At 46.9% G+C, this 479758-nt stretch overlaps 2 protein-coding genes across 10 annotated transcripts; one reads left to right on the top strand and one right to left on the bottom strand.

Annotated features, from left to right (window-relative positions):
• Positions 1 to 75551: 75551 nt before the first annotated feature.
• LDLRAD4 (low density lipoprotein receptor class A domain containing 4) lies at positions 75552 to 454352 on the top strand. 9 transcript variants are annotated; one of them, XM_081262907.1, is made up of 7 exons: positions 75552 to 75570; positions 129355 to 129446; positions 216097 to 216553; positions 258809 to 258949; positions 433261 to 433415; positions 450156 to 450209; positions 451296 to 454352. In XM_081262907.1, exons 3-7 carry the CDS (start codon positions 216514 to 216516, stop codon positions 451824 to 451826), a joined length of 921 nt encoding a protein of 306 aa, XP_081119033.1. In that variant the 5' UTR covers positions 75552 to 75570; positions 129355 to 129446; positions 216097 to 216513; the 3' UTR covers positions 451827 to 454352. The 9 variants fall into 9 exon arrangements, with proteins under 9 accessions (XP_081119033.1, XP_081119029.1, XP_081119035.1 ...); XM_081262903.1 differs by lacking the exon at positions 75552 to 75570 and adding an exon at positions 75597 to 76176; XM_081262905.1 differs by lacking the exon at positions 75552 to 75570 and adding an exon at positions 76252 to 76394.
• Positions 454353 to 466496: 12144 nt separating this feature from the next.
• On the bottom strand, positions 466497 to 477587 carry FAM210A (family with sequence similarity 210 member A). The gene is made up of 3 exons (XM_081262912.1): positions 477070 to 477587; positions 471130 to 471241; positions 466497 to 467823 (listed from the first exon to the last, which is right to left on the bottom strand). The coding sequence occupies exons 1-3, from the start codon at positions 477543 to 477545 to the stop codon at positions 467590 to 467592; spliced, it is 822 nt and encodes a 273-aa protein (XP_081119038.1). The 5' UTR covers positions 477546 to 477587; the 3' UTR covers positions 466497 to 467589.
• Between the last annotated feature and the right edge of the window lie 2171 nt (positions 477588 to 479758).

Genomic DNA, 479758 nt, shown 5'->3' with positions numbered 1-479758 from the left:
CATTCTTACAAGTATGGTGCTCCTTGTCCCCGAACCTCTTCTTAAATCCACATGCCACAGGACCATGTTTGGGGAAACTCTTTTCGTTACTACTTCCTCCGTCATTTTTGGGGGGGATAGGGACCAGGGATTGAACTCAGGGGCAATCGACCACTGAGCCACATCCCCAGCCCTATTTTGTATTTTATTTAGAGACAGGGTCTCACTGAGTTGCTTAATGCCTCACTGTTGCTGAGGCTGGTTTTGAACTTGTGATCTTCCTGCCTTAGCCTCCCAAGCTGCTGGGATTCCTGTCATTTATTAAGAGGCCAGTGACACATTAAAATAGTGAACTAAACATTTCAAGTATTAAATTTATTTTCCATAAAGATGGATTAGTTAATTCATATATTTTGTCCATATGACATTTCCTGTATTACCCTCGTCTGGGTAGAAGAGTCAGCAGGTAACTTTAAAAATGCTCGTAGCTGTACTATTCTAAAACTAGTCCCTGTGAGTATTATTAAAGAGCATGGTGGGGTGTGGCAGGCAGCCTCAGACGGTGCGTGGTGAGCCCCACTGGACAGCATTCCCAGCCTCCTGTAACCCCCTCTGTAACTTGTCTCTAACCAGGAGAGTGGCTCAGCATTGGTGGACATGCCACTTGCCTGATTAGGTCACAAGAGTCTGACTGCCATGTTGTTGAGGAGGTGTTCCACACACAGGCTGCAGTGTGGGGTCTCGGGGGTCATTAGGAAGGCATATTTCACCTTATACTAGAACCTACTTTTGAATAAGATCCAGTAACTAGAACTGCCAGTTCTCCCTGAACTGACCTCCGTCTGTAGTGCCTCTTCAGTAAGAATACCTACCAGGGGTCTTTCACAGCTGAGAAGTGATTCTGAAGTGGAAGGAACAAGCCAGGAGGGAGTCCAGGGCTATGCCCAGGGGAACAAGGACAAGCTGGGGCAGCCGCAGGCTGCGGCTGCCTTGCCTCACCCCAGCCTCTGGGAGGAACCAGGCCTCAGGAGTCCCATCTCCGCTCCCCCTGGTAGTTGAATCTAACTCGGGAGAGGAAGCACTATCGGCCACAGAGGTGTCAAGCTGGATTTCAGCCTCCCTCTGCCGGAACCCGTGTCTTCTTTCAGTCGGTTGATGGTGCTGGAGAGTGCCAGGGATGGACTCACCAGCCACTTCCATCCAGATAAAAGGGATTCACGTGGCCTGGGTGAAGCGGGCGTGTACAGAAAGATCAACCAAACTAAGTGGAATCCAGCAAGGACAATGCGCACAGAATTTAATACGTAGGAAACATGGCATTTCAGTGGAAAAGAGATGAATTATCGCTGCAAGAGTTCATGCCTTTCCAATTAGAAACAAAAAGAAGTCGTATAAGAAAGATATAAACTCAGTCACGGACGTTTAAATTATTCTAGTGGAAAAAACAACAACCGTAGTCCAAAAGCAGATGACAAACTGGGAAGAATATTTGTAACAGTAAAGAAAAATGGCTTTGGATTTTAATAAGGAAAAACCAACCTCCATCAAAAAATAGGCAGAACACATGCACAGGCAGTTAACAGGAAGGAAATGCAAATAACACATTGATTTAAAAATGTGAGCATTAACTTTCAAGCAACCTCAGTCTCAGCAGGTGTGTTGCTGGGACAAAATGAACGGGAAAGTCAGTTCACAAGGAGGAAAGGGTTATTTTGCTTGTGCTTTCTGTCCATGGCCACTTGTCCAGGGTTGGGGTCTTTGGGCCTGTGGTGGCATCATGTGGGAGCATGTGGCTCCTCCTTCATGGCAGCAGCGAAGCAAAGGAAGGGTCAGGGTTCAAGGCTGCGCCTCTGCTGACCTAACTTCCTCCCCTGGGCCCCACTTCCCAAGGTGCCACAGGCTGGAGGCCACGCCTAGCATCTGAGCCTGGGGACATTTAAAATCCACACCATTAATAATAGTCTGAAGAAAGTTCTATGCTGAGCTGCTCAGCCGTGGGCTGCAGGCTGGGCCTAAGTGGCTCCCGCGTGGCCCAGTAGGCGTTGGGTCCTAGACTCCCTGTGGTGTTGGAGGAAGAAGAGAAACAGGCCGTGAGCCTTGGGACTTTGGCCTGGAACCAGTAACATTGGCCAGTGTCACAGGGCCCCTCAGGGGGAGGCAGTCACAGGACAAAGACAGAATGTGGCGACAGCCCAGCTCACCAGAGTGGAGCGGGCCGAGCAGGTAGCTTTTGCACTGGTATAAAATATAGAGGGCTCAGTGAGTGCTCCTCCCTGTCCCCTTATGGCAGTGGCTAATCGGACCTGTGGAGTCGCTGTCAGTGCAGGTGCTGTTCTTTGGGGACCCTGTCAGCAAGGCCATGTGACAGCCGGGCTTCAGGCAGGCCCACCGGGCAGGAAGAAGGCCGTGGTCAAGTGTAACTGTCTTTGTAATTGTAAGTTTTTAAAGCAAACATTAATACGATTGTTTCACTGAAGTTCTGAAATCTGAGCATCACTGCTGATACTCCGTAAGCTTGATAAGAACACAAGGTGCTATTAATCAAGGTGTTTGAGCTTGTCTTTTGGGCAAATGCTGCCTGTTGCTGGGGGTGTTTCTCAGAGGGCCTTTGAAATCACAGCTCCTGGTAAAGTTCTGGGCTGATTTTCCCTGAGTTTGGAATCCCTAGATAATCTCATAGGTGTCATCTGAGTTCCAGGTGACATCTCCCTCTAGTGCAGCGGGTCAGCTGACTTAGCCAGGTGGCTTTTGGCTGGGACTCTGGCTTTGCTCACCAAACATTCTACTGTGGCACTTGCAGGACAGGCTGAGCCCACTCAGGGGTTTGGTTGCCTTCTGGACTTCCAAGAGTCCCCTGCTCCAGCATCCACACTTCGGTGGGGCTGACTGGGGCCATGCTGCCCTGGCCTCATGCACTTTGCTCGGTCGTACACAGGTTTGGTTTTCCTCTTTGTGCTATTTTAATGTCAATCTTAAAGCTACCTAAGAGCTTTTAGAAGTGTCTGGTCATTCAAATCTCCAGACCATTGTCTTCCTGGGTGCTGAGGGGGAGGGCAACGGGCCAGGTCCCTTCCCAAGCCTAAGCCCAGGCTGCCTCCTAAAGCCAGTTAAAGCTTGAGCAGAGAAGCCAAGACCCAGGAGCAGGCGGGCTGAGGTCTCCCGTAGAGCGTCACGTCAGCCAGCAGCCGCACAGAATCTCCTGGGGAACAAGCTCCGTGGAACGACCAGCTTGCTTTGGGGAAGGAAGGGGATCCTAGGAATGGTCACAGATTTATTTCTGTCACACTGTCTTTTTGAATAATCAATATTTTTTTTTCCTGTGGCCTGAAAAGAAAAGTAAGAGACAAAGACCAAAAGTCAGAGCATATAACCAACCAATCCAGTGCACCTGAGGCTAAGGAAGCAATCTAAATATCTGATCGTAGCGTGGGTTCCCACAGGCTGCCCAGGGTCCAGCTGCAGTCAGATTCAGCAGCACTGGGGCTTCTCTGTAGGTCTTGTGCATCTGTACTTTAGTGCACCTTCTACTGACACAGTGTGTCTGCACATAGTGTGTCTGCACAGGGTGTCTGCCCCGCGTGTGCCTGAATGTGTGTGCCTGCACATGGCTTCCTGCATGTGCTGTGCACCAGCCTGTGGTATGCCCAGGGCACCGGTAGGGGTTGTAGGGCCACCCGCCTAGCCAAGACAGAATAGAGCGCACAGACCACCTTGCGGGGCTGGCACGGTCAGGCCGTGAGATCTGTCCTGCAGCCTCCCCACTTCCCAAGCTGGGCAGGGTGCCCAGCTTGCTGTTGGGCAGCAGGGAGGGATGAGGTGGGTGTGTCAGGTGGCTTTGCTCCTTGTACCCTGGGCTCTCAAGCTAAAGCAAGAACCACACCTTCCTGTCCTGTTTCCCTGTGAGGCCAGCGGGCCGTGGGGCTCATCCCACCAAAGCCGACCCGCATTGTGGCTGCCCTGTCACCAGCCAGAGCTGTCAGGTGTGTCAGTCATGCTGCTTTGTGGCCGTGTCACCGGCATAATCAGCGAGATTAGGTGGCCACAAAGAGCCATGAATGAGGTGGTAATTGCGTTCGGGGGAAAAGAGCGTTAAAGAAAGACAGACTTTCCTTTCTCACAGACCCATGAAAGAAGTGACAGCTCATATTTTAAAGCTGGAACAAGATAATTGTGGTAAGAGATCTTTGTATGTTCTCAGAAAAATGCTGCATGCTCACAATAAATATTCAAATGCTCATTTTGTGTTGTGAATACCAGATAACCGTTTCCAGTGGGGCCATTTGCATTGGCCATTTTGAGACATTCCAGCCCTGTCCTGTGCTGTCAGGAGCTCACCACACAGCCCAGGAATGCCTGGATGCCAGGGTGCCACCTGAGTCACTGTAGGGGACAGCACGGGCGCCCCAGGCCCCTTCCAGGCACGTCCCAGAGCTTCATGGGGAGGGGACAGGTGCAGGTTCAAGTGTGAGCACCCATCGTCCCTACAAAAGAGATGCTCCTACTTGGGAGTCCTTAGGAGATGAAAAGGGAAGAAAACAACACAAAAGCAGTCTGCAGTCGCCCCCGTGGGGGAAAGGCCATCAGCCTGTTTTCTAGCATTGAGTGAGTGACATCAGCGGCGGGAGGTGCCCTGACTGAAGTGTCTCATTGAGAGAAGACTGACATCAGGCTGCAGGTGTGGGCCTGGCTGCAGGTGACTCCTGCGGGACTGGGGCTGCTCCTGTGTGGAGCTCTTGCTGTGGCAAAGGAGGAAACCAGACCCGCCTCCATGCTGAAGACCAATCACCAAATGCTGCTTTCTTTTTTTGTGTGTTATTTTTTTTCTTTCTCTCTCTCTGAACATCCTAAATCGAGCCTTTGGACACGTTGACAGCTGACAAATTCCGTTTCTCACATTTTCATCACACTCCTTTATCAGTCCCTCAAAGTTGCTTTCTTTCTTTTTTATTTTCCAGTTGGCATCTCTAAAGTTCCGGTGACTAGAACCGTGTGAGCCTCAAAACCACACACAGACTCGCGAGCCTGTGAACCGGCTGCAGAAACCCCTGTGAGTTTCTCAAGCTTTTATGTGCTGCAGGTTTTATAGACAAAAAACTACAGGGGTCCCATTTAGAGGCTTCTATCCACGCTCACATCGGAGGGGCAGCCTTTCTCGCTAAAGTGCCCTCTTCTGAGCCCATTAAGCGATCCCACTTGCTCTCCACTCTCGGGGTGGGAAATGCCCTGAGGAGCCAGCCGTGCCCCTGGAGCCTGTCCCTTCTCCCAGGATGCCTCGCTTCAGTGCATGGTGCCCTGACCTTGCCTCAAGTGTCTTGAGTCTCATCACAAATGACTCAGTATGTCCCTCTGTCCTTCTGCCTCAGTGCATCTAAAAGCACCACAGATGACACCTTGCAAAGGGAAACCGGCAGCCATGCCCCTGTCTTGGCTGCACCCCACTGCCAACCTGGCTGGCAAGGCTGACTTGCCCAGGGAGAAGAGAGCGGAGTGGGTGCAGGGCTCGGTGCAGGGGTTCTGCTGCAGGAGGCCCGAGCACCTGTGGGGCGTCCAGCTCCCCCCAGGCCCTGAGTGGCTTCAGAGTCAGGGGCATGGAGGGGACATGAGCCAGAGGTAGGGAGGCTCGCAAAGGGGGCAGCTAGAATGGTCAGGGACTCACGGCTTCCACGAGGGGTGAGAGGAGGAAATAGAGGTTCCCCGTGAGGCGGGAGGGCAGGGGGCAGGGAGGGGGATGATCCTTCATGGGCTTCCCCCAGGTACACCTTGAATTTTGAAAGAAAGGATAAGAAGATCCCCCTCTTGTTTACATCATATTTAGCTAAAGCAGGACATTCAGTCTTCTGCAGAGGCCGGACAGGCCAGGTGTCACTAGGATGAAACGTGTTGCTGAGCTCAGAGTCTGGCCGCTGCAGGGTAGTGGGGCCGTGGGGCTCTTCACATACTGCAGCTGTGTTCAGAGCTCCCTACCACTCTGGCACTCATACGGGTCCCAAGTGGAGGCTTGGCATGGGGCACATTCCTGATAGGCAGACACCGTGGAGGGGGCGATGCAGGAAGCTGGTCCTTCACATGGGCCCCAGGTGCCTGTCCCTGGGACTCCCAGACCATGGCTGATCCACCAACCTGTGTGTCTGCTCCCCTCGCCTCACCACAGCCCCTCTCCCTCACCCTCTACCTTCTTTCCCCTGCCTCCCGAATCCACCTTTTTCTCCCTAGATTCCCCAGGGAGCTAATATATGCACTGACCCTCCTGAGCTGGGTGTGGCGAGCAGTGCCAGCTTGAGGACAGTGGTGACTGCCTGGGTTCAGTTGCCTGTCCTCCCAGACCGTGGTACCTAACCACTCTGTGCCTCAGTTTCCTCATCTAAACATAGGGTTTATCATTTCACTGACCTCACAGGAGGTGAGTGGCACGAGCTTATTCAGCAAAGGGGTTCAAGGAAGGTGGCCATTGCTGGGTGCTACACCCTCCCATCTCATGAATCCCTTGTGTGCATCTGTCTCAGGAGGGTTGATCATGTTGGTCAGTTCTTGCCGGGGTCTCACCTCTAGAAGTGTGGTGCTCTCTTTGGGTTTTGCTCATTTGGTCTGCAAGAGCTGCCTGAGGAGGTGCAGAGAGACCCATCCCTGGAGATCCTTGCCTGATGCTGCGCTCCTGCCAGGCTCAGGACCCACTCACTGGGCTGCAGCAGCCTCTGCTGGGCTGTGGGTGTGTACGCATCTTGGTTTGTGGTCAGTCTGGCCACCCAATTCATGTGTGTTGTCCAGTCTTTGAGAGCAGAAATAAAAATGCAGTCATTCACAAGGCTGATTGTACCAGGTATGTGCGGTGGCAGGATGTCATCTCAGGTGTCCTGGAAGGAGACGAGGACAGATGTTCAGCACGCTGGTGTAAAGGCCAATGCCAAAGAGAGAATCCAGGTCACAAGGGACTGAGGGACACAACTAAAGCAAGTGTGCAGACCTCATCTGGATCCTGACTGAGACAAGCTCAGGAGGGCTGTAGATCCACACCACTCTCCACCCAGCCACCCTCGGCTACCCCTCTGCTCCCTGTCCTTTTTTACTGTCTCGGGAGGTGGAGAAGTCAGTAGCATTGTAGCCCACTGGTAGCGACTGGGTGTCTGGAACTGAGTGGAACTAGTGAGTGCCACTTGCACCAGCCAACACCAGCCCCTGCTTTAGGAGCTTATCCATCTCTGCCCTCACACGGCCTGTGGGGACCCACGTGCGGGGAGCACTACTGCACTCGGTACTCAGCATCCCAACAGAGTGGCCTGCACATGCTCAGAGGGTGCAATATGGGGGTGTGTGTTGGCTGATTCATGCACTAGAACCATGGCCAACGGGCGCCAGGAAGAGCAAGGTGGGGCTGTGTGTGACAAACATCTAAGCTACACCATCCATGAAAACACCAGGAACTCGAGTTTCCTTAAGAGCAGAGAGAGGGACGGGGCCTGTAATAGATGTAAGGATATCAATCAAGGGCATCTTGGAGACTTCTTTAATAAGTATTCAGCACTGGAAATGTGTGTTTTTAAAATTCTATAATAATATTTTAATTATATAAACAGAATCTGAAATGATGGGGGTGATGAGCAAGGGGCTTGTTGATTCCACTCCTGGAAAGGAGGCCCCGTGCTTTCCTGGGTGCTGGACCAGGGCCAAGGAGCCACCAGGGACATGGTGTGGGGAGTTTGGGGTACCCTTGGCTCCAACAGCCTCCGAATTCCAGCTCTAGGTTTGAGAGTGATTGACCAGCCTGAGAGTGACTCCATGGACCTGCAGCTGCAAGGACCAAAGTGAAGGTGGGACGCTGGGTTGGGGTGTGGGCTCAGCCAGAGCCTCTGCTAGAGCCCACTGGGGGTGGAGCCCCAGGTGCCAGATGCCGCCTGTCCTCTCAAGGTCCTGGGCCCACTGCCCAGTCACCATCATGGGGCCTGGGGCACTGCACGCTGGCTGCATTGTCATGGTGGTGAGTGCTGAGTCTTTTCACCTGTCCTAACTCACATTCTCCTGGACTCAGCAAGGATGTGGGCCCCGCATACCTAGGTCCTTCACAGGTCATTCAAATGACATGACGTGATAACACACCCACATCAACATTGTAAATGTTGGTTTTGGTTTTCCTTCTATCTTGTCACTCAGAAGTAGTTTTTTGTAGCATATTATATTCAGGAAGAACTTTTAAAAGTAGGTAAGATAAAAATAATTCCCAAGACCTCCAGTGAATGCAGTTAGAGTGGTGGTAGCTTGTTTCATTCACTGTTTCTCCAGGCCCTTTATGTATACCAGATACCCACCAATTTCTTGCACCAATTTCATTATTTATCACATTATTTGTTCTCATACAAGAACATAGTTTAAAACTATAATAAAATTGCCACTCCTTTTTTTCCCAGAGAGCTGAGTTTTGTGACTTTATTTTATCTAAAACTGAGTTATATCCACCCAGAGAAATATTGACTTAAATCTGAATATGATTTTGTAAGTTTATCTCCTTCAGAATTCTTGGGATTATTATTTATTATTAATACTATGATATGCAAATGCATATCAATCCAAAGACTTCTCAAAAAATGTATTATTCTTCAAGGAGACAACACTGTTTAACATTCCAGAAACTTGTGCACATATTCAGTCTTAAAGCCCATATAGGAATGCTTCTTGGAAAAGTGCAGGTAACTTGTCCTAATTGCACTCCTGGGTGCACATCACTGCATGTTTAATTCTAAAAAAAAAAAAAAGCCAACGTGTCATACAAATTGAAGGCAGTGGTCATAGTCCCTGGAAAGTTATAGTTAACTTATTTTTTAAGGTGAACTTTTACCTAATTAGCAGTTTTTTAGTCCATTGTTTTATGTGAGTAAAAATGTTAAGTAAAATTGTAATTTTTATGTTAAACAATTATTTTAAGATCATGTTTAAAACACAATCTTTTCTGGACTCGTTCCAGCATGAAATAATAAATGCTCCTGCTTAGAACTCTTATCTAATGATGAAGGCAAATGTATTCATTCAGAGCCCTGCTCTTAATGGAATTCATAGTCTGTACTTATGTAAGAACTTCATTTCAGCAGATAGGTCAGTTTTCTTTGAATAGCCATGGAACTTAACATGTAAACATCTGTTCCCTTACTCAGCTTTCATGACATACCAGGGATTCCTGGTAATTCTGCTCACCAATCTGCCAGGGCATACCTAGGCTGACACGGGTTATAGTACAGTGATGTTTTGTTCATATTCATCTGTTTAATTAAAGTTTTCAAAATCATTGAGATAGCATTTCAATGTAGAAACACTTAAATCTGGCAAAATATGTGCAAGATATATATGCTGAAAACTACAAATGCTTAGGAAAAGAAAAAATCTAGCTGGATGCAGTGGTGCATGCCTGTACTTCAGTAACTCAAACAGCTGAAGAAGGAGGATGACAAGTTTGAGGCCAGCCCACGTGACTTAGCAAAACTCTGTCTCAAAATAAAAAATAAGCTGAGCATGGTGGTGCATACCTTTAATCCCAGCAACTCAGGAGTCTGAGACAGGAAAATTACAAGTTCAAAGCCAGCCTTAATAATTTTAGCAAAGTCCTAAGCAACTTAGTTAAACCCTATCTCAAAAAATAAAATGTAAGGATGTAGCACAGTGGTAAAGCACCCCTAGGTTAAATCCCCAGTTACCAATAAATAAAATAAATAGGTAGATAGACAAATAGGGCTAAGGACATAGGCCAGTGGTAAAGTGTCTCTTGGTTTAATCCCAATACCACCAAAAAATAAAAAGAGAGAGAGAGAAAAAGAAAGAAAGAAAGAAAGAAAGAAAGAAAGAAAGAAAGAAAAGGCAAATAACAATGAAAGAAATAAAAAACTTAACAAATGGATGCACCATGTTCATGGATTGGGAGAATCAATATTACAAAAAAATGGTGGTTTTCCCAAACTGAGCTTTAGAATTAATGCAACTCCAATGAAAAATCCTATCAGAATTTTTAATAAATATGGACAAGTTGATTCAAAAATTTATATGGAAAGGCGAAAGCAATAGAATAGCCAAACAACCTTGGAAAAGAAGAGAATTGAAGGATTACACTGATATTAAAACTTATTACAAAGCCACAGTGATTGATGTGGTATGGCAAAATGATAAGACACATAAATCAATGGAACAGACTGTGAATCCCAGAAATAGGCATTCACAAATATAGTCAATTGATTTTGATTGCAAAAGCAAGTATGGAAAAATGGTATTGTGTTCTGTTCAACAAAACAATGCTATAGTGTACAAAAAGGAAGGAAAGAAGGAAACTAGCCACATACCTCACATTTGAGACAAAACTGAGTTGAATTTATCATAGACCCACACATAAATGGTCAGAAGGCTTTTGCCAAAGGTAGAAGGGCAACTCAACCAAAAAAGAACAACCTCTCCAACAGTTTGTGCTGAACCAATTATTTGTCCACATGAAAGAAGCAAACTTATCCTTGCCCCGATAACAAAACAAAATAAATAAATAAATAAAAAGAAGCTTAGACTGAAATGTAAAATCTAAACTACACAACTTTTAGAAGAAAGAAAGGAAAAAGATCTTGTGATCTTGGAATAAGCAAAGAATTCTTTGCTTCAAGATCCACAAAAGAAATAGTTGGATTCCTCAAAATTTAAAACTCCTATTTTACAAAGACATTTATCAAGAGAATGAAAAAATGAGTCATCAATGGGAAAAAACAGATCACATATATGACAAATTATATATAGCAAGAAAATTTCAACACTCAGAATCAGAAGGGGGGAAATTAAAAATAGGTAAAATATGTGAATTGGTACTTCATCAAAAGAAGAGCTAGATGTCAAGTAAACATGGCAGAAGATGCTCAAAATTATTATTCATTAGGGCTGTGCAAATGAAAGCCACCATGAGATACTATACTGTTTTCCATAGTGGCCCATTTTACACTCTGACCAGCAAGGCACAAGGGTTCCAATTTCCTACATCCTCACCAATACTTGTTATTTCTATATTTTAGATTTAGTTCACTTTTCATTTTTTAGAATGATCATGCTAATGGTTATCAGGTAATTGCACTGTGGTTGATTTTCATTTCCTCAATGATTAGTGACATGGAACATCTTTTCATATACTTGAGAGTTACTTGTGTATATTTTTTGAAGAAATGTTGAGTCAAAAAGTTCTTTGCCCATTTAAAAATCGGGTTATTTGCCAGGCCTGGTGGCACATGCCTGTAATTCCAGTGGCTCGGGAGGCTGACGCAGGAGGATCACAAGTTTTGGGCCAGCCTCAGCAAAAGCAAGGCACTAAGCAACTCAGTGAGACCCCGTCAGTACATAAAATACAAAATGGGGCTGGGGATGTGGCTCAGTGGTCAAGTGCCCCTGAGTTCAATCCCAGGTACAAAAAACAAAAAACAAAAAAAAAACCAGATTATTTGTTTTAAGAGTTCTTTATAAATTCTGGATACTGATGCCTTATCAGATGAAGGATTTGCAAATATTTTCTTCCATTTTGCAGTTTGCTTTTCAGTTGTTAGTTTCCTTTGTTGCACATAGTTTTCTAATGTTGCCTGTGCTTTTGGTGTCATAGCCAAGAAATCATTGACAAATCTATTGTCACAAAACTTTGCCCTTCTTATTTTAAAAGTTCTATAACTTCAGTCTTATGTTTATAATTTCAATCCATTTTAAGTTAATTTTTGTATATGGTGTAAGATAAAGGTCTAACCTCATTCTTTCATATGTAAATATCCCATTTTCCCCACAATATTTGAAGATGTTCCCTTTTCCCATTACATAGCCATGGCACCCCCATCAAAGACCATTTGACCATACATATTGTGATAGTCAAGCCACAGCGACTCCATGTTATTTAGTAACTCCATTCTGTAAAACAACCATGCCAAGTAGAAGGGTCACGACTGGGGCAAGATGTTCTTTTCCTTTTGCTGTAGAAACCTTTAAGAAAAGAAACTACCTAATGGGGCATTGTTTCTGAACTAGGTTAACTGGGCTATGTTTCTGTAACTGGGGTGACTGGGCTAACTGTGATTGGTTAGGCTTCCCGCCACTTGACTGCACTCTCCTGCTTCTGTAACCTGGCTTGCTTGCAATGGCTGGATCCCCAAACATCCCTTTTGCAGTTTTCAGGGTTATAAGGAGTGCCCTTGCAATTGTTTAGGGCAGATCAGGGGAACAGCTTTATGTTCTGGTCAGCTGCCACCGGTGTGCTTCAATAAAGGCTTGATTTGATTATACATGAGTGGTCTGGAAATCAATTTATGAAACCCCGGGACGAAGCTTTAACTATAACAATACGAGGGCTTATTTCTGAAATCTAGTCTGCTCTGTTGGCCTATATGTCTGTCTTTATGCCAGCACCATACTATTTTGATTACTGTGGCATTGTAAGTTGTAAAATAAACCTTTGGTTTTATTTTTCTGTCTTGAGACTGTTGTGGCTCTTGGGGTCCTTTAAGATTCCATATGATTTTAGGATTATTTTTTTCTATTTCCACAAAAATGTTGTCTTTGGGAATTTGATAGGGATTGCATTGAATGTGTAGATTGCTTGGGGATTATGGATATTTCCTTTTTTAAAATAATTGTTTTAGTTGTGGGTGGACACAATACCTTTTTATTTTTTAATGTGGTGCTGAGGGTCGAACCCAGGGCCTCACACATGTGAGACGAGTGCTCTACCACTGAGCCACATCCCCAGCCCCCGGATTGTGGATATTTTCTTCCAATTCATGAACATGAATGTCTTTTCACTTATTTGTTTCTTGTTTATTCCAGCAATGCCTTGTAATTTTCGGTGGCTTTTTACCTCCTTGGTTAAATTTATTTGTAAGTACTTTATTCTTTCTGCTGTTACTATAAATTGTTTTCTTTCGATATTTGTATTGTTTGTTGTTAATGTACAGAAACACAAGTTTTTTTTGTATGTGATTTTGTGTCCTGGAAATTTGCCAAATTCAGTGAATGGTTCTAACAATTATGTGTGTGAGGGTATGGTGGGTCTTCAGTGTTTTTTACATATAAGATTATATTTTCTGTGAACAGAGTTCCTTTTCTTCTTTCCAATTTTGACACATTTTATTTATTTTTCTTATCTAATTGCACAGGCTATCATTCCCAGTACTATGTTGTATTGAAGTGGCAAGAGAAGCCATCATTGCTTGCTTCCAGTATGAAAGGAAATCTTTGTTTACCATTGAATATGATGTTCACTGTGGACTTTCCATATGTGGATTTCATTATGTTGAGTGGATTTCTTTCTACTCCTAGTTTGTTGGGTATGTTTTATCATGAAAAGATATTAAATTTTATTGTGTATTTTTTCCTGCATCAATTGAGATGATCGTGTTTTTTTGTTCTTCGATCTGTTAATTTGGTTAATTCATTGTTAATTTGCATTAATTGATTTTTATATATTGAAACATTATTGCATTCTGAGAATAAATCCTTTTTATTTAGTTTAATTTCAGTTTTTACACAAATGGAGTGCAACTTTTCATTTCTCTTGATGTAGAGTCACACCATTTGTGCAATCATACCCATACATAGGGGTAATAATATAATCCTTTTAATGTGCTATTAAATTCAGTTTGCTAATATATGGTTGGTATTTTTGCATCCACATTTATCAGAAATATTGATGTGTAATTTTTTTGTAGTATCTATTTGATTTTGGTGTCACAATAATGCTGGCTACATAAAATGACATTGGAAGTGTTCCTTCCTCTTCAGTATTTTTAAAGAGTTCAAAAAGTTTTGATGTTAATTCTTACTTCAGTGTTTTTAATTTTATTGGTTGTTCACAACATTACAAAGCTCTTGACATCATATTTCATACATTAGATTGAAGTGGGTTATGAATTACTTCAGTGTTTAGTAGAATTGTCTAGTGATGTCATCTGGTCCTGAGTTTTTCTTGGTTGGGAGGTTTCTGATTTCTGATTCAGTCGCCTTTCCAGTGGTAGATCTGTTCCATTTTTATTTATCTGTTTATTTACTAATTTAGGGTTCAGTCATAGCTGGTTGTATGTTTCTAGGAATTTGTCTATTTCTTCTAGGTTATCCAATTTGTTGTATAGAACTGATCATCATATTCTCTCATGATCTTTTCGTTCTGTGGCATTGGTTGTAGTGTCTTCTGTTATGTTTAGATAACATAAAAGCTCACGTGTGAGACAATCCAAGAAGGTTTGGAGGAGAAATGATTGGGCTACAGCCTTAACCTAATCAGCAAATCAGTCTCTGATGGGAGTAACTGGGTGGTGACTGGAAGCAGGTGGGGTGTGGCTGGAGGAAGTGGTTCATTGTGGGGGGGCTATGGGGTATACATTTTGTATCTGGAGAGCGGAGTCTCTCTCTCTGCCTTCTGATCATCAAGTGAGCTGCTTCCCCTGGCCATGATGTTCAGCCTCACCTCAAGTCCTGAGGAATGGAACCTGTTGTTCAGGGACTGAGACCTTTGAAACCATGAGCCCTTACGTAAATTTTTCTTCCTCCACAGTTGTTCTGGTTGGGTCTTTTAGTCACAGAAGCAAAAAAAGCTAACTAAAACAGCTCTTTAATTTCTGATTTTTGTTACTTGAATCTTCTTCCATATTTTTCTTAGTTAATCCATCTAAAGTTTTGCCAGTTTTGATGATCTTTTAAAAAATCCAACTTTTAAGGTTTTTTTTCTATTCTCTATTTCATTTATTTCTGCTCTAATTGCTAATAATTTCTTCCTTCTGCTAAGTTTGGTTTTAGTTTATTTTTTTTCCAGCTCCTTGAAGTGTAGAGCTAGATTGTTGATTTGAGATCCTTCTTCTTTATTCAGGGTTATAAACTTTCCTCTTAGTACTGTCTTTGTTACATACCATGAGTTTTTATTTTTTATATTTTCATTTTTATTTTTCTCAAGACATTTTGTAATTTCCCTTGTGATTCTACTTTGCTACACTGGTTGTTCAAGAGTGTTGTTTAGCTTCCATAGACTTGTGAATTTTCCAATTTTCCTACAGCTCCTAGTTTCTAGTTTCATTTCATTATGGTTGGAGAAGATACTTGGTATGACTTCAATTTTCTTAAATATATGAAGACTTACTTTGTGGCCTCACATGTGACATATCCTAGAGCTGGGTGCTCTTGAGAAGAACATCTATTTTTCTGAGATTGGGTGGTATGTTCTATATGTGTTTGTCTGGTCCAGTTGGTCAATGGTATTGTGCAGGTTGTTGGTGGCTTTGGTTGTAACCCATGACGGGTTGGTATTCTCTCTGCTTCATCTTTTTTTTAAATATTTTTTTTTAGTTGTGGTTGGATACAATATATTTATTTATTTATTCTTATATGGTACTGAGAATCGAACCCAGGACCCCGCACTTGCTAGGTGAGCGCTCTACCACTGAGCCACAGCCCAGCCCATGCTTCATCTGTTTTTAAAGTGGGTTACTGAAATCTCCACTAATACTGTGACTATTGCTCCCTTCAGTTCTTTGACTGTTTGCTTCCTCCACTTGGGTTTGTGCTGTTGGAGGCATAGACATCTATAAAGGGTGTGTCTTCATGGTGCACTGATCCATTTATGGCTGCATAATATCCTTCTTTATCCCTCATGTCAGTTTTTGTCTTAAAGTCTAATTGCCTGAAGTACCCACAAAGTATCTTTCCATCCTTTTACTTTCAGCCGGTGTATCTTTATCTCTGGAGTGTCTTGTAGGCAGTATATTGCTTAGGTTTTTGATCCATTCCATCTTTTGGTTAAAAACTTTTATCTATTTATATTTAAAGTAATTCTTGATAGAGATGGACTTACTACTGCCATCTTGTTGTTTTTTATATATCTTGTAGTTATTTTGTCCTTCTTTCCTGCTCTTCCAGCCTTCCTTTGTGGGTCATTGATTTTTTTTTAATATTGGCATGTTTTGATTCCTTTCTCATTTTCTTCTGTGCATTTCCTATAAGTGTTTTCTTTGTGATTACCATACGGATTACATTATACCATAAGGACCATGTCATCATAGTGATCTGTTTTAAACTGAAACCAACTTAATTTCAATCACAGATAAAAACTTTTGTGCTTCAGATCTTTCTCCTTTATGCTATCAAGGTCACAAATTATATCTTTCTATATTTTGTATCCATTGATATAGTTTTATATCAGTTACTTTTTTTTAATTTCAATATTTATTTTTCAGTGGACACAACATCTTTGTTTGTATGTGGTGCTGAGGATCGAACCCGGGCCGCACGCATGCCAGGCGAGCGTGCTACCACTTGAGCCACATCCCCAGCCCATATCAGTTACTTTTGTACTGTCATTTTTTAAGTTCTGTTCCAGAAGTAAAAGCAATTTGTGTACCATCACGGCAGTATTATAGGAACCTGTCTATATGTTTACCTTTAGCAGAGAGCTTTATATTTTTCTATGCTTTTATATTGCTTTCTAGCATCCTTTCATTTCAACTTGAAGGACTCCCTTTAGCAATTTTTGTAAGTCAGGTTTAGTGACGATTACACTCCCTCAGCTTTTGTACCTCTGGTAAGGTATTAATTTCAACTTCATTTTTCAAAGACATTTTTACTGTATAATAGTATTTTTAGTTGGCAGAGTTATCTTTTCCTTTCAGTACCTAGAATATATCATCCTACTCCCTTCTAGTCTCTAATGTTTCTGCTAAGAAATTTTCCAATAGTCTCATGGGAGTTCCCCTGTATACAACAAGTTACTTCCTCTTAATGCTTTCAAGCTTCTTTCTCTATCTTTGACTTTTGAGTTTAATGTGTCTTGAGATGGGCCTCTGAGTTCATTCTAGTTGAAATTCTTTGTACTTCTTGAACTTGGATGTCTATTTTCTTTCCAGATTTGATGAGTTTTCAACCATTGTTTTAAAAAATAATCCCCCCCTCCCTCTCTCTCTCTCTCTCTCTCTCTCTCTCTCTCTCTCTCTCTCTCTCTCTCTCTGACTTCTATGATATATAATTTGTTTGCTTGATAGTTTCTAAAATTTCTTTAGAATTTCCTTTTTTCCCTATTCAATAATTTCAAATAACTTGTCTTTTGAGTTTTCTAATTCTATCTTTTACTTGATCATTCTCCTATTGAAACCTCCTGACAAATTTTTAAATTTAGTTATTGTATTCATCAGCTCTAGAGTTTGTTTCTTTTGTTGTAATCTCATTTTGTTGATGCATCATTTTCCTGATTTCTTTTAGTTGTTTATCTGTGTTCTCTTCATATTAGCTTCTTTAAGGCAAATATTTTAAATCATTTGCCAATATTTAATAGGCCTATCTTTCTGGAGGTTTGTTTGTTCCTCTGATTATACTATGTTTTCCTGTTTCATCATATGTCTTTTTGTTTTTGCTTTGATTTATGCTTTGAAAAACCAGCCACCTCTCATAGTCCTTAAAGACGAGCTTCATAAGGGAAGACCTTCACTAATCATTCTGATCAGAAATTCTAGGCAGGTTTTCAAATCTTTTCTGGGGATATGTCTTCCCTTCCTATTAAAGAGGTTTGCTGGTTTCTTTCTCAGGTGCTGTAATCTCTTGCTCCCCCTTGTGTCTGTATGTGTTACTGCAGATCCTCTGCTACAAACTCCTACTGGATTTTCTTCTGTTCTCTGGCTTGAGGCATCCCCAGTAAAGGCCATCCCAATTTACAGTGGGTCTACTTCAAGTTTTGCTACTTTATGGTGGTGTGAAAATGATACTCATTCGGTAAAAAACATAATTTGAAGTTTTGAATTTTGGCTAGTGATATGCAATCTAATTCTCCCTGGTGATGCCAGCCAGTGGCAGCAAGCCAGGTCACAATGCAAACATCCAAAATGCCATGGTACGGTGTCTGTGTTGCTAAGCTATGATGTTTGGCAGGTCAGGTGCAATGAATGCATTTTGAATTGTGGCATCTTCAGCTTAGATGGGCTTTCCAGAATGTCACCCTGCATACATCAAGGAGCAGCTGTATGACAGTCCTTCAACGCTCCACCAAGCAAGACCGAAGCTGATGCTTTGAGCAGCCCATGGAGAGTCGGATTGTTGGACACCTGTCCAGTTTCTTCCCCTCTTGAGGGAGAAGCTGTGAGTGAGGTGCTCGATCCCACTTGTGCTGTTTTGGAGAGTGGCGTTTTAGGGCCAAGATGGAACGGCTTCTCCTACCTGTGCCCACCTGTGTGTCCTGGGCTCTGAGCTGCCTGGGGACCCATCTACTCAAGTGGTTTCTGGACCTTCCATAAGGTTTGTGGCCATACATCATGGTGCAGTCATTGTCTCTGGTGGGGAGTGACACCTGGGGCTTCCTGTTCCTCCATGTTGAGGACGTCACTGTGTTGGCTCGTTAGGACAGCAATAGAGAGCAGATGTCAGAGTCACAGGGACACAGTGAGCAACATCCACCTTGTGAGGAGCTGGAGGACTAGTGACTTCCCACCAAGGAGTCAAGTCTGCGGGATGCCTCACCTCCCTCCCTTCCCCGTGGACAGAGAAGTCAGCCAGTTAGCATCTGGGAGCCCCTCTCCTCTATCACATGTTGGCCACGTGCTGGGGTCTCTGTCTTGGTCTTGGAAGCTTCTCGGGGAGGCAAAACATCCCTAGTTGGTACAGCTACTGAGGAGCAGGTGTCCTGATGATCAGGGAGAAAAGGAGGTCAGAGGAGACACTGTGGGAAGGTGGGCTGGGCTGCTTGGGAGGGACTCTGACAGGTGTATGGGGCTGGGAGGATGGGCGTGCGTTGGGTGGGGTGGGGAGTAAGTATACATATAGAACTTGCTGCTTCAGCAATTCTCAAGTGTCAAGTTCAGTGACATCAACCCGGGAGTGTTTTTGAGCAAGAAGTGATTTTAATTTGGGAAGGATAATCCAGTGCTGGCTATTTCAATGAAAGGACTGAAATCCTTTCAGGGGTAAAAAGCAGGGGGCTAGTGAACAGGTAATGAAGCTGTGAAGAATTAAGCGTTGTTTGTAGTGTGGTTGAAGCAGCGACACTTTGCACAATATCCAGTGTGACACCCCCATTTCCCAGATAGAAGCCCTGGGTGGGGTGAGTGTCCTGCTCCATCTGCCCCACTGGAAGGCGGGGCAGGCGGGCCTCCTGAAAGCCTCTGCTCTCCCCCTTCTCCGTGGCCTCTGTCCTGAAACCCAGTATCTCGGCTGTGTGCAAAATTGCCTCGAAGGAGGAGCACAGGTGCTAGAGCTGGTGAGCCACAGGTGAAGCAGCGACGGGACTCTGAGCCAGGGGAGCTGGACATGTTGTCCCCGGGCAGCCCCACTTCAGTTCTAGCCAGCTACGAGAACGGTTCAGCACATTGGGAAGAGGATTCGGATGTCATGTTTATGTGAATCCCATTTGTTGAGAGGCACCGTCCCTTGTCTCATCCTCCACAGTGAAGCTGTCTGCCCAGTGCCAATTGCTGGGGCCCTGGAATCGGAATGTCGCAGTTGACACATTGTGCCCGGGAGACCACAAGAACAAGCTGTCTGCTGGCTAGAATGCACCACGCTGGGAAAATGTCCCCAGAATAGATCTGGGAAGCTTCAGAGACCTGCAGATCCTCAGCCAGGGCTGAGCACCTCCTGTGCACCATTCAGGGACAGCACCATTCTGGGTACATGGTGATGCACCCTCAGGACGACTTTGTAGAAGCCAGGAATGAAGCCAGGCTTAAGGACAGCACTAGAGGGTCCTCCCCGCTCTACACCCGAGACATTGTCACTCCTGCCCTCACCACTAAGGCAAAACATCCCCAGCCACCCCAGCAGGCTGTGTGCCGATGGCCCTCAGGGCAATGGAAGTGAGTACCACATCCAAAGTTGAACCTTTGTCCCTCCACCATGGGCCCAATGGGCCTGTCACACTGATCAAGGAGAAGTTACACTCTGTTATAACACTACTGACAATTCAAGCAATTTGGTCACATAATCAATTTGTCCAATTAAAACCTTATAAAAAGGAGATCCGATTCTTATTGAACCTGTGCAAATAATGCCAATTAAAGCAAAGAAACTCGATATTTGATTATGAATCCTGAGAGATAGTTAAGAATAAAATACTGAAGAATGTTCATCTTGAAAAAACATTGTTGGCTAAGTTGAAGGGAAGAGAGAGATTGAGAAGTGGAGAAAGGGCTTCCTCATAATCACCGGCCAAAGAACACATCGTTCATGTCAGCAAAAATCAGATTTCCCTCTTCATCCATTCCGTCTTTCTTCCTTAATCATGACAAGGCTTTTGTACCAAGAGTTTTTGGCTTCTGGACTAAAGCGTTCTGGATCCTGACTCAGCGCCCTGATACCATCTGGCAGTGTCTCAGCAATGTCAGCTCAAAAGCCTTCATCCAGGGTGCCCTCGGAGTTTCCTGGTCACCCCACCTTGCAGTCCTTTCCACAGGGCCCGAGGCATCCCTCTGTTGAGGATGCACATTCACTCCTGGTCTTGTCCCCTGTGCAGCTAGCTCAGAGGGACCCATGTACCCAGAATGGTGCTGTCCCTGAATGGTGCTGGCGGGGAGAAGCCCTCCTGGGGAAACAAAGTAATAGCCATCTATAGGCCACCAGGGTCAGGCAATGAGGACAGACACAGAGGTTTCAGCATGTCCTTTTTCTTCCTCAAGGCTCCTGGTGACAGTAGCTCAGGGCCATCCTAGACCCAGAGGCAGCAGCCTCTTCATACATGTCCACCAGCACCACACGCCCACCTGGCACTTGAGCAGCCTGACCCCTCAACAGGTGGGACTTGGCATCTGTCTCCCCGGTGGGGAATCTGCTGGCCCCAGACTGGCAGTCTCCTGAGTGCAGACGACCCCTGCCTTTGCTTCTCTGTAATTTTAGAACCCAGTTCCTGAACTCACAAGCCAAATACATCATGCATGCCTGTGTGCGTGCACGCGCGCGCACACACACACACACACACACACAGACACTACACATGCACACACGTGTTGTTCAGTTTTCTGTGACTTTGAAATTACAAACCTGACACTCAGATTATTTTATGTTCAGTGTTTTTGGTGATCCATGCTGGTGCATTTTTGCCATAGTAATTTATCACTTTTTGAATAGCCCACTAAGTACCCCAGGACCACTTTGCCCTTTTAATAAAGAAAGGAACAAATTCTAGTGTTACATTAATGTGATATTTGGCAGCGAATGGTTCATATGCTTTAATTTTATTCTTATGAACAAACCCATTAAGGTCGAACAAATTTTGCCAAAATCATAACACATTTCTTTGTTTCTTTTCAGACTTATTATTTGCAGATATTTGGGATGAAGTTTATTTAAGTTTATTTATTTAATAAAGTTTATTTAAGCCTTTCATAGTTTCCTATTTTCATTCACCTGTGTCTTTCACTACACTCTTTCATTCTACAGAAAACCACCACTTTAAAAAAAAAAAATATATATATATATATATATTTTGGTGCTGAGGATCAAACCCAGTGCCTCACATGTGTGAGGCAAGTGCTGTGCCACTGAGCCCCAGCCCCAACCCCCCAACACTTTTCTTTAGGCAAAAACCATTCTTTTTTTTCCCTGATAAAGGCACCTTCCACCAAATATGCTGTTATATTTTTGCCACTGTATACATATGCCACTGTATACATATGCCACTGTATGCTGACATATTTCTTTGCTCCTAGTATAGTCTTTTTTTCTTTTTGTACTGGGGATCGAACCTAAGGGTGCTTAACCACTGAGCAATATCTCCATCCTTTTTTAAAAATAAAAATTTATTTGTTCTTTTTAGTTAAACATGGCAGTATAATGTTTTTGACCTATTATACATACATGGAGTGTATGTGTAGCTTCCCATTCTTGTTGAACATGAGGTAGAGTTTCACTGGTCATGTATTCATATATGAACATAGAAAAGTTATGTCCGATTCATTCCACTGTCTTTCTTATTCCCAGCCCCTGTCCCTTCCCTTCATTTCCCTTGACTAATCCAGTGCACTTCTATTCTTCTGTCTTCACCTTATTGTGTGTTAGCATTGTTATATAAGAGAGAACATGTGGCCTTTGGTTTTTTTGGGATTAGCTTATTTCACTTAACATGATAGTCTCCAGTTCCATCCATTTACCAACAAATGCCATAATTTCATTCTTCTTTATGGCTAAATAATATTCCATTGTGTATATTACCATAATTTCTTTATCCACTAACCTGTTGAAGGATACCTAAGCTGGTTCCATAGCATAGTTATTGTAAATTGAGCTGCTATACACATTGATGTGGCTGCATCAATATAGTACGCTGTTGTTAAATCCTTTGGGTGTATGCCAAGGTGTGGAATAGCTGAGTCAAATGGTGGTTCCATTCCAAGTTGTATCCCCAGCATTTTTTTATTTTTTGAGATGGGTATCACTAAATTGCCCGGACTGTCCTGGAACTTGTGATCCTCCTGCCTCAGCCTACCGAGTTGCTGGGATAAGAGAAGTGTGCCACTGTACCTGGCACTTCTAGTATAGACTTAATCCCAGGGTGAATTGTAAATGTTAAAGTCAGTAACGTCCACCTCACAGACAGAACTGGGAGGTGGGGACAGGACTGTGTACAAGGTGTTTTATCAGAAGTGCCGTGTCGCAGGTGAAAGCCTTTGGACACAGTTACAGAGACGGAGCTAGACCTTTAGGCCCACACTTGGGAACGATGGGGAGGGAGAAGGGTCAGCAGAAGGAGGAGTCAACCACTTGTAGGCCAAGCCAGCAGGGGTCTTAGGTCAAAGGTGAGAGTGGGAAGGTCCCTTGGCTGACAGGTGGGGCTCAGTCACAGGTGTGGCCCAGGTGGTGCAACTCTCGGGCCAGGCACCTCTGTGCCCCTGAGCAGGACCTGAGTCCACCACAACCAGAGGCATTCAGGGGCACGTTGGCGAGGACCCCAGAGCACACACAGCTCAGGCTGCAGCTTATAGATAGTGTAAATGTTATGAGTCAAAAGTGAACCCACTGTCACCATGGCCCAAAGGTACAGCCTCTCTGTTGATCATAAAAGCAACATTAAGTATTCAAGAGTTATCCATTGATTGACTCACGATAAATCTTAACGTTTATTAAGGTCTTTGGAAATCATATGTCAATCAAAGAATAATTACTATTGGTATAACAAAATTTGTTAGAATTCCTCAATTTAGTTGAGCACAATGTTACATTGTTTTAAATTTAAAACTTTACATCAAAGTAATATTAGCTTATTTGCTTAGAAAATCAATATAAGAAGTTAAGGAAGACCAGATTTTCTAGATTAGCCAAGATAAAGCAAACTCACGTACAAGTTGAGAATAAGAATAGTGGGGGCCAGAAACTGGGGGGAAGGAGAGGGTGGGAGAAGGGGCAGAGTCGTTGGATACACTGTTACTGATTGTTTGGGAGGATGAGGAGGATCTTTTGGTCCATGGTAGAGCAGGGTGAATATAGTTTTCAATAGAGCATTGCATGTCCCAAAATAGGAGAGAAATCTGAACAAACACATCATAAACACGTGATAAAAGTCTAAGGTGATGGGAACACTCTACCCTGTTGATCACATGACTGATCAAAACATAACATTGTAGCTTGTAAATAGTGTGAATATTGTGAGTCAATCAAAAATTGAAAAGTAAAAATATATAGTTACATGATATTTCACATAAATAAAATCAAGAAAAAGCTTATTAGCTGGTTTTTTTCCTCTTTTTTTATTGTTGGTTGTTCAAAACATTACATAGTTCTTGATGTATCATATTTCACACTTTGATTCAAGTGGGTTATGAACTCCCATTTTTACCCCATATACAGATTGCAGAGTCACATCAGTTACACTTCCATTGATTTACATATTGCCATACTCGTGTCTGTTGTATTCTGCTGCCTTTCCTATTCTCTACTATCCCCCCTCCCCTCCCCTCCCCACCCCTCTTCTCTCTCTACCCCCTCTACTGTAATTCATTTCTCCCCCTTGTATTATTTTTCCCTTACCCCTCACTTCCTCTTGTATGTAATTTTGTATAACCCTGAGGGTCTCCTTCCATTTCCATGCAATTTCCCTTCTCTCACTTTCCCTCCCACCTCTCATCCCTGTTTAATGTTAATCTTCTTCTCATGCTCCTCGTCCCTACTCTGTTCTTAGTTACTCTCCTTATATCAAAGAAGACATTTGGCATTTGTTTTTTAGGGATTGGCTGGCTTCACTTAGCATAATCTGCTCTAATGCCATCCATTTCCCTCCAAATTCCATGATTTTGTCATTTTTTAGTGCTGAGTAATACTCCATGGTGCATAAATGCCACATTTTTTTATCCATTCATCTATTGAAGGGCATCTGGGTTGGTTCCACAGTCTAGCTATTGTGAATTGTGCTGCTATGAACATCGATGCAGCAGTGTCCCTGTAGCATGCTCTTTTTAGGTCTTTAGGGAATAGACTGAGAAGGGGAATAGCTGGGTCAAATGGAACTGGTTCCATTCCCAGCTTTCCAAGAAATCTCCATACTGCTTTCCAAATTGGCTGCACCAATTTGCAGTCCCACTAACAATGTACAAGTGTACCCTTTTCTCCACATCCTTGCCAGCACTTATTGTTGTTTGACTTCATAATGGCTGCCAATCTTACTGGAGTGAAATGGTATCTTAGGGTGGTTTTGATTTGCATTTCTCTGACTGCTAGAGATGGTGAGTATTTTTTCATGTACTTGTTGATTGATTGTATGTCCTCCTCTGAGAAGTGTCTGTTCAGGTCCTTGGCCCATTTGTTGATTGGGTTATTTGTTATCTTATTGTCTAATTTTTTGAGTTCTTTGTATACTCTGGATATTAGGGCTCTATCTGAAGTGTGAGGAGTAAAGATTTGTTCCCAGGATGTAGGCTCCCTATTTACCTCTCTTGTTGTTTCTTTTGCTGAGAAAAAACTTTTTAGTTTGAGCAAGTTTCATTTGTTGATTCTAGATATTAATTCTTGTGCTATGGGTGTCCTATTGAGGAATTTGGAGCCCGACCCCACAGTATGTAGATCAGAGCCAACTTTTTCTTCTATCAGACGCAGAGTCTCTGATTTGATATCAAGCTCCTTGATCCATTTTGAGTTAACTTTTGTGCATGGCGAGAGAAAGGGATTCAGTTTCATTTTGTTGCATATGGATTTCCAGTTTTCCCAGCACCATTTGTTGAAGATGCTATCCTTCCTCCATTGCATGCTTTTAGCCCCTTTATCAAATATAAGATAGTTGTAATTTTGTGGATTGGTTTCTGTGTCCTCTATTCTGTACCATTGGTCCACCCGCCTGTTTTGGTACCAGTACCATGCTGTTTTTGTTACTATTGCTCTGTAATATAGTTTGAAATCTGGTATCGCTATACCACCTGATTCACACTTCCTGCTTAGCATTGTTTTTGCTATTCTGGGTCTTTTATTTTTCCATATGAATTTCATGATTGCTTTCTCTATTTCTACAAGAAATGCCATTGGGATTTTGATTGGCATTGCATTAAACCTATAGAGAACTTTTGGTAATATCGCCATTTTGATGATGTTAGTTCTGCCTATCCATGAACAGGGTATATTTTTCCATCTTCTAAGATCTTCTTCTATTTCTCTCTTTAGGGTTCTGTAGTTTTCATTGTATAAGTCTTTCACCTCTTTTGTTAGGTTGATTCCCAAGTATTTTATTTTTTTTGAGGATATTGTGAATGGAGTGGTTTTCCTCATTTCCATTTCAGAGGATTTGTCGCTGATATACAGGAATGCCTTTGATTTATGCGTGTTGATTTTATATCTTGCCACTTTGCTGAATTCATTTATTAGCTCTAATAGTTTCTTTGTAGACCCCTTTGGGTCTGCTAGGTATAGAAACATGTCATCTGCAAATAGTGATAATTTAAGTTCTTCTTTTCCTATTTTTATGCCTTTAATTTCTTTCATCTGTCTAATTGCTCTGGCCAGTGTTTCGAGAACTATGTTGAACAGAAGTGGTGAGAGAGGGCATCCCTGTCTTGTTCCAGATTTTAGAGGGAATGCCTTCAATTTTTCTCCATTCAGAATGATGCTTGCCTGAGGCTTAGCATAGATAGCTTTTACAATGTTGAGGTATGTTCCTGTTATCCCTAGTTTTTCTAGAGTTTTGAACATAAAGGGATGCTGTACTTTGTCGAATGCTTTCTCTGCATCTATCGAGATGATCATATGGTTCTTATTTTTAAGTCTATTGATGTGGTGAATAACATTTATTGATTTCCGTATATTGAACCAGCCTTGCATCCCAGGGATGAATCCTACTTGATCATGGTGCACAATTTTTTTGATATGTTTTTGAATCCGATTCGCCAGAATTTTATTGAGGATTTTTGCTTCTAGGTTCATTAGAGATATTGGTCTGTAGTTTTCTTTCTTTGAAGTGTCTTTGCTTAGTTTATGAATCAGGGTGATGTTGGCCTCGTAGAATGAATTTGGAAGTTCTCCCTCTTTTTCTATTTCCTGAAATAGCTTGAAAATTATTGGTATTAGTTCCTCTTTAAAGGTTTTGTAAAACTCTGCTGTATACCCATCCGGTCCTGGGCTTTTCTTAGTTGGTAGTCTTTTGATGGTTTCTTCTATTTCCTCAATTGATATTGGTCTGTTTAGGTTGTCTATATCCTCCTGACTCAATCTGGGCAGATCATATGACTTAAGAAATTTCTTGATGCCTTCACTATCTTCTATTTTATTGGAGTATAAGGATTGAAAATAATTTCTGATTATCTTCTGTATTTCTGAAGTGTCTGTTGTGATATTGCCTTTTTCATCCCGTATGCTAGTAATTTGGGTTCTCTCTCTTCTTCTCTTCATTAGCATGGCTAAGGGTCTGTCGATTTTATTTATTTTTTCAAAGAACCAACTTTTAGTTTTGTCAATTTTTTCAATTGTTTCTTTTGTTTCGATTTCATTAATTTCAGCTCTGATTTTAATTATTTCTTGCCTTCTACTTCTTTTGCTGTTGTTTTGCTCTTGTTTTTCTAGGATTTTGAGATGAAGTATGAGATCATTTATTTGTTGGTTTTTCTTTTTTTAAGGAATGAACTCCAAGCAATGAATTTTCCTCTTAGAACTGCTTTCAATGTGTCCCATAGATTCGAATATGTTGTGTCTGTGTTTTCATTTATCTCTAAGAATTTTTTAATTTCCTCCTTGATGTCTTCTATAACCTATTGATCATTCAGTAACCTATTGTTCATTCTCCAAGTGATGCATGATTTTTCCTTCCTTCTTTTATCATTGATTTTCAGTTTCATTCCATTATGATCAGATAAGATGCATGGTATTATCTCTACTACTTTATATTGTCTAAGAGTTGCCCTGTGTCATAATATATGATCTATTTTTGAGAAGGATCCATGTGCTGCTGAGAAAAAAGTGTAACTGCTTGATGTTGGGTGGTATATTCTATATATGTCAATTAAGTCTAGGTTATTAATTGTGTTATTGAGTTCTATAGTTTCCTTATTCAACTTTTGTTTGGAAGATCTGTCCAGTGGTGAGAGAGGTGTGTTGAAGTCTCCCATGATTATTGTATGGTGGTCTATTAGACTCTTGAACTTGAGAAGAGTTTGCTTGATGAACATAGCTGCACCATTGTTTGGGGCATATATATTTATGATTGTTATGTCTTGTTGGTGTATGGTTCCCTTGAGCAGTATGTAGTGTCCCTCTTTATCCCTTTTGATTAACTTTGGCTTGGAATCTATTTTATTTGATATGAGTATGGACACTCCTGCTTGTTTCCAAAGTCCATATGAGTGATATGATTTTTCCCAACCTTTCACCTTCAGTCTATGTATGTCTTTTCCTATCAAATGCATCTCCTGTAGGCAGCATATTGTTGGGTCTTGTTTTGTGATCCATTCTACTAGCCTGTGTCTCTTAATTGGTGAGTTTAAGCCATTAACATTTAGGGTTATTATTGAGATGTGGGTTGTTCTTCCAGCCATATTTGTTTATTTATGTTACTAAACATGGTTTGTTTTCCTCTTTGATTATTTTCCCCCCTTTACTGTCCTACCTCCCACTGTTGGTTTGCATTGTTATTTTCCATTTCCTCTTCCTGTAATGTTTTGCCGAGGATGTTTTGAGGAGATGGTTTTCTAGCTGCATATTCTTTTAACTTTTGTTTATCATGGAAGGTTTTAATTTCATCTTCCATCCTGTAGCTTAATTTTGCTGGATACACGATTCTTGGTTGGAACCCATTTTCTTTCAGTGTTTGAAATATGTTATTCCAGGATCTTCTAGCTTTCAGAGCTTGTGTTGAGAGATCAGCTGTTATCCTGATTGGTTTACCCCTAAATGTAATCTGCTTCCTTTCTCTTGTAGCTTTTAAAATTCTCTCCTGATTCTGTATGTTGGGCATCTTCATTATAATGTATCTAGGTGTGGATCTCTTATGATTTTTGCATATTCGGCGTCCTGTAGGCTTCTAGGATTTGGGATTCTGTTTCATTCTTCAAGTCTGGGAAGTTTTCTCGTATTATTTCATTGAATAGATTGCTCATTCCTTTGGTTTGGACCTCTATACCTTCCTGTATCCCAATGACTCTTAAATTTGGTCTCTTTATGTTATCCCATATTTCTTGGATGTTCTGCTCATGGTTTCTTAACAGTCTTGCTGAGCTGTCTATGTTCTTTTCAAGTTGAAATACTTTGTCTTCATTGTCTGATGTTCTATCTTCTAAGTGATCTATTCTGCTGGTAGTATTCTCAATTGAGTTTTTAAGTTGGTTTATTGCTTCCTGCATTTCTAGGATTTCTGTTTGTTTTTTATAACCTCTATCTCCCTGTATAGTTGATCTTTTGCTTCTTGGATTTGTTTATGTAATTCATTGTCGAAGTGATCTTTCATTGTCTGATTTTGCTGTCTCATGTCTTCCTTGAGACTCCAGATCATCTGAAGCATGTATATCCTGAACTCTTTATCAGACATTCCATCTGTTGCAGCTATTACCTCTTCTAGAGTTGAGTTGACCTGCATTGCTTGTGGTCCTTTCTTTCCTTGTCTTTTCATAGTGCTCGCGTTTCTTTCTGCTTGGTGAAACTGTTGTGTTTTTGAAAATTTCCCCCTATATATTTATATTGCTCTTGTATAGTTGAAAAGTCTCCCTTGCAGGGGTGGGCGGTGGCTGTGCTCCTCCTCCAATTGGGGTGATCTGTCTACCACGCTGGCGGGCCGCTGGGTCTGTTCTGCTGGTCGGTCGCAGGTCTGCCTACCTTGCAGGCGTGGGTAGCGGCTCTGCTCTGCCCCTCCTCCAATTTGTGTGACGTGTCTACCACGCCCGCGAACCCCTGGGCCTGTTCTGCCGGTCGGTCGCAGGTCTGCCTACCTTGTGGGCGCAGGCGGAGGCTCTGCTCTGCCCTTACTCCAATTGGGGTGACGTGACTACCACACTGGTCGGTCGCAGGCCTGCCTACCTTGTGGGTGCGGGCGGTGGCTCTGCTCTGCCCCTACTCCAATTGGGGTGATGTGTCTACCACGCCGGCAGGCTGCTGGGCCTGATCTGCCGGTCGGTCGCAGGTCTGCCTACCTTGCAGGCACGGGCGGCGGCTCTGCTCTGCTCCTCCTCCAATTGGTGTGACCTGTCTACCACGCCCGCGGACCGCTGGGTCTGTTCTGCCAGTCGGTCGCAGGTCTGCCTACTTTGCGGGCGCGGGTGGCGGCTCTGCTCTGCCCCTACTCCAATTGGAGTGACGTGACTACCTCGCTGGCGGGTCGCTGGGCCTGTTCCGGATGCAGGCGGCGGCTCTGCTCTGCCCCTACTCCAATTGGGGTGACGTGACTACCACGCCGGCGGGTCACTGGGCCTTTTCCGGGCGCAGACGGCGGCTCTGCTCTGCCCCTCTGGCTTGATGACAAAGTGAGAGAGACTCGGGTGTATGTGACTCACTTTCTTTATCAGGAGACCAACTGTTTCTGTCGCCGCTGGTATCGATGAAGTTATCTCCTCCGCCGCTTTCTGATGACATCAGATCTCTGCCATGTTGGTATCCCATGCAAATGGCAGCATTTCGTTCCCTTTGCCGGGTGACCAAAGCAACGGGTGAGTCCTGACCCGCCCTCACAAGCCCCGTCTCAATCCTGCTGCCACTGCCTATGAAGGCTCGGTTGGTATTTACCTCCACAGTACTCAGCAGGACCCGGACCAAGAAGCAGTTTCCGCAGGTTCTTTAGCCCTGGGCCAGAGCAGTTCTGGGAGCCAGAATTCGGCCGCTCCGGGCTCCGTGTATGTTCTGACAGGAGTAGGCTCCAACAAGCAGTTTCAGCTGGTTCTTTAGCACTGAGCCTGAGTAATTTGTCTGCGAGACGCAGGCGAATGGCAGCCTGAAATTACCTGTTATATAGCTGAATGAGCTGCGATCAGTCGAAAACAGGGATGGTGACGTCAGCTCTCCAAGATGGTGGCCGCTGGCTTCCTCTGTGGTCTGACCGGTGTGGAGAACCGAATTGTACCACTTCCTTCCCCGTCTCAAACCCAGAATTCAGCACTGAGTACAGTGATTGCACAGCTGGCAGGAGCCCACAGAATCCGCAGCGCTGTATCTTTGCGTTGCTATCTCGTCATTTCCCAGCGCGCGCCGCAGACTCTAGCCGCGGGGCGATTTGCTGAATAAGCAGCGTGACCCTCTGTGCGGACAAATTGCTCGCGTTTGAGCCCCCGTAGCTGATCCTCATGCGATGAAAATCCTTCCTCTAGGTTTTGGAGCACCCCAATTTTGCTGGAAATTCCTAACAAGATAGCTTTTAGCCATTCTAACTCGTCATTCTCCCGCACAGTGACGTGGTACACGGGGGTGATGCACTCCCTTCGCCGCCATCTTCAGTCTCCCTTATTAGCTGTTTTAAACCATTTAAGCACTTTGTGTTAACTTAGTTTCTTATAGAAAAAAATGCTAAGAAGTAGTAGTTTTTTCTTTAAAAAGACTGAGATTGAAAATATGAGTTCAGTTGTGAATCTTCTGGCAGTTCTGAGGGTGCCAAACTCACCAGGCACGTGTTGCCTTCTATGTGCCAGGGAGACAGAGACTCCTTTTCTGCAATGAAATAACTGAAGTTATTAGTAGGCTCCATATAAGAAAATACCTCAGACAGACACACGAGAGCCAAGGCTCTCCTCAATCAGGCACTCGGGGACCACAGCACCTCGACCCTCACTCTACCACCTCAGCCACAGGCCAGTGCAGAGGCCCAGCCCCTCACCATCCAGGTCCTAAAACCCGTTCTCCTTCCACGTGGTCCTTGGATGGGGCACAACTCACAGACGGAAGGAAAAGAGCAAGCCAGGTTTTTTGTCCTCTGTGACCCAGCATAGACGGAGCCCTCCTGGCCCATGGATGGAAACCCAGTGAGTAAATGGAAAGGCCTGCCCACGGTCAGTCATGGTGGATGGAAGGGCCTGCCCATGGTCATGGTGGATGGAAAGCCTGCCCATGGTCAGTCATGGCGCATGGAAGGGCCAGCCCATGGTGGCTGCCACAGTGAGTCATGTATGGTCCCAAACCATCATGGTGGATGGAAGGGCCTGCCCACGGTCAGTCATAGTGGATGGAAAGGCCTGCCCATGGGCATGGTGGATGGAAAGGCTTGCCCATAGTCAGTCATGGTGGATGGAAAGGCCTGCCCATGGTCATGGTGGATAGAAGGGCCTGCCCATGGTCATGGTGGATAGAAGGGCCTGCCCACGGGCATGGTGGATGGAAAGGCCTGCCCATGGGCATGGTGGATGGAAAGGCCTGCCCACGGTCAGTCATGGTGGATGGAAGGACCTGCCCATGGTCATGGTGGATAGAAGGGCCTGCCCATGGTCAATCATGGTGGATGGAAAGGCTTGCTCACGGTCAGTCATGGTGGATGGAAGGACCTGCCCATGGTCATGGTGGATAGAAGGGCCTGCCCATGGTCAGTCATGGTGGATGGAAGGACCTGCCCATGGTCATGGTGGATAGAAGGGCCTGCCCACGGGCATGGTGGATGGAAAGGCCTGCCCATGGTCAGTCATGGTGGCTGCCACAGTGAGTCATGTATGGTCCCAAACCAGAACCAGACCAGTGCTGGCCCAAACCAGAAACAAACCTGGATTCACAACCAGGAGTCAGAGGGGAAAGCTGTTTGAGATCTACTCTGGGAATCCAGGATTTCAAAAAAGACAACAGCATTTGAATGTTGTCACCACAAAGAAATGACAAATGCTGAGGTCAAGGGTGGGTAAAAGCCCTGACTTGTTTACCACGCCATGTGTACGTCACGCTGCTTATAAGTTTGTAACACTGTTCTGTGGGGATGGGGCTGGGGCTGAGTGGCAGAGCACTTGCCTAGCATGGATGAGGCCCTGGGCTCGATCCTCAGTACCACATAAAAATAAATAAACAAAACACAGATATTGTGTCCATCTACAACTAAAAAAAAAAAAAATTTTTTTTTAAAAAGAGTCCCTGTCTCTATAGCCATTAGGCACACTCTGGGCAAATGGAGTCTGTTGGCTCTGTAGTTGGTAAGGCTCCAAAACTATCCAACTAATCTGCAAATAGATAAAACATATAACTTTCCTCCAAATATAGAGTAAAGATGTCCCCAGCTTATTGAAAGGTTAACAAGGGAGCCAGAGCAGACAGAAGCTGGTCACTTTCGAGACACCTCTCTGGTGAGCCAAGGCGTAAGAGAAAGTCATCCCAGTCTCCTCCAGGTAGGACACGCTGAGGTCCTTGGCTACAGCCCTCTACAGGGGACTGATCATGTCCCTGACCCCAGACAGAAACAAGAGGCCCACACAGTCAGTCCCTCTGGGCATCCAGCTGCTGACCAGTCCTGGTCCTCAGAAGCCCGTGGGCATTCTGAGGTTGGAATCTGATGTGTGCAGAGCCATCAGCCCAGGGAGCCTGTGGCCATCACATCAGGGACCCTGGCCCGATTAGCCTCTGTCAGCAGGTCCACGGAGGTCTTCCCTCCTTTCCTACAATGTTATGTAGGAAAAAGAATTCCATTTTTCTTCCCCAGAGATCACTGTTTTCAACCAGGGCAGAGGGTCTTGTTTTGTTTGCATAGCAAAATGTTACTGAAAAGTTCACTCTAAATTAAAAGCGACAATATAATTTCTGCAAATAACCCGTTTCCCTCAGCTTGGTTTATTTCACAATAAGCAGCATCACAATATCACCATGTCCTGACGCGGTTCTCAAAACTCCTGGGACGTGGCTGATGACGGGTTTCCGCCTGCTCTCAGCCCAGCTGGAGTCCCCACCCCATCAGCTTGGGTAACCACAGAATCCAAGGCCCCTCTCTAGCTGTCCTCCTCCTGGGGTTTCTAGCCTGCTCACTTTCTATTCTTTGGTTCTTCAAGGCAACAGAGTTGCAGGTTTTCTGTCTGAGTTCTCGCCACCTCCACTTCTCCTGGACGGAACACCGTGATCGGAAGCATTCCCCTTCTCCCTGTGAGGAGGGACGTCTCACCAAAATGTCTACTTTAAAAAATCTTGTTTTTAGTTACTTTCTCTGTGTGTAGGACACGTGCCACCTTCTCATTTATTATGGCGACCCTTCCTTGCTCGGTTCTCCCTGTCCCCCTTACCCTCTCCGCCAACATCAGCCTTGGGGGAGGGGCACTTACATCTCACCAGGACTTTGACTCCGAGGTCTTTATTTGGTTGGTTTGTGAAACGGCAGAGCCGACCTCATTGTGACTTTTTACAGAGAAAGGGACAGAACCTCTGAGAAGCTGAGCCACCAGCCTGGGGTGACGGGTGGAACTGAGAGCACCGGAGTTCAGACAGTTCTCAGTCTGTAATCGAGGTGTCACTCCACTTACCAGAATACAGGGACTTTCAGAAACCTGTCAGTTGGGCTTTGACAAGGCATTTTTCTAAGTCCCTTTTAGTCTCTGGTGCTGGGGATGGAACCCAGGGCCTGGCACAGGCCGGGCAAGCGCCCCACCACTGAGCCCCATCTGCAGCTCTTTTTAGTTTTCATTTTGAGACTGGCTCCCACTAAGTTGCTGAGGCTGCCTTCGAATTTGCCATCCTCCTGCTCAGCCTCCCGAATGGCTGGGATCACAGACATGTGCCACTATGCCTGGCCGCCTGCGTCTCTTAACACAGGGACACATTTTGAGAAACACGTTGCTAGATGATCTCACCACTGTGCCAGCCCTGTGCAGGCACTTAGGTAAACTCAGACGGCTAATGGCCACTGGAGGATATGGCGTTCTGTTCCCCATTGTTTGGAGTATAATAATTACCTCCCGGACTGGACTATGTAAAAGGACACTGATTTTAATGCCAGCTGTAAATTTTAGCATCTGTTAATTAGAGTTTGTTAACTTTCACAGATGAGGCTGCTGGACAAGCCACATAGAAGGACGTAGACATGATGTTACAAAAACTCATACTTGTTTATAAATGTTAGGGACTGATTTTTTTTCCCTCAGGTTTAGATAACTTGGTATCTGTCCCTGAAACTGTGGGGTGGATTCACAAGAGCTTAGCCCTGGACCTGCTCCAGGGCCCAGGGTTGGTGGCCCATAGCACAGGGCCACTCCAAGTCCCCACTGGCTCAGTGGGCACAACAAAGAGCCTGTGTGTTGGGCACTTTGTACCCTTCCCTGTCAGCAGGTGTCCCACCCTCTCTGAGATCCACCCTCCATTCTGCTCTGGCACGAGGCCTGTTGCCAACAAAATATTTGATACACTTTATTTTGTTAAGACACATAGGCAAAGGGGCTCTCTTAGAGCGTCCAGCTACATTTTAGGAAAAACGGGATATCATTATTCTGGGACCTGACATGGGGTCATTATTACTGATTTCTTTTTAGCATTTTTTGTTTGTTAGCTTTGAAAGCTTTATTAACATATAACTGGTATTCCATCAGAGAACGCCGGACTCTGTCCAGCCCCAGTGGAGAACCTTCCAAACAGCAGGAGAGTGCAGAGAGGTTTCCAACTCCATTCAGGGTGACAGGGGAGTGTCAACTGCTAAATTGTTTTACATATGAAACTGATAATCTTCCAGGCGTGGAGCACACCTGTAATCCCAGCAACTCTGGAGGCTAAGGCAGGAGGATCCCAAGTTCAAAGCCAGCCTCAGCAGTTTATTGAGGCCCTAAGCAATTTTGTGAGACCCTGTCTCAAAAAATTAAAAAATAAATGTCTATGGATGTGGCTTTAATCCCTGGCACCAAAACAAAATCCAGATAAATTATTTTATGTATGAAATATATAAATGCATATTACATATATATGATTATTAAACTTCTTTTTAAATTTCTGCATGTACCAGACTAAAGTAAATAAGTAATAAGGTTAAGATTGTAGCAATCAAGATTCTTTTGGGGGCGGTGGGGATTGAACCCAGAGTTTCACACATGCTTAGTACATGCTCTGCTACTGAGGTGCACATCCTGTAACCAAACATGGTCTGTTTTGTTTGGCGTCCTTGGGTGGGCACAAAGCAACCAAGATTGAATTTTTTTATTTTTTTGATACTGGAGATTGAACCCAGGGCTGTTTTACTAGTGAACCACATCCCTAGACCTTTTTAATTTTTATTTTGAGACAGTGTCTTGCTAAATTACTCAGGGCCTCACTAAATTGCTGAGGCTGGCCTTGAACTTGCTATCCTTCTGTCTCAGCCTCCTAAGTGGCTGTGATTACAGGCAAGTGCCACCGTGCCCAGCAGCAACCAAGACTTGAGAAGATAAAATGTTATGATAAAAGATAAAATCAAGATATTAAGTCTCTTTGAAGTTAAATTTATATTAGAGCTATTGACTTACACTCATGACTTAAAGAAATCCACATTTCTAGCTCTTTTCACTGAAAGTGCCCACCAGCAAATGTGACTCATGAACAATGGTATCTCTAGAAAACATAGGCCTGCACACAGTCCTGGCTGCTGTGTGTCTCCAATTATATGAAACAATGTAATTCAAAAAATAAAGACATGAAGCTAATGTTCAAGAATTGTCATATGGTGTCTACACTGTACAAATTCTCCTGGATGCCCGTGACCATGACACATCAGTCAACATGAAGCAGCCTCAGTGTTCATATGACTGACTAATGCCAGGTTCCAACTCCATTCTAGTTACATGGGAACATGACATGCCAATCTCTAATTACTAAGTAAAAATAAAAGCAGGAAGGTGAGTAATGGGAATAAAAGAGAAACATAAATATGGAATCATCACGTCAACAGCTGGAAACCCATTTGCTTTTGAATCCACAACATATTCAAAAGTAAATTCCAGGGTTGGGCATGTGGCTCAGGGTAGAGCACTCGCCTAGCACAGGTGAGGCCCTGGGTTCGATCCTCAGCACCACATAAAAATAAAGAAAGAAAGGTATTGTGTCCAACTACAAAATAAAATATTTTTTAAAAAAGTAAATTCCAAACTGGCTGAAAACTTTAGTGTAAAAAATTAAACCATAACATTAAAAGAAATTTCATTTTTATTTATTTTAATTTTTATTTGTTCTTTTTATTTATATGTAATAGTAGAATGTATTTTGGCATATTATACATACAAGGCGCATAATTTTCTATTCTTGTGGTTGTATGTGTTATGGAATTATACTAGTCATGTAAGAAGAAATTTTAAAACTATTTCTCTAAGTTTGAATGTTTGCATAGGAGAGAACTTCTTGAACAGGAAAGTAAATCAAGAAGCCATAAAGAAAAAAAAAAGTGTGTGTGTGTATATATGTATGCGCATGTACACACACATATATTTTGGTACCAGGGACTGAACTCGGGGATGCTTAACAGCTAAGCCACAACCCCAGCCCTTTTTACTTATTTATTTTTAGTTGTACATGAACACAATATCTTTATTTTTATTTATTTATTTTCATGTGGTGCTGAGGATTGAACCCAGGGCCTCACGCGTGCGAAGCAAGTGCTCTACCTATGAGCCACGACCCCAGCCTCCTTTCTAATTTTTATTTTGAGACAGAGTCTTGCTAAGTTGCTTAGAGTCTTGCTAAGTGGATGAGGCTGGCCTTGAACTTGTGATCCTCCTGCCTCAGCCTTCCAAGTTGCTGGAATTATAGGTGTGCACCACCACACCCAGCCAATATGCATATATATGGGTGGTGTGTGTGTGTGTGTGTGTGCACGCACCTGCATGTCTGTGTATACTTATGCTGAACTAAATATGCATAAAATGTATCGTTTTTATCCACTGTTAAGTTTAGTGCTGAGGGGCACTAGGTACCTTGGCATTGCTGCATAACCGAAACCATCATCTGACTCCAGAACTTTCCTGCTTTCCCAGCTGATCCAGTTTAACACCTAATGTTCACATTTGCACAGCCAAGATATCGTAAGCAAAGGCAAGAGACAGGAGAGTTGTTGAGGACTTTGGAGCACTTACTATTTCTACCCACAAAGCTCTGCTGTAAATCGACAGGAGAGGGGATGGTGTTCACACAATCTGAAGGTCAGGGGGCCTACTGCAAGGTGACATTACAGTGAAGTGCCATTTTTTGGACCCGTCCGACTGACAGAAATCAAACTGAGTCACATCCTGCTGCTGCTGCAGTGTGAATTGCGATTTCAGGTGTGGGGAAGGCAGATGAGGCAAGAGGGAGATATTTTTCTTACTCATCAAATCAACAGAAATTAAAATGAGGCAGAGATCCTTACATTGCTTGTAGGACTATGAACCACTAAACTTTTGGGGAATATGATCTAAAAGTACTTGTAAACTATGAAAATCCTCTGAGCTAGCCATCATGTTCAGGACTCTGTCCTATACAACAAGAGCACCCCTAGGTAGACATACCTATATGTAAGGAGATGCACCTTGTTGTCACAGCAAAAGTCCGACCGATGTCTACTATTCAGGCTGTACACATCAGGATGTTCCAGCTTATCCAGAGGAAATAGACAAAAGAGCTCCAAAAAACCAATGGCTTAATACAGCAAGCTTATTTTCTGCTCACACAATAGGAGCAAATGCAAGATTGTAGGGTCACTGTGGTCATCACACGCGCTCAGGAAAGCGGGGCTGAGAGGGTCCCCCTTGGATGGACCTTGATGCTCACCACACTGGGGGAGCAGACATCCTGACCTGCACTTACAATGGAAAGGCTTCACCTGGAATGGAAGCCCCTGATTGTACCCCAGAGGGTAGCAGGAAAATCTATCCAGCTCTGTCGTATTGTGTAGTCCTCATCAGCCGACAGCCTTCTGCACACAGAATTGCTTCTATTTCTATGCACACCCAGAACTGTGTGGAAGGACACATTGCTTCCATCAGGGTGACTGAGGACTGGGAGAGATTTTATGTAGTGGAAGATTTTGTCTTTGGGTAGTGACACTTGTAAACAGCCCTATTGGCTTTTCTAATTTTAAATGGAAGTTATATAAAAACAATAATGTAAAAGTTAATAAAGGAAAATCCTTGACATTTCTAGATAAGGATCTTTTGGCCCTAAGGCCATGTAAATTAATAAAATGGAATACTTAACTTCACAATGTGGTTGAAGGTTTTTTTTTCTAAAATTGGCTGCACCAGATCTGCCATCTCTTGTCCTGGTTTTCAGTGTAAACTCCACCCTCCCCCAAGCAAAAGTGGGATGGATTTCTCCACCCCTAGCTATGGCAAAGCAGGCCTATGCCAAGTACAGGAGTAGCTCTCAGCTGGCCTCAGCTCTGCCTCTGTCCTTCCTTCCAGAAGCTGGGCACCAGGGGAAAGGAATGTAAATACCCTGAAACACCTGCCGAGACACCCAGGCTGCTTCTGGAGAAGCCCCAGCGCCCTGGAGCCCACCAAGAACTGAGTGAGCTGGATGCTGGCCCCAGGCACCCTGGCTGATGGTCGGTGGGCAGAGGCTGCCACGCCGTTCAGACTTCCCCAAGTCCCTGACCCACAAATATGGATGCAAAATAAAGTGGTCATTTGATGTCATCAAGTCTTAGGGCAGTTTGTTACGCAGCAATCATAAGGAAAATACACGTTGGCACCCTTGGTTTCAAAAAAAGTCTCATCTGCTATTGCCTTACATGATCTATTTCCTTTTTATATAAAATGTTAATGTATTTTGCTTTTTTTAAAAAAAGCAAATTTATCTCCATTTGTTGACAGACTTCAAATAAGCAATTTAAAATAGGATCCAAAAGATAAAGAGTTAAGTTTTATAATATTGATATTTATTTGGGGGGAAAAAACTATAACCAAAGGCAACAATCTCCTTTTTTGCAAAATAAGCTACAATGTCTCTTATTTTAGTAGGTAGTACCTTGTAATTGCTGGTCTTTATTATCCTTTTACATGTTTTAAATTTGGCCAGCAAAGCCTTCCTAACACTGCTGAAGAGACAATTTTCCTGCTTAGTTGGCAAAGTTTGCTCTCTGAATTTAAAAAAAAATAGTGAGGGTTGTGTTCATTCTTGTCTCTCTCTCCCTCCTCTTTATCCTTACTCCTTCTTCTTTCCGCTTCCCCTCTACTCTCTTCTGCTTCCCCCACCATCTGTCAATCATAGGTGTTTCGGGTAAGCGACAGGATTTGACTCTTGCTCTCTCTGAGAGGAAGGGAACTCCAGAGGCAGACACCGCACACTTCATCTGGCTTGTCCCTCTCTTTTGATGAATGTGTCTTTCAGTACTTGCCACTTCCTTAAGCCCCTCGCTTGAGCCCTGCTGAGCACCTTGGGTTCCGTGTTGCTCCTGTTGAATGAGCAGAAGGGAACATTATAGGGAAGGAGATGGCGTTGCTGGTAGGAAAGGTTCGGGTGTTGCCCATAAATGGCCACTGCCGCAGTCTTGGCTGGGCACAGAATCACGAGCCACCACACAGCTTTGTAGATTCAAACAGCAATTCTTTATTCCCGAACTCACACCGGCCTCCACACACGTTCTGGGGCCATCCCAGTTCTGCTGCCGCCCAATTCACCTACTCCACGAGGCTTATTTCCCAAAATGCTCTCTGAATCTCACGAGAGTTCAACAGGAGCTTAGGCAGCAGGAACGCCCTAATTCCAGCAGCAATAATCCTCAACATCGAACTTCCCTAAAATCCAAGGTCTTAAACTGGGAACGCCTTGTCTTAAACCGGGAACGCCTAAACCCAAGGATTGGGATACTTCCTCAAACTGCAGGATACACCCTAATCCTGGATCCACCCTCGTCCTTGGGCAGGGTCACCTAACATGCAATGTCAACAGCGAAATTAACATGGGGTACGCTGGCAAGGAAATTTTGATGCGTCATTTCTACTTGGTAATGGCCCTCAGCATCTCCCCCCTTCTGATTAATTAAACAACAAGCAATGTGGCTTAAGGACCGTGCCTGGTAGGTTGTCCAATTCAACATATGGTTCTTACCCGTCATGGGAAAACTGACCTTTAGGCGTCAGCCTCCTGTCTTAGGTTGAATCCACTGCAATCAGATCAACCCGTCACTGACTACCGGTCCAGCATTCAGCCATGCTTGTGGAAAGGCCTATGCACCAGTGGGGGGGTGAGGTTTCTTGCCTCACCTCTGTTGGCCCCCAAATATCCTTGGTGCCAGTGGGGGGGTGAGGTTCTTGCCTCACCTCTGTTGGCCCCCAAATTTTAGACCATCACTAGTAGAAGGGAGGAGGATACAGAAATGCCACGACACCAAGCCAATTGACAGCTCCTTTGGAAAAATTGCGTCACTGGTGACACCATCAGCAAAGATATGCCAGCATTACCACAATTAACATGGGGTGAGCTTGGCAAGGAAATTGCATCACTGGTGACACCATCAGCAAAGATATGCCAGCAGTACCACAATTCGCTGCATCAGATGATATTTCACAATGCATGCAACTGATATATAGTCCAGGCAAGTTCTGCAGGCAGTTCAAATCGGAGGAGTCTATCAATATGTCCATTTCCTCCCAAAGTAAATCGAGTCCTTGATTGAGCATTATTTGTTGAGTTAATTTCATTGATGCATCAGTTTATGCAGTTTACTGTGATGGCTATCATAGAAGCTGTAGTTTGGTTTTATCTTAGTCTTCACCGGCACTGGGATGGAGATGGAAATTCTGGCAATGATGCTAAAGAGACATTATCCTGAACAGAATTATTAAATATAATGAAAAGGAAAGGTGAAAGTAAACAAACAGATCTGTTAACCACCTTTAAAAACAATCCTTAACAGCTGTTTACCTAATTTAAATTAGTAAGCAAACAGATCTGTTAACCACCTTTAAAAACAATCCTTAACAGCTGTTTACCTAATTAAAATTAAAGCATTTAAATCACGTGAATAAAAAAAAATTCGGATCCATTTTTTCATGAGCGCTCCTTATATATGAAATATGGACATACACACATACAGACATACAACACAAAACAGAAATGTGCACACATAACATACAACACATAAGACAATAAAGGCCTTGTAGTTTTACCTAGGTGAAATCTCCATTGCAATGTTTAAAAACTCCACAGTCAAAAAATAAAACACAGTCAAAAAATAAAACTGATCAGAAAAACATTAACCTAGGTTTGTATGAGCTCAAAAATAAAATAGAACTTTACGATGTGGGAAAAATGCAATAATAAAATAGATATTGAAAAAAGCACCATGGTTAATCACTGTCGCAGATGTAAGAATAGCCAAACTGGAGCTCTGGATATCAGCTGTTATGGATTTGAGTCAAATCATCTTCTTTTTCTGTAGAAATTGCTTTAGTTAATCTCTCTGGAATCCAAATCGGCTGCTGTTCTCCCTGCGGAAAAACACAGACGGAACCCCGATTCCAGACAATAACTGGATCAGGACCTTTCCATTGTCCTGTTAGAACATCTTTCCAAAGTACCTTAGGCTTATGTACATTTTTCGGATACATATGTCTTTCCGCAGCACTAAGTCCTGATGAATCCAAATTTAAAAAGTTTAGAGTAAAAAGGGTTATTTTAAGTTTATCTTTGGGGGATATATACCCCTTACCAATTCCCTCTTTTTGCTTTAATAGGTACGTTTTAATAGTTTGATGAGCTCTTTCAACTATGCCTTGTCCCTGTGGATTGTATGGGATTCCTGTTATATGAGTAATACCGAATGATGAGCAAAATTGTTTAAAAGAGGCAGATGTATAACCAGGACCGTTATCAGTTTTTAACTGTTTAGGAACACCTACAGTGGCAAAATTTTGTAAGCAATGAGCTATAACATCTTTAGTTTTTTCTCCGGCATGAAGGGAGCCCATCAAAAATCCAGAAGAAGTATCAACTGTAACATGTAAATATTTTAATTTTCCAAATTCTGGCAAGTGTGTGACGTCCATCTGCCAAATATGGTTAGGTATCAGTCCTCTAGGATTGACTCCAAGATTAACTTGTGGTAGAAAGGTCACACAATTTTGACATTGTTTTATTATATGCCTGGCTTGTTCCTTAGTTATTTTAAAACGCTTTTGTAAAGTATTAGCATTAACATGAAACCTTTTATGAAAATTTGTAGCTTCTTCTAATGTAGAGAAAATATGTACATCATGTGTAGTTTTATCTGCTAAATCATTGCCCAAACTAAGGGCTCCAGGCAATCCTGTATGTGCCCTAATATGTCCTATAAAGAATGGATCTTTTCTGTCCCATATTAGACTTTGTATAGTGGAAAACAAAGAAAAAACAGTAGAGGAAGGGGAAATCCTACCAGCATCTTCAAGGGAATTAATAGCATTAACTATATATTGACTATCAGAAAATAAATTAAATACAGAATCTTTGAACATCACAAAAGCTTGTAAAACTGCATTAAGCTCTACCTTTTGAGCTGATTGTTTGGGTACTAAAAATGTAAAAGTTTGATCAGGTGTAACTATTGCTGCTGTACCATTATTAGACCCATCAGTGAATATATTTGGAGCATTCATGATAGGTGTTTTCCTTGTCATTTTAGGAAAAATTACAGGATGCTTAGACCAAAAAGACAACAAAGGATTCGATGGCAAATGATTATCAAATGAAACATTAGATTTACACATGATTATTGCCCAAGTATTTAGCTCATTAGCTAACTCATCAATTTGATCCATAGTATATGGAGTAATAATTTTATTGGGAGAAATTCCAAACACTCCTTTTGCTGCTCTTATTCCTTTGAGTATTAATTGTCCTACAGCCTCAGGATACCTAGTAAGAATAGTGTTAGGAGAATAAGATAAATGTATCCACAATAATGGACCTTCTTGCCAAAATACTCCTGTAGGAATATTTTTTGTTGGTAGTACAATAAATAATAAAGGCATACTTATATCAATTCTATCTAAATGCATATTTTCCATATAAGTTTCAATAATTTTTAATGCCTTTCTAGCTTTAGGAGTTAACATTCGGGGTGAATTAGGATCTGATGGACCCTTTAGAATATCAAATAAAGGTCCCAACTCTCCTGTTGGTATGCCTAGATAAGGCCTTATCCAATTTATGTCTCCCAATAACTTTTGAAAATCGTTGAGTGATTTGAGTTGATCTACTCGTATTTGAATTTTCGGTGGACGGACCATGGTTGAGGATAATAGAACTCCTAAATAATTAATTGGAAAATTTAATTGTACTTTATCTATTCCTATCTCTAGATTATAATTTTTTAATAAGTTCGTAAGTGTGGCATAACATTCCAGCAATATGTTTTTATCTTTATGTGCTAATAATACATCATCCATATAGTGAAATATTTTTAGTTCAGGATTTTGATTTCTAAGTGGCTGGATTGCTTTATTTACATAGATTTGACACATAGTTGGACTGTTAGCCATACCTTGAGGGAGTACTTTCCACTCATATCTCTCATCAGGACCTTCATGATTTAATGCAGGGATAGTAAATGCAAAACGTGGACTATCCTCGGGATGAATTGGAATCGAAAAAAAACAATCTTTAATATCTATAGATAAAACATGCCACGTTTTTGGTAAAGCAGACAATTGAGGAATCCCTGATTGAGCAGGTCCCATAATAACCATCTCATTATTAATGGCTCTTAAATCTTGCAATAATCTCCATTTACCCGATTTCTTTTTGATGACAAAAATGGGAGTATTATGGGGAGATACAGAAGGTTGTAAATGTCCTTCCGCTAATTGTTGTTTGACCAGATCATGGGCTACTTGTATCTTTTCTTTAGTCAAGGGCCACTGAGGAACCCACACTGGTCTTTCTGATTTCCAAGTAATTTTGATTGTCTCAGTGGCCCTTTCTGAAAATCCGACCCATGTCTGTCTGTTCCTTGATCTAATTGAATTGGTGCTGCTAAACCTTGTTCTTGTTTTCCTAATCTTTTTTCTTTCTTAACACCTTGTCTAGCCCTAGTAGTGGGCGCATTAGAATTGATGTTATTTGTTAACATCAAACCTAGTTGATCCAGGACATCTCGTCCCCATAGATTAATAGGAAGGTGATCCAAAACATATGGTTGTATAGTTCCTTCACATCCTTCAGGATTCTTCCAATCTAATACCATAGAACTTCTATGGGGATTAGTAGCCACTCCTAGGCCTCGAAGTGTTTGAGTGGCTTGTTGTAATGGCCAATGTTTTGGCCATTCTCGACGAGATATAATGCTAAGGTCAGCACCTGTGTCCAGTAGCCCATTAAACTCGTGCCCTTGAATATTTAGTTTTAGCATCGGGCGAGAATCTAAATTTAAAGACAACATAGCCCAGTCTACACCTGTGGAGCCTAATCCCTTAGAACCTCTTTCTACATTATGACTAGAGAACTTATTATGTAGGCTGGGTATTATTAACAACTGTGCTATTCTATCTCCAGGTGAAATTACTGATATACCTCCTGGAGAACTAGCTATAATTTTTATTTCACCTACATAATCGGGATCAATTACCCCAGGACTTATCATAAGTCCTTTTAATGTAGATGAACTACGTCCCAATAATAAGCCTACTGTTCCTTGGTGAAGAGGTCCTTTTACTCCTGTGGGAATGATTTGAACTCCCATCTCTGGAGTTAATACTGCTCTGGCAGAGGCGCAGATGTCCAACCCTGCGCTCCCTCGGGTTTGTCTGATGAGGGATTTAATGGACAATGTGTCCTGGGCACCACCCTGATGGTGTTGCTGGGTTCCTCCACTGCCCCGTATATTTGTGGTTTTGGGCCCCGGAGCATTGGGCCCCTCACTCCGTTTTTTGGCAATGAAGCCTGATGCCTTTCTCCATGATATTGTGGGTAAATACCTGATCCTTGTCTGTTTTTTGATAACGGAGTACCTTCTATGGTGGTTTGAGAACGGCATTCATTAGCCCAATGTCTCCCTCTACGGCATCGTGGGCAAATACCCGGTATTCTATTCCTTTGATTTCTAGTTTTGTTAAAACCTCCTCTTATAGGGCAACTCCTTTTAAAATGTCCTGTTTGTTCGCAATTATAGCATGTTTCTGGCCTGGCATCTAAAGCCTGTTGTACTGCAGCTGCCAAGACTTGCCCTTGTTCATTAATATCTCTACATAGTTTAATATATGTATTTAAGTCTTCATGTCTCCATGGTCTAATAACCTCTCTGCAGCAACGATTCGCTTGGTCATAAGCAAGTTGTTTTATTAATGGCATTGCTTGATCTGTATCCCCAAAAATTTTGGCGGCTGTTTGAATAAGCCTATCTACAAAGTCAGCGTAAGGTTCATTAGGTCTCTGTATTACCTTAGATAGCTGACCTTGTGAATCTCCATGTCCTTGTAAAGTCTTCCATGCCCTAACTGCGTCTACAGCAATTTGTGCATATATAGCAGGATCATATTCAATTTGTTGCCGTTGACCCTCATAAGGTCCTTTTCCTAAAAGCATTTCTAGATTTCTTTGAGGGTACCCGGCTGCTGCATTTCGCCTAGCTGTCTCCGTGCAAAATTCCTCATTGGCAACTTTCCATAACAAATATTGTCCTCCATTTAGCACAGATTTACACATGCTAGCCCAATCTGCTGGTGTCATGTCCAAGTTAATAATGGATTCGACCATGCTTACCGTGAAGGGAGCTTGGGGACCGTAGGTTGTTACAGCCTCCTTTAACTGCTTCACTGTTTTAAAATCTAAAGCACGGTGAATTCGCTGCCCTCCTACCTGTTCAAGTACAGGGCATGCTAATCTTTGAGGTCCTGTCTCAGGATCCCACTTATCAACTACGGGGTTTGAGGGCCACTCAGCTGTTTCCATCGGTGGGGCTGTTGGTTGAATTACGCCCTCTGGTAATAAAACGGAGTTAGTAACAGCCTCTTGTTGTGGCCTTTTTCCTAATAACCCCTTTTCCTTTAAATTTTCTTCCTCTGTCTGACTAGCTCGAGAGACCTTCTCTTTTGCTTGATCTAAAATGTCTTTCTCCATGGTCTGAATCTCTAACACTTTGCTTAACACCTTTTCGGTTTCTTTTTTACTAATTTCTAATCTTCTATAAGAATAACGCAACCCAATAAGATAACACAGAACAAAACCAAAACTGAATGAAACAAAAACTGAATAAAAATTCGCTGTATCAATTTTCTCTTTCTCTGGGCTGACAAACTTCAAACCTTCAGCCATCCATTTTTCCCAGTTTGCCTGAGAAATTTCTAGGGACAGGCAGCTTGAAACAAAAACGAAATAAATCAAAACAAGAACACATTGTTTTTTAAAATAGTCACCCATTCTCTCGCCTTCCCTCAGGGGCGAGGAATTTCACTTACCTCCAAGTTTCAGACGCTCCGCGTACGGGCCACCAAATGCCGCAGTCTTGGCTGGGCACAGAATCACGAGCCACCACACAGCTTTGTAGATTCAAACAGCAATTCTTTATTCCCGAACTCACACCGGCCTCCACACACGTTCTGGGGCCATCCCAGTTCTGCTGCCGCCCAATTCACCTACTCCACGAGGCTTATTTCCCAAAATGCTCTCTGAATCTCACGAGAGTTCAACAGGAGCTTAGGCAGCAGGAACGCCCTAATTCCAGCAGCAATAATCCTCAACATCGAACTTCCCTAAAATCCAAGGTCTTAAACTGGGAACGCCTTGTCTTAAACCGGGAACGCCCTAAACCCAAGGATTGGGATACTTCCTCAAACTGCAGGATACACCCTAATCCTGGATCCACCCTCGTCCTTGGGCAGGGTCACCTAACATGCAATGTCAACAGCGAAATTAACATGGGGTACGCTGGCAAGGAAATTTTGATGCGTCATTTCTACTTGGTAATGGCCCTCAGCATCTCCCCCCTTCTGATTAATTAAACAACAAGCAATGTGGCTTAAGGACCGTGCCTGGTAGGTTGTCCAATTCAACATATGGTTCTTACCCGTCATGGGAAAACTGACCTTTAGGCGTCAGCCTCCTGTCTTAGGTTGAATCCACTGCAATCAGATCAACCCGTCACTGACTACCGGTCCAGCATTCAGCCATGCTTGTGGAAAGGCCTATGCACCAGTGGGGGGGTGAGGTTTCTTGCCTCACCTCTGTTGGCCCCCAAATATCCTTGGTGCCAGTGGGGGGGTGAGGTTCTTGCCTCACCTCTGTTGGCCCCCAAATTTTAGACCATCACTAGTAGAAGGGAGGAGGATACAGAAATGCCACGACACCAAGCCAATTGACAGCTCCTTTGGAAAAATTGCGTCACTGGTGACACCATCAGCAAAGATATGCCAGCATTACCACAATTAACATGGGGTGAGCTTGGCAAGGAAATTGCATCACTGGTGACACCATCAGCAAAGATATGCCAGCAGTACCACAATTCGCTGCATCAGATGATATTTCACAATGCATGCAACTGATATATAGTCCAGGCAAGTTCTGCAGGCAGTTCAAATCGGAGGAGTCTATCAATATGTCCATTTCCTCCCAAAGTAAATCGAGTCCTTGATTGAGCATTATTTGTTGAGTTAATTTCATTGATGCATCAGTTTATGCAGTTTACTGTGATGGCTATCATAGAAGCTGTAGTTTGGTTTTATCTTAGTCTTCACCGGCACTGGGATGGAGATGGAAATTCTGGCAATGATGCTAAAGAGACATTATCCTGAACAGAATTATTAAATATAATGAAAAGGAAAGGTGAAAGTAAACAAACAGATCTGTTAACCACCTTTAAAAACAATCCTTAACAGCTGTTTACCTAATTTAAATTAGTAAGCAAACAGATCTGTTAACCACCTTTAAAAACAATCCTTAACAGCTGTTTACCTAATTAAAATTAAAGCATTTAAATCACGTGAATAAAAAAAAATTCGGATCCATTTTTTCATGAGCGCTCCTTATATATGAAATATGGACATACACACATACAGACATACAACACAAAACAGAAATGTGCACACATAACATACAACACATAAGACAATAAAGGCCTTGTAGTTTTACCTAGGTGAAATCTCCATTGCAATGTTTAAAAACTCCACAGTCAAAAAATAAAACACAGTCAAAAAATAAAACTGATCAGAAAAACATTAACCTAGGTTTGTATGAGCTCAAAAATAAAATAGAACTTTACGATGTGGGAAAAATGCAATAATAAAATAGATATTGAAAAAAGCACCATGGTTAATCACTGTCGCAGATGTAAGAATAGCCAAACTGGAGCTCTGGATATCAGCTGTTATGGATTTGAGTCAAATCATCTTCTTTTTCTGTAGAAATTGCTTTAGTTAATCTCTCTGGAATCCAAATCGGCTGCTGTTCTCCCTGCGGAAAAACACAGACGGAACCCCGATTCCAGACAATAACTGGATCAGGACCTTTCCATTGTCCTGTTAGAACATCTTTCCAAAGTACCTTAGGCTTATGTACATTTTTCGGATACATATGTCTTTCCGCAGCACTAAGTCCTGATGAATCCAAATTTAAAAAGTTTAGAGTAAAAAGGGTTATTTTAAGTTTATCTTTGGGGGATATATACCCCTTACCAATTCCCTCTTTTTGCTTTAATAGGTACGTTTTAATAGTTTGATGAGCTCTTTCAACTATGCCTTGTCCCTGTGGATTGTATGGGATTCCTGTTATATGAGTAATACCGAATGATGAGCAAAATTGTTTAAAAGAGGCAGATGTATAACCAGGACCGTTATCAGTTTTTAACTGTTTAGGAACACCTACAGTGGCAAAATTTTGTAAGCAATGAGCTATAACATCTTTAGTTTTTTCTCCGGCATGAAGGGAGCCCATCAAAAATCCAGAAGAAGTATCAACTGTAACATGTAAATATTTTAATTTTCCAAATTCTGGCAAGTGTGTGACGTCCATCTGCCAAATATGGTTAGGTATCAGTCCTCTAGGATTGACTCCAAGATTAACTTGTGGTAGAAAGGTCACACAATTTTGACATTGTTTTATTATATGCCTGGCTTGTTCCTTAGTTATTTTAAAACGCTTTTGTAAAGTATTAGCATTAACATGAAACCTTTTATGAAAATTTGTAGCTTCTTCTAATGTAGAGAAAATATGTACATCATGTGTAGTTTTATCTGCTAAATCATTGCCCAAACTAAGGGCTCCAGGCAATCCTGTATGTGCCCTAATATGTCCTATAAAGAATGGATCTTTTCTGTCCCATATTAGACTTTGTATAGTGGAAAACAAAGAAAAAACAGTAGAGGAAGGGGAAATCCTACCAGCATCTTCAAGGGAATTAATAGCATTAACTATATATTGACTATCAGAAAATAAATTAAATACAGAATCTTTGAACATCACAAAAGCTTGTAAAACTGCATTAAGCTCTACCTTTTGAGCTGATTGTTTGGGTACTAAAAATGTAAAAGTTTGATCAGGTGTAACTATTGCTGCTGTACCATTATTAGACCCATCAGTGAATATATTTGGAGCATTCATGATAGGTGTTTTCCTTGTCATTTTAGGAAAAATTACAGGATGCTTAGACCAAAAAGACAACAAAGGATTCGATGGCAAATGATTATCAAATGAAACATTAGATTTACACATGATTATTGCCCAAGTATTTAGCTCATTAGCTAACTCATCAATTTGATCCATAGTATATGGAGTAATAATTTTATTGGGAGAAATTCCAAACACTCCTTTTGCTGCTCTTATTCCTTTGAGTATTAATTGTCCTACAGCCTCAGGATACCTAGTAAGAATAGTGTTAGGAGAATAAGATAAATGTATCCACAATAATGGACCTTCTTGCCAAAATACTCCTGTAGGAATATTTTTTGTTGGTAGTACAATAAATAATAAAGGCATACTTATATCAATTCTATCTAAATGCATATTTTCCATATAAGTTTCAATAATTTTTAATGCCTTTCTAGCTTTAGGAGTTAACATTCGGGGTGAATTAGGATCTGATGGACCCTTTAGAATATCAAATAAAGGTCCCAACTCTCCTGTTGGTATGCCTAGATAAGGCCTTATCCAATTTATGTCTCCCAATAACTTTTGAAAATCGTTGAGTGATTTGAGTTGATCTACTCGTATTTGAATTTTCGGTGGACGGACCATGGTTGAGGATAATAGAACTCCTAAATAATTAATTGGAAAATTTAATTGTACTTTATCTATTCCTATCTCTAGATTATAATTTTTTAATAAGTTCGTAAGTGTGGCATAACATTCCAGCAATATGTTTTTATCTTTATGTGCTAATAATACATCATCCATATAGTGAAATATTTTTAGTTCAGGATTTTGATTTCTAAGTGGCTGGATTGCTTTATTTACATAGATTTGACACATAGTTGGACTGTTAGCCATACCTTGAGGGAGTACTTTCCACTCATATCTCTCATCAGGACCTTCATGATTTAATGCAGGGATAGTAAATGCAAAACGTGGACTATCCTCGGGATGAATTGGAATCGAAAAAAAACAATCTTTAATATCTATAGATAAAACATGCCACGTTTTTGGTAAAGCAGACAATTGAGGAATCCCTGATTGAGCAGGTCCCATAATAACCATCTCATTATTAATGGCTCTTAAATCTTGCAATAATCTCCATTTACCCGATTTCTTTTTGATGACAAAAATGGGAGTATTATGGGGAGATACAGAAGGTTGTAAATGTCCTTCCGCTAATTGTTGTTTGACCAGATCATGGGCTACTTGTATCTTTTCTTTAGTCAAGGGCCACTGAGGAACCCACACTGGTCTTTCTGATTTCCAAGTAATTTTGATTGTCTCAGTGGCCCTTTCTGAAAATCCGACCCATGTCTGTCTGTTCCTTGATCTAATTGAATTGGTGCTGCTAAACCTTGTTCTTGTTTTCCTAATCTTTTTTCTTTCTTAACACCTTGTCTAGCCCTAGTAGTGGGCGCATTAGAATTGATGTTATTTGTTAACATCAAACCTAGTTGATCCAGGACATCTCGTCCCCATAGATTAATAGGAAGGTGATCCAAAACATATGGTTGTATAGTTCCTTCACATCCTTCAGGATTCTTCCAATCTAATACCATAGAACTTCTATGGGGATTAGTAGCCACTCCTAGGCCTCGAAGTGTTTGAGTGGCTTGTTGTAATGGCCAATGTTTTGGCCATTCTCGACGAGATATAATGCTAAGGTCAGCACCTGTGTCCAGTAGCCCATTAAACTCGTGCCCTTGAATATTTAGTTTTAGCATCGGGCGAGAATCTAAATTTAAAGACAACATAGCCCAGTCTACACCTGTGGAGCCTAATCCCTTAGAACCTCTTTCTACATTATGACTAGAGAACTTATTATGTAGGCTGGGTATTATTAACAACTGTGCTATTCTATCTCCAGGTGAAATTACTGATATACCTCCTGGAGAACTAGCTATAATTTTTATTTCACCTACATAATCGGGATCAATTACCCCAGGACTTATCATAAGTCCTTTTAATGTAGATGAACTACGTCCCAATAATAAGCCTACTGTTCCTTGGTGAAGAGGTCCTTTTACTCCTGTGGGAATGATTTGAACTCCCATCTCTGGAGTTAATACTGCTCTGGCAGAGGCGCAGATGTCCAACCCTGCGCTCCCTCGGGTTTGTCTGATGAGGGATTTAATGGACAATGTGTCCTGGGCACCACCCTGATGGTGTTGCTGGGTTCCTCCACTGCCCCGTATATTTGTGGTTTTGGGCCCCGGAGCATTGGGCCCCTCACTCCGTTTTTTGGCAATGAAGCCTGATGCCTTTCTCCATGATATTGTGGGTAAATACCTGATCCTTGTCTGTTTTTTGATAACGGAGTACCTTCTATGGTGGTTTGAGAACGGCATTCATTAGCCCAATGTCTCCCTCTACGGCATCGTGGGCAAATACCCGGTATTCTATTCCTTTGATTTCTAGTTTTGTTAAAACCTCCTCTTATAGGGCAACTCCTTTTAAAATGTCCTGTTTGTTCGCAATTATAGCATGTTTCTGGCCTGGCATCTAAAGCCTGTTGTACTGCAGCTGCCAAGACTTGCCCTTGTTCATTAATATCTCTACATAGTTTAATATATGTATTTAAGTCTTCATGTCTCCATGGTCTAATAACCTCTCTGCAGCAACGATTCGCTTGGTCATAAGCAAGTTGTTTTATTAATGGCATTGCTTGATCTGTATCCCCAAAAATTTTGGCGGCTGTTTGAATAAGCCTATCTACAAAGTCAGCGTAAGGTTCATTAGGTCTCTGTATTACCTTAGATAGCTGACCTTGTGAATCTCCATGTCCTTGTAAAGTCTTCCATGCCCTAACTGCGTCTACAGCAATTTGTGCATATATAGCAGGATCATATTCAATTTGTTGCCGTTGACCCTCATAAGGTCCTTTTCCTAAAAGCATTTCTAGATTTCTTTGAGGGTACCCGGCTGCTGCATTTCGCCTAGCTGTCTCCGTGCAAAATTCCTCATTGGCAACTTTCCATAACAAATATTGTCCTCCATTTAGCACAGATTTACACATGCTAGCCCAATCTGCTGGTGTCATGTCCAAGTTAATAATGGATTCGACCATGCTTACCGTGAAGGGAGCTTGGGGACCGTAGGTTGTTACAGCCTCCTTTAACTGCTTCACTGTTTTAAAATCTAAAGCACGGTGAATTCGCTGCCCTCCTACCTGTTCAAGTACAGGGCATGCTAATCTTTGAGGTCCTGTCTCAGGATCCCACTTATCAACTACGGGGTTTGAGGGCCACTCAGCTGTTTCCATCGGTGGGGCTGTTGGTTGAATTACGCCCTCTGGTAATAAAACGGAGTTAGTAACAGCCTCTTGTTGTGGCCTTTTTCCTAATAACCCCTTTTCCTTTAAATTTTCTTCCTCTGTCTGACTAGCTCGAGAGACCTTCTCTTTTGCTTGATCTAAAATGTCTTTCTCCATGGTCTGAATCTCTAACACTTTGCTTAACACCTTTTCGGTTTCTTTTTTACTAATTTCTAATCTTCTATAAGAATAACGCAACCCAATAAGATAACACAGAACAAAACCAAAACTGAATGAAACAAAAACTGAATAAAAATTCGCTGTATCAATTTTCTCTTTCTCTGGGCTGACAAACTTCAAACCTTCAGCCATCCATTTTTCCCAGTTTGCCTGAGAAATTTCTAGGGACAGGCAGCTTGAAACAAAAACGAAATAAATCAAAACAAGAACACATTGTTTTTTAAAATAGTCACCCATTCTCTCGCCTTCCCTCAGGGGCGAGGAATTTCACTTACCTCCAAGTTTCAGACGCTCCGCGTACGGGCCACCAAATGCCGCAGTCTTGGCTGGGCACAGAATCACGAGCCACCACACAGCTTTGTAGATTCAAACAGCAATTCTTTATTCCCGAACTCACACCGGCCTCCACACACGTTCTGGGGCCATCCCAGTTCTGCTGCCGCCCAATTCACCTACTCCACGAGGCTTATTTCCCAAAATGCTCTCTGAATCTCACGAGAGTTCAACAGGAGCTTAGGCAGCAGGAACGCCCTAATTCCAGCAGCAATAATCCTCAACATCGAACTTCCCTAAAATCCAAGGTCTTAAACTGGGAACGCCTTGTCTTAAACCGGGAACGCCCTAAACCCAAGGATTGGGATACTTCCTCAAACTGCAGGATACACCCTAATCCTGGATCCACCCTCGTCCTTGGGCAGGGTCACCTAACATGCAATGTCAACAGCGAAATTAACATGGGGTACGCTGGCAAGGAAATTTTGATGCGTCATTTCTACTTGGTAATGGCCCTCAGCAGGCCACCACAAATTCAATTTCATCAGGATTCTGTGTAGTAAAGAAGTCATTAAAAACTGACGATGAACATACCCTAAAACCAAGAAATCTCATTCTGATACAGACACTTAAGAAAGACTCTCAGATTTGCGTACAAAGAGACATGAATAAGGATGTTCACTGCATTAATGTTGTGAAAGTGGGAAAAAATTGGAAATACTGTAACATCTGGAAGGGGAGGACAGGTAAGTACACTATTGCCAGTTAAATCAAGTGAACTAGAACTACAGGTGTCAACTTGAGTGAGCTTTAATGAAGTCATGGAGGGTAGAAAAGGTCGAATGCATACATTGATACCATTCATGCAAGGTTGAGAAACATACAAAGCCATACCAAATATATGGCTCAGGAGTATGTTCTATGCAGCGTAACTACACAGACTTGAGCAATGAGAAATCTTTTACTGTTGGGAGATGATTTTCCTTTGGTCTCAATGTGTCAGCATGTCTTACAAATTACTGATGCCCTTTGTTCTGGGCCATCTTTTGAAGGACATGTGTATATTCAGCAGACTTGGAAGATACAGATGGTGTCCCATTGGGGAAAAGCCCAGCCATGCTGATTGTCCAGCATAAAAGACTTGAGTCCCAGAACTTTGGGCTGCTTTCCTGCAGTGCAGTCCCCTGTGCAGGTAGGTGTCCACTGGAACCTCTTCACATCACCATGGGAATCAGAGCTCAGGATACTGGTGCAGAAATGCTGAGGCTGCTGTTGCTGTGGAAGAATTGTCTTTTGTCTCTGACCCAGGAATCGCGTGTCTTCTGCCAGCATCTAAGGAACAGCAACAGGCCAGCTTATTAGTTTAAAAGTGAGGTAAAATTTCAGATTCTTTATTGCTCTTAGGAATTCCCTTCAAGGTAAGAGTTTTCTATAGGACTCTTTTTTACTTCCGTTTCCATGATTCTGGAAGCTGCTTGCATTTCTCAGCTTCTATTGTCGGTCACGTCGCACATTCAGATCTCTCCTCTACCCCTCTCTCTCCACCGTCACCTCTCCTCATAGGACTCTGAATCCTCTGCTTTTTCCTTATCAGGACACTTGGGATTACATCAGACTCACCCAGATAATCCAGGATAATCTCATCTCAAACTCCCAAATTTAATCACAGCTGCAAAATTTCTTTTCCTATATAAAATAGCATATTCACAGATTGTGGGGATCCGGGCACAGATGTTTTTGGGGGGTCATTAATTGGCTCGCCAAACTAAGCAGGTGCTCATCCTACCACTCAGCAATCTCACGGTTGTCAGCCTTAGACTCTGATATTTATACAAAAATATATGTTCAAGGATGCTAACTGCAACACTCTGTATGGTAGTGAAAATTGGAAATAACTTGTTTTTGGCATAGTGTACATGCTAACAGATAACTCTGAAGTCAAACATCTATTGAAATTCCAGCTCAGGCGTTTTCCAGCTGCATGCCTTGAGAAGTTCACTGAAGTTCTCTGGTTTTCTCACCCCCCAAAGCACCGTCACAGTAATGCACACATCATGCATTATTTTGTGGATTAAAGGACTTCAAGTGCTCAGGTGGTACATGGTGTGCTGAAAGTGCTATGGGAGTGACTATTTTTATTACAGCACAGGAATATCTAAAAAAATGAGATTTGTTCATTTAATGCCATTCTCTCCAGCAGTTAAATGAACATCCTCACTCTCTTCTGTGGAGATATCTCAAATATATGACATTGAGTGAGTATAGAAAGATGCAATGATATATACTGTAGGACATTCTTTATGCAACTTTAAAAACACAAAGCAATAGTTCTGATTGTTGACGGATGTAATAATGGGCAATAAAAACGTAAGTGGGTTTAATACAATCTTCACAGTAATGTTTACTGTGAGGAAAGAAAAAAACTTCTGTTGCAGATATATCTATATCATATATATAAAATATATATTATATATATCATACATATATTTTTCATATATATTCTTTTTGCAAATCTATCAATCCATCTATCTATTTCTATCTATTTGAGACAGAATCTTGCTCAGTTGCTTAGCACCCCATTTTTGCTGGGGCTGGCTTGGAACTCATGATCCTCCTGCCTCAGCCTCCTGAGTTCCTGGGATCATAGGCGTGCACCACCATGCCCGGAGGTGTATATTTTTTATCTCAATTAGTTTATCCGTTCATCCTGGCAGAACACTCCTGACCCAATCCTTTTTAAGGATCCCACCTCTCAACGCTCTTGCTTTGGGGAGTAAGTTTGCAGCACACCAATTCCTGGGACACCTTCAAACCGTGGTAGAATCCAACCCCAGGTTCTCACCACGACCTTCAGACCCTAGAGGATCAGGTCCCCATCCGCCTCTCCACGTCATCCCTACATCCCCCCAGGTCCTGTGTGCCTGGCGCCCCCTGTGCCCGTATGATCCTGCCTCAGCCTCTGTCATCCCCTGCCAGAGTCCTTGTCCCTGAGTCCTGGCAGGGCCCATCCTCCCTTCATCCAGTCTCTGCTTCCTGTCACCTGCTCTGCAAGGCTTCCGCCGACCGCTCTCTAAAGCAGAAGTCCCCTGCTCTCTGCCCCACTGGCACTTCCGTTTTCTTCCAGCTCTACCGGAACACAGACATACATGTTTATTTCCTGTTTGCTTGCTAGGACACATGTTCCATGAGGTCAAGGGTTTTGTCTGGTTTTCTGGTTTTGTTTGTTTTGGTTTGGTTTTTGCAGTGCCAGGAATTGAACCCAAGGACTGGTGCAGGCAAGACAAGTGCTCTACCACTGATTCACTGTGAATCCCCTAAAAAAATTATCTGGTACAAAATCACACTCAATTAATCCTTGTTGAACAAATGCCTGAAGGCAAAGCAGAGAGCTCCCAGTTCCCCACTTTGCCTTTCTGCCTTGAGCCTCCTGCTTACTTTTGTGTTCCTCATCTATAACCTCTGGGAGGGGGTAAGTCACCAGGCCAGTCTCTACACATGCCTTGTTCCCAGATGTACACCTCTCCTGTGTTAGTCAGTTTTCTATTACTCTAACAAGATAACCTGAGATAATCAACTTAAAAAGTGGAAAGGTTTATTTTGGCTCACAGTTTTGGATGTTCAGTCCATGGTCAGTTGGCCCCATTCATTCTGGACCTATAACAAGGCAATACATCAGCAGGAGGGTGTAGAGGAGGAAGCCTGTTCATCTCATAACCAGAAATCAAAAGCAGAAAGAAAGAGACCTACATTCCATAATCCCCTTCTAGGGAAGGTCCCCCAGTGACCTAAATCTCCCACGAAGCTCTAGCTATTAGTGGTTCTACCACCTCCCAGCAGTGCCATGCTGAGGCCCAGGCCTTGAACCCTGTGTCTTTAGGGGATGTCTCAGATCCACACCAGAGTCCCCCTTCTGCCACTCCAGATGTCCCCAGGGTGGGGGCATCTCGACACCATGGCCTATGTATTCATGCACCCCTGGGTGCTCCTCTAAGTGACCCCCGTCCTTTTCCCACTCTCCCAGGATCCTCAGAACTCCTCAGAACCTGTGTCTTGGATGTGGTGTGCGTTTTGCACTTTGTCTCTCCTCTCATCATTGAAGCAGGAGTTTTGAAAGGGAACAATGAACATAGGAGGCTAATCTGACCGTTCCACTGAAGGCCCAAGACCGTTCTTGTCCCACAAAGTACGTTTTAAGAACCACGTATCATTGTCAAATTTGATTATTGAGGCAACAAGTACGGCATGATAAATTGTGAGCCCAACAGAATAGCAGAATAACCAGGACCAACGTTGATATCACTGGATACGCGCCTGGGTTTGGTAGAGACTGCTGAAGACCGTCCCTTGGTTCATCACCCCTGTGAGGCATAGGTACATACCTGGTTGTTGGACTGCTCTGAAGTTGGCGTTACATCTGTAACAGAAGCACTGGCTCATCTCATGTCAGTCCATTTTCGTAGGTGGATAGATAAGAAATTAACAGTTTTATTTTAATGAATAAACTTTATTTTTTTTTGAGCACTTTTGGGTTTGCAGAAAGATTGAGTGATAAGCACAGAGGATTCCCATAGCTCCTCTCACGGTCCCTCACCACACCGGGTCTCCTGCATTTTAAGGTCTTGCATTGGTGTGAGATGCTAAAGTTAGTAGACAGGCCAGCGCTGATACGTTATTACTAACTACCGTGCACAGTTGAGACTCGGTTCACTCGAGGTGTTGACTATTCAACGGGTTTGGACAAGTGTATAACACCAAGTGTCCACCATTACAGTATTGTGCTGGGCATTCCACCGTCCCAAAGACCCTCTGCGCACTGAGATTTGTCTGTCTTTCCCCAGCTCCTGGAAACCACTCTCTCTCCCTCCCTCCCTCCCTCCCTCCCTCCCTCCCTTCCTTCCTTCCTTCCTTCCTTCCTTCCTTCCTTCCTTCCTTCCTTCCTTCCTTCCTTTCCTTCCTATCTCTACCATTCTCTATTTCCAAAATGTCATACAGTTGGAATCATACAGTATGTAGGGTTTTGGAGGCTGTCTCCTTCATTCATGACTCAAGTTGTTCCCATTGCGGATCACCATCATTTCTTTTTGTGGCTGAAGAATATCCCATTATCGGTGTGTGTTGTAGTTACTTTACCCCAGGCATCTTGGTTGCTTCCCGTTTGAGGCAATTATGAATAAAGCTGCTGCAAACATTCACATGCATCGAGTGAATACCAAAGAGCATGGCTGTTGGACCCTGTGGTCAATGTGGTCTTGGTTTTATAAAATCGTTTTTTAAGTTTCATTTACTACTATTTTATACTTGTCCCCACCTTAGTTTTCAGGTCACTTCATGTCTACATTCTCCATATATTAAATAATACATTTTATCTCTTTATCTTAATATTTAAAAAGGACATAAACACTGATTTTTTTCACGCTTACTCCAATTATATCTTTTTTTTTTTTTTGAGAAAAAGGAAAAGATGGTTTATTGCTTTGCTAGCAAAGGAGAAACACAGGGGACTCTTGTTCCCAAAGCTGTGATTCTTGCAATTATATCTTTATGTTCTTGAGATTGTTACCAGGTCTGGGGGCTGAGATTGCAGTTCCTTTCCTTTAGCCTCCTTTGGCCTCGTGATTTCCCGTGGATTAGTGTGTTCCGGGGACTACAGTGTGTCCTTTCTTTTTGATAAGAACAGTTGGGCCAGTGGGGTTCCTATTTCATTTAGCAATGTCTCACATAGTTTGGAAAACATTCTCTGGTACTCAGGTATGCTGAGCCCATTTTAGTTTCCATATCTCAGCTTGGAGTTTTATCACGCCATCTGAACAGGAGTGTTGGGGACCAAAGTCTAGGCCCTGGGTTCTCTGTGAGTACAGCCTATAGACAGGTGTGGCGAGCCCTGTGCTCCTGGGAGTGACAGAATTGGAAACCCCTTTAAAACACGAGCTCATACTGATGTTTCTCAATGAACTTGAACTTTGCCAAGGCTGTCTTTATTTTGATTAGTACTAACATATTCTTTCAAGTTAAAATTAATCCCCTTTGAACGCATCTAGATTTTTTTAAAAAAAATCACCTCTCCAAGGTGAATTTTGAGAAGCTTCGTGTTGGTTAAGTAGCTTAGATCACCCTCTTAGAAGGTGCCTTTTTTTTTTTTTTTCCAAGTCAACAGCCATGTATTTCTAAGACTGAGATCTTCAAAGCCAGTTTTTAAAGCTCAGTTAATTACAATGCATTTTCACAAATCACACAGCTCCAGCCACCGCTCATCGGCCAGAGCATTCCCGCCTGCGAAAGCAGGGGGTTTGGTTCACACGTGTTAAAACAGAACTGCTCACAGCCCGTGGCCGTGATGGTCCACCAGAGTGGCCGTTCCAGTGCAGTCTCCCTGTCATTGGCCTTTCTTGTGGTCCATGGGAAGGACTTCATCTCTGGGCACAGAAGGCCTTCTTGTCTCTCTTCCTCCCGATTGAGGGCACTCATCACTCTGCCATGCTGTGGGCAAGTCCCTGGCTGATGGGACACCTTAGCTTCTCTGGAGGCGGAGTGGGGCTCACTGTCATCTCCCCTGTCACGAGGTCATGTGTCTCAGGACGGTGAGCCCCTGGTTTACTCTCATTTTTAATCTCTTTGTACATCTAGATCAAAAAACATTCAGGTGGGGCTGGGGATGTGGCTCAAGCGGTAGCGCGCTCGCCTGGCATGCGTGTGGCCCGGGTTCGATCCTCAGCACCATGTACCAACAAAGATGTTGTGTCTGCCGAGAACTAAAAAAAAATAAATAAATATTAAAAATTCTCTCTCTCTCACTCTCTCTTTAAAAAAAAAAAAAAAAACATTCAGGGAGGGCTGGGGATGTGGCTCAAGCGGTAGCGCGCTCGCCTGGCATGCGGGCGGCCCGGGTTCGATCCCCAGCACCACATACCAACAAAGATGTTGTGTTCACTGAAAACTGAAAAATAAATATTAAAAATTCTCTCTCTCTCTCTCTCTCTCTCTCTCTCCTCTCTCACTCTCTCTTTAAAAAAAAAACATTCAGGGAAAATCTTTCTCCTTCCACTGTGCAAACCTTTCTAGAAGCTTCTAAGGTTCCTGGTCAGCTAGATGTGAATGCCCCTGACACCTGGGGACCTCCTTTTTCTCTCTTTCACCTTCTGAATTGTATTAGCCATCTAAACGGGGGGGCTCTGAATTGGTGTCCTCGGAAAAGCCAAGCCCCGGATGTTAAAGAAGCAAACCTTCACCTTTTGAAGGGCCTGGTTGTCTTATGGTTGCTGAATTGGCACCACCAGCCCCTTGGAGCCCCCACTGCCCAGGGTGCAGGCTCCGTTGAACACGAGAGGCGGCTCTTGTTAGCGCCCTCCACGTGGACTTGGGGTGGAGAGGCTGCCAGCCCAAGACTCGGCATCTTGTTGCCATCTGTTCCTGGGGCCTTTCTTCTGAACACGAAGTTCTACACCCTGGAAAGATCTTCCGGCACGTCTCTAGGTGGAACTTCCTATTCAACGGCCAAGTTCAAACCTGAACTCAAGGTCTTCCCCGCCCTCTGTTCTTCCCTGGTAGCTCCAGGGAATAAAATGCAGGGCCAGTCAGAGGCCTGGAGGGCATCCCGAGGCCTCCTCTTGCCCCTCTCATGCCGCCCCCCACCGCAGGGTGTTGGCCCCTCTCCCTGCACGGCTCCCAGGTCTTCTTCCTGGATCCACCTCAGCCCTGCTCCCTTGGCCAGGACCCCAGACTCGGCACCTGGCCCAGCACGACAGCTTCCTGTGGCCCTCTCAGCCATTCACTCTGCAAGCAGTCACCCTGCAGTCCAGTGTACCGGGGACTTGGAGTCGAGGCCCCAGCAGCACAACTCAGGGCTCTGGTCTGCGGAGGGCAGAGATTGACAACAAGCATGTCCTTCTCTGTCAGGCGGCCATGGTGCTGGACAGAGGACAGAGTAAAGGCCAGGTGACAGGGTTGTGACAGAGCCTTGTGCATCCTGCTTATGTACGTTGGTCAGGGGGCCGAGGTGATGTCTGAGCACAGACCCGAGGCAGTGGAGGGCGGGGCAACACCGAGGCCTGTCAGGAAAGAGGACAGGATGGGGGCCCAGATGTCCACATCCTCCCAGATGCAAATCTTAGAACCTAACTCCCAGTGTGGGTGCAGGAGAGGTGGGCCCCTTGGGAAGCAATGAAGTCAGGAGGGCTCTGTCCTCACTAATGCGATCAGACCCTCTTGAGAGGTTGTGGGGAGGGTTCTCGCCCTCCTGCCTCCTGAGGACACCTTGCTTGTCCCTTTGTCCTGTGAAGATGAGGCCAGAGGGCGCCATCCTGAGGCAGAGCAGCCTCATCAGACACTGTGTTTGCCGGAGCCTTGATCTTGGACTTTGCAGTCTCTAGAGCTGTGAGCAATCCGTCTCTGTTTCTATAAATCATCCCACCTAAGGTATTTTGTCATGCCGCCCCAAAGAACCGAGACACCGCGGCCCATGCAAAGTTTCCTACGAGGCCATTTTGGCCTGGGTGGTCTTACAGGAGAAACTCCTGGCTCACCATGCTCTAAATGGAAATCTGGAAATGGCCAGTCAATACCTGTGGGCTTACGGGTACCTTGCACCTCAGTCTCCAAGGTCACTAAGGTCTTATTTATACATGGCTGGTGCAAGTGGGAACAATCTTTCTGAACAAGCATTTGGTAATATGTATCAGGGACTCTGAAATATCCTTTGACGCATTTATTCAACTTGTAGGAATCTCTTCCAAGGAAATAATCAGAGATTTTGAAAAAAAAGATTTGAAAACTGTTTACACTGGTAAATAACATAATGCCTAACTATAAAGGAGGAACATGTCGGCAAATTATGCTACATCATGAAATAGAGCACTATTTAAAATGTGTCAAAGAATTATTGATGACTTGAGGAAATGCCTCTATTACTATGTTACCTAAAAACTTAAATCACATATGTGAAATTTTATTCCATATAAAGTCATCTCTGTTGAGGGGCTGTTATGCAGTCGTGGTCAGTGCTGGGTGCTACCCCTGTGCAAGAGGGCACCTGGGGAGGCCCAGATCTAAACATGCTGGACACGACTGGAAAAGGGTTCTTACTGTCCCTGCCTGAGGACTCTTCCTTTCTGGTTGTAGAGACACTCTTTCCTCTGGGAGGCCCTATGTCGGGTGGGATCGGGACTTGGTCTGGATGCATTAGAGGACCCCGTCTCCTGCCCTGGTGACTGGATCTTGGGGAAGCGTGAGTCCTCTAAGGACCTTCCCACCAGGTTTCTTGGGAAGGAGGTCCTCTTTTACTGGGGTGCTAACCTTTCTGCAGGACAGGAGGCTGGAGCAACTGGAGGCCATTGGTGCCCCATAGAGAGGTGCCCACTGAGAATGAGCTCCTCCAATGGAGGACTTGGAGCAGGAATGCAGAGGAGGAGACAAAGGATGGAAATCTTCATTAAAAACCTATCGCGGGTATCTTAGGGTGGTTTTGATTTGCATTTTTCTGACTGCTAGAGATGGTGAGCATTTTTTCATGTACTTGTTAATTGATTGTATGTCCTCCTCTGAGAAGTGTCTGTTCAGGTCCTTGGCCCATTTGTTGATTGGGTTATTTGTTTTCTTATTGTCTAATTTTTTGAGTTCTTTGTATATTCTGGATATTAGGGCTCTATCTGAAGTGTGAGGAGTAAAGATTTGTTCCCAGGATGTAGGCTCCCTATTTACCTCTCTTATTGTTTCTCTTGCTGAGAAAAAACTTTTAAGTTTAATTAAGTCCCATTTGTTGATTCTTGTTATTAACTCTTGTGCTATGGGTATCCTATTAAGGAATTTGGAGCCCGACCCCACAATATGTAGATCGGAGCCAACTTTTTCTTCTATCAGACGCAGAGTCTCTGATTTGATATCAAGCTCCTTGATCCATTTTGAGTTAACTTTTGTGCATGGCGAGAGAAAGGGATTCAGTTTCATTTTGTTGCATATGGATTTCCAGTTTTCCCAGCACCATTTGTTGAAGATGCTATCCTTCCTCCATTGCATGCTTTTAGCCCCTTTATCAAATATAAGATAGTTGTAACTTTGTGGATTAGTCTCTGTGTCCTCTATTCTATAACATTGGTCCACCCGCCTGTTTTGGTACCAGTACCATGCTGTTTTTGTTACTATTGCTCTGTAATATAGTTTGAAATCTGGTATCGCTATACCGCCTGATTCACACTTCCTGCTTAGAGTTGCTTTTGCTATTCTGGGTCTTTTATTTTTCCATATGAATTTCATGATTGCTTTCTCTATTTCTACAAGAAATGCCGTTGGGATTTTGATTGGCATTGCATTAAACCTATAGAGAACTTTTGGTAATATCACCATTTTGATGATGTTGGTTCTGCCTAACCATGAACAGGGTATATTTTTCCATCTTCTAAGATCTTCTTCTATTTCTCTCTTTAGGGTTCTGTAGTTTTCATTGTATAAATCTTTCACCTCTTTTGTTAGGTTGATTCCCAAGTATTTTATTTTATTTTTTTTTTGAGGATACCATCTCACTCCAGTAAGATTGGCAGCCATTATGAAGTCAAACAATAACAAGTGCTGGCGAGGATGTGGGGAAAAGGGTACTCTTGTACATTGCTGGTGGGACTGCAAATTGGTGCGGCCAATTTGGAAAGCAGTATGGAGATTCCTGGGAAAGCTGGGAATGGAACCACCATTTGACCCTGCTATTGCCCTTCTCGGACTATTCCCTGAAGACCTTAAAAGAGCGTACTACAAGGATACTGCCACATTGATGTTCATAGCAGCACAATTCACAATAGCTAGACTGTGGAACCAACCCAGATGCCCTTCAATAGATGAATGGATAAAAAATGTGTCATTTATACACAATGGAGTACTATGCAGCACTAAAAAATGACAAAATCATGGAATTTGTAGGGAAATGGATGGCACTAGAGCAGATTATGCTAAGTGAAGCTAACCAATCCCTAAAAAACAAATGTCAAATGTCTTCTTTGATATAATGAGAGCAACTATGAACAGAACAGGGAGGAAGAGCTGGAGGAAAAGATTAACATTAAACAGAGACATGAGGTGGGAGGGAAAGGGAGAGAAAAGGGAAATTGCATGGAAATGGAAGGAGACCCTCATTGTTATACAAAATTACATAAAAAAGGTTGTGAGGGGAATGGGAAAAAAAACAAGGAGAGAAATGAATTACAGTAGATGGGGTAGAGAGAGAAGATGGGAGGGGAGGGGAGGGGGGATAGTAGAGGATAGGAAAGGTAGCAGAATACAACAGTTACTAGTATGGCATTATGTAAAAATGTGGATGTGTAACCGATGTGATTCTGCAATCTGTATTTGGGGTAAAAATGGGAGTTCATAACCCACTTGAATCTAATGTATGAAATATGATATGTCAAGAGCTTTGTAATGTTTTGAACAACCAATAAAAAATAAATAAATAAAAAAATTTAAAAAAACCCAAAACCTGTCTTTGCCTACAGGGTGGAGTGTTGACCCTGTTTGCTCCTAGCAGAGGCAAGGTTTGTGGTCTACTTCCCAAGGCTTTGATACATTTTGATTTGATTTTTTTGCAGAGTGAAGTTGTACACCCTGCATAGGAGGTGGAATTCTTCCACATGTGGATATCCAGTGTCCCCAGTACTATTTGTTAAAAGGCTGTCTTGTCTTCAATGAGTATTTTCAGCACCTTTGTCAAATATCTGATGGCTGTAAGTACGTGGGTTTGTCTTCCTTCTCTTCCATGGATCTTCATGTCTGTTCTGATGCCTATTCCACGCTGGTTTGGCTCCCATCGCTCTGTGGGATAATTTGAGACCAGGTATTGGGATACCTCCTGCACCACTTTCCGTGTTCAGAATTGCTTTGGCTATTCTGGGTCTCTTATTTTTTCTAGTCCTATGAAGAGTGTGGTATGTACACAATGGAATCTTACTGAGCCATGAAGAAGAATGAAACAGTGGTGTTTGCCAGATAATGGATGGAAACGGAGGAAAATCATGCTAGTGAAATAAGCCAGACACAGAAAGTTAAGGGTCAGTATTTTCTCTCATAACGTGGAAGCAGGAGTGAAATAAGGAAAAGAAGTCAGTGGAGTAGGGGATGGGATCTCCGAGAGAGATCTCAGGGAGGGTCAGTGAGAAATGTGGAGTGAACTTAATAAGACCATGTTGTATGCAGAGGTGAATGCACCAAAGGGAAGGCCATAGAATATCATATATATATATATATATATATATATATATATATATATATATGCCAATCAAAAATAAAGGAGAGGAAGGAGGATCAGTGGAGAAAGAGAAAAGTGGGAGGGAAAGGGGGAGGGAAGGGGCTTGAGATCAAATTCCTTGCATATATGATTTTGTCAGAAGGCATCCAAATACCATGTTGATTATAATGCTCTCATCAAAACCAACAAAAACACCTGCCTAAAGCCACACCCCAGCCTTGGAATTCACAGGTAGAGTGAGACAAGAAGTTCCCTTTTCAGAGCCAGCTGGAGTTGCACTTTATCACGTGCAATAAAAAGCACCTGCTGAAAGGCTTGGGCTGCAGACGGTGGCCCTGGGCTCCTTGCGATTGGCGGCTGAAGTGGAGGAAGACAGGACGGGCTTGCGTGCACTGACTGCGTGTCCAGGAGGGTGACTGGCCTGATCTACACACTCCTGGAAGGGGTCTGGTCAGCTGGAAGTGTCCAGGGAAGAGCGGCCACAGTGACCAGAGGACTGAAGGAGACAGCTTATGGTGGGAAAAGGCTTGGCTGTCTGCTCAGAGAAGAGTGTATGTGTGCATGTGTGTGTATGTGTGTGCGTGTGTGTGTGTGTATGTGTATGTGTGTATGTGTATGTATATGTGAGTGTGTGTATGTGTATATGCATGTGTGTGTGTGTGCATTTGTGTGTATGTGTGTGTGTGCATTTGTGTGTATGTGTGTGCGTGTGTGTATGTGTATGTGTGTATGTGTATGTATATGTGAGTGTTTGTGTGTATGTGTACATGCATGTGTGTGTGTGCATTTGTATGTATGTGTGTATGTGTATGTGTGTATGTGTATGTATATGTGAGTGTGTGTATGTGTATATGCATGTGTGTGTGTGTGCATTTGTGTGTATGTGTGTGCGTGTGTGTATGTGTATGTGTGTATGTGTATGTATATGTGAGTGTTTGTGTGTATGTGTATATGCATGTGTGTGTGTATGTGTATGTGTGTATGTGTATGTGTATGTATATGTGAGTGTGTGTATGTGTATATGCATGTGTGTGTGTGTGTGTGTGCATTTGTGTGTATGTGTGTGGAAGGTGAGGGGTGGGGTTGGTAGGAGGGAGTGGTGGGCCCTTCTCAGAAAGGCCCTTGGGTGAGAAAGCAAAACTCTTCTTAAAATGGTGGCTGTCACTTAGGATGGCCATCCAGGTGCGAAGCAAGGACTTTACAACTGGCTCTACTTCTCAGTGGGTTTTCTCTCTCCTTCAGTGGCCACGTGGACTGGAGAGAGGGTTGTGCCCAGAAGGCCCAGTAGAATGGGCCTTGGAACTTGGAACACACGTGGCTGTCTGGCTTTCCTGCGCCTGTCGTGGGTGAGGACTCTGGGATGGAGGAGAGGTGGGCCTCGACCTGAGACTTCACCCAGAGGAGTCAGGAGGCAGCCAGCAGGAACCGGGCCCTGCAGCGCCCCCGCTTTCCTCATCCTCTCGTCCACTCCGTGGGAAACAGAAGCCCAGGGCACAGGGACTTGGTCTGATTGGCAGCTGCATCCCCCAGGCCTGGCCTATTGAGGACCTCAGTAGTTATCCACCAGAGCGAAGAGTGGCCCTCTAAGAAAGGGCCATGTGAGCATCTGGTCTGCGTTCTGTCCAGGAGGTCTCGGGGCTCAGAGAGGTGAAGTGACCTGCCCAGGTTTGCACAGCTGCCTGATGGCAGAATTGAGAGTCCTGACTCGGTTTTCTCCTTTTTAGTACTTTTATTAATTAGAACTTGCAGCATCCAGGAGCCCGGTGTTGAAGGTGTGGTCCTCAGCTTGGTGCTGTTGGGAGGCAGTGGAAGCTCTCAAAGGCACCACCTAGTGGGAGATTTTAGGGCACTGGGAATTTGCTCTGGAAGGGGATTAGGGGACACCAGTCTCTTCCTCTCTCTGTTTCCTGGCTGTCATGAAACAAGAGTTTACTCTGCCATTTGCTCCCATTGTGATGCACTGCCTCACGATTGGCCCAGAAGAAACGGGGCCAACCAACCAATGATACCTCCAAAACTGTGTCAAAGTAAACCTTTCCTCTTTTTAAGTTGATCTCAGGCATTTTACTGCAGCAATGAAAAGCTGAGGGTCTTAAAAAGAATGACCAAGTTTTAAAATGTTGTCTTCTGCATCTGATGTCTAGTCATCAACACATCTGAATCTGGATCTTTCCCTTAGGAGAGACATTTTGGGGCTCTGGAAGTCGATGGACGTTGGTTTAAGAGCTTCCTGAATGTCTTTACATCCTGGCCCCTGGGGGGCTACTAGCTTAGGCCTTCAGATCATCTTCTTTTCCTTTGGGAAATGATGGAGGAGAAAAAGGGAGGCCACACAGAACTGAACTACCCCAGGCAAGGCGAAGCACATTTGGCTGGTCCATGTTTTGTCAGCTGACTTACTGTCCTGGCTTTCCAGCCCCGAGTAACAGATTACCACAGACCCACTGACCAGGGGTGACACTCTTGCCGGGCTCCTCTCGGTCCTGTAGTGTGTCCTGGGGCTGGGGTCTTGTCAGAAACTTGAGCCTTCTTCCAAGCTCACCTAAAGTCATGCCGTGTCACCTGGTCACAGAGATGCTGCCTCACGCCGGGCACAGCTGCCACTCACGCAGAGGGAGGGCAGGGCGGTATAGGTGCCAACCCAGAATCCTGCCACCACACGCACCTCACAAACACGTTCAGGAGTTTCTTTCTCTCCCTCTCCTTCGCTCCTAGGGGGGACTTGCTTGGTACTTCGATACGTGCACCCGTGAGGCTTGTGGAGTGACAGGACCCAGAAATGGCCTATGGGCCTCTCTGGCTTCTGACTGGTGACAATCCTGGGCCCAGAGTTCAGCTTGGGGGTGCCTGGGAGGAGCTAGGAGGGGGAGGGACTCATGGACATGCATCCATGGTCAGGAGCAGGAAGGGCTCTGCCCGAGAACACTGAGCTCTCTGTCCCGCCCTGCCTCCTGGCAGAGCCTCCCGGTTGGTGGCAGATCCTGAGAAAGGGCCAAGCTAGTGGCATTACAAGTGGCCGCGTGGGACGCTTCTGGACCAAGAGATGGGTGGTGGCAAGCTGCTGCGTCTTGGGTGGCCGCATGGACAGTGAAATGACATTACATTGAAAGAGTGTGGATCCACCCTGACATTCCCACATCCCAGGGGAGCCCCAAACTTGGGGAAATGGCAGCCCCAAGACCGAGGTTAAGTTGCCCAGAGCTCTGCAGAATGGAAATTTAGGGTCAGAGATTACACCGACTTACAGAAAATACGGTTCTGTTTATAGCATATCTGGTTTGTGGGCCGGGGTTCATATTCCCCAAGTAAGAAGAATGCTCTAGCGTCCCAGAAAAAATGTGCTAATAAAGTGGAGTGGCAAGAAACCGAAGGGATCTGTGAGATGTATTCTCTGGCTTCTGAATCCTAGGCTTCCAGGAGAGCTGTACAGACGTGAGGATTCAGACGTGTGTGTGCATGTGTGTGCACGTGTTATGGGTCTGGTCTTAATAAACCCAATACTAAAACACACATATATATCAGTGTTCTGGTTGAAAGTTTGTGTCTCTTCAAAATTCATGTGAAAACTCAATGCACGATGTGACGGTATTAAGAAGTGGTAGCTTTTAACCAAAGGTGATGGTGCACATGTATTATCCCAGATGCTTGGGAGGCTGAGGCAGGAGGATCTCAAGTCTGAGGCCAGCCTGGGGAACTTAATGAGACCCTGCCTCAAAATAAAAAGTAAAATGACAGGCGATGTGGCTCAGTGGTAGAGCGCTTGCCTATCATGAGTGAGGCACTGGGTTCCATCCCTGGCACCACATAAAAATAAAAACAAATAAAATAAAGGCATTGTGTCCATCTATAATTAAAAAAAATATTTTTTTAAAAAATAGTTTTGAGTCTTGTGACCAGAACTTGGACACAGAACTGGATGGATCTGGAAGCACCTGGAGGTGGATCGAGGTGAGAGGCTCACCTAGGGCGGCTTCCAGAAAGTGAAGGGAGCTTCACCTTCTGTGTGTGAGGGGGAAGACTTGCAAAGTATTGGGCGTATGGCAGAGTGGCTGTGTTAGCTCTCCATGACTTTGATAAATACCTTTGATGATCAGTTTAAAAGGAGGAAGGGTTTGTTTTGACTCATGGTTTCAGAGGTTCTGATCCCTCGTTGCCCGTCCAATGACCTAACTTCCTCCCCTGGGCCCCGCCTCCCCTGGGCCCCGCCTCCCCTGGGCCCCGCCTCCCCTGGGCCCCGCCTCCCCTGGGCCCCGCCTCCCCTGGGCCCCGCCTCCCCTGGGCCCCGCCTCCCCTGGGCCCCGCCTCCCCTGGGCCCCGCCTCCCCTGGGCCCCGCCTCCCCTGGGCCCCGCCTCCCCTGGGCCCCGCCTCCCCTGGGCCCCGCCTCCCCTGGGCCCCGCCTCCCCTGGGCCCCGCCTCCCCTGGGCCCCGCCTCCCCTGGGCCCCGCCTCCCCTGGGCCCCGCCTCCCCTGGGCCCCGCCTCCCCTGGGCCCCGCCTCCCCTGGGCCCCGCCTCCCCTGGGCCCCGCCTCCCCTGGGCCCCGCCTCCCCTGGGCCCCGCCTCCCCCTCCAACAGCACCATGGGCTGGGCCCTTAACTGGGCCTTAGGAGATTTCAGGTCTCGACTATAGCACTGGATGCAGTTCCTCTTTGCTAGTCCCCTGAGAGAAGTGGCCCTAGTGCAGAGTGACCTTGCCTTACAGTCTTCCTACTTGCAACGAATTCTCCTTACACACACACATACACGCACACACTAGACATACAGAGTTCACTTATTTTAGGTGTGCAACTATTGAGTTTTCTCTATGTACATCCCCCTGCAACCACACCCAGACCAAAATACACCCCACTTCACACCCCCACCCCGCCCCCAGTATTCTCCTTTGCCCTTTCTGCTTACTGTCCAGAGGAAACTAGTGTCCTGACTTCTGTCACCATCAGTTGGCTTCCTCTGCTTTGGAACATCATACCGATACGACCACACGTAACTCTTCTTTTGTGCCTGTCTTCTGCCACTCAAGTTTCTGGGACACTGATCCATGTTGTGTATGCCAGCAGTTTAACAATTTTAAAATGGTGGCATGGTCATCTCTTGTGTGAATGAACCAAAATCTATTTCTCCTTTACCCACAGATGGACACTGGGTTGTTTCCACTTTTTTCTTCAGAATTTCAATGAACAAACTGGACACACACACCTTCCTCCTCACAGTTGAGGGCCTCCTGCCCCCACTTCTCATTGCCCCCTGAAGAGTAGAATTGCTGCCTGTGTGAGTCCCGTAGCTCCCCCTCCTTGTTGATGCTTAGAATTGTCAGTCTTTTCCATTTTAGCCAGTGGGAGTATTTTTCTGTGAGTTCTGTAATTTAGGGGTTTTGTTAAGTACCTTATTAATTAGTTCTTTTTTTTTGGTACCAGGGATTGAACCCAGTGCTTAACCACTGAGCCACATCCCCAGCCCTTTTAATATTTTATTTAGAGGCAGGGTCTCACTGAGTTGCTTAGGCCCTTGCTAAGTTGCTAAGCTGGCTTTGAACTCGTGATCCTCCTGCCTCAGCCTCCTGAGCTGCTGGGATTCCAGGCATGTGCCACCGTGCCTGGCTTCTATTTCGCTCATGTGTGATAGAACACTGTGGGAGATTGAGATGGCATGCTCTCTACAGATGACCAGTCTCCAGCCAAGATGGACATGCACAGGTGTGTGATCCGGTCTGGATTTGGTCAGAAAAAACAGAACCTTGGTAAGACTGTATGGGCAGTTGGGGGCTAGCGAGTTGTCTGTGGAAAGCCAAGGAAGGTTCTGGGACTGGCAAGTCTCAGCCATGGGAAGAAAGCCTGGCTGTGGCATGGGGCAAACTGCACACCAAGGGCAGCCGCAGGGACTCACCAAGCTGGACTGCTTTCTGCCCTTGAAATCCAACAAGCCAGGACCCACGGAGGGGCTGGGGACCTTCACACCCTGACCAGGATGCGGGGACACTGATGAGGTCCGCCTGGTGGGAACAAAGAGATCTCAAGCCAAGGAGAAAGGAGGGCTTCCTGGAGCCTGGAGCCCCACAGTCCGTCCCTGTAGAGCAGGATGGCTCCCGCTTGACTTTCCTCTCCCAAATTTCACAAATTTCTCATGTGGTCTACCATGCTTCCTGGGACCCTCCAGGAAAAGACCCCTGGGAAACAGGGGTCCAGTCTGGCCAGCTGGGCACATCATAAAGTCCCCAGAGAACCTTCCTTGCTTGTAAGGAAGTGAAAAGAACTGAAAGGTAGGGGGCATTTATTTGGGGCCAGATACTGTGCTGATGCTTGTTGACTCACCGACAATCTACGGGCTAGGGGAGGCCCAGAAAGAAAGGGCCCGCAGGGAGGCCCGAGTGGTCACTGCAGAGGGAGTGAACCCTGAGAGGCTCTGTCAGGATGTGGGTTACCTTGGGGGCAACCAGGTACCAGAGGAGGCAGAAGCTGGACCAGGACAGACGGATGAGATGCAGGTGTCCAAGGACCACTGGTGACCTTTTGAATGTTTATAAGTCATTTGAAAAGACATGTGTCATTGCTCTGAAGTTTTTCATCCCTGATGTACAGTTAATAAATGTAACTGGGTTTAGATGATAATGTTTGAGGTAGTAATTTGTCTTTTCTTTTTCCTTTACCCTTGTTCCTTCAAGAGAGAGCAGGTAACTATGTTTTTGCCCAAGGAAGAGTTTTGTAGCAAGGCAAAGAAGTTGTTCCAAACATTTCTCTTTCTGCCTTCTTTAATTTTTCTTTTTCTGGTACTGGGTACTGAACCCAGGGGTTCTCTACCCTGAGTTGCATCCCCAGTTCTTTTCTTTTTTTTTTTTTTTAATTTTATTTTAAGAGAGGCTCATGGTAAGTTGCTGAGGCTGATCTCAAACTTGCCATCCTCCTGCCTCAGCCTCCTGAGTAGCTGGGATCACAGGCACCTGCCAGTGCTTCTGGATGATTTTAGTCCTCATCCCAAAGAAGGAGGAATGCAGTTTGTGGGTCCTGGAGCATGAGGAGTAGCAGAATCCCGGGGAGTATATATATGGGCAGATGGCCAATGTCACAAAAGATCCCAGGAGACAGGAATTAGTGTTGTCTCCACTTTACAGATGAACACTGAGGCAAAATGATGCCGGGAACAGGATGAGGCATACCCGTGGCCTTGTGGAGGCACGCCTCCTGGAGATGCTCATCCATGGATTCTGATCCTGGGTATCTATCTAGGCTGGAGGTCTCACTTTTCCTAGAACCAGAATCACTCACGATGTAAGTTTCTCCATCTTGTTTCCTACTCTGATTCTTATTTAAATTCAAGGGTACAAAGAGTAGGATGGATCATTCTGGAAAGCTTAAGTTTCATCTAAATGTTATGTGTGTGATCCAAGTAGAGGAATTATGTCCTCTGACTCACATTTATCTTGTGGTCACTTTGGGCCCTCAAGATTCATTTTTTTTTTCAATAACTGCTCATGTTTGCCTTTTTTATTTTTGTTTCCTTAGATGACTGGCTAGTAACCTTCCATGGACCAAGCATGGGCGGGGCATACCTGACATGAAATAAAACAATACATTTACGGTGAAAAAAAAAACACTTCACTTCCTATTCCTTGAAGCCAATTTTAGCTGATTTCTAACCAGTGAAGTAATATTTTACTTCAGTATTGTTTACTCGTGTATCTCAATACCAGGCTCCACTCACTCAACAAAAATCCTTGGAGCCTTTAGTGGGCTTTGGGCTCTGTTCTGTGTACTGGGGGTAGAGATTGGCTTCTAGACTGAGCAAAAGAAAACTCTTGCTCTCCTGAGGTTTAGTCTTGGTTTGCAGATTGAATACTACAGGTTGCTAAAGGTCAGGAGGAAGCGGACATATAATTGTGGTGAATTTCACAGACAGAAAATGTGTGTCTCAAAAACTCTTCCACTGTCATTGTCTGTGCACGTGTGTGTTTTGTGTGTGTGTGTGTGTGTGTGTGTGAGAGAGAGAGAGAGAGAGAGAGAGAGAGAGAGAGAGAGAGAGAGTGTTTAGACGGGAAGGGAACAGCTGAAATGCAAAACAAATACAGGGGGCACAGAGTGGAAAATCCAGGGACCTTCCTCCCTTAGCTGTTCTAGAAATAGAAATAGAGGTCTGTGTTCTCAGTTAAAAACATGAAAGACAAGAAAAGGCAATTCGAGATGAAGATTCCTCTCAAATGGTAAAAGAGGTTATGATTTTAAAACTCAGCCTTCAATTTAAAGGAGTTAAATTATATACACTGAAATAGAAGACAAGCTGTCTTGAGGATTTGGAAAAGCATTTTCTTCTTCCATGGGGGGGGGGGTTAGAAAGAAAGGCCATTTTCCTTCCACCCAAACAGGGCAAGAGCACAGTACCTCCAGCCCCGTAGCATGAGAGCGGCTGTCAGTGTAGTGTGCACTTGTGTACATAACATACAAACAAAGTGTATGCTTATCAGGTTCAGATAATTAAGCACTTACCAACTCACTGCTCATTTTTTTTAAAAGTTTGCCCTAGCAGCCAGATCCACAGTTCCCCCACTAGTCTACATGCTTCTCCATTAGTTGGGGACCCGCACAGTGCCTGGCAAAGAGCAGATGCTGTCAGTTGCTTCGGGCTTTGCTCCACAGAACTGGATGTCAAAACTGCTGTAGGTAGGTGGCAGTGTGGTATGCTGGTTCAACACCCAGCTTTAAAAGTACCCAGTTAGCACTGTTAACCATCTTTTTGTGGTCTGGGAGCAAACTGTGAAATCGTTCATCGTCTCAACTTCTCATCTGTAAAACAGAGAATAGCTTCCACAGTTCTTTCAAAGATTGAAATAACCAGTGAAAAGAGCCTAGTACATGTTCTTAATCATGGTAGTTTTTATTACCTTACATATGAGCACTGACCAAATGAGAGTGATTATCATGACTGCTGACTAGACTAGCTGAAGACTGAGAGGAAATTGAACAAAGCCAACATTCCACTAACTGAAAGGTTACTGGTTCACTCATTTGTCATGGAACACTGAGGTAAACCTAGATCGAGGGTGGCATGCTCAGATTTCCAAAGACCCATTTCTCTTGTATTATGGAAGTATGCGCTGGTCAACTTTTTGGAGGGGGCCGGGGAAAGACTTGAAAATCCTTATCCCTTTAATGAGCTGCATCTTTGTTAAACCCAGCCTGAAAATCCAGGTAGTGTAGTACACCTGAGGGGGCTTTTGCTTTGGCACAGGGACTTCCTAATTTGTTCAAACACCAGTGTGCCAGCGCGGTCATCCATCTCCATGAAACATGGTGGTCAGTGTCAATGCTTGTATACCTGGAGAACAAAACGACGTGTTATCTACACCCAAGTGGAGGTCAAGTCCTGGCCTTCAAGGAGAAAGGGTCACAGCTTCAAGAGGAAAAATCCATCTGACCTCCAGTCCGAAGCCATTTCCCTTCAAGAGGGCGGGATCCTAAGAGGGCCCCCGAGTGGAGTCCAGCCCCGCGGGCTCACCGAGTATTGGCCTCATACTAGGTGTCCTGCGGTCCCTCTGCGTGTCTCTGAGCTGGTGCCCAAGTCCCGCGGCCGGTAATAGGTGCACTGAACAGGCCAGCACCCCCTCCCGAGATTGTCCCCGCTCTGCAGACCGCCAGCCGGCTCCTCGGCGCCCCTGCCCACCGCCTCTCCGCGCCGCCTGGAGTTCCCGGTCCGGCCGGCGGTGGGCGCGCGCCCCGCGAGCCGGAGCCCTGCGCCGGAGGGCGGCCGGTCACCCCGCAGAGCCGGGGGTCCCGCGGCCTGGGCGCCCGCTCGCCTCCCCGCACGCAGCCGGCAGAGGTCGGTGCGGGCTGCGCACCGCGGGGTGTGGGCGGGGACCCCTCCCCCGCCCCCGCGGCCTGGCCGCGCGCCGGGTCCCCGCCGCGGCGCGGGGAGGAGGAGGGCGCAGAGGCTGGCGGAGTTGGAGACAGACAGCCTCGGCGCGCACAGTTACGGCTGGAGGCCGGCGGCTGCCGGAGGCGGGCCTCTCCCCTGCCGACTGGAGGCGGGACACCTCCCCGGCGGTCCGGGCTCCGGCTCCCCTGCGCCCCCAGCCCGAGGCTGCACACCCGGCCCGGCGCGATCGGCTGGCCCTGCCCGCCCCGCGCGCCGCCGCGGCCGGCCGGGGATCCTCGGCGAGCCGGGGAGGAGCTGCCGCCGCTGCCGCCAGACAGGCTGCGAGTCCCTGGGAAAGTGAAAGGGGGGCGGGGAGCGCGGGGGCGGCCCGGGTGGAAGGTCCCCGGCTCTTAAAGAGACCCGGCGCGCCGCGCCGCGCTCCCCGCCGGCCCGCTGCGCACCCCCGCCGCGGCGGCCCGGCGCCCCTCCCCCGCAGCCCGCAGGCCCGGGTGGCCCCGCGAGCCGCACTGCGGGCGGTCCCCCGCCTCCGCTCCCGAGGGCCGGCCGCAGGTGAGTGCCGACCCGGGGTGGCCGCTGTGGTCGCGGCGGCTGGCTGAAGTTCACCGCCGCGTTGGGGCGGGAGGAGGGCGGCCGAGGGGGCCGGGACTCCGGACAGGACGCTCCTGGACCGAGACGTCCGCCAGCCTGCGCCGTCTGCGGGGCCGGAGGGAGCGGCCCGGCGCCGCGATCCCTCCCTGCGCGGCGCGTTCCCCCGAGACCTGCGCGAGGTCCGTGAGGCTGTGTCACGGGTGGGCACCAGGGCGTCCCAGGCGCTGGCTGGGGGGCCAGCGTGCTCGGCTGCAAGAACCTCGTCCACCCCCACCCTGTGTCCCGCTGTTGCAGGACTCGGGTCCGCCCCGCCCGGAGGCCGGGATGGGCGCGGGGGTGGCTGCCCAAAGTGTCTGCACTCTTAGGCCTCTCGGTGAACCGCTGCAGGCAGGGGGACTGGAGGTCAGCAGGAAGCGGGAAGACCGGGCAGGACCTTGCCAGGGAGTTTGCGGGAAGGAAGTGGGGCGGGGGCGGGCCGCACCCCTCCCCGGGCTCCTGCACCCCGCGCCCCAGCACCCCGCGCTCCCGGCTCCCCAGCCCCTCGGACCCGCCTCAGCGGCGTCTCCCCGGGTCCCCCCGCGCGCGTTGACGTCGTCGCGGGGCCGCCCGGAGCTCCTGGCATTGGCTGGGAAGTCGATTGTCTTGGGCGGCTGCTTTACCCTTCGGCGGGGTCTCGAGTCCCGGAGGAAGCAGGCGTGTGTGGAATTCTCTCCGACCCTCGCGGCGGAATAAACAGGAAGCGAAGAGCACCCAGCCCGGCCCGCACTTGCTTTTGTTGAGGGGTCTGCCCTGCACAGCCCTGAGGAGGCTGCCCCGACCCCCGCCCGATGCGCCGCCCCGGGTGGGGCTGGGGGCGCGCCCTGTGAGCAGGTTGGTGGGAGTCGGTGGGCTGTGTTTAGGTCAGTCGCTAAGGTGGCGGGAAGACGTTGGCTTGTTTCGTAAACTTTTGTTTTTTTTTTAATTGGTAAAGGAGTGGGCTTCCCGGTGAAGCAGAGGTTTCGGGACTGCAGGGACCCGTGGTGGGTGGGCGGCACCTGGAGAAGGCGCCTCCTTGAGCACCTGGGCTCCCGGTCATCTGGAGAGCCACTGCCCTGGCGGTCAGGATGGCGAGAAACTCCCTGAAGCGCGTGGGGCTTCCTAGCTTCCAGCCGAGTGGAAGAATGATTGCTGAGCGGCACTGGCCACATAAACTAGCGTAATATTTTTGTTTTCCCCAAAGAATCTTTTAATTAGCTAGAATTGGATCATTTTGCTTTGCTTTGCTTTTCCTCTGTGTCTACTCCCTTTTTTCCCTCTTCTGATTATTTTGGCATCTTCCCATCCCTGGACTCCTGAGTTAAGATTCAGTGCTGCTTTCTTGGGGTTGAATTTTGATACATATTTGTTAGTGGCCTACTATGTGCTAGGCATTGTCGGATGTGAGCTGAGATGGTGATCCCTAGAGCTACACTTAGTAAGTTATTTTAGGTAGAGGTGGATGGAGATGGTGAGTAGCATTGTCTCTTAAAAATAGGGGGCTGGGAGTGTAGCTCAGTGGTAGAAGCCTGGTTCATTCCCAGCAACACACACACACACACACACACACACACATACAAACACACACACAACATAGGGAACTATGGCTGGCATGGGGGTGGATGCCTTCCCCCAGGAAAGGGGCTGGGAAACTCCCTTTCAAAACAGCCTTCTGCACTAGTTTGACTGCTGGCCTGTCCCTCCCCTGGAGCTCCAGGACTGTGTATTGAATTCCCGGAAGGTTCTGTCAAGTGTGTGGATAATCTGCCAGTGCATCAGGTCACGCCTGCAGTTAGTCTTTTTCTAGTATTTAAATCGAGCTTCCTGTCATCTGTGAATCTGCCTTTGCACTCTGCACGGTTCTCTTCTTTGTGTTCAATAAAGGATCCTAGTATCAAATTTGAGTCATTACATACACAATGGGTAGACCCGAATGTGACCCACATGCACTTATTGGATGATAATATTTGGTTTCTGTCATCCCCATGAAATGGTATTTGATGGACCTTGCAAAGCAGTGCTTTTTAGAACATGGGGGGTAAATTCCTCATGATTTTTGAAAGCTTAATTCTTTTAGGAGCTTCGCTTTGCTATTGACATTGAACATACTGTTAGGCATCAGGGCTGAAGCTGTAAATGCCAGTAAGGGGTTTGCTGTAACGGCATCAGAGCTACCTTCCTCTCTTGTTTGAAAAGACTTCTCTAATTTCTCAACATTCTGCTGTTACCCTTGGAAGAGTTTGCTGTCCTTGGCCATGGTTCTAGTTCATGTAGATTTGTATTTATGTTGGAGAAGACTCCTGCCAGCAGGTTTTTAGGGCTGTCTCTTGAATCCTCTTGGGGGCTTGGTTTGCATGACCACAATCCTGCAGTGGAACCCAGCCAGTGCCAGCTGCTTATTAAGGGATTTTGTGCCAATTTGTTGGCATGTCGTTTGAGATTCAACAGTCCTCTCCTCACCCTCCCCCACCAGAATATATACATACACAGACAAATATTTATTTCCCCCCAACTGCTGACAGTGTTCTAAGAATAGTTTTCTTGCCTGGCACAGGGAGATCGAGGACCCGTCTGCAGAGGTGTTTACAGTTTGGGGCTGTGCTGTAGGCTGGGTTGACTTAGCAGCCTGGCAGAGCAGCCTTGTGGCTCATGGGGCACAGTCTGGTTTTTCTCTGGGCTGCTGGAGGGGTAACTGCCCAACCTGACAAGGCACGAAAGAAAAGGGAGAGTGACTTTTGCTCTTGTGAGAAGTTTCTGGCCAGCCGGAAATAGAGCCCCCTCCAGATCCCTGTGTGTTTACCCTGCGAGAAGTCACCTATGGTGGTGTATAGGAGGCACTCTCTGTGCCATCATGTAAAACCAAAGCCTCTTTGGGGCTCTGGGCAGGAGTGCAGATTGCCCAGATGTTCCCGGAAGCCCTTGGCTTGTTTCTTCTCTTCTTTCTTCTGCAGCTGGGCCTATGGAGTCTCCGTGCGGTGTCCGTCCTTCATGGCAAGAATTAATACAAAAGAAGTCATAGCTGTAAAAGAAGAGCAGACCCTTTTAAAAAAATTTATTTTTTTGATTGTAGGTGGACACAATATCTCCATTTCATTTTTATGCGGTGCCATTATTTTTTTGATGTCAAAATGGCTCTCCACTAACATGGGCTGAGTTAGTGGCAATTGGATCTTGATCTATATGATGATGTCCATGTAAAGTGAATCTTAAGTTTTAAAATGGGAATGTAAAAGTTCTGCCTACTTTGAAAATGTAGGCCACGAGACCTGCCACTTTTGGGGGGAGAGATTTTTTTTTTGTGGCCATCGTTTGTTTCTTGTTAGGAAACTCAGAGCAAAAAGCAAGCACCTGTACTCTTAATTGCTTTAGAAATATTGGGTTTAGATTCCTAATTAATATCATTTTCCCCCCTCTGACACAGGAAGACTTGAAAACAATGTCTGTGTTGTCGCATCTCTGTGTGATTTAAGTATGGATTGCTTTTCTTTGAATTCCCACTAAAAATGGTACTTTGGCCTTTTAAGCTGTTTTTCTGAGGACTTTTCTTTCCACCAAGCTGTTTTCCAGCTAGGTCTTGGAAATTACGAAGAACATAGCTATAATTTCTCCCTTGATTGGCAGCTGAGAGCTTTCCCGGACAAAAATAAGGCTGTACTGTGCCAAATGGTTGACTTTTCTAGAATAAAAACTCTAAAGGGTATGCAAAAAGTCCTCTGGTTAATATATTGGCATTCCCAGAACCCACTAAAGCTCCGGCAGCCTGCCAGACTGCACTTAATGAGGACGCAGAGTCTGGCTCAAGTCCCCATGAGCAGAAGGGGGTGGGCTCTGGATGTCCACACCCTTTATTAATTTTTAATGACTGTACTTTTGTTTTGCAAATTTTGCTTAGTGCTCCCCTCACCACTGACCCCTGCTACAACAGACCCCCTCCCTATCTATTTAGATGTTCAAGGTTAAGAATCCTGCTGAGAGATCTCTTCTGTTTTCTTGGTTCTTTTGTTGTTGGTTTTCTACCCCCCCCCCCCTTTATTTTTGGAAAAGGAAGAGAGGAAGGGAACACAGAGGATGGCAACTTTTTTTTTTTTTTAATGATGCTTTATTGTCTGCTGGAAAAAGAGAAGCATTTATGAAACTTTAAGTTTGGCAGACAGTTTATATGACAGTGCAAGTTGGTGCTTGCCAAGCTCCAGACAGATTGTTAATGTTACATGACAGGGATAAATAAATTACTGCTGTCTGCAACAGCTAGCACTGCAAGTGCTCTGCAGCCCTGGCTGGCGGGCGCTGCTTCCCGGGGCCTGGTGGCTGTGCAGCTGCAGGCAAGGTCTCCGCCTGCTGCCTAGAACGCTGGGACTTGGTTCGGAAATGAAAAGGGTGTGTCTCCTGCTTTTATTTTTGGCTGTGCTGCAGGGCCACAGAATCCACGTAGCAACTCCGAGTCCTTTTATTTGCTAGGCTGCTCCCAGGCCCCAGCTCTGGTCCACACCCACATTCCTCCCGCACACCAGGGAATATGGTACCTAGTCTTCTTCCCAGACCTACATTTTGTTCTGAGCTGCTCAGAGCCTGAGGTCCCACAGCCAAGTTCCAAACTGTTGACAGTTGTGTTCCTTCTGCAGGTGTACACACTGGGAACAAATTGTCTGCACCAGATAAGTGTGTGCTGTCCTGGGAGGAGGCTGGGTGGCACTCCTTGAGCATAATGTACTTTCATCGTGGGCAATTTGGAGACTCAGCTGGCAGAGTGACAGGTGTAATGAACTTAATGGTCGTGCTCTAGTTGTTAGTGGACACGCTGCTCATGTTACAAAGCCACCTCATATGTGGGGCCCCTGCCAAATGACTCGATTTTCTCTTTGCAGACAGGACTCCGGTGCTGGCCTCTTGGAGTGGCACTAAGGTCAGGAATTGGGTGTTGTGAGCAACGTGTGTGTGACTTCTTTACCCGGGTCCTAAAGGGACTGGAGATTGTCTGAGTGAGACTTCAGGGGGGAAAGACCCGTGCCATCCACCCTGGCCAGTCCTTCCTCCACACTGGGTGTGGCAGGGACTCTCTGGGTGTGCGTGGACTTCCTGCCTTGGGGTTTGCAGATGGAGGCTTGTGGTTCCTGTGTGCTGGCTGGCCACTGTTCTCCAGAAATGGGCTGGGCCTGCAGCTGGCAGGGGCACAACTAGGCATTGTTCCCATGGTCTGTGGCCCCAGGGCTGGCAACCTGTGCAGAGCTGGGCCGGGATTTCCATGGTTCAGGCTCATTGGTCTGTCCTAAGGAAAGAGCAGGAGAGCCCACAGAAGGAGGCCAGGCTGCTTTCTTCTGGCTCCTTGACCTCTGGCCAGACCTGCCTTAACCCAGGGCCCTTGATCAGCTCATAGCAACAGCAATTCCCAACACAGAGGGCTGTACACTGTGCGCAGGCTGTGGCCTTAGTGCTGTACATCTGTTACGAATTTCATCCTCCTAGCAGTTCTGTGACATAGATGGGCCTGCTGTCCCCATTGCACAGATACTAGGAAAGAAGTTGTCCAATGTCACACAGTGGCCTGTGACCACCCCCGGTAGTCTGGCTCCAGAGACTGGAGCTGCCCGAGGTTGGGCCCACGTCTGAAATTCTTCATCAGGACCACCCAGGAGCTAGTGAAGGAGGACAGTGACATTCCTCTCCCTGCCTCTGTACAGGACCCTGAGGGACTCTGGCCGGCCACACCCCAAGCTTGGCCTCCCGGCCCTGTGGTACACTCGCTCTGACCTCCTCTCTGCTCTCAGTTCTGCTCTCTGCTCTCTGCTCTGTGCCTGTCTTGCCCATGGCAGTTCTGCCACACAGGCCCTTGAAAGCCCCTCTGCTCTGTGTCCTGCAGGGTCTCTGGGTGGGTCTGCCAGAGTGTACGCCCATCTCCTAGGGATGAAGCCGAGGCCTGCAGCAGCAGCTGTCTGCGTGGGGCTGAGGGGAGGCTGGGAAGGCCTCTCCTCAGGTGTCCCTGACTCTATTGTTTGGAAAAAAAAATTGCACTTGATCTTGAAGATTCTCTCTTTGGCTTCATGACATAGAATCATTAGCCACACATTGACATATACTTCCTGTGACACTGTCCATGGGGACTAAAGAGAGTTCCCAGGAGACACAAATGTAATTGTGTCTGGCAGGACAGACCTTCTGTTCCTTGAGAACCTTCCATGGCAACAGGGCAGAGAAAGAGCCCATCACAGTCCTGAGCCCCAGCCCCAGCAGGAGTTTCCTTGGAATTGGTGGCTGGGATATGTGCTGTCTCCTGTATAAATACCCTCCATGGCAGGAAGCTTTGGAACCTTTGTGGCATTTGAGTCACACACCAGCTGGGAAGGGGGTGGGTGAGTTGTTGAGGAGATGGAGGCCACTCCTGTGACTGGCCTGGCCTGGGCTCGGTCTTCCCCGTCCATCTCCAAGCACAGTTGGTATCCAGGACTGGGGCCTGGCTTGGAGGGGCCACTCCCATTGGCACCTGCAGAAAAAATAGTTTTCTTTTCCTGATTATGTGCTTCCTGAAGATAATTAGGAAATACAAAGAGAAACAAAGAGGAGCCAGGCATGGTGGCCCTACCCACCCGTAATCCCAGCAGTTTGGGAGGCTGAGGCAGGAGGATCCTGAGCTCAAAGCCAGCCTTAGCAATGGCAAGGCACTAAGCAACTCAGTGAGACCTAAATAACATACAAAATAGGACTGGGGGACGTGGCTCAGTAGTTGAAGTGCCCCTGAGTTCAATCCCTGGTACTCCTCCCAAAAAAGGGCTGGGGATATGGCTAGGTGGTAGAGCATCCCCAACTCAATTCCCAGTAACTAACACACACACACACACACACACACAAGAAAATAAAAGACTGAAATTACTACATTCTACTACCTCTAGGGATGACCAGTGTAAACATTAAATTCTTTCCAGACTTATTGATTGATTAATTACAAAATCATATGTAGAATTTTATTGATTAATTTTGAATCATGTATAGAATCTATATACTTTTTCTTTTTAAGTATTCTATCATGAACATTTTTCATGTGATTTCAATATTGTACCCAAATACTACTTCTGATCACTGTATAATATCCTACTCTGTAGCTATATTGTGATTTTTTTTAAAAAGCAATTTCAGGACATTGAGACTACTGCTAGTTTTCTCTATTTTCAATAATACTACATTGAACTTTTTTTTTTTTTGTTATATTCTATTTGATTCCTAAAGGGAAGTTTGGTGTGAGAATTTTCCCCCACCTTTTTAAAAAAGATATTTTTTTAGCTGTGGTCAGACACAATACCTTTGTTTTACTTATTTATTTTTATGTGGTGCTGAGGATCGAACCCAGAGCCTCACATGTGCTAGGCGAGTGCTCTACTGCTGAGCCACAACCCCAGCCCTTTCCCTACCTTTTTTAATTGGTGCATTATAGTTGTACATAATGGTGGAACTCATTGTTACGTATTTGCACATGTACATGATATACCAGCATAATTTGGCCAATATGGGTGTGAGAACGTTTTAGGGTCCTCCAAAAGTATTGCCATATTGGTTTTTGGGGCCTTGGGGATGGAGACTACTCCCCCTCCCACAGACAGTGGGATGAATGTTATGGTGAAAATGACTTATGAACTTGGCATTGAAATGGTATGGTGCTTTCATTTCCCTTCCCATCCTTTTATTCTAAAAATCTGGGTTTGCATCATCTTGATCCTAGGTGGGGAGAGTTGCTGTTTGCTACAGTGTCATTCAGGGCAAAGGCAGCTACGTTCATGGACTGTCTCATCAGGAGGTTTAGGACCTTTGTGTTATTTTACATAGGAATTAAATTCTACTTAATAGATTAAGGGCAATAAACAGTCTGATGATAAACACACACACACACACACACACACACACAGAGTTTTATTTTCATTCTTTGGTGTTGAGTATTGAACCCAGAACCTCTCTAGTGCTACCATGGAGCTGCACTCCCAGCCATATATATATATATATATATATATATATATATATATATATATATTTGAAATTTCAGGATTTATTTATTTTTTTTAAAGAGAGAGCGATAGAGGGAGAGAGAGAGAGAGAGAGAATTTTTTAATATTTATTTTTTAGTTATCGGCGGACACAACATGGTTGTTTGTATGTGGTGCTGAGGATCGAACCCGGGCCGCACGCATGCCAGGCGAGCGCGCTACCGCTTGAGCCACATCCCCAGCCCGAAATTTCAGGATTTATGACTACAGATTGCTCTTAGTCTCTTCCCCACTGTCCTGACCTCCTGCCTGGGGCACACTTGGAGTCACAGTGGAGGAATGAGGGCCAGCACAGGGAGCAACTGGCTGCTGCCATATCCATATGCTACCTGGCTCCGTCCCTTCTGAATGACCACTCTATGAGACCGATAGGTCTGGTCTGCTTGTGGCCCCATGCCTGAGCATGCAGATGGAAGATTGGGAGATATGCCCATGGTTCACCCGACAGTGGACGCTCCTGCTGTAGGCCTGTGCCCTGGAGGGAGGCCCTGCCCTCCCTCTGCACATGCCCTCAAGTCTTCCCCTTGTAGCCAGGGCCTTGGCCCTTCCAGGGTTCAGGCCACTGTCAGCACTGCCTGGCCTCCTAAGTGATTGCCCCTAAAGCTGTAGAGATGACAACCAGTTCAGTAGGTGGCGATCAGCTAATCAAAGGCAGCCTTTCACCGAGAGGTTGGAAACCACTGGAGTGGAGACTGTTTTTGTGCTGGTTGGCGGGAGCAGGATGCACCAGTGCCCCTCGGCCTGGTGGCACTTAGTGTGGTCATGTCCACAGGCACCTGCATCCTCTGGATGGGGAGCCAAGTATGGTGTGGGGTGCTCATCTCAGGGTGGTGTGTGCTGTGTGGCACTCCCCTGCCCTTGGGTGCTCCTCAGGCTGGCGTTGCCTGGTGGACAGTGAGCAGGGTTCATGACACTGGTGGACACTGTTCTCTGTCTGTGCACAGCCTTCATGGAGGTGCCCAGGGGAGTGAGTGCAGACATGCAGGGCAGAGGGCAGCTCAGCCGGTGGCGGTTTGCTCATGGAGATGTCATGCCCCGTCTCCCTGGCTCTGGGTGTCTGGTGTCTGGGTGTCTGGGTTCTTGCCATCTGCCTGGCTGCTTAGTCACCGCCTCACCCTGTTCCAGGGACACACCTTCTCTCACCTGTGCCAGGCAGTGGGGATAGTGCCAAGGCCGTGGTGTTGGAGGCTGCTGGGGACCACTATGGGGTGGTGGCTCCAGCTGGGTCCCTCTGTGTCTTCTAAAGGAGAGCACACTTATGCAGTGGTCCTTAGCAGGGCTCTGTTTCTGAAACCAGGCAGTCGCGTGGAGGGGCGGTTCCTTCGGGAGCTGTGTGCGGTAGTGTGGAGGGTGCCGGAATGTTCACTGGGACGAGTTTGAGTGTCTAGAAAATGCACCTTGTGTGCCTCCCCCTGTTATTGGTGGGCACATGGGACACTGCCAGGCTTTCACTTGGTTTGCCCTTTGCCAGGTGTCTTGCTCCCATACAGTGTCCCTGTGCTTCCCTTTGGACATTGTACATGCAGAATCTACAGGGTGCAGGTGACATTGACAGTTGACTTGGTGGAGAGTTTGTTTTTGTTCTTCTCTGGCTATTCAGATAAATAGTGCACTTTTGTTGTTGTTGCTGGAGATTGAACCCAGGTGTACTCTACCACTAAGCTCCATTCCCAGCCCTATCTTTTTTTTAAAAAAATTTTTTTCTTTGTTTATTTTAATTTGTTATGTATGGCAACAGAATGCATTACAATTCATAGTACACATACAGAGCACAATTTTTCATGTCTCTGGTTGTACACAAGTAGAGTCACACCATTTGTGTCTTCATACATGTACTTTGGGTAATGATGTCCATCTCATTCCCTTGTCTTTCCTACCCCCCTTCTCTCCCTCCCCTTTTCTCTTTTGATGTATCTATACACTAAAAAAAAAAAACCCAAATAACCAAATCAATAATTGGGCCTAGGAACTGAACAGACACTTCTCAGAAGAGGATATATAATCAATTAACAAATATATGAAAAAATGTTCATCATCTCTAGCAATTAAAGAAATGCAAATCAAAACTACTCTAAGATTTCACCTCACTCCAGTCAGAATGGCAGCTATTAAGAATACAAACAACAATAAGTGTTGGCGAGGATGTGGGGAAAAAGGTACACTCATACATTGCTGGTGGGACTGCAAATTGGTGCAGCCAATATGGAAGGCAGTATGGAGGTTCCTTGGAAAACTGGGAATGGAACCACCATTTGACTAGCTATCCTACTCCTTGGTTTATACCCAAAGGACTTAAAAAAAACAGCATACTATAGGGATATAGCCATGTTAATGTTTATAGAAGCACAATTCACAATAGCTAAACTGTGGAACCAATCTAGATGCCCTTCAGTAGATGAATGGATAAAGAAAATGTGGTATATATATATACACAATGAAATATTACTCAGCAATAAAAGAGAATAAAATCATGGCATTTGCAGGAGTTGTAGAATATAATGCTAAGTGAAATTAGCCAAAAAATCAAATGCTGAATGTTTTCTCTGATTTAAGGCTGCTGATTCATAATGTGGTGGTTGGGGGCATGAGGATTAGATGAACTCCCAGCCCTATCTTATTTTGTAAGACAAGGCCTCACTAAGTTGCTGAGGCTGGTCTTGAACTTTCGATCCTCCTGCCTCAACCTCCTGAGTTGCTGGGATTACAGGTGTGTACCACCATGCAGGGCAGATGTTATATATTTTTTAAACCCTTAAAATCCTATTGAAATATAAGATTCAAATTTTTTACTTCTAAACTAGATAGAAGTAGACTGAGGTCTAGGGATTAAATTTTTAATTTTTTTTTTTTTTGTAGTTTTAGATGGACAGAATGCCTTTATTTTGTTTGTCTATTTTTATGTGGTGCTGAGGATGGAACCTAGTGCCTCACGCTTGCTAGACAAGTGCTTTGCCGCTGAGCTACAGCCCCAGCCCTAAAATATTTTTGTACATCTGAAGAGGAATAAAAAAATAAAAAGCTTACGTAGATTCAGAACTGGCTATGCATAGTCAGTTAGTCCAGGAAGATCATGGCATTTGTGTTCTGATAAAGTTGAACGTTGAATGGAGATGGAGTTACATAATGGATCTCTTAGGGCACAGCTCTGGAGTGTGAGTCATGCCCTTTGATTGGGGTAACATAGTTTATTTGTTGAGCTTCTAAAATCTGGGCTCCAGGGAAAGGCCCCTGTTCTGCTGACTGCATTTTGGAGGAGGCTGCCCCCTGCCCAGTGACCCTCTGGGGAGGCCCCTTTGGGGCGGAGACGCGGCCTGAGCGCCAGCCTCTGTGGGCTCCTTTGCCGGGTCCCGTCCGTCTGTGTTTGGAAGGATTTTAGATGTGTTGCCTCCTGGTTGTCAGGAAGTCTTTGCCCTTGGGGATTGCTTTGATCTGCCACTCCTCGGTGTCTCTCCTGGGCTCCTGGGCTCCGGTCCAGCTCTCTGAGGCTGAGTGACCTCGGGGAGATCCTAACTCTCTGCATCTTGGCTTGCTCTTTTCTAGAGTTAAGTCTTTGCTCACCTCTTAGGTTTCTGAAGGATCAGGTAAGGTCACGTGGATGCTCACCAGCAGGGAGTGGGCCAGCGCCGTAGTCAGCGCTCAGTAGATGTTATGTCAGTGTATGTATTGCCAAGCTGGGTGCTGGGCAGGCGTGGTCGGAGACCCAGTGCCTGCCGTTGGGGACTTGGGGACTAAGGAGAAGATGGAAGGTGTGTATGAGAAGCAAGTAGCAAAGGACAGCACATGGAGAGCAGGTTTGCCATCAAGTCTTGGGCTGCATGGTTGGTTCTAGAAAGCTTCGACAAGGAGGTCAGTGGGTTGGTTCTAGAAAGCTTGGACAAGGAGGTCAGTGGGCCTGAAGGGTGGTGAGCTGCCCTGCCCCCGTCCCTCCCTGCCTCCTTTCTCTCCTCCTGAACTCCCCAGATATCCAGCACTTGGCCCTGGGGCACGGAGACCAAAAGACACAGCTCTCTCCCCACACTGGGCGAGGTCGGGCGTGCCAGTTGCTGCACTGGGGGGATGGCCCCCAGCAAGGAGATGGAGGTAGAGCTCAGACTACTTTGGTCACAGAGGGAGACTTCAGGGAGAGGCTGCATGCTGTGGTCTGAATGCCTGTGGCCCACCCCCCAATTTGTGCATTGAAATTTCATCCCCCCCTTTGGTAGTACTAAGAGGTGGGGACCTCAGGCCGTCCTTGGGTAGTGAGTGGGATTAGTACCCTTAGAAAAGATGCCTGAGGGGTTGTTCACCTCTCCTGTGGGGGGACACAGAAGAGCCACCTGAGAAGAGAGGAAAGGGCTCCACCAGAGGCCCAGATGGTTCTGGAGGAAGGAGGTCTTCCTGGGTGAGTGGCTGGGCACAGGAGGTCTGCCCAGGACTTGTGAAAGGAGCAGCAGCAGATAGATGTCTCAGAGGCAGGAAGGCTGGCTTCCCAGAGGGGCGACGGGATGAGGAGGTCTTGCTGGAAGGGCTGAGTAAGGATGGGGCACGTGTCTGGTGAACACTGGTTGTGGCTAGCCTTTGTTTGATCATTGCTGTTCTTGCCGCATCATGGATTGGACTGAAGTGGTAATTCTCCTGGACTTCTCATCTTTGCTGAAAACCACATCAAGCTGTGAAGAAAATGGTGAAGAAAAGTAATCCTGTTAGAATACCTACAGTGTTAGCTTTCTATTACTGTAACAAAGACCTGAGATAATCAACTTACAAAGAGAAAAGGTTTCATCTTTTTTTTTTTTTTTTTTTTTATTCATAGTTTTGGAAGTTTCCTTCCAGGATGGATTAGTTCTGTTTTTTGGCCTGTGAAGAGGCAGCATGTCCAGATGGGAGCGGGTGGCCAAGCAAAGTAGCTCACCTCATGGACGGGAAGCAAAAGAGGAAGAAGAAGGGGCTTGGGTTTTTCTGCCCCCTTCCAGGGCACATCCCAGTGACCCAGAGACCTTACGCTGGGCTCCACCTCCTAACAGTTCTGCCACTTCCAGTGTCAACACCCCGGGGGGACCCAGCCTTTCACACATGGGCCTTTGGGGGACAGTCGAGTCTAACACCTTGGATCTGTTTTGAATCTCCCAGTTTGTCCTTGGTGATGCTCTTTAATACTTGCTTTCTGTTTCCGTTCCATAAAATGTGAAGGTTTCATACTCCTCGAAGTTCCCACCAGGAGCCAGGGTGATCCCTTTCACGTGGGGATAATAATGCCTTCTATTTGCACAACATTCGTAACTTTTTAAAGCTTTTCACAGACAACGTCTAATTTCGTGTTCCTTGGCTTTAAGGAACAAATAATTAATGAAAAGTACATAGAACTATAATTAATGGATTTATTTCTTCTCCTCCTCTCACGTGCCTGTTAGCTGAAGGTGGAATACAGTTTGGAGTTTGTTATTTCAATGTGCAAAACCAAACTGGAAAGCCAAGTCCTATCCCTGACCAAGCCAGGCTGGGTTATTTTCAGAGAGCCACCAGGTCCAAGGCACAGCAGCTGGGTGGACAGGCAGGTATCCAGTTGGTGGAACTTTGGAGAGGTTAGGGTGAAGCAGAAGAAGTTACCTTTGAAAGTATACATAGTTGAGAAGTGCTCTCCTGGGGGCTATGGAGAGGGAGATGCCTCTACAGGGAGCCCGCACAGCCTCTTCCCTGGAGGCTTCGCTAGGGAACCCTTCATGGCTTAGAAGGATGTTGGAAGGTTCTGCAGACATGAAGATCTGGTGGCCAGGTGGCAGCCGTGACACCGCCCCTCTGTCTGGGTCCCCGACCCCCGGCCACATCCTTTCTTACCATGGTCTTGGCTCTCCCCTGGTCCAGTTTGTTCAGCTGTGGGTGCAGGAGGACTTAAGTTTCCGGCTGTCCGGCCCCTCCTCCTGATGCCCGCGGGGCTCGCTGGGTCCAGCGCCGCCTGAGTGCTGCTCCCTTCCTGCTGGACGCTGCACCCCTGTTCCTGCTCAGCTGTTTACACGGGTCGTGCGCGGCTCTGCCTCTTCCGCTTGGGTTGCCAAGTGTTCGGATCCGGTCTGGTGTTCCCAGGGAAGCGCTCCTGCCGCCGTTTTCTGCCCTCGGTCCTCCGCAGCCCTCCCAGGCGCTGCCTGGACGCACTCTCCCGACACGTGCCCGTGGGAGCTGCGCACGCGCGAAGTGCGGCCGGAGCCCCAGGTCCTCAGGGGTTGGCACAGACCTTCCGGGTCCAGGCCCACCGCCAGGAGCCGCGAGGCTGCAGCGTGCGCCCCTGTCCCTGCGCGGGCCCCTCGCAGCTCGTGCTCCAGGTCGTGGCTCCAGGGTTAGGTGGCAAATGGAGTGTTTTCTGAGCTCTGCCACGAATTACTTTGTGTGATCAATAAGTTCTAAGGGATGGCAGTGGAGGGGGTCTGCTTGCAGGGACACGCAGCGCTACTGGGTGTCCAGGGGGACACAGAAGTCTCCGTCTCTCTCAAACGGGTCTGCCCCAAGGAAACGGAGGGTGAACCGTGCCCCTGACCTTGGCCGGCGGCGAGGAGCTGAGATGTTCTCCGCTGTGGGCTGGTCCCCTGGTACTGTGACCTGTAAGTTTGCTTGCTTCCTGTTAGTGGGGATGGCGACACTTCAAGGGGCACTGGGGCGTGCTCCTGGAGCCCTCAGAGGGGACTGCCTGGCGGAGCCCTGGAGAGGGAGCAGGAGTGCTTGGAAAGCTGTCTGGAGAGCGAGCGCCATCCTGGCTGAGCTGTCCGCTCTGGGGCCTGGGTGTCCTTGTCTGGTGTTGGTTTAGGGCAGCGTTTTCCAGGCAAAGAGATCCCTGGGTATTTGGTCTCCTCTGTCTGTGAAATGGCTGGCCACAGAAGGACTGGCCATGAGGTGAGCCATAGAGCCAGGGGGAAGTGGGTCTCTCATGGAGGCTGGAGAGAGAGTTCTGCTGAGGACTGTGGACCCATCTGGAGAGCGTGGGGTGGAAGAATTTTGCAGGTGTAAAGACTGGCCAGGTGCTTCTGTAAGGGGTCTTGCCCTGGACTCTGTGTTCCAGGCTCTTAGACCTCGCTGCCTGCTGGGCACCGTCACCCCAAGCCAGAATGTGTGCAAAGAGCCCTCAGGCTGGGGTGTATCTCAGGAGGAGCACTTGCCTAGAGATGCAAGGTCCTGGGATATGTCCCCAGCAACACACACACACACACACACACACACACACACACACTTTTTACTCCCAACCAAGACCTTTATTAAAAAAAATTTTATTGGTTCTTTTTAGCTATATGTGATAGTAGAATGTATTTTTTTTGGGGGGGGGTACTGGGGATTGAACTCAGGGGCACTCAACTACTGAGCCACATCCCCAGCCCTGTTTTGTATTTTATTTAGAGACAGGGTCTCACTGAGTTGCTTAGCACCTTGCTTTTGCCAAGGCTGGTTTTGAACTTACAGTTGTCCTGTCTCAGCCTCCTAGAATGTATTCTGACATATTATTCATGGGTAGACTTCAACTTCCCATTCTTGTGGTTGTACATGAGGTGAAGTTACACTGGTTGTGTTTTTATATATGAACCTCAAACCTTCTTGATGTCCCCTTGAACCACTGTCCCCTTAATTCCCCCAGCTGGCCCTGATGTCCCTTGACCCCCTACCTGCTCTCTTCTGTGCCCTTGGTCCCTTCCCTCCTGTCCTTTACTCTCTCACTGTCCCACTGGTAGTCAGCTTTCCTGTCTGCCCAGATTCAGGCCACACATCTTGGACCTTCTTGAATTTCCACCCCCCACCCTCCACCACCCCTATGGAGTCTGTGAACAAATCCCATTGTTCTAGCCTTCAAAGTTCATCCCAAGTGCTGTCCTTTTTCCTGGTCACCACCCGTAGTGCTCGGTGTGTCTCTCTCCCTGGGTTTCCGTAGGCACCCCCTGGACCTCCTTCCTCTGCATCTCTGTGGTCCCAGCTGGACACAGCAGCAAGTGACCGTGGGAGCCCCTGCTCCTGTGGATCCTGCACCCTGTGCCCCCTGAGCTTCGGGTCGGGCCGCCTCCCTTTGAGCTGCTCACCTGACGAGTCCCTGCTCACCCGACTAGTCCCTGCTCACCCTTGTGATTTCCCTGGAAGCTTGCAGGGGTGAGATCCTGGCTTTGTTCAGGCCCTGCTTAGGGGTCCCTCCTGGGGAGTCTTGGCCACACCTGTGCTGTTGTCCTCTGTTGTGTCCCTTTGCAAGTGTTGGTAGTTGTCTTCCCTAGGAAGTAAGCTCTGAGGTCACCCTCTTGTCCCTGTTCTGCCCACCCCAGGAGCAACCCAGACCGTTAGTTGAAATGCATGAATGACCGTGGAAGCTGGGGCGGCCCTGCTGGGCAGGAGGATGGGCAGGTCTGCAGGACTCCCGGGTGAGGCTCTGGGCGCTCAGGGCAGAGCAGTCTGTGGGCTCCTCCCTTCTGCTGATTCTGGGTGCCTGCCAGCGCTGGGTGCAGGGCTCTCAGCAGAGCTGCTGGTGGGTCAGGTTAGGCCTCAGTGCAAATAGAAAGTCCTGCCGAAAGGGCTAAAGTACAGCTGCACAAGTGAAGGGGACAAGCCAGGGGAGGCCAGCCCTTCTCCGTGTCCCTCAGCTCTCGCTACCCCACTTGTCCCTCCACGTAGGTTTCTACTCGCTTATATTAAATTATTTTTTTCTCCATAGCTCTGGGGATTGAACCCAGGGCCTTGTGCATGCTGTGCAGGCGCTCTACCACGGAGCCCCAGCCCCAGCCCTCCATGAAATTCTTGTTTTACTATTTACCCCCCAAAGAGAACTGCCTTCTAGAAGTCAGGAGAAGCCACTGTTTTCCAGACCACCCCTGCTCTGTCTCAAATTTAACTTGCTGGGCTAAATAAATCACAATAAGTTGGATATTATTTACATGTTTAAGGCAAATTCATCAAGCTGGGAATGGCCATCGGATTTATTAACGTTAGTAAAACCCTTGCTTGTAGACTCAAGATGCGTCTGCTGTGAACCTTAACTTTCCTTCCATGTTCTCTGTTCCCAGGATCAGGAAAAGCTAAAAGCAGAGGAAGTTACGGTCTTTGGGTCTTTTTTCCTGAGTTTTCAAAGTAGACTAAGTGAGCAGCATCTGACCAGCCTTATATTCTGGAATTTCAACTTTTCGAGTTTAGTTTTCTCGCCTTGCATTTAAAATCCATAAGGACTGTGAAACCAGCTACCTAGGGGAATGGGGGGCTGGGGAGGGGGATCCCCAGAAAGACAGATTCCCAAAGAGCAGCAGTTCATTTCCACCGACGGTGTCATCAGGCCACCAGCCACACTCACCTGGTGGGGGGTGAGCCTCAGACACAGGGACTTCTCCTCTGTCCACACAGAGGGCACAGCAGCCAGCCTGTCCCCAGTGGGACCTGGGCAGCACTCCTCCCAGCTGAGCTGTGCTCCTTCTCCTTCTCTCTGCCAGGAACCTCTGCTTTGGATGACACAGACACACAGACCTCCACCTGGAAAAACAGACGAAGAAAACACACCTCAGTGAAATAGGTGTCTTGGGGTGCAGAGTTAGGGGCCATCTAAAAAAAGCCCGCCTTTTCATCGGTCCTATCATGACCAAGGGTTTCTGTTTTCATGAGAAAATTCCCAGTGAACTGTATTAATGAAGGGTGTGGAATCAAAAGTTTCTGAAAAATTGTGCAAAACGATTAGATGTGTGTCTTTTTCGGCATTTTGGAAACAGAGAGGAAGTTGCCATGGGGACAGCAAGGCTGACTCTCCAGAGGGTGGTTCCATCTGGCCCGGCAGCGCTGCCGAGCCCAGCCGGCGGACTGCACAGAGCACAATTCCTGATTCGTGGTGGAAACAGTTACATGCACAATCCTGACTCCGTCTTTCCCCCTTAAATCACCGTTCAGCATTGATCAAACCCCAGAACAACTGCCATCTCCTCTCTGCAGCCTTGCTTGCTCCTCCGCGAGCAGCGTGTGGCTTGGCACCCCATCTTGGTGTAATGGGGCCTGTCCTGCACTGTGTGTTCCGCGTCACACGCTCTGACAGTTGCAGGTGATCGTGGAAGTGCTGACACCTCTTGAAGGTGATGCTTCATGACCTCGGCCCCTTGAAGCTGTGATCTCCCTTCATATGCTGGCTTGGAAGCACATGATCAACTTAGAGACAGGGTCGTGATGTTCCATCCTAGGGGCCTGGTGGGGGACATGCTACAGGCCCATGACATTCAGCCCTATGTTTAAAAGAAGGAGAGAGAGAGAAAAAAAGCAGTGGACTTTCTCTTGCATCTCAGGTTATCTGTGGGGACTCTCTCTGGGACTAATGAGGTGGAGATATGACTTGGGGTCCCTGAAGACTGTGTCAGAATTGGGGAGCCTCCACTGAGGGAATTAGAAGAGCTCTGAGGGCCCATGTGTGGCCACTAGGCTCTGTGTAGCCTTAGGCCAGTCTGAGTCCTGGTCTCTCATCTCTGGAAAATGGCAGCGATGATACTTGCCTGGCTTGCAGGATTACCGTGACCGTGACCATCAGGACAGTGCTGGAGTCTACTTTGAAATAGGAGGACTGAGTGCATCTCCTGTGTCCTGACCTCGGGTAGGATCAGTAGGGTCCTGCTGTGTTCTGCCCACTTCCTCCATGGTTTGATTGGACGAGGCTCTACAAGCCACCACGGATGTGCTCTTGGCAGGGTACCTTCTAGCTCACGCACTTGGTGTCAAGTTTGCTGTGACCTGTGGGCTGGTGGACAGTGACCACCCATTCCTTCTGGCCTTGGAGATGGGAGTGATGAGTTTGGTCTTGACTCCAGAGCAATTCTTTTTAATGGAAAAAGCAGTTGGTGGACATTCAGGGAACAGGGACTCTTCTTTCCTGCTCTGTCTCCAAGTCAGTATGTCCCCAGAACAACTCCAGGTCCATTCCCTCAGGGTGCACGATTGCATGACTGGCCTATCCCAGGGGCCATAATCACTCAGGATCTTCAGCTTCAGGGCCCCTTCCAGAAACTTCCTCATACGTTAGGACTCTTTTGCGCTTCCCACGTGGTGTTCCCATTCTTATGCCAATGACTTTGCATTAGAATACAGCAGTCTTTTCAGGCGACCACATTTAGGATTGTTTCCCTCATTAGATGAGCTTAGCATCATTATTTGCCTTCACTGTCTGGAAGTTACCGTAATGTTTTATCACTCCTTGCTTTGATCACTTTCACCTATATTTAGAATTCCTTCAAAAATTTTAGAAACTTACTACTCAGGAATCAACATTGAAAAGCTAATTTTGATATTTCTTTTCCATTTCTAAAGGATAGTTTTGCTGGATACTTTATGTGTTATTTCGTTGATCCATTTAACTCCTTTATGGGTTGGGAGATGTTATGATCACTCTCATTTCACAGATGAGGAACTGAAGACTAGAGAATTTTAGCAACTTGTCTGAGGTCAAATGCTGTTAAAATTTTGTCTCTAAAATGAGAGGCTGGGTAGAGCCTGGTGCCCTCCTGGGTTTTCTGGGTCAGTGACTCTCCTTCCACAGGGAGGCTCCATTCTGTGGGGCTGGTTGTAGAAGGAATCAGAAAGTGGAGCAAGGCTGCGCTCAGCCCATCCATACTCACCAAGCACGTGCTCTGGAAAGTCATCTAAAACCCCAGGAACTACTGGGAACTGCAAATTCTAAGAATAATGCCCCAAAGGTCTGCCCTTCCCAAGTTTAGGGAACACCACATCAACCTGGAGAGATACAGGATCTCTCTCTCTTTTTCCTTTTCTTTTTTTAAAAAAAAATATGTTTTAAAGGTATACTGTATTAGAGATGTACATTTTAAATACCAGGGAAACAGTTAAAATAAAGTGCCATTGTCACAAAAAAACGAATAGTGGGTGTCAAGTAAAATACAAGAACACTCTCTATGAAAAGATAAGGAAAAGCACACAAATAAAGGAAATAGAAGACAAATAGCAAAATGATGCATTTAACTCAGTTGTATCAATAATCCCATTAGACACAAATAAAGTCTTTTCACTGAAATAGAAAAAAGACAACTAACACAAAATTTGGCATGGATTGGGGATATAGCTTGGTGGTAAAGCACATGCTTAGCACATGTGAGGCCCCAGGTTCAATCCTCAGCATCAAAAAAGGAAAATTGGGCAAAGGATTGGTATAGGGGTTTTTCCAAATCGGATGTACAAATGGTCAATAAGCCCATGAAAAGGTGCTCAACGGAATGAGCCTTCAGGGAACTGTGAAGCAAACGTATAACAGTGTATCACTTCACATCCACCAGGACAACTGTGATCTAAAAGGCAGACGATGACAAGTGTCAGAATGTGGAGGCCCCTCGGGAGGCTGAGGCAAGAGGGTCCTGAGTTCAGAGCCAGGCTTAGCAATGGTGAGGCACTAAGCAACTCAGTGTGACCCTGTCTCTAAATAAAATACAAAATAGGGCTGGGGATGTGGCTCAGTGGTTGAATGTCCCTGAGTTCAATCTCTGGTACCAGAAAAAAACAAAAACAAAAGCAAAAACACCATGTGGAGGGATTGGAACCCTCACGTACTACTTGAAGAATTGTTTTTGTGGGGAGGGAGTTGTACTGGGAATTGAACCCAGAAGCACTTAACTATGACCTATATCACCAGCCCTCTTTATTTTTTAAGACCGGGTCTTGCTAAGTTGCTGAGGGTCTTGCTCAGGTGCTGAGGCTGGCCTTGAACTTGTTATCCTCCTTCCTCAACCTCCCAAGTCGTTGGGATTACAGGTGTGCACCACTGAAGCCAGAACATTACTGATAGAATTATGAAGTCACTTTGGGAAACAATTTGGCAGGTCTTCAAAATGATGAACACCGAGTGCTGTGACCCAACAAGCCACTATTAGACATATCGAAAATACATGTACACAAAAAAACCTGTAGCTGATATTCACGGCAGCATTATCCTTAATTGCCAAAAAGCAGAAACAACCCAAATGTCTGTCAACTGACGAATGGATAAACAAAATGTGGCCTATCCACAAAATAGAATATCCTTCAGTAATAGAGAGGAGTGAAGTACTGATGCACCTGCAATGTGAACCTCGGAAACATGAGGCTAGCTGAAGGAGAACTGTCACCCAAGGTCGCATTTGGTGTGATTCTGTTTATAGGAAGCGTTCAGAATAGGCAAGTCCAGAGAGAAAGTAGAATAATGGTTGCCAGAGGCTGGAAAGAGGCAGGAATGAAGAGTGTTGGCCAGTGGGCATGGGGTTTCTTTTGTAGTGAACTACAACAAATACCTTTATTTTATTCATTTATTTTATTTATGTGGTGCTGAGGATCCAACCCAGTGCCTCGCACATACTAGGTGAGCGCTCTGCCACTGAGCCACAACCTCAGCCCCGGGGGTTTCTTTTTGTCTCTTGTTTTCTGGGACAGGAACTGGAGACAGAATTTCCAGTGATTGGGCGTAGCTTAGTGTCAATAGAGGTAGAGGCACCTCTCAAAAGCATATATCACTGTGGGCTTGTCCCCTCTGTATGTTACTTCATGACGGTGGTTCCTTTGCTCCACTGGAAGCATTTTAGACTAGCAGCGTGTTTTCCGATTCCCAGACACCAGGCTCTCCTGGATGGAACCAAAGCTGCCTTTGTCTGGGCTGTCTGTTCACCCCAAAAGGAAGCCTTCTGTATCTTACTTTGCTTGCTGAATTTCTGCGATTAGCTCAATTTCTTTAGAGCAAACCATGAGCAAGGGAGAAGGCGGGCCAACGTGGCACTGTACCCCTAGCCCGGAGAGGCCCGTGTGGAGGAGGAGAGAGTGTGGGCTCCGGAGCCGCCTGGGTTCACATATCTGTGGCCTGTGCATTCCTCAAGAGACTCCCTTAGATGACGCCGTAGTGGGTACTACCCGGATGGTAACCGTGCCTGTGTTTTATGTGTGCAAATGCATGTTTATGGAGTGGATTCCTGGGCCAGTGTCACCCAGAAGCATCCTGCCCGCTCCGTCAGCCCCGGCCTCTGAGCTGGCTCGCGAGGGCTGCAGTTTCAGCTCAGAGCGTTGGCATGAAGATCGGGGCTTGTAACTGGATTTGATGGAACATTTGTGTCCTTGGACCTCGCTTGCTGGTGGGAGGGCTGGTCCTAGGGGAGAGGATAGTGGAAATGTTAATGCAGCTAATCCAATGAGATTAGCCTCCTGAGCTCAGGGATTTGAGGGAACAAAGGGTATTGAAGGGACCACTTAGAAGTTTACACAGACTTGCTCTCCCTTTTCACCTACGCCTTGTGGGGGATTTCAGTAGCTCCCAAATGAGCTTGCCTGAATGGCAGTGGCACCCTTTTAAATTCTAATTAGCTCGTGAATTAACTAGTATGAATTTTGATCAGTCAGAATGAATGACAGGTGCTAACAGTCTTCAAGCTCCTGACAGCAGCGGTTGTCCCTGGGCCTGGAGAGACTTCAGATGGGCTCCGAAGGCTTCCCTGGATACAGGGTGCTCTGGGGCAGGAGGCAGGTGACCAGCTGTCCTGGGTGGCCCTGGGAGGAGCAGGGCCTGAAGTCAGGGCTGGCTGGCCTCCGGCTGGGGCATCCGGTGGCAGGTACCTCTGGGATGTGCCCTAGCTGTTACCCCATGGAGCCAAGGCTGTGATGGTGGCTGTGCCTGTCAGGCCTGTCTCACCTGGCTCCTGGGACAGCGTGTCTGGGTACTTCTGGGGACGTCCTGCTGCTGTACTGGCCAGGGTGAGCTTCCTCACACCACTTGTAGGGGGTCCTGAAGGGACTTCATAAGTATATGAGTGTTTCTTTGGCTTTGCGTTCATGGCCTTGGACACAGAAAATCATCGACAACTTAACAAATAGGCTAGACTCTGAAAAGATCCATCCCGGACCCGTTTCAATGCTGGAGTTAGGCACATGCAAGGTTGAGGTTCTTCGAGAAGAGTCTCAGGTTCCTACAGACAGAACAGCCCAGGGTGTCCCCTGCCCTGCGTGATCCTGCTGGCTGAAAGACCAGCACCCAGTCTGGAAGGTGCTGCTCGTCTGCAGGCCCAGTGCCCCTGGGGCCCCACGGACCCGGCGGAGTCTCATGGGACAGGTGTATCTGAGGGACCAACGGGAGCAGTGGGGGCAGCAGGTAAAGGCCCGAGGCCTTCATGCCAAAAGCTGCTGAGGTAGCCTTGGTGGGCAGCCCTCGTCCTGATGGCGGGCTGGTGACAGGGTGACCATTCCTACTTGGGCACTGCAGGGTCCCCCTTGGTAGCAGAGCCCTGCGTGGCACCCATCCAGGATTCTCACCCCTCTTGCTTGAGGCCAGGGTTACAAAATGACGGTCACATCGTCTAGTGCCTCCAACATCTTTTTCTGTAATTGAAAATAAATGCTTTAGCGTTCATGTCTAGAGACTCTGAGGTGCTGCTGAGGTCACAGCGGGGTGGGTTCCTGGAGAAGTGGCCATCTGCAGGAAGCAGGACCGACTGTTGGGGTGGTCCCTGGCATCTGGGCAGGTCACCCCCTGGTGGGGAGTAGGGCTCAGGCTCTGGAGTTTGCAGGTGTGAGATGAGCTCATACCAGTGTCCGAGCAGAGAAGGGTCTGTGAGCTTCCCTGCTCCTTGGGCTGCCTTGATCCTGTTTATTTCTTTATGCCTCTCTATCCTCCTTCCAGAAGTGACTGGGAGACAGCTGTGGATGTGAATATATATATATATATGCAGAGTGCCAAGATAGTAATAGAACACTGAAGGCCTTAGGAAGAAGATAACACAGGCATCTCTCAGGGCTCGTTAAGTGCGTGGATAGGTCGACTTCTAGAATCCTGTATTTTCACAAGCTTGGCCTTCAGCATTTCAAGTTTCACCCAGAAGGAGATTTCAGATAACCTCCAAACCAGTCTCCCGACTTCTGGCTTTGATAATTCATATTTCCTCCAGGGTTCAGGGGTAAAAATTTTAGGAAGCTGTGGAAGAGTGATTTCATTCCCCCTGATGTTTGGTTTTAGGCCTGGGGCTGTGTGGGGGTGATTAGTGACATCTAATTAAGGTAAGGCAGGCAAGAGCTTTCTAGAATTTATTCCTCTTCAGAAAATACACCTTCAAGCACTTACTAATGATTTTCATTAAGAAATGGAATTTTTAGAACAATAATACAGAGTAATAATGTTTTACCCTTTAGTATACCATGGAGTCTGTATAGTGAGTGGAAAAAGAGAAGAGAACCGAGTGCAGAGGTTGCGCTGCTTGACTGAACCCTGGTGGATGTGGTCTCCAATAGTCTATTAAGGGCCTTTGACAGCTTGGCCTCCTGCACAGCTCTGACCTCAGGTGGCCCACCTTCATCCCAGCTGTTGAGCAGTCAGCCGCTGGGCAGCTCTGCTGGTGGGGAGCTCCCTGGCCTGGCCCCTCCCCTGGCCAGCTGGCTCTGATCTCCAGGGCTCCGGCCCCTGCCCCTGCCCTGTATCTTTGTTCCTATGTCCCTTAGTTTGAGTGTCTCTGGGCTCTTTTATGGGGAGCGCTCTGACTGGCTTTGTGTCTGACCCCAGGGGATCTGAGCCTCCCAACCAGGCCCTGCTTTCCTGGAGGGCACTTATGAGGTCACCTCCTCCAGGAACAGCAGGGCATGGGGGCAGGACCCCAGGAGACAGGAGGAGGGAAATGGAGCTGACCCTAGCCTCTGCCGCTTCTGGCTGTGAACCTTGGACACACTACTGACTTCTGTAGAGTGGACGCAACAACAGCTCTCAAGAATGTGGAGACAGCACTGGTGGCTTGGCCTCAGCACGCGGCCATCCCACCTCCCTGTCTCCTTCCCTCCCACCACTTTCTCCCTTCCCGTTACCTGTCTGCCACTTATTAAGTGCTTGTTAGACAGCTTTCCATCGCTGACAACATACCTGAGAAAGTCTGCTAAAGGAGGAAGGGTCATTTTGGCTCACGGTTTCAATCCATGGTTACTGCCCAGTTGTTTTTCAGCCTGAGGCAAGGTAGAACATTGTGGTGGACAACCCTGGCTCAGGAGAGCCGCTCATCTCTGGTGACCTGGAAAAAGTGACAATGAGACAGGCAACTAGGCCCCACCTCCCAGTTCCCCGGTTGCCCTTTAAAGTACAAGTTCATCAGCGGGTTAATCCATGCAGGAGGTCAGAGCCCTTAGGTTTTGATGGACTTCTAGAGGCCCTGCCTGTGAACAACCTGCACTAGAAAGGAAGGCTTTGACGCATGAGCCTTTGGGGACATTTCAGATCCAAACCGCAACAGTTGCTAAATATATGTTAATGTTAAGGCCTTCGCCTTACTCTAAGACCTCAGTTTTTTTTTTCTTTCTATTTACCCAGGCCTCTCTTTTTGTTATTATAACGACTAATTAACCTTTAAACCTTCCTGTATTTATCTGTCTTTGGGGAGTGCCCTCCTGTTCCTGTCATAGCCATTTGCAGTCACACCTGCAATGTTGCCACCAAGAGCTTTGGGCTTTCCTTCGCCCTTCCCCCTAACACACACACACACACACACACACACACACACACACACACAGCAGGTCTTCTGAATGTATCCATGTGACACTTTGGTGGAGCTTGTGGATTAATGGATCCCATGGTTGGGATTTTCTGTTTTTATGGTCAGGTGGGAATATTTGTTTAGATTTAGTAAATATTCGGGCAGCGTGTATCAAATGCCTCATCAGGAACTTGGTTTGATGCTAGGAGCCACAAGCAAATATACGATGTATGGCACCTTTGGTTGTAAAGTGACGCCAGCTAGCCACTGAGATGATTATGTTAAGATTTACATTCATATGGAAATTGGACTCCCGCTGTTCACCCTGGCCTGCTACCGGACTCATGTTACGGGACTCATGGAGAGTTCCCATTGGTTGGGGAAGGATAGTAGGAGGAAATTCCGGGGGAGGTCCGGGGGACCCCCGGTTCCGGGGAGACGGGAGGTTCCGGTAGACGCCCGCGTGGGAGGACCGGGTTTGGCTTGCCGGCGCCTACAGAGTCTTGGCGGCTTTTTCAAAATAAAGTTTTGTTCCTGCTTGAGTGGCTCGTGATTCTGTGCCCAGCCAAGACTGCGGCAGTTTGACCCTCTGGGGAAATGGATAGGGCACCTGTGTCACCTGTTCTCTGCTGTTCCTTGGGCTGGCACATTCGCAATCCTTTTCAAGGGTGCGTTGAGGGCCTCACTTCCGTGTCCCTCCCCCTCAAATGGAAGCAGTGAGTTCCCCTACGTGTGTCCCCATCAGTGCTCTGGGGGAAACTTGGAGAAATGACGTGGGACACTGGTATGTGTGACACGTGTGAGCAGAGGAGGTCCCCATCTTCGGGACCCACGTGCTCCTGGGCCTGGAAGAGCCCCAGGTGGGAGTGCCTGGCTCCTGGGGATGCGTGTGGGGAGATTCAGGGTAAGTCAGGCCAGTGAGGGAGATGTTTTTATCCATGCGTTGAATTTAAGTGATGCCGATTTGAGGAGTGGCCTAAAGTTTGTGTGAAGTTTATTCCGGCAGAAAATACCACTCCACCTAATTAATATTCATTCGGGTCTTGGCCAGCTTCCTGTAGTGGCTATTATGGTGATGGTCACTTTCCAAATGTAAACTAAGGCCAGTGATGAAGTGACATGCCCAAGTCAGTTGAGAACTGGGGCTTCCTCCGTCCGTAGCTTTACATCTGACTCTTATTTTGCTGTGGCCCACATGTCCCTAAGGAATAAGAATGGCAGAGTTTCTCCAGCAGAGGGGAAATTAGACAACATCGTCATTTCTGCTTCAGTGTGGATGCAGACAGGCGACGTTTCCCAGGTCACCCAGCACAGGGTGGCAGCTTCAGCTCCTGCAGGAAGTGAGGAGCAAAGGCTCTGCATGTGGCCTCTGTGACAGGCTGTTCTTCAGCCTCTCTTCCTCTTGCTCCAGGGTGATGACACTTGCCTGTGGCTTGGAGGTTATGGGAAACCGGCGTGCCAAGTACCCGTGTGTGTCTCCGTGGGGTGGGGCTCAGGCTCAGAACACTGCGCCTCTTATTCCTCCTCTCTCCAGAGTCAGTCTCTGCCTGGAATTTGAAGGCAGGCACTGACAGATGTATAAGTAGATGCTCAAGAGCAAATTAAAAATGCATTGTTAAAAATGGATCCGAGGTGTGAACAAAGATTGGCATGAAGGTTGGGTCCTTGTATTTTTAGAGGCTAATTAAAGTGCATGAACAATGATAAATTCAGATAACCCATATCATCTGAAATCACCATAAAGCATTACTGAGGAGCTAACTGCAGCCTGCAGACATTCGGGTGGTCTGCAGCCGGCCGTCCCTGTCTCCAGGCTCTGCAGGCTTCTGACTGTGTGGAGATGGTGCTGTGCCCTCAGGACCTGGTGTGACTGGGGGCCCTCAGCTGCCCTGGCACCTGGGAATGGGCATTTGGGTGCATTTTTGCAGTCCTGAGTTTGGACAGGCCAAAATCCATCAGGTTACCACTTACCAGTCACCCTGTGCCCCTTGGCTGTCTCCCATGGGAATCCGTGGTCGGGTTTTGGTGCAGTGTTGGCTGCAGCTGAGGTGAGGGACAGTGGCCGATGGCGTGCTTGCTCGGAGACTGTGAGTGGGTGTTCTCAGAGCTCAGGGCTGCCCGAATTTCCATCTCTTGGCTTGGCCATTGTGTGAAATGCGCCCTGGAGGGTGACTGGCCAGCTGCGAATGGATTGCAGCAGGCTACAGAGTAGACAGTACACTGTAACGAGAAGGTGATCTGTGGACATAGAATTCCCTGATTTTGTCAGTCCCTTGGAAAAGTGGCATCCAGAGATCAGAGTTAGAAACAGCACGGTATCTCCTGAATTCGTATTGCATTTGCACCATCGTGAAGTTGAAAAATCACAGGTTGAACTGCAATCAGTCAGGGGCCAGCTGTAGTCGGGCAGGTAGATAGATCCCAAAAGCAATAACAAGGGGTCTTTAAATGCTAGATTAATTTTATATTGGATACTCTGTAATGCCTTTTCATCTACGACTTTTTAAAAAAAATTTCCTAACAGAAAATGAATATTCATCATATTCAGATATAGTGATGGTGTGTTAAGAACAAAAATGATCCTGGGTAAACTGGAGGCCTCTGCGAGTCATAATTAGAAACATATTCAGTCTTACCAGACACTCTCTTGCATCCAAGCCGGCTAGCTTTTTAGGTGCCAGGAGGAGTAGGTATTTTGGGTTATATTTTCAACATGGCTGCAGGATTTTAAATCTGCATTCTTTCCCCCTTCTATCGCTAAGCTACTGCTTTTTAAATTTTTTTTTTTGAAATGACTGTAGAAGAGCTGCAAAGATGGTGCAGAGAGCCCCACGCACCCTTCCCCGACGCGAGTGACCCCGTGACCATGGCACTCTCATAGTTGAGTGAGCTCTGGCACAGATTGCTGACCCCAGCCACAGACCTGATCTGGGTTTCACTCATTTCTCTACTGATGTCCTCTTCCTGGTCTCAGGGCCAGTCCGGTCTGCACGGTTGCATTTAAGTTGTCACTTAAAAAAAAAAAATCTTTGTTAACTTTATATCATAGTAAGACTTCAAACTCCATAAAAATAGTGACCACTCCAGTGAGTCCCAGTTGATCACCCACCCGTGACCGTGACCGTGGTCAACAAGCGGCTGATCTCACTTCTCGGTCCTCGCACGTGCAACCCCCAGCAGTGCCCTCTGTGCGCCTGTGTAGACCTGCAGCTGTAACTGCTCACCTGCTTCCCTGTGTTTCTGGCCACATCGTCTCTTCCTGGTAATGCTCTTAGGTTGCTGTCGTGAGCCCCTTTAAGTAATTGGATCTGATCTTTCCCTGGCTTTCCAGGAAAAATGCTCCGGTGCAGGGGGTGTGCCATTGGGTTTGTTAGAAAACTCACTCTGGATCCTCTGTTTATCTCCTGACCTAGTTGTTATTCAGCAAGACCCAATGTTTTAGAAAACCCCTCCAATTCCTTAGAGCTCCACTGCTCTGGAGATACGAGATTGGAAGGGCCAGACTACAGCCACGTCTATCAGGAGGAAGACGGCCTTCTCTCCACATTCTGCTTTTCCCAGGGCCAGGGTCCCCGTCACCTCCTGGATGTCAGCTGGGAGTCACTCACTGTCCTCCTTTCCCACACCAGAGCTTTCTGCCTTCGTGTCTCTGCTGGTTTCTGGCCGGAGCTGGCAAAGAGTTACCCCTGCAGGTGTTGTTGGGAAGAAAGCATTGAATGAGCGAGGGAGTGGATGGGGGGATGGACAGATGGACACTGGGTTCTGCGTTGAACACCAGGGTGGATGGCTCCTCCTGGCATCCAGCGTTAAGCCCTTAGAATCATTTACATTTTAAGGAGCTGGTATCTTGAAGAACAATTGCTTAACCTGAATGTAGAGTTCAAGTCCTTGGTTGCTTCTGGTACTGGTCTTCAAAACTAGCGAGCGCTTCCATGACAACTCAACCCCAGTGGCTAAAAGAAACAAATGGAAAAGAATGCCGCTTGTGTGGCTCTGGAAATAAGACTGTTAGCAGGGCAGTGGGTCCTCCAGTCAGCATTGGAATGGCCCCTTGCTGTACAAGAGGTTCTGAATGAAAGCTCGACGCTCCTTCCACTGCGCATGCTCCACACAGGGCAGGCCCCAGCCTGTGTCCATCAGGTGGCCGACTACAGGTGGCACTAATGCACAAAGGTGGGCTGCTGGTGGCCGTTGGTTAGTATTCCTATAATTACAAGTAGAAGCAGTGAGAGGGACCATGGGGCAACACCGCAGTCGTGATGTTAGTATGGGTGGGTCCCCAGTGCAGGGTCGGGCTTGGTGGGACTGCTGTAGGTATGGAGGACGAGGGGTCCGACCCTTGCAAGTGAGAAGCCAGTGCGAGAGACTAAGATGCCACTGGCTTCTATGACAGCTGAGACCTCCTTGTGCAAAGCTTTGGAGATGGCTGCGTTTGCCATCATCCCACCACACCCACAGCAGTTTCTGCACCGATGTCTGGCTCTAAGGTCCCGTGCAGAGGATGCCTGTCCCCAGGACGGGATCCACGTAGTCTCCACATGCTCTTCCTCTCTTTATACTGCATCTTGGTGTTTGCTAGTTTTCCAAACCACTGGCTGCACTACGAGGCTTAGTGAGCAGATGGCATGAGATAGGCGCATGCTCGCTGAGAAGACGGGCCTGAGGGTCCAAGGTGCAGGCCTGCCTCCTGTCTCTCGCTCCTCCTCCCTAGTCTGAAGGGTTTTCTCTGCCAGCCTGGGCTGCAGATGCGTGACCAAGTTGTCTGGCCCTGGTCTCCAAGGAGTCCTGCTGTGGTGGACGCCTTTAGTCCTGCTGCACTGTCAGAAGCCATGAGGCGACAGCAGAAGGGAGGGGACGGGCCGGGCCGAGTGTCAGACATGGCACCTGCCCACAGGCTGCCAGCAGCTGTATGCTGGGAAAACGGGCAGCAGGAGCCTGACTGGGGCTCTCGCCTGGAGCCTACACGTGACAGGCAGTTGTCATGGGGGACGCCAGACACAGTTGGCTGTGCTCTGCCACGCAGGGCACGAACAGGCTTAGGCTGCTTAGGAAAATGTGCCACGTACTCTCCCTCTTTTATAGAGGTGTAATAGCAATCTAGGAAGAGTAATATTTTAGGAGTTCCGTTTTCCTTCCCCTCTGACCCTCTGGAGGGACTTCCTGAGCCTGTTTGGTGGACGAACTCCAGGGGGGCTGGACGCTCTGTCCTGTGCCTGGTCGCACACCAGCAGACAAGGCCGCCTGGATGGATGGGGTGCAGCTGTGAACTGGGGTTCATTTGTCACGGAGTCACAGGGTGTGCTCCCCTTTGAGTTCTGCACATGAGCAGCAGTGGGTGGGGGGACAGAAATGTGTTCAAAGAAAACAGAAGAGTCTAGAATTTGGAGTCATCTTTTTCATGTTCTCTTAAAGGCCTGATGGTCAGAACTGACCGTGCTTTGCTTTCTCTTCCTTCGAGGTGAGCACAAGCTCGCTCAAGAGATCAGGGCATCGCTGGGCCCAGGGCTGCCCTCGCCCCTGTTCTCTCAGGTGTCACTGAATAGGAAACTCACTGGGGGGAGTTTCTGACAGCAAATCTCCATTAGGAGGACAGAGAGGCCTCTGGGCAGCTTGCTTGCTGGGCGTGGAGTGTGTGCTCGGCCCTGGAGACAAGGCCCTGTCCTTGGGCTGGCTCTGAAGAGGTGGAAGGCTGTGGGGGGTTCCTAGGAGTCAGAGCTTGGGTGGACCCATGCAGACCTGCTGCTGGAGGGAGCTGTGGAGCGCAAGCCCGAGGCCCCAGGGAGGTGCAGACGTGGGCTATGTCATGGCTTGGGGTCACCTGCAGAGGAAGGTGGTGGGGCTGCCACCTGACAGGAAACGGATGTCCCACAATGAAGATGGAGAGCCCTTCCTGGGCAGAGGGAGCTGCCCAAGCAGCTGGACAGGAGGGAGCATGGAGGGCCAGGGCTGCTAGGGTGAGGAGCCAGGGTCCTGTAGACAGTTAAAGGTTTTCTTTTCTGAAACCATGCTATGATTTGGACCCAGAGTGTCACCTAGAGGCCCCTGTGTCCCCCAGATGCCCCTGTGTCAAAGGGTTGGTCCCCAGCTTGTGGCGCTATTGGAGATGGTGGAGCCCAGTGGAAGGAAGTTAGGTCGTTGGTGATAGCCCTTGACGGGGATGTGGGGATCCAGCTGCCTCCTGTCTCTCTCTCTTTGCTTCCCGGTCACCACAAGGGGAACAGTGCTCCTCTGCCTTGTGCTCCCACATGAGGTACTGTGCTGCCACAGGTCCAAAGCAACAGGGCCAAGTGAAGATAGACTGAGACCTCTGAAATCACAAGCCAAACGGACCTTTCCTCCTTGTAGGTTGATCATCTCAGGCATTTTGTCAGTGACGGGAAGCTGCCTAGCACAGATCAAGTGGGTCCCTATACGCCTTGAGAAGCCATTGGATTGTTTTAAGCAGGGGATGACAGGGTCGCTTCTCACTTGGCTGCTGTATGGAGACCGGGCGGGGTGGGTGTAGAAAAGGGCTCCCACTGAAGGTGCAGAGAGGATGGGTTCCCAGCTTATCTGGGGCACAGCTGAGCCTACAGCTCCAGTGAGCTGTAATTTTTGCCCTTGTGGGTAAATCCCATACATCTTCCCATTCTTGACTGCTGTAGAACTGAGTGTGTTCCTGCTCGGACTAGGGTGAGCCTTAAGACACAGAAATGTCCACAGGTAAGAAGCATTCAAAAAAGAGAAACATTAAAAACACCCAGTTCTTTCCATTTACTAGAGCATCGAGACTGAAAGGCAATCATAAGATAAAATGATAGTAGCAGAAAATATTGAAAATTTGTTCCTGGTCCACGTGTAATGATGGGTTCTGTGAAACTAGGCTAGATTCATCCATCTTTGTCTTCTGATGCCCCGGGGACGGGCCTGGCGCTCCAAGTTGGTGTGGGATATTCACTGAATAGGTCCATGAGCGATGGCTGAACCCGTGAGCAGTGAAGGAAGGGCAGACTACACCAGGCAGATGTGCCAGGCGCTGAGGCTGCGGGATGCAGGTTTCAGTCTGCCTCCAGTTGCTCACACACCTGGGAAGTGCAGCTAGATGGCCGGTGCCGAGTTCTTCCCAGGTACTAAGGTTTGTTTTTGAGAGGCAGAAGGAGATGAGAAAAAACTCAACTCCAAATGGGGTTTGCTAGATAGGGGTCAGGGAGCGCTTCATTGAGAAAGTGGCATTTGAGCAGGAAGCCACCCATGTGGGTCCTTGGGTAGATTTCTAGGCTGGAGAAACTCTGCAAAGACTTTGAGCCAGAGCTCCCCTGGAGTGCTTGAGGTCAAGAGGCTAGAGAGGAACAGGGGACCAGAGGCCAGGTGTGGACTGGTGTGCATGCGTGAGTGTGTGCAGGTGTGTGAGGTCCTGTAGGGCCCAGCAGGAGTGGAATGGGAGGCCCAGTAGGAGTGGAATGGGTGGCCCTCCAGGCTTGGGGCAGAGCCATGTCTTGCCTGAGGTTTCAGGAGGGGAAGGGTCTCTGGGGAACAGCCCGCAGGGTAGGGGTGTGGGGAGGAGTGGGGGATGCCGTGGGGCTGCTGCGGTTTTAGGTCAGGGTGCTAAAGCTGGAAGGAGGAGCGGGAGGGTGAGAGGTGGGCCCTGGAAGATGAGGATGTGTTCAGGTTTCTGCCCCAGCACCTGGTGCTATTGGATTTTATCAGAGAGGGGAAGGTTAGGGAGGCAGCAGCTTTGATCATTGTCTTTGTTGTAGGGAGAGAATTTCTTCCTAGTATCAGTATTATTCTGGCCTTTCTTCCATCATTGTCATCTTGTTCCTGTCTCACCCTTGTGCCTGCTAACCTTTTAGAAAACAATGTATCACTTATTTAGGACATCAGAAGTATTAATGGTTGTCCAGAAATCAAATGAATTCCTTTTCAAGAAAGATTGTATCTAAAGCACTTTGATTCCCCAAGGGAAAGGGTGCTGTGTACATAAAAGATTTCTTTCTTTCTTTCTTTTTTTTTTTTTTTTTTTTTTGTCCTGGGGATTGAACACAGGGGCACCTTACCACTGAACTGCATCCATAGCCCATTTTAATTTTGAGCCAGGGTCTTATTAAATTGCCAAGGCTGATTTTGAATTTGGGATCCTCCTGCCTCGGTTCTCCCAAAACACTGGGATTACAGGCATGCATCACTGTGTCCGGCTCACACAAGGTTTGAATGCACTATCTACTGAAAGTTAGAACAGACATTATATATGTTGATAGAACACAGATCCATGAACTGCCCTGGATGCAGTGGGAAGTTTGCATGGATCCAAATTTGGTTCCCTTCTCTAAAAACATCCTCTTGGTATTTGAGATGTCTCCTCTCCATGTTGGGAGTAGAAATTGCTTTTCTTTTAAGTTAAGGTCCCTAAACTGGGTATAGTCCCAACTGCTCCGGAGGCTGTGCTGGGAAAATCTCCTGAGCCTAGGAGTGTGGGCCAGCCTGTGCAACATAGCAAGTCCTTCTATCTAAAAAAAAAAATTAGGGTTCCTTTTCCCAGCTCTATTATCCAAGTGCCCCTCCTGGGATCACAGATCAGCTGGAGCACAGATTGGAAATGTAGTCTAAGCCCAGGTCTGACCCCTGATCAAAACCCACCTTTTATCAAGATCACCAGGGGATTTGAGTGCATTTTAGAGTTTGAGAAATACTGGGTCAGCATGGTTCTGAAGACTTCTCGCCTTGGGTTCAGCATTTTACTAGGGTAGCTGGGTTTAAATCCGATGAACATCAGCAGGTGTGAACAGCGCTGGATGCTTGGGTTGAGTTACAAGTCAACCTGTGGCATCTCCTGTGGTGTGGCACCCCATCCATGCTTTTTCAGAGAGCCCTTTGAAAACGAGACCCCAGGCAAGCGGGTGTGTGTGCTGGCATGGAATCAGAGCCTCTCCCCTTCTCTGGGAGGGTCCCAAGCAGGGGTGAGGTGAGTGGAGGGGAAGCCCAGGTGGCTGGGCTCCGAGGAGCAGAGGAGCAGGTGCACGTGCAGGGTAGGGAGAATCACGTTGCGGAGACAGAGTCGCTGTTTGATGGAAGCGTGCACTTATTTGGAAAACATTGCCCAAAGATCTCAGAACTGTTTGTTGCCTTTTCCTTAAACATTTCTCTTGTCAGAGTGATGAGAAAATTGCCTGTGTGGGAACCGGAGAAGTGCAAATTTGTTAATACCTCCTTTGACAATGGTTTGCATCCAGGGCTGTTTATGAGCTGTCACAAATCATTTCCAGTTAGAATGTGCTGCCGCTCGGCGTCTGGGAGGGTGTGTGTGTGTGTGTGCACGTCCTCGTGCTGCGGCTGGAGGGTCCCTGCCCATGTGCTGCTGGCCCGATTGTTAAAGGGTGAAAATGGCCTGCTTCCTGTGGGAAAGCTGTGGTTTGGAAGTCGTCTCCCTTTTAATGAGCTTCATTATGAGGCGCAAGTTTGATATTTCACTGTTCCTGGGATGGCACGAGAGAGGACTGCAGTGCCAGTCTTTTTGTTCTTTTATGATGTCTGCAGCCTCAGGGGGATGCTGTGAGTGGACCCGAGCTGTGGGTCGCCTCCCCACCTGCCCCAGCTGCCCGGTCCCCTTGCCGTGCGCTCCTGGCAGACCTGTGCCCTGTGGTCATCACATCTGGGGTCGGACGTGCAGCCTGTGGACTTGGACTGTGAAAAATTAATGATCACGGATTGTTCAGGCTGCTTTACGGCAGCAATTCTCAAGGAGGGGCGGTTTTACCTCTCAGGGGACATCGCTGGAGGTCTGGGGGCACTTTTGGTTGTCACGACTGGAAGGCAGGAGCTGCCCCTGGTGTCTAGGTCCAGGATGCTATCAGACACCCTGCTGTGCCCAGCACAGCCACAGCCAAGGCTCACCTAGTCCTGAATGTCCACTTGGCCGCGGTGGGAAGCCCCGGGCTGCAACAGCAGCAGTGGTGGTAGGTGGACGATGATGGGTAAAGGTCAGGGAACAGACAGCGGCCAGACGGAGGTTGAAAGGCGTCTCATTCTCAGCCTCAGCTTCTGTTCCTTTTTACCTACTGTTCAGAAAAGAAACTTCCTTCTCCCAAATCTATTTTTTCCCCCAACCAAGACAAATGGCTGAAGATTGCTGAGTTCTGCAGCAGGCAGGAACCTCTTCCCACCAGCAGCCCTGCTACCCCCTTTGCTCCCAGATTGTTTGCTTGACAATGAACAAGCACGTGGCTAAGGGATGGTTGGAGTTTTCTTTTTTAAACTCCTGATCAGTCTTAATCAGTGAAGTTTATGAAACTTTTTTTTTTTTTTTTTTGGTTAGCATTTAAGCAAAATCTACTGATAAGGAGCAATGTTTGGAAGTGCCCATAACCAGGTATCATTTCACTGAAGATCTTTCATGGTCACCAAATTGGCTACTTACTTACATTTTGCTCTCATGATTTCAAAATTCAAATTTCCTTGAACAAATGTTTAGAAATGACTAGAGGGAGGTTCAGGGAGTGGAATAAGCTATCAAGTGTGAGCTGGAGAGTCCCTTAAGGAACTGCCTTCTGTTCTTTCACCAGGTCCTATCAAGCTTTTGAGATGTGACTGTGACGTACAGGCATTTGCGGTTGGTCAGTTTGTTCCTTGGTGTTTGGGCTGCTAATGTTTCTTGCTAGCTCAGCATTCAGGCAGTGGTGATCTCCCGTGGCATAGATTCACTTTTCCTAAGCTAGATAAGTGATGACGTTCCACTGAGACAGAGCAAAAATGAGGCTGAGACAGCTATCCTTCACCCTCTATGAAAGTTTCCAGAGAAAACGACCTCTAGAGGGGCCTCATAGTTTTAATCATTAAGGGTCAGGTGCTGTCACTGCCCAGGGTGGTGGCAGACCCGGGTCAGGGGTGTAGCTGGCCATCTTGTGCACAGGTTGGATGCCAGGATGTTCCTGGAACATGCTGGTGCTGGCCATGCTTGCCCTCCTGGCCAGCCTCAAAGCACTTCCGACCGAAGGGGACAGTATAGTTCTTGGTACCTCCTTATCTCTGACTGATTTTTGGTCACTGGCTTTTAAACACTGAGCCATGTCCCCAGCCCTTTTTATATTTTATTTAGAGACAAGGTCTCATTGAGTTCTTCAGTACCTCACTAAGTTGCTGAGGCTGGCTTTGCACTCACCATCCTCCTGCCTCAGCCTCCCAAGTCACCGGGGTTACAGGCGTGCACCACCGTGCCTGGCAAGGTAAAATGAATGTTAACACTAAGACATCCTACATTTGCACTAAGTGGGACAGTGTCGTATGTCGTGCGTCATTGTACGGTTTCGATTCATTTTTCCAGTTTTCTTTAGCCCGTTTCCAGATTTTTCTCTGACCTGTTTCCTTCTATGTATCTATCTGTCCTATGCACACGACTCACGGGTCACTCTCTTGACAGTGTCGTTTTTCGCAGCCACCCTGTGGCTTCTTTGAGAAGGGACAGACCGCCATGCTGCGCTGGATGTTTGATGGGGAGCCTTGCTTGGTGTGTGGTGTGCAAACCTGGTGTTCACTGGCCCCTAGAAGCCACCAGGAAGGAGACAGGAGCCTGTATGGGTTTGGAGAAGCCTCTTCTTGGCACAGTTGCTCTCTTGCACTCTGACTTTCTCCTCAGTCTGTACCTTTGGGTTTTAGTTCCCTCTCCTTAGAGTGGATGTAACAGAATCCCTCAAGATTTCTTGGGAGGCATTGAGTGGAAATTTCACAGGGTAGGAGCTGGGGATGTGGCTCAGCGGTAGAGTGCGTGCCTAGCTTGCGAGAGGCCCTGGGTTCCATCCCCAGCACCATCAAATATATGTGTGTGTGTGTGTGTGTGTGTGTGTGTGTGTGTATGTGTGTGTATTTTATTTTATTTTTTTCATTGTAGTAGGCAGTCATCACAGCTCAGTTGCTTCCAATAGAGATGACTCTTATTTATTTTTCGGAGCATTTCCTGAGAGCTCGTGGGGGGTTTTTACTGAAGGTCACTGCTGTGAACTCTACATTTTCATGGCAGGCAAGCAGCCCACGCGCCAAGGCGTTGGGAATGCCCTCTTGGTGCCATGTGCTTCTTTCCACCCACCCCGAGTGCCATCTCCTGGACGTGGGTGACCCTGCCCCTTCTCGGCTTTGCAGCAGCTCTGTCGAAGTCCCTCAGGTCTCTTTGTCTGAGAACCTGACTGTGGAAGATTTTCTTTCATGTACTGTCATAAATAACTTATGTGTATGAGAGAGCTTTGCAAATCTTTCTCTAATCTGTTTTGACAAATAGCTGAGTAGTAGTGATTTTACATGAACTTGGCAAAATTTGCTCGTATTTGGGGTGAATGGGGGCTCAGAACCACTGGTAGGAAATGACAGGATTCTAAAACATAACATTTCTCTGATTCAGCCAATTATTTCCTTTTTCATGTTGCTTTATTTTCTGCTGTTGCTATTTTTTCTCCTACCATTCCTTTCTTCCTTGCAGATGTCTGTCTTTCTAGAACCTTCCTTGTTTATTTTGACCTTCTGTCTCATAGGCATTCATATCAGTCCATTCTTGACTGTCCGGAACCCTGCAGCCCTGGATGGCACCTCCTGAGGGAGGAGGAGCTTGTTGCTGCTGAAGTCAGCCCATCTTGAGAGCAGAGAAGCTGCTAGAAACCTTGCTTGACACAGCTGAAACGTGCCTCCCTAGGACCGTCCCTGGCCACGATTTAGCTGGGTAGACAGATACCTGATGCCCTGGCGCAGTCCTGGGTACTCAGGAGGGCTTTATACATGACCATCCGAACCCCTCCTTCCATGTTGAGGGGTCCAGGTGGCTTCCCCCACTCCTCCCCTGGCACATGACAGTCCCTCTCATCCCTGTGTTCGTATAGTGGCAGGAGGTACCTCCAGAACTCAGCAACCAGGACTGACTCCCAGCGCAATGGGTGTTAACAAGAGATGAGTGCTGGTAGGCTGAGCAACCGTGGCACCCCAGCTTGGCTCTGTGAGGAGCAGGACACCCCCCCCCCCCGCCTGACATTCCATTTAGTGGTGGAAAAATAGACTACGGAGTTCTCGATATTCTCCTTGCTAGATGATGGATTTTCTTCATCTTGTTTACCAAGAAAGAATGTGGTTTCTGAGCCAAAGACCTTGATTCCTGGTTCCCGATGAACCATTTTTCACGTGTTCCAAGTCTCTTTCGTTGTCAGAAAGATAATTCTGAGGGACTGCTCGGCAAGGTACCTGCCTGGGATGGAGCCGCTTTCAGCAAATGTCCGTACAAACCCCAGTTCAGTTCAACTGGTGGTGGGCTAAGCGTCTTTGCTGTTGCGTTTTGTATTTCCAACCCCAGACGTTCAGAGATTCCGGCGGCCCTGCCTCTGCCCCTCTGCTGTCTGGGGTGGACACCATATATCCATGTTGAGCAATGTCCCCACGAGCCCACTGTCAGGTAGAAATAGTGTGGGTTGAAAACACATCGAACACACGCGCCTTAGCAGCACGGGGCAGAGGGTGCTAGTTGTTTCCCCTGTGATTTTGGGGCACCCTGAGGGTGGTGGAAGGGATCAGACCACGTGTTCCTAGTCTGGGAAAAGATCAGAATTCAAAATTTGAATCCATATGGCTTTTGCGCCACTGTCAAGTTGAAAGTTCTGAAGTGGAAACAGCGTTAGTCTTCAATAGGTGAGGTCTTCCTAAACTCCAAAGCCAGGGCCCATCTGTGCCGATTAGATCCACCAAACTGGTGATGAGCCCACTTGGCCACTCAGCCTCATGGTGAGAAAGAGCCACTATTCTTGGAAGGGGCAGAACTTCTATCCTGGAGAAGCTCCGAGGTTTATAGAGACATCTGTGTTGAAGACTGCCCAACAGGCAGGGCTTGCCTGGCCACAGGTGTCACTCCAGGCCTGGACTAAGTACCTGCAACACGCCCAAGAGGGCGAGAGTGGTGGTTGCAGGGCCTGCGAGCAGAGACAGTGTGAGGAGATGGGACCTGGGGCGTGGCAGCGCCCTCGTACACGGGGCTGAGTGTGCGGGCCAGCCTTCCGAGTGCTGGATGAGAACAGCCAGGGCTGCAGATGGAGACCAAGCCCCACCAGGCCACATCTCTCTGGAGGAGAACAGTAGGAGAGCCTTCGCCTCTGGGCCGCTGTGTCCCAGGCCAAGTCCCAGTTCTGCCCCTTACCAGCTATGTCATCTTGGATGCTTCGTCAAACACCCTGGGCCTTATTTCCACACCTGTAAAAGGAAGATGTTGGTCATAGTATCACCACCTCACACACCTCTTATAAAGATGGAAAGAACCAATAACACCACGTGCTTGAAACACAGGTGGCCAGCCTAAGTGTTGGTTATGGTCATAAGTTGGGGGTCAGTTCTTGGACCCAGGACTGTCCAGCTATATCACCCGGCTGAGTGCAGGTCCTTATTGGGCAATAGCCACATTTCAGCTTCTCCTGTGCTAATTTTCTTTAATGAGGTACAGTCAGCCTGACTTTAGAATTTTGGGGGGAAATTATAGTGGAACCCCTGAGTCTGTTCAAGGATTTCAGGTGCAGACAGGCTCAGGGAAGCATGTGTGCTGCCCCCTGTCCCCTGCCGCAGTCAGGTCCTGCTCTTCCTCTCCAGAACCTGGGTTGCTGTGAGCTGCTTGATGCGATTTCAAAGGCAGGAGGGATGAAGGTGACTGTTAATGCTTCTGCGTGGCCTAGCGGGGGACCTTCCAGGATGCAGCCCTGCTGGGCAGAGCTCGATGTTACTGGCCATCAAAACATGAGCTGCACATGGGGTGCTTCCCAGTTCCCCTGAGTCACATCCTCAGAGTGGGCTGCTTGTCCAGAACGTCAGACACACCTGTAGTTAATGATAAGTACAAAAACAGAGCCAGAGTGCATGCTTTGTGAAGAATCTGCCATGGTTCAGTGTACAGCATCCCTTTGTGAGCACAGCTAATTAAGTATTGGCCTTTTTTTTTCCATAGATATCCTGAGCCCGGTAACCCTGGTAAACAGCGTTGTTGGGCAGCACAGCCATCGACATGTGTTTTACATTAGTCGCTGTACTGTGCTTCCTTTCTTTTTGGAATCCTTCTGAGTGCTGAAGCATTGTTTATACTTTCCCCAGCAAATGGCTGCGCTTTGGATCGTGAGAAGTAATTTTTCTTTAACCTTCCTATTCTTCCCAGATTTTGAATCCCGATTGATTTCTGTTCATAAAGCTTTTCTAGATGCACTGCCGAGAAGAGTGGTTGAGGACTGTGTCTGAGAAAGCGCACGGGCGTATCTCACAGCCGTGACGTTTCATAAAAGCATTTAAAATGCAATCTTCTGAATCTGGAAGGTTCGGAGTTGGCTTAGGAACAGACTGAGTGTTTTAAGGTTGAGGCAGGCACTGGTGAATCGATCTGTGACTTACGTAAGAGCTCTTAGATCTTTTACCTAATTTAAGGGCAAGTTGCCCAAGCCATGAAGCTGGACCCATTTGGACCCCGCCCGGCTCTCAGATCTCCACTTCGCCAACTCCTGGGGTTTTACCTGCTGTGTATTTTTTCACACCACTCCTTTCCCTGTCCCCACAGCTGCTGCCTGAGGTTCTTCACATTCTTCGCTTGGACGTCCTCGGCCATCTCTCTGCCTTGACTGTGCTTTTTCTCTTCCCTCTTGCAGGTCTGCCCCGCTTTCCTGGTGCAAACCTGAGTGTGGGTCAGGATGGCCCACGCACGGGCTGCTCCACGGGCCACTGCTCTGATGGGCAGGTGTGGAGCTAAGCCTGTTTGCATGTTCCTCAAGATCACAGAGGATGCTCATGCTCCTGGTCCAGGACCCTCCCTGAGAACCACCTTAGCGCCTCACCTGCAAGGCTGGCCCATCCCTCTGGCTTTAGAAGGTGAAGGCTGGGCCTGTCTGTGTGGCCCAGCCAGGCTCCCTGTCTCCTGTCCCCTCTCCCTCTGGCCCCCCATTTTCTCCGTTTTTCTGACCTCCAATGATCTGCAGCTTCCCAGTGACCTCATACTGCCGGGTCCCCTGCCTGGAGCATGGCCTCCTTGGATGGGTGGCAAACCCCCGTTGGCTGAGATGGACACTTTCTGGGCTCCTTGTCCTTTGTTGAAGTGTGTAACAGAAATGAACTCTTCCATGGCACCAGGAGCCTGCATGCACATCCCTCCATTTTTCTAGAGCAATTAAATAAATTCATCTGCACTGACTCACAGAGAGGGGAGGTGGCTTCCTCTCCCCTGTGGGGGTGTGCCTAAGGACTCGCCACTCACTTGCAGCAGGGCTGCTGGCTTGGCGACTGGTCAGGGCTGCTGAAGTCATCTCCCGCAGGGGTGGCCCGTCAGCTTCAGCTCCGTTGTCCAGAGCTTAGGCCTTGTGGAACCTCCTTCCTGTCTCTGGAGGATCTTCGCTGTCCCATGAATGGGGCCCCTTTTCTCCTCCAGCTCTGAAAACCGTCTCTGCTTCCCACGTAGGTCTGTCTGATCCGGGTTTAGAGCTCCAGTCGGTGTGTTTTAGGAATTATTCCAGGAGTTGGTTCCGATGCAGAGTCCTGACCCTTCCAACCCCCCCTCCCCCCTGGAAGATTCTGACACAGAGGAGCAAAGACGGTGCCGGGCTGCCTGGCGGGATGAGTGTGACCAAGAGCAGTGCGGGGTCCTTGGACTTAGTTGCTCTGTAGCTGAGACAAAGGGTAGCACTTGCCCGGACTTTTCAAACAAAGACTTATTTGGGTCTCCTCCCTACTTTTCCCTTTGGACCCAGAAATGCAGAAGACCATTTTGCTGCAAATAGTTTTCATAGATCTCTGCTTCCCAGCTATCAGGGTGTCCGGGGTGCCCAGAGCTCCTCCAGGTCAGGGAGTGTGCTCCTTGTCCTGCACACACAGCCTGGAGCCCAGCTCCACATGACGTAAGCCCATCAGCCTTGGGGACAAATGCATGCGACAGATAGGAAGGTGACAGACCCGTGGCTTTTCTCTTCTTTCTGGCCTGATACTCCTGTGTCTAGAGGTGGGAGGATTCCAGCAGTCTCTGGAGGCTGCTTTCTGAAGTTCTGGGCTTGGAGTGGGTGTGGCTGAAAGTGTCATTTTTTTTTTTTAATTGGTGAAATGATCATCTTAGATTGAAGGACAGCTGCCAAAATGGCTTTCATATTTGACAGCAGCTTGTAATAGATTTCACCTGGAGGAGAGAGAAACTGCTTCAGAGTGAGCCCAGCATCGCTGGCCCTGCCTGGCCCAGCCCTGAGGTCCTGCAGTCCAGGCCAAGCTCCTGGCAGACCCCTGGAGCCCTGCCCCCACCCTAGCTTTGGTGGCAAATCACTAACCCATAGACCGAAATGGATGGGATTGTGAGTGATACTAAGTGTTGCATTTTTCATGTTCTATTGAGATTAGAAATCATTTTTTAAAAAAATTTTTAGTTATAGATGAACACAATATCTTTATCCTGTTTATTTATTTTTGTGTGGTACTGAGGATCGAACCCAGTGCCTCACACATGTGACGCAAGCTCTCCACTACTGAACCACCACCCCAGCCCGAGATTAGAAACCTTTTATGTGAACTGAACCATAGGTCTGATTTCACATGGCATCTCTTGGGGTAGTAACATTCTCTGAGTTCTGGCCTGGGTTTTGGTAAGGTAGCGGTGGCAAGGGGGAGGCTGGCATAAATATTTTCATGCTGCCATTCTGAAAAATTAGCAGGCATGTTTGCAAAATGTGTTTTTGCTTGCAAGGACCAAATAATTAATTCCACTAGAAACATTTTCTCTAGGCAGCCATGCGTGAACTTTATTTTTTTGCCATGCTCTTTTAACTTATAAGAGAAATGTTTGGGATGTCTGAAAACTCTATTACAATCTCCAGGGTTGCTTGTGTGTGTGTGTGTGTGCGCGCGCGCACACACACACACACATCCAGGCCTTTAGTGTTAGCAGTCACTGGAAGGGTGGTCCATCCTATTTATTTTAAACCCCACCTGCACCAGATTCACCTGTCACATGCTGTGGTGGAATTTGAAAAGGAGGATAGTTTTATCAGGACTGTGAGGTTTTCCAGGGGCAGAGCCCGTATGCTGATTTGCTTTCTAGTAACCTGTGCAGTGTTCGCAGGCCTGAGACTGGCTGGCTGTTTTTGCTCAGCCCCAGGCTTTTGGCCCCTGAACTCTGAGATGGACAAGGTTCTCTGTGGATGGCACGTGTAGCTCAGCTACACTGGTTCATTCGCATCTTCTGCCTTTCTGGAAGGTTTAAGCCACAGGTAGAAGCTTCGTTCAGGTGGATTGACCAGGAACTCGCTTTGTCCAGCAGCTTTTGAGGATCTTTGGTAGAAACTTCCATGTGATGAGAATGGATGCAGTTGCATCACCCACTGTCCCTTCTGAGTGTTGGTTTACGGTCATGTGGGAGACCAACGCATTCTTGTGCCATTTTTTAAAAAATATTTATTTCTTTTAGTTGTACATAATACTTTTGTTTTTATTTATTAATTTTTTATGTGGTGCCGAGGATGGAATCCAGGGCCTCGCATGTGCTAGGCGAGCACTCTACCGCTGAGCCACAACCCCAGCCTTTATCTTTTTTGTATTTAAAAATTATACTCTTGTGCTTTTGAGCAGTGCCCTTGTCTTTAGGGAGCTGGCCAGTCACCTTGTGTGGTTGTAGTTTTGCTTCTCACAAAAATTCCAGTTGTTTGAATTTCTCAGCTGCTTGGATTCTGGCTCCTGGAGGGCTGAATTTATCTCAGGATCTGAAATCACAGTACTTATTGGTGTTTGAGTGCATCCCTGAGCTGACTCCTGAAGGCACGTAGAAAGGGAGCTATTTTAATGAGTCAGCAGATACAAAATGTTTTGTGCTTTCCAGATAACTCTTCCACCTAGTGCTCAGCGGCTGACGCCTCCTTCCTGTTAGTGGAGTGTTGCTCTCCTGAGTCACTGCAGTGTCTCCCCCTTCGCCTTTCCTGTCCCTCACCTCTGCCACTGACTTCAGATTGAACTTCTCTCTTAAAAGCCACAGCAATGCACAAAATAGAACCCTCAAACGTCTGGAAGTATGCGGTATCATATTGTCAACCCGTAAAAATTCTTAACAAAGTTAGTGGTTTGGATGGATTTTCATGAGAACTCTTTCAGCTGAAAGATAGTAAAACTATTACCTTAAAATAACCAAACTTTGGCTTTTAACAAGGCCATTGTTTGGCAGTGTCTACCTTAAAAAAAAAAAACTTTCCAGAAGTTGGAAGAGGAAGTGATTCTGAGACAAATAGTCACTTGAAAACTAAAGACAGTAGATTGACCTTGACATTATTTGCCCACAATTGATTTCTTGCCTTCCAACTTTTTACCCCAAGTTCTGAATAAATTGCACCATGTGGAGAACTAGAAGATTTGCTTCTCTCTCTCTCTCTCTCTCTCTCTCTCTCTCTCTTGAATTGGCTTTGCAGAAGTGGAAATTTGGCAGCAAGTATGGAAACTAGCAAATCCGTTTACAGTGTCCTGGGCTTCTTGGTTTAATGAAACCCACAAGAATGAGGAAAGGAGGAGTGGTTTCGAGTAAGAGAAAGCTATCTTAGAGCAGGGCCTGTCTTTCCTGGGAGTTTAGTTTTACCCTTAGGAGCCCCCAGTAGGTCGAGCAGCTCGCCCAGGCCATAGCTGGTTAACACTGGCCTCTGAGACGGGCAGGGCTCCCAAGAGTTATTATTCTGATGGCCTCATGGAGAAGATGCTGGGGAGTCTGGTAAGAGGGGGCGGAATGAAGAGGGGCTTGGTAATTTTTTTAAAAAAACCTATGACCCAGCCGTCCACTTGTGCAGCAGTGACAGTCTGTATGTGGATGTCGCACCCTGTCCTTGGGCCCTAACGAGGTGGTAGAAATGACGGTTTCTGAGGCCTTGTTGTGTCCCACCCATGCCCTGCGTGTTAACATGCCTTTTCATCCATCTGAATTGTTGGTGTCCGAGTTTCTCCCAAGGGCCCGGCTGTTGGCGGTTCACGCTTGCTCAGGTTTGGTTCCTGCACCAGGCCTGCTGCTTTCAAAGTTGGTGTCCTCTCCATCTTCTTCTTCTCCTAGGTGACTGGTTCTGTCCAAGAACATCTCCGTTAACATCTGATAGATGTCACCTTGGTCAGATTTGAACCACACTTGTAGGGGAGTTGGATAGGTGCCTTGGACTGCAGAGGAGTCAGGGCTGCCTAGCGCTTTGTTGTGGGATGCTGCAGGGCCCCCCATATCCTGGGAGCCTGTGAGCTCAGGGCTCATGGCTGACCTACAGAATGCAGCCAGCCTACTCTGGAGTGCAAAGCCATGCTTGTGCCAGACCTGTTGGAACGACCGTTTATAAGGGTATCGAAGCAATGAAAGCCAAGTCAAAGACACTTTAGCAGTCGAATGTGTTTTCATTAAGTTATTTCAGAATATTGGATTCCAGGCTTTATTTGCAAAGTCCATGCACAGATAGTACAGACGGGGCGGGCTCCGTTTGGCTCCAGCAGAGAACACTGAGCTCCTCTGTGCTTTCCGGTTGGTTCCTGAGTCCTGCAGGCTGTGCTGGAAAGGATCACCCTTTAGGACATCCGGGAAGTTTTATTGGTAGCTGGAGCTTGCTCTTCTATGCAGGTCCAAACTCACTAGTTCCCAAATCATCTTTGTAGGTCAAAACCAACATTAGAAAAGTCATTTGCAATAAAAGATTGGATGTATTTCAGACAGTAAGGCTGAGTATTGTTTTCAGAATCTTAAAAAGTTATACCTGGGATCTCTCTATGTGTGTATTTAAATATCATAACCCTATGTGTACGATGGATCTCTATTTGTGTATTTATAATACGCATGTGTATGTTGTACAAAAGATGTTTGAAAGTACAAAGGGTCCAGGAGGACTTACAGAGTCTAGCTGGGTGTGGTGGTACATACCCATAATCCCAGCAACTCAGAAGGCTGTGGCAGGAGGATGACAAGTTCAAGACCAGCCTCAGTAATAAAAAGGGATGGGGATGTGGCTCAGTTATTAAGTGCCCTTTGGTTCAATTCTCATAGCAAACCAAAACCAAGACCAAAACAAAACAAAAAACCAAAACATGTCACAGTCCACATAATTCAACGGAGAATGACCAAGTATCATGGTTCCAGGGAATTCAGCACATGGAAACGGCTCTCTGTTGAAAGCTGGGCCTATATTCAATGCAAAATTTTAAGAGGTCAATAGAATAATAATGATAGTAATTCCCAAGAACTAAGCACATTCATATTTGCTATCTCATTTATGCTTTACTTATTGTAACTATTTGTTTTGATTGCTGTGCAGATCTGACTATAGGGTGGAACAGGGTTCAAGTCCCAGCCATGCCTCTTAATAGCCGTGTGACCTGGGCAAGCTACCTCAATTCTCTGGACTCTGGTTTTCTCGTTTGTAAGCTGAGGATAACAACATCCCCACGGGGCTGCTGTGAGCATCAGCTGAGCTGATATGTAAAGTGCCAGGGTGGGCCTTTGCTAAATGAGTGTTACCTTATTATTATAATTGTTTACATTATTATTATCACCTGGGCCTGAGGCAGAGGCCAACGTCTTGACCTCTCTGTGTGACTAAGCCATGACCCTTCTTCACCTCTGACTTCCCTGTGTCTTCCTTCCTCAGCCCAGTGGATGGGACTTTTGCTGAGTGTCTGAAGATGAGAGGTGATAAGATGTGAGAAAGCTGGGGTCTTGTGCCTTGAGTTTTCTTCTGAAGCTGCTCTTCTGGGAACCGCTGCTATGGCAATGTTGAGGGGGATGACCAGAATATTTTTTAAAACCCAGAAAACAGGAGACCTATGAAGTGCTCAAGCCAAATGCGCAGGAGGGCAGGAGGCCTTTTGGCTTTACGCAGATGCACGGCTTTTCCCTGATTGACAGACCTTGGTTGGAGGCTGCTGGAGCCTCCATTTCTGCCCCCACTCCATGCTGACAGTCCAGCTCTGTGGACTAGGAAGTGTGTGGGAGCCAGGCGGAGTCTGCGCTTCCTGAGCTGGGCCAGAAGCCCCCGGAAGATGCCAGCTCTCGAGAGAGTCCAGCCTCTTCCCTGTCTGCTGGCAAAGGCCTAGCGCCAGGCCTCTGAGCGGAGGAAATGCTTTGCCCGAGCGGCCTCCATGCTGTGTTCCCTCCCAGTGGGCACCACGGGAGGTTTCACCCTTGCGTCTGCTTTGAAGAGGCCCTTTATTTCTATTTTGGGACAAGAAAACTTGATCTAAGCCACACAGTTGACAGGAGGCGTCTGGCCCTGTGTCCTCTGGTTCCTCCTGGCTGGGCTGCGTCTGCCAGGTGTGTCCCTTGAGCCCCAGGTGCCTCGGTAGAATGGCCGCCAAGGTTGGCTGGGAAACAGGTGACCAGACTCGAGGCCGTGGTGGGCTGGGCAGCTGGAGCTGTGGCCTCCTTGGTCCCTGGGTTGGGGTGGCCTTGCAGAGCAGGCCTGGGCTCTCCAGGAAGCTACCAGTCTACTTCCTGTTGTCAGGTGGCTCTGGCCACCTTGGCCGCTGGCACTCCACTGAGGTTGGACTCTGTGCATGTGACAGAGCTTGGTGCTGGGACCTCGGGGCCCCAGAGAAGACCCCCCATGATCAGTATCAGCTGGTTCTGAAGCCACGCGGCCAGTGGGAGAAGACGTCATGCGGGAGTGCTGGCCACCGGGATACGACCAGCGCATCAGAACAAAGCCTGTGGCTGTACAGGGGGAGTGACTATATAATGCACCTGTGCCTCTCCTGAGCGCAGGTGCAATGTCCCTGATGGGAACAGCAGGTGTTGCTGTGTCTGAGGGGGACACAGGCCCACCTCCAGCCATCCTGAAATAATACCATCGAGCGAGAATGGTTTTTCCTTGGAAATCTCCTTCTGTAACACTCAACGTTCTGGAAACGGCCTGTTGTCTTCCTATCCCAAGTTACAATTTCCACGGAGCGGCCCCGGGTCCTGTCCCTCCGCCTGGCGTGTGTTTTCCATGGCCCTGCTTCACAGGCCCGTCCCCAGCTGGAGAGTGTCCCCGTGCAGAGAAAGGAAGGAAGTCTGCAGCCAGCTTCCTCTTAACCCTTCTCAGGAACAAATTCTTCATTTACCCTCAAGAGGAAGTGAGAACGTTGCGAGGATGAAGAATAATAGCTCAGTGGCAGAGCACTTGCCTGGCACCTCTGGATAGATAAGTGACCTACGTGGCTCCCGTCCTTTTGGTGCTTGTGTCCTCTGCCCTCCCGCACCCATGGCCTGCTCATGTTCAGGAGCACCCCCACTCCCTCGGGTTGCCCTGCTTCACACGAGCTCACGGGTCCCAACATGCCAGGGAGATGTCATTCAAGAGATGGTTGGGTTGGGGACCTGGTCAGAACCTGGAGGCTGCCCTTATCACTTTGGAAGGCACTTGTAGATTCCTGAGATGCTTGCAGCAGCAGCAGGGTATGACAGGAGAATGCAGCCAGCTCTCTCTGTGAGCGGCTGGGCTGACCTGGTGCTCCACTGTCTCTGAGTGTACAGTTCTGCTGCCCTCATGTCCCAAGTGAAGGTGTGACATTCACACCCAGGCTGTGGTTTGAAGCCCTTGCTGGACTTTGCGTTGAGCTGTGTTATGTGAGACTGTGGAGAAGACCCACTGTTGCTGGAACAGGGGGAAAGAAGCTGTGGGGTGTCAGGTCGCGCTGTGACCTGGGGCTGATTCTCTGCCTGGGCCGGCTTCTTCTGCTGCGTGGGCTCCAGTTCCCTGCCTCACCCCGTCCAGGAGGATTCTGAGCTGTGGGCCACTGGCTGTTTTCCACAGCTAGAGATGGGCCTGAGGGAGTGCAGGTTATGCCGGGAGGAAGAGGTGAGTTTGTTGAAGTTCTCTGCCTCGAATTCCGGGACGGCTGTTTGTAGTTTTTCTTGGCTTGGGTGTGAGAATCCTTCTGTCTGAGAAGCAGAGGATAAGGGATAAACCTTGGAGATAATGTTCATGTTTACTAAGTGATTGGTGAAGGAATGGGCATGTAGAATAAGTTCCTGAATATGGATTTTGGGGGAATATGACAATGTAATGAATGAAGTTTTTATTTTGTACCTTCTAATTTAACTAATTTGAATATTTAAAAGTATGCCTGTTATTAAAATCAGCCTTTTCAAAATCTAACACACAACTTTAGTCACAGTATTCTTTGTAATAAAAGCAATAATTTATCTCTTGAGGGTAACAGAAACTGACTTTATTTAGACATTCTACTTTTCTTTGATTATTATTATTATTATTAGAGAGAGAGAATTTTTAAATATTTATTTTTTAGTTTTTGTTGGACACAACATCTTTGTTTGTATGTGGTGCTGAGGATCGAACCCAGTGCCCTGCGCATGCCAGGCAAGCACGTTACCACTTGAGCCACATCCCCAGCCCTATTATTATTTTTAATACATGGTATCACTATGTTGCTAAGGCTGGTCTCGAAATTGTTGGTTCAGGGGATCTTCCTGCCTCAGCCTCATGAAAAGCTGGGGCTACAGGTGTGCATCACCACACCTGGCTTCCAACTTTTATTTTAAACAGAGCTTAGATAAAAATTTTAATTCAGAGAATTAAAAATCACCAACTTAATAATAAAAAACAAAATAAAGAATTTTTAAAAAAGATTGTCAGGAGGGCTGGGGTTGTAGCTCAGTGGTAGAGCATTTGCATAGCATGTGTAAGGCACTGGGTTTGATTCTCAGCACCACATAAAAATAAACAAAACAAAGGTCTGTTGACAAATAAAATATATTAAAAAAAAAAAAAAAGATTGCCAGGAAGTCGCTTCAGAATTAGTGTCAGAATTAGGACCCGTTTGTTTGACCTGCTCAGGACTTTTTCATTTTGGTTGAGAATGAAAGACTTATTGATACAAATGAAAATTTGAGAAGGAATCACAAGTTCTTGCTCTGCAGATTTTCTAGGGAAGTTTTTGTTTTTAACCTTGAGCTGTTACATAGCTAAAATGCCAGAGAAGCAGCAAGGATATTTGGCCAAAGTTGTAACTACTGAGTGACATTTCTAAGCACGGACTCAGGTTCCCAGGTAGAATGAAGAGATGGGACCAGGGGGAGCTGTGCCTTCAGCCTCTGGGCTCGAGCAGGAGCTATTTTGAAATAGACTTTGAGGGTACAAACTTGGCTAGAAGGATGGACCAATTCAGTTGCTGTGGCCTTATCACAGTGTATGGAGATCCACAGATCATAATGCTTTTAGTTTGACTCATTAAAAAAAAAACAACAATGAGTGGTTCGCTCTGCAAAGTCTTGGGATGCCAGGATGAGGTGATGAGTTCTTGCTCACACGGAATGGGAAAAATGAAGTTTTACCTTTGATGCCGCAGCCAGCGAGGGCTATTCTGATGGGCTGGTTATGTTTGCACTTAAGAGATACATGTTTCACATATCGACTACTAAACTAGATTTAGTAATTTTACATTGCTACATAGCAAATTGTCATGAACCCGGAGGCCAGGTACAATGCTCATTCTCGTACAGTGTCCGTAGCTCAGGGGCTGTGTTCTCATCTGGAGGTTTGGGTGGGGAAGGATCCATTCCCAAGCTTATTCACATTATTGGCAGTCAGGTTGCTTGTCCCTGTGGGGCTGAGATCCCTGTTTCCTTGCTGGCTGTCAGCTGGTGACTGCTCTCAGCTCTCAGAGGTCCCTGCTCTCCTTGCCACGTGGCCCCTTCACAGACAGGACCCTGTCTTGTTAGCTCCCTTCTTCAGAACCAGCAAGGGCACCTCACTGTAGTTACTGAGCTGGATTCCTACACAGGGCCACCTGACCAAGGGAGTGGCACCTGTGCCATTTGTTGGTGAGAAACAAGTTACCAGTGCTCAAGGGAAGGGAATTATACAAGGGCACCATCCACTGTGGAGTCACATGGGATTCTGCCCTAACCAGGACACTCATGTCATTTCACTGACTTCTGTTCCCAAGAGATCGCAGCGTTTGAATCCCAGAAAGCTTTAGGAGAGGGATCCCTGTTCCTAAATTCTGGAGAATCAGAAGTACATGTTTTCTTCTCTCAGTGGAGAGAAGAAAGGAGAGGAGAAAGAAACGTCCAACTCCTCAAAGGAAGAAATACAGATGGCCAACAAATATACGAAAAAGTGTTCAACATCATTAACAATTTGGCAAATGCAAATCAAAACTACCCTGAGATTTCATCTCACACCAGTCAGAATGGCAGCCATCAAGAATACAGATAATAATATGTGCTGGAGAGGATGTGGAGAAAGGAACACTTTGACACTCACTGTTGGTGGGACTAGGACATGGTAGATTAGGACAACCACCATGGAAATCAGTATGGAGTTTCTTCAGAAGGCCAGGCCTGGAACCACCATATGGCCCAGCTAGACCACTCCCCAGTCTATATCTTAAAGAATTAGAGTCAGCATGCTCCAGGGATACCTGCATACCCATGCTTATAGCATCCCAACTCACAATAGCCAAACTGTGGAACCCACTCAGGTGTCCATCAGAGAGGAATGGATAAAGAAAATGTGGTGTGTGTATACAATGGAGTTTTATTCAGTCGTAAAGAAAAATGAAATTATGTCATTTGCAGGAAAATAGATGGAACTGGGGACCGTTATGATAAAGGAAGTAAGTCAAACTCAGAAGGTCAAGGAGTCAAGTTTTCTTTCATACAAGAAAGTCAGAGAGGAGAAAGCAAAAGAAGGTTGGGAGTGGGTCTTATGGGTATCAAAGAGAGCTCAGTAGAGGAAAGGGATTAAGGGGTGGAAGGGGGCAAAGAGGGAGAAGTGCTGGGGAGTAATAATGGCCCAATTATGTTGTTACATTGTGTGCAGGTTCGAATATGTAACCACAAATCACCTCAGTTATATACAACCAAAACGCATCAATAAAAAAATGTGGGAAAAAAAGAGATGTCCCCACAGTAGTGACAGGGGGAGTTGAACAGACACAGGGAGGCACTGGCTCAGGTGTTGGGGTGGGCCTCTGCGGGATTCTCACGGGGCCCTCGAGCTAGGTGCAGTCATTTTTTTTATCTAGATGCCTTAGCATTGGCGGATCACTCAGGAGTGACATATGGCAGCACTGTGCTTTGAGGGACAAGTCTCCTGGAGGGGGCACGGCACATGAGCTAGACAGATGGCGGCTCATTCAGCCTTGGACAGGAGCATCCGACCCACTGGCAGGCTGGGTGCCGAGAGGCACTTGTGGTATCGAAGGCAGAGCTTTACCGAGTTTTCCCGAAGCTGCTTTGAAAGGTGCGTGGAGGTCTCCTGAGGAGGCACCGTGCTCAGCCTCTGAGGCCTTGTGTGCGTAGAGTCAGCTCACCATTTTGGGGCGAGGGGGCTGGCGATGGGTTGTGTGGCCTGGACAAAATCTGCAACACCCAGTGGAGGATGTATCACTGACGGGACAGAGGGCGGGCGGAGAGGCCAGAGCTTCAGGAGGGCACAGAAGCAGGCCGGGATTTCAGGGAGGAACCGGAGCAGCTGGTCTTGCTCCCTGCAGGTCGGAGGTGGGGCGGGCCGGTCGTGTTCCCTGCTCCAGAGGTTCTGCTGAGATCCCCTCTACCTTCCCTTTAACACTTGCTGCTTATCTTCACATTTTTATTTGCTTTATTTTGATATTTGCGCCTTTTGTTTTGACAGCCCTCAGACATTTTCTGGAAGCTGGTGTGTCTGGGGGGTGGATGTTCCAGGGGAAAGGAAGGACTGGTACCCTGACGGCCCTTCTTTTCCTTTCTGTAGCACAAGCTCTGCACCTGCCACCTCACGCCGCCGCCGCCGCCTCTGCTGGACCGTTTCCAAGGACTGATACCTGTCTGCTCGAAGTGGTAAAGGTGAGTGGGGCTTCCGGCTCTTCGTTGTCACAAAGACTGTCAAACACCAGCCATTCTGAGATGGTCCCTTCCTGAGTTATTGCATTTGGTTTTATGTTTGTGAGTCCGTGTGTGTATATGCCACTTTGTGTGTGTGGGGGGGGGGGGCTAAGTGGCTGGGACTTGGGGTGTCTTCAGCAGAAGCTTAGATGACACATATGTGTTTGAGTCACCTCTGATATCCTCAGGCCCAAGCCCCATTCAGAGCCAGCCCCCTTGGGGGACAGCCAGGGGAGGTGCTGGAGGCTGCCAGGAGTGTCCCCATCCTCTAGCCTGCCCACCTGCCCACCGTCCGCTTTTCCCCTTAGGCATGCCCCCCTCCCTTCCCTGTGCCTCTATTTTGTCAACTCTGAAGTGGCTTTAGTGAGTCTTGTCCTGCCTGATTGTCAGGCTTCACTTGATAGCAGGGAACCTCAGTTGGGGACGCACTTGAGAATCTTGAGGAAAGGAGGAAGTTCTGTGAAATACAAGATGTAATTTTTTTTTCCCTAAATTTTTAATGTGCCAGGTGGTATGCTCATTGCTTGTGGCAAATTCCTTGATAGAATGGAAACTTTCTAAGGTCCAGTGGACCCCCAGCCCCGTCCCCTGTCCCCCGCACCCACTGCATTGTGCTGAAGGACAGTGTCCACAGCAGGGAGCTCCAGGGAACTTGTCAAATGAAGGACATGGATGGAGGTGTGTTTGGAGGGGCTCAGCACACCCAGACCTTTCTATCTATGGCTGCTATTGGCAATAGATGACGGTTGGGGACTGGGGAGGGGGTTTAGGGTGCTTCTTCACCAAGGCACACAGGTGCTTGAATTTAAAGGGGCTTTTCACAACTTGGACCCTTGAATTTAAAGGGGCTTTTCACAACTTGGATCCTTCCTGGCATGGCAGGTGCTTAAGAGCATGCGTTGCACAGTGGGCCATTGGCTGATTGAGTGCAGTGGGTTCCTGTCTGTCTACTGCTGCCTTGAGGGTTCCTGTGAGTTTCACTATCAGAGGTCTGAAAATGTGGAGTGCAAGGCACCGGGACTCACAGGGGGCATGATAAGCCTTCATTCATCTCCTGGGTGTTCAGGGACTGATGAATGGTTCATCTGGCCCCTGAGATCCTAAAGGAGCAGCATGAGGCTTGAGAATTCCCATCTTTGCTGCCCCGTGAGAGCTGGTGAGTTGCACTAGGTTTCTTCTGTAACTCGGCACCTACCACCAGCTTAGAGTGGGAGGTGACTGCTCGACCCCACCAGGGCCTACAAACTGGGGGTGCAGCTCTGTTTGCATTCTTCATTCCAAATACAGCCCCCTTGAATTTACCCACCCCAAGCTAAAGCTGCCCCAAGTCGCTGTTCACCAACTCTCCTAATGCACCCACTGGCCTATGCCCCGAAGGGCTGCCCAACTTGATTTGCAAAACTTTGGCAAAAGTAGAAATAATTCTTGAAAATTACATAAGTATCTGATTTTCCTCCTTATATGGGATTACCTCATTCTGTCAGCTATTTTAAGCAACTTTCAAAACTGGTAATGGAAAACTTTTTCTCAACTTGCAGTTGCTGAGTGTGGCTTTCAGGTTAGATGGAAAGCCGTGTTGCCCGCCTCCCCCCCCCCCCCCCCAGAGGTCTGAGAAGCGAGGCTGTCTCTGCAGACCGGCATGCTGCTTCACGCATCACGGGTAATTTTCAAGCACAGACTTAGATTCTGAGGTGTCGTAAGAACTTTCACACCTCTAAAATAGGTCCTTACAGTTGACTGTCCCGGAATTTATATTCACTCTGTTACTTGTAAAGCTTGGTCCCTTAAGCAGCTCACAGCTGGGCCGTGAGACATTCCTAAGGGCTGATGCAGTGGACAGGTGGCATTATGGCTCAGTGCTCTGCCTGTCTGGGAAGCCCACGGAGGTCTGCGTTTTGCACAGACCCTCTTTCTGTACATGGATTCATTTGAACTTGGCTTTGAAATGGGGGTGGGTCTGCATGTGTAGGGTGCTGTTAATGTGCTTCATCACTGGGGCCTCCTGGATGAGCTCAAGGCTTGCCCCTTGGCATGTGGCATTTGTAAAGTGGAGTCACAAGCCATGGAATTTGGGTTGAATTCTCGCCCCGTGGATTTTATTCACTTTGTGACGCACACCAGGTTCTAGCTCTGAGTCTCAACTTTTTTGACTTTTAACAGGATGTTATTTATCTTGAAGAATTATTTAGTAGATGCCTAATTCAGCATTTTGGTATATAGTAGGTGGGAGGATTAGGGGAAAAGAGACAGAGGTGGCAATCTCTGTCCTCAATCAGCACAGGGAGAATTCCTGAAGAACTTCACAGGTGTCTTCCAAGTGCCAGGCGTGCTGGGGTGTAGCCTCTGAGATGCAGGCCAGGGAGTTGCTCCTGACCTCTCTTCACCCATTTCTCTTCTTGAGAGAATGGAACCTCAGTCTCGGATCTGCTTGGCTCTCAGCAGACGAGAGGATGCAGGTGGGGAGAATCCCACCTGTCTTGGTTCCCTTCAACGTCCTTGATAGACTGTGGGACAGGGAGTCGGCGTGGGATCCGTGGTCCCAGTAGGGTGACCCTCAGCAGTTAACAGACAACCCTCTCCACCGCCATGTATCCCTAGGACCCGATCCTCCTGTTCTTGCCTTAAATTTAAAACTTTTAGGGTAAAATCAAAGAAGAACAGTAGAACTGAGATAAGCGCTCATCACCTTTAAATGTGGGCTCCTGCTTTCTACTCCGGTAAATAAATTAATGCTTGTTTTCACCAGATGTCGGTACAAAGTCATCTTTGACATTGAAATGGACTTAACTGTGAAAAAACGTGACCCAACAGAAACAGCTGGGCGTGGCACAGGGGCCGGGCTCCCAACTCTGGGAGTGAACTCTGCCTTCAGGTTAGGTTCCTCCAGAGCTGCACCAGGATGTCCTGTCTGCATGAGCAGCTGGACCAAAGCGGGTTGGAGCCTCTGCTGTCCTTCCAGGTTGTCATCAGAGAGGTGACCCCATGGCTGCCAGTGCCAGGAGTCCTGGTTCAAGGGTCTCTCTTGGCTTCTGGAGGTTTCTGGGTCCTGCAGTCCTCATTCATCTCCAGTGCCTTCCTGTCCCTTCCTGCCCCTGCCTGAGTCCTTCCTCTGTGCAGCACCAGGGAGTCAGGTCTGGAGCCCCAGCTCACCCTTCAGATTCAGGTTCAGAGTAGCATTGAGAAAAACAGAAGCCCAGCAAGGGCGTCACGAGCGCGGGTCGCCTCTATCTATGGGCTGGACTAGGACAACGGGCAATGCAGGGAGGAGGGTCAGCAAGCGGGGACAGGCTTTCAGAAGAGAAACTTCTTCCTTTTGTTGCTTCCCCCATGGTCTGGGACCTGGGGGGATTTTCTCTGTCTGTTTGGTGGTTTCTGTCTTCCTATTATTAGATTATATTATTTTCTCAAGTAGGTGTGCAGAGTCCTATCAGAAAAGCACCTTGAACATTCTGCTTTCAATTCCAGTGTGCTGGCAACTTCTTCAGTTGATAACCTAGCACAGTATTGTTAAGCTGCTAAAAAGCTAGCAAATTTTCCACCTAAATTTTTGTGGGGGAGGTTGGGGTGGGGGCGTGGGGAAAAGAGTATAAAAATAAACCTTTCAGAGATTCTGGGTTGCTTGGTGGCGGGTGTATTTTTCCATGGTGCGGGAGGTTAGAAATAGCATTGCTTTTTATGGGATTCTCAGCAGCAGCTCGAGAATTTGGCTTCGTGGGTTGGGTCTGTGTGTGTGGGTGAGGTGGCTTGTGCAGTGCTGTGGGGTGGGCAGCGCCAGGCAGCACACTCCAGCACCTTCTCCCTCTTCCTGCCTCCCTGCGCCCCGCTGGGTGTCACCCAGTGAATTGTGCTCAAGTGTAAAATGTGCTTTGCCAAGGTCAGGTTCTTCTGATGACTTGCCCGTGGCAGCCGATGCCAATTGTAACAGACTGAGTCTCAGCAGTCCCAGCAAGTCACTTTGGTACATCTGCGCGGCAGTCGCCGGGAGGGCGCGTCCTTCAGGGATGCTGCAAGTCCGACTGGCCAGAGCTCTTGAGATGAGGGACGTGACCTTCTCCTGCAGACCTTATGTCATGGCTAGCCTTCTGGAAGGAGTCCTTATGGATTCTTGACATTTGTTGGAGTTACATAATTCTTCCAAATGGAGGCTGGTTACTGAGCTTTTCTCAAATTCAGTGCAGGAGGGAAATGGGAGGAGATGGGCATGGGGATGGCCACCGAGGCTTGTAACCCCAGGCAGCTCAGGGCATCTGTGAATTCCCTGCAATCACGCTTGCTCCTGGGGAGAATGTCAGGGCTTTGATGGGATTCTCAGTAAGGTTTTGACCTCCCCAAAGGTCAAGAGCATTTGCAGTAGAGCATGAGATGCGAGGTTCGTTTGACTGGGAGAAATCTTCTTAGTGATGGTCAACTTGGAAGGGTAATGAGTGGAGCTCAGGGCCACATGGGCGGGATTGAAGAGGACAGGCCTGGGGAGGGGAGGGATTTGGTCACAAAGTGTGTGACCTGCAACACAAAGGGGACCGTTGGAAGTGTCAACTGGGCTTTTTCTGCCCAGGCTGTCTACTTCAACTTTATATAATATTTGTTTTTGTGTTGGCTGCGACTCCTGCCAAAGGCTATTTGGTGACGCTTGGTTAACTTCGCAAGCTGAGTGCTTGGGAGAGGGCCTGCTGTGCTTGGGGCGTCTGGGGTCTGTCTGGGCTCAGCCTGACGTGTAATCAACAACTTCCTCCTTCTTTCCTGGGGTCTGGTTTGCCGTGGCTCTCCTCATTTTTTGCATGTCTTTCTGGCACCTGGGGCTGTGCTACAGCAATCGAGCTGTGCATGGGTTGGGGGACAGTGCAGAAGACCTCAGGCCAGGGCCTGTTGGCCTTCCCGCACACCCAGGCTTGGGGCTGCTTGGGTACCTTCTGTCTGAGTCGGCCAGTCACACTCCAGAGGGGGATTTGCTGAGTGAATGGACAGACAGGTCACAAGTATGAAGCATCCCAGCTGCCAGGTGTCCTGTCGGGGGACTGCCCTGGCTAAGAGTGGTGGTCCCTCTTTCTGGGCCACATAATCCACTTAGGAACAGAATCATTCTGTTGAATCCACAAATGTAGGTGGAAGAACAAGGAAGCCATGGCCTCTTCTGTTGGTTTTCCAGAGCAGAATGTAAAGGGTACATGTGGAGATGGGGCTTTGGGTAAGGAGGCTTTTCCTAAAAGCTCTGTGGACCTGAGTCTGCATTGCCTATATTTTTCTTCCTGCAGTGTTGTGGATGGAACCCAGGGCCTCATGCATGCTAGGCAGGCGCTCTACCATGGAGCCACGCCCCCAGCCCCCTACTTTGGAAAAGTTCCAGAGCGGCTGCCTGTATTTCGGGTTCCGTGGTGTTGTGCTCACTTTCTTCCTGTGCCATCGTGTGCTAGAACAAGGCTGCTTCCGGGTCTCGACTCTGGGTCTGGGCAGAGGCCTTTTCCCAGTGTGATGCCTGGGTGGGAGGCCTGTGGCCTCTGCTAGCCTGGCCTTGGGGTCATGTTCCCTCATCACCTCCTGTCTATGTAACCCCACTGAACTTAGAAAATTAAGAAGATGTGCTGATTCTTGAGTCATTTCAGAAAGAGTCGTGCCACAGGCTCAGGTGCATATGCCAAGTGGGTTTTGGTGCTTTCAAGGATGTGAGGGTGCTTTTGAGTCGCCCTTAAATGAACTTATTACCACTTGGTATCGTGGTAATTAAGTCGGTTACATACATTTTCATCTTTAGTGGTTTTCAGGATTTCCCCCTACTTTTTTAGGGGGTACTGGGGGTTCAGCTCAGGGGCACTCAACCACTGAGCCACATCCCCAGCCCTATTCTGTATTTTATTTAGAGACAGGGTCTCACTGAGTGGCTTAGCTCCTTGAAGTTTCGGAGGCTGGCTTTGAACTCGCTATCCTCCTGCCTCAGCCTCCTGAGCTGCTGGGGTTACAGGCGTGTGCCACCGTGTCCGGCTCTGCCCTACCTTTTAAAAAGAGTTGTGGTAAAATATACCTAGCATGGTGGAACCCTGGCGCATCGCTGGTGGCAGTGGAATGATTCTGTGCGGTGGAAGACCACCTCGCTGCCGTCCTTAATGGTAGAGTTCTGTGGCATTAGGAACAATCACACTGTTGTGCGACACGCCTGCCCCCGTGCAGAGCCTTCGGAGCTCAGGGAGAGTCTCACACGGGTGAAAGTCAGCAGTGTGCTGGAGAAATAGCAAATGGACCTGCAACCTTGGGAAGGAAGATGAGGAAGAAAGTTGAAAAAGCAGTGCCAAGCTGGGAAGGTGTTTGAAGGCCCCCGCAGATCATCCTGTGGGGCGTGGAGCGCCTTGGGGGGCTCTTCAGGGAAGATGAGGTTGTTATGTAATGTGTTCAGGGACCCGAGTCTGGTAGCCAAGGGTGGGAACGAGTGGAGGGGACACTCAGGAGCTGGGAAGGCCATCCAGGAAGAACAGCAAGGAGCTCGTTCCAGGCCCCAGTGATTGGGCCCCAAATGAGGTGGCAGTGACAGAGAAGAGGGCCTGCAGTGGAGCAGTGTTGGGTGGGCTGACTGACTCGATGTGGAGCTCGAGGAGAGGCTGAAACGACTCTCTGGCCTCCGTCTTGGGTGAATGGGGAGCTGGCGTGCGCAGAGACAGCAGCAGGGAGAAGGGGCTCACAGTGTGCGAATGAGGGGTCTGGGCTGGAGGTGCCTTGGCTCAGCACGTCTGAAGACACTGTGGGGAAGTGGCTGGGAATCCATTCGACAGCACTCTGAGCTAGAGAGGTCATGACTGAAAACGGAGATGTGGGGGTGTTATGGTGTAGATGAGGTGTCCCCCAAAAGCTCACATGTGAGGCAAAGCAAGAAGGTTCTGGGAGAACTGATTGGGGTGTAGCCTTAACCTAATCAGTATATTGATCTCTGATGGGATGAACCGGGTGGGGAGTGGAAGCAGGTGGGGTGTGGCTGGAGGAGGTGGGCACTGGGGCCTGGCCATGGGGTGTATATTCTGTATCTGGAGAGTGGAGTCTCTCCGCTTTCTGATCACCATGTGAGCTGCTGTCCTCTGCCACCTTCTTCCTCCGTGATGTTCAGCCCCGAGGAGGGGAGTCTGCTGTCTTATGGATTGAGGCTCCTGAAACCATGAGCCCTCTGATAAATTTTCCTCCCCTAAAATTTTTCTGGTAGGATCTTTTAGTTCTAGTAGTGAAAAAGCTGATTAAAACGGGGGCAGTAATTAGCATAAGGCAAGATCACCCCAAGAATACAGAGCAAGTGTGAGAGCAGGCAAAGTGTGTGAAGTCTTGGTGTGCCTTGCTACATCGCATGTTCAGTAGGACACACTGGTGTGTGTGTGTGTGTGCGCGCGCGGGCGTGTGTGCTACTAGAGATTGAACCCAGGGCATCCCCCCTGCTAGACGAGTGGCATCTCCAGTCCTTGTTATTCTTTGAGGCAGGGTCTTGCTAAGTTGCACAGGCTGGCCTTGGATTTTTGATCCTCCTGCTTTGCCCTCCCTAGTAGTTGGATTACAGGGGTGTGCCACACACCTGAATAGGTGGTTTTGTCTTAGTGCAGTCCTCTTTGTCTTAGCATCACGATTATCTGTTGTGTTCAAGTCTCTCAGCTTAGTGGTCAACCTTAGAGATTTGCCAAACTCTGCGCTGTCCCTTGCTCAGACCTTTTTCCATCTCTACCTGGAGGCCCTGGGGCTGCTGCAGCCCACGCTCACTCTTGGATGTGTCATTCAAAAAATAACAACCTAACTGATGCACGCTGTAGTCCCCTTCAGCGTGTGCATGTGGCTAGTGCGCCCACCTGGTCCCCCTACCCAGCGTCTTGTTCTCTTTCCATAGCCACTTGCATTTTTAAGGAGACCTCGTGCAGTTGGAAGGGTTGCCCTGGTTGTTTTTAGGCCCTGGGGACACGAAGAGCCTCTACCGTCTTCCCAAGTGTGCTGGTAGGAGTTGGGTGTCCACCTGTGTCTCTCGGGTGGGACCCCATGTGGAGACATGCAAGGCGACTCCACACTTCACTTTAGAAGGGAGTGGGGCCTTCTGTGTGGGATCATCAACTCTTGGCTCAGGCACACTTGACAAGTTCCCGCCTGGTGTCCTGACCACGATGCTGGGGTCCAGTGGCTCACAGCCTCTCCACCATTAGCCTCCCATCACGGGGGTCTAATTCTATTGCCATACAATACCGACCTCACGTGGAGCCATGGGGTGAGTGCAGAGGGGGGCACGTGTGAGGAACACTCTCTCCAGGACCCATTTGGTCATGGAGTGTTTATTTCAGAGGAAATTCTGGTAATTAATAGAAACTCCTTGCAGCTGGGAATAATTAATGTAAGACCAATTACAGAAATATGACGAAATGGTTCCATACAGAGAAAAATGTTATAATCCTGTGTCAAAGGAGGCAAAGAGATGAAGGCAAAATCTACCTAGTTACTGTGTAACTAGGTTCAGTACAATCATTTGGGTTTTGGGAAATTTCATATGGACATAGAAGTCATCAGAGAAGCACAAGGTACAGTCATTATCTCCCAAGCATCTCTCTGGACCACAGGAAGAATCATAACGATCACTCTACGTTGCTGAAGATTTCCTTTGCAGCAGTTCTTATGGTGATTTGTGGGGTTTTTGAGGTAATTAAACATAGAGCAGTTTTATAATTGTCCGGTTGAAAATAAGTAGAATGTCACCCAGAATAAAACGGGAAAATGCTGCATTCCCAATTCCAGATTAATAAAGTCATCTCTTTCTGGTCTTCTTCCATCAGTTTAGCCAAAATTACACTGATAAAGGTCTGTGCCATATCTCTTTAAAGGAAAAGGGGTGATTGAAATTGAATTATTTATTTCACATCCAGTTGTTGATACTAACACTATCTTAGGTTTACAGCAAAGGAAAATTTAGTTGGTGATAGGGCCAGATACATAGCCTGGCTACTTCTGGATAGAAATATTGCTGAAATAATACAATTTTAATAACCAAAGCCAAAAAGGAAGTGTCCTGACAGGAGTCAGCACCATATTGTGAAGGTAGGTGAACAGGGAGTTCTTCAAGAGTCACGGCTAAAGGGTGAGTCAGGGGCCGTGGTACCCCTCCCACGAGCCTTGGAGATAGAGCACACCTCTTGCACTTTGGAAACATCCACAGTGGATAGGACCTACTGATACGACTGCCCTACTTAGAAGCATTTAAAACACAACTTAAAAAAAAAAAAGTGAACAAGTGCAAGCTTTGGCAGAGGCACTAAAACAACAAGGAGATAGCAGCCTCCACATCTTGGGGCATCTGGCAGCTGGGGTTCTGGAAGCACCAGTTAGGCCTCCCTAGGAACTGGGGCTCAGTTCTACTTAGCAGCGATTCAGGGACCCCACTGCTTGGTTTTCCCACTTCTCTGTAGGGTCCCTGCACTAGACCTGTTTGTTAGCAATTATGTTCAATGTGCTCCGAGCGTGTATTGTGGTTTTCTGAATCCTAAAAATAAAGTAGTTCAGTTCTGGGGTGCACAGTGGTTGGCTTTTTAGGGACTTAGATCACATTGTAGTCATTTTCTCCTTTGTCTCCCTCTTATGGTGTGGATAATCTGAGGGAATGGGAGATTATATAAAGCTTATAATATTACTTCTGATGACCTTTATGGCATTAGGGGTTAAAAGCCTTTTGTAGATTGCAGGGCCTAGACTTGTTTAAGGGTTTGCAAATGTGTTAATGTAAGTAGCGGTTAGTATATATGGCTAGTTAGTTGTCTAATCACTTAACTTTAAACCTTCTTCAGGAGTGTCTTTAATTTACAGTTGAACAAAAACACCGAATCTGTCTTTTGGTCACTGTAGTAGAAAAAGCATGAATAAAACTGTGATTAAGAATTGCTAGTTGGTACCAGGCACAGTGGGGCACACCTGTAATCCCAGCAGCTTGGAAGGCTGAGGCAGGAGGATTATGAATTTGAAGCCAGCCTCAGCAACTCAGTGAGTCACTTAGCGACTCAATGAGACTCAGTCTCTAAATAAAATATAAAAAAGGGTTGGGGATGAGGCTCAGTGGTTAAATACCTCTGGGTTCAATCCTGGTATTAAAAAAAAAATGCTAGTTGTAATACTTTGCAAAGTGAAAGACATGGGTCACTTGGGGTCCATCTGTTCCTGTCTTAGAGATCTCTGCTCAACTGCAACCCCTGCTGTGCCCAGTGCTGAGCCTCTGGGACCGTCATGGAGAGGTGGGGTGTTGTGGAGAAGGATGGCTGGCTTGCAACTACCAGCTGTGAGCCCTTCCTTGCCAGAGTCGGGTGCTTTAGCTTCTGGGGTGAAAGCTCACGTTCAAGGACAGGCTTTCAGGTAGCTGAAGAAGAATCACTGTATCTCAGCCTTCAGGGGATTATGGGAGAGGCCCAGCAGCCTCTGGGGCATTTTGGATGTTCAGTGCAGGACCGCTGACTCTGGCCTTCCTGTAGGGAGTGGGCTGTGCAGACCCATTGCCCGTTGTGTTATCTCACACCCTGATTGTGAGCCTTCGATTCAGTGGAGGTTTCTGAATCATTGCAAAGTGAAACGGAGTCCTGGGTGCGTAGGGGGCCTGATGGGTGCTTCTAAAAGCCCCCGGCTGCCAAGGGGCTCAATTCCCATGGTGTTTAGTTCTTCTGTGTGGGCAGACAGGGCTGGCTTAGGAGCTGGGTGATAAGGCATGGCTGCAGAAGGCAGGCCCTGGCGGTTGGTGCCTCCCTTCACTGGTGGACATCCATTCTTTCCACGTTACCATCAGACTGCATGACTTTGTTTCCCAGAGAGTCTCTTGGGCCTGAGGTCTCGGTTTCCTGGTCCTTAAAATCAAGGTCTAGAGATTCCTTCTTGTTCCTGGTTCTCCACAGAAAAGTGTTAACACTTTGGGTACCTTAAAAGTTTAGTTTGCAGTGAGTTCCTTCCTTCCTTCCTTCCTTCCTTCCTTCCTTCCTTCCTTCCTTCCTTCCTTCCTTCCTTCCTTCCTTTTTTAATGTTTTATTTAGAGACAGGGTCTCACTGAGTTGCTGAGCCTGGCTTTGAAGTCATGATCCTCCTGCCTCAGCCTCCCGAGCTGCTGGGATTACAGGCATGCAACACTGTGCCTGGCTTGTAGTAGGTTTAAAATTTGAGGCAACCTTCTCTACATTAATCTTTGTTTATATCTTAAGCATTCTCCTGCTATCTTAGTGTGTCTTAACTTTTTCAAGGCATAACAATCCTGAAACCATTCTAACACTAAATTGTTCAATGTTTGCTCAGCCAGGAGAATTGATAGCTATTTAAGGTTTCCATTTATTTGTTTTCTTTGGTTGCCTGTTTTTCTTATTTCATTCTCCAGACAAGTATTCTTTAAAAAATAATCTGGATGTGTTTCAGGAATTTTTTTGGTATCTTAAATCCTGTGGTGAGAATGTGCACAGTTTCTTTTTTGTTAAGAAGCAACAGCAGGGTATCTTGAAAGAATTTCGTTTTCCCCTTTCAGATGTGTGGCCTTAACTGTGGGCAGTAGCAAAACATTTGGTGAGATATAAAACTATACAACTCTCTAACATATTAATGAGACATAATCACTCTAAGAAGTTAGTATAGCAGAAAAATGGAAAGGCCTTTTATCTGTTAGTTAAAGTTCATCTATACCAAACCTTTACCTCAGGTTGCAGACCACCTGGGGACTGTCCTTGCCAGTGCCGGCCAACAGATCTGGGGACCTTGCTTGGCACCTTGGCCTCCTGAGACAGCCGACCCACAGGCCCATTCACCATGGATGACACATGGGATTTTAATTTCCTGATGCTGACTTAACTAGGAGAAAATTTCTGTTTACAGGCAATAAAAAAAAAAAAAAAAAAAAAAAAAAAAAAAAAAAAAAAAAAAAAAAAAAACCGAAACTGAAATGGACTGTCTATCAGGCTGGATGGAGTTTGGTCTGTGAGTCACAGCAGGGCAGCCCCTCAGAGGGCGTGGCCGCATCCTCTCTCCCGCCCGTGCCCCGGCCCGCTGTGTCCACTGACGTCTTTACACCCCTCCAACGGAGGGCCCCATCTGTTGTGCTCCAGGAAACCAAATGATGAAGGATATGAAGGATACGACCAGAACTCGGCTCTCTGCTGCCGAGAGGGGACTCAGAAGGCAAAAATCAACTGTTTTGGTTTTCTTTTCTTTTTTTTTTTGTATATTAATCCACTCACTAACTCACTCATTCAAGAAATAATAATTGAGTAATTGCTGATTGAAACCATAAAATATGGTCCTGCTAGGCATGGTGGTGCATATCTGTAAATCCAGTGACTCAGGGGGCTGAGGCAGGAGGATGGTGAGTTCAAACCCAGACTCAGCAACTTAGTAAGGCCCCAAGCAACTCAGGGAGACCCTGTCTCAAAACAAAACATAAATTGGGCTGGGGATGTGGCTCAGTGGTTAGGTGCCCCTGAGTCACAGGTTGGCTTCTATAGTTGGGGGAAGGAGTTGCTGGCGTCAAGGATCCGATCATCTGTGGGCACAGAGCAGTGTTGACAGAGCTGGGAGGACTGGGCTGGGGGTGCCATGTACTGGCTGTCCCAGTGCAGGCTCAGCCCGCTGTCTCCCCCCACTGTGAAGCACTGTGCAGACTGGCCCTCTGCAGACAGGCCAGATGAAAGCTCACCCCTCCAGAGTTTAGCAACTGTGTCTTTAACGCTCAGGAGAAGTAAGGGTCTCGATGGAGGTAAAGGTGATTTATCTTTAAGTCCCCTGAATTTTAACAAAGCAATGATTTTGAAGATTAAAATGTGTGCATTTGTTTTTAATTGTGCTTTTTCTGCTTGAGAGGGCCTGGGTGTCCCAGCGGAGGCCACGGCATGGGAAATTTCCCATTTACTAGGGAGATATGGCCCCTAAATCTATTGGACCAACAGATGAGGTTTGAATCAATCAGATTAAATTTTGAAAAACATCTCAGTGAAACAAAAAATTCCCCTTAAGGCTACCAAAAAGAGGCAGTAGGCATTGCTTTTAGTGTATTCAGCCCTCAAACATTTGTTGGGTGTCTTTTGAGGGCTCAGCTGGGTAATGAGGAAGCAATATGGGAGTCAGAAGTTTCCTGGGCTCAGAGACGTTACCAGCTACTGGAATGGTGGGGTGGATGAGATATCGATAAAGCGTTTCCAAGGACCTGATTTTTCTTTGGGCTGTTTGTCTGAGATGTTTTATTATTTTATTTATTTTTATGTGGTGCTGAGGATCGAACACAGGGCCTCACACGTGCTAGGAGAGCGCTCTACCACTGAGCCCCAGCCCCAGCTCCTGTCTGAGATGTTTTTAAAGCACGTGACAGACAGTATCGACACTGGGGTGCACCTTGATGTGAACATCTATGCTAACCTGTGGGTCACGGGCTGATGATATTTCTGGATGTGTTTTGTACATTTTGTGAATCCCTGACCCACCCTCTGTTTCTCCAACTTTCTCCCACTAACTCAGATGACTGTAGGTCAGAAACATTTGAGTTGTAAAATATTTTCAGTGTCTAAAAGAATCTGGCCCTTCTCCCATCTTCAGGCTTTGGCCACCTGGACAGCAGCACATGAGATGTGACATCTCCAGTGCATTGTGAGAGGAGAGAGGACACCCTTGGTGTAAGGTTCCTCACGCCCAGTTTGCTCCAGAATGTCCAATGGGGACGTTGGAGCCTTTACAGCTGGTGTCTCCTGGTGAAGAGGTGGAAGCATGTGGCAACCCAGGAGTGACTGCATTTTGTGAGACTGGAGCCGGGGATTCCTTGGTTTCTGCCGTCTGCGTTGGAGTTAGCAGGACATTGTTTTCTGGTGGTCACCTGGAGGATTTGTTGTGCAGTTCACGAGGCAGGAGTAAGTGGCCTTCTGCCTGGTGGATGATTGACAGTTTTGAGAGAAGGACTGAACTCCTGACTCCCATCTGTATTTCTGGGGAAGATCTCGGACTTTTCCATTGCATGGAGTGCTTGGGAAGGGAAGGATGACCCAGGCAGTTCAGGGCTGGCTCTGGTGAGGATGCTCCCGAGGCAGGCTCTCTTTGGGTCTGGGACTTGGACACTGTGTCAGGGGAGTGCTGTGAACCTTCATGTTGGCGTCTTAACTTTCGAGGTGGACGTGTGAAGAAAACGTAAACTGGAGCTGAGGGGTTCAGATCTTGGCCAAGTTACAGCTCTTTTGAGTCTCTACAGCACTGGAGCCTGGGTTGGCATTCTTTGTAATCGGTTCTACCTCCCTCCAGTGGCCTCTGGGGCTGCACAGGTTAATTCAGTGTGTGCTGGGATGACGGACCAGGAGATTAGACATCACTTCTAGGCTGCTGTTGGGAAGCTTCTGCCACATGGACAGTCTAGCTGATCTCGTGTGTTTGTGCTGCCTCTAAATCAGCAGTATCTGAGGTGAGGACTTCATGGTTTGTTTCCCCTCTACCGTCTCTGAACAGATACTGATACTAATTAATCAGGTTTAGAGGCATGGAGCAGACACCTCCTTGTGTAGTCATGCAAATCTATGCAGACTATAGAGAAACAAGCAGGCTCTGCTGGCCTTGGAGCTGGGCTAGAATGTTCTACCACACTGGCCCTTGCTGCCGTCACAGGAGGAGGGTGACGGGGAGAGCGGCCGTCTATGGTTGACTTTTAGACTGAAGCATAACTTCAGTATACTTTTTCTTCTAAAAATGTCTGACTGCCTCCCTTGAAGTCTTGGATCAGCGTCACTTTCCCTCTCCGTTTTTTTCACTTTGCACGTGAATTTTCAGGTGGCGATATTACCTCGTTAGTCATTGTCACTTCCACTGACACCCTTCGAAGCTACTTGCAAAATATATCTTTAAAGTTTCATTTTAAATTTAAATATTGCCTTTCACCTTGTGTCAAGTTCAAGAAAAACCACTGGTCGATAGTACTGTTTGAAGCCAGGAGTATCCCTTGTGACTCGGGAAACCTCAAAGTGGAATTCTTGGGGGCTGGGGTTGTGGCTCAGAGATAGAGCACTCATCTAGCACGTGCGAGGCCCTGACTTGGATCCTTAGCACCGCATGTAAATAAATAGATAAATAAAGATATTGTATCCAATTACAACTAAAAAATAAGTAAAAGGCCACAAATAATAAGTAAAAAATGGATTCCTTTGTACGGGCTCAGTCTCATGTGGGCCGGCCGAGTCCTGTTGTCCAAGCTTGGGGGTAGATAATGCTCTCCAAACTCATGCTAGAGCACTTATGAGGTTGGAGTGACAGGTTTGTCCCAGTGATGACCCTTCAGCCTCTGACCATTTCAGTGTAATTCTGTACACTAAGCCAAGGAATGTCATCTATAGTTTGTGCCACAATGAAAGGGCTGGTGGCAGGCAAGGTGATGTCGCTTTGCAACACCTGTAGGCTGGAAACACAGGAGAAAACAGACGGAATGATGATAAACAGCCTCTCTGAAAAAGGCTTCAAACCTGAATACGTAGCAAGAGATTTAGCCACCAGAAGGTTGAGGTCTTGAAACAGAGCTGTTATTCTAGAAGAGCAAGTTACATTTTCTTCTTTAGAATCTGAAGGGGCCAAAGCTGTCAAATGTCATCAAAGCCCTTCAGTACAGGTGAGGGAGTAGAAGCCAGAGTGGTTAGTGAGCTACCTAAGGTTTCCCTCTCGTAAGTTCAGTGGGCTGTGACATGAGGACTCTCCCTTGCCACTTGGTGACCCTTCCTGAGCCCGTTCCCCACAGAGGATGTGCACAGGGGCTTGTAAGGCCAGTTGGCAGTGAGAGTCTTAAGGGTTGCTCGGGGAATCCTGTTTGCACACCTCTTACTTCAAAAGTGACGGTAGGACAGCCTACCTGCTGGTTTAGGTACCAGCCCTTTTGCAGAATGGTGAAAACCGTGGTTATCTTTGGAGTTTGGCTTTGTGTGGCTAGTTGAGATTGTGAGTGGTGAAGCTGAGAGGTTGTCAACACTCAAGATGGACACAAAACTGAACTCCAGAATTAGAACGGGCTCAGGACGTGGCGTGGGAGTCGGCTGATCAAACTTTCAGGGACGTGTATAAATATTTTGTTCTTGCCCTGAAGGAAATTAATTGTGGAATCTTTGTTTGCAAACTTGAGAAATTTTAGCCGACAGATTTCCTAAGGGAAGTTGCTTAAACACAAATATCGACAGTACTTAGACCCCTGTTGGCATCTGGACTCTGTAGAAACTCCGGATATTTTCTCTCCTGCTTGGAATTTCCCGTGGCACAGGGTTTGCCTTTGACAGGCCAGCCGAGGCATATCCTTGCCTACTGTGCCCCATCCTGGGAGGCTGGGCCACCCCTTGTGATTCGGGAAACCTCAAAGCGGATTCCTTTGTCCAGTTCCTGCTGTGGACTCACTGCCCCAGGGAGCCATGTGTGTGGAGGTCACACTGAGCCTGAACCCAGGGATGCCAGAGGCTCTGTGTTTGATAGCCCGGCTATGGACACAAGGCCTGGTGCCATCTTGTCACAGCTCGCCTGCACTGTGTGTGTCACCTGTGGTTACTGGTAACCCTTGACAGCCTTGCACATGCCGATGGCTTGTACGCAGGCTGAAGTAAAATGGATTTTAGGGTCAACAGACAGATACCTTGGTACACTTAGCAAGAAGTGCTCCCAAATCAAACCGTGACTTTGAAACACAGGTTTGGTAAGATTTCGGGATCCTCGGTGTGTCAGGAGAGGCTTGGGTGTATTTTATACGCAGACTGGGTGGCTTCAACAATAGCAATTTATTTTCTCATAGACTGGAGGGTCAAAGTCCAATGGAGGTGCTGTCAGGGCTGGCTGCTGGTGAGGCTGGTGGATGGCCACCTTCTCAGCTTGTCCTCATGTGGCCTCCTTTGTGTGCACTTGTGGGGCTGGGACAACTCTGCGTTGGTATCTCTCCCTTTGCTTGTGAGGACCCCAACCTTATTGGGTAGGGCCTTTTATGGTTTGGATATGAGGCGTCCACACAAGCTCCTGTGTCGATGCAGGATTGTTCAGAGGGGAAGTGACTCGTTGTGACAGTTGGGACCTAAGCAGTGGGCCCTGTCTGAATGGACTGCCAGTGATAACCGTGGGCAGGTGGGACAGAGCTGGAGGAGCTGGGTCACTGTGGGGAACCATCGAAGGGTGCATCTTCCTCTGTGGCCTCCTCCCCACTTCTCTCTACTTCCTGACCCCACCATGAACTGAACAGCTTTCCTCCCCTGGACCCCTCTGCCATGATGTCCTGCCTCACGTCAGGCCTAGAGCCGGGGACTTAGCCCACCAGGGACTGAACCTCTGCTACCACGAGCCCAAATAAGCCATTTACTCCTAAGTTGTTCTGCCAGGTATTTTGGTCACGGTGGTGAAAAGCTGGCTAAACAGGGCCCTACCTTGTGACTTCATGTCACCATAGTCACCTCCCTAGAGGGTTTTTCTCCAAATACAGTCACACTGGAGCTTAGGATTTCAACGTCTGAGTTTCGGGGGGCACACTTCAGCTTATCCCAGGAGGTAGGGTGCAGAAGGAGGTAGCCCAACATCTGAGAGGCTCACCACATGAGGGTTCTCAGTCGTGCCACTTGTGCAGACTGGTGCGGCTGTTCTGCCCTGGTTGTCACTCTGGGACCCTGGCAGGGTGGCTACATCTCAGCGCATGCCTCCAGGGTTTCTAAGAGAACACTGGAAAGCCTTGACCCAGCAGTTCAAGGGCCTGCCCAGAGGTGAAGGGGGCTCTGCTCTCTGTGAGAGGGTGCTGGCCTTTCGTGGTGTACAGGCCACTACTTAAAGTTCTCACCTGTGTGTGTGTTTTTCGTTTGCTTCACGGTGTGAAAGGAAATCACCACCCTCTTTTACAAGGGAGGTCCTGGATACCTGCTGGCTGTGGGACACTGTTTACAGAAGGGTCTGCATTGGAATTGAGGACATTCCATTTGAAGGGGCTTCTACATCTTAGAGGGGACTCTGCCCTCTGGCTCCCGAGAGTGGTGGAGGAGGGCACTGTGCCTTTGGGTGTTTTCTGGCCCCTTGGAGTGACACAGCCTTCTGTCTGTTGCCCTGTGTTACTTCTGAGAGGGCTGGGACAATTTTAACCTCTTTACTGAGCTTCCAGGTGACACAGGGACCAGGTGGAAGAGACGTGCCTGTTTGTTATCCAAACACCATTTCCTGAGCTCCAGAGCCCTGAGGTTTGTGCCCACACTTGAAGTTCAATGTTGAAGTCTGCATTGGCCTATCTAGGACAAGGAACAGGCCTTTCTTTGATTGTTCAGAGAATAAGGCATGTGGGGTAGGGTCAGGGATTGGACCATGGCTCCAAGTAGAGGTTGGAACTTGTCCTATGAGCCGACTGGGGTATAGTGGGTCCCTAGCCGTACCGAGATGCCTCATCTCAAGGTGACAGGCCCGGTACAGGGGGGAGGCCAGGAAGCTGTGTAGGGTGATGTCCCTGGCACTGTTCAGGGGCAGGACTGGTCCCACGTGGGATGGTGCCGGGGGAGGGGTCAGCTTTTAGAGGCACTGAGGCCGTGGCATCTGTCTGTAGGAGACTGGCATTCTGCTCACAGTACAAACCCAGCGGCCCGTGGAGCCTGGGAGCTCGGATGAAGATGCACTTAGACCAGAACAGCTCCAGGCTGTGGCTCCTGGATCAGCACAGCCTTGAGTCTGTGGGGTACTGCACCTGGTTTAAGTCTGTCCTTCCTCAGTTAGGGATTATCGGAGGCCTGGACAGGTGGGAATGATGGTGAGGCCAGTTGTCACACTTTGGGAAGGCAGCCATTGGTAAGTCCTGTGTGGTCTGAACATCAGGGCTTCCAAATCCTCTGTTCTTGAAATTCCGGGGGAACCTTTCATTGTATCATGCTGTGTGACTAGGCAGGAAGGCTAAACTGAGACTTGTGGTTTTGTGTATCTCGTGGGCATTTTATGTGACATTTGTAGTTTGGTTGAAGAGGGTTCGAGATTTGATTTCCTTTGGAATTGAGCATCATTTTTATAAACTGGCCCCTGGATAGTGGGGTGCTGCCACCTGCCCCTCAGCTGTATTCATCCCAGTGTTGTGGGTGACAGTGAATGGTGAATGTGAGGAAAGACCCTTTTTCTGCAACTCAATGAATTTGAACACTGTGGGGGAGCCTTTCAAGTGTGCAGTGTACCTGTTTGATATCTCAAAGCAAAAGGATTTTAAAATTTTCCTTTGGAGTCTTGGTTTTGGAACACCTGGCTCTTCTTTACCTCACCACGGTGGGTGGGTTTCATTCCCAGTTTTCCAAGGAATCTCCATACTGCTTTCCATATTGGCTGCTCCAATTTGCAGTCCCACCAGCAGTGTAGGAATGTGCCTTTTCCCCCACATCTTCGCCAACACTTGTTGTTTGTCTTCTTAATAGCTGCCATTCTGACTGGAGTGAGATGAAGTCTTAGAGTGGTTTTGATTTGCATTTCTCTGATGGGCTGGGGATATAGCTCAGTTGGTAGAGTGCTAGCTTCGCATGCACAATGCCCTGGGTTCAATCCCAGCACCACTTTAAAAAAAAAATTGTTCAGTCAACTAAGTCCTTGCTTATTTTGGAAGTGGGGAGTGAGAATTGGCCATGAGACAAGGCTTGAGTGACAGCAGGGAGAGGGAACCCGGTATTTCACTCCTTCTCTGTATGTACTGTGTTATCTTTAAGTCAGGGGTCTAGGCTGACCATGATCTTACCTTTCTAAGGCTGAGCAGAGTCCTCTTGGGGTGGGAGTTGGGGTGTGGTAGGGAAGGGAGTGTGGTGAGCTCTGAGCCAGTCGCTGGTCAGCTCAGGAGTCTGCACCCCTGGCCACAAGTCCCTCGAGGAACCTGTGCATCTTTTCCACATTTAGATCCTCAGCACCTGGCACTTACTGCCAGCACATTTGTCCAAAAGTTACAGAGGAAGGTGGGTTTGGACTCCGGCCAGGACATCCAAAGGAACATCAGTGTCAGGAGCTGAAGGAGCTTCCGAGTCCCCTGGGTTTATAAGTACTGCCTGTCACCTCCCTCTCTTGGAGACTCTTTTTTTTTTTTTTTTTTTTTTTTTTTTTACCTTGGTACTGAGGATTGAAACCAGGGGCACTTAACCACTGAGCCACATCCTCAGTTCTTTTAAAAAATATATATTTTGTTTAGAGACAAGGTCTCACCGAGTTGCTTAGGGCCTCTCTCTAATTTGCTGAGGCTGGATTTGAACTCTCGATCCTCCTGCCTCAGCCTCCCGAGCCCCTGATATTAGAGGTTGCACACTGCCCCTGGCTGGAGACTTTTAATGTTAGAGGCACTGAATTCTGCAGCCAAGAAAACCTTAGTGTCCTTTAACCCAGAATTTTCTAAGCTTACTTAGTTGAACTAAGGAGACGCTTCCCACAGTTCTATTAAAGCCCAAGGAACTTGTGCTGGCCCAGGTGACCTGGAAGGGGTCTTCCTGCTGCAATAATCAATAATTTTTTTAATTCTAGCTTGTTATACCTGACAGCAGAAGGCATTTCAATTCATAGTACACATACAGAGTTTTTCAAGTCTCTGGTTGTACCACAAGTAGAGTCACACCATTTGTGTCTTCATACATGTACTTAGGGTAATGATGTCCATCTCATTCCACTGTCTTTCCTATCCCCATGTCCCCTTCCTTCCCTCCCCCCACTTTGCCCTATCCTAAAGTCCCTCCTTTCCTCCCATGCTCCCCCCTACCCCCATTATGGATCAGCATCCTCATATCAAAGAAAACATTCAGCCTTTGGTTTTGTGGGATTGGCTCACTTCACTTAGCATTATATTCCAACTCCATCCATTTACCTGCAAATGCCATGGTTTTATCCCCTTTTATTGCTGAGAGATATTCCATTGTGTGTATTTTTACCACATTTTCTTTATCCATTCACATACTGAAGGGCATCTGAGTTGCTTCCACAGTTGAGCTATTGTGAGTTGAGCTTCTATAAACATTAATGTGGCTGTGTCACTAGAGTATGCTGATTTTAAGTCCTTTGGGAGGGAGAACTGGGTAGAGGGTAGGTGGGGACATACTTAGTGTGACAATAAGGTGATAGAAGTAGGGCTTGGGGTGGGGATTATCTCTAGACGGGGTTGTGATTAAGTTTTATAAACTATCCTGCCAGAGGACCACTAGGAACCTTGGGCGGGGCATTTATCTTGTGTGTGGGAGGTGCCATCTGTCCTCAGGTGAAATGACCACCTTCTTGTGCGTTTCCGTTCCACCTCTCAGCAGACTGGTGCCTCTAGGTGACATCCTTTCTGACCTTAGCTCTGTAGCCGTGCCCAGCGCAGTGCCTGACATCCACCTACTGGGCTGAAGTGGTGGCAGTGTTAGAGGTGGTGTTAGGGACCTGGTCCTCTGTCCTCTCTGTCTGTGGGTCCGAGTTGGGTACCACTGAGCCGGCAGCAGGAGTCCCTCCACTGCCCCAGGCCAGAGTGCTGATGCTGGTGGAGGAGACGGATTCTCTAGATTTCTTCAGTGACCTGGGCCGTCTCACCTGGTCACCACTGGTCCCAGTACTGGACGTCCCTGTCCGCCCTCTTCTCTCCCAAAAGAGCACCTAAATGTGCTCATGGATAGAAGCTGAAGCATTTAAATGAATCGGAGGCTTGAGTTCAACCCTAGAATAAAGGCTGTCAAAACCCTGCCGTCTTCGGCTACTCCGGGATGTGGACTGGCAATTAGTGCGCCATTGTGATTCCCTGCTGTCCCTGGTGTGGGCTCCTGGTTCCCTTGCAGCCCAGTTTGGGGGACTGGGCTGATTTCATTCGGAAATGTGATTTTTTGTGGTGACCTCCAGACGCCATCAAGCGAGTCAGGGTTTTCTGTGGCCAGTTTGTTGAGCCTGATGCTTAAAGCTCAGTGTTTTTGTTTCTGGCAGCTCCTGGGGGACAGAAGCAGATTGTTAGGAGACAAACCATGAAAAAACTGTGTCAGGGAGGCAGGATGCTCACCCGGGGAGTGTGATGTGTCAGGAGGACAGATGGACTTGGGGCAGGTTGAAGGAGACCCGGGGTTTTGCTGGGCTCAGTGTCATGGGTGGTAGGTGTGTCACCCAGGGGTTTGGCAGCCAAAGACAGCCGAGTGCCTTTCATGGGCCTGTGCTGCCCCTGGGTTTGCAGTGGGCTGGTGAGGGGGTCCTGGGGCCCCTGCTCCCTCTGTGAGGTCCCCAGCTCACTCTCCAGCTGCAGAGGGACAAGAGGAGGATGCGCAGTCCCTGTTCTGTCTTGGAGTGCAGTGCCCTGCCGCTGACGGTGACGTGGCAACTTGGCTGTGGTCCAGAAGGACAGGTTCTGGGTCTGTCCCTTTTGGAAGATTTATTGGGCAGCCTTTCATGAGGAGATGGATTCTCTAGATTTCTTCAGCGACCTGGGGCCATCTCACCCTGGCTGCTCAGTTGACCTTACAGTTTCCAACAGGAGGGCGTGAGTGCAGCTGAGGTTGGCTCGTGCTAGACTGCACGCCATCCAGGGGTCCCTGCTGGGCTGGCCCCTTGTCACCAGGTTCCCCTAGTGTCCTCTCATAGCCCCTGAGGGCAAATGCGCTACCTTTGCCCCATGGAGACCTTGCTTTTAGTGAGTGAAGAGGGAGTTATTTTATATGTGAGGTGAATCTTAAAGTAATCCTTCTGCTTCTTGCACCCCAAGAAGAGAAAAGAAGCTAAAATTCCCCCCAAAAAACACAACTCTTATGAACAGGAAGTGCTTGTATTGTTGTAGGGGTCTCTTGAGAAAAGGAGTTAGAGAGAAGCAATAGGTTCTGATGGTAAAAGAAGCTGTCTGTAAGTTACGATGAGAAGAAAGTGGCTAAGTGGCCTCTACAGAGGCCAAGGAGCTGTGCTAAAACCTCAGCCTGAAGCACCGTTACTGCAGCGTGGAGAGTCCTTTCTGGAAGTTTCTAGGCCCAGTGAGCAGCTGGAAGCTTTGGGCACCGTCTTGACCTGCACCAGTCTGACCCCATGCAGTGGTAGAGTGGGGTCCTTTGGGACTGTGTTTGGGGAAGTGGGTGGCCCTCTCTTTGTCCTGTGCTTCAGCATAGAGGCTCATGCCAGGGTCTGTGGGTTTTTTTAAAAAATTTTATTTATTCTAATTTGTTATATATGATAGCAGAATACAATTCAATATCTCTTACACAAACAGAGTACAATTTTTCATGTCTCTGGTTGAACACAAAGTAGAGTCACACCATTTGTGTCTTCATACATGTACTTAGGGTAATGATGTCCATCTCATTCCACTGTCCATCCTACCCCCATGTCCCTTCCCTTCCCCTCCCTCCCTTTTGTCTTATCTAGAGTTTTTTTCCATGGGTGTTTTGAGGGTTTTCACCTCATGACCAGTCTTGGTCGCTGTCATGGTTTGAATCTGGAATGTCCCCTAAGGACTCATGTACTGAAACTCTTGGCCTCTAGGGCAGCAGTGTCCAGAGAAATGACCGGATCAGCAGAGCTTAGGCCTTGTCAGTGGGTTCTCTGTTGATGGCTGAACTAACTCCTGGGATCTGGTTGGAGGAAGTGGGTCACCAGGGGAGTGCCCTGGAAGGGTTTATCTTGTCCCTGGACCCTTCCTCTCTCTCTGTCCTTCCCAGCCACCATGACCTGGGACTCTTCTTCTCTCTCTCTCTCTCTCTCTCTCTCTCTCTCTCTCTCCTTCCTGCTGCCATGACCTGACAGCTTTCTTCTGCCATGAAGTTCAGCCTCACTAAGGCCCAGAGCAATGGAGCTGGCCAACTATGGCCTGAGACATCTGAAACCAGAAGCCCAAATCAACCCGTGCCCTCCAGTGGTTTGTGTCAGGTGTATCTGTCGCGGTGGACACAGCTGACTGGCACTGACCTGACCGCCTGGAGGTCTGGCTCCTCTGGTCTCCTCTGATAGTTGGAGTGCACATGGTGGGTGAGGCGGGAAGAGGAGGAGGAGGAATTAGCGTTCAGGGAAGATCTCGGCAGCTCAGTTGGTGGGAACGGCTGAGTGCACGTGGTGGATCTCCTGGTGCCGGGCCTGGCTTGGTCCGAGTGGCCTTGTGCTCAGGGCCAGGGCATAGGACTGGCTGACCACATGGAGTCCCACCTGTCTGTTCAGCACAGGCCACAGATGAGACCACTTGGAAAGGTGCCAGCACAGGGGCCAGGAGCGGCGGTTGACCCTGAGCCAGCCATCTGGCCTGATTAGACCCAGAGGCTCAGTCCCCCACCTCCACATCAGCACTTGCAGATTGTATCCAGCCCACTGAGGTCTAGGAAAAGGGGTTCCTTTGTTTCAGTTTCAAATCATATTCAAGAATAATTTCCATTTTCTGAACCGCTTGGTCATGAAATCGGACCTTGGAGAGAGGACCGCTAGACTCAGTGTTGTTGGTGGGTACTAAGGACCTCGTAGGGACAGAGAAGGCTAGTGATCTGGGAGACAAAAGAACTGTCAGCTTGCTGACGTAGAGATGGGTAAGAAAGACAGATATCAGATTGTAGTTAGGAACTGTTATGTTATTTTAATTGTACTGTCACATGGTTCGAAAGTAAAATCCATTATCCAAAGATGGTCATTCAAAAATCTGCTGTGCATTCTCTCCTTTCAGTTATGTTATTTTCTGTGTCTTTCTAGAATTTCTTCATGTATTTATAAACAAATTTGAAAATAGGTTACTAACCGTGACTGTCTTCCATTTACTAAAAACATCATATCCATTTTCCTGTGCCATGTTGTAAGCATTTAATAGGTCTTGACATCCTTCCACATGGGCACTAGAAGGTTCCTTACCTTTCCCTCCCCCTCCCTCCTTCTTCCTTGTTCATAATTGTCTGGTGTCCCATTTAATTTATGTTCCATAGTTGATTTAAACAGTCTTCTATTGATGAACATTTGATCTATTTGCATATTTGGCTTTTATAAGCAGAACACTATGAATCACATATTGCATTTCACATAATTTCAATTCACGAACATGCAAAAGCACCTTTAGATAAATTCCCAGAACCGGAGTTATCAAGTCCAGAGTATGTGCTGCTTCAGCTCAGGTTGATGTCACCAAGCGGCCCCTCCCCGGGCTCAGCACCACCAGGGTGCGCTGGTGTGAGTGTGGGGCCTGTTCCTTTTTCCCATCCTCTCCCATGGACGTTGTGACTCCATCTTGGAGTCTTATCAGCCAGACGGGTGGAACGTGGTATCTGAGTGTGGCTTTAATCTGCAGGCCTCTGCTTATGAAGGAGGTGGTGCACCTTTTGTGTGATAAGAGCTATTTGAGTTTGTGGATTGTTGAACTTTTTCCCTACGGACTTCCAGAAACACTCTATCAGGGAAATAGACTTTTGATAAAACTTGCAAATACTGTTTCAAGGTCTTAGTTGGGGGATCTTTTAATTTGTTTTCCCATTTGCCTTTTAACTTTGATTTTTTTCCAGTCGAATGTCAATCTTTGTTTTGTGGCCTCTGAATTTTGAGTCATAGGAGGGAATTTCCAACACGGCTGTAGAATCAAACTGTTGCTTAAGATTCAGTTGGTTTTCTGTTTCCTAGATTTTGGATACAGCTGGAAAAGGAAAACCAATCCAGATTATTCAAATTACACTAGATTATCGTTTTCATGTACATTTCTTTGGTCCTGTCTTCTTTGCGTAAAACAACAAGATGCATTTACTACGTTTTCCACGTTCCATAACTGGAAAGAGGCTTGTCATCACCCCCCGAAAGGAGGAACTGAGTGTGTGTTCTCCGTGGGTGATGAGACTCGTCGGAGGCCTGGGAGTGACGTTGTGGCCCTGCTCCCTCATGCGCATCCTGGTGTGGACTGTGGTCTGTCCTGGGAGAGCTCTTCAGTTTCCTGGGACGTGCACAGCTCTCAGAGTGCCCCTGAGTGCGTCAGAATGCGGGTAGTGAATGCCCATCCAGTGACCGTGGGAGTTCATGACTCAGATGAGGATGACTTGGTCACTGAAAGTCAAATCACAAACAGATGCTTTTCTGTGCTTCTGGTTCCAATTTCTCTGGCAAGCAGTTATTAGATGTGCCGAGCCTCGTGCTCATTACTCACAGAATCATTTTGCTCTGTGTGTTTTCCGAGGACTCGGGGACTGGTCTGAGGGGAGAGGTCCCGCGGAGCCCGTCCCCTGTGGGCTCTACAGCACTCTGTATTTATTTATTTTCCAGCCACACAGTGCAGATGAGCACGCCGGTGCTTTACCCTGCTCCCTCTTACTCCCTCTCCCCCACCGTTTCTTCCCTTATCACTTCTTCAAAGGGGAGCAAGTTGAGGTGAAGCTGATAAAGTTTAGGATGGACAGCTTTGCTCAGGACGGTGCCCAGGAAGCAACAAATTCTGGGACTCAGTGGAGGAAGAGATGCTAGTGACCATATGGGGCCCAGTGGTCAGAGGGAGGCTTCAGAGCGAGGTCCTGGTGTTATGGTTTGGACCTGAAATGTCCCCCAGAGTCTTGTGTGTCAAGAGGTGGGGCTTTGGAGACATGACCTGCTCACAAGGACTCTGACATCCCCAGTGGATTGGACCACAGGTGGCTGGATGAACTGCGGGAAGGGGGCCTGGTTGGGAGAAGCTGGTCACTGGCCGCGTGTGGTTATCTTCTCTCTGGCCCCTTGTCTCTCTGTCCTTCCCAGCTCCCATGAGTGAGCATCTTTCCTTGATGTTTCTGCCCTGGAGCAGCCATGGGCCATGCACTGACTCCTCCAAAGCCGATCCCAGATGAGTCTTTCCTTCTCCAAGTTGTTCTTGTCAGGTATTTGGTCACAGCTATAATAAGCTGAGATATACCTGGTACCCGTGAAGAGGATGGGCGGGTGCTGCCAGTGGGCCAGATGCTTTGGAAAGGCCACGTAAGCTGGAGACCAAGGGATGCTCATTGGATGAGGAACTCCAGAGGGTGTTGGAGAGTCTGCCAGGGCCATTTCAGATGCCTGGCTGTGGGCTGAGAGGGGAGCATTTTGCTCGGTTTCGAGAGGCAGCATTGAATGGAGAGGCTGAACCATGGGGAACCACTGTTCATTCAAAGGCTGTGTGCCCATGGATGTCCTAGTAAGCTAAGACAAAGTTGTCCTTGTATCTGCTGGCGTGGCATTCAATTCCCATGTGACTTACCTCAGCCAATTGCAACATGTGGACTTTCAAGACAGTACTTTCTGGTTGAGAGCCACCAGGACAGCCAGGAGTGGCCTGGTGGTGGCGGTGGTGGTGGGTGGAGTGTACTGATGCCACGTGACCTCCATCTGCAGGGTCCTTCTCCAGAGAACCCATGGCTGCACCTAAGGCTGTTGATAGAATCCTTCAATCCCTAAACGCATCAGGACAAATGACAGACCTCGATGGGTGGCCAGAAGGATAGTGCTGGTAATTGGGGGCCTGGTGTTCCCTGCTTCTTTAATATCAGAACCCCAAGGGGAGCCGTTGGTAGGCCTGCTTGGGCTTGTCATCTGATAACTGCGCTTGGAGTGGTGATAGGCAGAATTGCGGTTGAGACAAAGCCAGCACACATCCTCGTCCCCAGAGACTTTGCAGTATGACCTCCTCAGAGAGGCCAGCGGCACTGGTGTGTGGTGACTGAGGAAGCTAGGTGGCCCTGTCGTTGCCCAAGGGAGGGCGGCGTGGAGGAGGCGGCCAACTGGCAGCCCCTCTCCTCCGCGCAGGCCCTCTTCTTCATCTGGCCTTGACCTCTGATTCCTCCTGGCTCGAGCTCCAGGTTTCTGAACGTTATGTGCTGTTTCCACCTGGAGTAACAGCTTCCAGGTGGGCTGGGGTCTTCCGTTCGGTTTTGTTTGGTCACGTTTTGGTTTGACCATTTGCAGTGGGATAGCCTGAGAAGTATTTATTTTTACCCATAAATTAGCATATTTACTTTTCCTTATTTTGAAATATTATTTTGGAAGATTGTGCAGCGTCCAGACATTGATTAAGGACATGATTTGGTATGTTGGCAAATTATGGGTTCTAGAACCAGAGAGCATTCCTGTGGCTGTAGGCGAGTTTCTTTTCCTTTTTTTCTGTAACTCATGGAGCCCAATTCTGAACCTTTTCTGAGCGGTGGGGAGGACAATACCTGTGTCCTTCAAAGGGCTGTGCTGGAGATAAGGTTGAATTAAAAGCTCCGACTGTTCCTGGAGAGGACAGAGCTATTTGATATGCGAATCAGTCCACCCACCCATTCAGCTGTTGTCCACCTGAGTTTATGGGGGGCTTTCTGAATGCCAGGGCATGTAACAGGCGGGACACACATACGTACGCTGCCCACAGCTCCGTCCAGCATGAGAGAGAGAGAGCTTCATGGGTCCTGGTGACAGCCCTAGGTGGCTTTCATCAGTCTTTCGGGGACTGTTGCTCTTTCTGGCTGTAGGTGGCATTGCCCACCCGAGCCCAGCAGGGGAAACTCACTCCAGTGCATCCTTAGCGTGCCAGCCGCAGGGTGATGCTTCCTCCTGTTTGGTCATTACAGGTGTTCTCGAGAGATTTCAAAATGGTATTTCTAGAAGTCTTCAGAGGTTGATGATAGATATTGGGGACAGGAAGAACTGGCAGTGCTTCTCATTTCCCCGCTGTCCTCTGCAGGGGACGGGGTACATGAGCCTGGTATGAGGAAATGATGCTCCTAGATCTGACTGCTGGAAGGGGCCTATGTTCCCATGTCACTTTAGAAAAATCCCTTGGGTCTTCATGCAGGCTGCCTGTTGGCTCATCTGGAAAATAAAAATCCATAGGAATAGTTATGGACTTAATCAAAGGAAAGCACCATTCAACAAAACAAAAAGCACATCAGTTTAAGCTGGGCCTGATGGCACACTCCTGTAGCCCCAGCAACTCGGGAGGCTGAGGCAGGAGGATCACTTAGATCCACAAGTTCAAGACCAGCCTAGGCAATGTAGCAAGACCCCTGTCTCAAAAAACACCAGGTTTTTTGAGTTCAAGGTTAAAGATAATACTGCACAATTTTCCTCATAGAATTTTATGAATGACATCCTTAAGAATTATAGTTGTAAAATCACTTGGGAAAACTCTTCCTCGGTTGCATTATACATCTTCTCTGATATTTACTGACCCCATCCTGACTTTAAAAAGATGGCAGTAAGCCCCTGCAGTAGCACACGCCTGTAATCCCAGCTGCTCAGGAGGCTGAGGCAGGAGGATGGCAAATTCAAAGCCAGCCTCAGTAATTTAGCAAGGCCCTGAGCAACTCAGTGAGACCCTCTCTCAAAATAAAAAAAAACCAAAATACGCTGGGGTGTGGCTCAGTAGTTAAGCACCCTGGGTTCAATAATAATAATAATAATAATAATAATAATAATAATAATAATAATAATAGATGGCAATGAACTGCTTGGATTAGCACCTGGTCTAGCTCCTTGCCACAGCAGGGACAGCGGATTCCCCAGCTCTGCGTGTGTGACAGGTCCCTGCTGCAGAGTCTCTTGGCATGCTGCATCCTGGGTGCTCCTGTTTCTTAGCCAGGTGTGACGAGCAGAGCCACAGCTTCAGGAACCTTCAGACTTGCCCTTGGACAGGACTTCCAAGCTGGGGCTGCTTTCATCTCCACTGTGAACCTGGTTTCCCTAAGGGAAAGAGTTATTCAAAGCCAGCCTCCCCGCACCCGGACGGGCACATGAGTCTCTTTGGCACTTGGGTGTGCCTTGCATTTGATCAGGAACACTTTGCCCCTGTTGATGGACAGTGTCTTAATTATTCTCTGCTGGTGGTTTTCCTCCGGTAAGTTTCGAGGACTTTAAGGACAGTGACCGTCTGTGCATTTGCTCCCCTTTCCCACAGAACCTGTGCTACGTGCAAATCCAGCACAGCCTCCCTTGCAAGCCCACATGCTCAGTGGGTGGCCTGCTGGTCTCCTTGACTAAATGACATTTTAGTGTTTGGATGAAGGAGAATGTTTTCTTTTTTGCAGTTTATGCATTTTGAAGTTAGAATGTGAGAGAAATGGGAGAAAGCGTTATTACGCTACTGTGAAGTAGGTGCCACCCAAATACATTTTGCCACCAGTCTCAGCACATGCTTTGATGACAGCACTTGAGAGATTGAGCACAAAGTCACTACTTAAATGTCTTTTTTTTTTCTCCCAACTTTTTAGGACCAGGTGAAGAAGTAACATCTTTAAATCCTTCTGGTAATGAATTTGGGAATCAGTGGGCTTGAGGGGACATGTCTTGACACAATTTGAGGTGGTTTTGGCATATTTCCAAGGGATTTTGGGTTTCCTAGTTGCTAAGTGGTAGACTAGAAAGGAAACTTTGGGTTTGGGATGTAGCTCCGTGGGAGAGCGTGTGCTTAGCATGCGCAAGGCCCTGGGTTCCATCCTAGACACACACACACACACATACACACACACACATACACACACGAGACTTTCAGACAGACTATTTTGACCTTAGTAGGATATTTTAAAATTATAGGTAGCAGTGTGCTGTTTCCCGGAAACGTTTTAATGAATATTTTTATATTGTTAAACTATGATCAAATTTGTTTAAAAAATTTAAAAAATTTGTTTAAAAAGTGATTTAATTTTTTTTTAACTTTTTAAATGACACAGCTGTTACTCTTTGTTTATTTTTTGGTGGTGCTGGGGATTGAACTCAGGGCATTGTGCATGGGAAGCAAGCACTCTACCAACTGAGCCATATCCCCAGCCCTACAGCTGTTACTCTTAATAATAATATATATATGTGTGTGTGTAAAGAATAAAAATGACAACTATATTTTGAAAATTAATATTGTATAAAAATCACACATTGATTGAACAGGTCATCAGCTAGATGGAGGCACTGGTCCTCATTGGCTCGGTGTGCTCTGTCCCTGCACTGGTGATAGTTTAGGGTGGCAGTTAAGTTGCTATAGTCCAGGGTAGCGTTAGTTAAAAGGGTACAGAATCGAGTAAGCTCTCTGCCTCTTGTAACTGCTTTGGCCCTGGAAGGACCTCTCCCATGGCCTCCCAGGACCTCTCCCTCTCTCTGGCAATGCCGTGGGCTCACTAGTGTGAAGGTGGAGTCACAACCTTGCATGTCTGGGTGGCAGGCTGAGGTCCACCTCCTGGGTGAGCAGGAATCCCAGCTAGTATGGAGGTCTCCCTCGGGACACAACCGGCCGAGAACTTACTGGATTCCAGATCCTTTTAACCAACGCTACCCTGGTGTCTGGCACCTCTGTCGGCCTTGCCCAAGATCCCACCTTGCCATCGGGTCTCTGTCCCTGTGGTCCCTGGTGGCAACCTGGACTGAGCCTGACATTTCTTGGGTCCCAGTGAAGCCTTCTCGGTGCAGCCAGCAGGACAGAGAGGGATGCAGATGGGCCAGTGGTGACAGTGTGTTCCCAGTGTCACAGGAAGGCGGCAGCAGCCACAGAACTCTTGGGAGGCCCTCTGATGAAGGAGGGCCTCTGTCCCAGACAGCTGTGTGGCACTGAGGACATGAAGCCGGTTGGAACTTTGGGCTGGAGGGATGAAAATCAGTCCTTTAAATGGCTCCCACGGGTGTGAGGGTGCTTCTGGGGCAGGGTAGCGAGCGGTGCCCAGCAGGCCTGGTCACTAGTGGGACCTTCTCTGCCATATGTGCAGCCTCTGCTTTTGAGAAGACCCTGGTGGAACATGCTGGAAAAGCCCAGGCTTGAAAACCAGAGGAAACAGGCTTAAGTTTGTGTGTTTGCTAGAAAATGTCCTAATCTGCCCATTAACGGTAGAAAGGGGGAAATTTGACAAATCTTAGAACACAGTTCTTACGTACCTCATGGGTTAAGGCATTTTTGTTAAATGCAATAGTGCTAAAGCCAGTTGCCATATAATATGCATCGACTACTCAGTATGTTATGTACAGTATGAAGGACATATTGTCTGGGGTCAAAAATACCCTATTTTTCAGAAAAACATATGTTACATGTAAGAGAGGATAATATAAAATTATTTTATTTGATCTGAGATCCATTATGATTTTTTTTTGAGGGAAAGATTTAGTGTCTTTTAATATTGTTTATAGTTATAATTAAAATTACATGCATCTCTCTTGTACCCCAGTTGTTTGAACGTTCCACTTTCTTTTTTCCTCCCCGCTTCTCTCCTTCTTTTTTGATACCAGGGATTGAACCTGGGGCTGTTTAACCAGTGAGCCACACCCCCAGCCCTTTTTATATTTTATTTTGGGACAGGGTCTCACTGAGTTGCTCAGGGCCTTGCTAAGTTGCTGAACCTGGCTTTGAACCTGCGATCCTCCTGCCTCAGCCTCCCGAGCCACTGGATTACATGTGTGTGCCATCACACCCAGCAAGGGTTCCTTCTTCTTGGTGAGCGAGTGATAGAGGGTGGGAGGCTGGGTAACCCTAAATCCTGAAAGAAGGGCACAGAGGGGCTTCTTTATCAGGTGAGCATTTCAGTGTGGACCACCTGAAAGGCAACAGATGGTCACGCAGGTAACTGCATGTACATTGCTATACTGTCCCGAAGGGGTAGATAGTTAGCTGCTTGAGAAGCTGGGCTTACTTTGGGAATCAGCTTGAATGCCTGGGGTCTCTCCCCTGAAGCTGAAGTTGAACCTGCTATCAGAATCACAGGTGGGGCTTGGAGGGAGTTCTTCAAGCTTGGAACAGAAACACTGCCCTGTGCTTGACTTGGGCTGAACCCTAGGTGCCTCTGTCATCAGGGTGGGTGATGGAAAGTTGTCTGGGTCTGGTTGAATGGCTAGTGACTGGGAATGTGAGCAGCCTGGCTCAGAAGGAAGACTTTCCCATGAGACCAAACAGGTTGGGCCCACTGTGGGCAATCATGCATAGAGAGGCACTGAGAAGTGGGAGTTGGCAGAGACAAGCAGGTCAGAGCCCAGGAAATGTTCGCCATCACCACAGGAGCAGAGGAGTGTATGTTGTGTACAGGCAAAATTCTGATGGATATTTGTGGGGGGGACTGGATGTCGCTTATCTGGGCTGTTAAATCAGCTGCTATTTAATGAAGTGTCTTTAAGGGCTTTTTGAGCAGCTTCTAACAAAATAGAGAAATTAGCTAGATAGCACAGAGGCTCCAAAGATAAAAGCAAGAGGCTAACTTACCTTAAAGGGATTTTGCTGTTAGTGAAAGTGGAGTCGCTTGAGAACAATTTTTTTTTTTTCACAAAAGAGATCTATCAAAGCTGGACCAAGAAAAAAAAAATTGGTGGCTGGGGTTGGGGGACAACGGACCAGGATATTGAAGGAGAAGGGAAACCTACTGGTCAAACCTGATGTTCTGTAATGCTTTTCCTTTTGGGGAATTTGCTGGTTCATAAGAGACTTGGGGTGGATAGGCAAACAAACCCCGCAGATATGGCATCCCCAAACCTGGGGCCGTGAGTGGAGCTTGTCACATCTTGTGGAGCAGGGAGACAGGGCTTGAGGTGACAGCTGTGAAGGCAGAGTGGGCATGGGAGACCAAGACCTGAGGAGGGGGCAAGACTGTTAAGGGGAGCCCCACGACCCCTCTGCTACTGTCTCCAAGGTATTCGCTGAAGCAAAGAGAAAACTATCCTTCAAGGCTGAGAGCTGTGTGAGGGATCAGCAGTAGCCAAAATAGGAATTCAAGGCCTGATAAGCATCTCAGATTTTCTGTTAGGGCCTGGTCCCAAACTGAGCATAAGAGTACATTTGAAATAGGGCAGCCTTCATGAAAGATGGAAACTCAGCCTTGAACCAGTTTAATTCAAAGCAGATTACATTAATCTGTCCTTGCTCCAACTGCTTGCCCAAACCCAAAAATAAACCCTGCGTGGGATGATAACATCAGCCAGAGCCTCAAATTGTTTTGTTAATTTTTGATACACCATGTCTGGCATTCCATAAAAAATTAACAGGTATGCAAGGAAGTAGGGTTTAATGATTGAAAGAAGAAGAAAGGGAGTAAAAACCAATCAAGGGAACAGGAACAGGTGGTCTAGATGTTGGAATAACTAGATGCAGATTTAAAAAGCCCCAGTCATTAATATATTCAAGAAAGTCGATGAAGAATGGGAAATTTGAACAAGTAAAATGGAATGGATTAAAAAAAGGGATTTCTGTGGGAGTTCTGAGGATGAAAAATAAAAGAAATGAAGAATGTGAAGTAGGTGATTTTGATAGCAGATTGGAAAATAGATGATTATTGAACTCTTCCATGTAGGTCGATAGGAAACATCAGAGTGAGGCACACAGAGAAAAAGAATGGAAAAGGAGACCGTAAGTAACAACGGTGGAACTCAGAGAGCCTGGGACAGAAGCATTTTTTGAAGGGGCATTGGCAACGAATGGTCCAAATTAAGACATTAATTCAGAGATTCAGACTTTACAAACTCGAGAAACATGACAAATGCAAGTAAAACCACACCTGCCACCACACTGTAAAGCCAGAGCAGAAAGAGAAAATGTTAAAAAGCAGCCGGAGGAAAAAACGGTGGTCAAGCAGCAACTCCATGGCCGACAGCTGATTTTTTAACAAAATAATAGAAATCGGAAGACGATGAAATGACAATTTTAAAACATCAGAAGATAGTGACTGTCTATATCTAGAATTCTCTCCAGTCTATTCCCAGTGGAAAAATGTTGAAAAATGAAGGTGACCGAAGGCCATTTTCAGACAGAGAAAAGCAGAGAGAATTTGTCACCAAAAGATGTAGGTTAAAAGAAATAACTTAGTATTCTTTAGACAATGGGAAAAAATGGTCCTAGATGGGAAATGGAAATGGAGGAAGGAGTGAAGGTAGGAAGACATAGAGATGTGGATGATCCTAAGGGGATGCTGGTAGCATGACCATCAGAATACCTTGTAGGGTTCTACCTAGACAGAATCACAACGTCGTCGTGAGAAGGGCATTGCAGGGAGGCCCGGGTGCAGGTCCTTCCATTGTTAGAGAAGTTGTCAAAGCAATAATTTGTTGGAATTCACACTGTCATCTCCAGAGTAACCCCTAAGTAATAGTAATGTGTAATTCATGTGGCAACGGAGGGGAGATTGAAATGACAAGGAGTACTTGACGAATCCACAAGAAAGTAAGAAAGGAGAGGGAACAAAACAGGTGGATCGAATAGAAAGAAAATAGTAACACGGCCAGTTTCCACCGCAACGTGACGTCCATATAACACAACCAGCTGTTCCACTTCATGGGCAAGGATCGGCAAACTGGACAGTTAGAACAGGCTTCTTAGGGTTGTCGTGGTTTGGATATGAGGGTGTCCTCATTCCTTAGAGGAAGGAATACAGACACAGAGGGCTGGAAGTGAAGGAATGGGAGAGAGACACACGCAGACCTGCCAAGCTCAAGGAGGCCGGGGTAGTGCTCCGCCAGCATCAGGTGCAGTAGGCTCAAGGCAGAGAGCATCACTGCAGACAGACTCTTCACAGGGGCCATGGAGCCATTCCTGGGGAAGGCAGGTCATAGGAAGGCAGCCACGAAGGGATGGGGCTGCCTCTTCACACCGCCGAAATGCTCAGGGAGTTTCATAAGTGGGCTCCCAACTTCCTCCACCCCTGGGCACGGTGCACACCTCCCCAGAAGCTTGGATGAAAGCTGCTTGGCTGCTCAGCTACTTGGATGGTTTTCTTTTTTTAAAAAAGAACGACTGTTTTGCATTTGTCTGGATTCATTTTGATGGATTTGCAAATAGCATTTATACTAAGAGGCATCTGTCACTTAAAAAATTAACAGTTGAAGTCGGGTGTGGTGGCTCGAACCTGTAGTCCTCCCTGCGCAGGAGGGTGGGGCAGGAGGACCACTTGAGCCCAAGCTGCAGACCAGCCTGGGCAATACAGGGAGACTCCATCTCAAAAAAAAAAAAAAAAAATAGCAGTTGTAATTGGTTATCTTCCATCTTTTCAAGAAATTGCCCAACAATGAGGAGTGTGTTGTATAATTGGTGGTGTGCCTGTGTGCTTCTGTGGTGCCACCGTTAGACCTCACGATGTGTCGAAGTGTATTCATTGAATATGGACAATGTTCAAGAAAGGCGGTTGAGTTAAGAAAGTTACGGAACAGCTTGTACCCTGTGATCCCACTTGAGTTAAAAATGTACAGACTTACATTCATGCAGAAAGACGTTTGGAAGAATACACCAAAATATAAGTAATGTTGTTGGAGCCATGGGATAATGGGTGATTTTTATCCTATTGGTATTTTTTTTCTTCAATGAACATTTATTGCTTATATAATACAAATAAAAGCTATTTAAGAGGCAAAAAAAAAATTCTCATCATATGATACTAGCTATTTCTACCAGAGGAATCTGTGCCTTCTTTTAATCTTGATCCATATCCAATTGAATTTCACATGGCGTTTAATATCCTTCTCTGAATGTCATTTCGAGTAGAATTTTCTATATTCCTGTGTAGCGGAGTGTCTGCTATTTTGAGTGATTTGGCCCATTTCTGTGTTGTTCCTTGCTTTTCCTGTGCCCATTTCAATGAGGCGTTGTTCCTTCAGCGTGGTCGTCAGTGCTAGGAATGTTGTGTGCTGTGGGAGCCGTCCCTCAGATGGGCACAGCTCACCTGGGGCACCCCCATTTTGCAGATACCATTCCCTGGAGCTTTAGTTCATGGTAATTTTTTTTTTTTTTTTTTTTTTTTTTGCACTGGGGATTGAACCAGGGGCACTTTGTCACTGAGCCACAACCCCAGCCCTTTCCATTTTTTGTTTGAGACAGGGTCTCGCTAAGTTGTCCAGGCTGGCCTCCACCTTGTCATCCTCCTGCCTCAGCCTCCTGAGTCACTGGGCTTACAGGTGTGCACCACTGGACCTGGCTAATTCACAATGAATCCTGGCTGAATGCTGCCAGTGTATTCTACACTTTCCTGTCCTTTTTCTTCGTCTGGGTTTAAAGTGGTGCTGGATGATGGTGGGAAGCTTCCTGGTGGCTTTAGTACAGCATTAGATATTCCAGGGATTCCAAAGACGGTGTCTGGAGGGAAGGGGCATCTTCAGGTGTCTGTCTGGGCTGCCCGCATGCTGCAGAGGTAGAGCTCATTCTGAATGCAAATGATGGAGAGCACTGGCAAGTCACTTCCTTTGCAAATTAATAGTTTTATTGATTAACGGCCTGCCCTGGCCTGGAGTTCACCTACCCTGGCTTGGAACTGCGGGAGGCTCTCGTGTTCCACTTGGCCTTTCAAGCTGAAAGTGAGGAAGGCTAAGGATTAATAGGGAACAATCAATACTTGCACTATGAACTCACACCTGTTGCGTCCTGGTGAACTCGGAGCTCACGGATCTGTAATGTGGAGGCTGTTCAGAGTGAGAGGTCATTCGCTGGGTAAGGCGTTGTTTAACAATGCCGCTGCCGTTCTTACTCTTTATAAACCCTTTATCCTGGTTAAACACTTTATAGGTATTGATTAATTTACTCCTCCTCTCAGTGACACCGGCTTCCCTTGTGTTTACAAACGAAAACACCGTTGTCTGCAGTTTATAAAGCATGGATTGATTGGTTCTCATCACGCACAGCAGTTCTGTGCAGTAGCCACGGGTGTGGGGGGGGGGTCCTGTCACCCTGGTTTATTGACAGGAAGCAGGTGTGCAGAGGTGGATGGCTGGCCCTCGGTCGCCAGCTGCTGAGCAGTAGGTGGAGGCAGCCCCTGAGCTTTTTTTTAAATTTTGGATTGTGGGCCCCTTCTTCACATTTCCCACCTGCTGCTTGGGCTTTGGCAGTTTTACAAGTCAACGGAAGCAGGATTTGAACTCTCTCCCTGCAGGGAAGCCCAGTTCACGTTCATCAGTCTTTTTGTTGTTGTTGTTGTTGTTGGTTTTCTTGTATTGAGGATGGAAGCCCTGGCATCACAAATGCTAGGCAAGCACTGAACTACACTCCCAGCCCTTTTAAACAATTGTTTTGCAGCAGAGCTTGGCTCGCCTCCCACCTGTGATCCCTCAGCCTAGGACTCCTCAGTAGCTGAGATTACAGGTGTGCCCGGCTTCATTGGTCATTTGAGGCACTTGTTAAATTCAATTTGTTTCTCTCTAAATGTTCTTGTTCCTCCTCCTCCTCCAGACTCCCTGGGATTACAGGTGTAGCCACCATGCCTGACAGAAATTCTTTTAACTAAACTTATTTTGTATTATTAAACTGACAGAAAACAAAAGTGATAAGCAAATAATATAGATAGACTGTGGTTGTGGCAAAAATGCAGAGGGCATTGAAGTGACGGAAATTTTGGAAACCCCACGTCATCGTATGCATTTTAGATATGATTGTCTTCTAGGTCTGAGACCTGCAGGGTTTAATGCTTGGGTCCTGAGACATTGCTCAGGGTCACTGTGTCTAATTTTGATAATGATTTTACTTATAATAGAAGAGTTCTTGATGTAGACCCTCAAATGGAAGACGGGTTGAAGCCCTAGGGAAGATTTGCAGACCACAAACATCTTGGGAACTGTGGTACCTACAGAAACCATAATTACTCCTGATGCTGTCCTGAGATTTCAGCCTTAGGATGCGGTGACATTTATTGCATATTTCTCTAGAAATCCGACTGCAGTCCTGCATGTTGCTGTTTACAAGAGGGGATGCTGGGACTTTGATGGCAAAAGAATCATCCCCAGCCCCTTGGCTGCCCCTCTGACGGTCACCTCTGCCTTCTGTTGGTGTAATTAGGTGGGATGTCTAGGAAGCCCCATGCCCACGCCGTCTCTTGCCTCTTCTTTATTTTTGCTTTCCTGCTGCCTCTAGCCTAGGAGGAGCCTTGTGGGAGGACTGCAGAGCCCTTCTCCATTCTAGGGAGGAGCTTGCTTTCCCTCCTGCCTCAGCCTCAGAACTGCTGCGGGACCAGGGCTCCTGACAGCTTGGGGCAGTTCCCTGGGATGGGTGAGGTCCATCAAACAGGTGGTGGTGTCCCTGATTCTGCTGGATTCTTCCAGTAACAGAGAACTTACCACCTAAGAAAGCAGCGTAATCCTGTTTCTGGGCAGCCTCCATGTTGGATACCTTTATGTGAAGGTGACAAATATCTGCATGGGGGGGTGGGTATCGGGGACTGAACCGAGGGGAACACTTTAACCACTGAGCCACACGCCCAGCCCCTTTTTTATTTTTTATTTTGAGATAAGAAAATGGGTCTTGCAAAGTTACTTAGGGCCTTGCTAAGGTGCTGAGGCTGGCTTTGAACTCACGATCCTCCTGCCTCAGCCTCCTGAGTCACTGGGATGACAGGTGTGCATGCCACATTCGGCTAAGTGTCTGCATTTGGCTCCAGGAGTTCTGCTGCCAGGGGTGACGGGGCATGAGGAGGCTAAGCAATGGGGAGAAGCAGGGTGACTCTGGGCTTGAGGAGGCTCTTCCTTGACCTCAGGATTTCCATCGACATGGTATGAGTGCCCAGGATATCAAGTAGACCTAGTTCAAGTTCAACTCAGGAATTGAAGCCTACCAGGAATGTGGCAGGATCCCTCCCAGATGGGCACCTCCAGGAAGGAGCTCCTCTGTTCCTGGACACACCCAGCCTTGCCTGTGTCCTCGAGTGACCTGGTTTCTATAAATCAGTGGGGGAGGTACATTGCAGCTGGTGAGGTCACGGACTGAGTGAGCCGGCAAGAGCTCAGGGTGGAGAACAGGACTCAGGCGAGACACGTGGCTTTGCAACTTCTTTCTCATAGTGAACTTTCGTCCCCTGCCTTCTCTACCTGTTCAAAAGGTGAGCGAGCAGTGGCTAGTTCAATACCATTCAGAGCATCCTTCAGGCCATGAGAGATGGAGCCCCATTTTCTCATCTGGCCCAGGATTTGTTTTCTACCCTGCACCTGAGGATTTGCTGCTGCCCATGGAAACCTCTTCATCATTTGGTTTCTGAGTCATTACCTGTGACTTCAGATGCAGCAGTAGCCATTTTCAAAACCTATTTCTAGGCTTATAGCCATGTGATGTCTTAGAATCGTGGTTTATCTGAGTTTTTGTCACTATTTAACTGTTCTCTTTTGTAATCTGTTAATTTTCCCCAAATTTTAACTGGCGGTTTACACTCTGAATTAGTTTCTTTGTGTCCCCTCTTTTTTTTTTTTTGTCTTTTCCATACAATTTCACAACTGTCAGATGTGGGTCATTATAATGGCAATGATCTTCTAAAAATAATATCAAGGATCAACACAAAAACTTAAAATCATTGTGAAGATAACAGTAGAAAACCAGTGTCATTATATTTCAAAGTTTTTACAAAAGTCTGGCTGTGCTTGTTCTTTTAGTAAAAGTCGGAAAATATTAATTCACAACATAGAAAACTTTATCTGGAAATTGCTGTGTTCTTTGGCACTAACCTCAGTTTCTTCATCTGCAAAAGGAGAGAGCATCCATGTGTCTTACAAGGCCGTATGTGGTTGAATGAGAGTAGGTGCTTACAGAGAATGCGGCAGACAGGTGCTGAGGGAAAAGGTAGGTTTTATTATTACTGCCATTAACGTGCCACTTCCTTCACTTCTGGTTCTCCTTTATCAGGGATCCCCCTTGTGGGCTGTCTAGAAGGCAGCGTCTTGTCCTGGGTTGTTGCTTTCTATGACGGCCGTCTCTTGGGCCGGTCATTCCATGCACAGCTGTATTTCCGGGACTCCTGAGTAGCTGGCCCCTGGTCTTCTGAGCAAACATCAGTGACAGTTAACAGTGATGGTGATGGGAGCCTGTCCTTAGCCTCCTGCGAGGTTGGACTTGTCAACTCTCAGCATGGCTGTGTGAGCCCCATCTCTGCGGTGCAGCAGCTGGCCCTTCATTGGTAACAGGGGCTTGTGCCACTGAAGGACAGGGTGCCACGGACATTAGGGAAGGAACCTCAAGCCATGGCCAAGCAGCAGCCTCACCCTGTGGAACCGAGAACACTGGACAAGGACTGTTGAGAAAACTCTCGTGAGAGTCCTGTTCGGGGCAGGTCTGCAAAACCAGAATCAGATTCAAGGAAATTGGAAGGCGGAGGTAGAGAGGACGTGGGGATTTTAGAGAGGTGCCTGCATTTGTTCCCGAAGACAGAGGGACATGAGCTCATTTTTTTAAAAGAAGGGAGTGGCCATTGAATTAGAGAAACTGTAGGTGGGGGGCACCAGTCTCTTGAGAGGGTTCAGGGACCCCAGGAACAGAGCATGGAGAGAGGGAGGTGTACTGGGGCCCTCTGGGTTCCAGTGTGAGGATGGCACATCATTGTGCTTTCTAGTGTTGTCCTTACTCTTTTAGAAGAGGGGAATGGACATTTATTGAACATCTACTTGGTATTAGGCATGAATTAGGATGGTCTTATATGAGCTGCACGAGAATTATGAAATGTGTTGCTCATTTTTTTCCCCCCTGGGGATCAATCCTGGGGCCTTGTGCATGCTAGGCAAGCTCTCCACCGCTGAGCTTCATCTCAGGTCTTTGTATTTCATTTCGAGGCAGGATCTCAGTAACTTTTCCAGGGTGGCCTAAAGCTTGCAATCCTTCTGCTTCAGCCTCCTGAGTTGCTGGGATCAAACACAGGTTTCACCACTGAACCTGGCTTACCTTCAATTTCCAAAATATTGGGCAGGTGGCTTAAACATATGAAAAGATTTATTGAAAAATTTCCTACTATCTGTGGTCCTCATTTATACAGTTTTCCCACTCTCCAATATTCAGTCACTTTTATTATTTTCTTATATACACTTTGCAAAGTTTTAAGCATGTCTGATCACATATGAAAAATATATTATTATTTACTTTTTATGCCCAGGCTGTAGATTCTGGGTACATTATCTTACATCTTGCTTTGTTTCCTTCATAGTTTGTCTTGGGAATTCCCCAGTGTCAGTTTTCAGGGAGTGGGCTAGTGTTTTTTTTTTTTTTTGTTGTTGTTGTTGTTTGTTTTGTTTTGTTTTTGTTTTTTAAGCTGTACAGCTTTGACTGGACTGAACAGATCTACCAGGTATTTCACTCAATGTCAATAAATAGATATTTGTGTTGTTTCCTGTCACTTTGTATGAACGATCCAGGGATAAATATCCTTATATGTGCCTATTTTACACATATGATCATACATTTGTAAGATGAATTCCCAGAAGTGAAGCTGCTGGGTTAAGGGGTTTGCATTTGCAATTCTGAGTGGTTATTGCCAGTGCTCCTCCTGACGATGGGGCCAATGAACACACTCATCAGCATACACCAGGGTCCTGTTTCTCTGCAACTTGACAAACAGAGTATATTGTCAACATTTTTCTAGATTTCTGCCAATGTCCTAGGTAAGAAAATATCCTATAGTCATTTTAATTTGCATTTCTTTTATTATTGGTGAAACTGAATATGTTCTCCCATATTGTATCTGAGCTGTTCGTATTCATTTCTTTGTATCTCTTCATTCTCCTCTCCTACTTCCCTGTCAGATCATCTTTTGGATCATGCTGTTAAATCTATCAACCTTTCCTTTTGCAATTTTTGGATTTAGAGTTATAGTTAGGAGGCTATTCCAAAGTTAAAAAGGAATTCTCCTCTATGTTCTCTTGTTACTTTTAGGACTTAAAAATAAAAACCAGGGTATTTTGATTTGCATTTCTCTAATTGCTAGCAATGATGAACATTTTTTCATATATTTGTTGATTGATTGTATGTCACCTTCTGAGGAGTGTCTGTTCAGGTCCTTGGCCCATTTATTGATTGGGTTATTTATTTTTTTGGTGCTTAGCTTTTTGAGTTCTCTATATACCCTAGAGATTAGTGCTCTATCTGATGTGTGAGGGGTAAAGATTTGCTTCCAAGATGTAGGCTCTCTATTCACCTCACAGATTGTTTCTTTTGCTGAGAAGAAACTGTTTAGTTTGAATCCATTCAATTTATTGATTCTTGCTTTTAATTCTTGCACCATAGGAGTCTTATTAAGGAAGCTGGGGCCTAATTCCATAAGATGGAGAGTAGGGCTTACTTTTTCTTCTATTAGACGCAGGGTCTTAATTCCTAGGTCCTTGATCCACTTTGAGTTTTGTGCATGGTGAGAGATAGGGGTTTAATTTCATTTGGTTGCATATGAGCCTGGCTTACCTTCAATTTGTTGAAGAGGCTATCTTTTCTCCAATGCATGTTTTTGGCACCTTTGTCTAATATAAGATAACTGTAATTTTGTGGATTAGTCTCTGTATCCTCTATTCTGTACCATTGGTTTACCAGTCTGTTTGGTGCCAATACCATGCTGTTTTTGTTACTATTGCTCTGTAATATAGTTTAAGGTCTGGTCTAGTGATGCCACCTGCTTCACTCTTCCTGCTAAGGATTGCTTTAGCCATTCTGGGTCTCTTATTTTTCCAGATGAATTTCATGACTGCCTTTTCTATTTCTATGAGGAATCTCACTCCAGTCAGAATGGCAGCTATTATGAAGACAAACAATAATAAGTGTTGGCAAGGATGTGGGGGAAAAGGTACACTCATACACTGTTGGTGGAACTGCAAACTGGTGCAGCCAATATGGAAAGCAGAATGGAGATTCCTTGGAAAATTGGGAATGGAACCACCATTTGATCCAGCTATCCCTTTCCTCGGTCAATACCCAAAGGACTCAAAAACAGCAAACTACAGGGACACAGCCACATCAATGTTTATAGCAGCACAATTCACAATAGCTAAACTGTGGAACCAACCTAGATGCCCTTCAGTAGATGAATTGATAAAAATATGTGGCATTTATACACAATGGAATATTACTCAGCAATAAAAGAGAATAAAATCATGGTATTTGCAGGTAAATGGATGGAGTTGGAGGAGATAACCCTAAGTGAAGTTAGCCAATCCCCAAAACACAAATGCCAAATGTTTTCTCTGATATAAGGAGGCTGATTCATAGTGGGGTAGGAAGGAGGAGCATGGGAGGAATAGACAAACTCTAGATAGGGCAGAGGGGTGGGAGGGGAAGGGAGGGGGCAGGGAGTTAGAAATGATGGTGGAATGTGATGGATATCATTATCCAAAGTACAGGTATGAAGACATGAATCGGTGTGAACATGCTTTATATACAAACAGAGATATGAAAAATTTGTGCTCTGTATGTGTAATATGAATTATAATGCATTCTGCTGTCATATATAAATAAAAAATTTAATAAAAATCAGGACTGGGGTTTTAGCTTTGTGGTAGAGTGCTTGCCTAGCATGTGTGAGGCACTGGGTTAGGAATCTTAGCACCACTTGTAAATAAATAAATGTCCATTGACAACTAAAAAAAAATATTAAGAAAAAAATAAAAACCAAACACAATGTTTGCGTCCTTTATCCAGGTGGAATTTATCCTCTGATGTGTTGTTGATCTAGCTGTGTTTTCCCAGAGACTTACCTAGTTCTGGCATCACTTGTTGCCTGATCTTTTGCCCCTGATTGGAAGTGCCACCCTTATCCTGCACTAGCTCCCCACTTGCATTTGGGCCCCCTTGTTGGACTCCATTGTCCTATCTTCCTATTCTTTCAATTATTATTCTTTTAAATGATTTATTAATTATTGATGCTTTCTATATTCATTTATATCTAATATGATTTTTCATTCTTCTCCATGATTTTTTTTTTTGGTTTTACTTCTTTTGTTAATTTTTCCATTTTAGTTATAGAATTAAGCTTCTCTAGTTTTAAAAAATGTGGTATTTTTATTCAGAGCATGAAAAGTGTGTACCTTGGGGAGACTCGACATCCTCCTGGTGTTGAATCTTCCTGTCTCCCATCATGATACATCTTCCCACTGGTTAAGTGTTCCTTGGTGTCCAGCCTGGTTTTAAAGTTTTCTGCAGAAAACTTTACAAATTGCAATAGCATTTATTCCTGGAAACTTGATCTTTTTTTTTTTTTTTTTTTTTTTTTTAGGAGCTACTGTAACTAGGCTCTTATTTACGTTGTGCAATAATATTATTTGCAGATAGCCCTTATTGTACCCCTCTTTTCCATTAAGAGGAAGTCTCCAGTCCTTTCTGAATCTGTTATCTGGCTACTCGGGCTAGTACCTCCAGTGGAATCGAAGCAAGGGTCTCTATGTGTCTTTTCTGGGCCTTCCATCTGGTGCTTCTCTATGAAGCCTGGTCAGGATAATTAATGACAACGAATTTCTGATCTTGAGCTGTATTTACGCTTCCTAATTAAAGCACCCTGATCCCGCTGCTCTCTTGGCTGATGCTGGCCTTGCCTGCGCTGTGGCGGATTCTGTACTGAATGTCCTATGCACACAGCTGACCTTTCTCTTCCTCTCTCTCAGGCTTCAGTATCAGTGTTACATTGCTGCTTCTAAAGAATCACGTATCTTTGTTTTCCACTCTTCTGGGAAAGCATAAAAATGGCTTTGGAATTACTGGCCATAGTTGATGACCTCCGTGGAACCGGCTTGGTGCTCTTTGAGGGGTGATTCTTTGAAGATCTTTTTTTTTTTTTTCTGTGAAATTCCGTCAGTTCAGGTAGCTTTGATAGGATGTTTTGGTGCTGTAAATTGTATTTTTCCTAGAAAGTTTTCATCTCATCCAGAATTTAAAATGTATTTGTATGAAGTGGAACAAAATAGTCCTTTATGGATTGAATTGAAAGAAAAAAAAATGACTTTATTTTTTGGAACAGTTTTAAGTTTTCAGCAAAATTCCCCAGCGGCTACTGAGATTTCCCCAGGTGCCCCCCGCCCAGGTCCCCCTCCCCTGCCCTTTGCGCCACAGTGGGACACTGTTTAAAATAGACGAGCCTGCACTGAAATCATGACCCAAAGTGTACAGTTTACTTTGGGGTTCACTTTGGGTGCTGTGCCGCCTATGGGTCTGGACAAGTGTGTAAGGACGCGTCTTCAGCAGTATAGTGTCACACAGAGTCATTTCCCTGCCCTAAACCCCTCTGTCCCTCCTGTTGATCTCTCCATCTCCTCAACCTCCACCAGTAACTGATTATTTTACTGTCTTCAGAACTTCCTCTTTTCTAGAATATCATCTGTCTGGAGGCATTGAGGCATGGGGACTTATCAGATTGGCTTCTTCGAACTAGTGACATGCATTTAAAGTTCCTCCAGGCCCGCCTCGATAGCTCATTTCTTTTTAATGCTGAATATTATTCCCTTGTCCAGACACAGGACAGTTCCATCTCTTCATTCTCTACCAAAGTGCATCTTGGTTGCTCCCAAGTGTTTTGGTAAATATGAATAAAGCCGCCCTATGTGTCCAGGTGCAGGGCTTTTTGGGGGGCATAGTTTGTCAGTTCTTTTTGGTACATGCCAAGACGTCTGACTGCTGGGTCATAGGGTGAGTGTGTGGTTGGCCTTTTAAGATACTGTCCAACAGCCTTCCAGAGTGGCTGTTCATCTCACATGCCCCCAGAAGGCTGGAGAGCTCCTCACCAGAGTGTCATGTTCTGGATTGTGGCTGTGCTAATAAGTGCCCGGTGGTATCTCTTTGTTATTTTACTTTGCATTTTCCCCATGACAAAGCTCTGTGTATCTCCTTTGATGAGGTGTCTTTTAAGAACTTTGGATTATTTTTCAATTGGTTTGTTTCCTTATTGTCAAGTTTTCAGGGTTCCTCGAGTGTTCTGGGTACAGTGTTTCAGCATAGTCTCTTGACGAGGGCGGGGCCTGCCTTCTCTTTCTCTTGGCTTTGTCTTTTGCATAAGTCTTTAATTTTAATGAAGTTCAGCTTATCCGTTGTTTCTTTCATGGGTTATTTTTTAAAATTTATTTATTTATTTAAAATTTATTTATTCTAATTAGGTCTATATGACAGCTGAACGCAATTGCAGTACAACTTTTCACTTCTCTGGTTGTACATGATGTAGTGTTGCACCATCTGTGCAGTCACACATGTACCTAGGGTAATGATGTCCATCTCATTCCACCATCTTTCCTGACCTCGTGTCTCCTCCGCACCCTCCCTCCCCTTTGCCCAATCACAGTTCCTCCATTTTCCCATGGGTTATGTTTTTGGTGTTGAATCCACACAGCTGTTGCCATGCCTGAGGGTCATCTAGATGTTTTTCTAGGAGTTTCATTGTGTTTTACATCCAGGCCTGTGATCCATTTGGAGTTCAGTTTTGTAAAGTGTGTAACACCCGTGTCTGGATTTATTTATTTATCGTGTGCATGTGCATCCAGCTGTTCCAGTACCACCTGTTGGAAAGACTACGTCTCCTCCATTGTGTTGCCCGTGTCCCCGGTAGGTGAAGTTGGCCTCTAGTGCTGTTCTGTTTTTGTATTCTTTTGTCAATGTGGTGCTGTCTGGAAGTTAGGCAGTGTGCCAACCCTCTTACTTTGTTCTCCTTCAAAATTGTGTGGGCTCTTCTGGATATTTTGCCTCTAAGTGTAAACTTTAGAATCAATTTTTTAATATCCACAGAGTAACTTGCTGGGGTCTTGATTGGAATTCTTGTTTTTTCAAATAATTTTTTTTTTTTTTTTTTTTTTTTTTTTTTTACGGTGCTGGGGATTTAACCCAGAGCCTGGCATGTGCTGGGTGAGTGCTCTGCTCTGTCACTGAGCTGCACACCCAGCCCTCCCATTTGATTTTTTTCTTTCTTTCTTTTTTAATATTTAGTTTTTAGTTGTAGTTGCACACAATACTTTCATTTTATTTATTTTTATGTGGTGCTGAGGATTGTACCCAGGGCCTGGCATGTGCTAGGTGTGTGCTCTACCGCTGAGCCACAACCCCAACCCTTCCCCTTTGATTTCTTTAATCAGCATTTTGTGTTTTTCTTTGAAAAGGTTTGTACATATTTTGTTACATTTACACCAGAGTGTTTCAGTTTTTGGAGGTGCTACTGTAAATGAGTTGTGTTTAATTTTCCCATTGCTCTTATTTATTGCTGGTAGGTAGGAAAGACTGACTTTTGTGTATGGATTTTGTATCCTGCAACCTTGCTATATTAGTTCCAGCATTCGGTTGATTCTTCTGGATTTTCTGCAATCTTGTTATCTGCAAACAAAGTCAGTTTTATTTCTTCCTAATCAGTACACTTTTATTTCCTTTTCTTGTCTTGTTGCATTAGCTAGGATTTACAGTATATTGAAAATAAATGGTGAGAGGGACATTTTTGCCTATTTTTTTATCTTAGCAGGAAATATTCTAGTTTTTCATCACTAAGTATAATGTTTACTATAGTTTTTTTTTTTTTTTTTTGTAGATGTTCTTTACTGAGTTGAGAATGTTCCCCTCTATTTCTAGTCTGCTGAGACTGGGTTAAATTTTGTTTCATGGCTTCATCTGAAATTTTTTAAATTGGTAAATTTAACTTATTTACATTATTGCTATGACAGTCTTGTTTTGTCACGTTTTATGTTATTATTAAGTCTTTTTCATTATGCATCTTATAATTTACTTACACTTAAATGTTTTATGCAGGTTTTGTCCATGCTATCTGATATTATTTTACTTATTTGTTCTTTTTAGTTACAGATTACAGCAGAATCCATTTTGATATACTTATACAAGCATGGAATACATCTTATGCTAGTTAGAGCCCCATTCTTAGGGACGTATGTGATGGTGGGATTTACTGTGTGGGGAAATTATGACAGATTCATTGCACTGTCTTTCCTATTCCTCTCTCCCTCAAACTCTTAGTATGGGACCTATTTTTAGTTTGTGTTTGGTTTGTGATGTTTGCGAATACATTTTTTTCTAGCAAACTTTCTGATGATAACTTTATGAATTACCTTGATAATTGAATTACCTTGATATTCTGATGATAACTTTATGAATTACCTCTTCAGTTTGTTGGTGGAAGCTGCTGGCGCAATTGGTGATGGCTGGCACATGTCTCTTCCTCCTCCCTCTCCTGCCCTGCATGAGGGGGAGCAGCTTGCGGTAGCTTGCGGCATTTCCTTCACACTCTCAGATATATCTCTACATAGGCTACTTTTCCCATTCACCTTTGAATGATGATGAGGATGTTGGTGGTGCTGGGGATGGAACCCAGGGCCTCACACTTGCTAAGCATACGTTCCACCACTGAGCCGCCCCCAAGCCTGGATGCTGTGTGTGGGTTCGCAGCCTCTAGGGACGAGGTGTCAGGAGTGTTACTCTGTCTCCCTGTCTTTGGTCCCTGTCCCTCATTGCCCTGATTTTTGCTGGTTGTTTAGTTTCTATATTGATGTGCACGATTACACTTAGACTTGGTTTATTACTTTGATCATTTCATTGGCTTTCATCTTAGTTTTACAGTTACATGAATTCAATTTCTAGTTCTTTTGCCTTCATCTCCCTGACTGTCTCTTGAAGTCATTGAGCCCAGAGTCTCTGACAATAGTCCTGAGTTAGTCTGTGGCTTTTGTACATGAAAGAGTGCCTGTGGGATACGGAATCTTTGACTTATGCTTTATTTGTTTAGTATTTTAAGTATTTTGAGGACGTGCTCCAATGATTCATGGTGTGCCGTGTTACTGTGAAGAAGTACAGGTTCTGCTTACTGTAGTTCCCTCTATCAGAGGACTGGATTTCGTTTTTCCATTTGTTAAGGTGTTCAAGGAGCTGTTCCTTATTTAAAAAAAAAATTTTTTTTTAAAGAGAGAGAGAGAGACAGAGACAGAGAGAGAGAGAGAGATTTATTTATTTTTAGTTTTTGGCGGACACACATCTTTGTATGTGGTGCTGAGGATCGAACTTGGGCCGCATGCATGCCACATGAGCACGCTACTACTTGAGCCACATCCCCAGCCCCTGTTCCTTATTTTTAAAGTCAGACTTTTGAGTCCGGTTTTACCAGGATAGTTCTGGTTGTGGACTGTTTGGGTCAGTTCTTTTTGTCACTGAGGTAATGTCTTAATACAGAGCCCCAGTGTGCCCTATTGATAGATTTAGGGCTTTTTTTTTTTTTTATTATGGAGCTTTTTCTTAAATAATGTCTCTCTATATTTGTTTCATTCCATTGTTTGTTTTTATTTTTTTTAGGGGTTCCAAATATGCATTTTGGGAATCTCATTGCTCTTCTTCAAAATCTGTCATTTTTCTTCCTGATCCTTTCTAATCCTTTAGTTCTCCGCCCCCACCCCACCCCACCCCCAATCCACATCACCATCTCTTCTTTGGTTTCCTGCAATATCTCTTCTAACTTGTGCTCATTTCAAACTTATCTTCTGTAATATTTTTTCCCCCTCAAAATAGTTTTTTTTTTTTTTTTTTTTCTGATTTCTTCTGGCTCCTGTTGTACTTTTTCCCCTTTTCTCACTGTGTCTTCTGGTGTTCCTTATATTTGTGCTTCATTTCTCCTTCCTTCCCTCCTCTTTTCCATCCTTCCCTTGTGACTGCCTCTTCAAGTTTAAAAATTTTAATGGCAAATTACTGGTTCATCTTCTTGGCTTGACGTTTTAGGGAGTCTTCTTTGTCTATGGGTAGGTTTCATGGCGTTCTCCCACTTTCTTTTTTTCCATAGGAGAGCTTTTTTATGGCTTTTCCCATTCCCTTCTCATTACTCACTTGGAAGGAGTTGGATTTTCTGAGGCCAGCTCTCCTCGAGGTGGTGTGGTGTGGAGCTTTCCGGCCTTACAACCCAGAGCCTCTCTCTGTGCTCCATCAGAGATGTGCTGTTTCCCACAAACATGGCTCATCGGGGAGGATTTTTGGGGTATCGTTTCACCTCTTTAGATTCTCTGAATGTATCGCTTCTCGGCCTTTTGGCTAAGATCAAGTGTAGATTCTCTGAATGTGCAGGTCCTGCAGGACCTCCGCCCCTGGCTCTGCTCAGACCAGGGCTCACAGCGGTTGTGGCAGACTCGGGATGCCTCTGGCCATCCCTCCAGGTAGTTGGAATTCTCTCAATTCTATCCATCTTCCAGTTTCATGGAAAATCAAGTTTGAAAATTCAATGAGACCTTTTCGTCGTCAGTTTGCTTTTGTTTCTTATACGGAGGAGAAGGAAAAAGCCATTCGTCCATCTTTACAGATGAGCACAGTAGTTTCACAAAGATCCGGTTTTGCGATCCTGCCATCCACCAAAAGGCAGAGCGGGGCTTCAAAACTTGAGTGCAAAGCTCCATCACTGTACCATGGTCTTTTTTCAGTACTGGGCACAGTAGATCCGTTATACAACCAAAGCGACCCCAGTCTTGTTGGGCATTTGGGGACTTCATCATCCCCCAAAGCCTTGTCTCTGCTCCATCTCCTTCCTTCTCTCTGCCCCTCTCTCCCTCCTTCTGTGACCAGAAAAGGGATCTGTAGGTGGGACGAGACTCTATTCTCATCTCTCGTCCTTCCTGCAACTTCTGTGACTGTGATTGGCATTTTGCGTCCTCTGCCATCTTTCCTTTCTGCCCCCCCCCCCTTGGGTTTTCGTTTTTAGACTGGCACCTGCTGATGTGTGTCCTCCCTTTGTTTTATTTAAGGGGTCCTCGCGACAGACATCCTGGGGAGGTGAGAGGAGAGTGGGGAAAACCGGATCTCCCCCCCTCCGCTCTGGTTTCACACATTGATAGCAGCTGCGCTTCCAGACACAGACCTAAAAACAGCACCTGCCGCTCAGGACTGTGACAGCGGATCCCAGTCCCGAGCCGAGCTGTGCCCTTCCTCAGCGCCGCGTTGGTGGATTTGTTTGTGAATGTTTCTGAGAGTGTAAAGGTTACTGTCACGCATATGTTTACTCTGTGGAGATAAGGTTCTGGTGAAAATAGAACTGAACTGGGCCGTGTTCTCCATTTTTGCATTTCTGTGAAGAACACAGTGCAGTTTCCAAGAATTGTTGGTGGATGTTCCTCTGAACGTAAAAAAACAAGGCGCAGTCGCTCACACTTGGCGTTGCTGGAGGGAGCACCTGGGAGCCTGGTGTGTGCGTCTGTGTTGGTTTCAACTGGGGGACAGGCGGGGAGGAGGGAGATGTCGGTGTTTTAGCATGATGCTCTCCTGCCAAGAGGACAGCCGTGAGTTGGGGGCGTCTTTTGTTTTAGGTTTGCCCTCTTGGGGTAGAGGAGGGAGGAGGAGGTTACTTCTTTGCTGAAATTCATGAAACAGTTTACATTTCTCTTTTTGCTTCATTTGTGATATCTGTGATGTGCAATTTGAGCAAAGTGGTAGACTATTTGGGTAGGAAAGGGCAAAGTGTTGGTAATTTTACTTCCCACAATTTAGGGGCTGCCTTTTCTTGTGGCTTGAGAAGGGTATTCACTTATTAAAAAGATTGGCTTTGCAAAAAGTAATGTGTTGTGTGGTGAACACATTATCTCTTAGGTCTTTTTTTTTTTCCTTCTGTATGTGTATTAAGCTTTGTGTTCTTTTCAGAGGTAAAAGTAACTTAGTGTAAATACATGAATGAAACCAAAATAGGAACTGTCTGACGGGGCAATGGTAATGTCCTCTTTTTTAAAGATTAGATAAAATGGTCTTTTTATTGAAATAGTAATAAAAGATCATGAAGAACATTTTGAAAAGAGACAATCAACAGTTTTAAAAAGGAAATAAAAATCACTCAGTCTTACTTCCTAGTACTTTTGTTTTTGGTGGGGGGTGTGCCGGGAATTGAACCCAGAGGTCTTTGCCACTGAGCTACACCCCAATTTTTTTTTTAGCAGGATCTTGCTAAAGTTGCTGAGGCTGGCCTTGAACTTGTGATCCTCCTGCTTCAGCCTCCTAAGTAGCTGGGATCACGGGCATGTGCCACCGTGCCTGGGAGTAGCTTTTCACTTTTTTGATAATGTCTTTGTATATTCAAAAGTTCTTGATTTTGATGAAGCATAAATTTCCTGGTTTTTTTTTTTTTTTTTTGATGGTCTCTGCTTTTGGTGTCATATCCAAGAATTCATTGCCATGTCATTGTTGAGAAGCTTTTCTTCTTAGAGTTTTTATAGTTTTAGCCCTTATGTTTAGATTTTTAACCATTTTGAGTTATTTTGGTATAAGATGCAAGCGACCAGCTTGATTGTTTTGCATCTGGGTGTCCAGTTTTCTCAACTTACATGTCGAATAGACTGTTTTTCATCCATTGAAGGGTCTTGTACCCTTGTAAAAAACCATCTGATCATATGTGCAGGGTTTCATTTCCAGGTCCCTGTTCTACTCCATTGTGTGTCTGTCTGTCCTTATTAGTATCGTGCTGCTTTGATTATTGTAGACTTGAAGCAAGTTTTGATATTGGAAAATTGAGTCTTCCAACTGTGTTCTTTCTTTCAAGTTTTTTGTTTTGCTTTGTTTAAGGATCTCTTGATGTTCCATATGACTTTTTAAAAAATATTTATTTTTTAGTTATAGGTGAACATAATATCTTTATTTTATTTTTATGTGGTGCTGAGGATCGAACCCAGTGCTTCATGCATGGTAGGCGAGTGCTCCACCTCTGAGCCACAACTCTAGCCCGTTCCATATGAATTTGAGAATGGATTTATCAGTCTTCAAAACACTTATTTGATAGGGAATATATTGACTTTGTAGGTCATGTTGTATTGTATTGACATCTTAGCCATCTTCAGTATTCCAGTCCTTGAGTCAATAGAATGTCTTTCCATTTATTGAAACAGATTATTAATTTTTAAAGCATTGAAGCAATGTTTTTGGTTTCCAGTATATCTGTCTATTTTACATTTTATGTAAAGCATAATATTAAATATATTTGAATCACCATGTGATGTTTCAATATGTGTATACATTGTGTAATGTTCAAATCATTAAACCTTTGTGCAATGTTTAAATCCAACACTTATTAGTTTTTATGGTGAAAACATTCAAAATCTTTTCTTCTAGACTTTTGAAACATATGGTACATTATCTTATCTGTAGTTACCCTACTTACTGTGTAATGGCTCCGAAGAGCTCTGGCCTAGTACCAATGATTGACTTTTCACCATCCTTCCCTGTGCATTTGTCTGTCCAGCCTCTGGTAACCACAGCTCACGTGTGAGTGAGATCATGCAGTATGTACTGTCCTGTGTCTGGCTGACTTCAGTTCACATAAAGATCCTCAGTTCCATTCATGTTGTTGTGAATAATAAGATTTCACTTTTGTAGCTGAATAGGATTCTACCGTGCACGATTCTTCTGCACACTCCTTAATTAAGTTTATCTGTAACTATTTTATTCTTTCTTCTGCTATCATAAATGGAATTGTTCTCTGAATTTCCTTCTGGGTTGCTCATTGTTAGTGCATACCAGTATAATGGATGTTTATATGTTGATTTTGTTTCCTGAAACTTTGGTGAACTTATTAGTTCTAATAGTTTTGGTGTGCATGCATCTGTGTGTGTAAAACATTTATGATTTTCTACATTTAAGATCATGTCAGCTGTGAACAGAAATACTTTTACTTCTTCCTTTCCTATTTGCATACTTTTTGTCTTTCTTGCCTGATTGCCCTCTGTAGGATTTCCAGTATTATGTTGAGTAGAAGTGGCAAAAATGGGCTTTCTTGTTCTGCTCTTCATCTTAGAGAAGTAGTTCTCAATCCTTCACCTTTGAGTGTGATGTTACTTGTAGGGTTTTTATAGATAATCTCTAGAACGTTGAGGCAATTTCCTTCTGTTTCTGGTTTGTTGAATGGGTGTTGAATTTTGCCAGGTAATTTTTCTGCTTCAATTGAGACAATCGTGGTTTTTTTTCCCCACATTTGTTCTGTTAATGGGATTTATTTATTGACTCCTTTCATTCCAGGAATGAAACCACTTGTTCATGTTGTATAATCCTTTTAACGTGCTGCTCAATTTGATGTACTATTATAGTCAAGTTCTACTTAATGATGTTTTGGTCAGGGATGGGCTGCAAATACGATGGTGTTAGCATAAGACTCTATTGCTTATGACATTGTACTATCTTAGTTTGTGAAAGGACATTCTATGGTTTGCACAAACATCACCTAACAGTGCATTCCGAGAACACATCCCCATCATAAATGGCATGTGACTGTATTTTGTTGGAGGTTTTGTACCAACTGTTCATAAGGACATTTGTTTGTAATTTGTAGTTTTCTTATAATGTATTCATTTGACTTTGGCATCAAATAATACTATTTTTTAAATAGTTTGAGAAGAATTGGTATTGAGTTTTTTTTTTTTTTAAATAAAGGCTTGGTGAGGATTCACCAATGAAAACACTTGGTTCTTGGTTTTCCTTTTGTGAGAGGTTTTGCTTGCTGATTCGGCCTCCTTCCTACTTATAGGTCTACTCAGATTTTCTGTTTCTTCATGATTCAGCCTTAGTAGGTTGTGTGACTCTAGGAATTCATCCTTTTCATCGAGGTGGAAAATTTGTTGGCATAAAATTGTTCCTGGTACTTTTAATTCATGTAAAATGAGTAGTAATGTCTCCACATTCAATTCTGATGTTCTTAGTCTAGCTAAATGCCTAACAATTTTTTTGGATCTTTTAAGAAATTATTTTTTTCTCTCATTTTTCTAGACTCTGTTTTACTTTTGTTCTATTCCAATTTTTGTTCTTTTCTTTCTTCTTCTAGTCTTGAATTTTATTTGTTCTTTCTCTGGCTCCTTGGGAAACACAGGGTGTTAATTAGAGATCCTTCTCTTTCTTTTTCTTCTTCATCTGTCTCTTTGTCCTCTTCTACTCCCTCTCCTACTTCTCCCCTTCCCCTCCTTCAGCTTAAGAGATAACGGTCTTGGGCTGGGGATGTGGCTCAAGCGGTAGCGCGTTCTCCTGGCATGCGTGAGGCCGGGGTTCGATCCTCAGCACCACATACCAACAAAGATGTTGTGTCCGCCAAGAACTAAAAAATAAATATTAAAAATTCTCTCTCTCTCTCTCTCTCTCTCTCTCTCTCTCTCCTCTCTCACTCTCTCTTTAAAAAAAAAAAAAAGAGAGATAACGGTCTCACTGTGTTGCCCACACTGGCCTCAAGCTCCATTGGTCCTCCTGCCTTGGTCTCAGCCACCAGCTGCTGCTCTACACCTAGTGCTGAGCCACCCCGTGCCCCTACCATGTGCCACTGCTCTCCACGCACTGTAAACTACGAAAGCAAGCTCACACCTGCTTGTGTGGCTGTGAGAGTCCAAGAGAGAAGTGTCTATATTTTAAATATCACTGCAAGGAGAAAACAGAATCTTTCTATGATTTAGGTTGCAATATTTCTTTTCTGTAGAGTGTTTTGTTGATTATATCTTTTCTCATTAAAAGTTTTTCATGATTCCATATAATTTTATGGATTCTTCCAATTAATTGGTTTTTAAGAAAATTTTTTCTCATTCCTTTCCTCTTCCGTTCTTTCTTTCTCTCCTCATTTTTCCTTCTGTCTCCCTTTCCTCACACATTTTTTTCCTTTCTCTTCTCTTTCTTCTTCTCATATATGTTAGTCTTAAGTTATTGTCATTGATGTTTAACTTTTCAACCTACGATATTATTTCTCACCCACTTTTTTCATTGTTTAGAAGAATGGTATAAATTATTAGCAATAAATTTTTAAATGTCCATATTATGATTTGTTCTGAAATTACCACTATCACTGGTGTTACTGTCTCCTCTCAAAGTGGTGCTGATGATTGAACTTAAGTACCTCAGTTATGCTGACAATAAGACATAACCCCAGATCAGGGCTTATAATAAGAGACAAGTGCTCATTAAAAGACCCTTACAAAATAGAAGAAGAGGAATCCATCATAACAGATGGACAAACAATATAGGATATCAGAAAATGTGAGGAAATAAACCAATAAGATGTCTTCAAAAGTTTTTAATCCCCCAATAACTGAACCCACAGACTTTGAAATGGATGAAATGCCAGACAAGGAATTACAGAAGTTGGTTATTAAAATGATCCACAAATTAAAAGGAGAGCTAAGGAATGAATGAAGGAAGGAAATGCAAGATATAAAAGAACATTTCCATAAAGAGATAGAAATGGTGAAAAAGAACCAAACATAAATCTTGGAAGCAAAAGACACAATAAATCAAATATGAAACTCAGTTGAATGCCTCTCCAGTAGATTAGATCAAGTAGAAGACAAAGTTTCAGAGCTTGAAGTGAGGTGGATACCTTTGAACATTCAGACAGTATTAAAGAAAAAATGAGAAACTATGATCAGGATATAGAAAAACTCTGGGACAAGTACGAGAGATCAAACTTAAGGTTCATAGGTATTGGGGACAGAGCAGAGATACAGGCTAATGACATTGATAGCCTATTCAGTGAAATAATAGAGGAAAATATCCAAGCCCTGGGAATAAAATGGACATCCAGGTACTGGATACATTTACAATCCCAAGTAGACAAGACCTGAGAAGAACCTCTCTGTGACACATTATAATTAAAATGCCAAAAACCCGTAATAAAAAATTAAAAGTTGTAATAGAGAAATGCTGGTCACATTCAAAGGAAAACCAGTTAGAATAACAGTAGATTGATTACAAGAAACCCAGAAGGAGGACTTGGTCTGTCAAGCCCTGAAAGAAAATAATGACAACCAAGGTTGTTCTATCTAGAAAAACCATCCTTCACAATCAAAGAAGAAGTTAAAACCTTCCACAATAAGCCAATTTAAAGGAATTCTTGACTACTAAGCCAGCATGGCAGAAAATACTTAAAGGAATCCCACACAGAGAAGAAGAGAAGAGCAACCAAGAGCTTGGGAAGGAATAAATCTTAATTCTTCAATTAAAAGACACAGACTGACAGGTTGGATTTAAAAATAAGACCCAACTATATATTACCTGCAAGAAACACGTCTCACAGGTAAAGACATTTCCAGGTTGCAAATAAATGGGTGGAAAATGATACTTCATGCAAATGTAACCCACAAGCAAGCAGGAGTAGCTGTTCTCATATCTGCCAAACAAATTTTAAGCCAAAATTAGAAGAGACAAACAATTCCAGTACACATTGGTAAAGGGGACAAACCAAAGAGAATACATAATTATAGTAAATGTTTATGCCTGAAAGATTGGTACAATGAGTTGTATTAAGCAAATACTACTCCACATAAAGATGCAGACATGCCCCAGTACTGTAATACTGAGTGATTTCAATGCCTCTCTCACTAATAGATAAGTCATCCAGACATAAAACCAGCAAAGGTACCACAAAGTTAAAACATACTATAAGTTAATTGAACTTAATGAGTATCTACAGATTATTTCACCCAACAACAGCTGAATGCACGTTCTTTTCAGCTGTTCATTGAACTTTCTTCAAAATAGATTATATATTAGGCCACAAAGCAGGTCTTAACAAATGTAGAAAATTTGAAGTAATTTCTTGGAATCTTATCATAATGGAATGAAATTAGAAATCGACAGCAAGAAAAACTAGAGAAATGATGTAAACACATGGAGAATGACCATTACACTTTTGAATCACAAGTGGCTCATCAAAGAAATGAGAGGAGAAACTTTAAAATATTTAGAATCAAGTGAGAATGGAAATACAAGATGCCAAAATATCTCGGAGACAGTGAAGGCAGTTTTAAGAGGAAAGATTATAGCTCTGAGCTCCTATATAAAAAGGTTAGTTCTTTCAGCATAAAAGACTCCTCAAGTCTTCATCTAGTACATCCAGCGCCTGTTCTTCAGCGACAGTGTCCACCACTTTATTTTTTCTTAGGTTCATGTTTTCCTGTTTTGTTTTTGTTTTGAGGGTTCTTATTTTTATGGTTTTTTTTTTTTGTTGTTGTTGTTATTGTTGTTGTTATGCCGTGTGCTTTTGTGATGAACATTTTAGGTATTTGGAAAAAAAAAATAGCTACCTTCCCCTGTATTTCTGGAGTGGCTCTGTGCTGGGGAAGACTCCACTGCTTGGCTGGGCTTTGAAATCAGTCCCTGGGGAGGATTAGGTCTTTCTACTCCTGATTTTGGTGATGTGTCTGGCCTGGCCTGTGTGCATGTTTTTCAATTCCCCTGTACACCTGCCGTTTTAAAATCTTCCTGAGTCTCTCTTTGGCAAACAGGTCAAATATTCCATGGTGTTCCTCTGCCCACGACCTCCTGCCCCTGGTGTCTGGGGTCTGTAGTTTTGCTGTGGTTTTCACTGCTGTTTCCTGTGGTTTTTCCTAGCCTGGGATCTGAGCTGGGCTGCTGACTGAGATTCCAGCTGCCCTCAGACATGTTAATGTTGCAAATTAGGTCTGGTCTGCTTCCTGCTGAGGGAGGGAAGCTGGACTGCTGACCAGGAAGGGGATGGGGCAGAGGTAAATGGAGAGGCCACAACATCACCTCAGCCTGCACCAGTGCGTGTTATTGCTCCGTGGAATCCCACACGGTCAGGCCGTCCCCTGCTCAGGTTCAGGTTTGACACCCCAGAGATGGGTCAGAGGTAGGGACTCCAGTGGCCAGGAGTCTTAGCATTAAGTGACCTGGAGAAGCTCAGGGATAGAGAGGACTCCATCCTGTAGACAAAGGCGCTCAATGAGTGGAGAAGCTCTCTCAGGAGGAGGAGAGCAGGGCTGTGCACTGTTGGAGATGATCCCCTGGGAGCCTGTGGCTGCAAGGTACAGGGGGTCAAGGTCCCCTGCCATCAGAAGCAGGTAGTTTCTGAAGGTTGAAGTTGTCCAGTGATGAGATGGTCTGCTGTTTGAGTCAGGACTTTCCCTGTTTGTTTAAGGGAAAGCCACGCTGTATTGTGAGCTGCCAGGTCCAGTATTCTGCCGATCCATTTGCTTGGTAACCACTGCAAAAAGGGACCAACATTTTTTTTTTTTTTTAATGACAGATAAACATGATTGTGAACTCATTTGGGGAAATTTAACAGGTGATGACTGATATGAAGGCTGGTCCTTGCTCACTTGGCAGTGACAGCTGCTTTAGGCCCACCGTGACACAGGCCCCCTGCGTCGACCAGAAGGGGTCTCGATTCCTCACCCTGCTTTTCCCTCAGGTGACACTGGCCTTGGCTTGTGTGTTTCAGAGGGTTCCCTCCAATAACGCTGATTATTGTTATTCCTGGCTATCTTTGGCTTTTGAAATAAGTAAAGTTTTCTCAACTTTTGGTGGAGCAGAGGATGGGAGCTCTAAGTGGGCCCTGGAAGGGAGAGATGATAAGCCTCAAGCTGCACTAGGTCTTGGGGAACAGTCCCTCTCCAGTGATGGACACCTCAGGGCTCAGCCAAGCTCTTGCCACCCAGGACCCAGGCTCTTAGCTTCTTGCTGGTTGTCTCTTGTTATCAGTGGAGGAAAAAAAAATCACACCTCTAAGGCACTTTGGAGGCAGGTTTATTTTAGGGTCAGACTGAGAATAGGGTCCTGTGGAGGGTCTCTTCTGCCCTTGGGAAGTTGTAACCTAACGGGGGTATAGCAAGGTAACACAAGTGAGGACACGCACGTGCTGCATTGTGTCCAGCGAGGACATCAACAGTGTCCACCAGTGACGGTCCTGCTTAGATTCTGTTCTCCGTGCTGCCTTGGGCCTTGCCTGGTAGACCTCGTCCTTCCATTGTGGTATCAGTACTCAAGAGCGTCAGTATGACAAAACGTCCCTGAGATTTGGGGGTTGAGCCATTTCCAGGTTATCCAGAATCACCATGAATGGTCATGAGAAGGACATTGGTGAGTGTGGGTTTTCCCATTTCTGTCTTCAAATGCACTGGCCCTTGTCATTTATTTGCTTAAAAATCTCCAATATTTTTCAACAAGGTAAAATATGAGATAGATGCAGGCGTGCTGGACTTTCTTACATAAGGTCTCTCGCCTGGGGGAACTGAGTCAAGGAAGGTGGACGCACACGGCTCCTTCACCAGGCAAGCCTGAGTGGTGGGAAGGTCCCTTCCTGGCCCCGGGAGAATTTCTGTATTTTTATGTCCCACTTTTCCCCCTTTGATCTCCATTGATCTCCCCGGTGTTCCTGTTTTTCCTCAGAGGAGGGGGCGTGGGGATAGGAACATAAAAACCCCACCACGTTTTGCATTGAGAATGGCCTTTGAGGTTTGCACCAAGTACTTGTGAGTTGAAGGCTCATATAAGCATCAGCTTGCAGCGGAGGGAGCGGAGTTAGAGGCACACATTTAGTGTTCTGAGCACCAAAGCAGCATCCTCTGCAAGAGCCTGTGGCTCGCTGAGAAGACCCCCGATGTGGCCACAGGATTCTCTGTCATTCACTCCAAATACGCTTCAGAATGCCTGTCCCCATTTTTCTGTCACCTATATGTTTATGATATACTGACGTTTTGGGTGGTGATGATTTCGAGGAAAGGGGAGACGTCAGGTTTGGAGAGCAGTAGATGCAGCTTTCCTTACAGGAACTTGTTGCATCTCCCTCTGGGTGGTGGTTGCATGGCTTGACCCCACCCCCACCCCAGCCGAGACGGCCAGTTCCACTGCGGCCCTGAGCCAAGTTTGCGCTGTCCCATCTGCTGGAAGGTCAGGACATCACCCTGCTGGGTCTGTCCGTGCAGGTTCCCTGGCAGTTGAGTGAGGTCATCCAAGGAGGTCCAGATGCCTCCCCGTGGCCCTCATCCCTGTCAGGTGTTGTGGCCAAGGTGAGGCTGCTTGGTCCATGCAGGGCTTTGTGGCAGGATGAGGGCTATGGGCTGTGTGGTTCCCCTCCAGGGCCTGTGTTCCTCTCCTTGGTGCTGTCTGCTGGGCTCTGTCTGCAGCCAGTCTGAGCAGGCTCCCTGCAGACCCAGGCTCAGATATGGACAGATAGCTGGTGGAGCTAATGACTTGGAGTGGCCACTGAGGTTGGGGCTGGGGCTGGGGCTGGGGCTCAGGGGCAGAGCACTTGCCTAGCACGTGTGAGGCACTGGGTTCTATTCTCAGCACCACATAAAAATAAGAAAAATAAAGGTCCACGGACAACTAAAAAAATATTTAAAAAAAAAATGAAAGCCCATGGGTACCGCTGTCTGGCTGTGAAACCTCTGAGTCCCCAGTTTGCAGCTGGGTGACCTTTCCATCGAGGTCTCCTTGCTCCAGGTGTGATCCGAATGTTTCTAGCTGGATCTTCACAGAAACAGACACACATTTTTGAAGCCAAGTTGAATAAAACAGGTAGAAAATTAGAAGGGTTACAACAGCCAAAGATAGTTTGCTGGATCTAAGAGTATGGAAAGCAGTTTACCAGGAGTGAGAAGGGAAGGCCAAGGTGACACATCAGTTGTCCTTGAGCGTGGCTTGTATGTACTTGGATTATGGGCAGGAAGGTTCCTTTGGACTCCAATTATGCAGATTACACGAGAGGGAGGTGGATCCTAGCTGTGAGCTTGGTGGGCACTTCAGGCCTCTGTGGAAGAGCTTAAGTGGAAAACTACTTTTTTTTCTTCTTTGCTTAAGGTAGGAGAGCCTGACTTGTCTTTTGCTAATTATGTGTCTAACCAGCGCGGTGTGATGTAGTTATCAGGTTACTCATCAAAATGCCGACTGGCAGCCAGGGCTGGAGAATAATAGGAATCGGGGCAGGAGGGCGTTTGCTGACAGCTGCACTCTGCTTCCCTTAATGAAAATCTCCAGGACCGCACCCGAGGAAAAGGAGACTGGGAATTAACATGCAGGTTTCTCAAGTGCATGTGTGTATGTTTTAATTATCCCAGCGCCCAAAAGAGCTTTGTCTAAACAGAGCGGAGCCTGTCATGCACCATGTCAGGCTGAGTCTGGGAGTCAGCTCTGAGGACGGCTTTGCATTCTTAACTACCGCACGTTGTCTTTGAATTAGTGATGGCTTATGACCTTGGCGTTCAGGAACTGTTTTGACAGCTGACGATGATAATGCTAGTTCTTATTTCCATGATAAAATATGTAGTGTCAGGAGCAGTACTGTAATAAAAATAAAATAAATATTGGTTGTGGTCTCAGAGGTGCCTTAAGTCTTTATACTCAGTCTCATTTTTAAAAATGTGAAACATTTTAATTGCCAAATTAGCAGGCGCTCCTCGGTGGAGTGGTAATACAGCGCAACCCTTGGTATCTTGCAATGCCTTGTCCTTGTCACAAGTCTCCAGTCAATTCCAGATACTGTGCACAGTCTTTGCTGCCATCTCTACTAGACCTGGTCTTGTCATCAGAGATTCTACATTAGCAGACATGACTGCTATTGTGAACATTAAAGATTGGTCTCAAGTATACTGTGGATATGTAGATGTTTTGTACCAAAGGAAAAGTGTCATTAGCATAGAATGAGTTTTAATATATATTAAATGAAAACTTTATATAACAGTATCTGTAATATGATTTTTTTCCCGGTTTTTTACAAAAACATGCCTAATCATCTGATCTGCAAGATACTTGCCACTAATATTGGGTAACTTTGGCAGTGAGGGTTATAATGTTGGTTAGTTCACTTATCTCTATTTCCAATCTTTTTCACAGTGAACATTACTGCCTCTTAAAAATGTTCTCTAGTGACAGATATTATTTGAGTTCTTGAGTAGGGGCACATGTCATGCAAATAGAAAATGACTTTTAAAATCCTCTGTGGAAGCACTTTATTCTGTTTCCTGCACATGTGAAGACGGTGGAGTTGAACTCAGTGATCCTTTGAGTAGTAAATGCCCGGGAGTCTTTCAGTCCTTCCTTATGAGAGAAAGAAGGATGGCAGGAAGGGAGGGGCAACCAGCCCAGCAGGCAGAAGTGATAAACTAAGGGTTAACAGTGTTGCTGGGGTTGGGCTGGAGCACCGGTGTGGATCTGAGCCCAAGGCCCATGTGCTCCAGGTTTGGTCCTCCACATGGTGCTGTTGGAAGGTGGTGGAACCTTTAAGAGATGGGACCTAATAGGAAGTTTTAGGTCACTGAGTCATGACCTTGAAGGGAGTTGTGGGAAGCTGGTCTCCTCCCCTATCCATCTCTGTTTTCTGGCCGCCACGAGTGGAACAGTTTGCTGTACCTTGCACTCCCCACCACGTTGTGCGGCCCTCACCACAGGCCCAATGCATGGAGCTCATCAGTCATGGACTGACGCCTCTGAAACCATGAGGCACGATAAACCTGCCTTTTGTAAAAGTTGATTATCTCAGGTATCTTGTCACAGTCATGAGAGCTGACTAACACTGGGCATGCAAAGTGCTATGAGGGCGTGGAGCAAGGAGCCCAGGACAGTGTCCTTGTCCATAAGCAACTTAACAGTTTTGTTTTTTTGCTTTTTATTTTTTATTTTTTTTTATTGGTTGTTCAAAACATTACAATGCTCTTGACATCTCATATTTCATACATTAGATTCCAGTGGGGTATGAACTCCCATTTTTACCCCAAATACAGATTGCAGAATCACATCAGTTACACATCCACATTTTTACATACTGCCATATTAGTGACTGTTGTATTCTGCTACCTTTCCTATCCCCTACTATCCCCCCCTCCCCTCCCCTCCCATCTTCTCTCTCTACCCCATCTACTGTAATTCATTTCTCTCCTTGTTTTTTTTCCCATTCCCCTCACAACCTCTTATAGGTAATTTTGTATAACAATGAGGGTCTCCTTCCATTTCCATGCAGTTTCCCTTTTCTCTCCCTTTCCCTCCCACCTCATGTCTCTGTTTAATGTTAATCTTTTCCTCCTGCTCTTCCTCCCTGCTCTGTTCTTAGTTGCTCTCATTATATCAAAGAAGACATTTGGCATTTGTTTTTTAGGGATTGGCTAGCTTCACTAAGCATAATCTTCTCTAATGCCATCCATTTCCCTGCAAATTCCATGATTTTGTCATTTTTTAGTGCTTCGTAATACTCCATTAACAGTTTAGCTGGGGAGATAGGAAAGGATCCTGAGGACCACATAGTGGCCTGCTGCTGAATTGTCCAGTCCATGGAGAGCCGTGCAGCTTGTGTGAAGCAACCTTGCCCACCCCGCACTCCTACGAGCATTGGCCAGCATCACGTAGCCCGTGCGTGAGTTCCCTCCACGACAGTTGCCTTTTCTGATAGTACCTACTTGTGTCCCCGTGTGGAGAAATGTCCTAAGAGTAAATGGTCTTGATACTGAATGTCATTCCTATAAAAGCCCGTTAGATGGATGTCATTTCAGTCAGAAGGGTGCCGTCTCAAAGTCACCAGGATTTCCTAGTTGGATTTGACCTTTTCTTTTTTTTTTTTAATGAGCATCCTATAGACATAATTTGAAACTTAAAGTAAATATTTGTTTCTGTAAGTCTTGAACTCACAACGTTGTACGCGCATCCCACAGTCAGCAGACGTTCTGGAATAGGCCCTGATTGCTTCTTAACTGATCCGGGCCTGGTTTCTTCCCGGCATTGTTTTCTATTAATGGCACGACTCAGAGTCATGTCGAAAGTTCGGCTAAAATGAAGTATTTGATCCTTTGAAGATTTGTGTTTCTTTACCCCTGGCTTGACCAGGGTAGGATATAAGCTCTTATTAAAGATCGGGATCTGGAATATATTTGTTTGATGTTGAAAACTTCAACAGAAAAAAAAAAATCCTTCTGAATAAATCTGAAGTGGTCTGATCTTTGTCTTCTGAATTCATTCACTTAATGTCTCTCATAGTGAAGCAAAGCACACACACACACACAAACAAAAAACAAAATTTGTCACTTCCTGCTTCCTGTAGCAAGAATACGTGGGGTTCAAGTTCCATTTTTAAGGCAGATTCAATGGCCATTGCCCCTCGTTCCTGACGCTCTGGAAAGGCTTCAGGGGCATGTGGGTCATGGCTGATCTTCATGACGGGCGTCAGGGTGGTCTTTGTAGGGTGTGTCCCTGAGGCTGCCATGGCAACAGGACCCTGAGTGAGGAGCAGAGTGGCTCCGCCGGATGTGGTCTCTGTGTCTGTCAAATCATCTCAGAGGTGGAAAGAGTTTCTTGCTTGTCAGCTGCAGTCCTGTCTGATGGCTGAATTCCTCCCCAGCACCCGACAGCAGCCTCGGTGGTGGGTGCTTACCGTGTCATGAGGCAGCCCATTTCAGATTTGCATGATTTTTAATTATTGAAGAGCCCAAGAAACATCAAGGAGTTCTTGCACGTGAGTGAAAACCCATGTGCCCACACTTCACACTCGGGTCCTAGCCATGGCCATCGGAGCCACCAAGAGTGAATATACTACGGCTCTGTCCACGTAGGTCCTCCAGGAACAAGAAGGCAGCATCCTGACCCCAGTCCCCATGGAATCCCAACCTGGGAGATGGGAATCTTAGATAAGCTGCTCGGAAGTGGGCAGGAGCTCTGTGGGTTTGGGAAATGGCTGTCGCAGGGACCTGAGTCGAGGTCAACCATCAGGCTGGACGGTCATGTTGTAAAGGGCTCTGGTGTTCATGCCCAGGAATTGCCCCCCGCCCCACAGGTGCAGGGACCTCAGTCCTGGCCAGAAGTGTTTTTGGGACTGGTGGGTTGAAGGATGTGGGGGATGGGAGTGCAGGGACTGGGGTGGCCACGCCTGTTTGAGTCCAAGACTACAAGAAAAGGAGGTGCTGGTCTGGGAGGAAGGATCCCTTTATGGTGTATTAAAATTGGGTGTTATTGGGGGGCTCTGCACTTAAGACTGTAGACCGTGGCTAGAAATGAAGGATTTGGAGCTCAGGGAAGGGATCCTGCCCAAAGTTATAGGTTTGGGGTCATTAGGACATAGGTGGCTGTCAAGATGGGTCTGTAGACGGGGACAATGACTGTGGGACTCTGGGACACCAGTGCTCGGGGCCAGGCTCAGAAGGAAGAGGGAACAAAAGAGAGGAAGAGCAGACCTGTCAGGAGGCCACCTGGAGAGGGTGAGGGCCCTGCTGGGTGCCAGGTCTCTTCTGGATGTCTGCACGGTGCTTGCCTGCTTTCTTGTCATCTGTCCTGCTTCTCCACGCCCTGGCTCCTGGGCATGGACACCAGGTTCTTGGGGAACACCTGCAGCTGCAGAAGGTGCCCCTGGACAAAGCCTGTTGGAACTTTGTGTGGACAGTAGGTCCCCAGCGTCATCTCACCTTGCTCTTCTTCCATCCACTTTGGAGCTACTTTGCGAGATGACCAGCTCCGACTCTCTCACTACCCGTGGAAACTGGAGACTGGAAAAGCCAATTAGGCCCAGGGAGGGCAGCAGGAGCCCAGGCCTTGAAGAACTCCGTGCCCGCCGCGCCGACTAGCCAGGCGTCACCTCTTCCTACCACTTTTTTTTTTTTCTTCTTCTTCTTTATTTTATTTTATTTTCTATGGTGCTGGGGATGGAACCCAGAGCCTTCAGCTTACCAGGAATCCACTCTGCCACTGAGATGTCTCTTCACCCTTCTGACCAGAGTCTGTTCACCTGGCAGAGCTGGGACTTCCTGTGTGTGGTGGTCATTTATTCTATAAACAAGGTCCTGTTTGGTCGTTGGTTACTGTAGTGCTGGGTCCAGCTGCACAGCTGCTGCGTGGACACAGTGGCGGGGCCCAGGCAGGGAAAGGTCCTTTCTCTCATTCGTCTATGATGGGGAGGTCGCGAGGGTGCACAGCTCTGGCCCTGCCCCTCTGGCTTTCAGGTGAGCAGGGCTACTCCAAGTTGCGTTTTGTCTCCCTCTAATCTGGCAGCCATCACAGAGCCTCTCCGACTCTGGCCTTACCTGTCTGTGAAGCAGAGAATTACCTGACCCTGGGAAAAGACCAGCTTCATAGCTGGGTGTGGTGGTGCATGTCTCTCATCCCAGCAGTTTGGGAGGCTGAGGCAGGGGAGTCACAAGTTCAAAACCAGCTTCAGCAACTTAACGAGGCCCTAAGCAACTCAGTAAAACTCTGTCTCAAAAGAAAATGTAAAAAGGGCAGGGATGTAGCTAAGTGGTTAAGTGCCCCTGGGTTCCATCCCTGGTATCAAAACCAACCAAACAAACAAAAAACACCCAGCCTCATAATAGATGCGAATCAGTATTATATAGAGAAATGCATACACGTGACACGTGTCCACCCTGATATGGTAGTGTGCAAAAGAATCAGGTACAGGACTGGGATTGTGGCTCAGCAGTAGAGCACTCGCCTAGCATGTGTGAGGCCCTGGGTTCGATCCTCAGCACCACATAAAAATAAATAAACAAAATAAAGGTATTGTATACAACTAAAAAAAAAATTAAAAAAAGAAAAAATCAGGTACATAGCCATGTTCCTTGAAAAACTCTGTCTCTTTAAGTCTGAAGTGCTACGATTGGGAAATGCTAAGAGGGGCTAATAAGATTTCCAGAGTGCTCCAGACCTCTGTGGGCAAAGCCACTACAGAATGCATTGTTTCCTGACTTGGACAAATTTATGCATTGAGTTAGAAATGCTAATATGTGTATATATATGTCTGTATGTACATACACACACAAATATATGTATGCAAATAATGTATTCTATATGTGTACACTTATATATAATAGAATGCACACAGATGTGTGATACATACCATATACAGTACACATAATTTATGTATAATGTATATCTCAGAGATAAGCTCACCTGTTATTTGTAATAGTCCTCATGAAGCGAATCCCTCTCTCAGCTGACTGCGGCCCCTGGAGCTGTCTGCTGTCCTTTCTGTCCGCCGGGCTGGCTAGTGTTATGATTTCTGCCTAGAGGGCAGCGGGTGGTGGAGAAGGAGGGACATGTTTTCTTTTTTTTTTTTTGTTTTTGTCTTTTGCCTGAGGAAGCTCAGTCGGCGTGCATGCGTATCAACTGAGTGGACATCGAGGTGAAGAACGAGAGCACCATGGCTGTCTACAGGATGAGGAGGCCCAGCCCTCCTAGGCAGAGGGCAGTGACCTCAGGAGCGGTAGACACTGTTCTCTTTACATCTTTGCTCTTTCAGGGACTGCTTCTGGTGTACTTGCGTCTGCTTTTGGGGGTGCAGGAACCCCATGCACTCCCTGCCCTTGGGGAGCTCCCCAGCCTGGTGCAGATGGATAAGGGAATGATGCTGAGAGACGGGTGTCCTGAGGCTGCGCCAGGGGAGCTTGCGGGGCCCGTGGCCCAGGCTGGCTGTGGGTGGGCAGTTGATAGCTTGGGGACTACAGATGCCTCCTGGGCACTCTCAGATGGCTGCAGCATGAGGTTTGCACTGGGAGTGGAGGGGGGCACCGGACCGTGGGAGGGCACAAGTGCTCTTGAGCTTGAGCCGCGTCCTAGCTGCAGTGGGGGCCATGGAAGAAGCCAGGCAGAGCAGCACCTGTCTCGGATCTGCATTTCTGAGAGTGCCTCTGTGCCACCACACCTAGATAAATGTTGATCACCTCTTAGGACACAGTGAAAATGAACGTCAGGCTCTTTAGGTAAATATTCTTTCCTCAAGTGTCCTCTCTTTTGATGACAGACACTGCGTGGGCTTACGCTGTCCCCCGGGCCCCCTCCCCTGTCTTCCACTTCATCTCCAAGTCCGAGGTCACCGGATTTGGTCGGCCCACCTGACCGCTGCCCCGCCACACCTGCCAGCTGGAGTGGGTTCTGGGGAGGTTTGAGCACCAGTCGCTGGAGGCCGTCTCCATTAGTGTGGAGTGGTCGGCGTATGGGCATCTTTAATACTCAGCCAATGCACTAATCAAATTCACGCAGGGAGCCGTGCTGATGGCATAGCCTTTCTCAGTAAGAAGTGGATTTTATATCCTGACCATAATTCACAGTAAGAAATAAACGATGCATTGTGACCAGGTTCACAGGCGCTGCTACACGTGTGTAGGTCACTCTAGGGAGGTCTCCCAAGGAGTTTGGTTTTGGCTCACTTTGTTAATTTTGCAGCTTAGTAATAAGTTACCACCCAAAGTTTGAAAACCCTTGTCCTGTGGGATCTCATGGCCCTGGGTACATGCGATGTGCCTCGTGGTCTCCATTCCTGCGCTGGGTGGGCACACAGGGAGACGGCCAGGGATGCACGTGGGAGCTGGGCCTCGTGTGATGCTGTGATTTCAGAGTCGCTCTCCCTTTGCCTGTGTTTGAGTCAACACTGCTACGTCCTCAGTGGTTCCAGTGTGACCCCGCTCTGTGCAGAAGGGCAATGCTCTGAGAGCCTGCCCCGCTCTGTGGCCTCAGGTGGATCTCTGTAGATGAGAGACCCACCCCAGAGAGGCAGGTTTTATCATCACAGCTTTAGACGTGCATGAGACTGTGCTCCTTCCACTTCCCGCTCTGCCAGAGGGGCCACAAACCTTTTCCAAAATCAAGCCTTTCACGCCAGGCAATGCTGCCTTCCCGTTTCTCCGTCTCTACCTTTTCTCTCTAGAAAATGCAACCGGGATTTTCAGACTAAGCCACTGGATCCAGGAAGGTTTTCTCCTTGGTAAGGAGTTCAGTGGGCAGGGAGGCTCAGGGAGGCCGCGAGGCGGTGGGAAGTAGGACCTCGCAGTGGCTGCAGAGAAGCGCCCTTCCTGCAGAGGTAGCTCCGGAGATAGCTGCTCATCTCATCTCACGTTGATGTGCCAGTGACCCAGAGAGCCAGGTCACAGAAACAGCTGTGACCTCCCACAGGAGCTGCCACGCTCACACCCAGCTGCCGCCACACCCCTAGTCACGGGTGTGACTCACCTCTGCCGTGGCACTCCGAGCTGTCATGCTCTCCTGCATAAGCACTGTGTGTGGTCCCAGGCACACCTTCCACCATGAAGGCTGCACTTATCCAAACCCGGAGTCAGGGAACGGCTAAATGACGGGCAAGCATCTTTTTACCAGTGCATGTTTTTATCAGCGAGGAAAAGATTCATTATAGGATTTCTTTAAAGTGCAAAAATTTCTCTATCATTAGATTTATCCCAGTTTTATGCTCTGAGTTTGAGGCCCAGATGTGCATAACTACTGGAGATATCTGAGCTGGGATTTCTTCTTATGGAGGATAGTACATTGAAGTGGATAATACCTAAAGAGCATTTCCTGTTTCCAAATTCTGTAATTCTATTCAAATATGAACAATTAATTTGTTCACCATGTAGTTCATTGCACTTTTACATATTACTGAATTCAGTGCGTATCGCCATGTGCATTTGCTAGGGGCACTTACCTCAGGAATTCTAGTGAGCACACTCATTTATATGCTTGGCCTTCATAGCGTAGACCTGGAGAATTTCTTCTTTGCCATAATCTCATTGGGATAGACATCAGGGATGGTGTTTTTCTTTGTTTTTTTTTTTTTTTTAACCTACCTCTCAGGAAGAAGGGGGAACTGGTTGGTCAGCAGAACCCTTGATATCTTTGTGTTAGTGCTGAATACTAAGCTCAATTCTAAAGGGAAATGCAAATCAAGTCTTGCCCTTGGAACTATTAGAATGAAGTGAAAGAGACAAGATGTTTGTAAAAAAATACAGAGAACACATAAGAAATGATTACAGTGCATTAATTTGTTGCAGCTGAGCAGAGCTGGTAGAGCATTTGGGGTGTTGTGAGTCCAACTGAAAACAGAATGAGACTGAATTGAAGAGGGTTTTTCCTGCCTTTCTCTGGAGTCCTGGAGTCGAAGTTGAATAAGACATTTCCCCCAAATAAGGAAAGCCTTGTGTGCTCTAGTCGACTGAAGGGCAGACTACGGCCTGTGGTCCATCTGCTGGCCAGGGCTTGTTTGTATTGATAAAGTTTTATTGGAACATGGCCGCACCTGTGGGTTTATGTGCTGTTTGTCATGGCTGCTTTCAGGCCATCCTGACAACGTCGGGGAGCAGGGACAGAGACTGCATGGCCTTGTGCAAAGCCGCCCACCATCTGGCTCATTGTAGGAAGCTTGCCGACTCAGCTGTGGTTGCTCCTCGTGTTACACAAGGTGCACACGTGCACGCAGTAAATACCAACAATGGATTTTTCTGCCTGAAGTCTCATAGACTAGCAGATTTTAGTGGTCTGAGTGTGAGCAGGCCTCTGCATTTATTCCCAATCATTTTTATCATTTTTGATGGAGCACTTAACAGCTCCCACTCCTTTGGCATCATCTGCCACAGCCATTTACTTCATCATTGTGTGTGTCGGGGGAGGGGTGTGTGTGCACGCGTGTGCATGCATGCATGCGTATGTGTGCATATGTCTTTTGCACACTCTGGCTTGTGTGCTTTGGGAACCTCAAAATAACATATTTTAAACAAAGTTTGTGTGTGGCATTTTCCACGCATGTTTAAATATCTGTCTGTGTATTTTTGCTTCAGTGCAATGAAGAGGGTGAGACCCAGGCTCAGTGCTTACTTTAGCTGCCCGCGGTACAGTGCTGTGCAGACGCACTCAGCTCGCTCTGCTGCTTGTGTGCTGACTAATCAAATAATTGATTTTTTCTCCTTCCACATTTTTAGAATCAGATTATTTTTTTCAAGAAAGCTTATGACATGGCTTCGTGATTTATAGTTGAAATCTTTGTTCTTACTGTAATTTTCAAAGATTCATATGCTTTTTGAATGAGGTAAACAGTGTATTTAGTGAAACAAACTGAAATAGCTTGCCTTTTCTATATCAGCAAAATGGAGATTTCTTAAAATAGCAAATCAGTAACTTGTTTTTGAATAATATGCCAGCATTTAACATGGTTTAAAATCATTTTATGGTTCACTATGGAAATAAATATTACCTTTGTATTACCCTGCATATTTTTAACTAAAACATGGAAATCATGTTGATACTTTACAATTTTTTCTTTCTTTTAGAATTTTAGAATTTTCTTTTAGAATTTCTTTTGGGGATTTTAAGGCTACCTAAATTATTATTATTATTTTTGTCATAAATACCCGAGATTCCTCCAAAGTGTCTCTATTTTCTTTAAAATGACATGTGGACAGTGGCATTCTTCTATGTCCATAGTTGTGGATATTTTCTACACGTTTTGAACATTTCCCATCACTAGTTTGATCCTCAGATGAGTGGAATTTGCTGTTACCTTTCTCAGAGAGATCAGCTTTGGAGGAAGTAATCACATTTACCTGATGATTACACATGGATTTTGAACATTGTTAGCTTTTGATCCTCATGGATATCGTACCTCACGAAGGTGGAGGAAACACTTAAGGGAGGGTCATCTGAAGCATTATGTGAATGCCCTTACGCCAAGCCAGTCTTCTCCAGAGCCTGTCATGGGTAGTGGACTAGCAATTGGAGGTAGGAACTAGCTGCTACTGCAGAGATGACTATCATCTTCATCTTTGGTTTCTAAAGAAGGTGCAAGACTCAAATCACTGGACTCTAGAATCTTGCTACTTGAATGTGGTCCATGGACCAGCAGAATCAGCATCCCTGGGTGCTGGTTAGAATGCAGAACCTCAGGTCCTGCTCCAAACCTGCTGGACCCCAATCTGCAGTTCACCAAAATCCCCACAGAATTTTGCATGGATGCTGAACTTTGAGAAGCTTTCTTCTAGACCATCAGGTTCCCAGAATGGTCCTGCCTGAGAATCACTTTTGGAGCTCATGAAACACTACTCAGTTCTGGTCCCAGCCCTCAGAAATATTGATTCCAAAGGTCTGGGGTGAGTCTGTCTCCCAGCCAGGTGTGGGACCAGCTGGTCTGAAGTGGGTCTTCTCAACTTGGCTGAAGGGACATTCAAGAAATGAATTGCTTGCTGGGTGAGAGGTCCACAGCTGGCTTCCAGCACTTGGTCCAGCCTGCTGTGAGCCTTGCTTTCCCTGAGACTCCATCCCTGGGTGGACTTTTCATTCCTCAAGAGCCCACAGAGGCCTGTGGGCTGCTGGGACCAGTGTGCTGCCCGCCACTCCAGCTGAGGAGGACGGAGGTTTTTCAGCAGTCTGGCTACGCAGCCTCCCTTCCTTTCTTTTCCAGTTCCCATGGAAACAGATTGTGGGGAAAACTGGGCATGGTGCTATCTTTACCCTGTTTTTGGCGATCGGAGGTCTGTTTCCATGGGAACTGAAAGGGGAAGGGATGGTCGTGGAGTAGCTAGACTGCTTTTAGATCTCAATGGCAGCCTCCATCTTCACGACAAACCCACTTCGCCCAAGCTTACCCTGGGCCAGGGGTCCTTGCAGCTGGGGATGTGGCCATGACTCATGCATCAGGGGAGGTGGGCCGGGGAGGAGGAGAAAAGAGGGAGCTCTGAAAATATCTTTGAAAATGCTAATGATTCCCTTTTCCTCCAGGAAGCCATTTTTAGGTGTTGGTAGAAGTTATTTAAATGCCATCTTTAGCTATTATTTCTTGTATGGTTTTATTGAACATAATAACATGTTTTCACTCAAAGGAAGTGTGGAGATGAGTCACTTGACTGGGAGTGTGTTCACTGTGGGGAATCCCTCCCAGTGAGTCACCCTGCATGGATCAGTGCGTGGCTCTGTGCCTCAGGTGGGAAGGAGGCCTCCTGGGGGAAATGGAGGCCCCGTCAGCATGAGCAGGGGAGGCTCGAGGGAGGTGGGGAGGCTGGGGTCAGTGGTAAGGGAAAAGCAGAGCCCACCCGGTGCTGATCTACGTAAGCGATTATTTGAAGAGGAAAATATTAAATTGTGCTCTAAACGGACCTAAGATCTAACTCCTTGGGGGTTTGGCCATGGAGTGGAGTTCATTAGGATGGGTCATGAGGTCCTTTTTCCCTTTGTCCCCTAACTTGGGCAAAGGACAGTTATTTCCCCCTCTTGTCCCTTTTAGCCTGGCTAGCCAACAGCAAGCCCGGTGCTGCTCCTCAGGGTCTGATAATGGCAGGCAGTGGCTCCTTGGCCATTCCTCTTCTCCCCTCACTGCCTCAGCCACTTATGCAGGGGACCATTAGGTGTCGGAGCCACGCGTGTGCCTTGGGTCCTGTCTCGTCACCAGGGCCTTCCCCATTTTAGGGAGGACGAGTGTGAGGCTCAGACAGGTTCTGGCACGTGCCTGAGAAGGGCAAGGTGAGCAGCTCAGAGCTGGTGATCTGGCCCCATGCTCCTCCCCAAGGCTGTGGGGCCACCCCAGTGCCAAGGGAACCTGAAGGGCCCTTCCGCCTGATGGAGCCCCTCTGGCAGAGCTGCCCCCATGTCCCCATCACCATCTCCTCCAGCCAGCCCCTTGCTCTCGGATGCTAGTCTTGTGTGTTTAAATATGTGTTCTCTCCTATTTCACATGTTTTTATGGATATGTATTTCTTTTTAAGATCAAAGGGATGCCGGTGGGTGGTGTTGGTGATTCTGGGGGATGTTTGGGATGTTTGGGGACACGGGGAGAGCATTGGTGACAAGCAGCAATGGCCCACTTCCCCATGGGGATGGAAGTCAGGTGCTCATCTCTGTCACTCCAGGGACTGCATTTGCTTTGACAGCCAGTGAGAAGGAGGTGGTAGGAGGAGGGTGGTGGTGGGAGGAGGGTGGTATCCATGGGCATAGGGTCTCCTTGCTGCTCCTGCCCCTCCATCCCGGCCTCTCAGGGCTCTGGAGGCCCTGGCCTCTCCCTGAAGGACTCTGCTGAGGTCAGCACTGTGGAGCTGGGAATAAGATAGGTCTGCTCCTACTTGTCAACTCCACAGGGAAAGGGAATAAATAAGGCCGATTATAAAGGGAAAAGGGAAGCTTTAAAGGAGAAATGGCTTCAACGTGGGGGAAGTGGGCTTCAGGTTGGATAGTGAGCTCTGACCCTGGGTGGCGACATGAGTGGTGCTTGCAGGTCAGATCTGGTGGTCCTCATTAGCTCTCGCTGCGAGACCCTGTGCTTTTCCTTGGCCGGGTCTCAGGAATCCTTTCACCTCCGTCTAATGATGGATGATGAAACAGACCCTCACTGCGGTTCACGTGTATATGCTGATCCCTTTTGCTGGGTTGGGTCCATGATTCAGAATGGGGTTGCTCCTGTAGCTGCTGCAGCTCAGGGACTCAGCCAGCCTCAGCCTCTCTGTGACCACCAGGCTCTGCATCCAAGGAGGGCCTGCCTCTCCATCACTGCCTGGGCTGCTGTGGGGACTCTCCATGGACAACCCTCATTGGCTTTTGGGGTGTAAGAGCACATACCTAGGCCTTTGTTACCGAGGCAGCAGAAATGAGCTCTTTCTGCTTGGCTGGAGGCCTCCAGAACACCCGGGACGGGGTCTTTGTGGCCCCTGCAGTTGAATGCCAGTAGCCATCCATGCCCCTGAGTTCTCTGCTCCTCCACAGCCGCTCTGCAGGACAGATGCACTTTCCAAGCCCCGCCCCGTCTAGCCTTCCAGAAGAGCCAGACTGTCGCGTTTCTTTCAGTGTGCGTGGAGTCAGGGCTGCGTGTCCAGTGGCCCTGTGTGCCGGGGCCACTCACGGATGCCGCCTCCTCGTCGTGCATAGCTGCCACCAAGGGCTCGTTTGTCATGCAGTTGCAGCTGGTGACCTCAGCTGGGGAGCCAGCCTCACACAGGACCATCATTTCATGTCATGTCCTTCAGACATCAGCCGAGATGGTCACCTCTTTGGATTTCCATGGTCAGATTGAGTTGCTTCTCCAGCTCTGACTGCCTGGACCCAGTGACTTGATCCCAGCACTCACTGTGCCTCAGAGGGCGGCTTTGCCCATGGACTTCCACGCTGTTCTGGGAAGGCTGCTGCGGAGGTGGTCATTTGATTCTTCAAAGTCCGTGTCTCTCCCTGATGGTTGCAGAAAGCCTGATCTTCTGAGGATGGTGCATAATTAATCACAGGTCAATTCTGGTTCCAGCCAGTGAGACAACACTGTGCAGAGAGGTCCAGCAGAGACAGCGGTTTCAAGAGGACACGGGCTGGGGCTGGGGCTGCTCCTCAGGCAGTGGGAAGCTCCTCTTATCTCCAGAGGGGAGCACAGCCTCACCCAGCTTTGTCTTTGTGGGCATCGGGCAGCGAGGAGTGTGCCAGAGGGCACATTAGTGAACACCCAAGATCTGCGAGTGGGTGTATGGGAGTGGCCTCCTGCTGTACCCACACTGGACTGAGCAGTGGCCTCTGTATGCTGAGAGCCATAGCCAAGTCGGAATGATGCATGGCATTTTTGCTAGAAGGAGTGGTTGAGAGGTGACCCCGGCAAGCCATGGAGATGATAATGGTTATGTTAAGCTGTGTATCCAGTTGTATATTAGAACCCTGCTGTCCGCCTCGGCCTGCTACTTTGGAGTTCTCGTGGGGATTCCCGGAGAGTTCCCATTGGTTGAGGAAGTGCGGGAGGAGGGATTTCCAGAGGAGGGATTTCCGGAGGAGGGATTTCCGGTTGGTGGTGGTTCCTGGAGAAGCTGCGTGGTGTTCGGGAGAGTTCCCGGGGAGCGTGTGTGGAGTGTGTTGGTGGAGTTCAGAAATAAAGTTTGTTCCTGCTTCAGTGGCTCATGATTTGTGCCCAGCCAGACTGTGGCCTCTGTCGACCACTGGTCAGAGCCGGGCAGGCCCAGAGTCAGGAGGCATCCATCACTGCTCACTGCTGCTGTCCATCGCCCTTCTCCCACCTGCCCCAGACAGCGTGGACTTGTCCTTTGGAAATACCTAAGATGAATATTAATGGAGTATTTCTATCCATCACCCACCACAGACCGGATATTGAGTGGTGAAAATTATAAAGTGGAAAGTTACATTTTTTTTTCCTGAAGGAATATATTTCTCAAAAAACGAGTGTGAGCAAACAAGGACTGTTGAGGTGCTCCCTGAACATTTGGATGAAGAGGCGGATGTGGAGCTGGTCGGGAGCTTTATAAACAAGGAGCACCTAGGAAACCCTTGCTCAGGCCAGCTGCTCAAATCGGGCAGCTTGCTCCTTCCCACGGGGAGCCTTGGCTGTGGTTCTGTTGACCAGTTATTATTAGCGTTCAAGGGCTGGCTGTTCCGCTCCGGCACCTCTTGGAGTGTGGAGGAGCGCGGCACCCACCCGCTCAGGGCTTGGCCCTGAGTCACCCTGGGGAAGTGCATCCAAAGGTCACCTGACTGGTCTGACCCATCACTGACACCTGATGGGGCTGGGACTTGCGCAGAGGTGACTTCAGGAGAGATGGGCACCTCCTCCTGGAGGTGCCAGCCTGATGGGAGGTGGCAGCTTGGAGCCCTGAAACGCCCTGCGTCCTGGCCACGCGAAGCCCGTGCTTGGCCACCTTGGAGTTTCCTTCTGGGGCTTTGTGAAGGCTTGCGAAACGGCAGCACATCACAAAGGTGACAAACCAAACAGAAGAGGTGGGAGCAAGGCAGCCTGGACCTGCACGCGGGCTCCCCAACCAGGAGAGGTGAACGCCGGTCACCTGTCCCTGTTCCTTTCTTTGCTGCCTTTAAAAGTTGGTATTACAGTTTGAAAACATGAAAAAAAAAAAAAGATCGAATACCAAGGGATATCAGAGGCTCTCATTTCCTTTTAAGGGCAAATTTCTTTTTTGTCGTTTTTTTTCCTTCTACCACATTTTGTACCAAATACCCACACCCACGCGTTTCCTTTAATTCTCTATTCTTTACCCTGTTTCTCCCTGTTGTTAATTTTAGCTGACATGGAATGATTCTGAGCTTTGATTTTTATCTATGGAGAACTTTTTTTTTTTATTTTTGAAAATCAAGACAAATCAACTGGGGACCCATAAGATAAACACCACGGCTTCTATCCAGTTAGGTCACTTAAGACCTGGAGGCGGGGAGCGGTTTAGGGCGGATTCTCAGACAGGACTAGAGGTCTCTGCTGAGGTGAGCTGTCATGACCAGCAGCTGTGGCCTCCTTCGCACTGACCAGGGTTTTTATGTGTTCTTCACTAAATGCACAAGAGCTCCATGGGCCAGGTGTCCTCTTTACTTCTGTTCTATAGCACAGGACACCGAGGCTCAGAGAGCATCAGTAACCACAAAACTCACCCACAGCCCTGGAGGGGGCCGACTTGGGCCTGGACTCGGGTTGCCTGGCCCCTTGGTGTGGGAAGCTCTCACTGGAATGTGTTTTGAGTGGTGTAGAGATGGGCGCTGCCTGTCCCAGACCCTGTGAGGGGGAGCCTTCCTGGGGAGTTTGAGTGCCCCATGGCCACCGGCCTCCTTGTGTCAGTGCCCTGGTACTTGGTGCAGCTGATGCAGGATAGAGGCAGTAGATGGAGGAGGGGACCCCGTTGAGGTCATCTACGCTTCAGTTCATGGGCTCCTCTGTCCTCCAGTCCCATGGTCAGGGCCAAGGAGACTTCGGGAAAGGTGGAAACTCCTCCACAGATAGATGAGGCATAAGAATCCAGGTCACGGGTAACAAGGGGACAGAGGTTAGTTTGCTTACTGCTGCTGTCCCCAGCACCTTAGATAACTGGTGGCTGGCCTACGTATTCCTGCCAAAGTGCAGAACGAGAAGACAAAGCTGGTGTCCTGCAGGCCACCGGGCAGGGAGTGCTGTGGAAGGCACAGGTGTCCCCAGGAAGCCCACTGCCAGCCGACAGCAAGGAGTGGCTTGGCAAACTGGGCGGAACTTGTCTCCCAGAACAGCTCCCTGGTCCTTTTTCTCGTCCCTCCACTGAGGAATGCCACAGTGCTCCCTGCTCTTCCTGGCTACACACCCTCAGCCCCAGGGGACGCCGCCCAGGGGGACTCCCTTCTCTTCCACCTGTCATTCCCATTTTAAGCCAATTTTATCTGAAGGGAAGTAGGTGGGGGGAGCACTGGGTGAGGAGCCCCTGGCCATGTTGGGTGGAACTGAGAGAGGGCGGGGTGTCTGGGTCCCGAGCAGCCACCTTGGCCCAGCTGACACCCACTACCGAGGTATCTGGGGTGCTCAGGCCAGGCGTGGTGGATGCACTTCCACCTGAGGTGATGGTCTGCCTTGCAAGGCTTGGCCCTTTTCCTTTCTTGTGTCCACGTGGGATCGCGGGGTGGCCCTCTTTGGGACTTGGGCAGTGAGGATCATTTCATTGTGTTCATCAGCTTTATGTTGCTGTGACCAACATACTGGACAAGAACAATGTGGAGGTGGAGAGTTTATTTTGATCTTACAGTCCCAGTTGAAGAGATGCACTCCATGACCGATTGACTCCATTGCTTTGGGCCCAAGGTGGGCAGACCATCCTGGCAGAAGGGCATGGCGGAGGGAGGCTACCCTGCTCTTGGCATCAAGGAAGCAGAGAGAGGGGAAGGAGTTGCAGGGAAGGTGCACCCTGCCAGAGCAGTGCCCAGTGACCCCCTCCTCAGCCTGCCCACCTGCCCACAGTTACCACATTAGTGCATTCAGGCTAGGACGGGCCCATTAGGTTGCAGCTCCAAGTGGAATCCTTTCACCTCCAATGTTAACATAGGAGCTGTTGGGGGACACCTCATATCCAGAGCATAACATCAGCGTTCCCTGATTCCCAGTGAATCAGGAGGTATGCGCTGTGCCCCTCTCCAGCCCAGCGGGCCCCTCCCTCACTGAGCCAGCGTTTTCCTTTGGCTGATTCAGTCTGGATCCAGATGCCGGGCTCTGGTCCTGGCTCCGGACCACACTCACCTTCGATGTGTTTCCTCTCCTCCCTGAGCCTCTGGAGTCTCCTCCTCCTGGAATGCAAGGATTGGGTAGATGACCCTCTGGACTTCCTTCCCTCCTGGATCCTTAGGGCTGCCCTCAGGACAGTGATCCTGTTTATTTTGGGGGAGACTCTTTTCCAACTCTGATGTGAGCTGAGCACCACAGTCGGTCCTTTATCAAGATTGGGTTTGCCAAGGTGACGCTCTGATATAATTGCCGCTCTCCCTGTTTGCATCCATCTGTGTCTTTGAATCACATGCTGTGGGATTTGCTCTAGGTCTCTGAACTGCGGACCTACAGCAGGGGCTTCCTTGTGCTGAAAAGTTAGCCCAAGCCCATCGACTAGCTGGGATGGCTTTGAGAGCGGACCACAGAAGCTACCTATTGTTTGTACCCCCAGATCTAAGAATGGAAAAGTAGCAGGAACTGCCAGCACCCCCAACTCAGTGTCCCCTGGGGCAGGCAGCCCATGCCTCGGACACATCTGAGTCTGTGTCCAGGTAGCTCTGCTGTGCGCCGTCCTCCTCAGGCATGTCTGTCCTGCCTCCCGTGGCCAGGCTCACAGCATGGGAATGTGCAGATTGGAAGGACCCGGCGGTTTCACTTCCTCCAGTTACAAATAAGGAAATGGGATCCTGAGCAGGTCAGCCTGGATGGGCCAAGTGGCTTGACCAGGTCCCATACATGAGGTGAGAGGCCGGCAGGTCTCTCTGCCCATGGCTGCCTTGAGAGCAGGGGTCTTGGTTCTTGTTTTTTTGGTTTGCTTTTTTTTTTTTTTTTCCTGTTACAAAATCTTGGGGCAGACTGGCTCAGCTGTGTGTCCAACAGGACAGAAGAACAGGGCATTGTGGAAAGGGTGCTGTTTCTCCTCCAGGGCACCCCTGATTCCAGCAAGTGGGAAGCGGATCCTTGGGCTGCTTTCCCCCACTTTCTCCCATCTCACTGAAAGCCCTTTGCCCCTTGGAACCACACCGAGCCAGCAACGGGTGGAGATGGCACGGGAGGTCGGGCAGCTCGGATCTCCGACGGGCTCCTTTTCAAGTTCTGCAAGAGTTTGTCAAGGTTTGGAGCCACCTCTTCATTTCTCGGTGCTTCTTTCTCCCTGGCACTTTCCTGGTGGGTAGAGGAGAGGAGATCGGCAGGCGCAGGCCGGGGCCTGGGCTCTCAGTCCCTGTGGCCTGGAGCCGGCTGGCAGTCTAGCCGTCACCTAGGTGACAGACACTCTGCCTGCCAAACAGTCTGTCCCCAGCGAGAGGAAATAAAATACGAAACTGCAGTGTTGATTCTTGATGCGCTACAGTTCTTTTTTTAATGTTATGTGATTTTAAAAAAAGGTGTTTCACTTCTCCTTGGGGCTTTGGCCTCTGGGCCCGGGTGCCCCTCGCACAGGGCTGTTTTGACAGGGTGGCTTTGATGAGCTGTGATGTGAATACTGCCAAGTGTTTGTTCCTGAACAATTCCTGGGGGGACTGCATTTCCTATAAGTTTTCACAAACAACTAGTAACACAAACATATCCTACAACTTCTCTGCTCGGGTTTTGGGAGGGTTGGTGTTTTTAGAGAGGTGCCTTCCTGTGGGGGCGTTGTTCTGTGTGATGTGCTCTACTATTTCCTTAGTAACTGTTGCTCTGTTATGGGAGGGACTTAATGACATTTTTCGAGTGCAATATTGAATTAATTTATTTCCTGGTTGATCCTGCCCATCTTCCCAGTATAAATGGGACATCTGTGTGTGTGTGTGTGTGGGTGTGTGAGTGAGTGTGAGTGTGTGGAGGGGACAGAGTGATGGCAGGGGCCCTGCTGTGGAGGGAGGGCCCTTGACTGCGTGGCTCAGGCTGCCTTTGACCTGGGTAAGTCACCTCCCTCTCCCTTTTTCTTTTTCTCTTCTTGGCTCAGTCCCTGTCTCATCTCAGCTATCAGGGGGAGCGGGATCAGAGCCACTTGGAGCTGAGGAGCAGCTTCTGGCCCTGGGGAGCACCACTTGCTGGCTCAGGGCTCGGGTGGGTTTACCTTGTATGTTGGCTGAGCCTTGCTCTGTACCTGCTTCTGCCCTTCTGCTGGGCACATGAGCAGAACAGGAGACCTGTCTTCACGAGCACCCCAGATACCAGGCAGCTGGGTACCCAGGACCTGGTCCTGGTGGCACTTACGGTCCAAGGGACAGGTGGGTGAGGGTGACCCGGACACCCGTAGGGACTTACACCTGTGGGAAGTAGTGGGAAGCCGAACAGACTGCAGGCTGGGGGACCATCAGGGACCCTGTCTTGGGAGGGCCTTTGGAGCACTTGAGTGGCAAGTCACAAGCAGGAGGCACGTGGAGCAGAGCCGAGAGACACGGGGCGGCAGCATGCCGGCTCCCACCTTCCCGCCTTTTCCATGTCTAGCACGTGCTCCCAGGATGCCTCGCCTGGCCGTGGTGATGGTCAGTCGGCTCCTGAGCCGTGGAAGCAGATGCGCTGTGACCACAGGGCCTGCCACCTCTGCCGACGGGGCTGCCTGGTGGAGCGGTCTCTGGGTCCCCGTCACCCCCACCTCTGCCCAGCCTGTGGGTCGCACTCACTGGACAAGCCGGTCTCAGTCCCTCCTGGATGGTTGGGGTTGGGGGTCCCGTCACTGAGAAGCAGTTCCAGGTCCCACACCTCCTGCGGGCTGTCTTGGTTGTTTCAATGAGATAACTGATTGCTAAAGAAACGAGGCAGTTTAAATTCTTCAGTGGAACAAAATAAATAAAAGTCCCATCATAAAACAACCACCACAAACAAAACCTCCCCACAGTGCCATTTTCTCTCTGGAGTTTGGAGAAAGAAAACAAAGTTTGGTATTTTGGAGCACCAAAAGAATTATATAGAAAAGGACAGAGAAAAAACAAGATTTTTAAGGCCAGGGGGCCTTTGTTTTAATCTGACAGGATAAATTCTGTTTTCTAAAATTAATGACTATAGTGTACTACATTAGTGTACTTTAAAAGTTGGAGTAGGCAGGAGTGGTGGTGCACACAGGTAATCCCAGCTACTTGGGAGGCTGAGGCATGAGATTGCAAGTTAGAGGCCAGCCTCAGCAACTTAGCAAGACCCTGTCTCAAAATGAAAAATAAAATGGGGATTGTAGTAGGGGTAGAGAGCCCCTGGGTTCAATCCCCAGTGCAAAACAAACGAACAAAAAAATTGGTGGGGGACTTTGGGCTGCCGGTGCCTGGCTTATTTCATTTAGCATGTGTCCTCCAAATTCCTCTGTATTTAATAAATGACAGAATTTCTTTTTATGTGGCTGGATAATATTGCCTTGTGTATATATTCCACATTTTCTTTACCCACCCATCCATCCATGGATTTTGTACCTTGGCTATTGTGAATCAATCCCCAAATGAACACGAGAGTATAGGTGTCTCGTTAACATATTGATTTAATTTTCTTTGGATACCTACCCAGAAGTGGGATTGCTGGATCCTGCTAGTTATTTTTTTTTTCTAGTTTGTTGAAGATTTCCTTAGTGGCTGTACTAACGGACCTCCCCACCAACAGTGTATGACAGTTCCCTGTTCTCTGCTTCCTCAGCGGCTGTGCTTTATCCTTTGTTATTGATTGGCATTTCCTTGACGATTAGTAACGTTGAGCATTTTCACATCTGCTTGGCTGTTTGTAAATCTCACTCTTAGAAAGGTCTGTTCACACCATTTGCCCACTTCTCGATCCGATGACTTGTGGGTTTTCTTTTCTTTTTTCTATTTAGTTGTTTTAATTCCTTGTGTATCCTGGGTGTCAATCCATCATCACGGGCATGGTTGACAGGTATTTCCTCCCAGTCTCCAGGTGGCCTCTTCACTGTTGGCAGATTCCTTTGTGGGACAGACGCCTTCTAGTTTGATATAATCCTGTTGGTGAACTTTGGTTTTGTTGACTGTGCTTTTAGGATCATATTTAAAAAATATTTTCCCAGACCAATGTCCTGAAGTGTTTCTCCTGCGTTTTCTTCTATGAGTTTCTTAGTTTTGGGTCTCATATTTAATCACTTGATCCATTTCAAATTTGTTTTGTATATGGCCAGAGATGAGGGTCTAGTTTCATTTTTCTGCGCCTGGCTATCCAGCTGTCCCAGTATTGTTTATGGAAGAGATTATGCTTTCTCTGATGTGTGTGGTTGGTGCTGTCATTGTAGATCTATTGCTCATGAATTCATGGATTTATTTCTGGGTTCTTTATTCTCTTCCGTTGTTCTGTGTGTCTATTTGTATGACACTACCATGCTGTTTGGCTCACTGTAGCTTTGTAGTATGTTTTGAGGTCAGGTACTGAGATGCCTCCATGTTTATCTGTTTGCTTATGATTGTTTTGCAGTTGGATTTGGCATTTTTGTGATTCCATATGAAGTTTAGGATTTTTTTCCTATTTCTGTGAAGATTCATGATGTTTTGATGGGAATCACATTGAATCGATAAATCACATTGGGTAATGCAGTTCTTTTGATAATATTAGTTCTTCCAATCCATGAACATGGGATTTTTTTTTAGTGTACTCTTCAATATTTTTCATCAGGGCTTTGTAATTTTCATTGTAGAGATCATTCACCTTCTGTTTTTTATTCATCCACATATATTTTTTTTGTCGCCACTGTGAATAGGAATATTCCTTTTCAGTAAGTTTGTTCTTGATGTATAAAAATAGTGCTGGTTTTTACATGTTGATTTTATATGCTGCAATTGTGCCAAATTTGTTTTTCGAGTCTAATAGTTTTGAGTAGCATCTTTAGGTTTTTCTCTATATATGAGAATCATGTTATGTGCAAACAGGGATGACTTGACTTTGTTTTCCAATTTGGCCACCCCTTATTTCTTTCTCCTGTCCTACCTCTCTGGAAAAGACTTTCAACAACACCATGTTGAGTAAGAGTAGAGAAGGTGGACATCCTTGTATCATTTCTGATCTTAGAGGAAAAGTTTGCAGCTTTTCTCCATTCAGTGTGATGTTGTCTGTGGCCCTGTGTATCCTATATGTGTTGAGGTATGTTCCTTCTATAATTTGTTGACAGTTTTTATCATGCAAGGGGTGTTGAATTTTATCCAAGGCCTTTTCTGCTTCTGTTGAGATTATTATGTGGTTTCTGTCCTTCATTCTGTTGATGTGGTGTATTGTGTTTATTGCTTGGTGTATGGTGAATCATCCTTGTATCCCTGGGATAAATCCCATTTGATCATGGTGTAAGAGTCCCTTGGAGAAACTGCTCAATCCAACTGCTGGGTTTCCCTTCCTGGAGCACTTATGCCAGTGGATATGAACCAAAGATCCCACCTCTTTTAAAAAAATTTTACAATTTGTTCTTTTTAGATATCCTTAACAAGTAGAGTGTGTTTTGACATACACACATGGACTATAACTTATTCTAATTAGGATTCCATTCTTGAGGTTGTACACAATGTGGAGTTTTACTGTGGTGTATTCACATGTGAACATAGGAAAGTTTTGTTCAATGCATTCTACTTGGTGTCTTTCCTATTCCCATTTCCCCTCCCTTCCCTTTATTCCCCTTTGTCTAATCCACTGAACGTTTATTGTTCCCTCCCTACATTGTGTGTTAACATCTGCGTATCAGAGAGAACATCTTGCCTTTGGTTATTTGGGATTGGCTTATTTCACTTAGCATGATATTCTCCATATCCATTCACTTATTGGCAAATGCCATAATTCCATTCTTCTTTATAGCCAAGCAATATTCCATTGTGTATATATAGCACCTTATCTTTACCCATTTTTCTGTTGAAGGGCACCTAGGTTGGTTCCATAGCTTAGATATTGTGTATTGAGCTGCTATAAACATTGATGTGGCTGCATCATTGTAGTATGTGATTTTAAGTCCTTTTGGTGTAAACCAAGAAGTGGGATAACTGAGTCAAATGGTGGTTCCATTCCAAGTTTTCTGAGGAATCTTCATACTGCTTTCCAAAGTGGTTGTACCAATTTGCAGCCCATCAGCAATATATGACTAAACCAAAGATCTCACTTCTAAGACCTCAGGAACCAGCTTGGGAAATGAATTTCTTCTTATGGATGCACATGAACTCTGAGTAACTTAGGAAGGACATTTGAGCATTGTGCTCTTCATAGCTGTGGAGGGGTGGAATCTGTAATATTCTGGTGGTAATGGGGAACTCTTCTGTGTTAGTTGGCTTTCTGTTACTGTGACAAAATACCTGAGGAAAAACAACTTAAAGGATTGGCTCATAGTTTTAGAAGTTGTAGTCCCAAGTTGACTGGCTCTATTGCTTTGGTCCTGAGGTGAGGCAGAATATCATGGTGGTGGGAGCATGTGGCAGAGAAGGTGATACCTTACCTTGTGGTAGCCAGGAAGCAAAAAGAGAAAGGAAGGGGCCAGGGTCAAGATCTATCCCCTAGTGACCTACTTCCTCCAAGATGGCCCCACTTCCTGTTTTCCCCACCATCTCCCAGTGGTCTGATTATGAATTCACTGGAGAGGTCAGAGCCTTCATGGCCCAATCACTTCCCAGGAGCCCCGCCTCTGAACACTGCTGTACTGGGGACCAAGCCCTGAGCACATGAGCCTTCAGGGGACATCCAGATCCAAACCATGACACCCCCCACCCCCGTCCCTCGCTGTCCCTGGGAAGCTCCCCAGTGCCCACAAGAGGGCTGTGGGCGTGGCTCTGGGTGGCTTTTCCTTTGATCTTCTGTGGGTCTGTTAACCCTAATGGTTTCCCAGGTGCCCTAGAAAGTGACCTCTTTCTTTTTACTTTCAGCAAGGACAGAGGTGAAGCCCAGGGAGCAGCAGATGAGGACAGGCCGGGCTCCCCTGGAGAGCTGAGCCTGTGGACGATGCTGGCCACGGCACGGCTGCGCAGGCCTTCGCTTTGAGGTGGGAGGCAGGCCTCTGCGGGACAGCTTCTCCACGCCCGGTCACCATGGCTTCCACACTCTGGCTGGACGGCTGACAGGACCGTGCGCCCCGCACGCCGCTGGACTGCGGGCAGTCTGTGCACCGCCAGCTCGCAGGGCGTGGGAGCAGGGCTGGTGGGCATCAGATGCTCCCAAACGCTGGACCGGCGGAGCGATGGACTCGGACAGGCTAAGATGGAAGTGACCTGAGGCCTCGCCGGGCGGTTTCCTTGCGACAGGACAGCTTAAGAGTCAGAACACAGGCTTGTCTGGGGAGCAGTATGCAGGAAGCTGGTTTTCAGGCCACAAATGCTTTCACAGGTGAGAACCCTTCCCACGGAGTCAGCGGCTTCCTGGGGACTTTTATTTGGTAGCTGAGACCTTCACAGCTGCATGAAGGCCGCTTGGGGACCGAGGGTGACGGAATGATAATTTGTTTGCTGTCTCTCACTCAGTAGGCACTTGGACAAAGCGTGGACATCTCATGAGTGTGATTGTGTGAATGCATGGCGGTCTTGTAGAGGTCCTCCATCCCCTTCTCCAAGAAACTGTGTCACCTGCAGGTGACGTATAGGGGATGGAGCTAGGAAAACTCTCCCAAGAGAAAAGCTAATTGGTGTTGAGCAGTCCCTCCCCCTGCACCTCCGGTTTCCTTCCCCTGGTGAGTTTGTGTGCTCATGGCCACCGAGGTGGTGGGGCGACTTGGCAGGGCTCAGCTGCCGTCTGCATCTCTCTCCTGTAAATGAGCTCGGGGAGGAGCTGGACATCACAATTGAATGTTGATTTGCCCCCTGGCTGCCAGTTTGCACATTTTGCAGGGAACCACTGGGTCTGGCTGGTACCCAGAGCCATGGCCTGAGACACAGAGGCCTTTGAATTTGGATCCTGGCTTTTTGTCTGATTCACTTAACATCCCAGGAAGCCACTTAATCCTTTGGGCCTCTGACTCTGAATTTACATCCTGGGGACTGAGAAGTTAAGGAAGCCTCAAGGAATCCAAGGAGATTTTTTTTTCCAGCTTATATTTTTATTTAAAAGAAAAGATGCTAGGAAAAGACTACATTCTCCGGTCATGAGACTCCTAAAAGATGTTAACTTTTCACATTTTGCAAAGAGAGTAGGCCAGGTTGTGGGGTGCCTGGAGAGAGGGGCTGAGGCTCAGGCGTGGGGACCATGTGGATCTGGATTGGAACCACTTTTCCACTGGCTTGATCTCTGCCCTAGCAGGTCCTCCAGCTCCTTCCATTTCCCTCTGATCGTTTGTGAGTGGATAGGCAGCCCTCTGGCTACACCGCTCCCAGGAGGGCTGAGCGTCCGTCCAGCTCAGCTCCCCTGATGTGGAGTCTCGCAGCATGGAGTCCGGTTGCCTGGCCTGACCCTGCTGCTCCGTGCCCTTACGTGGGCATGTGGGTCAACTCTAGAGACTTCTCAGCATCCCCCTCTGGGGACGATGTCCAAGGATGTGTGGCCCAGTGAAAATACGCTCAACAGTACAGAGCAAACCTGAGCCCTCTAGATCCATCTTCAGACTTCCAGTCTTGACTCACTTAGCATGTACCTTTGAGCTGCCTTGGCCTCCTGAGCTGCTGCCGCGTGGACCCCCCCCTCCCCTGCAGATGGAGCGCGGCACCTCTGTGAAATGGCCAGCTGCACCCCTCAGCCTCTCCGCTCCTGAGAGGTAGCCCAGAGGATAGGCCTCTAGAAGGTGCCTATAAGGAGGCTCTTGAAGGCAGTTCTGAGAAACAGAGGAAACAAGAAAAGGAAGAGCAGATGGGACGAGAAGAACCTGAGGAAGAGCAGCCCAGGCCTAGGAAGAGCCTCCCGTGGGGTCAAAGGCTCCTATCTGCATCTCTTTGCTGGCTCCCGAGGCTCTTGCCATGTGGTCCTCACCCTCTGGAGTCTGGTGCTGGGTCACCATGGCTCACAGTTGGCCACATGAGGTCCTCACCAGTCCTTGGGGTGCTTTCCGGCCCTCTGGCCCACAGGAAAGGAAGCCCAGGCTAATATGAAGCTCTGTTTGAAATATTCAGAATCCCCAAGTTCTGCCTAGAGATAGGACAATGCCTCTCTCATAGGAAGACCGTGTGAGTGACAGCTGTCATTGTAATTATCACTGAGGCCAGCCTTGGAACCCCCCTATCTCTGCTCAGGGCCAACCTCTTGCCGCCCCACCCAGCTCACACTTTCTTATTGCTTGGGCCATTAGGTCCTATCTTATCAGACGTGGGCCACCTACCAAAACTTAAACTGAGCAACGAATATACCATTTATGGGAACTTCTGAAATAGATGTTTTTAGAGTTTTATTCTTTTGAGAAAAGTAGTAAGTGAAATAATTAGAGCATTTGAAAATATATGTATTTCCATACAGATACGTATGAACATACCTGTAAAGGATGTGTAAGTGTAGGTTATGATTTCCAACCTACTATGATGCCTGTTTGTCAGTTTCATGGCAAGATTCACGGAGTTGAAATTTGGGATGTAGCAGGTGAACTCATAGTTTTCCCAAGAGCTCCACTTCCCATCGTTGAGTCTCTTCCTAGTGGTGTCCGCCTGCTTGAGTGACAATAACTGCAGCAAAGATCTCAGAGAGCCTGCAGCCTGCTGGGTTGCATGCCTTGGTTGCGTGTCCTTGGTCATTCCTCATGACTCTGAGGCTAGTGTGGCTGGGCTGTGGAGCGCACTGGTGTAGCCACAGTTTGGATGTTGACAGTGGCCTTTCCAGCCCCAGCCCTGTGGGTGACCTCGTCTGGGCTCCTGGGAAACTGTGCTGCTGCCTGGGCTTTACCCTCAGAGATTGGGATTTAATTAGTCTCAGCATCACCTGGACCTGCTGAATCAGGGCCTTTATCCTAACAAGATCCCAGGTGCTTGGTGCGCATTGAATTGGGGAAGCCCTGAGAGCCAGCGGCATTCAGTGAGCAGGTTTAAGGGAGAAGCCCGGGGTGGGTGGGAGAGTCAGATCTAAAAAGAAAAAGAAAAGGAATGGACTGGTACCATTCCTTCAACAGGGATGTGCAGGTAGGCTCATCTGCCTGGGTGCTTACTATTCTTTATCACAGCCTGGCATGCAAGTGTCCACAGGACGAGGATTTGAGCTTCCCTGTCTCCTTAGGATAAACCATCTGGCCTTTGGAGGTGGGTCCCTATGAGCTTGGCTCACTGCTTGAGCTCTTGTGTTCTCTGTTGTTCGCGTAGTTTGCACAAGGGACCTGTGGCGCAGGGTGACAGGGCTGTTCCTCCCTGCCTGAGCAGCAGAGTGAAGCTGTAGTCTCTGAAGACCAGCTGGTTTTCTCTTCTTATGTTTGTTGATTGAGGTCTTATCCCAGGACGACCGAGCATTCCAAATGTTTTGGGGATTGAAGAGAGAGTGATTTTGTTTATTTTCTGGGGTAATGGGAAAGGAATCTTGCCTTAAATGTTCTAACCCCGGTTGAGGCATTTATTGTTGTCTTCAAATCTTGTTTGGGGACATGGCCAAAGTTACTATGTAATTAACCATATCTCCACTAACAAGAAATTTGTCACGTGATGGTGTATGTACCGATTCTCTTTGGAGGTAGAGGCTCAGGAGGCTGCAATTTTAAACTTTTGCATAGTATCTTTTTATGTAGGTGCATTTTAAACTTGCATGCAGGAGCAAAACGGTCAGGTCTACAGATGGGAACTTCACTAACGCCATGATTGGACTTCCGACGGGATCAGTTCATCCTAACTTGCAGGTTGCACTGAAATCCATTTCTTTGTGTGTCCCTTTCACAGCGCGTGAGCTCAGAATCAATGCTTTGTCCCATGTGTCTGAGATGGAGCCACCTCGCCTGGCTTACAGTGCTCCCTGCAAAGCGCCCCAGTAGAGGCTGCCCAAGGACCTTGTGTCTCGCAGACCTTGCTAACATGCCTAACGGTGGAGCGACTGAAAGCTCAAGTGTCCAAGTTCAATTCTTTTCCGTCCAGGCCATCTTGCTGCCTGTCTGTGGTGGCTGAGGTCTGCGTGAAAAAGCAAACTCCTAGTGCCCCTAGGCCATGGAAACAGGACCCCTCTCAGGCTGGTGCAGTCAGGTCTCCCTCTCACACATCCTAATAGCCACAGAGATTTGCCTGAGACTTCATGCGCTTCCCCGGGCCTGGGAAAGCGTCCCACCGGAGCTGGCACTGTGCATGCTCCTGAGGTCACTGGTTTGTGATCCTGGCTCCTCTCTGCCTCCACGCTGCCCTTGGGTACCACAGAGGTTTGGCAAAATTTTGTTGGGCTCTTTAAATCATTTCAATATTAGGGGGAGCACAAAACAAAACAGGCAAATGGATCAAATGCCTATAGAAATGATCTGAGTCTTCCCCACGCAAAGGGCAGTCAGATCTGTTAATAAATGAAGGTACTCCATCACTAAGGGAGGAGAGCGTTGAATTCTTAGTCTTCAGTACCTGAGAGAACTGTTTTGTGGATTCTGGTGATGAGATTTTCTTAGCCACTAAGGACCAAAGAGGAAGAACTATTGCACTGACTAGTTGGGTGTCTGGGTCCCCAGGGACCTCAAGTGGGTAGATGTGGTCTACTAGAGGTTGGCCAGCCCTCCATGAGTACAGGAGTGGATTGCTCCAGGCTTCTGGTCCTACCTACCACCCAGGCCTCAGGTTCTGACTCACCACTGTGGTCTTCAAGGTCACGCCTTGGGCTGACTCATGAATGACCCAACCCACATTTTCCAAAGCTGCCTGGACTGTAGGAGAGATCAAAAGCCGGTTTGCAATAAAATGGGCAAGGGTGGATTTGTGGCTGAATTGAACCTGTTTCTTTACTATAGAACTTTCCAGAGTATCTCGTATGGGGTTATGCAATGGGAAGGTCTTATGGGCAGGGTTTCCCCAATCACAAGACCTTAAATGCATTTGAAAAGAGCACAGAGCATGGGCTTTCCATAGAGCATCCTCTGGAGGAGCTTCTGTCCCGCGGCCCCGGGCAGCCATCCCCAGCAGACCTGCTCTGAGTGGGCAACGCTTTACAGAGCTCGGGGAGAAGCCTGTGAGGAGATTGTTTTCCTTCCCGCTTCCTCTCAAGTCCCACCAACAGCTTTAAGGTGTGGCTTTTATTAGAACTTTCTCCTGTGCCCAAACCTGTGGATTCTTCCTGCTGCCTGAGAACGGTCCAGACTCCTCCACCTGGAGATCAATGCCCACCTGTGGTGTTAATCTCCCTTCCTTCTCTTGCTGTGACCAAAGTTCCAGACCAAGAGGACCCCATCCATCCCAAAGTAGCCTCTGCGTCTTTCCATCTGCCTCCCCATCTTCAGGATTTATCGGGTTCATGAGCTCCTTTGTACCGTGCACGGGAGAAAAATCTTCCCTCTTGCAACTTAGTGGATGCAGACACGGATCAGGGCTTTTGTGAAATCTTGACTGCTCTTGCTAAACAGAGTTAGGATGGCCCTCAGAGCCTGCTGAGGTGGGTGCTTGGTTTCCAGGCTGCACTGGGTAGACAGGCTGTTTACAGGCCACCTGCCACCGGAGCCTCAGTTATGAACCCGGTTTAATCAATGATGTTGCTTCTGTGTGTAAATAATACATAATTTATGTTATTATTCCAAATGAGCTTCAAACTCCTCTCTGTTTTCTTCCTTGTAAACTCTTCTGCTCTGTTCCCAGGGGTTTCCCGCTGTGCCTAATGTCATCTTCCTTTACAGAGGCACTGCAGAGGCCTCCTATCAGGAACCTATGCACCCATTTTAAATGATGACCAGAGTTAATTTCCGTGTTCCTTGAAACTCTATTTATTTTAGGGTTACTTAAGTATGTACAACATAAGGATTGTTATAAATGCTTTGTTCTTATAGCGTTAAATAGCTAAGACATTATAATAAATTAAACATAAAAATCGCAAAGTAAGAAACATTCCATTTGGTATCGAATCCGACAGCTGAGTTGTTTTTTTCTGGAACCTTCCATCCCCAGCTCTTTCCGGGGGAGACTTAAAGTGAGAATGGTTATGTGCTGTGGACATTTGGGTTTTGTACACAGTCACGGATGGTGTGGGTGCTGGACTTACCATCAGGGTAGGTGTCGCTGTGGTTTAAGGTGAATCTCCTGTCACTGAACATCCAGGGCCCAAACGGCCTACAAGTCTCATGAGGCTCTTGGGAAAATGTCAGCTTTGTCCATCTTACTTCCGACACCTGGACATCACTGTCACCCCCGAAACGGAGCCATTTGGCTCTGAAGAAATCAGGTTCTGCGGAAGCAGGCAGCTGCTTCCCACATGTGGCTTCTGGTATTTTCTCTCTGGTTCCCAGATGCTGGTGGCCTCTTGTATTTTCTCTCTGGCTCCCAGACCCTGCTCATGCTGGTGTGCGGATGTTGCCAGGATCCTTCATCTTGGATCCTCTCCTGCCAGTTGTGGCAGGATCAGTCTGAAGACCAGAGGGGACACGACCTCGGGAAGCAGCCGGTCCCAGCAGATCCCTGCCCTGCAGTTCCGGCTCTGATGTCCACAAGCTCGCCGACCTCGCTGAAGCGTGCTTTCAGGACACTACGATAGGTATAAGGGGAGGGTTTCTGTAAGGAATGAGGGAAACCATTGTGAAGTGACAAGACAGAGCCTGGCATACAGCTAGTGCTCAATAAATGTTCTTGCCCTTCTTCCCTCACATCTTCAAGAGGTTGAGGACACATCCTGGCCTTGGAAAAATCAGGGGTTGCTTTCATAGCAGGCGTTTCATCCCGTGCCTCTGAGGGACCGAGGGGAGGGCAGTGATCTCTGTGTCACTGAGAGGCTTGTCTCACGAGTGTATGCTCACTGTGACTGCACCCGGAGCTAGGGTGGCTCCGATGGCCTTGTGTGCTGCCCATGGGCGTCTCCAGCACATGGCTTCCTCTCTCGCTCACTGTCTCCTCTCTGAAAGGTCTCTGTCTCAGTGCTTGAGTTGTCCCTGCCGCCTGTGCTGAGCTGGCCCTGGGACGGCGGCTTCTTCTCTAGAATCCTGTGCGGTCAGCACAGATCTCGGGGGCTCAAGTTGGCACCAGGCCTCTGCTTATTTCAGGACACCATGTTTAAATGCAAAATCCCCCAAATGGGGTGCTGATAGAAACAAGAGAACATGGGGGTGGGGGTCGTGGTCCCAGGAAGCATCTTAACCTACTCTAGTGAAGAGGCCGACGTGGACGCGTCCCTCTCTCAGCTAACTTGGGAGTTAGTAAAATATTTCTGGAGTGGTGTAAGAAAGACATCGCTTGGTTCAAGATTTGTCAGGGATGATGATAATGAAAGAGTATATCCTCACGGCAATGCCATGATGCCGTAATTGGATCTTTAGTTCTCTGTTGGTACAATTTTGAGACTGTACAGAAGAAAGTCCGTCAATTCAAGTTTTTGGGGCTGAAGTGCATTTCAGAAAATGTCTTCAAGAAGCCAGAGTAGGGGATGGCCTGCTAGCCCCCGGGAGAGGAGAGAGGAGCATGCACACTCACACTGGGAGACTCTTCCTCCCCAGGCTCCTCAGCCTCTGCCAGCCCTGGGGGAAGACCAGCCTCAGCTGCGGGTGGTTTGTCTGGCTTCGTAAGAATACCGCACCAAGGTCAGTGCTTCAGAATCTCGCCATCTGTTTCCTGTTATCTAGTCGGCCCAGCCCGAAGGAACAGGATCCTGTGCTGGGGACTCACTGGAGAGCCACAACACCCAGCTGCCCAGACGGTGTGCGGCCGGGAGGGCCCCCGCTCAGCGCTCCTTCCTCTCAGGAGCAGGACGGAAGCCATGCTAGCTTTATCATCAACACTTAGTTTTTTTGTGTGTGATAAACTTTCAGAGAACTCAGGGTGTTTCCCACACCCTTTTGGAATGAGGCCGCCATTGATCTCGGCTTAGACCATTTCACAGAGCTGCTGTCTGCTCTGCCAGGTGCCGTCCTGGAACAGCCCTGGAGGTGAGGGCATCGTCCCAGGCTTGGGACGGAGTTCTTTCTTGTCCCTAAACGCGGTTCTAGCTGGACCCACCTCTGCCCCACTGAATGGCTGCTGGTGCTCTGGATCTGTGGCTGAGGCCCCCTGAACTGCTCTCTGGCCTTGGACTCAGCTTCCTTGGGTGTGTGTTGAAGGCAGCTGTCCTATGTCGTCAGCCTGGCCCCGGGGTCTGCCTGGATGTGGGGTTTAGCACTCGGTAGCATGCAGGAGGGATCCCGCAGCAGACTTCTGGGAGCAGAGCCCCGCCTCACACCCTTCTGGCCACTTGGTGCACACTGAGACCTCTGGGTGCCTCCTGTCCTGTCCACCCTGAGCCTCCAACCCCAGGGGACTGCTCCCCCTCAAGAGTGTGCCATGGCTGAGCTGTTCCTAAAGAGGGGAAGACCAGCCCCCATGGGTGTGTGGACCTGCGTTATCACTAGCACTAGACCCAGGCCAGGCCAGCTCCCTGCAGGGGAGGGGAAGACTTTTAAAATGTACACTTGACATTTCAAATACGTCACTTTACAGATTCAAGAGGAGAGCAACACTTAAGTTCTCTATGGCAAGTCCTCAGGTGGGACGACCTTCTGCCCCTTCCTTCCCATCTAGAAGTCTGTGCCATCTCTGCCTCTGCAGAAGGAACTCAGTCACGAGTCCTCCCTGTGGCCCTAGCTTCCTCCCTTCTGGGTTACCCTACTTCCTCCTCACATGTCCTGCTGCGGGATCCAGCCCCTTCCTCCCAGAGCAGCCAAGGATGCATGAACCCCCTGGTCACGGGTCCGTCTGCGTGTGGGTCAAGGTGGGTGGGCTCCAGGGAGCTCTGCCCTTTGGGGTCTCTTAGCCAGTGTGATCCAAAGCTGTGTCCTGTGTTCTCCTGAGTCTCCTGTTCTCCTGGGGGTCCCTCATGGTTACTTACGCACTCACTCGCCCCTGGGGGACCCACATATTTGGTTTCTTGGAGGCTCTGAAGCCTGTCCAGGTTCCCTGGCCCAAGGTTCTGCTGCTGCCCATTATCATGGCCTCCTCTCATCCCTTCTGGCTTCCTGCCCAGGCCCAAATCCCACTAACACGTAAGGGTTGGAGCCTGTCACTGTGCCTTCCTGAGCAGGGGCCGTGTGCTCCAGGTGTACAGAGGCTGCAGGAGTGTCACAGGTAAACTTGGTTCCTTTAACCTTGGCCACAAAGTGGCTTTGTCTTTAGCCTCTTTGCATGGAAGCAGCTGGGATGTATTCTTTTGAATGATAATGGAAGCCAAGGGAGGGGTGTATTTATCCAAAGATGGTGCACAACCTGACCAGGAGGCTTGGGACAGTGCTGTATAGACTGTGTGTTGAAGGACAGGGTGGACACGTGCTCCGAGGCTGAAGTCTGGAGAGCTTTCCCAGCAGACAGGCCGACAGGGGTGGAAGGGGACCCGGGGACCGGCATGGGTGCCCAGGCCCTAAAGTCAGGTGTGCCATCATGGCCCCTCAGCCCTGCTGGCTGCCTCCTGGAGGGTCACTGTTACCTCAGCTGAGGTCTGACTTCCCTGACTCGAGCTGTGGGCTTTCCTAATTCTGCTGGGGTTTGGAGCAGATAAACAGTGTGTCCCAGGTGGCTGTGTATGCTTGAGACAGTAGATGGCCTATTCTGGGAGCCTGGGTGGTGCTAGCGCAGTTCTGGTCCCAAAGAGCCAGGTCTGGAGAGGCTGGGGCTGGGTCAGCTGTGCTGCCACCCCCAACCCTCCGTGCTGTAGTTGAACGTCAAAGGGGCCACTCTGTGGGCAACCATATTTAAAGAGAAGACATTGTGGTAATCGTCACTAGTGGGAATTCAGGAACATGGCCGTGGTGTGGAGTGTGGTAGTGTGGGCGGCTAGCCTTTCCTCAAGTGCTTCTTGTCTAGCTGTCAGACTGGTCCTGTTGATTCTCATAAGACCACAACATGAAGCCATTGACAGGTGTCATCACATACCTGTGCCCACCCCTGGGTTGAGGCCTGGGCTCTGGGCCCCTGCTAAGTGGCCTCGCTCCAAGAAATGGGCCTTGATATCCAAATCAGCTTTAAGGTGCTCTATACATTTTGCTTCAGAGAGAGGGGGGGGGGGGGACAGGTGTGCTTAAGTGCATGTGGCCTCTGATTTTGGACTGCCTGAGTTCACACCCCAGCCCTGCCCTATCAGCCTGAGTGGCGTGGAGTGAACAACTTCATCTCCCTGGACCCTGCTTTTATCTATAACAGGGTAAAAATGATAATAGAGTTTAGAAGGTTGTTGGGGAAAAATACACAAATTCATGCCGATAAATCGCTCAGGACTGTGTCGACACGTGGTGAGCATTGACAAGCACCTGCTGTTGCTCCACAGATGCCTGCTGCTCGCAGCAGGACTACGGCCCCATGCTGTTTGTAGCCATCGACCTCACCTCAGGACACAGTTGGCCCCAGGGGCACATTTGCTGCCTCTGAAGACCGTAGTCCACCCCCGCAGGTCCATAGGAGGCATCCCCTTCGCTGATGGCTTCTGAGGCTGTTTCCCAGAGGACTTTCTTAAAGGTTTTCAGTGATGATGGTCTAAGTGGAATTCACAACCATATGCTCTCTGGCTCTTTCGTCAATGTTCTACAACAGCAAACAAGCCTCTCGTTCTTGTGTGCGCCTCCTAAGTGGACTCTGATGGTCCCGCTGATGTGTGTTCTGCAGGTATTAATCAAGCTTGCGGCTCGGGAGGCTGAGGCAGGAGGATCTCAAGTTCAAAGCCAGTCTCAGCAAAATAAAAGCAAGGTGCTAAGCAACTCAGTAGACCCTGTCTCTAAATAAAATACAGAACAGGGCTGGGGATGTGGCTCAGTGGTCAGGTGCCCTTGAGTTCAATCCCTGGTATCCCCCTCAAAAAAGATTGACCTTATCCACAGCTAGTATCTTTATTACCTACATGTGATTTAGATCCAGTTTCTTTTTTGCTACACTGTGTAACAAAGCAGAAGTTGTTACACAGTGCAGCAAACATAGTAGTAAACAGTTTGGATTTGTATCCTTCCTGCTCTTCTTCACCTGTGATGATTTTGCTTGGTGTGAAGAAAGATAATTCTAGCCCATCTGCACTGATGCTCTTTACTGACTTTTCTTTTTTCTTTTTGTTATTGGATTGAACTCGGGCACTTAACCATGGAGCCGCATCCCCAGCTCGTTTTATTTTTTATTTTGAGACAAGGTCTCAATAAGTTACTGAGGCTGGCCTTGAACTTGTGATCCTCCCGCCTCAGGCTCCCAAGCTGCTGGGATCACGGGCCTGCACCATGGCGCCTAGCTGACTTTTGTTGATATTTTATGCAAGGCACTAAGCTAAGTGCAGGGAAATGACTCTCCAAACATTTCACTTAAAGGCAAGATGTAATTTACTTGGATGGAAGGCTTCTTCAGGGCCATGTCCTTGTCATATATGTTTGCATAATTATTATTTTAGCATAAGGGAAAACAGGGAAGCATGTGAGATGTGATTTTATTTCTGCCTATGAAATGTGCCGCGGAGTTGCTTTTTAATCTTCCATGTGTCCCTTTAAGATCCTGGAGGCCTGAAGGGATTTCGGTTTCTAGTAGGAAGTCGGCTTGGGTCAGAGTCCAGGGGTGAAGGTCCTGGGGTGGAGCCTCCACCTGAGCCTCTGTGTAGCTAGCCCCGTTCACAGGTAAGCGGGCAAGACTCTGGGAAGGTAACGGGAAGGAGACATCCCAGGATGGGGACAGACTTGATGGCCGCAGCCCGTGGCTGGAAAGGAGACAGGCTCACCCAGCCCCAGCTGCACATGTGTGTTCTCTGAGCCCTCCAGGATGGGGAGCTGGTGTGGCCGCCCATGTCCCTGTGCGCGCTCCTCCTCTGGAAGCACGTGGACCAGGAAAAAGCCTTATTTTATGTAAGGATGAAGGAGGAGTGGACTCGGTTTGTTTATGGGTCCCTAGGTCCACTCCGAGACTCGTTTCTTTGACCACCGTTTGTTGCTGTATACCAGGCATGGTGGTGGTTTTGGGGACGCAGGGATGAATAAGGGACAGCTTATGTCTGTGTCCATGAAATTTACACGAGGGCCAGGAGGTGGATGATAAAGATGGAAACCTGGAGGTCATGCCATTTCACACAGCAGTCGAGCCTCATCGAAGACAGAGGAGGGGCCAGAGAGGAGGGAGGGCTGAGTGCCAGGTGGGCGGGAGCACGGGAGGAGAGCTTGGGGTCGAACAGGGCCGGGGTTTGACGAGCGGCAGGACATCAGCCCAAGTGGTCGTGTGCTCAGCAGCGGGCTGGGCAGGGAGCAGTCGCTCTGCTTTTGTCCTTTCCAAAGGGAGGGAGAATCTTGGTGATAGCTATAAATGTGAGCTACTCCTGTTTGCTCTATACTTAGCATATTTATATTATGTCTTTTTTGGAATGGTTGCTTTTCAAAACTTCGACCATTTCCCAAACACTGAGTCCACCAGAAGGGCTTCTCTATTCAAGATCACTTCGATTTCTATATTTTCTGGCACTTGGCAATCACATGGAACCCATGTGATTGGAACAGCTGTGAGTGGCTGAGCAAGTTATCACGGTCACTGAGAACGGTGAGACACAGGGGCCTCTCAGGGGCTCCCTGCTGTCTTCCCACTGGCTCCCCATGATGGGCCCCCCAGGCCTGGGGGAACCTGCGTTTCTCCCCAGCCATTGAGGGATGTGGGGGAGATGAAGACATCTGCTCAGTCTTTGACGTGCAGGCTGCAGTTATGTGGGGCCAGACACCTGGAGCCTGGATCTGCTTTCAGGCCTGGGTCTCCTCACCTGCACCAACCTGGGTCTCCTCACCTGCACCAACCTGTTTCCCAGGATGCGTGGCTTGTGCAGGTGTTCCCGAGTCTGTTGGTCACCCTGATGTGCTGTGTCTCTTCCCACTTGAGGACATCTGAGGCCCTTCACATTTTCAGCATTAATTACTGCCTTTGGAAATGATGTGAAACCCCAAACCTGCCTCTTCCCTTTTCCAACCTTCTCTCCAAGCTCCTGGCCCTGGGGTCCTGGTGGCTTATACCTTCCTGAACTTCTTGAGCTGAAGTCAGCTACAGCCTCTGGCCCCTTCTGCACCACCCAAGGTCCCCTGAGTTCCTGCTTCTGTACAAACATCCCGTGTGCAGAAACCTTCTGCTCAGCATGAGTCGTTGCCTGGTAGCTAAATCCTGAATGACAGGATTTTATCTCTCGTAACATGAATAATTTGTATCATCTAGATATGTTACGAAAACACATTTTTTGGCACTGCAGGATTTTTTTTTTTTCATTAAAAAGAGATCTATGAAAAATGTAAAAGTCTAGATTTTTAGGTGAAAAACATTGCCACTTTTGGGATGCTAAATCTGAATCTATTCCTGTGACAAGCAGTCACAGAATTTTCCAGTTATATAGCTGTTCATAATACTTTGCTTGTTTCTCAGCAAAGAGCTAGAAAGGAAGTAGGACCCCAATTCCCAGCAAGTGCAAGGAACTAGGTAGGCTCTGCCTACAACCTCAGTGACAGGCAGATGCAACTGCTATCTCCAAATTCACAACCATGGCATGTCTTGATGTGTATTTGGATCTTTTTTGTTTCCTTCATCATCATTGTTTTGTCCTTTTGTGTATTAAAAATACTTTGCAGTTAGTTTTTAGACAGTAATCAGAGGCGTAAATTGAGCACACAAGATGCCAAACGTTTGTGATGATCTGGGGACTCTTTCTTACCTTGGATTCTAACTCAGCCAACCCAGAGATTCTTGGCGAATGGATAAATGTGAACGAGGACGGAAACCGCTAATCATAGTGTCTTGGGCTTTTATCAGAATTTGGAAGAAGCGAGGAAATGCATGCTTATCTGATTTACAGATGACAGGAGGTTAGAGGGATTGCTCGTTGGCTTGCGCAATGCACTGAGAAAGATAGCAGCATTCAAATAGGCAAACCAGTCCCCAGACGGCACGTGGCTGAAGGAGAATGGCACGTCCTATGATGAAATTAAAATGATGTTTGAAAGAGTATTTCCTGCCTTCGAGAAATTCTTATAGTGTATTTTTAAGCTAAAAAAAAAGTAGGTCATGGAATAATATGAAGATGATTCATATTCAAAGAACAGTCTGTATAGATGGATAGAATAATATTAGAGGTGGATTTTGCTTTCTTGTATTTGCTTATCTGTATCTTCCACATTTTCTTTTTTAAAGTAAAAATGAAAATGCTTTATAAAAATAATGGGTCCATAGTAACTGTTCTTTTGTGGTAAAAAAAGAATCAGTGGCTGGGCCGGTTCTGGCCTGGCGTGTCGGGACCGAGACTGCTTACTGCTTGTGAGGTCGCATGCTCTGCTTTGGCCTTGGAATGGAGAAAGGTGCGTGTTGGCAGTCTTTCCTGATGTGGCAGGGTGGCCTTGGGGCAGTTCCTTCGCCTCTCTGGGCCTCAGTTTCTCTTTGGAATCAGGGATTCAGGTGACCTCCGAGACCGCCTTCTGAACTGTGTGATGTGATGTCTTTGTGTCCCTGGGCTGTGACCTTCTTTACTTGTCTTTCAGCAGCCGCCGTCTTAGTGCCTTGCAGAACCTTCATGGGTGTAAAGGAGAGAATTCAGCCCGGGCCTGAAACGTTTTATCTTTAACAAGGGGGACATGGAGGGACAGTGACCCTAGAACAGGTTTTTTCCTGTCTGAGTAGCTGAGGATGACTTTGGGTGGCCAGAGGCAGGAGGAGGATGTTCCGGTGAAGCCGAGCAAGGGCATCTCGACACGCTCTGTCCAGGTGATGGCGATGTCTGGGTTAGAGGAGCTGGCCAGGGGCCGAGGGACGTGAAGGTGAAGAGCCTCACCCCATGGCTGCTGTGTCCTGGGAAATGACTGCTACCTCTCCTAAGTGTATTTTTAAAAAGGGCCAATTATTCCAAACACTGCTCTTTCTAGTGTCCTATAGGGTCGAGGGGGTGCGCTGGGGACAGGGTTCTTCCAGAACATCTTTGGTCTGGACTTTAACACCCTGAACTTGACCCCGAAGGTCAGGGTGCATGCTGCCTCGCAGGGTGCTCTCCTTGTCACATCCTTCTGCAGACCCAGTGCTCCTGCTGCTTCCCAAGACCGGTGTCCAGGTGTGCGCAGGATGCCGCCGTGGACAGGGTGGTATGCAGCCACACCCAGTCTCTAGCCCCATGACACTGTGACCTGTGCTTCCACGGCAGGCGGAGATCATATAGCACACTCGGTGACCCTCCCCATTAGCACAGCCGAGTTCCAGGTGCTGTGCCTGGCACAGATGTGGCTGCGTGGAGCTGGGGAGCACACTCGGTTTACAGAAAGGGAAAACTCCTAACTCTTTCCATGGGAACTGATGCCAAGGAAGATTTTCCCCCAAGCAAGTATGCCTCCATTGTGATTTCAAATTTGTGTTAAGATTTTTTTTTAAAGTAATTGTACAGTTTCAGGACTTATGTTCATGTCCATTTCTTTATCTAGGATACTTCCAAAATCCATGCAAAGAACTGAAATCACATGTCTAGCATGTGAGCTTTAAAGTAATAAAAGAAAACTTCAGGTGATAGTAACCTCGTGAAGAATTATTGATAGAAAAGCAGATGTGACCCATCGACCTCCATGATTTTCTTTCACAGATGTACCACCTGTCCCTGGTACCTGGGAACCTCTGTGAAAGGTCATGGATGTCCTAACCAGGGTTGCAAATTTGTTTTTGATGAACAGGTGTAATAGTGATGAACAAATGCAATGTTATTGGCTACCACTTAATTATTTATATGCCTTGAGTTGGTGCTGTGCTCAGCACTTCATAGAAAGTCTTTCTTTCTTTATTCCTTTCTTTATTTTTGTACCAGGGATTGAACCCCGGAGTGCTCAACAACTGAGCCACATCCCCAGCTCTTTATATATTATTTAGATTCAGTGTCTTGCTAAGTTGCTTAGGGCCTCACTAAGTTGCTGAGGCTGGCTTTGAACTTGAGATCCTCCTGCCTCAGCCTCCAGAGCGGCTGGGATTATACGCATTTACCACTTCTTCCTGCCATTGAAGCATGTTTTTAAAAGTTAAAAAAAAGATAAGTATCTTATTTAATCTTCACAGCAACTTTCAGAGAAAGGTATAAATCCATTTGATAATGCAAAAACCTAGGACTTAGAGACAGTTATTTGATGGTAGAGTTGGAATTTGTACCCAGGTATTCAAACACCAAACCTGTGCCGTTAACTAGACCGTGAGATCTCCTGGAATACCATGTTCACAAGGGAGGATGTAAACTGGCAAGTTCACTGCCGTGTCTTTAAATATAACACTGGGCACGATGATTTGATCTCAGCCACAGCCGTTTTCTACATACCATGTCAGAAAAGTGGGCGGGAAAGTCACTTGGAGTGAGAGAACCCGTGTGCGGGCCCACGAGCATTTTCACGATTGAAGCGTTTTCCCTGCTCACAAGTTCTAGAGCGCACAGCCCTGGCCTGCGGTGACCCGGGAGAGTGAGGAGGAGCTGTGGAGGGAGCAGCCCCAGGGCCCTGGCCCCTTTCCTGCCTCTCCCCTCCACATACACGGTCCCCTTCACTGTGGGAGACGGTTCCTCCCTAGGTCTGCCTTGGACTGAGCAAAGAGTTCCTGTGTGGTCTTGCTGTGTGACTTCTGAAGCATCAATTTCATATTTCTTTGTGGTGGGTCAAGTCACCCTTCACCTGTGGATGTCAGTGTGTGGCCTAACAGAGCCACCTCCCCACACCAGCCTCGCCTCGCAGCCTTGGCTGGGCCTTTGCGTGGGACATCCCAGCTGCTCGCTTGGCGGATGACAGCTGGTGGGCCACTCCCGGGCTTTGGCACCTTCCAGCTCCAGGCCTGGGTCTGGACGGGGAAGGGTGCTGAGGGACTCAGGGCTGGATTTTGCAAGTCCTTTGGGTTTCTGGCAATGACAGTGACCTGCAGAGGAGAGGAGGAGGATCTTTGTTTATTAAGAAGTGACATGATGACGATGGTGTGTGCGGTGTCATGCAGAACCTCTGGGCAACGGTTCAGGGGGACAGGTCCTTTGCGCCCCGTCGCTGGCATGGAACGCATGATGGTTTTGCTTTGTGGGGAAGTGCTTCCCTGTCCTGCTGGACCCGCCTGCTCTGAAATTCCCGGACATGCTTCATCTTTCTCCTGCCTCTGAAGTGGCAGACGGGAGTGGGGCGGGCCAGGCCCTGGGAACCCCGACAAGGTGGGCCCAGCCGAGCTGAGGTCCTCCTGGCGCTGAGTGGGGGCCAGCAACACCCAGCAGCACCTTGTGGCTCCTCACTGTGGGGCTTCCCTGTACTGGTCCTCACCTGCTCTGTGTGAGAGGAGGGAGTGGCCAGGGGCCCCCCAGGCCTATGGGACACAGTGCGCATCCTTGGAGGCCGTCTGTCCGTGAGCAGAAATAGGACGGCCAGGGTGTGGAGGTCTGGTGGTGTGGCAGGGGAAGGTGGATTTGAGTCCTTGACCTTTGGAGACCAGATGCTGATTCGGCAATAAAATAAAATGAGTGTTTATGAATGGCCATTGGAGGCCAGGCCTGGTGGCCTCTGCTTCGTCATCTGTCCCCGTAAATCAGATGAGATCGGGCATGTTCAGGGTGGTATGGCCATAGACTGTCCCTGTAAATCAGCAGAGTCTGATGCTATGCAAGAGCATAATAATCAAGGCACCTGGTGACCAGGTGGTGGGCACCCCAAGACTCTCTTCTGTTTTCCTTTGCGGAGTGTTCTGGGTGACATGAGGTTACATTTGGAAGAGCGCCGGCTGTCCTCGCCGTGTCTGGTCTGTGGGAACATTACCATGCCTTCTTGCTGGAGGCCACTTGCTCAACTGAGAAAGGCCACCGGAATCGATGCCTCAGGTTCTCAGATTCACTTGCTATTAGAGGCAGATAAGCAATTCAGCTGGTAGGAGAATGTGGCTTCCACTTCACCATAATAGTGGGTAAATTGGGGGCAGTGTGATACCTTGAATGAACTTTGGGCATCGATGTGAATCACCTGCAGTGCAGGGACCCTGCGTTCTCAGTGCCCGATGTGAAGATGAGCAAGGCACGCTGTCACCCCTCAAGTCACTTCCATGTGTTAACCACCATTTCTACTTTGAACCCAGAGTGGCAGGGCACTGACACTGTGCGGGAGCTAGACCATGCAAGGTTTTCACCTTTGGTAGAGAGGCCATTCGGAGCTCCAGGACCCTCTTCTGAGCTGAGTGGGAGGAACGCACCTGGCTCTCCAGGACGGATGACCTGTGAGTTGATGGGGCGGTGGCTGCCTCTCTGTGCCTCATGGAGCTGATCTACCCACTCCCTGCCATGGCTTCCAGTCATATATCTGTGTATTTCTTACTAATGTCTGATCCACGAGTTTCTAAGGGCAGAGACGAGTCCCCCTGTACTGATGGTACCCCAAGAGCTCCAGTACCTCCCATGAAATGGGGCTCAAGAAATATTGACCAAATAAGTGAATGAGTGGACTTCTTTGGAGGTACTTGGGCAGTGCCTATAAAAATATGAAGGCATAAAACGTGATTCTGGGAAAGTATTTTTTTAAGTATTTCTTTTAGTTGTAGATGGATACAATACCTTTATTTATTTATTATGTGGTGCTGAGGATTGAACCCAGTGCCCTATAAGTGCTAGGCAGGTGCTCTACCACTGAGCCCCAGCCCCAGCCCCAGCCCCGATTTTCGCATCTTCAAAGCTGGAATAGGACTCATTATTGTTCAGCTCTTACTTGTGTTTTCTATTTCTTGTTGATACATAGAATAGCATCTTATATCACCTTAAATTCAACTAAATACGGCATGTTCAGAGAGCAGAGTCGGTGAGGTGTGACCCCATCAGAAAACAGTCAGGGGAAGGCACCTGACTTGCGGCAGCATCTGCGCGGGCATGGGAACACCTGTTCCTCTTTCCCCCTTAGGCGGCTGCTCCCGCTTTCCTTTTTCTTTCTCTTCTATTCTTCCTTCCCTCCTTCTTCAGTTTTTGAAAGGTTGGAAGTTGGTCTTGGTTTTGTACCTAATGTTCTGTGAATGTGAATTCCTTTTTTAAGCAGAAGGTAGCTTCTCACCCCTGGATGGAGTGGTTGTTGGATTTGTGGGCGGAGGGAGCTCCGAGGTGTGGGGTTCACAGCCCCCCAGCCCCCATGCAGGTCTGCCTGTGAGGAGCTGGGTTCCACCTGCCCTCACTTTGCCTTTCCAACATGAGGGAATCACCCGTGGGGAGTGACTGGCCGCCAGCTCAGCCGGGACATGCCCCCTGGGCAAGGGCAGTGGGGAAGGCAAAGTCATGTGGGTCCCCTGGGATGCTGTGCTAAACTCTGGATTGTCCTCAAGGGACCTCACCTCACTGTCGACAGTTCTTCACCCGATCGTTTGTGGTTACCCTGCTTATAGATTATTAAATAACCTGGCCTCTTAGTGATTGCTAATACACATAGGAAGACTTTAAGCTAGGATAGGTCAAGCTGTTATCCTATTATATCTCATAGGGAACTTGCTTTTTTTTTTTTTTTTCTTTCTTTTGGGACTGGGGAGTGAAATCAGGGGCACTTAATCACTGTGCCACATCCCCAGCCCTTTTTATGATTTATCTTGAGACAGGGTCCTGCTGAATTGCTTAGGGCCTCACTAAATTGCTGAGGTTGGGTTTGAATTTGCAATCCTCCTACCTCAGCCTCCCAAGCTGCTGGGATTACAGGTGTGCCCCACCATGCCCAGACTTAAAGGTCTCTATCTGCAATCAGTATTTCATCATTTAATTCTAGAACATTCACAAGTTTTGCATTTTATAGCATGAGCACTGCTACACTAATTCTTTTTTTTATATTTATTTTTTAGTTTAATTGGACACAATCCTTCATTTTATTTATTTATTTTTATATGGTGCTGAGGATTGAACCCAGGACCCAGCATGTGGTGCCGGATGAGTGCTCTACCTCTGAGCCACAACCCCAGCCACCTACACTAATTCTTAATGGATCGTTACAAAGTCTTAGATTTGGGACTGTGGGTCTCGCATCAGAATAAAGCATCATGGTGCAGGAGAAGGAAAAGCTGTCTTGCAGAATGGTTCCAGTTAATCCATGTAGAGGAACTGGGGAAATAGGAAATCACCATCAGAACACCCTAGTAACACCTGTAGGTAAGATCTGTAAGTCAGCGAAAGTCAGGAAGACACAGGGTATTAGCATAGTCTAAATTATCTCCTCAAACATAAATCTTTTATTAATTACAAAAAGAAGACGATGAGCTAACAGCGAAGGAGACCTGGAGACACCAACCATGCATGGTTCTTATCAGCCATAATAATCATAATAGCTGTTGTTGCCCTGGATGTGACACCAGGAAGGGTCTGTGACCCCTGGGTATCCTTTCCAGGAATGTGTGGTCCTAGTCTGATCCGGATGAAACTGCACAGTCCCAAATTGAAGGGCATCCTACAAAATACCAGACTGGGGCTTTTCAAAAGTGTCAAGGCTGAAACACGGGGAAAGACCAGGGACCTGTCATAGCACGGAGGATCCCAGGAGATGGAATCACCAAGTGCAATGTGGGCCCTAGACTGGGTCCCAGGACAGAGAAAGGACCTCAGTGAGAGAAACTGGTGAGCTCCAAACGATGCCAGCAGCTTGGGGAACAGCACCCTCCCAGGGTCAACCTCTTGTTTTGATCCTTGAGCCAGGGCTGGCAGAGGATGGTACTGTGGTGGGGTGAAGGGTGGAGAGGGACTCTTCCCAAAGTCTAAAATTGTCCCAAAATGAGAAGTTAAAAAACACTCTGGGTATACATGGGTTAATGTCATCAGTAATAAATAAAATCACCTTTTGTGATATTGTTATATTTTGGGGGGATATTATGCCCGTTTTGCTACAGTTCATGGGTCACACTGGACCTGCGTCCATTCACAGACGGCACATAGTGCACAGGGGCTGATAATCACAGACGGTGGAAGTACGCTGCGTCTGGGTCACTTCCTCCCCTCGGTCAGGTCTGCTTTGTGATTACCTTAAACTCTCAAGTGAGACCAAACAGTCTGGGTGCCTGGACACAGTCACAAAACTCATAAGCCTTTTCTGACAAACTGAAAGTTCTACTTCCAAAAGACTAGTTTGGTTCTAGGGGGCTACTTTTAGTGGGTTGTGGAGATTTGGCACAGAATGCAGAGAGACGTGTTGTAGAGTTCTGAAGCCGCCCATCTGGGTAGAGTTCGAGGGGCGCTTTCTGATGGCCATGGAAGATGGCAGGAGTTACCGTAGCAGCTCTCTATTGAGTCCTCAAAAGCAGAACCATCCATTTTAGTCCTCTGGTTCATAGATCTGCCATAAGAAGTGTTTAGTAAGAAAAAAAAAAATTTGCTAAACCAACATGTTACTACTGCTAGATAAAGGGCAGATTTTTCTTGTGCTGTCATAAGCCAGCGAGGAGTGTGTTTTGGTTGAAATCTCCACATACTCTCAAGTTCACATTGGCTCAGGGCAGTGCTGACCCTTGGCAGCAGCAGGTCAGTGATATGACTCTGCCTCCCCCACTGCCTGGTCTGATGCTCCCCCCTGCGGACCCCCACTCTGGCCAGGTCCCACTGCCTGCTGCTCCCAGAGCGTGGCATGACCTTTACACTCTCTGCTTTGTTATTTCCTGCCCTTAAATATCCTCGTCTTTCTTCTCTCTGAACAATTCCTCCTCCTTAGGACTTAGGGCAGAAACATTTCCTCTGATCATAGGACTCCGTGTTTCTCTATTACATTGCAGGTTACTGTGTGTTTCTGCCTGAGTGAATGCAGTTCATTCATTCGCCGTCCCTTTCCTTCATGCGCCGTTGATTGGGTGCCTGCCATGGGTTGGGCACCTGAGGAACCGGAGAGACAGCCGCAGGAGGAGAGGCAACGGCCCTGGCTCTGGGGCCTCCACACTAGTAGAACAGGCAGACTGACTTAGCTCTGTAGCCGTGGTTGAGATAAAGGACCTATTTACCTACTTCCATTTCTGGGTCTGGCTCTCTGAGGGCGTGGGTTTTGTCTTTCTTATTTTTGTAGCCCTGGGTTATAGGAAAGCACCCAGCATGTTGTAGGCACTTAGGGGACTGATTTGTGCCTATGGAGGATCACTTTGCTCCCAGAAGCTTCTCAAATTTTTTTTTTTTATTTTAATTTTTTTAGTTATAAGCTGAACTAATCAAGCCAAGTCTTGCTGATTTCCCACCTTTGACTCTGCCACATGGAAAAGGTGGCACGGGGGCCAGGGCAGGACCGCCCAGGACTGGGCATCAGTCAGGACCTGCTGTGCAAGCCACAGATGCTGCCAGGGAGAGGGACCCCTCCTGGCCCTCACCGTCTGGTGGCTTTAGCTCAGGTCAAGCCCTGGGCAGTGCATTGGGTCACTGGACTGCGCCCTGGCCACAGGGCCTCTCGGGTAGGGAAGGAAGGAGATTTCAACGCTAGCTAAGCAAATAGAATTGTAAATGTCTGCTACCCACAAATGCAGTTGGCTGGTGATTCACAAATTCCAGCTGTTTTGTGTTCATGTTATAGAGAATTGGGATCCAGTTGATGAAGCTTCTACAGGAGTTTGTATCACCATATATTTTAAGTGTGCCTCAAGTTCTTTGTAGACTGAATCACTGCTTTTAACTCTCTAGTATGATCGATTGAGGCCTCAGGTCTGTGATGAGACACTTGAAATAATTTTCCATGAACACTGTCCTTAACAGAAAAATCACATGGTTACATGTGATTTGGGAAAAGGACTAGCATTTTTGATTGAGTTACTTTTAAGATATTACTATTTTCTAGATCTGGGAATTCTATGCAATCAATCAGCCAGCCCTCCCCCCCCCCCCCAAAAAAAAAAATCTCTAGACGTCCAGTGTTTGCTGAGTCCTGAAGTGTAATGATTTGTATTATTTAGTAAGTATTTCCAAGAAATATTGTCTCTTAATATAAAAAATTATAGTTGGCATGTGAAAAAAATCACCGTGAAAATCGTTAAAAAAGCCTTTCCAGGCCTCATCCACAGTTTCCTCGTCTGTGGGAATCAGGTGGACGGTGTGGCCCTGGAGGTGGGCGGGACGTTTCTCCTCGCAACAGAGGCACAGCGTGGTGGGCCTCTTTAGCTCTGCACCTCCCCCAGGAGGCCCCAGCCCAATCCCTGTTGTAGTGATGGACAGCTGACTACCACACTTGGCGCCATTGCTTTGGGCAAGTCATTTGACCATCTTGCAGGATAGGGTTGTTGATACCCACCCTGTTTGATGGAGTGGGCATGCAGGTGATTTAGTGTCCTATGCCGTCAGTATCACTACTGTCACCGAGAGGCCAGAGGACAAGCGGGATTCAGATCCTGAAGTGTGTTGGCTGTCCGCTGTGGAATTTGGATTTTACGGAGGGGGATCACGTTTCAGTTTCCTGAGCGCAGAGCATGATTCATGGGAGGATATGGTCAGCCCCCCCTTCTGAAGGTGGCTTCGTTATTTGCTGTGGAGGAAACTCCCTCAAACATCACACATCTCTTCTGTCCCCCCTTTGATTCTGGGATTGAACCCAGGGGTGTTCTGCCACTGAGCTATGTCCCCAGCCTTTTTTATTGTATTTTATTTTTTTGGTACAAGGGATTGAACCCAGGGGGCACTCAACCACTGAGCCATATCCCCAGCTCTACGTTTTATTTTATTTAGACACAGGGTCTCACTGAGTTGCTTAGGGCCTCGCCATTGCTGAGGCTGGCTTTTGAACCTCATGATCCTCCTGCCTCAGCCTCCTGAGCTGCTGGGATTGCAGGCAGGCACCACCATACCTGGACCTTTGTATTCTTATTTTGAGACTGGGCCTCACAAAGTTGCTGAGGTTGGCCTCCTTTGTGCCATCCTTCTGCCTCAGCCTCTCGAGTAGCTAGGGGTACAGGCGTGTGCCACTGCACCTGGCCAGACACTCTTTACACAAAGGGAAGTACAAAAACTTGGCAAAACCTAGGAAAGAGCCTTTGGGGATCACCTTTGCTCCTGTTTTCACCTGTGACCATGGATCACGGAAATTTTCCTTGTTTGAACCAGAGATGAGATAACTGGGGGCCTGCCTTGCATGGACCAGCACAGAGCTCTGCATACCAGAAATGCCTGCCTGCGCCTCTCCGATACCACATCACATAATGTTGAATGATACAAATGGAGTGTGTACAGGTTCCCTGAGCCCCCGAGAAACACCTGGCACTTGCATTTGCTCCTTAAGACACACAGTGGGCTCGAGGGGTGACCATTCTCAGGTCAGTTTGCCTCCCATCAGTTGCCTGTCCCAAGCTCTCTCTGTTCCCTGCCCACCGTGTTTCCTTCCTGGGACTGGGTTGCAGTCCTCCTGGGCCCTCCAGGATTGAGGGTGAGTGGGCCGCCGTGCTTGCTCCTGTCTGTCTCTAGGCCGCTTTGTCCCCAGGGTGAGTGATCTCCAGCGCTGGACTCTGGGTTGACCAACCAGGTCAGGCAGGTGAGGGGCGGGTGAAGAGATGGGGCTGATGGGGCTCTGATTCTTTGTGATGGAGGGGATCGGGGGAAAGATAAAGCAGGACCAGATGCAGAGGGCACGGCCAGGAGGCAGGGCCAGGGGTCCTGCGGCTACCAGCGGGACCTGAGTGGGAAGTTGATGGCCAGTGCGCCAATGAATGCCGAGTGGAGTGCTGGGAAGATCTCCAGGGACCTTCTGGTTGAGCAGTCTCCAGCGTTCCTTCTGAGCAAGGACAGCAAGGTCCTGAGAATGTCCAGGAAACCGGAGGCCTGAGCCCGTGGGACTCTGGGCTCTGCCCCACAGGGCTATCTGCGTGGTGGCCCGTCACCCCCAGACTCCCCCTGCTGTGGATTTTGAGCAGCTCCAAGGAAGCCGGGCCCCTCAGGCAGTTCTGTAGGTGACACCCGGGATTGTCCTGCATCCTCTGGCCAGAGCGGGATGGCCCTGGGCCTCTTCAGCTCTTTCTGGCCCATGTGGACAGGCTCTTCCCAGTGCCATCACCTTTGGAAACCCTGGTTTTGTTTCCAGTTTCCCTTCCCAACAACCACAGTGGCTTGGTTTGTCAGTCTGTGGTTCCACCTGCACTCAGGGGTGAGGTCAGCGGGCTCATTATCACGTCCCTGTTGTGAAGACCGACCTCATCAAGGAACCGCTGTCTAATTCTAGGACAGCTCACAGAAAGGTCTGATGGGCTTCAGATGCCTGTGTCTCCTGGCACCACCCCGAGAGATACACTGGAGTATTTGAGCCTGTGTCTAGCAAAACAGAATTCATTCACTCATTCATTCAACAAAATTTTACTGGCTTTTTGCAAAAAATGTTCTTTACTATAGCAAAAAAGAAACAAAAGAAAGCTATGCTAGATACTATGGGGGGAAAGATATGAATAACATGAGGTTAATCCCTTAGAATTCTTAATAAAGGTAAAACCCAAATTTGTTATAATAGAAGGTGTTATTAATAATCATCACTTACCAGTACATAGTACTTTCTATGCCACACTATTTTTGTGCTATTTATATTATTTCAATGAATCCTCATAGCAGCTGTATGAGGTAGATAATTTCTATTTTCTTTTTGTAGCTAAGAGAATTGAAACTTGGAGAAGTTAAGTGACTTGTCCAAGGTTGCACAGCCAGCAAGTAGTAGAGCCATGCTTCAAACTCTGGGGAGTCTTGCAATAATCTCCACTCTTAACACTGTGCTGCTGAAGTCAAATGTCATATTAGAAAATTAGGGAAATGATTATAAATGGAGAATGGCTTGCAGCTTGAAATTCGATAATTCATGTCTCAGCATAGAAAGGATCCACCAGGCCAAGATCTGAAAGTTAGAAAAATACATATTCTAAGAGACATATTTGCATACATTGTTTCCTTATCTCTCAAGTTTACCCACTGTGATTCCCAAGCTTTGCACAGAAATTCATTGCAAAACTCAGGTGTCCAGGAAAACCAGTTGATTTGTTCTGCTTTGGTGTGGTGGCCTAAACCCACCTCTTCATTTATTTGCAAATAACGTAATGATTCGATGGATTGATGCATTTCAAACCACATAATCATGCTGCTATTACAGTGACCTAGAGATGTTGGTATTCCTTGTTGCTCAAATAATTTATTGTTGGTAATTGTGTGTGTGTGTGTGTGTGTATGTGTGGAGAGAGAGAGAGAGAGAGAGAGAGAGAGAGAGAGAGAGAGAGAAGAGAGAGAGATTCCTTTTATCTACTTTCTTGCTATTATTTTACCATATGTCAAATCCTGACAACCCCTGGTACAGGTCTGTGTTGGTAGATTGCAACCAGCCACTGAGGGAGAAGGGACCTGGGGACTAAAGGCGTCCCAGTTCTGTGGCTCACTTCCTGTGAAGGTGTGGACGGTGTGGGAAATGGGGCTTCCTGGTGTTCAGGAGTGCTGGCTCTGTGTGGCCTGCTCCCCAGATGCGCTCTCAGCTGACAGCCTGACCCTGGCATGGGGGACTCCCATGTGCCTGAAGCAGGCTCCTTGGGGCTCCTCCCTCCTGGGTCCCTGGGTCCACCATGCCAACCTGCCACGACCTCAAGGGCTCATCTGCTTTTCACACCAGCCCTGCCTGCACACTGGCCCTCAGGGGCGGGCACTGTCCGTCTTTGTCACAGGCCTCACACAGTTCCGGGCCTGTGTCCCCCCTGTCCGCCTTACCTCTGAGATCTGGAGAGGCATGCCCCTGGGTCTGGCTGAGCCAGCCTCTTCCGGAGCATTCTTTCTGCCTGAAAGGCCTTTAAAACTGCTTCTCCTACCCCTTTCCTTTTCTGCCCTACCTCTTCTGGCTTCTGGGATTTGTCCCAAGTGGGCACTCTCCTCAGGTCTTATGTGTCCAGCCTTCAAGCAACTGTACTTTAGTATATTGATGTTGAGACGCGTTGATCGCCGTGGGTGTGCCAAGGTCGAGGTTTTGTAACAGCTGATGAACAAACCCTGGAGCTCTGGGTTGCAGGCTCTGCTTGCAGCAGGTAGTTTGGTTTCAGAAGCACTCCTCTCTCCCGCCGACATTCATTCCTAAGTACCCACGGGGTGCTCCCAAGAGACCGAGTGCCAAGCCAGCACGTGCTCCTCCCACCCCAGGAAGCTCCAGCCCTGCCCTGCCACTTTGAGATGTCCGTCAGGGGTTCAAAACCAGCAAATAGAAATAAATGGTTGGATTCGATGGTGGCTTGATTCTAGACCCTAAAAAGCATCTTCCTATTGCTCTTATCACCCACGATGAGGGTTGCAGGAAATGTTTCAGCTGGAACGCATTTTGTGCCGTTGCAGAAAACCTGGAGACTGTGTCTATGCAATAGGGGCCCTTCATTTTCTTAATTGTACTTTGCTGCATTTTATTGGGAACACTATGTGCTGTAATGGCATTTGGGGATCCACATGGGTGTTGCACAAGGACCTCTACATAGACACAGCACAAATGTATATTTATTAGGGTTGTCATTTTACAACATACCGTACAGTATAAATTATGACCCCAAAAGGAAACAATTAGTTTGGAAATCATTCAGCCAAAGTTTGGGATCGTGATTTGGCCCAAAGTTAGACGCAGGTGTTTTCGTTCTTTGCGTGAATTACATAGTTTACCCTCAAAAGATTCCTGTGTGTGGATGCTGCTGCCTGCATCCTGAGGCGTGTGCACTGTGGCACGGAGAAGCTCAGCACTGGCCCCAGGTCGCACAGGCAGTATGTGGTCGCACTGGCACTGGACCCGGCGGTCTCATTCTGGTGCCACCGTGTTCCAGCGTCTCCCTTCTTTAGACCTGACATCTCTCAACCCTGAACTGAGGGAGGTGGTGACATAGCCTTGAGGGTCTCTTCCCACCAGATGTCCTGGGATCTCTGAGCCATCCTCTGGTGGGAGACGGGACTCTCTCTGTCCCTGTGCTCACAGAAGCCCCCCGGCAGCCCTCGAGCTGGCCCGTTCCCTGCAGGGCGTGCATATGCCTGGGTCGTGGGCACCATGCTGTGGAGTGGGGAAGCTGCACAGTTCTGCCTACACCTCGGAGGAGAAGCCACTGTGGGCCCTGGGTCAGCTGGCGACCACCCTGAGTGATTTGTGATGAGAGAAAACGGCTCCTGCAATCTTGAGGAGCTTTTTCAAGCGGGGAGCTTGGGACGCAGCCTTGCAGAGCCCAGGACACCTGCTTGCCATCTGAGCTCTTCACGGGCCTGAAGGACACAGGCCTGAGTCCGAGGTACACTCCGAGCAAGGGCACTTGAGGCTGGCCGCGGGTGGTGTGAACGTGCGGAGGTAGTGGCCCGTTGCCCTGTAAGAAAGAAGCAAACTGCAGCATGTAACATCCTTGGTTGCAGAGGAAGCACTGCTCCTGCGCTTTGGATAAAGGTCACCCTCGAGGTCGCTGCTGCTGCCCTGAAACCTCACCCGAAGAAGACACGCCAGCAGCCAGGGTGAGGTTTATAGGAAGGAAATCACCAGGATCGTAGAGCTAAGATGCCATCATGGCCAACACAAGGTGTCCTCACTAACAGCAGCTAGCGCCTACGGAGGCCTCCCTGTGTCCAGGCAAACCTTGGCTGTGTTGTCACCTTGTCTCCCCACACGGCCTCTGGGAGCCCCAGGTTTTCATGGCCAGAGACACCCACGGTAAAACCTTGCCTTCCTGCCCAGCTGTAGTCCCCGCGGCCCGGACCCATGGCCTCCTAAGCATGGCTGAGGCTGAGGAATGCTGTGAACACTCTCGAGAGAGGCCTGGACCCTGTGGCCAACTTTTGTTATATCCACTGATGCCAGAAGGCACCTCAGTACCTGATGTCCCTGGTGCACTTCAGCTGGGTGGGGTCCGAGGTCAGCAGGACACCCTCTCTGAAAAGCCGCCCAGGTGCAGCGGTGAGATGGGGGACGTCTTCGGTGCCCTTCACACTCGACAGAGAAAAGCACACCTCTGTTATTGAGTAAAAGAAGCACAAACATCTCTGCGTCCAGCACCACAGACTGACCCATAGGTCTCTATAAGGGGAGGAGGAACCGCAGGATGGAATCCAGGTAACCATGTTGGAACCTCGCTGTGCTGGGTGTTTGAGGGCTTGGGCTCCTGGGCGTCCATGCAGCTGAGGCTTCTCTTGACTCATTTCCAGATCCCTGGTGTCCTGGTGAGCCACGCAGCTTCTGTGATGGGAAGAGCACATGCTCTCCAGTAACCAGAGGTCAAAGGCGATAGAGAGGGCATGTGCTCTGGGGTGTGGGCTGTGCTGGTCAGTGATGGCCCATAGCCCTGGTGGCGTCCAGAACCTTTTGCTTTATGTCATTAATATTGCCATCATCACAGTGAGTCACGGCTTCTATAGGATTCTGAAGTTGTTTAGCTTTGGTGGATGGCAGGGAGTTTCTGCTTCTAAAGAGACCTGGGAAAAGCCCCATTCATTGCCTCCCTGTTGGGCTGTGATTTCAGCCTTTTCCACGAACCAGGAGGGCACGACCATGAATGTGGCCGCCACTCTTCCGTCTGCGCTTGGACTTCCCACAGAGGTCCAAGGTGACTGCTCCCCGTGCGTGCCCCAGGGATTCAGGGAAAGTCCAGTTCATGCGGTTCCTGCTCAGGTGCCCTTCATTTCACAGAGAACAGGCATGCATTGACATCTGAGAATCCCTGGGTATAATCTGTGTGTAGTTTTCACTTTGTGCAAAACACACGTATGCTTACATTTTCTGTTAGTGTTTGGTTGGCTCCTAATTTGTCCCTGCAGTGGCAAGGGGAAGGATATTCTAGTTTGTACAACTTACGCAGCTTTTAGAGCCTCAATTAACAAAGGCACACAGGCCGTCTGGTGCAAGACGGAACCAGCGGTGTGGACCACGTGTGGCATGGTCTTTAGCTTGTGCATCTGTGTGGACCTCTGAGGTAAAGGCACAGATATCGGGTGCAAGCAAAAAGACAAAGCTCCATCCTGAAGTGCATGGACTTCTCTCCCTGCCTAATGCTTTTGGTTCAATTTACATCAAAGCAGTTATTAATAAGCTACTCTGCTAGACAGTGAGGATGCGAAGATTATGACATGTTCTGGGCTCAAGAGCCCTCGCCACCCGGCTCGACAGACAAATAAAGTAATGGTAGCCTGGTGATAGGCGGTACAGCGGGGGATGCTTGGGTTGCCATGGGAATAGAGAAGCAGTTGTACTGAATTCTGGCTGAAGATGGGAATGTGGGGAAGGCGTCATAGTGGTGGTATAAAATTCCCTGTGTTCCGGACAACTTTCTTCCTGGTGATTAGAGACAGCAAACAAAAAAAGAAGTTAATTGTATGATTTAGTGCCAGGTGGGAACTGCTACAGGAAGAAATAAATCGAGGAACACAGATCCAGACGTGGAGGTGGAGAGGGTTACCTTTCTAAATAGAATAATTTGTTATATAAATATAGGGAAAAGTCACTTTGATTTGTATTTTTAATGAATCCTAATGTGCATTTTAGGTCTCAGATTCTATGCTACATTTGTCTCACTTATGCCATTTTTATTGATTTTTCATGAATTTTTTCACAGAAATGTTATTTACAAAGTTGTCCAGACGGTCATGAAATATGATTGAAACTCTGTCCATCAGGGCAGCCCCTCCCTCCAGTAATCGTGGCAGGTTAAAGTTGGAGAGGAGAAAGCCAGAAACCTCAGAGCCCCATTCAAAGGTGTGACCGGACCAGTTCCTTCTCTCTGAGCAAGTTCGCATGGGCTGTTTGCAGGGGTGAGGCTGGAGTGAGGGTGGGCATGAGTGTTCTGCTCAGGCACGGCTGACGTGGGCAGATGCACGTCACTCTTACCCTGGCCTCCCATGGGGAGTCCCTGGCACTCCCGGATGGCTCCTGGGCTGTCCACTGCTGCGGGGCAGATGAGGCCTTGCTGGAAGGCACCTGTGGAGTTTGGAGTCTGTTTGTCAGAGGCAGGGGGTGGGGGTAGAAGGGAAGGCCAGGGGACGGTCAGATTGAGTACAGCTGTGATGGGAAGTGAGACTCCAAGAGGGCCAGACGGTGGAGCACAGTGACCCAGTGGGAAGAGATCTGGCCAGTAAGACCAGAGTCACAGGATGCATAGAGCTCTGGTGCTGGTCTGTAGGTCACCCTGGACAATGGAGGGAGCTCGCAGTGGGATGTGCCGGGGTGGGAGGGGGTGGGGAATTGAGCAGACAGACAGGTCCACTGTCAGCTTGGGGAGGTAAGAGTTTTGTCAGTGTCCCACTATCACCAGCTGGCCGGGCTGGCCATGTGAGCTGGGTTCAAGGGTGCTGGCTGTATCAATAACTCAGAAAACAGCAAAGAAACCATGCAGCACATGAATATAAGTTTCTAAGGCAGAATGGCTCGGCTTGGCTCAGTGATGCCAGGGGTCAGCTCCAGCTCTGGAAGGAGCAAGAGAGCAAGCACACCTGACATCTACTTATTAGGGGAAAGACATTTGAGAAAGTTCCACCCAAATAAGGCAAGGGATTGGGTTTCAGGGGGTTGCCCATCCCCATTGGGTAACGCCCAGGTAGGGCTAGATGCAGGCTCCGTTGCCGAGCCAGGGAGAAGGCCACTTGTCCTGCACAGCTTTCGCGTGCGTGCCAGACCCCCCCACCGCTCAAGTCCAGGGGAGCAAGCTCAGCCCAGGGGCGACAGGTGCTCCCCACATTCCATTGAGGAGATGGTTTTAAGACCCTGGACCTGGCTGTTGGTAAAATCAGGTCTCTTTGGTCTGTTGAAATATTCTCTTTGGTTATTGGGGAAGTAGGCAAAGGAACTCCGAAAAGCCTGAAGTGGTCCTTGGTTCTGTGTAGAGGTTTTTTTGTGCCTGAAAGGGGGATGAATGTTCAGGACAAAATATATTTTGTCTTTTTTAAAAAATATATTCTTTCAGTTGTAGATGGACACAGTACCTTTGTTTTATTTGTTTATTTTTTATGTGGTGCTGAGGATTGAACCCAGGGCCTCACACGTGCCAGGCAAGTGCTCTGCCACTGAGCCCCAGCCCCAGCCCTATATTTTCTCTCTGTGAATCCTGGAATTCTAGCCTGACTTAGGTTGTTGGAAATAGGTGATTGGTCCCTAGATCAGCTGGAACTGGAATACAAGGTTAGGGGTCCCCATATCTGTTCTGCCCAAGGCCACACGGTTTTAGGTTAGTGTGGAACTGGGCCTTCTGAGGGCCCGCAGTCAGTCCTGCCTGCTTATCCCTCTGAAGTGTGGCATGGGACAGAACGCATGGCTGTGGCTTTCCCCCAGGTGGGTCCCTGGCCTCGAAGTCGGTTGATTGTGGCAACTGAAGACCATGTTGTGAGGTACCCACGGGGGACAGTTCAGCTCACCAGCAGGCTCTCCGTGTTTGGGATAGGGGGTGCTCCCCTGCAGTAGAACACCTGCTGTCCTCTTGAAGAGGACAGAGATGCCCTCTCAGAGTCCCAGTGTGGTGGCCAGAGGACCCCGAGCACAGTGTTGTAGAGCTGGTGCCTCAGTGAGGCAGCATTTTGATTCTGTGGAGGTCTCAGAAGGAACGTGTTTTCAAAACAGGAAATCCCATCAAGGATGGGTGACAGGTAGGAAACGGGCAGGTGGGAGCTCAGGGCCCACCCCCCAGTTCCTGGTGCTGGCAGCTGGGGGGAGCTGCTGGCTGTCTGTTGAACTCTTGAGCAGCCCAGCGCTGCTGCCAGACAGCAGGTTCTCCCCATAGCACAGGGCCGCGGGCTACGAGGACAGAGCACTGAGACTTAGGAACTCAGCCAGATATCTGGAAGGGACAGATGGGAAGGACTAAATATTTATGACACCGAGGACTAGAGAGGAAACAGTTCTATATATGAAGACCGCAGGCAATTAAGAAAAAAAAAACAACAACACTATTTGCCCAATATTTTTAACTAGCTCTTTGCCTTAAAAATCTTGTTTTGATTTGCTAGTTGTTTATTTTTGCTTTATTTCCTTCCTTAGTCTCCTTCCTACCTCATTTTCTGTAAGCATATATATGTATGTATATATAGATAGGCAGACAGACAGAAAGACAGACCCCTAGTAAAGATATTTGCTCTTCTTGCAAAGGGACACCGGTAGCTAACTCCTATAATAACCTCATAATAGGCTTTTACTTTGTCATTGACTTATTTAACATGTATTAATCCAATGCTTATTATGTATCCCAGGCCAGAGTCTGGGAATTCATCATTAACACCAGGCAGACAAAACTCCATACCCTCATGTAGTTTAAGTTCTAATGGAAAATAAATGATAAGCAACATTAGGTGCGTGTTTAAAGTTAGGTGGAAATAAGAGAAATGGAGAAATACAGCAGGAACCAAGGCTAGGAAGGGCCACCTGCCTGGGCGTGTAAGGTCCTGTCCACACTCGGTGTAGAATTCGGTGTGGAGGGGAGAGCTGATCTGGTTTCCATTTCAGGGGGAGCATTCTGACCACTATCTTGACCAGACTCTGGTGGAAGGGAGAAGGGTGACTAGTCAGAGACCCCTGAAATCAGATGGCTGGCCGTGGACTAGGATTCCTGTAGTGAAATGGTGAGAGGGGCCAGTTTCCAGATGCATTTGGAAGGTGGAGCCAACAGAATTTTTTTAGTGGTTTGGAGTGTAAGAGAAAAGGTTAAAAATGGCTCCAGTGACTTCTCTGTTCTCAGATGCTGTTTCTGAGATAGAGAAAACTAATAATGGAACAAATTTGGGTGGGAAAATGAGGTGTTTGTATTTGGGTTTTTTTGGGTTGCTATTTTGTTTTTGGTACCTGGGACTGAACCCAGGGGCATTTAACCACTGAACCACATACATCCCTTGCCCTTTTAAAAATATTTTATTTAGAGACAGGTTCTTGCTAAGTTGCTTAGGGCCTCACTAAATTGCTGAGGCTGGCTTTGAACTTGGGATCCTCCTGCCTTAGCCTCCCGAGCTGCTGGGATGACAGGCGTGCGCCACCTCACCCAGCTCGAGGTTTTGGTTTTGGATATGGAAGTTGAGCTGGCTGTTAGGTGTTCCCCATGGAGGTGCTGAGCAGGTGTTTGGAAGACTCTGGCGCCTAGGAGAGCTGGAGAGGTCCAGTGTAAATGTGGAGGTGGGGGACAGCCAGCTGCTGGATCACAGGAATGAGGACATGCAGACAAGACAAGAGGACCTAGGGTGAGCCTGGGTGCTCCTGAGGTGAGAGGGCAGGAGAGGAGAAGGGCTGAGAGGGAGGACACCCAGCAGAGGGGCTCAGACCCAGGGAGAGGTGGGGAGTGACAGCTGCATCAACTGTAATCTGGGGAAAGGGTTCTTCATGGACCACAGAGGTGTTATCACAGAGGTTGTTGATGCAGTGATGGGGCCAGAGCCCCACTGGAGTTTGTTTAGTGGAGAATTAGAGAGTAAAGATATCCTGTTGGAGGTTCTGAGCCTTAGGAATGGAGAAATGGGGTCCGGGGCCAAGGGCAGTTTTTTAGATGGGAAAACCATAGCATGTTTGTGTGCTGAAGAGAAGGACCCATGGAGATGGCATTGATATTGATATTGCTCATATGTGTCAAAATGCCCAGAGTTCAGGAATCAGTTTGTAAAATCACTTGGAATTTGGATGACCTTCAGAGCAACTAAAAGCAGACAACGGGGGCCGGGGAGGAACTCAGTGGCAGGGCTCTTGCCTAGCATGCTGGAGGCCCTGGGTTCAATTCCCAGGACTGCAAAAAGTGAAAACGAACACACAAACCTGAAAGCACTTAAAGAAAATGAAGCTGTAAAACGGCTTTCAGAGGTCTTTTTTTTTTTTTTTTTTTTTAGCAGATGTCTTTTACTTCCCCTAGGAAGTATTAAAAACCGCTTATTTAATGCAAGCACCTCACTGTACCAATAAGGATCTAGAGATTAGGATTCTTGCCTGAGGATAAGCCAAATATTTAACATACAGCTGGAAAGCAGCCCGTTTCCTGGGTCTGGGATGGCCGGCTGTCTGCAGTCCCTCCGTGCCTGAGGCCCAGAGCAGAGCAGGACTTGGTAATTGAGGGCTGCACCGACCGACTAGGGAAAGAGCCCAAACTTTGCTGGGTTGAAGAGCGATGCCCTTCCCCCCATGGTCCTTGCCTTGGGGAGCAGGTCTCTGCTGTAAACACCTGTGCGCCTCTGCATGGGTCTACCAGTTGGTGTGGTGGTTCCACACCACCAATGCATGTGGAAAGGACATCTGTTAGGGGACAACTCGGAGCTCTCATTGGGCTTTCTCATTTATGCCGTGTCCTCTGCAGAGCAAACCCGTGAGGGGGTTATGCAAGGTTGACCTGATGAATATGTACTCAGCGCTTTGCTTCCAGTTCCTGTTACATCCAAACACATTCATATGTGACCTGGAGATTGAGAGCACCAAAGGTCCTCAGTGGGCAGTGTCAGCCTGCAAGAATCCAAGGTAGCACACCCAGGAGACGGCTCCTGCCCTGTTTATTATACCCACCAGGGTGCTGGCTACATGGGTGGTTTTTTGTTTTACTTTTGCGTCGTTGGAGATTGAACCCAGGACCTCACACAGGGCAGGCAAGTCCTCCCTCTGAGGCACAGGCCAGCTACACGTGTGTTTGTCCTTTGCACACACGCACTGAATGCACTTTCCCATGCTCGTGCACGCTCATGTGCTTGCTCATGTTGTATGCTATTTGTTTAAATGTCAGGGTGTATCCATCCTTGATCATGAAGTCTTTTAGTACCTCTGGTCCAGCAGCCTGCAGGCCCCACAGGCCTGTCCTGGCTGCCTTGAGGCCCCCTTAGGCAATGTCCTTGCAAGTTGGATCCCTAGCACTCCCTGCTGGGAGAGGTGCTCAGGGCCTCAAATGAAGGAGAAGTAACTGAAACAGCCTTTATCCTCGCAGGGCTGGGGTAAGGGGCTGGGGTTTCTGTTTGGATGATGCCACAGGAGGTTAGGCACTTTATTAGTATCTTTAAAATTATATTGATGGATTTAGAATTCTACAAACATCTGGTATTCACAGGAATTCCATTCCTTAAAGTGTTTTTTAATTTTTTGTAGTTATATAAGACCATACATAAAATTCATAAGATATTTCCAAGTTTTCAGGACCCCAGCACCCAGAGACAGCCACTGATTTCACGTTGGCCCCATGATTTCAGACCGTTTCCTGTGTGTCCTGTAGGTATCAACATGCCTTTTTGTTCCTCAAAGAATCTTAAAGTTGATTGTTACCTACTTTCTCTTGTGCTGTGTACTGTTCAGAGTAAGAGGTTAATGAGAAAACCTCCTCAGATTTTATATACAGAAAACTGAACTCATTCATTCATTGGGTTTTAAATATGGGGCGAAAATGGTGTTTCCTGCTGCTTTGAATCCTAATGGACTTTTACTGGCTTTTAAAAAGACCAATGGCACTGGGCATAGTGGACCTGTGATCCTAGCAATTGGGGAGGCTGAGGCAGGAGGATTGCAAGTGTGAGGATAGCTTCGGCAACTTAGCGAGACCCTAAAAAACATAGAGGGGTGTGGTAGGGATAGCTCAGAGGTAGAATGCTCCTGGGTTCAATCCCCCGCATCACAAAAAAAAAAAAAAAAAGGAAAAGAGAAAAGTTGGAATCTCTGATGGAGACTTGGGCAAGTTTCTCAAGCTGCTCTGAAGGGTAACTGCAGGATGAGAACCCCAAGGGCACTTTGGCCTGTTGAGAGCACATTGTACGTTTTTCACTTGCTTTTCTGAGATTTTTGAGAAACATCAAAATAATCCTTTCGGGCCCAGAATGGGACTGACAGTCTATATCATAAAATAGATTCAGTTTGAAAAAATTCTCATTTCTACTTTGGGTCAGAAGCTCTTCCGGATGCGTCCTATGCCCATTTGCCACGTTAGGTTGGTCTTTCTGAAGGGCAGTGATGGTTCTACGCACACCACTCAAGAGAGGACGCACATTAGTGCTTGTGGGGTAACTCAATTCATTACACAGGATGTAAATCTTCAAATTAAATTCCCCTTATTCCCAGTTTATGACCAGGAACATCGGCCTCGTCTTTGAGTGAGGTCAGAGCATCCTTAGCCAAGAGGCTGCCTTCACCTAGGCTGGACAGGGTGAGTGGGGGTGATGCCCGGGGACTATGAGGTTCCAGTTCTCAGACAACTGGTGTAGGCAGCCGGCTGGATGTGGGGTCAACCAGGTTGCTCAGCACATGCACCTTGCATTCAAAAACATGATAGCAGAATGTGTGTGTGGACGGTCTTTATGATGCTCCCGTACTGACCAAAGCTGGCCTGGAGGAAGAATCACCTGAGCATCCATCCCTTCCTACGTGATTAGCCGAGTCCTGACTCTGCGCATGCTCTTCTTTTGTAGAAACCACTCCAATATTCCAACAGCACTGGAGGCTCATGCAGGGAGCACGGAGCGGGAGTCCTCTTCCCTCTGTGATGAAATCAGCATCTGAGACAGCCTCCCCTTGTTGCACAGAGGGACAGGTCCTCCATGCTGTGGGCGCAGGAGAGGTCTGCTCCTGTTTAACTGGGATGCCCACTGCTCCGGGCCAGCAAGGGCTCCTGACCAGGCCTCGGGTTTTCTTGTGGCAGCCAGGCCCGATTGGTAGGAGTACCGCTTAGTGACCAGTCACTAGAGCCATCTTCAGTCATAGTGTTTTTTCTTCCCTTTTTCCTGCATTTCTTGGTGTGTGTGTGTGTGTGTGTGTGTGTGTGTGTGTGTGTTTCCTTCATTGTTTTTCATCTTTATCGAACTTTATTTTTGCTCTGGGAAATCGTGTACCTTGTAGATCAGTGGGTGGTATGGATTTTTATATAAATCAATAACAGTATTGTTGTCCTCTTTATACGTGGGTGATGACAGAATGAGGAATGCCAATTTTAGAATGAGGTTCTTTCCTCGCTTACCCCTACCCAGCGCCCCTGTGCTATTCACGGTGCCAGTGCTCTGGGAAGGCCCCCTTTACAGAGAGCGTCTCAGACTCAAATGTCAGACGCGACGGAGCCAGAATCACTGTCGGCTCCCAGGTTTAAGAATGGTAGAAGTGTGAACTAAATGAGTCACTGTTGCTGTATGAATTTTAGCAGAAATAACTAACATAGACTACTTTGCCAATTCACAAAAAAGGCTGACTTTACAGCTGAGATGTGATGCTGCGTATAGGTCTGTATTTTGTGACTGAGATTGTATCTGTGAAAGCTACGGCTTCAGAAGAGTTTAGGAAAAATGGAGCACAACTTTTTTTTGTTGTTTTGTTGTTGTTGTTGTTGTTGTTATTATTATTATTATTATTATTGTTTTTATTTTTTTGCCTTTGACTTCATAGAATGTTGACTCCACCAAGTGGATTAGATTTAGTCTCTATGAGGTGAATTTGTTCTGCAAGCCAAGATTAAACATTTATCTTCAAATCCTAAGATTAGGTTTAGAATATTCGGATTGTTCATCTACTGGTCCTCAGGAATTTTAAAAATAGAGCTTTTTTTGGTATATAAGTTTAGAATTCACAGAGAACACTAGGATATTCCACTTCTGTCCTGGTTTAAAGACTCATAGAATTCCTTTTTTTTTCAAGGGTAACACAATTTTAGGAAACCTTCTTGTTCTTTCCCGTTCTCTTTTCTCCCAGGGCTTGCCTCATGTGGTTAATATTAGTTTGTGCATGATCAGAAGGACATTCAGGACAAGCAGACTTTTCTCTCCATTTGATGGAAATCTTGGGTTCTCTGTCCATGACAGGGAATCTGGTTTCCACGTTGGGTGGGTCAGGGGTTCTGAGATGTGTTTCTGCATCTGTGAGATGGGGGGTGGACCAGCGGACCTCTGGGGCCCTCTCAGCTCTGATCCTGAGGCCTCTGAGGTAATTCCAAGACCCTGAAAGATTCTTCAGAAGCTGTGTGCCGAAATGTACAGAAGCTAAAGAAGACCCCAGGCAGTTTTTATAAGAAGTCAAATAGGAAATTATGGCAGAAAGCAATGTTGTTTTCTTCTTTCACTAATTCCTGGCTATTTTTTTTAAAGAAGGAGAACTTTTTAAACATTGCCAATGGTTTTAGTAAGCTTATGGCTTCTGAAGGAAACTCTGGTTCCTGAGTTGCTCATTCTGTGTTCTGTTTCAATGCTGTGCTTCTGATGTCACCCTAACTTTGTCCCCCAGGGTTTCTTGTGAGTAACAATCCTTAGTATCCCTCAACGTCTGGATTGGTGGAAGTACTCGGTAGGTTCCATAAGGAATGGACAAACTATTATAAAAATATCTTCTTTGTTTTCCTATCTTCTTTCTCTGACTTGCATTTTACTCTGTCGAGGAGGGTTGCTGTTCTGGTGTGTCCAAATGTGGTGTAGGGGTCAAACTGCATTGGCACCAGCTTCTGAAGTATCTCGTTGACAGAACAGAGCCACAGCAACCAGGCCCTCTCCCCTCAATACCTGCCTATATTTTAAGAGGTTGGTTTTTAGTTTTACTTTTTATAAATTAGCAATTTCATCTGATCATTCTATTAAAATATGATTAGCTAAAGAAAGGACTTTATAAGTGAGTTGCCACCTTCTTGGTGGTCAGCGGTTCTCAGTCTTGGCTGCCCATAGGAACCCACCTCAGGAGTTCTAGAAAGCTCTGCTGCCCAGGCTGCCCCTGGGCCAGTGAGAGCAGAGGCCTGGCTAGGACTGGGCATGGGTCGTACTAAAGGAGGCCCTGGCAATGCCCTGGCAGCTCAGGGAAGAGCCTTTCTTTGTAGGGTTATTGACTTGCTGGAAATATCACAATGACCTACTTATTAGAGGACCCGAATGCACTGGGCTTTTGGGTAGCAAAGTGTGGCGGAGGTGGTCTTCATGAGTCAGGGTCCAATTGGAAACCTGCCTCTACCAACACCAGTTTTTTTAAAATTATTACTATTGATTCATAATAGTCATACATACCATTAGGATTTATTTTGTTAACACGTGTTTTGTTAATGTGGACAGCTGCTTTACCATGGTCTGCAATTTCAGTTCCATTCCAACTTTTGCATTCATCTTTAACACGTAATAGCCTCATCACAATTTCTAGTATTTTCTGTGTCAAATCAAGAAGTTTAATATATCCAGATTTCCAACCCAGTCAGTTTGATTCAAGCTGGCCACGTGATGGAAAGACGTTTCAGTTTGATGTCAGGCTCATGACTCACCTTTGAGAAGATTTAGTTTTTAGTTTTTGTGAATTTGAAAGTTAATGGGTTGATGTGGGTATTGCTGTTATCCAAGAAGGGAGAGTGAACGTGACTCAAGCCTTTCTGAGCGACGTTCCCCCTCCTTAAGGAATCAGGCTGTCTGAGCCCTTCACTGTGTACCGTGTCCCTGGCGAGACTCCCACATTTGTGAAATGTTGGGAAACTGAGGCAGCATGGTGGGGTGGGGCAGAAGGGAGTAGGGTGGGAATAGCAATATCGGCCCTAAGTACTTCATGGGGTTCTTATGAGACTCAGATAACTCACAAAGACATCGTTCACCGAGTCCCCATCTCAGGCTGGGTGGCAGATATGAAAGTGGCCTGGGAAGGAGCTAGCAGATGAATTAGTCACTGTTCACATTTACAAACAGTGCACAGTACAGACTCTTTCAACTCTGCATTTCCAGGTCTCAGGACCTAGCATATGACATAGAAGGGGCTAAAGTATCGATTATGTGAATGAATCAATCACATAATTCATTTCCTCAGAAACATGTTAGTCTGGACTTGTCTTCCTTGGAACAAGTTGAAATGAGTGTAGCGTGGAAACAGGTTCATTTCCCTATTGGTTTAAAATTCCACGTGACCTTGAACATGGCCTCTGCTCCTTTCAGACCACAGAGATGGTCATTTAAAATTCCACGTGACCTCGAATGTGGTGGTCTGGCCTCTGCTCCTTTCAGACCACAGAGATGGTCAACGTCTGAGTTAGAGTTTAATTCGTTCATGTTGGTATACCCCGTTTTCCCAGTCATCATTTAGTAATGCTGAGAGTACCTGTCTTGGGCTAATGTGCTCTTCATGTTTGGTATTAATCTAAAGTCCAGTATTTCTTTTGGAAAGGAAGATAAAATTGTTTCCCGGACATTCGTTTCTTCCCCCATTGAGTTAAAAAAGATCACTTCATCAGTATGATTCTGAGCAGCTGGGTTGCACCTGTCTAGCTCAAGGGGCAGTTGGTTTGGCTTGAGCCCACTTTCACCACGGGACCTGTCACTCAGCACTGTCCTCTGGCCTGGGTGGTGCAGCCGGCCATAAGCCTGAGGATGGGCTTTTGGGCTGCTTTCACCTGTTATTCTAAATGAGGTTGGAGTTCTGCATGGTCTCTTTTTCTGCACTCTTTCAGAATGTGAGCAAATGGCAGGTTTTAATTCCTCGTCTCGTGCGTGTTCCCAGAAACACAGTGAAGACCTGAGTTCTGTCTCTTAGGACAGGCGAGGGGCTGTCCTCTTTGCTGGCTGCAGTTAGCCCCTTGGGGATACATAGACTCGGCTGGTGCAGCCCCACACGTGGTCAGTAGGGCTGGGAGAGGCCTGGCCATGCTGATGCCCAGTCTCTTATTTGAATAATGGAATGTTAGGTCCAGGTTTGCTGCCCTTATTCCAGACAGAGAAAACCAAGGCCTGGGGAGCTGAAGTGGTTGTGACAGTCGGTGTCAGCCGGGGACCCAGGGCTCTTGCTGAGGTTCTTTCTATCAGCATCTATGGTGGGATGTCCTGTGTGATTCCCGCCAACGCCTGTGGGTACTCCCAGGAGAAAATTCCCAGTCAGATGCAAGGTGATTTGCAGCACGGGATCCATGTGGATGTTTATGTGACCGATTGTATATCATGCTGTAATTTCCTCTGTCCTTAATTGCTCTAGGCGACAGTAATGTGCTGGGCTTGCAAATTTATTTTAAAGTCTTGCTAAGGTGAATCCATCTTAAAATGTTGATTTGTACAGATTTCAGAGGTCTGAACCCCAAGCCTAGCACATGCTAGGAAAGAACCCTCCCACTAAACTACATCCTCCACCCTTTTCGTTTTATTTTGAGACAGGGTTTTGCTAAGTCACCCAGGCTGACCTTGAACTGACCTCAGTCTCCCTAGTGGCTGGGATTACAGGTATATACCATCAGACCTGCTTCATACTATTTTTATAATTCATCAACGTGGCCCTTGACACAGATGCTTCTGAGGTAGCAGAGAGCACGTATAATTTGCCTGTGTTTCACATCATAAAACCAATGCTACCTCTGCTGCTAGTAAAGTGGATTTTGCTTGGCATGAGATGCATGTTCACCAGAGAGGTTTCAATATTTTGCCCAGACTTTCACCACAACAAAATGGCAGTTTGGAAATAATATTCATGGGCCCCCTTTAGTTAAATAGGAACTCCTGAGTTCTGCTGGAGACCCTGCCACTGCTGGGGGGCTTCCCCCGTCCTTGAAGGTATGGAAAATTGATTGACAAGGGTGTTTTCAAGTGGAACCACAGAACCCATTTGCAGGTAGGGCAGGTTGTGGAGAGGGAGGGTGTCCATGTGCTGCTCAGGTTTGGGTAGTGCCGCAGGCAGCTCAGAGCTCCTGTGCCGTGCGGGGGGCCCGACCCTGTGTGTTTTACCTCCTTACCTGGAGGTGAGGTGCCTTCCCTAAGTTCAGTGTCCTGGGACATCCAGATGGAGAGCCCAGTGGCAATAGCAGCTCAAGAGCACCCAGCTTGTACTGATTCCTCATGCTTTCTGTTGTACTTTTTCAGACTGCAAATTCACCTGCACCAGCGGTAAATGCTTATATCTTGGTTCGCTGGTCTGTAACCAACAGAACGACTGTGGGGACAACAGTGATGAAGAAAACTGTCTGCTGGTGACTGAGCATCCACCTCCGGGCATCTTCAACTGTAAGTAACTCTACTCACCTTAGTGCCGTGGTGTCTGGTTGTGGTTTTGAAGTGGACAGGAGGTGGGGTCACTGATTTTCTGGCTAAGGAAAGAGGCTTGTGTTTTCCCAAAGGAAACCTGTTCTTTCTGTTAAGAGAGAGAGAGGGCTGAAGACCCAGCCTGTTCCCAGAAGTGGTTGGTGGCGCTGTGCTTTGGAATAGGTCCTGGTAGCTCCTGGGAGAAGGGCTGACCCATCCCTCGGAGTCGCGTGTTGGCTGAGTGTTCTTCACGTTGGTGTTAGGAGAGTCTTATTTAGAACGCATCACTTCAGAAGCAATTTTAAATAAGGCAAGAAGGCCACGCAGAGGGTCTGTAACGAATCAAAAAAGTAGAAAAATGGACATGAGACTCTTCAAGGCTGCGTTCATGTGTGTTTCTGTTGTGTGACACCTTCGCACGGGAGAGGCCCAGAGGTGGAGGCTGTGAACATTTCTTGATCTTGAAAAGGTGAAATTGGAGTTCAAATTCATCAATTTCTGATCTCATGGCTTTTAGGATGAGGAAGGGGCTGGAATGCAGTTAAGCCCTACTGTTTCTCTGAGGAAAAGGAGCTTGGCTCCCTACGTGTCCTGGGGTTGTCTGAGAACCTCAGGTTGGGAGAACTGCCCTTCCTGTGCTTTGCATAAGTGTCCCCAGAGGCCCAGGTGTGGTCCCTAGTGTGGTGCTCCTGGGAGGCAGGGGGCCTCTAAGAGGAGGGGCCTCCTGGGTGGTCCTTCAGTCCTGGCAGTGTGGCTCCACCCTGTGGACCCACCATGATGCGCTGCCTCACTGCTGGCCCCAAAGCAAGGGCCCCAGCCAGCCCTGGATTGAACCTCTGAAGATGTGGGCACATCCTTCCCTTCTTTGCAGGTGGCTCATGTCATGTATTTGTAACAGCAATGGCATGCTGACTAGCCCAGCCCCTTGGTGGGGTCTCACTGAGGTCATTTCAGGGTGCTTTGAGCTACTCACCCCAGTTCTACTGCATTATTTGGAGGAGTTATATTTAAAATTTTGTGTTGGAGAAATTAGACTACATAAATATCAATGCTACAAATGTGAGAAGAGTGGGTGAGGATATAAGAAACCAGTTACTCTCTTCCTACTGCCTTCTTATGTTGGGAGAAAGCTAAGTGTACCCCAATATAAAAAGGTCTGTGCTAGTGGACTTTAAGTCTGCTGCTTATGCTTGCTCAATTCAAGAGCTGGAGTATACCATTTTCTCAAGACCCTCTGTGGTGTCCATTAGCCAGTTCTCACACCGAGTGCTCACCAAGTCCCCTCTGCACACCGCCAGGCCAGCTCTCCAAGCCCAGGATTGACTGTGTGCTTTCTTGGCATCGGGTTAGGTTCTCCTCAGGTTGTTTGGTTCCGAAGCCTTTGCATGACCCAGCTGGCCTCCCTCATGGGCCTGTGGCCTCGGGCTCTCTCCAGGTCTGGCTGGCCTCGGTGCACTTGCTGGGTGGTGTCCTGCTGAGAGCACGGGAGCCAACACAGGGAGGGGCCTTGGGAGGATTGTCATAGGGCATGGAAGTGGGGCTGGGAGCAGGGTGGGGTAGCCTCTGAGGGTTGGCAGGTGCTTGCAGGAAGGCCAGGAGCATGGGGGGACCATTTTCTTATCGTGGGAAGATGCTCATGAGCCCACAACCCAACAGTACAGCTGGGGACGTGCTTGCTCCAGGCTAGATCCTGGGACCTCCCGGCAGTTAGACAGGTTGTGCTGTCTCTTGTGCCCTGACCCTGCTCTGCACAGTGGGGCCACAAGGTGATTGTGGGCACTGCATGGGACAAGGCACATGAAACACACAGAAGAGGCCTTGAAGTGCTGAGCAGTTGAGGTGGGCCAGCTAGTCTCCACAGGCATCTTACAGAAGAGCAACGTACAAGTGCTTTCTTATTTTATTTTCTCCAGGCCTGAGTGACAAGGGTCATGAGCTTGATAAAGTGTGAGGGGCATCACCGCCATGTGGGGCAGGCCTTCCTTCCATAGCTGAGGTTCTGTGTGAAAGAAGGCAGAGGGTGACGGGCTTGGCCTGGGCCCTGGAGCTGCCCACCACCCCTGTCTCAGATGCTCTCCTTCACTTCCGGTCCTTCCACGAGGTCCTCCTGTCACTTTTAACCCTTTGCTGTTCTAGTTCCTTCTCTCCCCACAGGTTTCCTGCCTCCCTCTTCCCCTTTCTCATCCGTATTCCTTTCTGGTTCTTTTCCACTAATTATACAAATGTGCACACTTCCATTCTAAGCCGCGGCCCCCTAAGTGGTTCCATCTGGCCCTAAGGGAGGGGTCTTAGATCAGGTTGGCAGTGGTGGCCCTACACCTCAGAAACCATTGACCATGTCTTCATAGCCAAGATGGGGGATTTCTTACAGTGTGCTCTCCTTCAAGAAGACTGGAGACGCAGGAGGCAGACGGCCCCAGGGAAGGACCCTGGCTGTCTTCTGCTGACCCGGGGGAGGGACAAACCCCTTCGAAGCTGAGTGTCTGTATCTGTGGGATGGATGATTCCTGCCACGTAAGGCTGCCGTGAGGATCTATGGGAAGCCCACGAGGGGGTGGTGGAACTTCATGTCGTCATTGTGATGTGAGTCAGCCAGTTTGGGGGACCTGGATCACTGTCCTCAACGTCAGGGCCTCTCTACACATGTACTAGGAGTTTCCAGGTTTCCTAGTGGGTGCTCCTCGGAGGCTCTGGGGGCTTCCCACCCATTCTGTTCCTAAGAAGTGTGCCAGCTGGCCGTGACCTGGCCAGCGGCTGCCCCACGCTTCTTTCCCAGAGCAAGGTGGACAGTTGCCACTTGGAAGGACACTTGCTCTGAGATCAGTGTAGCTGGCCTGTCCTTTAGGTCAGGAACTTTTGGCGAGGTTGTCACTGCCCCATTCTTGCTGATACTCCCTTTAGGTAGACACACAGTTCTGTCACCTGGAAAGCCTGCAGGGTGGTCTAATCTGGAAGGGAGATGCACCCTCTCCCTGCACCCTGCCCAGAAGGAATCTAGTCTAACAAGGAACACTGGGAATGCATCTTGGAGGTGCTCCACTGAGTGAGTTTTACTTTTTAACTGGACCATCTACCAATGCATTCTTTTAAATTGGACCCTCTATGGGTGCATTTCCTACACAGATGGACAGTGTCCCTTTCATGGAGCATAACTGTGCTAATAAGATTCTCCTGATCTTGTGTCCCCACGTGTGTGTGCCTAATCTCAGCTGGTCTGCCAGAGAGCCGCTAAGCTCCAGCCCTGTCCCCCCACGCGGCCCTACTTCCACTCTGGCAAGGTGAAAGAAACTGTCACAAACCAGGAAAAACCAAACTGCAGGCACTGTGTGCATTGGTGGGAAAGGAACTGCTTGCTGAAAGAAGACGGTGGTTCGTAGAAGAGCTACCGCAGATGGTAAAAAACTTCAATTCTGCTTAAAGAAGTTAGGAGTAAACGATATCTCTGGTGTTGAAGACAGGAATATGTTTACAGACCAAGGAACAGCGGTCCACCTTAACAACCCTCAAGTCCAGGCGTCTGTGGCAGCAAACACTTTCACCAGTACAGGCCACGCTGAGACAGAGCCACCGACCCAAGTGCTGCCCGATACTGGGCTTGAAGGAGCCCTGCAGGCAGTCTGACGGGATTAAGGAGACTGGCTGAACCCTGCCCACACAATCTGTGGATGGAAAGGCACCACTTGCTACTGGAGAGGACGATGATGAAGTTCTAGATCTTGCGGAAAATTTTGATGAGGCTTCTAAGGAATGAGTCAAACTGAACTGACCAATTTCTGAAAACGATAAACTCATATTGGTCACGAGTCACATATATACATACAGTAACAGTGTCTGTTTCATTCTACTCTCTTTCCTCTCCCACATCCCCTCCCCTCCCCTCCCTTCACGTCCCTCTACCTAATCTAAGGTAACGCTATTCTTCTCTGGTGCCCTGCCCCCCTCATTGTGAATTAACACCGCATGTTAGAGAAAACATTCTGCCTTTGGTTTTTTAGGATTGGCTTACTTAACTTAGCATGATACTCTCCAACTCCATCTATTTACTGGCAAATACCATAATTTCACTCTTCTTTAAAGCTGAGTAATATTGAGTATGTATATACCACATTTTTTTTTTATCCATTCATCTGATTCTAGGCCAACATGGTTAAGATTTGGGCCTTTTTTTTTTATTATTATTAGGCACAGGGTCTCTCTTCTAGTACCTCAGTCTTTGATCCACTTTGAGTTGACTTTTGTGCAGAGTGAGAGATACAGGTTTAATTTCCTTTTGCTCTGTAGTATAGTTTAAGGTCTGATATTGTGACGCCTCCTGCTTGACTTTTCTTGCTAAGGATGGCTTTAAGTATTCTCTGTTTCTTATTTTTCCAAATATATTTAATGATTGCTTTTTCTAATTTTAATAGGAATTGCATTAAATCTGTATAACATTTTTGGTAGTATGGCCCTTTTGACAATATTAATTCTGCCTACCCAGGAGCATGGGAGATCTTTCCATCTTCTGAGGTTTTCTTCAATTTCTTTCTTTAGTGTTCTGTAGTTTTCATTGTAGAGGTTTTTCACTTCTTTTGTTAGATTGATTCCCAGGTATTTTTTTTTTTTTGAGATTATTGTGAATGGAGTAGTTTTTCTAATTTCTCTTTCAGTGAATTCATCACTGATATATAGGAATGTGTTTGATTTATGGGTGTTGATTTTATATCCTGCTACTTTGCTGAATTCACTTATTAGTTCTAGAAGTTTTCTGGTGGAATTTTTTGGATCTTGTATATATGGAATCATGTCATCAGCAAATAGTGATAGTTTGAGTTCTTCTTTACCTATTTGTATCTCTTTAATTTCTTTTGTCTAATTGCTCTGGCTAGAGTTTCAAGGATGTTGTTTAATAGGAGGGGTAAAAGAGGACATCCTTGTCTTGTCCCAGTTTTTCTCCATTTAGAATGATGTTGGCCTTGGGTTTAGCATAGATAGCTTTTACAATGTTGAGGTATGTTCCTACTATCCCTAGTTTTTCTAGTGTTCTGAACATGAAGGTGTGCTGTGTTTTGTCAAAGGCTTTTTCTGCATCTATGAGATGGTCATATGATTCTTGTTTTTAATTCTATTAATATGATGAGTTAGATTTCTGTATGTTGAACCAAACTTGCATCCCTGGAATGAACCCCACTTGATCACGGTGCACTATCGTTTTAATATGTTTTTGTTTGTGATTTGCCAGAATTTTACTGAGAATTTTTGCATCTATGTTCATCAGGGATATTGGTCTGAGGTTTTTTTTCCTTGATGTGTCTTTGTCTGATTTTGGTATCAGGGTGATATTAGCCTCACAGAATGAGTTTGGAACGGTTCCCTCCTTTTCTATTTCATGGAATACTTTGAGGAGTATTGGTGTTAATTCTTCTTTGAAAGTCTTGTAGAACTCGGCTGAGAATCCATCTGGTCCTGGCCTTTTCTTGGTTGGTAGGCTTTTGATGGTGTTTTCAATTTCATTACTTGAAATTGATGTGTTTAAATCATGTATGACCTCCTCATTCTGTTTGTGTAGGTCACATGTCTCTGGAAATTTATCAATGTCTTCGATATTTTCTATTTTATTGGAACATAAATTTTCAAAATACTTTCTAATTATCCTCTGTATTTCAGATGTGTCTGTTGTGATATTTCCTTCTTCATCTTGTAATTTAGTAATTTGAGTTTTCTCTTTTTTCTCTTTTGGGGCCAGGAGTTTATCAATTTTATTTATTTTTTCAAAGAACCAACTTTTTAAAAATTGTTGATTTTAATTTTTTTATTTTAATTGTTGATTTTAACTTTTTGGTTGCTGATAGATCTTTATTTTTTTATTTATACGTGGTGCTGAGAATCGAACCCACGGCCTCACACTTCCTATGCAAGTGCGCTGCCACTGAACCCCAGCCCCAGCTCCTAGAACCAATTTTTTGTTCTGTCAAATATTTTTTCTTTTGTTTAGATTTCATTGATTTCAGCTCTGATTTTCATTATTTCCTGTCTTTTATTGCTTTTGATGTTGATTTGTTCTTCTTTTTCTAGGGCTTTTTTAGAAATTGTTTTGTTTGTGGATCTGATAAAATCTAGCTCTCTAATATTTTTAAGCCCAAGCCCCTTGGACACTGAAGCTCTTTTTAGTTTTTGCTTATACACAATTTATTTTTTGCAGCTAATTAAGCTGAAGAAGTCTGGGAATAAAGTTTGAAACCAAGGTTAATAAAGTTCTTTGCCTAGTTAAAAAAACAAAATATCCTTCCTCTCCTCCTCAAAGAAGTACTGCAGTTCTTGTCTTAGAATGCTGCGCTCTGGAGACACCAGCAGTGCCTTCTTCTTGCTCCTGTTTAAGAACAGGGTCGCCCTGTTGACCTGCTCTCTGCTCACCTGAAGGAGATGTTCACTGTTGACATTCCAGTGCACCCAGGTGGAAGCAAGGTGGAATCCTCTGGAGTCCCAGTGAGCTAGGGTCACTTTCTGTCCCTGCCATTGGTTTTGGGTGAGCACCCAGGCTGAGGCATGGTGGTGGTCTCTGTCTCGTTTGATATTTGCTGAAATTCGGCATGAATTCAGGTTAGAAATAAAACATTACTGCATTACCCCCAGTAATAGCTGAGGTCCCTGCAGTAGACGTCTGTCGCCTTTCCTGTTAGTTTCTGGACACTAGACGGAGGCGCATCTGATTCCATCTGCCTCTCTCTGCCAGCTGTGGTCAGGTAGCCACTGAGCGGGGCGATTGTGTTTTGCTGCAAGACTCAAAGGGCCTTGCACAGTTGTGGAGGGCGAGGCTGGCTTTGATCTCCACAGGAAGAGCTTGGTGTGCGTCTTTCTGTGGAAGGGAGAATATGCCATTAGGCTAAAATCCCGGCTTTTCTCACATCTTGTCTTATGTCTGCTTGATCAGCCTCATTATGGGGAATGATGGAAACAGATGCTGCCGTCAGGGTGCTGGAGTCAAGTCGGGGATCTCAAACCTGCACCAGCAGAGATGACTTCAGGGGACACACGGGAGAGGGCGTGTGTGGCTCCAGGGTGTAGGGTCACTTTGGTTGGACTCGCAGTTGCAGCCGTGGTGGCTTCTGGGGAAGGTGTACCGGATGGTGAGAGGTGGGGTCTGATGGGACAGGATGACAGTGCAGCTAGTGAGTGAGGTGTCCTGAGATAGGAGAAGGGCTTCCTGATGTTGCAGGTGGGGCTGCTGGGGCTGAGGAGCCTGAGGAAGAGTTGAAATGGGCGCAGAGAGGAGCCTGCGTGTGCCACAGTCTCTGCCTGTGCATCTGCCAAGCTGGGGAGACTGCTGCGGGCATGGCCCTGGGCTCTGCTCTGTGAGCCTGCGGTCTCACTCTGCCCGGCTGGGAGTGTCCTGTCGTCTTCTCTTCTACAACTGGAGATAGTTTTGCTGCTATGCCAGGGCACACCCAGAGCCTTCTGCCTGCTCGGCTGACCCTGGGTGACATCCCATCTCAGATCCCCTGGCCATATCATGAGCGGCGGAGCAAGTTCCTTTGACTTCCCAGAACCAAGGGTCTCTGCATTGTGGAAAGAGCTGTGTGCCCCGGAAGTCTTGGCAAGAGCAGACCTTCCTCCACCAACTTCTGCAGAGGAATCGCTGCCACGGGACCTCGCAAGGAAGCCCGGAGGTGACAGGAAGCCAGCTGTCGTTGGAACAGTTTCTCTTTCAGCTTCAGTGGAATTTCCAATTAGTGGAGAAGGTTCTATTGGGGGGAAAGGGGGCTGGAGCGGCTCCCACCCCGCTGGAGGCCGCAGTCACTCCTTTCCCTCTAGGTGGCCTCATAAAGCTAAGTCTCTGAGCCAGATGAACTGGAGCTGGTGACGAGCTCCAACGGAGCCAGGAGTTGAGCTTCAGAACTTTTTCAGAAACTTTTGTCTTTTGCCTCTGAGGCCATTTTGGGTCATAATAATTAAATAAGATCATTTAATCCAACATATGAAAATCTGAGCTGATTGCCTGCTTCCATTTCCCTCAGTATTTTCCCCCCAAAGGGACTGTGTTCAAATCACCAGCCACTTTTGAGCACCAAGCCATAACTACCCTCTATCCACCGCAGCCCCCACCTCCCCGAAAAGCTTGTTTGCAAACCCTGAGGCCAGGCTCCTAGCAGCCCAGCCAGGGCTCACCGCCTTCATTGTCCTCGGTCACTGTCTCAGGAAGCAAGAACAGCGATTCCCTAATGCCATCCAGGACCTGTTAGAGTGCCCGTCTCCCTAGTTGTCTCAGGAATGTGTCTTGATTTGTTCTGTTGGCAGCATCTGATGGATGGATCAGCTCTCTTTCCAGGCCTGCCTCTCCCCGTTTGTCCCCAACTCTTCTCCTCCTCTCCCCCGACCCCGGTGATCTTTGCGGGGAGGGTCTGGATTCATTCTGGAGACTTCCGTACTCTGGACTTGGCAGGCTGCTCGCCCACAGAGTCCCCAAGCCTGCTCCTCTGGTCCCTGTGATTCCCGGGAGGGAGAACCCGAGGGCTGCAGAGATTCAGGTGTGCACTTGGGGAGCCAGTGGGGCCCCTTCTGTGGTGCGGTTGTCTTCTGCCAGTGGGCTCCTGGGGTCTGGTTGTCTTTCTGTGATGGGGTCATTCATTATGGGCTGTGGAAATCATAACCTGAGTCTCTCCTTTGTTTCCCATTAAATAGTGGGCACACTTCTGTAAAGAGAAGCTCCCCATCCACTCTTGGACCACCCGGAAGCCAATATTATATGGGATGAGATCATTTAGGAATGAGAAGTTCCTGGAATCCCAGTAGCTCAGGAGGCTGAGGCAGAGGGTCACGAGTTCAAAGCCATCTCAGCAACTTAGCGAGGCACTAAGCAACTCAGTGAGACCCTGTCTCAAAAAAATGAAAAGGGCTGGGATGTGGCTCAGCGGATAAGCGCACCTGGGTTCAATCTCCAGTACAAAGAAAAAGTATGAGAAGTTCCCCTGTGGCCCTGTGGCTCTTCAGAGGTGACCCAGGAGATTTTATTTGTGTCACTTTGAAGAGCTGAGGTGACTTTGTGTGCTGAGAAGTCCCTCTGCTCCATGTGGAAACCCACCACAGGTTCCTTTCTAGGACATGGGCAGAGGCTGAACTCTAGGGGAACCCCATCTGTCCCCTCAGGAGCCCTGAGCCCTCCCTCTCCTCCCACCCCTCCCCCACTTCACAGCCTCCCTTGTACTTCAGCTTGGCCCTGGCCCTCGTCCCACCTGCCAACCTGTAGCTTCCTAAGGAGCTGCTGCCCTTTGCAGAACCCACTTCTTTTTTTTTTTTTTTAATATTTATTTATTTTAATTCTCGGCGGGCAAACACAACATCTTTGTTTGTATGTGGTGCTGAGGTTCGAACCCGGGCCGCACGCATGCCAGGCGAGCGCGCTACCACTTGAGCCACATCCCCAGCCCCCAGAACCCACTTCTTGATCCTTTTGGGACTGTGCACCCTTGGGAGGCAGGATCCTCACCTTATGGTCCCTCGCCCCCTCCACGTTCCCCTTAGCCATACCTCTCACTCCCAGGCCTTGACCTCGGTGTCTCAGCCACTAACACAGTCCATCTCCAGCCCAGGCTGCGTATCCAACTTCTCAGAAGCCCCTAACGAGCCCCTCAAACTCCCAGCGTCTGACATTTCACTGTTTCGCTATTTTCTGTCTCGCTGTTCTGACCATCTGCAGTGAGGTGGTCTCCCCTCCGGGCCCTGCCTCATAACTAGAAATTCACTTCTGCTACCTGGAGCTCTGTAGCTGCTTGTGCCCCTGGAAAGATGGTGCCTGTCCTGCCTGGTGTCACGTGGGGAGAGGTATAACTCCCGGGGGCATTGATGCTGTCCTTGTGTGAGCGCTGACCACACATGGTGGACACTTGGGAAGTGTCCTTCCTTTGCTGCTCCAGCCTCCTTGCCTGGCCTTCTCAGTGTCCTGCAAGATGCTGCCAAGCCCTGCTGCCACATGTGGCTAATGCACTGTGAGGGGTGCGGTCCTGCCAGTATCTGTGTGGCGATGACTACTGCTTTAGAACACTCAGACCTGGACAGAAGATGGAGAGCCTTTGGTCTGCGTAGCCTCCTACCCGCTCGCTAGTGGAAGTGGGCGCTGCCAGTATCTGCATGATCCCGGCCAAAGAAAGAGATGACATAAGGTCTGCCCCCCAAAGTGCCCTTAGAATAGGCACTTGGTAACCACGACACCCAAACTGACCAAAGTGTAATCCTGCTGCAGTCAAACTGTATTCTGGGACCAGCAATAGGGTAGACTTTGTGCTTTGTAATGGGTTGAGGGTCCGTGGCCCAGCAACCCTTGAGGGACCAGCCTTGGCTTCTAGATATGCACATGCTGACAAATGAAGGATGGTGCATGTCCAGCCAGGGGACGACGCTTCCCACTGAGCCCTGGAGAAGTGTGAGTGTGTGTGTGTGTGGATCTGCGTGGTGTGCACCTGAGTGTATCTGCATGTGTGCACCTGAGTGTGTGGGTCTGGGAATGCTGTGTACTTGAGTGTGTGTGGGTCTGTGTGTGTGCCTGCACAAGTGTGTAGGTGTTGGAGAGTGTGGTGCACATGGGTGTGTGCAGGAATGTGCAGGAGTGTTTGTGCAGCCTCAGGTGCTGATCAGTTCTGGCTGAATGGGTCCCCATTTCATGGCGTGCACCCTTGCATGGTAAGTTTCATAGAACTCTGGCAACGCATTTCCTGTACATGTGCTGTGACAGCGTTATGAATGCTGACTTTCCTGTGGACACATTGTGACTGTATCACATGAGGACATTTCCTGTGCACACTGTGGCAGTGTTAGGAATGGTGACATTTCCTGTGGACACACTGTAACAGATACTTTTTTGAACAATGGCATCTCCTGTAGATGCTGTAACAGCATCACAAATGGTGACATTCCCTGTGGACCTGTTATGACAGACAGTATTATGAATGGCGACACTTCCTGTGGATGCTGTGACAGTGTCATGAACAGTGACATTTCCTACGGATGCTGTGACAGATAGCATCAGGAATAGGATGTTCTGGTGGATGCTGTGACAGTGTCATGAATGGTGATGTTTCCTCTATACACTGTGACAGTGTTGTGAACAGTGATGTTTCTTGTGGATAATGTGACAGACAGTGGCATAAACAATGATGATTACTGTGGATGCTGTGACAGTGTCATGAACAGTGAGGATTCCTGTGGGATGCAGTGACACAGTGTCGTGAACAGTGATATTTCCTGTGGACGCAGTGACAGTGTCATGAACAGTGATGTTTCCTGTGGATGCTGTGACAGTGCTGTGAACAGTGATGTTTCCTGTGGACACAGCGACAGTGTTGTGAAGGGTGATGTTTCCTGTGGACACAGTGACAGTGTTGTGAAGGGTGATGTTTCCTGTGGACACAGTGACAGTGTCGTGAACAGTGATATTTCCTGTGGACGCAGTGACAGTGTCATGAACAGTGATGTTTCCTGTGGACGCTGTGACAGTGTTGTGAACAGTGATGTTTCCTGTGGACACAGTGACAGTGTTGTGAACAGTGATGTTTCCTGTGGACACAGTGATAGTGCTGTGAAGGGTGATGTTTCCTGTGGACACAGTGACAGTGTTGTGAAGGGTGATGTTTCCTGTGGACACAGTGACAGTGTTGTGAAGGGTGATGTTTCCTGTGGACACAGTGACAGTGTCGTGAACAGTGATATTTCCTGTGGACGCAGTGACAGTGTCATGAACAGTGATGTTTCCTGTGGACGCTGTGACAGTGTTGTGAACAGTGATGTTTCCTGTGGACACAGTGACAGTGTTGTGAACAGTGATGTTTCCTGTGGACACAGTGATAGTGCTGTGAAGGGTGATGTTTCCTGTGGACACAGTGACAGTGTTGTGAAGGGTGATGTTTCCTGTGGACACAGTGACAGTGTTGTGAAGGGTGATGTTTCCTGTGGACACAGTGACAGTGTTGTGAAGGGTGATGTTTTCTGTGGACACAGTGACAGTGTTGTGAACGGTGATGTTTCCTGTGGATGCTGAGACAGTGTTGTGAACAGTGATGTTTCCTGTGGATGCTGTGACAGTGTTGTGAACAGTGATGTTTCCTGTGGACACAGTGACAGTGTTGTGAAGGGTGATGTTTCCTGTGGACACAGTGACAGTGTTGTAAAGGGTGATGTTTTCTGTGGACACAGTGACAGTGTTGTGAAGGGTGATGTTTTCTGTGGACACAGTGACAGTGTCATGAACAGTGATGTTTCCTGTGGACACAGTGACAGTGTTGTGAAGGGTGATGTTTCCTGTGGATCCAGTGACACAGTGTCGTGAACAGTGATATTTCCTGTGGATGCAGTGACAGTGTCATGAACAGTGATGTTTCCTGTGGACACAGTGACAGTGTTGTGAACGGTGATGTTTCCTGTGGACGCAGTGACAGTGTTGTGAAGGGTGATGTTTCCTGTGGACACAGTGACAGTGTTGTGAACAGTGATGTTTCCTGTGGACACAGTGACAGTGTTGTGAAGGGTGATGTTTCCTGTGGACACAGTGACAGTGTCGTGAAGGATGATGTTTCCTGTGGATGCTGTGACAGTGTTGTGAACGGTGATGTTTCCTGTGGACACAGTGACAGTGTCGTGAAGGATGATGTTTCCTGTGGATGCTGTGACAGTGTTGTGAACAGTGATGTTTCCTGTGGACACAGTGACAGTGTTGTGAAGGGTGATGTTTCCTGTGGACACAGTGACAGTGTTGTAAAGGGTGATGTTTTCTGTGGACACAGTGACAGTGTTGTGAAGGGTGATGTTTTCTGTGGACACAGTGACAGTGTCATGAACAGTGATGTTTCCTGTGGACGCAGTGACAGTGTCATGAACAGTGATGTTTCCTGTGGACGCAGTGACAGTGTTGTGAAGGGTGATGTTTCCTGTGGACACAGTGACAGTGTTGTGAAGGGTGATGTTTCCTGTGGACACAGTGACAGTGCTGTGAACGGTGATGTTTCCTGTGGACACAGTGACAGTGTCATGAACAGTGATGTTTCCTGTGGACACAGTGACAGTGTTGTGAAGGGTGATGTTTCCTGTGGACACAGTGACAGTGCTGTGAACGGTGATGTTTCCTGTGGACACAGTGACAGTGTCATGAACAGTGATGTTTCCTGTGGATGCTGTGACAGTGTTGTGAACAGTGATGTTTCCTGTGGACACAGTGACAGTGTTGTGAAGGGTGATGTTTACTGTGGACAAGTGACAGTGTCATGAACAGTGATGTTTCCTGTGGATGCTGTGACAGTGTTGTGAACAGTGATGTTTCCTGTGGATGCTGTGACAGTGTTGTGAACAGTGATGTTTCCTGTGGATGCTGTGACAGTGTCATGAACAGTGATGTTTCCTATGGGATGCAGTGACACAGTGTCGTGAACAGTGATATTTCCTGTGGACACAGTGACAGTGTCATGAACAGTGATGTTTCCTGTGGACACAGTGACAGTGTTGTGAAGGGTGATGTTTTCTGTGGATGCTGTGACAGTGTTGTGAACAGTGATGTTTCCTGTGGACACAGTGACAGTGTTGTGAACAGTGATGTTTCCTGTGGATACAGTGACACTGTTGTGAAGGGTGATATTTCCTGTGGACGCAGTGACAGTGTTGTGAAGGGTGATGTTTCCTGTGGACACAGTGACAGTGTTGTGAACAGTGATGTTTCCTGTGGACACAGTGACAGTGTCGTGAAGGGTGATGTTTCCTGTGGACACAGTGACAGTGTTGTGAACAGTGATGTTTCCTGTGGACACAGTGACAGTATTGTGAAGGGTGATGTTTCCTGTGGACACAGTGACAGTGTCGTGAAGGATGATGTTTCCTGTGGACACAGTGACAGTGTTGTGAAGGGTGATGTTTCCTGTGGACACAGTGACAGTGTCGTGAAGGATGATGTTTCCTGTGGACACAGTGACAGTGTTGTGAAGGGTGATGTTTCCTGTGGACACAGTGACAGTGTTGTGAAGGGTGATGTTTTCTGTGGACGCAGTGACAGTATCATGAACAGTGATGTTTCCTGTGGACACAGTGACAGTGTTGTGAACAGTGATGTTTCCTGTGGACACAGTGACAGTGTTGTGAACAGTGATGTTTCCTGTTGACACAGTGACAGTGTTGTGAAGGGTGATGTTTCCTGTGGACACAGTGATAGTGTTGTGAAGGGTGATGTTTCCTGTGGACGCAGTGACAGTGTCATGAACAGTGATGTTTCCTGTGGATGCTGTGACAGTGTTGTGAACAGTGATGTTTCCTGTGGACACAGTGACAGTGTTGTGAACAGTGATGTTTCCTGTGAATCCAGTGACAGTGTTGTGAACAGTGATGTTTCCTGTTGACACAGTGACAGTGTTGTGAGGGTGATGTTTCCTGTGGACACAGTGATAGTGTTGTGAAGGGTGATGTTTCCTGTGGACGCAGTGACAGTGTCATGAACAGTGATGTTTCCTGTGGATGCTGTGACAGTGTTGTGAACAGTGATGTTTCCTGTGGACACAGTGACAGTGTTGTGAACAGTGATGTTTTCTGTGGATCCAGTGACAGTGTTGTGAACGGTGATGTTTCCTGTGGACACAGTGACAGTGTTGTGAAGGGTGATGTTTCCTGTGGACACAGTGACAGTGTTGTGAAGGGTGATGTTTCCTGTGGACACAGTGACAGTGTTGTGAAGGGTGATGTTTCCTGTGGACACAGTGACAGTGTTGTGAAGGGTGATGTTTCCTGTGGACACAGTGACAGTGTTGTGAAGGGTGATGTTTCCTGTGGACACAGTGACAGTGTTGTGAACGGTGATGTTTCCTGTGGACACAGTGACAGTGTTGTGAAGGGTGATGTTTCCTGTGGACACAGTGACAGTGTCATGAACAGTGATGTTTCCTGTGGACACAGTGACAGTGTTGTGAACAGTGATGTTTCCTGTGGACACAGTGACAGTGTTGTGAACAGTGATGTTTCCTGTGGATGCTGTGACAGTGTTGTGAACAGTGATGTTTTCTGTGGACATAGTGACAGTGTTGTGAAGGGTGATGTTTCCTGTGGACAAGTGACAGTGTCATGAACAGTGATGTTTCCTGTGGACGCAGTGACAGTGTCATGAACAGTGATGTTTCCTGTGGACGCAGTGACAGTGTCATGAACAGTGATGTTTCCTGTGGACACAGTGACAGTGTTGTGAAGGGTGATGTTTCCTGTGGACACAGTGACAGTGTTGTGAAGGGTGATGTTTCCTGTGGACACAGTGACAGTGTCATGAACTGTGATGTTTCCTGTGGACACAGTGACAGTGTCATGAACAGTGATGTTTCCTGTGGACACAGTGACAGTGTTGTGAATGGTGATGTTTCCTGTGGACACAGTGACAGTGTTGTGAACAGTGATGTTTCCTGTGGATGCTGTGACAGTGCTGTGAACAGTGATGTTTCCTGTGGACACAGTGACAGTGTTGTGAAGGGTGATGTTTCCTGTGGATCCAGTGACACAGTGTCGTGAACAGTGATATTTCCTGTGGACGCAGTGACAGTGTCATGAACAGTGATGTTTCCTGTGGACACAGTGACAGTGTTGTGAAGGGTGATGTTTCCTGTGGACACAGTGACAGTGTTGTGAAGGGTGATGTTTCCTGTGGACACAGTGACAGTGTTGTGAAGGGTGATGTTTCCTGTGGACAAGTGACAGTGTCATGAACAGTGATGTTTCCTGTGGACGCAGTGACAGTGTCATGAACAGTGATGTTTTCTGTGGACACAGTGACAGTGTCATGAACAGTGATGTTTCCTGTGGACACAGTGACAGTGTTGTGAATGGTGATGTTTCCTGTGGACACAGTGACAGTGTTGTGAAGGGTGATGTTTCCTGTGGACACAGTGACAGTGTTGTGAAGGGTGATGTTTCCTGTGGACACAGTGACAGTGTTGTGAAGGGTGATGTTTCCTGTGGACACAGTGACAGTGTCTTGAACTGTGATGTTTCCTGTGGACACAGTGACAGTGTCATGAACAGTGATGTTTTCTGTGGACACAGTGACAGTGTCATGAACAGTGATGTTTCCTGTGGACACAGTGACAGTGTCTTGAACTGTGATGTTTCCTGTGGACAAGTGACAGTGTCATGAACAGTGATGTTTCCTGTGGACACAGTGACAGTGTTGTGAATGGTGATGTTTCCTGTGGACACAGTGACAGTGTTGTGAAGGGTGATATTTCTTATGGATGCTGTAACAGTGTTGTGAAGGGTGCCGTTTCCTGTGGACACTGTGACAGACAGTGGCAGGAACGATGACAAGGTGGGGCTGTGGTTCAAACCACACCCTGGAGTTTCGTGCCCTGGGCTCTGGTGCTAGTCCTCAGTCACTGTGGCTGTAGGCAAGTTGCTCAGCTCTTTGGACCTTGCCTTTCTCATTATAAACTGAGGGGTATAGTTATGGTGTCTCCCTCAAACAGTGGTTCTGAGGGCTTAATGAGGTCTGCAGGTCAAGCAGCTAGACCAGCGCCTGGCACCCAGCACCTCCTCAGTACATCTGGGGGGCCTGGCATGGGCTTACCACTCAGCAGGTCTTATCTGACATCCGCAGCCCCCGGTGAGGTGAGGTGAGGTGAGGTGGGAGCTGCCTTTGCCTTCACAGGCTTCACCTCCCGCGTCTCTCACACCAGCCGAGCAGGTTTCATAGGCGTGTGGTGCTCAGAGAGGGTGGGCCATTCACTCAGTCACACAGCGGAACATGCTGCTCCAAGGTCTTGAACTCAGATGTGGTTTTGATTCTCCTTTTGGATTTTCCCCCTGTCATGGTGTGTTTCTAGTAAGAAGGGGATCAACTTACCAGTTCTTGGAAGGTCGTAGGATTGGGGAGTGGAGATCAAGCAGTCTCCTATTCTGAAGGGCCATAGAACTGGGTGCTCCAAGAACAATGATGTATGTGATGATTTTTAATCCATGTGTAGATTATGAGAATCTTGGTTTCATGTTGGATTTTGAAATGGATTGGGAAAAATTAACCCAAGAGTCCCAGGTGTTTGGGGTCACTGATTTCAGTGGCTTCCTTGGGGCTTCCCTGATGGACAAGGTGACCCTCCTTGGACCCTAGTTACGTGCCTGGGGAGCCAGTGCCCTCCCTCACGGTGGGTGACTCAGCTGCCCCTGGTGGGGCAGCTCTGTCTGCCCTTCACCTGTGGGCACCCAGAGCCCACCTTGACCAGGCAAGAGCTTTCAGCCCTAGGCCCCTGACATCCCCTTGCCTGTGTAAGTTGTGGCCTGCCGGACTCTTGCAGCTGCACCTGTGGAGGGGTGGGCAGAGCCTCAGGATTCCCCCCCAGGGGGAGGGCAAGATCTTCCAGCTTGTTACCCATTTCTCCTGGTGTGGTGGGGCCAGGGATGCTCCATGCTCCCGTAGGCCTAATGCTTAATTCCGGCTTACCTTGATCAAGGCCAACAGCAGAGGCCACTTACAGTGCGTCCAGCTGTTCTGCAGAGCAGTGTGTATTGACAGAGCTGCTCCCCTGCCCCCTTTTCAACTTGAAAAAAGAAAAAAAGAAAAACCATGGCAAAACAATTTATTGACACATGTGAAAATGATCCAAGATGGTATTTAAAACATGGTGAGGAGGAGGATGGGCGTCCCTGGCCGGCCTGGGGACTCTACGGGATCAGGTTGCAGCAGGTTGTCACTGGCAACAAGCTCTTACCTGGGGGAGTTTGTGGGGCGGGGGAGTCAGGAGGAGGGAGGGAGGTCTTTGGTCTGTGCCTTTGTTTCTCCAAGATGGTTTCTGATCAATTAAAACCTTGCAGGGTCTTGAGCAGTAATTCTGCCTTTTCAAATAAACAAAGGCAGAGAACAAATGGGAGGGAAAGTTTTAATAAACCCTAGGTCTCATTTCCTCCTGCTGTGACACTAAATTTACTCAGATAAAAACAACCTCTTTAGATTTATATTTTGATTCCGTGACTGCTTTCATGTGTGTGGGGCTGCCCCACTTCGGGTGAAATTTATCCACTTCTTTAAATATTTAGTAGTCTAGCGTGGATGTTAATGAAAGTCTGGTGGTGCTATTTTGAGAATTGCAACAATGATAGTAATTTTCAGTATCAGATTCCTGCTTCGCAAAGGGAAAGAGGGATGGGAGGAGGAGGAGGGAAAAATGGTTTCAGTTCTAATAGAGTTTGCCATCCGCTGGGCTGTGCCAGACAGATGGGTCATGAATACTGTCTAGACGCTCTCTGCCTGAGCGAAGCCCTGGTCTCTAAGGACACGCAATGAGACGCCGGCTTAAGTAACTGGGGAAAGTCAGGGCAAGCTCTCCTGTAATCAATGCCGCTCCTGCTTCCTGGGGTAGCAGGGCGGGGGGGCGGGGGGGGCTGGCGGGGCTGGTGTGCGTGCAGGGAGGGGTGTTAAAGAGAAAGGGCCTCCGTTGCTGATCAATTTTAGTGCAAACTTGACAATTATTAGGCATTAGGGAGAACGGGAAGGGACAGTCGCGGTATGATAACGCTATTGATTTAAACTGTGCTCCTGCACGGAATGCAGAATGATCTGACTCAGCCCCCATCCTCAAAGGCCAGGGGAGAGCTGTGGTGAAAAGCAGGACGTCATTAGTGTCATGAAACCCAGAATGCAGGCTGTCGGGTGACCTGCGTTAACGGTGTGCGTTGAAGAACCCAGGATAGCTCCCGTGGAAACCATTGGTCCTGACTGATCATTTCCTAGGGTTTAGCCTCATAATTTGGAAGGGTTCAGAGTCTCGCTGGGCTAGATTTCTTTTCTTAGGAATCTCTGAGAACTTTCCAAAGCCGGGTCCCGTGGTGAGCGGCTCTACCCTGGTGCTGGAGGACATTAAGTAAAAATCTCCTAAGCGCCCTGCTCGACTGTACGTGGATGATCAGGATGGCTCTTCAGCTCTTGTCTCCTGGGGGCCAGGAATGGGGTCACCTGGTGCCAGAAGCCAGCTTCCATCACCCGCCCTTGAGATGACCTGTCCACTGGGAACGGCCATGGCAGTGCAAGGGGTGTGGGGCCACGGCCACGCTTACCCCGCCTGGGTGCTGGGGGCCACTGTCAGTGAGGACTGAGCACTTCTTGGCTCTGTCACTTGTGATAAGAGGAGTATCACATGCCTCTGCCCATTTCAAAGACCACAGAGGTTTACTCTGGTAACTCCTGGGTCGTTCCTGTGCCTACAAATTGGGAGAAAAAGGAATTTGAGTTAGACCTCTGGCCCTTCATCCTTCTACCCTGGGCAAGGGCAGCGTGCCACCCAGGGTAGGGATTTGACTCAGCTTGCTTGCCCCTATGTGGGAAGGCACTCTTTAGAAGGGAGGATGGCTCCTGATTGGAGTGAAAGTTTGGCGGGGGCCTCTGCCGGCAGGTCAGACGCCTGGGTTTGAAGCCGGTGGCAGGTTCAGGTCCAGTAGCAGCTCTGTTGTGGGCGCGCGACCGGGTCTGTCAAGGAAGACTGCTCACCTGCCCATGGTTGACCTGCAGCTATGTCTTTGACTTCACGTGTTTTCTCACAGAAGGGCAGCCAAGGAGGATGCACCCCTCAGAGAGACCCTCCCCCCTCCCCTTCCCTGTGGTTAGAAGATGGAAGTGTCCACTGTGGGTGTCCCAGAGAGAGAGGGCACATGGAACCCAAATTGCAAATGCCAGTCTGACCTCAGAGGACCAGGAGAGTCTCCACCTGTTGGACCTAATAGTGCATCCTGCCAACCCTGTCGGGAGCAGTGGCCGCCTGCCTTCCAGCCTGTTCCACCCCGCCCTAGGACACAGCACCTGAGAAGATCCACACGGGAGTCAGTCTCTGGGTGCCCCTGTGTGGGACAGAGGGACATCTCTGGGAGCCTGGGTACCGAGGAAAGGCATCATCCTGGACGGTGTGGATGTCTGGAGACACTCTGCTCCTGGGCAGCCTGGCGGGAGTGTGGGGTGATGGGAGAACAGAACCCAGAGAGTTGAAATAACTCTTCCCAGGGCAGAAAACGTCGTCTTTGGTGGAGACCCCAGCATGTGTGCTTCTTAGTCTGTCCAGCAAGATGCCACAAGCTGGGTGGCTTCAGGACCTCAGATATTTAATGCTCACAGATCTGGGGGCTGGAGTTCCGAGGTCCAGGTGCTGCCAGAGTCAGTGTCTGGTGAGGGCACACTTTCTGGCTCACAGTCCACACCCCTTGATGTGACCTCATGTGGCTGCAGAGTCAACGAAGCTCTGTGGGGTCCCTTTTATGGGGACATTATCTCATTCATGAGGGCTTTGCTCTGATGACCTGGGGTTAGGATCCTAACATATGAATTTGGAGGGGCACAGAGGCCAATTCTCTTTCCCAAGTCCCCACACTATCTTGTCAGGTCAGGTGGTGACAGGGAAAGACAAGAAGTAGAGAAGGGGGTCACCTGGAAGTCAGGTGACCTCTAGTAAGAGTGGCATGCCCGCCCCAGGGCAGAGACAGGGACATAGCTGGAAGGTTATCTGAGGGTGCAGCCCAGCACGTTGGGCAGAGTGGCGCCTGTTCCACAGGGTTTGAAATTAGTCCTGCGGCTACATCGGAAGATGAATCAGTTAGTCAGAGTGTGCCCTGGCTTGGAGGTGTCCCCTGTATGGGGTCCACTGTGGCTCTTGGGCCACCTGTCACTACTGTGCTCTCAGGGCCCGTGTGACATCGGGTGTCATGTTGAAGGCTCTGGGTGTGTGATGGGAGGGAGGGAGGGACTAATGGAGGAAGGGAGGGTGGGTCTGCGGCTATTCCAGGGGGGTGACGTCTCAGGGTGGCGGCTGCCACTAGAGGAGGAAGACCCCCCTCGAGGGGCTGAATCGGATGAGCTCAGCACAGAGGGGGAGAAGCCTCCTCCTCAGGGCTTGGGCAGAGCACAGAGGTGAGCAGGTGGGGACACTGGGCTGAGATGGCCCCCTGATGGGAAAGGTGGTTGACGTCTTCTGCCAGGAGCTGTGGCGTGAGGAAGCAACGCCTGTTGGCGGAGTCCGGTCACAGCAGTCGACATTGTGTATTCTGCAACCTTCAAGAGCTTCTCAGAGGTCTGAGCTCGTGCCTCGGCAGCTCCGCTGGGTTGAGGGTGAGCTAAGCGCTTTGCTGGAATCATCTCATTTAACGGTCAGGACAGCTGGATGTGGTGGGAACACATAGCATCCCTCCTTACCTTGACGGAAATTCACAGCAGTCTGGGCTGTGCCTGTGAGTGGAGGCTGCCCACCACCTTCTGGGACAGCCAGAGGCAGAGGAGACCCCAGGGCTCATTAGGGACACCAATGAGCTGTCCTGAAGTGCAGATTTCCAGGGGGAGGGAAGGGGATGGAGATAGGCTGTTTCCCAGGCCCGCTTTCTGGCCAAAGGGGTGCACTGAGGGGCTGGGCGTGCGGGGAGCAGGCAGGCCCTGGATGCTTCCCCGGTGCAGATGCAACTTCTGCGGCACAGGCAGAGTCAGACTTGAAGAAAGGGACAGGGTCCAGCTCTCTTGCCTTTTGAGAAGACATGATGGGGGAGCTTTGCTTTGCTTTGCTTCTGTATGTGGGTCCACGTGCACCCACATGCACAGCAGAAATCAGGAGGCTGTGAGTCTCCTTAGTGCCCTGTGTGAACTTGGGATGTGAGGTTCAGAAGGGGTGGGATCCGCAACAATGCTTTTCTTGGAATTGCAGCACTGAGATTTATTTGCATCCTAGGTCACATTGGATGTATGGGTTCCTTGTTTCACAAGAATGAGTTAAAATAAAGATTCAGCATCTCTGTTCTCTCTGCAGTGACCTTGGTTCATTAACACCTCGGGCCGAGGTTTTCTCAGTCTGCTGGCAAGGAAGGCAGTTTTGATTCCTATGTTCCCTTGTGACTCAAAAAAGCATTCTGAACCAGTGACTTGACTTCTGTTAATAACTTTAATGAGATAAATATTGAATCGAACACTTAGCCAAGAGAGGTGTTTCTTTGTAAATAATGTGATTATTTCAAGGTTTTTCAAGAGAGGCATTCATCGGGGCACAAACTACCTACCAGGGTCTGCAAAACCCAGAGCCTCCCCGGCGTGGCGGCCCATCCATTCTTTACAGCTTGCCTGAGCTCCATCTGCCTTCCCACTGTCAGCCCTGCTCACTCCCTTTCAACCCTGTCCCCAATATTGCTGTGTAATCTGTTCACAGGGGACAATAATGACGCAATGTGTGAATCCAGAGTCTGGCACCTCGTAGCACCTTGATAGAAATAGAAAGCTGTGATCGCAGCATTAAAATATGCTAACAGGCTGCAGGGCTAATGGGCACCGCGTCTACGCTGCAGATGTTCATTCTGGGGCTGCTGCAGAGCCCGGGGACTGGATGGAGGCCGTGCTCCTCACATCCCCAGTGTTGTGGCTGGTTTTGTTCAGTGTGGTGGTGGTCTCCAGAGAAAATCCTACCTCCTTTCTAAAGTTGATGAGCTGCCTTTCTGGATTGTGATGATGTAAGAGCCCCCCTGACATCCCAGTGTCCGTGCAGAGAAGAAATGTTAGCCACAATGATAAAATGCAGTTGTTTGATTAAAATAAATTGGATTTTATACAGTCTGTGGTTAATGTTTATTTAGAAGGAGTTTTCAAGCAATAGAACAAGGTTTCCAATGTGTTGTATAAATGCATCAAAGAATTCCACAATACCAAATTTAGAGGAAATGCATTTTAATACATTGCATTAAACTACAAATAGTAAGGATTTTTGAATTTCTGGCCTACAGTTTTGTCCTGCATGTGCTTCCTGGCCATGTGGGCAAGCAGCTCCCTCCTCTTGATATTCTCTATTCTTACTAGTAGCCAGGCACCCACCCCTTATTTGCTGTTCTCACTTTGCAGAAATCAGGCAGGTGAAACCCATACTCAGGGTGAGCAGCCGGGCAGATGCCACCTGCTGCTCCGGGGCTGGAGGCATGTGTCCACGCTGAAGGATGACTGTTCAAAGAGGGTGATAGGAGGACGTGGCTGGCCCAGACTGGGAGACCACTTAAGCAACGAATACAGGCAGCTGGCACAGGTGAGGTGGGCAAGGGCCTGGCTTCGTCCAGAGTGTGCCAAGCAGCAGAGAGACACTGCTCCTGTGACAGACACTGCTGTGCTGCCTGCTTCGTGTGGCCTTTGGACATCGCATGCCCCTGAGACTGCAGAAGCAGCCTGTGGTTGTGAGACATACACTGGGTTGGATTCCTGCAGCAGGAATGGGGGGTGGGTCCTAGAAGGTGCTCAGTCTGTGTTGAGTGGGTGGATGTGACCTTTGCAGTACAGCAGCCCCTGTGCCGGGCATGGTTGCCTCCAGCAGAGGCTGCTGTCAGGATACCTGTGTGCACCTGAGCCAGGTCCTGTGCAAGGGAGTGGCTGCAGGTGGGAGGGGCCAGGAGCAGCTCTGCAGAGGGGAAGGATGCTGAGGTGCACCCTGGCACCAGGACCCAGGGTTTCCCGGGCTTGGTGAGCATGCAGGCACTGAGGCAGGAAGCCTGGGGTTTCCAAGCAAATATTAGAGACCTGAAAAAAAAAAATGGTACTGTCCCCTAGATAGAAAACTGTCAAATTGAAATGCACACATTTAATTAAATGTTGATTAAATGTAATGGCCATCTTCTGGTCAGCTCTAGTTCTTTGTCTCACAGGAGATGTGGGAGCTTTTTATGGGATTTGAAAGACGTTTGCAAGATTCAGGAAGGTCCTTAAATGGCCCTGAGCAGCAGTGGCAAGAAAGAGCTGGAGCCTGGGGTGGCACCTGCTCCTGCTGGGCAGGTGGAGACACACAGGGGTATCAGCACATCCCATGACTGGGTCACCTCTCTGAGGTGTGCCCTCTTTACTTGGTCTGGAGGAGGGGGGCTCAGTTGCTTGTGACACATGCTTGAGGGAGGAGGATAAAGTGGGGACAGCCTCACCTGACCTGTGGCTGGGGCACAGCATGTGTCAGTCTCTTCCTGCCCTAATAGTCTGTTTCTTTTTTCTTTTTTTTTCCTCTTTTTGTGGTGCTGGGGATTGAACCCAGGGCCTTGTGTATGCGAGGCAGGCTCTCTACCAACTGAGCCACATCCACTGCCCCAGCGGTCTGTTTCTTGTTCAGAGCCCTGGCTCCCAGTGCATCCTGGTGCTCGCAGCTCCCTCCTCCACTCTCCGCTCCTCTCCCGTGTCTCCTTCAGTAGCTGTGGGTGAGGAGCCCCCCAGGGAGGAGGTGGCCAGCAGGGCACCTGGATCAGTGCAGTTCTCAGTGGGTTGCTTTCCTTTCTCTTTGCATTGTGTTTTGTATCACTCTGTGTTTCCTTCAAGCCGCACCATGGTGAATTTTAATTTTTTGTTTAATTATGTCTCTCTTATTAGATTATGAGGAAATCCCTCCAGAGGGGAGGGACTATGTTTTTTTCCCCATATTTTTTTTATCAGTGCATTATAGTTGTGCATAATGCTCGGGTTTGTTGTTACATATTTGTACATGCACACAATGTAACGAGAGTTTGGCCAATATCACTCCCCAGCACTTCCCCTATCAAGGAGGGACTGTGTTTCCTTCATTTTGGACCCCCGATGCCCAGCACAAAGCCTGCTGCATAGTAGGAACTTAATGTGTGATTATTTCGACAACATTTATGATGTGTGTGTGTGTGTGTGTGTGTGTGCACGTGAGTACATAGTTACGTTGTGCTTATCGATAGGGACATGTTCTAAGAAATGTGTCACTAGGACTTTGTCATTGTGTGGACCTCTTGGTGTGTGCTTATCTTGACCTAGATGATATAGCCTTCATATACCTTGGCTGTGTGGTATGTACCTCCTAGGTGCTGTCTATCGTCCACCAAAATGTCATCACATGGCATGTGATTGGACATACAAATTGGTCATATACATCTGCATTTATTGTAATTTTACTGTCTCAAAGTATTGCACACAAATGGGAGAATAGGAGCAATTTTTGCAGACTGGGCCAATGTACCCCATCAGCGTAGGTCTGGGCCCTAGTCCCAAGCCAACGGGTCCTGTTAAACTGTAGGGCAGCAGAACTGTGACTTCTTTAAATTCCGGGACCAACTGGGCTGTCTGAAGTTGCTCCGTCCCTCTTTGCCTTCTCCCTCGCCTCCCAAGACCCACGTCCCCCTGTCTGTCCTGGTCCAGCTCTGGTTCCCTGCATAAACTTCTGTAGTGCTCTCTGCTACAGGATGAGCTCTCTGCCGTCCTGGAGGAGCCCCTTCCCCGGGCAGGGTGCTAATCCAGTGTTCATCCCACCGCCCCACCTGTGGTGAGGCCTCGCCCTGGGGGTCTTCTGTCCTGCACAGCACCATGAGCACCATGACACTTGGTCAGTGTCTGTCCGAGGAGCAAGTAGGTGGAGCAGCCGTGGTGTTTGTCATCGGTGCACATTGTAACCATGCCTCTGCTTTCCTTAGTGGGAAGAGCGGCAGAGTCTCTCATTGCTTTGTTGAGAGTATGTAACCGTGAGTCCTCCACTGGACAGCGACGACAGTGCCCAGATGTGAAGGTCCTGGGTGTAGGAAGCGAGAGGGAGGAGCTGGTCCTGAGGCAGGAACATGGGAGCAAAGCCATGCAGTGGTGCTGACTCTGCGGGATGCGGCATTCAAATGCCACTTATGCAAAATAAATTTAGCAGCTAGAAGGAAAGCTGCACTTTGCTTTAGAAGTGCCATTTATGAGCGCGGTGGAGCAAGGCTGAGCTTCGTGGCCGTGGCTGAGGACGGAGCACGAGTCTTTCCTGTGCGTGCAGCAGTTCTTCCAGCATCATCCTGGGCTTCTTGCCTGGGGGGGGGGGGTGTGAGAACCTGAGAGGAGCCTGCAGGCACTTGACACCAGGCACTGCTGTTGCTCCTCATAGCATGCGTGGTGTCCCAGGCCTTTCACGGCCAGAGAGGTCCGAATCTTAGTCCTTGGATCCTAGAAAAATGTCACCTCACCTCGCCAAAGGGACTTCACAGGTCTGAGTAAGGTTAAGGACCTTGAGGTACAGAAGTGACTCTGAAGTGTCCAGGCTGGGCCTCACACATGTATCCTCAGAATAGACCCTTCTTCCTATTCTCAGAGGGAGGCCCCAGACTTGTGTGGAGAGGACTCCTGCTGGCTTTGAAGGAAGGGACAGAAGCCATGGAATGTGGGCGGCATCTAGCAGATGGGAAAGTCCGAGAATCCATCTCCATTCTGGGAGCAGCCTGGCCTACCAGCTCCTAGTGTGCAGCCCAGGGAGGCTCACGTTGGACCTCTGACCTCCAGAACTATAAGCTATTAAATTGGTGTTTTCAGCCACTATTTTTGTGAGAGTTTGTTACAGCAGCAATAGGAAACTGATCTTGCCTACAAAAAGATCATTTTTAAATAAAGTAGCAACCTTCTGGTTCTGTGTGTTCTCAGGTGGTGTTTACACTTTATGAGGGATAGCTATAGAACATTTATGCTCGCTGGAGACCTCTCAGTTTAGAGGTGAATAAATATCCCCTGAGCTTCTGCCTTAAGTCACACACGAGATACAGCTTTGACACCTGCTCAGTGCCACTCAGCAAGCCTCCTGGGTCATTTCCCTGCATGATGTCCCAGGGTCCCTGCTGAAGAGGAATACAAAGGGGAGGTGCTCTGCAGAGAATGTACTGGAAGAATAGTGTATTTGAGAGCACTGATTAACTGGTGTTATTGTCCTAAGTTGATCATTTCAGAGCAGTCCACAAGAGGGGATCCCTGCCATGTGACCCATGCCATATGTGTCCCTGACTTTATGTTATTTTTTAATTTGCTACTTGATTTGGTGCTGAGTAGAAAAAAGAAAGAAAGGACATATGTGTGTCTTAGGAGTAGATACTGCTGTCGAGATTGAACAAAAAAAGAGGCTCAACGATCAGAGAATTTAAGGCAGAGGATTCATGGATTCTGATGTTTTAGAACATGGGCCCCTTTTTCATAAAAGATTTTGGACCCCCAAATGGTAATCCTCTTATACGTGTGCTTTATTATTTAAAAATTATATATGTGCACTATTATAAACTTTATATGTACAGAATCAAAGGAATACCAAAGAATGAGACAAAAATCAAATCATTCCCGTGCTTTCTTCCTGTGCCAAGCCGGCCACCCTTTTGGGGGGACCCCGCTCCTACCAGACAGCCCTTCTCTGAAGACAGGTGGGTGGCCTGCCTCTGGGTGCCCGAGACCCTTGCTCAATGTCTGTTGTCATCAGCGTTGGCACTGCTCACAGCAAGTGACGGGCACCCCTATGTCTTCTGGAGTGGCCTGGGTTGACTGTCAGGAGGACGGGGCAGTAGGACCAGGAAGCAAGGCTTTGTGAGTGGAACACGCTGTCACCTGAACACAGAAGGAGGCCTGGTGGACTGTGGAGCTGCAAGGGGAGAGGCCCAGACGAGTGTCCAGATGTCAAGCTAGGTGAACGGTGATGTGACAACCCAAACCATGCAGTCAGGGAGGGGTTGGTTTTCTGGTTAAGATGCCAAGTTTGATAGAAGATAAGGTGAATTTAGCTGTGGCAATCGGGCAGTCAGTGGATGAAAGAAGGACACTGGGAGCTACATAATTAGGGTTTGTCTTCTTTACCTGACTGATGCAGAGTCTTTCCATGCTCAAGCCTTGAAGACTCCCCAAGAAAGGAAGGTGTCAGCACAGCAGAGAGATGGCCCAGAAGGCCAGGCAGCTCAGTCCTGGTGGCTGTAAGGGGCGGAGCAGGGACAGTAAAGATATAGTCCAGAAAAGCCCCAAGCAGAGCTGTAATGGAAGAGCCAGAGGTGTTTGGCCTGTTGGCAGAAAGCACTTTGCTGCCTGGACTTCATGAGTATAATAGCGCCCTCAAGGGAGATGTTAGTGGGAGCCTGGACACTTTGGTGGCATTGCTATACCAGCCTTCCTGCGCTCTTAAGGGAGGGCTGACAGGCAAGTCTAGACCACCAGTGCCAGGAACTGTGGATGGATTTGGAGGGAAGTGGAGCCATGTCCCTGTTCATGGCTGCTGCAGACACCCATGGCTGAGGGTCTCTGTACAATAGTTGGTGACCCCACAGCACACGGGCCTCTAGATTCAGGTATGCAGGGAGCAGACCTCCTCCTGGGCCACATCCCCTGTGAGCTCTCGTGTTGATCTTGAGCCTCTGGGGCGACTCCTTCTCCACGGCCCTCTGTTTCCACTCACTTCCGTCACCTTCCTCAGGGGCACCCTGCTCATCAGACCCACTCCAGCTGTGTGGTGGCCAGAGCCCACGGCGTCCCTTAGAAACAAGGCTGGTAAAGAGAGTGGGGTTCACTCCCTCTGTTGCCCGTGGACGTCAGAGCTCCATTCCGTTATTTTTATGGTTAAACAGGCTTAAAAACAGTTGTTAACACATATTGTCATCTCCCAACTTGTCATCTTTTGGAGTTGGTGATGGATACCTCCTGCCTTCCAGTGGCTTTATTTTATATCCTGCGGTGTCCACCCGCTCACATGATTCTGATCCTTATTCTGAATCCCAAGTGACTGACTGCAGGTACTCCCACGGGCACCTCGTGCTTCAGGAGAGCTGGCCCTGGCCTGGAGCCCCATCCCAGCAGGCTGTGTTTCAGGCCCTCTTGATGACCACCCCCCCACCCCACCCCCATCTTTGCAGCAGATGTAACAGCTAAAAAATACATACTGCAGAATATGAGAAGAGGACCCAAGATTTCTTTTTTAAAAATGTGTTTCTTAACTTGTTCTCTGGCACAATTTCTGCATTTATGGATAGTACTGCTCAGCCTTTCATGAAATTTCTGCCTCTTACATGTGGAAAAAACAGAGGCTATTTTAAATTATAAAGGAAAGCTTTAATCTAGTCCAAGAAATGGGGGAAATAGGCTTCTTTTCTCGCTTTCAGCCCCATTTCCCTACCTAATGTTAAATATGGCTATTTCTCCCAATTTAGAGGGTTTTCTTTGTGGAATATGAATGAGCTATTTACTGGTTAACAAAAAGACAAGCCTTTCAAGTACAAATGGAGCTTTGGAGATCTCTCAATTTGAAAGACTAATCTCTGCATAAACACAACTGTTTCTCCATATTGCTGGGAACACTCCATCTATCTGTTTGGCCACATTTTCTATTATGGTTTTTATAAAAGGAAACTATGGCTAATAGCTCAGCGGAGAAGTCTCTGGGCACAGTAGCAATGAGAGCGTGTTTACATTGCCTTAAACTGTGTTGATGAGTGAAGAACAGTAATTTCCTATAGAAATCGCTCTAATCTGATAAATAAAATTAGACATGGCATATTTTCACCTCCCCACGCTCATCTGAGCTCACGCCAACCCGTAATCTCATTTCGGTGTTTTGGTTTTACTTAGGAAATGTCTGGTTATGCCTGTTGCCCGTCAGGCTCACAAGCCTTTTACCGAGTCTCCCTTTTCTTGATGTAAATGAATGACATCAGCAGCACTGTCTGTTCTGTGGAATATTCCAGAGGCCACTGTGTCCAGCATCTTCCATCAGAAAGTACGCCTGGATGTAGAAACTGTCCCTCTCAGAAATACCCTCTAGGGCTGCCGGGGCCTGGCCACTTTGAGTTTCACGTCCCTCTGGGGGGGCTTTGGGGACTTTCCTTCCCTTCAGGCTGCACCCGCACCCCCATGGTTTTGGAAAGAACCGGATGAGTGGCTCCATGGCTCGCCAGACTGAGCAGGAACACGAGGCCGTGTGCTCCATATTCATGTGCATCTGCCCCTCATGGCGACATGCTAATTGGCTGGCCAGTGCACAAGAGGAGGCAGAGCCGCTTCCTGTGGCTTCCACCCTGCTTCCTGTCCACCACCAGGGGAGAGGGCGAAGGAAGCCCTGGCTGAAGGAGGCTTTGCTCAGCCCAAGATGGCAACCCCTCCCTAGGAAGCTCTGTGTAGCCAAGGTCTGTGTAGCTATTAATAAGTACGTTGCTGCCTTGTAATTTAAATCAGGTTGTGTTTAACCTGCATAATATCTGGTGTTTAAAAACCCGAGGCTGGCTTTGAACTCGTGATCCTCCTGTCTCTTTGGGCGCCTATGGTTGGGTAGGCTGCTCTTGGGGTGGCTCAGGTGCTGAAGTTGCCGTCTCCTGCTGCATCCTCCAGGTATCCTGAAGGTCGGATACCTTCCTGTGCCTATGTGGGGCGTCAGAAGTGAAAGGACAATGAAGCTCTTGTAGATTGTTACAGAGCCGTACAGTGCCAGGCAGTTAGCCTGCAGGAGTTATGGGCAGTGCCTGGTCCTGAATATTTGCGGCCATCAAAAAGAAGGAAGGGGATGAAACTGACAGAGGGAGGATAGTTGGAGCATTGGATTTCGGAACACTGCTCATTCATCCTTTGGCAGAGTCTGCAACCTTGCTGTGGTTCAAGAGGGCAGCCTTTGGCCCCATTTATGTCCTCGTTCATTGGCAGCACGTAAAACCAGGCTAATTTTGGCATCAGGGTCATATTGGTTGGTGCAGAACACGGAGCCAAAGGGAGATGGGGTTTCCTGGTTAGGCTTGCGGTTTGGCAGGGGGTCACTGTGGGGAAGACACTGAGTCCGTTCAGGGCAATTGTTTCCTCTTGACTGAAAGTGATTTCTCTATCTCAGCAAGCTGAGCTGTTGTGAGCTATACTGTGGAAATCTCAGCATCTTTATTCTCTCTACTCCCTGTCTTGCCTGCTTTTTCCCAGATCACTATCACAAACTTCCCTACAATACATTTTCTCTCTCTTACTTATCCCCCCCCCCCACTCAGAATGTTACTCTAGTGGGGTAGGGATGACTGACGTTTTGTTTTGTTTTGTTGTTTCCAAGGATTGAACCCAGGGGCACTCAACCACTGAGCCACATCCTCATCCCTTTTAATATTTTATTTAGAGACATTGTCTTGCTTAGTTGCTAGGGTGTCACTAAGTTGCTGAGGCTGGCTTTGAACTCATTATCCTCCTGTCTCAATCTCTCCATCAGCTGGGATTATAGGCATGCGCCTAGTGTGCCTCTAATACTTAGAATAATGCCTGGGAGTAAAATAAATGTATGTTGAATGAAGTAATCAACAAATCTTTAAAGTAGTGCTCCGAATAGTTTTTGTGTAGTAATACGGTTTTTAACTAATTATTTTTTTAAAGATAATAGATTGTGGTTCAACATAAAAATTAAACAAAATTAACAAAATGACAGAAAAATACCTATATGATCATCTCAGTATACCCAGAAAAGAGTTTTGACCAAATCCAGCTTTCTTTCATTATAGAAACACTAGGAATAGAAAGGAACTTCCTCAATGACATAAAGGGACTTGTATTTGTCCAGGCTGCTATAACAAAATACCATAGTCCCGGTGGCTTATGAACAACAGAGATTTATTTCAGGAGGCTGGAAATCCAAGATCAAAGTTGTTAGATTTGCTGTCCAGTAAGGGCCTGAGTCCTAGTTTATAGGCAATGCTTTCTCATCATTGCCTTCCGTACATGGTAGAAGGGCTAGTTAGCTGTCTTGAGTCTTTTTTTAAAAAACAAGGACACTAATCCCATGCATGAGGTCTCTGCCCTAATCTCCTTCAAAGCCCCCTCCCCCTTTCTACATTTACATTGGGAATTAGGTTTCAACATATGAATTTTGGGGAACCCAAACATTCAGTATGTAGAAAGAGCATGTATGGGAACCCTATAGCTAATACCATGCTCAAAGACAGCAGGTTTTCACCCTAAGATCAGGAGCAAGACAAGGGGGCTCAGGTTCACCACTAATACTCTACACTGTGCCAGGAGTTGTTCCAGCCGGGGCACCTAGACAAGAAAAAGAAATACAAGGCATCCAGTTTGCAAAGAAAGACAGAAAACTATTTCTATTCACAGATGACATGAACTTATATATAGAAAAGATCAAAGAATCCACAGAAATCTACTGAACTAATAAATGAATTTAGTAAAGTTGCTGGGAACAAGATCAACACATAAGAATCAAGAGTGCTTGTGTGCAGGTGGGGGGGGGCGCTGGGGTTGTGGCTCAGAGGTAGAGTACTCACCTCGCATGTGCAAGACTCTGGGTTTGATCCTCAGCACCACATAAAAATATGTCCAACTAAAACTAAAAAAATTAAAAAAAAATTTTAAAGAGTATTTACTAAAAAGTAAATTAAGAAAGTCATTCCACTTGAAATAGCATCTAAAAAATGAAATACCTACAAATAATTTTAATCCAGGAGGAAAAATTTGTACCCTATAGAACTATAGAACATTGTTGAAAGAAATTTTGAGGAAGACCTAGTGGAGAGATTCCACATTCATAGGTGAGAAGACTTCCTATGGCTGAAATGTCATTATTCCCTAGTCATCAGCAGATCTCATTTAATTCAGTCCCCTATCAAAATTCTAACAGCCATGTGTATGCATGGAAATATAAAAACTGGTCCTCAAATTCATAAGGTGCCCCAGATGGCCAAAAGTTTTTTGAAAAAGAACAAAGTTGAAGGACTCATGCTTCCTAAAACGTACAAGGTACAGTAATCAAAACAGTGTGGTATGGCCATAAGGATAGATACACAAACAGATGGAATTGAGAAACAGAACACCCATATGGGTGTGGCAAGTTGATTATTGACAAGGACACCAAGTTCTTTCAGTGAGAAAAATAGTTTTTTCAATAAGTGGTGCTGAAACAGTTGAATTTCCACATCAAAAAAACTGATATTGGACCTCTATCTCACATTACATAAAAAATTGACTCAAAGTGGGCCAATGACTTAAATATGATGTTCAAACCCATAAAACTCTTAGAAGACAGCATGAGGGTAAGTACCTCCATGGCAGTGGATTCTTAGATATGACACCAAGAGTGTGAACAGCAAAAGAAAAATATAGGTAAATTGAATCTATCCAGATTGAAAATTTCTGTTCATTCAAAGACATTAAGAAAATGAAACGTTCCTATAGGCTGGGAAAAATATTTATAAATCATATATTCAGTAAAGGTTTCAAACCCAGAATCTATAAAGAACTACTAAAACCAGATAGCAAAACGATGACCCAGCTAAAAAATAGGCAAAGCAATTGAGTAGACATTTCTCCAAAGAAGATATGCAGATGGATCCTAAGCTTGAATAAAGATACTCAATGTCTTTGGTCGTTTGAGAAATGCAAATCAAAACCTCCATGAATACTACTGCATACCCATTAGAGGAGCTACATTAAAAACATCTGAAGGGCTGGGGTTGTGGTTCAGAGGTAGAATATTTAGCAAGTGTGAGGCATTGGGTTCTATGCAATAAAATAAAGGTCCATTGACAACTAAAAAAGTATTAAAACAAAAATCTGAAAATATGAGCCTGGACAAGAATGTAGAGAAATTGAAACCTTTGTTCATTGCTGGTAGGATTATAAAAGGGTGCAGCTACTGGGGAAAACAGTTTGATGCTTATTTGAAGAGCTAAGCATAGAATTATCATATGACCTAGAAATTCCACTTCTAGGTGTATATCCAAAAGAATTGAAAACAAAGTCTAGAACAGGGATTTGTAAAGGCTGGAAATAACCCGAATGCCTGTCAGCTGATGAACAGATAAAAAATTGGTACATCCATACAATGAAACACTATGAGCCTCAACAAGGAGAGAAGTTCTAGATCTTGCTAAATATCTTAGGGCCTCACTAAATTGCTGAGGCTGGCTTTGAACTCACAGTCTTCTCAAGCCTCTGGGATTACAGGTGTGTGCCCCTGCACCTGGCAAAATGGATTATCTTTTATCACAATAAAGAAGAAAACAGTGGAATGGAACTATTTGGAATGGAATTAAAAGATGTTAAGTTGTATCCTTCTCCAGAGGAATGCCCAGAGATCTGGGGGTCAGAGGAGACTGTGTAATTGACTTCCTCTGAGACGACTGTGTCTCACGGCAGAATCCTTGACGTCCAACGCAGCCCACGTGAAGATCTTCACCAGTCTCTAATAAGGCTGCAGAAATGTCTGAGAGTCCCCTGGCTTTCTCCAGAGTTACCTCTTCATAGAGAAGTGTGTCTCCACCCTCCAGTTTAACCTCTCACCAGTGGTTACATTTCAGGAAGAAATGAACTTTCTAGCACTTTGTAAGGATGGCTAGAAAGTGATGTGTCAGGTGGAGCTACACATCCCCTCCTCAGCAGGCTCCCTCCCCAGCCCAGGGTTTGGACCTGGTCCTCACGGTGTAGGATTCGAATGTGTGCCACAGCAAAGGTGCCCATCCTGGAACCTGGCTGTGAGCTCCGTGAGGTGTGCATGAGTCTCCTTGCTCTTGTGTGGCGGGAGGTCTGGAAATGCCTGGTGAATGCGCTGGGTCACCCTCAGCATCCCAGCCTAGGCTGCTCTGTGCAGGTTGCTTTTCGAGAACATGCTTTGGAAAGAGAGGGGTCAAGAATGCAGTGCTCCATCCCATCAGCGGCATTGTCTTTCTCGTTCTGGTGGGTGCAGGGTGTCGGGTGCCAGGGGGGCCTGAGATTGTTTCCTGCTCCCCCAGGTTAAGGCCTAGCCTCTTGGCCGCATGCAGGACCTTCCTTCTCCCCAGTTCTCTGTCCTACTCTCAACCCCCAGGATCTTGGGCAACCCAGTTCTTAGTAAGCCCGTAACTGTGGTATTGAAGCCACCATAATTTCTCCCTCTTCTCTGCTGGCCTCTGCAGACAGTTAAGGCTGCCCTCACCTCTCCAGACCTGGGATGGCCGGGTAAAAGAGGCTTGATTGCAAATGCTTGTTGGAAATTTGTGAAATAGTAAACTTGAAGTTGTTCTTTTCTAAGTCCTATAGATACTGTGAATGGTGTTATGATTAATAGGTGGCACTCTCAGTGTGTCCCAGTGATTGATTGGTTGTATCTCTGACTTTTTTTTATTAGAACAAGGCAATTCAACTTTATTTTTTTATTTATATATGACAGTGGAATGCAATACAATTCTTATTATACATATAGAGCCCAATTTTTCATACCTCTGGTTGTATACAAAGCATATTCACACCAATTCGTGTCTTCATACTTGTACTTTGGATAATAATGTTCATCACATTCCAGCATCATTTCTAACCCCATGCCCCCTCCTTTTCCTTCGCACCCCTCTGTCCTATCTAGAGTTTGTCTAATCCTTCCATGCTCCCCCTCTCTACCCCACTATGAATGAGCCTCCTTATATCAGAGAAAACATTTGGTATATGTTTTGGGGACTGGCGAACTTCACTTAGCATTATTTTTTCTAACTTCATCCATTTAATTGCAAGTACCATGATTTTATTCTCTTTTATTGCTGAGTAATATTGCATTGTGTATGTATGCCACATTTTTTTATCCATTCATTTATTGAAGGGCATCTAGGTTGGTTCCACAGTTTAGCTATGGTGAATTGTGCTGCTATAAACATTGATGTGGCTGTGTCCCCAAATAGAAAAAGCAATCATGAGATTCATCTGGAAAAATAAGAGACCCAGAATAGCTAAAGCAATCCTTAGCAAGAAGAATGAAGCAAGTGGCATCACTATATATACCAGACCTTAAACTATACCACAGAGCAATAGTAACAAAACTGGCACCAAAACAAACTGGCAGACCAATGGTACCCACATAATTACAATTATCTTATATTAGTCAAAGGAGCCAAAAACATGCATTGGAGAAAAGATAGCCTCTTTAACAAATGGTGCTAGGAAAACTGGAAATCCATATGCAACAAAATGAAATTAAACCCCTATCTCTCACTATGCACAAAACTCAACTCAAAATGGATCAAGGATCTAGGAATAAAACCAGAGACCCTGCGTCTAATAAAAGAAAAAGTAGGCCCTAATCTCCATCATGTGGGATTAGGCCCCAACTTCCTTAATAAGACTCCTTTGGTACAGGAATTAAAATCAAAAATCAATAAATGGGATAAATTCAAACTAAAACATTTCTTCTCAGCAAAAGAAATAATCTGTGAGGTGAATAGAGAGCCTACAGCTTAGCAGCAAATCTTTACCCCTCACACATCAGAAAGAGCACTAATCTCTAGGGTATATAAAGAACCAAAAAGCTAAACACTAAAAAAACCCAAGTAACCCAATCAATAAATGGGCCAAGGACCTGAACAGACACTTCTCACAAGAGGATTTATAATCAATCAACAAATATATGAAAAAATATTCATCATCACTAGCAATTAGAGAAATCCAAATCAAAACTATTCTAAGATTTCATTTCACTCCAGTCAGAATGGCAGTATTATGAAGACAAACAATAAGTGTTGGCGAGGATGTGGGGAAAAGGCACACTCTTACACTGCTGGTGGGACTGCAAATTGGTGCAGCCAATATGGAAAGCAGTATGGAGATTCCTTGGGAAACTGGGAATGGAACCACCATTTGACCCAGCTATCCCTCTCCTCGGTCTGCACCCAAAGGATGTATCCCTGACTTTTCTGACTGGTTTGTCCTGTTGGAGCCCAATCCATCTGATGTCTTAGACTTAGGATGGCCCTTTCTAACTGCAGACAGCCCAGGTGGGCCATCCTGAATGACCCAGGACCGGGGTCTGGTTGGGGCTTTGTGAAGTTATGGAGCCCTTCCTCTGCTGTGGCCCTCCCACCTGTGTCTTCCAAGGGACCCTTGTCAGGGATGGTGGATGAGGTGATTTTGTGGAACCTTTGGTTCAGTCCTTCTCGGTAAGCATGGCCTTCACCATTAGGAAGGAACATAGTGCTGTGTTCTCTAACTGGAGAGAAGGAGGGATGAAGAGGTCCAGGCCGGGTTCTCCAACTTTCTGAGCATCACCTCACGCTCTCCTCTGAGATCCAGAAGCTCTGGGGTCTTTCAAGGGTTTGCATTTCTTGCAAGTTGGCAGAAGGTGATGCTGATGTTGCTGGTTCAGCGAAGAAGCACTTGCCTAAAGCACTGGAGAACCCTGGGAGCCCGAGAGCGTGATGGGAGTGGGGCCCGTGGCGGCCAGGAGGAGTGCCAGAGAGGATGTCCACCGCCCTGCCCCACCTGGGACAGCCCCTGAGGATTCGGGTAAACTAGGTTCCTCTCAGGCTACCCTGATCACTCACTGAGGATGGACCTTTTACTTGAAGGACAGTTTTGCTGGGGTTTTTTTAGTCTTCCATGGAGTCATTGACACTGTAGGAAAAAATTGCTGAATAATTAATGCCTCATTGTTGTTTCCAGAGAAGACATGCATGTCATAAAGGAGAGGCCTCGGATCATAAAAATACGGACTGTGACCTTCTGTGTAGAGAAACTGGATCCTTGGTTTTAGGCAGGACTCCGTTCAGGTGAGTTTGTCTTCGCTACTGAAATCAGAGCCACCCACCTACCAGCACCACCTGTGAGGATGGAGGGTGAGAGAGACCAGGCCGGTGGGCAGGGCTGCTCCCTGTCCACCCTGTCCACCCAGGCGATGGCCAGGCTGAAGTGGCACTTCCTCCTGCACCTGCCACTATTGGGAGAGCTGCCTTCCGAAGGCCGAGGAACCCAGTCAGGCCCTTGTCCCCGAGATCCCGGTGCCACAGTGCTCATTGAAACCTGGAAATGAGACCGCCCTGCCTTCCTCCTTTTCACTCAGGCACTCGAAGGGGACGGCCATCCAGCCGGGAGATAAAAGAAGTCATTTAGGCCTGGCTTTCAGATAAAAGACTTGAGGTTCATGAAATGTTCCGGCATAACAGTGTCGCTCTGTTCTGTCTTCAAGACACATTAGAATGTGAACAAAGGGGCGGCCCCGTGGAGACTGCCAGGCGACCCTGCACGGGCAGCGAGCCAAGTCTGAGGATCTGGGTGTCCTCCCGGCTCATGAGGAGCCCTCCCGACCGGCTCCTCCATCCTCCTCCTCTTCCTGCTCCACCCTGTTCTCTTACCTTAATTTGCTCCTTCCTGACCCTAAAAGGTGGCGGAAAGGTTATGGAGAGACAGATTAAAGCCAAGTTCAATAAAACAGTCTTGTTTATGAGTCACCTAGGTCCCTGGTTACCGCAGTGCAGAATTTTGTATTATCTCATGAATAATCTTGCTCTACCAACTTGTTACAACCGTGTTGTCAATAGACGGAAAGGGGCTGGTCCCTAAGTTCACACCCGAGCCCAAATGTGTCCCTTTTCCTTTGTTAGTGTGGAAAAGACCCTGTGTGCTTGTCTTTCACAAACTTCCAAAGATAGTGTTAATTTTTAATTTACTCATAGTCTCGGTATGCCATTATCATTCTCTGAACAGTGTTTGTTTGTAGAGGTCAACATTAATTAAGCTTTGCAACTGAAATGGAAATACTTTATGGGAGTATGGAGAACTCCCCTCCCATGCCAGCACATCAGGTGGGTTTAGACACTCAAGGCAGAATAGAGTTCACCGAAAAGCAAACCTAATTATAGCTGGAAGATCGGATACCGGGTGAGTTGTGTTTGCTTCAAAGCAGAGCCATGAAAAATGTGTCTTCATTTTGCTTTGGTTAAAATCCTGCAAGGGGAAGAAGGTGGCCGCACGGGGCTTTTCAGGCTCCCTGGATTCTCTTGCTGTTGGTCGTGGGCATTGACCCTGCAGCCTGGGTGTTTCTGAGTGAACTGCACATCACAGGCAGGTTAAAAATCCTAAAGGTGTTTGATTCCTTGGTTCTGTCTGGCTCAAGGTTTCCTGGTGGGGGTTAGCGAGGACGCGGGCTGCCCTGGGGAGGTGGCTAGCAAAGGGCTGCAGATGGTGGGTGGGCCGAGGATTGCTCTGGAGTTAACTCATAGTCTGGCAAGAATAGGGGTTGTTTGCATCTGGGGATCATGGGTCAGAGACACGTGCTGTGATGTGCAGAAGCTGCAGTTCAGGACCTGAAATTGCCTGCTCTGGGTCTGGTATTGCTCCCCCAGGTGTTGGAAAGCCCCCAGATACACTTCAGCCTGGTCGAGTGTCGACTTGAGGACTAAGGGAAGCAGATCAGATCAGACAATTTTAGAATGTGGACACGGGTTTGCTGTTCTTGGTCTGTGCTTGGCACTTTCCTAATTAGACCTTTGAGGCTAGGCAGCGCTTCTCTCTCCCAGTATAAGGAGCAGCAAGCTAGCAGCGGCTGCGGCTGATGTCCCAAGTGCCATAGCTTGATATGCGTGGACTCCCGTTCCCCTACTTAAAACACACGAGGTCTTGTGAATATCCAACACACCCTGGCCCCTTCCCTCCAGGACTTCCAGCCTCGTCAGAAATGGCATGAATGCATATGAAACAGTTAGCTGTCAGTATGCAGCAGAGTATATGGCAGTAAATTGCGTGGTACTGATAATAAAAGCCACATTCACCAAGGAGTCAAGGAAAATGGTGTAGAATGGTGAGTTGTGAGTGGAAGGGAGAAAATAGACCTTGTAGAGGAACAAGGTAACTTGAACAAAGGTCACGAGATGGAAATGAAAATGGTATGTTCATGGAGACATAGGAGACTGGTCTCATTAGAATGCAGTGTTTGTTAGGGAAAGCTAAGGTATAAATCGGATTAATCCAGGGGACCAGACTGAGGGTTTTAAAATCTTCAGCAGAACTAACACTGATATGGATAGCACGTGGACCTCTCGGTCTCCATGGGCTGCCGATTCCGTAGGGAAGGGGGTGTGCTTTGTATGTGAGAGGTTGCAAATTAGCAATCATGGCCACATCTGGTCCAGACGTGTTTGTTTTGGTGTGTATTCTGTTGTCCCGCAGCGTCTTAAAAATTATGAGTAAGTTTCCAACATTAAAAATAAATAATGAGACTTCCTGTTAAAGATTCAGTCAAATTTTTCTCAAAAAATGAGAAGGTACGGTAGCACCTTTCTGGTGGTCTTGGTGGGGTTCCAGTGGCAGCTGACTCTGTCCCCTGGACCCCTACAGCCCTCCTGTCTCCCCCACTCAGAGGCCAACATTCTCTGAAGATCTCGTAGGGTCGCCATGCTGTTTTCTCACACTGAGCCCACTCTGCCCATTGACTTACCTGCTGGACACCCCAGCCATGATTCTGCCTGCCCTAGGTAGAGAGTCCCCAGCAGATATTTGCATGGGCTAATACTGAACGAGGGAGTGGAGTGAGATGGTAATATTTAAATTAGATTAGATTATGCTTTCTTGGTATCAGAAAGAGTTCTCTAGTGACATTTTTTTTTCGTATCCTTTTTGATGTCTCAAGAAAAGTTACTTAAGTCAGTTGTTATAAGTGTGTTTGAATTTGGCCCCACAACGGAGATTAAACTTGTGTTAAGGAATAGTTTACTAATTTTGCTGGAATTTTTCGAGGTACCGAATAGAGATAGGAACACCAGGAATAAGAAACCCTGACTGGACCTCGGTTTTCCCCAAAGGGGAACTTCTCCTGTGCTTCTTTGTCTCTCAGCAAGATGTCCATGGTGCCAGACTTCCATTCCTCAGTCCTTCCTTCCCAAGAGTACACCTGTTTGTTGAGGGGGGGGGGGGGGCTGGTCAGAAGAACAAGGAAAGAGTCCCCTGTGGGTGGGAAGTGCAGGCCTGCTGTGTGTTCATGGAGACATAGGAGATTGGTCTCCACACCCACTCATCAGAGCCCATAGCAAGCAGGACGCTCTGGGAGACAGCGCCCCACCCCTTCATTTCGTGAAATGCGTGTGATATTTTACTTCAGTAGCTGCAGAAGGCCAAGAGCCTAAATAAAGCCCAGCTGTGCAGTGGAATGGCTTGGAGGTAGATCTTTAGGAACAAATAGGAACATTTTCAAAGGCTCGGGGTATGGGTTATGGAAAGAAGACTCTAGGCATCTTCTGATCCAGCCCTATCTTTTCATAGCTGAGAAAATTGCAGTCTAGAAGGTAAAACCGTGAGCCCAGGGGCTGTCTAACCATTGACATGATATAGCTATTCTTCTATGCCCCCCCTCATTTATCCACCACCCTTTTGGGAGGTGCTGAGGATGAAACCCAAGACCTTGCACATGCTAGGCAAGTGCCCTACCACTGAGCCACATCCCCAGCCCCTCACTGCTTCTTTTAATGGTGGTATCTACATTTAGGAAGGAGACAGCAGGTGTAGCAGAGGCCCTTGGCCCACACCCATCCTACCGGGCAGTGGAGGACATCCTCCCTATAGTTGTAGCCGAGGACTCCGGGCTACAGGACAAACCCAGCAGGCACATCCCTTTGGTTGGGGGAACCGGAGCCTTTGGTGCCTGGCTCTGAACACCCATCTCAGATCAGTTAAGGGCACCAAAGACTCTCTCTTCATTCATCTGCCCAGTGATTCCTTTGCTCCCCATCCTGTGTGATCTGGACCAAGCTCTGATATAGAGGAGGGCACATTACAGACATCAGGAGTGACAAGACAAATGTACCTGTCTCTGGAAACTGTCCCTTCTTTACTGTCTCTGTTTGAGCGTGCAGCCTCTTCCTCTCTCCCCCAGATCCAGCTGAGCTCCTGTGGCACTGGTGCAAGGAGTGGGGGAGGGTTGTCAGCAATGCCCTGCTGCAGTGTAGCCTGTACTTGAACACAGTGGCTGGGCCTGTGAGATGTGCTGCCCTTGTTGGCCAGTGTTTCCAAGTGTCGTCCCCCCACCAGTGCCTGTTCATCTTCAGTCCATTCTGAACATTAATTAAGGTCTGATTTGAAAACACAGTTCACCTAGAATTCCTACTTGACTCCACATCACTTCCCAGATTCAGGACCCTCTGCAGTGTAGCCCACCCTCAAACCCCCAGCCACCCCAGGCTCTTCTGCGACAGCTGCCAGATTCCTTGCACTAAGCTCTCATTCTCTGCTCTTCTGCCCTCGTCCACTCTGCTCACCTTTAAGGCTTTGCTTAGATGCTTTCTGTGAAGCATCACACCAGGCCCAGGCTCACGTGTTCCCCGCAAAGTCCTCAAGGCACGCTATGCCCCAGCTGGATAGTGTTCTTGACATGGTGCCAGACACAGTAGATTTTCAGCTCGTGCTTGTTGGGTAAGTCCACAGGTCACAAAGGGACACTAGGCTCAACAAGAGTATTCTAAAGGCTCACAGGTACCATAGAGTAAGTGGGCCATTTAAAAAGGGATACTGCTGAGGTTATCTAAAAGGTAACTTCATTAATGTAGCGTTAATTTTCAAGCAGGAGAGGCTGGGCACTGATGTTAAACTCCTTTGCCTGGTAAGCTGTCTGGGCCTTCAGAACACCTCTAGAGAAGGATGTTCTACAGCAGCATATGGTGACATGGACCTGTGAACATACATCTGAGTGGCCAACCAAGGTTGCACACAGTCCTTGTCCTCTGACAGCTGGGGCCTTTACTACCCCGAGCTTTTGTGATTATGGAAGGTTCCTTGTAATGTCAACCATTCCCTCTGATTTTGCCCTTTTAGAAATAGAAACTTGGATCCTGAGTCTCAGGAGATAAGCAAGATTGGGAGGAAGCAAAGAATCCCTCCTCTCCTAAGCAGCCCAGGCTCTGATTGAGATGTGGTCAGACGTAGCTCACAGGGGCTTGGAATCAGCCAGGAGGTAGGAGAAGGGAAGAAAGAGAGGGGAACTTGGGGGTGCTCAGAGGCTTTGGAGAGCATTTCTGCATTGCTAGCCAATGCTGCATGTTTGGGGGCCACGGAGGCAAGGGGGGCAAGAGATGGGTGCCAACCGAAGCACAGGAAATGTAAGTGAACTAAAGTAGGCATTAAACCAGGTTACTTTCTTGAAGAGTGGAGCTCATAATACAATTTTGGATTTAGAAAACAAAGCAATTTCTAACCAAGAAACCCTGAATACTTGTCCCAACAAGTTTTGCTTTTGGCTTCTTCATCTTAAGGAAAATAGTCTCTCATCATAAGATGGTGGTGCTGTCTTGCCTTTAGAATAACTCATGGTGAAACACTAAGTTAAACCACATAAGCACCGACGTGGCTCTTGTCACCATGTCCCCTGGGTTCAGTTGAACATAGCACAAGAAAACAAAGTGTCTCCTTGAGCTTGGTGCACCTTGGTGAGCGTCTGCACCCAGGGGCCACATTCAGTGTTCTTGCTGAGGCTGTTGACTTCTGTTTTAAATGAATCTAATATGTAACTGTGTAATCATAATTTGGAGAATTGAAATTGGCTTTCTTATTCTCATTAGAGAATTATTCAATTGCTTCAGTGGAGGAGGGGATCATGTTGTAACAGCAAATCATATAAAACTATTAAAAAAAATCTTAAATCTCCAGCACCACAACATTTTTTTAAATACAAAATTGTATAAAGATTCAGTTACTCTGAACTTGGAAAAATGTCAGAATAAGCAAATAAGAAGTCAAAAGCTCCAATAAGTATAAAAAAATCCAAATAAGCATTTATAGCAAGGTTGCAGGATATGTGGCTGATATGCAATGACTTGCCAATATACCAAGATTGAGCAAGTGGAATTTGAAATGAAAAGGGGAAAACCATTGACATGTGCTTATGTAGGCAATAAAACAGACTTAACACAATATATAAATGACAAAAATTCCAAAACTCTGATGAAAGAACTGAAAGAACTAAATTGAGAGATGTTCCATGTTCATGGATAGGAAGAATTGTGGTTGCTGAAATGTCAGTTCTTCCCAGATCCACCCGTGCAATCATTGTAATCCCAACAAAATGAGAGCAAGTTATTTCATAGATACTGACAAACCGATTCTAAAGTTTATATAGAGATTCAAAAGATTCAATGTAGCCAACACAGAATTGAAGGACAAAACGGAACTGGAGGACTGATACTGCCTGACTTCAAGACTAACTATGAAGCCACAGTAATCATGACAGTGTGGGGTACTGACAGAAAAAATAGACAAATAGATAAATGAAACCTAACAGAAAGCCTAGAAATAGACCCACATAAATATAATCAGCTGATCTTTGACAGGATGAAGGCAATTACAATGGAGAAAAGATGGTCTTTTCAATCAATGGTGCTGGAACAATTGAACATCCACAGACAGACAAAAGAATTGAGGCACAGACTTACACCTTTCATGAAAATTAACTCAAAATCCATCACAGACCTAAATGTAGAACAAAAAACTGCCAAACTCCTAGAAGACAGGAGGACATCTAGAAAACCTTGGGTTTAGTAATAACTTTTTATATATAATACCAAAGAAATGATCCATGAAAAAAGTAATTGATATGTTAGACTTCATTACAATTAAAATTTTATGCTCTGTGAAAGACACTTATTAAGTCAACGAAAAGACAAGCTGCAGACCTGGAGAAAATATTTTCAAAGATATATCTGATAGTGGAATTTTACCTAGAACATACAAAGAACTGTTAAAACTCAATAATAAAAAAAAAAAACCTGATTAAAAAATGGCCAGTGACCTTCACCAACACCTCACCAGAGAAAATATGCAGGGGGGAAAATGAGCATTTGCAAAGATGCTGACTGTCGTGTGTCTTCAGGGAAATGCGGGAGGAGTGGGCAGTTAGGTTGTAATCCTGGGAGTCCCGAACAAGGGCTCCAACCTGGCACATCAGGACATGCCTCCCTGAGGAACTGCCATGAAGCTGGGACAGGACAGTGAGTAAGTTCGCTGGTGCAGAGTGGCCCCCCAGGGAGGCCTGTGGGAGAGGAGAGCAGGGCCATGCTCCTGCGGGGGGGGGGGGGAGTGGAGGAGAGTTACAGTGACCAAGAAGGAGGTGGTGGTGGGCCTGCTGGACTTGGGGTGATGAGAAGCTCTCTGAGGCCAAGGGAGGAGGGTGAGAGTCTGTGGCTGAGCTGGAGGAGTGGAGACAGACAGGCACAGAGAGGTCCAGGCTACGTTTCAGGAGGAGGACAGTGGGGACTGCAACTGTGATTGAGGCTGGAGGCCTGTCAAGAAGGGCCAGTGTCTGGAGTCACTGAGGGAAGAACTGCCAAACTGACCCACCTTCAGGCTCCTGCTGCCCACCATGGACTCCCCCAATCTCCTGCTCCTTCTCCTCACACTTGCTCAGCCTGCAGCAGGTGAGGCTCTGGAGGAGGCCAGGCAGCTCTGCCAGGAGGAGACCCCACAGTGACCACACCATGTCCTTGTCCTTCATAAACACCCTTCTTCCACCTTCCCCAGAACAGATTCCCATTGGCCACGTGGCTATCGGCAGTTCTTTGGCTTGGTGAAAATCACCACTCTCACTAAATAATTAGGGACAGTTTGTAAGTGGCTGGACATTTTAATTCTCTCCACCTCCCCTCAAACACAAAAATAGAAATCCAGTGTAGAGTGGCCTGAATGAAGAAGCACAGAGAGGTTGAGCAGGGTGCCAGGACAGGTGTCCTGTGGTGACTGTGGCCACTCTGAGGCTGGTCGGTGGGGAGCTCTTCTGTGTGCAGAGGGGAGAGCTCCTGTAGGTGATCAGCAATGAGGACGCCACCAGGGTTTCTGCAGCATCTGCTGGGCTTGCTGGGCAGCCAAGGTGATGAAGGGCATGTCACTATCTCCCATGGGGACAGAGATAATTAGTCTGGGCACGGGCTGCTGTAATTGACTCTCAGATCCCAGTGGAAGCATGCACCTGAGCCCGCAAGACCCAAGGGACAAGTTGCAACTCTCAGGGTCTCAAAAAGGAGGAGACCTGAGCCTGAGAAGCTCTGTGGAGCCTAATGAGTCACCTAATGAGACGAGGCAGTGGTTAAAGCAAGAAAGGAGGGAGAGGAGGCTAGAAGAGGCTGCGGAAGAGAAGATAGAGGAGGCTAGAAAGACTGGGGAGGAGGCTAGAGAGGCTTGAGCAGAAACGGAAAACATCTCTTGGCCGGTTCTGCACAAGGACTCAAACATCCAAGGAGGTGAACAGGTTGGAAAGCCAGGCCCTGGGTCCAAGGCTCTGTCCTGGGGAGGAAGGCTGCGCACTGATGTGTTTCAAAGGCAAGACACCTGGTGATGGGAAGCGGAGGGAGGAGGTAGTGCCTTTCTGTTAGAGGGCCATGTTTGGAGGTGCCCTTCAGAAGTTTATCTATTTTCAAAAGGCAAATTACTCTCCCCAAGTTCTAAAACTACCTAGAGCCCTTCAAACAATGAGGACCGCTATTTCTAATATCAGATACCCCACTGCCCCTCAAGTAGTAAGGAGTTCTCTGCCATTCAGATCACTTGATGGAAATTGCAAAGCTTCAGGGTCTTCTGGATGCTTCCCAATGGCTCAGGTTTTAGTTTCTTTTCAAATCATAAAAATGAGCACATTTGCCATTGCTAGTAAACACTGTATGGAATGGCCCGTAAATGGCTGTGCCTAATTAGACCAAGCCCTACTTCCAGGTTTGTGTGTGTGTGTGTATTGACCTATATATGTCTATTTTAAGACCTGTTAAAGATGACTAGTTCTGAGATAGGATTTCAAAGCTCCTTGTGTCTTTCCTGAGGCATCATAAGTATTTCTGTGTATCGTGGAAAGCAATCTTTGCCACGAGAGCTAATGTATTAAAGAGTTGGCTAGTGAAGCAGGGTGGGTGAGGCAGGGAGTAGACAGGATGGCAGAGAGGGAAGAGAGCAGACTTTTCCAGAGAAAAAGACCTATCAAGAGATAATTGAAAGAAAACTAGTTAAATATCAGTTTGGGGGAAACTGAGAAATCTGGACCTTTTTTTGGGGGGGGGGGTATGGGGAATTGAACCCAGGGACACTTAAACACTGAGCCACATCCCCAGCCATTTTTGGTACTTAGAGACAGGGTCTCACTGAGTTGCTTAGGGCCTTGCTAAGTTGCTGAGGCTGGCTTTGAACTCCTGATCCTCGTGTCTCAGCCTCCTGAGCTGCTGAGATGAATCTGGACTTTAAATTTTGCCTTTGAGTTGAAAGGTGGGTTTGGAGCGATATCTAGAAGTTGATAATACAACAGCATGTGAGCCCTGTGTGGAGTCTTCGTTCATTCATTCATTCATTCATTCATCCATTCATTAAACAAATATTTAGCACCTAGTGTGTGCCAAATAGACAGTACCTTCCCTCATGGAGTTTATACTCTAGTTCAGGGAGAGTTTATTTATCCTATTAAACTAAATGAATTAATTAAGTGGTGTTCTAAAGGGTAGTGAATGCTTTGGAAAAAATAGAGAAGGGGGTTCAGAAGTGTCAAAGTGTTCCAGTTTTAAATAGGTGGTGAGGGAAAGCTTCACTGAGGATATGGCATTTGCATGATGATCCAAAGGATCAGAGGAGTAACTTATGGGCCTGTAGAGAAAGGATCCAGTCTTTCAAAGGCCCTGGAACAGAGCCTGCCTGATACAATTGAGGAAAATCACAGGATGGTGAGGGGCCAGTTCATGTAGGGTTTCCTAGACCACTCAAAGAGGAGTTTTATTCTGAAATGAGGAGGCACCAGCGGTTCTGAATAGAGATGAGATATGCTCTGACCTGTGTTGAAAAAGATCTGAGTGGCTTCTGTTTTGAGCATGGAGTATCTAGGGCAGGGGTGGGAATAGAGCATCTAGCTGTGAGGCCACAGCAACAATGGAAGCAGGAAGCAGTGACAGTGCAGGGACCTGCAGGGCGGTAGCTGTGGGGAGGGTAAGTGCTGCTGTATGCTGAGCGTCAGGTCACAGGATTTTCTGCTGATGGGAGGTGGTGATGAGACGGAAGGGGAGGCAGTAAGTGGCTCAGCTGAGGGCCCTTGAACCTCAGCACACCTCTCTGGACTCATCTCCCCTTGGAGAGATGGTGCTGAGTCTCGGGCTCCCTGGCTTAAATCCAGCAGACCATCCTTGACACTCTGCCGTGGTTAAGGGCTATCTTGTTGTGTTCTTGGGCTCTGAGCTTTGCCTGATTTGCCAAACTGTTTTCTCCCTTGCAGTCCCTTGTCCCCGACCCCAGTCTTCCATGTTTGCTGTGGATACCTTTGTCAAATGCTTCACCTGCCCATTCCTGGATGGACCCTGAGCCCAGGGGTCATCTTAGTCACCAGGAAGCCATGTGGCTGCCTACCACAGTATGGAGAGGTATTCTGAGCCTGCCCCAAACAGAATGGAAAGGAACCCGGGTCACTTGTGCCTGCTGTGAGTGGGGGTGGCAGCTCATGGGCTCTGCACATGGTGTTCATGGTCCTGGCCCCATGGTCAGGAAGAGGTGGATGAGACACCCTTATTGAGCATTTGCTAAATACCAAGAGTATCATTCATGTTTAATCTTCCTGGTCTCTGTGAGGGTAGATGTTATCTCCATTTTACAAATGAGAAAATTGGGACCCAGAGAAATGAGACCATTTGCTGAAACCACACAAACTTGAAGTCATTGGGGGGACAGGTTCCTTCTCTGGGTCTACCCACAGCCCTCCAGCACCATCTGTTCTGAAGCTTTTTCTTCTAGTTCTGGGAAGGTCTCTCTGGCCTCACCAGGTACCTGTCCTCCAGTAGTGGGCCTAGACTTGGAACAGTTTTAGAAAAGAAATTCTAAACAATGGGTTTTATGTTATCTATGGAAGATACTAAAATCACTTTCTCACTGATGAACATTCTTAAGAACTTTTTCCTCTCCCAGCTATTAGATTTGGAAGGCTATAACCCCACCACTGAGAGGGTCTCTAGTACACACATTCAGCACAGGTGCCTCTATCTTTGATTTTATAAATGAATGTCAGCTAATCTGATGTTGATTGGGAGGTTTGGGTGGTGGATTTAGAGATCCTTGGTAGTTATACAAAGCCCAGCCTTGGATACAGCAGTGTAATTAGATTGATTCTTTACCATAAATGTTAAAATACATCTAATTACACTGCTGTATCCTAACATTTATGGTAAAGAATCATTCTAAATATTAGAATTTTTACTTCTGTAGCTCTTTGAGAACTCTAGAAAGCACAGAGGTGGTGCTCTACAGACACACCACTCACATACAGGGGGCAATATTCTTCCACAAACATATATCTGGTACCTACTGGGCACCCGTGATTTGCTAGAACTTTGCAAGGCGTTGGACATTCAAAGATGAAAAGACAGAGCCTGCTTGAAGGACGCCTATTAGCTGGGGGGGGGGGGGGGTAAGGTCATGAGAACAGGGTGCCGATTGCCTGGTGGGAAGGGCTCTGAGAACAGAAAGCTCATTGGCTGGTGTGAAGGTCCTGAGAACAGGAAGCCCATTGGCTATTGGGAAAGGCCCTGGGAACAGGACGCCCATTGGCTGGTGGGAAAGGCCCTGGGAACAGGACGCCCATTGGCTGGTGGGAAAGGCCCTGGGAACAGGACGCCCATTGGCTGGTGGGAAAGGCCCTGGGAACAGGACGCCCATTGGCTGGTGGGAAAGGCCCTGGGAACAGGACGCCCATTGGCTGGTGGGAAAGGCCATGGGAACTGGCAAAAAGCATGGTGTCCCTAGGCTGTGTGCCAGCCGTAGTGAGGCCTTGTTCTGCTGTCTGATCTGTTTGGGAGGGTGAAGGGTGCGTACTGGAGGGGGTGACAGAGCTTCCGCAGAGGGTGAGCACACCTGAGTGGCCTGGAAGCCTCTTCACTTCCTCCTCCATGGCCGGAACCCAGTCCTGTAAGAACTCCGAGAGCCGTCTACACAGAGAATGGTGGGCACGGGCTGCACCTGCCGTGGCTCCCCAGGCTGGCCCAACTTCTCTCTAGTGGTCCTGGGGATTTGCCTGGCTGCGTGTTTTTCTAGCTACCGGCATCTGGGCCTTGGCCTCCACAGACCCACGTCTCCTGGAAGCACCCACAGCGTGTGCCAAGTCTGCCCTATGCACACCCTCTCAAAGCTGACCAGAGCTCCTTCAAGGAGGACTCCCTTTGCTCATCTTGCTATGTTTGCTGGGTGTACAAGACAGGGCTGGGACTCGGCGGTCAGTGCTCAGAGCTGCCCCGTTGGCTTTCTCCAACCTCACTGTGTCTCTGGTGTGAGGCAGCATTTAGCAGCAGAATCATGGATCTGGGAGTCGGGCAGACCCGAGGTAGACTCTGAGCAGTCCTGGCTGGGAAGCTTGCACAGGCCTTAGCTGCTCCCTGGGGACTCCTTGTGGGGATGGTGGCTGCATGCTGTTACACAGATGAGGGACACATCAGCGATCTCAGTTCTGGTGATACAGAAATGACAGTGGTGGCTGTTCTTGTGCTGGTCGTCATTGCTGCCACCATCACTTGTGGAATAGAGAGGCAGCCTGACTTGGTGGCAGTGGACACCTGCCCACCCACTGCTTTCTCTCAGCTGATGTGCCTGGGGGCTGCAATTTTAGTAATTTAATAATGTTCCCCATGTGTCAGATGGGACCCAGTTCTGCTTGTTTGGATTTGTACATTAAGACACCAGGATAAATAAGTTATACCACCACAAAAACTAACAACAGGAAGTGTCAGCTGTGGTTGAAAATGAAAATTAAGATGAGCCATATTAATTGCTTTCTGTAAGTTTCCTTTTCCTTTCTTTTCTTTTTTGATTAGTTTTATACTAAGGCAGAAACTGCCTCTACTGAAATAGCTACAGATGACTGATGATTACTTGTGGTTCTGGAAGGCATTCAGTGTTTGGAAATATAAAGAACTAAGAAGCAATCTTAGAAGCTGGATTTGAACACTGTTATTTGGTCTCCAAATGCAAATCAGTTGGGACTTCAGACACCATCCTGAGGACACAGCTACTAAATATAAACCTTACTTCTCCCGGTTCCTCAGTGCTGTTTGCAGGGTGGGTACATTGCAGATATGGTTCCCTGGGATATGTGATATTTTAGGTGATTTTTCTTGTGTTAAGATTATTTTACTACATATTTATTTTTAGCTTATGACTTCTCCATTTATTGGAATAAAACAATTTTGTTTCTGCCGACTTGGGATGTTCCAGCTTGGCTAATTGTGAATACAAATAGCAAGTTATGATTTAAAGCCACGTGGAAAGGTTACTGATGGATTTTGTCACATGCATGGACAACTCATAAATCATCCAGGAGAAGAGAATCTGATAATGTGTAACCAGAGGCGTCCAACACTCTGTCTACCAGGGAGAAAGAAGAATTGCATAGAGAGAGCTAAAAGAGTGCTGGGTACACATCTTCTCTCTGGTTACAAAACAGAGGTTCTTTTAAACAGTGAAATCAAGGAAAGAGCACATTTTTAATTTTAAAGGAATTTTGAAATTCTTTTTTTAAAAATTTTTAGTTGTACATAACAATAGAATGTATTTTTGCAGAATATACATACATAAAGCATAACTTATTTGATTACATTTTCACTCTTGTGGTCAACATGATGTGGAGTTACCCTGATTGTTTTTATACAAATCCAAGGCTAGGGAAGTTAGGACCAATTAATTCTGCACTCAACCTTTGGTTTGAGGGGATTGGCTTATTTCATTTAGAAAGATATTCTCTAATTCCATCCATTTACCTGCAAATGCCAAAATTTCATTCTTCTTTATGGCCGATTAAAATTCTTATTGAATTGTGGTAAATTTTTTACACCCTTAAAACACCCAAGCTAAATGCCACTGAATTCTTAACTTGAAAATGATTAATTTGATATTAATGCAAGTTTTACCTTAAAAAAAAAATAAGAATGGAGAGGGGATGTGCCCAGCTGCCCACAGAGCTCCTTGAGCTGTATCTACATTGAAAGGGGAGGAGGGAGCTCCTGGGCCATGTGGTTTCCCATAGTGCCAGGCAGGAGCCCGCCTCTCAGCAGCCTCTGCCTTTCTGGCAGGCCTGAGGAAGTAGCATGCTGTGCCTTTAATTTTTCTTCCCTTGAAGACTAGTGAACAGTCCCTTTTCATGTTTATCTGTCATTTTCGATTTTGTAATTCTATTTTAAACAGGGATCTTTTATTCCTTAAATAAAATTTATATGCTGATGAGGATGATACTTTCTTATTCATTCCCCAACTTGTGTCTTCCTACCCTGACCACCCTCTCCAGCAGCAGACAAGGCCCACCAGGGACGAGCCCAGCCGGACCAGTCTGGCCTTTTCTGTCTCTGGCTGCGGGAATGCTCAGCCCTTGCCCCTTGGTCAGGGATGCCATCAGGAGGACCTACAAAGTCAGAGGGTCCAAGGAGTCTTCTTGACTCCCTGGCGGTGTCACCTGGCAAAGGCAGGAGGAGCTGCAGCTGCCTGGCCAGGACAGAAACGCCACAGCCTTCACAAGAGGTGAGGATGCCCTTGGCTTCATTTCTCCCTGCTGCCTGGGCTGAGACCCTTCCCCTTGCTCAGTCTCCTCATCTCAGGGTGTTTTGTGTCCATGACCAGGTGTTAGTTTCTTCTTTCGCTCATCCACTGAATCTTGCCAAATTCCTCTGCTGTCTTCAGTGTTTTCTAAGAACACCAAAGAACCAGCTCCTGCCTTCATGGAGCCAGAATGTAAACACAGAAACACAGGCGACCACAGGTTTGTGAAGAGGAGGCAAGGCTGGGGACGGAGGGCAGAGGCAGGGGAGGTGGGGAAGACCTAGCCGAACCACGGGAGGACGCATGTGGCCCTAACGTGGCCAAGCACCCAGGTGCCAGCTGCAACACCATGGATTCCCAGCAGAGGTGGAACTGTGTCATCATGATAGCCTTTAACCAGTACCCGGGTCAGAGTCCTTTTCTAGGTGTCAGATAACTTTCCAAATTTAAATATCCCTGGTGTCTGACTGTTCCTGTGATGTGAGTGCTGTGCAGAAACCTAGGGAAGAGGAGGATGGGGGATTTTGTGCAGGGATGAAGGACAGTGACTGAAAAATGAACAAACTTCACACGTGTCTCTTTTTCTTCTATAAATAACTCATGATAATTAAGTAAATAAAATTCAAGTCTCTGCTTGGAAGAGACCTGGAGTGCAGACTTACCCTAAATCTCTAGAATGGTCGCTGTTAAAATTAGGTGCATTCTTCATAGACTGGCCGACTGCTGTCTGCAGCACTCTGTGCCTGCTGCTCCTGGCCAGTGGCTCATGATGGACACAAAGCTCATGCCCCAGTGCTGCCCTTGACCCACTGACATGTGGTGGCCGTAGACCCTTCAGCTTTGCTTATGACCTCATCCACATGCGCATGGAATGGGAGCAAGAGAATTGCATTGGAAGTGAACATTTCTGCAGCTTCTGTATCCTTTTGTGTGTTTTTTATCTCAACCTCTCAAAGCCCAAGTTAAAAATCTTACTTGGGAGGATTTGGTTTATAAAGCAGCAGGTTATGTGTGCTTTTCTATATGTATATCCTACCTCAATTAAAATCTTTGAAATTATAGCCTAAGGTCCTCTCCAGCCTTACCTCAACTTTTGGTTTATAAAAGTTTCCAGGGAAAGTTTTTTCTTTTTAATGGTGTTTTTCAGAAAGCGAAAGGGACTATTAAGAGAGCAAGCAGTGCACTTGGCCATGTCCTGACAGGCATGGCCTTTGCCACAGGAGAGCACTGAGCTGTGCAGGCTGGCAGGAGCAGCCTCGAGGCCCAGCACCCTTGAGGACCAGTCTGCCCAGCGTGAGGGCCGCTGGGCCTTGTGGAAGGAGTGTCCGGGCAGGGGCAGGGCTGAGTGCCTCCTCAGACCCCTGTCCTGAGCCATCCTGAGTACAAGCCCCTCCCAGGACCAAGACAGACTCGCCTGGCAAAGCTTTTTCTCCAGAGAAGGGAACTGTGGGTTTGGGTCCTCTGCCTCACCATGGAGTTTGCCGGATGTGGGCTGTGCCAGGTCTGCAGTTCTTGGCTCTTTGGGGCAGGGCAGCAGGAGGCAAGTGGCTTCCTATGCTGCACCCCCCTTGAAGTCTTCTGCCTCCTCTTCTAACGACCACATTCTGTTTGTCGACTGACCCACTCAGATGTGGGACATTAGCAGTGGAGTGACCCACTGTGCCCGAGGGATTTGGTGGGGCATAGTGGGTGGCCAGCCCCTCCATGGTAGGTGGGACCAGTCAGTCCCACCTACCATGGAGAAGGCAGCGGCACTCACTCCACCCACTAGAGGCCTCGCTGGGAATGCTGAGGGCAGAGGTGAACTGCTTTTCTATCATGGCAGCTTGTTAACCACGCCTGCCTGAAGGCAGCTGGGGTGACATTGCAAGAATTATTATTATTATTATTCTCCATAGCTGATCATCTCTGGAGCCCGAGTCTCCTTGACTAATTCTCCATGATCACATGGTGCTTCTCCGTCACTGGCTGTCGCGAGCACATCTACGACACCCAGTCTGCAGTTCGGCACTTGTGTGCATACGTCCACTTTAAAGACAGGGAGATGCAAGGAGAGATGTCCTAAGACAGGCACATTTAGAACTAAGTGACAATAAGTTTGACTTTTTTTTTTTTTTGATGATACTTTATACTTAAAATGATGGATAGCTGGTACTAATGGACCCAATTTGTGTCCGTTTCCTCTAAAGATTCTATGTGGTGCTGGTAATTGTAATTTAGTAACCCATGCTGAAGATGCTAATGTTTAATTTTATAGCAGAAGCGACATTGATTGGAGCAAGGATGTTTGCCTGTGACAGTAGGAAAGTTAATGTCAGGCAAGACTTAAGCCCAGTGTACAAAGAACAAGGCCAGAACGAGGGACTGGAGAACACATCTCCTGTTGCTCAAGCCAGTATTTCCATCAGGTGACAGTGGGTAGTGCCATGTGAGGCCAGAGCTTTGTGTGGCGGGGCTGTGGGCTCATGGTGGCATTTTCAGAACACCACAGAGAGGCTTGCGTGTGTTACCGTGAGGACTCGTAGATGTGTTTCTTCATCAGACGTGGATGGCTGCTACGCTTACTTTATTGTATGTAGTGCCGTAGGGCTGTGGCTTCTGGGTAGAGAGGTGAGGAGTAATTCATGCTGTTTTCACAGGATCCTTGCTCCTCACGCACTGACCACCACAGAGCTAACTAGCAGAGGTGGACAAGCAGCGAGGCGGGAGTTGAAGGCACAGCCAGTTCTTCAAGACCTGTAGCACCATGAGGTCATGCGTGGCCAGGGCAAGGGGCCCCTTGAATGGTCAGGAAGGAGTGAGGCATGACACTGTCAGGACTCAGAAATAAAATGTACGTGCAAACGGCCTGCTGCCTGGGCTCTTTCCACCCACCCACATTTATTTTTTTATTGTTTGTTATTATTTGTACCGGGGATTGAATCTAGGAGCGCTTAACCACTGAGCCACGTTTCCTGTATTTGGAAGACAGATAACTGCAAACATTACCTAGCAACACAAAGAGCTGGAGTCAGTTGGGGGGAAGAAGCAGGATGGTTATTAATCGTGCTGAGATGATGCACTGTGGTTTAAAAATGGAAAAGGAAGGCACAGATTAAATATTGACATTGACTGTGTTCCAACTGGGTTACCTTTGGCGTGTCTCACACAAAAGCATATATTCACAGAAAGGGAAAAAGAATCTTCATTTTCTTCTTCTGTTTAAAAAAAATAAAAATAAGGAAAAAAACAGCTTCGTGCGGTTCATCTCCAGCATGGTCTCAGTTGAAGAGCTTAGGAAGTAGAATCTGTAAAAGCTTTGCTCTGGGCAATTTCATGATGAGGTGTGTCCACTGAAATTCTATCTTAAAGGACTTCTCTCCAGTCTCACCTCTGTGTTTCATGAAATAGCTAAAATGCGTCTTCTCTCATAGCAGATTGTCACGTGACTGTTACATAGGACATGTGCATCAAGTTACATTCACAGTGGGAAGTTGAAGAAAATGTGTAACTGTAAAAAGTTTGAGGGTCCCCCACTGTCTCCCAGGATACAGATTTTTATCAGTGAATTATTAAGCAAGTGTTAAGCAAGTCTTTAAAAATGATAACTTTAAAAGTAATTCCGTGTTGTCCTTCAAGGGCACTTTTTTCCTGTTGTTCCAAAAGTGAGAGTGACCTGAATTGGGCTCATCTTCAGTTCAAGGTACAAATCAACTGTGTTCCACTGGTCCCGGGGGCTCTGCCCCCAGCTTGGCAGGCAGGGTGGCTCCTGAGGTCTTCTTTGGCAGAGCCATCTCTGGTTCCCGTCTTCCAGTGAGTAAATTGCTGTCTGAGGAGATGACCTGGGAATGGAAGCGTGTGGCCATCCAGGAGGGTTCAGATGGCGGGATCTGGGGGAAGACTGAGAATCCCAGTGAACCTCTGTGAACATGGAGCTTCGTCATAGCAATGAAATTAAGAATCATTTGTTCTGACGGCCTCATTTCATCTACTGGGGACACTTTCGATTCTAGTGTTAGAGAGGTGGATGTCGGGGGAGGGGGGAGTATTGAAAAGGGAATTGAACACAGCCTCTTGTCCTTTAGTCCTCCTGAAGGTGGGCCACCCATGAGGCTGTGAGGCTACCTGTTTTTCTGTACCTCTGGCCAGGAGGCAGCTATGGTCCTGTCCCCTGCAGAGTCTGGTTATTTGCCTTTTAGGAGAAATACAAGGGCAGTATTTTTCTCCCATTTTTTCCCAAAAGTATAAGATGGTTCCCCTGAAAGAAGTGTTACCAGTGGTGTGGCTGAGGAAAAGGGGAGGAAATACATCCAGGGTGCGTTAGTGTTCCCTCAGTAGCTTCCAAGAACTGGCCAGTAAATTTTAGAGTAGCTAAAGATGGGCCAGGAATAGGTTCGTTAAATCACAGCCTCCAGAACAGGAAGGACCTCTTGTACTTGGGCAGTTGGGTCATGAATTTTGTGTCGAAATGACAAGCAGAACTCAGAGGGAGTCCAGGCCCACCTAGATCCCGTGGTGGAACTGTAAATACTGCTGTCCCATAGAAGTCCCTGCCATGTCAGCTTGGGGGTCCCCAGCCACCTGCCAGCTGCAGGCCTCCTTGAGACACTTTTTCCTGTTGAGTTTTCACCCTGGACCCCCACGTCCCTTTTAAAATTCCATAACCAACCTCCACTCTCCTGTGTGCCTGCCACCCTTCTGGCCTCCCTCCCTGGCCTAGAAGAGATGGGGCTGTGCCGGGAGGAACAGGAAGAGTTCTCACGCACAGGCTGGGCACCAGCTGTTCCCCATCCTACCAGTGAGGACCCAGGAGGAAATGAGCTGGTGGCAGCTTTGAAGATTTAGGTTAAGCATAAGGAAATGAATCCTGAGTCCTGAAGACTGTCAGGAACTGGAGGAGATTGTTAGGGAAGATTGTGGAATGTGTTCCTCTGGGAAACACACACACACACACACACACACACACACACACACAGAGCCCTTAACAGTGAGGCCTCCTTGCTGCCCAGAATTTCAGTGGGTCTTGCTTGAAGTCAGGAAGCAAACCGGATGACCCCATCTCCCTCCTGATTCTATTAAAAGATTTTTCAGGGGATGAGGTTTCTACAGTCAGTAGCACAGTCTAATGCTTAACAAATCTTTTGTTGAAGATTTTAATACCATCTTTTCATCTGACCTAAATCTTTCCTGTGGAAGTTAAGCCACGTCCCCTGTGGAGATGAAGAATAGGAGATCAAAATTCAACCTTTAAAGCATCCAGTTAAATTTAGAGCATCTGGAGTTAGGAAGACCCAAGAATTGGGCACTGAACTGGGTCACATCATCTGACGGTTTCAGAGAGGAGCACATCACAGAAATCTGACCTTTGGATTTGATTTTGGAGTCGAAGTCCCTCAGACTTGAGGTTAATAAAGGCATTGGGAGGAGGGAGGAGAAGGGTGCAATTTCAGGGTTTGTGGCAGTTACCACAAAACCACGGCATTAATGTCAACCAAAATTAAAACCACATAGTATAAAATGTCATGCTCGCATGTTGATCTGTCCCAGAAAATCTCGAGGGAGCCTGCTTCACATCTAGGACCTCAGTGGGCTGTAAGATAACCGAGTGGCACAGGGTTAGAACCTCCCCATTAATAATCTTTAGAGATTCTGTTTTTATTAGTTTAACAGAACATAAAAAATGTGCACATATTCAGGAAATGCAGTAAGATGAATTAATGTGTTTTAAAGCTATAATGTTCAATTAATTAGTAATTTCCATCCAGTCTGTTGCCTGACTCATAATGAGCATTTTCCAGTCTAAATAAAGTTTAGACTGCAGCTCTTAGGAATTTTATTTAGCTTCTTTTTATTACAACAAAAGAGGATTCTCGTGGCATCTTAAGAGGGATGATACCACATATTTTTAATGCTTCTTGATTATTACCATGTTTTCAGTGTCAGTCTGCTGAGTTCTGTGAGAAGGCACAAGTGGCTTTCGTGTCATAGTATCAGGTCAAAACATTTATGGAAGCCCTGATTTTCATGTATATGACCCAAGTTCCCCTCTTTCAGGAAGAAATAAGCTGACTTTTGAAAACCACAGCTGCAGTGAGAAATGTCAGTGGGGTGAGGGGACAGCTGCTCCAGCAGGAGGAAACCAGGCTGAATGTGACCTTGAGGAAATGTCGCTGACCACATGCCTCACCCAGCTGTGGGCAGTCACCACGCTGTCTGTCCTTTTGGGCTCTCAGGTGTCCTTCCAGTATTACTCTGGGGATAAGCAGCCGTGTCCCTGTCCACTCTGCTAACAACAGAGGGCTCCACCAGGTCCTTGCTTCCTTCCCTCCACCTCTCTGGAGTGCCACCAACCCGGTTCACAGGGACTTATGGCTTTCGACTTAAAAGCATGTATTTGGTGTAGTCAGGTTGTCCAAGACATGAAAGTAGGAAATGTTAAGAATAACTTGCATCTCATTTGACCTTTTAAGACAATATTTACTGTTCTTTTGGAGTCACTGTATGGGACGCTGCCAGCCGCCGGCTGGGGTGGCTTGGCCCTAACTGAGGCTCTGGGACAGCATCCTCTAGATTCTCCCCTCCTCTCACTGTTGGCTCCCAAGCTCACCCTTAGAGCATCTTCTTCCCTGTGAGGCTGAGCGGGCTGGTGGCTACCTCTGTCCTATGCAGGATGGTTCTGGCTTCAGCTGTGATTCAGGCTGTCCCCACAGTGCCCATTTCTAAAGTCTCTACCTTGGCCTCATGGTTCTCTGTCCCTTCCTGCAGCAATGCTGGGGGTGGGGTGGGGGACGGAGATCAACTTGGTGACAGTTATGACTCCCCCATTAGGTGGTGCTTTGAGAACCCTCCTGAAGCTCACCATTCAGTCCCAGAAAGACATCCTGTCTTTTTAACTGAATGGAGGCTGATGTCAGAGGCCTCGGCTGATAACAACAGGCAGAATCTAAATGAAAGGAAAGAAGCCTTAAGCGCCTCTGTGAGCGCCTCTGTGAGATGACCTGCTGCTGCGGGGACGGCGGCTGCTAACAGTAACCACAGAGACGAGCTCGTCCAGGGAACGTCCGAGACCCGGTGTGCATTGGCACCGCAGCGCCTGCAATTTGTGAGGCCACAGAACAGGTCATCAAAAATAGATGGCACAGCAAATTTAGAATCTTTTTTTTTTTTTCCCTTTTAGAAGGGAGGAAAACCATTGGCAATCTGACCAGGGAAATTGTACATTTCCAAATGTTCTAACTATGGAGGTAGCTGAAGGGGACTGCATCCCACCTGCCTGCCACCCCTCAACCCACTCTCACTGACTGATGGCGGGGTGGAATGGGAGCCGGTCCAGATTGACAGCCACCTGGGCAGGGGGGTGCAGGGGCCTCTGCAGCTGAGGGATTGCGGAGGCTGGGGCTGCAGCTGGCATGTTGGAAAGTTGGGGGCCAGAGCGTGGAGCAAGCCCCTCACCCCTCTTTCCCCACTCTTGCTTAACACAATTTCAGCAAAAATCCTGCCTTTCCCCTCTTCGATCTTAAACAGGTACGAAGGCTAAGTATTAATATTAATGAGCATAATAACAATATTAAAACTGGCAGCAGCATCAAATGAATGTGGTCTCCTGCAGTAGAAATATTTACCCGATGTGTCCTGCCAGCAAGAGAGATTTTGGCATTAAACCTAGACATTACCTCATCCCCCTGGGCAGACAGCCGATTGCAGTGCTAAGCAAGTCTGAAGACATAAAGAGCTCAGCACCTGCCTGAGGAGCTGCGCAGCCCCAACCCTGGCTGGCAGCGGTTTCCTTGAGCGTGTCTGTCTGTCTGTCTGTCTGTCTGTGTCTCGCCCTTAGTTCCTTTCTTTCTCTTGCCAGCACTCCACAGTCTGTCATTGTCTATTTCAAACTGTGTTGCTGCTTTTTTTTTTTTTTTTTAATCTTGAAGGGCACATTGTCAGGAGGCTGCCAGCCAGGTGGGTGGGTGTGAATTCTCAGAGCTGGAAGGGCAGAGCCAGAGGACTGTGGAGTGCTGTGTGTTCCCACGACGCCCCCGTATTCACGTCACCCCCCCACCCCCGCCACCAGGGGGCTGGCAAAGGTGACAGGTTTCTTGGTTTGGCTTACTTCATGGTAAATACAAGACACATTCTTTAGTGAGGGTGGTTTTATGTCAAAATGTTTAGCAAAGTAAATAATATTATCATACTTTTGAAATTGTGTTGAAATGTGTTTTTATACTTTTAACCTAAACCAACTTTTTCTTTTCCTTTTTCTCTTTTTTCGTGTGTGTGTGTGTGTGTGTGTGTGTGTGTGTTTTGCTGGTGTTTGGATGCTAGGCTTTGCATACACTGAGCTCTCTGCTAAACTACACCCTAGGCCTATAACATTTACAATCTCTACTCTCCTGGCTTCAAACCTCTGTGGAATTGGTGCTACCCACGTTCTGAAGAAGCACAGAAGACAAGTCCGCGTTTAGAGAGTGAAATCTTTGGGTGATATTGCAAGTATCCATTGCAAGTATCCAGAGGCCTTCAGTTAGCACTAAAATACCAAATATTCATTCCATAGGTTTCCCATATAGCCTTCTGATGTCGCACCTTCTCTGATGTCCAGCTCAACTTATGTTTTTATAACTCTTGACTCAAAGTTATGTATCGCATGGGTTTTGGTGTTATTACTACTGAGTGACTTCGTGTTATCCCTTGGGGTCTGTCTTTAAAATCCTGCCCTAGAGTAAACAGACCTTGTGTGGCACTTGAGTGACCAGCTTTTAGGACTGTGTCCAGCTCTTAGGACTGAGTCCAGATGTTATAGTGAGTTTTTTCTAAAATGCTATTATTTGGATTTACATTTTACTAATTCTTTCACATCCCACCACTGCATACTAATTATTGGTGTGTGCATTACCAAAGTTTTGTGTAAGAGGTTCACACTAGCTATTGTGTCATTAAAAAATTTTTAGAAAAATACTATTAAGCACAGAGTCCACAGGTATTCAGAGTGGCTATCCAGTGAATTCCTGATTATGTGTTGCCTCTGTCTAGAAGAAAAGATTATTTATATATGGGAAGAAAAATGGTAGCTCCCAGCTGGTGGCTGATGGCCTAGGGCTGCTTCTCACATCTGCCCAGCTGGCTTGGGCTGTGATGCTGCCAGCCCACAGGTTTGACACCAAAGAGGCTCTGCCCACTGGTGTCACTGGGCCAAGGCTGTGAAGGTGAGTTGCCCAGGCAGCACTTGGGACGGACCCTCTGCTTGTCCTTGGCCATCCTCTGGGAGCTTGGCTGGACTGTGTGGCCCTCCACAGAGCAGCCTCACCTGCAGGTGGCCACAGGCTGTGAGCTCTTCTCATTAGAAGCTCATCACAGACTCATACCATCCCATAGGTACTGAGTCCAAATGGTCCTGGTCAGTCCTGACGCAGAAACCACATGATGTAGTAGGAAGAATTGGGAGACGCAGTGCTCGAGAAGGAAGCGCAGCAGAGCGCAGACTTCCCGTCGGGATCACGTGATTGTGATCACACAAATGAGGGATGCTCATTTTAACTTTTGAATGAATTGCCTCTCTTGTGGTTTATCTATGGCTACTATCAATTGATGATATGTGATAAAATGTTTAAAATTTATAGAACTGAAAGTACTTAGCATTAAGGGAAATTTTAAAACTTAGTACTAAGTACTAGAGTACTTTTTAAACTTTCTCTCTCCCCTCTTCCCTCCCCCGTGTGTGTGTGTGTGTGTGTGTGTGTGTGTGTGTGTGTGTGTGTGTGTATATATATATATAGAGAGAGAGAGAGAGAGATTTGTTGTTGTTGTTGTTTAATGTCTCTCCATGATATTTTCCCCTCGATTAGGTGCAGGAAAGCCCTAAGTACCATTATAAATGGTACCATGGAAAAGTGCAACACTTTGTACTATGGTGGCTGATGTACCTCTGTCCTGTGCGGTCTTTGAAAGTCCTTTTCTGCAGATGTTAGCTGATGTCTCCGGCAGGCAACACGTCCACCACCGCACCAGGCTAGAACACGAGGTGGTGTGCAGAAAGGTGCCTTTCTCCTAAGTCACAGAACCTGGAGACCAAACAGTATTGAGACTTTAAAATAACATTCTGTGCTTTTCTCATTTAAATATCAGATAAGAGGAAAAATCTGAAAAGGAAATAGGGGGGAGGACCGAAGGGGCTTCTTTGCTCTGACACAGACCTGTGGGTCAGGTTAAAGCAGCTCAGTGTAAAATGGAAGAACCACAGGCACAGGAGACGTGAGCGTGAGAAGGCCGCAGAGAAAGCAGACCACCAAAGCCCACTCACACTTTGAAGGAGGCCTTTCGGAAGTGAGTCCTGTCTTCCTCTGGGAGGGATCACAGGCTCTTCATCAGCACAAGGCAAGGAAGGAAGGGCCTGGATGGAAAGAATATCCATTGTCTTCAAATGAACAGTTGCAAACTCTAACGGGAACTATGTGATGTAGAGTGCTTCTGTCTTTCTAGAACACATCTTCTCCCTTCCGCAGAAGACAGGAGTGTAGGTGTGATTGGCTGGCCACTGGCGGGCAGGCCCCTGCTTGCCATTGCTGTTGGTGATCAATTTTGACTCAGGAATAGCCACCTTAGTAAGAGGGTCCTCTGGACAAAGGACACGGGACAGGCTCCAAAGATGTGGGCAGAGAGTGCGACATGGAGTTGGGGAGAGCTGGCTTTGGTTGTAGCTCTGTGTGTGGCTTGGACAACTCTCTTAGTCCCCCTCTTAGGGTTGTCATGACATCCTGTAGCACAATCCCTGGCACACTGGGGACTCCCAGAGGTAGTGATTGCTTCTGAATAAATACACATGAAATGGTCTCTTAGTTCCCCGAGGCCATAGGAACTGGCTACCCGTAAGCTGAGCCTTCTGTCAACACTAAGAAGAAGGGGATTTTAAAGTTAATCCCAACAGGGACAGAACACACTGAGAGAACTTTGTCCTTGATGCCGTGGACCACATGACATCAATCTGGAACTCATGGTACCCACTTGCACAGTGGTATGGGACCATGACAATGGCCCTGTGCTGTGAACCAGCAAAGCAATCTTCATGGCGGGAAAAATTACAATGACCTTTGAACTTTTTTTTTTTTTTTTTGGTCAAAACATTTAAAAATTTTCTGTTTGTTTTACTCAGCTTGTTTTACCACTGTGACTGGAAGACCTGACAAGAACAATTAGAGAAGGAAACCTTTATCTGGGGCTCAAGTTTTAGAGGTCTCGGGCCACAGACGGCCAACTCCATAGCTCTGGACCCAAGGTGAGGCAGAACATCATGGTAGGAGGGTGTGGAGGAGGGTGTAGAGGAAGTAGAGAGAGAGAAAGAGGGAGCTTCACTCACCACAGACAAAATATGCACCCCAAAAGCAGGATCCCAGTGACCTACATCCTCCAGAAACACCCCATTGCCTATAGTTACCACCCAGTTAACTGGGGCTTGAGCCACAGATTAGGTGACAACCCTAATCATTTCACCTCTGAATCCTCCTACCATGTCTCACATGAACTTTTGGGGGATACTTTGTATCTAAACCATAAATATAAATAGACAAGAAAATGATTATATATTATAAATGTATAAGAAAATGACAAATAGTAAAACTAATGTTTGTTTAGCATATAGTAATTTAAAGCATTAGAGATGTTGAGAATTAAATTATATTTCTCATGTGTTTATTTGTTCACCAGCAGCATGTCCCCATTGTCACAGCCAGTCTCCTCCTCTGGGTCATGAGCTCACCTCCTGTGGTGGCACATCAGGAGCCTTTCAGATAGCAGCAGGGCCACTGTCCCTCAGTCTCTTCTCTTCTGTAACTCCATCTACGGTGGATTCAGACGTCACTTCCACCATTACTACTTCTTTTGTTTCTTTGCCACACTGTTCGTCTTTGGGGGCCAGTTTCTCCTCTGCTTACTTATCTTTATAAGAATATCCTGGATATCTATCCCTGGGAGACAGAAAGCAACCCAGCGACACGCTTGGCTGTCTGTAGGTGAATGATTGCTGCACAGTGACCCATCAGACTTTGAAAGCAATGACCTGGTTGGTCACCAGTCCTGATGCTCCTCTGTTACTTTCCTACTGGGCTGTGGGCTAAAGAGCTACCTGTCTGCATTTGGGGCATTTGCTGTTCATATACTATAGTAACTAAAATTTGAACCATGCTGCTCAGGTTCAGGTGTTATTTAACTGAATGATGGTAACTGGGCTGGGGAAGTAGTTCATGAGTAGAGTAGTTGCCTAGCACGTGCGAGGCCCTGGGTTCCATCCCCAGCAACACACACACACACACACACACACACACACACACACCCCAAGGTAGTCATTGAAATATTTTCATATCTGAACTGGATAAAGCCAGGATAACCTATACATAATTGGATCTTGAACAGAAAAGGCAATGGGTTTTCATGGGGATGGGAATTTGACCAGTTTTCACCCAGTGACTTTCTGCACACTTTCCACCCTCTTTGGGCGTCAGTTTCCTCTTCTGTGAAAGGCCAGATAACTGTACAAAGTCCTTTCCACCTCTGAGCCTTTTTGATTCCCTGATGTAGGGAGGGGTCCTCTAGAGGGAGTTCCCAGAGGAAGTCAAGGAGATGGTTAAAGACCTGAGGATATGAGGAGAGCTCTAGACAACTGTCTCAGCACTCCGGGTGCTGGACAGCTGGTGTCAGCCCACTGCAGGTGATGGACACTCCCTCTCCCCTGCAGAGAACAGGAGCAGGAAGGCGTAACCTAAAGGTCAGGGGAGATAGAGTCTGCAGCAATCACTGGATTAGTGCAGTCTGTTGAGAAATAAGGGGAGAGCTTAAAAAAACAAGAATGGAAAGAAGTGTCAAGATGGGGCCGAGGGGATCTTTTTATCTGCTTGGGAAACAAATGGAATTAATTCAGCTCTTTCAACTCACACACTGAGGTTGGGGAGGTGGAAGTGGTTTTGGAGAGCAAGATCCTTTGAACCCAGACAGGTTCACCCTTGGAAATGGACTTGGATCACTGGTTTGTGAGGATACGTTGAGTGCAGAGGCGGAAGGAAGAGGAGGGGACTGCTCAAGCCCAGAGGCCTCTTCTCCACTGAGTTTTCATCCTGTTTCTGATAAGGGAAACCCAGATATGCACAATATCCAGATAGCCACAGGTTACTATTTTGACTACAAAATGGGCATGCTCTTTGGAAGTTATGGGTAAAGGAAATATCTGGCATGAATGCACTGACCGTTTTTCTCATGGGGAGGGGAGACCTTCCTTGGCGACTAAGTTGGAAATTGGGGGACAGAAAAGATAGTGACTGTTTTTGATCCCTCGTGGGAAAGCTGTGGCCGCAGCTTTTTTTGGTGGAGGAGCCAGATTGGGAAGGGTGGGCTCTGAAGAATAAAAGCCGTCAGCCTGAAACAGAGCAAAGACCTAAACTCCTCTTAATTTGCTGAACTTAATCTCTCAAATCAGGCTGCATTAAGAAGTGTCCCAAGAAGTCTTTTTTTATTGTCATTGGCACTGGGCAGAATGTTCCAGGCACCACGAAGATGTCAAACATCTGCACAAGGCTTATGTTTTTAGAGACTGGTCTCTGTGCTTAGAAATTTTAGTTTACAACAATAAGTGCTCATCTTGCTTAGTCTAAGATTGGGTAAAGATGGCTTTGGAAGAGAAAATGTAATGTTTTGTTTTTAAATGTGGTTTCCTTCCTGTTCTTTTGATGGTTGTTTCTTGGGCTGACCTAGAGGATGGATATAGGCTTCACAAGAAAATGTGACCGTATGTCAGCTAGGCCTTTTTCGACCTCCCCCCCGGCCCCTCAGCTGCTCGGTTTATGTGGCACAAAATACCTGACTAAAATAAGAAATCTCAACCCCACCCGTGGTACACCAGTGATCCTTCCAGGTTCCTACATACTTAATAGTCACTTACTCAATTGTCGCCTTGCTTCCTGTGGGGACAACTTTGTAAGAAAATATTCTGAAGAAGGCCGTTCCGTGTGGGATTTGTAGTGTGCTACCAAGAGCTTCTGTGGTGGAGAAGGTTGGGGCTCACTGTGTTGGCGCTGGGCTCCTCCTGAATGTGTGCTATATCCCTGACCCGCTTGTCTTTTGTATGCTAGACTCATATTTCCTTAGATCATGGACTCATTTTATGGAGTTCATAGTTGCTCTGTCAAATCGACTTGATCGCTCCTTTCTGGAATAGGGTTAGAAAATTAATGACCCCTGCATTAATGACTCTGATTGAGAAAACTGGAGATTGATTTTTTCCTAGTGTTCTGCCTCCTCCTACTTCTAGTTAACCAGAACTGCATTTTGGGCTTAAATTAATTTAAAATTCTCCATCTACTTTGAAGGTGGAAGATAATTAGGTTCAAATACTAGCCTGGGTATTATTAGTCAAATTCCCGTTGGCTCTAAGATGGTGAGGTGTCAAATGTTGCTTGAAAATAAATTTGAAAACATAAATTACCACAAACACTGGTAAGTAAAATTCTTATGGCCTGTTTTATCCATTACGCTGGGGAAAATTGTCTGGCTCTGTCACTGCTTTTTGGACCTGGGACCTGAGGCTTGTGCTCTGAGTCAGGCGATGCGTGTGGTGGGCCACACCGAGTAGAGTCCCTAGTGCCCACAGGGGTTCCTTCAGACTAACAAGGCCCTGAACTGCGCAGAGGGGCCTGCCCAGGCCACACGCTCTGTGGACACTTGTGGCTGGATGAACAGTTCTTTCCAGCATGTCCTTCACCACCGCTGCCCTTTGCTGGTTGGAATTCCCTAGGCGGCAGGGCTGCTCCTGTTTCTGCTCGGTCCTCGGTGTCATCTCTGTACCTTGCCTGTCCCCAGGCCTGTGTGTAGCCTGGTACCAGACTCAGTAATCTGAGTGGCCTGAGCTTCTGAAACCATTTAGACGGCCGCAGCCCCAGGCACATTTTCCATTGTGCCAGTGTTGGCTGAACACAGATGTTTTTGTCAGTGGGCAACGTGGGGTTTTTTGTATTTTTTTGCCATACTTAAATAGTTAAGAAGTAATTAAATTACATGCTTTTCCCCCATCTTTCATTATGGAAAATTTAAACTTAGGGGCCTTCAGCTCTTCCTCCTGGGGAGTCTGGGGAGTCCAGATGTATGCTGGCGGGTCAGGCCCTGACAGACGTCCACCCCCACCTCTGTGGCTCTTCTCTGTCCAGGGCACTTCTCTCTTTTCTGTGAACTAAGAACAAAAAAAGGTTCTTTTCTAAGAACTTTTGCTGATTTTTTTTTTTCTATACGGGAATCACCAGGGCCCTAGGCCTTGGAGATATGTTGGGCTTTGATTCCGCAGGAGCGCGTTAGAGGCTGTCGACCAAGGTAGAAGTATAAAAGGCAGATCCTAACCTGGCACACGTTAGCCTATCCTACAGAGGAAGCATAAAGACCATTGAGAGATCCAGGTGATGGAAACTCTGATTGAAAGTCGGAACTTGGAGGAAATTGCGGACACACAGGTCGGGAATTCTCAGCAGATGGTAGTCAGGGCCGTAGCATCCTTACAGAGCAGTGAGGAACTGGGGTGATGGGAGGAGGCCAGTTCAAATAGTCCCAACATCATGGCTCTTACCAGCATGCTGTTTAAGATTCCACTGCTTTCTCAGGGGAAGTTGGAGACGTGGGAGTTGTTACTGCTGTATTTCATTTGCTGTATTCCAAGTTTGTTACACAGTTTAACATTTGTATAAGCGTCTAGTAAACCATACAGAGTTCTCATTCTGAAGTATAAATTCACTTATTTTTGAAGTATCCAATAAGAAGCTTTGGGGTGCCAAAGTCCTGGGTTGAATTCTGACTTCTGTGAATGGCGTGTGTGACCTTGGAATTGTATTTAGTTTCTCTTAACCTCATCTGTGCAGTAAGATGCTAAACCGATTTTGCAGAATTGCTGTGGGAATTAAATGAATGCAAATAAGTCACCTAGCACAGTAGTGTATTTAATTAGAGACTCAACAAATATTCATTCCTTTCCCTTCCTCCCTCCCTTTATGAAGTTCAGAGTCAAATAGCCATTCTTACAGAATTAAACATAGATATCTGAATCAGGTGGGCCTTGCTCACAGATGAGTCAAGATTCTAGGGCCTTGCAGAGGCGGGAGGCTGTGGAATCTCTAACTGGGGTGTTGTGGAATCCCTAACTCAGTGCTGCTTGTTACACAGTCTTTAGACCATTCACATTCAGTGTCTGTGTCTCTGTCTATGTTTATATTTATTTGAAGAAGTTGTAGGTCCCTTGGGACTTTAAATTCTACCGGGACAGCTACATGCCTGAGCTCATTCCAGAATCAGTCTTAAGTGGTGCGGCTAAATGATCTAAACTCATGCAGAAGCCCTGAGTATCACCCAGCCCCACATTGCTGCCTCAGCCTCTGCTCATGTCCTAGTAAGCAGGTGAGAGCTTCAGGGTCACTGCAGTCCACCCCATGAGGCCGTTTATAGGTGAACCAGATGTGAAGGCTCCTCTGAGCAGTGGAAGACAACATTGCCCTGTCATGTAATTGAAGGACATGTTAGCCAAAACCCCAACCAACCCTTGGCCCTTATTTCCATATTACCCCTGTGGGCTACGCACTGAAGATATTCTGGTGGGTGGCTGTTTTTCTTTCTTAGCATTTTTGCTATATTTAAGTAGTTAGGAAGTAATTAAATAACATAAGTGTTAAAGGGTCAGCTGTTAGAGAGAAAGGCATGTCAACCATGGGACATGCAGGATGGACGGCTGGCCCATATTCTTTGTTCTGCCTGCCCCTGCAATTACACTGGTTTTAAATAAACCAAACCCCTTGGTGAGCTGCCTCTGGGCACGAGGGAAGGAAAGATGAGCAGTTTCCACTTTGGTTTTTGTAAAGCTTCCAAATATACAGCAAGGGACTGAAGGCAGACAGGGTTCCAGGCCCAGGAGTTGGGGCCATTCCTACACTTCAGTTAGTCACTGTGAACGCTGAGTTTATGTCAGAAGCCTGCCCCAGTGATTGGACACGTGACTTAACACAAACCCGAAAACACATGGACACCAAGGCAGATTAGCAAGTGTTAAATGTCAAACAAAGCAGACAGTTAATCAGATGTCCAGGTAAATCTGATGCCTGGACCATGACGTGCAGCACTGATGGAAGGGCCTCTCGTGCTTTACCTGAAATCTCAGTGGACTCAGGCATTCAGACATTTGAGTTTGTCATTTAACAATGGTTTCCTCTTTGTTTTATTATTTTTTTAGGACCTAAAAAAAAAAAAATCAGACAATGACGTAAGATGGCTATAAGGCCAAAATACATTTAAATTAAGATCACTACAGTCATTTGTATTTTATGAGAACCATTTCTTAAGCAAGCTGAAATATTTTGTTTCCCGAAAGTCTGCATATTTAAGAAAAAAGAATTGTGGGTCTTGGGACCTGTGTCAATTCATTTCCATTTCTCCCTTCTTTCCTGCCCCTAAAATTAAAGGTAGAAAAAGTGAGGGTTTTGCAAAAACATGTTACAAAAGCACACTTCTATCTAATAATGTTGAGTCTTTACAGCAGCCCTTATCGTAGCAGCAAAACCGTGAAGGACCCCTTCTTCCCATGCTCTGCAGAGGATCTCACCTTCTACAAGAAGCTCCAAATCTTGGTACTCCTGCAGACACACACATCTCTGTCCGCTGACCTCAGTGTCTAGAGCTGAGGAGGCATGATATTGAGGAGGTGGACACCTCTCCTCTGAGGCTGGGGTCAAGTGTGGTTGCTGTAGAAATCTGAGGGTTCCGTGGCAGCAAGACTTCACAGACGCACACACAGAGCTGGTTTTTTATCATTAGGGTGCGTCCTAAATTGTTTGTTCCTAAAACCCAACAGAGCAGCCCTTCTAGTAGATGCTATTTTTTATTTAGGGATCAGTGTCTCAGAGCATCAGTGCATGTTAATCCTAAAAAGTTTTATAAACTCGGGATAAAGTTATATAAGATGTGTCTGAATTGTTACTCTAGAATGTGGTGAGCTCTTCATCAGGGTTCCTAATGACACCTTCTTCGAAGGGAGGCAGCCAGACAGCAGCCCGTGGTCCAGAGGCAGCCGGCATCCCTTTAAAAGTGCTATATCAGAACTGAGTAGATACAAGCAAGAATTTGTAGGGTGAGTGGGGTATTGAGAATTGTCAGGATCCAGTGGATGCCTTTGTTGCCTTTACCAAAGAACGTCGTCATTGTCTGCATACCTCGTGACTGCCTGTCTGTGTATGTGTTCTTAAAAAATTTTTTTTGTTTGTTTTGTATATTTTCAAACTTAAAAGAGGAGCCATAATATTTGTATCTTCTTTAGCCTGTTTTATTTTTCAGCCATGTTCCTGACATTCATCCATATTGTTGTATGTATGGTTTTCTACCTTAAATATATGCCACAAGGTACATATTCATTCTCCTATTGGTAGATGTTTGAATTACTTTAAATAGTCTTTAAATATTTAATTTTGTAAACAGTGCCACCATGACTTTTCTTGGTGCCTGCGTGCTAGACTTTCACTTGGGCATCTACTTACGAAAGATACTGCAGGGTCATGAGATAGGTCATGAGAAGGCCAAATTGTTTTCCAAAGTGATTGGGTCAGTTTACACTCTTACCAGTACTATGTGTGTTGAGTTGTTTCCCGTCCTTACCAACACTTGATTGTGAAACTTCAATTTTTGTCAGACCGGTAAATGAGAAGTAAAATCTCATTGGTGCTTTAGTTTGTATTAGCTTGATATATTTATTGGCTTTTCTGATTTTTTCTTCTGTGAAAAGCCTCTAAGTTTTTGATTTATTTTCTTTTGAGTTGTTTGTGTCAAGAACTGTGAAGCATCTGGAATTTTATCCTATTTGAAAGCTAACAGTTCAGCCTGCCATAGTTTTATGGGTGTTGGCAGAAGACATGAGACTCCTGGACTAGAGACAAAGGACTTTGTTACAGAGTAAAACACAACATGAATACTGGCATATTTAATTCTCCTGGCCCCGAAGTCCCACTAGGGTACAGAACACCTGTGTAGCCGGTGGGTTGAATTATTAGACTCTGAGCTTAGGGAACCCGAATCTTTTATAATGGGGAGTAAACATGACTGGTTTTTGTTCTGGTGGGAGATGATATCTTTAGTATGCTGAAGTAAACAAACTAGACCTTTGCTTTAGAGGGAGACGCAGTATTGGCTATTTGCTCTATCAACATCTTTGAAGTAATAATCCAGAATAAAGTAAGGCCACTGCCTCTGCTTACAAGATATGCAGAGACACAAGACCCATGGAAAATTGTCTTTCAATAATATCCATCTCTTTTTTGCTACATCAACTTGGCTTCTGGTGAATTTGACCATGTGTTCACCATCCTGACTATCACAAAGGCTGGGATCAAAACCATACATACTCAATCAGTGCGAATATCAACAGAATGAGGCCAACCTACAGTACGAACCAACCTTGCCTCCTCACCCCCACTCAGATCCCAAACTGTACCAGCTGAGAAATTCTACCAACCATCAAAATCTATCTTAGAAGTTCACAGGGCTTTTCCTTACATTTTTCTATTGACCTTTCTACTTGGCCTGGGGCACTAATCTGGGTGTAACAAGATGTTTTAGTGATTGCATAGACTACATGGAGGAATTCCGGGGTAAATCTGTCATCTGCACTAATCTTGGCCAATGAATTGAGGCCGACTTGAATGCCTCCCAAAGACCAGGTGGTATCCTTGATGACTAAGTTCAGAAGCCAGTTTTCCTTTGCTCATTGGATGGCTTCCCTTCTAGGTTCATCTGCCTGCACATAAAATGCACATAAAATAATGAGTCAGTTTTCCCTCCAAGGAGCTCCCTGATAGAGCCAGCCTTACCTCATTTTGGAGTGAGTTCCGCAAGTGCTTGAGAATCACATGATCTGCTGGTGGTAGACCTTTGAGTGTCTCTCATGACCACTTCCAGATGCAAGTCCCTGTGTTTGGGGGAGGGTGGCAAGTGGATGCCTGGCTTTCACACAGGAGTGTGGTCCTGGGAAGGAAATGTCGTTCACAGTGGTTGAGCAGGGAGAGCTTTTCTCTCAGGCTGCCTTTACAGTCTTTATATGATGTCTTCTTCTCCCAATATGTCCAGTCATGGATTTTTTTCCCTTCCCCACTCTCTTCTTCTCCTATTTGGTGTTTTGTTAGATTCCTACTCTGAAGATTGGTGTCTTTCGGTGGTTCTAGAAAATTCTTAGCCATTACCTCTCCAAATATTGTCTGTCCAGTTCTTATTCTTTCCTCATGATTAATTATGAGTTAAACCTTCTCACTTCATCCTCCATGTTTCTTCTGTATTTCCCATCCTTTGTTTTTAGAGGCTGGATAATTTCTTCTAGCGGTTAATTCATTCCTTACCTGTGTTTAATGCATTGTTAAATCATCTAGTAGCTTTTTTATTTCGGTTATTGTATTTTTCACTTTAGAAATCTTACTCTTTCAAATTGGATCGGTCATTTTTAAAACTGTGACTTGCTCTTTATACAAAGATTCCATTCCCATCTTTTCTTTTTAAGATGGCAGGCATTCTTCATTTTATCTTTCATATCTCGTGTTTTCCACATCTGAAGATTTGGTCATTCTCATTCAGGTTTCTGGGCCTCTGCTGGATCTCACTCAGAGTGAAATTGTTTGTTGTTCAATTTTTAATGTTTTTGTGGGAGTTTATTTTTCTGTGGGTGTTCCTGGCCCAGGCTGAAGGTATGCTCCTCTGGGGGCCTCTGCATTTATGTCCACAGATGCCTTGAGCACCTTCAGCTTTGGACCATTTCTATTATTGGCCTGGGTGTTTTTGACCCACTAGAGAATGATTTTAGATCATAGACCTTTGTAATGCCAGGCTGATGGTTATCAATTCCCATGGGAGGAGATGGTTTTCCCCATCTGCTCAAGAGTCAGTAATTTTTCCTTGAAGGCCACTGAAGTGGGCTGGGCACTGGGGGTGGATTTGAGTCTCTTTCACCAGCATCCTGGGGGCATGATCTTTCTGGAGACTCCACCTCGTCCAGCAGCAGTGCTGGTCCCTGGATCCCATAGGGAAGAGCACGTCACAGTGGACGCTCAGATTCATCACTTGGTTAAACACTTTCAAGGTGGAAACCCCCAGTGCTTCTCGAGTTCCTGCTTTTGCTTAGCTTTTGGCTTCTGGATGTTCCCTTCTCTTACTTTATTTTTTTTTTTTAGAGATTGTTTATCTTATCCAGTGCTTCAGCTGCTTCTAGCAGAGGGTTGCTGTGGCGATCTCCTTCACGGTATTGCCAGAAATGGAAATTCTCACCTCTCCGGAAACACCTGGAGCCGTGCTCTGGATTCTCCCTGGTGCTCCAGAGGAAGCCTGGGTCCCCTCTTCCCTTGCCTATTTTGGGGTTTTCTTCTTTTGATTAAAGGCAAGGGGTCTTAGCCTCTTCTAGAAGGATTTCATAGCTTTCAAAAAGTTAGCAGAAATAAAATTTTCTGCCATACTTTGTATCATCTCTGGTAAATGCCCCAAAGTACTATGATTTTCCAGTTCATATTGATTTTTAATCTTTGTGAGCTCCAAATTATTCTATGAGTAGTTTTATAACCAAGTCCTATTGTTCAAAATAGTTATTCTATCTGCAGAATCTTTAAATTGCACTTAGAACTTACCAGGTAAAATTGTACAGGTAAAATTTAAAATGTACTTAGAACTTACCAGGTAAAATTGGCACTAGCTACACATGCATTTAAGTGATGAGTACACGTGGAAAAGAGAGAAGAGGCATGGGATTGTGTTTGAAAACAAGGAATAGTTGTTGATCATGAGCATCCTCTAAGGACCCTATAACTTACCAGGTTTTGATAACACCCTTATGGGGGATGTGGGCAATGAAACACATGACTGGTAATTCCTCGGAAGAATCAGTGAGGATGAATCTAATTTTCTAACCTGTCTTGTTGGAGTCAGTTAACTACTAATGCTATCTTCCAGTATCACCAGAAAGTGATCCAGAGAAACACAAACCTTGCGTGGCACTGGGGTATGAAAGAACTGCTGTCATTCAGTAGCCAGAGACTCACTTTCCCTAAGCTGCATTTCACATATGTGTTGTGTTCCCTTTGCTGGTATATAAATAGCTCTGTCTTGACATGGAAGTTCCATACTTCAGAGTGGGGGAACGCTGTGTCCACAGCTCAGCTGCCCAGAATATCCACGCAGGAAATGCTGAGGGGCAGGTGTCCTTTAGGGTGGGTCACCCAGAGGAAGACCTTAAAAATGCCTGCCGCAGTCTGGCTGGGCACAAAATCACGAGCCACTCAAGCAGGAACAAACTTTATTTCCAAAACTCCTGAGAACGCCACGCACGCGGCCTTCTCCTGGGACACACCACGCCAACTGGAAATCCCTCCTACTGCACTTCCCCAACCAATGGGAACTCTCTGGGAGGACCCCCCACCCCCCAGAGCTCCAAAGTAGCAGGCTGAGGCGGACAGCAGGGGTCTAATCTCCAACTGAATGCACACACATCTTAACATAATCATTATCATCTCAATGGCTTGCTGGTGTCACCTTTCAACCAAGAATGCCATGTCATTCCTACCTGGCTGTGGCTCTCAGCAAATGCCCTCACCTGGAACTTCACAAAGACAAGGAAGTTGTTCAGAGAACGAGGGGGGTGGAGTTGGTGGTGAGAAATGTACACCAATGAGCCACCTGCTGGCCCCGCAACTTGTGTTCATGTCCTTCTAGAAGACTGTCCTTCACATCAGCTGGTGGAAGAGCCAGAAGGCCAGTCCGCCTTGTTCAGTTAGTTGGGCTCCATACCTGTCAACCTGTGGAATCTTTCCTTTTATATATATATATATATATATATATATATATATATATATATTTTAAAAATGTAGTGCATTATGGTTATACATAATAGTGGGGTTTGTTCTGGCATATTAACAAAGGCACATAATACAGTTTTCTCCATTTCAGTTCCCAGTACATCCTCTCGCCCGCCCCCCTGCCCCCGCTGCTGAGCCCTTCCACTATTCCGGTGGTCTTCCTTGTATTTATTGATTGATTTTTATTTATTATTGATCGATCGCTTGATTCTTTCTGATTTTTGAAAAAGACCTATTGGCGACTTGAAGGACGTGCACAATCCACAGTCTGCAGTTTGGGAAAGATGCAGTTCTAACCAGCTGTCTTATTGTCTATGATTGATGCAGCTGGCCTTTCAGATCATGAGGGCATTGAGACCTGGGGCTTTCTGGGTCATGAGTCTACTTGAATGTGAGGAGAAACTAATCTGAGTGTCAACGATCTGCCCTGCCCCATGGAGGAGATCTCATGGTGTGTCATTGAAGTCAAACATGGGGTGACCATTCAGTTGTCTTCTGTCCTCGCCAACCATTCTTCCTGACTTCACTTAACCTGCCTTTAAGGGACACTGCTGTCCCCATGGACGGGCGCCTTGACCCCTTCTGTACGTGTTCAGGTTGCAGCGTGTCTGTATGCTTTCTGAACCTCCTAAATGGCATTGTTCTCTGACTTAACTATGAATGTGTGTTTGCAAAATTTGATTGAGAAGATTAATTATCTTCTTGTTAAGCGTATTTACATGATTAGAGTGTTTTGTAATTCGATTCAGGTATAAAAATTGCCCTGTTGTGGAAGATTTTCTCGAGTCATTTAAGAGCTTTTAGTGCTTGTTTTCCATAGATATGGGGCACCGTAAAACAAGCCTGGAGACCTCAAATTATGACAGTTTGCCTTGATGTCCTCTGTGAGCCCCTGTGCTGGATATAGCGCCACTGGTTCCAATTGGGAGGTGGTCCCAGAGCCACAGATCACATTCATCCTTCACCTGGGTTCTGCTTTACCCTGTGAATGGCGTGAGGAGGAAGGTGATGGCTTCTGATTTGGAACCAAGTGGTCCGAGACCCATTCAGTGGTGCACACCTGTCATCCCAGCGGCTCTGGAGGCTGAGGCAAGAAGATTCGAGTTCAAAGCCAGCCTCAACAACTTAGGGAGGCCCTAAGCAACTAAGGGAGACTTTGACTCAAAATAAACCAATAAAAGGGCTGGGGATGTGGCTCAGTGGTTGAGCACCCCCGGGTTCAATCCCTGGTACCAGAAGAAAAAAAAATGGAACATTATCCAGAAATGATTCTAGAAAAGCTTCAATTGTTTACATTTGTGTAGTGTTACGCTGTAACATTAATTGTTTAAATATGCTCAACAGTGTGCCTTTTTCTCTTATTTCCCCCAGATCCTTAGAGATTGGCATGTCTGCATGGGATAGTCTTAAAGGCTTAATTCCACTTAAAAAGAACTATACATATGAGACCTGGTTTTGGAGATGTGACTAACTCACTAAGCTTCATGTCGTGGAACGTGGCGCCTGCTTGAAAAACTCAACAGTCCTTATCGATGTCATTCAAGCAGATGCTGCTTACACACTGCAGAAGAGGAAACAGAACAATATGTTGCTGGCCCACAAAGCCGTGCCTGAATCTTTGATTTGTGTTCTTCTTCTTCTCCTTCTCCTTCTTCCCCTTAAAAAAAAATCTGGTCCAAATGCATTTTTATTCCTTTAAGTGAATCAAACACTTAAAAACTGAGTGTTGGAGAAGCTTTGGGGGGGGGGGCGGGATTTTAGTAAACAATTCATTGATAGCTTGTTCATAATGATATTTTAGTGTTATTTTAAATAGATATTCTAGGATGTAAATATGTACTTAGTGCATTTATCAGGAGTTTAAAGAAAATGATGCTCACCTGTCTTTCCAGCCTCCTGCCTCCAATTTCCCTCTTCTGTCACTCTAGCCGTTCAGGAAATAGGGGTGCTGTATACCTGCCTGGTGACAGCAAAGAGTGGCTGTGCACTCTTTGGGTCTTCCTGTGTTTATAGCCATTTCTTTCTGGTACTTTCTTGGAGTGCTAAGCAAATTTCTGTGGTAGTTCCCATGAGTCCTACTTTCAGGTGTGCATATGACAGTCCCCTCTCTTAAAGGCAGATAGGACCTGGGGACACAATAGGACAGGCACTCCAATAATGAGGTTCCTTTTAGTTGCCAAAGGTGAAGGGATCTGGCAGATGTGGTTAGGATTCCCAGTGAAACAGGAGATTATCCTGGATGGGCCAGGTCTAATCAGGTGAGTCCCTAGAAGAGAGGTGCAGCAGCCTGCCCCTCCCACATTGCTATCTCTGCTGGCCTGAGAGAAGCTAGCTGCCCTGTTGAGAAGGGAGTGGCCATGCAGCAAGAGTAGGGGAGCCCGGGTCCTGCCACAGCAAGGAACCAAGGTCTGCCAACAGCATGGATGGGTGTGAAAGAGGACCCTGAGCCCTAGAGGAGAATTCAGCCTGACCAACCCTATGTTTCCAGCCTGTGGGACTCTGAGCTGGCTTGACTCTCATCTTGGGAGCTGGGGCTGATTGATGGCTGGTATTTGCAGCTGTGGCACTGGGTTCTCCAGAGCAGCTCCCTGGGAGATGCTCCTGCCCATATCTAGTCAAAGGTGCATGTGCTCCAGCACCACCCCCTGGTGCGTGGCTGACCCTGCACCAAGACCTTTCTTGGTGGGATGCCATTCCTTTTCCAGGCAGATTGTGTGGGATGGATTTGAACTCACTTCAGCAGTCCTCTCTGGTGACACACACCCTCTGCTTTGTCAGGCTCTGGGGACCTCCCGCCCCCTTCCACACAGTGGCAGCTACTTTCCTTGCTACCTCTAACCCGCCAGACAGCGGGTTCCGGGTGGGAATCAGGTGATGGTCCACTGAGCCCCCCACCTTCCTGTAAGCTTTCAGGGTGGTGCTGAGAGAGGGGGAAGTGCCATCTGCCCTGTCCCTGGAGAGGGGCCAGTGCCACCCACAGCAGAGCTCTCTAGGCCCCAGGACTCCTGGGTCACCTCCCCCTGGTGTCCCCCCCTCTGCCCTCAGGATGAGAGTGAGCCTGGGCGCACCACGAGGGCTGTCTGAACACCCCCGTGGCCCTTCGGTGCTCAGCATGCAGAGAGTGGAGGTCTGATCATGGTCCAGTACTGGCCGCTGTTTTTATTTCATGCTTTCTTTTGAAAATGCACACTCGATCAGTGCCCTTTGTTGACTTGTTATATTTATTGCTTCTCGGGGCTTCTTTTGAAACTTAACAATTTCACATTCTGTTACACCTGTTTAATTTTTTGCTAGATAAAGGGAACACTTAGGAATTTTTTTAAATGAAGTTAATGAAATAAAGACAAATTTTTTGATCTGGGACATTGAAGAAAAAATATAAGCTGAGTATTTATTATCCATAGAGTCTGAAATAGACCCCAACTGTCTGTCCTCCTATTGCTGGAGAAGGAAGGTGCCACCTGTATCTGTCAGTTAGAACCTCTGATGCTGCGTAACAGCCCCTCCTAAGCTCAATGGCCCGAAATGGTAATCGCCAATCATCCTCACCAAACACCACCCTGCATGGGTCTTTCCTCTAAGCCCTGCTCCTGCAGCAGAAGCCACAACAGTTGGGTCGTGTGCAGTGAACTGTGCCTAGCTCCCACCCTAGGTGCCATGATGTGGGGTCCCCAGAACTGAAGCCCAACATTCCTCCCAGGTCAGAACTAAGCTCACCCTTTTATTCTCAGCTTCTGAAGCTTTAAGTGAGACTTGATCTTCTTGATCTTAAAAAGAATTAAAATGCCAATTAAGTTGGCTTGTGTCACTATCTATCCTACCCCAGTTCTAAATTAAGGCTGCCCTAGTTAAAGCTGCTTATCCTTAGTGTGCCGGGTGTTATCGGAGCTTAATTACAATCCCTGTGATCGGTCTGGGTGTGTGCCTTGGCCTGCGCGTGTGCAAACCCTTGAGCAGGCACAGACACACGTGGGGTCAGGTCTGGATTCACAGAACTTAATTCACTTAGAAAACTGGTTTGGTGATAGAGCAGAGCGGTGACAGGGAGTCGACAGACCTGCGTCTTGCATCCTGACTCTTCTACTCACTGTTGTTTGACCTTCAACAAATTCTTAACATTGGACAGGTTGAGTTGTTTCCATGGCAAAAAGAATATGCTCTCTGTTTCACTGGGAGAATGAAGTGTGTTGTGTCCTGAACCCCAGCTCGTAAGCGGTACTCAGGGAGCTGGTTGCCCTGTCCCTCCAGTCTGTCCTTCAGAAGTTAAACGTGTTAGATTCAGCCTCTGGCTTTCAGACCACAGAGCTCCCTCTGGATCTTGGTAACTCTGGACACCTGGAGCACCAGGTGTATTCCCATCTACTCCATTGTGCAGAAATTTTACTGATGTCATTGGAAACGTGCATGTCTCAGGTGGCAGGAATCCCCCTGTAAGACTGCATTGCATCTAGGAGGGTCTTGAAGTCTGCAGGGTGGCCCTGCAAGAGACCCCTCCTCATTTGGCTGTAGGAACTCTGGAAGAGGAAACTGAGCAGGAGCCCAGGGTGCTGGGGGATCAGAAACCCAGCCCCACTGAGCCCGGGTACCTGGAAGAATGAGGCCTTGAAAGTAACAAAGCAAAGACCTGTTTTCCCTGCCTGTGATTCACATCGTGACCACACTAGTGGAGCAGAAGACAGGAGGAGAGAGCAGGGCTGTGGATTTGGGCACTAGTACAAGATGGCAGAGCCCAAGTAGCCACCAGGGCTTGGCAGAAATTCTCAAGCAGGACTCAGAGGGGCAAGAGGTCCTGTACCAGCAAGAGGGGGTACAAAGCCCTGGAAATCTCTTGTGTGATATTTTATTCCATTTGATGTTGGAGTAAAATACTCTCACATATTTTGGTGCGCTTCCCGGGGTTGTCCCCCATGTGCTCACAATCATGGTCATTCTGTTCCGCTCCTGCAGGGCAGCTCAGCTCTCCTCTGCACCCCTGAGGTCTGCAGCCTCCTGCCAATTGGGCCTCGCTACTCTGCCTGATTTGGACTCCCATCTGGGGTCCTTCCCTGCCCCTGCAGACCCTCAGCCACACATTGCTGTGACCCAATCAGGGAAAACCAAGACCCTGGGCCCCCAGACTATGACAGTGTCTACTACAGGACCACGTACTAGGTATCGGCTGTCCGCCCCCCGCACCTCGTCACTGTTTCTCCAGAGAGCACCTTGCCCCTCCTATGCATGTTAACGGAGCCTGCACGTTTGGAGCAGTTTTTTCCGTTTCATAACACTTGAAGATATTGAACATGCTGGGGGGCTGGGGTTGTGACTCAGTGGTAGAGCACTCGCCTGACGTGTGCCAGTCCCTGGGTTTGAGCCTCAGCACCACATAAAAATGAATAAAGGTATTTATTGTGTCCAACTACAACTAAAAAATTAATATTTAAAAAAATATTGAACCTGCTTGAAATCTCAGAGACTGAACTGCAATTTGGGAATTTTATTTTATTTCCTTTTGAAGGGAGGAAGGCTTATCTCCTGTGGGATTTTTATGGTGCTGTTATAAGCAAACGCTCCCAGAGGAAGCGTATGAAATCTATTCTCTGAAGGTTTATTTCTCTTCCCCATTGAATGGACAGCATCTCTGGAGCCTTCGGTATTTCTGCAGGAGCCTAGGAGGCCCCTCTTGCCAATGAGCCTGTAAGTGACTTCTTGAGCTGCGAGTTTCAGGGAAAGCATCCCAGATAAGCTGGGCAGATGCTGAAGTGGATGGAAGGGATTTTCATAATATTGGAAAACACATTGTGCACTTCAAACAGGCTTATGTGCATGAGAAGGCGGAAGAGAGACACGTCTTCAGGGGGATATGGAGTTAGCCAGAGCAGTAAAGCCAAAAGAGGAGGAGTCCCAAAGAGGACGAGTCCCAGGCAAAGAGAAACCTCTCCTATATTCTGCATCCGTGAAATGACTTGTGATGGAGTGAATCACACTTAACTAAATAATAGAGAAAAATTTCCCTGTCGTCCTGTGCATTCATTACCCTTTTTTGTGTATTCTTTGTGTGTACGTGTGTGCGTATTCCTTCCAATCAGAACAAAAATAAGATGTCAATTCTACATGATGAATGATATACAGGGCACTTTCCATATATTACTGTTTCATCTTTACAGGATCCTTGAAGGGTTTTATCCGTTTTCATATGAGTGATCTGAACCTTAGACCGGGCAGGAGTCTTGCTCAGATATAAAGTGGGCAAACAGGAGACCCAGTCTGCACTAAGACTTCCGAGCCCTGTCCGTGCACTTCTACTCCCCTCCCCTCCTCTTCCCTTCCTCCCTCCCCTTCTCTTCCCTTCCTCCCTCCCCTCCCCTTCCTCCCTCCCCTTCTCTTCCCTTCCTCCCTCCCCTCCCCTCCCCTTCCTCCCTCCCCTCCCCTCCCCTCCCCTTCCTCCCTCCCCTCCCCTTCCCTTCCTCCCTCCCTTTCCCCTCCTGTCCTGGAATCACTGGTCTCTCTTTGGAAGGGTTTTGGTCATACCTGTTATTTTTACATTTGTGTTATCTGTGAAAAGCGTCCCTGTCATTTGCAGCAGCCCTTGGCAAGGAAAACATACCTGGAGATGATGCCAGTGGGGGGAGTGGGGTGGCCTCTGTGCCCTGTGCAGCTTCCCTGGTAAGACACCATTAAGTTTGATGACTGATATTTTAACTCAGCTCAGTGGAGAGGGCTCTGAAGCAGGGAGGCCAAATCCATGAGTTTAATGGTGCTCAGAAAGGGCCAGTTCCTCAGACACTTGGGGACAACCGTTGTGGATCAGCCTTGGAAAGTAGTGCACAAGAAGATGTCTTAATATGGCCTATAGGGTCAGCACTCGGCATACGAGTTTGTCCTGAGGTTAGACTGCACCTCTTGCATGCATCCAGGACACCTGCTGGTATTCCGTCCATCTGGCCCCTGGGGAGAGGGGGACACTCACAGATTGGTCGCTAGCTGAGAGAGGCTGCTGCCACTTGCCTCTCAGGGAGGCCCTCTTCCCTGGCCAGAACACCAAAGCTTTGGGAGGACATGCAGCGAACGACACCTGGGCAGAACTGAAGTCGTCATTGCCGTTGGGTGGAAACAGCACTAATGGCATCATTTGGTCCCTTAAGTAGGTGCTGTGGACTCAGACCCCACTGCATAGCCCCTGACCTCCTGGCAGTGAGCAGGAGGACACCACGATGCTCCTCATCGTTGCCTCAAAAACATTTTTATATTAGTAACTTGTTTAAAGGAGGCCCATTCTCCCCTCCTTTTCTGGATCCCACATCAAGACCTGGCTCCCGGTCAGCCCCAGGAGAGCCGCTCCCCAGCAGCCTGCAGGGTCTCCTCTCACCATGGTCCTCTGGCTGCTCGCCAATCTCCTGGAGGATTGGTGGTGACCAGGCTGCAGGCCTGGCTACGAGGGAAGAAGCAAAAAGAGGGCCTGGGGAGAGGTCGGGGAGGATCATGAGGAGCAGCGGAGGAAGCAGTACCACAAGCAGGCCTGTGTGGCCTGGCCTGGCAGGTGAAGGGACAGAGAGCCCGTCCGGCCCAGCCTCACCCACTCCCGAAGCTCAGCCTACCCCTGCACGTCCAGGGACCCTGGCCCTGCAGCTGCCTTGTGCTTTGTGTTGGTGTGGCATGCCAGGCCTGCTTTCTCTCTACCTCGGTGGCTCTTGCGGGTCAGTAGGCTGGGGCACTTCCTCACAGTGTCCAGGGGCCTGCCTGCTTGCCCTCTGCCCAAAGAGGCACTTCCATACCTGGGCTTTGCACCTCATTGCTTTAGGTGTTGCCCAGGGCAGCCGGCCTGGGCTTTCCTGCAGAAACCTGGCAGCGAATGCTCATGAGTGGCTGCTCTTCCCACCTCTTGTGTCTGAAGGGAAAGCAAGCTGCTCTTAGCTGGCACTTGTGTGGCACTGTGCATGTGCCACCCGCTGCAGATGGCACCCAGTTTGTCCTCACTGCAGCTCCACGCGGAGCACTGACTTTAGTATTATCTTTTTAAAACCTTCTTTTCAAAGGTTTAAAGGGTAAATGCCGCAGTCTTGGCTGGGCACAGAATCACGAGCCAATCAAGCAGGAACAAAACTTTATTTTGAAAAAGCCGCTAACACTCTCAGCGCCAGCAAGTCAAAAACCGGTCCTCCCACGAGGGTGTCCGACCGGAACCGCGCGCCGACCGGAACCCCGGGGTCCCCCGGACCTCCCCCGGAATTTCCTCCTACTATCCTTCCCCAACCAATGGGAACTCTCCAAGAGTCTGGTAACATGAGTCCGTAACATGAGTCCGGTAGCAGGCCAAGGTGAACAGCGGGAGTCCAATTTGCATATGAATGTAAATCTTAACATAATCATCTCAGTGGCTAGCTGGCGTCACTTTACAACCAAAGGTGCCATACATTGTATATTTGCTTGTGGCTCCTAGCATCTGCCCCCTTCTGTTTAATTAAGCAACAAGCAATGTGGCTAGGGACCGTGCCTGGTAGGTTGTCCAATTTAACATATGGTTCTTACCCGTCATGGGAGAACTGACCTTTAGGCGTCAGCTTCCTGTCTTAGGTTGAATCCACTGTAATCAGAGCAACCCGTCGCTGACTACCGGTCCAGCATTCAGCCATGCTTGTGGATAGGCCTATGCACCAGTGGGGGGGTGAGGTTCTTGCCTCACCTCTGTTGGCCCCCAAATTTAGCCTTGGTGCCAGTGGGGGGGTGAGGTTCTTTGCCTCACCTCTGTTGGCCCCCAAATTTAGACCATCACTAGTAGAAGGGAGGAGGATACAGAAATGCCACGACACCAAGCCAATTGACGGCTCCTTTGGAAAAATTGCGTCACTGGTGACACCATCAGCAAAGATATGCCAGTATTACCACAATAAACATGGGGTGAGCTGGCAGGTAAATAATATAACTTACCCAGGGTAACATATAAACAGCTGGATTATGACATATTCAAAAGAATAATTTGCTCAGCTGGGTGCAGTGGCACACGCCTATAATCCCAGCAGCTCAGGAAGTCGAGGCAGGAGGCTCACTAGTTCAAAGCCAGCCACAGCAGTTTATCCAGGCGCCCAGCAACTCGGGAAGACCCTGCCTCAAAATAAGAAACAGAAAGGGCTGGGGATGTGGCTCTGTGGTTGAGCGCCCCTGGGTTCAATGCCTGGTACAGAAAAGAAAAAAGAAAATAACAGTTTGCTCAGAACTGGCTTTTGCTCTTCAGTCTGATTCTGCAGTGAAATCATGATGCCCACTGTATGCCCACTGGCTCTGTGTACCAGTGCTCCCCCAACTGTAGCGTACCTGAGTCCCAGGGCATTTGGGGAAGATGCAGATTCTGAATTTGAGGTCAAGAGTGAAGCCTGAGAGTCTGTCTTTCTAACAAGCTTCTGGGAGTCGCACCAGCTTCTGGGCTGTGGACCATACATTGAGCAGCAAGGTTAGGTCCTTGGCCATTTTCCTGGCTTTACAGTGCTCTGAGTTATAGGCAGGTGGAGGAGAAGGGGCCCAGCTGAGGTCAGTAAGGATGATGGGACATCCACTTAGCATCACTACTTGAAATCCTTGAAAATATGGAAGGGAAGGACGCTAAAGGCCACACGGCCTGATCCTGGCTGTGGGCAGACCAGGGGTTGCCTCCACCTCCCCTCACTTGGCAGCCCTGGCCCTCCAGGTGCCCAGCACTGGCCAGATGCCCACTGTGCCACAGTGGTGACCTTTCAGGAAGAACTAAATGGCCAGGGAGATTCAAGACTCCCTTTGATTTATTTCTCCCATGTTCCAAATAGAAAGGCATTCCGAGGATGGCCTGTGACAGTACTAATGGGTGGCGATGACTGCAAGCTCTGTGGAATGCCAGTTCCTTTCAAAAGGAGGTCATCCACGTGTGGGAAAAGATAAAATGCATATTGAGACTTTGGCAGCCTCAAAGGCAGGCTGTAGCCGCGCAGGACTTTCAGAAAGCCCCATAGGACGCTGGGCTGCCGTGGAGTTCAGAGCATGAGGCCCGAGTAAATAATCCATGCCTTTATATGGAGCCTATCAAGTCGCTTTGTGAAGTGGGCTTTTCATATTCAGTGTGGACATGCCAAGAAACGGGAATGGAGCTGCCAGTTCCTTCAGTGTGAAAAAACAGAGAGAAAACCTAAGCTTTGGATCAATAGAAATCCTTCTCTGAATATTGGCAGGACACTTGAATGTCCACAGGCGTGGAAGACAGCTCACTGATGTCATTAAACCTGCACTTCATCCACATCTGTCATCCACACACATCGTGTCCTGCCGCATCATGTCATCTGCAGAGACGAACCGTGGCAGCCTCCCACCGAGAGAGAAGAGATTCCATTTTGAAGTCCTGTCGTCCTTGGATAACGTTTTCTTTCATGAAAGTGATATGCTTATCTCTTTAGTGGGAAGCTTTCTATTTTGAAATAGCTTAGGTAATTTAAGGTGACTAGGTGATATTTCAGGGTGAACCTCATCCTCAAATGTGTGTCATTAAGACTCCAAGTTCTAGAGAGAAACAAATTGCCTGATCATAAATTTCACATTTTAGTCGGAAAGAATGAAATTTGCCTCCTGGCTGTGATTCTGGCCATGGATCTCCAGGCTCCTTGAAGGATGATTTGTGAAAAGTCACCAAGCTGCTGCAGTGTTAAAAAAAAAAAAAAAAGAAAGAAAGAAAGAAAAAGGAAAGAAAAGAAAATCAATACAGCTAGGCTAAAATGCTGTGTGTAGCTGCAGACTTTTAAAATTGAGAAGGAACACATGTCTCTCTGTTTTTCTCCCAGCAGAAAAACAACATTGGAATCTAAAAGATGTCCCTCTTCTTTTTAGCTTTTTTTTTTTTTTTTTTGAGTCCTGTGGCCATTTAGTGAACAGTCTTAGCTTCTGAAATAGTTGATGTGTTTCTGGAACATTCTAAGATTTTGGACAAGGAGGAACATGATTCTGGCAGTGTTGTATATTCTTGAGCACAGTGTCCTTCCAATATGAGTTCAGAATTATCCTGGCCAAGATCAGTGGAATCTCTAGCTGCAGCGAGACAGATTGACCCAAAAATGATCTCCACATGATCCAGAGGCAGGGGGCCACCAGGACCAGGTCTGTTGGCTCAGGGTGGGGCTGCACCTGCCCTGTGCTGACTTGAGTGAGAGCTTCCATTCCATGGCTGTACAAATCGTGGGCTCTTAGTTGAGGTTTGGCAGCAAGTATAATGTGCATGGACCTGGCCAGGGCCCAGGGTGGACCCCCGCCCCCACACAGAGGGGAAAAGGATCCCCGATACCTGGAAGCTCTTGGCTGAGTTGGGAGGAAGAGGAAGGTGCATAAGGGTGGCCTTTGGTGAGCAGCATAGACAGAAATTTCCAGAGTTTGGGCTTGGAATAGAGTTTAGTTCCCTCTTAACACAGTGGTTCTCGTTACTTTCATCTGTTGGCTGAACTGTGCCACATGCAGGCCTGGGCCACTGACCCACCGTTTCTGCCCTGTGAGAGCATGCAATTGTTACTTCTCAACTCCAGGACCTGCCTTGGGCTCACAACAAGCCCACTCTTGGGGCAATGACACGTCAGTGAAGGTCAGGCAAGGGCACAGGATTGCATCAGTTCCAACTTAGGAGCAGGCCTCCTGTTTGATGTTCCTTCAATGCAAAGACTCTTCAATACCGAGATTGCTGTGTGGCTATCCTACCTGAATGCCAGTCTTACAGCCTAATAATCCCACTTTATAACCACACTGTAATGGAGAAAGGTTGTAGCGCAGGAAGAGAAAAATCTGACTGTCCAAGTTAGGAGAAAGGCAGAATTCCTGGGAACTAGTGGTCTCCTCTTTGGGCCAGAACCTCGCTGGGCTTCCTTCAGCAGGAGGAATAATCTGGAGCTACACGTCTTTGCTTTGAGGGGTTTGCAGTGGTGCAACAGCCTGAGACGGTGTGAGGTGAAGGGGAGATGGAGGCACTGCAGCACCGGAGGCTGGCACCCCAGGGCAGAGGGGAGCTGGCCTCCCTCTGCTAGTGGGAAGATCTGGAGGACCTTTGGAAAGGGACACCTCCTTTGCCACTCAGTGTTTTGCTGTGCCAAGCTGCACATTGCCAGGTTCCCCTCGCCACTCCCTGATTTGGGCAGAGTGCTGTAGCCTGTCCTGTGGTGGTGTCACTTTGGAGAGCAGAGAACAAGGGCAATGTGTGGGGCAGAGTGACAGATTCGGGGAGGTGGGAACAAGGGCAGGGGGCTGGGGCAATGCTCAGTGGGAGCAATGAATCAGAGCTGAGGACATGAGTGCCTGGATTGTGACCGGTCCACCAGCCGCGGGATGGGGACCCACACTGTGTAATTCCAGTGTGAAGCGGGGTCCCGGGGAAAGACCACTGAGGTGGCCAACTTTGGGATGGTAGAGCATTCCTCCCTCTGAGAAGTACATGTCTATTGATTTAAATATGAGTCTGAAGCTTCTGCTGTAGTCTTCTGTCTGGATTAAATGTGGCATTAAATTGATAACTAGGAAACAGATCTGCCAGTTACTGATTGGGTGATCTGAGTTTATTTCCAAGCAGGTTGAGCTGAATTGTTACTCCAGGGACTACGGAATTGGGGGAAAAAGAAAAATGGGCACAGTTTGATTCCCTGTCTTCTGTGTTTCCTGAAGAAGTCTGAAGGGCTGGGAGATGGAGGCCTTTGTGTAAGGACCAAACAGCCCAGGCAACTAGATGACCTCTGTAATCAGTCTAATCTCACCCCAGTCTTTTGATATTTATCTTCTCTGTGGTTTTAAGTACAAGGAGAAGAATCCACCACCTCTGACTTGGCAGACAGAGGCAGGATCATCTGTGTAATCATTTTTAATAGCTGGAATGCTTGTAAAATATTTAGGATTTCTAGCCCTGCTCCTGCTGTCTAGTGGCATACCTGGCTTTAGGCCCTTTGAGTCCCCAAACTGGGACCAGGAGACCCCACGCTGGGCAGGGGCTGCAGGAGGAGCCTTTGACCAGGAGCTGGAGACTCCCTGTCAAGGCTGCTGTGAAACAAGCTCAGGAGGAAAGCAGAAGTGGGCCTCACGTGGCCCTAGGTAGTGTGCAGCACTGACTTTGGTTAATAGCATCTATTAATTTGTTCATTGTTTTCCATTCATGAGTTCACCATGTTTTCTAGACACCTACTGTGTGTCAGAGGATAAGGGAACAAGACAGGTGGCATCCCCGTCCCTCACAGCAGTAATTGTTCTGCGATGGGCTCCAGATCAATCCGGGGCAGAGGGCCCTCGTCTGAATACACAGGGCACATTAATCTGCACAAAGGTATTTTTCTTGCTACAAACTGATTTTTCAGGCTGACAATCTGATCCCTTGGATATATTTCCAGTCCTCAAGTGTTATCAAACTTTTGATTGTTAACTCCCCTGCTTACATTACAAAAAAAGGGGGGGAATAAAATAACATTGAAATTGGCAGATCTTGAGAGTGTAGAGTATTTTAGGGGTAAAGGGCTGAGTGTCGAAGAAAGTTTAAACAGATTAACGGATTTGTTAATAGGTTGTGATCTCAGTTTTTCATCTTCTTTGCGTACACCAGTGCATTTTCCATGAAGCCTGTCAAAAAATCAGTTTCCAATATTTAGGTTTAATTTGAATATTAGTTTTATTTATGAATGGCACCCCAGAAAATGCACGAGAACAAAGTGCATTGAATTTGAATGGCCAGAAAGCAACTGCCTTCCTGTTTGTGTTCAGTTAAACGCAGCAGAACAATCTTCAGAGGTGTCTCTTGGCAGGCTGCGTGCGCTGCTGCCTTCTGGGGCTTCCTGTTAACTCTATGTGGCCAAGTCCCCTGTGTCTCTGCTGCTAGCACTCCTGGGAGGTTTACATTTTGCCACCTCTTTAGGTTTTACAGAGTGGTATTTCAAGGCAGTTCATATCTGCACTTCCCTGTAACCTTCTCTTTCCCTTTAATGTGGCATCCACACGAATACATCAACACTTTTTAAATTAGAGGGTAATTAGCTTCCTGCACAACCTGGGTATGTTTGGTATTTGGGCTTCTTGGAGATGCTCTGCATGTGTCAAAATTTTATTTTCAGAAAGCTGGTTAAATTTTTAATGAGACCTGTCGTTGAATCACCCTGTAAACAAAAACTTTTTTATTGTAAGCAGAAATGTTGATTACATTTTAAATGAATGAAGCGCTTTGCTGACTTTCCTTTGTAGTTTGGAGGCACCTACCTTAGAACAGGAGGGCTTCAAGAACAAGGTGTAGAAAGCATTTCTGTCTCTCCTAAATGATAGCGGGAATGTGCTAGTAGCTAGAGGTTAGGCTAACATCTGATCCCACCTCTGTCTGGCTGCATGACGTGGGCCCAAGGGGGACACACAGGACCCATGGGTGAGGCCCTGGGGAATTTTAACTTTGGGCGTGCAGGCCCAGTAGAGGGGATGCGAGACGTGCTGGATTCTCGTTCCTTTTAGGTATGTGTAAGCTAGCTACTTTAAAGGGGAAAGGGAGACAGAGGGACCAACATAAATCTGGGGCGAGGGCTGCAAAGCCAACCTCTGCTCTGTGAGAATAAAAGGTGGCACAACCCGTGATTCACACCAGGGGCCCTGAGAGTACTGGAGGAACACCAAGGGGCCAGAAGGTAAGCCAGGAAGGAGGGACTCACTTACTCTCCAGGTTCTCTGACCTGGGACCCACATGGATAACATGGGATCATCTCCTTAGGGCAAGATCTTTAGCCAAATTACTTCTGCAAACTGGCTTTTCCTAAATAGAGCCAAGTGTCCTCAGATTCCAGGGATTAGGATGTGGATAGCTTTAGGGATACCATCATTCCCACCATAGCTTGTAGAAGCCATTGAGAAAAGCAGGTCATGGTGAGCTGGAGTGTCACTGAGAGGAGACTTCATTAAACAACCCCTAGATGAAAGATGTCGTGCATAAGCCCAGGAAGGATCAGGGAAAGGTTCAGACAGACGGATCCAGGAGAGTCTGTTAGTAAAAGGACGAATCAGCCAAAGTCAAGGGAAGTACTGCACGGATGACTAGGAAATGCCTGTTTCCTAACATCTGTCTTCCATGTTTTGAGGAACCGTGGGCTCAGTTCTTTGGTTTACATTATCTTCTCTTAAACTGCCCACAAGGAAGTCAAAATAAACACAGAGAAGACTTCAGGATTGCATTTGTCTGATGTGCAGCTAATTTGAGCATACTCACAGTTTGTATCTTTTTTCCGCCTGGCTGTGGAACGTCTTTTTGTATCTTTTATTGAGGTATAATTACTAAACAGTAAAGGTTACTCATTTTTGTATACAGCTTAGTGAATATTGATCACGATCTACAGTCAAGTCATCTCTATCACAATCAAGTTTTAGAACAATCTCATTACCTGGAAAGTTTACCTGGAGTACATTTGTTCTCAGTGCTCAACCTTGACCCCAGGCTCCAGGCCACCTCTGATCTGCTTTCTGTTAAACTCCTTCTTGCTTTTCTATAATATAATAAAAATCAGAGCATACATTATGTAATCCTCTTAAAATGTTTTACTTTCATTTAGTATAATATTTTTGAGATCCATTCAAATAATAGTATGTTTGAGTGGTTCATTCCATTTTATTGCTGAGTAGTGATCTGTGGTATGGATGGGTAATAATTTGGTTATCCATTCTAATTGCTTACCCATTTTAATTGTTTCTTGTTTGGGGCTAAGATGACTATACTCCTGTAAGTATTTACTGTGGGATTATATTCTTATTTCTCTTTGTTAAATACCAAAGATTTGAACAGTCAGATCATATGGTAAATGTATGTTTAACTTAAAAGATAATGCCCTGAGGGCTGGAGATGTGGCTCAAGCGGTAACATGCTCACCTGGCATGCGCGGGGCGCTGGGTTCGATCCTCAGCACCACATAAAAAATAATATAAAGATGTGGTGGCCATCGAAAACTGAAAAATAAATATTTAAAAATTTTCTCTCTCTCTCTTCTCTCTCTCTCTCTCTTAAAGAAAAGAAAAGAAAAAGATAATGCCATGATTTTCACACTGGCAGTGCCATTTTGTATTCTAATCAATGAAGAATGAGGGTTCCAGTTGCTTCACATCCTCACCAACACTTGCTATTGTCTTTTTTACCTTTAGTCATCTTGGTAGTTGTATAGTGTCGTTTTAATATGCATTTCTCTGATGTCTAGTGATATTGAGTATTTCTCTTTGTGTTTATTGGTTATTTATATATTTACTTTTGTGAATATTTATGTATTTACTTTTGGTTCAAATTTTCTGCTCATGTTTTATTGGGTTGTTTTGTCTTTTTATTGTTTTGTAAGAAACCTATGTGTATTCTGGATATAAACCTTTGTTTTGGATACAAATATAGCAAATGCTTTCTCCTAGTCTGTGATTTGCTTCTTGTTTTCTTAACTGTTTTAAAGGGCAAGAGGTTTAAAATTTTGTGAGGTCCATTTTATAATTTTTCTTACATAGTTTCTGGGTTTTGTGTCCTATTGAAGAAACATTTGCCAAATCTAATATGAAGATTTTCTCCTGTATTTTCTTTTATAGGTTTAGTAGCTTTAACGTCTGTTTAGTTCTATGATTCTTTCAGGTTAGTTTTGCAGCATGGTGTGAGTTCATGGTCAAGTTCCCTTTCTGCAAAGACACCGCAGTCCCAGCCTCACTTGAGGAAGGGATATTTTTCTCCCATTGACTAACCATGGCACCTTTGTTGAAAATTAATGGGCCCTATATGATTGGGTTTGTTTTTGGAGTTTCTATTCTGTTCCACTGAACTCTGTATTTTTCCTTATGCTAATATTGCACTCTCTTGATTATTGTAGATTTATAAGAACTCTTAAATTAGGTAGTGTAAGTGTTCCAGCCATATCCTGTGTCAAGACGTTTGACTTTAGGTCCTTTCCTTGCCATATAAAATTTAAATTTAGTTTGTCAGTTTGTTCAAAAAAGCATGCTATGATTTTGATTGTAGTTTTACATAATTTAAAGATTAATTTAAAGAAAATTGCTATCTTAATAACATCGAATCTTCTAATCAATTAACTTTTTTCTCTTCATATACTAAGATCCCCTTTGGTTTTCTTTTGCAAAATTTCTTAATTTTCAGTGTACATTTTCAATATACCTTTCATTAATTAAGGCTAGTTTTTAGAAATTTTCATTTCTAAGTTGTTATTGTTAAAGAAATACAATTAATTTTTGTGCATAAACCTTGTGTCTTAGGACTTTGCTAGATTCATATATTTCTTGTAGCAGCTCTTTTTGTGGATTCTCTAGGGCTTTTTTCTGTACAAAGTTACATCTTCTTCACTTTTACTTTTTTGTTTCTAACCCTTATGCTTTCAATTTCTTTTCTTGTTTTACAGCATTGGCCAGAGTTTGAGGAGATACTCTTATTCTTATTTGAACATGATGCAGCATATACTTATACAGATATCACCTGGCACCCCATAAACATGTACAATTTTATATGTCAATTATTCTATAATTTGATGGATTATATTGATTGAATTTTAGATATCAAAACTAACCTTCCATTCTTGGGATAAAACCAAATTGGCCATGATGCATTATCCTTTTTATACATTGCCGTGTCTGTCTGCTAAAGTTTTGCCAAGGATTTTTGCATTTGGATTTAAAGAGATACTGGCCCGTTATCTTCCCCTTTTGCGATGTGTTTATCTGTTTTGGCCTCAGAGTAATCAATATTGGCTCCATAAAATGACTTGAGAGGTGGTCCCTTCTCCTCTATTTTCTGAAATAATTTAGGTAAGAGTGGTCCTATTTCCTCTTTAGATACTTGTTAGAATTCATCAGAGAAGCCATCTGGGCCCATATGTATGTGTGTGTGTGTGTGTGTGTGAGAGAGAGAGAGAGATTTGATTGACATAGGTCCCTTCAATTTTCTGTTCCTCATTGCATTCATTAGTATAATTTACGTCTTCCAATAAATTTGTCCATTTTCATCTAAGTTGTCAAAATTGTTCATAATATTCTTTCATGTCCTTTAGCATCTGTAGGATTGGCAGTGGTGCTTCGTCTTTTGTTCTTGATATTGGTGATTTATGTCTGCTGTTTTCTTCTCTAGTCTAGTGAGAGCCTTATCTGTTTTATTGATCTTGTTGAATAACCAGCTTTTCCTTTCATTGATTTTCTCCCTTACTTTTCTGGTTTTTTTTATTATTATTATTTGGGTTCCTATATTTATTATTGCCTTCCATTTACTTACTTTGGAGTTACTATTTTGTTCTACTTTCTTAAGGTGGGAATTCAGATAATTGATTTTACATCTTCTCTAATACAGTGATTTGAAGATCAAGACATCTCTAAATGCTTTACTTGCATCCCACAAATTTTGAACTAATCCAAAGGATTTTCTAATTTCCTCTTTGATGTGTGCATCTCTTAGAAAAGGACTGTTTAACTTCCAAATATCTGGGAGTTACCTAGTTATCTTGATACTCTTACTTTTTAAGTTAATTCTGTTGTGTTCGGATAATAGGCTTCATATGATTTCAGTCTTTGCCGTTATAAGTTCTGGGAGTCAGTGGTGTTTCTCAGCTCTTCTATGAACGTCTTTGCTGACTTAAAAAAAAAAACAACCATCATTGTTATCATCATTAGTTTAGAGATCAGCTTGTGAGCTGAATCTACCCCACTGCCTTTTTTTTTTTTAAATTAGTTGTTGACGGACCTTTATTTTATTTATTTATTTGTTTATATGCGGTGCTGAGAATTGAACCCAGTGACTCACACATGCTAGGCAAGTGCTCTACCACGGAGCCACAATCCCACCCCCACCACTGCCTTTTAAGATAAAGTTTAATGGAATGCAGCCACCCCTCCTCTAATACATCGCTGTGGCAGCTCTCCTGCAGTAGTGTTGCCATTGGCTTGGAAGAAGCACTTTGCTGGTCGCCCGCCAGGTCATTCTGGCCCCGGTGGAGAGGGGGAACTAGACCCTCTCTCTGGGTTTTCCGCTTCTCCCTCTGGTTTCCTCCATTTTGCTCTGTGTGTTCCGATGCTCTGTCTTTAGATGCATGATCATTTGATTGCTCTGTCCTGATGAAGTCCCCTTTCACTAGTGAAGTCCCCTTTCACTAGTGAAACTTTCGGTAGTGAAACTAACTGTTTTGTCCCTGGTGATACTTTTCCTGTAGTATGAGGACTTCTTTTAAATTAATGGGTGTGGTCCATTACAGTTGCATAAATCTGTTGGAATGATTGGCCCACACCTTCTCATCTCTCCTCTCTGAAAAATTCATGAAAAGTTGTTTTGTTTCCTATTCCAGAGAACTCTACTCTCAGTGACTGGCCTAATAATACACCTGCCTCCATGGAGCTATTTCTTAAAGCTGATAAAAGAATTAGATGGGGTAGAGGCTGGGCATGGTGGCACACACCTTTAATCCCAGTGGCTTTGGGGAGGCTGAGGCAGGAGGATGATCAAGCCAGCTTCAGCAATTTATTAAGGTCCTAAGCAACTCAGTGAGACCCTGTCTCTAAAAAAGTATAAAGAAGGGCTAGAGATGTGGCTCAGTGGTTGAGTCCCTGAGTTCAATCTCTTGTACCCCCCCCCAAAAAAAAAAAAGAATTAGATGGGATAGAGAGAAAAGTAAAATGTGCTTCATGGAAATGTAGACAAGGCTCTGCCTGAAAACGGGGAGCCAAGGCAGCAGATTGGTCAGGTGCAAAGTGCCACACTCACCAACTTGCTGCAGGAAAACTGATCTCCTGACCTTGCAATCCTGCATCAAGGGATTGAGCCTCTATGGCCCTGGCCATAGTGTCAATCCTGGATTTCCTTATCTGTAAAATGGGTATAATGGCACCTTTTACCTATCTCGTGTCAAAATCCCATGTGGATAGTTCTCGTGTCATAAAGGTTCCACAGCCTCATTCGGACGTGACGAGCATCATTTACGTTTGTGATTTCTCTGACTCTTTCATCGTCACTGCCAAGAGCCTTCTCTAGGGACGTTTGGCCCTGGTTAGGGTCTGAGCCTTTAGAGTTTATCTGCTTAAGGAATTTTTTGGAAGGAATGCTGACTAATCTTTTTTATTTGTCCCTGGGAGGGACATTTGGGCCAGTGTTCTTGCGCCTCTTTGGTCTTTCATGAGAAATTCCGTTTACTTTGGTGTAACTTTTGGTTTTGGTTTTAATATCCTTCTCCTTATTACAAAGAAAAAAAGGACAAGTGGCTTCGTCCAGCTCTTCTTTTCTCCAGCAGAGTGATCCCCCTGGCAGGCCGGCGGGGGTGATAAAAGCTGGTAGGGACATCACCTAGGACTTCCCAGCAACGCCTTATTCTGAGGCCCCTGGGGAGATTGGGGGCCAAGGAGCAAGCGTGGAGCCCCTGACTGAAGGAGCAGCAGGACCCTCGGTGTGGAGCAGCCGCGGGCTTGCGCGACGATCCTGGTAGTAGGTGGGATTTATGAGGGCTATTTTTCTGTCGCTAAAAGTAGTTCAATTTCATTTGGTTTTATTTACATAGAAAACGAGCTGTTCAAGGGCAGAGCAAGAATTCGAAGAAGAAGCTAATATTCTATTTTGCCAATAGGAAAAACAGATGCGTGCTCTTGGCTTTGGGTCCTTTGCTACAGAAATCTTGTGGTGGGTGTTGCAGACAGAGAGATGACTTCCGCCTGTCTAAACACAGTCACCCCTACCCCCCCACACGTCCGTATTCATCACTGTTGGATAATATCTGTGTTTTCTTCTTTTCCTAAACGGGATCTACTGATGAAACGGGGAGCATCGTAGCTGTGTCTGGGTGGGAGGGAAGAAGTCCCCTTACAAGTGGAGGGGACTGACTTAAGGATCCAACTTGTGTCTTTGATCACTTGGCTCAGCGTTAAGTACATTCGACAGGCAGAGAATTCATCATGACTCTTACCTCAGAAAAGAAACCCCTAGTGCATGAAAAGGAATTTACAACCAGTGTCGCTGAGGGGAGGGAGAGGTGCCTAGCTGGGAGACAGATGCCCTGAGGCAGGACCAGGTAGTGGCTGCCCTGGGCTAGCTATGGCCGACAGGGCCCTTGGAAGCCACTGTCAGGTCCTAGGACAGCTCTGGAGACCCTGGAGTCCCTAGGAGAGTGGGGCAGACTGAGCATTAGGCACTAACATGCTGATGCTCCTTCTGGCTCAAGAACAAGGAAATGAGTAAGAAATATGGTCCCAGATTACACAACCCACTCCCAGTGGCAATTGGGTAAAACAAGGTGTTTTGTTTGTTTTTGCAACAAATCTTTCCAATTTATCTGTGTCTGTCTCTTGTTAAAAATACAAGTTTTTTTTTTTTTTTAAATGGTAAGAGATATGGGCCAAGAAATTGAGATAAAAGTAGATTTGTATCTAAAATGGACACAAAGTCAATGATTTGGTGTTCGTAAGGGCGGTTTGCAGATGTCTGCAGAAGTCTGCAGTTGTCAAGTCAAGGGCAGGGCCAAGGGAAACAGGAAGCTGTGGGACTCATATTTTTTTCTGGAAGAAATAGGCATTCCAAATGTGTCCTCTAGAGACTTTCTTCTTCTTCAGACACGTTCATAACCAGCAGAGTTTCTGAAAGGTATTCCATCCTGGTTGAGAGCGGGAGATGTGTTTATGCTGCGGGTTGTTAGGTTTATTTACAGCCTTTCCAGGGTTCAGTGGGGATTCTGTGCTGGTTATTTATTAGTCTACCTCAACAGCTGCTGACTGCACGTAAAGAAAATAATCTGTCCGGCGTGATTCACAGGAACATTGTTAATTGCTTCAGATTATAATGAGCCATAGGGAAGGTAATTTGAAGGAAACGCCACCCGTGTTGTAAGTTACACCATGTCAGGAGAAAGATCTGGTGTGAGATACACAGATAATCAGTGTCTGCTGATGACGGTTTTTAAGATGGAAAACTCTTGTGGTGTCCCCCAAAGCACTTTTGTTTCATTTCTTACTTTTGGGGTCGTTGGGTGGTTTGGCTGCGCTGGTCCTTTGTACTTTGGGGATTTTTCCAAGTGGGGACCAAGCAGAGCCATGCTTGGCCCCTTCTCTGTGGGCTCGGCCAGCTGTCCATGAGTTTGGTGGGAAATTTGAGTGTTTAGTCTCACAGAGGCCTTCCTGTTCCAGTCTCTGTGACAGTTTCCAGTGCTACGGCACGGCCCCATCAGAAGGCAAGTAGCTGATGCCTGTCCTACACCTCCACACCTGTCTGCGCCAGCCAGGCCTCCCACCAGTGTGTAAGTTAGTGCTGCCATTTTGGAAGATGTTGGGGAAAATAGAACAAAATGTAGAAGTGCACACCATTCTGCTTAGCATTTAGACCAATGCACGAAGATAAATATTCAAGGATGCCCATTGCAACGGTGAAAACGTGCTCCTCTGAAGTTGTCCATCACAATACCGAGAACTTGGATTTGCACTAGCCAACGCCAGTAACAGGGAAGATATTACAGCAAGAGACGCAGTACTCGTTATTGAGTGAGGCAAAGGCAGTGAGAACCGTGGGATCTCCTGTGTGAAGGGGGATGCGCACCCTTGTGCGCCTCCAGAGATGACAGGAAGAACAGCCAGGCCAATGGGAAGAGGGGTCCTCAAGGGTGATGGTGTTTCCAGGTCCCCTCTTGGGATGTGAGCTTGTTGAGACTAGAGCTGGTGTTTCCTATTACAGTGTCCAGAAGTCTGAATATGACGGCTAGCCACAGTGATGCTTCAGGACATTATTCCCTACTCAAATACTTGGAAATACTCTCTAACCCTGTACTACCTTTGGACCTCGCCTGGTGTGAGAAGTTTAGCACCTTGAAGAAAGATGGCTTTGAACTCCAGTTACACTTACCCAACAGCAGTCAGGTTCTGTTCATGGAGCCGTTATGAACTTGACATTGGGGACTTGGTTAGTGGTTTAAAAAGTCATTCCTGTGCCATTTCCTCTGTCTGGTGCACTGTGTCTACTTGAATGTGACCCCTGTCTGTCCTGGTTGAAGCCATCCTTGACTCTCCAGGCAGAACTGGTTTCTCCTCAGAGCATTGCCCAGATTCCTGTCCTGAGCACCCACAGTCATCCTTTTGGTTTATGTATGAGCCTTACCCACCCTCCTGTAGGCTCCACCACAGGTGGGTGGCCTTTTGGTCCTCCATGTTTTTTAAATAAATCCTTGCTCTGGTGCTTTCTTCCCTGCCAAGGAGGGCTATTTTTTTTTTAAACCAGGGATGGAACCCAGGGGCACTTAACCACTGAGCCACATCCCCAGCCCTTTTTTTTTTTTTTTGTATTTTATTTAGAGACGGGGTCTGGATGAATTGCTTAGGCCCTCGCAAAGTTGCTGAGGCTGGCTTTGAACTCGCAATCCTCCTGCCCCAGACTCTGGAGCCACTGGGATTACAGGTGTGCACCACAGCGCCTGGCCCCGGAGGGCTATTTGAGCACAGAGCTGCTGGATCTGTTGAGAAAAGAGCAAAGATTCCCTGCCTCCCCTTTACCTGCTCCCCCTCAAGTCCTGGCCTTGTCCTTCCCATGTTGCTCAGTTGGTCATCCAGGTGCCGAGGGGAATCACCTTTGGATAAGCCTGGTCACAGTGGTCACAGCGGCTGCCTGTATAGCCTTGGGTATGACATCATTGCCAGTCTGGGGCAGAGCTGGCTTGTGGAGGGTGTCTTCCCTGTGCTGGGATGGGAGGGAGGCACTGTTCATTGCAAGACAATTTAGGGACCACCCATTTAAATTTCTTCAGGATGCACTGAACGGGGTTATTCCTGTTCCATCCTGCCAATTAAATCTAAATCCTCCCTTGAACACTGTCAGGTGTGGTAACAAGCACACAGATGAGCAATCCGACTTTTGTGCCCTTTAATACCTTCCTGGGACAATCACCGGATCAAAATAGGGCTAGAACTGAAGGGCTTAAGCTCTTACTCCTAAAATTATCTTCATCCTGTATCTGCAGCCTTCTCCTGCCAGCACCCACACCAGCAGATCCCAGCCTCGGGGTGCTGAGTCCTCTGAATGCTGAGACCCTCTGGCTCTTTCTTTTGCAGTTTTGCTCCAGGGCGTTGACCTTTTTTTTTACAGGAGGGTATTCTGGCTGAGGACAAGGGACATGGAAGTGTCTAAAATTTAAGGGTCTATCAAGTTTTAGAACCCTGAATGGAAGTTTAACAAATTGAAAAAGGATATTTCAAATGGAGAAAATTGGCACCGATGCTTTATTATTAAAAGTAGCATCTCATCTGTTGATTAGCATTTACAGATTATCTTGCACTTCTTCTTCTTGATCCATCCATCACACATTAGGCGTTGGGTAGAGGAGTGGAGTTTGCTGCTCACTGGGAGCCTCCTGCGGGGTCATCTGGATTCCAAGTCAGATTCTGTCCTGCATCTTCTCATGCCCTCGGGGGAACGTCAGTCTTTCTGAACTCATTTCTTTATAAGATCCCTTCCTCCACCTCAACAGAGCTTCTGGAAGGGGGAACTGAGGAAGTGTTCAGGGGCCAGCTCAGGCCCTGGTGGGCAGTGGGAGCCCCCTAAGGGGTGCTCTGGGCTTGCGCTCTGAGCACGTGTGTGCACACTCAGCCTGACTCACTGTGAGACAGGCTGACATCACCTTCTAGACCTGACTCTGCCATCTAAGTGACTGGGCCTGCTCGGGAACTAAGCTGCTCTTTAAAAATTACTTTCAGAGGCAAAATTGGGAAATCTCAGTGAAAATGTGATTTTTTCCCCCCTAGGCTCTGCTCTGCCTTGGGGCTGTTTTCCTGGAGTGTTATTTCCTAATCAGGGTGCCACAGTGGGCCAGAGACATTTTTAGGGTGCCAGGGACTCCAATGTTGATTTGTTAATAGGGTAAACAAACCTTTTTTGACACCATAAATAGCAGAGGCTGAGCTTCCTGCCCCACTTCCTGAGCAGGGAAGGTATTTGAAGCTGGAAGGAATTGAGCCCTGAGCTAAATACTATTACAAATCTAAAAAGAAAACAAAGACGTGTTTTATGGGGACAGAAAACTGTGCCATCATCCCGGCAGTGGGCACAGAGCTTGGTCTACCTGGAGTGGCTTTGGGAGGGAATTGATGGTTGATAATGGCGGCCTACATGGGGTGCCAGGGTGCAGGAGTGGAGTCGTGTAGTTTCAGAGCAATGAGGGGAGACATTACGTAAGTCCACTGGAAGCTCACAGAACCAAACCTGGGCCCCATGGACATCTCAGCTCGAGTCTGAACACACCAGTGGTGTTTCAGAGGATGGAGAAGAGCCATCCTCATAGAGTGAGGTTCTGAGGCCCCGAAGTTTGGCTCCACAGCCTCAGACACAGGCTGTGGCTCCCCGAGGCCTGCAGAGTATGCAGGGGTGATGAGCGGCATTTGTGTGGGTCTTCCTATGGGCTTCTCTGTGCTTTCTAAATTTCCTGTGATGACCAGGCATTACTTTTGTAATTAAAGGAATTATTAGACAAAACATTATTTATACTTTATTTGTTTATTTATTGGTACTGGGATTGAACCCAGGGGCACTTAACCACGGACCCACATCCCCCGCCCTTTTTTTATTTTTATTTTTTTTATTTTGAGAGACAGCCTCACTAAGGTTCTATGGCTGATTTTCAACTTGCGATCCTCCTGCCTCAGCTTCCCAAGCCGCTGGGATTACAGGCATGCACTGCCCCCCGGGCCATGATCTATACTTTCATAGAAGGTAAATAGCCATCATTTGAAGTCAGTGTGGGGGTTTTAAGGACCAGACAATTCAGATTTTATCAGAAAGGTTCCTTGGAAGGTCCTTTGCTGAGAGGACAGGCAGCAGTATGCCCTTCTCCTGATGGGCCTGGCCAGCTGCTCCGTGGTGGACCCCCTGGGAGCTGCTGATGGGACATGAAGGAGGGTGGGTCCAGGAGTCCAGAGCTCTCTTGTTTCCGACTTTGCTCTCCAGGACTCTCCCACCATACTGATGAGCTGCCCACTGGCCTTACAGTTCAGACCAAGTGCCTGGAACCTCAGGGTTCTGGGTTATGCATAGAGCAAAGGGACCCCTTGGGACCCTTGTTCTAATGCCCAGATTACATGTAAATGAATCCTTTGGCAGAACCAAAATGTATGCAGAACCCTCAGCTGAAGTACTGGAAAATTACAAATAAGATTAAATGTTAAGCTGCAGATGAGGAACTCTTCAGTGACCCACACCCCCCCAACGCCTGGTGGGACAGTTGTTCTGTACAATCTTGTCCTATCCCTGTTGGGATTTGCTGTTGGCTTTCTTTCTGGAGTAAGGGGGTTAGGACCAGAAGTAACTTTGGTTATTCTTTTACATTATCTCTGCTGTGGCCAGTTGTGAGTAATGATGTTTATTAACTAAAAAATGAGTCGTCGTGCGGGTGGAAGAGGGCGGGAAAGCTAAGGGAGATGTCATGGGGCCAGGAAAGCTAAATGATGACGCCGGGTCTGCTGAAGGCCCAGTGACAGTGGTGTTGAGCCATTAAGAGGTGATACGTGCACATGTTTCTTGAAAGGCAGGGGAAGCCCATGGAGCAGCACTGGTGTTGGGGAGAATCCAGCCGGGAGTTGGTTGGCTCCATCTGGTAAGTCACAGAGCAATCATCTGAAAGCAGAGCTGAGAGGGAGTGATTTCATAGCATCCTCTGTAACTGTAGGATCTCAAGCCGGGGTCTCCCCCTTTCTGGAGCTCAGTTCCCCTGGCCTGTGAAGTGAGAGCTTTGGAGTCTGTGCCTGGAAGCTTCCAGGATCAGGGCTCATGGGCCAGCCTCTGCCATTGGGGGAGGGTTGTGAAAGTCAGTGGAGGTTGATACACACAGGTGGAAGGATGGGTGTAGTCAACCTTGATCTGACGTTTGCAGCTCATCAGGTGAGAGAAGGGAGGTCAGTGACAAACCCCTGCAGAGGAACATCACAGACATACCCTCCCTTCTGCACCCCCCCCCCCACACACACACCTGAAATAGCTCAGCAACAAATGACTGGAGATGGTGGCTTTGTTTGTTTGTGTTTTGGTGCTGGCATTGAACCTGGGACCCTGTGCGTGCTGGGCAGGTGCTGCGCCAGCCAGCTACAGTCCCAGTGCCTGGAGGTGGAGATGGCAATTTATTTTTTTAATACCACAATTTCCACTGCCATTGGATGTACCTGAATAATGCTGGTGGCTTACTTGGCATGCTGGCACACCCCCGCCCCAAGGGAAGCGTGTCCTCCCACTGTCCATAGGTCAGTGTGGTAGGCGCTTCCTAGGTGCTCAGGAGGCCCATGTTCCCCACCCCACACTGTTTCCTTGGCTTAGTGAGGTGCGCGCTAAAGCCACTGCTTTCCTACAGGGGACCTGCTTGCTGGCTAGGCTGTGGCTCTTGGCAGGCAGAACCCACCAGCCTGAAGAGATGGTTCTACTGCGTTGCCCTTGATGGAACCAGCCGCTTCTCTTTTATTTATGCCACTTTAAAAAAAAGATTTGCAGTTCCGGTTGGAGCAGTGAGGCTGTGCAGCTGTGGTCCCCTTTTGCCATCTTGAAACCTATCGATGCTGGATAAGAGCTCAGTGGGCCCAGATGCTGGTGTCTATAGTTCCTACACAGGCAAGAACTCTGCATCTTTCTTGGTGAATCAGCTTTCCCTCGTGGACTTTCTTTCAGTTAAATCATCCTAGGAGGCAAAGAGGGAGAAAATCTAGCACTTGGTCCTTACTTGAGTGGCATGCCTTTGGATCACGAGATTCCTTATATCTTAAAGTTAGGATGGAGGACTCTGAGTGTCCTTAGAAGCTAAAATGATGTGGAAAGTTAGCTTTCTGCACAAGCCACTTGAGAATGAGAACCCTGTCTTCACTGGTTGGAAACCTGTCCATGTCTAACAGAGTGGGCTCGATTTTCATTCATACCTAGTAAATACCGACATCTCAAGGTGGGGCTGTCTTAATGATCTCATGCACCCTGAAGCCACTTCTTGAGTCTCCAGCCCCCCAGAAGCAAGCAGCTGCTCAGCTCCACCAATCCCGACGGGGCTGTGTTTCACTTGCGTCACACATCGATGCCAATGTACACCTCACGCAGACACAGTTGCACACCACACGGAGCATGGGGGGGCTGTCTGGGATGACATTATGATGTTTCAGACAAGCTGTATAAAGATGAGAAATGTTTGCATCCAGGCGCAGAGGGAGCCACCATGCAAGCCTCTAATTTGCTAAGCTCCCTGCTGGCAGTTTTTAACGCCCTGTTGATTTTATTAAACATTCTTAATAAGAAGTTGGAGTTTTGTTGGGGCTAAAACCATAATGGAAACAGCTGCCTTCGTTTCTCAGCGACAGTGAGGGTGCACGTGGCTAGAGCAATGTGGGCTGGTGGAGGCGGTTCTGGTCACAGGCCCCTGGGCAGTGTCTAGACTGGGGACACCCCAGTCGGGGTACTTGGGGGCAAGGAGTTCTTGAGTGTAAGGTTCAAAAAAAAAACCCAAATGGTTCTGTCAAATTTATTTTACTCACTAGGCATTTAAATAGAAGAACAAAACTGTAATTGTGTTTTAAATATCTGAAGAAAGCGAACTAAACTGAGTAGCTGAGCAGTGAACCATTAAAGGCTGCAGCTGTGACCAGGAACAGAAGGGGACCAGAGTTCTAGGGAAAGAGCAGAGGAAGAAACAGAACAGAAGGAGTTAAAATTAGCCCTGCACCGCCTGTGCTTCAGACCAGCAGTGCCCGGGGCAGCTAAGGCGGTCTTATTTTAGTCTGTGGAATTTCAAAGCTTTTAGCTTTTGGTCTTCTTGCTTCCTCCTTTTCTTTCTCCCCCTGCAGCAGAATGGTCAAGAAGGTGATTATGCCATCGAACATAACCAGGTTCAAATTCAGCCGCCTCCACCGCAGAACTTGGACACTTCATTCCTCTGAAGTGCATTTATTCTTTATACACTAGAGATGGTCATCCCGTGGTGTGGGTCATCTGAACCACTGCCACCAGCCAGCCTGCTTACTGCAGTTCCGCAGACTTTTTTGTTTTTAATTTTGGAATGTTGGCCACTAACCCCCCTCCCAGCCGCCACCGGCCTGGGAGAAATTAGTCACGGTTGCCTCTGCAAGGAGCTTGAGAACTTATTACTATAATAATTAATAACACAAGTTAGTGCCATGAAAAAGGTTCCAACACAATGTGGTAGCGGTTTTGGAGGGAGAATAAGGAGCGGCTCGTGGGCGCACAGGAGATACAGAGCCGGAGCAGAGACACGCGTGGGATGGAAGAGGGACATGGTGTCCCTCCACATCGGTTAACTCCTATAATAAGGGGAAGGCTAGATTAAGGAAAATCCTCAACCGATTGGTGTTCCCCGACCATGATGGTTAGAAACAAAACTCTTGAACCCGTCCTGGGCCTCTGGAGATATTTAACCCAGGAACGACACAGGGCTTTGAATAATCAGAGCGCTGCGGTGTGGAGAATGGCTGGGATCTCTGGGCCTATGGAGAAGGCCGCAGTCACGAGAAAGGAGGTGTTCCTGGTGGCGGTGACAAGGACAGTGCCGGGTGTGAGCCCTTGCTGATGTCAGGATAGAGCAGCATGGAGCCATGCTCTGTCACCTGCTAAAGTCATAATGGCCACACGAGGATGCAGCCGACACCAGGTTGAGAACAGAGACGCAGGAACTTACTGTTGGGCCAGGTGCTGGAGAGTGTCACAGTGGTCCGGCTGAGTCCCACCTGCTGCTGCGTCTGCTCAGACCCGAGGTGTTGGAGAATCCTGTGAAGAGTGTTTGTGTTTTGGTGCTGGCATTGAACCTGGGACCCTGTGCATGCTCTCTGCCCGCCCTCTGCATGACACTTCCTCCTCCCTGCTTAGGGAGCAGCTGTGGATGTCATAGAGTCCTAGTGAGACCTGCCACACTTCACTTTTTCCACTGTGCTTATATTTTATGCCACCTAGCCCTATCACAGATGGGTTTGGAGGGACGGGGAATGAGCCCTAGACCTGGATTTATGGGTCTGTGAAAATGTATCTCAGTTCCTTTCCTGAGGCCGAACCCCAGGGCAGCTTTCTTCCCCGGGCCCCTGCCTGGTTCCTTGTGTAGTTGGGCTTGTTCCCTTGATGGGTGGCCAAGCGCTTATCTCTCTCCCACCACTTCCTGACCACGGTGCTGGCTGTCCAGGTGGCTCTTAGAGGACCTTTGCTCTCTTTTCTTCCTTCCCTGTTGCATCCCAACTTCAGACAATGTTATCCTTCTAGAAGGTGTGGAAAAGGCAACAGAACCTAATATTGGGTCCGTTTCAACCGTTTTTGGCTGCCCTCATAGAGAATGCACATGTGCAGTTATTTAATGTGTTTAGGTTTGGAGCTGCCTGTGGGGTTTCTTTGCCTGGATTTATTTCTCTTTTGTTAAGAAAAAATTCAGCATTTGCTGTGTTAAGAAAAGGGCCTGGCCTTAGGTTGAAAGTAACCAACAAGCAGTCACTGTGTTTGGTTCATTTACTTTATGATTTCGCTTAGATAAGACTGCACCTATCCTCTATTTATTTTCAAGGAAGGATTTGAAAATATGATATAATAGGTTAGTGTTTTGTTATTATGTGTTTTTAGTAAGTGTGGCATTCTAGTTGGGACTCAATATGTGCAGATCTGGAGCAGCGTTAAAATTGTTTACGGGTGGGAAGTAGATGGAAATAAAAAAAAAATTTAAAGCTTGTGATTCGTCCAGTATCACTTAGCAACATCAATATTTTTGTCTACAAATAAAGGTCTCCTGTTGGGTGCATATTGAAAATATTTTCCTGCTTGTGTGTTTGTGACCTTGTGTACACATTATCTAAAGCAGAAGACTCGTTTTGACTGTTGCTGGGTTTACAGTACTTAATTTGGGTGTCTAGACACTGGTTATAGTGACAGAGAAATGTCTGAAGATGTGAGACGAGATTTTAAAAAATGGTGTTCTTAAAATATGTCTGCACACCGCCCTGGAACACAGAAATAAATTAAATTACAGAGCTCTAAAAATCCTAAATTAAAAGGATTTGTTTCTTCTAAAATAATTATTTGCATGATGTGAACATCAGTTTTTTTTTTCCCCTCATGAGGAGTTGAAACATTATGTTCCACAAGCCATGCCAAGAACAGGGGGTGATTCCCATTAATAGCCTGGAACTTAATGAATCTTGGGTTCTTTGGTACCTTCATTATCTAGATCTTTACCGGCCCAGACACCCTGGCACACCTCCACCATCCCTGCTGATGGTCATGTCTGCCTGACCTTCAGCTAGAGATGATGGTGGTCTTGGCCCAGGTCTTGGCCCACAGCAGCCCGCAGTGTTCAGGTGGATGCTGTGCGCGTCCTCTGGGTGTTAATGAGGGACACAGTCAGAGTTGGTCTCCTCTGTGCTGCCTGAGACCTAGGGGCAGATTTAGGTGGCTGAAGGAGCCCTTTGTAAGGTTGGACCAGGGCTGTCTTTCTGCAGCAGGCAGGAAGCAAGCCTCACCGTCCTCGGCCTTCCCTCCTGGTGTCTGTCCAGCCCGGTTTTCACTCTATGCCTCATTTCTCCTAACCATTCCTAGTCACAGAGCTGCTGGAATTTTATCCCATCACCTGCTCATTGTCTGCTATGTGTTCAAATAGATAATACAGCAATTTTATTTTTCTCTCCATCCCTGGCACACAGTAGGTGCTCTACAAATGTTATCAATCAATAATTAGCAGGCAATGCAGGCATCGCAAACATCTTGCATTTTACCTGTTTGCTCAAGGTCAGTTGCTTCATTACAAATAAGGCCAAAGGAGCCCATCGTGATAGTGTGTAGGACTCAGAATGTAACTGATGAGTTGTCTGTATATGTTTTCCTAATAAGTCAGGGGAGTCAAGAACATGAAATAAAATCATTATATATTCTAGTGATATTATGTGAAGTGTTTAATTCAAAATGTGACTTTAAATGTGGCCTTCTCTGTCAACCTTCCACCTCCACATGCATAGGTGTCATCTTGGAAGACTGGTGTGTGGGACGTGGAATCGCCATCTGCAGAGGCCAAATACATACAGCTACTTATTTTTTTTGCTGCAATGACCTACTAATAAATAATACCTTTAATAATATTATTTATTTTAGGGAAAACTTATATTCAAGAACATTGTAGCAGAACTTATGTGTTAAGTACTTGAGCGAGTGATTTCCACTTGTGCAGGTTTCAAGTGGTGACCACGACTTCAAGGAGATCTGCTGTTTGGGTCGGGGAGCCCATCTCCGCACTCCCCAGGTATGCTGGTGACTGTGCTAGTGACGTGTTTCCAAAGAAGCATGCAAAGGGCAAGGGGCAACTCCACAGAGAGAAGCCTGACGAACACTGCCGTGCCAGCTATGGAAGTCACCGTCCACTGGGATGAGTGACATTGCTGCTCACCATGTCATGTTGATAAGATGTGACAAAACCACACTTAAGCTTTGTGTGCTTCCTCTCTCCAACTCCTAACTTTAGTCTAATGGTGAGAGGGGGAAGAAAAATCAGACAAATCCCAACAGAAGGGAATTCTGAGAAAATGCCAACCAAGGTCATCAACACTATCAAGGTCATCAAAAATAAAGAAAGTCACCGCCAATAGGAGCCTGAGGAGATGAGATACCTAAATGTAATGACGTGTCCTGGATGGGGTCCCGGGACAGAGAAAGGACAGGAAGCAAAAACTGAGGAAATAGAAATAATCCACGGACTTTGGTTAAACCTGTTTAAAAAGGTGATCGGCAAGGAGAAAGGCTGGTGCACGGTGGAGTCATGTGGCTCAACACTGCAGTTCTCCATGTTTGGAATACAAAATCATAAGTCCAGTTGCAGGTCTGACCAAATTAACGTTAGTCCCAGTGTGCCTGTCTCCCCCCGAGTTCCTCTCCTCTTCCTGGGTTTAGAAGCTATTCTGTGGATTAATTCTGATGACCTATCTTAATGCCTTCCTACCTGTGAAATTTGATATTAGGTAAATTATTGGTTTTCAGATTGTTATTTTTATTTGATAGGGGCTAGAAGACAGGAAACTACGTTTTTAAATTTTCTTGTGTAATTCTGTAAGATAAGGGGTGCAGTCATCGTTACCCTAGAGTGTGAAGAAAGGCAGCTCAGTTGGTTTTTTTAGTTGAAAAATTATAGTCTATCCTATTAGGTAATCCAGGTGTGTCTCCAAGAAGTTCACAGTAATCAGACAAAGACACAGAATCATAGGCTGAAAGGAGCTTATAGAGGATGTAATTGGATGGTCTTATTTTATAGAGAGAGGAAAAATTGGGACTTAGATTACAATGCAGAGCTTGTTTGAGAGTTTCGTCATTTTCTAAGAAGGTGGAAAGGAGTTTCTTGCATGTGAATTATTCTTACATTCTTTTAAAACAGCTTCATCAGTGTCTTCCTAGTTAGCTCATTATTATAGAGAAAATACAAGTCCCTGTTGAGCCCTGGACTCTTGTCCTTCTAGGACGAGACAGATGATGGCCCTGGCATGCCTGGGTTCTCGCCCTAACTAGTCAGAGTCACTGAGATCTATAATTTGCACATGCATCCGTTAGATAAATAAACCCCATCTTTTTTAGCTCCAGTGTCTGTGGTTTTCTAGAATCATCAGGTCTTCAAATTTGCTTTGCATATGAATTATTTGTTAATTACTTTGACTTTCTGAGACTGCGTGGCCTACAGTTTTCCCAGTGATGAGGGAACAACATGTTTCCCAGGACAGAGCTTACCTTCTCTGTGATCAGCCACTGTGGTTTCTAAATGTCATTAGCAGCCCACAGGGCCCCACTGGAATGGCTACTTTTAAGTGAGCAGAAATTGTTGAAGTATGAACTCTGCTTTCAAGAGCCTCGCGATCTGGCAAAGCCACGCGATTGCCCACAGCATGGAAGTCCCTTCAGTCGTGGGAATTTCATGGATGGGAATTAAGTAGCTGCACTGGGAGAGCAAGACAGGGTACCTGGCTCTGCCTGAAGCCAGAGTCTTTTTTATTATTGTTATGATTCTAATTTGTTATATATGACAGCAGAATGCATTTCAATTCATATTATACATATAGAGCCCAATTTTTCACATCTCTGGTTGTAGACAATGTAGAGTCACACCATTTGTGTCTTTGTACATGTACTTGGGTAATAATGTCCATCTCATTCCACCCTCTTTCCTACCCCCATTTCCCCTCATTTCCCCTCCCTCCCCTTTGCTCTATCTAAAGTTCATCTATTCCTCCCATGCTCCCCCCATCCCCATTATATATCCGCATCCTTATATCAGAGAAAACATTCAGCATTTTTTTTTGGATTAAGCCAGGGTCTTTTTAAAAAATAAACAAACGAATGAATTATGAGCACAGATCAAATGGCCAAGTAGACAAAGAAGAGAAAAATAACTTCTGACTTGGAGACCAAGGAAAGTCTCCTGAAACAGTGGCACGGAAGCCCTGTATTTTTTGGGGGAGGTGAGAGGATACTTGCTCACAGCATTGGAGTCTCAATCAAGAGGCACTTGACCACTGAGCTACATCCCTAGCCCTCTTTATTTTTTATTTCAAGACAGGGTCTCACTAAGTTTTTAAGTGTCCCGCTGAGTTGCTGAGCCTGGCTTTGAACTTGCGATCCTCCTGCCTCAGCCTCCTGACTTGCTGGGATGACAGGTGTGCACCACGGTCCCTGACTAAACCCCTGTAGCGTAAGGGTGCACAGGTTTCTGAGGGTAGAGGAATTTCAAATGGTAAACAATGAAATGCCAGCAGGAAATGTTGGAATGCTTTTGGAAAAGCCCGTCATGGGGGACTGCTGCTGCTGGTCCTCTCCTGAGCGTCCTACCGTATCACAGGATCTGTGACTTGTGACCTGACCCAGGTAGGTCTATCAGGGTTCTTCACTCTGGTTACTCCTTCCCCTGAGTCTGCAGAGAACCATCCTTTGAAGGGTGATGAATATCTATTAATCAGTGCATTGTGATGACAACCAAGCACGGATGTTCCAGACTTTTCATCAGCCTTAAGAAAATAATAAGCAAACTCTACACTTTGAAAAAGATCCTAATCTAAACTTGACCTTCTCAGAAACTCAGACCTAAAGTTGGTTTTCTTTAGACAATGCTTCTTATAGGGAGACCAAAACTTATTAAGAAGTGAGCTAAACATTTAAAATACGTAGCATCTGGAATTTAATAATCACTTTGTAAGTGTAAACTATCATTGTCGTCATCGTCATTACTTGGATAGTTAAGTAAAAACCCAACGGCTAACTCCAATAGGACCAAAATCTTGATGACTAATTTCATATTTCACTTTGACTTTGAACTAGAAAAAAAGAAAGCTATGGAACAGAAATAAATCTAATCATTTTTCAAGGTACAAGGAAATTTCACATATTGAAATACAATGAATGGTTTTGCAAACTTTGATTGGCACTTTAAAAGGCATTGGAGTGGTGTGTTCTGGGAAACTGCCTATTGATCGCAGTGTTGTCAGTTCCTAAGCAACCATTGCCAAATTTATCTTCATGTCACACAACTTATGTGTTTATCCAAGCTGGTTGAAATTCTTGCCCTTGTTCAAAAATAGACCAGGGTGGATATTGAGTGGGACTGTACCACGGGAACTGCATCCAGACATACTTTCCAGCAGGTGTCACTCTGGCAGAAGAAAAGAAGTCATGATGGGCTCCAAAGAGGAGGAAGTCCCATCTTGAGAGTGGCCCAGGTAACACATGGGTCTCAGATGCACAGAGGCCCCACGGCCACCACCTCAGCACCTCTGGTCTTGCCCCCTTCCCTGACCATCAGGGCCAGGTTGGACAGGAGTGCTCTGTTCTGGACCCTGCACCTTGGCCCCACAGACACCGGCTTACTCATAAAGCATTAAAACAGTAACAAAGTGGAAAGAGATACCTATGGAGAGAAAGCCTGAATAACTGGCCAGGCTAGCTGGGCTCAGGGGAACAGGGTCTTACTTCTGGGTAGGTCAGGTACTTATATGGCTCCAATAACCCCTGCTTACTGGCTAGCTGAAAAATCCCCATGGGCACTTTAGCTGTTTCTGGGTAATATTCCCCAGCAGTTACTGTTCCCTTAGAAATGCAAAATAATGTTAGTATTAGTTCAATCTAACTGATAAAAATATATATGGAGGCCATCCATGAATTACTGATGAGTACTTCTGCCATTGTCACTTTCTATTACCTGGTGTAATCACTAGAACAGATTGCAGGAGAACCTTGGGTTCCCCACAGAGCAGGACCCCCAGCCACAGGCCTCCAGGGGACATGATTGTCAGAGGCCCCTCCTGTGGGTGAATGCCATCCTTCCCAGGGATGTCTGTCTTGCTGATTTGCAGGAATGTCCATGTGTTTCTTCACTAGATGCGTCGCTGCGCCCACCCCAGAATGCAGCAGCACCTAGCACCTATGAGACCCACATTGAGTGGCACTTCAGCTAAAAGGCAGGAGTGTGTCCGGAAGGGTGGTTTCTGGTCATTAGTGACCATACAGGTAGCACTTTCTCTTCACAGCATCTGCAGGGCTACTTCCTCACAGGGTCTCTGTGATGTCACCTGCGGCTCTGTCACTTGTCCCCCTTGCCAACCAACAAGCAAAGATGATATGTGGCAGAGACCTGGAAAGTGGTATCTACCTTGACAGTATCTGTGGAAACGGTCTAGACACATAAGCCAGATTGTTTTCATAATGTGTCAATTATGTAGAAAACCCAATCCACTAAAAAGTTAATAGGATTATCAGTCTCTATTTACCTCAAATTGAGAATTATGTATATGTATACATACATACATACATATACACTTATATATATGCATGCTTGTGTGTATGTATATTTGCATACTTTTGTGTGTGCAGGTGTGTGTGTGTGTGTGTGTGTGTGGTGTATACATTTGCATTTGGCTATTGTTTTTTCAAAGTCTGGAGGCCAAGATTACACCGCTACAGAGTCAGCAAACTGAGGTTAAACAGCAGCTCTGCAAATGACTTTCCCAGTGACCTTGACTAAATCCTTGACTTCCTCTCTCCTGACCTTGGCTTCCGGGGCTTCCACAGTGCAGTAGCTGGCTTGAGATCTGGGAGGCCTCTTCCTGTTCAGAGTCTGCACGTTTGGGCGTCTCTGTCTGGTGCCTTCTAACAGGAGGCACTGGTCTTCTCTTGGAGATATCATAATCTACAAGAAGCCCTGGTCAGAGTCTTTGGGTCCCTTTGTCTTTCCTTCTGCTGGGTACTTTTTAGCTTTAGGCTCACTGTTAGGAGAAAAAGTGGATCTCCTCAGTTACTATTGGCTTTTGATTTTTCTTCCTAAATGCACGTTGTTCAAATCAAATAGAGGAACCAGAGAATTTTTTTTTCAGAGACTCAAAGCCCTCAGTGGGAGAAGTGATTTCAAGAGCATCCCTGCTTGGGCGGGAGTATTGGCACAGCCTGCGATAGCCCCTGAACGCCGCAGGTGACACAGCTGAAAGACCCCATGTGACAACCCAGATCACCAGGTGCCTGTCAGGCTGCTGACTCCTCCCTGTGGCTTCTGAGCAGGTGTTAGGATGTGATAGGTAACTGGGCACTACCCAGGAACCGGAGAGAACGTGGGTTCTCACTGCCTGGCCTGTGACTCCATGCCAGTGGGAAGAAGCAGAGCTGGTCCCTCCGGCAGTGGTCACTGTCCCCTTGCATGTCAGATGACCCAGGGACTGACTGGAAGACCTTTACCTCCTTAAAGTGGTGAGATTTTGAAAACAATATTTTCCCCTCTTCATTTATTTTTGAATTCATCTTTTCCCACACGACCAGAAGTCCGAGTTCACTGTCACCTGTCTGTGGCAGGATCTGTGACCTTGGGCTTTCTCTTTCACCCTTAGCCTTCATGGGGAGGACAGTAATTAAAGGACACTGGATTCGATTTCAGAATCCAGGGTTTAAGAAGCTGCCACTCTTGCTGAATGAGCCTGGTTCCGAGTCTGCCATGTGCCACCCTTGTGACCTCAGAAGACTCTCCTAAGAGCTGTGGCTCTCACTTTCCTCACTGTGGCTCTGTCACCTGAACTTGGGGTGTGCAAAGCCTCTCCATTCACAGATCTTACAGCCTCAGCGGGGGGACCCCACAGTACAGAACACTAATGGTGGAAAAGTTGGATGATTTTAAGATTGGGATTTGAAATAGACGGGTACAATTATTTTGAGGAGCAATACATGATAATTATTTTTATTTTTTTTCCCTTTGAAAATGGGCTGCTGTTAATAAAGCCTACGTCCTTTTCCCTTTTTAGCGGGTTAGCAATTTACTTTGTCCTCATATCATTGAACTTTTGGAATTTTCTCAATGAGAAACAGGCACACACTCTGAAACTCCTTAAGATCTTGCACTCCTAATTAGATTTTTGAGCACCATTTTATATGGGAGTAAATGAGATAATGAAGAGAGATTTCAAGAAAGAAGTATATGGGAAAATAAATGGTTTCTGCTCTGTGATTAAACACTGCAGCTGATGTCTTTGATGAGCAGCCGTTTGTGGGAAGTGTGCTTCATCATCATGAGTGTGCCCTGATTACAATTCAAGAAACACGTTTGGAGGAAGCAAGAACGGGGTGGTGCTCCTTCCCGGGAAGCACCCTGGAGCTCACCTCGTTCGATGTAGGACTTCCACCCGGTCCTTTGGACTTCTGAGGTGTCCACCATTGACCCAACCTGCAGAGGGCTCTCGATGAAGCTGAACCCAATTTAGAAGAAGTTGAACCTGAAGTTGTTCTGATTGTCGAATGCTCCAGGAATCAGAAGTAATCATTGTTCTGTTTATATTAGAGAAAACCTAAAACAAAACCCAACGATGAGTAATACTTTTAAAAATAATTTTAAAAAATGTCCAGTAAGGTCGTGTAGTTCTTTAGCTTTTCTCAGTCCTGGGCGCTGGAGACCTTCCCCCCTGGGGTGGTGGAGTGGGACCCTTGTGGCCAGGACAGTTAAGATGTGTGTCTGTGAGCAAGTTGAATGTCCTCAGGTTTCTGTTTCCTCATCTGTAATTCAGTGACCATTGAACCTACTCTAGGGGTAGCTGCTTGTTGTGAGAGTAGATGCTGCGCCTGCTGGGGAACCCTGAACCCTGCGACCCACGGGGCCTGCTTGAGGCTGTAGCTCCCAGCCAGCTCTGCTGACCTGAATCCACAGGCCTCATTTCTTCACCCACTGCTGAATGAGGTTCTTCACTTTCAGATTGGTTATCAATGAATTTCTTTAAATTATTTTATTTTAAAATACTTAATTGGCCAAGAAAGGTTGCATCCATCCAGGGTGTACAACAAGATTTGATGTCGCATCATGGGTATCAGAATCCAGTTAGCATCCACCGTCACCTGGGCTGCAGAGACCATGCTCCCCAGAACCTGTTCATCTTGGAAGTGAAAGTTTGTATCTTTTTACGAAGACTTCCCCAAACTCACAGCTCCTGGCAACCTCCTTGCTACCCTCTGTTTCTGTGATTTTGACTTTTTGGGGTCCATATACAATTCAGTGAAGGCCACTGGCAGGGCATTGCTGAGCAGGTGTGGTGACTGGGTCCGGAGTGGGCACCTGCCCCCTCCCTCCCCAAGGATCTCTCTGCGTCCCTGGCTGTGCCCTCGCATGTGAAGTGGGGAAGTGGCACAGGGACTTCTGGAAACATTGAGCTGCCAAGTTTCCTCTGCTGCAGGCTTAAAATAGACCTGACTGAGAAAGGAAGGTAGAACTTGAACCAACTGTTACCCTCTATATGGAGACTGTTTTGCTTCATCTCCCGTAGCTAGTAGAGGTTTTTTTTTTTTTTTTTTTTTTTTTTGGTTAGGAAAGAAACTTAACCCCCTGTTTTCCATTTCTATTTGGGGACAGACCTGATGGTTGACCACAAATGCACCTGAAAGAAATGCACTATTTCTTCTCACTCTCTATTTTATAGTAAAATATACTTTCATCTTTGGGGATAATTAACCTCTTTGGTTCAGGGAGAACAAGGCTGCTTCAGGGGAGCAGGAGTGTGTTCACAACACCCAATTAGTCTTTTCTTTTCCATGTGCTATATTTTTTCTTTTCTTTTTTAATTTTTTTTTTAAATTGGTGCATTATAATTATACATAGTAGTGGGATTCATTATGCCATATTTGTACATGCACAGAACATAATTTGATCAATCACATTCCCATCCAATTAATCTTCAGCAGAAACCCATAGTCCTTTTTTAGACTGGTGGTTAGATCCAGTTTGGTTTTGGATAGGCAGTGGGGTTAGAGAGCCCTTTCAGGTACTCCAGAGGAAGCTCTTTCCAGCTGCATCTGCGGATGCCAGAAGAGGAGGCGGGCGGACTGGTGCTTGGACCAGCTGAGGAGTGACTGTGAGAGTCCTGACTCCCAAATCTGTTCACACAGAGATGATTTTCTCGGTTGGGTGGGGTGAGGAAGACTGGGCGAGGGAGCTGGTCCTCATTTGTAGAAGGTAAATCCACAGAGCAGAATGAACATTTTTTGTGGCTTTTCCTGCATTTCTCGAGCCCACCTGAAAAACCCAGGGCACCGAGCTTCCTTACGTGACATCTCAGCAGTCGCGATGTTGGGACATCAGCAGGGACAGAGGATCTCAACTCCTGTGCTCATGGTCAGAAGGGTCCTTAGTTCTGCATCAGTAAACACCCAAGTGCTGATCAGATGCCAGGCCCCAGTGGAGATTCGAAAGCCACACATCAATCTGTGGCCTTGAAGATCTTGAAGCAGATGGCCTTAGGGGACCCCTCAGTGATTTCCTGAGCTACAGCTTAAACCCCTGTGGCACGGTCATAATTGGACCATTTTCAATCTACCATATTCCCCGACTCGCTTTTGATGGGTTTTGATGATAATTAGAGAAATTTTCTGTCCCATATTTCCCCTGCCTGGAATGGGATTCTGGACTAGAGAGTGGCAGCTATTCAAGTGGCCCTCGTCAGAAACAAGCCTAAGTTGTTCTGTGTGACAGCAAGTCACACATCTCTGGCAGTATCCCTGTGTGTGTCTGGGCGCCTGCCCTGGCTTGTGTGGGGACGTCCACTCCTATTGGCTTCCCATCAGACATCAGTATGTTCAGTGCTGGGACAGCCTGCTCGGCCTGCACACATGAGTTTGTGTTTTTGTAAATGTAAACAGATCATTTATATCTTCCCTTTTTTTCCTAAATAAACAAATAAATAAAGGCTTCGTGTAGCCCAAGTGTGGAGATGTGGCAGTAAGGGGTGCTATCCAGGACCCCAGGGCCTCCCCTCTGCTCCTTCCCCCTCCCTCTCAAGATCCCCATCCTCCTGACTCACAGGTAGCTGGAAACTGTCTTTCTTTCCCACAGTGGTGGCCCTCCCAGCTGTCATCTTGCCTGTAGCTCCAGGGATGGTTGAAGCCCAGGTGCACCTCACCCCCCACCTGGACAATTTCAATTTGACTCTCCTGCCCTCTCTGAAGACCCCCGGCTCTCCGTGCCACTCCCCTGCCCTCTCTGAAGACCCCTGGCTCTCTGTGCCCCTCCCCTGCCCTGTCCCAGAAGACAGCACTTGAGAGTGAAGCTGAGCCGCAGGGGCCTGCCTGTGGAGCTGCCCTGGGGATCAAGAGGCCGATGGCACTACCCTGGAACACAGAGCATCGTATCCCTCGAGCCTGTCTTTGAAAAGTAGAGGTGATGAAGTCCCATCACAACTTGAACTCAAAGCCGCAACATAAAATAAAGCCAGGCCACCAAAGCAATAGGTCTTCCGTGGTTAGAGCGCCTTATAAGACATGGCTATGTCCCAGAGGGTTTTGTAAAATTACACTGCATGGTCTTTTAGGTTTACCAGCTGTCTGTCGCAGTTAGGTGGATGAAGGGCATCCAGGAGTGGGGCTCAGGCCATGGCTGGAGAGGATGTCTACCATATTCTAACTGCCCTATGACAGGCCTGTGCCCTGGGGGGGCCCAAGCATGGAAGGGAACGGAGGTGTCCCTGTGCCAAGCTGGGCGGACACCTGGCAGTGCTGCTGTGACAGTAGCCTGAGGGTGCAGGACAAAGGGGACCTGCTGGTCCCAGGGCCAGGGCTGCCACCACAGGGGTGGGGGAAGAAACAGCCCCTTGCAGCAGCAGGTCTGTGGCACCAGCAAGAGCCACTCTGCCTCATGGCTGGACCACGGCTGCGCGCAGGCCTGGGGAGGGAGCCAGCCCAGCTGCGCTGAGACCCTCCTCCTGTCCTCCTCTCTCAAACCAGTCAACAAGCAGAACGCCCACGGGTCCTGCTGCGGCTCACACAGCGGGACAGCACCCCTCCCGGCAGAGGGGGAGAAGTGGCCACCCACTCACAGCAGGGCTCTGTGCCTACACCTTATTTCATAGGAGCAGGGACAATGTCACTATTTCCATTTCTGTAGCTTCTGGGACAAAGCTCCTCCTCACTGCTAGAGCCACACCTGCGGGATGGAGCTTCGAGGGCTTATAATGTCAGAGTTAGAGGAACACAGCTCTGAAGAACACAGTGACCTTGTGTGTGACCTTGGAAACCAGCCTGATGCTGCTCTCCGGCAGGTTAGCCCATCTCCTTGGATAGCTGGGCAGACCCAGGCTGTGACATCCTTGTGGGACCTGCATCTTCTCAAGGGGATGCAGAGATACAGATACGCTCTCCAGGCCCTACTCCCGGGAGTGGGCTGGGTAGGAAGGGGCCAGTGTCCCAGGCTGTCACAGTTAATCCCTCTGGTGGGAGTGAAAACGGGGCCAAAGGCCATGAGGCTGAGTCCTCAGTCCGAGGCAAGAGACCAAGGGAAGCAGGCACGGGCAGGTAGATAGGCCGTGCCTGGGCTCCTTTCTTCCCTGTCCACATCGGGCCAACTCGCCTTCTGCTCAGTACATGGCTTCACATTTTCATCTGTTTTCAATAGAACAGGGAGTGTGCCTGTCACGATTGTCCCATGTGTCACGTCGTGGTCTTGGGGCTCTCTATACTTAGGTTTGTTGATCATCTGCTGTGTGCTGAGTACCATGCTGGAGCCTTAATCAGTTCTGTGTCCCTCTGAGGAGTGTGGCTTGGAGCGGATGGGAACACCGAGGCCCGGCAGCAGCGTAGAACCCGAGTCAGCTGGTCCTACTCTCTGGAGGGTAGTGACCTGTGGTGCCTCTTGGAGCTGATCCTGTTTCACTGACCCTCTTCATTGAGTTGCTATTTGGTTTGTCTTAGTCCATATTCATCCTTTCTTGAGCCAAGATGTGTACCTTTGTGGGTACAGTAAGCCTTCAACGATGTCACTTAGACAAATAGACCCAGGGAGAAGAAATATAAACCTGGTGTATTCCTACCTTGCTTGAGATGCCTGAGTAGAAGAACTGAGAGCAGAGAAGAGTCATCTTTACCTGCAGGGGCTTCATGGGGCCAGGAACTCTGATAGCAAATATTGCTCAATTTCTTAATTATTAAGCCCTGGACCTATGCCCTCAGCGTCTCCACGGCTCTTGTGTCCAGAAACACTGCCGTCACCCCTCACTGCAGCATTCTGAGGAATGCACACTTCTGTAGAAGACCCAACTGCCTAGGTAAAGATGAAAACCCTCGAATTGTTTGCGGCATTTAAAAATTCAGTGTTGGACTTCTGTGAAGATTTGACTCTTGGACCAAACCAAGAGTTTTCTCTCTGCTTCTCTTTCTCTTTTCCTGGGATGCAATGAAACTTCCCCTGATGGTTGCAATCATCTTACAAATTGAGATAGGGATGTTGGTTAAGTAGAGAAAGTTCTCCCTTTAACAGAGAACTAGGAGGACCCTTCTGCCCAAACTATTAGAATATTTTCTTATTTAAAAAATAGAACAACAAGCCCGATACATCTGCCACTCTCTCATAGCCAGAGCTCACCATATTGCCACACCTAGCCATGCTGTCCCATTCTAGTTAAGAAGGGAAAGTGGAATTAGAACCAGCCAAGTTCACGCTGCATCAGAACAAATGGATTTTGTATGGCGGAGAGCTCATGTGTTGTTAGAACAGAGAGTATTTGGAGGTCAGGTGGCTCTAGGTCTCATGTCTAACTGCCTCTTACCTTAGACGAGATATTTAAATTTACATCCTAACTAAGCTTGTGTTTCTAATAAACACATCAAACCTAGTCGGCTTGGGTGTCATGAGAGCACGACCCTGGTTCCTGCCTTCAGGGTGCCTAGGCTCATATTGGCCCCATAGTCCCTGCACCCCTGCGTAATACGGTTCTGTTTGTGGGGACTCAGTAGGAGAACACACCCAGAATGACTCGTTTTCCATGGGTTGACATGAGCAAATTCATAATTTGGAAAAAAATGATTCTAAGAAGGTCAGTGAGGTCCTGAGAGTGATCCAGTATCGTCACTGATACTCGTCTAGGATGATGTTGTACTTCCAAGAAGCCTGGCTCATAGGAGCTGAGAAGTGCCCTCTTCCCTCTTCCTGCCCTTGGCCCCTCCACCACAAGTCTGAGACCCAGAGCTTCCTTCCCACCCTCCCATGACCGTCCTGTCCTCCTGCAGGCTCAGGGGCTCCGAGTGGGAGCTGGGATGGAAACTCACTCCCAGAGCTCAGCTCTCCAGGGATAAATCTCTGTACTCCTGTTGCTGAAGAAGAAAAGCTTTTCAGTTGCAGGATAAGTCAGTAACAGGAATTTGGGGAATCAAACTAATTCATAAGTTGGATGCTGTTTTTCTTCACCTTGGTTGAAAAGGAATTTCTTTGTCTTTCAAGGAAGAAAATCTTTTAAAAAAAAAACTCTGTAGTGCCAATGATCAGCATGACTTTGGGCTAATTTACCTTTTGATATAAACTGATAATTTTTCCCAAAACTTGGTTTAATTGCCATTACATGCCTCTTGGAAGATTAAGATATTCGTTATTTGTTTATTATTTACAAGGGAGAGAAGACAGCTGTGTCTCCATCACAATTAAGCTGCTTGGCTTAGGGATTTTTTGAGGGGGGTGATATTCTTTTGGGGTGATATTTTGCTGGTGGTTTTCTTTCCTTCTTTTAAAACCATCAGATCTTTGCAGGACAGACCTTTCCAATCTAAGAGAAGCAAAGATAGAAGATACTGATAGAAAAGGACATTTTCATTTGTTTAGCACACTGACTCTCGTACTTTGTGTTGTACAACAAAGAATTACAGACCTGTGGCCCGTCTGGGAGGTTCTGAACAACAGAAGGTGGGAAGCCCATTTCCTGTGTGTCGGCCCAGGGCCAAGAGGGAGCCCAGACACACTGGTGCATGTGGACAGCCATTAGAAGCAGGAGAGGGGCAAAGACTGCAGTGAGAACATCGAGGTCACAGCACCCCCAGGGCTCCCCGAACACCTTCCTGCCTGACCCAAGGGGAGGAAAGACAGGAGTGGGCAGCTGGGACACAGTGTGCTCTTGGCCAGACGACTCCTTCATCAGTTGCTTAACGGGTGGGAAAATGCCATGACAGCCGTAGCTCTGATACCTTTAAAGGGCATGCTCTTGACTTTGTGCACTGAGAGGTAGGCAGGAGCCCTTGATTGCCTAGGAGATCAGCGGGTGTCCCAGCCAGGCTCAGTGGCACTACCAGGGTAAGCTCCACCCTGGGACGGCACCGCCTCGGTGCAGAGGTAGTCTGTCTTCTCTCTCCTTCCACCTCGTGTCCCCAGCAGCACAGATTCTCACTGAGAATTAGAAAAGCAAACGTTTTTATTTGAGGGATGTAAGTGTGCTGTGATCACTGAAGCGCTGACTCAGCCCTTGAGTCAAAATCTAGGACTAAGTTCAAATGCAGCTGCTCTTTCCTTGTAGTTCCTGCTGCCTCCAAAAACCCTGTGCAAGACCTGTGAGGTTGGACTTGGCCTCTTATTGTACTTTTTTTTTTTTTTTTTTTTTTTGGAGGTGGGTAGCAGGGATCAATCATAGGGCCTCACACATGCAGGCAGGTGCTTAGGTGTCTCCTCAGCCCCGAGGCCCCTTAGTGCCTTACAGTTTCTGCTGTCTCCATCCATGGGACACTGGGAGCAGGGATTTCTAAGAAGCAAGGCCCCTTGGATACCCCACTGCCTTCTCTGGCAGCCAATGAGATGAAGACTTGGACTTACCAGGGTCAGAGAAAAGTGTTCTACTTTGGGCAGAGTGAGATTGCCTGATGCAATTCACATGCCAGTGTTGCTCAGAATTCTGAAAAAAAAAAAAAAGTAGAGCAATTATTCATAAGCTATTTTAATTAATCATCGCCAACCTGGGTGAAGAGTATTTGAGGTTCTTTCTTCAGGTCAGACCTGCATTTTAAGTGTGTTGGGGGTAGTGAGAGAGAATTAGCTACAAGGGCTTTCCTGATGGGTTTTCAACAACAGAAGTCAGGCTTTCTGTTAGAGGGGTCTTCCCTCTGGCTGACCTCTCAGCTGGCCTTCATTCTCAGGTTGCTGAAATCTTACCAGTGCTAGTGATCCAAATGCAAATGACAGTGCTCTGGCTTGGAATGGAAAGAGAGTCTAGTTTATAAACCAAGAGAACCCTTTACCTCTTCACTCGTTTTTATGTTGGTCTTGGAAAACTTTAGGATACTTTAGTCCTTGTCAAGAGGTCCCTAAATTTTTTGTTTTTCCTTTAGTTGTCAATGAGCCTTTAAAAAAAAACAACTTATTTATATGCAGTGCTGAGAATTGAACCCAGTGCCTCACACATGCTAGATAGGTGCTCTACCAGTGAACTGCAACCCCAGACCTCCCTAAATCTTTTATCATGATTTAGTGCACATTAAGAAACCCCATCTGGACATGGCACTCCTATAATCCCAGAGGCTGGGGAGGCTGAGGCAGGATGGTTGCGAGTTCAAAGCCAGCTTCAGCAACTTAGCAAGGCTTAATGAAACCCTGTCTCAAAATAAAAAAAATAAAAAGAGCTAAGGATGTGTCTCAGTGGTTAAGCACTCCTGGGTTCCATCCCTGGTACAAAAAAAAAAAATGAAATAAACAAGAACCCAGAAGGGAGCCATAAGTGAGAGGATGATAGATTTGCTTTGAGTTACCCTGTGATTCCTAAATGGTACCTCTTGCCAACATTTCCCAGTGCCCACAGCTCACCCTTTTGTAGTTAACATAGGACCCCTGAATCCTGGCAACTAGCAGGTAGGGTTTGAATAGCTTGCTTGACCCATCTTGTGTCCATAAGTGGTTATTTGGACACAGACCCCCTCATGGAATGGGCTGTTTCCCAGTGTCAAGGATGAGTGTCTCAGCTGAAGGACTTCCATTCTATTCGATGGCAGAGAATATCCCAGAGCATGGCTGAGCCTGAGTCACACGTGACCTCTGTGTGGATGGAGGGACTCCCTCTTGCACCCCATGCATGTTGTGGGGTATCGGGAAACTGCAGTGTTTATTCGGGAAGGAATTGTTACTCCAATTTCTATCCCCCCTTTTCTTTCTTTCTTCTTTATTTATTTTTTCTTTTCTGGTGCTGGGGATGGAACCCAGGGCCTCCTCATGCTGGGCAAGTGCTCTACTACCGAGCCACATCCCCAGCCCAGGAATTGTTGCTCCAAAAGGTTTGTTTCCTGGTGATTCTCCTATACGAATTCTCATATTTTAAAGAAATCTTAGATGTGTGTGGGCTCATCGAGTCAGAGGTAACAGGAACAAGTCAAGAAAATATACATGGGGCATAAGCAAAGAAGCATCAGGTTAGAATTCACTTTCTGTTAGATCAGGGAGGAGAGCAATAGTGTTTTGGTACAATTATAGTCAGAGAAGCAAAGTCAGAAAACTACCAGGGGTAGAGAGACCGACATCAGATTTAATTTTAGCTGTTCAGAGCCTTTTCAGACAGTGCAGAGGAAAGCACAGGCTTAGACCTTCCACAGGGAATAGAAGTCAGGTGCTTATGGGGGATGCGCATCTCACACTCCCATCTCTGCATCCCTGGTCAGGGACGTCTTGAAAGAGAGGCTGTGCCTTTAAAAGGTTGGTCTGTAACCAGAGTGAGCTTTGTGGGCTTTATGGATGGCTCAGATGAAGTCCCTTTGAGCTGTTGAGTTGTTGATGACCTGGTGTGAGTCTGTGTCTTTTGCCATTGTAAATATTCACTTCTCCTTTTCGATGATGGAGAAAGGGGTAGGATGACCTGGATTGTAAAGGTCCGTCTAACTAGTGTCCAGCTTAAAGATGGCTGCTCTACGGTCTGTTACTTTTTATCTGTTACTTGGGTTCTTTGTGTCTGCATTAAAAACTCTGCAAGGAAAACAGAAGACCATGGCAGGGCTACAGTTCTGGGGCAGAGGCCACCACGGTGGCACTTCTGCACTGTCCTTGGCCCCCATGGACCAGCCACTTTCTCCCTGTCCACAGCATTCGATGCATACTCCTGTTCAGATTTTGGTAACATTGTGACTCTTCAGCTGGCACATCTTCCCCACCATGACACTGTCTCCTTTGGGACAGGAACCATGTCCTGCACCTGATATCTAAGAAGGACGTTAGAATTAGGGGGTGACATGACTCCCTGGATGCTTGTGTCTCAGGCTCACTTTCTTTGCTGCCCAGACTTCCCCTCTCGGAGGTTGCTGGAGCCCTGCACCATCTCTCTCGGTTGGTCCCCTGCAGCACCACAACTTAGAAGGGATATCCCAGGGTGGAGGGGGTTCTCAGAACAGTCTTACGGATTCCTGGAAAGCTCTAGAAACAGCTTCCTATTCTCTTAAACCAGGCTTTGCCCTGTTCCACGCAGCAGCCACAGGGGAAATAGATCAGAGCTGGCAAGGGTGTTACTGATGGGAATATTGTCATGGAGACCCTTCTCGCTTTTAATACTGGCTATTTTAGGGGACATGACATGACATTTTTTTTTCTTTTTTTCTTTATTCAGCCAAGTCATTGATTATACTTAAAAACAGCAACAACAAACAAACAAAACAAAGATCTCAGAAATACAAAGAAGTTTAAAGGAAGGGTCATTGCACTGGGGAGGAAATTCTGTCTTCTAGAAGTTGCTACAGGTGTCCGTAGAGTAGCCTCCTTGCCCTGTTCCTTGTCTGGTCTATGGCCCATCATTTATATTTGCCAACTCTTCTTCGGAATGTGCTGGTTTTCCTGATTTTAGGCCTGTTGGTTAGAATCTGTAACTGTCTGACCTACCTCCTGAGCTCCTCACCTCTTCCCCCTCCTCTTGCTCAGCAGAAGGTGGTTGCTGCCTGTGTCCGGCACTCTTTTGTCCCTGGGAGCCCTCAGATCTGTTGGGTGAGGCCGAAGATTGTCCTGTGGAGTCTAGTCACTGTTCAGAGCAGTGGAGGGTGGGGCGTTCATTGGAGGTGGTTACTGTGGTGCAGGGGGTCCTGGGAAGAAGGGCAGCTGCAGCCGGTGTCCTGAGTTCTCCCTGTGCAAGCCACCGGCTCATGGTCAGGAGGACCTGGCTTTGGGGGAAGATGTTACAACATGTAGATTTTTGTGGAAAGAAATCCTTACCATAAGTTTTAAAAAACATTGTGGGGTGTCTTGACCTGACCCTTAGAAAGTAAAGTTCTCAGTGTTTAATTTCCTGGTGGTGTTTTCTGTTTTCATTTCTCTTTGTGGTATAGCTTTTTTTTTTTTTTTTAAAGCATCTGAATTTACGTGAGACTAGTTTCATATTCCTTCAAGTTTCAGCTGGTACTATTTGATGCGATAGTAAACACAAACAGAGGTCAGGGTGGGAAAGTCAACCGTTGGGCGTGCTGCTCCATGCCTGCATTGCCTGGAAAGAAATCTGATTACTTTGGGAAGCGAGACTAATATTTCAGTGGTTGTGTAATGGCCAAAAAAAAAGGAGGTCTGTCCACCAGTGTTTGAGCCGAAAGGACTGAGGTTTTGCTACTGGGCTGTTGCGGTCCCGAGAGTCTCCGGGAGTGGCTTGTGTTGAAATTTGCTTGCAGGCTGCTGGGAGATGTCTGGAGGTGCCCGTGGCATACCTTTGCTTCCCTGAGGCCAGGCTTTGTGAATGCAGTGATGTTGGAAAGGCAGGCACTGGGAGTTACCACTCCATTGGTTATAATTAGAAAAAAGAACCTGTGAGTAAAATCCTAAGAGAAAACAAGAGGCATGGAGAGGCTTTTATGCTCAAAAAAACAACATGTGACTTCCTTCTTGGTGACGGTGAGGGAAAAGTGCAGGGGGCGGAGCCGAATAGCATCTTGGCCTTGCCCAACTCCTCTTTGATGAATAAATGGAATCTTATTAAGGAAAACATCGGCTGCATTATGGACTGCAAATTGGTTTGCTGGAGGCTCACTCTAACGTGGTTTGGCTACATGAGGCCTGCCCCTTAAGAAAAAACAAAATTGGGTTGCCCACTAACGGACTCCGGCTTTCAAGATGGAAATAGCACCAACGACATAGCACACTTTTTATCCTGAAACTCTCCCTGGCTCTGGAGCCAGGGACAGGCTTTCCTCTGGTAACCTCTAGAATTCAGCCAGAGTGGTTGTTTTTAAGCTGTGCGTACTCTCCACACCCCAGGGAGGCTTGGCCTGGGAGTAAGACGCTGGTCTCTCTGCCTCCTATGATGGGTGGGAGAGGAGTGGGGAGAACTGAACTCCAAAAGCCAAAGCTTCTTGACCTCAGGAAATCTGATGCAGGCCAAAGAACTTCATCCCAGAAAAAATGGCCGAGAAACCGAGTCCCACCTCTGCAGGCTTCTGTGGAGTCACAGCTAGAAGCACCTGCGACAGACTCAACAGGGGCTGTTTTGCCCTTTGCACAGTTGGTTGCTCCGACTCTCTGAAGAATGGCGGCCTTACTATTATGTTTTCTAATTGTAACAGCTATTTATAATCCTCTGGAGCACCTTGAAGTTTTCCCTAAAACGAGATTGACTAATCTGGGCTCCTGGTTGTCTTGTGAGCGGGGAGTGGTTTCCTGTGACCCTCTTGACCATGGCTATTGTCCATCTTCTTGAGTGTCGTACTCTAAGTGGCAGTTGGAGCAGATATGGGGCTAGATGCCAGAGAATGAGCCTCAGGGGCCCTGTGTAGGAGAGAAGAAAGTCGAAGCCTTGGCCTTCAAAGGAGAAAGACACCCTCCCAACCCGGAGGGGGACAGTGCCACGCTGTGTTCTGCAGGCTTATTAACTACTGTAACTTATTTAGCTTGCAGCAACGTTTTTGTTTTAGTGCTTGGGATGGAACCCAGGGCCTCGTGCATGCTGGGGAGGTGCTCCTCTGCTGAGCCACAACCCAGCCTAGGTTTTGTTTTTCAATGAGATGGAAAGCAACCTGAAACTGAAAGAGGAAAAGTACATGAAATGAGAACAAACTAAAAACAGACCATAGAAACACAGTGACCCGCTTAGGGTGTCCAAAGCTTTTCTTTCTTTTTTTTTTCAAATATTTTTTAATTGTTGTCAATAGACATTCATTTTTTTCTTTTTTGAGTCAAAGATTTCAGTAGACCACACGTTGTCCTGAGTTAGTAAGATGATACTATTTATTTAAATATATTAATAATTTGTAAGCATAGGAAATATCCCAAAATCCTTATAAAAGGAAATGATTGATTATCATTACAGTCATTTGACTTTTGTACATTGTTATTATCAAATAACAATCGAATTATGTCACCTGCATTTTTAGGTAGCAGCTCATTGCACATGGAAAGTGTTTAGGAAGCCAGCTCCTTTTAAATAGGAGATTACTTCCTCCCTGCTCCCTGAGCCTAACGCTCTCTAACTTACACCAGGTGGCTGACCTCTTTCTTCTAGAAGGGAGTCCCTCATGGGAGGCTCCTTGTGGTAGCTAAGGAGTGTCTCCTGGCTGGTGATTGCCATGAACAGGAAATGCCAATCTAGCTCAAGAGTTCCTAGGTTTGTCCTGAATTTCAGGCTTCAGCTGGTGGAGACATGCTAACATAGGTCTTAGTTTCCTAGGTAAAGTCACCAAAGATTCTGTGTCAGTAGAGGTGAAATACTCCCTTTGCTTATAGCATTTCAGTTATGTATGATCAAAGTGACTTTTGTGGGGTATCCTGGACACCATCCCACAAACTGTGTTTTTTTAAATGGGAAGAATAGCTCCCAGTTCTAAGTAGCTGCCTCTCATTAGAACGTCTGGAACACCGTCTGTCCCTCACCTGGGGTCCTGTGTCTGCATGTGGTACCCATGTCCCTGTGGGGCCCCGGCTGCTGCCAGGGACCGGGAGCTGCAAGTCCCCTAGGCCTCTCCTCTGTCCCTTCTCTTCCTTCCTCTGGCTCACCACATATTAGCTGTGAGTGATTCTCTGTTTTTATGGTCTGTGCTCACACATTTCTCACGTCCACTGACATGTCTCTCGGGACTCCTACTAAGCCCCCCTGGTTTCTGCTCACCCCATGCACTTGGGCAGCCCTGCTGCAAAAGCTGTAGCAGGTTTCACTGCCGACAGCCTAGACTTTCACCTCCTGAGCCCGAGGCACACCATGGGGGACCTGGTGCCCTGACCTCCTTCCCCTCCAGCCAGCTGGCCCCACTGGCACTGCTGTCTTGGGCCCTGCCTCAGCCCCTTGGCTGATCTGCATCCTTCCACCCTCAGCAGTCTTCTCGAAGGGCCAGCCTTCCTGTCAGGGCCTCTCCTTGGTCTCCCTGGAGCTGACTCCCCCAGGGTCAGGGACTGCCTCACTTTTCTCTGATCTCCAGCCTATGTGGTGTCAGGTGCCACTCAGCGAGCGCTGGTGGCTTCCGAGGGGGGCATCCTCGAGTTAGCGTGACTGACAAGAGCATCCCGCCCTGCTGGACTCTTCTGGAGGGTTAGGGGGACTAGCGCTGGTGCTACGGCTGACAGAGGTACAGGGTAACTGTCCTGGTCCCTGGATTTTTCCCAGGACTGACCAGCAGTCACCCATCTCTTGCTTTGCTCTGAGGCAGGGCTTTGGGCCTCATAATAGTCACAGAACTAGATTCTGTATTTTCCTGCTTTGGGGAGCCATAAAAATATCTTTGAACTCTAGCTCTCTCTTTAAGCAAGCTTTTAACAAAGAAGAAAGCAGCGCTGCTCAATTGCTACAAGTCCGTCTTTTCTAACTAGGTTTTCGGCTCTTGGTTTTGCAGTTCGATGCCCCCGAGGTTGCCGGTTGGCTGGGAGTGACCTGCATCTGTGTGTTCTGGGTAACGCTTTTCCTCTGGTGGGTTTTTCTTATAATGCGGTCTCCACCGAGGCCTGCCTCTCATTTCCTGTCTTCCTTCTAGACTGTCTGGAGATGGTCTTGTGTATTTCCAGCAGCCACCATGAGCGCTTGCATCCTGTCTGCTAGGGGTAGACTCTGCTGAATTCTTTGGAGTCTTGTCTTGAGGGACATGAAACAGGGACTCGCCATTATAAAAAGAAGATGGAGGCCATCCAGCTGCAGAGCTGCTTCTCAGCAGGGGCTTCTGTTTTGCCTGCCACTCATTTTCTCCTCATTCTCTTCTGAAGTCTGTCCAGCAGTCTGAACCTGGTCATTTAGTTCTGGGATTTCTACTGGTTCCTAAACCTTACCAGTGGTTAAAAATACCAACTGCAGTCCCATCTCGGTGGGCGGATGTGCAGACAGAGGCTGAGGACTCAGCACACATCTGGAGCTAGGTGTTCTGATCTGATCACAGCGGCTTTGCTCGTGAAGATTCTGTATGTGCACATACATGTGTCTGAGTGCATGTGCACTTGTGTGTGTGTGTGTGTGTGTGTGTGTGTGTATGTATGTATGTGTGTGTGGTGAGGGGTGGGCAGGAGGTATACTGCTGCATTTTTTGGTGTGCTAGGGCTATTTTATACAATGCACCTATCATACCTCCTGTGATCTATTACACACTGAGAAACTCTGAAATGAGCATGGCCTCTGTGGCCTGTAAGCCTGGCCTCAAGGCTGACACTAGCTGGCCTTGCTTCTTTTTCCAGGCAGCATCATCCTGCTCAGCACCAGTGTTTGCGTCTGAAAATGGGCACAACAGTTCCTGCCAGAGATGGGCAAAGCAGAATTCTTGCAGCACTGAGCACAGGGCCTGGCACGGAAGCTCTGGGCGATGCCAGTTCCCTCAGCATTGAGCTGCCTGCAGGGCAGGAGGCCTGGGGAAGAAGAGGGGCGCTGCTTGTGTCTATCATTTCCGTGCTGGCACTGTGCTAAGCGCAAGCAGTGGTGTGGGCACCGTCGATTAGAGAACGGCACCTAGACTATGCTTAGGATGTGGATTGCCCTGGAGATAGTATGTTACTTCAAAGCTGAATGTAACCCCCTCAGGGTGCGGGTCCTGAGGCCAGCAGGCAGGCCTGGCTGAGCAGGAGGAGGAGGCTGGCCCTTGGCTGACGTGGGACACTGCTCTGCCTAGTCCACTGTGTTGTGGAGTGGGTGTGGTGAGGCCTACTGTGTGACCACAGGTGGGTCTCAATGCTTGCGACCCACCGTGCCCAGGAGCAAGGCAGACAGTGGGCATGGCCTGCATCCTGGCCCTCACCAGCCCCAGGGCTCTGCTCCTGGGTCCCACCCCCCAGGTGGCTTCCGGTAATCTCAGCTCTCTCCTCAGCTGGGCCTAATGCATCTTCATTCTGAGGAGCTCTCTGGCTTATATTGTTCTTTCACGTGATTTGGCCTGTACCATATGTGAGTGAATCATGGTTCTCACTTTCAGGTTTATTAGCTGACCTGAGTGGGCTAGTTGCTATCCAAAAACTGACAGCTTTTTTGATTTAGTCACAGAATCATATAAATACATATAATTTAAGATCCTAGTATTTCTTTTGTATTATCTCATTTTTTTTTCTTAAAGCAACTCTATGAAATAAATAGGTCAGATATTCTTAGCCTGAGTTTGCAGACATGACAATGTGAGGTGCAGAAGGGGTGGCTGCCTGGCTTAGGGACACCCAGCCTGGGTGGAAGGCTGGACCTGTCTCCTGGTTGCCATGTGTTTGGTGATGGCCTACTGAGATGGTGACCTCTGTGGAGGATGAGACTTGTGCACTGCCTGTGAGATGCTTAGACTCTAACTAGCAGTGCCAGATGCATGGAATTGGAGACTGAAATAAGTTGCAAAGAAAGAAATTTTCTTAGAGTTCTAAAGAGAAAGAAAATAGTTTGGCCCCAAAGATATTGAAGGGAACATAGTATTACCACTTTGGAGTGAGAAATGACCTATAAGAGAGATTGCCATTGGCCTGAAGAGGTGCTCTCACACAGGAAGTTGGATGGCCTGGCTACTTATCCATTCACTTGATGGTTGATGGTCACCTAGCACATGCCCAGGACTGGGGACAGCTGTGGCCTAGGACAGCGTCCAGTGGGTCATGCCCTGTCTCAGGCTCTGTCTTTGGCCCTCTCTGGGGACCCCTCTCAATTCCACACCCTTGGTGTACCACTAGGCTTTGTGCATGTGAGGCTGACAATGGGGGGGACTTGCAACCTTGATAGCCACTCCACGCCCCCCCCCCCCGCCCCCGCCCCCTCAGTGCCATTGCCACACTGGCTCTGCCTGCTCTCTCTACCCCTCCTGGATCACTCCCAGCTTCGGCTCGCCCAGTAGCCCTGTCACAGCCTCTCAGGCCAGGCTTCTCCTCCTCTCATCCATTTCCCACAGAGGCCAGGTGAGCCCAGGCCAGCCAAAGCCCCAGTTGGATCACATGACCTCATTCCCTTCAGTATCTCCCCAGACTCACAGGATAACAGGCCAGGATGGGAGTCTGTCTCCACCTTTGGTCTCTGTCATAACAGGCATGTCAAATCCCTCGAGTTGTCCCAGACTTTGATCTTTGTCATCTCTAAGGCTTTGTTTCATGTTAGTCTCTTTAGAATCCTGTCCCCTCTCCCCTTTCTCTTTCATCTGGATTAATTATCAGATCTCAGCAACACGGGAGGCTGAAGCAGGAGGATGACAAGTTCCAGGCCAGCCTCAGCAACATATCGAGACCCTCAGCAACTCGGTGAGACCTTGCCTCAAAATAAAACATAAAAAGGGCTGGAGATGTGGCTCAGTGGTTAAGCATCACTGGGTTCAATCCCCAGTTCCAAAAAATCAAAAACCCTCAGGTAAATGGCTGCCTCCTCCAGGAAGCCTTCTTCCCAGCCCTGTCTTCCTCCCACTGTGGCCAGATCTGTGTCACCATCCCTGCCAATTGTCAGTCTCTAACTCACTCCCTCTTCCTCCCCAAGCCATTCCAGGCCTCTCTGAAAACAGGAAATTGTCCATCCTGTCCTCAGTGACTGGCACGGTGCCCAATCTGAAGATTTAATAAATGTTTAGATTGTTGGATGACTGGGTGGCAGGATGCCTGCAAAATTCATCTTTCCTTCCTTGCACCTATCCCTGTTGGCACTGGGCAAATAATTCCACATCACCGCTTCTTTTAATCATGGTTAATCTTAGGGCACATTGAAAACAGCGTATGGAGAGGGGAAGAAAGTGAAGTTGTCTGGAGATAATCCTGCCGTGAGGCGTGCAGGGTCTGTCTCCTGGTGCACCGTGGGACCAGGATAAATCAGAATTGTGTGTCCAAATCCCTCCGAGCTTTTCTTCCAAATGCAGTGATTAACTTCCGCCGTAAACTTCCTCTTGTCGGGGCTGCAGGCTTTGTGCAGGGCCTGATGGCGCTCAGCTCTGCTGCCCACGTGGGCGATTAGGTTGTCCTTATCCTTTGGTTCCACTGCCTGGTGAAATACTAGATAACGAGGAAAGAGCTTATCTGACGCACGTCTGAGCTGACAAATATGGCAGCCTTTCGGGGGTTGGGGGGTGGGAGGCAAATGCAGATGGGGCTCTTCCCTGGCTGGAATAGGAATGAGTCTTGTCTGGCCCCGTTGCCGATGGTCAAATGCACTCCACTCGATTTCCATAGCACCCAGACAGCCTGAGGACCTGACATCTACCTGTCTAGTCAATACATCAGCCTGGCAGGAGAGAGAGCAGGAGTTTGTCACTCGGGTTCATTTCTAATGCATCAGGAACAAATCTGTGACCAGCCCTCTTTATTCCGGCATGAAAACTGTAAGCTCCATTAATTTATTATCTTTGGTAATAAATAACAGGGCCTTCTGGGGCTTTTTCTTTTTTTTTAAAAAAAAGAATTATTCCATTTTTTTTTTTAAAGAGATCTTTTCTTTCTAAGCCTTTAAAATCGAGGCGGAGAAAGAGGAGAAGAAATGGATTATGCCTGACCACAGGGATTAGCAGCCTGCTCTGGCTGAAGGGTGCCCACACTTATTAATGCACTAATGAGCAAGAAGGGTCATTTTGATGATTAGTAATTTTGGCAACAATAACTTCTGCCCCAGATCTGATTAAGCCTCCGTGCGGACTTCCTCTCCAGGAGATGATCTTTGGAAAGCACATTCGTTTCCCTCCCCCTCCAAAGCCCATTAGGAAAATGAAAGCATTTAATTTTAGTGATGAATTTTACTGATGCAGACAACTACTCTCCCAGATTTTCTCCAAATGTAAGCACACTTGCTGTATAAACCCAAACACCGGTTATTTAACACAAACTACTGTTACGTTATATGGAGGTGACTGGTTTCTGGTAGTAGGTTACAGAATTATGAGCCCTATGTTGGAAGAAAATTATCTTCATATAGAGGTAAGCTGGGAGTCAAACAGGGGAACCAAAAGCTAGCTGCCTCTGTGAACTTCTTTCCTCCCAAATGAACCTGTTCAGCATAACCTCAGGTTTCTCCAGCTTCTTCAAGAAACATCAAAATATATTATCGGCTAGTGAGCTAATGCCAGACAGCTAGTGAATTGGAGAGAATGTGAGTTGAAAGTGTGGCCAATTCTTCGAGCCTGTCCTTACTGCCCTTAGGACCTGAGAATATACCTAGGGAAGAGGAGAGGCTGAGTGACAGCTATCGAGCCTCATCATCCTGCTGGCCAAATGAAGTCCGATTATGATAATGGAATTCTTACTGTAAGGGAAGCCTGGATCCCTGGAAAACACACACACACACACACACACACACACACATCTCGAGGATCTAACTTTTGGAAGTTAATCTCAAAACAGACTGGATGCCTTAAAAATCAGGTTGGGTCAATATGCATTTGTGTCCTTGAAGCACTGTGGTGTATCTGCACAGGTCTCATCAATACTTCAGCTTTAATAACAGTATAAAAGATTGCAAGACCAGAGTCATGCAAATGAGAGACCCAGAGGACTCAAATGGGCTTGCAAAGTTGGCGATGTCAAAATATTATGAACCTATTCACTTCCTTCTTGGAAATTTCCTGTCCTGAGACACCCTCACCTCCATAGGCAGCAGCACTTAAACTCATTCAGGGCTCTATACGGCCTCGTTTGCTAACCCCCATCCTGGAGCTTCTAATTCACCAAACCAGAGGTCTAACAGGCTCCTGGGTGGGGCTGAGGCTGATGGTCTAGGAGCCACACTTTGAGAACCCTGGCCCCAAAGCATCGCATTCCAGAATTCTGAATGTCGGTCTCCCCGTCCTTTATTTAGCAAATATTATTGAGCCCTTTGCAGGTGCCAGGTGCTGTACTAGATGCAAGGAGTATGAGAACCACAGGGTCCTGCCTGTGACTGGGAACTGCCAGCTGGTCAGCATCCCTCACAGAAGGACCACCATCACCAGCAGCCCTCCTGCAGGACCGCTAGTTCCTAGTGGATGCTTGGCGTCATGGGGTGGCATGGGTCAAGACACAATAATTACTTCCTTTTCTTAAAGGCCCTTTCCCAGAGCCAGGAAACCTCCATGATGGTAGTTTTTGCACGGTAACGTCTGTCTTGGATGGTCTGTGCCTGGGCCTGTGCCCAAGCCAACATTTAGCGACTGTTGTTGGTTATCGAGCTCATTCATTGCCCTGTTGACTCAAATTGCCTATTTTGTCTATAGACTTACCTTTAAAAAAGGCATCTACAAAAAAGGTAGGGGTCACTGTACTTCTTGAAAGTTCAATCCTAAGACCAGCCTAAATGGTAGTAGCTGGACTTGGATCTCTTTCATGTGAGGAAGGTGGCTGTTCTGAGTTTCTCTATGTGAGATTCGAGGGATGCCTCGTGTCAGCATCCAGAGCCTCTTTACCAAGGTGCGTTAGTTTCCACGTTCCTGTACCAGACGTGGTAGCAGTGACATCTGCCTATGGAAACATGTTCTTGCAGGAATGATTTCCTTGCCCACCCTCCACCACCCCAGAACTTAGAGAAGCTTGTGAGAAAACTGTGAAGAGACAGATTCGTCCCTGCCAAGGCCACCTCCCAGGTGACATTGACACTAGAACCATGTGGTCCTGTGTAGGGAACAGCCTGTGGCCTCTCACCCCCTCACCCCAGCAGGGGCTTTACCCGCCTTCTCCTTTGCATCTTTTCATCTTGATCTTCTCTGCTCAGAAGAGAATTATGTTTTCCAACGGAGTTTTATAGATAAAATAATAATCTTCAGAAGCTGGAAAATGGGACTATTTATTGATTTCTTCATTTTCTGGATCTGTTTGAAATTGCATCTTTTGTATTTTGAGAAAGATATTAAAATTAAATACATAGATAGGACTTCAAGAAAAATATATTTTGAAACGTACCATCCAAACGATGCACTGTTCTTAAATTTCTGTTCCCTCCCTTGCCCTTAGAAATTGTGAAGGAGAAGCGCAGCCTGTCGGATTATGACCTCACCAAGTAAAGGAACAAAAAGTGCCTCCCCCCCCCCGCCCCCACTGCAGCCTCTCGATGTTTTCTTTCTCAGCAGCTTTGATTACTATACACACCGCTGGGTCCTGCTGCCTCCGCTCCTGGGGCTGAGCACTGCCATGCTGACCACACGGCCAGCCAGCGAGCCCGACCCTGTGTGGGGAGTGGGCTGCCCTGTCCAAGGCCTGGCAGCATCTGTTCTGCTTCTGGAGCTCTCGATCCACCATTTGCTCATGCAGGAAGCTCAGCCGCATCACCCATCTCCCTGTGGTCTGGTTCTTTTGTGGTCAGTCCCTGCCTCCAGAATCTTGTGATCTGTTTAAAATAATCTGTGGCGGCAGAAGGCAGGTGACACAAGAGTTTGCTGCCCCTGCAGGCTGTGTAGTTCTGCTAGGAACTTTGTCCATGTGTGTGGTGGCTCCTGAGAGACACCAGGGGACGAACAGCGCCAGCTCCTCTTTATCCAGCTGATCTAGACGGAATTTACAGAAATGTATTTCTTATTTCTTTTCTTTTCCCTATTTTTTTTTTTGTACTGGATTCTGAACCCAGAACCCTGCATGTGAACCCAGAAACTTATTGAGTTCAAGCCCCAGCCCTTTTCATTTTTATTTTGAGACAGGATCTCCATCATTTTGCTGAGGCTGGCCCTGAACTTTTGATTCTCCTGCCTCAGCCTCCTGAGTTGCTGGAATCCCAGGTGTACACCACCCCACCAGCCTCCTAGTTCTTATTTCTCAATCAGAGTTTCTCCTGCCATCAGTTTGGGGCTTACCAACAGCCTAGCTTCTTGTCATGCCCTTCTTGGGGATAAATGGTAGCACTGTGGCCATGTTCCCTCCCACACCTACCCCAGAGGCCCAGGGGGTTGAGCCAAGGTAGTCAGCAGAGGGAAGACCGTGGGCTGTCGCTGTAGCTGATTCTAGCTTTGCCTGGGTCAGTCTCTACCCCAGAGTAGGGTCATTCCATCCAGCGGTACTTCAGGCACAAACTGACATTCCAGGCATTGATGAGCTTCGTGTCTGTGATGGAGTGCTCAGAATTCACGCCACCCGGCAGCATCCACCCTTCCCAAAGGCCACCTCTGCCACAACACCCTCCTGACCACCACAGAACCCCATCCCTCGTCTTCTTATGGTCGACAGTGTTCATACTCTCCGCACAGCTTCACCCACAATCAGACGCTGGCTGACGAGGCCCCTCTCATGTCGAGGGCAGGATGGCTTCCAGCTGGTCCCTGGCCCAGCCAGCTCCATCCGTCCGTGTCCAGCAGACCTGGAGATGCTCTGTAATCACAAGAGCACTTGCTGGCCCATGCCCTGGAGACTCAGGCTGAGCTTAGGTTTTCGCATTTATAAGCCATGTTACATTTAAAAGTAATTTGCATTAATTTTTTAAAAAATAAATCCAGGGGTCTCATCATTGTTAAGTGGAGGAAAGGAAACAGAACAGAGTGAATTGGAGACCTGGGGGTGTCACTTACCCACTCACTGGGATTCAGGGTGCTGCTTGTGTTTAGATGTTTCTCTGAGTATAAGTAAAAAGCAGCAGATGATCCTCACCCCGTAACTGCGTCTGGGTTCAGGGCTTCTGATCAGATTGTCGTGGGCAGCTTTGTTTCTCTTGAACAGTTGAAGTCCTACGATGAAAGAGCCCAACTCTGGGCTCACTGTAGAATTCTATTTCTTTTCCTCTATTAAATACTGCCATCTAATTAATAGAAGAGATTTCCTTAAGAATATGAAAAGTATCATTTTTGTTTAAACCGCAGACTTTCATTTTGGAAACTGGTTTGCTGCCAAGCACTTTTTGAGTTTCACATTTAATATCACTGGATAGGTAGAGGGGGAATGGAGAGGGTAACCAGTAGGATCTTTTGGTTTTCGTTTCTTCCTGATGTCAGCTGTACCCTGAAGGGAGATATTCTGTAGGGCCGTGTGTGTGTCTGCCTGACTGCCTGTCTGCCTGTCTGCCTGTCTGTTTGTACAAAGAGAGAAGATAGAATATTTAACAAACAAACAAACAAAAGCACAGCAGTCCTCCAGCCTAAGAGCAGCTGTGCGCCCGACAGACACCTGAATCACTTGAGGAGCTTCGAGGCAGGCAGCCGGAGATGAGGCCTAGCAGCGCCTGTGTTGAACCTCAAGTTAAGGATCCACAGCCAGTCGAGAACACCGCACCAAACAATAAATACAGGTCCAACGCAAGGCTTGTGAGCCATGGAGTCAGTATAGCATGAAGCCATCCCTTGTAGGTGAGGCCAGTGAGAAGCAACCCTGTCATTCTGTGGCTCTTGCCACACGTGTCCTCCTCAATCTCACAGCACCCCAGGGCAGGTGGGGCAATCCAGCCATTTGTATAGGTGCAGAGTACGAGGCTCAGGAGGGTTACTGACTAAGCCAGCCCCACGATTTGCAGGTAACAGCTCAGATCCCAGCTTAGGTCTTCCAACCGCAGACACTGGCCCAGTCCTCAGACAGCCGGAGGTATGCATGTGTCTCAGTCTTTAAAATCATAATCCCAAATCTTAAAAAGACCTTCATTAGTGTGTGTTTGGTATGTTCCCAATGAAGAACTGGGTTTTGTGAAAAGACTGTGATTACCTTGCTTAATAGGGAGATGAAATGTTTAAGCCATTGGTTACTTGTACAGCTGGTGGCTTTTGAACTTTTTAAACCTGACGCACCATGAGAAATACACCTTCATCATAACTCAGCACAAACACAACCTTATACATGTGAAATCAAAATGGAAATTCCTCATAATACCTGTTTCTTCTTATATGCACTCAGATATTTCTGTTCTATTGTTTTTTTAAAAGCTGATTAATAGATTGACAGCCCTAATGGGTTGGGGCTTATGCAGTAGAAAATAACCATAAAGTTTCCTCTTTACTCTCTGATGGCCAGGAAAAGAGGGAGACATGATTATTAGAGCAAATGACTTTTTTAAAATACAACCATAAGAAAAGATCCATCGCAGGCCAAAGAATTAGAGCGGAAAGTAATGAAATAGAGAAAATCTACAAAACATAATTTGCTTCTTTGAAAAGATTGAGTTTGACAAACCTTTAGTAGACAAAGGGAACAAAAGAGAACACAGAGTTCAGAAATGAAAGAGGGGACTTTAATACTGTTCTTAGCAGGCTCAGAGGGTTATGATGGGATACCATGGACAATCTATAGGCCAGCCAATTAGAGAGCTTAGATGAACAAATCCCAGAAAGGCACCGACTACTGAAATGGAATCAAGAAGAATAGAAAATCTGAATGGATTTACAACTGTCAACTGAATTCAACCCCTGGTACCAAAGAGAGAGAGAGAGAGAGAGAGAGAGAGAGAAATTGAAACAGTTATTTTAAAACTTCCCGCAAAGAAGAGCTCAGGCCCTCAGGCCCTAATGGCGAATCTTACCAATCACTTCAGGAAGAGTGGATCCGAATTCTTCACCAGTCCTTCCAAAAACTAAGAGGAACTTCTCCCTGACTCATTCTGCTGTTACTGTGAGTTCGGTTGGTGAGCGATCCTCAGCGGTGTCTTCAAACTCAGGTTTCTCTTGTTTGCTCCCTAAAGGGATGCTTCTTCACAGCTACATATTATGATGGCCTGGCAAGGGGCGGAGCCTCAGATGCGCCCCCCCATCCAAGCGCCTTTCCCCTCACCCAAGCCCAGGGTCACACCCCTGCTGCGCCCCAGAGCACCAGCCACTTTTCAAGCCACAGTCCACAGCACCCTATGTGCTCTTTCAGGGAAGGCATTTCTTTGTGACTTCTCTGGCTCATGGATTTTTTTTTTTAAATGTATGTGTTATTTCGTGCTGATTTTCGAGTTTTCTCAAACCCTTTCTGTCTTGATTTCTCATTTCCTTCAATTGTGATTGTGAAAGGTGTCAAAATCAAAATGGAGTCATTTTTGTCAAGCCCTCACCAGAAACAGATAAGTAGACTCACCAGGATACCAGGAAGGAGGGGATCTCATGCATGAGGGATAGCAGGAGCTTTTCAGAAAAGATGTTGCCAGAACCACAGCCTCACACAAAAAAAATACTTCTGCAGGGACAGCTGCCTGGCAACTGTCTGTCTAGCGCTGGACTGACTGCCAGCAAACTTGTTGTTAATTCCTGTGGCCAAGGATTGTCATCTCAAATATCCTATGTCATCTCCCGGTCTCACCTTTGCAGACTTCCCTCTGTCCCGGCCTCCCTGAATACGCTCACAGTTTACAATGGCACCTGCTTGTGCCGTTGTAATGTCCTGCTGTTTCCAAGTGAATATCTCCAGTTGTTATGTCGATCAACACGATGATAGAATATGCTTTGTATGATTTCAGTCCTTCTAGATTTATTCAGAATGATTTCCATCTTTGAGAAAGCTCCATGTGTACTTGAGGTGACTTCACAGTCTATGGTTGAAAATGATATTGTTCTGTGGATGTCTGTTAGGCTTATCTGGCTTATAATTTTGGTTAAGTTTTCTATTTCCTTGTTGAACCCATGCCTTGTTATTTTATCCACTATTGAATTTTGGGTATTGAACTATGCAATTATTATTCTGAACCGGCCTATTTTTCTTTTTAATTCTGTTTGTTTCTGTGTTTGGGGGCTTTGTTGTTGGGTGTATATATGTTTACAATTGTTATATCTTCCTGGTGAAATGGTCCTTTAATCATTGTTAAGTGTTCCTCTTTGTAGCCAGTAACAGTTTTTCTTTGTTCTAAACTCTGTGTGGGCTAATATTAATATAACCACACTGGTCTTCATATTGTTGTTTATCTATCTCTCCATTCTTTTACTTTAAACTTATTTCTATCTTTAAATTGAAAATGTGTTTCCTGTGTATGGCAGATACTTGAATCTTGTTTTCCTATCCAGTCTGCAAATCTCTGCCATTTGATCGGATTGTGTGATCTATTCACATTGGATGTTATTGATATTATTTGATTTACATTTGCCATTTTACTTTTCATTTATGATGTTTTATATTTTTTTCTTTCTTGTTCTTCTTGTTTCATTTGCATCAAGTGGATATTTTCTAGTTTAACAATTTAGTTATCTTAATGATTTTTTTTTCTAGTTTTTAAAATGTTATTTTCTTAGTAGCTGTTTTGGGGCTTAACCTTTACATCTTATCAGAATCTAAGATTTGTCCTTATATAATGCTGTTTGTTGTTGTTTTTGTGGTGCTAGGGACTGAAACTAGGGCTTGGCATGTGTTAAGCAAATGCTGTAGCATTGAGCTACACCTCCAGCCCATCCCTACCTTAATTCTGGTGTTATATAAAAAATTGTATTCAAATACCCCTCTATTCTTTCTGTGTTGTTATTGTATGTAATACCTCCACATGTTACAAAACCAACAAGACATTGTTATAATTACTACTTTATGTCATTTTATGGCTTTTTTAAAAGAAGCTGAGGGAAGAAAGGAGAGCAAAGTCTGTATTTTTAGCTTTTTCTATATTCACCTTCTGGTTTACCTTCTCTGGGTCTGTGTGTTCCTGTTAATTTGCGTTACCATCTGGTGTCTTTCCCTCCGTCCCATACAGCTTTTCTCCCAGCCACCTCTTTTGTTCTGTTACTGTGAAATATATCACAGTTAAATGTTATAGGGCCAATCATACAATTGTGTGTTTATACATTGTTTTATATAATTGCTTTTTAAGTCAGTTAAAAAAAGAAAGTAGGAGAAATATGCATTTTACTACCATAAAATTACATAATCACCATTACTGAATCTCTGTTCATGGAAGTTGCATTACTATCACTTGCTTCCAACATTAAGAATTTCCTTTAGTATTTCTTGGAGCCCACCAGCAACAAATTCTGTTTTTTTGTTTATCTAGGAATACCTTTATTTCATCTTCACTTTTTGTTTGTTTGTTTGTTTGTTTTTGCAGGGCTAGGGATAGAATCCAGGGCCTCATGCGTGCTAGGCTTGTGCTCTATCACTGCACTGCATTGCCAGCCCTGTGTGTATGTAGCACACAGATACACACAGGTAGTTTTGCTGGGTATAAAATTCTTAGATGACTCTTTTTAAAAACTTTTTGTTAAAGCACGTTGAGTGTGTCATACCATTGCCTTCCAGCCTTCATTGTTTCTGATGAGAAGTTGACCATACATCTTATTGGGCTCCCTATGGATGATGTGTCATTTGTGTTTTACAATTTGCCTTACTCTGGCCTTTAATTTTTTTACTATCATGTGCCTGCCTGTTGATCTGTTTGCATTTATCTCACTTAGAGACTGTTGATATTCCTGAGTGCAATCTGGGACATTTTCAGCCATTATTTCTTTGGATTATTCTTCTGCTTATTTTCCTCTCTCCTTTCCTGTAGTATTCCTGTACATTGGCATGCTTAATGATGTCCCACATTTATCTCAGGCTCTTCTTATTTTTTTTCAATTTTTCTCTGTTATTCAGAGTGTGTCATATCTATCAATCTGTACATTCACAAAACCTATCACCTACCAGTTCAAATCTACTATTTGGCTTGTCTAGTGAATTTTTTCATTTGATCATTGTATTCTTGACACCAGGCTTTCCATCTGTTTCTTCCTTTTTCTCTTCTTCTCCTCTCTCTCTCTCTCTCTCTCTCTCTCTCTCTCTTTCTCTCTCTCTCCCCCCCCTATAATTTCTGTCTCTTCGTTGATATTTTTCCAGTTGATGCAACATTGTCATCATGCCTTGCTTTGCTTCTTTAATAGTTTCTTTCTTTCTTTCTTTTCTTTTCTTTTTGAGCCCATACTTAATGACTGCTCTCAAGCCTTTGTTAAATCTGACACCTGGATCCTCTCACAGGTGATTTCCCTTGCCCATTTTATTTCTGGCCTTGGGGTTACACTTTTTGTGTTTCTTTGTCTCACATTTACTTTGTTGAAACTGGACATTTTAATAATGGCATATTAATCTGGATTCTGACTCCTCCCAGGGCCCGTTGTTGCTCCCTTGTTTTGTGTAGTGGCTTGGTGGACTGCCCCTGGGCTCTCTTTATCATACACTGTGAAGCCTCTGATACCACTCCTCAAGGACATAGCCTTGGACAAGGCAGTCACCCAAGACTGCAGGGATTTTAGCAGGGCTACCTGGGATAGCCTCTTTCCCTCCTATTTCTGTTAAGCTGTCTGCCTTGGTTGCTGTTGCACTCAGATGCTGGCTTCCGCTAACTGCTGACTGGTTGCTTTATTGTTTCCCTCTCTGCCTAGGGCATATGTTACTACTGAGTCTGTTTCAATTAAATTCAGTCCCCTTTGCAGGGGTAGTTTTGAGGCTAGCCTTGAGATTTGTTCAGACCTCAGAGGGCTTTTCTTTTTAAGTTTTTTCACTTGTTCTTTTTAGTTATATGACAGTAGACTGTATTTTGACATATTATAAATACATGGAGTATAATGTCCCATCCTTGTGATGGTACATGATGTGGAGTTACACTGGTCGTGTTTTCACTTATGAACATAGGAAAATTATGTCGGGTTCATTCTGCTGTCTTTCCTATTACCATTCCCCCTCACTTTTCTTCATTCCTCTTTATCTAATTCAGTGAACTTCTATTTTTCCCTCCCTCTCCCCCTTACCGTGTGTTAGCATCTGCATATTAGATAAAACATTCTGCCTTTGTTTTTTGGGGATTGGCTTATTTCACTTAGCATGATAGTCTCCAGATTCATCCATTTACTGGAAAATGCTATCATTTCATTCTTCTTTATGGGTGAGTAATAGTCTATTGTGTATATGTACCACATTGTCTTTATCCATTCATCTGTTAAGGGCATCTAAGTTGGTTCCATAGTTTAGCTATTGTGAATTGAGCTACTATAAACATTGATGTGGCTGCGTCACTATAATATGCTGATTTTAAATCCTTTGGTTGTCTATGAGGAGTAGGTTAGATGGGTCAAATGGTGGTTCCGTTCCAAGTTTTCTGAGGAACCTCCATACTGCTTTCCACAGTGGTTGTGCCAATTTGAAGTCCCATCAGCCATGTATGATGTACCTTTTCTCCACATTCTCAACGATATTTATTGTTATGCCTATTCTTGGTAATTGCCATTCTGACTGGAGTGAGGTGGGATCTCAGTGTCATTTTAATTTGCGTTTCTCAGCTTTGCTTGTCTCTTTCTCCCATTCTCTGTAACACTGCTGACCTGCAGTTAAACGCATTGCTCTCTTGGAGCTACGAGCCTCCTCTCAATTGCTTACTACCAAAATCACTCTTGTCTTTGCTTGTGCTTCCCCATATGCTATTCTAAATATATGCAGTTCCTTTGAGGGCAGTTTGCAGCTCTCTGTCCTCACAGTCCATCTCTCCCCCTGGGAAGAATCTCTTGAGTCACTGTTCCAGAGCTGGGGTGGGGAAATCCACTGCTTCTCTGAGCGGCCTCACCACTGGCTGTATGAGGCGGACACTGGGCAGGAACGGGAGCGCCTGGTCTTCTCCACCGGTCTCTCCTGCTGTAGAGCTGCCCTGTGAGCAAACCAAGGCGAGGGCAGATGGGTCCCTGCTGCTCAGACTGCCATGCCTGCTGTATACCTTATTCCCTAAGACTGGGTGCCGCAGTCTTGGCTGGGCACAGAATCACGAGCCAATCAAGCAGGAACAAAACTTTATTTTGAAAAAGCCGCTAACACTCTCAGCGCCAGCAAGTCAAAAACCGGTCCTCCCACGAGGGTGTCCGACCGGAACCGCGCGCCGACCGGAACCCCCCGTCCTCTCCGACCTCCTCCGGAATTCCCTCCTACTATCCTTCCCCAACCAATGGGAACTCTCCAGCAGTCCCGTAAAGTCCCGTAACTTGAGTCCGGTAGCAGGCCAAGGTGAACAGCGGGAGTCCAGTTTGCATATGAATGTAAATTTTAACATAATCATCTCAGTGGCTAGCTGGCGTCACTTTACAACCAAAGGTGCCATACATCGTATATATGCTTGTGGCTCCTAGCATCTGCCCCCTTCTGTTTAATTAAGCAACAAGCAATGTGGCTAGGGACCGTGCCTGGTAGGTTGTCCAATTTAACATATGGTTCTTACCCGTCATGGGAGAACTGACCTTTAGGCGTCAGCTTCCTGTCTTAGGTTGAATCCACTGTAATCAGAGCAACCCGTCGCTGACTACCGGTCCAGCATTCAGCCATGCTTGTGGATAGGCCTATGCACCAGTGGGGGGGTGAGGTTCTTGCCTCACCTCTGTTGGCCCCCAAATTTAGCCTTGGTGCCAGTGGGGGGGTGAGGTTCTTTGCCTCACCTCTGTTGGCCCCCAAATTTAGACCATCACTAGTAGAAGGGAGGAGGATACAGAAATGCCACGACACCAAGCCAATTGACGGCTCCTTTGGAAAAATTGCGTCACTGGTGACACCATCAGCAAAGATATGCCAGTATTACCACAATAAACATGGGGTGAGCTGGCAAGGAAATTGCATCACTGGTGACACCATCAGCAAAAATATGCCAGCAGTACCACAATTCGGTGCACCAGATGATATTTCACAATGTATGCAACTGATATATAGTCCAGGCAAGTTCTGCAAGCAGTTCAAATTGGAGGAGTCTATCAATATGTCCATATCCTCCCAAAGTAAATCAAGTCCTTGATAGCATTACTTGTTGAGTTATATTCATTGATGCATCAGTTTATACAGTTTACTGTGATAGCTATCATAGAAGCTGTAGTTTGGTTTTATCTCAGTCTTCACTGGAATTGGGATGGAGATGGAAATTCTGGCAATGATGGTAAAGAGACATTATCCTGAACAGAATTATTAAATATAATAAAAAGAAAAGGTGAAAGTAAACAAACAGATCTGTTAAACTCCTTTAAAAACAATCCTTAACAGCCGTTTACCAAATTTAAATTAGTAAACAAACAGATCTGTTAACCATCTTTAACAACAATCATAAACAGCTGTTCACCTAATTTAAATTAAACCATATAAATCACGTGAATAAAGAAAAAATTCGGATCCATTTTTTCATGAGCGCTCCTCATATAAGAAATATGGACATACACACATACAGACATACAACACAAAACAGAAGTGTGCACACAACATACAACACATAAGACAATAGTAAATAAAGGCCTTGTAACTATACTTAGGTGAAATCTCCATTGCAATGTTTAAAAAGTCCACAGTCAAAAAAAAAAAAAAAAATAAATAAATAAATAAATAAATAAATAAATAAATAAAAAATAAAACACAGTCAAAAAATAAAACTGATCAGAAAAACATTAACCTAGGTTTGTATGAGCTCAAAAATAAAATAGAACTTTATGATGTGGAAAAATGCAATAATAAAATAGATACTGAAAAAAAAAACCTTGGTTAATCACTGTCGCAGATGTAAGAATAGCCAAGCTGGAGCTCTGGATGTCAGCTGTTATGGATTTGAGTCAAATCATCTTCTTTTTCTGTAGAAATTGTTTTAGTTAATCTCTCTGGAATCCAAATCGGTTGCTGTTCATCCTGTGGGAAAACACAGACAGCGCCCCGATTCCAGACTATCACTGGATCCGGGCCTTTCCATTGTCCTGTTAGAATATCTTTCCAAAGTACCTTAGGCTTATGTACATTTTTGGGGTACAAATGTCTTTCCGCAGCACTAAGTCCCGATGAATCTAAATTTAAAAAGTTTAGAGTAAAAAGGGTTATTTTAAGTTTATCTTTGGGGGATATATACCCCTTTCCAATTCCCTCCTTTTGTTTTAATAAGTACATTTTAATAGTTTGATGAGCTCTTTCAACTATGCCTTGTCCTTGTGGATTGTATGGAATTCCTGTTATGTGAGTAATACCAAATGATGAGCAAAATTGTTTAAAAGAGGAGGAAGTATAACCAGGACCGTTGTCCGTTTTTAACTGTTTTGGAACGCCCACAGTGGCAAAATTTTGTAAGCAATGAGCTATAACATCTTTAGTTTTTTCTCCGGCATGAAGGGAGCCCATCAAAAATCCGGAAGAGGTATCAACTGTAACATGTAAATATTTTAATTTTCCAAATTCTGGCAAGTGTGTGACGTCCATCTGCCAAATATGGTTAGGTATTAGTCCTCTAGGATTGACTCCAAGATTAACTTGTGGTAAAAATGTCACACAATTTTGACATTGTTTTATTATATGTCTGGCCTGTTCTTTAGTTATTTTAAAACGCTTTTGTAAAGTATTAGCATTGACATGGAACCTTTTATGAAAATTTATAGCTTCTTCTATTGTGGAGAAAATATGTATGTCATGTGTAGATTTATCTGCTAGTTCATTGCCCATACTAAGGGCTCCAGGCAATCCTGTATGTGCCCTGATATGACCTATGAAGAATGGATCTTTTCGGTCCCAGATTAGACTTTGTATATCGGAAAACAAAGAGAAAACAGTAGAGGAAGGGGAAATCCTACCAGCATCTTCAAGGGAATTAATAGCATTAACTACATACTGACTATCAGAAAATAAATTAAATACAGAATCTTTAAACATCATAAAAGCTTGTAATACTGCATTAAGCTCTACCTTTTGAGCTGATTGTTTGGGTACTAAAAATGTAAAAGTTTGATCAGGAGTAACTACTGCTGCTGTACCATTGTTTGACCCATCAGTGAATATATTTGGAGCATTTATGATAGGGGTTTTTCTTGTCATTTTTGGAAAAACTACAGGATGCTTAGACCAAAAAGACAACAAAGGATTAGATGGTAAGTGATTATCAAATGAAACACTAGTTTTACACAGGATTATTGCCCAAGTATTTAACTCATTAGCTAACTCATCAATTTGATCCATAGTATATGGAGTAATAATTTTATTGGGAGAAATCCCAAACACTCCCTTAGCTGCTTTTATTCCTTTGAGTATTAATTGTCCTACAGCCTCAGGATATCTAGTAAGAATAGTGTTAGGGGAATAAGATAAATGTATCCACAATAATGGACCTTCTTGCCAAAATACTCCTGTAGGAATATTTTTTGTTGGTAGTACAATAAATAATAAAGGCAAACTTATATCAATTCTATCCAAATGCATATTTTCCATATATGTTTCAATGATTTTTAATACTTTTCTTGCTTCAGGCGTTAACATGCGGGGTGAATTTGGATCTGATGGACCTTTTAGAATATCAAATAAAGGTCCTAACTCTCCTGTTGGTATGCCTAGATAAGGCCTTATCCAATTTATGTCTCCCAATAACTTTTGAAAGTCATTAAGTGATTTGAGTTGATCTACTCGTATTTGAATTTTTGGTGGACGGACCATGGTTGAGGATAATAGAACTCCTAAATAATTAATTGGAAGATTTAATTGTACTTTATCTATTGCTATCTCTAGATTATAATTTTTCAATAAATTTGTAAGTGTGGCATAACATTCTAGTAATGTGTTTTTATCTTTATGTGCCAGTAACACATCATCCATATAGTGAAATATTTGTAGTTCAGGATTTTGGTTTCTAAGTGGCTGGATTGCTTTATTAACATAAATTTGACACATAGTTGGGCTGTTAGCCATCCCTTGAGGGAGTACTTTCCATTCATATCTCTGATCAGGACCTTCATGATTCAGTGCAGGGATAGTAAATGCAAAATGTGGACTATCCTCGGGATGAATTGGAATTGAAAAGAAACAATCTTTAATATCTATAACTAAAACATGCCAGGTTTTTGGTAAAGCAGACAATTGAGGAATCCCTGATTGAGCAGGTCCCATAATAACCATCTCATTATTAATGGCTCTTAAATCTTGTAATAATCTCCATTTACCAGATTTCTTTTTAATGACAAAAATGGGAGTATTATAGGGGGATACGGAAGGTTGTATATGTCCTTCCGCTAACTGTTGTCTGACCAAGTCATGGGCTACTTGTATCTTTTCTTTAGTCAAGGGCCACTGAGGAACCCACACTGGTCTTTCTGATTTCCAAGTAATTTTGATTGTCTCAGTGGCCCTTTCTGAAAACCCAATTCATGTCTATTTATTTCTTGATCTATTTGAATAGGTGCTGTCATACCTTGTTCTTGTTCTCTTAATCTTTTTTCTTTCCTAAAGCCTTGTTTAGCCCTAGTAGTGGGCGCGTTAGGATTGATGTTATTTGTTAATGTCAATCCTAATTGATCTAGGACATCTCGTCCCCATAAATTTACAGGAAGATGATCCAATACATAGGGCTGTATAGTTCCTTCACATCCTTCAGGATCCCTCCAATCTAATACCATAGCACTTCTATGGGGATTTGTTGCCACTCCTAGGCCTCGAAGCGTTTGAGTGGCTTGTTGTAATGGCCAATGTTTTGGCCATTCTTGACGAGATATGATGCTGAGGTCAGCTCCTGTGTCCAGCAGCCCATTAAAGTCATGTCCTTGAATTTTTAATTTTAGCATTGGGCGAGAATCTAAATTTAAAGACAGCATAGCCCAATCTACACCTGTGGAGCCTAATCCCTTGGAACCTCTTTCTACATTACAACTGGAAAATTTATCATGCAGGCTGGGTATTATTAATAACTGTGCTATTCTATCTCCTGGTGAAATTACTGATATACCTCTTGGAGAACTAGCTATAATTTTTATTTCACCTTCATAATCGGGATCAATTACCCCAGGACTTATCATAAGTCCTTTTAGTGTAGAAGAACTGCGTCCCAATAATAAGCCTACTGTTCCCTGGGGAAGAGGTCCTTTTACTCCTGTGGGAATGATTTGAATTCCCATCTCTGGGGTTAGTACTGCTCTGGCAGAGGCGCAGATGTCCAGCCCTGCGCTCCCTCTAGTTTGTCTGATGAGGGATTTAATGGATAATGCGTCCTGGGCACTACCTTGATGGGGCTGTTGGGTTCCTCCATTGCCCCATATATTTGTGGTTTGGGGCCCCGGGGCATTGGGCCCTCTAGTCCGTTTTTTGGCAATGGAGCTTGATACCTTTCTCCACGATATCGTGGGTAAACACTTGGTCCTTGTCCGTTTTTTGATAACGGAATACCCTCTATGGTGGTTTGAGAACGGCATTCATTAGCCCAATGTCTCCCTCTACGGCATCGTGGGCAAATACCTGGTATTCTATTCCTTTGATATCCAGCTTTGTTAAACCCTCCTCTTATGGGGCAACTCCTTTTAAAATGTCCTGTTTGATTACAATTATAGCATGTTCTTGGCCTGGCATCTAAAGCCTGTTGTACTGCTGCTAAGACTTGCCCCTGTTCATTAATGTCTCTACATAATTTAATATATGTGTTTAAATCCTCATGTCTCCATGGTCTAATGACCTCTCTGCAGCAACGATTTGCTTGGTCATAAGCCAGTTGTTTTATAAATGGCATTACCTGTTCTGTATTTCCAAATATCCTAGAGGCTGACTGAATAAGTCTATCTACAAATTCAGCATAAGGTTCATTAGTTCCTTGTATTACCTTAGATAATTGACCTTGTAAGTCTCCATGCCCCTGTAAAGTTTTCCATGCCCTAACTGCATCTACAGCAATTTGTGCGTACACACCAGGGTCATATTCAATTTGTTGTCTTTGACCCTCATAAGGTCCCTTCCCCAAAAGCATGTCCATATTTCTTTGAGGGTACCCAGCTTCTGCATTTCGCCTAGCTGTCTCCATGCAAAATTCCTCATTGGCAACCTTCCATAACAAATATTGTCCTCCGTTTAGCACAGATCGACACATGTTAGCCCAATCTGCTGGTGTCATGTCCAAGTTGGTAACAGATTCAACCATGCTTATTGTGAAGGGAGCTTGCGGCCCATAGGTCGTTACAGCCTCCTTTAATTGCTTTATTGTTTTGAAATCTAAAGCACGGTGAATTCGTTGCCCTCCTGCCTGCTCAAGTACAGGGCATGCTAATCTTTGGGGTCCTGCCTCAGAATTCCGTCCATCAACTACGGTAGTTGAGGGCCGCTCAGCGGTAGATGGAGCTGTTGGCTGAGTTACGCCCTCTGGTGATAGAACGGAGTTGGTAGCAACCTCCTGTTGTAATTCTCCACCTGATGGCTGCTTGTCCTCTAAGCTTGCTTTCTTTAAATTCTCCTCTGTCTGACTAGCTTGAGAGACCTTCTCTTTTGCTTGACCTAGCGTTTTTTCTACCATAGTCTGGACCTCTAACAATTTACTTAACAGTTTTTCGGTTTGTTTTTTATTGGATTCTAATCTACTATAACCTAACCCAATAAGGTAGGATAAAACAAAGCCGAAGCAGAATGAAACAAAGACGGAGCAGACAATGGTTGTATCAATTTTCTCTTTCTCAGGGCTGAATAACTTCAAACCTTGAGCCAACCATTTTTTCCAGTTCGCCTGAGAAAATTCTAGGGCTAGGGAGCTCGAAATGAAAACAAAATAAATCAAAACAAGAACACATTGTTTTCTGAGAAGGTCATCCATCCTGTCGCCTTCCCTCAGGGGCGAGCAATTTACTCACCTCTAAGCTTCAGGCGTTCCCCGCACGGGCCGCCAAATGCCGCAGTCTTGGCTGGGCACAGAATCACGAGCCAATCAAGCAGGAACAAAACTTTATTTTGAAAAAGCCGCTAACACTCTCAGCGCCAGCAAGTCAAAAACCGGTCCTCCCACGAGGGTGTCCGACCGGAACCGCGCGCCGACCGGAACCCCCCGTCCTCTCCGACCTCCTCCGGAATTCCCTCCTACTATCCTTCCCCAACCAATGGGAACTCTCCAGCAGTCCCGTAAAGTCCCGTAACTTGAGTCCGGTAGCAGGCCAAGGTGAACAGCGGGAGTCCAGTTTGCATATGAATGTAAATTTTAACATAATCATCTCAGTGGCTAGCTGGCGTCACTTTACAACCAAAGGTGCCATACATCGTATATATGCTTGTGGCTCCTAGCATCTGCCCCCTTCTGTTTAATTAAGCAACAAGCAATGTGGCTAGGGACCGTGCCTGGTAGGTTGTCCAATTTAACATATGGTTCTTACCCGTCATGGGAGAACTGACCTTTAGGCGTCAGCTTCCTGTCTTAGGTTGAATCCACTGTAATCAGAGCAACCCGTCGCTGACTACCGGTCCAGCATTCAGCCATGCTTGTGGATAGGCCTATGCACCAGTGGGGGGGTGAGGTTCTTGCCTCACCTCTGTTGGCCCCCAAATTTAGCCTTGGTGCCAGTGGGGGGGTGAGGTTCTTTGCCTCACCTCTGTTGGCCCCCAAATTTAGACCATCACTAGTAGAAGGGAGGAGGATACAGAAATGCCACGACACCAAGCCAATTGACGGCTCCTTTGGAAAAATTGCGTCACTGGTGACACCATCAGCAAAGATATGCCAGTATTACCACAATAAACATGGGGTGAGCTGGCAAGGAAATTGCATCACTGGTGACACCATCAGCAAAAATATGCCAGCAGTACCACAATTCGGTGCACCAGATGATATTTCACAATGTATGCAACTGATATATAGTCCAGGCAAGTTCTGCAAGCAGTTCAAATTGGAGGAGTCTATCAATATGTCCATATCCTCCCAAAGTAAATCAAGTCCTTGATAGCATTACTTGTTGAGTTATATTCATTGATGCATCAGTTTATACAGTTTACTGTGATAGCTATCATAGAAGCTGTAGTTTGGTTTTATCTCAGTCTTCACTGGAATTGGGATGGAGATGGAAATTCTGGCAATGATGGTAAAGAGACATTATCCTGAACAGAATTATTAAATATAATAAAAAGAAAAGGTGAAAGTAAACAAACAGATCTGTTAAACTCCTTTAAAAACAATCCTTAACAGCCGTTTACCAAATTTAAATTAGTAAACAAACAGATCTGTTAACCATCTTTAACAACAATCATAAACAGCTGTTCACCTAATTTAAATTAAACCATATAAATCACGTGAATAAAGAAAAAATTCGGATCCATTTTTTCATGAGCGCTCCTCATATAAGAAATATGGACATACACACATACAGACATACAACACAAAACAGAAGTGTGCACACAACATACAACACATAAGACAATAGTAAATAAAGGCCTTGTAACTATACTTAGGTGAAATCTCCATTGCAATGTTTAAAAAGTCCACAGTCAAAAAAAAAAAAAAAAATAAATAAATAAATAAATAAATAAATAAATAAATAAAAAATAAAACACAGTCAAAAAATAAAACTGATCAGAAAAACATTAACCTAGGTTTGTATGAGCTCAAAAATAAAATAGAACTTTATGATGTGGAAAAATGCAATAATAAAATAGATACTGAAAAAAAAAACCTTGGTTAATCACTGTCGCAGATGTAAGAATAGCCAAGCTGGAGCTCTGGATGTCAGCTGTTATGGATTTGAGTCAAATCATCTTCTTTTTCTGTAGAAATTGTTTTAGTTAATCTCTCTGGAATCCAAATCGGTTGCTGTTCATCCTGTGGGAAAACACAGACAGCGCCCCGATTCCAGACTATCACTGGATCCGGGCCTTTCCATTGTCCTGTTAGAATATCTTTCCAAAGTACCTTAGGCTTATGTACATTTTTGGGGTACAAATGTCTTTCCGCAGCACTAAGTCCCGATGAATCTAAATTTAAAAAGTTTAGAGTAAAAAGGGTTATTTTAAGTTTATCTTTGGGGGATATATACCCCTTTCCAATTCCCTCCTTTTGTTTTAATAAGTACATTTTAATAGTTTGATGAGCTCTTTCAACTATGCCTTGTCCTTGTGGATTGTATGGAATTCCTGTTATGTGAGTAATACCAAATGATGAGCAAAATTGTTTAAAAGAGGAGGAAGTATAACCAGGACCGTTGTCCGTTTTTAACTGTTTTGGAACGCCCACAGTGGCAAAATTTTGTAAGCAATGAGCTATAACATCTTTAGTTTTTTCTCCGGCATGAAGGGAGCCCATCAAAAATCCGGAAGAGGTATCAACTGTAACATGTAAATATTTTAATTTTCCAAATTCTGGCAAGTGTGTGACGTCCATCTGCCAAATATGGTTAGGTATTAGTCCTCTAGGATTGACTCCAAGATTAACTTGTGGTAAAAATGTCACACAATTTTGACATTGTTTTATTATATGTCTGGCCTGTTCTTTAGTTATTTTAAAACGCTTTTGTAAAGTATTAGCATTGACATGGAACCTTTTATGAAAATTTATAGCTTCTTCTATTGTGGAGAAAATATGTATGTCATGTGTAGATTTATCTGCTAGTTCATTGCCCATACTAAGGGCTCCAGGCAATCCTGTATGTGCCCTGATATGACCTATGAAGAATGGATCTTTTCGGTCCCAGATTAGACTTTGTATATCGGAAAACAAAGAGAAAACAGTAGAGGAAGGGGAAATCCTACCAGCATCTTCAAGGGAATTAATAGCATTAACTACATACTGACTATCAGAAAATAAATTAAATACAGAATCTTTAAACATCATAAAAGCTTGTAATACTGCATTAAGCTCTACCTTTTGAGCTGATTGTTTGGGTACTAAAAATGTAAAAGTTTGATCAGGAGTAACTACTGCTGCTGTACCATTGTTTGACCCATCAGTGAATATATTTGGAGCATTTATGATAGGGGTTTTTCTTGTCATTTTTGGAAAAACTACAGGATGCTTAGACCAAAAAGACAACAAAGGATTAGATGGTAAGTGATTATCAAATGAAACACTAGTTTTACACAGGATTATTGCCCAAGTATTTAACTCATTAGCTAACTCATCAATTTGATCCATAGTATATGGAGTAATAATTTTATTGGGAGAAATCCCAAACACTCCCTTAGCTGCTTTTATTCCTTTGAGTATTAATTGTCCTACAGCCTCAGGATATCTAGTAAGAATAGTGTTAGGGGAATAAGATAAATGTATCCACAATAATGGACCTTCTTGCCAAAATACTCCTGTAGGAATATTTTTTGTTGGTAGTACAATAAATAATAAAGGCAAACTTATATCAATTCTATCCAAATGCATATTTTCCATATATGTTTCAATGATTTTTAATACTTTTCTTGCTTCAGGCGTTAACATGCGGGGTGAATTTGGATCTGATGGACCTTTTAGAATATCAAATAAAGGTCCTAACTCTCCTGTTGGTATGCCTAGATAAGGCCTTATCCAATTTATGTCTCCCAATAACTTTTGAAAGTCATTAAGTGATTTGAGTTGATCTACTCGTATTTGAATTTTTGGTGGACGGACCATGGTTGAGGATAATAGAACTCCTAAATAATTAATTGGAAGATTTAATTGTACTTTATCTATTGCTATCTCTAGATTATAATTTTTCAATAAATTTGTAAGTGTGGCATAACATTCTAGTAATGTGTTTTTATCTTTATGTGCCAGTAACACATCATCCATATAGTGAAATATTTGTAGTTCAGGATTTTGGTTTCTAAGTGGCTGGATTGCTTTATTAACATAAATTTGACACATAGTTGGGCTGTTAGCCATCCCTTGAGGGAGTACTTTCCATTCATATCTCTGATCAGGACCTTCATGATTCAGTGCAGGGATAGTAAATGCAAAATGTGGACTATCCTCGGGATGAATTGGAATTGAAAAGAAACAATCTTTAATATCTATAACTAAAACATGCCAGGTTTTTGGTAAAGCAGACAATTGAGGAATCCCTGATTGAGCAGGTCCCATAATAACCATCTCATTATTAATGGCTCTTAAATCTTGTAATAATCTCCATTTACCAGATTTCTTTTTAATGACAAAAATGGGAGTATTATAGGGGGATACGGAAGGTTGTATATGTCCTTCCGCTAACTGTTGTCTGACCAAGTCATGGGCTACTTGTATCTTTTCTTTAGTCAAGGGCCACTGAGGAACCCACACTGGTCTTTCTGATTTCCAAGTAATTTTGATTGTCTCAGTGGCCCTTTCTGAAAACCCAATTCATGTCTATTTATTTCTTGATCTATTTGAATAGGTGCTGTCATACCTTGTTCTTGTTCTCTTAATCTTTTTTCTTTCCTAAAGCCTTGTTTAGCCCTAGTAGTGGGCGCGTTAGGATTGATGTTATTTGTTAATGTCAATCCTAATTGATCTAGGACATCTCGTCCCCATAAATTTACAGGAAGATGATCCAATACATAGGGCTGTATAGTTCCTTCACATCCTTCAGGATCCCTCCAATCTAATACCATAGCACTTCTATGGGGATTTGTTGCCACTCCTAGGCCTCGAAGCGTTTGAGTGGCTTGTTGTAATGGCCAATGTTTTGGCCATTCTTGACGAGATATGATGCTGAGGTCAGCTCCTGTGTCCAGCAGCCCATTAAAGTCATGTCCTTGAATTTTTAATTTTAGCATTGGGCGAGAATCTAAATTTAAAGACAGCATAGCCCAATCTACACCTGTGGAGCCTAATCCCTTGGAACCTCTTTCTACATTACAACTGGAAAATTTATCATGCAGGCTGGGTATTATTAATAACTGTGCTATTCTATCTCCTGGTGAAATTACTGATATACCTCTTGGAGAACTAGCTATAATTTTTATTTCACCTTCATAATCGGGATCAATTACCCCAGGACTTATCATAAGTCCTTTTAGTGTAGAAGAACTGCGTCCCAATAATAAGCCTACTGTTCCCTGGGGAAGAGGTCCTTTTACTCCTGTGGGAATGATTTGAATTCCCATCTCTGGGGTTAGTACTGCTCTGGCAGAGGCGCAGATGTCCAGCCCTGCGCTCCCTCTAGTTTGTCTGATGAGGGATTTAATGGATAATGCGTCCTGGGCACTACCTTGATGGGGCTGTTGGGTTCCTCCATTGCCCCATATATTTGTGGTTTGGGGCCCCGGGGCATTGGGCCCTCTAGTCCGTTTTTTGGCAATGGAGCTTGATACCTTTCTCCACGATATCGTGGGTAAACACTTGGTCCTTGTCCGTTTTTTGATAACGGAATACCCTCTATGGTGGTTTGAGAACGGCATTCATTAGCCCAATGTCTCCCTCTACGGCATCGTGGGCAAATACCTGGTATTCTATTCCTTTGATATCCAGCTTTGTTAAACCCTCCTCTTATGGGGCAACTCCTTTTAAAATGTCCTGTTTGATTACAATTATAGCATGTTCTTGGCCTGGCATCTAAAGCCTGTTGTACTGCTGCTAAGACTTGCCCCTGTTCATTAATGTCTCTACATAATTTAATATATGTGTTTAAATCCTCATGTCTCCATGGTCTAATGACCTCTCTGCAGCAACGATTTGCTTGGTCATAAGCCAGTTGTTTTATAAATGGCATTACCTGTTCTGTATTTCCAAATATCCTAGAGGCTGACTGAATAAGTCTATCTACAAATTCAGCATAAGGTTCATTAGTTCCTTGTATTACCTTAGATAATTGACCTTGTAAGTCTCCATGCCCCTGTAAAGTTTTCCATGCCCTAACTGCATCTACAGCAATTTGTGCGTACACACCAGGGTCATATTCAATTTGTTGTCTTTGACCCTCATAAGGTCCCTTCCCCAAAAGCATGTCCATATTTCTTTGAGGGTACCCAGCTTCTGCATTTCGCCTAGCTGTCTCCATGCAAAATTCCTCATTGGCAACCTTCCATAACAAATATTGTCCTCCGTTTAGCACAGATCGACACATGTTAGCCCAATCTGCTGGTGTCATGTCCAAGTTGGTAACAGATTCAACCATGCTTATTGTGAAGGGAGCTTGCGGCCCATAGGTCGTTACAGCCTCCTTTAATTGCTTTATTGTTTTGAAATCTAAAGCACGGTGAATTCGTTGCCCTCCTGCCTGCTCAAGTACAGGGCATGCTAATCTTTGGGGTCCTGCCTCAGAATTCCGTCCATCAACTACGGTAGTTGAGGGCCGCTCAGCGGTAGATGGAGCTGTTGGCTGAGTTACGCCCTCTGGTGATAGAACGGAGTTGGTAGCAACCTCCTGTTGTAATTCTCCACCTGATGGCTGCTTGTCCTCTAAGCTTGCTTTCTTTAAATTCTCCTCTGTCTGACTAGCTTGAGAGACCTTCTCTTTTGCTTGACCTAGCGTTTTTTCTACCATAGTCTGGACCTCTAACAATTTACTTAACAGTTTTTCGGTTTGTTTTTTATTGGATTCTAATCTACTATAACCTAACCCAATAAGGTAGGATAAAACAAAGCCGAAGCAGAATGAAACAAAGACGGAGCAGACAATGGTTGTATCAATTTTCTCTTTCTCAGGGCTGAATAACTTCAAACCTTGAGCCAACCATTTTTTCCAGTTCGCCTGAGAAAATTCTAGGGCTAGGGAGCTCGAAATGAAAACAAAATAAATCAAAACAAGAACACATTGTTTTCTGAGAAGGTCATCCATCCTGTCGCCTTCCCTCAGGGGCGAGCAATTTACTCACCTCTAAGCTTCAGGCGTTCCCCGCACGGGCCGCCAAATGCCGCAGTCTTGGCTGGGCACAGAATCACGAGCCAATCAAGCAGGAACAAAACTTTATTTTGAAAAAGCCGCTAACACTCTCAGCGCCAGCAAGTCAAAAACCGGTCCTCCCACGAGGGTGTCCGACCGGAACCGCGCGCCGACCGGAACCCCCCGTCCTCTCCGACCTCCTCCGGAATTCCCTCCTACTATCCTTCCCCAACCAATGGGAACTCTCCAGCAGTCCCGTAAAGTCCCGTAACTTGAGTCCGGTAGCAGGCCAAGGTGAACAGCGGGAGTCCAGTTTGCATATGAATGTAAATTTTAACATAATCATCTCAGTGGCTAGCTGGCGTCACTTTACAACCAAAGGTGCCATACATCGTATATATGCTTGTGGCTCCTAGCAACTGGGGGCAGGGAGAAGAGGGAAGAGCAGGGAAGCCCTCTTGACAGTAGTCACCTGTAATCTACCTCCAAACAGAGCCTGCCGACGCCTGGCCCTCCCCGGGATCTGGGGGACAAGGAACCTGGTTTTGTCCACAGCCACCCAGAGTGGGGCTTGCATCCTGCTGACCTGCAAGGGAGAGGAGGATAGAGTGTGGCTCCCGTGCCCCAGATGCCCTCTGTTCTTATGGATATTTAGCAGATTTTCTTAAATAAATGTTTATTAATCTGCTGGGCCCCTTTGGAAAGTTTTCAGAGACGTTGAATGATTTCTTTCTTATAATTTTCACCAGTATGGCTGTTTTCCTGAGGAGTGGGTATGTAGAATGCCTCACCCCACTGTTCTGCAAGTACATCCTCCTGTATTCCATTACAATTATGTTCTGTTTTAAACACACTATGTATATAGATAGATCATGATTTCCTTACATTAAAACTGAATTATACAGCAAATATTTCTTTTTAAGTTAGCAAAAGAAAGTCTTCTTTATGAAGAAGAATGAACATTATAGGTTGTATTGACATTTAACTTTATTATATTTTTAATTAAAATTTAACATTACTATATATATTTATGTTTTTTCTATTTTGGCATCTGGGATTGAACCCAGGAGCATTTAAACACTGAGTCACATCCCCAGCCCTTTTTTAATATTTTATTTAGAGACAGGGTCTCGATGAGTTCATTAGTGCCTCACTAAATTGCTGAGGCTGGCCTTGAACTTGCAATCCTCCTGCCTCAACCTCCTGAGCTGCTGGGATTACAGGCATGTACCATCATGCCTGGCTACTATATAATTTTTAATAATATACCTACCTAAAAGATGGCTATGTTTAGAATCTCTAGCATAGAAGATCTGTGATTTCATTGATGTTCCTTAGATTGATTGATTGATTGATTGATTGATCGGGGGGAGCAGTACTAGTGTGCAAATCCAAAGGCACTTTAAACACTGAGGCACTTTTTATTTTTTATTTTGAGACAGGATCTTGCTACATTTCCAAGGCTATCCTTAAACTTGTGATCCTTCTGCCTGAGTAGCTAGAAGAATTTTAGGAGTGTACCACCATGCCCAGCTAGAAGTTATATTTTTTAAAAAATGAATTAAATCCCAGTTAAAAATCTGTATTAGATAAGCATCAGTATGTGTGGAATGCAGGGAGATGGGAGTGTACAGACTCTGACGTGGCTCCGTCTGAGGGGACATCTAAGCATCTGCAAGACTGGGTCACTTGCAGGGCAGGGCCACTATCGCCCGGGTCTCCCAGTGAACATCAGACACCAGGATGGGAGCTAGTGCTGGACTGTTCCAGGTGTGACAGCCGAGGGTGTCTGTTGCCCCAGACTTAGGAGTTATCACGTGGGGCTGGAGAGGGTCTCCCATTTGCTGTGTCACCTGTTGGAGTGAAAGATCACCAAGAAGGACCTGTGGCAGAGGCCCCCTGGGCCTGCCTGCTGGAGGAGGAGTGGGGAGAGGCTGGCTTAGAGATTTGTCTCTAGGGCACATTACAGAGAAGAATTTATGGAAGCATTTGCTATTTCCATTTCTGACATTCTAATTTTTAAAAAATTATTTCTATAACCTGTTAGAAGACTACTCCCTTGTGAAAACTCTGGAATTTTTATTTTGTTGTTTCTTTGACCTTTTTTTTTTTTTTTTTGCAGTACCCAAGTTGAAATTCAAGGGCTCTTCCACTCCCACTGAGCTATGCCCCCCAGGCCTTTTTATTTTTTTTTCATTTTGAGACAGGGTCTTGCTAAGTTGCCAAGGCTGGCCTTGAACTTGCCATCTCCTGTCTCAGCCTCTGGAGTGGCTACGGTCACAGGTGTGCACCGCTCCTCTTTGCTGAGAGTAACAGACATGATTAAGGGCACTTTAAACCCAAACAGAAAGGTTCCTGAAGTTAAACTTCAACAAAGAAACCTGACCGACATCATATCACATCTACAAGTGACCTTTTGGTTCTGATATTTTGCTGGTTCACCAATAAGATCTTGAAGCCACCAGTCCCTCCGGGTGCCCTGTGATTTCGTTTTTGGTGTACGGGCCAGTGAGTCCCTACATGGACAGGGCATTTTGAGTCAGAAAAGAAAAAAAAAAAAAAAAGGTTGTGGACTTAATGAAGGAGAGCAGTGGGGAAGTCTGCCTTCTCACTGTGTTGTTTCCTTTTGTTCTGAAAACTCTGATTTTGATAAATATTCAAGTTTATTTTTATCTACCCTCTTGTGCAACTGAGTAGTCTCCCCTGAGGCGCAGAGACTTCCTTCCCTAATGGCAGAGACAAATGGCCTCCATACCCTCCCAGCCCTTCCTTGAGCCCTGGTCTCCAAGAAGTCATTTGTCCCTTGGGTCTTTTAAATAAGACTTGTAGATTAACCCCCTTCTAGAAATAGGCTTTAGCTCAGGGGTCTGCCTGATGTAGTTGTCAGGGACAGATTCTGGGGCCAGATTTCCTTGTTCCAAGTGCCACCATTGCCACTTAGTAGATGTGTGACTTTGGACAAGGTATTAATATTAACTTCTCTAGGCCTCAGGTCTTCCATCTGTGAGACTGGAAAGACAACCGGTACTTACTCCACGGTCGTGGCAAATATTAAATGGCCTCATTGAGTGAGTTGAAGGGCTTTGAATGCTGGCTGGCATGGAGTGAGTCTAATTGTGAAGCTATGCTTGTTCTCTTTGGGGTTAAGTGCTTCTCTTCCATGCTCACGGGACCCAGTTCCTTGGTACATCCACTTGTTCTGGCTGAGCACTGTGCTGGGTGCTGCACCCAGTTGTACAGGTGGCTTCAGTAGCTTGCACTCGGGAAGTAAGTGAGAGATTTCAGGGGCAAGGACGGTTCCTGGCTTGCTTTTTAGCTCCAAGCTGATCTCAGTGAGTCGCACACAGTAGGTGCCCCAGGTTTGCTGTAGGTAGCTCTGTGCTGACATAAGTGAGGACTGACTTCGTGCTGGAAGTTTTGGAGGACCTGACCCCAGACAGCAGTGAAATCTTGTTTTTAAAGCATCTGTGCTAGGCTGGTTTCACAGTGTGGTTATAGAGCTGTATGTAGGGGTGGTTTTAGATTCATTGGGTTTAGGGCCCGTGATTTCTCTAGTGTTTGCCTTACTATATGATCTGATGCAGTAACTGAAACTCTGGAACATGCCCTGATGTATTTCAACTTTAGAAGAAACCCATACTTTGGCAAAAGCTGCAGGATGTCTTGGGCACATCCTGGACACATTCTGGAACTTATAAGGGAGACAAAGAGGAGCTGCAGACATGAGAGCCCATGCCTTGCCCCCAAGTTCAGAGGGTCCAGGAAACACTGGTGTTAGCTGAGAGCCACGTCCCTAAAAGCTGTGAGAGAATGACCACACAGTAGTCCAGCACATTAGCATCAGCACGTACCTTCTGTGTTACCACATGTGTTTGCGTGTGCCACACGTGTCCAAGAATGCATGACGTTGGCCTGACTATGGTGCTAGTGAAAGTGGGATGTCCATCTCTCAAGAAGCAATCCAAGTTTTTTCTTGGTACCAGGGATTGAACCCAGGGGTGCATAGCCACTGAGCCACATCCCCAACCCTTTTTATGTTTTATTTTGAGACAGGGTCTTGCTGAGTTGCTGAGGGTCTCAAGAAGTTGCTGAGGGTGGACTTGAACTTGTGACCCTCCTGCCTCAGCCTCCCAAGCCACGGGGATTACAGGCGTGCGCCACTGTGCCCGGAGCAATCTAAGTTTTTATGGTGTTAAGGACTAAGAACTAGAGTAGCAATGCCTAGGACCTGCGTTACAAACATCTGGAGCCGCGTGGTCTGTGTCCTACCCTGAAATGGGATGAATCATGAAGGGATCAAGTCTTCCAGTGTTTGGATGAAATGGAGAAATGGACCATGTTTGAAAAGCAAAAATAAAAATTTCCCAAACAGCCACACCAAGTATTTTAAATATTAAAATATTCAGTGTGTTTTCATATTCACACAGTGTGTGTGTGTGTGTGTGTGTGTGTGTGTGTGTGTGTTTCACCTGAAACGTGTGGGGGTGGGGGCACATCTTTTCTTCCACCCCTTTAAAGGGGCCCTCCCCTTGATGATGCGCTCAGCCTCACAAACATGCCATCAGTAAGCCTCGTTGGTAGGGAAGCCTTGTGGGGCAAGCCAGCAGCTGCCATGCATGGGCTGTGGAAAGCTGCTTCCAGAACTCTCAAGGGCCAGGACTCCGCTCTCCTGGCACGTGACCCTCTCAGGGAGGCAGGGGCGGGGGACGTGGAGAGAGCAAGGCCAGGTTCCTAGGAACAGAGCAGGACACCGTCATAGTTCTGCCTACAAAGAAGCATCTGCTCCCGGCCCTGGAGTTTCCCAGAGGGCTCCACTGGAATGCTCTCCTGCATGTGTTGTCCTGAAGGGACTTTGGGAATTTTTTATGAAGAAGGTCAAATTCCTAGAAGTTGCATCCCAACAGCAGATCTCTGTTAGCACAGCCACTTGGCTTTCCTATTCTCGTGGCCCCTGACAACACCCGTCAAATGCTGGTGCTCCTAAAGGTTCTGGAGGATGAGGAACACCCATTAGCACAGGTGGGAGGAGATGGGACGCATCTGCCCTGTGGTTCCGGGTTGTGCCCTTGGCCAGGAGGGGGCGCTGTGCTCTTCACACACCCTCACTCGCAGGCTGAGTACCACCCTTACAATCATTGTTGAATAGCAACCACCAGCAGCAGGAGGCCTGGGTTCTGTTCCCACTTCCTCACTGCAGTGTGGACAAGTCACAGCTTCTCCACATGCCAGGCTTCCTCACCTGCTCCAGTTGAGGAGTCTGGAACTTGAGCTTCTGAAACTCTGAGGTGCACATGAGCCAACCTGGGATCTCCTTAACTTGCAGGCTCTGGCTCAGGAGGTCTGGGCGGAGCATGACCATGCCGGTGCTGCTGGTCCTCAGGCCACCCTCTGAATACTGAGCATTGAATGCATCCTTCATCCTCCCAAGCACTGTGGTGTAGACATTCCCAGTCTAATTCTATAGCTTAGGAAAGTGTTCCAGCCCCAGCAAGTTAGGTGGCAAGACTAGAAGCCAGACCGTGTCCAAGTGGCCCCTGAATTTAGCCACTGTTACTGCCTTCTCTCCTCCTCCGAGGTTTGGGAGACTAACTGCAGTTTTCAAAGGTGTGTGATCCTCTTGGTGGGAGTAGCTTAGCCATCATGAAAACCTGTACCACCATCAACATAAAATAACATGTAATTCTTTTTTTCCCCTTTAAAAGAAAAAAAAAAATGCCATCGTGGCGTAGATAATGTGTAAGATCAACTCTAAACCCAGTTAATACAGGGAGTACCACTGCAGATTAGGAAGTTATTAAATAAGGCTCTTTAATAAACTTTCAATCCACCTTGTTGGCTTGCTGGGTCCATGGAGTCGCATTCTTTTGAATTCGCAGGCCACACTAAGGCCGGTTGGAAGTACACGCGAAGCATTTATATCTCTCCATAAAGGCTTCTCTGTGTTGCGATTTTTAAAGCACTAAAGATACATTACTGAATTATTCCATGCTATAGGTTAATGTCCACAAATATCAAACTATGCTGTTTGGGGTCTGTGGGAACACAGAGTTTGTGTTCTTTCCAAGTCCTCATTCATGACTGCAAGCATAACAAACTTGCTTAAAATGTACTGTTTTGTTTTCTAAAGGCCAAATTCCAGAGCTTAATTTTTATGTGGAAAATTTCATCTCAGAGCAAAATTTTATAGCATAGCCATAAACCTCAAAGAATGGGAATGTGTAGAGGACAGAGCCATCAATTCTTAACAGGGGTCACATTAGCAGACATTGGAGACACATAAAGTGGTCCTGGGAGCCCCGTGGCAATGTGGAGATGTCCACGCTCCATCACGGTCAGCAACTTAACACATCCCCTTGGTGCCCCAGAGAAATTGGGCATCAGGCTAAAAAAAAAATTAAATAAAAAAATCAAATTAAGTCCTTATCGGTCCGCTGACACCCTTGGGTTAGTTTTGGGGGACTTCACGCTGTTGACTGTTGGCTCAGTCTGAGTTCACTGCGGGTGGGAGCTTCCCAACTCCTGCCCTGTCTTGACACTGCTTGACTTGGACAAAACACTCACCTCCAGAGCCTCAGTCCTGTCACCTCTAAGGTAAGAACGAGAAAATGTGCCCCATGGGTTAGTGTGCAGATGAAAGATCCAGTGCTTGCAAGTTCCTGGAACGCAGAGGTCAACCTCCCTAAAGGTCTGCAAACACCGGCCTTCTGATGCATGATCATTGAAAGGTTTTTCTAACTCTTCAAATGCTCCTCTTCTATGAGAATGTCTTGTGCGGGAGCCCGGCACCCATCAAGGGCTGGGTGCAGAGGGAGGGAGGGGACAGGTGGGACCCAGAGCCCAGAATGATGAAATCAAGGATGGCGCCAGCCTCGATGCTGCCTGGGTCATATAAGAAAGAGAGAGGCAGGTCTAGCTGATGAACTGAGGGCCCTGATTATTTCCCTCCCAGCCCTGGAGCTGGTAGCCCAGCAACTGGCTGTCCTGTGCTGCCCCTGTTGGCCATTCAGGGCACCAAGGCTCCAGCAGCCTCAGCTGGTCCCGTTCTGATCCTGGCTGGAAGCCAGTCCTTTGAGCCTGTTGGGTCCCTTAAATAAGCAATGAGCTTCGGATGGAGCCTGAGCCCAGTCAGGCCCCCCAGACAGCTTCTCTGGGGAAGGGCTTTGCAGGTCCAGTGCTCCTCCTCTTCAGGGCCATAAATGGTTAGTAAACATTGGTCAGGTAGATGAAGGAACCAAAGGCCCTTCTAGGCCGTGTCCCCCTGCTGGTGAAGGCAGAGGCTCTCACTGCTAGCCACCCCCTGTGCAAACGTCCATCTCAGGTGACCTCACCCGGCACCCTTTCCCAGGCCTCTGCTGTATACAGGGGAGCCTCATAAAGCTCCGAGACACTGTTAGCCCACAATAAAATTGGTCAGCCCACCAGGGAGCTTGCCCTTTTAAAGATGTAGTTTCGATGTCCCCCACACCCCTGAGTTGTGCGAGCTGCTGGGTTCTCTGAATGGAGGGGAAAGAAATACCGGCACCTGTCCGTTAAAAAGCCCAGTGGTTCTCGTACTGTGGTGGCCAGCCGGAGCGAGGTGTGTGTTGGGGTCTGAACCCCTGCATCGTGGCATGGCCTTGGAACCTTCTTCCTGAAGCATCCTTTTCAGGTGGTGCTCAGAAAGGGAGGAGACCAGAAGCCAGGAGCACCACCTGGAGAACGAGCCCACCCCTCGGTGCACGTGGCAGTGGGACACTGTGCCAGGTGGACCAGGCAGTGTGGTGTGCACCTCCCAACTCAGCTGAGTCATGGGTGTCTGTGGACACGTGGGCAGCAAGGGTGCAGGGCCACCCACTGGAATGTGAGGCAGCCGCTGGGGAGGGGTGTGTGTACTTGTGTGTGTGCATGTGGCAAGGTGTGCAGAGCGGTTTAAAGGCTAAACTTTCATCCATGAAGCCAAAAGTTTTACACATGAAGCAGTGAAAACATTCCACCAAATGGACATGGTACTTAATTAAGATGGGCTCCCAGGATCAAAATGCTCAGGGATGGCCAGTCATGGCAGTGAAAAGCCTGTTGGTTTCTAGAATGCACGATGTCCTCACTGTGAGCAACATCAGCCCCAGAGCGGCCTCCTACCATCTGTCTCCAGGTGCAGGTACGTCCACTTGCAAGGGGCAGAAGAGAGTGTTAGAGAACAGGCCTGTGCGTCGGTCATGCCATCTGACACCTGGACTGCCATCCTCAGCCGGCCAGGACCCTCTGGGCTCCAGGGACCAGGGAGAGCACGAGACCTGGCAGGCCCTGCTTGAAGTGGAAACAGTTTCCAGCTCTTTTGGAAGCTAGCTTTTCTCTTGAGGAACCTCCTGTGTGCTGGGGTGGCCCTCCAGCCGACTCCTGAGCACTCTCCTTGTCCACCCAGAAGTGTGACTGAGAAAATGTTAGGAGAAGAACTGGGGAGGGGGCTGCATTTTTAATCTGGAAATTGCTCAAGAACAAATTGCACTGTTTTGATTCACCTGTGTAACTGTAGGCAGCTATTCATGTTCTTGTTGAAATTCTCCTGTTTCTTTCTTTTTTGATATCAAGGATTGAACCCAGGGGTGCTTAACCACTGAGCCACATCCCTAGCCCTTTGTATATCTTACTTTGAGACAAGGTCTCGCTAGGTGTGATGGTGCACGCCTATAATCCCAGCGGCTCCTGAGACTAAGGCAGAAGGATCTGGAGTTCAAAGCTGCCTCAGCAACTGTCTCTAAATAAGATATTAAAAAAAGGGCTGGGGATGTGGCTTAGTGGTTAAAGCCTCTGGGTTCAATCCCTACTACTTCCCCCCAAAGAAAGAGACAAGGACTCACTAAGTTGCTTAGGGCCTTGCTAAGTTGTTGAGGCTGACCTTGAACTTGCAATCCTCCTGCCCCAGCCTCCCAAGCCACTGAGACTGCAGGTGTGTATCACCATGCCTGGCAATCTGTTTATTTTAGCTATGTAAACCCCTGAAAAAGTCTCCTTGGTGACTCTCCTGTCTCTTTCCTGCCCTGCTCCCAATTGTTAGGACAGAGTGAGTGATGTCTTCTGGCCACCTGAGGACCCAGTGGTGACATCAATGCCCAGCCCTTGCTGTCATGTCTCCCGGTGACGCGCCCAGGCAACAGCAGGATGGCTGCTGACGTCACTGTCCTCGTTTCTAATGCTGGTAGTAACCAACAGAGTTTAGTTTTGCTTTGACAACTCCTCCTACAGCCAAAACTATTGTTACAGCCCACATGCCATCCTTATTTGCCCTAAATAAGGAAAAACAAAGGCTATTCTGGGCTCAGAGCAGAGCTCGGCTGGGGTTATTTGCAGTGCTACCGTGGCACGCTGCCCCTGCACTGTGGCTGCCCGGTGATTCTTTCCCCCCCAAACTGCGACAGACATGCAGCCTGTCCTGAAGTCTCCTCGCATAGCCGGAGCCTCAGGGTGCACGGGAGGTGCTTTACGCACGTGTGAAACAAACCGTTCAGATGGGGGAGAAAGTCTGTGCCTCTGTGCTGGTGCAGAACGAGCAGGAGAAAGCACTCCCAAATGTCTCTGCCCTCCTGTTGGCATCACCGTCTCCCATCACCTGGGATTTGTCTTCCTTTTTCTAATTTCAGGACCTTATGAACTAAAATTGCATAGTGAGAAGGAAGAGTCCTGACTTTAAAGAACCCTCTGTGTCCGTGTGCAGGGCCATACATTGGGAGGGAGTGACGAGGGGGAGGGGAGAGGCTGTTTCCTGCTGTGGTTATGACATCGCCAGGCGCTGGTCGCTGGTCTCTGGCTCCGGCTCCGTGGCTGTGCTGGGAGAGCTGCTGCCATCCGTTAGACTCTGGGGACAGGCAAGCCCAGGGAGCACAGCCTGCAGCCCCGAGAGCTCTGGGAGCTGGATCCGCATCAGACACGCACGCAAGGCTGACGTCCCTGCTGCCGGGTGTGCTGCCTCGGTAAGCACCCTCTCCATTTTTTCAGCTCTGAGAGCTTCCAGCAGAGATGAAGGAAACTCGCCCTGTGTTTAGATTTGCAGATTTCCCTCTATCTGCCTGGTCTGGTTTGATATTTGCCTGTTAAAAAGATCATTGAACTCGATAGAACAAGACTAACCGTCTGGCTGCGTCGTGCTCGCCTGTGTGTGTGTGTGCCGAGTCTGGGTGTGAGGCTAAATCTGAGAGATGCAGACTAATCACTGGTACATGCTGCTGTCAACAACACCAGGTCTCCACATGGGAGACCCTGGACTTGTTCTCTGCTCAGTGACACTGCCGGCTTCCTGCGCAGAGCTCCTGATTTCTGTTGATGGCAGTTGATAATTGGTAGCCACAGTCTGCGGTCGGAGCCACAGCATTCGAGTCTAGCACCTGGGCTGGGCCCTGCTGATACAGTAGAGAGAGTGAGAGAGACAGAAACACACACACACACACACACACACACACCCACTCACACACTCTCCCACACCCCACACCGGCTATAACTGTAGCTCTGAGCTGCCTGGAGAGGAGATTGCTGAAGCTGAGGGATGCTTTGAACTTGGGGGACTGCGTCACTGTTGGACCCCCCCCCTTGCAGAGGACCTGATTATGTCCAGTGACCACCTGAACAACAGCACACTGAAGGAGTCTCAGTTTAAAGACCTGTTCTTTCAAAAAGGTACAATTGCAAAGGCAGCTCTGGGCAATGCATGCTTGGTGGCTCTGTTGTGGCTCTTCCTGAAGTTGGGTCTGAGGACAGAGTGGAGGAGAGCACAAGTCCTCAAGAAGTTTTTCTCTGCCTCTGAGGGGTCTGTCAATTCGGAACCTTCTTCTGGGGCGGGGAGGGGGGACTCTCTTGGGAAGAGGCATTTCAGGCTTTCTCATCTTCTTTGGAGTCTGCAGTTAGCTTGTTCCTGTTGGAGGTGTTTTGCATAATTACTCAGGTTTGTTGTTGGGAGTTGTGTGTGTGTTTTTCAAATTCTCTGTCCATGAGACTGAAACCTCCCCCTGGAAATCCTCTTACTCATTGATGGGCACTTTTTTTTTTTTTTTTTAATTTTCCACCCTGAGTTGTTAGAGACAGTGTTTAAAGATGTCTCTCTCTCAGGACGTGATGCGTTCATTGGATAGTCTTTCAGGTCATCAAGGTAGTTACAGCAGACATTAGGGAAGAGAACTGTGACTCTGAGGGTGACAGACAGCCAGAGAAAGGGAGAGGCAGACAGACAGACGGCTGGGCAGGAAGCACCCCAAAGTCACTGCTCTGGTTGTGAAGAAGGCGGTTCCACGTGCAGCTGTATCCTTCTGATACTTTCCTAAATTAATAACGTGGAGGTGGGGTGAGGGTGGATTTTAAATGAATCCTATAGGGGAATCATGGTTTCAGGGATGTATTTTTTTTTTCCATTTATAGCACAGCAGGAGGATAGACTTTTAAAAGGTTTGTAATTGCTCTTACTCCTCTGCTGTTTTTTTTTTCTTTTCTCCCCCAGAAAACCCTGTCAGTCATCTTTGATTGGAACATGTTTAGGTAAATTTCTTTCTAAAGAGATTCACAAAACTCTAGATTCTAAAATCCGTGGTGAAGGGCTGATGTCTCGGACTGATTGCTTGGGCCTTAGGTGTTTGGCCACCTGGATGGAGTCAGAGACTGCATTCTAGGAATGCCTTAGCCTGTCTAGTTCTACTTCTTGCTGACTGCTCCCAGCCTGCCAGGGCCATCAGGGGCACCTGGCTGGGACTGGATTCAGGTGATGTGTCTGGGCCACACCTGGCCCTGCACTTTTAATTTCTCCACCTTCAGATCTGTGTCTCTTCTAATTTCATTTTTATACAAACCGTCTTGTGTAAATATAATGAATATAAATAGGAGTGTATAAGCAGGTAACTTATAGCAACCATGAGCCTCTGTTTTCAGCAACAGTTCACACCTCCTGAGTAGGACTCTTGGTAATTGGTACAAAATATGAAAACCTTGGGCAAAGCTCCAGCAACGTGGAAACCATTAGTGAGTGTTTGGCAGGATGTGGTTCTATGCTGGATGCTGTTCGGGCGAGTCGGGCCATTGAAGCCCCTTCTTTGTCAACTTCCAAATCACGCTCACCAACTTTGTGCCAGGACACTACGGAAGAAAGAGCTAGAGATCCTCCCAGGGGTCACTCTGTGGGAGAGGAAGACCAGAAAATGGGCACTGTCAAGACAACAGCAGTGATACACTAGGTTTTAGTGTGTGCAGGGGGATGGCCCACCATCACAGGGGTAGAGAAGAGCTTATCAAGGAAGATACAGCCAACAGGTAGCACCAACTCTGGGTATTTCTGTGGGTCTCCCCTCCCCGCTTTCTTTCGTTCTACTGATTGTAAGAAAAATTGGTGTCAGTCAGTCTACCTCCAGGGAAATGCAATTCAGAAGATATAACACAGTCTTGCTCTAGAGTCCTCTGAACTTCCAGCTGTGGAGTCCTTCTCCTAGCACAGGCTGGACATCCCCCTCAGCTCTGGTGTTTAATGAGTGTGAATTTTCATTCAACCATTAAAATCTCCAAGAGTATTTTTATCCTAACAGTTCACAAACTTGAGGCAATTATAGTCTAAGTAGATTCCAACTCCTGCCCCCATCCGTCTTCCTGCCACCACCGCCGCCTGGTCTCTGTAGGATTTTGGAAAGAATTTACCAGCCTTTAGGAACATTCAGCACTTTAAAAGTGTCATGGAGCCATAAATAAAGAGCAAGACACCCCCAAGGCTGTCATCTTATCACCACACCCGTCTCTGCCGAGCGGGACACAGACAGGAAGGAGAGGCAGACAGAAGATCACTGTGCAGGAAGCAGAGCAGGCCAGCCAGATGCGGGTGGGTCAGCTGCGAGGCCTGAGTGGGGGTAGGAGAGCTTGTGTGGCAGGGGCTCCCCGGGGGGTGACATGCTAGCCACAGCCTCTGTCCTCCCAGGGGATTGCAGCTCTTTTGGCAGGGGGTGGTGTTGGTAATCCTGGGAGGGGGACCAGTGGTCAGTGACCAGCCCCACTGGTGACACAACTATGTTCTGTGTTGAAACTTTTCCAAATGCTGCGAAGGTGTTCACTTGGCCTGCTGGAAGGAAGGACAAATGAGGGACCCAGGCTCCCCTGGGCACGCATAACACATCTGGAGCTGAGGAATAATGAAGCATTCAGAAACCAGGGCGCCCCCAGAGACTGCCGTGTGAATGGGGGAGGACCCAGTGGCAGGTGGTGCCAGGCGCCCCACAGTGGAAACGGGTGCTATATTGGGATCTGAGGTGGTACAACCACCCTGCCCCAGACTCCTGTAAAAATAGTAGGGACGCTCATGCCTCTAGTATGATTCAGCTGATTCCCACTGAACCGGGGACTAGACCCGCAGCCTCCTCTCACCTTCTTCTCTTCCTGTAACTCTCCCCTGTGCAGCTTGGGATTTCTTGGAGATGTTTCTATAAAAACAGGACTGCCATCGTCACTGCCGTCACCGTCACTGCTTTACAGTAATAAAATAAGGTGCCTCGGTGACTTCCTGTAAGCTTTGGACCAGATTTGTCTGTGTTTGAATGGCAGTGACTCACCCATTATGGCACCATGAACTCTGACCCCACAAGGGGAGGGACATGGCAACCTGACTTTGGCCTGTTCTGTGATGTTCTTCTGTTGACACCTGTAGCTACTGAAGGCAAGGAAAACAGGACTGGTGGGGTGTGTTCAGAATCCACACTAGCACATGAAGTTTTGGAAATCCCAAAGCATCCTGTTATTTTCTTAGGATCCTGCTATTCCTGTGGGCTAGGAAAAATGTCTTAACAGAATTCATCCTCTTCACCACCTCCTTACCCAGCTCACCCTCCAGAACCAAAACCAAACCCACCGACATCTCTCCTCTCCATGTCCCCACACACGTCCCCACCCTACCACGTCCCTCCCCGCTGAGGCCCTTAGAATTCTCCCGTGTGGAGTGAGCAGGAAGATGTGTGGCGGCCACTCACGTCCCTGGTGGGCCTGCAGGGGTGCAGGGAGAGGCCATCCCACACCAGCAGGATAGGCGCGAGGAGTGCCCCAGGGACCCAGCCTGCTGCTGCTATGCTCAGTGGTTAGGACGGAAGCCTTGGGCACCGGGCATCCCCGGGGTCCTCTTGTCTGCAGGAAGAGGTGCCTCTCACATCTGGGCCGAGTGCTGCGGTAGCTCAGGCTTGACTATCTCCCCAGGGTGCCAGCTGGGCCACTTGCCTTGGCGCAGGAACCTCTGGGGACCTTATTTCTGCTTCCATAAGCCTCTGAGCATACCTGTGGCCTGGTCCTCACCCAATAGAGCCTGTGAACCGCAAGGTTGCTGAGCATCCTGTGTGCCACGGCTGCAGCTGCTATGGCATCCTCGTGCATGATGCCCCAGGGCCACGGCTCAGATACCGCATCTGAGCCCAGCAGGGCCAGTTCCGCCAGTGCATTGGGTGTGTGAGAAAGTTGGAGACTCTCAACCTAAGGAAGAGCTGTCCACTCTGAAAGAAAGATGGTCTGTAGAGAGAGTAAGTCTATGTATGGTTTCACACAACTGAGATCTTTCTCCCCCTCACTTGAGTTTTAAAATAATCGATGATCTCCCAGACATACAGAATGTTCTGTGCTGTCTTCAACCAAAAGAAGAGTAAAATTCAGAGCAAATAAAGATTTAAATATAAAAATACAAACTACAGAAGTCCTAGAAGAAAACATAGTTTTAGAATATTGAAGACAACTTCAAACAGGAAGCTTAGAAGCCATAAAGGAAAAAGACAGAAAATATTCAATGTCATGACAATTTATGTCAAGTGCAAGTAAAACTAACACGGACGAATATGATTATGAGAAAGGAAAAGACAAATTACCATAACCATAGGAAAAGATCAGAAATTACTGGTAATTGGGGAGATACAAATTGAAACAAGGTATGTATTTTTTGTCTGTCAGATTGGTATAAATTAAAAGGGCAAGTCTCCAGCGATGACAAGGGTGTGGGAACATGCCCTCTTCCTGCAATTACCCAGTGTAGCCTTTGCATACGGAGGTTTTCAGAAGCCACAGGACAAACCGTGATAAAATTTAAGATAAAATTCCTGTGTGTGTGTGTGTGTGTGTGTGTGTGTGTGTGTGTGTGTGTTGGTACTGGGGATTGAACCCAGGGGTGCTCTACCATCTACCACTGATCTACATCCCCAGCCCTTTTTAATTTTATTTTGAGATAGGGTCTAAGTTGCTGAGCCTGGCCTCAAATGTGATCCTCTTGTCTCAGCCTCCCAAGTTGCTGGGATTACAGCCCTGTGCTATCCTGCTTGGCGAAATTCCACTTATAAGGAATCTTTCTGTGGGCATATTGACAAATGGGTACTATCACACACATGTGCACACCCACACATGCACACTCTTCTTCTGGTCATAAGAAGAAGGAAAAACAGCAGACCCCTAAGCAGCGGCCAGCTGGAGAGTATAACTCGCATGGATGTGTGTTCTGCAATGGACGACGTTCTTCAAGAACAAGGTTGATTTACCTGTGTTCTTGTTTAGAGACGTCTGTGATAGATTAAGTGGAAAAAACAGAGCAATACATTGCACATCGATCCCAGTAATTAAAAAGCAGCAGCCGGGGCTGGGGTGTGTCAATGGTGGATACTAGCCTAGTAGGTAGTGAGGTCCCTGTCCATTCCAGCTCGGTGGACAGGGCAGGCACCGGATTCAGTAGTGTGTACTCCATATTGTTTGAATTTGCAAGACGTTTGGTTATTTTTATAACAAAAATCCTTTTCACAGGAGACACAATTAGACAAGTAATGCTCATGGAATTAAGGAAACGAAATTTGTGATCTGCTCTGCATAGCTTTCCGTGTTCAAGGAAAGATGGCCTAGGAAGATGTCCCCTGGGTACAGTGTTGACCCTGAGGCTTGTGTGTGGGATCCCTTGCGGTCACCCTCACATTCCTCTCCCTTTGTGTCCACAGAGTAGTGAAACTATCTTGAGAAAAGAGACCCCCTGTGACCCTGGGGCACGCTTTACCCTGAAAGGCAGCGTGTGAATCTCCTGCTACTTACCTGTTGATGAGCTGTTAAACCAGATGTGGTTGGGGTTCCATCTGTCCCCGTATCCATGGCTCTGGCCTGATCAGTGTGAGCACCCTGCCTCATAACTAGCTCATTGCTGGTGCCACCACCCACAGGTTGGAGGCTGGCCCTTGACGTAGACCCCAGGGTTCCTCGCAGTTACCCTTGTTGTCCTGTGTGGCCAGTGTAGCTCTCTGTCCATCAGTGGTGGCTGTCCTCGGGGGAGCCCACCCCAGGCCACATGCCCGAGCTCCTGCTCTGGGCCCAGGTGTGCTCCGGTCATTGATCAGTCGACCTCACTTCAGAGCCACTGCCAGGTGTCACCAGGTGCCAGACACCAGGAGCACAGAGTCAGTAACAGGAGCTCATTGTCACACTTTCACAAAAAGCAGGCAGAAAACACACGAAGCTGTGCCTTGTGTCAGAAGAGGTGAAGGGGGTGCAGACAGGTGGCTGGGGAGTCATGTGGAGCATGGGAGTGGGGTCCTGAGAGACACAGGGTCAAGGCCAGGCGTCCCAGACCTGGGAAGGCACGTGCCAAGGACAGGAGTCCTGGACACAGTGTGTCTAAGTCAGCAAACATGTCACGGTTCCCACAGCCTATGGGCATAGAGTCCCTTGACATGTGGACCCCAGCAGCAGTGGTCCCCAGCCCTGCTCTCTGCAGGCAATCTCGGTCTTTTCCAGAAGGTGCCCACCATGAAAATTTCTAGCAAACCCTGGACCTTTAGGGGAACATAAATTGGGGAGCTTCCTCCCTATAGGAAAGAGCACTTGGGCAGGCTCCGGGGCTGATCTCTGCACCAGGCCTCAGGGGTGGTCCAGAGCAAAGGCAGGCCCTCAGGGGGGTGAGGAGCCTGGCCCTGGGTATTGGCTGCCGGTCCCCAGAGCCACTCTGGGCATTGCCTCCTGGCCTCCTGGAGTCATCCGAGTCCAGCGGAAAGAGCTGAACTCCTTGTGGCCTTTCACTGGCAGCGAGGGTGCCCTGGCCTGTGTCCCGGGCCTCAGCGGCTCCCCATGCAATGCGTCTGCAGCTCTCAGCTCCCAGCTCTTTTCTGGGGTGCACGCAGCACTGGCCTGGCTCTTAGAGGAAGGTGGAGGATGTCATCTGGCAGGATGGGGGTGTAGCTGACTGGAGCCTGGGCTTCAGCTTCCAAGGGCAGGTGGGTGGACAGGTGACTGCTCAGCACCAGGGGGTGGCCATGCAGCCTGCCATGGCAAGCTCTTGGGCTGGCTGTGGACTCTCCCCTGACCACAGGGCAGTCAACAGCAGCAGCTCTGGAGCCAACAGGACAACTTTGTGAAGGGCCCCTCATGAGATTGCAAAGGCAAAGTCCGGGAACAGTGTTTGGCAGCACCTTGGGCCGCTGGAAAGAGCCCCGTCTCGGGGTATCCTCAAGACAAGGAAGCCAGTCTGGAGGTGATCTTGGGCAGTGGGCCTGCACCTGACCTTGGTGTAGCTGGAGCTCAGGCTTCAGTGTTCCCCCAGCTCCAGGTGTGACCTGCAGCCCAGTCATGCGCCGGCTTGGCCACTGTGCTCATTTTCTTCTTCTTCGAGTGGGGTCGTGGTTTTTGTCTGCTGTGGTCATACGGGGCCCTCGCCTCCTGGCTGTGCTAACTGCCCAGGCCAGGTCCCCTGCAGGGCGGAGGCTCACACTCTCCTCTTCTCCCGCAGCGGAGCTGGAGTTCGCCCAGATCATCATCATCGTCGTGGTGGTCACGGTGATGGTCGTGGTCATCGTCTGCCTGCTGAATCACTACAAGGTCTCCACGCGGTCCTTCATCAACCGCCCGAGCCAGAGCAGGAGGCAGGAGGACGGGCTGCAGCCGGTGAGTGTGGCCTGGGCTGCCCCAGGGTGCCGCTGGTACCTTCTTGGGCTCCAGAAGTCAAGTGGGTCAGCCTTTCACATCAGCCGCTGTGGTTCGGGGAAGTTGAGGACGTAGGGAAAAGCACGTACATCCTAAGTGTTCAGCACCCATTTCACAAAGAGACATGACAGTCCCCCGGAAACCCACTCTGGTCCCTCCCAGGCTGCCCATTGCCTGGAAGCGGTCTGTGGCACAGGCTCGCCCAGCCAGCTCTTGAACCCTGCATCCCCTGGGAGCCCTGCAGGGGGCGCTGCTCTCCCTCCGCATTAGATTTGGGTAGTTAGGTTGAGATCTGCTCTTCAACTTGGCCCGGGAGGCTTGGTCGGGTGATGCTCCTGTGTCACAAGATGTGCCAGTGAGGCTTGGGCATGGGTCAGTGGAGGAGACAGGTGTGGTGGTGGAGAGCAGGTGCCAGCTCAGGTGAGGGTGATGTGCTGCTCACAAGCAGCCAGGTGAGCTCGGCTGTAATTAGGGTTCGAGCCCTAATTAAAGTTTCCTTGCCCTGGGAACCTTCCTCCCCTGGTAAAGCAGTAATGTCCAGCTCACCTGCTCTGTGGACAGACCTAGGAGACCAGGAGCTCTAGAGCTTTCCATTCTGGGCCTGTTTCATAGTTTGTGATCCCAATGGCTCTCAGCGAGAGGCTTGGGGATGGAGAATGTAGACCAGTGTGGAGTCTTGGTGGGCGCAGGAGGCGGAATCCCCGTGGTACTCAGCCTCTGTTGTTTTCTGAGACAGGAGGTAGGTTTTAGGGCCATATGGTAACTGCCTCCTATGGTGACGTAGGGAGTCTGTTGGGGGTGTGAGGTACAGCTGTCCCATTAAGTATCGTGGAGTGACATCTGGGGCCCCTTGGGACTGCAGGATCCTGCTTCATTGGGGCCACAGAGTCACCCAGGAGCCGATGGCTTGGCCGTCCCCATGGGTGGAGGTAAGGTGTGCCTGTGTGCCAGGTCAGGTAGAGGGCAGAGGTGGGTACCACTGGTTCACCCTCCCACCTCCATTGCCACTGGATGGGCAGAGACGAGCAGAGATGGCATTCATTCCTAACAGCCCCTGCCCCTCCTCCTGAAACCTCACCTGCTCCCCCTTAGTCTTCCTGGTCCCCAGCCTCGCCCACCAGGCCCCTCCAGCCCTGTTTGGTTGCTTCCTCACACCATGGTGGTTCCCAGGAGCTTGTCATGTGTACCTACAGGACTGTGCCATCTGCACTCACTGAGTGCCCCAGGACTTCTGTGTTATCCAAAGAAGAGAACCAATTGTTCTGAGCATAAAATACACACAATGCTCCTGAGTCTAGAGGGAGCAGGAAGAGAATCTCATCACAACAGCAATTTGAGAACCACAGAAAGATCAGCCATCTCCTCCTTCCCTTAGTAAAAGGACTGTGAATGTCAGCCAGGTGGTGGCCGTACTACAGCTGACCCCCACACACTGACCACCAGCAGCAAACAGGAGGCCAGTTTTTAAAAGGCAGGCAGCAGAACTCCAACGTGTTTTTGCTTGGAAAGGGTCTTCTGTTTCATTTGGAGCTGTGTTCCCACGAAGCCCTCTCCAAAACTCATGGGCACCTGGGGCAGGGGACACTGGCTGGCTGACCAGCAGGGCCTCCCTCTCTGGAAACTGGAAAGGTGATTCAGTGACTTTTGGGGCCTTCCAGTCTGTCCACTGGGCAGCAAGTGAAGTCAGTCACTAGCTAGTGAATGGTGTCCCCAGAAGTCTTCATCCTGGAGCTCCATCCTGTCAGCAGGCATCTGGAAGCTGTGCCCCAGGAGCTGGGTTCGGGCACAGAGCTGGGCCCGTGCAGGGGCAGCCCACACAGCAAGGCCTTTGATTCCTGAGCACCGCGCTCTCCTTCCCTTTTTCTGAGTGACCCAGAGCTGGGTGCTGCCCTCAAAGCTGGTATATTCCCTCTCAATGAATTGCAATAGCGGGTCCCTGCATATCCTGGCAGGGGGCTCCGCTTAGTGCCTCATAAAACTGAGGTGCATTTCAACCATGACCAGGGTGCGTGGGTTCCCGACCTCAGCTCTGTGTCCTGGCTGGGACTGTCAGCCTAGCTTAGGGTTCCACCAAAGGGAAGAGCGCCCACTAGGGAGAAGCAAACCCTCCTCTGTCCTGTACATACCCGAGTCCCTGTCCCTCAGCCCCTGACAGTCCCTCACAGAAGCCCTCTTCCAGAGGAGGCGTGCCCTCCCCCTCCAGGCCTCCTGTCCCCTAACTGCCTATTTCTCCCTGGTTATTTTTAAGAATGGCCAGTACCCTTCCTTCAGTATCAGGACAGCAGTTGGTTAGTTCACACTAGTGATTCTCAACCAGGGGTGGTTTCACCTCCCTAGGGACATTGGACAGTAATGCTAGGCCACGTTGTCACAACTGGGGATTGCGGTTCTATAGGGAAGATCTAAATATTCTGTAGTGGCCAGGGAGGCCCCAACCAAGGGGCCCCTGAAATGAATAGTGCTGTGTCTGCCCCTCAGGTTGCCCAGGCGCCGTGCTGGTGGACAAGGGCGTACAGCGGAGGGCTGAGCTGGGGCCCTGCCTTGGGAATGATTGCCACCTGCCTCTGTTGGTCCAGGCACTCCCCAAACGCCCACCAGAGCCCAGAGGACACCTCCCCCATCATCCTTGCAGGGTCCACCCGCCATTGTCTCGGTCTTCCTAGGGGACGCTGGGGATCTTGCCAGCCACTTGAGCTTGTGGGTGGGCTGTGTGTCAGGAAGTATCTGGGACTGGCCCGACACCTGTTGCCTCCTCTACCCTGGTGCCCAGGCCTGGTTGGCAGTTTTCAAGTTGCCCTTCCAGGTTGCTTTCTTGGCACCCCAAAGTGCTGGCCGGTGTCCACCACCCTCCCTGGAGGAGCTAGCAGGAACTGGGCAGGGGCATGGCTGAGCTGTCACAGCAAGGCAGGAAGGGCTCTGCTCCCACTGACCACATGTGGGCGGGCCTCCCAGGCTGCCCCTCGGGTGTGCCATTCTGTGCCCCTTGGGGCAGGTGACTGGTGAGGACGTGGGCGTGTGCAGTGTGCTCTGTCCATAGCCCTGGGAGCTGCTGCAGCCCTCCCTGTCAGTGGGCTTTCCTCCCCTGAGTCCTGTGGAGCAGGTGGCTCCAGGGCCCTGTTGGCAGGCAGCCTGTGGGTGCAGGGCACCCCTGCAGGCCTCTCCGTGGGGACCGGCTCATCATTGCCTTGCAGTGAACACCTCATATCTGGGGGCTTTGGCCCTTGTGAGTTCTCGTGAGCACATAGGTAAAAACCATATTTGTTTAAAACTGGTTGCAGAAACCTCACTACCCCCTTCTCATTAATGGGCTTCCCACTTTGACCAAAAGGAAACGCCAGACTGAGGTTGATAAAATAGACCTCAGTTGCCCTGAGGGTCCTTGGTGCTGGGGAGAGTCAGCGGCTCTCTGTGGGCCCTTCCTGTAGGGGTGCCCAGCATGGCTCGGCTCCACAGGGACCACGCGGTTGCCACAGAGCAGACACTCTGCCCCGGACTCACAGCCCCTGCTTTCTTGACAGGCACCTCCTGCCCTGGTCCCTTCATTGTGTCTCCATCCATGTGTGAAAGGAAGGAACAGAGAGGGCATCTGTGTCCCCCCAGGGCCACTCAGCCTTCACCCCCAGCGTCTCTGACACATGTGTTCCAGGGAAACCTGAGGACAGTTGATCCTGGCCCTGAATTTGGTTGAAGCACCCATTTCTGAGTGAAAATGAAAAATAGCCACCTAGGCTCAAATTAAATTGCAAGAAAAGTAAAAGCTTCAGTGAGGCCAACCACAGCGAACGGGTTCGTGATCTGCATCTCCAGTCCTTCCTGAGGCAGCCCTGCATACGTCAGGGCCCGAGAGACCTGGCTCTGGGAGATAGCGCGTGGGCAGAGGTGGCTGGCCATCCACTGAGGAGCAGAAGGGCAGGGACTTTCACTAAGTTTGGACACATGCAGTTATAGATTCTCAGCCATTTTTGACCTAAAATCCAGCGATTTCTTCAATTATGCCTGGCATTTCTTCCTTATCAGCTTCTGCAGGAATTAAATCAGATGTGAAAATCCAGCTCCCGGGGCCTCCCCGAGGAAACCCTTCCTTAGGCCAATTCTGTAGGAGACACAGGCCCACAGGAGGAAGGAGGACATTTCTTCTGTTCCCCAGGCTGTTGGACAGGAGGACCAGGACTTTGTGGTTGTTCCCTCTGTTGATGTAGAAACTTGTGTTCCTCAGATCCAAAGTGCCCTGCAGGGGGCAGGTTGACACCCAAAGACGGCCCCTGCAGGATCTGCAGAGATGGCCTGGAACGTGGTCAGTGTGTGTCCTTTGCCCCCCAGAGAATTCTGACAAAACCAGAATAAACTTTTTTAAAAATTGGGAGATGTGACATAGAAATCGGAATTGGCATCTTCTCCGCTTCTCAGTGAAACCGTCACTGAGAAGCCAGGCCTCTGCTTGCCTGTGGCTGTACCCTGTTGCTCTCTGTGGATCCTCAGAGCTGGGGGACTGTCACTGTTACTAGTGTAATCGTCATGTTTTTAAGAAAATACTCGGTGGCACCTAGGCCTCAGCCACAGGGTAAAAGCTAAAATAGAAAAGACCACTGGTTTCCAGAAAAATGGGGGAGAGCATTCTTGTGGAAGTGAAAACCATTCTTCCTAGTTTAGGGGTGCAAACATGGGGCGGGTCAATAGGATGCAGAGTGTCCTGTGCCTGGCCCGACACGGTCACCTGTGGCCCCCACAGCCTTCCACCTCTGTGGTTAGAGCCTGTGGCTGAGAGGGAAGAGGTGGCAGTGGGCTCTGCAGCCATCTGCAGCTCAGCCTTGGGAGCAGGGGTGGCCAGAGGAGGCAGTTGTGGGTGTGTGGCTAGTGGCCAGAACACCTCTGTGCTCAGGAACCTGCCATGCTAGGCTCAGAACTCGCTGTGGGAGGGACCTCCCCAGGGTCGTTGGATATAGTGGGTGCCTTTTTTTGGCCTAGTCCACACTCCTTCCTGATCTTCCCTAAGCAGACACTCCATGGGTGTGTGAGAGGCCTGCAGGCCAAGTCCTGGAGTCCAGCAAGGGGGACAGAGAATGGAGGGTCGCACCTCTGCTCTTGCTCTGACTGAAATGTGCCTTTTCTCATTTTTACCTGCTTCAGACTTTAGAAAAGAATTTATAAAATGATAGAAATTAATTATTTTCAGTAAAGTTAAAATAAATGAACTCAGTGTCCACTTAACGATGCAGTCGTCACAGCCCCACGTGTGACGTCCTGGACTACAGAAGAGTGCTGTCTGCGGGGTGAAGAGGTGGCAGGGCAGTTTCCCCGTTAGGGAGACAGGTTCCAGTGACACCTTGAGACCAGATGTGTCTGGTATCGACCTCCAGGGACCATTCTCCATTTCTGAGTGCCAGGTGGACGGCCTGGGCAGCTCCGTGCCTGGCTGGACGCTCCCAGCACCAGCCTCTGACAGCCAGCCACACTGTTTCTCTCTAGGCCTGAGTGAGGGCATTTGTGTGGTAGAGCATAGGCGATAGATGACCATGACAGCACATTGAGAAGGTCTCCATCAAGTTGGAGGAATGGGAGGCCCAGGTGGTAGGCGGAAGTGGGTAGAATGCTGGACCTTCACCATTGCCCAGCGGATTCTCATTGGAACAGAAGCAGGTAGACTTGTTAACAGCCAAGCATGTCTGTAAAGCCACGTGAGGAGCCCCGACATCTACTGATGTCCCTACTCTCAGAGCACTGTGGGGAGTGCGGGTCTTTAAAAAAAAATCCATGTGATGGCAGATCTTCCTTCTCCCTGTTTGTCCACTGAGGCTAGATGTGAGCTTTGGCACTGCCCACAGTCCAGTTAGGGTAAGTCATGTGGCAATGTGAGTGACGAAGCCGGGTGTCAGCACTGGTACTAAGCTAAACAAGACTCAGGAAAATGGATGTCCAAGTCACAAACTGATGCTCTAGAAGGATTGACCCCCAGCAAACTGATGCTGCTCTGGGAGAGGGTGTGGACCAAGGGTCCCTGGGCTGTGCAGCTACAACTTTCATGGTGAAGATGCATGCATGTATTGCTTTTTAAAAAATATATATTTTTTTTTTTTTTGTGGTGCTGAGGATCAAACCCAGGGCTTGCATGTGTTCTACTGCCGAGCCACACCCCCAGCTCACGTGTGCCCCTTTCACAATTAGAAAAATGCTCATAGGAACATGTGCTGAAAGCAATTCCAGCCAAGTCCTGACACTGGTAGACCCCAGAGTAACTCATTTGATCTTGGTTTGTGCTGTAGAAAAAGAAGCCAATGTAATATTTTTTTTAATAAAATTTAAGAAAAAATTTACACAAAAACTTACAGTAACCTTTTAAATATCTAGGCCATTAGCATTTATAATCTAATGGTAAAGTTCATTTTTTTACTTAGTTGGTGTGGTTTTGTTCTGAAAACAAAATACAAATTTCTCCCAGTGATTCTGTTTCTGGGTGCCCTGGCTGGGGGGACTCCACAGGGCTGGGTCCTGGCTGCAAATTAATCCCCTGCCAGTCCTGTGGCTGCTGGGTGAAGCACTCACCCCTGTACCTGGTCTCCCTCTCTCAAGGTAACAGGTGAGGACCGGCACTAGGTGCTGCCTGGCTCTAGGCTGGCAGTGTGACCCCACCTTTCCCTGCTGCTCTGAGCCCCCGACTTCCAGCTGCCTTCTCTTGCGGTCTAATTGCTCCACCACCACCACACTGCCAGAGGCACCTTGTAGCTTCTTTTCCTCCCTAAGCTATTGTATTATTCTAGAAATAGAAAGGATTCCCTTTCTTTTCTTCCCAACAGAGCTTCCTGGATGATTTGTCTTTTCTCTGAAGGGACGTGCCCTAGATTGAGCAGAGTTAGGAGGGAATCGTTGAGTCTCAGGAAGAAGTCTGATGATGGATTCCCGGGAAGGAAGAGTCTGTGAGCGCAGGGTGCCAGCTAGAGGTCTTGGCTTTCCACCTGAGCTGTTACCGCCACCTAGAGTTGGAAAGCACAGAGCCAGGGAAGCATTTGGCTGGTGGAGGGGTGGAAGGGGAGAAGGTGTGCTGGGCATCCAGAGACGGGCTCTGCCTCTTAAGGTAAATTTTTACCCTGCAATAAGGGGGGGTAGATCTGCAAGTCTAGGAGGCCCCGGGGTTCATTGACTCAGTGGGAGGAGCCCTCGAATAGAAACCCAAACATCCAGAAGCCAGCCTTGCTTTGCCACAAACGGTCCCTGTCACCTACAGCAAGTAGTAGACCTTCTTTGAAACTCAGTTCCCTTCCATCTAAAATGAGGGATAAGTGGTTTAGATCAGAGGATTTCAAACTGGTCTTGACCATGAAGAATAGTAAGAAATATATTTTACACAATTGCCAAGCCTCATCTACTCAACCATGTTTCACCAAATAAAACCTTCAAATGGAGTACACAGATCGTGTCTAGTCTGTTCCATTGTTTTGGAAACTGGCTGTGACTCACTAAAATTGATTTTCCAGTTTTCTAAGAGACTAAAAAACACAGTTTGATAAAGTACCGTAGCAGGCATTCTCCACAGTGTTTCCAGATCCCAGATCCAATGACTCGTGTCATCCCCACACATGGAAAGGAACATATCTCTGAAAGCATAAGCCCAGAGAAGTCCAGGGCCTGGGGATAGCCGCATTCATGGTCACAGTGCACACGGACCTAAGGCAGGAGGCTATGCCATGTCATGACCACAGGCCACTCTCCTCTTGTATAAAACTTGGTACACTTGGGTGAAAAGTGTCCCAGGAGATACAGAAATGAAGAGGATTACAGGAGAAGACCATGAACCACTGTATGCAAATGAACGGATACTACAGTGAAATGGATGAGTTCCTAGAAACACCATGCCAAACTGCTCATGAAGACATAGGAGATCTGAATAGATTTTTAACTAGTAAGGAGATTGAACAGTAATCAAAGGCCTCTCAATAAAGGAAAGCCCTGGACTAGTCGGCTTCACTGGTGAATTCTACCAGACAATTAAAGAATTGACACCATTCCTTTCAGACCCTTCCTAACTCATTCTGTGAGGCCAAGAAAGTCAGATGAAGACACATAGTCACACAAAGAAAACCATAAACCTGTATCCCTTGATTATTGATGCATAAATCATCAATGAAATACTAGCAAATGAGATTCAGTAACACATTAAAGGTAGTATTTAAGCCAAGTATGGTGTGCATGTCTTCTGTGATCCCAGATACTTGGGAGGCTAAGGCAAGAGGATCACAAATATGAGGTCAGCCTGGGCATTTAATGAGACCCTGTCTCAAACTTCTTAAAAATTTTTATTTTTAAAGTGTTTGGAATGTAACTTAATAGTAGAGTGCTTGCCTAGCACGCACAAGGCCTTGGGTTCCATCACCAGTACTGGGGGTAGAAAAGTAGGATTTATCTCTGAAATGCAAGGATGGTTCAACATACAAAAAACAATTAATGTTATATAGCACATTAACAGAAAGAAGGGGAGGAAAACTCATGGTCCTCTGTCTCTCTCTCTCCCCTCTCTTCTAATACAGAAGTATTTGACAAAATTCAACAGTCTTTCATGATAAAAACACACAAAGTTGGATAGAAGGAAATTAACCCAACATCATCAGGTCCATCTATGAAAAAACCAAGCTCACATCATACTTGGTAGTAAAAGGCTGAAAACTTTTGCTCTATGATTAGGAACAAAACAAGGCTGCCTGCTTTCACCACTTATTTATTAGAAATCCTAGCCAGGGGCTGGGCACTGTGGCACACACCTGTAATCCCAGCAGCTTGGGAGGCTGAGGCAGGAGGATCAAGAGTTCAAAGCCAGCCTCAGCAAAAGCTAGGTGCTAAGCAACTCAGAGAGACCCTGTCTCTAAATAAAATACAAAATAGGACTGGGGAGGTGGCTCAGTGGTTGAGTGCCCCTGAGTTAAATCCCTGGTACAAAAAAAAAAAAAAAAAAAAAAAAAAGAAGTCCTAGCCAGGGCAGTTAGAAAAAATAATAAAGTAAAGGTATTCTAAATGAAAAGGACAAATAATATCTCTTTTAGTAGATGGCCTAGTCTTATGTGTAGAAAACCTGAACACACACAGGCACACCAACACACACACACACAGATAATAAATGAATTCAACCAAGTAGTAGGATACAAAATCAATGTGTGCAAATGCATTTCTTTATATTAACAATGAACAATCTCTAATAAGTAAATTAAGAAAATAATTCAATTTACAATACCATCAGAAATATTAAAATGTGGACTGGGGAAGTAGCTCCATAATAGAGTGCTTGTCTAACATGCATGAGGTCCTGGATTTGATCCCAGCACCACAAAAAGCAATAAACAAAAAATTTTTTTAAATGCTTAGAAATAAAATTAATAGAGGGGGCTAAAGACTTGTACACTGAAAACTATAAACTGAATGAAATAAAAAAGACACAGATAAATGAGAAAACGTCCCATATTCATGGATTGGATCTCTCTTTTTGATGGTGATACTGTCAGTTAAGCCCAGGGATGTTCTGCCACTGAGCCACATCTCCAGCCTTTTTCTTGGTGGTGTTGTTGTTATTGGTGTTTTAGTTTTGAAACAGGGTCTTCCTAAGTTGCCTGGACTGGATTTGAATTGTCATCCTTCTACCTCCACCTCCTAAGTAGCTGGGTGTACAGGTGTGCACCGCTGCACCTGGCTGTGGATTGGACCTTTTCTGGGGGGTGAGGGGTAACCAGGGTTTGAACTCAGGGGTTCTCAACCACTGAGCCACCTCCCCAGGGACAGGGTCTCCCTGAGTTGGTGGCACCTTGCCATTGCTGAGGCTGGCTTTAAACTTGCATCCTCCTACCTCAGCCTCCCGAGCCTCTGGGATAACAGGTGTTTGCCACTGCACCTAGCTACATTGGATCTTAATATTGTTAAGATGTCAGTATTACCCAAAGCAATCTACAACCCAATGATGCTTTTTGAAGGAATAAAAAAATCTACTCTAAAATTCATATGTTATCTCCAAACCCTGAATAATCAAAATAATTCTGAAAAAGAAAAAATTGGAGGTCTTACAATTCCTGGTTTAAAATCGTGCTACAGAGCTGTAGTTGGTCCTGATATAAAGACAGACATGGGTCAGTAGAATAGAGTAGAAGCTCACATACATGGTCAAGTGGTTTTTTGAGACGGGTGCCAAGGTCACTCAGTGGGGAAAGGGCGGGCTTTTCAGAACTGGTGCTAGGGAGCCTGGGTATCCACATGCCAGAGAATGATGTTGACGCCTTTGAGCATACATAAAAATTGACTCAAAATGGATAAAAATCTAACCCTAAGAGCTAAAACTAAAATTATACCTTAGCCTGGAGTCTGAGACCAAGCTTTGAAGAGTAGACATGTATTTCCTGCAGCTCTGTAGGCTGGAGGTCAGAGGTCACAGTGCAGCATGTCTGGGTCCTGGGGATGCCCCCAGATTGCAGACTGTGGACTTCTCCTGCATCCTCAGTGGTGGGGAGGGCTTGCCAGCTCTCTGGCCTCTTCTTGCCAGGCCACTAGGCCCACCCATGGGGACCCCAACCCTCCCATCCTAATCACCTCCCAAAGACTCCACCTCCAAATAGCATCACATTGGTAGTACTTCCCTCCTGCCACCCCCAAAATATGTCAAGTGAAAACAAATCAGCCATTGTACTCCAGATCTGGAAATGACACGTCTCAATTAAGGCGTAATGAAGATGATCCTTTGCAAGATCAGGGGCTTTTTTCTCTTTATGTGGCTGTTCAGTGGGGGGTTTCCCTATTGGAATGGCTGCTCGTGGGCCATCCAGAAGGAAGGAAATAAGGACCCAGCTCCTCCAGTGTAAAGATGTGTTGAACTCACATCTTCAGCCTCATCATCTGAGGCTGCCCTGGGCCTCTTTCCACAGATGCAGGGAGAAATTATGCTCACTCAGGAGAGCCTTTCTTTCTGTTCTCCTTCTCCCCTCCTCCTCCTTATGAACCCAGGGGTATTCTACCTTCGAACTACATCTCTAGCTGATTTTGTTTTGCTTGAGATAGGGTCTCACTGAGTTGCAAGGCTGGCCTCAAACTTGAGATCCTCCTGCCTCAGCCTCCAGAGTCACTGAGATTACAGACCTAAGCCATAGTCAAGCCTTTTGATGAACAGCCAGGCTTTGAAGTGGTCCAGGACTTGAGTCTGTGCTCCCCAGGGCTGCTCACTGAGGCAAGTTCTAGAGTCAAGCCAGAGGGGCCAGAGCTCTGGACTTCATGATTCCATGTGTGTTTAGCATAGAAGACAGAGATACACACACACACACACACACACACACACACACACACGGTTGTAGATAGTGTGCATCTTTTGTAGTAGCGTATGGGACCTATATCCATAAAGGTACTGTCACTGTCTCTCTGTGTCACAGACACATGTCCTTGTGCCTTCTGTGGATGTAGGCTGGGACACTGTCACAGGAAAGCCTCTCCCTTGGCATGTTCACTGCCATCTGGGCTTTGCCCATAGCATGCCTAGAAGAAAAATATTCTCATCTTCCTCCGAGACCGTCAAGCCTGAGTGACCGTGTGGTCTCATTAAGCAGAAGGATGAATAACCGTGGATTCCTTCATAATGAAGATATCATTGCGGAAGAGCATCCAGGGGAAAATCAAAGCTCATCACAGACTTGAATGCTATAAAATCACTCTATTTCCCCCTGTCCACTGCCGAGGTTTACAACTGTGGCAACTTCCTCTGGGGCAGCTACTTGCCAGGCTGGACCAAGGTGTCCAGAGCTCAGATGTCCTCCTGCAACCGCTGGCTTTTGTTCTGTGGCGTCCGGGGATTTGGCATCCAGGAGTCTCGGTGGGCAGCCTTGAGAAGAGCCTGAAGAGCTGCTGCTGGGGCCATGTGTGGCTGGCTCCCTGCCTGAGGAGGAGCTAGCTCCTGGAGAGGTCTAGAGGGAGCAGCCAGCGGCCCTCTCCCCGCCTTCCTGTTCAAAACACCACCTTTGGAATATTTGAAAATAATAATAATTTAAGGAACTTGTTATTTTAAAAGGCATGTCTTCAGAGAGAGAACAGGAAACGATCCCCTCTAATTGTGCATAAAAACAGCTGGTAACCACCGCCTGTGATGGGCACAGCAGCCATTTACTGAGTATCACACCAAGGCGCTCGTGCAGGGATTGTCATATATGGTGTTTGAGCCTCTTGACAGGCTCCTTCCACAAATAAGGAAACCGAGGCTTGGAGAAGCCAAGAGCTCACGGACAGGAAACTCAGGGCCAGGAGTCTGGCTTCCCATGCCCCCTCCACACCTGGACCCACCATTGTTATCACCTGTCTGGGTAATGTGAAATTGCCCTCCGACAACTGGTGGTTACCTTGTCTGTTAATGGCTTTGTTCCAGGGGGAATATTAGAGAATCAGGAACGTGCTTGCTTGTAGGGCACTGCGGCATCCTGAGGCTAGCTCCCTCCGCTGGAGCCCCCTGCCCCAGGACTGGGTGCCCTCTTGTAAGCTTCCTGGAGCAGGTGTCTTGCCCAGACACACGATGCACAGCTCAAGGAGCCAGTGCAGAGACTGTGTAAGACGTGAACCATTTGAGTATAGTGCCCCTTAGCAAACAGACCAGAGTTGATTCAAAGTGATCCCAGAGGAGGAGGATCCCTCCGACCCACTCACATTCTGGAATGCTTCCTGAAGTGGAATGAGGGGTCAGGGTGCCAGCAGGAGCCCTGGGAGTTGTAGAGACACCTGGCTGTCTCTCAACTGACCCCCACCCCAAGGAAGGTGCAGCAGGAACACCTGGCGGGCTTGCATGACCTGGTCTCAGGTGCCGCCTTGTGAGGGATCCAGGTCCTCGGCAAGGACGTCCCTAGTAGTGGTGTAAGGAAGTAGCATGGATCAGACGTGTCCTGCTTCCCTTCCTTAGCAGGTGTCCTGTGAGGAATGATCCTGCAAAAGAGGGGAGGCATTGAAACCTCTGTAAGATGCGTGGTGACATTCCATTCTTGTCGCATTGTGTGAACTCCTCAAGCTACTGGGGGGCAGCGACGGGAGGGGAGCCGTGCAGCCCAGCCAGAGCGCCCACCTTCCTCCTTCAGATCCCTGCGGGCTCCCCGAGGAGTGCCAAGGAGTGCGGCCATTCCAGCAGGTGCCAGCTGTGGAGGGAAGCCCTTCTCCCTGGCATTTGGAGGTGAAGAAACCAAGGTGACTGGACAAGGGGACCACATCGTCGTATCCAGCAATCCTTGGTTTCTCAACTGGTGCGAGGCCCTCGGGACACGGGGCACAGCGCCAGGTCACTCCTTGACCATTCAGAGGGAGGTTCTCCCCACACAAAGGGTGAGCACAACCTGCAGCTCCACCAACCACCCTAGGGTGACTTTGCCCATGGAGCATGTGACCACTGTGAGGGAGTGACCAGAGACTGGAGTGAGCACCAGGTGACGATCAGGGTGGGGGGATCCAGCTCTGGTCGCTCTCAGGTCTGGGTTCTGTGCCCAGTGGCATTGGGCCCAGGAGTGGAGTGACAGCTTCTCTGACTGTTGGCCCATTGTGGTCCCCACGGCAGGTGTCTGTGCCGCAGGGTGAAAGGGCTGGGAAGGAGTTCTGCGAGAGCAAGTGAACAGGCAGAGGGCCGTTGTCAGCAAGCAGTTAAGTAAATTCTGAGTTATGTAGTTGCTAAAATAGAAGCGACGGCATCGTTTTTTTCGATCTTGCCTCAGTGAAGCTGGGGACAGCGCTGGTGGAGGGTGGCGCCTTGGCCTGCTGCAGAGGAAGACATGGCCGGAGCCGAAGATGCTCCTGCTCAGCTTCCAGTTGGGAAAGCGTTCGAAATCAGAAAATTGCTTAAGTATTAGGGGGATGGGATGATGGAGGCACTTCCTCCCATGGAGCTTTAATGTCACTTTTGTATTATTCCTGAAAAAACAAGAGCTAGACAGGAGGAGTTCCGCCCACCAGGTCACCCCTGCCCGCAGATGGGCAGTGACATTCTGGAGAAGAGGGGCCTGAATGCCTCTTCCCCGTTGGTCCCCCTCCTCCTGCTCCAGGATCTGCTCTCTGGCTTTAGGGACCTCAGGGCAGGACACTTCTTTTCTCTCAAGCTAGCAAGTGTGTAGGGAAGAGCTGTGCACTTGCTTTGAGCAACAGGAGCAGACGGGACACTGATACTGGCACGTGTGGGACACGTGTGTGCCCTGGCCCTCTCCCTACCTGGCCATGGTGGCCTGGTCAAGAGCAGCCGTGGGGAGGTACATCATGAGACATGGCTGGGAGATGGCAGGCCACAGCCACGCCGGCCCCTTGCACCCCTCTTCTAGTCTCAGGAACTCTGAGGGACCAGGTGACAAGTGAGGGCTCTGGCGGTTTCCCCATAGCTGCTCAGAGCCTCTCCTGCGAGCCGCAGAGCCAGGCTCTGGGTGCGGTGTGGGAAGAGGGGCCCACGGTGGGTCGGGCTCACACACCTTCTGGTGCGCAAATATTCTGCTGAGGCTCTCCCGGGAGAGAGCAGGCTTTCGCCAAGTTTAAGAAGGAATGGGTTGCTTGTGTAGCAATTTAAATTCATTGCACATTACCATGCATCAAGCGCAGGGCTCCTGCTTTTTAAAAGTTGCTCCCAGAGCTCCTTCCAGAAGACCCCAGGGCAGGACGAGTCCCTGTGGATTGGCTCACCTATGATGGCCGTTGTAAGGAAAAACATGCACATGTCTGTGTAATTTTTTTAAAGTTCACATTTAGAGGAAAAGATGAAGCAAGCATGACAAGACAGAACAGCTGCCAGTTCTGGGGACTGTGAGTGTCCTAAAGAGAAGGAAGGTCGTCACTGACAGGGAAACTGTGGCAGCTGCAGAGACAGGAAGAGAAGCAGGCTGGGCCTCCCCTTGGCAGGACAAAGGAGGCAGCCCTGGGATCCCTGTGGCCATCAGGGCCCTGGCTGGGGGCAGGGAAGGAGAGCTCTCTGGAGGTGAACACAGGACTGGCTTCCGGGCTGAGGGCTGGCCACATGGCAGAGCCAGGGCTTGGGGAGGAGCCAGCGAACTCGGCAGTCAGGAGACTTGGGAGCTCCAGGCCTGGTGGCTGTGGGGAGGGCCGGGGCAATGCTAGTGAGAGGGAGGCCTCGACAGGGCCCCCAGGCTCCGCAGTGGCAGCAGAGTGCAGGTGAGGCTCCCACGAGAAGCAGGGAGGTGACCAGGGAGCTTGCTCTGGAACAGTGGGACGGGGGAGGGAGCTCGTGCCAGGGGGCTCAGCGCAAGCCAGCGCCCAGGTGACCTGGAGCCCTTGTGGGCCTTTGCTGGTTCTGCCAATGTCTAGGGCGATGAAGCCACTAGAGACGAGGACTGTCATTTTGAACAGAAGCCTCGATTTTGGGGTCTCCTGGTGGCCTTGTTTCTGGTCATCAGAGGGCACCAGGCTTCACTCTGCCCTGTGTGCTATTGACTGGTCCGTTAGAGTACAACACTGAGGTCCCTGGAAAAGAAGAGCTCTGGGAGGAGCAGTAACAGTGGCCGATAGGCAGGTTGGCAGTGGGAGCCCCAGACACTTCAGGAGGACTCCGCGAGCTGTTTTCAGCACCAGAGTCACCACCGCAATCTGGAATCCAGTGCCGTCTTTGACAGGGGTGGGGTGGGGGAGCAGGAGCTGAGGGCTGGCGCTGGCCACTTCACTGCAAGGTCGCCACTTGATTCAAGTTTGGTCCCTCACCTGTCACCACGCCAGAGCTGTCATGGTCCATGACGTAACTTTATAGTCAGACCCTTAAGCCCACGCTTCCTCTAAACACAGCTGGGTTGGTTTGTATTTTTGCTGCTGATTCCAAATGGCCTGGAGTATCTTAGGAACGGTTGTGTGTGTTGGACAAACACCCTGTTTAGCAAGGAGGAGGTATTTATACTAGAATGGACGCTGGCCACAGAAAAGAACAGCGTGGCCTTGCGTCTGAGGGGCTGGGGCGTTTGACTGTGGAGGTCTTTACTTAGGGACATTTTTGGGCTCTGGGGAGACTGAGTGATCTCTAAAGGTCAAGTATACATATTCCTGGGAATCCAAAAATACAGGCTTCTGTAGCAGTAACAGGCAGCTTAGGGCTGTAGCTGAGAGCCCAGCTGGCCCTCCAAGTAACCAAAACCTGGGCCCAAGGACTCTGTGAGAGAATGTTCATGGTGTCAGAAGTGACTCTCGCTTGCTGCTCATCAGCCTCACCAAACACTTTTGAAGGAAATACATGAAACAACTAGATGTTCATTTATACCTGTGAATATACCTGTGGGAAATAAAATCACCGGGGATATTCGAGGAGCACTCAGGCTTTGGGAATGGGTTTTGTGCTGAGTGCCCCAGCATGTGGGCATACGGGCTGGGGCAGCCTCCGCCTGCATAGTTAACCCACACTCCCCAAATCCAGGCAGCGGCTGAACAGGGTTCATGGTCATTCTGAAGCACATGAGTGTAGAGATTCAGTAATAGACTTCAAATCTGCTCCACGTCCACTGTGGCCAGGAACTAATACGTTTGGTAACTCTTCCTGTTGTCCCAGCCCTCCATTTGGGTGTGAGGGGTACGAAGGACCAGTTCTTTCTTATTCCAGTTCTAGACAGGTTGACCACCGTCCAAGGAGCCAGGGGACCCCCTTTCAGTAAGTTGTGTTTCAGGTTGTTGGGTGCTGCTGCCACTGGGGTGAGACTAATGGTTCTCTTCTATTTCTTGTTCCTTGCTTCTCTCCCCTCCCACCTCCAGGAAGGGTGCCTGTGGCCTTCAGGCAGCTCGGTGCCACGGCCAGGGGCCTCTGAGGTAAGGGGTGGCAGAAGGGGTGGAGGGAGAGTCACAGCCACAGCCCGGGGTTAAGACATGGCCTATAACTTTGGTTAAGAAGGAGAGGAGATTTCCCCTGGAATCTTCTAGGGCGTGATTTATGCTGGTCTAACTTGCAAAGAGCAGGAATCCCCTTATCTTTGCATGATCCTGAAAGCCCAGTGATGTGGCTTGGCAGGTCTGGGCAGTTTGTACATGTCAAATAATGATGTAGTCCCCCATCATCAAGTTTAATTTTAAAACATGATTTTTTTTCCTTTTAAGTTAAAAATAATGGTGTGAGAGAAACCAGTGACTATATTTGTGTCTATACATATATATGTATGTATTAATATAGGAGTATACATATAGACATGCACACACTTGTGCCTGGAAGATCTGTCTCCTCAAAGAAATTTTGATGGTAGAATAAACAAGAGGATTTTGTAAGATGTACACTACCTGGATTTATTTTTTTGGGAAAAACTATAATCACATTTACTTTGAATATAAAACACTTTTCATATTAGTGGCTAAAAGCCATATAGGAAACATATATCCAGAATCCAAATAACTGGGAAAGTCTAGAAATTGAAAGAAAAAAGGTCACTTTCCCAGTTTTTACAGAAAATATTAAGACCATTCAACTGGCTGACAGGGGCTGGCAGGGACCTGAGAAAGCTGGTGGCCTGTCCTGTCTTGTAGCTCAAAGCCACCAATGCCTGGAGAAGGTCCTGAGCCAACTGCAGGGCGCTCTTTGCTCCTTTCCTGTTCAGCGCCCTCTTGGGGTTACTGCTGGGTCCCATTTGAACCCTTGAAACTGTAGCCCCAACCTGCACAATTAACCGCTCACCCAGATTCCCAGCCGGCTGCGGCTCTCCATTGCACAACTGTCCCGAATACAGTGTAGCTTGGCATAGAGAGTGGCCTAAGTCATTAGGGATAGGACAGCTATTTTTGGTTCCTGGGAGTCTTCTCCTGTCTTGCCTGCAAGGGTGGGGGAGAGGATGGCCAAGGGGTGAGAACATTCCACCCTGATCTCTTTGTGCTGAGAGCATCTTCAGGCCTCTCCTTTTTTCCTTCCAGATCATGTACGCCCCTCGGGCCAGGGACAGGTTTACTGCCCCGTCCTTTATCCAGAGGGATCGGTTCAGTCGCTTCCAGCCCACCTACCCCTATGTGCAGCACGAGATTGACCTCCCTCCCACCATCTCCCTGTCAGACGGGGAAGAGCCGCCTCCTTACCAGGGGCCCTGCACCCTGCAGCTCCGGGACCCCGAACAGCAGATGGAACTCAACCGAGAGTCTGTGAGGGCCCCGCCCAACCGAACCATATTTGACAGTGATTTGATAGACATTTCCGTGTACAACGGGGGCCCCTGCCCGCCCAGCAGCAACTCGGGCATCAGCGCGACCACCTGCAGCAGTAACGGGAGGATGGAGGGGCCGCCCCCCACCTACAGCGAGGTGATGGGCCACTACCCAGGCGCCTCCTTCTTCCATCACCAGCACAGCAACACACACGGCGGCAGCAGACTGCAGTTTCAGCAGAACAATTCAGAGAGCACAATAGTCCCCATCAAGGGCAAAGACAGGAAGCCCGGGAACCTGGTCTGACCCCTCCACGCGCACTTGAATCGAGGAGAGGAACCGAGGAGGGGAAGAGGCTGCACCACCCTCCGGCGCACGGTGTTGTCCGGTTTCACGTGGTACAACTAAGTAAAACCAAATGTGCAAACACGGTCTTTGTTTCTGATTCCTTTCAGGGGAGTTGCATGCGAAGGAGACTGAGACGATGCGGACTTCCATCCGGTCTGACCGCCAACGGTGTTGATTTGGGGGCAGGGTGGGGATGGGGGAAGATTTTGGCAAAGGGTGGGCAGGGAAACAGAGGAGGGATGCTTTGAAGATATCATGAAATAAGAACCACAGAGGTATTTGATTTATTTAATTCCGAAAGGAGACTTCATAGATTAAATGAGGCCAGAATGGCCTGTTTTGTAACTAACTGAATAAAGAAGGAAGCGTTATGATATATTATCATGGGGAAGAATCAGCCCTGTGGCTTTTTCTCCCAAGGTGTGGAACTTTTATTTTGTTCTAAAAATATGAAGCAAAATTCCTGTTTTGTGTGCCAAGGTATAAAGTGGAGAAGTTAGATGAATGCAAGGAGCTATTCTTTGTTGAGATGGTGTGTTTCCAAAGTTGCACTATTGATGTTTAAAAAATATATGAGGGAACTGTTTTGCGTGAACTTCTGTATGTTGCTTGTCTTTTCCCTGTGGGTGGTTATTAGGCCTGAAGAACAGCCTAGAGTGATCCCAGAATCACACAAGAAAGCGTATTTGGGGATGTAGCCTAATATTTACCAAATTCTGTAAATCAGCCCAGTGCTGCTTGCTGCAGGAGTTTGCATCCTACCTGGTGCATCACTAAGGCACCAGGAGACACTGGGATGGAAGATAGGAAATACTAAGTTCCGGCATTTCTGGCTTATTTGAATTACTCTGCTAGTTTTAGGCTGCATACTTTATTAAAAATGAACAAATGCATTTATGTATCCAGTATCGTGCAGTGCCGCCCTTGCCCGCCAGCAGTGTAGTTCCTCCAGTAATTTAGATTTTTTTCCACTGTAGCATGAAATATATTCAGATACATATTTTTTTTTGCAATAAATTGTTTAAAATGCAAGGTGGTTATTTTGCATACTGCTGAAATATGTGACTCTCAGTGTGTCCCATTGCCTCTCCCCTTTCCCAGGTAGCTCAGTTCAGTTCTGCAAGGCCGTCAGTTCACCCAGAGGCTCCCAGCGGCCACCTGCATACAGCTTGCCCAGCACTTGCTGTGTGAGCCATGCTAGCAGAGGTCCTTGGAACTGATGGAAGGGCACCTTGTCTACCAGTCATGGTAACAAGCCATTGCATTTCACAAGTGTCACATGGAACTCAGCCTGCAGACCTGCCTAAACTCCCACAGGGATTCCACCTCCCCTGCCCCCAGCAGCCTCCCTGTTGATGGCAAGGACCAGGGGGTCAGTTAGAGGACACGGGCAGGTGGGGGTGTGACTGTAATAGCACAGGACAAAAAGCACAACCCGCAGTTAAGATGCAACCAGAAAACTGATTCTATATATTGTCTTAGTTTTAATATTCCTAACATTTGCAAACATTCATTCTCACAGATAAAAAACAAAACAAAACAAAACAACTTTCTTCTGCAGTTGTAAGCACTGGCTTTGTCACAGCAGCAGCTGGTCAGGTTAACATGTTCTGCACCAGGCGAAGGACTTATCTGCAGTGGCCAGGCTGCTTTCCACTGGGCCTCTCTGGCCTCTGCACATAACAAGACCAATGGAATGGTGACCTGTGATTACCAGCTATGCGGCTTGAATGTCAAGTTGTGTGTGTGTGTGTGTGTGACTGTGTTCTTGGAGGCAATTCCTCAGACACATGTCTCTGTGTAGCTTGCTGAGAGCTGGAGACTGTTTGCAAGCCCTTGTCCTGTCTGATTCCAATCTGCTGCTTGCTTCTGCTGCTTCCTCAGTAGGTAAGTTGCTGCATTTGTTTTGAGGTTTGGACCTTCCCTTAGATGGATACATTTCACATAGTAACATCCATAGAACTAGGAGAGAGACAGATGGCCAGCAGTTGTCAGCTCATACCCAGGATCCTGCCTGGGAGGACTGCGTTTGAGGGTTGCAGTGGAAATTCTGAGGTTGGCTTCAGTCTCATTCCAAAGACCTTCTTTCTGAAGGCCTCTATCAAGCAGGGAGAAACCAGCCCTCAGGGCAGGGTTTGTCTTGGGGCCAGAGATGGCCCTTTTCATGACTCTGGAGGCTTCCTGAAAGGTCCCTCACTCCCTGGGTGTCACACCTGTGTTTGAGAGAAACTGGGTCCATGACACAAAGATGAGGAGACACTCATCCAGAATGGGATCTCACTGGTGGGGACTTGGTATGGCTGGATGATCAGTCAGGTGTCCCCTGAGACACAGGTGAGATCAGCTCACGGCTTCATCATTCCAAATCTTGCCTGCAGTTCTAGAAAAGCCAGTAAATCCACCTATTAGCTCCACCTCAGATGGCTTCATGAGTCTTACTTTGCTACCTGCTACAGGAAAGGGCTAAGGCCTGAGACTTGTAAATTCTTTTTTTTTTTTTTTTTAAGAGAGAGTGAGAGAATTTTTTTTTTAATATTTATTTTCAGTTCTCGGTGGACACAACATCTTTGTTGGTATGTGGTGCTGAGGATCGAACCCGGGCCGCACGCATGCCAGGCGAGCGTGCTATCACTTGAGCCACATCCCCAGCCCGAGACTTGTAAATTCTTTAGTAGCCTCGCTGTAGATGTTGATAGTATTGGCAAAACAATCATTTAATTCAAGTAGCTTTAATCATCCTTCAAAAGGAGTCCCCCACCCTTCAGGTACCCTAGAGAATTGCCTTGTAAGTTAATCAGTTGTTGCAAAGACACAAACATAGTAAAGCTTGACCTTGAAAGGTCTTTGAGGCTGGGCCTCAGTAATGAATTAGTTTAAAAGCCAAGGTCATAAATTGGATTAATAGTCAATTTCCCTTGACACAGGGAGGAGATTTAGATCAGCAGCTCTTCTGAAGGTTGTGGCCTCCCAGCTCATGAGGTGTTGAACGAGCAGTGTTTGTGGTGATGCAGGCCAAGCCCATGTGCTGGTGAAACCAGTGATTCAGGGTCTGAAAGGTCTATAATCATGGATTATTCCCACAGAACACTGCAACAGTTAGAGAGCGAAACTCCTAGGCATACCACTGAGACTTTTGTCCCTTGTCATTGGGATTTCCGGGAGTTCTAAACCTAAGCCCTGCTGAACCCCACCTGTAGGAACTGTCTTCTGGCTTACCTCTGCTTGTTCAGAAACAATAGCATTTTCCAAATACCAAGCAATCTTTAAGCAAGAGATTGTGAAACAAATCACACATTTAAAAAGTTGATGGCTGGATTATCAGTTAGGTGTCCCCTGAGACACAGGTGAGAAGATCAGCTCATGACTTCATCATTCCAAATTTCGCCTGCAATTCTAGAAAAACCAGTGAATTTACCCATTAGCTCCACCATTAGCTGGGGGCATGGCATGGCTCAGGACAGAGGGCTGGCTTGGCATGGGCAAGGCCTGGCTTTCATCCCCACCAATGCGGAAAATTAATGAGTTAACTAGTTGAACTATTTTTCATGTTCATAATTGATTGATAAAGCAGTTTGACAAGCATGCTCTCTGTCCTTCCACACATCCCTGCCCATCATAACACACCAGCCCAGGAAAAATCTCAAGGTAGCCGAGAACAGATGTACCATGAGGATACACTGCTTACTACTGAAGCTCAAACTTGAGTGAGCAAATGCGAGCCCACCGTAACCTGGGAGGTCTCAGAGCAGCAATGGCACTGGGTCCCCAGATAACTGTTTCCTGAACTTGATATTCACATTTATCTTTCTAAGAATGAGAGGGGTTCAAAAGGAAGGACCTTCAGAAAGCTCTGATCTAGAGGATTCCACTCTGACCCCTGCCTTCCCCTCAGAGCCAGTAGACCCTCCATGGTCCATCCAACAGTTCTTTCAGAGAGGCTCCTGGGTAGAGGACTTAAAAAAATACACTCAGTCCACATACTTTTTTTTTTTTTTTTCTGTACTGGAGATTGAACCTAGGGGTGCTTTACCACTAAGCCACATCACCAGCCTATTTTTAAAAATTTAGAGAGAAGGTCTTGCTGTGTGCTTAGGGCCTTGGTAAGTTGCTGAGGCTGGCTTTGAACTGGTATGTACTTGTTGATAGATACAGAGGGCAGCCCCACATGGCAGTAGTCACCCACAGTCTCCTGTCACCTCTGCTGATGCTACTGGGGAATCATGGCCACCGAGTGCACTGTGCTGGTGCTTGCTGAGTGTAACTCTCTTGCACACTATCACACTTTTATAAAATTCCCAAACCTCTGCAGTGTGAGGGAAGGGATGTGAGAATACTTGCTTTCTGCTATCTTTTTGCTTTTCTTGTCTAAGTGACTGAAGCCAGTGCTTGGAGCCAAGCCCAAGTCTCATGAGCACAGCCCCCTGATCCTCCTATTCACACTGCAGTAGAAGGCCATGCCTTCAGCCTGCTTAGGGAAAAGGACACTGCTGGGTGACAAAGTGGCAAGGAGGGCAGCATTCTTTTCGCAGCTCGAGAACAGTAGTTAACAGTGGCCCACACAGTCACCAATCACGAAACTGCCTGGTGCTTGCTTTGGAGGCACATGTATTTAAGTTGGAACGCTGAAAATTGGCATGGCCCCTGAGCAAGGACAACACGCCCATCTGTGAAGCAGTCTGTATTAGAAAAAGAAAAAAAGGAACTCTGCACCCAGGTCACAAGTGAGTTCTCAGTAGCAGGTTAGAGGCTGTCAGCTGCCCCGAGACCAGAGATGTGCCCTCCTAGCCTTCGGCAGCACACAGGTGTTAGGATTCAAGATGTCATTTAATGCCTAAAGCTCTTTCTTAGTGCAGTTAATGTTAGTGCCAGGGTTAGACACTTGCTGCTGCCCCTGATCCTGAGTTGTGCACGGCAGAGGCTTGGTCCGGCGTGGGGACATCTTGCTGAGAATGCAGCGCCTTCTTCCCCTGGCCTTTGTGCCAAGCATTTGAGCTGGGCAGAGTAGTGTGCACGTGTGACACCCTGTCATCTCCAGCTCTGCATGTCTCTAAGCAGTCAAGGTGCCTCCCGTCTGGCTTCAGCAGATGCAGCAACCCAGCCCTGCTCCTGCACTCCACGCCCTGACCTTTGTTGTGCCTCACTCAAAATGGTGCTTCTTCAGTTGTCTGTCTTCTCTTACGTTCTTATTTGTAAGGTGCTGTATATAAGTTGAATATATTATGCACATATCCTACCCAATGGGTAGAACAAAAATTGTTAATACTGTACTATAATGTATAGATGATACCAATTTTAACAGAAATGGCATAGAATTTGTGAATGCCTATGTGCTTGGTCCTCTTTTGTAAGGAAATTTGCAAATGGATGCATACAGATAAAGTCTATGTAGTTTATTTTCCTATTAAATACCAATATTATAACACAAGGGAAAGAAGTCTGAACAAACAAGCAACAGCTTATGACCAGCGTATATATAGCAATTGAGTTGCATCTTTGCTGTGAAAACACTTTGAAAAATATTTTTTAAAAGTCGCACAGCTTTATGGTTGCCACTAGATGCTTCTTATTTTAGTCACTTTAGAAACGCTCAGCTGGACAAGCGTTAGTTATATTTGAGTCAGAAAAAAATGACTTCAACTTGCTTTGTGAGCAGACATTACCTGGTGGTGCGTGAAGGGCTTGGGCCTCAGTGAGAAGCGCAGGGTTTTGTCATGTCAGAGTGACGGGCCGGCCTGCAGCAGAGGACTCTGTTGGGCTTTGGGGCATTTGTGACCATGTGTGTCCAGAGTTTCTCTGTGCCTTTTCCTCTTGTGAACTGAAGCTGTGGAGCCAGTGAAGAGGGGGTTTTGTAGGGAGAGAGCACCTCAGGAAAAACCAACCCGTGTGGTGGACCCCGGTCTCAGGAACAGTGTGTGCCATGGGTTAGCATCAGAAAATCAGTGTCAGCCAGCCAGGCCAGGATGCTCGAGCCATCCCTGTGGTTGTCCTATGTCAGTCCTGACCCAAAATGCCAGCGGGGTTTTTGGGTAGAGGTTACAATTCCAGTTGCACATGAAGTCATGCCTCTTTCAGCTCAGTTTTTGGTGTCTCATTGTCATCTGTTTTTCTTCAGAGAGTCTATTTTTTTTTTTCAAACAAATAAAAGGTCTGTAACACCGTGTCCATAGAAACCACTGCTGAATGTTGGTGTGGGCATCAAGTGTTGTCCAGCAGAGCACTTCACACAGTTCTGCCCATCTGATTCATGATCCCAGTCTATTCTGTCACTGGAATTGTCTAATAGAGTCCATATTTTTAATTTGCTTTGATGTTAGTTTTGAAAGTCACAATACAATCATCCTTCTACCTTCCAGAAAATGTCACTACTGGTTATCCTTAATCCAAACACCTCTACAATGCAAATCTCAAATGCTGGGGGATTAGGATTAAGTTGGCCTTCCTTTAGCACATTCTGAAAGTGCCATGAACAAGTGCCCATCTGTATCACTGGCACCTGCAGGGAACACTGGAACCAGCATCGAGATTCAGAAACGAAGCTGCCACCCTGGGTCTGGCGCATGTGAGAATGTTCTGGACAGGTCTGTAGAGGTACCAATTTGTGCAGCCACAGCATTGCTTTCTTTCTGCAGACCCAACTGAGGCCGAGACCTTCTAGTCCATGATACCGGTTCGGTTCCATTTAACACGCTTGTTGTTGTATCACTGTGTTATTTTCATGGCTTTCAAAATTCACATTGTCATTGTATTCTTGTCTAGTTTAAAGCTGTTTAAAAACATATAATATTATTCACAGCATTAGTTCATTTAATTTTTATAACAAAGCAATCTACTAAAAAAGTACAGCTGTATTTGAACTTTTCAATCTTTGTGAGCTATGATAATCAGAAGTCATTAAAGTCCTTTTTTAAAACAACCATTTGTGCTTAATTTTCAACATATCTCCCAGGTGCAGAGAGATCCCCGACTCTCCTGTATCCACCTCCTTCACCTGAACACTGGGGATTAGTCCTTAAGCCCAAGGTCTGTAATAGCAAGGTTCTTAAAAAAAGATGCTCTTCTGCGGAGTGCTGTGTGTCATTTTTGAAATCAGGTTTTTCTGCTCATTCTTAATGCTGTGGTCAAACCATAGCACAAAATCATAAAAAAAAAAAAAATCAGTGACATACATTTGTCCCATGGTTTGTCTGTTTATCTTTCAGTCACAACAAATGTGTAAACTGACATGTTTAGGACCTCTCACAGAAACACTTCTTATTTCGTGGTGTTGGTGCTGGGGATGGAGCCTGGGGCCTCCGTGGGCCAGGCAGGTGCTCTACCACTGAGTGGAGCCTGGGCCCAGAAAAGCACTTCTGATGGTCCCCAGCTCAGGCTCCTCTCAGCTTGTCACTCTTGACCAAATGACAAGTGTGCCAGAAACAACTCTGGTCAGGTCACTTCACAAGATTATCTTCTCATTCTGAGTCCTGCACAGAGCACTCAGAGAGGGTTCCTGGGGTGGTGGCTGGGGGGCTGCCAAGAGAACGGTGGACCCACAGGGGACTGTGGATTGCTGTCACACAGCGAGCAAAGGAGACTCGGCCTGAATGGGAATTAAGGTTTCTGACGAGAGCTGTTTAGCAATGGAACAAACTGCCTCAGCAGGTTTAGATTCCTCAACACTGCAGGGCTTCACAGGCCACAGTCTGCACTGAGATGGGAATGTTCTAAGGTCTACACAAGCATGTGGATTCCAGATGAGGAGGCTGTGAATGCACAAAACCCTACACAACCTACCAAGTTCATCACAAGTGAACTTAGCATGGCTACAAGACAATTCATTATTGCCTTTTTATGTACTTATAATGAACAAATAGAAACTAAAATTTAAAAAATACTATCAAAGTAGTTATATGGGCCTGAAATCCCACTTATAACATCCATTTTTTATTCTGAATCAATTTCCTTTTGGAAAGCCAAGCAAGTGGCACATGTCTGTAATCCCAAGAGACAAGGGAGTGAGATCTTGTCTCAAAAAAAAAAAAAAAAAAAAAAAAAAGCAGAAAAAGGGAGGTAGCTCAGTGGTAAAGTGCACCTGGGCTTAGTTCCCACTTTCACCCTCCAAAATATTTTGGAAAAGGGATTAGAAAAGAGCCCTGAGAAGGAATAGGAGTGGTAAGAATAGATTTTTTTTGGTGACCACCAGCCACACTATGCTTGGCGATGAATTATGTAAGCTCTTGGTGCAGCAGCTCAGGAGGGAACTACAGACCCCCAGACCTGCTCACACTGGTGCCAGCATGAACTTTCCTCCAGCAGAAAGTTCTATATGGAAAGAATGGGGGCTTAGGACTAGGTCTCAACCTGATGGTCACCCTAGGGCCCTCCTGTCACAATTGAGAAGCAGGCCCCTCTCTCCCCTCTGCCAGTGGGTATGCCGTCAGTCTGGGAGTGGCTTGGTGTGGGCTTGCCTCAAAGCTAAGGTCCCATAAAGGATCTGGGAGCCACTCCCAAAGGACAACTAGAGAATTGTAAGAGGTGTTGCTAGGCTGGGTTCTCTGGTCAGCTGTCTTGACAAGCCACATAGCCATGCCCTTGCAGGACAGGAGACTGGGACTCCATTCCCATCATCCAGGGTGGCCCTTGAGGTGTTCCCTTCTTCCCAGGTACCCTGAATGAGAACTGGGCAAGTTCTGAAGACTCTGGGAAAGGCCCCAAGAACCAACCCATGCAGCCTCCACCACAGGCCATGATGGAGGTGCTCACAAGGCCCGGGGCGGGGGGGGGGGGGCACTGAGTGTCCACTTTCTCTGTGGCTTTCTGGTCAAGCTCAGGGCCTAACAGCAGCACCCTCTCCTTGACAAGTTTCTACTGCCCTGGGCTTGCTTATGCTCCAAGCCTAGCGACCCGGGGGATCCTCCACTGGACCCCAGTGCTGCCTGCCCCAAACTCCTCTCAGTTGTGAAGCTAAGCAATTCCTGGCTCTCTCTGACCAACTAAGCAATTCCTGGCTCAACTCTGACCATTAGCTTGTTTTTGAAATAAGGAGAGCTGCTACCTGTCTGGTAGGCCAAATTCACCAGGAATCACACTGCCAGGCTCCCCTGTTCTGGTGCTGATACTCTGGAACCTTTCAGAGTCCAGAGTGGCTCTGGAATAAAACACAATTCTGCTTGTGATGATACACACAAAACACTTGATAATGAGCCTGTGACTTAGAACATCATGATTAGATTTCCCTCATTACACTGTTTTGATCTGTTTGGTTTAAATGAATTCTAATTGAAATGCATACTTAAAAACTGCAGCCCCAAAGTAAAACCTCTGCATTTGTTAATTCGGGTTTAATGCCATGTTTCTGTCAAGACATTAGCTTTTGCCCTAATAATGCAAACCTCGTTCACCCGACTTTACACTCTCACTTTCAAAAAAATGTCAGAAGTGCGAAAGCTCCAGTTTTAATCATTTGAACACAGCATAGCTGCGATTAAAAATACACTTTTAGAAGGCCTCACCAGTGAGAGCATATATTTTTTTTAAAAGCTAAAAACTCCATGGTTGTATCAGGGACTCATATAATTTAACCTGCCAACAAAGTCTTTTCAAAGTTGTATTTGTCTCCACTGTTAGCAGTCATCTCTAAGCACAGAAAGTTCTAGCAATCTACATTAGCAAATTGAGCAAACACGTTCTGAAGTCCAGACACAAAGGCCCTACCTCACCCCCAGGTCCACCCAGCCTCTGCCTGATGCCCACCTGCTGGAAACCCAGGCTTCTTTAGGTAAGCTGAGGCTGCACTTGCCATGCCACGTCTTTGGCTTGGGTCTCTTGTCAGGTGAGGGGCCACCTGGACATTAAAGGCAATACAGGCCTTGGGGCCTGCAAGCCAGGGTGGGTTTACATGAGCTTCACCTAAAGTGACTGAGGATACTGACAGGGATGGTTTTAAGTCTTGTCTATAAACCAGGCATAAAGGCAGTCACCTCCACCACTATTGTATTATAATGGGAAGATACACAACCGGCCCATGGCTGCCTCAGGAATGACTGCTGTTACTGCTCAACGTTTCATGTTCCAGATTTAATTTAAAACAACATTTTCCCCAAATACAGCAGACTTGGAAACTGCAGTAGGCCTGCCCAGTGCTTCACTGCTGCCCCTGCAGAGACAGGCAGTGCTGCTTTTGTCCCAGCAATGAGAACCCTAGAAAGCTTAGGACAATCAACACTAAGGGAGAGTCTGTCACCAGGCTCCAAACTTCCTTCCCATAGATTTTAAATACACCACCTTCTTACCGTAAGATTTCAGATGTACAATATGGAGGGCTGGGTTTTGTTTTCATCTTTAATGAAGCACATTGGGGTGGGTGGAATTTCTTACAGTCTTAGTAATGTAAGGTTAAAATCGCAAAAGGAGAACAAAAGGTTCAAACTAGCTTTCCTATTCACACTGCTGGACCCCACCTGTTCCTGTTTTTCTCCTCCTTCTGGATTTCTTTTATGATGGGTTTGGGGGAGATACTCTTGACCTGGCTATTTCTGCCCATTCTCTCCTTGCCCAGTTTAGGTCTGAGGTGACCTCTGGAGGTGATCTCCTTCTTGCCCGTTACCCGCCTCCTCCTTGCTCCTATCCTATGGGAACACTGGCCTCTGGAATGGGACCCACAGCACCTAGTCCCGCCTTGCTGATGACCTGGCTCCCACCCTCAGTGAGCAGGCATCTTCTGCATTTCTCATGGACATTTCTTCCCCAGCTGGTCTCTCTCTGTGTTTCAGCCAGGAGCTAAAGACAAGGGACAGAAGAGGCTGCAATCCCCTGCACCCTTGGTGTCCATGTGGAGGGCACAACCCACCAGGTCTGCCACTTGCTGCTCGGCCATGAAGAGCGTGGGCTTATCAGATGCACACGAGGGGCAGAGGCCTCAGAGGCAGCACAGCAGCCCAACTGGGCAGGTCCGGTATCACTGTCCAGCAGCGCACAGGGCACAGCTTTACCATGCTGCATTCCACTCCACGTCAGGGCTGTCACAGTGGGAGACACGCCTGGTGCCGTTTCCCTCCTCACTAACTGCAGGAAGAATGCTGAACAGGACATCTGCGCTCTTGGCCAAGGTCTGGTATGCAACATGGTGCAAGTTTTAATTTCACTGGACTTGAGATGGCAACGCCTACATTTTAGTGAAATCTAATAATTCTTAAGAATATTCTGAATTTCTCAGCATTAAAAATTTCCAGAAATACCAGCTTCCGGTGTTCAGATGCTCTAGTGATTGGCAGCAATTAAATGGAAAATTCCAATCTGAGCTGGCTCCAAATACACCACAGATGCAGGCTCTGACATCATGACTGGTGTTCAGCTCTCGACACAGGGCAAGGGAGCAGTGGAGAACTCACTGAGAACCAAGGGGGCAACAGGGCATGTGCTGCACTCACACCCTCCTTGGGTGTGAGAAATATTTAACCTTGTTTAGATGTATAAAAACAGCTACCTAACCACTGTGCTGAGGTCAGGCTCACCCAGATGGTGACAGGTGACAGCATGGCTTGCCCTTCTGATGTCCCACTCCATACTCCTTCCCAGGCTAAGGGGGAAAATGGAGCTTTATGTTTCCTTCCTGGAGTTAGAAACTGAGGTCACCAGTGGTGACACTCTTCCTGTGGCCTTGAAGACAGAGAAGAGATTGAAAAGAACCTAAAGTAATGAAGTGAAAGCCAGAAGAAAGGTACCAGAAAAGATACGGAATATTAACGGATCGGCCCAAGTTCTATCTCCTAAAGCACCCACAAGTCCCAGAGAGTGGCCTAGCTTTCCTGCATGCCAGGCAACGAGGTGACTGTCAAACTGGAATTAGAGTGGTGGTGCATGGCTGTAATCCCAGCAGCTCAGGAGGCTGAGGCAGAAGGATTGTGGGTTCAAAGCCAGCATCAGCAATGGCAAGGCACCAAGCAACTCAGTGAGACCCTGTCTCTAAAGAAAATACAAAATAGGGCTGGATGTGGCTCAGGGGCAGAGTGCACCTGAGTTCAATCTCCAGGATCCCCAAAGAGAAAACAAAACAAAACTGGAAGTAAATATTTGCACTTCAGATCTGGCTCTCTGTGTCTCTTTTTCCTACTAAAAGTAAGGCCCTCAATGCCCAATTCCAGTCCTCTAGACCTGTGGTTTGAGTAGTGACTGAGAAACAAAACTATTAACATAAAATTAAAAGGTGCATTAGGTTTCAAAGACATACTTGTTTAAGAACATTTTCAACTTTTGGTGGGGGGACAGAGACATGTCTCTTATTTCTGGACCAAAAAGAGCGAGGAATGCAAATTATGTGCCACCATATCCTGCCTCTGCTTTAATAGAGGGGTAAAAAGTGCATGTCGATGGAGCACCAGAGCAACAAAGCTCTGTCACCCCATCCCACACCATAGCAGAGGACTCTCAGTGACAGATTCTCACACCCATTGCCTGAGAGAATCAGAGTAGCCGTTGTTCTTATAGAAGTAAAGCAAGTCATATATTAAAGTGTCCAAAGAAAAGAAAATATTGATTTGAATTCAATACAATTCAAATTAGTAAAAATTTGCTTCCCTCATAGAATCTCAAATCTAGTACTCAGAAGTGCAAACAAGGTAAAAGCTGAAATACGTTTGTACACAGAAAACGCTGCATTTCCTTTGTAAAAAAGAAAAAGCAAAAAAGAACTTGAGGTTGGTTTTAAGGAGTTACAGATCTAATTGGTATAAGGGAAGATACAGAATTGTCGTCATTATTTCATGTGCCATGCTTTACGAAATTGTCAAAAATGGAGTAAAAGTTAGCTTTCACTATTGTATTTGATTAAAAAGTGAAGGAAAAGTTCATTAAGTAACAAGGGTGAAGCCGAGTTCTTGCTCTAGGAGCTGAGTGACAGCACCACTTACTGGCAGGAGTGTCCCTGTGTTCCTCAGGAATGGGCTGAGTCCACAGAAGCACTGGGGCCCCGAGGCTACCCTACCACCGCCACTTGCACATACACCTGCACCAGGCCTGAGAGGCACCTACCACATGCACCTGTTTTCCAAAGATAATTTTCTAGCATTGAAGTTGGTTAAGGTTCAGAACAGAAGATGTGAATGAAGGGAGAGCAAGGAGCAACAGGAAGGCTGCCTCAGTAATGGACATTTCCTGATGTGACACTTTCAAAGGTTGGTTTTGCTCTTATTCTTGAATAAAACTAAGTCTCTCACCTAATGTATTTTTAATTTTAATAAATTAATTATTATTAATTTGTTAAGCAAACCCTTTCTGCCCATTTTACATAAGCTACCTCCCAGTGAGTGTGGACTGGCACATCAGGCGCAGGCTGCTCGGCCTCTCTCGGCTCAAGCAGCCATAGGTGAATGAATCCAAAGCATAAGGCCCACTGCAAATGAAAGAGGCTCGTTATACACAATGCACGGTATATTTTACACATTAGATAATTTAACTTGCCACATTACTATGATCTGCTGGCAAGTGGAGACCTCTGTTTCCCTCTGCCACACTTTTCCACCATGATGTTCTGCCTCACGAGCCCTGAGGTACTTAGCCAACTATCAACAAATACTGCCAACTCAATATACTAAAGGGCCCCTCTCTCTAAGCTCTCTGTAGCCTTAAAGAGAAATTAAGAATATGCTGGCAACAACATTTTTATCACTCCATCATGATGCTAAATAATGACCACAGAACTTCCCAAATCTTCAGAGGTTTTTTGTTTTGTTTTGTTTAACCACACACCTTCAAAGCATGCCTAAGCAGTATCTGATTTTCTGCATCTTGATAAACACAATTATGAAACTAGACTGCTGACAAAACTCAAATAGACTTAATAAAAGATACCTACTCAGGAAAAGCAAATTTTAGTCTCAAAATCATCAATAACGTCCATAAACCCAACTTATCCTTATAATTAATATCCCCTGTAAACTGTGAAAGGTAAAAGGAAACTATCTTAGGAAAAAGAATTCCATGTAACACCAATTTTAACCCAGTGAAACTGTAAGATTCACTCAAGTGGATAAAAAGAAACAAGAAATTTGTTACTATCTTAGCCATTTCATATCCCAGTTGTTTTACAGACATGCTCACATGTGTAACCATATTTAAATCTGACACTGTGCCATCAACATGAGGCAGCCCACTGCACCCCGCACCAGCAAAGCAGAGGCACCACTGTGCCTGCGCCACTCCCCAACCCAAGAAGATTCTAACCACACAGCACAGTCCCTGAGGGACTTCCTACAGAGCAATCTGAGGTGTCAAATGCAACATTTTTGCCCCTTGAACTTTTTTTTTTAATGTTTTTCTTTAGTTGAAGATGGATACAATGACTTCATTTATTTATTTTTATGTAGTGCTTATGATCGAACCCAGTGCCTCACACATGCTAGGCAAGCCAAGCACTCTACCACTGAGCTATAGTCCCAGCCTTGAACTATTTTCTAAACTTTACATTTGATAGGAAAATCCTGCCAAACAGTAGGGATTGTGCAGGATAGCCACGAGGCAATCTCTGACGTTCTCTTGCAGCGGCCTCTGAAAGGGCCATTTCCTCCTCTGCAACTGAAGTAGAAGTTGTTAGTATAAAAGAAAACACACACATACCCAAGTACACCCCCATAGTTTCTGACAACCACTAGATTTCATTCTAAGCAAAGAGTTTAATGATAGTGATAGATTCGATATAAAACAATCAAGTAGAACACTAAAGCAAGGGTATTTTCCTTCAGTGTGAGAGAAAGCAGCAGCCACAATTGTAAGATTCACTCCATATGAAATCAACACCAACTCTGAGACTGGATACTGGGAGGTTGCACTACCTTTCTGGGAGAAGGCCCCTCTGGCCCAGGGGCAGTGCTGTCCCCACAGTATCCTGGTCCCACCTGTGGTCTCACAAATCTCTCCCTGCTGGGAATCATGAGCCTGAGATGCTATTGAAGAAGATCTGATTTCAACCACAAACTTAATAAAACCTTCAATTCTCCTTGAAAGATTAGGTAAAGACGACAGGAAGTGATTCACTGGAAAGTGATATTCTAAGTGACCACAACCAATACCCAATTTTGAAAAAGCATTTTGGCTGTATAATTGCTTTAAAAAAGTGATTTTGACAAGCTTTGGGTAAAAATCATCTCGAAAGGGTCCATTTTTCACTTATATGTAACCAATTGATCTTATTTATATATAGGATTCAATTTTTATTCCACTTTCTTCATATAAGATTATATTTTTAACTAGTAAGTAAACTTTAGATCTTTTTCATAGAAAGACTAATACCCTCCTATTCACAGGTGCAAGTCTGTCTCCACAGAGAACTGAATATAGTTAAAACCTTAATGAATAACACGAAGACTAAGCCCCAGTAACAGCACTCTGCCTACGGGCCACAGTTATTCAAGAAGTCAATGGTCTGGTCTGCACACACTGGAGAACATGAAGCAGAGAGATCCTGAAGACCCAGGAAGAGAACCCTGGATTCTAAAACAGTAGCCACTGCTTCCTTCTGCCACTGATATACAATCCTATACTAGGCTCATTTCTTCCTCTTAAACACTGATTTTTGTAGGATATTTAACTTTAAAAACTTTAAAAAGGTATCTTAATTCTTTAACCCTCAGAGAACTGGCCTACTTAGGCAACTAATCAAAAAATAATCAGAAGCTTGTTATCTTTGCCCAAAGTCTTCAGAGGGTTAAAGTGCAGGAACTTTCTATAATTTGTTATACAAGGCACCCTATTCCACTTTTTTCTTAAAAGAAACTTTTTCTTTGGTTTCATGTAGTTTTTCAGTGAGTCTATCCTTGGTCTCTTCCATTTTCTCTGTGATGAGCTCCTTGGTCTCTTCCATCCTGTCTTGTAGATACTCCTTGACAGGGGGTGGCGTGGACATGTATCCATGACTGCGCAAATACTTCACGGTAAAGGAAGTTCCTCCCAAGGTCACGGTGTAGCGCGCAGGTGTTGCAATCTTAAGAAAAAAGCCAACAGGCAGATCAACACATGATTATGACTATGAATAAAATTAAGTTGAAATTTACATTCCTGGTAATAACCAATGTACAAATAATTCATTGCTTCACAAGAGTAATCTTTTCTATCCTAACAAGGGATGCTTCTTCTGTGAACTTACTTTACCAATGTTTGTTCCTATACAACCTAACCCATGACTTAAAGAATTACTGCAGTCCACAACACTGATGCCCTTACCCTCACACTAGTGGGCCTGGGGGGCATGTTCACCTGGAAATCAGAAAAAGGGCTTGGTGCCCCAAACAATAACAAAGGCACATCTGCTTCTATGCTCCCAACCGGGCCAACTTCTTCAGTGATGGATTGGAGTGAGGGCCAAAGGTTTCTCTGCTGGATTTAGTCTCACTCCACATCCTGCTCCTTGCTCCTTTGACTCTTCCAGGCTGAATGCTACTTTCTCCTCACAATTCACCTAAGGCTTAGAAGTCTAGCCAGGAGATTCCATGAGGTCACAGAGATTTAAGGACTGTAACCAAACAGGAGATGAATTGGCTGAAGGGACTCACCCAGGCAAAGGGGCTGCCATCACATGTGGATCCAGCTGCAGGAGAGCTGCGCGAACTCTCTCTGCCCCTGCCCTGGCTCTGGCAGGCTCCCACATGGCCTCCCCACCACCCACTTGCATCAGCTTCCAAACTTCTAGGAAACCAAACCCACTGTCAAGTATAATCAGCCCCAGCTCAGCCTGACACCCCCCCCCCCCCCCCCGGGCAGCTCCTCTGTGCATCTTGCACAGAGTGCCAGGACCACCCCACCTGGCTTCCTGTCAGCTTGTGGATGCCTGTTGTACACTTGTGTTTGAGCACAGCATGACAATACGCGGTCCCCAGACCTTCCCTTTCTTCTCCTTTCTCATCCCTATGCTGACTTGTCCACTTTCATATCTTTAGTGCCATCTGTACAATGAGAATTCCTAAATTTTCATCCCCAGACTGAACCCCTTCCATGAATTCTAAGTATATTCTACTCATTTCCACTTGCATGTTGACTTGATCCCAAAACTTAATACTCAAAACTCACCTGTGGACCTCAACTGTCCATCCAGACCTGATCCTCTCAGTCTTTTCCATCACAGTTGCTGAGGCCCAAAACCAAGGAGATAGCTTAGACCACACCCCCCCTTTCTCTTATGTAAGTTGCATCCAAACAATCCGAAAAACCAATTAGCTCCTTCAAAATACATCCAGAATCCATCTATTTCTGACAGCCTCTCCTTCCACCACAGGTACCTGGCCACAGGAACTCCAGCCTAGCCATTGCACCAGCTTCACGCCAGCTCCCCCTGCCTCCACCCTGCTCTTGCCTATTGGCATGGCAGTCCAAGTGATTTTGCTGAAACAGAGATCAAGTGCTTAAACTTGCCCAATAACTTTCCATGCCCTCAGAGGCAAAGCTGAAGTCCTCACAATAGTGCCCAAGTGCCTACAGTGAGTGACTGATCTGGCTCTCTCATCTCTCTCACACTCACTCATTCCAGGCACAATGGCTTCCCACTAGCCTCCAAACACCCCCAGTCTCTACAGTCTCAGGACTTGGCCCTTGTGGTTTCCTCTGCTTGGAACACTTCTCCCTTGGAGCTGCCTGACCACACTCTGAACTTCTGAGTGGCACCTTCCCTCTACAATTGCACCCCTGCCTCCGAAAACACACACATACATACATACATCACATACTCCGTTCATGGTTAATTCTTTCTTCTTAGCACTTACCACCATCTAAATGCTGCACACACTGTGTGTCTACATTTTTAACTTAATCTTTTTCGTCTCTCCAAATGCTTCCCCAGTCTGTCCCCACACAACTGAAGTCTATGCTCTGCACAGACAGGTATTTTGTGCTGTTCTATTTAACTGGTGTTTGCCCAATACCTAAGATGGCACTTGGTTCAGAGCAGGGGCTGGTGAGTCTGACCCATGAAACTATAGGTGCATTTAATGAGTAATAGGGAGCTCAGGTGTGCACCCAGCCACCTTCCTTGCCTTGGCCACACGCCATTTTGGGGCTTTGACTGGAGGAAGCAAGACATCTCTGCCTGTTGTCCTTTTTGGGAAACTGTTCGTTACAGAAAACCCTCAGGAAAGTCCCCTCATTTCCCAGCCCATACCACTGCACCAGTCAGTCTCTGCTTCCTAAACCCAGGCCGAGCACGGTTCTGCCTAAAAAATGCAGTCTCAGGAATAGTAAAATCAAAGAGAATGAAGATATGATCCTGAACTCCTTGAAGCTCATAATCAAATAAAGAAAACAAGCACTTAAAAAGAAAACCTCACAGAGACTGACATGAACTTAAAGAGAGGATACAGGTGCCTGGGACAAGGAACAAAGAGGATCAGGGAAATAGCTTAAATTGTCATCATGCTAGTTTGGTATATTAAGGCTAAATTATACCCATGTAATTAGAAACTTGATAATTTATGAATTTAATACATTTTAATATAGAAAACACTAGCAATTAAGCTTTGGCCCTCAAGTCATTATTATAAAAGGAAATCTAAAATTTCAGAGGACTCTAATAAGGATGACAGAATGAAACAATGCTATTTTTGAATAATACTATAAATTCTAATTCTAGGCATGTTTATACAATAGAAATAAAATAACATCTAATTTCCAAACATTTTTTACCTGTTTTCTTCCCTTAGGTAGAAGCATCACAGAACCTCATAAGATTTTGTGAACTAAACAAAATGAGATTAATTTGGCTAAATGTCACAATTTACAAGGAGCCTTTCCTTCCAAAATAAAGACCTGTGTGAGTAGAAACTAGAGTCACAATGTTGTCTGAATCCAGAGCAGTTACAGATCATTCATGTGTAAAAGGACATCTGACAAATCTAAGAAAAGTTCACCACATAAAACAATTTCAATTAAACTTCACTATTTCATTTACTAAGAAAAGGTGAGCTACATTACAAAAGGTGAGTTACTGTAAATAGGAGGCTACATGCTGACTCCTGCTAACACGTCAGGTAGCCTATGGAGCTCTGATGAAGGAAAGACAAAGTGTCAACAGGGGAACTACCCAGAACGCCCTGAAAACACACAGCCGTCCAGTGGCCTACCACGGCAGGTCACGGTCCAGCTTTTCTTAGGCACTTCTCCTAGAGCCATCATTTTATTTGTACTTGGAAACTGTATGACTCGAGTTATTCATCAGACACGTAAAGGCAACTTAAGTCACAAGAACTATGAAGAGCTGACAGGCAGTCTCACAGGGAGGGACGCTGTCCGCCGTGGCACCCACCTTGAACATGGCATATGCCGTCAGGGCATTTCCACTCTGGGAGTTTTTCAGGATGTTCACAACGCTGTCAGGCAGCCCGAGGAACTCCAGAAAAGGAATGACATTTACTCCTCTATGAGAGAAGCACAAGGAAGTTATACATAAAAAGCCTTCAGAGATTATCTGAAAACACACAACCACAAATTTACCATAATTTGTTTACAAATTTTGTTTAAAAGCTAATTCTGCATTATTAAGCACTTCTAAGACAACATTTTATTCAAAACACAATATATCAGACACTTCTCAGAGGAGGACATACAATCAATCAACAAGTACATGAAAAAATGCTCAACATCGCTAGCAGTCAGAGAAATGCAAATCAAAACCACCCTAAGATACCATCTCACTCCAGTAAGATTGGCAGCCATTAAGAAGTCCAACAACAACAAGTGCTGGCGAGGATGCGGGGAAATGGGTACACTTGTTCATTGTTGGTGGGACTGCAAAATGGTGCAGCCAATTTGGAAAGCAGTATGGAGATTTCTTGGAAAGCTGGGAATGGAACCACCATTTGACCCAGCTATTCCCCTTCTCGGTCTATTCCCTAAAGACCTAACAAGAGCATGCTACAGGGACACTGCTACATTGATGTTCATAGCAGCACAATTCATGATAGCAAGATTGTGGAACCAACCTAGAAGCCCTTCAATAGATGAATGGATTAAAAAATGTGGCATTTATACACAATGGAGTATTACTCTGCAATAAGAAATGACAAAATCACAGAATTTGGAGGGAAATGGATGGCATTAGAGCAGATTATGCTAAGCGAAGCTAGCCAATCCTTAAAAAAACAAATGCCAAATGTCTCCTTTGATATAAGGGGAGTAACCAAGGACAGGGTAGAGATGAAGAGCTTGAGAAGAAGATTAACATTAAACAGGGATGATAGGCGGGAGGGAAAGGGAGTGAGAAGGGAGATTGCATGGAACTGGAAGGGGAGCCTCAGGGTTATACACAATTACATATAAGAGGAAAGGAGGGGTAGGAGAAAAATTATATAAGTGGAAGAAACGATTTATAGTAGAGGGGGTGGAAAGAGAGAACGGGAGGGGAGGGGAGGGGAGGGGAGGGGGGATAGTGGAGAATGGGACAGACAGCAGAATACATCAGTCACTAGAAAGGCAATTTGTAAATCAATGGTAATGTAACTGATGTGACACAGCAATCTGTATACGGGGTAAAAATGGGAGTTCATAACCCACTTGAATCAATCTGTGAAATATGGTACATTAAGAACTATGTAATATTTTGAACAACCAACAATAAAATAATTTAAAAAAGAAAAAAAAACACAATATACAGTAGCCACACAAGCCTCTGAGTATTGCCATGTCTCACCATCTAAACACAGATGTCCTAATTAGCATATTTAGCAAGTAGAAGCATTTATTAGAGCAAAATCAATAGCTTTAAGTAAATTAAGAGAAGGCTCAGAGTCGTTTACCTGATCTTTGTTTCCTCACCCAAATTTTACTTCCTTACAATGACCCAACTCACATTTCAAGACATAAGATTTTTACCTTTAACATTTCATGTCAAGTCTATACCATTATCATAAGAGCAAAGAATATTTTAATATCACTTATTGTGCTATTACACAGAGAATAAATGATTCTGTGGGTTTGCGGAAACTCAATTATTCTAAAAGGATGATTCTATTCTAAGACCTGAAAGGCAGGTAAAGAACAATTACTACACACTGCAATGAATTCTTGGACGGGAGGGGGTGACGGGCCTCCATGCTGAGCTGGCGAGCCCCAGCATGGGCATTTTCAGTTTCCTGACTACACTTGCCCTTATCCTCCCACTCTCTCAGTGCACAGGTTTTGCAGACACTACAAACCTCCACCTCAAATCAGAACAAGAACATTCACCTGTGTAAACTCAACGTAATCATCACCTTTAGGAAATTTAGCACACACAATAGTATGTGGTAAGTGAATACAAAATCTACATTAAAATCCCCTAAATTGTCCCAGTCGTCCTATTTTCCCTTGTTCTAGTCTCCTTCCTCCCGGACATGTTTCCAGGATTTCTTTCTTGGCACTGGTAACTTGAAGCAGGCAGCTGGCTGCGGGTATGGCACTGCTCAGTTTGGGTTTCTGTGATTGTTTTCTCATAACTGGCCTCAGGTTGACATCTCCCCCAGGACATTGATAGGTGGAGCTGTGTCCAGCTGGAGCGTCACTGCAAGGGGAACATAACGTCCCTCTATTCCACTCTTGGTGTTTCTGAGCTTTCCTCTTGGTTAAGGAGGGCCCCAGATGGCTACTCTATGACTGTGTCTTACCCTCTTTCATCAAAAAAGGGAATTGCCCGACCCTTATCATGGTCATTATAAATTTCTTTTTTTAATATTAAAGAATAATTTGATGAACTAGAGAAAAGATGTAGCTCTTTTGTGATTTCACTAATGATACTAAGTGACCAGAGAATATTTTCAGTAGACACTGCTGATGGACATCAAGGAAGGACCATTAAAATTACCTATTATAAAAAATAAAAGGAAATCTGAACAGTGGAAGGAACATTTGGAGGTAAATTTTAAAATCAACTCTTTTTAAAATCAATTCTTAAGTTCAATCTGATTTTGTCTATCTGCACCTTTAATTCTTTTCCAAATCTCTTTCTAGATAATAATAATACCCTGTTATGGTTTGGATGTAAAATGTTCCCCAAAGACGCAGGTGCAGGATCTTAAAGGCTGGGTCTCCAAGGCAGCAGTGTTCAGAGGTGGGTGGGGATTTAAGAAAGTGAATATATTGTGAGGACTCTGACCTCATCAGTGGATCAATCCATTGACCAATTAATAACGTGATTACATTAGTGGGAGGTGAAACCTAGCTGGAGTAGGGCCTTACGAACGTGCCCCTGGGGACTACGATTGTCCCTCCTTGCTCTCTACTTTGTGGCTGCCAGGAGCTGAACAACCCTCTTTTGTCACTCCGTCCCACCATGCTTCCACCTTGGAGCCAGGCCACTGACTGAAACCTCTGAAGCCATGAGCCAAAATAAACCTTCCCTGCTCTACGCAGATCTGCTTAGTATGTGCCATAGCTGTGAAAAAGCTACCACACATCCCACTAAGGTAAGGTCTGCCACTAGTGCTGGCTTTTGTATATGGATCTAACCAAGTCACTAGAGTAGCTATGTGGTAACATCCTGCCATAACAAGCTACTTTTATTCTTCTATCACCCACCAATACCATTATGAAATTATTTAATTATTTCCTAGTTTCCAATTAAACCCATTGTATAAAATTTATACATTTAACATCATAAAATGAAGGAAAAAAGATACAATTGGCAAACAAAACAAAACCCAAGTGATTAAAAAAACTCCTTTATCATAAAAATGAGATAACAAACTCACACACCTTGCACAAGGTATAACATTGCAAGCTACTGATAAGGAAATAAGCACATAGTTAATGAGGGTCCAAGTCAAACAGGAATGCCCACTGTCACCTTCTACTCTGAAGCTCCCATAGCCTGGCAGCTCTACAGGTGGCTCAAAAGATGCACAGGTCAAAGCACATTCACTGCCCGGAGAGAGTACAGTGCACATCAGTCTGGACCCTGGCTGAGTGTGCATCTGCACCTTTAGGAACCAGAAAGAGCCCCCAGATACAGGCTTCTAAAGGCAGGGGCAACACTGTCACTACTGGGTCGTGTTGATCAGAAGAACTCTTCTGCTGGTCAGAGGACACAGGCAACAACAAAGCTCAACACAAAATACAATCTTTTACTTTAGCTGCTCCTAAAATAAAGTATTTCAAAAGCCTCAGAACTTTCTAACTAAATATAGAACAACACTGTGCTCTCTGGTGCCTAGAAAGGCAGCATGCTGGCTGCTGAGTAACTGAGACAAACCTGGTCAGTAATGCTGCCTGATGGCAGATGCTCATCCTTCCAGCCACCAATCTTTTAATACTAAGTAACCAGCATACAACAGACATTTTTCCAGTTGGGGGTGTGTGGGGCCTTCCTAAAAAATAGCTAGTCTCTTGGTGGCTGGATTAAAAAAACTATATTTAATATAATTAACTTCTATTTTGCAATAAAATAATCTCTCAGTGAAAGATAATCTGCAATTTGATAATTTTCTAATTATTACTTGCGATTAAGTCTTCACTTAAAACACATCAATCTTTATTTTGAAGTCTATGTATCTAGTAAAAACACTAAGGAGGATGGTTCTGGAGGCATCGGACCCCGTGTCCTGTTACTTAGCCAGGATCCCGGGTTCCATCACTCAGCCAAGGGAGGCTGTACCAGAACTGAGCCAGAGTCCAGGCTGGCAGCACTGCCGGCTAAGGCATACAGTTATGAAGTGGTCAGTTTGACCACCATGGTTAGACAGAAGTCTTCTGCAGAAAAAGAGGAGAAGGGATGAAGCTAAGAGGGTGTATTTCATAAGAGATGACAGAATCATCCCCCACAACTGCCTCACCTGAAGAAATCTTAAGCAGCAGCAATAAAATAATTATTTTTATTAGCCCAAATGAGGATCTTGTATCCAATTAATTAAAACCTTAGGTTTTCTCCCTCTAAGGCCAGAAGGGACAAATAAGTATCAAAACTTCTTTCAAAAGAATCCTTAGTGGCTCAAGAAAAAAATTCACTGTGTAGTATCATGTGGGACTGAATGCCTATAATAACTTTTATTTAAAAATGGTATAAATGTTCTGCCAAAAACCTAAGGGCAGTTTTGAAGAGTTCTATAAATATTAAACATGTTCAGAAAATGTCATTAATAAACAAAGAAATAATTCCATAAAGTATACAAAGTTCTTCTTCAGAAAGAACAATTCTTTATGAAGAGGAAGAGAACAGTGTCAATTATACAAGGTAAAGAAAGCCCATCCTTTCAGAACTGGTGCTAAGAGGCATCTGGAACCCCATGTTTCCTAATAAGCAGACTCCATTCCACCATCTTGGGAGGCAGTACGCTTTGCCAAGGGCAGCTTCGCATTCCCAGCCACGGTGTCTCATTACTGCCTCAACACCAAGCCATGAAGTAAAACAGAATGCTGAAAGCCAGTGGACTCTGGGAAGGGTAAAGTAATTCTAAGTCCATCAAGAGAGCTGAATGAAGCGGCAAAGCCATCCCTCTGGCTCCCGAGGCCAGGCACATGGCCCTGCCAGGACATGAGCGCTGGTGGCTTATGCACCACCAGCCATAGCACCACAAATACACCTTACCATAAAAGGAACTGTGTTTAACTTAAAGAATGATGGACTTAAGAGATTTTGTGTTCTACAAAACTGGGAGGAAGCCATGCCTTCCAGATTCACTTCTGATCACAAGATGCCCTTCCCTGACACTTACTTGGGTGAGTAATGTCAGAGCCCAAGTCTGTCAGTGGTTCCATTTTTTTGCGTAAACAACAAATAGTAGACAGGCTTTGGAATTTCCCACCAAAACCACACATCCAAGAAGACAGGTATCTTTCCAGATTTTTAAACACTGTAAGAAATACGTTAAGTAAGGAACTAATAGTGCTACCAAATTTCTGAGACTGGTACTTTACTTCTGGACTCTGATATGTGTGCAGATGACGTCAGCACAGCAGTGAGGAGCCTGACTGGGGTTTCTGTCCAGGTTCTACCTCTGGAGTTATTGGTTTCATTCATAAAAAGGAAAGAATTGCACTACTTATATCATTAAATCACCATGAGAATTAAATGAGATGATGCAGAAAATGTAGCAAAATGCCTGTGCGCAGAAAGCAAACATTAGTCATTCTTAGTAAAATGTGAAAAACAGCTACAAAAAGCAATTAGCTTCTATCAATGAAAGACACTAAGGCATTAAAAATATATATTTAAGACTAAAAGTAAGATGACCATTCTAATAAATTAGTGAAGGGCAGTCAATCAAGCAAAACTTACTTTATGGCTGCATAATAAAATGTTCCAAACCAAATACCAGAAGTTATTAGATGCACAGGAATCAAAACTTTCCCATATTGCCTCAATGTTCTCTTAAATCTCTGATAAAGACTAATAGATTTGTCTTGTAAAGGATCAAGCTCTTCCTTTTTTTCTGAAGGAGTCCCTTTGCCTGTGGCACTGGACGACAAAACCCTCTTGGACAAAACCACCTGTTCCCACTGTTCTTGGTGAAGGACCCCCTGTCGGGGTATCTGAGTACCCGATGACTTCCTCTCCTTTGCAAGGCACTGGGCAGCAGGTAAGTGGAGCCATTGCTTTTGAGGATCTTCAACCCAAACTACTTTAGATTCAGTGTTATTCAAAAGTAATGGTCCCTTTAAGTTCTGGCGGTGTCCAAAGAGACCAGTTTTCTGTGGTTCCAAGCATGTCCTGTGTGCCAGCCGAGACACAGTCCGTGGTAGATTCCATTGCATTTTTGAATGATGGTGATGGATTTCAGCTTCGTACAGAGGCTAGACTTAAAAAAAAAAAAAAAAAAAGGTAGATTATACATAGGCTCACATTTTAAACCAACCCATATTAAATCATTAATAGTAAATTAATCATTAACTATTAGAAAGTAAAAGGACAAAAACTGCTACCCATAGGAATTTATATTATGTTATAGTTTTAAGGCACTGTGATTTCAAAATGTCATTAAAACATATCCTTTAAATACAGTCAACCAGTCCAGCGGCCATCATGGAGGGAAATGTTCACAGGCTCTCTTACAACGAAAAAAGGGATATTGGTAAGGCTACTGTTGTTGAAGTCCTTCAAGAAAAGAAGCAGTGTAGCACAAGACCTGGGTCTGAAGGTTTTTAAATACATAATGCCATGCAATTCCCTTTCAGACTCTTAAGCCCAAGTACACTGGTTAAATGAGGACATGGTTTTCTGCTTTTGGAACTGGGGATTGAATCCAGGGTACTCTGTCACTGAGCTACATCCCCAGCCATTTTTATTTTGAGACAGAATCTCACTAAGTTACTTAAGGCCTTGCTAAGTCACTGAGGCTGGCCTCAAACTTGTGATCCTCTAGTCTCAGCCTCCTGAGCCACTGGGATTACAGGTGTATAACACTGGGCAGGGCTTTCACAGTGTAGTTACAGGAATTGTGCAATTTCTGGTGTGAAAGAGTATCTGTAAACCAATAAGCATCACACAAGTCGGTTATCATCATACATGTTAAGGTTGCTGAAGAGTTGACCAGAGCCACTACTCCATGATCCCTTCAGACTAAGTTACATTAAGTTGTAAATCACCTATGTTATTTGATGGTGAGAAGAGAGCCTGGTGTTGTGCCTCCCTGCCCCCCACTCCTTCAATATTAAGGGTGAAGAGGGAAAAGAACAGCAATATCTTGACATTTCATTTGGTAACAGTGCAGAATTAAGATTGACAAGATAAATGAAAAGCAGGATGTGGAGGCACATGCCTAAAGTCACAGCAACTTGGGAGGCACAGGCAGTCTAGCCTCAGTTCCAGTCTAGCCTCAGCAACTTGCAAGACCCTGTCTCAAAGTAGATTACCAAAAAATTTTAAAAGAGGCCTGAGGATACAGTAGAATACCCCTGGGTTCAATCCCCAGCTCTGCAAAAAAAAAAAAAAAAAAAAAAAAAAAAAGGAAAAAAAGAGACACCTTTAGATATCAAAACCTGCACCCCACACCTACTCCACCCCCAGTCAGAAAGGCAGTAAAATATAGTTTTAGAAGCTTGTGGACTTTGGAGTAACAGAGCCAACCAAGTTAGCAGTACTACTGAGCAGATTACTATCCCTTTCCGGGGTTTAAAGGAGCCCTTACTATCAGGAAGTCAGCCCCTGCCTCTAATCTCCACCTCACCCTATCCTGCCCACCTTCCTACTTTACTTCTGGCATGTTTAGAAGAGGTGATCACATTTTAAAATTGTATAATAAACAGTAAGATTTAACTAGCACCCCAATGAATACAGACACCTCATTTTGCACAAAGATTCGTCGTCTGGGGCACACAGTTGACTGGGAAAGCAAGAAGTGTTAAATAAAAGCTTTCATTAATAAAGTCTCCACTTATAAGATTAATTCTCTGACTTATTTCCTCCGTAATTAATAATTAACATCAGTTTCTATCAGACTCTCACAGATACAAATGAGTCGTGAAGTGAAACTACAAATCTTGCAAAATAAATGGGCTCCCAGGAAGCCTTCAGAAGTGATACTGGTGACCGCTATACTCAAAATCAAAGTCAGTGACAAATAAGAGAGAATCTGACGCATCAGACCCATTAACACCAAATAGAAAGAAGAGCTGCAGTGATAACAAATACCAAAGAACCCAGAAAGCCATTAATAAAAAGGATGAAGCCCTTGGTTATGTTTACAAACCAACAGTGTCATTATTGCTGTGGAAACTGAACATGGGCACAGGCGATCTTACTGTGCTTTCCAACAAACTGTATCTCCACCTGCATTTATATACCTACACCATGCCTGTGCCAAAGAGGAAGAGAACACCTGTTACTGATCCTAAGCTTTAGCTCAGCTGGACTCATTATCTAAAATTTGTGAAAAATAGTTTCATTTTTCATTACAAAACTCCTTCCAAACACTGTACTTTAAATTTCTGGTCTTTAGTTCTTTCTCTAGTACCATTGTCTTCCAATA

This window comes from Spermophilus citellus (assembly GCF_964194105.1).
Source record: "Spermophilus citellus genome assembly, chromosome: 12".
Classification (NCBI taxonomy): domain Eukaryota; kingdom Metazoa; phylum Chordata; class Mammalia; order Rodentia; family Sciuridae; genus Spermophilus; species Spermophilus citellus.
The sequence above is the reverse complement of the archived record's forward strand: the minus strand, read 5'-3'. Positions and strand labels throughout refer to the sequence as shown.

Bases quoted from the DNA above. Each gene is read 5' to 3' on its own strand.
- FAM210A (XM_081262912.1), bottom strand. From the start codon at position 477,545: ATGCAATGGAATCTACCACGGACTGTGTCTCGGCTGGCACACAGGACA. The intron at 471,242-477,069 runs GTAAGTTTTGCT...CTTCTCTCATAG, and splicing joins TTTTATTATGCAGCCATAAA to AGGAGTAAATGTCATTCCTT. The intron at 467,824-471,129 runs GTGGGTGCCACG...TTTTTTCTTAAG, and splicing joins CGGCATATGCCATGTTCAAG to ATTGCAACACCTGCGCGCTA.
- LDLRAD4 (XM_081262907.1), top strand. From the start codon at position 216,514: ATGCAGGAAGCTGGTTTTCAGGCCACAAATGCTTTCACAG. The intron at 258,950-433,260 runs GTAAGTAACTCT...CTTCTCCCGCAG, and splicing joins ACCTCCGGGCATCTTCAACT to CGGAGCTGGAGTTCGCCCAG. The intron at 433,416-450,155 runs GTGAGTGTGGCC...TCCCACCTCCAG, and splicing joins AGGAGGACGGGCTGCAGCCG to GAAGGGTGCCTGTGGCCTTC.